The sequence below is a fragment of the Pleurodeles waltl genome, chromosome 7 (genome assembly GCF_031143425.1).
Source record: "Pleurodeles waltl isolate 20211129_DDA chromosome 7, aPleWal1.hap1.20221129, whole genome shotgun sequence".
Classification (NCBI taxonomy): domain Eukaryota; kingdom Metazoa; phylum Chordata; class Amphibia; order Caudata; family Salamandridae; genus Pleurodeles; species Pleurodeles waltl.
Window position 1 is genome coordinate 1028056466 of NC_090446.1, and position 484411 is coordinate 1028540876.

Sequence of the window (484411 nt, forward strand, 5' to 3'; positions counted from 1 at the left end):
ACAGAGAATTGACTGCCAGACCTGAGCTTATTTATTTTAAACCACAGATGCATGGCAAATTAAGTTACAAGGAACTTTGATAGTCAATTACATTCAACAGAACACACCAAAACCCTTTACAAAGAAATTAGTGTACGGGTAACAGGCACACCTAAAAGAGAAAATGTGACAGATACAGAAATACAAACACTGCCCTTGTGCAATATAAAGTACAGAGTAGGTTAGCAATGCCCAAGGGTAAACGTGGAAAATGCGTATGGTCTCTGAATTTAAGTGACTGTGCCTTTCCGATAATATTTATGGCCATGTCTGCATGTTTTGATTCCCAACCTCTTTGAAAGGGAAGGCAGCAGACTGCGAGAGTTACAACTGTCTGCATAAAAGGGATTATTCAGCATTTGGTGTGCAATCCGTTGAAATAAAGGGGCATATTTTATTGTGTACATAAATGTCACGTTTAGCAGATAAAGCAGTATCAGAACACACCATGCCCTTGTTTTCATTTTTTTTCTTCAAGAAGCGGTGTCAAATCAACAATCTTTTCGGAAAAGAATCGTCTGTATTGACTTTACTCTGAAGCAAAAATATGTTACACATAAAAAGCAAAACACGTGGCTTTAAGAATTTAACTTTTTTTTTATTGCTCAACCTGCCTTTAGGACAATCTAGAACAAAAGGAAATATGTATGTGTGTACATCTCTCACGCAGAGATACAGAACCCATCTATAGCACATACAGTAAATCAAATTTATATAGTTTGATAACAATACAAAAATGGTCCTCTGGTTGGCTATCACTCTAGGGATATATACTGAATACGTTCGCTAAAGGTGGCCTAGCAAAAAGTACTTTGAAAGCCCTAAATATGTTCGCTAAGGCAAACTATGCCAATTGTGATTTCAATTTTTTTTAAATTGCACACAATAAGGTAAAGCTGTAACTGATCAATATTCGGTCTCTCTTAATTCAAAATCTTGTAGAAGAGCTACAAAATAGAGTATACAACACATTTAAAAGTACATTTAATGAAAATTGACGTGGGGTCCTTATAGAAAGTAAATACATGTGCCTCCAAAGAGCTATATCGCAGAATTACATAGGTGCTTTGACAAGGATCAAATCAGGCTTCAGCTTTTCTAAATACTGCAGGATAGAGCGCGTGTTATGTTAAGAAATACATTTTGAATTGAAAAAAAAAATCATTACTTACAGGCATGCTTACCTTTCTTGAAGCATGGTATTAACCACCCATGCCACTAACCAAAATGATTTATTCACAAATGGTTACATTATACATTGGTGGAGAACATACACTTATGTACATTGCCACCGCCTCCCGCCCCGAAAAAAATATATATGCAGAAATCAAAAAATGTATATCACCTGTGACCATCAATAAACAGGTTACTTTGAAAATATATAATTGTGAGATAAATCTTGGTAACTTTCAAACAGAAACGTGAAAAAAAATTGTCAACTGCATCTTTTAACAGCATATTTTGTTTGGGGCGACAAAAAAGCTTTTGTTGGTGATAAACCAGTTTTAAATGCATAAACATGTCCAGCAAACCATATTCCTTACTACACTGCATGAGATAGGGATTTGAAGTTGGAAAAACTGTTTGCTGCACTTAAGGAGGAAATTACAAGGGATATAATTTACATTAACACACTCGTCAAACTTTTATCCAGAACATTACTACACTTGTCTTGGGTATTTCAGGACAGGCACCACTCCATTTATGGGAGAGGAGACGAAGAGCACCATGGGTGATTGAGATCAGAAGGAGGCCCACTCCAACCTGGATGCCTCATGAAGGCAAAAACAATCTGGCCTCTGGCTACTCAGTAGACCCTGAATATAGCCAACTTTTCTGATGGAATGACATGGGCACCGCCCACTAAAGAGATTCAAGAAATGCCCATTTTAAAGGGCATTACACGGTTTAGGTGCTCCGACCATTCTATGACAGCCCTATTAGTATCATGAACATCATAATTATCTGTGGTAGCTGCATTTTTCTCTGCAGTTATTTTGGTTATAGGAACCATTTAGCTTCATGAATTATGTAATAAAAAAGCTCCACCAGTAAATTAAGGGAAAGCAAGCATGAAAAGATATGACGGTTCACGAAACAAAGTATTTTTTGCTAATGATTGAGAAAATAAAACCATCCGTAATGACACAGAAGAATCCTGCCAGGCGTACATCGGTTTCATTGGTGAATACATTATGAACATAAAGACAGTGAAATACTGAAATATATTTACAGGTACTGGAACAAGCATTAAATTCAAATACATGAAATGCGAAGAAAAGGTGGGGCAACAGGAATCTCAATTTATGCACTCATCGTTTCAGTGAAATATAAAATGCATGATTATGGGCAGCTAAGGACGAAAACAAACTGCAGGCTGACATGAAAGACTTGTTTCATATTAGGCTTTGCTGTCGTAAATGTCATCTGTCTCAACGCCCTCTTCATCACAATAAAGGCCTGTCTTTAAGCATTTGTGGCGAAACTCTCAAATTTCAGCACCACAATCTGATAACAATACAACCGATAAAGGACTTTCCCAGCAAACCCTACTTACTCGAACATTACTGCACCAAAAAAATAAAAATTACTAGGACGATTGGGCAACCAACTACATTATGGCGGCACACATTTTTGAAATGGCACCTTTCATTCCCTCGACCACCTGCAGGATAACGTTAATGAAAAGAACGCATCCTTTTTTTAAAAAAAAAAAAAAAAAAAACGTCAGGGCACGTCATTCCCCACTAGCTGATGCACTACCTGTTACTGGGCCTATACAATTTCATACTCAAAAACAGTAAACGCCTGTATCATTATTTTTTTTAAGAAATACAGCAGATTGTGACCACAGCCTAAAATAGGTTTACAATAATTTGCATCATTAAAAAAATATTCTCCACTGTCACATCCTTAATCTAGGGCTTCCGCTGGCGATAGGGCGATGCCCCACACCAAAAACAGCACAGCACGCACTGCCAACGCTGGACACTATACTCCGCACAAAGAGAAGCAATGACAGCTAAAGTCTCCATAGAACTCCTTCTATACATGAAAGAGACGGCAGGGCCAGTAATGATCGAAAATTTAAAAAGAAACGCGGTGGGAGCTTTTTTCTTTGTTTTGCTTTAAACAGACAGAAGCTGTAATACCGGTGGGCTGTCGGGCGCTGCAAATGGAAACAAAAGCAGTCTGCGTTTGTGAAGCATGTGTTGGTTTTTGCTGGTTCGATTCGGGAGCACGAGTACGGTTCAAACGGAGAGGGACACAAAGCTGTTGTACTGCTGGATGTTCCGCTTGAGAATATCGGAGCAAGGTCCTAGGACACGTTCAAACCGGGGTCGATCAAGTTTCACGCACTTCAGAGGACCACGTGCAACCACGGTGGCCGCGCGGGGGCGGTTCATCAGAAGGGCTATTTCACCTGAAATAGAAAACATTTATCGTTCATCAAAACTTCTAATAAAATATGCTAGACAGCTGCCAACATATTTCCGTATGTTAGTGCGTTTTTTCATCACCTTACGAGACTACTTACATTACTTAACACTGCTTAGTACCGCCACCGAGTTGTAAATCATGAATGGATAAACGGTTTAAATGCAAAACGGAATACTTTCAACACGAACCGCCAGTCCTCTGCAGGCACTCACCTTACCGGTAACGACAAGGTGCTGCTCTTGCATTCACTGTTGGCACACACCGACTCAGAAGGCCTTTCGAGGGAGGCGCATCCGGCACTCGCTGACAGTATGAACCAAGAGGATCCTATCTACCAGAATGCACTGGGAGGCCTGGAGATGGCGGAAAGGCGGTGTGCTCCCTAACCGTATTGTTTCATCTCCTAAGGACGCACAAGGATCTACGACAATTGACATGGACTTTACATGGCAGGTAGAACTGTATCCATATTACAAACGTTTCAGAACAGGTTTGAGACGTCATGTCTGTGCCCACAGCATTCCAAAGTCTGTAGTAAACCCCTGGACCCATGTCTCGGTGGTAGCAAGGTCAGGGTCTTGAAAACGCAGCTAAAGGTCAGTTTGTAAAACTGTTGAAGCCTAAACCTCCCTTTTTCTGAGACCAAGATAAACATTAATGTTTCCCTCTTATATCCAACTCTCATGAGGTATGCTCTGTTCACTGTGGTTAGCCGTCATGAATCTGGAATAATTGAAAACATGGTCAAATGCCATGCAGTTCTGAAGAACCAGTTACTTACCTTTGGTAACAGTACATTTGGTAGAGACATATTCTAGTTGCAAATTCCTTGCCTTAGAACTTCCTCCCAGGCATCAGACTGGATCCGGAGATTGTTCTTCAAGCAGTACCCCTGCGCGGCATCAGTTTTGTGGTCACCGTGATGATGTTGCGGATGTATATAGGCACCACCCCAGCGCTCTGACGTGAGTTTCTTTTCGCAACTTCACGCCAGTAGCGCAGAGCCATGAAGAACACCAGTGGCGTAGCGTGGGTTGTCAGCACCCGGGGCAAGGCAAGTAATTTGCGCCCCCTAACCCGTGGATTTTAGCACTCGCGAGTGCGAGCGAGCGCGTCCCCCCCCCTGCACCCTCCACGCTACGCCACTGAAGAACACAGAATGGTGCACCAAAACTACGGACTTCAAGGGAAGTTGTTCCTGTCCCTAGAAATCAGTTCAGAGTGGGGAGGATGGGTGGGTCAGTAAAGAAGCTGCAACTAGAATATGTCTACCACAAATATCGTTACCAAAGGCAAGTAACTTGTTCATCCGATAGAGACTTCTAGTTGCAGATTCCTTACCTTAGAATAGGTACCCAAGCAATACCATCCCCGGTGATAGGCTGCGAACTAAGATCACGCCAAAAAGTCCTGCGGGACCGAATTACCCAAGTAGCCGTCTCTGCGGACCGGACTATGCAGGCACTAATGTTCAGTGAACGTGTGCAGGGATGCCCACGTCGCTGCCTGGCAGATATCCAGGACTGGAACTCCGAGTGCCAACGCTGTGGTAGCAGCAGTTATTCTCGTAGAATGAGCATGCAAGCCATAGGAGGTTGCTTTTTTGCCAAAGCGTAGCACATTTTGATGCAGCAGATTACCCATCCCAAGATGGTCCTCTTCTGCACTGCCCTTCCTTTCTTCGCACCCACATAACCCACAAAGAGTTGATTGTCCACTCTGAAATCTTTGGTGCAATTTAGGTAGAACAACAACATTCTTTTTGGATCAAGGTGGTGAAGTCTTTTCTCCTCATGAGAAGGATGTGGGGGTGCGTAAAAAGTAGGCAAGGTGATTGGACTACATGAAAAGGTGTCACCACTTTCGGAAGGAAGGAAGCCGTGGTACAAAGCACCACCTTGTCAGGATGGACAGCCAGAGATGGTGGCTTCGACAAGAGAGCCTGAAGCTCGCTCACTCTGAGCAGAGGTGATGGCCATCAAGAAGCAATTTTAAGAGTCAAGAGCTGCAGGGGACAGTTGTGGAGTGGCTTGAAAGGAGTACACATGAGATATGTGAGGACCAAGTTCAAATCCCACCAGGGCATTATGAACGGGATAGGAGGGAACATCTGGGTGAGTCCTTTAAGAAACCTCCCAACATTGGGAGATTTGAACAGAGATGGTTTGTCTGGCAGCCTTAAAAAGGCAGAGATGGCAGACAAAAACCCATGAGGGTGCCCAGGGCAGAGCCATGCTGGGCAAGAGAAAGAATGAAGAGGAGAACCTCAGAGAGAAGTGTAGAAAGGGAATCAACAGACTTGCTGGTACACCATGCCACAAATTTGTGGCAACAACAGGTGTATACTATTTTGGTGGAGGGACGCCTGGCTGCAAGGTAACACCACAGACTTCGAACAGAAGGTCGAAAGCTGTCAACTGTCGCTGCTCAATCTGGACAGGTTCAGGTGAAGGACCATCCCCTGCTGCTACCACAGAAGTTCATACTGAAGGGGCAGTCTGATCAGAAGATCGATGGCCATGCGCCAAAGCTCAGGATACCAGACTGTGTCCAGTTGGGAGCCACTAGGATTACTTGGGCCCATCATGCCTTATCTTCTTCAGAACATTGGGCAGAAGTGGTATTGGCGGGAAGGCGTAAAGGAGGCCGAAGCTCCACTCTTGACAAAAAGCGTCACCGAGCAAGTGCTGCCTTGCAAACTCCAACGTGCAGAACAGCTGACATTGCGCATTCTCTGAGGAGGCGACACGATCTTACCAAGGCTCTCCCCACTGCTGAAAGACCTTGCGCCACCTCCGGATGGAGACGCCATTCGTGATCAATTATGCATTGACTGCTGAGTTAATCTGCTCTGGCGTTCAGAGAGCCCGCCAGATGATGACATGCCCTGGCATTGCAGCCATGTCCAGAGGCAAAGAGCATCTTGACAAAGGGTCCATGACTCTACTCTGCCCTGCTTCTTGCAGTACCACATGACAGTGGTGTTATCTGTGAACACCTGCACCACTTTCCCTTTGAGAAAGGGAAGGAATGCTTTCAATGCAAGTCGGATCGCCCGGAGCGCCAAAAGGTTAATGTGGAGCCCGGACTCTGCTGGGGACCAGAGGCCTCGGACATCTGCCTATCCCATGTGGCTGCCCCATCCTAGAGTGACACATCCATCACTACTGTGTGATCTGGATGGGGAAGGGAGAGATCTGCAGTTGACCTCATCTGGATTCAATAGCCACCACTGCAGATCTAGTGCAGTCCCCTCCAAGATCTGGACCTTGTCTGAGAGATTCCCCTGAAGCTGCTCCCACTAGAACTTCAGGCCCCACTGCAGAGCCCGCATATATGCCATATGGCATGCCGGACCAGCAGGATGCAGAAGGCCATGAGGCCCAGCAGCCTCAGAGTTATTCTCAATGAAATCCAGGATAGAGGCTGAAACATCGGGATCCCAGCCCGAACATCCTGGACTCGCTTTTAGAGAGGATAAACCTGAATCTGCACTATGTCTAGAACAGCTCCAATGAAAGTGTCTGAGAGGGAGTCAGGTGTGACTTCGGCATGTTAATAGTGAACCCCAGCAAATGTAGGAGGTTCGCCATAGTCTAGAGGTGGGAGACAACAGCCTTAGGCGAGTTCGCCTTCAACAACCAGTCGTCGAGATAAGGGGAAGACTGAAACCCCTAACCTGCGTAGATGAGCTCCAACCACTACCATCACTTTCGTAAGCAACTGAGGGGCACTCGTAAGGCCGAAGAGGAACCTGGTGAACTGAAAGTGCTCGTGACCAATCAAGAATCGCAAGTAATGTCTGTGGACCAGAAGGACAGGAAATGTGGAAATAGGCATCCTGCAATCCAACTCTACCATCCAAGGTGCAGGGCAGACAGGACCTGAGCTAGAGTTAGCATTTTGAACTTCTTCTTGAGGAAGAGATGGAGGGACCGGAGATCTAGGATAGGGCGAAGGCCCTTGTCCTTTTTGGGCACCAGAAAGTAATGGTAATAACCACCACGACCTACTTCTGGCACAGGGACCTGGTCTATGGCACCCTTGGCCAAGAGAGCATCGACGTCCTCGTTGGAGAAGCGCCAAATGATCCTCCCACAGATGATTGTATGATGGTGGCATAGTCGGAGGGGAAGTTTCGAAGGGGAGGGAATAGCCCCCTTCAGACAATCTACAACACCCACCTGTTAGTGGTGATGGGTTCCCAGTGAGGCATGTGATGGCTAATGTTGCCGCCAACTGGTCCAGGATGTTCCAACGGACTAGGAAGACTTGGAGGCAGGGGAGGGGTGGGGAATGTGACGGATGATGAAGAAACCTAGAACACAAGGCTTTCAGGCGTAGGATGTTGGGTCAGAAATTTTGGGTTGGTCGGCGCAGGTCGATGGAGACGGGCAACTTTCCTAATTGCAAGAGGCCTTGTGCTGGGTTTGGACCATGTACCCCGTAGGACGTCCGTAAGGGCTTCATTAAAGGGAAGGAAGGGCTCTGAACTGGAAGCCCCAGGCTGAAGCACCTTGGTCAGGAGGTTACTCCTGACCTCCACAGAAGGAAGCTAGAGGTCCAAAACCTCGGCAGCCCTTCTTACCACCATGAATTATGAAGCTCCCTCCTCCGTAGGCCCAGTAGGGGGAGAAAGCATTCCGGCACAGGAGAAGTATCTAGTTCACTAGTGTCGTCTAAATCTTGAACCCAGTCCATGTCATGGTCAAGGTGGTATTCTAAAGGATTCAGCAACCATTCCACACTATCCTCGTATCCATACCCATAGAAAGAAGGGTCATGATCCGCCCTGGGCCCAGGAGAGCCCATGAAAAACTGAACTGCCGTCGAGCAACGCTATTCCGGCTCCGGGTTGTCGGGCATAAGTATAGGATCGATGTTGACTGCAGACCCAACCGACGTCAGGAGTATAAACATCTGTCCTGATGCCGGGAAAGGTAGCGTTAGTACGACTGGCGTCTGGACGGATCCAAGAACAGATTCGGAGGTGCCCCGATGTGTAACAAGAGGGGGCCTTCACCAAATTTCCTGGGCTTGAAGGCGCCAAGGAGTGGTCGGTCTGCCCAAAGATGAGGCAAATGGCCTCATAGAACTCTTTCAGCTGGGCAGGGAAGGCACTGGGTGACGGAAAGTCGGTGAGGCGCAGAGCCGACCCAGACGCAGACTCCGAAGGCGGAGGTCCAGAGCATCAATGCTCTTCCTGTGTCATCTGAGCGACAGGGTGAAGTCGAAGAACGTTTGCCTTCTTCAACTTCTTTTTCTTGTGACCCAATCGTCCCAATGACTTGGACAAAGAGGAGTGGTGATGACTTAGCGAGCGGTCTTGTGACCTTCCTTTCGGACGGGACTGGGAGCAATGCGGAGTCTAATGCCGGGCCACCATGAGCTTCAGGAGCCGCTCCCTCAAAGCCTTTGGGTTTGTGGCCCGACACCCTGAGCATGACTTTGGGTCGTGGTCATGCCCCAGACACCAGAAGCAGATAAGATGCAGATCCATCACCAACATCATTCGGCGACAGGAGTCGCAGGGTTTAAAACTGGTCTTCCAGGACATCACTCAGCGCATCCAAAACTCAAAAAGTATTCGACAGAAGTGCTGCACTAGGGGTAGCTCTTCTCCAGATCTGCGCGTAGGCTGGTGCAGAAATAAAAGAACTGACGTCAGCGTGCCCGGGTGGTGCCTATATATGACTGCGATGTGATCATGGCCACCACGACGCCCAAAGTATCGGCCAACGACACCTGACGGCACACAGGGGTACTGCTTAAAGAAAAATCTCCGGCTGGGGGAAATTCTCAGGTAAGGAATCCGCAACTAGAAGTCTCTGTGAGCTATCTCAGTTAGGGCCAGCTGCACTCTAATCCTTAAGTAAAGAGCTTCAGTGTACCCAGTGGGTACCAACCAATCCAGTAGATTCTTTTGATCACACAAACCTAAAATAGTAAGTCATCACTGAGATTATATAGGGCTCTAAAAATTATGGTTCTCATCAGGTGGGAACCACTTTGATATGATATTCATTTCCGTTTATCATTTGGCACATCGAACATTGACAGTTATTTTCATTCAAACTGTACCAGTAGCCATGATCATCAACATGGACGCTTGAAGGCCTTGTATGCTAGCACAATACCCTTCTAACGTCTAATAAATGAAGTGATCATTCTGAGGACTGGGAAAAAAATAAAGTAACGCAATTGCTTTGGTCATGTAAAAATCTGAAAAAATTGAGGGAAGAAAGTGTGATAGGAAATACTATTCTATGTGTATGAAAAAACTGTTTATGGTTCTGGAACAGACGGACTGTTCAACTTTGGAGTGGATGTTCTAGCATTAACAAACAAAAATCTGTATTTCAGCAGAGGATCTGCAGTGTAGTCTTGTAAATAGGCTTAAATGAAGATGGTGCAATGTAGATTTGTGAATAGGCTCAAAGGGCCCATTAACTTTGATCAAACTAGGTTTAGTTCCCATAGAGTAAGAGGTTTTTCTCTTCAGAGGGAATACGTTCTTTATTCTCTCCATAAACTCGCTGATTACTGGGACTTTAAAAGTAAACTGTACTTTGGCATTTCCTGTAAGCCATAGCAGCCTCAAAAATTAACTTTTAAGCACACAAAACAATTTTGATTGGGTCAAGTTTATCTGTAATGGTGTAATGTCTTCTTTGCATGATACTTAGTCACATGTATTATAGCAACATAAGCAGAACCTCTTCTGTTTTGTGGTATAACTTGCCCTTATTGAAGTACATTTTGCCACTTAAGGTCTCCATATATGCTGTTAAGTTCAAATGTCTGTAAAGTTTGATTTGAGGGGCCATGCTGCCACATTTATTAATGTTAAGCTTGGATGTTTGCTATGCAGGCTGATTCTTCTACCAGACTTTGTCATACCCATCTATTGCACAGCCTGATGGGCATCAAGCTGGATACCACCTGAAACTTGGGCAGCCTGTTCCTATGACAATAGCCTATGCACAAGAGTAGGACAGTTTCACCAATACTGTTGGGATGAGTAGGATCATGGAAAGGAAAATGGAAATGCCCGACTGTAGGCAGTTGGCTCTGTATATACTATCTCAAAGTGAGAGATAGTGTGCAGAGTCAAAGGGTTCCCCTTAGAGGTAAGATAGTGGCAAAATTAGATAATTCTAATGCTATATGTTGTGGTAGTGTGGTCGAGCAGTAGGCTTATCAAAGGGTAGTGTTAAGCATTTGTTGTACACACACGGGCAATAAATGAGGAACACACACTCAATGACTTACTCCAGGCCAATAGGTTTTTATATTTAAAAAAAATATTTTCTTAGTTTATTTTTAGAACCACAAGTTAAAGATTTGAAGTAAATACATAAAATGCAAGGTACTCCACACAGGTAAGTTAGTAACTTTGAATTAGAGCAATAACATATACAGTCTTTGTTAAAATGGCAATAAGCTATTTTAAAAATGGACAGTGCAAAAATCAACAGTTCCTGGGGGAGGTAAGTAATAGTTAGATTGTGAGGTAAGTAAAACACTTACAAGTCTCAGTTCCTGGGCATAGGCAGCCCACCGTTGGGGGTTCAAGGCAACCCCAAAGTTACCACACCAGCAGCTCAGGGCCAGTCAGGTGCAGAGGTCAAAGAGGTGCCCAAAACACATAGGCGCCTATGGAGAACAGCAGTGCTCCGGTTCCAGTCTGCCAGCAGGTAAGTACCTGCATCCTTGGGGGGGTGGGGGGGGGGGGTGAACACAAATAGGCACACAAACCACACCCTCAGCAGCACAGAGGCAGCTGGGTGCAGTATGCAAAGCAGGTGTCGGGTTTTAGATTGGAAACAATGGAGGGACCCGGGGGTCACTCTAGCGGTACAGGCAGGCATGGGGGGGGGTGGGGGGGGTTGCTTCTTGAGACAGCCACCACCTGGGCTAGGCAGAGGGTCGCCTGGGGGGTCACTCTTGTGCTGAGGTTCGGTTACTTCAGGTCCAGTGGGTGCAGTGCTTGGTCCAGGTGTCAGGTCCCTTGTTACAGGCAGTCGCGGTCAGGGGGAGCCTCTGGATTCTCTATGCAGGTGTCGCTGTGGAGGTCCAGGGGGGTCGTCTCGGGCTACTCACAGGGTTGCAGTCGCCGGGGAGTCCTCCCTGTGGTGTTGGTTCTCTGGATCTCGAGCCGGGGCGTTGGGTGCAGAGTGTGAAGTCTCACGCTTCCGGCAGGAAGAGTGAGTCCTTTGGAAGTTGCTTCTTTGTTGCAAAGATGTAGCTGTTGTTGAGCAGAGCCGCTGCTCACAGGAGTTTCTTGGTACTGGGGGGGGGGTGTCAGGGCAGTCCTCTGAGGCTTCAGAGGTCGCTGGTCCCTGTTGGATGCCTCGCTGGTTGCAGGTTTTCGACTCTAGAGACAGGCCGGTAGGGCTGGGGCCAAAGCAGTCGTCGTCAGTTGTCTCTGCAGGCTTGTCGGTCAGCAGTCCTCCTTTGTAGTTCAGGTTGCAGGAATCTGATTTTCTGGGTTCTGGGGTGCCCCTAAATGCGAGATTTAGGGGTGTGTTTAGGTTTGGGAGGATAGTAGCCAATCGCTACTGTCCTGGAGGGTGGCTACACCCTCTTTGTGCCTCCTCCCTGTGGGGAGGGGGGCACATCCCTAATCCTATTGGGGGAATACTCCAAAACTAAGATGCAGGATTTCTAAAGGCAATGGTCACCTCAGCTCAGGGCACCTTAGGGGCTGTCCCAACTGGTGGGCGACTCCTACTTGTTTTCCTAATTATCTCCTCCAGCCTTGCCGCCAAAAGTGGGGGCAGTGGCCGGAGGGGCGGGCATCTCCACTAGCTGGGATGCCCTAGGGTGCTCTAACAAAGGGGGTGAGCCTTTGAGGCTCACCGCCAGGTGTTACAGTTCCAGCAGGGGGAGGTGTGAAGCACCTCCACCCAGGACAGGCTTTGTTCCTGGCCATGGAGTGACAAAGGCACTCTCCCCATGTGGCCAGCAACTCGTCTGGTTGTGGCAGGCTTGCAGAAACTGGTCAGCCCCACACTAGTAGTCAGGTTGGTATTGAGGGGGCATCTCTAAGATGTCCTCTGGGTGCATGTTACAATGAATTGCACACTGGCATCATTGTGCATTTATTGTGCTGAGAAGTTTGATACCAAACTTCCCAGATTTCAGTGTAGCCATTATGGAACTGTGGAGTTCGTGTTCGACAAACTTCCGGATCATATACTCTTATGGCTACCCTGCACTGACAATGTCCAAGGTTTTGCTTACACTGTAGTGCATAGCGCTCATGCACACATGCCCTCACCTGTGGTATAGTACACCCTGCCTTAGGGCTGTAAGGCCTGCTAGAGGGGTGACTTAACTATGCCACAGGTAGTGTAAGGATGGCATGGCACTCTGAGGGGAGTGCCATATCGACTCAGTCATTTTCTCCCCACCAGCACACACAAGCTGTGAGGCAGTGTGCATGTGCTGAGTGAGGGGTGGCATAAGACATGGTGCAGCCCTTAGAGATCTTACCTGGCATTAGGGCCTTTGGTACCAGCTACAAGGGACTTATCGGAGTACCAGGGCTGTGCCAATTGTGGAAGCAAAGGTACAGTTTAGGGAAAGAACACTGGTGCTGGGGCTGGGTTAGCAGGGTGCCAGCACACTTTAAATCAAAACTTAGCATCAGCAAAGGCAAAAAGTCAGGGGGTAACCAGGCCAAGGAGGCATTTCCTTACACTGATCAAACGTGCACTGGCCACTGAATTTGGTTGTGGCTCACTGGACAGAAAGTCCGACGTTTTGTTTTGCTTTGTTGCAATGAGATCTAAAGAATGAGTCTTGCTCTTCCAAGATGCTTTGCAAAACTTCATCATCCATGACCCACTTGTGGTTTTCCTTGTTGTAGTGACTGTGGTAGTCTGCCTTTTGGTTCAAAGTGCCCAGGATGTGTGCTGCTTTTAGTGAGAGATCTGTGGTAAAGGCCCACAGCCAGTTATGCTCTGCCTCCAGAGAAAGCGGTCTCAACCATGTGCCTCCCCATTTTTTAATTTTAGATTGTTCACGGTCGTGGCATTGTCTGGATCAGTACTATGTTCTTCATTGGCAGAGATGGAAGGAAATCCTTGACCACTATCTGTTCCAAATGTGAAACTAGCTCTCGTCCTACAGCCTAGAACGGACAGATGGTCCAGATGAGCTGCCAACTCATCACAGATGCACCTCTTACAATGACGTGATGGTGTTTCTTGGTGAAAAGAAATTCCTTTGCGGAAACTGTGTCTTGGGCATTATCATGTGACAGATGGTTTTGCTGAGAGTTAACTTCAGTTTGTCTTCTCAATTGTGCTGGCTTGAGATCATTGGTTTTCCAAACACTGCTGAAAGTGTCTCATATGCAGATTTGCATTGAGGACAATGTAAATGCAGGGAGTCACATAACTGACAAAGGAAGGTATCTGCTAAGCAGTTGAATTAATGTTGCGCAAAAGGGGATGACATTTGTTTGAATACATGTCTCTCCTACGAAGGATACACTTTTCCTTCTCTTGAGTCCTCTGGTGCCCCAGACAGGATAGATGCTGCACCGGCGTTGAGACTGACTTTTGAATGTTGATTTGGAGACCAAGTGTGTGAAGCCATATAAATGCGGTCTTGAATTCCTGCTCCACCTTTGACTAACTGAGTTTATAGGAGGTTTGGGGAAAGACATGGGGTATACGGCTTTCTCGAGAAGTGTCCTCCTACAAAATTGAAATGTTTTGCTATAGTGGACTTGGAGGTCTTCTGCTGTTACTGGTATCTCTGAACTTGCTGCTGATGGTGTTGTGGCTTGGCTAGACAGCCAAGGGTCAGAACTCTCCTGTGGGTAGTACTTCATTTCTCTGGACTTTTACTGCTGTCTATAGAACACTTTTCTATCTTACAGACCAATCACCTTCAAGACCTCTGCTTCATTTTTCATTTTAGGCATTTCCTCCTCTGTATACCGTCTGTATGAGATGGATCCAGAGAATGGAATGTTTATAATCTTTAGCTGAGCATCTGGCTTCAGGATAGTTAACCAGAACCACAAGGATCTTCTCGGAGACACCCCATGAAAGTATCCCATCGTAGGTAGCTCAGCTGAGTCTTCTGCTGCACTCATCACTTGCGCTGATACCAAGGAATCTTCATTCAGCATTTCTGGAAAATCTTATTTCAGATTTCCAGGCACTATAATGGAGTATAGGGATGGCAAATCCTGTTTCGTTTCAGATGTGAGAAAGTCTTGCTTCTGCTAGAGACCAGCATTTCTTGATTGCGCATGCTGTTGCTGCCTTTAATGTTACTAGAGTGAGTAAACCTAGACATCCAGAGGTTTTGGGAGTGTGTCTCAGCTGAAGTCTCTCCAATATCACTGAGCCCACCACATGCAGAATCTCCAATGAGATGTTCAATTTTAAAGGCCCTCTTGCCGCAACATCAGGTAATGTTGTGATGTTATCAACAGATGACACTCGAAGACTAACCAGTGTATGATGTCGGAGTGAACATAGTGAATTGTCAGTGCTTCTATTAGAAGGACATCTGGATTTCAAAGGAGATCTGTGCCTCCTGTGTCTTTGTATAATGCAAAGATGTTCCTTTTCCTAAGAGTGATACTGGTTGTGATGGAGACCTTGGTGGAGATCTAGGCACATTTTTATACCTCCTAATGCAGGACATGAAATGGGCCTAGAAACTATCTTTGAAAGATGAGGTAAATCAAAGGATAGAAAGGCATCTGCAATGGATACTCAAAATGGATAATCAGCCTCAGAAAATGAATGGTAAGTGGTGCCAGATCAGAAGAGAATGTAGGACGCAATGGCATCTCTAGAGATATGGCTGGACTTTGGAAGGGTATCTCTCAAGTCTACTTCAGAGTCTGTTAATGGCGATAATGAGACTGACAGTCGCAAAACATGGACAAAATCTGGGTGACATCGAAAGCTGTTGCAGTGATGTGTCTTGGGGAATGGAGTTGATTAAGAATGGCAGAGGTGTTGCCATCACATACTCACAACTTTGTCGGCAATGGGTGCGCTGCTATCCTCAAACACTTAAATGCCAGTCTTTGTTGACTTCATATGAGTGCATGTCACCATTGTCTTGGATTGTGTCGATACTTAAGACCGGGCATGACGTCTGTGATGGAATTGACACTGAGCCAGCCTTAGATGGACGAGAACATCTGGCTCAAATCCCTAAACCATGATGTTGTGGCCTTTGAGGGCGACCTGTATTGAGAGCAATCATGCCGGTGTTTCTTTCCTACTAGGCCCCTCTTTAGACCTCTCTCTGTTGGAGTCTTTTCCAGGTGCTGGCTGTTTTTCATAAGTTGGTAGAGAAGAGGACTTTTCTGTTTTTCTTTACACATCAGGTCTCATGTGCTGCAGCACTCCTTGTAGTCTTATTCCTTCCTGGTCCTTTAATATTCTTTTAGCCATCATTTGGCAGGTTTCACAATCTTTAACAGAATGTGAACTCTGGAAGCATCCCACACACACTCTGAACGGATCTGTAACTGGTTTCTTCCTTCCAACAGGAGGGGCACTACAAAGTGATGGCAATTCTGACAGGAAATCTTTCAAAATCTGGAAAAATAAATCACCTTACTAGACAGCTGGATGTTAATGATGTTGAGCAAAGATGATAATTGCAACTCTCACAAATTTACCTCTAGTTAATTTGCCTTTTCTGCAGGGTCATTCTGGATTCTTGGCTTTTTTGGACCCTGTAGTTTTGCTAGCTACACATCTCTGTGCACTTTAACCCTGTTAAGCAGTGATAAAGCACATGTGCTCCCCCCTTTTTAAGAGGTGAAACTGGCATAGTCCCAACTGGCACATTTAACTTACAGATAAGTCAGTTGTATATTGTACAGAGTGTACCTGGGGCCTGTAAATTAAGTACCACTAGTAACTGCAGCACTCATTGGGCCACTCACTACTGTGACAATGCAACCACAACTGCAGGCCTTCCACTTGTAGCCTGGATATTACAGTTTTAGACTGCAAATTCAACCTGTCAAAATAACCCATTTCGACAAGTCATAATCTAAGTTTTCAAAATTTAAAAGTCAACCCGATTTCGGCCTTATTGCCCAATGTAACAAGGCTGTCTGTTACATAGGAAAACTTGGATGACTTTATTACATTTAATAAAACAAATTTAGGTTAGGAAACAGAAAAATAATGAAACAAATTTAGCAGTTTAATAGTTATTAAAATTCAACGTAATGGAGAAGTACTTCTGCTAGCTAGTAATCAGCATTTAAACGGGTGTGAAATGCCTCCCAGGAGCAAACAGTTTGACCTGAAAGGGCAGAGATGACCCCCCTAAACGGACAGAATATGTAGGGTGTGGCTGTGAGCATCCTTTTTGACATTAGTGTCAAATCCTGCTTGACTGGACTGCTGTTAAGAGCACCTGTCTAAGAAATTGCAGTGGAAAAGAACCTGAGGCCCAGGGACAACAATAGCAGTCAAGGGACAACAATAGTAATCAATGGTACCCACTTGGTCATGCTATCTAAAAACGATAAATGCCTACCCACAAGGCAGAGCAAGGCTTCAGAACAGAACACTGACCTCGCAGGATGGGGTCAAATTTACCACTCTGAAATAGCTAACGGAAAATCATAATAGTAACAAAAAAAAAAAAAAAGGCAAAACAGACATTTTGGGGCCACATCTCATACCAAAGTACTAAGGATATACAGGATTGAGGAAGGGCTTGAAAAGCTGCTTATTGTAACCTTAAACAAGCAACACAGTGACAGATCACATTACCAACAGGACATTCCTTTGGTGTTGTGAAGGATCCTGTAAGGAGGAACTTCAAAGCCTAAAAAGAGACCCAAGTTAATAGCAGGTAGCTGAGGAAAGTACTGTGATGGAGGAGGTCCATGAACAAGCCGATCCAAATACAGAAGATATGCCATTACCTTCAGTGACCTGCAATGAAGCAGACATGACTATGTACCAGAACTGGTTCATGGCGCCACAAGGCTAAAACTGCTGCCAATGGAGCAGCTTCCCTTGGAAACACAGAATTGGCAAGGAGGAACTTCTTTGCTCGAAAACATACTTTTAGCAGGACATATCTTTTAACACTTATTTTTTTTTATTACTCTGCTATGGCAGATTCAGAAACCTATATATTAAAATTGAAGGGCAAAATAAAGTACTTCAAGAACCCCAAAGCAAAAACACTATCAAGTTATTGAAAAGACTGGAAATGACAAAAACTATCATGAAAACTTTACACAAGTTACAAGAAAAAACAACTAAACTGTAAAAACTGTCACTAGCCCAAGTGGCAGAACCATAAAAGAACAAGTTACTTACATTCAGTAACACTTTCTGGTGGGTACTAACCAGGTTTCTTGCCTTTTGGGATATCTGCAGGCACCAGACTAGATATGGACATTTTTGAAGAAGATACCAAAGCAAACATTGACGTTTTCCAAAACTTCTTGATAAGTAAATACACAGTCAAAGGATCAAGCTGCCTGCTAACATTTATCTGTTTATTCATCCCACTCTTCTGTTGTAATACATAGAGCTTACTACATAAAAGCAGCAGACGCGATTCATTCGCTTCTGGAGGATCTTCTGTCACAGTAGCAGAGAAGGGTTCTGCACTGAATCTACACAGCAAACCCCTTCATGCGTGGAGTTTGAGTGGCAGGAGATGACAGCATTCGATCTACAACCTGAGGTGGTAGATGTTATCCTTGCTGTCAAACATCTGTCAAAAAGTTCCATTTACGCAGGGTACTGGGACAAAAGTTTGGCTGGTGAACAAACCGTAAAACAGACCCTTTGGCAGCTAAACTGTTAGATGTTTTATATTTTGTCTTTGGGTTGGCAAAGCCTTGCAGTGGATTAAAGATTGATTGATCTTTTTGCATATGCTAGACCAAACATCCTTATTTAAGCCACTTGTTGTGATGCAGTTTATTAAAGGTTTGACATGTTACCTCCCATCTTTTTTTATAATGCTCCAGTGGGATTAATTTGGTCCTGGCATTTCTCATGTGCTGCCCCTTCAACACTGTGCACATGTGTTTTTTAAAAGTCTTATCAAACTCAGTTCCGTCTTCCCCACTGGGATCCATTTCAGCTCATTGCGTGAATCACCTCAAGGCTCCCTACAACATCTTTTTTACCCAGACAAACTAATGTTGAAGACCCGGGTGGCCTTATTGTTAAAAGCTGTTACTCTTTTTCAAGTTGGGCAATCCAGCACCCTCAGCACACCCCTTGTGTTCTCTGCTCCTCCTCACCACTGGAAAGAGGAGGATAATCTCCACTGATGTAACCTCAAATGTCTTAAGCTTTCAAAGGTGGACGATCAGGTTTTTAAAGGTTTCAGAAAGTTAGTGGTGCAGAAACAGACTTAGTGAAAGGTGTTTATGCAACGTTCTTGTCCAGAAGAAGCCTTCAGAAGGCACGAGGACTCATTTCACCAGGGCCAAGGCTGCTACCACTCTGTGGGTACTCAACTTCAGACGAAAGACGCGTCAGCTGATACTATGAAAAAAACGATGTATTATGACATAAGATTGTGATGAATAAACAAATGAATGTTAGTAACTTGATACTATGATTACGTGTATTTACTTATCAAGGAGTTTTGGAACACTTCATAGTGTGTGCTTCAGATTCAGGGCAGACCCCTGCTCTGCTGCTGTGGCAGAAGATCCTCCTGAAGCGGAAGAAACCTGTGTCGGCTGCTTCTATGAAGAAAGCATTATGTCACTAACACAATCTCCACACCTGGAGGTGTACACTGTGCAGGTGCAGTGCAGAACTTTGCTCTGCTGCTGTGACAGTATATCCTCCTGAAGCGGTTGCCTGATAGGAGGAGAGATGCTCATGTCAGCAGAGTACCACCCTCTCCTATCTAAACCCCAAGCCAATGGGTTGATTAGGGCCTGGTTGGCCCTGAGCTTCAGAATCATGGAAAGAGAGGCAAGGGCAGAAAGATTAACAGGGATCCCAAGCTTAACTATTGCCCGATCCTTCTAGACCGTTTTTTGATCGGGAACGCTAATGCAGAGGTCTGACACTGTGCATTTGCTGGTGGCAAAAATAGTCAGCCAGCTTCTCTCCATTTTTGGAAGACGCCCTGCATTGACTGAGCTTGTCTAACATGGCGTTTAAAGATCCACCAGGTGGTCCATAGTTAGTGAGATAACCTGACACTCTAGCAAACTCTAGAGATGCAGTGTCTCATAGCACAAGAACTTGGACCTCACTCAACCCTGTGTTTTGCCGTACCACACGGTGGTGGTGTTGTCCATGCGAACCTGCACCTAACATTCCCTTGATGGATGGCAGGAAGAACTTCAATATCAGGTGGATGGCACACAGTTCCAACAGATTTATGTGGAGTTGGGTTTCCACCTCAGCCCACAGTCCTCTTATTTAGATTTCTCCAAAGTGGCATCCCCAGCCCAGTGGTTATGGATCAGTCACCGTCAGGTCTTGGTTAAGAAGGGAGAGGTCAAGTTGCAGCCAAGCAGCCACCACTGCAGATCGTGTGCAGTCTCCTCCGAAACCTGGATGAAGTCCACCAGTTGCCCATGAAGCTGGGACCACTGAGACTTCGGATCTCACTTCGGAGCCCCCATATGGCTAAGTGAACAAGCAGGATGCGTGAGATCAACAGGCCAAGAAGCTTCACAACTGATCTCACTGATATCCAGGACAGAGGCTGAAACATACAGATCATAGCTACAAGTCCTAGACTTGCTGTGACCGAGGAAAGGTCCTGATCCGCACAGCTTCAAGAACAGTTCTTGTGAAAGGAAGCCTCTGCAAATGAGAAAAGTCTGACTTGTTTGCTTATTGAGGAATCACAACAAAGTACAGAGGTTTGCTGTGGCTGGGATGGTCTAAGACCATGTGGTGAGCGTGTCTTTAACAGTGAGTTATCAAGCTAGGGGGAACACTTGTATCCATCAACACCCGATGATGGGCAGCAACCACCGCCATCACTTTCATAAACACTTGAGGGGTGTTGGTAAGGCCGAAGGAGAGCACAGCAAACTGAAAATGCTCCTGGCTGGCCTTGAACTACAGGTAATGTCTGTGGGAATGCAAGGCAGGCACATGAAATTATGCATCCCGTTAGACCCAAGGCTACCATCTAATCGCTTGGATACAGGGCAGCCACCACTTGAGCCAGTGTGAATTTGTCCTTCTGCAGAAAGGCATTCAGAGGCAACCATCTAAGACAGGAAAACGGCCTCTACCCTTCTTTAGAGCAAGGAATTAGCAGGAGTAACAAACAGTCCTTATTTCAAAGGCAGGCCCCTTTTGATAGGAGAGCTTGTACCTCTTGCAGTTAGATGGACAGGCCCTTCTCTGAAAGCCACTTGGATGTAGGGAGAAGCTTTGGCAACTCAAAAAGAAACAGAATGGCATAGCCCTGTTGGACGATGTGGAGGTCATAAATGGCAGATGTGATAGACTGGCACTGTGGGAGAAAATGTCAGATACTGCCTCCCACAGAATGGTTGGGCAACTAAAGTGATTTGGAGGCGGATGCCATGGGGAGGGATACTGTGAAGATGGAGGCCCCTGGTGACCTACATTTTGTCCTAGGCCACAAAAGGACTGAGGTGACTGCAGCAAGGCTGGCTGGTCATGGCACTGATTATACACCAACCCACTGGAGTAGCCCTAGAAAGGCTAACATTGTTACAGGGAATTGTCCAGCAAGAGTCAAATGTCAGAAAGAGGGCACCTCAGCTTGGCTTTCTCTGAAGCATTCTAGGATGGAATCAACTATTTCATAAAATGAAAAAGGGAGGCGCCATTAGAAAGGCATATCCATGAGGTATGCCTGTACATCTCCAAAGAAGCCTGTGAACCTCTTCCAAGTGTGGTGATGGAGCACCACACCAGTGCTGACTGCTCAACCCAAATAATCAGTAGGATCCAGGAAACCCTAAACTATATTTTTGGCTCCATCCTGATCATTCTGAATGGTTAAGCCAAGTAAGGCTGAGAACTCTCAAGTGAACACTGGAAAGATCTTGCAGGCCATCTCCACGATGGCATGAGTATAACAGCAGAGCAGGTAACTGCCTCTGACCTGCCCAAGGCTAGGGTGGCCAAAGGCTTCCCAAACATCTCAATCCTTCTGAACTCACTATCAGGGGGAGGGACATTGGGGAACAAATTAGGAGTCACCTTGCTGGTGGACTTTGTAACACTAAAATCTCAGGGGTAGGGTGCTGTTTAAGAAAAATCAGGGTTGCCATGCATTGGTGTGTGGCATCTGGCTACATGCCTGTTCAATGGTAGGAAAGGGCAAGGACTATGTGCCCATAAGGATGTCAGTTGGGCTTCATTGGACTGTACCAAGGGCTCAGAAGAATGCCCCGGCTGAGAAACTTCACTAAGCACATTAGTTTTAACCTCAACAGAAGTGAGTTGTAAATCAAGGTCCTCAGCAGCATGCCTGATGACTTCAGCAAATAAATCACTATATTCTGTTCACTGCATGGGCGGGGGGGGGGTGAGGGATGTTTTGAGCGAAACAATGCTGTATCAGGGAAGCATCAAACCCACTGACCTCTTGAAAATCCACATATAAACGGTTATCATAATGTGGGGGTAGTTCATCCCACTGTCATCTGAGTGGCGGCATCTGCTGGTGGCAGAGCGCTACCGCCAGACTCATTCTGGACCTCCCTTGCCAGGTACACATTTCCCAACACCTGAGGACCCTCCGCTGGCTACCGTCTGAGAAGCGAATCACCTTCAAGCTACTCACCCACACGTAAAGGCCATACACAACGCAGGACCAGCCTACCTGAACTATTGAGTCTTGTTCCACACCCCGCCAGATCCTTTCGCTTCGCCCAATGGCCCTGGCCATCATCCCTCGCGTGCGCAAAGCCACCGCAGGAGGACAATCCTTCACCTACATTGCAGCAAAGAGCTGGAACAAACTCCACCTGCCCCTCAGACAAAGACAGTCGCTCACCATCTTCAGGAAGAACCTCAAGACGTGGCTCTTCGGATGAGGTCCACCCCCCCTTTCCATCCTCCTCTCACCCCCTCAGTGCCTCGAGACCCTAACTGGTGAGTAGCAGCGCTTTACAAAAACTGATTGATTGGAGTCTGAATCGAAAAGCTGGTGGAGCAACTGCAGATGGCTCTATGTTAGGAGTGTTTTGTCAGAATCAGAATGTATGGAAATGGATAAACTTTTGTTCTGAATGAGATAAAGTGTGACCTCAGTCGGGGTAGTGAAGGATTCAGCTTAGGCCGGACACCAGAGTCAGCAACCTCTGGTGCCAGAGAAGTCAGGACTGACCTTGACTAAGACGGGACCAGCACATGTCTTGGAGCCAAAAAGAAAGTCTGCACCAGAGTCTTTGCAGAACCCAAGGTGGGCTCCAGGGTTCTGATGGCCCAGAACAGATCTGCCAGCCATAATCCTGCTGGAGGATCCAGAAGGTGCCCTTGGAGGCCAGAAGGTGCACACAAGAGAGAGGAAGAGTGCTAAAATATGTAGCACCACCATCTTAAGGGCCTCGATCTGCTGCACAGTGGCCAATGGCTCTGAGAACTCAGGGTGCATTGGATTCAACTGTGGGATCAGCTGTTCAGTCAGAAACCAGAAGCTACACTGAAGTGCACCCTGATGCCTCTGTGACTTCTCTTTAAATAGAGAGTGGTGTGAAGGGGTTGAATCCTGCTTCACCTAATATTTCCACTTCAAATTGGATTTCAACTTACCTGATGACTTTGACCACAAAGAGGACCTATCGTGGGAGCAGCCCATAGAGCTGAAATGGTCCGTACCCTCAACTTAAAGCAAGACTTTTGTGGATTCTTTCGATGTTCGGTGACGTACTGACTCACTTTACGGTCCAGAATCATGTATGGGAGCAATCCTCACATTAAATGGAGCCCTACCCAGAGCCCAACACCAGAGGCACACACTGTGTGTCCATAACAGATATCTGTTTACAACAGTCATGGCATGCTTTGAACCCTGCAATTTTAGGGAGGGGACATGGTTGCCTTGCATACTGGAATTCAGGTTGGAACACTAGTCAAACCCATGAAAAATAGAGGAGTGCTCCAGATCTGCGTTTGAAGGTGCAGAAAAATAGGAACTGGCTTCTGCGCGTAGGGGTCTGTCACTTCTAGGGTGGAATAATGTCAAGACGAAACAAAATGGCATCATCTACTAGAGCGCAAGAGTACTACAGAGAAAAAACTCCTGATCCGGTCTGGCGCCTCGGCATATTCTAAAGATGACGAATATGCAGTTACAAGTAGCCATCAGAAGCAACAATTTTATAAAGAAAAGTTGCATTTTGAAGACAGTAACACAAAAGCACTCTGCAGCTACCATAAGGTAATATTTTGGAGGTGTGTTGAGCTCCAGAATACATTTGGAATATTCCTTTACTTTCCAAACGTATGTATTATATATATACATATATACATATACATACACATATATATATACACATACACACACACATATATATATATATATATATATATATATATATATATATATATATATATATACACACATATGTATATACACACTCTACCATTTTTAGAGTGTCTGACGCATCAGGGTTTCCATTTACAGTAAAACAACATTTTCAGCTTCATCAGATTCATTTTGCATGAACCTGGAAATCAGTGCGGCCTGCCCATGAATATCAAAGGCCCCTCTTTACACCTCAATTCAGAAACATATATGTGAATATGTAAACTAGTTCTAAGGCAGAAGACAACAGTAATACAATATAATACTAGAGACGCAGAGAAATATAAATTAATTCATTCAAATACCATCTGGAATTAAATTTCGACTCTTTCCCCTTGCGTAGTGAGTATAAAATTAAGTGCTATCTGTTTGTTCTGCGTCCAAGAAGATATCTGTTAAAATAACTTTTGCAGCATACTTTTCTTTACCTTGGCACAGCCCGCATTTTGTGAACAGACAACTGCACTTTTGACGAGGCCTCCACAGAAAATACTGTAGGAAGCTGGCCTAGCGTGTGTGGAGCACTTGTGGTGTTATCACCTTATACCAGGTCCAGATATCAGATAGAGGGGAGCTTGAGGGACTAGGAAACCCACAAGGTAAGTACCATAGTGCCGCCCAGCAACCAGGAGAAGAGAGGCAAGTACATGGGTCTCCCCAAACCCACCAAAAAGACTTCAGAAGGGGATAATGCAAGACTCAAACAAGACTGCAAGAAACCAAAGGTGGATCCTGGAAAAGGAAGACCTGAAAAAGAAGGGGACTGAGTCCAGTTCACGTTGGATTGTCCAGTGGTGGCAGGAGCCACTTCACACCAGTCTGTGGATGCAGGACCAGGTCGACTAAGACAGTCAGCAGTGCAGCACTGGAGCAGCTGAATAGTTCCTGGAGTGATGCAGTCGACGTCCCACACTGGAAGAAGGACTGCAGTCGGTCATTGGTGTGGAAAAACCACCAACAAGCCTTGGCAAACAGAAATGTTGTGGATGAAGAAATATGGAGCTGCCAGAGACCAGCAAGGGCCAGGGAGACTCAAACCACGGAGGGGAGTCCCGGGTGACCCTCAGCAGTGGAGAGTCACAGGAAGAGGAGGCAGCAAGCACAAGAGTCGAGGTGAGGCCCACGCAGCACATCTAGGAGCTCCCATGTCACAGGAGAAGCACAGAGAGGGCTGTGCATCGCAGCGAAGAGTGCTTGGGGCTGGGGCTATGCGGAGCCTGAAGATCCCTTGGAGGAGATGCCAACAAGCCTTTGTAGCTGCAAGAGAAGTGGTGCATAGGGGGGTACTGTCCTGCGTGGAGAGGCAGGGGCTAACTCTCACAAATTGGTTAGCTGGTAGAGAGGACCAAGGGGATCACTCCAGACCACCACCTGTGATGCAGGATTCACCGAGCTCTGAAGGAGAGGAGATCCATGCAGCCGGTCATCGGTGCAGTTGGTGCCTGCGGATGCAGAGGAGAGACTCTCACTCCAAGGGAGATTTCTTCTTGCTGCAGACTGAATACTTGCTGCCTTCAGAGCAGTTGCTGGAAGGAGCAAGAGAGACAATGTTGCAGAGCAGAGTCCGTCGCTCTAGCTGCAGATTGTAGGTTTCTGTGAAGTCCAGTTGCAGTTCCAGAGGACAGAAGTCGAAGCGATCATTGCAGAGGAGTCCTGCTGGAGTCTTGCATGTCAAATCTGAGCATCTCAGCCCCCCCTCCCCCCCCCTCTTCCAAGCCATGTACAATCTATTTCCAAAGTGAGAGGGTGTTGCCTCCGTCTCCCAAAGGAAATCCTTTGTTCTGCCTTCCTGGGCTTGAGCTGGTCAAGCAGCAGGAGGTCAGAAACCAGCCTGTAGGATGAGAGCAGCGGGGGAACCCGGGAATACCCTGCAAACTGGTAGGAGCAAAGACGGGGGTCCTCTAAAGAGCCCCCAGAGTGCATGGAATCATACAGCCAATACTGGTAACAGTACTTGGGTATGATTCCAACATGTTTGATACCTAACATGCCCAGGTTCGGAGTAACCATTATGTATCTGTACATAGGTAGTGATCTATGTCCAGTACATGGGTAAAATGGCTTCCCGCACTCATGAAGTCCAGGAAAGTGGAGCTGGAGCTCGTGGGGGCACATCTGCTCATTCAGGAGTGCCCTAACACATACAGACCTGCACCCTGCCCTCTAGGACTAGGAGGGCCTACCATAGGGGTGACTTGCAGTGACCTGAAGTGAAAGGGTGCATGCAATAGCAGGCCTGGAGACATTTTACATGGGCTCTCACAGGTGGTATAACATGCTGCAACACATGGGAAACCCCAGGTGCCCCAATGCCCTGTGTACCATATATTAGGGACTTACAGGGGAGCACCAGTATGCCAAATGTGTGAAGTCCAAGCAACCAAATTTAGAGCACAGTCACTAGTCCTGGTTTGCAGGATCCTAGTGAACAGTCAAAACATACTGACATCAGGCAAAGAAGGGCATCATGACCAGAAAAGGGTACTTTCCTACAAATACACTTTAAGCTTAAGAGATGTTGAAAGGTTAGGACAGTAAAATAAATGCATTATCTTTATGATAATCTGCACATTGTAAATTCTTACCAAAGTAATCAGAGGGCCCCAGTCTTCCAACTTCAACAAATTCTTCATTTTCAGACCTGCGCTGAAGCACAGCAGCTGTACCCTGTAAACAAAAAATATCTTTATTTTAAACTATACATTACTGCAGTCTGTTTCAGCCAGGTATTACAAATTGGTCCTCTGTGCACAGACTGTTCCAGATTACTTCGGTTTCCTTTTCCAAGCATTGAAAACCGAATCTGCTTTCAGGCATGAGCATCTGTACCCTAATGCACCTCCCCAAATAGGCTATCAGGTCTAGGAAAGAGGCAGCAACCATTTTGCCCTCGCATAAGTTTACCATTCCAAGATAGACACCTATAGTCCATTTGTGTGCCCTCAATCTCCCCCATACGCAGTTTCCACTACAGCTACTGCCTTGCCTGCATGGTCAGCTTGGTGCTACAGCCCTGCCCTCTTGTGCATATATGGTCCCATGCACCATTCCACATGCTCTCCATGGTGTTGTGCTGCCACAGCCTCTCTCACCTGTCCTGCATGGTTAGCTTGCTAGCCCCCCCCCCTGCTTTCTACCCCTAACCCAGCTCTCCATGGCCCACTGTAGGTCCCGCCTGCCCTGTGTGTCCGTTATGTTGTCACTTGCCGGAGTGGTCAACCTGCTGCCTCTGCTCCTTTTACCTCCTCACTGCCCTCAACTGTCTGAGTCCTTCCTCTGCTCCCTCATTCCCCACAGTGTTCTAATGAAAAAGTAGGATGCTAACTTTCTGCATTTATTACAAAAATGTGGCACACATGGTCATCCTAATGGAACTGAAAATGTAAAATCTAAGGCATTTCCTGTAGAAATTAAGATGAGAGGGGACTACTTCCCAATATAAATAATGGTTTGTGCTACAAAAAGCTAAAATTAGGACACTTTTCTGAGCTCTCAAATAGTGACTTTTAGGGCTTTTAAACTAGTTGCAATTTATGTTTATCTAAATGATCAGTTGATTATTTGTTATATAATCTCATTCTGCACAGTTCTTCCACTGGGCTTTATTTGGTGGGGGTAATGTTTGGGCTACATTTAAGCTCCTTGATCTGGCAGCCATTTTTAAAGTATCAGCTCCCTCGTCTTTACTCATTTACCGGAGTAACCTTTTTGAGAAAAGCTTTCGGTTTTACAGCTTTGAATTCATCAAGATGACATTCAGTTATGCCACACATATCATAAATTCAAAATGTTAGCACTCTTGTTAGCCATTAGAGCACTGTGGTACAGCTGCAGTTGATCACCAGGGAGTTAACTTGCAGGCTGCTGCTGGTTTTGAAAGTACAGATTTCAGTCTCCAAGTGAGAACATTTTACTAACGGACGAGGAAGATATCTGAGAACATATAGGAAATGTGCCCTGATTTTGCTTTCTACAAAACTAAAAAGAATCTCTATAACAAAAGAACCCCTCTCATGTTGTTTATTTCTAAAGGAAATGTTTCACGTTTTTCAGACTTGATTCAATCAAGGTTTGCCACACTTCAGTCATAGGTAGAAATGATAGCGTTCTAGCTGGTCATCAGAACACTCTAGGCTCAGACAGACTTCTGCTTCTATTGGAAGTAGATGTTTTACTCAGTGTTCAACTTCATTTTCACAATGCTGAGGAAGATTGTGTGAATGTACAGGAAATATGTTCTCTCAGCACAACTTGAAAGGAGTCCCACATTGCTGGAGCAGCAGGCAGGAGACTATGCATCGCAGAGAAGAGTGCTGGAGGCCAGGGCTACACGGAGCCTGAAGAACCCTTGGAAGAAGAGCCAAAAGAGAGGGGACCACTCCAGACCACCCCCGTGGTGCAGGATCTATGCAGAGTTGCAGGAGATAGGATCCACGCAGCTGGTTACCGATGCAGTTGGTGCCTGCGGATGCAGGGGAGTGACTCCTTCACTTCCTCCGTGGTGCAGACTGAAGACCTGCCGCCCTCAGAGGTTCCACAACTGGGTAAATGCTGCAGTTGCTGGAAGGAGCCAGAGAAACAATGTTGCAGAACAAAGTCGTCTCTGGAGCTGCAGATTGTAGTTTTCCTGTTAAGTCCAGTTGCTCCGCCAGTGGCCAGAAGTCGAAGAAAATGTTGCAGAGTAGTCCTACTGGAATTTTGCACATTAAATCTGAGGACCCATACAAGAGTGAGACTCATTTGTAGCCCTGAAAGGGGACTGGTCACCTAGAAGCGTGACCATCTATCTGGAGGGGGCTGTGACATCACCTGCCTGATCTGGCGACTCACGATGCTCCCAGAGGGCTCTGCCCACCCTGGATTCACGATGGCAGAATCAAGTGGCCACCTGGAGGAGCTCTGGGCACCACCCCTGTAGTGGTGATGGACAGAGGAGTAGTAACTCCCCTTTCCATTGTCCAGTTTGACGCTAGAGCAGGGATTGGGGGTCCCTGGGCTGGTGCAAACCTGTTTATGCAAAGAGGGGACCAAATGTGCCCTTCAAAGCATACCAGTAGCTTGGGGTGGCTACCCCTCCACAAACGATGTAACACCTATTGCCAAAGTTCAACCAGCAGGAGGGCAGAAACCGGTCTGTAGGATGGCAGCAGCGCGGGCTTCCTGGGAAAACCGTGTAAACTAGTAGTAGCTAAGCTGGGGGTCCTCTAAGAAGCCCGCAGAGCGCATGGAATCATACGACCAATGCTGGCAACAGTATTGTGGTATGATTCCAACATGTATGATGCCAAACATGCCCAGGTTCAGAGTTACCATTGTGTAGCTGGACAAAATGGCTTCCCCGCACTCATGAAGTCCAGGAAAATGGAGCTAGAGTTTGTGGGGGGCACCTCTGCTCATGCAGGGGTGCCCTCACACACAGGTACTTTCACCCTGCCCTCTCTGATACAAGGGCCTGCCATAGGGATAAATTACAGTTCCCTGGTGCAGTGACCTGTAGTGAAAGGGTGCATGCACCTTTTCACACAGGCTGCAATGGCAGGCCTGCAGATGCATTTTGCATGGGCTCCCATGGGTGCCATAATGCGTGCTGCAGCCCGTGGAGAACCCATGGTGCCCCAATGCCCTGGGTACCCCTGGGACTTACATGGGAGACCAGCATGCTAATTGTGGGAAGAAAAGGGGACAGTTTAGAGGAGAGAGCAAAACTACGGTTGTCCTGATTAGCAGGATCCCAGTAGAAAGAGTCAAATACACTTGCAACAGGCAAAAATGGGGGGAACTATGCCAAGAAAGAGGGTACTTTCCTACACAACCTCCCCCTCCAAACGAAGGACAAGAAGGCTAACCTTGCCAGGATGAGTCTTCATTGTCTAAGTGGAACATCTGCATTGGAGCGGTTACTCCCAGGTCTATGTTCCACTGTATAGTCCAATCCCTTTAGGGATATGGACCACTTCAACAATTTGGGGTTTTCTCCCTTCATTCGTTTGAGTTATAGAAGATGCTTGTGGTCTGTTTGAACAGTGAAGTGAGGGGTCAAACAGGTAGGGCCTCAGCTTCTTCATGGCCCAGACCACAGAAAAGCCCCCTCCCCCTTCTATAGCTGACCAACACTTCTCTCTAGTGGTCAACCTTCTGCTTGTAATAGCAACTGGTTGATCCTGGTCCTCAGTGTTGAGCTGAGAAAGAACTGCCCCACCCCTTCCTCAGAAGCATCAGTTTGGACTAGGAATTTCTTGGAGTAATCAGGGCTTTTTAAACCCAGGTGATGAGCACATGGCCTGTTTGAGGTTCTCAAAAGATTTTTCACAGCTAGCTGTCCATAAAACTTTCTTTGGCACCTTTTTATATGTGAGGTCAATAAGAGGGGCTACAATGGAGCCATGATTCTTGATGAACCTCCTGTAGTATGAGGCTCAGGAAGGCTCTCACCTGGGTCAGTATTGAAGGGGGAGCCCATTCTAAAACAGTCTGGATCTTCCCGTGCAATGGTTGAATCTGGCCTCCACCTACAAGGGGGGGGGGGGCAGATATACAACCTTCCCCTGCCCTATCTGGCACTTAGAGGCCTTGTCAGTGAGGCCTGCTTCTGCAGAGCCTCCAAAACATTCCAGAGGTGGACCAGGTCATCATCCCAGGTGGAGCTAAAGACCGCTATGTTATCAAGATAGGCTGCACTATAGGCTTCCAAACCTTGGAGAACTTTATTCACCAACCTCAGAAAAGTAGCAGGTGCATTCTTCAAACCAAAGGGCATAACAGTAAATTGATGATATACTAGATGGGAAGAAATATTAAGGGAAGGAAAGCGCTCTCAACATTCCCCTCTTAGTGGTAAAAGAAAGCAACCAAATAAAGGTACGGTGCTCCCGACCTAGAAGGATCCTCCCTTTCCTCCAAAACCGTATCTCAAAGATACAACAAAATTTAATACAAAGACCAGGGCACTCGTAAATTAATTAGTAGTTGTAAAGTCAATAATTCGTAATTCCTAAATTAATAACACAATGATCCAATTCGAAATTGATAATGCCCTCCAATGGTTGAGAATGCTGTTTTTGGTTTGGCATCCTGTGACAATTTGATTTGCCAATAACCTGCAGTCAAGTCACAGGTGCTTAGACACTTGGCATATGCCAGTGTATTTATAAGCTCATCTGCCATAAGGAATAGGGCAAGCATCAGTCTTTGTGACTGTGTTGAACCAGCTGTAATCAACATAGAACGTCACCTCCCTTTTCCCATTCTGGGAGTGACGTTTTGGTACCAACACCACTGGGCTACCCCAGGGGTTGTCAGAGTGCTCAATCACTCCTAGGTCAAGCATCCTCTGCACTTCTGCTTTGATGCAGTCCCTAGCATGATCAGGTTGCCTGCAAATTTTACTTTAAACAGGCAAACTGTCCCCTGTGTCAATGGTGTGTTCACACCATGTTGTCTGACCAGGGGTCAGGGAAAACAGTTCAGAGAACTGTCCCAGGAGGTTCCTGAGATCCTCTTTCTGGGATTCAGAAAAGCAGTCTTCCTAGGACAACTCCATCCACTGAGCCATCAGTTGCAGTGGTGGTGAAGAGGCGATCAGGGAGAGGGTCACTCTTTTTGCTGTCCCTGATCAGTTGCCATGAGCAGGGTCATGTCAGCCCTTTCATAGTAGGGCTTAAGGCGGTTCACTTGAAGCACCGTAAGTGGGCATCTAGGAGCTCGAAGGTCCACCAAGTAGGTGACCTCACCCTTTTTCTCCACTATAGTACGGGACCACTCCACTTGTCTTGGAGTGCCCTGGGAGTCACAGGCTCCAGGACCCACACTTTCTGCCCGGCTGGTACAGAGTTAGGACAGCCTTATGGTCATGCCACTGTTTCTGTAGTTCTTTGATGGCCTGAAGGTTTTTAGTGGTCTTTTTCATATACTCAGCCATTCTAGATCGGAGGCCAAGTACATAACCCACAATGTCTTGTTTAGGGGGCTTGAGAGGTTGCTTCCATCCTTTCCTTACAAGTGGACCCCTAACAGGGTGTTCAAACAGAAGTTCAAAGGGGCTGTAGCTCCCTTCTGAGGAAACTCCCTGTAGGCAAGCAGGAGGCATGGCAGTATGACATCCTAAATCTTCCTGAGTTTTTCCGAGAGTCCCATAATCATGCTTTTGAGAGTTTTATTAAATCTCACAACCAAACCACTGGTTTGGGGGTGGTCAACTTTTAAGTTACACCACATTCCTTCCACACGGCCTTGAGGTATTCAGACATGAAGTTTGTACCTCTCTCTGATACCACCTCTTCTGGGAAGCCCACCCTGGAGAAGATTCCCAGGAGGGCCGTTGCCACTGCAGGAGCTGTAGTGGTCCTTAGAGGTATAGCCCCTGGATAACTGGTGGCATGGACCACCACCACCACCACCAGTATGAATCTGTTTCCAGAGGCAGTGGGTGGGTCTAAGGGGAACAAATATCTACCCCAACCTTCTTAAAGGGAACCCCAACCACTGGTAGTGGAATTAAGGGGGCCTTTGGGGTGCCACCTGTCTTGCCACTGGCTTGGCAGGTGACACAGGAGCGACAAAACTCCTTTGTATCTTCAGACATATGGCGCCAGTGAAAGTGTGGGACAAGTCTGTCTCAAGTCTTGCTTTGTCCCAGGTGACCTGCCAGGGGTATGTCATGTGCCTGGGTCAGCAAAATTCTCTTTACTGGAGAGGTATACCAAACTCCTGGTGGCACCAGGTTTGGGTTCTCTTGGCTCAGAGTATAAGAGGTTGTCTTCCCAATACAGCTTGTGGGTGCCACTGACATCCCCTGCTTCCTGAAGGTCAGCTTGCAGTCTTTAACCCTTCCAGTGTGGAACAGGTATGCTGTGCCCTAATGAACTCATCCATGGCAGGCCCCCCTGCACCTTCAAGTTCATCTGTATCAGCTTTGAACTCATCAGGTGTAGGTTCTACCAATGGAGTGGATTCCTCCTCTTCAAAGGGGGAATCCTCACTGAAAGCAGGCATAGGGGGGTAACTTTTTGCCCTTTCTACCCTTGGCTTTGGGAGCCTCTTGGGTCATTGTTCCAGGCTTCAAAATTCATTTGTCTTTTTCCTGCTTGGCCTGAGCCCTGGTCAAAGCACAAATATGCCCTGGGATGGCCAGCATTGCTGCATGGGCCTCCAACTCCACTTCAGCCCAAGCTTAAGTCTCCAAGTCATTCTCCAAGAGACACTCTACAAGTAGATCGGTGGACACTACCACTTTCTTTGGGCCAGTAAACCACCCTCACCCCCATCTGAGATCAATCACTGCCATGGGGTGGCACAGTGTTGTTGTGGGTGTCAATCACTTGGTACTGATGACCAAGTAGGTGTTGCTCAGGTGACACCAGTTTTTCAGTCACCATAGTGACACTGGCACTTGTGTCCCTGTAGGTCTCTGCCTGAACACCATTTATTACGGGCAGCTGCCTGTACTTACTCATGTTAAGCGGATAGGCAGCAAGGGAGGCAAAATCAATGCCCCTATCTGAGACCAAAACTGCCCTGGTGACTTCCCAAACTAAGCCAGCCCCCACGACACTTCTTAAAGTGAGCCCAGCTACACCCTTGGAATGGCTATTGCTGCCTGACCCACCACTACTGTTGTTGTACAAGTTACTTACCTTCAGTAACGAAATATCTGGTAAAGACATTCTAGTTGCAGATTCCTTACCGTAGAATTTTCCCCCAGGCATCAGACTGGATCTGGGGAGTTTTTTTCTTCGAGCAATACCCTTGCGAGTCAGTCGATTCCGTGGGTGTCGTTTGCATCTTAGTTGCCGTGATTACATCAGGAGTAGTACATAGACGCCGCCTCAGTGCAGTGATGTCAGTTTCTTTTAACGACTTTCCACGCCAAAGTGCAGAGCCGCTAAGACAACCGAGATTGGTGCGCCAGAGCTAAGGCCCTGAAGGAGGGGATCCCTGTCCCTAGAAATCAGTTCGTAAGTGGGGAGGACGGGTGGGTCAGTAAGCAATCTGCAACTAGAATATATCTCTACCAGTTATTTTGTTACCAAAGGTAAGTAACTTGTACATCTGATAGAGACTTCTAGTTGCAGATTCCTTACCTTAGAATAGATACCCAAACAGTGGCATCCTCGGACGTGGGCTGAGAACCAAGATCATACTAGGAAGTCCTGCAGGGCCGAACGACCAAAGTAGCCATCCCGACAGACCTGACCAGGCAGTAATGCTTAGCAAACGTGTGCAGGGATGCTCATGTAGCTGCTTGGCAGATATCCAGTACAGGAACTCAGCATGCTAAACACAGTTGAAGCAGCAGTTGCTCTGGTGGAATGAGCGCACACCAGAGCAACTTTGCCAAAGCGCAGCATATCTTGATGCAAAGAACTACCCATCGAGAAATGGTACGTTTTTGCACCACCTTCCCTTTCTTCGCACCCACATACCCGACAGAGTTAATTGTCCACTAAGAAATCTTTAGTACGATTATGATAGAACGCCAATGCTCTTTTTGAGTCCAGATGGTGGATTCTCTCCTCCTCATGGGAAGGATGTGGGGGTGCGTAAAAAAATAGGCAAGGTGATGAACTGGCCTACATGAAAAGGCATAACTACCTTGGGAAGGAAGGACGCCTTAGTGCCCAACACCACTTTGTCAGGATGCATAGATGAAAATGGAGGGTTGGAAGAAAGAGCTTGACGCTCACTGACTCTGCAAGCTGAAGTGATGGCAAGAAGAAAGACAGTCTTAAAAGTGAGGAGGACGAAAAGGGCAATTGTGCATCGGGTCAAAGGGAGTACACATTAAATAAGTAAGGACAAGATTGAGGTCCTACTGAGAAATGACAAATGGAGTGGGAGAAAATAAATGGGTGAGACCTTTAAGGAATCTATTCATAATAGGAGATTTAAAGAGTGAGGGCTGACCAGGTAGCCTAAGAAAGGCCGAAACGGCAGATAAATACCCTTTAAGGGTGTTCAAAGCAGAGCCCTGCTGGGCCAAAGAAAGAATGAACAAAAGAGCCTCAGACAGAGGAGATCAACGGATTTGTTGGTACACCACGCCACAAATTTATGCCAACGATAGGTGTATACCGTTTTGGTGGAGGGACGCCTGGCTGCCAAGATAACATCAAAGACTTTGGGTGGAAGATCAAAAGTCGTCAACTGCCGCCGCTCAATCTCCAAGCATGAAGGTAGAGATTGGTCAGGTTCAGGTGGTGAACCGTCCCCTGTTGCTGCGAAAGAGGATCTGCCTGAAGAGGCAGTCTGAGTGGAGGATTAGTGGCCAGGCTCAATAACTCTGGATACCATACTCTCCGTGCTCAGTCCGGGCCACCAAGATGACTTGAGCCCAGTAATTCTTGAGAACTCTGGGCAGAAGTGGTATAGGCGTAAAGGAGGCCGGAGTTCCACTCAAGACGAAAAGCTTCTCCGAGTGAGTACCAGAGCTGACATTGCACGTTCTCCGTGGAGGCGAACAGATCTAACCAAGGCTCCCCCCACTGCTGGAAGAGACCTTGCACCACTTCTGGATGGAGACGCCATTCATGATTGGCTGTGCTTTGACGGTTTGTCCGCTCTGGCGTTGAGAACCCACCAGATGTTGAACCAGCAGGGTAATGCCCTGATGTTCCAGCCATGGCCAGAGGCGTAGTGCCTCCTGACGAAGGGTCCAGGACCCTACCCATCCCTGTTTGTTGCAGTACAACTTGGCGGTAGTATTGTCCCTGAACACCTGCACTACTTTCCCTTTGAGAGGGGGATGAAATGCTTTCAACACACGCCTGATCACTCGGAGCTCCGGAAGATTGATATGGAGGCCAGTCTCCGCTGGAGACCAGAGGCCTCTGATCTCCACCTCTTACATGTGGCCACCTAAACCCAGAAGCGATGTATCTGTCACTATGGATAGATCTGGCTGGTGAAGGGAGAGGGATCTGTCGTGGACCTAATGCGGATTCGAAAGCAACCACTGCAGGTCTTTTGCACTCCCCTCCTAGATCTGAACCATGTCAGAGAGATTTCCCTGATGCTGTGCCCACTGGAACTTCAAGTCCCACTGCGGAGCCCGCATATGCCATCTGGCGTGTGTCACTAGCAGGATGCGGGGGGCCATCAGGGCCAACAGCCTCAGAGTCAGTCTCACCGGAACCCAAGACAGAGGCTGAAAGATCAGAATCATAGCCTGAATATATCTTAGACTCACTTTTTACAGGAGGATAAGCCCGAAACTGCTCCATGTCCAGAACAACTCAGATGAAAGGGAGCATCCAAGAGGGAGTCAGGTGTGACTTCAGCACATTGATGGTGAACCCCAGCGTGTGCAGGAGGTGTGCCGTAGTCTGAAGGTGGGAGACAACTTTCTGGGGCAAGTCCACCTTCAACAGCCAGTCATCGAGGTAGGGGAAAACCAAGACCCCCTAACCTGCGCAGATGAGCTGCAACCAAGGCCATCACTTTCGTGAACACCCGAGGGGCACTGGTAAGGCCGAATGGGAGCACAGTAAACTGATAGTGCTCGTGACCTACCACAAATCATAGGTAACGTCCGTAGGAAGGCAGGATGGGGATATGGAAATAAGCGTCCTGCAAGTCCAACGCAACCATCCAGTCTCCTGGGTCTAAGGCAGACAGAACCTGAGCCAGGGAGAGCATTCTGAATTTCTCCTTCTTGAGAAAGTAGTTGAGGTCCCGAAGGTCTAGGATAGGACATAAGCCCTTGTCCTTTTTCGGCACCAGGAAGTTGCAGTAATAACAACCACAACCTACTTCTGGCACAGGGACCTTCTCTATAGCTCCCTTGACCAAGAGAGCTGCGACTTCCTGGCGGAGAAGTGCCAAATAATCCTCCATCTGTTGGCTGAGTGATGGAGGCATGGCTGGTGGGGCAGAAATGAAGGGGAAGGAATAACTCTTTCAAATGATCTGCAAAACCCACCTGTCTGTAGTGATGGATTCCCAGTGGGCAAGGTGATGGCGAATCCCGATGCCAACTGGATGTGAGTTAGGGGACGTCTAGGAGGGTTTGGAGGCTACAGCGGGGGCAGAGGTGGACTGGGCAGACCTCTGGTTCCCTGTCCCACATGGGATTCCGCATCCCCGGACATGCAGCGGCTGAACAGCATGGTGGCTGGGCAGGGGAAGCGACAGGGAGCCCCTCCCGTCGCCATGAAAGGGGCAAAAAACTGACTGCAGGGGGGTGAGGGGCAGAGGAAAGACCAAGGGACCGAGCCGTAGCCCGGGAATCCTTGAATCTCTCCAAGCAAGAGTCCGCTTTGTCTTAAGAAACGGGAGCCATCAAAGGGCTTGTGTATGAGAGGATGTTGGACATCCCCAGAAAAAACTGAAGTATGCAACCAGGCGTGGTGTCTCAAGGCCACTGTCGTAGCAACCGATCAGCCCAGAGTCGGTTGTGTCCAGCCCACATCGGATTTTTAACTTTGCTGCATCTCTCCCATCGTTGACAGCTTGGGATACGATAGCATGGGCCTCATCCAGTATCTGCGGCAGGACTTGCGCAACCGTATCCCACAGAGAGTGTATATATGGGCCCAAAAGGCATGCAGTGTTCACAGGCCGCAGCGCGAGACTGGAGGAAGAAAACAACTTCTTCCCAAATTGTTTCAGCCTTTTTGATTCCCTATCCGGGGGTGCAGAAGGGAATGCGCCAGAAGAAGAGGAATCCTGGATGACAAGACTCTCAGGCATGGGGTGTTGGGACAGTAATTTAGGGTCATTCTGAGCGGGCCGATGGCGGCGTGCGATAGTTCTATTCCTGTGGTGGGTTTGGACCAAGTACCCAAAAGAACATCAGTGAGGGCTTCATTGAAAGGTAAAAGGGGCTCAGATGTGAAAGCCCCTGGCTGAAGCACCTCCATCAGGAGGTTGAACCTGACCTCTACTGTAGGTAGCTCAAGGTCAAGGACCTCAGCCGCCCTACTGACCATCATCCCATAAGCCGCTCCCTCTGCTGTAGCCACAGTACTAGGAGACAGCATGCCAGCATCTGGAGAAGTGTCCAGTCCACTGGCATTGCCCAATTCCTGTGCCCAGTCCAAAGATGGGTTATCCTGGTATTCATAAGGGTCCAGAGACCCCCACCAATCCTTCCCCGAATTCATATCCATAAGAAAAAGGATCCAAATCGGCCTGGGGTGAATATGCCCCATTAAGGACAAAGGTGGCATTGGCCGACGGCGCTCCTACTCAGTCGTCGGGGAGAAGGATCAGGTTGACGTCGATAGTGGGCACTACGGACGTTGGGAGCGTCGACAATCGACCCGGCGCCGGAGAAGGTCTCAGTGGTGCGACCGGCACAGATCCGCAAGCAGATCCGAAGGGGACCACAGCGGCCAGAGCCAAAGCCGCGGAACTCGAAGGCCCCTCAACCGAACCTCTTGGGTCCAAAGCTGCCGTGTCAGGGTCGGTTCGCCCAAAGATGAGGCACATGGCCTCATTGAATTTCTTAAGTTGGGCGGGGGCCACTCTGGCTCCTAGCAACTTGGGGAAGCGTGGCGTGGACCCAGAAGTAGGCTCCGAGGACAGAGACCTTGAGCGTCGACGCTCCTCCGGCATCGGCTGAGCAACGGGGCGAAGTCGAAGTGTGATGCGACCACTTGGACGACTTCTTTTTCTTACTTGCACCTGAAGATTTTGAGGAAGATGAGTGGTGATGGCTACGCGAACAGTCTTGAGACCTTCCTCTCGTGCGAGACCAGGACCTATGCGGAGTCTAGCGCTGGGCCGCCATGAGCTTGAGGGACTACTTCCTCAAGGCCTTTTGGTGCATGGCCCGGCACTCGGAGCACAACTTCGGGTCTTAGTCGCGCTCAAGACACCACAGACAAACCTGATGAGGATCAGTCACTGATGTCATGTGGTGACAGTCCTCGAACAGCTTGAACCCGGTCTTTGGGGGCATCTTCGGCGCACTAAAAGTTCATTAGAAAACCCAGCAAAACAGTCGAAATCGCTCAAAAAGAGACCAGGGTAGCTCTCTCCAGATCAGCGTGTGGCGCGAAAAGAACTGACATCACTGGGCAGAGGCAGCGTCTATGTACTACTCCAGACATCATCACGGCGACGATGCCAACAACACCCACAGAGTCGACCAACGCCACCTACAGACGCTCAAGAGTATTGCTCTAAGAAAAATCTCCGGATCCAGTCTGACATCTGGGGGAAATTAAGGCAAGGAATCTAAGGTAAGGAATTTGCAACTAGAAGTCTCTATCAGATAATGTCTTCCAATTTAAATGCATGTTTAATTGATTTAACTACACCTTATACCTTGCCCCAAAGATGCTAAGTAACAAATACCATTTGTTGCAAATTATATTAGTTACCTGAAGGTACTAGAGGCAAATTTGTCCTTATCCACGTAGGTTCTTCTCCGACATTAGGGAGGAATTAATGAGTTTGTCTACTTGCTCCCATTGGCCACCATCATATGTAGCCAACACAGCAGTCTCATTGGCTTGTGCTGCAGCAGTAGTTTAACTACTGCCTTATGCATGTATTTGCTTACCAACTCTTTAATTAGGAACTGAGTCTGTACAGTTGTTAATCCCTGCTGGGTTATTATAGTGGAATAATCTTCCACAACATACATAACAGCTTGTGGTGCTAATCAATATTTTTTTTTTAGTCCGGTAGAAACTGGTTGTACAGTTGTCAGTGTTATTGCTTTCAATTCTGCAAAATAAGAAATAAACAAAAAAGGGAGTTTACTAATGTTCTAGCAGAAAACAAAATGGAGCATGATGCTTTGAACTCAAGATTATAATTATGTGCTACTGTAGTGTGGTTAGTTTTACATATCCTTTGCGCGTTAGCTTCAGGCTTTAGGCCTTTGTGCACTTTGCCCTGGATGTATTTTATTCATTTGCTGGCAGCTTAGAGCCTCCGTGCACTTTGCTCTAAATGCTTTTTATTAGGCTTCCTACTGTTATCTTTCAAATAGCCAATTCTACGGTTTTGTTTTTTATTCATATCACTGTTTAGCCTACTTCAGCACTGAAGTTCTCCATAACACATTCACTCTGTGCTTCAGTCAAGGATACAGTCTGGTACATTGCCGATAGACGTGGTAGGAGTTTAGACTTGGCATTCCTGAGTATGGACATTTTGTGATCACGCTGACATGTTAGTTATAAAATCACTTCCTTGTCCCAATACACGGCAGAGGGAGATTCCAACCAGGGAACCACAACTAGACGCCGACTGCCTCGTTGCAGATGCTGAACCAAGATCACAGGCCTTTGCTCAGGTATGAGGGCTGATGTCTCCCTGGTGATTCAGAAAGGCAAGTTAGAAGCTTAACATGCTGTGCTCGAAATAGATCAAGCAGAGGGAGAGTAGAAACTAATAGACACGATGATAGCTTTGTTCTTATGTTTTACTCTCCTGGTGACTATTTCAATCCTACTGTGTTGTATGGTTCTGGTTATTGCAGCTCACACCTTTGTATTTTAGATAATGTCGTTTTATTAAAACATTATATAAAACCTATACTGTCTTTGTCATTTGTATATGAGATCATTCTGAAAATGAGAGAGTTGGTTTGGATCTGAGTGACCACGACTTCCCTGAGAAGTTCCAAAGATGTCATGCGCTCGGCTGCCCAATCATCTCTTCCCCGTGGGAGAAATGAGGCACTGCTAGTTAGCCGGAGCAAAACCCGGATTTAGGGTGACAGAGTTCCTTACACGTGGGTCAGACTCAGTCCCCCACACCGTTACCGATCCTGTTGCCTAGAAATCCAGTAGTCTCATTTAGGATAATGAGAGCCCACGCGACATGGCGCCGCCAACTATTGGTCTGGCTCTAATATTTAGGTCCGACTGACTCTCTCGGTCTCATATATATTTTGACTCCTTGGTTCCGTAAGCGGAGACGTCCGTGGGGCTGAGGGTTTCCGCCACCACGGGATAGGTACATCCTATCACTTAGTGGTTGGTTGTTCAAGCTTGAACTTTGAAAGGAAAAACCCCGTTATTGGTGTGCCTTCACTACCCAGGTGCTGTTTTTCTCTAGATGGCGAATCCGGTAGTGGTGCAAGTAGCGCTTAATATGCGACACCCGCTCACAGGACATCTGATAGCACATGGACTGATGGTCCAGGGGGGTCCGGTCACTTTTGTGGTGGACGCCCATGCAGCCTATAGAACAGAACTTTTTTATTCTTGGGTCGTATTTCCAGCAGTTGATGGGGGTACAAACACTTTTCACGAATACACTGTTGCGAATACACTGTTGCGAATGTCCCTGGACAATACAGGGCTTATGCATACTTCGAGATACCTTTATCTTATCAAGAACACCATAATTGGCTTGATGGCACCCTCCCACACACAGTAGCACAAGTTAGGTTAGGTCCACTGAGTAATGATGGTCCTACCTGGCCTTTATTGGCTACATATACACCTCATCCTGCGGCTGCTCAATTGACAGTGGTTGAAGTTCGTCGTTTATATACAGACTTAACGGCTACATATAGACGATTAGTTCAGTTTGTCATGCAGACACTAAATACAAACGCAGCGCGTGCTGCTCCGGCGCACCCACAGGCGGTGGTTCCGGGTATCAATCCGGCCACTGTACACTCAGTTATGGGTAAGGTGCCGGCTAAACGCGAGGAAACTCCATTTTGGCTGGCGCAAAAAATTAATACGCTGGAAGCAGTGTTTCCCCATACGGGACCTCAGGATAAACATAGAATATTGACGATGTGTTTTCCGTATGGGATGGTTCCTCCGGTGGACGTTTGTAATACCTGGGGCACGGTGTTGGCCGCGCTCTACACTACGGCACACGGTACACCGACATTAGCTAATTTACCGGAAGTGCTTAAACAAATTCAAGATGAATATGGGGCTGCCCCTGCCTTAGATTTGGGCAGCAGTTAATGGGCAATTTTGCTGCAGTTTCTTCTATTATTTTGAGTAATCTCAAGGGAGAGGCAGTAGCACTAGCAGTGCGAATGCGTCTTCGGGACGTTCCGCAGATTAATCAGGAGCGGGAACTTCCGAGAATAATAGCAGAGACATATTCCAGTATTGGTCGCGATAGCCTAGGGGCTAGACCACAAAAACCCCAATTACAGGGTAAAAATAATAAAGACAATGCTAAACAACAGCAACCTGAGGGTACTAAAAAGCGCTGGGAAAAGAAACAGCAAACACCTAAGAAAGATGGGGGACAGTCTCCGCAACCGGAGACCCCGCAGAATAGGTATAATCTCAGGAATAGGGATAATTTGAAGACGCCTGATAGATATCAATATACTGATACACACCAATCTCGTTCCTTTCAGGACTCCTCAGAGAAGAGAAGTGAGAGAGGTGGGCGGTCAGAGCGGAGAACGGAGTACGTGAAACCAAGACAGGATTCACAACGCTCAACGGAGGTTTCTATTAAGCAAGAAGAGAAACCGCTGCAACAGAAACAGCAATTTAAAAAGAAGAAAGTGGCAGCTGTCTCAGTTAGACATGCCGCTCAAGAAGAGAGTTCTCTTGACGAACAAGATATGGGCGTTGGCACTGTTAGACAGCGCGGCAGAGGTCACAATAGTTCGCCGGAGTCTTCTAGAGCATCTGGAGGTGAAAGCAACTGATGACTTCATACAAGTCGAAACGGCGGATATGCGAGTCTCTGATCCTGATAGAGTATATAAAGTGACTCTGCAATTAGAAGGGGACATTGACCGCATTGTACACGCCATCTTTTGGGACCATGTGGTAAAATCATATGATGTTCTGCTGGCCGAACAGGATTGGCCACCTGACTTTGTTCGCGACTGTCCGGTTGGGGAGGAGGTTAATATACCTTCCTTCTCACCACTTGTTCCGAGAGAACTAGCGGAGTCCTATAGTAAAACATGGGCTCTAGCACAGGCTCCCGCCCTATATAGAAATAACGTGGGGTGGGATAGACAATCACCTTATCATGTAATTCCAATAAAGGGCGAACCTCAGCCACAGCCGCAGTATCCTATTAAATTTGAGGCAAGGGCATCGGTTAGGAAAATTCTTACACAATTGGAGTACCAGGGTGTAATTGAGCCCTGTGTCTCGCCGATGAATAATCCCTTATTGCCGGTTGCTAAACCGGACCATTCATATAGGATAGTGTGGATTATAGACATTTAAATGGTCATACACGCACATATGCAATACAGAATTCACATAGCGCAGCGCTTATGAATAATATAGTGAGTAAGAAATACAAAACAACGTTAGATATCTCAAATGGATTTTTCTGCCAAAATATAGCGCCCGAAAGTCGGGACTATACCAGTTTCAGTGCGTTTGGCTCTCAGAAAACGTTTTGTCGTTTGCCTCAGGGGTATAAGAATAGCCCAGGTCTGTTTTCGGCTCGTGTGACTGAAATGCTGCACGAGCTGGACCCTGAAGCGTTATCAAATGTTGATGACATATCTGGCAGACAATGAGATTCTGCAACATCTAAGGCGTGTATCGCGCATTGTTGTGGGGTTTGCTGATATTGGCTAGAAGTTTAATTTTAAGAAATCGAAGAATGCCTTCCTCAGCGTCATTTTCCTGGGATATGAGTTGTCGAGTGAGGGCAAGAGCTTAGCGCCACATTTTTTGGAGAAATGTGCTTTATTGCAGCCTCCTAATACGGTTCGGAAGCTCCAGTCATTGTTGGGGTTTCTGAATTTTGGCAGAACTTACATTCCTGATTATGCTACACGTATAAAACCTTTATACAAGTTGATTCGTCCAAATTTTTCGAGTAGATTTTAGACGATTGAGCATACACATATACTACGAGATTTGCAAACTGATCTTTTAGCAGTTAAACATTTACACACACGGGACAATAAAACGCATTTAGTCATCAGGGTGATACCTGGGGCTGTTGGGTTTACATATGTCACCTTTAATGAGGGTGAGACAGTCCCGATTGCATACAAGTCCCACTTGTATTCTGCTGCAGAACAACGATTTGGGCAAACTGAGAAGATACTCACTGCCGTACAGATGGCTGTGATTAAAGAAAGACCGCTTGCCCAGGGCAAACGCATTATTGTCGTTTCCGGCCTTAGAGGCTGTTACAAAAGCGAGTGTCCCTAATTCGAAAGCTTTACACCCGCGATGGATACATTGGGCTACGTCTTTGACGGCCACTGATGTAGATTACATATTTGACCCTAAACTGCAGACTCAAGAATTTCTTCAATATGAAATGGAGTACCCAGTCTCTGCTGGCACATTGCCTATTGACCAATATCAGGTGGTCATGTATACCGATGGCTCTGCGCAACCAGCGGTTGGGACTAAACAACAGTATTCTGCTGCATGTGCGGTGGTGAGCGGCACGATGGAGGGGGAAGTGTTCTGCTCCCGACATAATTATACTAAAACCTTGGGAGATTGCATGGCACAGCTGGCTGAGCTCAAAGCTCTATTGTTAGCGTTGGAGCACGCGGATCTGGCGATTTTAACCTTGCTGGTCTGTGACTCCTACTACTGTGTACAGTCTTTCAATGAATATCTACACTATTGGAAGTTGAATGGGTTCAGAGATTCTAAAGGCAACACCATTAAACACAAATTGTTGTGGGGTAAGGTTGCGGATCTGAAAGAGACGCTCCTAAGGTCCATGTTGTACATACACTTGGACACCAGCGCGTTGGAATACACGTTGCTGGGAATACTTTGGCTGATGAAGCCGCGAAATCGGCAGTGGCTGTCGCCACTGTGGCCGCAGTGACTCGTTCGAGTTCCATACCAGACACAGAGATTTCAGCTGCCATAAAAGCTACGGCTGATGGCACGCCATTTCCTAAAGGATTTCCTTCTAAATATAGTTACTTCTTGAGTAGTGCGCTAAATGCTGTTGTTAATATTCCAGGCATTGGTGTACGTGAACTACCCAATAAAATTGAGACCTCGATTAATTTCTGCAGCCCATGAGGGGGTGGCGTCTGCACATGCTGGTGTGGCTGCCACGATTTCACTTTTACAGGCTTGTTACTGGTGGCCTGGTCTCTATAAAGAGACAAAGCAATATGTCCTTTGTTGTGATGTTTGTCAACAAATTAAAGCTTTGTCGGCTAGACGCCCGCAGCAGACGCCCCTTCTGATTTCAAATAAACCTTTACAGTGTGTGTACTTGGATCATTGTGGTCCGCTGACACCAAATAGTGCATACAAATATATTTTGGTTGCTGTAGATTCGTGCTCCAGATTTGTGTGGGTCTGGCCACAACGCTCGGCTGACGCTCGGACTGTTATTAAAGATTTGCACATCTTTGTCGATACATTTGCAGTTGCGGCTTTTCATTCGGACCAGGTCCCTGCTTTTGCCTCTAAGGCATTCAGGGACACCATGGCTTTGTTGGGGGTCCAACTCCAATTCTCCTCTCCATTTCATCCCGAGGGAAATTCTGTCGTGGAGCGTTTGAATCGTGATTCAAAGCAATCCTTAACGGCCAGGGTTATAGGTACTGGTCGTAGTTGGCTAGCCCACCTGTATGGAGTACAGAGAGCACTTAATAACTTGCCTAGACGGTCACTGGGGGGTCGTACTTCATATGAGTGCCTGTTTGGAACACGAATGTATGTTACTGATCTAGATGGTCCTGGTGTGGAGGCGGCAGATATGCCCTTTGACATAAATGATCGTGTCACTGTTTTGCAGGATTTACAACAATTCCGTGAAGATAACTCTTCTGCAAGTGCTGCCTCCTCAGGAATTAAGGATGAGCCAGTAACACCTACTGGTTGGATACTCAGGAATGGGGATCTAGTGGGTGAAAAGGTCGCAGTAAAGAAAGAATTTGGTCCTTCTTATCGAGCACCTGTCCCTGTGTTAGGGGTTAGCGGCACGAGAACTGTGATTTTACCGCCGCTGCAAGGGGCCAAAGGACATCGCTTTGTTTCCATTGATAATGTCAAGTTACAACATGTGGCCGATTCTGCACAGCAGACCAAGAGGGACACCCAGTAGTTCCGGAATCCCTCTCACTACTGGGGAAGAAGTCCCGCTGCGGGTGATTTACACCGACGCTGTTTCCTCTCCGAGCTTGGGGAGGGTGGAAGATGATCTTGCGATTGTTCCACAGACGACGATTAATATGGAATCTTTTGATCAAGTTGCTGTACGTTCTACTGATGTTTCTGAACATGTGGTTTATAGCGTGCCTAGGCGAGAGCCTCCATCTGCTTCTTGGTTCACAGTTGCTCCTTTTGCAAGAACTGCCTCTGGCTGCTTCAACGACACTGATGATGCAGTGTCCAGCTCCTCGTCCTCGATGTCTTCAGTCCGAGGTCCACGTAAGCTGCTGTGTTGGCTTAAACGCACATATTTTGTTTTTCCTTGGAACTATTTGTGGCTTTTTATGGCTGTAATGACTTTTTGTGGTTGGGATTTGTGGTTATTTTTTTTCTAGTAATACATGGTCATTTTCTTCCTGAACGATCTGACATTGAGCAGGTGGAGACTGTTAAAACCACATTTTTCGTCTCATATGGTTCGAAGAGACTTGTCCAATGTAAACATTTCTGCGATACCGATTCCGGATGGGATTGTGTGGAATAAAGTAATGTTTGATATATATGGTCCCACTGAATTGATTCAAAAACCGTATGTCCTCAAGTTATCAATGAATGATATTGTTATACCAGGCATTGTTTCTGATGATTGGGATGTGAAGACTGTAGATTCTATGCTGACAGATTTGCAATATTATACTCTCTATGACGATGAAGATGCTTACCAATTTAGAGATAATCATGGTGACATGTTTTGTTACAACTATTATGGACACCACTTTATTCATAAAGCTAGTAGCCCTAAGTCCATATTTAATTATGTGCAATGGGAACATTGCTCGACTCCTCCACAAGGGAGTTAGAAAACGTATTATGTTAAATTTGCATATTTTTCTGGGCATAATCAACGAAATGCTAGGTCTTACTATTTTAAAGTTACTCCGTATTCTAATAAGCAAATGTTATTGACCGATACTAAATTACTGTATTCAAATTTGTTTGTATCTAAACTTTCGGTCGAGGGGTATGAATACTGGTTTAAGACTGTTGACTTGAAAAGTGTTTGGGGTACGAAAATTGGCAGATGCAAGGCAGGGACACATTATTTAGAGCATGTATTATCCCTGTGCAGATGATTTTCCTCAATGACACAGTACAACAGACTAGCTGTTTGGGCTTGGCAACAATTAGAGAGTTAAATTTGCCTAGTATACCTGTCCCTTCCAAATTAAACAACTGGCAGCACTATGTGAATGCTACTTTTAGTGAATTTACACATTGGGTCCAGAATGGTACGCTTAACACTTCATCGATACATCCGGGCAGGTGGTTATTATGGCCTGTAGACACTAATAAGTGTCATCAACGTTTTGTCACCTCTTCAGGGGGGTTCAGGACTAGTTGGGCAGACCCTCGTTACATTTCACCAGAACATGCTGATATTATAACTACATACAGCGTGGGGAAGCTTTGTCAGCAATGGTTAAAGTCATCCACGCTGGATGCAGTTAAGTCACATCTCACGTTACTGTCTAATGATACTGATTTACAAGATTTTTTTTCAGGTCCGAAGGTACCACGGAAGAAAAGATTTTTATACGAAGTATATAATGAGATTTGGAAGCTTTCACAACAGGAGGCTGCAGCCCGGTTGAGGCAGATTGATCAGGAAAACCTGACGCAGACTGTCTGTTGTTGATAATGGCATGCATACCCTTTCTGACCGGGTTTACACGATTGACAGCATTGTTTCCTCTGCTATTGACATTATTAAATCAGACATGTCTTCTTTATATCATGGGCAGAGTCAAACGCGGTCCATCATGCAGCTGGGTTGGACTCTTCAGACCTTGAAGGCAGGTCGCGTTCCATGGCAGCACATTCGTGCCAGAGAGATCTTTATCTCCTTTAATTTGACTCGTCAACAACAGCTGATGGCTAAAAAGGAAGTGACGTATGTCATGTTGAATATTGAAAAATTGGAGAAACTGCCTTTCACGGTTGCCGAGATCCCGTCAGCTGAGTGGTTGATTCATGGGGTTATTAATCTGCCTATCTCCACTCTGCAATTTACTTCTTGTTTGAAGCACATTCCGGTGGGTAGATATGAACCATTGGGAGACAGTTACATACACGAGGTGTGGGAGCTTCCCTTTCAATACAGATGTGTTAATGGTTTGAGGGAGGTTTTTCTTAGCGGTAGTGAATGCGAAACTTCTGTCAGCCATTCTATGGTTTGTAAACAGCTGTCCTTGCACGGAGCGTGTAACGCTTCGATTGCTAACTTAGCTTGTTATCTGAAGGGAGTTCCAGTCCCGGTTATTAAAAACACTTTCCAGGTGCTTTCTAACGGCAGTTACACTGTTCTTAACAGCAAACGCTGCTGTGGCATGCGTGCTGGAATAGTTTACGTTGTCGTTGTCAACAAGGCCGTTACGTGCTGCGGGAATGTGTTGTGTCCCCCCACTCAAATTAGGGAGGTAGCGGACATCTGGCCTCATATTGCTACTTCCAAGGTTAATTTCGACAAGTTGAGTCGACTAAAAGCTTTATTGTTTCAAAAGCATGTGGCCCTTACATCTGCTAGCGAGACCTACGCACTTCAGGTGGCAAGGTAATCGGCGGAAATACAGTCCCTTTTGAATACTAACTTTCCAAGTCACTTCGGTGAACTTGTGGGACGTATATTTAATGCATCCAGCACTGCTGGTATTGCACATTTTTTCAAAGCCGTTGGTGTTGGTTTTCCTCACACCTTCTCTTCCATATTCGGTTTGATACCTTTGGCTATACACTCTATTTTCGGTAGCATTTTTTGGGGTTTCCCGATTACTTTGGCTTTATTGGCTGTAGTCTTGCTGTTGTTTCTATTTTTTCGCAATGGCTGTCCCGCCACAACGAGATCCTATATTGCTGCTCCCGTCAGCACAGCTGTGTCGTGAACGCATGATGCAGCATTTTGGAGCAACACTCCTGGGCCATCCGACCGGTTTTGGATTGTGTGCAACCCGTGTTTCGGTGCTCGTTTGAACATGCACTGGCTCTCTCTGTCTCTCACTGCAGCGCCCTCCAGTGGTCGATCCTGATCTGTTGATGTTCCCGATTAGGGCTCATTCCCAGACTTGTGCACTACGGTTGCGTTTGCTTCGTGAGGCAGTTTATGAGATTCCCTTCCTGGAGGAAGATGGTTTTGTCTCATTCATAGGCCCTGCACGGGGTGCCGCCCTGAATGGTTTTGGGGCTTTGGAACACACCTGTTCCATGGTACTTTGTGGCGTGGATCTTCCAATATTGACATATATCGAAGTGGAGGAGGTCCTACTTTGTATTGCTTCTGTTTAACAATTGGATTTTTTTCCTCTCCTGCAAAATTGACATTATATTAAATTTGGCTTTATTGTCACAGGTTTCCTAAATTTATGACTTTGTTGCCTTCTGACCTTGTCGAAATATAAAAATATGCCCCAGATATAAACAATACCTAAAATTATATACATATTATTGGAACCACTTGCTACCGACAAGGGGAGGGTGTAGTGTGGTTAGTTTTACGTATCCTTTGCGCGTTAGCTTCAGGCTTTAGGCCTCTGTGCACTTTGCTCTGGATGTATTTTATTCATTTGCTGGCAGCTTAGAGCCTCTGTGCACTTTGCTCTAAATGCTTTTTATTAGGCTTTGTACTGTTATTTTTCAAATAGCCAGTTCTACCGTTTTGTTTTTTATTCATATCACACTGTTAAGCCTACTTCAGCACTGAAGTTCTCCATAACACATTCACTTTGTGCTTCAGTCAAGGATACAGTCTGGTACATTGCTGATAGACGTGGTAGGAGTTTAGACTTGGCATTCCTGCGTAGGGTCATTTTGTGATCACGCTGACATGTTAGTTATAAAATCACTTCCTTGTCCCAATACACGGCAGAGGGAGATTCCAACCAGGGAACCACAACTAGACGCTGACTGCCTCGTTGCAGATGCTGAACCAAGATCACAGGCCTTTGCTCAGGTATGAGGGCTGATGTCTCCCCGGTGATTCAGAAAGGCAAGTTAGAAGCTTAACATGCTGTGCTCGAAATAGATCAAGCAGAGGGAGAGTAGAAACTAATAGACACAATGATAGCTTTGTTCTTATGTTTTACTCTCCTGGTGACTATTTCAATCCTACTGTGTTGTATGATTCTGGTTATTGCGGCTCACGCCTTATTATCTAAAATACAGTCGTTTTATTAAAACATTATATAAAACCTATACGGTCTTTGTCATTTGTATATGAGATCATACTGTAAATGAGAGTTGTTTTGGATCTGAGTGACCACGACTTCCCCGAGAAGTTCCAAAGATGTTATGCGCTCGGCTGCCCAATCATCTCTTCCCCGTGGGAGAAATGAGGCACTGCTAGTTAGCCGGAGCAAAACCCGGATTTAGGGTGACCGAGTTCCTTACACGTGGGTCAGACTCAGTCCCCCACACCGTTATCGATCCTGTTGCCTAGAAATCCAGTAGTGTCATTTAGGATAATGAGAGCCCACGCAACACTACTCTCCGGGCAAAAGTCCACAAATAGTACTCGAATCATCTGATGGGGGATATCAAACCTGGGACCACATGCCTTGTAGGGTGATTTAGACCTAAAAATCAGCTAGTTTGTTCTCATGTCTGAATGTTTAAGACAGTGTTCTAAAAAGAAATTTGATTGAGTATTATCGGTTTTGGGGGCAGAACAAGATAGGGGTTATGTGCTCCCAAGTGCTGCTCTCAGCATTCAGCACATTGTGGGGCAGCTGGGAGTGTTTGACGGAAGCAAGGGAGATGGCTGCAGCTGCTGTGGCTATTACGCACCTGGGATCACTTTTTCATCTTGCTCAGCAGTTGAGGCATTCATCACCAAGGAACATCAGTGCCTGTGATGGGGCCAATTAAAAAACAGGACAGCAGCAAACAGAGCACAACAACGACAACACCAGCCAGCACCAGCGGGGGTTTGGGGGGCACCAGCGGTAGTATCGGCAGTGGAGTCGGGTGACAACACACCCGAGGGGAATATCAAATGGGAGACACGATCAGGTGGAGAAGGGGGAAACAGCACAGTACATCCCTCCTTCCCCATAGATCGTAGGCCTATCGTAGATCTGTTTTGGAAACCAGGAGGGGAAACAAGGTAGACAAGTGAAGAGAAAACATGGTGTTTGGTCTCATGAGCAGGCTAGTGAGAAACACCAATGGGCTGAAAACAGTGCGGAAGGCTGCCCTCCAGCACAGCCTACACCAGGTCAATGTTCTATTTTCCCACTGGCAGAGACATTTCCCAACAGTGCACTGGAATAGGGGGTTCAAGCATGGGACAGACATTGGCATTGACATAAGCTGGGAGATCGGTGAAGGGGAGCAGAGAAAACACAGATGTGTGGTGGGGGGGGCGGGATCAGGAGGGTGGGTGAGTGGGCATCCAACAGGAGGCAAGAAAATGTGTCCTACAGTTCTTGGGATTCTACTAGATTAACAGAGGCCATCCAAGAGTCAAACAAAACACAGAAGCCTCACAAGTCCTACAAGCCTTAAAGGCACTGTAGTAAGAAGATAGTAGCTACTAAAGCAAGCTCTGACCCTGACGCAGTAGAGTGTTTCTTCTCATCAGAAGGGTCAGAATGGTCTGAGGCGAGCTCGGACTCAGGGGATGACTCTAGGGATAGTGTCCTCAGCGAATCAAGTGGCACCTCTGAGGATAGCATCCCTACAACAACCCTTAAAGCCACCAGAAGGGGCAGGAGACAAGTAAATGCAGGAGCAGACTTAAAGTGGAACTATTCAATAGCAACAGCACAACTGTTGGGAGATGGCACCATAGACTCCCAGGGCCTGATAAATCAGCAACCACCAACCATGGAGGCCATCTATCAATGCTTTATGGAGCACAGGGACAAGACATGGTGTGATAGCCATATGGTCTCTGTGTGGTGACTACAAAATCGCAAGGTGGCCAAAACACACCCAACTATAGCAGAAAGGATATCCAATCTGGAAAGTAGGGCCACTGCCTTGGAGATGGATGTCGCTGCGGACCGTGGGCAGGAGGCTGCTTATGAAGCTCAACTAATCGACATTCAGTGGAAAATGGAAGACTACGAAAATTGACCGTGTCACATCAATCTGCTAGCCCTAGGGTCGGCAGAAGACAAAGAGGGGAATGATACAAAACTGTTTTTGAGCAACATGTTCCTGAAGGCTTTTCCGTTGCTTGAGGGTGGAACTGGGAACAAGAGATCAAAAGAGCGCACAATCCCCCAAACAAAGAAGCAGGTGAACTAGAACACTGAGAAACCCAGGGCTATACTGGTCTATAGTGGGAATCTTGCCCATACAGGAAATATTTCAAAAAGCACGGCCAGATTCCAAACATAAAGTAGACATAAGTTCTTTCTTTGCGATACTGGACTTTTATGTAACAGTTGAAGGATGCTGGAGACACACAGATGATCAAAAAAAAAAAAACTTCTAGTTTGGGGGGGGGGGGGGAGGGCAGTGGGGGGGGAGTCTCAGGCATTTTTGATGAATCCACAGAGGCTCAAAATCATTTTGAATAATACGAAGACACGGGTAAAACCTCGTACCTGGGTCAGTGAGTGATATGACAATGATACATGCTTTTGTTTCACAATTAACATTTTTTTCCCTCTTTTCTTCATTCTCCTTTTTCCATTGTGTTCACTTCCCCTCAAAAAACTTTATGTAGTCTATATGATTGTTTTTTTCTCTTGTTTCTCTACATGAATAGGGGGAGTGGGAGCAAGAAGGGGGCACTCAGCCAGAACAGTTACGCGAAAGATAGCATGGAGCGTTTTTTGGGGTGCAACTCGCAGTTCCCGCATGTACTGCTTACCAATACCTCAGCGCTTACTAGTGCTTAGTTGGCCAAGTCATCTGATTGGGGGCCCTCCGCTGCATCAGCCGCGCCATCTCCCATCTCAACTTGTGCTTTCAAACATACTTCCAAGAGGGACCAGATGTCCTTAGGTTGGGTTCACACTGGCATTAAATACCACAATAAGGTGACAACTGTTCCTGGCAGTAAGCTGCACCTCGAACCTACCCTCCCTACATGTTGTCCGTTGTCAAACCCAATGCATTGCACCTTGGTGTTTTTCTAGCAGTAGAAGCACCGCCGCCAGCCTGTGTGCCTCCAGCAGGGCATCCTTGACATAACCCAGCAACGCAATGGGTTGGCAAGTGCTCAAGCACACACCCAGCAATAATCTTGATAGTGTCCATGATCACCAACCAGCATTGCTGGGCACCGAGCATCGCAAACGTTGTGTACCCTTGATCAAGCTCATTCTGTGCAATCTCAGAGATTCTGTGCAATCTCTCGGGGTGTGGTAAAAGCGATGCAAAAATTTGAAATGCACCAGGCACAATCTATAATTGGGAGAGGAGGCGTACCTCCACTGTTCATCAGTAAAAGTGACAGCAAGGACCAACTCAGCCCTGAGGGGAGGAGTTCTGAAGCATTCTGAGCACAGCGAGCAGTTAATATGTAAATGTGGCCAGCAAAACCGCATCAGGTTACTGGAGGGCCAGGTGAGGAGTGACAAACGTGCCCTCCGGATACACGACCCTCATAGATGTCATCTACAGACTGCGCAACCTGGACAGGTGTCCAGCTTCATGGGTGATGGGCATGGAAGGATGGCCAATAATCTGCACCGAGGGGGAATACAGGGCACCCAGACAAGCTCACCATCTAAGGTCATTCTAGGCCCACACCGTGCAGGCCACTGTCTCTGCACTCAAGGGCACAAAGTAGAGTGCCATCAGGAGATACAGGATGCAACATCTTGACCTGGTCCAGTGTGCTCCATGAATTTCATGTGGAACAGCCAACAGTGTACAAACTGTGGCTGCACACAATTGTAGTATAGGTGCCTTCAGGATCCCCAGTTCGAATGGAATTGTCATCACCCCCCAGGCAATTAGAGGCGGCCTGCCCACCCATACAGGAGCCACTAAGATCGACCGGAGTCAGCTACAAAAGGCTGATTTAGTAACAAATAGAGGAACAAGAGTAGCACCACCATCTCAATGATAGGGAGCCTGCCAGTTAAGGTCAGCAGCAGTTAACCACAGCCCTCCACCTGCTCCTCCAACCGTGTCATGAGACATTCACATTAGTCCCTCCATTGGTTATCCAGGCTTCTGCTCAGCCATGCTGCTAGATATCTCACCGACTCCATGACCCATTGGAGTGGATACGAACTACTCAGTCACTTGGGAACAAAATGGGCTTACCCAGACAGGCCTCCAAACCTAGTAAATTTCCGTATCAGCGGTTCCCGATTGTCCCACGAGTTCCTTACAGAGTGTCACATAGTCAGCATACATCGACACAAGAATCCTATGCTGCATGAACCCCAGCCCCCATGGGAGTGATGCTGCAGTCACACCGCCAGCGGCTCCACCGCAATGGAAAATATTGGCGATAGCAGGCATCCCTGGTGGATGCCCTCGTCACTGGGAGGGGAGGGGGGGGGGCAGTAACAGCTTGGTTAACGCACAAGCGAGCAACAGGATGGGAGTTAGGGAGTCTGATGAACTTGGGGCTCAGGCCAAAGCGTGAAAACAGCACGAATAAGTAAGACTACTTGAGGGAAACAAACGCCTTTGTGGCATTCAAGAATACAGCAGCTGCGTGGAGGTCAGGTTCAAAGGTGTGCACAAAGGCAAAAAAGGTGCAAAGGTTATGAGCCGATTGATCTGGCCTCACAATGTGTGGATGGAGAGGGAACATTCTAGGGGTAACGAGTTTGGCAAGGATTTTACTATCAAGGTTAATAATGGACAGAAGATGGTAAGACTTGCATCTCTGGGGGGTTCTTATCAGCTATGAAAATTTTACAATCAAGGCTACCTGCAGCAAAGGTGGCACACCGCCAGCAGCAAGAGATTCCTCATACATTGCGAGGAGGTGTAGTGCGAGCATCTGGGCATATTTTTTTTTTTTGCAAAAGTCCGCAGATCGGCTGTCGATCTGGGGACCTTTTGGCCAGGTAGATGGCTGCTGTTCCACCCTGGAGCTGATTCAGGTCATCCTGCATTTTTGGCAATATATTCACTGGCCCAGGGCTTGTGCAACAAATTGGCTAGGGTCTTAACAGCTCTATCCCCTCTCCATATCTCCAAGCCCATGCCTCTTACCCCATAGTGGGTCTCCCTCTGTGGCACTTCCTCATATTCCGTCAGCTTGCCGCTAATGGCTGCCAGTACAGACCGCAATCATTGTTTAAAGTATTGGCACTCCAGCTTGCGGATCTCCGCCTCAAGACTCATCAGCTCGCTCCCACGCAGTGCCCACAGCATCTCCGCCTGCGCAGCGATGCAGACGCCTCACACCACAACTTTGAAGGCCTCCCTTCATGACACAGAGTGCTTCTTATGCTCAAAAAAGTCCACTGAGGCAACTATGACCTCCTTCCGAAATACCTGGTCTCACAGAACCCCTGGGGCAAGCCACTATGTAAAGGCACGAGCACATCTCTAGCAGAACCGGTGTGTGGTCAGACAATGTCCTCTGCAAGTTTTCTACCCTTACGGTCCAAGCATTACTGGCACACCTCACCAACTAGTAGACAAAGCGCAACCATGTGGAGTGTGTCAATATAATGTATGTGCCATCCTCGTCTCAGACGACAAAAGTCTGAAAGGTGACTGCCACCTATAAGAAGGTGTAACTGTGCAGTCGCATTCGGGTGTGGGTGCCAGGATTCACTGGAGCGGGCGGCCCCAGGGTAGAGGACCACACTGAAGTCTCTGCCCCCACAAAACTGCTCCCTGACCCAGTGTACCCACCAGCCTCCACACCTTGGCAAAGAAGCAGATATTGTCTGTGTTGAGAACATAAAATCGACAGCAGTTGCAATGGAGTACCCTGAAGAGTATCCACCAATAACACATAGAGGCTCAGAGGGTCACAGATGACCTGGCCAGTGCACCAGGCAAACCTTAGCATAGAACGAGTAGTAGGCCACATGACGTTTGCCCACTCATCCTGTTCGAAGGCATGTTCTGTGTGTGTTTAGTAAGATGTAGCTGTTGCAGAAAGCCTATGTCTCACTGTCGTCGCAGGAAGGCCAGCACGTCATGTCTTATGCCTATCATTTAGCAGTCATATGTTCCAAGTTAAACACTTAAGCAGGCGCACCGGAGTGAGAGAAGAAAACTGATCACCTGTTGCGCTTGGTAAGTGCACCCTGTCAGTGAGATCACAACTGAATGCTGAGTGGCCAGGTAACAAAACAAACATCACACAGCCAATCATCTGCAAACGACAACAATGTCCCAACAATCCTCCAATCACCCCTTTGACTCTTCCCACACGGGCCAAATCTTCCCAGCCCACAAGTCTAGCATCCACAAACTAGAGAACGAAGGAATCAACCAAGAACTGATCCTGCGGTGGCGAACCAAAGGTCTGCTGGGACCTATCTTAACGTCAAAGGAAGCAGGCTTGTAAAATTTGTATATGTTCCATTAACGTGTGTGGGTTTAAATGACAAACTCAAGAGGTAACGCGTAGCTGGGGCCAGATATTATCTATGAGCAGGAAACTCATATCCCTTGGGAGAAAAGAAGACCTGCTGCAGGGAAGGGGATTTTCTCTTGAATGTGCATCTAGCTTTTCTACCAGGGGGCTGGCAATTCTAGCTAGGGGATATATGGGCCAGGCGAAGCGTCCAATGGTAGATAAATATGGAAGATGGGTGATAGTTCAAGGTCAGGTCGCTAAGGTTAACTTTACCTTATGTTCCATCAACGGCTCCATTTTTTGGCGGATAGAAGGTTTGGAAGAACGGACGGTGTAATTGGCCTTATGGGCGGTCCCTCTGGCCGTGTGTGGCAATTCTAATCTTCGTTTGGATGAGGATATCAATAATGGATGGAATAAAATATTTGGGGGAGGAGCTACTTGTGTAAAGAGGAACGCGACATCTTATGAGCAGCCACAAGTTAGTTGATATCTGGGGCAGACTCCAATCTCCTGCCTCAGGGTACACCTTTTCTCATGGCCACAAAATATGTCCGATTGGACCATTCTTTGATTTCTTCCGAACCAGTGGGGATGGCTGTCATCATGAGACTCCCTAAGCTATTCTCCAACCACAATCCCTCAATCTTAGAAATCTCAGGTATGGTAGCAGTCAGGAGTCAGGGTAAGTGGACATTTGAAAGGAAATTGCTTCTAAACATTTACTATGCTAACCATATGAGGAAATGGACAGCCAACTTTCTGGAAGCGAATACAAACAATGTGCCAGGAGGGATAGTCTGGGATTCATTAAAAGCAGGGATTAGGCACAAGACGATCAGTTTTGCTTCTCGTAATATGGAGCAGCCAGATAAGGTGGTCAGAGGACTGTACGAGGAGCTGCCAGAAATGAAAGGGCAACATATGAAGCTGATCACAAGCAGGCAGGATGACAACGAAATTCAGCAAAGAAAAACTGTGACAAAGGCCAGGATAAATAGCTATCACTCTAGAATATTGGCTGAAAAAGTCCAGACTTGCAGACCAGAGAGCTACGAGTACGAGAGACTGTGGACAGTTTGCTCGCTCTGCATGCACAACACCAAGAGGTGGAGAGGGGTATCAAAGAAAAAGATTGTTCCACTCCGGATGCCCTAGTTAAAGTCTTTGAGCAATGCTAAAGATATCTATACCGAGAGGCTATCTAGCTCTCAAAGGGTCAGGCAGCTGGGGTGAGGAATTCCTATAGCCCGATGCCCAGGACATATTGTTTGGGGTCAAGAACAAGAAGTTTTCAAGTTTATTTTGTCCTTGGGACAAACAGGCCCAACCCCCTGCAACACAAACCCTTTGGCTGGCAGTTTACAGGGAAGGGAACTGTCTGCTGTTGAGCTAATATTTGTGCCAATATGTTAACGCTGTTCAAACTTGTACTTCTGGTTAATTCCAAGTAAACGCTGTAAAGGTCACACTGCACTACTTTGACAGCGGTTCCAGTGAAAAAAAAAAAAAATTGTGCACACGTTTGAAAAGTTTAACAATATGAGGCTACGTATAATGCTCTCTGATTAGATGCAAATGTTTGCAGCAGGTTGTAATCAATATTGATAATTCTTTGCTTTCAAAATAAAATGTTCAGGCAAACAGAGGGCCGGGTAGGACATCCGTGTACGATGCCCCATGAACCTCAATGAGCTGAACGCTAACCTCTGCCTACAACCTATGGGTCCCGGTCATGACTTTCAGCTGGGCTGGATATTCACAAGTCAGAAGTTTCTAAAGGGTACTATCAAATTAGTTTAATTTTCTAGGACTGAACAATGAGAGGGGTCACTTGTTATACTTTTAGTGGTAACCATTAGCGTACCACCCTGCTGACATCTGTAGTTCCGAACTAGGGAACTTTTATTCACTTGTGGTCCTGAAGAAGCATCTTGGATCTCATTCTCCTCGACCGCCAGGTGCAAAACATGTCGACCTTTACTCACTTTTGACCTTTATGGCTGCGTGGGTTGATTACCTTCACAAAGTAGCCCTCGATGCTTTACTGGTGGCTTTTTTTTTCCTTTTTAATCCCGCCAGGATTTAAAAAAAATCAAATGACTTTTTGGTAAACCCTAGATGGTTTTACTTATTCACGTCTCCTTTCACTTACATTTAGTTTTGCATATTTGACCCCAAATTTGTAGACACCCTCACACTTAGACTTCACAATACGGCATCTAATAGAGATCTCCGCTAAAGTGACCCTTTGTGGTCCTGTGGGACATTGCAGCGCCGGACCTACGAGGAGCAGCCCGATGATGACACATGATATCCCTTTTGGGATGTATGAGGGCAGTAAAAATTAAGGGTGCAATTCCCCTTTTGTTTGACGTGAGTGTGTAGCCTTCTAGTATCTTTTATTAGTAACAGTAGCCCTTCATTTTGTATTCAAAATAAAAACATGTTTTGCTAAAATACTGTGAAAGTTTAGGTACTATTTCTTTTAAGCATCATTTAGTAGACTGTGTTGATGCATCCTAGTATTTCCAAAAAATATTCATAATGGAAAACAAGTATACTCATTGTCAACAAGATTATGTCAAACATGAAAATAAACAAGTACTGGCAAAGTCAACAGATCTGACACTGGTGGTCAATCTTTTAGTTTTGTCAATGTATGTCTTATTTTGACATGGCTTTTGTTATTGTTTTGGGATGTGCCAGGCCCTCACCATTGTAACAAACATTGTCAAAAAGCAAAAACATATTTTGGTCTCAAAAAGCACAAATTGCCACAGTAGTTACTAGCACTGAGCAAAACTACTGTGTGCACCAAAGAGCACAATGGTATCACTCACAATGAAGCCAGTCGACAGATGAATAGAGAGAGAAATAGAATTTTAATAAAAACAAAATGTCTTGGTTAACATCATAAGTAATTGGGAGCCCAATTCATAAAGAAAGTCACAAAAGTGTACATATGTATGTGTCTTTGCATTAGTGGTTTTCATGAATTCGCAAGAATTTACAGAAGCAGACCAGGAAAACTCATTCCTAGAACGTATTTGTGAATTGTATTTTAGCAGGAGCAAATATGGACGTGTAGATTTGCTCATGCAAAAATCTGAGAGTCTACAAATTCACTTTCCCTCCACCCACTTTGTTCCCAACCCGGGAAGAACTTCTACTTCTGCCCTTGCCAAGAGCAAATTTCCATACTTTCTTGGTACGGGAAAAGATAAGAGATGAGTTGGTGAAAATCCTTAAACATGCATTTTTTAATAGGTTTGCACAGACTCAAAGGCACTCCAGCCCTGGAACTATTGCTTACTGCTTCAGCCCCAGTATGCTGAGATGCAGGAAATTAGTATTCAAGCCCTATTACAGTAATAGACCTGGCATAATCAGAGAGGCTATTATCAGAGCTCTCACATAACAAGACTGCTGCCATAATTTATTGCCGCACTACAAGGCACCAAAGGTACAAGCAGATGTGTTTTTTTTTTTTTTTTTTTTTACACAGTACTCATTCATGAAGCAACCTTTCCCATGGAGAAGCAGATAGTTTATTAAATCCCACACCCCGGTCAGACATCAGGCTTCCTGGAGATAGGAAGTAAAGGCTCTGGATAAAGATGAGGTTGAAGTACTCAAATCTGTCATTACTCTAAAGCATGGGTACTCACAAATATTTTCTCAGGAGCAGCACTGTTTGGTCTTTGATGTGACCAAGGGCCGTATTGCTGCCAGCCTGGTGGCGGTCGGAGGCCTGGGGGTAGGTCGGGGAGGGGTAGTGGTAAAGTGTGTGTAGGGGAAGTGAATCATATACATCTAGGGCCTGAATTGCCCAATGCGAAACCAAAAACTTGGATATAAATTCCGGCTTCTCTACTTAACCATATTGTGTGATCCTAGGCAAATGTTTTTTTTCCACTTTACCTGCTTTTTTTTTTCCTTTTTCTTCATCACATATAAGAACCTTGAAATATGTCTTCAGGATGTATGCTGTATGTATGCTTCTGTGTCTGATTTAATAAACTATAATGTTGTTCATATTTTATAGAAACCCAGCCCTCCCAAAGAGTTCACAGAACAACTGTCTTGCCTTTTAGTTCAGTTTACATTGTTGTCAGGGTGTGCAGGATGGAAACGGATGAAAGTTTCTAAATTCATTTTTGAAAACAATCACTTTAAAAAATACTTCCGGGGCGTGGCCAAGATGGCGGACTGAACAGACGCGCGGGTCCGATCTCTGCCGCCCGGGCCACTTAACTGCCTCGGATCTCCCAGCCTGGGAGGCAGCAGGGTCCGGCCGTGGTTCCCGATGTGGGGGAACCCCCGGGCGCACCACAGGGCCGGCTGGATTCCCGCACACGAAGTGAGGCACGTCGGGGCTGACGCTGGCGACCAGCGCGAGGGCTGAAAGGCACGCCCTGCCCTGACGCGCGCCCGGGACCCAGCGGCTCAGCCGCAGAAGTGGCGGCTCTCAGGACCAGAGCCTCTGAGGAGGAAATCTCCATCAGGAGATCAGTGCTACGCTAGCTGTTGGTCCTGGAGATGGCTGTGCCCGTTTGCTGGGTCTATTCATACGGGGCCCGAGAGGACAGAGGTGACTGAGGTAAGGCTGAGCTGCGTGGCGAGGTGCTAGAGGTGCTGGCGGGCATTTGATGTGCTTGGGCCTTTAATCGGCGGTGCGGTCAGCCCGTGAACGCCCTAGCCAAAGCGAGGCTGGACTGCTGCGGGAGGCCACACGGCCACTGGCGGAATTGGGCAGCCAGGAGCACTTGATCCCCGGGTGTGAAGTGCAGTGGTCCGACTGGTTGACCTGTCCTTCTGCAGTTTGAGGTCAGCGGTGATGGTGACCTCTAAGGCACAGAGGGACCGGACGGTGAGGGACATGTTCACGGGGGGACCTCCGGTCCTGGGTGAGGCACCTGAGGAGCCGCCATCCACGAAAGGCCCTGAGATGCAGAGGGAGATGGCAGAGGATGAAGCAGCACCTGTCACAAAGGCTTTTCTTACCTCCCTGTTTGATTCCCTCCGTAGCGATTTACAGGAGCTCCGCAAGGACATATCTCAGGAGGTGAAGGAGGTACGGGTTGAGCTTACCTCCCTGGGCGAACGAGTAGCACAGGTTGAAGATGAGGAAACGGCCCGGGGTGAGGAGCTGGCAGACCTGCAGCAGGAGGTTATTCGCTTGCGGGAGTAGCAGGACCTCCTCCAGATGGCAGTGGAAGATCTGGAGAAGCGGTCCCGCAGACATAACATCTGCATTAGAGGGGTACCGACTGGGGCCGAGAAGGAGGATTGGTGGCTTTGTGACCGCGTTGTTCCGCTCTGTCCTTGATGCGGAGGAGCCTCGAGAGATCGTCCTGTACAGAGTTCACCGGGTGCGTTGCCCTGGTGGAGCGGGGGTCCGCCCGCCGGATATTTTGGCGTGCGTCCAAAACTTTTGGCTGAAAGAAAGCATCCTGCAGCGAACGCGCAACCTCCCCCAGGTCCACTTTAGAGGTCATCAGCTCCAATTATTTCAGGACCTCTCGTTCGGACTTTGCAGCGACGGCGTGAGTTTAAGCCTATCACAGAGCAGTTGCATGAACATGGGGTGTCGTACTCGTGGGGTCACCCGTTTCACCTTGTCTTTCGCTGGGAGGAGCAGCTTCGTCAGGTGAAATCGTTGACGGAGGCGAACCGGACCCTGGGTTTGGAGGAGGATACTCAGGGTTCAGCCTTGATGCTGGGGGCGGCCGACGGGCCCCGCCCGCAGTGGTGGAGGAGGGAGAAATAGATGGCGTCCTACTGTGCCGGAGCAGATATCGGAACGTCAAGCGGCAGTCAGCAGTGTGGCGGCTGGGACAAGTGCCTAGGTGATGGGAGCCGGGAGCTGTTGATCGGTCGGAGGCAGCTTGGGCGTGCCTTCGATCCTTCTAGCGAGGTTTGGGCGGTGGGGTCGGTGGAACTGGTGGACGATACGGTGTGGTTCTACAGCCTCGTTGGGACATTTCCTCTTCGGGATGTGTGGGAGAGGACTTTGTTACTCTGAGCATTTGTTGTGTGTTATAAGTTTGTTGGTTTGCTTCCCTGCGAGACTGGTGTTTATGGGCTACAATGGGCGGGCCGTGCGACCTAGAGCGGCTGAGGTATTGTGTTAGGCCTAGGTTCTGGTCGCCCTACAGATCCCTTCCCCCTCACGGCAAACTCTGCCCTGAGATGTATGGCAGTTAAGTGCTTGAGTCTGAATGTCCGAGGGCTTAACAATCCGACCAAGCGGCTCGCGATATTGTCAGCTCTAGAGATATCTGGGAGCCATACCTGTTTATTGCAGGAGACACACCTATTGCACAAAGACACTTTCCGCGTGCGTTCAAGTTGGTTTCCTAGACAACTTTGGTCCTCAGCAGCTTCAAAGCATGCAGGGGTGGCAATACTGCTCTAAAGGTCCTTCCCTGGGGAAGTGGTGGGGAAGGTACATGAAGTGCAAGGCAGGTTCCTGGCTATTAGAGTAAGATTGGGGCCCTTCTTCACGGTTGCCTCCCTCTATGCTCCAAATGTTCAGCAAGAGGCATTCTTGAGACAGATAGTTTCCTCGACACTTAGCTCACCGGATAGCGCCATCTTGGTGGGCGGAGATTTTAATCTAGTAATGGACAACGAGCTTGAACGCTCGGGCCAACGCGTAGGGCAGGGAGGGGCGCTATCGGAGGCTGGACGACAGTGGCTGGCTGAATGTGGGTTAGAGGATGTATGGAGGAAGCTTCACCCTACGCTGCAAGATTATTCCTTTTTATTCAGCAGCGTCCAAGACTTACGCACAGCTTGATCTTTTCCTGGCCTCACACGAGTTTCTGCCCCGAGTTAGGGAGGCCACGATCAAACAGAGGGCCTTGACGGATCATGCTCCGGTTACCGTAGAGCTTTCCATGGAAGTTGGTTGAGTGGGCACACCGACTTGGCGTTTTAGGGATTCCTTGCTGCAACGCAAGACGGTGGTAGAGTCGCTTCGACGCACGATCGTGGACTACATTAGCCTCAATGACGATGGTAGTACTTCCGTGGAGACGGTTTGGGAGGCTTTTAAAGCTGTGGTGAGGGGCGAGGTAATGGCACTGTCCACAAGAGACAATAAGACACGGAGGGAGCGGCTGGAGCAGAAGGTGGCCATACTGGAATGTGCCAACAAATCTACGGGCGCACCGAGAACTTGGCGGGAATTAGAGAAGGTGAGGCAGCAACTGAAAAGACTAGACTGGGATAGGGCGGAGTATGCGGTAGTGCGAATTAAGCATAAATATTATATTGCCAGCAACAGGTGCGGGGAAACTCTTAGCGAACCGACGGCGAGCGCAACGGGCGGCTTCGGCAATAAAATTAATTAGTTCCCCTTCAAGGGGGGAGGCCCACTCGAGCGACCAGATTGCTGAAGCTTTTGCAGACTTTTACCGGGCTTGTATGCGGCAGACGTGCGGGATGACACAGCTCTGGAACCCTATTTAGAGGACATAGCAGTTACCCCTCTTGGGGAGAGGGAGGCGTCCCTGCTGGATCTGCCGATAAGAGCAGTGGAGGTCATATCAGCTATCTCACACCTAAAGGCCAGAAAGTCTCCGGGTACTGACGGGTACACAGCATTATTTTATAAGACCTTCTGTGCGGAGCTCGCCCCGCTCCTTGTGCGTCTTTTTAATTCCTTTCAGATGACGGGAGCTTTGACGCCTAGTATGTTAGATGCTACCATTGCTGTTATACATAAGCCGGGTAAAGACCCAGAAGAGTGCGCTTCATACAGACCAATTTTGCTTTTGAGTATTGATGCCAAGCTGTTTACTGGGATTCTTGCACATCGCCTTAACCCTTATATGCCGGGTCTTATCGATCCGGACCAGTCAGGTTTTATCCCACATCGTCAATGTGGCGATAACACGAAGCGGCTTCTGGATTTAGTAGATAAAATAAACCGATCTCGTAGGGCCACGCTCTTCTTAGCTATAGACGCTGAAAAGGCATTCGACAGAGTTCACTAGCCTTACCTTTTTCAGGTTTTGAAGCGTTTTGGTCTGGGCCCCGGGTTTAGATCTTGGATACGATGCGCCTATCAATCCCCTAGGGCGGCGGTTCGGGTTAATGGCGTGCTCTCCCTACCGTTCCCAGTTAGGCACGGGACTAGACAGTGATGCCCGCTCTCACCCCTCTTGTTTGCGCTCTACATGGAGCCCCTCGCGCAGCGCTTGCGAGACAGTCCTTCGGTCTCCGGTGTGAAATTCGGTGGGGACCACCATCTTATTACTCTTTATGCTGACGATGTTATCCTTACAGTGGCAGAGCCTATGACCTCGTTGCCTGCGCTATTGGGGATACTAGATGAATTTAGCCATGTTTCGGGATTTAAGGTGAACATGCAGAAATCGCAGATCCTGTGCTTATAAACGAACCCGGATCACGAGGCGGACCTGATAGCGAGATACCCCTTTCTGTGGTCGTCTACACGCCTTTCTTACTTGGGTGTAGATCTGGCGACCTCGGATGCGAAGACAGAGAGCGCAAATTATACAAAGCTGGTCTGCGAGGTACAGCGAGATCTGGAGTCGTGGGGGAGACATAGGCTGTCATGGCTGGGTAGAGTGGCGGCGGTTAAGATGACTGTTTTACCGCGTATTCTTTGTGTATTCCAAGCGCTCCCGCTGGCCCCACCTCCCCGGACGATTGCCACTCTTCAATCGGCGGTCCTGAGGTTTATTTGGGAGGGCCGACCGGCGCGACTGCCGCGACAGGTTTTGTATTGCCCTAAGAATGGGGGAGGATTATTGATTCTGTGTCTCCTGCGTTACTTCCAAACAACGCAGTTGCGTTTTCTTTTAGAGTGGAGCCGTCCGCTCATGGAGAAACATTGGTGCTTTATGGATCAAGCGGTAGCGGGCTCCCATATATGGAAGGAGCCCTGGCTCCTACGTCGTCATAGAGCTAGAGGACTTTATTCTTCTCCAGTCACGGGAGTAACCCTGCGAATATGGGACACTGTGGCTTGTCGTTTGGGGTTGACGTCTTTTCCGTCCCTGATGACACCTATTGGTGAGAATCTGGACTTCGAGCCTGCGCTTAATTTGGAGGGACTGAGACGCTGGTACGAGGGGGGCTGTAGGAGAGTGAGAAGCCTCTTCGATGAACAAGGGGTATTATCCTTTGACCAGATGAAGGAAATGTACAGCTTACGGGAGGTGGATAGGTTGATGTATTATCAGGTCCGGCACTGGGCCCTCCTGCCGACTAATAGAGCATTAATAGATAGGCCCCCTTACACCATTCAAGAACTGGCTGCTGCTAAAGAAGGGTGATAGGAGTGCCATCTCCGAGCTGTATCGACTCCTACAGGGGGAGAAGCGACTGCCCAAGTCGAAGGGGCAGCTGAGATGGGAGAGAGAACTCGGGAGGGAATTTACAGACGAGGAGTGGGACAGCATATTCTATAGAACACACCACACAGCTTATAATGCAGCAGGGACAGAGACATCATATAAAGTGGCCTCCTACTGGTATACTCCAGCGCGCATCCATGCATGGAGTCCTGATAAGTCAGATTGGTGCTGGAGGGGTTGTGGAGCCACAGGTACACTGATGCATTTACTATGGCACTGTCCCAAGCTGCATCGTTATTGGGAAAGTATACTAGATAATATAGATACGGCATTTCACACTGAGATTCCAAGGTTCCCATCTTATATAGTGCTGGGGTTACCAAACCCCCTTACTTTCCCCCTAAGATCGCTAAAAGGGAGGCAGATGGCTTTGGCGCTTAATGCTGCGTTACAGCAGATTCTTGCTCTCTGGGGTACAGACAGAGTGCCGACGCAGACGGCATGGTTACAGAAGCTGTGGTTTATCCTGGATGTGGAAAAACTCTTTGGCCTCCCAGCAGCGAGTGAGTGATTGATTTGAATGAATTATGGAAGCCATTTCTTCAGATTTTATCCTCAGAGTTTACGGAATTAACATGCCCGGCCTATTTGAGATTGACTTGATCTAGGTGCAGGCTATCGGGAGGGCAGACTTTGGAGAACTAAAGTCGGGGAGGGGAGTGGTGGGGCCCGAGAGAGACACGGAGAGGACTTGGACTCTAGAGGGAAGCACTTTTCGTATGTTTTATTTATTTGTTGGGGGGATGCACATTAGCAGGACCCGCAATCTGGAAGTGTATTAGCACTGCTCGCTGACTCTCTGGGTTACGATATGGGGATGGTGGGAGGCTGCCTTCGGTGTAGCCCGGAGAGTGGGATTTCAATGGGCAGATCTCCCGCCATCAGTGCGGTGGTCTTTGCTGGAGTGAAATATGTTACCTATTGCCCCGAGTTGTATTGTGTTGTATTCTGTATGTTTATATTTGCAAAATAATGATGAACAGATTTGATCCATAAAAAATACTTCCGATATAAAGTTGCGTACTAAGGTGAAATGGTTCTGCAGGTTAATGAAATGCACAGTTTGAATTTCACACAGACCATACTTTCATATTTTAGTTGCCAGCTGTCTTTAATAATGAAGGAGTTTCTAAAGTTAAGAGTTCCAGAACACCCTAGTTACTCATTTTCTTTAACTTCAACTAGACTCCAAATAAAAACGTGCCTGTTTATTTAACAATTTTAGTGCGAGTGGTGAGTCGAATAAACAGCTGCACACTGCTGCTGTTCACCTGGGGGCCGCATATAAATGTCAGGAGGGCCCCATGCGGCCCCTTGGCCGTACTTTGAGGATCACTGCTCTAAAGGATGTATGTGATGCTCTAAAATCTCTGGCGTCAGGAAAAGCTGCTGGGGCTGACAAAATCCAACTAGAATTTTATTGTGTATTTTTCCCGTATTTGACTAAGGACCGGTTAGAAACATTCCTTGGTATTCAACAAGATGAGAACACCAACATCCGGGGGAAGAGGCACTCAACATTGGGGTTTTCAGAAAGAAGGGGACGCCATCAACAAAACCAGGGTCAAATAGGCAGATATCCGTAATCAGTGCTAAAGCTAAACTGTACACAAATATCTTTGTGACATGTATGGGGAGGGTCATACCCAAATGGTTTCACCTTGGCAGCACTGATTCATACCAGGGCGAGGGTCCACAGAACATATAATATGGGCTATTACACTCTGACATTGCAGATGTCCCTAAGAACCTTTTGGCTATGATCCTCTTCGACACAGAAGTTACTTACTGTCTCTACCAGATAAGGCATTACGGAAGGTATCTAGCTGCAGATTCCTTACCTTTGACTTCTTTCCAGGCATCAGACTGGATCTGGAAGATTGTTGTGGGCAGTACCCCTGTACACATTTAGGTGGCATTGATCCGCTCCACGTGTCAGCATTGTCCGCGCAGGATATGAAGCCATGGTTCCTGTACAGACACCATCCCTATGCGCAGACATCAGTTTCTTTTTACATGTCAAAAGCACAGAGCCATAAAGAAACTGACTACCGGTGTATCAAAACTAAGGCCCTGAAAGGGGAGTACCTGCTCCTAGAAATCAGTTTGCAGAGAGGGGAGGGTCTGTAAGGAATCTGCAGCTAGATATTGTCATTACCAGATAAGGCGTTACCGAAGGCAGGTAACTTTTTCATCTGATACAGACTTCTAGCTGCAGGTTCCTTACCTTTGAATAGATAGCCAAGCATTACCATCTCAAGAGGTGGGTCTGCAAACCAAGTTGATACCAGAAAGTCCTACAGGACCGATTAGGCAAAGTACCCGTTCCTATGGACCTGACTGTCCAGGCAGTAGTGTTTGGTAAACGTCTGCCGCCTGACAGATGTCAAGGACTGGAACTCTGCATCCTAACGCAGTGTTCACAGCTGTAGCTCAGGTAGAATGAGCACAAACCTTCAGGGGGTTGCTTTTTGGCTAGTGCGTAGCACATCCTAATGCAGAGTACAATGGAGATGGTCTACTTCTACACTGCCCAACCTTTCTTTGCACCCACATGACCTACAAATAGTTGGTCATACACCTGGAACCCTTTAGTACGCTCAAGGTAGAACACTATTGCTCTTTTGGGTCTAGATGGTGGAGTCTCCTGTCTTCCTTAGAAAGATGTGGGGGTGCATAAAATGTAGGCAAGGTGATAGACTGGCCTACATGAAAGGGCGTAACTACTTTTGGCAGAAAAGATGCTCTAATGCAAAGCACCACTTTATCAAGATAGATGGAAAGGTAGATAACAATGCCTGCAGCTCCATCTTGCTACGGGCAGATGTAACAGCCACAAGGAAGGCTGTTTTCAAAGTAATAAGCCTGAGAGGACAATTGTGAAGCTTGAAAAGAGCACACATCAGAAATGTGAAAAACAAATTTAGATTCCATTGGGGGATAATGAAGGGGGGTGGAAGAATGAGATGTACATAGGTTCCTCTAAGGTCTTGTACTACACAATAGGGGACTTTAATAAGTTTGATTAGGCAAAAAATCAGAAATAGAGGACCCATACTCTAGGAGTGCCCATAGCGGAGCCCTGCTGGGCCAAGGAAAGGATAAACAGGACCTCAAAGAGAGGGGTAGACAGGGTGTCAGACTGGTCTGTGCACCATGCCACAAATTTCTTACAATGACAGGCATATACCGTTTTAGCGGAGGGATATCCGGCTGCCAAGATTACATTAGACTTTGGAAGGAAGGTCAAAAGCTGTCAACTGTTGCTGCTCAATCTTCACACTAGAAGGTGGGGAGTGGGCAGGTTCAGGTGCAGAACCCTACCCTGCTGCTGTGACAGAAGATCCTCCTCTAGAGTTGAGGATACCAGACTCTTCAAGCCCAGTCCGTAAACACAAGGATTACTTGGGCTCGTTCTTAATCTTCTTGAGAACTTTGGGCAGAAGTGGTATGAGTGGAAAGGTGTACAGAAGACCTTAATTGCACTAAAGATGAAAAGCATCCCCAAACGATTGCCACCATGGAAACTCCAAAGCGCAAAACGGCTGACATTGTGCGTTCTCTGCAGAGGCAAGCAGATCGAACAATAGCTCTCCCCACTGCTGAAAGCGTGTTTGCGCCACCTCCAGAGACACCATTCGTGAACCCCTAGGCATTTTCGGCTCAGTTCCACCACTTTGGCATTCAAAGATACCTCCAGATGTTAAACCACCAGGGATATACCCTGCTGTTCCAGCATGTCCAGAGGTGCAGAGCCCACCCCGCCCTGCTTTTTGCAGTACCACATGGCAGTGGTGTTGTCCGTGAACACCTGCACCACCTTTCGCTTGAGGGGGAAGAAAGGCTTTTAATGCCAGCCGGATCGCAGAGAACAGGTGATGAGAAGTCCGGTTTCCAATGGAGACCAGATGCCTCGGATCTCCACCTGTCCCAGATGGCTGCCACATTCCACGAGGGATGCATATGTCACTACTGCCAGATATGGTTGGGCAAGGGAGAGGGAACTGCCTCTGACCCAATCGAGGTTTGTTAACCATCACTGTAGATCTATTGCAGTTCCTTGAGATCTGGACCTTGTCAGAGAGATTCCCCGGATGCTGCACCTACTGGAACTTCAGGTCCCACTACAGGTACCGCATATACCATCTGGTATGTGTCACAAGCAGGATGCAGGAGGCCATGAGGCCAAACACCCTCAGTCATTCCCAGCGAAATCCAGGATAGAGGCTGAAGAAATGGTTTCTTACCTGTAACTCCAGTTCTCTCGTAGGGGTATTTCCATGATAGTCATAAGCATTGAATAGTTCCGCGCGCCTGCGGGGACCCCGGAGCACTGATGTGAAGTATATTCTTAAGTGCAAACACCAGCCGTTTAAAGAAAAGGTCTGTCAAAAAACACTTAAGAATAACATTGTGCAGCCTATGTGAACAGCTACACAGGCCAAATTGTTGAAAAGAAAATCAATAGTAGTGTAAATTCATGTTCAAACACCTATTTATTCTAGAAATGTAATAACAAATACATTCTCATACTTTATTTACCCCTCTGATGAGAATAAAACAATGCAGGGCAGTGTAGCCCATAGGCTGCCATTATACAGAATGTAAATAGAGCTGTGCCTTTAAGAAAAGCCAAGTCTTCCTGTTTCCCATCATGCACAGCAAAAGGCAGTTGCCTCAGTTCTTTTTTGGAGGCTATTACCTGACATGAAGAAAAAACAAAACATTTGTTGGAGTACCCACCTCCATAATATTCATGTTCTATGTCAACTCCACCGGGGAGGAGGGAGGGTTGCTTATGACTATCATGGAAATACCCCTACGAGAGAACTGGAGTTACAGGTAAGAAACCATTTCTTCTCTCGTAGGGGATTTCCATGTATAGTCATAAGCATTGAATAGAGTAGCAAGCCCATCCCCATAACCGCGGTGGAGTCGATATAAGAATACTGAGAAAAAACATGAATCATGCAAACAAATTCTTGAGCAAAGCCTGTCCAACCTGAGCATCTGCCCTAGCGTCTGTATCAAGGCAGTAATGCTTAGTAAAGGTATGGACCGACCTCCAAGTGGCAGCCTTGCATATTTCTGCCAAAGGGACATTTCTCATCAAGGCTACAGTAGCTGCTTTCCCTCTGGTCGAGTGGGCTTTTGGTCTACCACCAAGGGATTTGTTTGCTAACTGATAACATAACATTATACATGAAACAATCCACCTGGATAAAGATTGTTTAGATGTGCCCAAACCTGTTCTGATTGGGCCATAGTTAATAAAAAGCTGTTGTGATTTTCGTAAGCTTTTTGTCCTGTCCAAGTAAAATTTCAATACTCTCTTTACATCCAGAGAGTGCAGAGTTCTCTCAGCAGGAGTAGCTGGATTCTGAAAGAAAGTCGGTAATGAAATTGTTTGGTTCACATGGAAGTCGGAGACTACCTTAGGTAGAAATTTTGGATGAGTTCTCATTACCACTTTTGCAGAATGAAAAACCGTGTAGGGTTCCTGAGCGCAAAGGGCCTGGATTTCGCTGACCCTACGCGCTGAAGTGATTGCCACCAGAAAAGCAGCTTTCCATGTGAGATGCTGCAGCGATGCCTTGTGTATCAGCTCGAATGGCGGCAGCATCAGACGTGATAAGACAACATTCAGTTCCCATGGAGGAGAAGGCTTTCTAATGGGAGGAAAAACCTTTTTTAAACCTTCTAGGAAATCCTTAATAATCGGAATCCGAAAAAAGGAAGTTTGTGAAGAACTCTTTCTGTATGCTGTTATCGCCGCCAAGTGAACTTTTATTGACGACAGTTGTAAGCCCGTTTTTGCCAAACTTAACAAGTATGGTAAGATAGATTGTTCTCCACAAGAAACCGGGTCAATGTTGTTGTGTAAACACCAAATGCAGAATCTCTTCCACTTGCTTGCATAGGCTGATCGTGTGGAAGGGCGTTTTGCTTCCCTCAGAATTTCCATACAGTCCTGAGGTAAGTTCAAATGTCCATATTGCACTAGCTCAGGAGCCATGCTGCCAAACTCAACGATGAGGGGTTGGGATGAGATATCTGCCCTCTGAACTTCGTGAGAAGGTCCGGGCGATATGGTAGCCTGATGTGTGGTTTGAGTGACCGGTGAAGAAGGTCTGGGAACCACCACTGGCGTGGCCACTCCGGAGCAATTAGGATCATTTTGGTCTGAGCATTGGACAGCTTCTGGAGAACTGCCGGAATCAGGGGAAGCGGTGGAAAGGCGTAAAGAAATGCCCCTGACCAGCTTATCCATAGGGCATTCCCCAGTGTCCCTGGATGGTAATATCTGGAGGCGAAGTTTTGGCATTTTTTGTTTTCTGGGGTTGCGAATAGGTCTGTAGAAGGGGTACCCCAGAGTGCGAAAATGGAATGAACGACGTCGTCGTGTAGTACCCATTCGTGGTTTTCGCTTATTACCCGACTGAGGGCATCCGCTTGAACATTCTGGATGCCGGGCAGGTGAGTTGCCACTAGCGACAGGTTCCTGGCTAGAAGCCAATGCCAGATTGTCTGGGCCTCTCTGGATAAAATTCTGGACCTGGTGCCTCCTTGTTTGTTCACGTAGTACATAGTGGCCACGTTGTCTGTCTGAAGAAGGAGAGTTTCCGTTGTCAGAGAGGGAAGGAAGGCTTTGAGCGCAAGGTGGACTGCGCGAAGTTCCAGCAGGTTGATGTGATAGAGACTCTCTTTCTGTGACCACTCGCCTTGGACTCGAAGATGTTCCATGTGCGCCCCCCATCCGAGCAGTGACGCATCTGTTACGATGGTTTGAGATGGAGGTCGTTGTTGGAACGGAATCCCCACCAAGAGATTGCTGGGCAAACACCACCACTTGAGGGATTGTAGGGTGTGAGGAGACAGCAGGACTTTGTTCTCCCAATCGTCCCTCAGTTGACACCACTGATCCTCTAGATTTTCCTGCAATGGTCTCATATGGAGACGAGCATTGGGAACCAGATGGATACAAGACGCCATCGAGCCCAGTAGAGAAGCTATTATTCTTGCAGTGGCTTGAGGTCTTTCCTGCAGTTGTTTGCACTTTTGGAGAATCGATAACCGTCGTTCCTCCGAAGGAAACACCTTTCCTAGCTTGGTATCTACAATGGCCCCTAAGTAATGCAACCTCTGAACAGGTGTTGCTGTTGATTTCAGAAGATTGACTTGAAGACCAAGTTTTTGTAGCAGTTGTAGAGTCCATTCGAAATGCTGCTGTGCCTCGAGATAGCTGGAGGCCTTTATGAGCCAATCGTCTAGATAGGGATAGACGAATATTCGCTGTTTCCTCAAGTGGGCGGCTACTACCGCCATGCATTTGGAAAAAGTCCTTGGCGCTGATTTTAGGCCGAACGGTAGAACTGCAAATTGGTAATGGCGTTTTCCGACAGTGAACCTTAGGAATTTTCGATGTTTCTTGGCTACTGGGATATGGAAGTAAGCGTCGCAAAGATCTATCGCACATAGCCAGTCGCCCTGACGTAAATGTGGGTAAATTTGGTGTAAGGCTAACATCCTGAATTTTTCTTTGCGAATCCATTTGTTTGCTGTCCTCAGATCTAAGATGGGACGAAACTCTTGTTTGTCTTTTTTCTGTACAAGGAAATATCTCGAATAAATCCCCTTCCCCTGTTGGCTGATGGGAACGGGTTCTATGGCTCTTTTTTGCAATAGGATATTGACCTCTAACTGCAGAGCTTCGAGATGGTGGTTGACTGTTTTGGGTGGAACAGATGGTGGAGAACTGGTGAATCTGAGAGCGTAACCATGTCTCACAATATTCAATACCCAGGCGTCTGTTGTGATGTGTAGCCACTCGTCTAGATGATTTGAGATACTTCCCCCTACCGGAGTGGGTAACGGAGGAGGGGGAAGCAAAGATTCAGGGCCTAGACGTGGGAGTTTGTCGAGGTGTCTGGGTCTGAGGTGTTGAACGACCCCTTGTCGACTTTCTGGAGAAGCCCCTCTGATGCTGCTGCTGCTGCTGTTGCTGAGGGCGTGAAGACGACCAATGTGGAGCCTGATACCTGTGGGTGAACAGTCTTCTTTGATATGGGCGGAATCCCTTTCGCTGTTCTTTAGGTCGCTCTATGCCTACCGCTTTTAAGGTATCCAGCTCCGACTTCATTCTGGCCATCTCATCATCGGCATGAGAGCCGAATAAAGTGGAGCCTGAGAAAGGCAGGTTCTGTATCCTCTGCTGTGCTTCGTGTTTAAGCGATGTAAGCCGCAGCCATGCATGTCTCCTGAGCGCTATACCATGAGCATAGTTATGTGCAGAAAGAGTTGAAGCATCTGCCGCAGCACTTATGATCTGGTTAGAAACCATTGCTCCCTCGCTCACGACCTCTAGGAAATCTTCCCTTTTGTCCCTAGGGAGATGCTCTGAGAACTGTAGTATAGAGTCCCAGAGGGATCGATCATATCTCCCTAATAAAGCAGTGGCACTGGCTGCTTTCATGGTGATAGATGCCGTCGAGCATACTTTTCTTCCTGCAGCATCGATCTTTCTGCTTTCTTTGTCTGGGGGAGCAGAGGAAGACGGTGACGTTGAATGCGATTTCTTCGCTGCCACTATAACTACCGAGTCTGGTACTGGATCCGACCTCAAGAATAGAGGATCTTGCTCTGGTGGACGGTACTTTTTAATGAGTCTGGAAGGAGCAGACTTTGTTGTAGCCGGCGTGAGAAAAATGTCCATTGCCGGTTCAATAAGACCCGGAACCAGTGGAAGTAAAGGTCGTGAAGATGTCCTTTGATGCAAGGTCTCAAAGATTACTGATGTCGATTGGGCTGGAGCTGCTAGCGGGATATTCAGCTTGGTTGCCCCTCTCACTAAGACCTCCTGAAATGTGTTGACATCATCTATGGGAGACACTCTTGGGGATGGTGAGTCTGATAAGGTTGGAGAGTAGTCTCGTGTGGACGATGAAGAATGTCCATGAGATTGACGACGGTGCCTTGAAGTAGATGTACGCCTCGAGGAATGACCAGATCGCGTTGGAGTCCTCGGAACAGGTTCTGGAGGAAGCGCCGGAAGAGGAGCCGTAGGTGTTACCGGCGTCTGTGGTAAAGGCGACTGCCTTTGTGAGAGCTGTGGTGATGCTGGAAGTAGGATAAGCGAGGCCGAGGATTCTGAGGTTGTATAAACCCTTCTAGGCCTCTTAGATGGTCTTCTCGACGTCGAAGCACTCCTCGACGTCGAACTGCGGTGACGCCGAGTGCCTCTAGACGTCGACTCGTCTCGCCGCTGAGAACCTCTCGACGACGAACCTCGACGTCGGTGCAGTGACGGTGAACGCCTCCGACGGCGAACACTGTCTCTCGACGGTGATCTCCCTCGCCGTGTCGACGGCGAGCCCGACTCGGATCTCCTTGGCGTGGACTGTGTTCGCCGTGTCGACGGCGACCCAGATCCTCTCGACGTCGGGTGTCTTCGCCCCCTCGACGGCGAAATAGCTGTCGACGGCGAACGATGTCGTTTTCTCGCCGGCGAAGCACTCCTCGACGGCGAACATGTTGGCGCCGTTCCCTGCTTCGACGTCGACGCTCTCGACGTCGTCGGAGATCTATGTCGTTTTTCAGCAGGTCTGGAAGGAGTCATGGAGGAAACAGGTTGAGCCCTGGTAGAAGTCTGACCTTCTCCTCGCTCTGTAGTGGAATGGCCACTTTTTCTCCTGTCCTCTTTCGCCTGGAGTCGGATCTTCTCTCTGTCACGAAGGGTTCTTCTAGAGAAGGTTTTACAGATGTCACACGACTCCGGTTTGTGGCTGGATGGAAGACAAATTATACAGACCCTATGTGGATCTGTTTTAGCCTTCTTTCTTCCACAAGAAGGACATTTATCAAAAAGTGAAGGCATTTCTAACTAGAAAATCCTCAAAATTCTGTCAGAATTTAACAGAAATCAGTAGAAAATGATCACTCAAAGGTAAAAACGTCGAGTGAAAATGAAATTCAGAAGATATTTCAATGAATTTGTCACAAAAGCTTTTGTGAGGTAGAGCTCAATGCTTCAGGGTCCTGTCAGCAGGAGCCGGAAAAAAGAACTGAGGCAACTGCCTTTTGCTGTGCATGATGGGAAACAGGAAGACTTGGCTTTTCTTAAAGGCACAGCTCTATTTACATTCTGTATAATGGCAGCCTATGGGCTACACTGCCCTGCATTGTTTTATTCTCATCAGAGGGGTAAATAAAGTATGAGAATGTATTTGTTATTACATTTCTAGAATAAATAGGTGTTTGAACATGAATTTACACTACTATTGATTTTCTTTTCAACAATTTGGCCTGTGTAGCTGTTCACATAGGCTGCACAATGTTATTCTTAAGTGTTTTTTGACAGACCTTTTCTTTAAACGGCTGGTGTTTGCACTTAAGAATATACTTCACATCAGTGCTCCGGGGTCCCCGCAGGCGCGCGGAACTATTCAATGCTTATGACTATACATGGAAATCCCCTACGAGAGAAACATTGATATCACAGCCTGAATATCTTGGACTCGCTGCTCATGAGGATGAGCCTGAAACTAAACAGTGTCAGAACAGCTCAGATGAAAGAATCGTCTGAGAGGGAGTCAGGTGTGACTGAAGCATATTTACAATGAACCTCAGCAAATGCAGGAGGCCCGGCGGAGTCTGGAGGTGGGAGATGACTGCCTGGGGCAAGCTCGCCTTCAACAGCCAGTCATCAAAATAGAGGAAGACACACTCCTGATCTCTGAAAATGAGCCACAACCACCACCATCACCTCTCTGAACATCTGAGGGCTGCTGGTAAGGCCAAAGGGAAGCATGGTGAACTGAAAGTGCTCATGGCCTACTGTGAACCGCAGGTAACATCTATGGGCAGGCAAAACAGAAAAATACAAAACAGGCATTCAGCAAGTCTAACGTCACCATCCAGTCTTCTGGCTCCAGGGCAGACAAGACCTAAACCAAAGTGAGCACCTTCAATTTCTCCTTCTTGAGAAAGGGATTGAGGGACCAAAAGTCTAGGATAGGGAAGAGAAACTTGTTCTTTCTGAGGACCAGAAAACAGCTGGTATAGCAACTTCTGGCACAGGAACCCTCTCAATGGCTTTGTTGGCCAAGAAAGCCATGACTTCCTCGCAGAGCACAGACAAATATTCCTCCGTCAGCTGGTAGTAAGATGGAGGTATGGATGAAGGGACAGTCTTGAACAGGAGGGAGTAGCGCCTTCAGACTATTTGCAAAATCCTGCTATCAGACATGATGGATTGCCAGCAGAGTATGTGATGGCGAATCCTGCTGCCAAATGTCCCGTCGTGGTGGTGGTGAGGGTGGGGGGTGCAAGAGTCAGAGTAGGAAGGTTTAGAGGCGGGGGAGGGGAGTGTCCAGACAGCTGGCCGCCTGATCCACGATGTCAGTGGATCCCACACTTGTCTGTCTTGCTCAGGCTGGGCAGCATGCGCAGCACAGTGGCTTGCCATGAGTGGCTAGAGTAGCCACAAAAGGGGTGAAAGGCAGTCGGGGGGGATGTGGGGCCGCCGCAAAGCCCAAGGACCCGTCAGTAGCCAGAGAATCCTTTGAATGCTTGAGCATAGAGTCTGTCAGGTATCCGCAGAGATGGGTGCCATCAAAGGGCATGTCCATCAAAGAAGCTTGGACCTACTCTGAAAAGCCAGATGTCCTCAGCCAGGCATGGCAGTTTACAGCCACTGTCGATTAAATCACTCTGCCTAGTGAGTCAATCGCATTGAGCCCACAATAGATTCTGAACTTCGCTGCGTCTACCCCATCGTCAACCGCCTGAGAGAGTACAGCCCTGGTCTCCTCTGGGACCTGTAGCAGCACTTATTCAACTGTATCCCACGGCATGTGGTGATAACAACCCAAAAGGCATGAGGTGTTCGGAGACCGCAAGGCAACATTCTTCCCAAGTGAGTGCACCCCTTTTGGATTCTCTATCCAGGGGAGCAGCAGGGAATGTGCCCTGCGCGGTGGAGGCTTCGACCACCAAGCTATCAAGAAACCTGTGTTTCCCGGTGCAGGTGTGGGTTATCGTCCTGTTCAGAGGTACCCCTGTGCTGGGTCTGGACCAGGTACCCATTAGGACGTCCATGACCGCCTCATTAAATGGGAGCAGGGGTTCTGAGGTGGAAGCTCCCAGTTGCATTCCCTCTGTAGAGAGATTAGTCTTGACAGCCACCGAAGGCAGGCAAAGTTCTAGGATCGCAGCTGCTCTTCTCACCACTAAAGGGTAAAACGCCCATCCGACTCCATGTCAGAGTCGGTGATTACAATAGGGATGGCACTGCCCGTAGGCGCTGGGAGCATCAGCATTGAATGGACTGAACCCCTGGGTGCCCCTTGGCCAAAGCAGTGAGCGTGGAGCCTGAAGGGGCCCCTTCCAACTCCGCAGGGCCCAAAGACACCCCAGCTGTGTCTGGCTGCCCAAAAATGAGGAGCATGGTCTCGTAAAAGGGGTTGCTCTGGCTTCCGGGAACTTGGTGACGTGCAGAGCCGGCCTAGGTGCAGGATCCGCAGAACACAGTCTTGAGTACCGATGCTCCCTCATCTCATTGGCCAACGGGCAAGGAGAAGTTGAAGAACGCTTTAACTTCTTAGTCATCTTCTTCTGCCTCCACTTACCCTATCGTCCAGAGGACCTGGACTGGGATGACAACGATGGAGGACTACGTGACCGATCCCAGGACCACCTCTTGATCGCAATCTTGAATTACAGAGTTAAGCTTCGGGCCTCTATCAGCTTCAGGGACCGCTCCTTCAAAGCCTTCAGATGCTTGGCCCGAGGCTCTGGTGCCTGGAGCACGACCAGGACCCGAAGTTGTGCTCAAAGAGACACGAGGTGCGGATCCGCAATGGGCATTGCCTGATGTCAGGATCCACAGGGCTTGAAGCCTGTCTTTTTGGAGGACATTCTCTATGCACCAGGGGTAGAACACTGGTGAAATGCTCAACAAAAAAAAAAAACTTTAAAAAAAAGAGTCACAAATTAACTTAAGGGCAGCTCTCTTCAGATCAGCGCTTGTTGGCATGGAAAGAAAAGAACAGACGTCAGCACACTGGGGTGGTGCCAATATATATGCACTGCGACGTCACATTTGGCATGGATGACGCCGAGCAGATAGACACCACCTAACTGCGCACAGGAGTACTGCACACAAAAATCTTCCGGATCAACCATTGAAAAAATCCCCCTCCTGGAACTAATAACGAAGCAGGAAAGTGGAATCGGGCAGATTTGTAAAAAGTTGAACGATCTGGCAATGGATGATTTAAGACCTCAAGGAAGTTAATTGTCACAGACAGGAGAAGGATACTACTGCTTTGAGTCAACTCACAATTAATGCTGTTTACATGGGCCAAATAGGCTATTTAACCCCCTGATCTGTGATGGCAGTAGTATGGCTTGGAATTTTATTTGCCAGTGTTCATTGCCTCACTGATGTAGAATCAAAAACAAAGTATTCTCTTTCTCCTCTTCCTTATATATTAATTTATTCATCTTAGTCTCTCTGATCATGAATTGAATGTACTACCTAGGATTATGATTATGCATTTGAATTGGTAGAGCATCCAGTGGATTTGATCGTATTCAATGTTCAATTGTGAGGGGGGGAAGGATATTGCTGATATGAAATGTATAGTTTAGTCTATGAGGAAGCGGACAGGATTGTCTTATTGTTTTATTTTCTTAGATGAATTGCTTTCTGTATTTTGCTCCTCTCTGAATAAAAATAATTTAAAAATATAATTGGTTTTGATACCTCATCCTAATGAAACTGTAAATGGACAGTCTATATTTATTCCCTCATCACAGTGCGCATGTTAGGTCAGAGTTGAAAATGGTTTGGAAACTTTGAATATGCAAGTACATTTCAATCACAAGCTCCTTACATGCTCTATTTTGGTTTCACAGAATGAGTAATGTGCTTGTCAATTTCATTTGAGCAAATTGCACACAATCAGAGGCCCCCGGGCCAGTCATATTCATGCATAAGAACCGTAGTTTAGAAGCCAGTTTTAAGGAGTACCAGAAATGAGACCCCGTGACCACCCTGTTATTTTTTCCGAATTATTTCCAAACTTTGAAAGTGTTCGAAATCTTATGATGATCTTCTGAAAGCTCATCTGACAGTACTTGATATCTCCGTGGTTTTCTGGACTGTATGCTCTTATACTAGTTGCAGCTTTATTCAATATTCACAAGGGAAAGAAAGAACAATTGGGCATGCGGTGTGTTTACAGACCAAAAAAACTCCTGTGGCTTCCTGGGAACTACCTGAACAAGACAAAAAACACATCCAAAGGACAAAAATGTGTTCAAAAGCAGCAGAAGGCATTTATGTCCTATTTGAGACCAATCATTCAGCTGCTGGGGTGCCGGAGGCATTGGTCAAGCACAAGCCCACCACATAGCTACACATTATAATTCTGCATAAAACTCTCCACTTTTGGAGGTATTCTGCTATGTCTTACTTCAGTAGTGAATTATTAAATTGATAATGACAGCAAACTGATTTTTATGAAAGGGGTCAAATTACAGATATATCCTTAAACTGAAAGAGGTTAGGTTGAGATTTCTCCTTCAAAAATCTCCAACTGACAAAGGAATGAGTGGCCATTATTCAGTCCTAGTGTTGAAGCGTTAGGTTAAATTCGTTGTGGACAAAATGACTACATAAAAAACATGTAACATTTGGTTTCAGACAAACGGTAGGCAAATTACATTAATAGCCAGGAATTTGAAAAGTTTTAAGAAAAAGGGTTGCCAACTCTAATCTTTCAGACTTTTCAAGAGATGGAAATTTTGAAACATTGGTTCTCTGTTATACTTTTGAAATTTACAAGTTTCTCTATCCATAGCTAGGAAGAAAAAAAAAAATGATATTCTTTCGGGGGTTTGGAATTATAAATTATTATGATACTCATACCATGAATTTCAAACATGCAGCAGGATGATCACAAAAGAGTAATTTCAGAAATAAATATGATCAAGCAGCAGATACACTGACTTCAGAACCTTTTGCAGTAACCGAAGGCATGTAGAAGGAATCAATTACAGAAGATTGTTGATGCACATGATTTAACAATATTATCCAGACCGTCAAAAGCATTTGAAGCCGTAATGGAGTGACACAATGGATGGTCTAACTTTTGGTCAACCTTAATATTGTTATTTTACTGACTGTCTGGTCTTCCTGGGCTTTCCTTATCATAATACTTTCATCTAGTAGTTATAGAAGGAAAATAGGCGTATCTAACAATGGACATAAATGTGGTAAAGTTAAACTGAAACAAGTTTCAGAATAATCTGTTGCTTCTTGAAATATGTGAGAAGTACTTCAAATACATTTTAGTTAGCAGCTTTCTACAAATCAGCTACAGACACGTCACTTGTCACACAATTTAGTGATATTTTCAATGCTCCCCATGATTAGAGAGGGCCCTGATAAAGCACTTGTAGCCATAAAGATATATGGAGTCAAACGCAAGAGTACATTTTACCCAAACATGCACCTATGGTGAAATAACACATCCTCACAACACAAGACAAACTACCACATCAACTGTCTCCAAGCACTACCATAACATATGTAATACCTTACAGTTGATGAAACGTAAAACAATAAAAGATGATAAACTTTAGGCTTCCAACAAATTTAAGTGATCAAACAGAAATGTGCCAACCCAAGCACTGAACTACTACTGCCCTGAAAATTAGGCTCTCTGGTGATCGAGTTACAATATTTCCAATGCTATAAAAATATGTTCTTTCCCCATTTTCTAAATTTGGAGATCTACATAAAACACACAAATACTTCCTAAGTGCCAGGAGACCAACTTTGGAATGGACAAGAACAGACAACCTGGAATGATAAGTGCATTAGATAGCGTGTTTTCATGAGCGGTTTGGTAGCTACAAACTTTAAGTTGAACCTCTTCAGAATATTGTATTTTTTGCACTGTAACACTAATGGTAAGGTCTTCAGGGATGGGCACAAATGTTGTTCATATTCACTTTTCTAGTTCAGCATACAAACCTTTGTAATGTACTATTAAATACAACAGATCTTCCCTAAACAATTATGTGGACGTAGTATTTGTGAATGACTCTAGAAATTATCCAGACTAAATGAACATTTGAATACACTGTATTCGTTAGACATTAATAACATGCTTTGATTCTATGGGCATCTTTAGTCTGTAACCTTACTAGACCCAGAGAATGGAAACAGCAAGCTTTAGTTAAAGAACAAATCCGATCTATAAAATAATAATCATCAGATAGGAATATCATTCCTATGTCCCTGTGCTCGTCTGAGAATACATTTTGAATGAAACTTAAAACAAGTACTGACAAAGCCAAAAGGTCTGGCAATGGCAAGCTGGTGTGAACATTCATTTTTATCACAGGAATATGCCATAAAAATAAAAGAGAAAAGACAAAGCAAGCCACTGTTCAAGTGTGACCGCCATATGCTAGGAGGAAAAATTTCAATTTACGAGAAAATAACCACACTATTGCAATAGAACAGCAAGTGTGTCTCTATGATAGAGGTGCAGTTCACCCGGTATGAAACCCTTTTTTTAGTTTTGATGCACATCAAAGGAAAGTATGATTCCTACTGGTGCAAATTGGTTTTCATTGAAATAACGATCAGGGCATGCAGCACCCTGACAATTTCAATGAAAATTAAATGAACCATTCTGCTCATTTCACTTTCCCTGCCTTGGTGCTCAGGGGGCTAACTCAGCCCCTCGAGCACGTGGGCATGCAGGAGAGGTATCATTGGAAAGGGGAGAATCCCCCATTTCAATGGTACCTCTCCCAAGTGGATCCTTGCCTGTGGGTTGCCCAAGGAGTGACGGGAGAGCGGCCCCTTAGCCAAGGGCTCTTGATCCCCCTAATAATTGTGGTCCTTGTCAATCTTTCTACCACCACCCTGGAGGGGCAGATATGGTCTATAGCCCCCGATCTGCCCCAGCAGAAAGCCAACTAGGATGCTAGGAATTTTGCAAAGGATTCTGGGTGACAGAACTTGGTGAGAGCCCCACAAATCACCCCATCTTGGATCACCCTAGGTGTCTAGATTATTTTTTTTAATGTATAGGTTTGCTAGGTTTACCAAGGTGCTGGCTGAACTAGAGCCAAAAATCCACAGCTAGACATTTTGCACAAAAAAAAAAAAAAAATAGAAAATTCAGCTTTTAGTGGAAAAAATGTGTCCACGTTGTGTTTCCTGTCGCGGGCACTAGGCCTACACACACAAGTGAGGTACCGTTTTTATCGGGAGACTTGGGGGGGGGGGGGGGGGGGGGAACACAGAATAGCAGAACAAGTGTTATTACAAATTGTCTTTCTCTGTATTTGCGCCTTCCAAATGTAAGGCAGTGTGTAAGAAAGAACTCATTTTGAGAAATGACCTATAATTCACGTGCTAGTATGGGCACCCCGAAATTCAGAGATGTGCAAATAGGCACTGCTTCTATCTAAACTCCATATCTTGTGCCAATTTGGGAAATACAAAGCTTTCCTGGATACCTATTTTTCACTCTTGCTATTTTACGGAATATTTGTTGTATGCCAGGTACACAATGAAAAAACATTCCCAGGTGCAGCTCAGTTATTGGCTCTGGGAACATGTAATTCTTGGTGAATCTACAAGCCCAGCTATCCCGCAACCAGAAGGGTCCAGCGGACGCAACAGTATATTGCTTTTGAAAATCTGCCATAGTTAGAAGTTACAGATGAAAACGTAGATACAAATAGCTGTTTAACTCAATTTCAATACTTGTTTTATTTCAACAGTTACTTTATATTGGAAAAACTTGAAGGATCTATACATATGACCCATTGTTGAATTTCAAATGTTGGATACTTTCCAGAAATGTATAGCTTTCTAAGATCCAACACTGGTTTCACACCCATTTATAATACGAACAGGAAGGAGGTTGAAAGCACAAAAACAAAATAGGAAAAATGGGCCATGTCCCAGTAAAATGCTAAAACTGTGAATAAAATGTGGTTTCTGATTCAAGTCTACCTGTTGTTTCCGTTGAGAGCTGGGGAGATGGTGATTTTAGCACCGCAAACCCTTTGATGCCATGTGCAGGGAAAAAAAAAAGATGCTGTCTTCTGCAGCACTTTTTCCCCATTTTTCCCACAAAACCCCAACATTTTTGCTGTATTTTAGCTAATTTCTCAGTCACCTCCAAGGGAATCCACAAACCCTGGGTACCTTTAGAATTCCCAGGATGTTGAAAAACAGAATTTGCAATGCAATAGGCCTCTCATTTACCGGAGTTGGAGCTATTGGCATTGTAAATGCATAACTGGACTTCTTTTGCCACATTAATTGGTCAACTCTGCAGCATATTTTGGTCCTTTTTGCCAAATAACTCCAGTGGCCCTGCATGGAACTAAAAAGCTAGTAGGTCTACTGGATTTTTTGTAAACAAAGCCCTTAAAATACTACACCCAGGTGTAAAACATATTTACTTGGAAGCTGGTACAGGCGACACTGCCCGCGGGGCAATGGATAAATAATTGTACTCCAAGAATGCATTCTTAGTGGATCACTGTCCCTTTACTGCAGTCTGAGGAGTCAAAGTGCCCGTGATTATTCACACACTTGAGGAGAGCCCCCTCACATGATATTAATGATCCTCAGTCAGTCTTGAACTGAAATATTAGTTATAAAATGTTATAGCATAATCTACTGTAAGCTCTCCTCGGGGTTCGTTTTATAAATACAAACATACAGCTCAAGTTTCACAGACTCAAATGTGTACTTCATCTAGTCAGGTTTCTGCTTTGTATTCGCAGCTTGCTATCAATTTATAAAAATAAAACTACGACTATCAGGATGCAAAACTGAAACAAACTAAATGAGCGAATAATGCATCGAACAAGGGACCTGGACATCTCTACGAATACTACTCCAAGGGCTGGTTTCCAGCCTGAATCACGTTATAAAAATGAATCTACAAGTCCGAGAATAAATGTGCCTGCTGCAAAGAACATGTACTAGGCAAATCAGAAGGTGCATGTAGTGTACAAATGTAAAAAAAAAAAAAAAACTGGCGATTTATGTTTTTTTCTGGGGAGAGAACATACTTTTGTCTAGTGGAAGCTTGGAGTCGTCCTAAGGTAGCTCACAGGTTTAATATGCCTGCTGCAAAGGACGTGTACTATGCAGATCAGAGGTCATATTATGTAAAAACAATACAGTGGATTGAGTTCACTTTGTGTGCACCATGGTTAGAAACGGGGCCTGTGAATCAAGGTGAACAAAGAAGGAAATTTTTTATTATTAACATAAAACATGCAGCAGATATGCCTAAAAACATAGTTGCTTATATGACAAGTGTTGAGGAGTCATCCCCACACTACCCAGTTACTCTCAACAATTGAAATGGTCCAAAAATAAACCAAAATTGGTAACAGACCACCAAATCTCCTTCCATAAAGACTTACAAAACATTCCAGCGAAGCAAGAGAACCAAGCATTTCAAAGTCATGGAGGAACATAAAACTATGAAAAGTCCTTCAAACAACACAACAGCACAATGTTGAGAGCAAGAAGAGGAGCAACACCGTTACTGGCTTTGACTCAAGCTTGAAGCGCTATTGTTGTTCAGGTAGGTAGGACCAGTGCGGTGTAGCGTTTTGTATCTGTGGGTAAGGAGCTTAAAGTGTGTGTGCCTATGTATAGGGAGTCAGTGTAGTTCCCTTAGGTGTGGGATGACATGAGACCCGTGTGGAAGGTTGAGGACCAGTCTGGGTCAGGATGATCTGAAGTCTTTTTTGTTAATTAGTTGGTGATTTCAACATAGAGGGTGTTCCTGTAGTCCAATCGGCTGTGATAAGGACTTGGGCGACTGTCTTCCTGGTGTGATTAGGTACCACCTGAAACCCTATCAGCATACTTACCGCGTGGAAGCAGGCACGGGGAAAGTGTTGACATGGGTGGACATACCCATTTTGTTGCCAATGAGGATCCCGAGGTTTTTTGCTTGTGTGCCGGGGTGGGTCCAAGGTCCATATGACAGCAGGTGGAATCCCTTGGGGAGATCACCACTTCAGTCTTGCCTGTGTGTAGTTTAAGGTAGTTGGACTAAATCCAGGTGGCCACTATGGTCATGCACAATGCAGGTACTGGGTGTTTGAGGGTGAGTATCAGTTGTGTCTCGGCAGCACAGGTGAGTATGTAGATGATGTGTGCAGCAGTCATGTAAATGTTGAAAGGGTTGGACTGAGCACCAAACCATGTGGGACTCCACAAATGAGTTTGAGGAGTATGGCAGCATGTGGACAGTTTGTGTTCTTCAGGTAAGAAATGTGCAGATCTGTTTGAGGGCAGGTCCTTGGATTGGGATGGTAGACACTGTAGAAGACTGCAGAGAGGTGAAGAAAGATGAGGTGTGTGGTTTCACCTCTGTCGACAATCATCCAGATGTTGTCTTATCATTGTGAGGAGGGCTGTCTCTATATTATGGTTTGACCTAAAACCAGATTGTATGGCGTTGTAGAGTTGGTGGTTAGTGAGGGGATGGCTTTTTCTAGGATCTTGGCCGGGAACGGCAGGAGGGAGACTGGTAGATATGGTCTTTTTCAGGGAAAGTGGGCCTGGAGGAAGTGTGGTGATGGTGGTGGGGGGGGGGGGGGGGGGTGTTGACTGCTATGTGTTTTCAGGGTTCCAGTAAGGTGGCTGTGTAGATGGGGGTGTTGAAGATGGGGGAAGAGGCTTTGTGGATTGGGGCTGAGCTTTTGTCGAAAAAGTGGGTGGGGGCAAGGGTTGGACAAGGTCCCAGAGTGGATGGTCTTCAAGACTGCCGTAGTCTCCTCTGTTGCAATGGGATCTCATGTCAGAATGTTGCCTTTGTTTGATACAGGCAGACTTACTGCAAGGGTGATGTGGTTCAGTTGAGGGTCAAAGTTAGTGTAGATAGCAGTGTTTTTGTTACAGAAAAAGTCTGTAAGGTATGTGTATTTGCTGCTGGAGTGGTCTAGTCATTGACTATATTGAAAATGTTCTTGCTGCTGTTGGAGCAGTTGTTGATATGCCTAGTAGGGTCTTCATTTGGGTTTCTTGGATTTGCTTGTTGTACAGTCTCTGGGTGGATTCAAATACCTCCATATCCAATGTTCCTTGCCTCACTCTCCACCCTGTGATCAAGTCACTTGCAGTATTGTCTGGTCATTCTTACTTTTTCCTCATACCTGCTGGCCTGAATTTGCATTCTTGTTACTTGACTTTTTTCCAAAGGGCCAAGGATCTGGCATAAGTGGCGATCAAAGTGTTTAAGTTGTTGATGTTGCTGGATGAGATGCTTGTGTGATCGGACTGTTTTTTGTGGAGGATGGAAGCTCAATCAACCTAAGATATGTGGTTCCATTGTAGGCAGTCAGGCCCTTTCTTGGTGGGTCTTCTGTGGTTGGGTATGTTGTTTGATATACTGATTATGTAGTGTCAGTCCAGGTGACCAAAGTAAGTTTGTTGATTGTGATAGCACTGACTGAGGTAAAGCCAGGATCCAAGATGTGTCCGGCGGCGTATGTGGGGCTGAGATGTGTTTGTAGAGTCCAAACTTTCCAGGAGTGCGATTGAGTTGGGATAAGTCAGGTCTTCTAGGTGAAAGTGTAGGATCTAGGTGCTGGAGTCAATGATCAGTTGGACGACAGGGTCCGGAAGTTTGCTGGTACAGTTCGCTCAGGGTCCTGGATTTCAGAAAACAGGTGTTCTACTCAGGGTGAAGCTGGCTGTGATTTGGTGTTTGAAATGAAGGCGTTCCAGGACGTTTTCTCCAGTTTCCATTTTGTTTGTGGTGCAGCTAATGAAGTCCTTGAATATAATAGTGATTCCTCCTCTGTGTCTGTGTTGGTTGTCTTGCTTGACAATCTTGTAAGCGGCACGGATGGCCACAGAGATGGCTGGTGTTGATGCTCCAGTTAGCCATGTTTTGGTGAGAAAGGGGAGGTCCAGGCGGCATTGTCCTGCAGGTTCGAGGGTCTGTGGTGTGTTTGCTGAGAGAATGGGTGTTGATGATCATGCATGAAATTGAGGTTTGGAGTGCAGGCGAGTGTTGGTGTGTGTGTGTGCGGGGTGCTGGTGGTGATCCTCGTATTTCCAGCACAAGCATAGGAGCTCAAAATTTGTCACAAATTCCTGACAGCAACCCCTCAAGACAGGCTGAATGAGGAAGTGCCTTCACTTGATGAGAAAACTCTTTAGGGTTCTGCACCTTCCATGTCAAAAGGGTGAAAAAGTGGGTCAAGTTAAGTGCAAATAAAGGGAACGATTTGGTCTACAACCTTAGCTACAGAATTCTACCCAAGGGAATCCCACCCATTTAAAAATGGGTAAGAATTCAGAGTCAAACGCAGCCCGTAGGTGAATGACCCCACAACATCAGACCTGTTAAAAATGGGGTTGATGAAACCAGTATCAATACCTTCTGTCATCAGCTAAAAGGCTGTCTATCCCTTCACTGAGTGAGAAGATTCACACAGTTATGACAAAGATCCCATCACCGATGAGTCCACTCTCAGTGACAATACCATTGAATACCTCCTCGTCTACTACACTGTTGATATATCCACCAATGACAGGATTCCAGGCAGTTGTGTTATGAGTGGTCCAGTCAACTGTGATTCAATCATTGTCAAAAATAGTTTCAAGCCTTATCGATGTTCTCTTTGCTAGAAGAGTTGTCAAAAACCTACACGTATGAGCAATGTACCGCCAGCCTCACCTGCTAACATTTTTGAAAACTACCAATTAAAGTGGCAAACAGCCCAGCACTTTGTTTCCTACAGGTACCCCAAAAGGGCAAGACCCTTTCCAAACACTTAAGTGGATAGCTTAGGCAATCCAGTTTTGTTAAATGACAAAACACCCTTTTCGATAGAGGTCAAGAGGTATTGTGCCAGCAGCAGCCCTTTATGCTGTGGTTCCACTGACTGACCTATTTACGGCAGTAATTTAAACATTCACCAAGCACTATTGTCTGAACAAAGAAAGGATGAGCGCAACTGGACAAGCAGTTCTGCACAGCCTTTTCAACAAGGTGACATCTTCTCTCCCTTTCAATATTTCTCATTTGTACTCAATACTACTCTGATTCAAGCACATGAAGGATTCAAAGCTGAAAAATAAATAAGCTACTTTGTGACTGCACTTCTCTAGTGTTGGTATTTATACATTCACTTGTGACTATCCCTCCTCCTCGTGCAGAGGCCTACCAGTTGTTTATTCCAGCTCACACAAGAGCCAGGAAACCTGAACTATGGTGGTCCCTGGGGAAATTGAGGTCCAGAGCACCTCTCATTCACTGGCTGAAGTCTAGGTAGTCTGCTCAAATAAAGGGTTTTGTTTTAGGACTTGCGGAAGTTAAGTACTTCTGTTGTTTGTAGCCACATGCTGAGACCCCATGTTCTCATGTTACAGGTAGGTATATTAGAGTACAAAAAATTACAGGAAACAATGTGAAGATTTTGAAATTGCGTAAATGAGGTAACTGAAGGTCAAAGGCTACAGGAGTAGAGAAGCATCATGACTACTTGCCTTTGGTTCACGTTTTTAAGTATCAAATTCTTTTTTGGTGAAGGGGAAAGATGGTGCATATAATTAACAGAATACAGATCACCTAGTGCTTTTTGTGTTCAGTCAATGGCCCTTAGGATGTGTAGGCTTATTGCCATTTTGTCTTTACTATTGCTAAAAGGAATACTACAAAAATGTTTTGCTTTACTTAATATTTATTGGAACACTAAATGGGCATGCTTGATTACAGACTGTTAATAGACCCATGAGCAAAATAGAAATATGAATAAAAATAAGGAGCCATGCTGATGGTCACGGAGGCAACTTTGTTATTCAAAGTTGGGCAAAGTCAGATGTGGATCATTAATAGGAGGGTTTCTCGTCAGAAGTGCATGGTGATACCTCTAAGCGCAGTATCAATTCTAACTACTGTAAATATTTATGAACAAAGTGATTAGGTGGACCAATGACAAGTATTCTTACACTGTATATCCTTTGTATCACGGGTGATATCAGACAAGACGGCTTGAAGGTTTAGATTTACTGCATCCCCTCCATTGGATTGTCCAATAGGTTGGTGAGGTAACTGGGGCAAGACGTGGTCCAGGAAAATGATGGCCTTTGAAGAACGTCTGCAGGAGTTCAGAGGTGGTGTGGGCACATGGAGGTTACCTGCTTGGAAGCTAATTAGTTCCTGACATATCTAACTTATGGACAACACAGTTCAAGGTGACTTTGGTCTGCAAAATACAACAAATGCTCATAGAAATGATATATGCTCACCTCTAATATGATGAAGAACTCATCTCCTGGCTCTCCCTGCACCACAATCTTTTGTCCATCTTCAAACTGAACTGGCTCCAGTGCATCAGCTACTGTCAATCGCTCCCATTTATCCAAAGATTCTGTAAGAAAACATTTTTACACAGATAAATCCAGAAATGGTGTTAATCTGTCAAATAAATGGCACTGAAAATGGAAAAGATTCTAACCTGTATTCCTTGTTCTCCATCACAGATATTCTATCTTAATTCACAAACAATACACAATTTCTACAAATGTGCAAGACAACAAAGCACAACTTTAAATATTTATTTTCAAAATTGAAAAACCTTCAATTAATTTCATAATATGAACCTTAAAACAAAAACCAAGTAGTCCACCACTTAGACTAGACTTCTGGTTCAGAACAGGTGAATGAGATGTTTACATTTTCAGAGACAACGCGTCCAGAGGCAGAGCCAAGATAACACTTAATTAACTTTTCCATCTTGAGATTTTTTTTCTGGCATTCATGTGCCACAGAAAAGAATAGTAAATGTAACTTCAACCTCAGCAAACGGAATCTGAAATGAGTTGTTTATAGTTTTCTGTGGCATGTACAAACATACTACTCAGGGAGACTTGATCGATTAGGGCATGGGTGTGTGTGCAAAAGCAGGTCTAAAAGTGTCAGATACATTACAGAATTTCATGATCCCCACAAGAAAAATTCACAAAATTTAAATTGAACGCATTTAGATAGCAGCAACCCTGAAGGTTTTTTATGAATTCGTCCTCCTTGCAGTATGCAGTCAGCTCTTGGGGCAGAATACAAAGAGTAATGTTTTCCCAAATTTGTGTACTGATCTCCAGGCATCAGTATCAACCTGCAAATGGCTGGGGGGAGAGAGGGGGGGGGGGGGGAATGAATGAAACTTGTTAGGGGCACAGTTATCTGCCATAACCTGGTGAAGTGTGCCTTCTTTTTAAAAGGGTAAAGCATATTTGCTTTTGGATAGCATGCTTCAATACAGCGGACTATCCAATGAGCTACTGTTGCCTTTGCTTTAGGCAAACCTGAGCAAATAATTCAATCAATTACAGTAAGCTGTTAATAATTTTTAAAGGTCTTAAGACTTGTGCAAATAATATCTAGTTGATCCCCTAACTTCTAAGGTGTGAAAGGACTGCGGAAACATGTATGTAAGACTATATGTGGGTTAACAGGAAAGTCTAATCTTAGACAGTAAATAAGATAAAGTTCTTAGATATATATTTGAATTCAGCACAGAATTGTGCAAAGTTCATTTGTACAGTAATTGTTGCTCACTCTCACTGCCGACAATAGCTACCAAAAGGTCCCTTTCCAAGATAAAGGCTGGGGTGGTTCAAATTAAAAAGTGTCCAGAGTTCCAAGACCAGCACAATAACAGACAAGACAATGTATAAATCCCAAATAAAAGGCAAGGTCTTCTAACTCCTACATAGTCCTTTTTATTAAATCTCATTAGGGGAATTGTGAAAATAAATAACAAAAAAAAAAAAAAAATCAAAATCATCTTCTGTATGTTTATTAGCGTGGATGAAAATTGGCGGTTCAGCTAATGGAAAGACATATGAAGCAAAGTGTCTTGCTTGATATGTTTGACAGAAAATTTGACCTGTAATGAGTAAGATGGTCTGAGGCAATAAAGTTCATTTCTGTTTTATGCTGTTTGAGTTTAGCAACTGCTATCAGAATTAGAGGTATAAAGGAAGAAGTCAAATAAATATCTTTGACCAGTCTATGTAAAGAATGTTCAATTCTGGAGCGAGGCTGCACAATTTTTGCATTTGCATCGGCTGCAAACAAATCAAGATCTCAAAAGTCAAAAGTGGCAAAGGGGTCTGAAAGCAAGTTAAGTAACTTTATAATTCAGAAAGCACTAGCAGTCTTCCTGCAGACTTTCAGTTCAGCTTGTCTGCCTTCCAATTCTGAAGTCATGGCAGGAATATCACCGACGGTTGTGTTTCGACAGCCATAAATCCTAGAATGTCTGTCCTTTCATGAGCCTTGGATCTCATTTCCTCATTTGTGGATTTAATACATTGTGGTTTTGCATCTGCAACCATACAGAGCTGGAAAAAACGCCAGAGAACTAGACCGATGCCCTTAGGATCATAGTGGTGTGGTATTTTTGTTCTGTCCTGTCCTGTCCTTCCACTCTCAATCACAACTATCATCAACAGTTGGTTCATGTCTCAGTTTATGAAGAGTTTTGTAGAATGAATTGCCATTGATACATGTTTGTCTTTGGTGGCTCAAACGCAGAGGAATTAATTTAACTGACAACACCTGGCACCACTGTTCATCCAAACACTGTTGGAAAGGATACGGGGGCCATTGAGACCTATGAAAATTATTTAATAAAAAATAGCAGGAGACTTGACCGTTGAACAAGAGTGGTCTTTGGATGCTTATCCTTGCTTTGCACAGAACCTTCAGATTCAGATGAATCACTTTAGGCACCTTTCTAATCCCCCAATACACCTTCTTGAAAAAAAAAATTCATTTTTGATTTGTGTTTTTTTTTTTATCATTAGATATTTAGCTTGGGTAGACAATGATCTAGACCGAATTTTTCTAGACTTTGGAAATAACATGCATTAACAGGAATGAAAGAACGGAATCCTGGTTCAGGATCAAATCACATACAGAGAAGAAGAAGACTAAAATCGAAATATTGACAGCTCAAAACTCGAGAGCCCACAGTGGAGGCGCTAATACATTGATTATTTTGTGTGTGGCAAAAACAGGGGCATTGAGTGTTAAACAGTCTTTGAATCCTCCCTCCTGGCTCAACTGTCTTCTAAATCGCTCTCCCCACGTCTAATAGGTCGATGAGTTTCAAACCCATACAACTCAGGGGTTCTCCGAGGGACACAGTACACTGGATGTCACTGATACAACAAAAGAAAAAACTACTGCTTATTCATCACTAATAAAATGAAGTGCCAACTGACTCTCTAAAACCATCTCCCTTCTACAGTCATCAGTACCTGGCAAACGCAGGATCTCCCAGCAGAAAAGACTTCCTTATACCGGAAAAACTCAACAGCACTTAAGTGCTAATATTCTGAAGTAAAAAATGCAATATATATTTTGCACGGACCTATCCACCACATTAGTATCAAACCTACACCACGCCACAACCATAAGATAATTCAATTTTCAGCCAATCGAGATCAAATTGGCAAGGCGACATGCTTCAAAGTAAATGAATTCCTGCAATCTATTCAATAGAGAAAAAGCTATATTCAAAATGGAATATTGAAAATTGGAAAGCCAACATGTTGGCTTGTTTGCAAATGCTCACTCAATCCAATATACTAGCACTTATTTTAAACTCTAACATAACTTCACATAGGGTTCGCTCAGTATCAAATTTAAGAAAAGGCAACATTGTAACCATCAGACATTCCTAAGAAAAAAGAAGTCTGTTCTTACTTCGGGAGCTGTGAAGCTTGATCAATCAATCAATGTCACCAATCCACATCGGAATTCACAATCCGCCAAACATACTACAATGGAAAAGGAAAAGGCGCTCTAAATGCAACACTCTACGGATAACATCTACCAAGTGTGAAATAAAGAGAAAGAGTGCTTACTTCTCAAACTAACTCCCACAGTATAACTCAAACTGGGCTGTTTTAACTACTGTATAGCCTCTCCTGCAAAAAGACAAGGAAACCCATATCAGAACAAGTATATCCCCCTTTTAATGTGTCCTTGCACAGAACATGACATTAGTGGAAGGTCACTTAGCAGGACTGGTCTCTTTAACTCACTGTACCAAAGATAGTCCAATGTGTGCCAGTCAGAACCTTTTTTTCCCCCACACACGTGCAAGGTATTTTTCTATGCCTAAGTCGCATTCTACTACTGTCTCAGCAAATCCTTTGAGAACTTTCACAGTTCAGCAGTTATAGCTCCAGGCTTTGTTCCAATTTTGCTCAGTGTCATCACCCGTAAGAATATGTGCCTTGATAAGAACACTGGGCATCTCCAGGTCAAGATTTTTGTCCAAAATATAAAGCGGGATTAAGCGTCTTTTCTCACCTGATCCATAATGTATCCATAACTCTCACACTCCTTGACTTCAGAATATTGCGCAACACATCCAAGTAGCAAAATAACATCTGTGTCATTTGATGGTACAATGGCTTGATTGGAACCTTTTCAAACATCCCACTCAGCATGTGGAACACCTAAAGTTCAGCTGCCTCCAATTTGGTGTTAAGTTCCTGAACAATATGGCCCATACCTTTTGAATAGCTCTCTGCATGCACCAACTCCTCAGACAATCATTCCACTTGCAATAATTGTAAATTCAGTGTTCACTGTATCATCACTAATGTTTTGGAGAGTTAACATCTCCAAGTTCATCTTGTTTGATGCTGATGACCAGAATTTATCACGTTTCACAGGTATAGGTGGTCAAATTGTTGATGCAGGCAAGGTCAATTGTTCCATTTGTAGATATTTGTTGGATTCTCTCATTCTTTGACAGATAGTTCAAGATAACTGTCAAAGAATGTGCAATGCAAGGTGCACACTGACTTTGATGACTGTAAAACAGTCTGAACTACCTCTCGGAAATTTTGCATAGATGAAATCTTGACCATTCGCAATTGTGACATAGTCCACAACAACAGCAGTTTTCAATGAGGACACCTTTCCAAATTGAAAATCTTCAGGTGAAAATGTATTTTGAGCTCTTGTACCAGTTTATGCTTCACTGGTTTGGTTGCAGCACCTCCATCAAGTAACGAGTTTGTTGGAAGAAGATCATGCCAGAGAAAGTCCTTGATAAATTCCCCCCTTTCTTTTGCTACATCCATCTCTGTATGTGCATGCGAAAGTTGTATTTTTGTAACCTGTTTTGTAGTGGTTGGCTAGACAAACTCTTACTATGACAAAGCGTGGAAGTTTAGCTTTAGTGATTATGTCAAACAGCCTTTTCCTCTTGCAATCCAAATCTCTCCTGCTTCAGTTCTGCATAAAGTTTTGATTCATGTTCCAGGGCATCTAGTATTCGCATCTTTATATAGTTATCCACATTGTTTGATCACACACTTGTATAGTCGCACAGACTCAGTCATTTCAAAGGGGTTTCCTTGCTACTGCATGAAATGAAGAAGGCTGTCAACATGTTTAGTAAAACGTTCCCCCACTCTTTCGCACAAAGTATGTGGTGAGGAATAGTTTCACAATAGTCCATTAATTTTAAAATTGTCATCTCTCTGAAAATCCTGAAATAGAAAGGACTTCATGGTAAAATGGCAGACATTAAGCAACATATCCACTTTTATATGCCAGACCAACAATTCCCTTGGAGCTTTTCTGTGACCTCTGGATCATCTGGTCCAGTTTCATATCTGGAGCAACAGCATTAACATTCCCCTCTGTCTTTCACCACAAAATGTGTTTGGGTGAATATTCTGTAGCGCTATGGTGTTCCCCCCACTAGCTTCTTCACTCTTACAAATACCAGGACCCATATCTCAGGTTGTTTATGCAATCAAATTTGCAACACACAGTTATCAGGGACTCCACAGTCTTCATGTGCAGCTCCCAATCACCTGCCCGAGCAGTATGCAAGTTTTCCACTAACGCTATCACGTGAAAACATTTCCCCAGTTCAGATTTTGTCACATTCTTCAACAAACTCTACAAACTTGTTTTTCAAGTTTTCTAATTTTGAAAAGAGTGTAATGAACATTGCCTGGCTTTGCATTATGTCTTCTGAATTAAGTGCACCCTGTGCCTTGTTCACTTCTGAGATAAGATATGCAAAACCTAATTTGTCATTCTTGTTTCAGAAAGAATTCCGACGCAATGTTTCTCAGTTATGAGCATACACCTTGTAAAGAACAAACATATTAAGTTCCGCTCAATTCTGACTGGACAGTTTTGCTTTCAAAGATTTCAGCCTCAATAAGTGCAGCATCTATGCCACATCCACTGAGAACTTCCTGCATGTCATAACACGAGTTTTGTCATGTGGAAAACACCCATCAATGGATAAAGACCATCAAATTCTACTGGGCTGGACTGCTCATAACAAATGTCAGCTACAATACAGAAAACACCTTAATCACAGAAAATTGGCAGGATAGGCTGTGCAGTTAGCAGGCCTGGTGTGTGGTGAGCACCTATGGTGTTACCACCTTATACCAGGCCCAGGTATCCCCAATTAGTGAAATGTAGGCAGTGTCTAGGAAGCCAAAGCTCTCTAGAGGTAGCTGTGGATGAGCAACCAAGACTGATCTAGGAGACATGCAAAGTGTATGCAATACCACTCTAGTTACACAGCACTATCAGACATGAAAGAACCACAAAGTGTTACAAAAAGGTACTTTATTATAGAAACACAAACACTAGAATACTGATTAGGCAAACTCCCAACTGGAGGCAAGTAAACACATGAACATACACACATTAGCAATCAGTAAAGAGCATAGAAAACAATAAGCATTGGCAAAATAATAAGTAAACAGTGAGGGCCCTAGGGGAGGGTCAAACCATAAACTAAATGGAGTGCCAGTAGTGGCAGGAGCCACTTCCCACCCTTCTGTGGGTGCAGAACAAGGTCGACGGTGGGCAAAGAAGGTCAGCAGTGCATCACCGGAGCTGAAAAGAAGTCCCAGAAGTAAGGCAAGTGATGTCCCACGTCAATGGTCGAGATGCAGAAGAAGCCTTGGCAAAAGCAAGATACGGAGAAGAAGGTTTACAAAGCTGAAGAGCCAGCAAGGTCATCACTGAAGTTGCAGATTGTCCGTTCCTGGAGAGTCCAGTTGCAGTCCCATTGACCAGAACCGGAAGTTAACGATGCAGAGGAGTCCTGCTGGAATCTTCCATGTCGAATCTGAGGACCCACCCAAGAGGAAACCCTAAATAGTCCAGGAAGGGAGAATTGGTCACCTAGCAGGTTGACCACCTATCAGGAGGGGGTAGTGATATCAGCTACCCGACCTGGCCACTCAGATGGCCCTAGGGGCCTCTGCCCACTTTGGATGCAAGATGGCAGAATCAAGTGGCCACCCGGAAGAGTTCTGGGCACCATCCCTAGGGTCAGTCCCCTTTCCATTGTCCAGTTTCGCACCAGAAAAGGGACTGGGGGTGCCTGGACTGGTGCAAACTGGTTTATGCAAAGCATACCAGGGGCTTAAGGAGGCTACCCCTCCCAAGCCATGTAACACCTATTTCCAAGGGAGAGGGTGTTACCTCCCTCTCCCACAAGAAATCCTTTGTTCAGCCTGAGCTGGTCAAGCAGCAGGATAACAGAAACCTGTCTGAGGGGTGGCAGCAGCACAGGCTGCCCAGAAAACCCCAGAAGATTGTTAGGAACAAAGCTAGGGATACTCTAAGGAGCCCCCGGAGTGCATGGAATTATACAACCAATACTGGAAACAATACTGGGGTATGATTCTGAAATGTTTGATACCAAACATTCCCAGGTTCTGAGTTACCATTATTTAGCTGGACATAGGCAGTGACCTGTGTCCAGTACACTGGTAAAAGGGCTCCCCAACACTTACAAAGTCCAGTGCAAAGAATCTGGCGTTCTTAGGGGCACATCTGCTCATGCAGGGGTGCCCTCACACACAGGTACCTGCTCCATGCCCTATCGTCTAGGAGGGCCTGCCATAGGGGTGACTTACAGTGACCTGGTGCAGTGACCTGTAGTGAAAGGGTGCATACACCTTTTCTCGCAGGCTGCAATGGCAGGCCTGCAGACTCATTTTTCATGGGCTCCCATGGGTGGCGCAATACATGCTGCAGCCCCTGGGGAACCCCTGGTGCCCCAATGCCCTAGGTACCCAAGTACCATGTACTAGGAACAAATATGGGGGCAGCAGTATGACAATTGTGGGGTGTTCAAAGTCCTAAGCAACCAAATTTAGAGAGAGAGAGCACAATCATTGGGGTCCTGGTTAGCAGACTCCTAGTGAAAACAGTCAAAGCATACTGACAGCAGGCAATAAGTGGGATAACCATGCCAAAAAGAGGGTACTTTCCTGCAGACTGGTGTTCAATTGCAATTGCCTCGAGTGACTTGAAAGTGCCACCAGATTTTACAGCATGAGCTGTTAACAAGTTCCTGCTCTGTACTATGTCATTATAACTTGTTGGTACACCAATCCTAATCATTGAAGTGATTTGCTCTCCAACTTTGCACTTGTCATAGATTGGGTGGGCAGTGATCATGTGCAGCGGAGTTTTCTTTTTGTGGTGATGTAATTCATAAAACATGATTTGGTTAAGACAGTACATTTGCACAGCATAAGCCCGTCGGTTCAAGGGAGTGTCTTCCACTTCTTCGCTTATATCTTCAAAGCCATCATCTTCTGCTGTTGCTCCGAACTCAAGAAATTTAGTTTGTTACAGTTTTGATTTGCTGATATTAAACAATGATGTACAAAAAATGTTAAGACAACATCAGGCTTTCTTGTTGACTCCTATGATTTCCAGAGCTCGGGCATCACAAATTTTGTCATTAAGTCCAAAACCCAAATCTTTCAGGAAATTTCTTTAAAAGACTCCTGCTGATTTTACTCCATTTTGTAATCTTATTTTGGCAGCAAGAAATTCAAACTTCAAATCAGCCGAAAACAAAATAAATAGCTAATTCTTCTTGTGACTGACAAAAAATTCTGTCACTGTACATTCTCACCAGAAAAATCTTAATTTCAATATTATGGGTCAATACAGTTTCATCAAGGTTGACCATTATTTCTCCGATCTCACTGAGAGTGAACCTGTAGCCAGCACTCAAGTGTGGCTTTAAAACTTTATAGCTTTTTCAAAGAGTGCAAACTTAACTGAAGGCTAGTGGTTATGATGCTGCTGGGAGCTCACTGTACATTCAAATTTTCATTACAAATCCATTGCAGATACATTCACTTTAATGTTTACATCAGCTGCTCAGCTTAAAACTTCACCTTGGAAAAAATAGCTGCAGATAAAAACATGTATGCCCTTTGAGACTCACATACTCTGTACTTTGTTCTTTCATCAATACCTTTAGCCCTTGTTCTGGCGAAACCGCGGATAACGCACATTGAAGATTCTCTGCTTTCTGATCAGTTGTCTGAGATGGACGAGGGGTAGCCATTGACCTAAGTGGATGGGCATGGGGTTTGTTGTCGCTTTCTCAGAACACTGATTCTTCTTGTGATTCACTGGTTTGTGCAATATTTGGCCATTTTTTTGCTTTTTTCCATTGTATACTACTAGTAGCACTTGTTAGTGATAACATGTTTGATCCTCTCCACCCATTAGTTTCAATCTTTTGTGAACTTTGCCTTGCCCCATTGCTGCAGCATCCTAAACTATCTTCTGTCCAAACGGAGTTGACATTAGCTTTTCTTTTGGATTAGTTTGGCATTTTTCTTTGTTGATAGAGTCCTCAGATTTATTAGTGTTGTTAGCAACACTCTGTCAGGAGGTAAAGATCCTATGCTACCACCTGGTTAGCTCAGGTTTATGAAATTGAATCAACAGAAAACCTGAAACAAAAACAATATTAAAATAAATTACCAATATGATGGCTAAAACACATTATAGAGCCACAATTTTGGAAAATGGTGGAAGGGTTGCTCTGAGGAGTTGTCTCTAAGACTACTTGACCCACAAAACCTATGTTTTGACTTCAAAATGAAGTATGTAGGTCTCGTGGGTCCTGAAATATTACATTTTTAAAAATGTGATCCAGACAAAGAAAAATGAGCCCGGACTGCAATGTATACCCAAGCTAAATTACTGCTCTCGTGACACAAAAACGAACCAAAAATGAAACTATCTGGATAACTCTTATTTTTTTTTTGCTGAGGTATATTAAGGGGCCAGGCATAGTCAGCGGTTTGGTTCACGGGTCATTGAGACTGGTTGCAGAGTATTTCTCCTTGTTGACATGGGCCACACAACTTGTAGAAGATTGAGGGCTGTTTGTAAGCCTTGCAAAACGGTGAGTGGAAAGCTCGTACCATTGTAGTCCACTATGAGAAAACGTATTTGAGGCAAAAATTACATTGTGTATGGATTAGGGTTTCCAATTTGCAACCTGTTGAAAAGCCAGTTTCTTAGTCGTGAAGTGGGAGCAAAGGAGAAGGAGAAATGGATGTGAGAAGAAACAGATGCAGAGAAAGAGTTAAAGAGCTCACGGTTTGCTTGGTGTAGTCTGCCTCCTAACAGACAAAGAGGAAGGAGGAAGGGAAAGTGGTGGGATGGAGAGACACAAAGTTCCTACTTGTGGTCCTTCAACGAGAGGACACACCCAGGAAAATTCTCTAATGCCTGTCCACTGGCACAGGGAAAGTCCCTCTAACCTCAGGGTCTATGAGCCCACACCTCCTGCTCTGTCGATTAAATAGGTGGAGGTGGTGCTCTTCAACAAGGTCTGAATAGTGCTTCCAGATACTGAAGTGGGAAAACTGTTCTTAGCCAGGCGAGAACTGTTCGCACCTCAAACACGCTTACGTGTAGACGCTGTATTGATGTGGCCCAAATTCCTGTGCTATCATTTTTCTCACATAGCTGCCACAGCGCAGCGAGGAGGCTTCCTTGGACAAGGTAGTCTGCAGAGGACTGAAAAGATAAACCATCTTGAGGGGAACAAGAAAAGTAAAGCGCAACCATTGTAGATGAGATGGATGGCCCAGCTATCCATCATGATGGTCTCCCAATTGGTAAACAAGTGGGTAACATAGTCCCCACCGAAAGATAGTGGGAGGGAGGGGGGGGGGGGGGTTTCAGGGGGTGGAGTGAGTCAGAGACCGAACATTTTGAGATAGTAAAGATGGCAAAGGACAGCGGGCTCTGGATTTGATAATGCTGATGGAGACCATCAGATCAAACACTGCCACAAAAGAAGTAGTACAGCTACTGGCATACCTGAACTAGCTGAGACGTCTGTGCTTGGACTACTGAGGTCTCTAGCAAACCCAGAATTTCCAGTATTGCAGATGGAACTGGCAAAATCATGAGGTAAGATCTGGTTAGGAGGCTGTGGCCCTGCTATTCCTAAAAAGTTCAAAGGAGGAACTGGACTTCTCACAAAAAGCTGCTTGCCATCAAAAGCCATGTTCATCAGGGTGTTAGATGCCCATAGAATGGATTCAGAAATGGAAGTGCAGTGTGACAAAGATGACTTGTCACTGTATCCGTAGAACCTAAGTTATACTTCATCATCAGCTTTGAAGCATTCAAGCCAACACTGACTAAGATGGAAAATGACTTCTCTATGTGATCCTTGTGCACGCTCTCACTGCAGGCTTGAAACTGCTAGCTTAGGTCTAGCTTAAGCAACTGGTCCATTGGGTCCAGATGTTTTAACTCCCCAACTCGAAGGGTCAATGAAGGCATTTGGGTTCAGCTTGGTGGAAAGTTAGCCCAACCCACCAGGTTCTCTTGTGATGGGTGAGGCGCCCAAATCTTCAGAGAACCAACACTTTGTTTATGCCGTCTGGCTATTTGTTTACTGCTAGGCTAGAGAAGAGATTTAGCAAGGCATCCAAAACCGATTTCAGCAGAACCTTACTGAATGAAAGAGCTCTGCAAATAACAAAAAAGATACAAGAGCACAGAGAAAATATTTGACACTGGTGCTTTGGAGGGAAAAGTGAACTCTAAGGTTCACACAGTGCAGTGACAGAGACTTCATCTGCCTGGGCGTCAGAGGGGAATGTCCCCCTCCACAGACCTATCTAAGACCACTGTCTTTTATAAATCAAAATAAACAACAGCATTAGAGTAAGACCACAGACCTAGATTATTGTCCAAGAAGAAGCCTTCCATGTAACCATGATCTCTTATCAGGCATGTTTATGGCATCAGACTCAAATCTGAAATGATCCTCTATATGGATGTATTTAAGAAGAAGCTGCTCATCAAGGCAAGCTCTGACCTACTCTTACTCTACCTGAATAATTTGCTTCAACCTTGAGGGTGATGCTGGTAACTACTCTGAGTGCAAAGATCTCCTCAGAGGTCAGCGGTGCGGGCAGCACCTGAAGAACAAACTATGGTGCAGAGGCGGATGTAACCCTGAAGGAACTGGTCCATCCCTGGGAAGTGGGCAATGGGTCCTCAAGTGTCTTTATAGATTTCCACCACAGACTGACTTAAGGCCTCAAGCTGCAAACAAACAGAGCATGGAAATTCAGCTGGACGGCTGTTGGGGGAACAGTGCTTTAACAGTCCCACCAAAGTTTACTCAAGAAAGATAACAATTCCTACAGCACCTTTTATGATTTTTGTGGCTAGTCCTTCTAGAAGATGTTAACCTTAACTATGGAGGTAAAAGAAATGACAACATAACGGAGAATTTTGTGAAAATACATTACATTGACAACCACTAGCATTCACATTGTAAGGCTATGGGACTGGATTAGAACCCAAAAGTAGCCATGCTTTACACCAAGGTGTATGTAGCAAGCCTGACCCAGTCGAGGGGAGTCTGTGTGAAGAAACTGCACTCTCCGCAAAAACTGCATGTTGCAGTACAATCTTTTGTTAGAGAGATTTTCTTAAATGTCATAACTGTCTGAACTATGGAAGAGAAGTAATGAAACAGTAAATTGTTATCAGAGAACTATTTGGTGATGGCAGTGAATCATGGACACATCCAATTAGACAATTCTCCCAATACAATACAGTTCAGGCAAATGTATTTGCACAATAGACCGTGATTTATACACTATGCCGCTCTGGATGCAGGCTACACAGACTCTGAAAACTAACAGCAAAGCTGTCCTACGTATTACAGATGCCTGAGGTTTTGAACAGCAAACAGACCTTACAGACTAATATCTCAGACTGAAGTTTGGTCTATCAGGTTATACCAATGGCGCATGCTCAAGAACAAATTACATATTCTGAAAGCAATTAATCACTCGCAAACTCAGGTCTCAGACTGGCCCCTTAGACTGCCAACATTGCACAGGGCCAGATTTCAGACAGCAGAGGTATTCTGCATTTTAGAAGGTTGTCAAAGGATCAAGATATATATTTGATACAGAATTGGGCTCTTAGTCAACAAAGCTATTTCCATGACACTCCACTGTCATTTTCATAGAAACAGGACAGCAGTGATGTGCATATATCACAGAACTAGTACAAACTCTAGCATCTGACACTAAACCTAATCCATGTTATGAAATATTACAAGCCAAAGCTTGCAACACAAGTGTTAAACCAACTTGTTAAATAAGAAACTATCTAAACATCTGGGGGTAAGATGCTTTCATATTTAAGGGAGTGTCTCAACAGTGGGTCATAAATATTACCTTGAGTACCTTGGGCATTGCTGTCAAGGCACTACAGGTCATGTGCGACTCCATTGGAGAGTTCTAGTGGTTAACCAACAGCACTCGGATTTTCAAACCCCTACTTACATTGGAAGAAGAAAACAATTTTTCATTAATAAAACTAAGTTCTGCTGCTAACTCAGAACTAGCCAACTTGTACACAAGACATGGAGCTCTTTGGCAGCTATGTTCAAGCATGCAGTACATGTAGGCTTGGTTTCAGAGCGCTATGTTGTTGGTAGTAAGACTGCCTCTTAATGCCACTTTTATTCACACATCCACCTTTAGTGGCACACTGGATAGCCAAGCTTATTGGGCTTTGACAGTAAGACAGTTTTTCATTGAGTTACCTGCTTTAGAGCAGTGCTTCTCTGTAAGCTCTGCTATTCAATGTTATAACTCGGCAAACTCAATTCAAAAGCTGTCTACCTTGCTGTTCACCCTGTGAGTATAATAATTTTTCTCACTTGTATCAACTTTAACATAAGAATCACTTTGCCAGCCAAACCTGCAGAAGAGAAGAACTAGTCACATTTTTTTGCATATAATTCAGTAAACTAAGGACATTAGAAAAGGGGATTAAAAGTACAGAAATGCAGTGATGTTTGCATACCAGACAGAAAATGTTCACTTTTCATCAGGAACATGGTAAGTTCTTTTGATATATTTCATAGAAGTTAACAATCTATAAATCATTAACTGAAGAAAAAAAAACAGACAAAAAATATATAGGCTGCTGCTTGAGCACAGATAGATACATTCTGGATAAAGGTTGGCAGGCTGGGAACACAGCCAGTGAGTTCAAAGTAGGTTATCAGCAGAACTGGTGTTACTCCATTCCTTGTAGCTGTTAACAGTATTAAAACGTCATTTAGCTAGCGACTTAAAGCCTTCACCCCAGTTTTCTGCCCTACAGCTGCCACTCAATAAGAGATTGGTAAAATGGAGATCATGCATACATAAAGAAGGCCACATTTCAGACAGTCACTGGCTGGACATAGCTATCTGTATGTGGAAATATCAGAGCAGGCTATCACAAATAAAATAAAAAGCTCCGACCCTACAATGGAGTACACTGCTGTCTGGCACCACCTCCCATGCACATTCTAGAACTTGGTAGGGGGTTGGAGACTGGGTGTCAGATGACACCAGATGCAAGCATAATAGTAGTAGCTACTTCTACTGCACATGCACACCCAAATGTTTTTTAAAAGGTGCAGGAGGGCAGGGTACATAAGCTAAGTGCATACTTCTTCAACACCACTATTTGAAATGGTTCAGTGGACTGTGTATGCTCCACATAAATGCATAGCCACTCTGTTCGGTTTAAAAAATAAAATAATTTAAAAAGCACAATTTAAACCAGGACTGTAGGAAAGTAGCCTCTTTTTGGCATGGTTACCCCCACTTTTTGCCTGCTGTCAGTGTGTTCGGACTGTGTTCACTGGGATCCTGCTAACCAGGACCCCAGTGACTGTGCTGTCTCCCTCTAAATTTGGTTGTTACGGATTACACACCACACAATTGGCATACTGATGCCCCCATGTAAATCCCTAGTATACGGTACCTAGGTAGACAGGGCACCAGGGAACCCCCATGAGCTGAAGCATGTATTATGCCACCCATGGGAGCCCATGCAAAAATGTGTCTGCAGGCCTGCCATTACAGCCTGCGTGAAAAGGTGCATGCACCCTTTCACTACAGGTCACTGTAAGTCACCCCTATGGCAGGCACTGCAAGCAGATAGGGCAGGGAGCAAGTACCTGTGTGTGAGGGCACCCCTGCATGAGCAGAGGTGCCCCCACAAACTCAAGCTCCATTTTCCTGGACTTCGTGAGTGCGGGGAAGCCATTTTACCCGTGTACTGAACACAGATCACTACCTATGTCCAGCTACATAATGTTAACTCCAAACCTGGGCATGTTTGGTATCAAACAAGTCGGAATCATACCTCAAAACTTGCCAGGATTGGTTTATGATTGCATGCACTCTGGGAGCTCTTTAGAGGACCCCTAGCTTTGCTCCTACAAGTTTGCAGGGTTTTTTCTGGGGCAGCTCGCGCTGCTCTCATCCTACAGACAGGTTTCCGCCCTCCGCTGGAAGGCAGAACAAAGGATTTCCTTTGGGAGACAGAGGCAATACCCTCTCCCTTTGGAAGTAGGTGTTATATGGCTTAGGAGGGGTAGTCTCCCCGAGCCACTGGTATGCTTTGAAGGGCACATTTAGTGCCCTCCTTCCATAAACTGGTTTGCACCAGTCCAAGGATCCCCGATCCCTACTCTGGCACGAAACGGGACAAAGAAAAGGGGAGTTACCACTCCCCTGTCCCTCACCACCTCAGGGGTGGTGCCCAGAGCTCCTCCAGGTGAAGACTTGATTCTGCCATCTCGAATCCAAGGTAGGCAGAGGCCTCTGGGAGCATCTGAGTGGCCAGGTCAGATAGGTGATGTCACAGCTCCCTCCAGATATGTGGTCACCCTGCTAGGTGACCAATCCCCCTTCCTGGGCTATTTAGGGTCTCCCTCTTGGGGGGTGGGACCTCAGATTCGACATCCAGGAACTGACATTCTGCAACTACAGCAACAACTCCGCACTGCACCACTGTTTCACTGACTCCTTCCAGCAACTGCAACACTTCCCCTGCTGTGCATCCTCTGAGGGCAGCGAGTCTGCACAAGTAAGAAGGAAGGAATCTCCCTTGGAGTGAAGGAGTCACTCCCTTGCATTCGCTGACACCAACTGGAACAACGAATGGCTACGTGGATCCTCTCCCCTCCGCAACCACGTGGATCCTGCATCACAGGTGGTGGTCTGAAGTGGTCCTTTTTACCAGCTGTCCAACCTCGGAGACAGTAAGCCCTTGCCTCTCTCCTTGCAGGACAGTACCCCTGTGCACCACGACTCTTGCAACTACCAAGGCTTGTTTGCTCCTCCTCCAGGGATCTTCAGGCTCCGTATAGCCCCAGCCTCCAGCACTCCTGCTTGCAAAGCACAGTCTCCTGCTTGCAAAGCACAGTCTCCTGCTTGCAAAGCACAGTCTCCTGCTTGCAAAGCACAGTCTCCTGCTTGCTGTTCCAGTGATGTGGGACTCCTCTTCAGGTGTGCTGAGCGGGCCTCACTGCAACTCCTGTAGCTACTGCCATTGGGTTGCCTGTGGGGGCTGTCTCCTCTTCTTGTGACTCTCCCAGCTGCTGAGACACACTCTGGACTCCCCTCCTTAAGTCTAGTCCCCTGAACCTTGTTGGTTATCGTTAACCTTGCAAACCTTCTCCATCTCTTGCAGTTGCCATGGCTTGTTGGTGGTTTTCCAGCCCCACTGACTGCATTTCGAACGCCAACGTTGGACATCACTTGCATCACTTCTGGGACTTCTTTTAATCTCCTGTGCTGCTGTCCTCCTTCGTCCACAGTCAACCTGCTCCTGCATCCACAGAAGTGTTGGTAGAGGTTCCTACCACAACCAGACACCCCATTACGAACTGGACTTTGCCCCTTCCTTTGCAGTGCCTCTTCTGTAAGGATCCACCTGTAGGTTCTTCCAGTCTTGGTTAGGTCTTGCATAATTCATTTCAAAGTCCTCCTGTTAGATTTGGGGAAAACCAGGTACTTAACTCTGCTTTTCTGGTTGCTGGGGATCACTCTGGTACTCACCTCTTGGGGTTCCTAGTTCCTCCAGCTCCCTTCTACTGAGTCCACTTCCTTGGAAAGGAGGCTGCCTTTCACATTCCACTTTTTTAGTATATAGTTTGACCCTCCCCTAGGGCCCTCACTGTTAACCTACACTATTGACAATGCTCATTGCTTTCTATGTTCTTTATTGATTGATAATGTGTACATAATAGGGTGTTTACTTACTTCCATTTGGGGGACTGCCTATTCAGAATTTGATATACTATAATAAAGTACATTTATTTGTGTAACACTGTGTGATTCTTTCATGTGTGATAGTGCTGTGTGACTATAGTGGTATTGCATAAACTTTGCATGTCCCCTAGATAAGTCTTGGCTGCTCATCAACAGCTACCTCCAGAGAACCCTGGCTTCCTAGACACTGCCTACACTTCACTAATAGGGGCTTCCCTGGGCCTGGCATAAGGTGATAACACCATAGGTGCTCACCACATACCAGGCCAGCTTCCTACAGCAGAGAGGTCCAAGGACTTGGGCATCTCCATGAGGGAAGTCACGACACCCAGCCCCTTTGCAAAAAGCCAGATGTTCTTTGCCAGACATGGTGTCTGAGGAGCACCATCGATGAACCACTCTGCCACGAGTCGGTCATGACCAAGCCCCCGCGTATAGTGAACTTAGCTGCTTCTCTCCCATCTGTAACTGCTTGGAAGACAATGGCTTGGTGTAGGAAGTTGGCTCTGTATGTGCTATTTCAAAGTAAGGAATAGCATGCACAGAGTCCAGGGGTTCCCCTTAGAGGTAAAATAGTGGTAAAAATAGATAATACTAATGCTCTATTTTGTGGTAGTGTGGTCGAGCAGTAGGCTTATCCAAGGAGTAGTGTTAAGCATTTGTTGTACATACACATAGACAATAAATGAGGTACACACACTCAGAGACAAATCCAGCCAATAGGTTTTTATATAGAAAAATATCTTTTCTTAGTTTATTTTAAGAACCACAGGTTCAAATTCTACATGTAATATCTCATTCGAAAGGTATTGCAGGTAAGTACTTTAGGAACTTCAAATCATCAAAATTGCATGTATACTTTTCAAGTTATTCACAAATAGCTGTTTTAAAAGTGGACACTTAGTGCAATTTTCACAGTTCCTAGGGGAGGTAAGTATTTGTTAGGTTAACCAGGTAAGTAAGACACTTACAGGGTTCAGTTCTTGGTCCAAGGTAGCCCACCGTTGGGGGTTCAGGGCAACCCCAAAGTCACCACACCAGCAGCTCAGGGCCGGTCAGGTGCAGAGTTCAAAGTGGTGCCCAAAACACATAGGCTAGAATGGAGAGAAGGGGGTGCCCCGGTTCCGGTCTGCTTGCAGGTAAGTACCCGCGTCTTCGGAGGGCAGACCAGGGGGGTTTTGTAGGGCACCGGGGGGGACACAAGCCCACACAGAAATTTCACCCTCAGCGGCGCGGGGGCGGCCGGGTGCAGTGTAGAAACAAGCGTCGGGTTCGCAATGTTAGTCTATGAGAGATCTCGGGATCTCTTCAGCGCTGCAGGCAGGCAAGGGGGGGATTCCTCGGGGAAACCTCCACTGGGCAAGGGAGAGGGACTCCTGGGGGTCACTTCTCCAGTGAAAGTCCGGTCCTTCAGGTCCTGGGGGCTGCGGGTGCAGGGTCTCTCCCAGGTGTCGGGACTTTAGGTTCAAAGGAGTCGCGGTCAGGGGAAGTCTCGGGATTCCCTCTGCAGGCGGCGCTGTGGGGGCTCAGGGGGGACAGGTTTTGGTACTCACAGTATCAGAGTAGTCCTGGGGTCCCTCCTGAGGTGTTGGATCGCCACCAGTCGAGTCGGGGTCGCCGGGTGCAGTGTTGCAAGTCTCACGCTTCTTGCGGGGAGCTTGCAGGGTTCTTTCAAGGCTGCTGGAAACAAAGTTGCAGCCTTTCTTGGAGCAGGTCCGCTGTCCTCGGGAGTTTCTTGTCTTTTCGAAGCAGGGGCAGTCCTCAGAGGATGTCGAGGTCGCTGGTCCCTTTGGAAGGCGTCGCTGGAGCAGGATCTTTGGAAGGCAGGAGACAGGCCGGTGAGTTTCTGGAGCCAAGGCAGTTGTCGTCTTCTGGTCTTCCTCTGCAGGGGTTTTCAGCTAGGCAGTCCTTCTTCTTGTAGTTGCAGGAATCTAATTTTCTAGGGTTCAGGGTAGCCCTTAAATACTAAATTTAAGGGCGTGTTTAGGTCTGGGGGGTTAGTAGCCAATGGCTACTAGCCCTGAGGGTGGGTACACCCTCTTTGTGCCTCCTCCCAAGGGGAGGGGGTCACAATCCTAACCCTATTGGGGGAATCCTCCATCTGCAAGATGGAGGATTTCTAAAAGTTAGAGTCACCTCAGCTCAGGACACCTTAGGGGCTGTCCTGACTGGCCAGTGACTCCTCCTTGTTTTTCTCATTATTTTCTCCGGCCTTGCCGCCAAAAGTGGGGCCTGGCCGGAGGGGGCGGGCAACTCCACTAGCTGGAGTGTCCTGCTGGGTTGGCACAAAGGAGGTGAGCCTTTGAGGCTCACCGCCAGGTGTGACAATTCCTGCCTGGGGGAGGTGTTAGCATCTCCACCCAGTGCAGGCTTTGTTACTGGCCTCAGAGTGACAAAGGCACTCTCCCCATGGGGCCAGCAACATGTCTCGGTTTGTGGCAGGCTGCTAAAACTAGTCAGCCTACACAGATAGTCGGTTAAGTTTCAGGGGGCACCTCTAAGGTGCCCTCTGTGGTGTATTTTACAATAAAATGTACACTGGCATCAGTGTGCATTTATTGTGCTGAGAAGTTTGATACCAAACTTCCCAGTTTTCAGGGTAGCCATTATGGTGCTGTGGAGTTCGTGTTTGACAGACTCCCAGACCATATACTCTTATGGCTACCCTGCACTTACAATGTCTAAGGTTTTGTTTAGACACTGTAGGGGTACCATGCTCATGCACTGGTACCCTCACCTATGGTATAGTGCACCCTGCCTTAGGGCTGTAAGGCCTGCTAGAGGGGTGTCTTACCTATACTGCATAGGCAGTGAGAGGCTGGCATGGCACCCTGAGGGGAGTGCCATGTCGACTTACTCGTTTTGTCCTCACTAGCACACACAAGCTTTACCAGCAGTGTGTCTGTGCTGAGTGAGAGGTCTCCAGGGTGGCATAAGACATGCTGCAGCCCTTAGAGACCTTCCTTGGCATCAGGGCCCTTGGTACTAGAAGTACCAGTTACAAGGGACTTATCTGGATGCCAGGGTCTGCCAATTGTGGATACAAAAGTACAGGTTAGGGAAAGAACACTGGTGCTGGGGCCTGGTTAGCAGGCCTCAGCACACTTTCAATTGTAAACATAGCATCAGCAAAGGCAAAAAGTCAGGGGGCAACCATGCCAAGGAGGCATTTCCTTACACAACCCCCCCCCAAACGAAAGAGGATGAGACTAACCTTTCCCAAGAGAGTCTTCATTTTCTAAGTGGAAGAACCTGGAAAGGCCATCTGCATTGGCATGGGCAGTCCCAGGTCTGTGTTCCACTATAAAGTCCATTCCCTGTAGGGAGATGGACCACCTCAACAGTTTAGGATTTTCACCTTTCATTTGCATCAGCCATTTGAGAGGTCTGTGGTCAGTTTGAACTAGGAAGTGAGTCCCAAAGAGGTATGGTCTCAGCTTCTTCAGGGACCAAACCACAGCAAAGGCCTCCCTCTCAATGGCACTCCAACGCTGCTCCCTGGGGAGTAACCTCCTGCTAATGAAAGCAACAGGCTGGTCAAGGCCATCATCATTTGTTTGGGACAAAACTGCCCCTATCCCATGTTCAGAGGCATCAGTCTGCACAATGAACTGCTTAGAATAATCTGGAGCTTTGAGAACTGGTGCTGAGCACATTGCCTGTTTCAGGGTGTCAAAGGCCTGTTGGCAGTCCACAGTCCAGTTCACTTTCTTGGGCATTTTCTTGGAGGTGAGTTCAGTGAGGGCTGTCACAATGGATCCATATCCCTTCACAAACCTCCTGTAATACCCAGTCAAACCAAGGAATGCCCTGACTTGAGTCTGGGTTTTTGGAGCTACCCAGTCCAGAATAGTCTGGATCTTGGGTTGGAGTGGCTGAACTTGGCCTCCACCTACAAGGTGTCCCAAGTAAACCACAGTTCCCTGCCCTATCTGGCATTTGGATGCCTTGATAGAGAGGCCTGCAGATTGCAGAGCCTTCAAAACCTTCCTCAGGTGGACCAGGTGATCCTGCCAGGTGGAGCTAAAGACAGCAATATCATCAAGATAAGCTGTGCTAAAGGACTCCAAGCCAGCAAGGACTTGATTCACCAACCTTTGGAAGGTGGCAGGGGCATTCTTTAAACCAAAGGGCATAACAGTAAACTGATAATGCCCATCAGGTGTGGAGAATGCTGTCTTTTCTTTTGCTCCAGGTGCCATTTTTATTTGCCAGTACCCTGCTGTCAAGTCAAAGGTACTTAGAAATTTGGCAGCACCTAATTTATCAATGAGCTCATCAGCTCTGGGAATTGGATGGGCATCTGTCTTGGTGACAGAATTGAGCCCTCTGTAGTCCACACAAAACCTCATCTCTTTCTTTCCATCTGTGGTGTGAGGTTTGGGGACTAAGACCACTGGGCTAGCCCAGGGGCTGTCAGAGCGCTCAATTACTCCCAATTCCAGCATCTTGTGGACTTCCACCTTGATGCTTTCCTTAACATGGTCAGACTGTCTGAAGATTTTGTTCTTGACAGGCATGCTGTCTCCTGTGTCCACATCATGGGTACACAGGTGTGTCTGACCAGGGGTTAGGGAGAAAAGCTCAGGAAACTGTTGTAGGACTCTCCTACAATCAGCTTGCTGTTGGCCAGAGAGGGTGTCTGAGTAGATCACTCCATCTACTGTGCCATCTTTTGGGTCTGATGACAGAAGATCAGGGAGAGGTTCACTCTCTGCCTCCTGATCCTCATCTGTTACCATTAACAGATTCACATCAGCCCTGTCATGGAAGAGCTTAAGGCGGTTCACATGGATCACCCTCTTGGGCTCCTGCTTGTGCCCAGGTCCACCAGGTAGGTGACCTGACTCTTCCTCTCTAGCACTGGGTAAGGGCCACTCCATTTGTCCTGGAGTGCCCTGGGAGCCACAGGCTCCAGAACCCAGACTTTCTGCCCTGGTTGGAACTCAACCAGTGCAGCCTTTTGGTCATACCAAAACTTCTGGAGTTGTTGGCTGGCCTCAAGGTTTTTGGTTGCCTTTTCCATGTACTCTGCCATTCTAGAGCGAAGGCCAAGTACATAGTCCACTATGTCCTGTTTAGGCTCATGGAGAGGTCTCTCCCAGCCTTCTTTAACAAGGGCAAGTGGTCCCCTTACAGGATGACCAAACAGAAGTTCAAAGGGTGAGAATCCTACTCCCTTCTGTGGTACCTCCCTGTAAGCGAAAAGCAGACATGGCAGGAGGACATCCCATCTCCTTTTGAGTTTTTCTGGGAGCCCCATGATCATGCCTTTTAATGTCTTGTTGAATCTCTCAACTAAGCCATTAGTTTGTGGATGGTAGGGTGTAGTGAATTTATAAGTCACTCCACACTCATTCCACATGTGCTTTAGGTATGCTGACATGAAGTTGGTACCTCTGTCAGACACCACCTCCTTAGGGAAACCCACTCTGGTAAAGATACCAATGAGGGCCTTGGCTACTGCAGGGGCAGTAGTCGACCTAAGGGGAATAGCTTCAGGATACCTGGTAGCATGATCCACTACTACCAGGATGTACATATTTCCTGAGGCTGTGGGAGGTTCTAGTGGACCAACTATGTCCACACCCACTCTTTCAAAGGGCACCCCCACCACAGGAAGTGGAATGAGGGGGGCCTTTGGATGCCCACCTGTCTTACCACTGGCTTGACAGGTGGGGCAGGAGAGGCAAAACTCCTTAACCATGTTGGACATGTTGGGCCAGTAGAAGTGGTTGACTAACCTCTCCCACGTCTTGGTTTGTCCCAAATGTCCAGCAAGGGGAATGTCATGGGCCAATGTTAGGATGAACTCTCTGAACAGCTGAGGCACTACCACTCTCCTAGTGGCACCAGGTTTGGGGTCTCATGCCTCAGTGTACAGGAGTCCATCCTCCCAATAGACCCTATGTGTTCCATTTTTCTTGCCTTTGGACTCTTCAGCAGCTTGCTGCCTAAGGCCTTCAAGAGAGGGACAGGTTTCTTGTCCCTTACACAGCTCCTCCCTTGAGGGTCCCCCTGGGCCTAAGAGCTCAACCTGGTAAGGTTCAAGCTCCAAAGGCTCAGTTCCCTCAGAGGGCAGAACTTCTTCCTGAGAAGAGAGGTTCCCTTTCTTTTGCTGTGTTGCAGTTGGGTTCCAAACTGACTTTCCTGTTCTCTTGGTAGGCTGGGCCATTTTTCCAGACTCCAGCTCTACTTTTTCACCCTGTGCCTTGCATTGTGCTCTTGTTTTCACACACACCAGTTCAGGGATACCCAGCATTGCTGCATGGGTTTTTAGTTCTACCTCAGCCCATGCTGAGGACTCCAGGTCATTTCCAAGCAGACAGTCCACTGGGATATTTGAGGAGACCACCACCTGTTTCAGGCCATTGACCCCTCCCCATTCTAAAGTAACCATTGCCATGGGATGTACTTTTCTCTGATTGTCAGCGTTGGTGACTGTGTAATTTTTTCCAGTCAGGTATTGGCCAGGGGAAACCAGTTTCTCTGTCACCATGGTGACACTGGCACCTGTATCCCTCAGGCCCTCTATTCTAGTCCCATTAATTAAGAGTTGCTGTCTGTATTTTTGCATGTTAGGCGGCCAGACAGCTAGTGTGGCTAAATCCACCCCACCCTCAGAAACTAGAGTAGCTTCAGTGTGGACCCTGATTTGCTCTGGGCACACTGTTGATCCCACTTGGAGACTAGCCATACCAGTGTTACCTGGATGGGAGTTTGGAGTGGAACCTTTCTTGGGACAGGCCTTGTCTCCAGTTTGGTGTCCATGCTGTTTACAGCTATGACACCAGGCCTTTTTGGGATCAAAGTTTTTACCCTTGTACCCATTGTTTTGTGAAGAGGCTCTGGGCCCACCCTCCTGTGCAGGTTTTTGGGGGCCTGTAGAAGACTCTTTACTATTTTTATTTTTGGTTGTCTCATCACCCTTCTGCTGGGGAGTCTTTGTGACCCCTTTCTTTTGGTCACCCCCTGTTGAAGTCTTGGACACCCTAGTCTTGACCCAATGGTCCGCCTTCTTTCCCAATTCTTGGGGAGAAATTGGTCCTAGGTCTACCAGATGCTGATGCAGTTTATCATTGAAACAATTACTTAACAGGTGTTCTTTTACAAATAAATTGTACAGCCCATCATAATTACTTACACCACTGCCTTGAATCCAACCATCTAGTGTTTTCACTGAGTAGTCAACAAAGTCAACCCAGGTCTGGCTCGAGGATTTTTGAGCCCCCCTGAACCTAATCCTGTACTCCTCAGTGGAGAATCCAAAGCCCTCAATCAGGGTACCCTTCATGAGGTCATAAGATTCTGCATCTTGTCCAGAGAGTGTGAGGAGTCTATCCCTACACTTTCCTGTGAACATTTCCCAAAGGAGAGCACCCCAGTGAGATCTGTTCACTTTTCTGGTTACACAAGCCCTCTCAAAAGCTGTGAACCATTTGGTGATGTCATCACCATCTTCATATTTAGTTACAATCCCTTTAGAGATTTTCAACATGTCAGGAGAATCTCTGACCCTATTTATGTTGCTGCCACCATTGATGGGTCCTAGGCCCATCTCTTGTCTTTCCCTCTCTATGGCTAGGATCTGTCTTTCCAAAGCCAATCTTTTGGCCATCCTGGCTAACTGGATGTCCTCTTCACTGGGGCTATCCTCAGTGATTTCAGAGGTGTTGGTCTCTCCTGTGAGGGAACCAGCATCTCTGACTATTATTTTTGGAGTCAGGGTTTGAGGGACCCTGTTCTCCCTAGATAGGACTGGTAGGGGGGAATTGTCCTCCAAGTCACTATCCTCTTCCTCTGAGTTGCCACCCTCAGAGGGGTTGGCCTTTTCAAACTCTGCCAAAAGCTCCTGGAGCTGTATTTTGGTAGGTTTGGGGCCCATTGTTATTTTCTTTATTTTACAGAGTGACCTTAGCTCCCTCATCTTAAGATGGAGGTAAGGTGTGGTGTCGAGTTCCACCACAGTCACATCTGTGCTAGACATTTTGCTTCTAAAAGTTGGAATACTTTTTAAGAATCTACAACTGGTTCTAGAATCTAATTCAAACTTTTACAAACTTTTAAACTCTAAAAGAAATGCTAAACAGGATCTAACACAAGGCCCTAGCAGGTCTTTTAAGAATTTAGAAAACTTTTCAAATTGCAAAAATCAATTTCTAATGACAATTTTGGAATTTGTCGTGTGATCAGGTATTGGCTGAGTAGTCCAGCAAATGCAAAGTCTTGTACCCCACCGCTGATCCACCAATGTAGGAAGTTGGCTCTGTATGTGCTATTTCAAAGTAAGGAATAGCATGCACAGAGTCCAGGGGTTCCCCTTAGAGGTAAAATAGTGGTAAAAATAGATAATACTAATGCTCTATTTTGTGGTAGTGTGGTCGAGCAGTAGGCTTATCCAAGGAGTAGTGTTAAGCATTTGTTGTACATACACATAGACAATAAATGAGGTACACACACTCAGAGACAAATCCAGCCAATAGGTTTTTATATAGAAAAATATCTTTTCTTAGTTTATTTTAAGAACCACAGGTTCAAATTCTACATGTAATATCTCATTCGAAAGGTATTGCAGGTAAGTACTTTAGGAACTTCAAATCATCAAAATTGCATGTATACTTTTCAAGTTATTCACAAATAGCTGTTTTAAAAGTGGACACTTAGTGCAATTTTCACAGTTCCTAGGGGAGGTAAGTATTTGTTAGGTTAACCAGGTAAGTAAGACACTTACAGGGTTCAGTTCTTGGTCCAAGGTAGCCCACCGTTGGGGGTTCAGGGCAACCCCAAAGTCACCACACCAGCAGCTCAGGGCCGGTCAGGTGCAGAGTTCAAAGTGGTGCCCAAAACACATAGGCTAGAATGGAGAGAAGGGGGTGCCCCGGTTCCGGTCTGCTTGCAGGTAAGTACCCGCGTCTTCGGAGGGCAGACCAGGGGGGTTTTGTAGGGCACCGGGGGGGACACAAGCCCACACAGAAATTTCACCCTCAGCGGCGCGGGGGCGGCCGGGTGCAGTGTAGAAACAAGCGTCGGGTTCGCAATGTTAGTCTATGAGAGATCTCGGGATCTCTTCAGCGCTGCAGGCAGGCAAGGGGGGGATTCCTCGGGGAAACCTCCACTTGGGCAAGGGAGAGGGACTCCTGGGGGTCACTTCTCCAGTGAAAGTCCGGTCCTTCAGGTCCTGGGGGCTGCGGGTGCAGGGTCTCTCCCAGGTGTCGGGACTTTAGGTTCAAAGGAGTCGCGGTCAGGGGAAGTCTCGGGATTCCCTCTGCAGGCGGCGCTGTGGGGGCTCAGGGGGGACAGGTTTTGGTACTCACAGTATCAGAGTAGTCCTGGGGTCCCTCCTGAGGTGTTGGATCGCCACCAGTCGAGTCGGGGTCGCCGGGTGCAGTGTTGCAAGTCTCACGCTTCTTGCGGGGAGCTTGCAGGGTTCTTTCAAGGCTGCTGGAAACAAAGTTGCAGCCTTTCTTGGAGCAGGTCCGCTGTCCTCGGGAGTTTCTTGTCTTTTCGAAGCAGGGGCAGTCCTCAGAGGATGTCGAGGTCGCTGGTCCCTTTGGAAGGCGTCGCTGGAGCAGGATCTTTGGAAGGCAGGAGACAGGCCGGTGAGTTTCTGGAGCCAAGGCAGTTGTCGTCTTCTGGTCTTCCTCTGCAGGGGTTTTCAGCTAGGCAGTCCTTCTTCTTGTAGTTGCAGGAATCTAATTTTCTAGGGTTCAGGGTAGCCCTTAAATACTAAATTTAAGGGCGTGTTTAGGTCTGGGGGGTTAGTAGCCAATGGCTACTAGCCCTGAGGGTGGGTACACCCTCTTTGTGCCTCCTCCCAAGGGGAGGGGGTCACAATCCTAACCCTATTGGGGGAATCCTCCATCTGCAAGATGGAGGATTTCTAAAAGTTAGAGTCACCTCAGCTCAGGACACCTTAGGGGCTGTCCTGACTGGCCAGTGACTCCTCCTTGTTTTTCTCATTATTTTCTCCGGCCTTGCCGCCAAAAGTGGGGCCTGGCCGGAGGGGGCGGGCAACTCCACTAGCTGGAGTGTCCTGCTGGGTTGGCACAAAGGAGGTGAGCCTTTGAGGCTCACCGCCAGGTGTGACAATTCCTGCCTGGGGGAGGTGTTAGCATCTCCACCCAGTGCAGGCTTTGTTACTGGCCTCAGAGTGACAAAGGCACTCTCCCCATGGGGCCAGCAACATGTCTCGGTTTGTGGCAGGCTGCTAAAACTAGTCAGCCTACACAGATAGTCGGTTAAGTTTCAGGGGGCACCTCTAAGGTGCCCTCTGTGGTGTATTTTACAATAAAATGTACACTGGCATCAGTGTGCATTTATTGTGCTGAGAAGTTTGATACCAAACTTCCCAGTTTTCAGGGTAGCCATTATGGTGCTGTGGAGTTCGTGTTTGACAGACTCCCAGACCATATACTCTTATGGCTACCCTGCACTTACAATGTCTAAGGTTTTGTTTAGACACTGTAGGGGTACCATGCTCATGCACTGGTACCCTCACCTATGGTATAGTGCACCCTGCCTTAGGGCTGTAAGGCCTGCTAGAGGGGTGTCTTACCTATACTGCATAGGCAGTGAGAGGCTGGCATGGCACCCTGAGGGGAGTGCCATGTCGACTTACTCGTTTTGTCCTCACTAGCACACACAAGCTGGTAAGCAGTGTGTCTGTGCTGAGTGAGAGGTCTCCAGGGTGGCATAAGACATGCTGCAGCCCTTAGAGACCTTCCTTGGCATCAGGGCCCTTGGTACTAGAAGTACCAGTTACAAGGGACTTATCTGGATGCCAGGGTCTGCCAATTGTGGATACAAAAGTACAGGTTAGGGAAAGAACACTGGTGCTGGGGCCTGGTTAGCAGGCCTCAGCACACTTTCAATTGTAAACATAGCATCAGCAAAGGCAAAAAGTCAGGGGGCAACCATGCCAAGGAGGCATTTCCTTACACTTGGACTCCTCCGGGACCTGTGGCAGCACTTGCGCAACCATTTCCCCCACAGAGTGTGAACATAGTGGCCCAATAATCATGCAGTGTTTACTGGCCACAATAACAACAGGGCTGGTGCAAGAAAATATATTCTTTCCCAAGCTCTCCAGCCTCTTGGATTCCTTGTCCAGGAGAGCTACAAGGAACATGCTATGGGAAGTGCTTTTGATTCCAACAGTGCAAACAATAATTTAAAGATAGTGGGCATAGGTTTGATGTCATGGGGGTTGCTATTCCCCTTACTGGTCCACTAACAAGAGGAAAAAAAAGACAGAGGGACAATTCCTGTGAATTAAAAAAAGATTTGGTTGCAAAGTTGAAGCTTTCCCTTCATTTGACAGTCATAAAAGATAACCCTCCATTTCAATCTGCAGTTATAAGTTAAGCAATCTCAGTATCAAAAACTGCAATTCAAAATAAGTTCTTTTTCACTCACCTAATATAGACACCTTGCTTAGAAATTCTTCATACATTTTTCTCTTTCTCAGTGTGCTTCCCTGAAATATAGGAAGAACATAAGAGTTAAACGATGATAGACATAAGGTGCCTTTTCATTCTAGTAATTTATGTTACAAATGAAATTGGTTAATTACCTATAACTGTAGTACTCCAGTATTGGTATCTTTACTAGATTCACATGCTCGAAGGATTCCCACATCGTCAAATTGGGAGTCCCACGGTACTTATAATAAAGCAATGCACATCAGTATAATGGGCACTAATGGCAATTAACCATTGACTTTATAGACTATGTACTTTCTTTAAAAAAAGCCACCAAAGTATACACCTTAGCCAATCAGGTGACAACATCCTCTAGAACACTTTGAAGAGAGGCAGAGACCCTCAGATTTTCAAGCACAAGTGTACAATTGTAATCCTAAAGAAAAGGGAAATCCTCTTAGGGGATAAGGGTGGGTAGCATGTGAATCTATAAAGGATACCAATATTGTAGAACTACAGTTACAGGTAAGTAACCAATTTCCTTCTCCAGGATTGGACGTCCTATAGATTAACATGCTTGAATCTGAATAGTCAGCAGTAAATCAGTTAATTTAAGAGAAATGCATCTTTGTATACATATATAAATGTCTGTACATATACATAATAAGATATATATGTATAAAATTAAAAAACAAAGGTTACGGGGACGTTACAGTTAGGCTCACATTTTAAAAGTACCAATTCATAGAAATTCATCAGTTAGAGTTATCTCAAATAACCATAACTCGCGCCCCTGGTATGCACAGTTTCCTGCTAAATAAATTTACTGCAAATGTTACATTGATATTATCAATTATGTTATCAAAGATATCATGAGTGACGTATTATGTGGGGTAATTAACAGTGCATGGTGAGGGCATGAGTTGTAGTTACATCAGGGTACAAGTTATAGTTACTTGAAAGAACTCCATCTATAACTGCTGAATTTCTATGGTTTTGTACAAGTAAAGTCAGGACCTAACTAACGTCCCGGTAAAAAAAAAAAAATCACTCAATATATTTATATATCAATATAGAAATAAAGCAGATGGTGGGAAACAGTTGTTAGAGGCTTTCCTTAGTGGAACAGATGTCGTCATACTACTTGACCCACAGCCGCATCAGTCTTGTCAGACTCATCAAGGCAATAATGTTTCGTAAAGGTGTACCTACTAGACCATGTTGTTGCTCTGCAGATGTGTTGGATAGGCACACCAGCAAACAGAGATGGAGACAGCTCTGGTGGAATGGGCCTTAACTGCGGTTCGCAATGGTTTTCCTGATTGTCTGTGGCAAAACTGAATGGCGGATGAAATCCATCTGGCAATGGTTTGTTTGGAGACTGGATGACCCTGTCTGAGGATACCATATGTCACAAATAATTGAGCACATTTGCAAATATGATGGGTTCTCTGCAAATAGAACTTGAGACATCTTTTGACGTCCAAAGAGTGTAATGACGTAATTGCAATGGTTAGTGGATATGGGAAAATAGTCTTTAGCACTATTGGCTCATTTAAGTGGAAGTCCGAAGGCACCTTTGGTATAAATCTGGGATTGGTCTGAAGGATTACCCTTATCGGATTTGAACTGAAGAAACAGTTCTTTTATGGTAAAAGCTTGAATGCTGCTGACCCCCTTGGCCAATTCCAGAGCTAGAAGAAGTGCGGTCTTCCAAGTGAGGTACTGAAGATCTGTTTTGTAAATGGGTATGAATAGAGCTTTCATAAGCTGACCTAAAACCACAAACAGTAGCTGTGATGGCAGTGGCGTCTTCACTTGGGAATATGTCCTGGACGGGCTTTTTAAAAATTGTTTTATAATTCTGGGGACCACATAGACTTTGTATTATTAGAACGTCTAAATCTGGAAATTGCCCCCAGATGTACTCTAATGCAAGGATGGGTTAATCCTTGTGCTAGATTTAGTAAACAAGGGAGAATTTGTTCTGCCAATAAAGGAGAAAGGATGAATGTTGTGCTCTGCACACCAGATGCAAAATCTCTTCCACTTGCTTTTGTATGTTTTGTTAGTGGTGTCCCCTCTTGCCTTTGCCAGTATCTCCATGCAGTCTGAAGGAATATCTAACCCAGCAAATTCATTTTACTTAGGAGCCAAGCTGATAAGTGTAGTGAGGTCGAGTTGGGATGACGGACCTGGCTCATCGTCAGCAGTGATGATATTGGTTTGAGCTGAACATGAGATTGTTCTAACAGGAGCAGGAGCTCAGTGAACCAAAACTGTTTGGGCTATCTTGGGGTAATGGCAGGGTTTCCCTCTTCAATTTTCCAAGAAACCTTAGGATCAAAGGGATCAGGGAAAAAGCTTAGATTCCTCACCATCTCATTGAAAAATGCAAGATTCCCCCACAATTCTTTCTCGGGATTCAACTTGCAAAGAATTGCCAGTTTTGTTCTCCCTGTCGCAAACAGACCTAATTTTGGTTTGCCCAAACGATGGAATAGGTTATCCAGAATGTGCTAATTGAGCTCCCACCTGTGGCAGGTGATGCTGATCCTGCTTAATGAGTCCGCGAGAATGTTGGCACATTTTTGGCCATGATTTTTATTTGATGTTGTAGAGCCAATTCCACAACTCCTGTGCTTGAATAGATAGGCCTGGTGAGCACGTTTGTCCGTGCTTGTTGATATAGAATATGCTGGTGCAATTACCTGTCCGAATGAACACAGATGAGTATGCTAACTTCGGTAGAAAAGGTTTTAACGCCAAAGCGATGGCTCTCAGCTACAACAGATTTATGTGCTATTTCAATTCCTTGGAATCCCATTTGCCCCTTAGCGTTAGAATTTGCAGATGGGCCCCACCCAACCTTCCAGCAATACATCTGTTTTGACATATTTGGGGATTTGTGCCAGAAATGATAGCCCCTCTGATAGATTGGATAGTCTGGTCCACCATATCATGGCTTGTCACTATTGCAGTGATGCCAACAATAATGCCCTCGAACAAACCTGGAGTCTGCAGCCACTGCTTGCCCAATTCCTCTTGGGAGTAGTGGCATTCGTAGATGGCAGTTCAGGATGAGAAGAGTGCATAAGGAAAGCATTCAGAGGAGTGACTTGTATATGCGGACAGAAACAGACTTTTGTGTAGTTAAATTATTTCGTAGCTGTCACATTTTTTCTGGTCTGTCCAGAGCGGTGAATGCTTTGTTTGGTCCCAGAAATGTCAATGTTGTCATCAAGGTCAAGAAAGATTTTTGAAAGTTGACTGCAAGACCTACCTTGCAGAACAATGCCAGACAGTATGCTGCGTCCTTTAATGTATGCGCTTTTATCACCCAGTAGTCCAGGTATGGAAAGACCTGAACTCCACTCTGTCTGAGATAGACCGCCAATGGAGCTAATACCCTGGTGAAAATGTGCGGTGTTAATTTCAGTCCAAATGGGAAGACTGTAAACTGGTAGTGCATGCAGGCCACCTTGAAGCATAGAACTTTGCAGTCTTGGGTGATGTGATATATGAAAATATGCATCCTGGCGGTCTAAGACAGTCATGTGATCTCCTGGCCTGAGGAGCTGAAGGATATCCTACCTAGAGTGTCACCAATCAGGAAGATTGCTTCATCAAGTAATTTGTGTTAGTCTAAAATAGGGCGCCAATCTCCTGTCTTCTTAAAAATGAGGAAGAAATGAGAATAGAACTCCATTCCCTTCTGTGGTTTCGAGACTATTTCTATCGCTTCTTTCCGCAGCATACTGGATACTTCAACAAGAAGTTGTTTCAAGTGCGGAAGGGGTGGTACCTTTGATGGGGTACTGGACGGCATCTTTGGAAATTCTAGGATATGACCTCTTGCGATTAGTTACAGCACCCATTAGTAATGAGGTAACACTGATGGAAATGGTGTGCAATCTGACCCGCCAATGGAGAGGGTGAGTTGAGCAGGGTAGCCGGCATTTTGGATTGGTCACTGCTTTTTTGTTGGAATACCTGTCTCGGAAAGAAAACTTTCCTCTAGTGGGATGCTTATGTGTCACTGATGGTGGCTGTCTGAAAGTTTGCTGGTACAGATATGTTTGATGGTACTGAGCCTGACAAGACTGGTATTGATTTCTGTAGGGTTAAAAAAACAAAAACAAAAAACACCTCTACAGGAATATGCTCCTCTGTCTATAGTTCCATAAAAAGGCTGTTTGCAAAACTGAAGACTTCTAGGGATTTAGGAGGAACCGTATCTGATCAGCTATGCTGGGACCCACCTGTGGATGCAGTGTGGACAGTAGACTTGATGGCTGTGAAAGAGGCGTTCTGGGAGGAGGCGATGGTGCTGGTCTTGGGGTCTGCTTCACAGGAGCATTTCCACTGGGTCAGGAAGCCTGCGATAATAGTTCTGGAGCATATGTTCCAAGCCGATCACTAAAGACTGGCATCTGAATGGATTGTTCCTGATGCTTTTGTTGTGAAGGCGAGTTTCAGAATGGTCACTCATAGTATAATAATAGCCATCACAGTATTGCCCTTCATCATCTTCATCTTCCTGACCCTTGACGTTAAGTTCTGATGTACTACGAGCTACCCCAAAGGGTCCATCATCATCACAGTCTTCATCATCATGAAGATGTGCTTGTGGTAGAGATGACCTTAATGAGAGAAGTGTGGGATGGGAGAATTCCTGTAGGAGATTTCTGCCTTGGAAAGATCAAGGACAAAGGTAACAAGCATCTGCAAAGCAATGGGTCTCGCGTTGGCTCGAGTTAGAGCCATTAGCGTTGTAAATTCCAAACTGGACTTTTCTTGCCACATAAATTGAAAATGAAAAATAAAACAGTTGACATAAGCCAGCCGATTCAAAGTGCCACGGCCGCCACGAGTGAGAGCATGAAGGAGACACACTAAAGGGAAAAGAAGTTTGCTCGCAGTCAAACGTATCAGCAAATGTGCAATTATCCATGTAACAGGGTCTATGGCCAAGGCAGTAACAAAACTGCCCGAAGGAGGGACAAAAAGCATTTACCAATGATAAAGGATTTTTGAAAGGCAAGCCCATGAACAAGTAATAGTGATGGGTGTGCTGTGGGCGTGGTTAAAAGTCCACAGATAGGTTACAACAGGCCAGGGCGCTTGTGTGCTTGGCCTGAAAATGTTGTCGCCAATGAGGATTTTTGCAGTGTTGAATTGTCACCCAGATTCCTTGTTGACGAGTCCCTCATCAACAGAGGGTCCCTCGATGTAGATTTAATCGCCGACAATTTACGAGCAACGGATTCTTCATCATCGACCGTTCACTCAGAGTATTGATCATAAAGGTGTCCCTCGTCTGCATGGGCTTCATTGCGATGGGTCTGTCATCAACAGTGTTCTCATAGTTAACGGTTCACTCATTGACGTAGTGTTCTTTGTCGGTTCCCTCACCGATGGCAACTTTGTTGGGTTTAGGGGCACCAATGACAGTGACTGAAGGCATGGTTATTCTTGTAGTAGCGATAGTAGTCGACGACTGTGACGATGAAATTATCATGGGTGTCGATGCTGTAGTACACGTCGATGTTGAAGTCGTAGTAGCCACCATCAACAAGCAGTCGATGACGCCAGAGTGAAATCTTATTTCGTCATGAACGGTAGAGATAGCGAAGTCTTTTTTGACTTAGTTTTCTTCAGAGAAGGAGTATTAGGCTCAAAATAAACATTTTCTGAAGGAACTTTTTCCTTTTTTAAGGAGGATGAGTCTTGTGTTGGCCAGATGAGATCTGATGGGATTTCTTCATGATTTTTTATAGGCTGAAGTGAAGGTTGTTTTTCAGCAGATCTGTGTCTTTTCTTAGATGACACAGTGTTAGAAGACTCATCACTTTCCTGTCCAGAGAGGTGTTTCATGAGTTTTTAGTTTCTGGAACCAAAGTAAAAGTCTGCCTTTCCTGTCCTTCAGCTTCTTTTTGGAAAAGTTGTGACAAATTTTACAATCCTTCACCTTATGTTCTTGATGAAGGCAATGTATTCAATTCTTATGTGAATCCTCAGAGCGGAGCCTCTTTTTGCTGCAGCTGTTGCAAGCTAAGAAAATTCAGTTTTTAGCTGGTTCTGACATGACGGCCAGTCAGAATACATATCTAAATAAAAAAAATATATAAAAAAAATATATATGTTTTTTTTTTGTGTGTGTTTTGCTTCAGAATGTGACTGAAGATTGAAAACTGAGCAGAGCGGAGGGAGACTCCCATCATACGACATGCAGTAGAAAATCTGAGGGAATCTGCCTCTCTTGAGAACCGTCTAGACCACTGATACTCAAAGTATGGAGCAGGGTGCCGCATGCGGCCCTCATGACCTTTACATGAGGCCCCCTGATCAACAGTAGCACTGGACTGTTATTTACTCGACTCAGCACAAGCTTTAGAAAGAAGTTAAATAAATAGGCCAGCTTTATTTAAAGGCTAATTGTGCAATTTGGCCACTAGATGTGTATGCTTCACTTCCCCTACATCCACCTTACGTGCAAACACCACCCCACCCCCCCCCAACCCGACTGCCACTGCTGGCATCAATGCGGCCCTTGGTCAAATCACAGACCAAACTTTTTGGCCCCTGGAAACATTTTTGTGAGTGGCCATGTTCCTAGAGAGTGTTTTCGGCTGATTGGCTAAGCTGTATACTTTGGACTCAAAGACAACTCCAGGCCAATAGGTTTTTATATAGAAAAATATTTTCTTAATTTATTTTAGAACCACAAGATTCAGAATTCAAGCAAGTATATAAATTGTAAGGTACTTGGCATAGGTAAACATAGAACTGTGAATGAAAACAGTAATGTACACAGTTTGGCATAAAATGGCAATAAGCTATTTTAAAAGTGGACAGTGCAAAATTAAACAGTTCCTGGGGGAGGTAAGTAAAGGTTAGTTTTTCAGGTAAGTAAAGCACTTACAAGTTCAGTCTCTGGGGCATAGGCAGCCCACCATTGGGGGTTCAAGTCAACCCCAAACAAACAGCACCAGCAACACAGGGCCGGTCAGGTGCAGAGGTCAAAGAGGGGCCCAAATAACATAGGCGCCTATGGAGAATAGGGGTGCTCCGGTTCCAGTATACTAGCAGGTAAGTACCTGCGTCCTCAGGGAGCAGGCCAAGGGGGTTTTGTAGAGCACAGGTGGGGGGGTCCCACACAGGCACACAAAATACACCCTCAGCGGCACAGGGGCGGCCGGGTGCAGTGTACTAACAAGGAGTCAGGTTTGTGATTGAAATCAATGGAGGGACCCGGGGGTCACTCTGGCGATGCAGGCAGGGCACAGGGAGGCTTCTCTGGCCAGCCACCAACTGGACAAAGATGAGGGTTTTCTGCTGGTCACTCCTGCACCGGTAGTTGGTTCCTTTCAGGCCTGGGGGCTGCGGGTGCAGTGTTACTTCCAGGCGTCAGGTTCTTTGTTACCGGACAGTCGCTGTCAGGGGGATCCTCTGGATTCTCTCTGCAGGTGTTGCTGTGGGGGGTGCAGGGAGGTCATCTCAGGGTGGAAACGTCGTTGGAGTCGTCTGTCGGTAACCTTTGTGGTGTTGGTTTCTCTGGACACAGGCCGGGGGCGTTGGGTGCAGAGTGGTGGGGACTCGTGCTTCTGGAGTGAGGTGAGAGTCCCTTTAAAGACGGTTTCTTCTTCTTGCTTTGGACAGAGCCGCTGTCCACAGGAGTTTATTGGTCCTTTGGAATTGCAGGGCAGTCCTCTGAGTCGGCACAGGTCGCTGGGCCTGCAGGATGCGTCGCTGTTGCAGGTTCTTTGAATCTGGAGACCGGCCGGTAGGGCTGGGGCCAAAGCAGTCGTCTCCTTTCCAGGTCTGCAGTCCTTGTTAGGCTGTCAGGAATCTGATTTCCTAGATTCAGGGTCGCCCCTAAATAATAGATTTAGGGGTGTTTAGGGCTGGAGGGCAGTAGCCAATGGCTACTGTCCCGGAGGGTGGCTTCACCCTCCTTGTGCCTCCTTCCCTTTGGGGAGGGGGCACATCCCTATCCCTATTGGGCTAAATCCTCCAAACCAAGATGGAGGATTTTCTAAGGAGGGGGGGGGGGGGGGTCACTTCAGCTCTGGTCACCTTAGAGGTGGACCTGGTTGAGGGGGTGACTCCTCCTTGTCTTTTTCATTATCACCCCGGACTTGCCACCCAAAGTGGGGGCTGTGTCCGGGGGGCGGGCATCTCCACTAGCAAGAGTGCCCTGGGGCATTGTAACATGAAGCCTGAGCCTTTGAGGGTCACTGCTAGGTGTTACAGTTCCTGCAGTTGGGAGGTGTGAAGCACCTCCACCCAGGCAGGCTTTGTTTCTGGCCTCAAAGGGTCCAAAGGCTCTCAACCTATGGGGTCAGAAACTGGTCTCAGTGGCAGGCTGGCACTGACCAGTCAGTCCTGTACTGAAGGATTGGGTATAATACAGGGGGTATTTCTAAGATGCCCTCTGTGTGCATTTTGTAATAAATCCAACACTGGCATCAGTGTGGGTTTATTATTCTGAGAAGTCTGATATCAAACTTCCCAGTATTCAGTGTAGCCATTATGGAACTGTGGAGTTCGTATTTTACAAACTCCCAGACCATATACTTAATATGGCCACACTGCACTTACAATGTCTAAGAATGGACCTAGACACTGTAGGGGCATAGTACTCATGCAGCTATGCCCTCACCTGTGGTATAGTGCACCCTGCCTTAGGGCTGTAAGGCCTGCGAGAGGGGCGACTTACCTATGCCACAGGCAGTGTTTAGGGGGATTCCATGTCACCTTAGCCTTTTTCTCCCCACCAACACGCACAATCTGCAATGTCAGTGTGCATGTGTTAGGTGAGGGGTCCCTTAGGGTGGCACAACACATGCTCCAGCCCTTAGGGACCTTCCCTAGTCACAGGTCCCTTGGTACCTTTTCAAATGGACTTATCTGTGTGCCAGAGGTGTGCCAATTGTGGGAACAATGGTACATTTTAAGTGAAAGAACACTGGTGCCGGGGCCTGGTTAGCAGGATCCCAGCAAACTTCAGTCAAGTCAGCATTACAATCAGGCAAAAAGTGGGGGGTAACTGCAACAAGTAGCCATTTTCCTACATAGGCTATCTAGTCAATGGCTCACTTCCATTAGTGCAGATTCTACTGATGTACTTTGCTTTATTATAAGTACTGTGGGACTCCCACTTCAACGAGTGGAAATGATTCAGGCATGTAAATCTATAAAAGATCCAGCGCTAGAGAATTTAACCAACATGGTTCTGGCAGCAAGATTTCTGCTTTACACAAAAAAAACAAAAAACAAAAAACATCCATATTATGGATTTTTGTTTTTTCTCTGGGCTGATCTTGTTCTTAAGGAACATTTTAGGCATATAAGAGGGAATCCTTTTGTAATTCACTGTAAATAACGGGAAGAGCTATCATGGCCTGGCCAATTTTATGAATTTACTGCAGATACCTTTCACAGTCCACTTGCCATCATTACAGCAGACATAAAAGATGTTCCACTACACAGCCTGGCATTTTCTATGGATGTCATAATAGCTATGAGCTTTGTTTCACATTAAATTCTGGCTGCTACACAACGGTAGCATATGTGTAGTTTTTAACCAAATTTCCAGTGGCAAGAGAGAGAAGACAAGAAGTCCACATCACCATTATTGGTTATTACTTTTATGAACCACTTACCCAATCTATGAGATAAAGAGCTAAAATCTCTCCTTTTCTTTTCACAACTATGAGGTGAAGCTTAAATTTATAGGCTGGCAACTTGGTTATTTTTCAACCCTAGGAAAAACATACTCGGCATTCAACAGGTATGCTCTTATGAGGGGTCCTCAGTAAACTTCCTTGGTATTCACTTCTAAAGCAACTGGTCAGCTACCTCCGATGCATTTTTTTCAGCGGGCCTTCCAGGAAATTAAAATACAGTATAAACCAGTGGTTCACAACTTTGACGTCTGTGAACCCCTACTTTATCATTACTGGTTCCAAGGTACCGCTGGAAGTCATGGACCCAGGCCGGGGTGTTTGGGTGCAGAAGACCTTTAGCAGCGTTGCTCCTGTGTCAAGGCGCACACTGCTCTTTGGGTGATCTGCCGAAGGAGAGACAAAACAAGGCAGATGGACGGCCGAGAAGGATGCCCTGTGCAGTGCGGACATCCCTCAATGGCAAGTCTTCCGATGCACTGTTGGATGTTTTTTCACTTGGAGGGGAGATGGGATTGGTCTCAGAGCATGCTGGCCTTCTCCTGGACGGCCGCTGAATCAGTGGACCCAGTGGTCAGCAGAACGGTGGACTGGATGCTGTGGTTGGTGCCTGTAGGAAGAAGGGAAGTGGCTCCTCCACTCCAAGGGAGATGCCGATGTGCAGCGGCACTTAGGAACCTTCTCCACTGCCCACACCCTTGGTACCAGTGGTACCCTCTTACTAGTGACTCAAAAGGGTAGAGGAGTGTGTGTCAATAGTACACATTGGTACCTGGTTTTTAGGGAAAGAGCACTGCCACTTGGGACCTGTTTTTCAGTTGAAAACCTTCAGTACCAATGAGCAAAAAATGGGGGTGACCATGTCCAAAAGGGGTTCTTTCCTACAGTTATGCAGCACATTCAAGCATTATTTATTCACCGATTTGGTTGAATAACATTTGTGGTGAAATCTGCTGATTTAGTAAATTGTGACAAAATATAAAGGCAAATATAGTAAATCCACAATTATGCAGTAAATGATGTAAGCACAGAACTGCATAAATCCGACCTATTTTTCCATTAACAATTCATTCAAGGAAGTTAAACAAAACCCAAACCTTCCAATTACAATCGCTGCAAGCTGCATTTTAAACAAAACAGCTTTTTCAAGCTAACTACTACAAAATAAACATGCCATATAAAAATAAATATGCTGATTTGTAATGTGCAGTTCAATCCAATTTTGCCATCGCTGAGCTCTCGAGAAATTTACAAATCACTCCACTTTAGATCTTGTGGTTTAGGATTTTACCAAAACATCTTGGTGGCATTTCTGGACCATATTACAGGTACCGTAGCCCCACTCCCTAGCTCCATTCTGTTGTCAACAGCAAACAAGGGGAACAAAACAAGGCTCACGTGTACACATGTACATTGGGCACAATGAAAAAGCAACATAGAATCTAACAGTGGTGAGCGAGCTGCTGAAACGTTGAGGTTTGATGCACAGAAGTGGATGGAACGCAGTTTCTCCTCCAAAAGATTCAACTTTGCTTAGCATGTACCTCACAACGATACTATTTAATGATGCTGTATCTGGGAGAAAGATGACGTTTGGCCAAAAATTGATGTGTAGCAATTAGAACTCCACAGTCATAACTGCAGCCTGGAACTTTCTTTCATAAATATGTACTCCAACAATAACCGATCATCTAGATGAGAGCAGACCTACTACTTTTCTTCTAAGGTGGGATGCTCCTACTAGCACTTGGAGAAGGCCCTAGAGATGATGTGAGGCTTAATAGTAGATCCTCGGAAACGCTATTTTGGTACTCACTGTATGCCTTTGTATTACTGGAATCTAGGAAAGTACATCTTGTAGATTTAGTCACTGATGGCCTTCCCTTTCTTGAGAGTATTTCTGAGGGGCAGAATTTTGCTACTTCAAAGCAAGGCACTGGTGTTAGGGCTAGTTATCCAGTGTACATTTTTATAATCTATGCATGCCGTTTCCTTTTTTTCTTTCTTGTGCAATTACACCTCTACCCAAGAGGTTTCAGATGTGAAGATAGGGCATTCTTGCATGGAAATGTCTTCCATGGTGCAGATGTTGGATCATTCTTTTCTGGTAACTTTCCAGGAGGGTATATACAGGCTGCTTCGTAACAGGCCATAGGTGTGAATAAGAAAACCACTGTTTATATCCTATATGTTTTACCCAGGGTTTGGTCTTCTCTCTGCATGCCTTGATCGTGTATCCTCAATGTAGAGTACCTTGACCTAGAGAGAGGTCTTCTCTCTAAAACACCTCAACAATCACTTTAATAACTACAAAATATTGAGAATCTCTCAGAAGAAGTTCCAGAATGCTCTTCACATCAGTGAGGAAGCTTTTCCTGATATCCTAATGTCTTTTTGCACATTGTAAGGACTATTCCATTGTCTTGTACAGTATTGCAGTATGCCCGGAGACCACAGATATTCATTAGAAAACATGTTTTTATTTGTTCAAAAACTGTGTCAAATTTAGGAATCTCAACCTGAACAGCGGAATAATGTCCTGTCCGATTTGTGCACCCTAGAACAGTATTATCATTTTAAAAGGTATACAGTAGCTAATCCTTTTTATGGCAAGCGCTGCCAATCTGCACTTCTAATTTAAAGAAGCAGTTACAAAAAAGGTTTAGACTGTTGCATTTATAGGTTCAATTGGCCATTTGAAAAAAAATAAAAAATGCTTCAAGTTATGCATTAACATTTGTGAAAATAATTACTTGAAGTGTTTTGGGTTCTTGCGCTTAGGTCTGGCATGAATATTACTGAAGTGTCCACGATTTATCAAAGCCACAGTTTCAGCTTCTATTCTACTAATCAAACTAGTTAGAAAATACAACCCACAAGCAAAACAAATACCTAAGAGTGGCCTAATAATTTGAAATGGAGACGAAAATAATTCCTAAAAAAACCTTATGAGTGAATATTCGCTAGTAAGCTTAGAGGTAAAGGAGACAGAAAAATATGAACCAATTTTATCTCCAACCAGCTTATCTTTGATCTGCACATTACAGAAAATTAAATGAAAAGCCATGAGTACTGACAGTTTCACAAAATAAGTTGTCCTCCTGATTATTCCTCTTATAACTGAACACATCCATGGGTCCAACAAGAACAAGAATGTTCTTACCATAAGGATTCTTCTGTAGCTGTCTCTGTCAATGCCCCACAACTTTACATTTGTCTTTGCTCTCACTGTTGCTGCCCTGGGGGTTCCATAGATCAACGCCAGCTCTCCAAAGCTTCCTCCTTCTCCAATGCTTGTCACCCATTCATTGTTGACATACACCTAAAAGGTAATACAGGCATGTAAATGTTTTTGAAGACCGAATCTGCAAGAAGAATACTAATATTTTTCCATTTATTTCATACAGCAGTGTACCAGGTGCTTACCTTTAAGAATAAAATACTTCATTAAAGATCAGATTTCATTCGGACCCAGAAAATAGTTTAGAACAGCTCCTTATACACAGAAACAGCTACTTATCAGAAACACAGATGTTCCAGTATTTACTGTGGTCTTGATTCTATGTCAGGACTGCAGACGAGGATTAGGCTGTTCTTTCCCTGTTTTATTTCTACAGCAGCCATTGAAAAAGACCTCCTCAAACAAGTCAACCGGTATGAAAATTTAATTTCTCATTAGGCCTAGGGAACATAACCACAACATAATGTCCAATCTGGTGCCAGAGTTGTCCCTCAAAGCCTCTTCACAACACTCCAGCTCCCTTTTTATTTGCTGCTCCAGCAGCCTTTCAGATAAGTCCCTCAGTGTCTCCCTGAATGTTTCTGACTTTGCCAATTATAGTACTGTATTTTATTAGTGAACGTGTATTTCCTTACAGCGCAGTCACAGGAACATTTACCGCTCCTCTGTGGCCGTCTTTCTTGTAATATTTCATCTTTGTTTGGGCTCTGGGCGGGTTTGCGATCAGCTGACTGCTAGAGGGCCACACACCACATCAGTTTTAGCCTCCGCACGATCTTTACCCTCAGTCAGCCGGCGCATCTTTTCTGTGAGTTTCCCTCTCCAGAGAGACGCGCTGGGCTGCTTTCTGGAGGCTGTTTCCCAGCTGTGTCAGCCCCACCTGAAGTCTGAACACACTTGAGCGTAGGACGATGTTCAGTTTATTTAATGGACTTAACACTGGTGTAAATTACACCACTCAGACAAGGGGTTTCTGTCCAAAGGCCTAGTTAGGCCTTACCTCTGCACACTGAGTGCCAAAAGTATACTTCTGAATTGCGGCCCCACCCCCAGGCCTACATTTGCTCTTTGAACGCTACATATTAACTGTACTGGGCTGACTCCAACGTTTATAGCCCTCTGTCCTACAGGCTGTGCCCAGCCTTGATTCAATTATGCAGGACTCAGAGTCCTATTTTGAGGAGGACCCACCAGAATATTTGGAGGAAGAGGAGGCAATTGCCTACCTCTCCATCTATAGTAATTTTTTCCATCCATCCATATGGAAGGCAGGGTCACAGGCGATTGCACCGTTGGAGAGGAAAATGCTTCATCTGGAAGCCCAGTTTTCACAACTCCCCCACCTCGGGGGAAGAAATTGCTGGGCCTTTGGCACCTTTACCATCCCCCTGCCCCCCCCCCCCCACCCCTCCCCCACACACCAGCCAGACACACAATCTGACCCCAGGCACGCAGAAGATCCTGGGGCCCATTTAGATGCTTTTGCCCACCTTAAAAAGGCCTTCATGGCCTCCCACTGTCATGACCGGGGTCCCCTCCATCCAGCACATCAAGGGATCCTTCCTCGCCAGACTTCTTAGATGGTCACTACTCCCCAGCTGCCTCAGACTGCGAGAGTCTGCAGGAATCTAGATAATAGCGCAGATCCAGTAAGCCCTCCATGTTGGTGCAGGACCTCCACCCCCCTAAACCCCCACCCAAACACCTTCCTCGTTCTGACCCAGTCTATCCAATTCCTAGGTTTAAGAGTGGACTCTGTAATAGCTAGGCTGAGACTTCCATCACAAAAACTATCCAAAATCAAAAACTCCGGAGCACTCTGGCCAGGCACTCTACCCCTCTACGACAGATAGCCCGCATTGTAGGTCTCTTGTTATCATCCATCCAGGACATATTCTAGGGCATTATCAGGCATAAGACCTCAAAAATCTCATCTCCACAGGAGTCTCACTTACTCCTGGTCAGTTTCCCCTCTCAAGAGTAGGCCAAGTAACTCCATCCGTGGATGGAACATATGGAAGCCTGGAACAGGCTTGCCATCTTTGGTTCTCAACCTGGTCTGGATATAGAATTTGACGTCAGGCTAGGGTGCCCACTGCGAGGCATTCTCCACAGAAGAAAAATGGTCTTCCGTAGAGCTCTACCTCCATACAAACTGTCTGGAGGTGATGGCGGGGTCCTACGAGGTCATATGCTGGACCAGAGACAAAGCCCAGTGTTGTTGTTCTTCTCAAGATGAACAATGTAGTGGCTGCCCGTTACATCAATCTTCTTGCTGGGATGAGGTCCAAACTTCTCGTCGACTTATCCTGGGACTTCTGGTCCTACTGTCTCAACCGTCCGATCTCTGTCACGGCAGAGCATTTCCCGGGGACAGACAAACGTGGTGGATTGGCACTCATGACATTGGCAGGATGCCAGCCTCTGGCAACTACACCCTCAGGTGTTTCAGGAGATTCTAGACACATGGGGTCCTTTTACGATGGATCTGCTTGCCTCCCACCTTGACCATCAGCTGGACAGGTACTGCAGTTGGAGTCCGGACCCCAATGCAGTGCCAACAGACGCCTTTCTCCAGAACTGGAGCACAGAGGTGGGGTATGCATTTCCCCCCGTTTGCCATGATTATGAGATTGTTGACCCAGCTTCAGTGGTTGTTTCTCCGATCTGGCGGTCTTAAGTATGGTTTCTACTTCTGGATCCCTGAGGGCGTACATTGTCCATATCCTCAACTTTCTGGCCTCCTTGGCTTCAGAAGGCCTAGCTTACAGGTGAATTAATACCTTCAGATCAGCTACTTCAGCAAGTCACACCCCAGCTGGTGGTCACCCAGTAGGAGAACATCCTCTGGTATGCAAGCTCCTGAGGGGTGTTAGACTGTCCATTCCGAACAAACCCAGATACTCCACCTTATGGGATGTAAATACAGTATTGTGCCGTTTTTAAGTCCTGGCCAACAAATGAGTACCTTTTCAGGAAGCAATTATCAGCAAAGTTAGCTACCCTACTCTGTTTGAGTCTCAGACGCCCATGCCTTGGATCTAACAGGTAGAGTATTCACCTCGGATGGGGTTACCATCAGCAGGAACTCAGGAATTCCAGGGTGGTGCCATATCGAAAGTTTCCTGACGTTCTTAAACTGTGTAGTAAGGACCCTGAAGGTTTATGAATATATGACTGAGGACATTCTCCCCATATGGGGAGAAACCATTCCTCATTGCACTTACATGGGGAGAGAACTCCTCATTGCGTTTCATCCCCTACTATAGCCATGTGGGTCAAATGGACCATGCAAGAAGCAAGCATTGACATCTCTTCCCTGGGTGCTCATTCCTTGAGTGGAGCCATGGTTTTGAAAGCACTCTCCTTAGGAGCCCGGCTGGAAGATATTGTTAAGGTAACGGACCGATCTTCTGATTCTACGTTTAAGAGGTTTTACTAAAAACCAGTCCAGCATCTAGCATTCCTACTTGTGGGGAAGCTTTGAATCAGCCTATTCCTCACCTCCGGTTCTGACATAGAATTGAAACTTTCCATTAAGGTAGCTAAAAAAGAATTTCATTCTATTAAGGAAACGGAGGTGAGGATTAGCCCACCCAGACAGTATATTTTTTCCCTCCCACTTTAGATGTATGGTATCAAGATTTGTTGAGGACCCTTTCAGTTAACCTGCAAGTATGGACATCTTGCTTTCTGACTATGCTAACGCCATACATTTATACTCAAGTCCATTCTGCTTCCTGGTGGTTTTACGATAGAGCTGTGTTTTACTCTACTGATTTGTCCCTTCTCAGGGTGTGGTGTTGTAAGGAAATGCCTCCTTGGCATGGTAACCCCCTGACTTTTTGCCTTTGCTGATGCTATGTTTTGAATTGAAAGTGTGCTGAGGCCTGCTAACCAGGTCCCAGCAACAGTGTTCTTTCCCTAACCTGTACTTTTGATTCCACAATTGGCACACCCTGGCACCCAGATAAGTCCCTTGTAACTGGTACCTCTGGTACCAAGGGCCCTGATGCCAGGGAAGGTCTCTAAGGGCTGCAGCATGTACTATGCCACCCTAGAGACCCCTCACCCAGCACAGACACACTGCTTACCAGCTTGTGTGTGCTAGTGAGAACAAAATGAGTAAGTCGACATGGCACTCCCCTCAGGGTGCCATGCCAGCCTCTCACTGCCTATGGAGTATAGGTAAGACACCCCTCTAGCAGGCCTTACAGCCCTAAGGCAGGGTGCACTATACCATAGGTGAGGGTACCAGTGCATGAGCACTGTGCCCCTACAGTGTCTAAGCAAAACCTTAGACATTGTAAGTGCAGGGTAGCCATAAGAGTATATGGTCTGGGAGTCTGTTTACACGAACTCCACAGCACCATAATGGCTACACTGAAAACTGGGAAGTTTGGTATCAAACTTCTCAGCACAATAAATGCACACTGATGCCAGTGTACATTTTATTGTAAAATACACCACAGAGGGCACCTTAGAGGTACCCCCTGAAACTTAACCGACTATCTGTGTAGGCTGACTGGTTCCAGCAGCCTGCCACACTAGACATGTTGCTGGCCCCATGGGGAGAGTGCCTTTGTCACTCTGAGGCCAGTAACAAAGCCTGCACTGGGTGGAGATGCTAACACCTCCCCCAGGCAGGAGCTGTAACACCTGGCGGTGAGCCTCAAAGGCTCACCCCTTTGTCACAGCACCGCAGGACACTCCAGCTAGTGGAGTTGCCCACCCCCTCCGGCCCCGGCCCCCACTTTTGGCGGCAAGGCCGGAGAAAATAATGAGAATAACAAGGAGGAGTCACTGGCCAGTCAGGACAGCCCCTAAGGTGTCCTGAGCTGAGGTGACTAACTTTTAGAAATCCTCCATCTTGCAGATGGAGGATTCCCCCAATAGGATTAGGGAGGTGACCCCCTCCCCTTGGGAGGAGGCACAAAGAGGGTGTACTCACCCTCAGGGCTAGTAGCCATTGGCTACTAACCCCCCAGACCTAAACACGCCCTTAAATTTAGTATTTAAGGGCTCTCCCTGAACCTAGAAACTAGATTCCTGCAACTACAAGAAGAAGGACTGCCTAGCTGAAAACCCCTGCAGAGGAAGACCAGAAGACAACAACTGCCTTGGCTCCAGAAACTCACCGGCCTGTCTCCTGCCTTCCAAAGAACTCTGCTCCAGCGACGCCTTCCAAAGGGACCAGCGACCTCTGACTCCTCTGAGGACTGCCCTGCTTCGACGACGACAAGAAACTCCAGAGGACAGCGGACCTGCTCCAAAAAGACTGCAACTTTATGCAAAGGAGCAGCTTTAAAGAACCCTGCAATCTCCCCGCAAGAAGCGTGAGACTTGCAACACTGCACCCGGCGAACCCGACTCGGCTGGTGGAGAACCAACACCTCAGGGAGGACCCCCGGACTACTCTACGACTGAGTACCAAAATCTGTCCCCCCTGAGCCCCCACAGCGCCGCCTGCAGAGGGAATCCCGAGGCTTCCCCTGACCGCGACTCTCTGAGACCTAAGTCCCGACGCCTGGAAAAGCCCCTGCACCCGCAGCCCCCAGGACCTGAAGGACCGGACTTTCACTGCAGAAGTGACCCCCAGGAGTCCCTCTCCCTTGCCCAAGTGGAGGTTTCCCCGAGGAAGCCCCCCCTTGCCTGCCTGCAGCGCTGAAGAGATCCCTTGATCTCTCATTGACTTCCATTGCGAACCCGACGCTTGTTCTAACACTGCACCCGGCCGCCCCCGCGCCGCTGAGGGTGAAATTTCTGTGTGGGCTTGTGTCCCCCCCGGTGCCCTACAAAACCCCCCTGGTCTGCCCTCCGAAGACGCGGGTACTTACCTGCTGGCAGACTGGAACCGGGGCACCCCCTTCTCTCCATTGAAGCCTATGCGTTTTGGGCACCACTTTGAACTCTGCACCTGACCGGCCCTGAGCTGCTGGTGTGGTAGCTTGGGGTTGCTCTGAACCCCCAACGGTGGGCTACCTTGGACCAAGAACTGAACCCTGTAAGTGTCTTACTTACCTGGTAAAACTAACAACAACTTACCTCCCCCAGGAACTGTGAAAATTGCACTAAGTGTCCACTTTTAAAATAGCTATTTGCGAATAACTTGAAAAGTATACATGCAATTGAAATGATTCAAAGTTCCTAATGTACTTACCTGCAATACTTTTCAAACAAGATATTACATGTTAAATTTGAACCTGTGGTTCTTAAAATAAACTAAGAAAATATATTTTTCTATAACAAAACCTATTGGCTGGATTTGTCTCTGAGTGTGTGTACCTCATTTATTGTCTATGTGTATGTACAACAAAGGCTTAACACTACTCCTTGGATAAGCCTACTGCTCGACCACACTACCACAAAATAGAGCATTAGTATTATCTATTTTTACCACTATTTTACCTCTAAGGGGAACCCTTGGACTCTGTGCATGCTATTCCTTACTTTGAAATAGCACATACAGAGCCAACTTCCTACATTGGTGGCAGCGGTGGGATACAAGACTTTGCATTTGCTGGACTACTCAGCCAATACCTGATCACACGACAAATTCCAAAATTGTCATTAGAAATTGATTTTTTGCAATTTGAAAAGTTTTCTAAATTCTTAAAAGTCCTGCTAGGGCCTTCTGTTAGTCCCTGTTAGCATTTCTTTTAGAGTTTAAAAGTTTGTTAAAAGTTTGAATTAGATTCTAGAACCAGTTTAGTTTCTTAAAAAGTATTCCAACTTTTAGAAGCATAATGTCTAGCACAGATGTGAATGTGGTGGAACTCGACACCACACCTTACCTCCATCTACAGATGAGAGAGCTAAGGTCACTCTGTAAACTAAAGAAAATAGCAATGGGCTCCAAACCTACCAAAGTACAGCTCCAGGAGCTTTTGGCAGAGTTTGAAAAAACCAACCCCTCTGAGGATGGCAACACAAAGGATGAAGATAGTGACTTGGAGGGAAATTCCCCCCCTCCAGTCCTACTTAGGGAGAACAGGGCTTCTCAAGCCCTGACTCCACAAATAATAGTCAGAGATGCAGGTTCCCTCACAGGAGGGACCAACAACTCTGAAATCACTGAGGATAACTCCAGTGAAGAGGACATCCAGTTAGCCAGGATGGCCAAAAGATTGGCTTTGGAAAGACAGATCCTAGCCATAGAAAGGGAAAGACAAGAGATGGGCCTAGGACCCATCAATGGTGGCAGCAACATAACTAGGGTCAGAGATTCTCCTGACATGTTGAAAATCCCCAAAGGGATTGTAACTAAATATGAAGATGGTGATGATATCACCAAATGGTTCACAGCTTTTGAGAGGGCTTGTGAAACCAGAAAAGTGAACAAATCTCACTGGGGTGCTCTCCTTTGGGAAATGTTCACAGGAAAGTGTAGGGATAGACTCCTCACACTCTCTAAAAAAGATGCAGAATCTTATGACCTCATGAAGGGTACCCTGATTGAGGGCTTTGGATTCTCCACTGAGGAGTATAGGATTAGATTCAGGGGGGCTCAAAAATCCTCGAGCCAGACCTGGGTTGACTTTGTAGACTACTCAGTAAAAACACTAGATGGTTGGATTCAAGGAAATGGTGTAAATGATTATGATGGGCTGTACAATTTATTTGTGAAAGAACACCTATTAAGTAATTGTTTCAATGATAAACTGCATCAGCATCTGGTGGACCTAGGACCAATTTCTCCCCAAGAATTGGGAAAGAAGGCGGACCATTGGGTCAAGACTAGGGTGTCCAAAACTTCCACAGGGGGTGACCAAAAGAAAGGGGTCACAAAACCTCCCCAGGGGAAAGGTGGTGAGACAGCCAAAAATAAAAATAGTAAAGAGTCTTCTACAGGCCCCCAAAAACCTGCACAGGAGGGTGGGCCCAGAGCCTCTTCACAAAACAATCCTGGGTACAAGGGTAAAAACTTTGATCCCAAAAAGGCCTGGTGTCGAAACTGTAGTCAGTCTGGACACCAAACTGGAGACAAGGCCTGTCCCAAGAAAGATACCACTTCTAACTCCCATCCAGCTAAAACTGGAATGGCCAGTCTCCAAGTGGGATCAACAGTGTGCCCAGAGCAAATCAGGTGTCACACTGAAGCTACATTAGTCTCTGAGGGTGGGGTGGATTTAGCCACACTGGCTGCCTGGCCCCCTAACATGAAAAAATACAGGCAGCAGCTCTTAATTAATGGGACAAGTGTAGAAGGCCTGAGGGATACAGGTGCCAGTGTCACTATGGTGACAGAGAAACTGGTTTCCCCTGGCCAATACCTGGCTGGACAAACTTATCCAGTCACCAACGCTGACAATCAGACTAAAGTACATCCCATGGCTATGGTAACTTTAGAGTGGGGAGGGGTCAATGGCCTGAAACAGGTGGTGGTCTCCTCAAATATCCCAGTAGACTGTTTGCTTGGAAATGACCTGGAGTCCTCAGCATGGGCTGAGGTGGAACTGAAAACCCATGCAGCCATGCTGGGTATCCCTGAACTGGTGTGTGTCAAGACTAGGGCACAGTGCAAGGCACAGGGTGAAAAAGTAGAGCTGGAGTCTGGAAAAAGGGCCCAGCCTACCAAGAGACAAGGAAAGTCAGCTGGGAAACCAGCTGCAACACAACACCAAAAAGAGAACCTCTCTTCTCAGGAAGAACTTCTGCCCTCTGAGGGAACTGAGCCTATGGAGCTGGAACCTTATCAGGTTGAGCTCTTGGGCCCAGGGGGACCCTCAAGGGAAGAGTTGTGTAAGGGACAAGAAACCTGTCCCTCTCTTGAAGGCCTTAGGCAGCAAGCTGCTGAAGAGTCCAAAGGCAAGAAAAATGGAACACATAGGGTCTATTGGGAAGATGGGCTCCTGTACACTGAGGCAAGAGATCCCAAACCTGGTGCCACTAGGAGAGTGGTAGTGCCTCAGGGTTTCAGAGAGTTTATTCTGACCTTAGCCCATGATATTCCCCTTGCTGGGCATTTGGGACAAACCAAGACGTGGGAGAGGTTAGTCAACCACTTCTACTGGCCCAATATGTCCCAGAAGGTTAAGGAGTTTTGCCTCTCCTGCCCCACCTGTCAAGCCAGTGGTAAGACAGGTGGGCATCCAAAGGCCCCCCTCATTCCACTTCCAGTGGTGGGGGTCCCCTTTGAAAGAATGGGTGTGGACATAGTTGGTCCACTAGAACCTCCCACAGCCTCAGGAAATATGTACATCCTAGTAGTAGTGGATCATGCTACTAGGTATCCTGAAGCTATTCCCCTTAGGTCGACTACTGCCCCTGCAGTAGCCAAGGCCCTCATTGGTATCTTTACCAGAGTGGGTTTCCCTAAGGAGGTGGTTTCTGACAGAGGTACCAACTTCATGTCAGCTTACCTAAAACACATGTGGAATGAGTGTGGAGTGACTTATAAATTCACTACACCATATCATCCACAAACTAATGGCCTTGTTGAGAGATTCAACAAGACATTAAAGGGCATGATCATGGGGCTCCCAGAAAAACTCAAAAGGAGATGGGATGTCCTCCTGCCATGTCTGCTTTTCGCTTACAGAGAGGTGCCTCAGAAGGGAGTAGGATTCTCACCCTTTGAACTTCTGTTTGGCCACCCTGTAAGGGGACCACTTGCTCTTGTTAAAGAAGGCTGGGAGAGACCTCTTCATGAGCCTAAACAAGACATAGTGGACTATGTACTTGGCCTTCGCTCAAGGATGGCAGAGTACATGGAAAAGGCAAGTAAAAACCTTGAGGCCAGCCAACAACTCCAGAAGTTGTGGTATGACCAAAAGGCTGCACTGGTTGAATTTCAACCAGGGCAGAAAGTCTGGGTCCTGGAGCCTGTGGCTCCCAGGGCACTCCAGGACAAATGGAGTGGCCCTTACCCAGTACTAGAGAGGAAGAGTCAGGTCACCTACCTGGTGGACCTGGGCACAAGCAGGAGCCCCAAGAGGGTGATCCATGTGAACCGCCTTAAGCTCTTCCATGACAGGGCTGATGTAAATCTGTTGATGGTAACAGATGAGGACCAGGAAGCTGAGAGTGAACCTCTCCCTGATCTCCTCTCATCAGACCCTAAAGATGGCTCAGTAGATGGAGTGATCTACTCAGACACCCTCTCTAGCCAACAGCAGTCTGACTGCAGGAAGGTCCTGCAGCAGTTTGCTGAACTCTTTTCCCTAACCCCTGGTCAGACACACCTGTGTACCCATGATGTGGACACAGGAGACAGCATGCCTGTCAAAAACTAAATATTTAGACAGTCTGACCAAGTTAAGGAAAGCATCAAGGTGGAAGTCCACAAGATGCTGGAATTGGGAGTAATTGAGTACTCTGACAGCCCCTGGGCTAGCCCAGTGGTCTTAGTCCCCCAAACCTCACACCAAAGAAGGAAAGAGAGAGATGAGAGTTTGTGTGGACTACAGAGGTCTCAACTCTGTCACCAAGACAGATGCTCATCCCATTCCTAGAGCTGATGAGCTAATAGACAAATTAGGGGCTGCCAAATTCTTAAGTACCTTTGACTTAACAGCAGGGTACTGGCAAATCAAAATGGCCCCTGGAGCAAAAGAAAAGACAGCATTCTCCACACCTGATGGGCATTATCAGTTCACTGTTATGCCCTTTGGTTTAAAGAATGCCCCTGCCACCTTCCAAAGGTTGGTGAATCAAGTCCTTGCTGGGCTGGAATCCTTTAGTGCAGCTTATCTTGATGATATTGCTGTCTTCAGCTCCACCTGGCAGGATCACCTGGTCCACCTGAAGAAGGTTTTGAAGGCTCTGCAATCTGCAGGCCTCTCTATCAAGGCATCCAAATGCCAGATAGGGCAGGGAACTGTGGTTTACTTGGGACACCTTGTAGGTGGAGGCCAAGTTCAGCCACTCCAGCCTAAGATCCAGACTATTCTGGACTGGGCAGCTCCAAAAACCCAGACTCAAGTCAGGGCATTCCTTGGCTTGACTGGGTACTACAGGAGGTTTGTGAAGGGATATGGATCCATTGTGACAGCCCTCACAGAACTCACCTCCAAGAAAATGCCCAAGAAAGTAAACTGGACTGTAGAATGCCAACAGGCCTTTGACACCCTGAAACAAGCTATGTGCACAGCACCAGTTCTAAAAGCTCCAGATTACTCCAAGCAGTTCATTGTGCAAACAGATGCCTCTGAACATGGGATAGGGGCAGTTTTGTCCCAAACAAATGATGATGGCCTTGACCAGCCTGTTGCTTTCATTAGCAGGAGGTTACTCCCCAGGGAGCAGCGTTGGAGTGCCATTGAGAGGGAGGCCTTTGCTGTGGTTTGGTCCCTGAAGAAGCTGAGACCATACCTCTTTGGTACTCACTTCCTAGTTCAGACTGACCACAGACCTCTCAGATGGCTGATGCAAATGAAAGGTGAAAATCCAAAACTGTTGAGGTGGTCCATCTCCCTACAGGGAATGGACTTTGTAGTGGAACACAGACCTGGGACTGCCCATGCCAATGCAGATGGCCTTTCCAGGTTCTTCCACTTAGAACATGAAGACTCTCTTGGGAAAGGTTAGTCTCATCCTCTTTCGTTTGGGGGGGGGGGTTGTGTAAGGAAATGCCTCCTTGGCATGGTTACCCCCTGACTTTTTGCCTTTGCTGATGCTATGTTTTGAATTGAAAGTGTGCTGAGGCCTGCTAACCAGGCCCCAGCACCAGTGTTCTTTCCCTAACCTGTACTTTTGATTCCACAATTGGCACACCCTGGCACCCAGATAAGTCCCTTGTAACTGGTACCTCTGGTACCAAGGGCCCTGATGCCAGGGAAGGTCTCTAAGGGCTGCAGCATGTCTTATGCCACCCTGGAGACCTCTCACTCAGCACAGACACACTGCTGGTAAAGCTTGTGTGTGCTAGTGAGGACAAAACGAGTAAGTCGACATGGCACTCCCCTCAGGGTGCCATGCCAGCCTCTCACTGCCTATGGAGTATAGGTAAGACACCCCTCTAGCAGGCCTTACAGCCCTAAGGCAGGGTGCACTATACCATAGGCGAGGGTACCAGTGCATGAGCACTGTGCCTCTACAGTGTCTAAGCAAAACCTTAGACATTGTAAGTGCAGGGTAGCCATAAGAGTATATGGTCTGGGAGTCTGTTTACACGAACTCCACAGCACCATAATGGCTACACTGAAAACTGGGAAGTTTGGTATCAAACTTCTCAGCACAATAAATGCACACTGATGCCAGTGTACATTTTATTGTAAAATACACCACAGAGGGCACCTTAGAGGTACCCCCTGAAACTTAACCGATAATCTGTGTAGGCTGACTGGTTCCAGCAGCCTGCCACACTAGAGACATGTTGCTGGCCCCATGGGGAGAGTGCCTTTGTCACTCTGAGGCCAGTAACAAAGCCTGCACTGGGTGGAGATGCTAACACCTCCCCCAGGCAGGAATTGTCACACCTGGCGGTGAGCCTCAAAGGCTCACCCCTTTGTCACAGCACCGCAGGACACTCCAGCTAGTGGAGTTGCCCGCCCCCTCCGGCCCCCACTTTTGGCGGCAAGGCCGGAGAAAATAATGAGAATAACAAGGAGGAGTCACTGGCCAGTCTGGACAGCCCCTAAGGTGTCCTGAGCTGAGGTGACTAACTTTTAGAAATCCTCCATCTTGCAGATGGAGGATTCCCCCAATAGGATTAGGGAGGTGACCCCCTCCCCTTGGGAGGAGGCACAAAGAGGGTGTACTCACCCTCAGGGCTAGTAGCCATTGGCTACTAACCCCCCAGACCTAAACACGCCCTTAAATTTAGTATTTAAGGGCTCTCCCTGAACCTAGAAACTAGATTCCTGCAACTACAAGAAGAAGGACTGCCTAGCTGAAAACCCCTGCAGAGGAAGACCAGAAGACAACAACTGCCTTGGCTCCAGAAACTCACCGGCCTGTCTCCTGCCTTCCAAAGAACTCTGCTCCAGCGACGCCTTCCAAAGGGACCAGCGACCTCTGACTCCTCTGAGGACTGCCCTGCTTCGACGACGACAAGAAACTCCCGAGGACAGCGGACCTGCTCCAAAAAGACTGCAACTTTATCCAAAGGAGCAGCTTTAAAGAACCCTGCAATCTCCCCGCAAGAAGCGTGAGACTTGCAACACTGCACCCGGCGACCCTGACTCGGCTGGTGGAGAACCAACACCTCAGGGAGGACCCCCGGACTACTCTACGACTGTGAGTACCAAAACCGGTCCCCCCTGAGCCCCCACAGCGCCGCCTGCAGAGGGAATCCCGAGGCTTCCCCTGACCGCGACTCTCTGAGACCTAAGTCCCGACGCCTGGAAAAGACCCTGCACCCGCAGCCCCCAGGACCTGAAGGACCGGACTTTCACTGCAGAAGTGACCCCCAGGAGTCCCTCTCCCTTGCCCAAGTGGAGGTTTCCCCGAGGAAGCCCCCCCTTGCCTGCCTGCAGCGCTGAAGAGATCCCTTGATCTCTCATTGACTTCCATTGCGGATCCGACGCTTGTTCTAACACTGCACCCGGCCGCCCCCGCGCCGCTGAGGGTGAAATTTCTGCGTGGGCTTGTGTCCCCCCCGGTGCCCTACAAAACCCCCCTGGTCTGCCCTCCGAAGACGCGGGTACTTACCTGCTGGCAGACTGGAACCGGGGCACCCCCTTCTCTCCATTGAAGCCTATGCGTTTTGGGCACCACTTTGAACTCTGCACCTGACCGGCCCTGAGCTGCTGGTGTGGTAACTTTGGGGTTGCTCTGAACCCCCAACGGTGGGCTACCTTGGACCAAGAACTGAACCCTGTAAGTGTCTTACTTACCTGGTAAAACTAACAACAACTTACCTCCCCCAGGAACTGTGAAAATTGCACTAAGTGTCCACTTTTAAAATAGCTATTTGCGAATAACTTGAAAAGTATACATGCAATTGAAATGATTCAAAGTTCCTAATGTACTTACCTGCAATACCTTTCAAACAAGATATTACATGTTAAATTTGAACCTGTGGTTCTTAAAATAAACTAAGAGAAGATATTTTTCTATAACAAAACCTATTGGCTGGATTTGTCTCGGAGTGTGTGTACCTCATTTATTGTCTATGTGTATGTACAACAAATGCTTAACACTACTCCTTGGATAAGCCTACTGCTCGACCACACTACCACAAAATAGAGCATTAGTATTATCTATTTTTACCACTATTTTACCTCTAAGGGGAACCCTTGGACTCTGTGCATGCTATTCCTTACTTTGAAATAGCACATACAGAGCCAACTTCCTACAGGTGTTTATTCTGTTTTTCTTCCATCTCAGGAACGGAGTCTTCCAAACAAGAGTAGGAGTTACACCTAACGGCTGTGTTCACAGGAATAAAGAGGGAGCCGGAGCGTCGTATAGGGGCCTTAGGGGGACGATTCTGCAACCGGACTGGACATTATGTTGCGGTTATGTTCGAGGCCTGATGTTGACTTGTTTCAAGATGTCTCTCTGAATTGCTACTGTAGAAATAAAGCGTGGAAAGAACAGCCTAATCCTCACCTCCGTGCCCTTAATAGAATTAAAACTTTACGTTACAACAGCTAGGTAATTTTTCATTCTGCATCGTAGGACCTTTATTAATAGTCAAATCCCTGAAAAATGAGAGAGAGAGAGCTAAGGCCCTATTTTTGGGGTGGAACCTGTGATAGCGTGTGCCAGCACATGAGTATTACTTGTGAGACACAGTTCTATTTAGAAAAGGGCTTGGAGCCCGTCTGTCGCTAATTTGTTGGATTGCGTGGCACTCTTTACAGCCACACAGTTAGTCATGGCTGGCATTTCATAATTTCCGTTCCTGTCCATGGTGCAGGGACCAAGCACTGATTGATGTAATTTAATTAGTGCTCGCCCACTGTTCCCAAACATGATTGCAGTACTATTTTGTTCTTTTTAACTTCTCCTGTGGTGCAAGCAGAAGAAGTCTGACTAGCAAAAATGTGCTCACCAGGACAAACAAAATTGCAAAGTTATTTTTTTTTACAATTAACATTTTGTTTTATTTTGACAAGTCTTCTCTTCTCACTTTGCACTCCCGATTTGTTTTGTTTTCGCTTGTGGGCTTTGTTCTCAAAATATGACTATTATCTTGCTCTAAACATTGCAAAACAACATTGTTTTTTTTTTGTGTGTAATTTTCTTATGTGTAATATTCTTGTGTGTAATTTTCTAAATTATGTTTCAACACAATCGTGCAGTACACCGCAGTCCACCCCACTACAACCCAATCCACCCAACTCCAATTCAGAACACTCACCTCAATAAACTCCAATCCTCCCACCCCACTTCAATCTGCTCTAATCCAAAACAATTGGCCCCAATCTAATCCAAAACAATCAGTTCCCCCTCTAATGCGGCCTCCACTCTAATCCACAACAATCTGGCCCACTCCAATTCAAAACAGTCTTCCCTACTCCAATCCAAAAGCCTGCCCCACTTCAATTCAAAACAATCTGCCCCATTCTAATCCTAAACAGTCTGTCCCACTATAATCAAAAATATCTGCCCACTCCAATCTGTCCCAGTACAATCCAAAACAATCACACCCACTCCAATCTGCCCCTAACCCAATCCGAAACAATCTGCCCTATTCTAATCCAAAATAATCTGCACCACTTCAATCCATGAGAATCTACCCCTCTAAAGTCTGCCCCACTGCCAGTCCAAAACAAGCTGCCCCACTGCCAGTCCAAAACAAGCTGCCTCACTGCCAATCCAAAACAATCCAAATCCACCTCACTCCATCCTGCTAATGATAAAAATGCAGCATGTTATGCTTGCATCAAGCACTGACAAAAAAAAAAAGCCTTTTCCTAGTCAGCATACTTTCCCAGAATGGATTGTACTAGCAGTAGCCTCTCAGAACCAGTTTTTTTCCAGGCTCATGAAAGAAGGTTCGCATAACACCTGCCGGGAAATATTACCTCTAATAATCCATATTTTCTTGTCAATGTTTTATTTTTATCTAATTCACTCAACATCTTCAGACATCTGCTGTCAAGTGTAGCATTTTTTCCTTGCTGTCTGACCAGGTTTTTTTTTTCCAAGTGCCATCCTTGTGGGAGGAAAAAAGGCAGTCACCCTTGAGTTATGTATGGTTTGTCTTCCTGCGAAAGATTCAGTCTCTGAATTTAACATCTGTAACGGGAGGTCAAAAAGAGACAGCTGGCATCAGACTCAAAGGCCAAGCTAGGAAGCCTGTCTTTGTCTACCACCTCCTTGATAACACCACCACAGACAGATGTCTAAGGAGGGAAGCTCAAGTGGCAAGCAAAGATCACCTGACCACTCCCAATGCCATCGAAGACTGACAATGCCCTAGAGAGCCTCCCCTATGGCTTGCTAGCCCTCAAGAGTTTGACAACATACCTGCAACCTTCAGAACTTGACTTCTGGTGTTTGAAGAATGATGTGCAAGATAGACTGAAATCAGTGTTTGTTGAAGACCTACAGATCACCAAAGCCTTGCACACTGTCAATGTAAAAGAGACTTCATTCAACAGTGACCAAGCCACTGCTGAAGAAGAGACAGCAACCACATCTCAGTTGAAACTGGAAAAAAACAACAGATGACTACCTTTGCCTTCCTAAACTTTGACGAAAGGATCAATAGCTTTGTCCACTGTCCATTCAACTTATTTAGTGCTCTCACATCCTGGGATACCCTCCTTGCAGGAGCAAGAACAAGACTCTCCCTCAAAGACACAAATAGAGGAGACAAGCACCACTCCATTTAACCATCATCTCCAAGTGCAGCACCTTGGTCCATTACAATCACTAGGCCTATAGTTCCATTTGGTGACCGAGCACAAATGCCTTTGAGACATCCTGATCTTTCACCACCTATGTAGTCCTTTTTTGGAGCAGCAGGATGATGTCCTGTAGGGCAATCATGTGGAAATGATCTGACAGAATGGAGTGATTTAGTGGCCTGAAGTCTGTAACAGGCCACAGAGTCCTGTCCTTTTTGGGGGATAAAGTAGTTCAGGGAGTATACTCCTTCAACGAACTGTTGTGGGGCACCTATTCAATGGCCCCTTTGGCTAGGAACTCTTGAAATGTCTCCTTTAGCAGTCAGATGGTAGAGCCTGAGGACATAGCAGCTAGGTGTTATCTTTAGAGACTTAGTGTGGAAATCCAGGCAGCATACCTGCTGCACCCATTTGTCAAACGTTATTTGCACTCATTGAAGACGGAAGAATCTGTCTCTCAAACAGGTGTTGAGCAATTGGTGGAATTTCTATCAAGTCACCGTCCTAGAAGCAGAGGCACACCTACAGAAGCTGCATCTCCCCTTGCCTCTACTGTTACCACAGTATCCACTTCTGCTACAAAATTTGAGTGCTTCTTGGTCCTGAAAGGGCGGTTGCTGGAGATGCCACTATTTCAGAGGATGACATGCTAAAGGATATGAAAAGTGATGGATGGAATGCTTGAATTAATCTAAGCCACTGGTATTTACTCGGTGCCACACTCCAGTTCCTCGTTATTTTGCACACCATTCCACCTCAGTTTGAACCTAGCTATATGCAAAACAGTCTTGACTCTGCTCCAATGAAAACAGCCCGGCACAAACTGCCAATCAGGGACCCCCCTGAACCAGAACACAAGCAATCCAGGACTGGTTTTGTCCTTGATATGAGGTCACCACCCAGGTACAGCTTGGGTTCCAGTGACGAAGTGTGCACGTGAACCACATCTGGACATACCCATCCCACTTAGGGTGACATACTAACGTGTACAAAAAGTGATGGACGAAATCCTTGAATTAATGAACAAGTAACTAATCTTTGGAAACACCTTATCTAGTAGAGACAATATCTAGCCATAGATTCCTTACCTTTGAATTTCACTAGGCGTCAGACTGGATCCGGAAGACTTTGTGAGCAGTATCCCTGAGTGCATGTAGGTGGCACTGATTGGGTCCATGCAGCAGCCATGTCCGCATCACCTATATTGGAACTACCTCAGCGTACTGACAGTTAATTTTCATGACTTTCTACATCAGGAGCGTGAGCCATTAAATGCACTGGTGTGTCCAAACTAGGGCCCTGAAGGGGATCATCCCTAACTCTAGAAATCTGTCTGCAGAGCTGGCAGGATGGGTGGGTTGGTAAGGAATCTACAGCTAGATATTGTCTCTACCAAATAAGGCATTATTGAAGTTAAGTAACTTGTTCATTTGATAGAGATTTCTAGATGTAAATTTCATACCTTTGAGTAGATACCCAAGCAATACCAACCTCGGTAGACTATGGACACATTTAAACTAGGAAGTCCTGCATGACCGAACAGGCAAAACGACCATCCCTGCGGACCTGACTGTCCAGGAAATAAAAGTTTGGTAAACAAGTGCAGGGATGCCCACGTTGCTACCTGTCAGATGTGCAGGACTGGGACTCCACTCATTAACGCAGCAGTCGTAACTTTGGCTCTGGTAGAATGAGCCCGCAGGCCGCCAGGGGATTGCTTCTTGGCCAATGTATAACCAATTTCAATGCAGAGAACCACCCATCGTCAGACGGTCCGTTTCTGCACCGCCCAACCTTTACTGGGGCCAACATACCCTACAAAGAGTCGATTGTTCACCCAGTACTCCATGTGCCACCGCCGGACGTAGACGCCACTAATGATCTACCAGGCATTAGCAGCTGAGTTTGTCTGCTCTGGTGTTGAGAACCTGCCAGATGTTTAACCACAAAGAATATGCCCTGCTGTTTCAGGCATGGAGAGAGATGCAGAGCCTCTTAACCAAGTCCACGACCCCACATCACCCTGCTTGTTGCAGTACTACATGGTAGTGTTGTTGTCCATGAACACCTGCACCAGCCTTTCCTTGATGGAGGATAGAAAGGATTTCAATGCCAGTCAGATCACTTGGAGCTCCAGCAAGCTTATGTGGAGTCTAGATTCCACCAGAGACCAGAATCCTCTGATCGCCACCTCTCCCAGATGGCCGCCCATTCAAGGATTAACGCATCTGTCACTACTGTCAGAACTGGTTGAGGAAGGGAGATGGGTCAGTATCTGACCCAATTGTGGTTCGTTAACCACCACTGCAGGTCCTTTACAGTTCCCTCTGAGATCTGGACCATGTAGGAGAGATTCCCCTGATGCTGTGGCCACTGGAACTTCAGGTCCGACTGCAGAGCCCACATATGCAATCTGGCATGTGTCCCTAATAGGATGCATGAGGATGGGGCCTAGAAGCCTCAGAGTCACTCACTGAAATCCACGATAGAGGCTGAAACATCGATATCATAGCCGGAATGTCCTAGACTCGCTGCTCGGGAGGATCAGCCCAAAAATGCATTATGTCTAGAACAGCTCCAATGAAAAGGAGCATGTGAGAGGAAGTCAGGTGTGACTCTGGCACATTTATAGTGAACCCCAGCGAATGCAGGAGGTTCACCATAGTCCGGTGGTGGGAGATGTCAGACTGGAGCAAGTCCACCTTCAATAGCCAGTTGCCGAGATAGCGGATGACTGGCACCCCTGAACTCTGCAGATGAACTGTGACCACCGCCATCACCTTGGTGAACATCAGAGAGGCGCTGGTAAGACCAAAGAAGAGTATGGTGAAATGAAAGGGCTTGTGGCCTATCATAAAACTGCAGGTAACATCTGTGGGCAGGCAGCACAGCAAAGTGGAAATACGCTACTATCCAGTCTCCTGGGTCCAGGGCAGAAAAGACCTAAGCCAATGTGAGCAGCTTTTTGAGGAAGAGGTTGGTTTGCATATCTAAGATAGGGTAAAGACCTTTGTTCATTTTGGGAATCAGAAAGTAGCAGGCATAGCAACAACTGCCTACTTCTGACACAGGAACCATCTCTATGGCTCCCTTGGCCAAGAGAGCTGTGACTTTCTCACAGAACAAAGACATATGATCCTCCGTTAGCTGGTTGTGAGATCGAGGCATACGTGGAGTGGAGGACTCCAAGGGGAGAGAGAAGCCCTCTGAATGATCTGCAAGACTCATTTGTCCGATGTTATGAACTGCCATTGGTAGGGATGATGTGCGATTCTGCCACCAACTGGACACCCATAATCTTGAAGGGCAAGATTAGGAGAGTTTAGGGGCTGCAGCTGCCTGGGGTGGTGGTCATTGAACCAGACCTCTGGCTACCTGACCCACAGGGTCAGTGTGATCTGCATCCACACATAGGCTGTGAAGCTTGCAAGGGACAGTGCCTGGAAAAGGGTTTGCGCAGTTGAACGTCCCTTCCATATCCATCAAAGGGCATCCCTGAAAAAACAGATGTTTTCAGCCAGGTGTGGTGTCTGAGCTCCACCGTTCGTGAAACCCACTATGCCCAGCGAGCCAGTTGTGACTAAACCACAGGAAATCGTGAACTTTGCTGCGTCTCTCCGCCCTTGACCGCTTGGTAGAGAATGTTCAGAGCCTCCTCTGGAACCTGTGGCAGCACTTGCACAACTGTGTCCCACTAAGCATTAGAATAGTGGCCCAATAAGCATAAGGTGTTTACTGACCGCAATACAAGGTTGGTGGAAGGAACCCTCTTTTCGAAGCTACTCAGACTCTTGGATTCTCGTTTGGGGGTGCTTCTGGGAACGTGCGCAGTAGAAGCTTGGACCACTAAGCTCTCAGGGGTAGGGTGTTGGTTGAGGATGTTTGGGTCCCCCAGATGTGGGGCTGTGGTGGCAGGCAATTTTCCCATTTACAGGAGCGCCTGTGTTGGGCTTGGACCACCTACCTAGTAGGACATCTGTTAGTGTTTCAATGGAAGGGAGCATTGGTTCGGAATAGGAAGCTCTTGGCTGTAGCACTTCTGTCAAGATATTAGCCTTGACTGCCACCGAGGGTAACTCACGGTCCAGAAGCTCAGCCACCCTCTTCACCATAATAGCATATGTTGCTCCCCCCTATGTAGATACGGTAGGGGAAGAAAGCGTGCCAGCCTCTGGAGATGTATCTGGTCCGCTGGCATCACCTAGTCCCTCATACTAGTACATGCTTTCCTGGCATTGTAACTGGTATTCTCAAGGGCCCATTCTTCCCCAAGAACTAGCCGTTTATAATAAGGCTCAGGGCTGACCTAGGACACAATTGTCTTGTTGGCGCTGGAATCGGCGCTGGTTGGCTCCGTGTTGGCGCCACTGCGAGCACAGGCGTTTCGGATAGTGTTGGGGGAAGGTCACAGTGGCACAACCAGCCTCGTAAAATTTTGTATTTGAGTGGGGTTTGCTCCGGCTCAGAGATGTCAATTCAACCCTGGCAACAGCTCCAAAATAAATAAAAAACGTTCCTCAAACATCAGTGTTCCGTCATTGCTTCGGCCAACAGATGAGGAGTTGGAGAAGTCGAAGCATATATAGACTTCTAATGCTTCTTGTGCCCCTTTCCAGAGTGTCTTGATGACTTGAGTGGAACGAAGAGGACTTGGGGCTCCTGGAGTGGTCCCATTACCTTCCTCTCGACTGGGACTGAGACCTTTAAGGAGTCACGCAACAGTGTCAACTGCCAGGTCACTAGCAGCTTTGGGGACCACTCCCTCAAACCCTTCAGTGCATTGGTCCAACAGTCAGAGCATGACTTGGAGCCGTGGTCGCTCTTGAGACACCACAGACACCCAAGGTGTGGGTATGATAACAGACACGGCATAGTGACAGGCGCCACAGGTTTTAAACCATGTCTTCGCATCCTTGACACACCAGGGAGGAAAATTTCTCAAAAAAGAAGCTGTAAAACGTGTAAAAAAAAAAAAAATGGATGTCAAAAAATGACAGAGAGGTAACTTGTCTCCCAATCAGCGCCAACTGGTGTGGAAAGAAAACAACTGATGTCAGCGTGCCAAGGTGGCGCCTATATAGGTGACGCATGCAGGCGGCTGGCTCACTATATGTGGTGCACACCTTTAGGTGAGGCACCCTGTACTGAGTCCAGGCAATCCTTAGTGATAGTGTAGGAGGTTCTAGATAACCAGTGCTCTCAAGAGCATAGCTGTGACCCAGGAGGGTGTAAAGCGGTTGCAAATACCACACATCAGTCGGTGATATACACACAGGAAAGAACCACACCAGTGTTAGAAAAATGTGTTATATTTATTGTGTAACACACTCTCTAAAACTACCTTTGGTATATCTCCTAACCGGAGATATGAACATGATTATAAATTATACTTAGCAACAGGTAAGTAACGGCATAAAATAACATGGGAGATGCAATCCCGGGTCAGTGTCCATAGGATAACATGGGAAAGTCACAGTTGGAGTTTTCACAGTTTAGGACCCTTCCCACAGGACCTTGAGGAAACCCACTGGGAGAAGGCAGGTTAGATAGTGCCCTCACCCGTGGATACCCCGAACAATCGGAGCCCAGGTGCATAGGGGGTCAAGTTGTGTCAGACCCTCCCATTGAAGTCAATGGGGACCTTGGGTGTTCAGCTGCTATCATGACCAGTGGACCAGGTTGGTGGAACCAAGGTGTGGATTCCTGAAGAAAATGACCTAAGGAAAGAGGGTACAAAGTCCAGACCACCCGGAGTTCCCAGGCGGTGCAGGAGGTCAATGCCCACCCTTCTGAGATGCTTCCCTGTTGGACAGTGGACGAAGAAGTGCAGCTGTGGAGTCCAGGTGATGCAGGAAGATCCCAGGAGTCATCCACGAGCTGTCCCATGCCACTCCTCGAATTGCAAAGGAGTCAGCAGGACCATCAACAAGCATTGGCAAATGCAGGGAAACGTTGCCCAGATTTTGCAGGATTTGTGGGGACCAGCAAGGTCCAGGTGACCCAACCTTGGCAGTTAGGTCAGGGCCAGCCCTCACCACATAGGAGGACCAGTAGGCATTGATGGAGCCCCAAGCAGGACCCTCTGGCAGCAGGCACAGTGAGGCCTCAACAGCACAGCAAAGAGTGATGCCCACGTCGCAGGACTTGCAGAGAGGACGTCTTTCTTGAGGACGTTGTTCTTACAGCCAAAGAGTACTGGCGGCCAGGGCTTCTTGGAGCTAGGAGGTCTTCACACTCAACAGCCAGCAAACAGATGAGGTGCACAGGGGTTCCAGCCAAGTAGCTCCAGCGAGAGACCACAGACTTCCCAGTTGCAAGGAAGTGAGGTCAGACCTCTAGAGAGTCCCAGAACCACCACGTGTGTTATAGGGCCTGAAAGTCTGTGGGACAACAGGATCACCAAGCCGTTCATTGAGGTGCCAGAGGATGCAGGACTCCTTCACTCCAAGGGAGATTCCTTCCTGCTTTCCTAAATGCAGGCAGAATCTCTGGCTCTGGAGGATGCATGGCCACAGGGTTGCAGAAGTGTTTGCAGACCTTGGAAATAAACTTGCAGTATGAGCCCTCCTACTGGTTACAGTCATGCCCTTGGTTCCAGCGTCCAGACTTGCAGACGGTTCCTTAAGTCCTGTAGATGAAACTAGGGTCCCCACCCTCAGGGGAGCCCTTAGGTAAACCAGGAAAGGGGTCGGACACTTACTGCAGTGACCCACCTATCACCGGGGGTCAGGGGTGTCACCCAGCTGGACTAACCAGTCAGATGCTTCCAAGGGCCTCTGCCATCTTATTTCCAAGATGGCAGAATCAAGTGGTCACCTGGCAGTGCTCTGTGTACCTCCCTAGGGTAGGAGCTGGACGGAGGGTGGGAATGCTCAATCCCCTGTCCTTTGTGTGGTTTTGCACCTGAGTGGGAACAGGGGATTCCTGCACTGGTGCAAACCATTTTATGCAAGGAGGGCACCAAATGTGCTCTTTAAAGTAGTCTGGTGGCACTCAGAGGCACCCCCGCCCCAGTGACACCTATTTCTAAAGGAGAGGTGATCACACCTCTCCTTTACAGGAAATCCTTTGTTCTGCCTTCCCCCTTCCCGAGTTAAGCTCGGCAGCAGGAGGGCAGAACAGTGTCTAGGGTCGGCAGCAGCACAGGCTGGCAAGCAGACCCTGCAAGGCTGTACAGACAGACTTTGAGGAACCCCCCCCTATGGAACTCTGAGTACATGGTATCATGCAACTGCCATTGGAAACGGTGTAGTTACATGATTCCAACATGTTTGATACCAAACATGCCTATGTTTGGTGAAGCCATTATGTAGTTGGACAACTTGTGTTGAACAGTGTCCAGTAGATACCTTAGGATGGCTTCCCCGCACTTACAGAGCCCAGAAAATTGAGTCTGGGATTTGTGGGGGCACCTCTGCTCATGCAGGGGTGCCCTTACACTTAGAACCATGCACCCTGCCTTTGGGTGACTTACAGGGTAAGAGTGCAGTGACCATGAAATAAGGAAACCCTTATATCTGAAGTGAAAGGTGCATGCACCATTTCACACAGGCAGCAATGACAGGCCTGTAGTCACAGTTCGCACTATACATGCTGCGGCCCATGGGGGAACCCTGGTGTAACACTGCTGTGGGTACCCAAGTACCATGAACTAGGACTTACATGGGTGCACCAGTATGCCAATTATGGGATCTTAAATGTTACCACAGAACTAAATTTAGAGGACAGAACAGTGACACTGCTGATTAAAGTAAAAAAATACTAACACCAGGCAAAAACTGGGGGCAATTACACCAGAATGATGCTACTTTCCTACAAAGCGGACATCACTTCCAGGGTGGACGACAATGCTGTGCTAAGCCGATCAATGCCACATACTGACGTTCAGGGTATTGCTCACGAAAAATCTTCCAGAGCCAGTCTGACACCAGGCTAACAAGCTAAAGTAGCTGCTCTGGCTTTATACAGTTTGGACTTAAGTGGTTGCCAGAATTAACAGCAATTAGAAGCAAAGTAATATGCAAAGGATCTGCCAGGCGGGGAAGGGTAGGGGGGACAATTACTTTAGAAATGTAAATATGTAAGGGGATGTCAGGGGCTGAAAAAAGGACCTGAAAATTGTTAATCTTTTCCACTTTATTCTTCAGAAATAAGCACATAGAATCAGCAGCTAGTAGCCCCTTAACTACTGAGGCTAGTAGCCCCTTAACTACTGAGGCTTTTTCAGCTCAGTGCAGAGCCCTTTTTTGTCTATTGGAGTTAGTTCGCACTTCAGCCTTAATAAAATTTTATCCCACGCAAAGCATCCACATCAAATTTGTGCACTCCCCTACCCCCCCCCCAACATCATGGGGATTCTAACGGTACTAAGATGTGTGGATTTCCATGAAGGGACTGAGAAAATAAACAAAATATAGTTACGTTATGTTATGTTATGTTTTTAGGGGGAAAAATGGGAACAAGAATTGCTCCACAAAAAAAAAAAGTGTCTAGTCCGTTTTCTCAAAATGGCATCAATGACAGGTTTGCTGTGGTAAAAAAAACAAAAAACACTATCTTTACAGCTTTCAGTAACATGCAGAGCTGCATGGTAACTCCTCATCTGGTAGACAGTATCTAGCCGCAGATTGCTTACCTTAGGATATTCCCCAGGCATCGGACTGGACCCAGAAACTTTTGGTGAGAAGTACCCCTGTGCATCGGAAGGTGGCCTCGTTCGGCTTTGAGTGGTGTTGTCCATGCCAGCAGTGATGTTCAGACTGCTTATATAGGCACCAACAAGAACGTTGATGTCAGTTTTTTTTTTTTCCCCGGGGACTTTCCACATCAGAAGCTCTGAACCACGAAGAACACCGAGCACGGGTGTGTTAAGCTAGGGCCCTTGAAGGAAAAAAACAGTTCTTAATTCAAAAATCTATTCGCAGAGTGGGGGAGAATGTTTGGGTCAGTAAGGAATCTGCAGTTAGATAGTGTCTCTACCAGATAAGGTGTTAGCAAAAGGTAAGTAAATGGCTTATCTGATAAAGACTTCTATCTGCAGATAACTTGCCTTAGAATAGACACGCAAGCAATACCGCCCCAGAGGAGGGCCTGCAATACGTATTAGAGTACAAAGTCCAGGCAACATGACCATCACGTTCAGCCTGACTGCTCAGGCAGTGGTGCTATGTAAAAAAAATAAAAAAATAAAAAAACACAAGCGCAGGCATGCTCACATTGATGTCTGACAGTACTCCAGGACAGAAACTTTGCAATCCTAAGGCAGTGGTCGGAGCCTTGGCTCTGGCTGAATGTGCCTGCAATCCTTCAGGAGGTTTCTTTTTGGCCTGATAGTAGCGGACCTTGATGCATACCACTATCCATCATGAGATGGTCTGTTTCTGTACGCCTTTTCTTTCTTAGATCTGAAGTACCCCACAAAAAGTTGATCGCCCACCAAGAACTCTTTAGTGCAGTCAAGGAGGAACGACAAATCTCTTTTTGGGTTCAGCCGATGAAGTCTCTCCTCCTCTTTAGAAGTGAGAAGCGAAGAGTAAAAGGTAGGCAGCGTGATGGATTTGCCTACATGAAAGGGAGTTACCACCTTTTGTAAAGAGGACCAGTTTGTCTGGGTAGATGCTGAGAAACAGAGGATGTGCTGACAGTTCCTTTAACTCCCTAACCCTCTTGGCAGATGTTATCACCACTAGGAAAGACGTTTGTATGGTCAGAAGACTGAGGGCAGTTATGTAGTGGCTCAAAGGGAGCACACATCAAAATCTTCAGAACTAGGTTGAGGTCTCACTGTGGCATAACCAAAAGGTGCTGGTGGGAGCACAAAGACCTTTTAGAAACCTATGTACAATAGGGAATTTGAAAAGAGATGGCTGATCTGGCAAATGCATAAATGTTGAGAAAGCAGAAAGATAACTTTTTAATATGCCCAAAGTAGAGCGCCCTGATGGGCTAGAGTAAGAATAAACAAAAAGAACCTGTGAAAGGGGTGCAGATATAGGTTTAAGTTCTGGCAATGGCAGGCGCATATCGTCTTGGTGGAGGGATGCCTGCCAAGATAACAATGCAGACTTTCGATTGAAGGTTGAAAGCCGTCAACTGTCGTGGCTAAATTTCCACACATGATGTCCGAGGGTGTAGAACCCTGCCCTGCTGCTGTGACAGAAGATCCTGACAGAAGACATGGCAGCCTGATTGCAGGACCCGTGGTCGTGCTCAACAGCTCTGGATACCAGACTCTCCCTGTCCAATTCGGAGTCTCATCAATGACTTTGGGTTGGTCGGTTCTGATCTTCTTGAGAACTCCTGGTAGGAGTGGTATGCTCCGAAAGTACGCCCAGAAAGAAACAGGAGGCCAGAGATCCACAAGAGCCGAAAAGCATCTCAAAGCAAGAGCTGCCTTGAAAACTCTACCACGCAAAACAGATGACTTTGCGCATTTGAGACTGAGGCGAACAGATATAACCAAGGCTCTCCCATTCTTCGAAGGGACCATGCACCACTTCTGGATGGAGATGCCATTTGTGATCGGCTAGGCATCAATGGCTGAGTTTGTCTGCTCGGACGGTCAGAAAGCCAGCCAGGTGTTGAACCACTAGGGATATGCCCCAGTGTTCCAGACAAATCCAGAGGCACAAAGTGTCCACGACCCCACAACACCCTGCTTGTTGCAATACTACATGGCCACGGTGTTGCCCTTGAACACCTGTACCAGCCTTTTCCTGACTGAAGGAAGAAAGGCTTTTAATGCCAATGAGAGCATTTGAAGCACCAGTAGATTGATATCAAGTCTACATTATGCAGGAGACCAGAGTCATTTGATCTTTACCTCTCCCAGATGGCCGCCTCAGCCCAGGAGTGACGCATCGGTTACCAAAGCCAATTATGGTTGGGGGAAGAGACAGGGTTCTGCTACAGAGACAATCACAGTTTGTTAGCCACCACTGCAGGTCTTTTGGGGTTCCCTCAGAGATCTGGATCATGTCAGAGAGATTTCCCTGATTCTGCACCCCCTGGAACTTGAGTCCCCACTGCATGGTCCTCGTATGTGGGCATATGTTACTAGCAGGAGGCCATGAGGCCAGCAACCTCAAAGTCAGTCACACTTAAATCTGAGATAAAGGCTGAAACATCGGTAACAGTCAGAATATCCTGGACCTGCTGCTCGGGAGCATGAGCCTGAAACTGAACAGTGTCCAGAACAGCTCCAATGAAAGGCGGCGTCTGAGAGTCAGTCAGGGGTGACTGGCTTGTTAATGCACTCCAACGCATGCAGAAGGTTCACCATATTCTGGAGGTTGAAGAGGACTGTGTAGTGGGGAGTCACAATTCAAATATAAACACACAGTGCACCATAAATATACATTTCTTATATCTCTTTATGTTCAATACAATATTGATGTATTAAAAAAGTATATACAACAGACAAATTAAATTAAGCGCCAATCATAGTAATGTCCTGTTGGGACAAATTTAACAGGAAGAAGCTCTCAAGTTGTCAAAACATGTTTTGTAAAAATACAAACCTGCTTCTTCGGGGCAAATTTTCTTTTCAAAATCCTATATCTTAACCATTATCTGAATTTAATTAGATTCCTTGAGTGGCAGGTCATCTCAAGAAAGAACAGTTGTACAAGTTGCCAGCAAAGCTACTGTTACAGCTGCAAAATATTCAATGTCCAAAAGACCCGCTAATCCAAACAACAATCCATCCAGTAATCAGCATGGGATGACTTCAAAGACAAAGCCTTGTTAAGCCCATAATAAACGATTTGCTTTAAGCATACCAAATTCTTGTGACAGATTTTCAACAGAATTGTGTTATTATAACAGAGTTTCAGCTCAAACCTCCTCACTGAATGGTTTGTTTAAAATCTCTCGCAAGAAGTTGGAGTGGGGTGGGAGGAGTGGTGGGGATTGGTCACAAAGGGGAGGGAGTAGCCCTTTGGACAAGCTACCGCCACTGGATGCCCTTGATGGTCGGAAGGCAAAGGGTTTGAGGCTAAAGGGAGGGAGGAGCAAGAAGGGTGGGAGGACAGTGGGGTTGGACTGGCTCGACTTCTGGTTAGCAACCTCATCTAGTCCACAGGAACAGCATCCTCAACCATGAAAAGACGTATTTTTTGTTGTGGTTGCAGGGTGTATAAAGATGCAGTTAGACGACCCTTCCGTGGCCACAAAAGGGGTAGAAGGTGAATAGGGGTTGGCAGGGGGCGTGGAAAGGCCCAAGACATGGCCGTAGCCCTGCAGTCCTTAAAGCGCTCTAGCGCAGAGTCCAAACAGATGTCAGTCATCAAAGGGCATGTCCATGGCCGAAGCCTGGATTTCCCCGGAACAGCCAAGCTCTCAACCAGTCGTGGCACCTATGGGACACAGACTGTGAAATTGCTCTGCCCATCAAGTCTGTCACGTTCAACCACATCCATCCAGTCAGTCACTGCTTGAGAGAGTATGGCTGTGGCCTCCGCAGAGACATGGGCCGTACTTGTGCAAGTGAGTCTCAGATCATATAGACGTACCGGCCCAAGAGGCATGCTGTGTTCACCGACCAAAGTGCCAGACTGGCAGAAGAGAATATCCTCTTCATGAAGGTGTCCTGCCTTTTGGATTCTCTGTCCGGTGGAGTGGTATGGAATGTGCTGGTATTGACTTTAGAGGTGCAGGCTTGGACCACCAAACTCACCAGGCTGGGGTGCTGGGTGAGGAAACTGGCGTCCCCTAGGGCAGGGTGATGGCAGCAGGTAACTGTCCTATCCACAGGTGCCTTGGTATTGGACTAGGGCGCGAGCAGCAAGTCGGTAAGGGCTTCAATGAATGGGAGTAATGGTTCGGTGTGAGCAACTCCCAGCCAAAGCAACTCCGTCAATATGTTTGTCTTGACTGCCACTGAGGGCAGCATAAGGTCCTTAGTCCTTAGCTGCCCTCCGCACCAACATTGCAAAAGAGGCACCATCCTCTGTAGCTACGGCAAGGGAAGAGACCAGACTATTGTCTAGGGAAGTGTCCGATCCACTGATATCCACCAGATCGTCATACCAGCTGTCTTTAGGATCTTTTAAACCCCAGTATTAAGGTTCCACGGACCCCTCCCAATCTCACACAATGCATGCCTGTCATAGGAATAAGACACTGGCTCCGATATGGGGCGCCAGGGACAAACTAAATGCAGGTCCATCACCGATATCGATCGATGACAGGCACAGCATGGCTTAGGACTTGGCTTTCTGGTGGACATCCCTTACACCAGGAGACAAAGTCTTGTAAAAACTTTGACAAAAGTTTGAAAAAAGTTTGAAAAAAAGTCAGTCAAAAAATTAGTAGGGGTAGCTTTTCTCTGGATCTGCGCTGACTGGCATGGAAAGAACTGATGTCAGCGTACTGGTGTGGCACCTATCTCAGCACTAAGCACGTTACTTATGCCAGGGCCGATGCCTGGGGGGAATTCTAAGGTAAGGAATCTGCAGCTAGAAGTCACCATTAGCTTTTTCTTTTTTTTCATTTTTTTTTTTTAACTATAGTTTTGGCATTCTTCTAAGATGTAGGTAATTTTTCTGAATTTGTGTTTGTTCAACCTACTTCAGTTTGTGGTGGAAATAGTTGCCAGAAAGCTATACACTTCTAAAAAGTAGACAAAATTCAGAATTCAGCAAGGGGCCCAATTGTATAGATCCCTCAAGGTTCTTCCAAAGAAACTGTTGAAATAAAGAAAATATGCCATTTGAAACAACGTTTTCATCTGTAACTTCTTGTCACTATGTCAGATTTACAAAAGGAATACACTGGTAGGTCCACTAGACTCTTCTGGAGACTGGGATTTATAGGGTTGGTAGGTTCTCTCAAAAAAAAAAAAAAAAACCCGCACACAGGCACGCATACCCAACAACTGAGGTGCACCTTAAAATTGTTTTTCATTGTGTACAGAGTATAGAGCAAATCACATGGTAAAATAGGAGTTAAAAATGAGTGCGAAGGAAACTTATGCATTTCTGAAATAAACCATGAATGGGGATTTTAGAAGAATGGCTATTTGTCTATCTCTGAATTTGTGAATACCCATTCTAGCATATGATTCTTAGGGCATTGTGCAAAATGTCGTCTTTATTAGACATTCACTTTAATTTGGTGGGCACAAATGCAAAGAAGTCCTATTGGTAATATCAACTGTTCTACTTTTCTGCAGCGTCATCTCTTGATAAAACTGGTTCCCCAACTTGTGTGTCTGGGTCTAGCACCTGTGACACAATATACCCCAAAATGTGACCACGAGACAGCATATTTTACCCAGCAAAAACCATGCTTTGTTAAAACGTGGGTAGGTGCGGATTTTGGGCTCTAGCTCAGTCACCGCCCAGGAAAACCTACCAAACCCAGACATTTCTGAAAACTAGACACCCTTATGCCTTGTGTGGCTCTCATCAGTTTTGACACTGTGTGTAGGGACATTGTCCAATGCAATGGATGTAATTACCACCTTAAACCCTATGCATACATATATGTAGGAAGATGGTCTGGTGTGTGGTAAGCACCTATGGTGTCATCACCTTATTCCAGGTATCCCCTATTAATGAAGTGTAGACAGTGTCTAGGAAGCCAGGGCTCTCTACAGGTCACTGTGTATGTGTAGCTAAGACTTATCTAGGAGACATGCAAAATGTACGCAATATCACTATAGTCATACAGCACTTACACACATGAAAGAACTACACAGTGTTACAAAAATAAAGTACTTTACTATGGTAACACATATGCTAAAATAATGGATAGGCAATACTCCACAAGGAGGTAGTAAACACAATATTATGTACACATTAGAAGTCAGTGATAAGCATAAAAGGCAATAGCAAATAGTAAAATAATAGACAATAGTGAAGCCCGGCGAGGGGGTTGGGCGGAGGAGATGGCAGCCATTTACAAGTGGAATGTGAAAGGCAGTCCCCTACCCAAGGAAGTGGAATAAGTAGAGGGGAGCTGGAGGAACTAGGAACCCCAAAAGGTCATTACCAGGGTGCCCCCAAGCTACCAGGAGAGAAGAGGTAAGAACATGTTTTCCCCAAACCCACAGGGGAACTTTGGAAAAGGACTGTGCAAGATCCACACAAGACTGAAGAAAGAAAAAGGTGGATCCTGACAAAAGAGGACCTATAAAAGAAGGGGACCAAGTTCAGTTCAAGGTGGATTGTCCGGTTGTGTCAGGAGCCACTACCCACTCTTCAGTGGATGCAGAATATCAGCAGTGCAGAACAGGAGCAGAAGAGGAGTTCCAGAAGTAATGCAAGTGATGTCCCACGTCGGCTGTCGTGTTGCAGTCAGTCAGTAGTGCTGGAAAACCACCAACAAGCCTTGACAGATCTAAGAGTCGGAGAAGAAGGTTTTGCAAGGCTGAAGAGGACCAGCAAGGCCCAGGGGATCTCGACCCAAGGTGACCCTCAGCAGCTGGGAGAGTCACAAGAAGAGGAGGCAGCCCCCACAGGCAGTAGGCACAGGAGTCGCAGTGAGGCCCACTCAGCACACCTGGAGAGGAGTCACACGTCGCTGAAGCAGCAGGCAGGAGACTGTACTTTGCAGAGAAGAGTGATGGAAGTTGGGATTAAAAACGGAGCCTGATGATCCCTTGGAGGAGGAACAAACACACCTTGGTAGCTGCAAGAGTCACGGTGCACAGGGGTATTGTCCTGCAAGGAAAGGCAAGGGCTTACTGTCTCCTAAGTTGGGCAGCTGGTAGAGAGGACCAAGGGAATCCTTCCAGACAACCACCTGTGAGCAGGATCTGGCTGTGGCTCCCCCTTAATGTCCTGGTCCCTGAAGAGATCAAGCTAGGATTGTCTTTTTGAACGTGAAGATGAGGATGGTGGCACAGGATGGCTTGAAGTGCTCCGGTGAGACATCAGCTGAAGACCCGATGATGATCTAACCATGGGTTTTTTCAAATGAAATGGTGGACAGTACTGAAAAGGCATTCCAACCATTCCGGAGACTGCATTGTCAGTGCAAGAAGCCGAGGAGAAGAGAAGTCCCCGAAAGTGGACAAGTCGTCTAAGAGGGGTTGGTGGGGTCACAAGGAACTCGAATGGCGAAGCTGAGTGATGAGACAAAGCGGCAGAAGCTGTCAACTCAGAGCTCGGTGAATGCAGGTCCAAACCTAACAGCAGAAAGAATGAATCTAAAAACGGAGCCAGTGGCCAAGGCGCATTACCATCAATAAGTGGACCATGCCATGACTCGAAGACATCTCAGAAGAAAATCAAGATCCACATGTCTAAGCCCAACACTAGTGGACAGGACTATGCACAGCATGTTTATCTACAGCTTTAAATGGCACGAACACTGTAGTTCCATTCACCAAACAAAGTGTTCAGCTAAACGTAGTTCAAAGCAATCACCTTACACAATGAATGTCCTTAAGAAATTTGCCATATTGCACAGGCCCAAAACCAGAAAGCCAGATTTCTGTCCACCACTCACCATTGAATCATGTTAAACATGTGAAACAAACTCAGTATTCTTTCAGTGGTGTCTCAGTCCTTCGTTCTGATACCTCCTTTGCCCCACTCCCCCCAAACTACAAAAGCATTTCCTATCCGAGTTGCAAAGGATAATGTAGATAACAAATATCAAATGGATGCCTAACTGTTTAATACTCTTTGGCGATGTGATGAATTAGTTATAATAATAGCTGAAAGCAGAAGCAGGAAGATTGTAGAACCATTTCAAAACATTTGACCAATAGATTCTAATTATTTAATGTTTACTGTTTACACTTCTACTTAAGATATCTCTGCAAGTCCCCAAGCCAACAAGCCCACCCTTTGTTGTGCCCGATTTTACGTTCAGATATCTTGAAAAGATACAAATGCCCTTGTACTCAGATTGTATATTTGCAAAACTGCAAATGTGGACATTTGGTAGGCCAGGCTGTCTTTGGTAAAATGTCCTTGCAAGTAATCCCAGAGCTGGACATACCCGTTTCCTTATTTATCTTTATTTACCTCTTCCTCATTCATTCATTCTTCCTAAGGTATTGAAAAATGAAGCTCTCAATCTATTAATCATGGAAGCACTAGTACAGTACCACACTACAGATAAAAGGCCAGTAAAATGTTTTTAAAAAAGCCACTTACATCCATTTCTCCTTGATCAATTACGTAGAAGTTATCACCTTCATCACCTAATTAAAAAGAGAAAAAAAGAACTACATTTAGTATTATGCATGAAGATCACAGTGTTTACTATAAGGAAAATAGAATTACAATCTGTCCAATGATGACAATGTAAGACTATGTTCAAACATATCCTCATAAACAGCAGAGAAGAAGTGCAAACTAATATGCTACTTTAAGTAGAAATTTGATCAACTGCAGAGAAATGGTAAGGGCTTTTGTGTCCTGGCATCTTTTGGCACGTTTCCCCTCTTTTTGCAGTCTGATTTCCAGTTTTTATGGTATTCTGTACTCTGTTTTTGATAGTTTATTGCCTCTGTGCACTTCACCGCTGCTGATCAGTGCTAAAGGGCAAGTGCTCCCTATGTAAATTGTACTGCTAATTGGTTTATCCATGATTGGCAAATCTGATTTACTAATATGTCCCTAGTAAAGTGCACTGTGTGTGCCCAGGGCCTGTAAATCAAATGTTACTAGTGGGCCCGCAGCACTGATTGTCCCACCCACATGAGTAGGCCTGTTAGCATGTCTCAAACCTGCCACTGCAGTGTCTATGTGTGCTGTCTTGCACTGATAATCCGACCTGGTAAATGTACCCACTTCCCTCTTACTACATGTAAGGCACCCGTAAGGTAGGCCCTAGGTAGTCCCATGGGCAGGGTGCAATGTATGTTAAAGGAATGATATGTACAGATATGTTTTACATGCCCAGACAGTGAAATACTGCTAAATTCAGTTTTCACTGTTGCAAGGTCGATCTCTCTAATAGGTTAACATGGAGACTGCCTTTAAATATCTTTTAAGTGTAGTTTCCCTTTGGGAGCAGTTAGTGATATTCAGTTTAGGGTCTCTGAACTCACAAATTTTAAAAATACGCCTTTTGGTAAAGTTGTTTTTTAGATTGCCCACTTTCTAAAAGGTGCATTTTCAAACTGGCATAGTCTTGCTTAAACCACTCTATGCCTCCGCCTGCTTGTGTATTCCACGTCTGGGTCAGCCTGACAGTTGGGCGGTTGTGAATTACCTTCAGACAGTGAAACAAAGGGAGCTGGGTTGTAGCCTGCAAATCCTGATGAGTATCCTGGATTGGAGTGGGGAAGGAGGCGCTGACATACATGAAAGGACTCTGCCTTTCCTCACATAATGAAGTCTCCAACCGCTGGTGTGTGTGTGTCTTGGGCCAGGCCTGGGCAATGCAGGGTCTTGTCAACAACAGATACTTTCCTTTGAAGTTTGCCTACTTCAAAGGCATAAAGGGGTATAAGTAGTGGACCGAAACCCCCAGACTTTTAGAACACCTCTGGATCAAGATGAACTTCTTCCAAGGAGAAGAGCTGAAGAGCTGGAGAAGGAGTACTGCCCCTTTAGTGTGTGTGCTTTGCTGGGTAGGCTTGCAGTTGCTGCTTCTGCCTTAAAGAGGACAAAGACTGGGCTTTGCTGTGTATTCAGCTTGTGAAGTTTCTCCAAGAGTTTGAAGTAGAGCGTGCCTCCTGTTTGAGGTCTCAGGGATATCAAAGACTTAAGCTTCATCTCCATAGAACACTGGAAACTATATGTTTTGTGCTGCAACAGAAGAAAAAGCACCGCGAAGCAGTCAGCGACACCGCTGCCTGCACCGTGACCTGACAATGCCACACAGAGCAGTGCCCCATGTTGCACAGCAGCCCTGGTTTCATTGACGCCGTCGCGGAGCTGCTTGCTTGCACTGTGACCTATAGGGCCCCACACTCCGTATCGCCTTGCTCACAACGCAGCCTTGAAATCCCTGATGATGTTGTACATCTACACCGCTGTCTGAACTGTGGCCACCACTCGTGAGGTACATGAAGCACCGGCTCGCACCGCAGCCCTGGTCCACCTGCGCCATCGATTCCAGCATTGTCACCAGAGGCCCCTGTCTGCACCATGACCCGTGGGCACCGCGCAGAGCGAGCCCCGCGTTGTACTGCTGCCTTGGACCTACCGTTGAAAGCACTTCAGCAACGACAACACTTCCTGCACCGTGACCTGTGGGCGCCGCACGTCGCATCGTCCTGCTTCACACCTCAGCGCTGACGCCATCAATCCCAGCACTCCTGACTTTATCATCAGCCTAGAGTTTGATCTGCAACGCGTGTGACTTCAAGGGCCGGACGACCTCTGCACCGACCTCCGGAACTGACAACCGCCGATGCCACACTCCGGATCTCATCGTAAGGATCACAATGCCCTACATTTCCAAAGTACTGTTTGGGGGTTTTCCCGACACCGGAGCTGGCCCGTGATGCTGAAGCCGGCCTGAAATGATTGATTTGTTGTTCATGACACCATAATAGCCCCAGGCACAGCTATCACCTTCAAGGAACTGTATTTTTAAGTAATTATTGCAAAATTCATAACCTTATTACTGTATGTTGGAATTTTTTTGTTTTGGTCTTGTTTTACATCGATAAATATTGGCTATTTTTCTAAAACGGATGTGGTGTTCTTTTGTAGTGTTTTCACTGTATGTTATGTGCAAATGCTTTACACAGAGCTTCTTAGATAAGCCTGACTGCTCGTGCCAAGCTACCATGTGGGGTGAGCGGGGTTATCTGAGCTGGGTATCTCCCTTATCCTGGCTCAAGTGAGGGTCCCTACTTGGACAGGTTGCAAACCGACTGCCAACTAGAGACCCCATTTCTAACACTGGTTGTCAGTGGTGAGGCTAGGACTTGCATTTGTACTTGACCTACAGTGATTGGTGTACACTACGTGCATATCGCAGACCTCTACGTATCACATACAGGTTTTTAGATTTTTCCTTTGATCTATTTTTGGTCTTGAGTTCAAACTTGAACTTCCTATTAAATCATGTCTCAGTCAAGAGCATCATCAGTTACATCCCTGTATTTGTTTTTGAGGAGGATAGGTTGGAAACCTACACTGTGAAGCTTTTGCAGACTGACTTCAGTTCCTTCAAAGTCCAAGTTGGAGGCCTCACTAAGAAGGTGGAGCTACAAAAGGCTCTGAAGGCCTGGGTAGCAGCCAGGAATGCCAGTGGGCATTCTGAAGATCCAACTGGGAAGACCGTGGAGACAAATCCAAGGAAAGATGTGCTGGGAGTGCAGGAGCTGCGAGGGGTGGGGGTGGGGGGGGGGGGGGGAGGGACTGGTAATCCTCCAAGCCAGGGACCAGTGGTGGTGGTGGTGGTGGTGGTTCAAAGGGCATGACTCCAGAGGAGCTGGAAGACAGGAGAGAAGCCAGGAGACATCAGATTGAGTTGGAGAGGCTTGTAATGGAGAAGATGATGCTCTTAGATCATGAGCTCAGAGTAAAGGATCTGGATCAAAGGAGTAGATCCAGCAGCGATTGTGGCAGCAATGCCTCAGTGCACTCAGATAGGGTAGTCCGCATTCCCAAGAATGTAGGAAGGGAGTACAAGAAGATGATATCCAGAGGTGGTTCCAGGGATAAGAGGCATCTATCCACATGAATGGGGTCCCTGAGAAGAGGTGGGGAGCAGGATTGTGAAACCACTTCACAGAGGAGGGGAGGAACACTTTGTTAGCTTTGGGTAAGGGTACAACCTCAGCTATTCTGACTTGAAGGAGGTCCTTCTCACCAGGTATGGTCTCACTCCTGACAAGTATAGTGATCAGTTTAGAGGGAGTAAGAAAACTTAGTTAGAATGTGTGGATTCTTTTTTGCAGGACACTGGATGGTTGGGTGAAGGGCAGTAATGTCAAAGATTTTCAGGAGTTGTACAACTTAATTACATGGGAGCACTTGTCTAGTCTGTGTTTTGCAGAGTTGCACCAGCACTTGACTGATAGTAAGCTGACTTTGGGAAACCCACTCGGGTAAAGATCCCCATCGGTGCCCGAGGCACAACGGGTGCCATCACTGTACTCAGAGGGATAGCTTCAGGGTACCGGGTGGCATGGTCCACCAAGACTAGGATGAACCTGTTGCCCAGGGCTGTTTTGGGGGTCCAGAGGCCCTACTATGTCAATGCCCACCCACTCGAAAGAGGTGCTCATGACAGGAATTGGTCGGAGGCTTTACATTTCCCTCCACTTTTGCCACTCGCTTTGCAAGTCTGGCAGGTCCTTCAGAAAGCATCTGTATTTTTTCTCAGAAGAACAGATCAGAAGAAACTGGAACCTGAAACAGTGACCCAGGTGCCTGTTAAGAGAAAGGCCAAGGGGCGTGGGAAACCCACCTCTGAAGTTCCCCTGGTCTGGGAGGAGGCGGACCTTGAGGGGGGACGCTCCGGCACCTCTAGGGAAACAAGCAGCCGAGCTGTGACCTACCGGTGCTGACCCATTGGCAGTGAGTTGGGGATCCCACCAGGGCGGAGTTCTGTGCAGAGCAGAAGGTGTGCCCTACTCTCATGGGTCTTAGGCAGCTGTCTGAGGACCAGGCAGGTGGCGCTGAGCCCAAGAATCACCTAATGTATTGGGAGAATGGTCTCCTGTACAGCGAGCCTAAGGATGCGGAGCCTGGGGCAGCCCGTGTGCTGGTGGTACCCCAACGCTTCAGAGCCTTCCTACTGGGTTCGGTTCACAATGTGCCTTTGGCAGGACATTTGCAGGAGGGCAAGACTTTTGACAGGCTTGTCACCCACTTCAACTGGCCCCAAATGAGAAACAAATGCACGACCTAGCAGACTTGCCAAGCGAGTGGCAAAAGTGGAGGGAAATGTAAAGCTCCCCTCCAACCCTTTCCTGTCGTGAGCACACCTTTTGAGTGGGTGGGTATTGACATAGCAGGGCCTCTGGACCCCCAAGACAGCCCTGGGCCACAGGCTCATCTTGGTGGACGATGCAATCCAGTACCCTGAAGCTATCCCTCAGAGTACAGGGACGGTGCCGGTTGTGGTCCAGGCACCGATGGGGATCTTTACCCGAGTGGGTTTCCCCCAAGGAGGTGGTATCTGACAAGGGTACCAACTTTATGTCCATGTACATAAAGGCCATGTGGAAGGAATGTGGGGTCAATTACAGGTTCACCACTCCTTACCACCTCCAAGTAACGGGTTGGTTGAGAGTTTCAACTAAACCCTGAAGAACAAGTTACTTACCTTCGGTAACGCTTTTTCTGGTGGATACAATAGCTACATGTGGATTCCTCACCTTATGAATTCACCCATGCGCCAGCATCCGACGGAAATTTTTCTTCCCAGCTCTCCACATCGACATCACAATTGCACAGCTCCACACGACTCCGTCCGACATCACCGTCCCAATAAGAGGTTCTCGCCGGCATGCCGACGTCAGTTTCACCCATTTTGTATGTGCCTTTGAGGCGAACAGATGAGAACCGACCCCACAATAACTCCAATAAATACATAAATACATATATACATAAAACTACCATGATGCAATATAATCAAAACCATCATTTATATATACACAGGAAAATACATTAATATATATACATACACCTATACAACCACATATCTTAGTGTAACCAGACAGGCAATGGGGAGGCGGTTGGGACTGTGAAGGAAACCACAGGTAGCTATTGTATCCACCAGAAAAAGCGTTACCGAAGGTAAGTAACTTATTCAGGATACAACTACCTGTGGATTCCTCACCTTAAGAATAGAGTCCCAAAGCAGTACCGCACTCGGAGGTGGGAGCCTGACTGGTTACACCAAGAAGTCCTGCAATACAGATCGTGCAAAATGCCCACCACTCCTAACCTCCGAGTCCAAGCAATAATGCTTTGCGAAGGTGTGGAGGGATGCCGAAGTTGCTGCCTTGCAAATGTCCACCACTGGAACCCCTCTTGCCAGGGCGGAAGTAGCGGACTTAGCCGTGGTGGAATGGGCTCTGATACCCTCAGGGGGAAATTTCTTTGCCGAGTATCAAATCTTGATACAAAGAATGACCCACCTGGAGATTGTTCTTGTATGAACTGCTCTGCCCTTCCTCTGTCCAATATACCCCACGAACAGCTGGTCCTCCAGGCGAAAGTCTTTCGTCCTTTCAATATAAAAACTAGGCGCCCTTTAAGGGTCCAAACAGTGCCTCTCTTCCTCCTTCAAGGGGTGAGGAGGAGGGTAGAAAGATGGAAGGGTAATGGTCTGCCCTATATGAAAAGGAGTGACAACTTTTGGCAGGAAAGCGGCCCTGGTTTTCAACACCATTTTATCTGGGAAAAACAAGGTAGAGGGGGTTTAACAGAATGAGCTTGAAGCTCACTAACCCACCTGGCCGAGGTTATAGCAACGAGAAAAACTGTTTTAAGCACCAGAAACCTTAAGGGGCAAGAGTGCATGGGCTCAAAAGGGTAAAACAAGATTTAGGTCCCACTGAGGTACATGAAAAGGAGTGGGAGGAAACCTATTAACTAAACCCTTCAAAAACCTGATCACAAAAGGTGATTTAAACAATGAGGGCTGATCTGGGAGGCAAAGAAAGGCTGACAGAGCAGCTAAATAACCCTTAACTGTAGCCACTGCACAACCCTTCTTTGCTAAATCTAAAGCAAATAATAAAATTTCAGAGAGGTGGGCCAAGGATCAATTTTTCTTCCTCCACACCAATCCACAAATTTTGCCCACTTGCCAGCATAAACTGACTTAGTGGAGTGTCGCCTGGCCGATAAAATAACATCCACTACATCTGGTGGGAGAGAAAAGGAACTTAGGTTGCCCCATTCAATCTCCAGGCATAAAGGTGCAGGCCCTGGAAGTGGGGGTGTAGAACCTGCCCCTGTGACTGTGAGAAGAGATCTGCCCTGAGAGGGAGAGGGCACAGCAAGAGTTGGAGAAGGTCCGTGTACCACACCCTTCTTGGCCAATCCGGGGCTATTAAAATGACCTGAGCCCGATCTAGGCGAATCTTCCTCAGAACTCGATGAATCAAGGGTATGGGGGGGGGGAAATGCGTAAAGCAACTGATTGCACCAAGGGATCTGAAACTCATCCCCCAAATCTTCTTGCGCCGGATGCTGGAGGCTGCAGAATGACAGGCAGCAAGTGTTCTCCAGAGTGGCAAACAGATCACTGGAGAACCCCACATCTGAAAGATGTGCAGGACCAGATCTGGATGGAGACGCCACTCATGATGGGCCGAAAAATGTTGAGTCCGCACGTATGTTGAGCACTCCGGCCAGGTGATTCGCTATCAAGCAAATCCGATAGTCCTGAAGCCAGGACCAGAGATGCAGAGCTTCTCAGCAGAGAAGATACGACTCTACTCCTCCCTGCTCGTTTATTACACAACATCGCGGTAGTGTTGTCTGTCAGGACCTGAACTGACTGACCGCGAAGGGACAGGAGGAAGGCCTTGAGAGTCAAACGTATCGCCCACAATTCCAACTGATTTATATGAAGTCTGTTCCACTGGAGACCAACGACCGTTGATCTCCAGGTCCCCCAGATAAGCTCCCCACCCTAGAGTGGAAGCATCCGTCATGACCGTGGCCACCGAAGGTGGCAGTGAAAACAGCCTTCCTTGAGAAAGGTTGCCGTCCACAGCCCACCATCGTAACTCCTCTGCAGCGTCTCTGGAAATCGTTATCGACTCAGACATCCCCTTTGTGCTGAAACCACTGCCTGCGGAGGCACCATTGAAGAGCCCTCATGTGCCAACGTGCATGAGTTGGCAACAGAATGCAAGAAGCGAACAGACGTAAGACCTTGAGGACTGGAATAAACGCTCCATTTTGAAACATTGGAATCAACGCCTGAATGTCCTGAATCTGCTGAGGCGGATGATAGGCCCGATTCAATGCAGTATCCAGTACTGCCCCTATGAACAGGAGGCGTTGAGAGGGCTCCAGGTGAGACTTGGGTACATTTATCGAAAAACACAGACTGAACAACTACTGAGTTGTCATCTGCAAATGATGCAACACAAGCTCTGGAGACTTGGTTTTGATTAATCAATTGTCCAGGTAAGGGAATACTGATACCCCCTTCCTTCTGAGACTTGCTGCTACCACTGCCATCACCTTCGTGAAGGCTCGAGGTGCTGAAGTAAGACCAAACGAAAGGACCGCAAACTGGTAGTGTTGTGACCCTACCACAAACCGGAGATACTTCCTGTGCGACCTGAGTGTAGGGATATGAAAGTAAGCATCCTGCAAGTCGACAGACACCCTCCAATCCTCTCTGTTCAACGCCAGAAGTACCTGTGCCAGAGTCCGCATCTTGAATTTTTCCTGTTTGAGGAACAAATTCAGAATTCTCAGGTCTAGAATTGGTCTCAAACAACCGTCGTTCTTGGGGATCAGGAAGTATCTTGAATAACAACACTGACCCCTTTCATGCTCTGGAACCAACTCCACCGTACCTTTTGAAAATAGGATCTGAACCTCCTGCTGCAACAACAGGAGATGATCTTCTGGACAAAACAAGGGACAGGGAGGGATGGAAGGAAGAAACTCCTGAAAAGGGAGAGCATATCCTTTACTCACAATGTTTGAAACTCCCACTCGTGGAGAAACAGACATAATCTTCCCCCTATAGGAGAAGTGTGTTCGATAAAGGGGAGAAAACTAGGGCTGGTTCCCCTGCTGTTGTCCTCCAGAAAAAGAGGATGATGCAGGGTGCTGCTGGATGGCCCCTCTTGTCCAAATCCTCCCCCGCCCTCTAAAGGACTGATATGGGAGGCTGGTAGGGTGCTGGACCGTGGATTGGGGCCTCTCACGGTAAACAGCTCCACGCCCAAACCCCCTGAACCTCCGAAAGGACCTGAAAGAGGTAACAGAAGAGGCTTACAGACCCAAAGACTTCCCTGTGGCCCGACTATCTTTAAAGCGATCTAGGGCAGAGTCCGCTTTATCACCAAACAGTTTCTCTCCATCAAAGGGCAAATCCAATAAAGTAGTCTGTGCATCTGAAGAAAACCCAGAGGACCTCAACCAAGCGTGCCTTCTGGTACCAATAGATGTACCCATTGCCCTGGCCACCGAGTCCGTGGAATCCAGACCAGACTGGATTGTTTGTTTTGCCGCAGCCTGAGCATCAGATAGAAGTTCATCAAATGGTCTCCGTACATCCTGCGGCAGGTCAGGAACCATAGCCTTTGCGGAGTCCATCAGGACGTGGAAGTATCTACCAAGAACACAGGTAGCATTCGCAGCCTTAAGAGCCATGCTGCAAGAAAAGAAAGTCTTCTTTGCGGATTGCTCCATCTATTTGGATTCCCTGTCCGATGGAATCACAGATTGTGTAGAGCAAGAGGCCTGAACAACCAGACTCTCCGGGGTAGGATGTTTCAATAAAAGCCCTGGATCTCCAGACACCACTCTGTATCTTCGTGCTACAGATACAGTCACAGCAGGCGACGACACAGGCTTCCTCCAAAGCTCTAATATGGGCTCCATAAGAGCATCGTTGAACGGAAGCAAAGGATCCGCAGAAGCTGAAGAAGGGTGCAGGACCTCAATTAAAATGTTTGTCTTAACCTCTGCAGCAGGCAATGGAAGATGTAAAAAGTTTACCACCTTTCTAATCACCGTGTGAAAGGAGGCCGCCTCCTCCATGAACTCCCCCGGTGAAGACAAATCCCATTCCAGGGAAGTGTCAAGCCCACTGGCCGAATCCAGCCCTTGATATTCACCCAAGGGCTCCACAATCTCCCCCTCCTCCAACAACTGCCTTTGATACTCTTCCTCTTCTAAGAGTCTCAAGGCCTTTCTGCGTGACCTCAGTCTGGCCTCTAACCTCGGCGTCAACAGAATTGGCCGACGTCGAGGACACTGGCTTCAACACTTGATGCGGAGCAGGACAGGAAGGTTGGCTTTGGTCGAAGCCATCACTCGGATCCGGCGCTGGAGCGGATCCCAACGGCGCCTAGGACACTTGCAGCTCCAACATCAGCGTCGACTGACGGGCGATGAAATCTGCACCATAGGCCTGGAAGGTGACATCATGGGAACCACAGGGCCTCGAGGCGATGTCATCGGCGCCGGTCCGGCACCCTCAGCCGGATAGAATGGCATAAACGGCGCCACCTTGTATGGAGCAGGGGAGCCCAGCGAAAATGCCAACGGACCCGTGGGACCAGCCGGTGCACCAGCAGAGGCCAGCGCATTGAACATAGAGAACATGGCATTCAAAAATGCCGCCCGATCCGCTCCTGGAGCCGGGAAAGCAGGATACCGCTGATCTCCATCTTGCACCTGTGCTTGCTGAACATCGGAATCATGAGCAGCAGGTGAAAATAGAGGACTGTCCGGAGGTGCCACTACCTCAAAGACTGACTGCGCCGGAGAAGCCTCAGGGCTCTGAGGTTGCGGAGTCACCATCTGACTCACCTCCCATATCGCCGTTGAGATGGAGACCTTGATTTTGACCAGCTCCGTGCCGAACAACGCCGAGTCATGACAACGCAGTTTCTTATGCCTCTTCGAAGAAGCATGGGAAGAGGATCTACGATGGCTCTTATGCCCCTTCTTCGCCTTGGCCAAAAAACAGTTTGGCCTCTCTTTCCTTCAAAGCTTTAGGATTCAGGCTCTGGCAAGAGACACTCCTCGACGTCATGCTCAGAGCTCAGACACCAAAGGCAATCATCACTAGGGTCAGTAACCGACATGAGACCCCTGCACTCTCGACATGGCTTGAATCCAGACTTCCTAGGAGGAGACATTGTAACTAGAAACCGGTTAGAAACTAGCAACAAGATGGAACACCTCCAACAGTAGCGAGAGCTAGGAGAAAACAGTTAGCGTCAAAGGCACGGAAAAAAGGGAACGGACGTCAGCACGCCGGTGAGGACCTCTTATTGGCACGTTGACGTCAGACGGAGTCGCGTGGAGCCGTGCAATTGTGACGTCCTTGTCAACGTGGAGAGCTGGGAAGAAGATTTTCCGTCGGATGCTGGCGCATGGGTGAGTTAGTAAGGTGAGGAATCCACAGGTATTTGTACCCATCAGAAAGGCAAGATTGGGGGCTGTCAGACTCCATAATGAGTAAGTGGGACGTCCTCTTGCAATGCCTTCTCTTCGTCTACCGGAAGTACCACAGAAGGGGGTTGGCACTAGCCCCTCTGAGCTGTCATAAATGCACCCAGTCAGAGGACCTTTAAGTCTGGTGAAAGAGGGCTGGGAGCAAGCTCCTAGGAAGTTATCCCAGGATGATTTTAGTTACTTGCTGGCCTTCAGAAACCAGGCTGCCCGCTGCAGAAAGCTCGCTCAAGAGAACTTAGAAGCAAGCCAGGCGGACATGGAACTTTGGTATGACCAGAATACCACCATGGCTGAGTTTCAGCCTGGCCAGAAAGTGTGGGTCCTGGCCCCACTAGAGCCTTGTGCTCTACAGGACAAGTGGACAGGGACATTTGAGGTAAAGGAGTGCAAGAGTAATGTCACCTAGTTGGGGGCCTTGCAGACTTAAAGGAACCCACCATGAGGGTCCTAAATATAAACCGCCATAAACCCCACTTTGAGAGGTCTGAGTTAACCATGCTTCTGGCTACAGATGATGGGGTGGAAGAAGAGAGTGAACGTCTTCCTGACCTGTCTGCCAGGGAGCAGGATGGGTCAGTAGAAGGTCTTGTCCTCTCCCCTTCTCTGATTCTAGAGCAGCAGAGTGACTACTGTCAGTTACTGGGACAATTTTCAACTCTGTTCTCACTCACTCACTCCAGGTGTAACCCAAATATGCACGCATGATGTAGACACTGGGGACAGCCTGCCTGATAAACAAAAGGTTTACAGGATAGATGACAAAGTGAAGGCCAGATTCAAGGATAAGGTATTCAAAATGTTGGCCTTAGGGGTGATTGAGCATTCCAGCAGCCCTTTATCCAGCCCAGTGGATTTAGTACCTAAGGCTGCTGCACCTGGTGTCACACCAGAACTTTGGTTCCGTGTGGACTACCGGGGGCTCAATGCCATCGCCAAGACTGAAACACACCCTAACCCCAGAGCTGATGAGCCGATTGATCAGCTGGGGCTGCCAAGTTCCTCAACATTTTTGATTTAACGTCTGGGTACTGGCAGATTGCCTCACCAGAGGGGCAATTCCAGTGCTGGGTCATACCCTTTTGGTTGAAGAAAGCCCCTGCCACCTTCCAGAGGTTGGTCAATAAGGTCCTGGCTGGGCTTGAGAACTTCAGTGCTGCCTACCTTGACGGCATTACTGTTTTTAGCTCCAGCTGGGAGGAATACTTGTACCACCTCGGGGAAGTGTTGAAGGCGCTGCAAGCCGCAGGCCTCACTATCAAGGCCAATAAGTGCCTGATAAAGCAGGGATCAGTGGTGTACTTGGGACACCAGGTAGGAATCGGGCAAATGGCACCCTTACAACCAAAGACTGATGCAGCACCAAGCCGTTGCCTGCACCATGACCTGTGGGCACCGCACGTCGCATTGTCCATCTTCGCACCGGTGCCACAACACATTAAAAAATGCCAGTGCGCCCGAATTAGTCATCTTCCCAGAGCCTGATCTGCAACACGTGTGACTTCAAGGGCCCTTATCCTGACTAGAGTGAGGGTCCCTACTTGGACAGGGTGCAAACCGACTACCAACTAGAGACCCCATTTCTAACATGCCCTATCAGCAGCATTTGCAAACCAGCTTTCATGTATCAGACTGCTTTCTTTATCTGGCTTTTTTGAGTTCTACTGCAATCCAAATGAATCAAGCATAAATTGTGTTTTCCCAGTCTCAATTTGTCAATCACCTCTTAAAACATGGTACTTACCTTCGGTAATGCCTTATCTGGTAGAGACAATATCTGGTTCCAGATTACTTAGCTCTGAACTTCCCCCAGGTGTCCGACTGGATTTCCAGAATTTCCATGAACAGTATTCCCTGCGTCATTAAATAGTGTCTACGGCTCCACGTCTGTCGGCCAAGTCAGATATAGGACATTACAATTCCTATACAGACGCCACCTCAGCACGCTAACATCAGTTTCCTTTAATGACTTTTCAATGCCAGAAGCGCAGAGCAATGAAAAACACCGACTACTGATGCATCAGAACTAAGGCACTGAAAGAGGAGTCCCTGCCCGTAGAAATCAGTTTGCAGAGTGGGGAGGATAGGAGGGTCGGTAAGGAATCTGCAACTAAATATTGTCTCTTCCACATGAGGCATTACTGAAGGTAAGTAACTTGTAAATCTGATTGAGACTTCAGGTTGCAGATTCCTTATCTTTTGAATAGATACCGAAGCAATACCATTCCCAAAGCTGGGTATGTGAACCAAGTTCACACTAGAAAGTCCTGCAGGACCAAACAAGAAAAGTATCCGTTCCTATGGACCGGACCGTTCAGGCAATAGAGTCTGGTAAACGTATGCAGAGAAGCCCACATTGCTGCCTAACAGATGTCATGGACTGGAACTCCACATGCTAACGCAGTGGTCGTGGCTGAAGCTCAGGCTGAATGAGTATGCAAACATTCAAGGGCTATTTTTTGGCCTGTGGTAGCAGATCTTAACGCAGAGTACGACCCATCTGGAGATGGTTCACTTCAGCAATACCCGACCTTTCTTCGCACCCACATAACCGACAAAGAGTTCATCATCCACCCAGAACTCCTTTGTGAGATCAAGGTGGAACGCCAATGCTCTTTTTGGGTCAAGGCGGTGGACTCTCTCCTCTTATCTAGAAGGATGTGGAGTTGTTTACAATGTAGGCATGGTGATGGTTTGGCCTAAGTGAAAGGGCACAACGACTTCTGGTGGAAAAAATGCCCTAATGCGAAGCACCACTTTGATAGGATAGATGGAAAGGTAGGACGACTTAGATGACAATGCCTGCAGCTCACTCACCCTGCTGGCAGATGTAGTGGCCACAAGGAAGGCTGTCTTTAATGTTAGAACCCTGAGAGGACAATTGTGGAGAGGCTCAAAAGTAGCATACATCAGAAATGTCAGAACCAAATTCAGATCCTATTGGGACATAATGAATGGGGATGGAGTAAAAAGGTGTGCAAGACCTTTTAGAAACCTATATACAATAGAGGGCCTAAACAAAGCAAACATAACTGAAAGATAACTTTTAAGGGCATCTACAGCAGAGCCCTGCTGGGCCAAGTTAAGGATAAACAGGACCTCAGAGATATGGGCGGGGGGAAGTTTGGAGGGACTGGGTCAGAGTTCTCTGTGCATAATGCCACAAATTTCTTTGAACGCCAGGCATATACATGTTTGATGAAAGCACACCTGGCTGCCAAGATTACGTTACAGACTTCGGCAGGAAGGTCAAATGCTGTCAACTGTTGCCGCTCAATCTCCACACAAGAAGGCAGAGAGTGAACAGGCCCCGATACCAGACTCCATGCCCAGTCTGGAGACGCAAGGATTACTTTGGCCCAATCTTTTAAAGAACTCTGGGCAGAACTGGTATGGGTGGAAAGGCGAACCGGGGGACTGAGTTCCACTCAAGATGAAAAGCGTCTCTGAACTATTGGCGCTTTAGAAACTCCAATGGGCAAAACTGCTGACATTTAACATTCTCTGAGGAGGCAATCATATTTATAACCAAGTCTCTCCCCACTATTTAAAAACCTTGAGCCAACTCCAGATGGAAGTGCTATGCGTGATCCGCTAGGCATTTTCGACTGAGTTCTTCCGCTCTGGCTTTCAGAGAGCCCGCCAGGTGATAAACCACCAGGGATATGCCCTGCCGTTCCAGCCCTATCCAGAGACACAGAGCCTTCTGACAAACGGTCCAATACCCCACCTCGCCCTGCTTGTTGCAGTACCACATGGTGGTAGTATTGTCCACGAACACCTGCACCGTCTTCCCATTGATAGAGGGAAGAAAAGCCTTCAATGCTGGCCAGATTACATGGAGTGCCAACAGGTTGATGAGGAGTCCAGATTCCGCTGGAGACTCTATGCCTCTGATCTCCAACTCCCAAAGGTGGTGGGTCCCATCCCCAGAGTGACGCATCGGTCACTACTGTCATATCTGGTTGAAGAAGGGAGAGGGACCTGCCTCTGACCCAACTGTGGTTCGTTAACCACCACTGCAGATCTTGCACAGTTCTTCGAGATCTGGACCTTATCGGAAAGATTCCCCTTTGCTGCGCCTACCATAACGTCAGGTCCCACTGCAAAGCCTGCATATGCCATTTGACATGTGTCACCAGCAGGATGCAGGAGGCCATGAGGCCCAGCAGCCTAGGTCAAACTCACCTAAATCCAGGATAGATGCTGAAACATTGTATCATAGACTGAACATTCTAGACTAGCCACTCTGAAGGACAAGTCCAAAACTGCACTGTGTCTAGAATTGCTCTGATTTAAGGGAGCATCTGAGAAGGAGTCAGTTGTGACTTCAGCACCTTTACAGTTAACCCAACAAATGCAGGAGGCCTGCCGAAATCTGGAAGTGGGCAAAGACAGTCTGGGTGAGCCTGCCTTCAACAGCCAGTTGTGGAGATAGGGGAAGACTGAAACTTCTGATCTTTGCAGATGAGCTGCGATCACCGCCATCACCTTGGTGTACACCCAATGGGTGCTGGTATGGCCAAAGGTGAGCACAGTGAACAGAAAGTGCTTTTGGCACACCGTGGACTGCAAGAAACATCCGTGGGCAAGCGGGACGGGAATTTGTAAATAAGCGTCCTGAATACAACGCTACCATCCAATCTCCTGGGTCCAGGTCAGACAGAACCTGAGCCAGAGTGAGCAACCTGAACTTCTCTTTCCTGAGGAAGAGACTGAGGGACCAATGGTCTAGGATAGTAAGAGACCCTTGTCCTTGTTGGGTACCAGAAAGTAGTAGGAATAGCAACCATGACCTACTTCTGGCACAGGACCCCTCTCTGTGGCTTTCTTGGCCAAGAGAGATGTTAACTTCCTTACAGAGAAGGGACAAGTGATCTCCTGTCATCCAACCGTAGGATGGTGGCATGGATGGAGGGATAGTTTTGAAGGCGAGGGAGTGGCCGCTTCAGACTTTCTGCAAAACCCCTCTGTCTGATGTGATGGATTGCCAGCGGACTAGGTGATGGCAGATCCTGTCTCCAACTGGCCTTAAGGCTTAGAGGCTGATTTTGGGTGGTTGTGGTGGAGCCAGAACTGGCCAGACCGCTTGCTCCGTGGCTCACAAGGTCAGCTGATCCTGTGCCTTTAGGCATGCAGAGACTGGGCAGCATGGTGGCTGGCCAGGAAATGGATGCAGTTTGAGGCCCCTTCCATAGCCATGAAAGAGGCAAAAGGCAGATTGGGGGGGAGGGGGGGAGGGGGTGGTGGGGGAGGGAGGCATTAAGGGGCCACCGTGAGGCCCAAAGACCCGACAGTAACTCGAGAACACTTCGAGCGCTCAAGCGCTGACTCTGCCTTATCTACGAAAAGACGAGTGCCATCAAAGGGCATGTCAACCAAAGTAGCTTTGACATCCCCTGAAAAAGCCAGATGTCTTCAGCCAGGTGTGGCACCTCAGGGTCACGGTCAATGAAATTGCTGTGCCTAGCCAGTCAGCCGTGTTCATAACCAAGCTCACAGAGGTGACCTGTTGTGTCAGAAAACTTGGGTCCCTAGGAGCGGGGCGATGGCAGCGGGCAATTGACCTATTCACAGGAGCCCCTGTGCTGGGTTTGGATGTGGCACCGAGTAGGACATCGATGAATGCCTCATTAAACTGGAGCATGCGTCGGAGGAAGAAGCTTCAGGCTGAAGCGCCTTTGTCAGGAGGCTAGTCCTGACTGCCACCGAAGGAAACTCAAGGTCCAGGACCTAAGCTGCTCTTCTCACCACCACAGAATAGGAAGCCCTGCAGCCATGGTAGGGGGAGAAGGCATGCCAGTATCTGGAGAAGTATCCAGTCTGCTGGTTTCACTCATGTATGTACTCTGATCCACAGGTTCTTGAAGCTGGTATTCTAAAGGGTCCAGCGACCCCTCCCATTCCTCATCCCAGAGCCCATAGCCATAAGAAAGAGGCTGAAGAACAAGGCTCCTGCCGGCATTGATGTCGTCTGATGGCCTTCTGCAGTACTTCATTTGTAAATAAAAAGGTGCCGGTGCCCAAAGCCTTCCTCTTAAACACGCAGCTGCTGCATTTAAATGTGCAAGCACGTAATACTGAGTGCGTAATCCTGAAGTCACTTCGGGCCTCTTCAATCCATTTACAGCCACTCCCTGCCCCTTCAGCTCACTCTTTCTGCTTTCTACCTTTGTGACGCTTTTTCGTTTTTCTCTTCCTCCGTCTTTCCCATATGGGTCTTTTGCTCGCAGCAAATGTTTGAGGCAGAAGAATAAGCCCTGGCCCTCAAAAATAAGTGCTGGTGCTCAGCACCGGAAACAATAAGTACAAATTAGGCACTGCCCTTCTGGCTCCATGTCGGAGTCATGGCTCAGAATGGGGATGGTGCCGGATGCATCGGCGAAGCTCTGAGCGGTATGACAGATATAAGGAAATGCCTCCTTGGCATGGTTACCCCCTGACTTTTTACCTTTGCTGATACTAAGTTTTGATTGAAAAGGTGTGCTGGGACCCTGCTAACCAGGCCCCAGCATCAGTGTTCTTTCCCTAAACTGTACCTTTGCTTCCACAATTGGCACAGCCCTGGCACTTAGATAAGTCCCTTGTAACTGGTACCCCTGGTACCAAGGGCCCCGATGCCAGGGAAGGTCTCAGCACATGCACACTGCCTCACAGCTTGTGTGCTGGTGGGGAGAAAATGACTGAGTCGATATTCTCCCCCAGAGTGCCATGCCAACCTCACACTGCCAGTGGCACAGTTAAGTCACCCCTCTAGCAGGCCTTACAGCCCTAAGGCAGGGTGCACTATACCACAGGTGAGGGGATATGTGCATGAGCACTATGACCCTACAGTGTCTAAGCAAAAGCTTACACATTGTAAGTGCAGGGTAGCTATAAGAGTATATGGTCTGGGAGTTTGTCAAACACGAACTCCAAAGTTCCATAATGCCTACACTGAAATCTGGGAAGTTTGGTACCAAACTTCTCTGCACAATAAATGCACACTGATGCCAGTGTGCAATTTATTGTAACATGCACCCAGACGGCATCTTGAGATGGCCCCGAATACCAATCCAACTTCTAGCGTGGGGCTGACCAGTTTCTGCCAGCCTGCCACAGCCAGACGAGTTGCTATCCACATGGGGAGATTGCCTTTGTCACTCTGTGGCCAGGAACAAAGCCTGCACTGGGTGGAAGTGCTTCACACCTCCCCCTGCAGGAACTGTAACACCTGGCGGTAAGCCTCAAAGGTTCACCCACCTTTGTTACAGCACCCTAGGGCATCGCAGCTAGTGGAGATGCCCGCCCCTCCGGCCACTGCCCCCACTTTTGGCAGCAAGGCTGGAGGAAATAATTAGGAAAACAAGGAGGAGTCACCCACCAGTCAGGACAGCCCGTAAGGTGCCCTGAGCGGAGGTGACCCTTTCTTTAGAAGTCCTCCATCTTAGTTTCAGATGATTCCCCCAATAGGATTAGGGATGTGCGCCCCTCCCCACAGGGAGGAGGCACAAACAGGGTGTAGCCACCCTCCAGGACAGTAGCCATTGGCTACTGCCCTCCCAGACCTAAACACACCCCTAAATTTATTATTTAGGGGCACCCCAGAACCCAGGAAATCTGATTCCTGCAACCTGAACCAAAGAAGGACTGCTGACCTACAAGCCTGCAGAGACGACAACTGCTTTGGCCCCAGCCCTACCGGCCTGGCGCCCGACTTGAAAACTTGCAACCAGCGACACATCCAACAGGGATCAGCGACCTCTGCAGCCTCAGAGGACTGCCCTGACCCCCAGGACCAAGAAACTCCAGTGAGCAGCAGCTCTGCTCAACAACCTGCAACAAACTTGCAACTTTTCTTCAACTCTAAAAACCTCACTCTTCCCGCCAGAAGCGTGAGACTTCTCACACTGCACCAGACGCCCCCGGCTCGAGATTCAGCAAACCAAAACCACAGGGAGGACTCCCCGGCGACTGCGACCCCATGAGTAGCCAGAGACGACACCCCTGGACCCCCACAGCAACGCCTGCAGAGAGAATCCAGAGGCTCCCCCTGATTGCGACTGCCTGTAACAAGGGACCCGACGCCTGGACCAAGCACTGCACCTGCAGCCCCCAGGACCTGAAGGAACCAAACCTCAGTGCAAGAGTGACCCCCAGATGACCCTCTGCCTAGCCCAGGTGGTGGCTGTCCCAAGAAGCCCCCCCTGTGCCTGCCTGCACCGCTAGAGTGACCCACGGGTCCCTCCATTGAAACCTATCTAAGACCAGACGCCAGCTTTGCACACTGCACCCGGCCACCCCTGTGCCGCTGAGGGTGTGTTTTGTGTGCCTACTTGTGCCTATCCTCCCCCCCCCCCCCCCAGTGCTCTACAAAACCCCCCTGGTCTGCCCCCCGAGGACGCGGGTACTTACCTGCTGGCAGACTGGAACCAGAGCACCCCTGTTCTCCATAGGCGCCTATGTGTTTTGGGCACCTCTTTGACCTCTGCACCTGACCGGCCCTGAGCTGCTGGTAACTTTGGGGTTGTCCTAAACCCCCAACAGTGGGCTGCCTATGCCCAGGAACTGAGACTTGTAAGTGTCTTACTTACCTCACAATCTAACCAATACTTACCTCCCTTAGGAACTGATGATTTTTGCACAGTCTACTTTTATAATAGTTTATTGCCATTTTAACAAAACCTGTTTATGTTACTGCTCTAATTCAAAGTTCCTAACTTACCTGTGTGGAGTACCTTGCATTTTATGTATTTACTTCAAATCTTGAACTTGTGGTTCTAAAAATAAATTAAGAAAATATATTTTTCTATATAAAAACCTATTGGCCTGGAGTAAGTCACGGAGTGTGTGTTCCTCATTTATTGCCTGTGTGGGTACAACAAATGCTTAACACTACCCTCTAATAAGCCTACTGCTCGACCGTCCGTCCGAATCCAAGACAGGATCCATGAGTGCCCCTCAGCGCTGAGGTTGAAGCTGCAGGTGTGGAATCTGAATGAGGACCCTTCCAACTCTGCAGGGCCCGAAGGTGCTTCAGCGGTGTCGGAATGCCCAAAAAAAGGACAGATAAGGAGAAGTCAAAGTTTGCTTTCAGTTCTTAGATTTCTTCTTGTGCCTCAACTTACTTGATCGTTCCGAGAACTTGAGGGCTGATGGCGATGGAGGACTCCGCAACTGATCCCGGGACCTTCTTCTCGACCGAGATATAGACTTGCACTGAGGCAAGCGTCAGGCTGCCATCAGCTTTAGGGACCACTCCCTCAAAGCCTTCGGATGCATGGCATGGCACTCAGAGCACGACTTTGGGTTGGGGTCGAGCTCCAGGCACCAGAGACACATGAGGTGTGGATCCATCACAGACATCGCCCGATGGAAGGAACCTCAGGGCTTGAGCTCAGTCTCTCTCTATGCATCAGGAGTTAAACTCGAAAAATATAGACTAAACTAAATAAGTAAAAAATAAAAGTCAGTCATAAAAAATGACTGAGGGGTAGCTTTCTTCGGATCAGCACTAGCTGGAGCGGAAATAAAAGAATTAAGGTCAGTATGACAGGGTGGCACCTATATAGGAACCATGACATCATATCCAGCATGGATAAACAGACGACTGCTCACAAAAACTCTCCGGATCCAGTGAGATGCCTTGGGGGAAACTCAAAGGAAAGGAATCTGCAACTAGAATTCTCTATCAGAAATAATATATACAGAAGTTGTTTTTATTTGTTAAGGAACACAACACAGAAAAAGTGATACACCTATAGGAATTATTCATGAACATGCTGGTATCTGAAAAACAGAACTTTAATTTGGGATATAATTTGCTGAGAATATCGAGGAAAATGTTTCTACAATCATTACTGTGCAAGCTGTACCTCTTTTTACATGATGTATAATTTTACAAATCACCGTTTATCACCTCAGACGTTTAAAACTCCCAAGGCCACTAGCACCGTCTACTCCTGCGCTTTAATTATACAGAGGTAACAAAAATGCAGAGTCTTGCTCTCATATTCTTGTATTGGGCAACAATTATCTAGTGCGTGAATTTTAGTAATGAATTATCAATAGAACTAACCAAGGTAAAGTTCCAGATTATTTTTTTTAGGAAATTCAGGTTACATATCTTAGGTGATACTCTGCATTTAGTCATTCAAAACTTTCAGAAAGAAATGCTAAGGATGGTAGATTAGAATATTATGCCACAGAGTTTTCACCTCCAATTAGGGGAGGGTAAAATGTTGCTCCAGATTCAAAGGTAATTAAATGCAGGACTCAAATCACTATTAGGTTTTAAGCATTTTTGATTCCCCAATCGATCTTTTGATTCTATCCAAGCTTTATCACTTATCTTTGGATTTTCATACTGCTTTTTAGACTGAAGAGTTTTAGAAAACTGAAAGAATATGATGACTCAAATATGTGATGTATTTTATAATCTCTTCGTCAAGTATCAGACATGAAAGAATGAAAAAGGGTATACTTGCCTTGCAGTATCACAGTTTCTCCTGCAATGTATATGACCGAAAACATGGCATCAAAAATGTCACTGAAAACAGAAGAAACATCTCAATTTTATCTTGAATGGACATTGTTTAGACGAATATCAGCATAATAATTCATCTAAAATACTATCTCCAGCTAAAGATTTTTTTCTGAAGATGCAGTCACATCTATGCTATAAATATTAGCTGTGCTCCATAAGGTGTAGTAATACACAAAGCAGTGCATAGTAATACACAGTGCAATGCTTCTTCATACTGTGCCAAATTTCAGCAGACAAAGGTAGACATATCTGCTGCACTAAAAAGCAAAATAACAGAATTTGTTTTTTAAATGTTAGCATTTAAGGGTCTTTTAAATGCTGTGTTCTCATTTTCCCTTAAGGAGCTACCTGCTGCATCACTTAATTGCTATTCAGACCTATCCAATGCAATGCAATAAATTATTCTTGCATGGAAACGAGGAACTAAACAAAAACAGTTTCAGGCATTCCACAAAATTTCAGTGGACCACAATTATAAGTAACAAGATTGAAATTAATTGAGATTTTCTTTTTTAAACAAGGGAACTAACTCACAAAAGTGAAAGGAAATAAAACTGAATTTTTACCCTAGTGAAGATATTTCTGACATTTTTAGAATTCTTAAAGTAGTTTTCCTGGAAATAATCAAGTTTCACAAGTGCTCAAATGCACATTTATTTCTGTGGTAAAGGAAAGTTACCCCTGTGACGCAAAAGTGCATTTATACAAGGGAACTCTTTTTCCTCCCGTTCCCCAACACCCCATTCAATTTTGTGGGAGTTCTTTCCCCCGCCATCCCTAACATAAACACAATTACACTTATCACTGGCTAGAGTAAAAATTACAAGTGCTTTTGTGGTGAAAAACTACTAGTAATTGTAGGGAGGAATATCTGCAAGTGTGCATGTTTTTATAAGCTTTTACAGGTGGACCTCACAGCAAATCGACCCCTAGTACTACTTTTGCTCATGTGGACATTTCACTACACCAGCAGAATTTCTTAACAATAAATCCCTTTAATACCCCACTACTGCAGATTCTGCAAATCAATATTACAATTTTGTCTTTTTGATATTACACTTTGCACAAAAACTCAACTCGGATGTGGGAAAAACAAAACATCTGAATTTGGTTGAAAAAGTTACCTCCTTTCATTGTCATCCAGGTGCACAAACAGAACATTTTTCTCAATAGCTTTTGCCAAGGCAGCCATTGTTTTGTAATCTTTAGGGATCACCTGCAGTGTAAGGAAAACATGGCATTATTTTATAGTGCTAAAGAATTCGAACTCATTAACTGCTGCATGCAAGTTGCATTGCCTAACTAGGTATAAAAACAAAATGTAATAAATTTATTAAAACAAGGGACTAAAACAATATTCTGCTATTTTACTAACCAGTAGCACTGGCACTTCTGCAAAGGGAATATTTGGAGTGGGCTCGGGGGAAATCTTCCATAACTGAGTTACTCTGGTTATACTAAATTCCCAAATGTATGATTTTGTGTCACAGTGCATAACTATAGGACATTCACTGTAACAATTTACAGAGAATGCATCATTCACTGTAAAACTCTGCTGCGAACACACAAACGCTGCAAATAGAATACAACTAGCAGTGTTTTTTTGCGCCATTCACTTAGAGTGAAATGCATCCTTGCGTTCACTTTGGATATAAGGATGCATTTCACAATTTTTCTTAGTGATCACTGATGTCTGTAGCCGTTCTAGTTAGCTTATCATAAAACAACTGAGGCCTCATTTGAGAAGCGTAAGCTTTAAAAACCCACGGCAACCATCAGGCATATAGTCATAACGCTGCATGTAATTACATGCAATTTCACATAATTTTTCTGAAATTCCACACATCTGACAGCATTCAATCTAGAATAACTCTTTCTACCACCAGTAACTGAATGGCAGCCTGCTCACTAATGCTCAACTCTGCTAAAACAGTGAACGTCTAATTTTCTGCAGCATCTACCAATAAATGTACTCCCCTCATCACATCTCTCCAGATACCAGGTCTTACTCCCGTTCTAAAAACATGCAACTATTCAAACTTTGGAAATTCAAACCAGCACTTCCTGGGACCATGATGGTCAAGTACTACATTAGGTCTTCAATTATTATCACATTGGACTATTGAAAAATCGCTTACAGATAGGCCTCGGTCACTCACCCCAACTACTTCCCTTCTTACACAGGGAAAGAAAGACAAATGTCACCAATTGCCTAAACTAGCACACCTAACAGACACTAGTTAGGGTGGCTCACTGACAAATAGTGTTGGTCTTGAACATAAGAGTCAGTAATTGGTAACAAAGCACAGCATAGTTCCAAGTCACCCATCTACCACATAACTGCAAAGCATGGTCCTTCTCCACAACTACTGTAAACCTCCACCCACTTAGGTCCCCAACCCTTTCCCCACCGACGTTTTCTGAACATTAAAGTGATATGGGCTACCACATTTCTCTAATGCGCCCTGCAGCCAGTTAAGAGTTGCATGCTACCTTAAAGATTGTGTTAACTATTGTAAAATCTCAGTTAATGGAGCGTTCAAATTCCAATAACTAGCCATCCATCTTTGCCCTCTAATCTTGGACTTCTCCCTGAAAAAGGTGCATATAAATTTGTCAATTTCATAGTTTAGTAATTTATTTTTTCACTTGCTGTGCAATGAATGAAACCGTTGTTTGCACTGGATTATTCAAGCTCATTTATCATCTATAACTGAGTATCTACTCGATCTGACCTTATCTATAGAAGTAAGCACTCCAAAACCTTCATAAAAACACAAATGCCAATAAATGGTAAAATGAGCCCCCAACAGATACTGCCCTCAATTCATCTAGAGGCAAGCAATCAACTTCACAAAAAACATATTCCATCGACATCTATGAATAGAGTCAGGGCTAACCTGATCATGTCTTCAGGGTAAACAGGCTAAGAATTAAATCCTTCACCAAGTAGCAAATGAACAAATGGTAGGTATGCATCCTTTTGGTCTCCAATGCACAATACAGTTTAGTTACAAATTACCAACCCAACACTTTGTTGCATTTGGCTATCATCCCATCTCTCTACTACTGACCTTTCTAACATACGAGGCTGCATCCTCCTCCGTATAGACTTCTGCACTGATGGCACCGCGTCTTCTCCGGCCCTTCACTACAGGGTTCATAGGCGGTGGAGGTGAAATCTCATCTTCACGAGAGTCAGAACGGGACCCAGATTTCTGCTGATTCAGGCTCTGCTTTGCTGCCTCCTCCTACAAGAAAACAAAAATATTCCATGTCTTTTTAAATTTAGTGTCAGCAGGCAAAAACCATTAACCAGCTTTCATGGAATTAGGGTTCTATGCTTTAATGCTGGAGATTAAAGTCAGTGATATAGTACAGATGTGTCAGAGTTTAAGGGCTATTCATACATCAATTTCATACAAACATTATCCTTTCTGAGAAATGTAATCCCTGCATCTTTATTATAGATGTGTGGATCTTTATTTTTTGTGTGTGTTCATTGTGCCTAATAGCCAGATTTATTTCAATAGCCAGCAAATATATCAAACACTGGCAATGCCAATAGGTCTAGTCTATTAATTCAATGGCCTTGCATCATTGACTGGTTTAATCACTCAATATAGTCTCCTGGTTTAAGGAAGTAGCCATGTGGGATGCAGTACTCTGCAGATAAAATGAACAGCATGCATGCAACAAATTAGCACTGTCTGGAAAGATGTAGATAAGAAACATTACTATTAAAAAAAGAGGAGAAGCACATGAAAAGGGAACTATAAAAATGAAGAAAACTCAAAATTAAAAGTCTGGTGAATTAGAACAAGCACTCAAGCATACTCCTATTTTGTTTTATTTATTTTTTATTTTAAGACACGATCCTGGCAGACAGAGGCTTTAACTAACCCCAGAATAATTCCTTATGAAGCTATCTGCCAGTTTATATTACAAAATACCCATCAGTGGGCTTTAATAAGTATAAATCACAACTCACCCTGAACTACCTTTTGCTTTTAACATATGCTACCAATCAATATGTCAAATATAATGAGTTGATCATAACTTTTGCTAATAAAGGAGGTCAGATCAATGGAAACATTGTCTTTTCCTATTGAACCACTGATGCCTGTAGTGGTTATAATTATCTTACCATAAACAACTGAGGACTCCTGTACGGAGCATAAACTTTTCCCACAAGCCAACCATCAGGTACACGGTCATAACATTAAAACAGTAGAGAAAATCAAAGTTGCAAAATCAAAATACTCTCTCTCCTATGAGGGCCTGACAAAGATTCTGACTGTACCAACGTTCTACACGTACAGTTCATCATAGGGGTAACCAGCACCAAAGCCCTTGCTTACCACAACAATCTGTGAGAATCCAAGTAACAAAATACCCATTCTAGAATTGAGTTATAAACAATCAGGCCTATAATCTAATTGGGATGTCATAATAAAAAGAAAGAGAAAAAAACCACACAAAAAAACCTAAGACCTACTGCATAGGTTCACTGACCTTCACACAAGACAACTCTAGGGCATAACGTAATAAAAATACAATTACAAAGATCTATAAAATACAGTTGTTAAAACAATATCAAATCCCTACTAAAGGAGCCTAATAAGGATTAATATATTGAAAATAGTTTATCCCCAGTTTGATCAGGTGGCTCACCAACACCAAAACCTTTGCCTACAGGAGCAATGTGTAAGATTCTCTAACAAAAGACCTGCCTACAGGCTTTAGTAAAGTGTAATAACAATCCACCCTCTAAAGTCTATTGATTTTCACAATAAGTCCTACTTGCTTTGTCAAACAAGCTACTTACCTTCAGTACCCATTATCTGGTAAACTATCTAGCACCATATTCTGTACCTTTAGAATTTTCTGGCCTCAGTTTGGAATCTGGAACTTTTGGAGAGCAATATCCTTGCGCGCACAGTCGGGTGGCGTTGTTCGGACCCGCGTGGTGCCAGGGGTGTCGTTGGAGCCGTCTGGGTGATGCCTTCATAGCTGGCCGTGACATCAGACACGCGTATGTCCGTTCCTTTTCCACAAACTTCCACGCCCCAAGCTCAGAGCCATGGAAATTGTCTGTGCCAAAAAACTAGGGCCCTGAAAAGGACAATCCCTAACCCTAGCAGAAGTGCCCGCAGAGCAGGGAGGCATGGGTGGGTGTAAGGAATCTGCAGTTAGGTAAGATTCTCTACCCGATTATATGTTACCGAAGTTAAGTAAACTTGTTTATCTGATAGAGACTTCTAGCTGCAGATCCCTTACCTTTATAATAGATACCCAAACCATAACCTCTTGGCAGTGGGCTGAGGACTTATCTTCTCACACTAAAAAGTCCTGTAGGACCGAACAGGCAAAGTGCCCATCTCTACGTACCGGATGGTCCAGGCAGTAATGTCTTGCAAATGTGGGCAAGGACGCCCACGTCGCTGCCTGACAGATGTACAGGACTGGAAAACCCCATGCTAATGCAGTGGTAGCAGTCTTGCCCCTGGGAGAATGAGCTCTCAAGTCCTCGGGAGGCTGCTTCTTGGCCAATGCGTAGCAGATCTTAATGATGCAGAGAACTACCCAGAGCGAAATGGTTCGCTTCTGCACTGCCCAACATTTCTTTGCTCCCATGTGCCCCACAAAGAGTTGGTCATCCACCCAGAATGCTTTTTTGCGGTCAAGGTAGAATGGCAATGCTCTTTTTGGGTCCAGCCGGTGGAGTCGCTCCTCTTCTTTAGAGAGATGCAGTGCAGCAAAGAAGGTGGGCAGGGTGATATTCTGACCCAAGTGAAATGGGGTCACCACTTTGGGGGAAGAAAGAGGCACGGGTCCCAAGTACCACCTTGTCCGGAAACATGGCGAGATACGGTGGTTTAGATTTGAGAACCTGAATCTCTAATCCTCCTGGCAGATGTTATTGCCACTAAGAAGGCTGCCTTGATGGTGAGCAGTCGGAGGGGACAGTTGCATAAGGACTCAAAGGGAGCCCTCATGAGAAACGTGAAGACCAGCTTTAGGGCCCACTGAGGCATAATGAACGGTGTAGGAGGATACATTTGTACGAACCCCTTGAGAAATCTATGTAAATAGGTGATTTGAATAATGAAGGCTAATTGAGCAGCCGAAGGAACGCCGATCAGGCAGAAAGATAGCGTTTGAGAGTGCACAATGCATAGCCCTGCTGGGCAAGGAATAAGACAAAGAGAGTAATGTCAGATAGAGAAGTACAAAGAGGATTAATAGGTCTTTCTATACAATAACATGGAAAGCGTTTCCAAAGGCAGGAATATACCGTCTTAGTGGAAGGACACCTGGTTGCCAAAATAACTTTAGACTTCAGGACAGGAGGAAGGTCGAAGGCTGTCAACTGTAGCTGCTCAATCTTCACGCATGAAGGCACATAGTTGACAGGTTCAGGTGGAGAACATTCCCCTGTTGCTGCAACAGAAGATCTTCCCAAAGGGGCAGCCTGATTGGAGGATTTATGCTCTTTTTCAGAAGCTCGGGTTACCAAACTGTCAGTGCCCAGCAGCTATTTCAACTGTTTGATTCAAACATTACTTTAGCTGTATTCCAAAACCTTGGAAAGGTTTCATTCACATTATAAAATGGGATGGCAGAGAAAATACTACTACCTATTTGATCGCAGCATTATTAGACAGCTGAGAAAATCTGTGCTTAATTACTTATAGAGCAACTCAGGAAGAGGTTAACCGAAGAGGATTTACTGACAATCAGACAGTGTTGACAGATGCCAGTGATACAATGAATAATATATGTGTATTGTCATCTACGGCTCAGTATCAGTTGCACAACATCCCTGATGGTTGTTGTAGGTATGAATCTGATTATTTACAGGCATTTAATCACACCTAAATTAATAAAGTGGGAAATGCCAGCTTCTTAAGGGCTGTTCAGACATGTGGGTGGTAGTGAAAATTCTGGTTGGTGAAGATACAAAAAAGATTTTTAAAAAAAAAAAAAAAAAAAAAGAGAAGAGAGGAGTTGGAGATGTGCGAGTGCAAAGGGGACAAGAGTGAGGGAGAGAGAGGCCAACCTAGAACTTAAATTCTGCAAGATGAAAATCCTTTACTTCTGGAATAGGTTCAAATTGTGTTTAGCAGTGTCAACTATGTGCTTCACATGGTCCTCTATTACATCATTCTGAGGCCCGTTGAGGCATTCAAATCTCATGCTCGCATTGCTGCAGGAACATAGTGTGTCACAACTGCTTTGTGTTGATACTTCGGCATTGTTATCCCCACTTTTTGCCTGCTGTCGGTGTATTTTCAACTGTGTTCACTGGGATCCTGCTAACCAGGACCCCAGTGACTGATCTCTTCCCCCTAAATTTGGTTGTTCCCGACTTTGTACACCTCACAAGTGGCATACGGGTGCTCTCCATTAAAATCCCTAGTACATGGTACCTGAGGCATTGGGGCACTAGGGGTTCCCCTTGGGCTGCAGCATGCATTTATGCCACCGATGGGAGCCCATGCAAAACGTGTCTGCAGGCCTGCCATTGCAGCCTGCGTGAAAAGGTGCATGCACCCCTTTCACTGCAGGTCACCGCATCAGGTCATTATAAGTCACCACAATGGCAGGCACTCCTAGCCCAGAGAACAGGGTGCAAGTACCTATGTGTGAAGGCACCCCTGCATGAGTAGAGGTGCCCCCACAAACTCCACCTCCATATTAATGGACTTCATGAGTGCGGGGAAGCCATTTTTCTCGTGTACTGGACATAGGTCACTACCCATGTCAAACAACATAATGATAACTACGAATCTAGGCATGTTTGGTATTAAACATGTCTGAATCATACCCCAATACTGTTGCCAGTATTGGTTGTATGATTCCATGCACTCTGGGGGCTCCTTAGAGGACCCACCACCACAGCTTTGCTCCTACCTGCTTGCAAGGTTTTACCACTGCGGCCATCCTACAGACCCGTTTCTGCCCTCCAGCTGCTTGAACAGCTCAAGCCCAGGAAGGCAGAACAAAGGATTTCCTTTGGGAGAGGGAGGCAACACCATCTCCATTTGGAAATATATGTTACATGGCTTGGGAGGTGTAGCCTCCACAAGCCAATGGTCTGCTTTGAAGGGCACTTTTGGTGCCCTCCTTGCATAAACCGGTACGCACCAGTCCAGGGACACCCCGCCCCCTCCAATCCCTCCCTCCAGTCCCTGCTCTGGCACACAACTGTACAATGGAAAGGGGAGTTACTACTCCCCTGTCCATCACCACCCTAGGGATGGTGCCTAAAGTTCCTTCAGGTGACCACTTGTTTCTGCCATCTTGAATCCAAGGTAAGCAGAGGCCCCTGGGGGCATCTGATTGGCCAGGTCTGGCAGGTGACATCACAGCCCTCTCCTGATAGGTAGTCACCCTGCAACGTGACCAATCCCCCTTTTGGGACTATTTAGGGTCTCCTGCTTGTGTGGGTCCTCAGATTCAACATGCAGGATTACAGCAGGACTCCTCTGCAACGTTTATTTCGACTTCTGGCCACTAGAACTGCAACTGGACTTCACAGGAATCTACAGCGCCAGTGACGACTTCGCTCTGCAACATTGTTTCTCCGGCTCCTTCCAGCAACTGCAACATTTTCCTGGATGTGCATCCTCTGAGGGCCACAAGTCTTCAGCCTGCACCAAGAATGAAGAAGGAATCTCCCTTAGGGTGAAGGAGTCACTTCCCTGCATCCGCAGGCACCAACTACTACAACGACAACGCCCGGCAATGTGGATCCTCTCCCCTGCAACTCTGCATGGATCCTGCAACACAGGTGTTGGTCTTGAGTGTTCCCCTAGGTCCCCTCTACCAGCTGTCCAACTTTGGAGATGGTGAGTCTTTGCCTCTCCCTGTAGGACAGTACCCCTGTGCACCACGACTCTTGCAGCTACCAAAGCTTTTTGTCTCTTCTTCCAAGGGATCTTCAGGCTCAGTGTAGCCCCGTCCTCCAGCATGCTGCTCTGCAACATGAAGTCTCCTGCTTGCTGCTGGGACTAGTTTCCAGGTGTGCTGAGTGAGCTTCACAGCGACTCCTATGCCTGCTGCCTGTGGGGCTGCATCTTCAACTTCTGGCTCTCTTCACTGCAGAGGGTCGCCTGGGACTCCCTTCCTTGGGTTGAGTCCCCTCTGACCTTCCTGGCCCCCAGCAGCTCTGCAACTCTACTTCTGCAACTCTTGCCTTTGTCAAGGCTTATTTGTGTTTTTTCCACACCACTGACAGACTGCAACTCTTCTTCCCACGTGGGACATAGACTGCATCACCTCTGGAACTCCTCTTGTGCTGCATAGCCAACTCCTGGCCCTCACAGTTGACCTGGTCCTGCATCTCCAGAAGGGTGGATGGTGGCTCCTGCCCCAACTGGACAATCCAACTGGAACTCAACTTAGTCCCCTTCATTTGCAGGTCCTCTTCTGTCTGGATCCATTTTTTGTTTCTTACAGTCTTACTTGGGTCTTGCACAGTCTTTTCACAAAGTTTCTCTGTGGGCTTGGGAAAAATTAGGTACTTACCTCTTCTCTCCTGGTCACTGGGGGGGGGAACGACTCTGGAACTTACCTTTTGGGGTACCTAGCTCCTCCAGCTTCCCTCTACAGATTCCACTTACCTGGGTAGGCATCTGACTTTCGCATTTCATTTTTTTAGTATATGGTTTGGTCTCCCCCTAGGGTCTCTATTGTTTACTGTTATTTCACTGTTTTCTATTGCTTTCTATGCCCATTCCTGATTACTTAGGTGTATATAATAGTGTGTTTACTCACCTATATAGTACTTTAGTATACATACAGTGGAAAGCAAGGCTTTTCTCCCTCGCACACTTCTGCAGCAAAATAGCCAGAACTTTTGCTATGATAGATTTGACGTAACTTTTTTTTTTATTTATTTATTTTTTTTTGGGGGGGGGGGGGGGGGGGGGGGGAGTTTGGGAGGGTAATGTATACTTCGTAGGGGTCCTACCCTACACTAAGTGGAAAGGTTACACCCATAAGCAACAGCATGTATTCATGTGCAGTTTAAATAATGCAAATATACATTTATGAACTGCGTTAACCTGCAGAGCTACCCTACTGAGACTGGATACCGCCTTTTAAATTAACTACAACTCCGCTTCACAAGTCTTTCCAAGCTTCTGGTACGTTGTGGAGGCTGTGTTAACCAACTGTTCCACTTACCAATGACAACTTTAAAAATATTGAAAATGCCATTAAACGGGCAAGTTTGATCTTGTCAACAAACATTCCCTTCAGTGTATTTTAATGAATGGAATGGTTCGACTGGCTGCTTCTGCGCACAATGCTTCCACAATGCCTTTGAACTTACACTGGCCTTGTGGGTTAATGTATCACTAGGCGAGCTTCTGGTCATTGACTCCAACTGCAGTGGACACCACTGAGCCTTCAATCCATTTGAGGTTGGTAAAACAAGCAATACTAAGCAAACACAGAGAATGGGTTATCACAGGCAACTCATTAAATGTGCCGCACAGCAATACAGAGCCAAAGTAGCTCCCACTGCCACATCTTCTCATACTCAGCCTGACTTTTTAAATTACGCGCAGCTTGGTTTCTGTGATGTGTAGGTTCGCTGCTCCCACATGTGAGCATACAAGTCACTATGAAGCAAGTATTAGTGGCCAATAGATCAATAATGTCTAAGAAGCCTTGCTTGTGGCCATATGCTCGGAATTTCTAGGTTTCATTTGTGCTTGTCCAGTTACTTTTTCTATGTCCTTCGTGGAGTCTGTAGGCAGGTCCTCCAACGTCACAGTTCATGAAAACTACACCTCCCAAGTAAAGCCTCCTGGCTTTGTACCTTTTGTTGTTCCATAAACAAAAAGTGAGCCACAGCCATCCACGTGAGGTGCTTAGGCAGCTGCACACTGGTTAAGCTATCATGTCCAAGCCACAATGGAAAATACAAAATGTAACAAAAGGGGTTAGCTGAAGCAGGGAGAAGTACCCATCTAGGTGACAGGCCATACCATACCCTTCAATGACAGCCTATACCAAACCAAGCTATTCCATGACAAGACAGCCGATACTAAACTATACCACACTATATTACATGATAGCCTGTACCATAATAAACAACAGCCCATACCATACAATACACTGACAGTCCATACCAAAAAGGATGAATGAAGCAGATCTCAGTGACTTGCTTAGGGAGACCGTCAACTAACAAAAGGACATTTATGTAGTAAAGTACCCTCTTTCTTGGCATGGTTACATCCATTTTCTGCCTGTTGTCAGTGTGTTTGACTGATCCTGCTAATCAAGACCCCTGTGATTATGCTCTCTACCTTCAAACCTGGGTACTTCTACCATTTACGCCCACATTTGGCATACTGGTGCTCCAATTTAAGTCCCTAGTATTATGGTACCCAGGGCACATGGGCACCAGGGGTTCCCCATGGGCTGCAGCATGTATTATGCCACCCATGGGGAGCCCCATGCAAAGTGTATCTGAAGGCCTGCCATTGCAGCCTGCGTGAAAGGGTGCATGCACCTTTTTCACTACAGCAATATAAGTCACCTTTATGGCAGGCCCTCCTACCCCAGAGGGCAGGTTGCAAGTACCTGTGTGTGAGGGCACCCCTGCACTAGCAGAAGTGCCCCCCACGAACTCCAGTTCCATTTTCCTGGACTACGCGGGTGTGGGGATGCCATTTTATGAGTGTACTGGTCATAGGTCAGTAACTATGCCCAGCTACAAAATAGTAACTCCGAACCTCGGCGTGTTTGTTATCAAACATGTCGGAATCATACCCCAATACTGTTACCAGCATTGAAAGTACGATTCCAATGCCTCTGGGGGCTCTGTAGAGGACCCCCAGCATTGCTCCTATCATCCTTCTGGGGTTTTCTGACCAGGCCAAGCTGCTGCCACCCCTCAGACAGGTTTCTGCCCTCCTACTGCTTGAACAGCTCAAGCCCAGGAAGGCAGAAGAGAGGATTTCCTTTTGGAGAGTGGGATAACCCTCTCCCTTTGAAAACAGGTATTACATGGCTTGGGAGGGGTAGCCTCCCCAAGTCACTGGTATACTTTGAAAGGCATATTTGGTGCCCTCTGTGCATAAACCAGTCTACACCGGTTCAGGGACCACTAGTCCCTGCTCTGGTGTGAAAGTAAACAATTGAAAAGGGAGTGCCCACTCCCCTGTCCATGACCACCCCAGGGGTGGTGCCCCGAGCTCCTCCAGAGTGTCCCTGGGTTCTGCCATCTTGAATCCAAGGTTGGCAGGGACATCTGGGAGCATCTGAGTGGCCAGGTCAGGCAGGTGACGTCGGAGCCTCCTCCTGATTGATGGTCACCTGGCTAGGTGACCAATACCCCTTTCAGGGCTATTTAGGGTCTCTTTTAGGTGGGTCCTCAGATTCTGCGTGCAAGATTCCAGCAGGACTCCTCTGCAACCTCCGCTTCAACTTCTAGCCACCGGAACCGCGACTGGACCCTCCAGGAACAGACAATCTGCATCTACGATGAAGACTCTGCTTGCAACATTGTTTCCACTAGCTTCTGCAACATTTCCCCAGCTGTGCATCCTCCGAGGGTGGCAAGTTTTTAGTCTGAATGAGAAGGAATCTCCTTTGGAGTGAAGGAGTCACTCCGCTGCATCCGCAGGCACCAACTGCAACGGTGACCTGCTGTATGGAACTCCTCTCATCCTGAGCTGCGTGGATTCTGGATCACAGGTGGTGGTCCAGAGTAGCCCTCTTGGTCCTCTCAGCCAGCTGTCCAACTTTGGTGGAGGTAAGCCCTTGCCGTCCGACGCAGGACAGTACCCCCATGCACCAAGTCTCTTGCAGCTACCAAGGCTTGTTGGCATCTCCTCCAAAGGATCTTCAGACTCCGTGTAGCCACAGCACTCCTTCCTGTGATGCACCGCTCTCTGCGTGCTCCTCCTGCGGCGTGGGACCCTTCTCCAGTTGTGTTGCGTGAGCTCCTCTGCGACTCCAGGTTCCTCTTTCAGTTTCTCCCCTGGGGTGGCGGGGGGGAGGGGGGCGGTTGCCTCTACTTCTGTGGACTCTCTGCCTTGCTGAGGGTCCTCCTTGGACTTCCCCCATGGGATGAGTCCTCCTGGACCATGCAGGTCCCCGGCAGTTCCACTTTTGCTTCACCGCAACTTCTGCCTTTGCCAAGGCTTATTGGTGGCTTTTCCACGCCACTGACCGACTGCAATCATCCATCCGGCGTGGGACAGACTGCATCCTCCAGGAACTTTTCACCTACTCCAGGGCTGCATTCCTGACCATCTTCGTCCTACCATCAACCAACACCTGCAACCACAGCTGGGTGGGTAGTAGCTCCTGCTCCCCCTGGACTCTTCTGTGACTTCTGGACTTGGTCCCCTTCTTCCACAAGTCTTCCTCTTCAGGAACCCACCATTGTTTTTTCTGAAGTCTTGTATGGGTATTGCATTTTCTTCTTTTCCTTCCTTTTGGGTGGTTTGGGGAAAATCCAGTAACGTACTCCTTTCTTCCTAGTCGCTAGGGGGCAATGTGGTACTTACCTTTGGGGTTTCCTAGTACCCCCAGCTCCACTCTACACATTCCACTTACCTAGATGGGGATCCTGCATTCGCACTCCAATTTTTTGGTATATGGTTTAGGCTCCCCCTAGGGGCACTATTGTCAATTTGAATTTGTACTGTTTTCCATCACTTCTTATGCCTACTGCTGATTACTACTGTACATATCTAGTGTGTTACCTCCTATTGGAGGGTTGTCTCTCTAGTACTTTTGGTTATTGTGCCGCTAAAATAAAGTACTTTTTTTTGGTAACACTGAGTGTTTTCTTTCATGTGTTTAAGTGCTGTGTGACTACAGTGGTATTTCATGAGCTTTGCAGGTCTCCTAGTTAGACCTTGGCTGCTCATCCACAGCTACCTCCAGAGAGCCTGGCTTCTAGACACTGCCTACACTAACAGGGGATACCTGGACCTGGTGTATACCTCAGGTACCCACCACACACCAGGCCAGCGTCCTACAATATCTCAGAATTCTTCTTTTTAATGAGCACAGATGCCTTAATATCTATACATTAAAGAGTAGACTTGCATGAATCTAGAGCCTTAAAAAAAGCCAGAGGTTTGCATACTTCAACAGGGTTTAATACTGTGTGTACTAAAAACATGGTTAACTTAGAAGAATAAAAGCACTGAACAAGGAACATATACCTTTTGGAGTGAATTTGTCTTTTATTGATGTAACTTCTGTAGTCATTTGCAAATCTTGTTGGAAGGAACCGAATGAAGCTTCTTGGAGGATACGCGCATTGGTGCTTTACCTTTGAAGCTGAATGAGTAGTGATTTCCGCCTGGCTCTCACATGAGACACTTTGGATTCTCCTTACCCAAAGATGGAAGTGCATTAAAAGAGTACAAACTGGCAGACCTTGTGTGTCGGGCCTTTGAAAGAATGCAACTATACCATAATAATACACGACAGACCAAACAATACAATACAATTACAGGCCATACCAAACTATACCATATGATTAAATGACAGACATACAATTACCATATCAAACTATTCCATACCATACAGCAGCAGCCCATACAACTGTATAATATAATGAAAGCTCACACCGTACAATTACAGCTCATACCATACAGTGGCAGCCCAAACCTTACTATACCAAAACAGCCTATATCCTACCTTACTATAATATACTATACAATGACAGGCCATACTTTACCACACGATACGCCAGGCCATAGTATAGAATGAAAAGCTATACAATGCCACACTTTACAATGCCAGGCCAAATCATACAATGACGGGCTATATCATACCGTACTATACTCTAACATAAGATACAAAACAATGACAAGCCATACCATACTACCAGACAGTCCAAACCATAACATACAATGACCGGTCATACCACACCACAATTACCAGTGGCAAGTCAAACTACCAAATTAATGCTTGGTATAAACACGGTGTGTGAATAACCCCTCAGGATGTCCTAAACAATGGGGTAAAGGCTTCAGGGCTGACCTACCCACTTTGGACATTGTACATTTTGAAGAATGTTGAACTTTGCAGCCACACTAATCTTGGGGGAATATATTGGGGGGGGGGAGGGGAGGAGGGGTGATTGATTGGGGTACTATGGGAATTCCAGAGCCCTTTCACATTTGACACAAACATCTAGTTTGAGGCAGTATCCTTTACCTCCCACCAAACTCAGACAGACGCCTGGTAGGACACAGCTGAGCTTTCAGTAAACAGACCATGGATACACAAAACTTGTTTTGGCCTTCTGATTCCCTCCTTTGAAGTGACCCCTCCACTGCCATACGCAAAACCCCAGCAGACCTGTCAAGAGGGCTCATTACCACAGGAGGATATGATACTGTGATGTCAACAAGGGCCCACTAAAATGGAGGCCAGACTGGCTGGAGCAACAAAAGAAGGGAGCAGGCCTGGGTGTTAACTACATGTGCTTGGGAAAGGTTAGACCTCTGAAGTTAATCAGGTCAGCAACACCTCCCCACACCCTGGGCCTTTTGTCCCTGTCTGGGAAGCATGTCCACACTGGGCAAAATGCAGATACGGCTTCCATGGACTTAAAAGGTAACTTTCTAAGTGATATCTAGTGAAAAAAAGAACAAAAACAGACTACACTATTGAATTTGATTTTGTGACAACTACTAAAAATAGTTATTTATGTTTTTTAGCTACTCTCATTTACAAAGATTTTACGTGGAGGGTTTTAGGCATATCAAACGTTGAAATTGCAGTCTAAGCCTGCACAGCCAGGCTACTGGTGCCAGGCCACCAGTTATGTTTGCACAGTCAATGTAGTGGGTGGCAATGAGTCCTGCAGCTCATTGGTGACAAAGTTACTGGCCCAGGGTACATTTTGAGTACCATATACTACGAACCTATGGGTAGGTTAAATATGCCAAATAAGGATATGCCAATTTCACCAAATTGAAAGCAGGAGCAGAAGCACTTTACCACTGACTGACAGGCGTAACACGAACATAGTCCTATAGATAGCAAAAACAGCGTCCCCCCCCCCAAAAAAAAAAAAAATAATAATAAATAAATAAGTCTTCATTATTTCAGATATAAATGAATTAAGGCAGGAGGCGATTTATTTACCTTTTCCAGCCTTTCAAAATGCTCCTTCAGAAAAGCCAGGGGTTTGTCAGGCTTGGAGGTGCACAAATGCACAATGCAGTCCTTGAGAACCTGCTGGATGTTGTGTTTCTGCACATAGTTCTCACATTCTCGGAGGCTGCGTTCCTCATCGCTGCTGGTGCTGCCAGAGGCCATGGCTGCTCTTACCTACAACAAAAAGAACACATTATCACAGTTATCTACAATACAGGAAATACAAACTATTAACAAGTGAAGATGTGCTTTGTCCTCCAAAGATAAATATACCTTGCAAGTAAAGTCATTAGTCTAATATTTGCAAAGGCAGAGAACAGCGTTAGTGAACAGAAGACATTGGCCTCAACGTTCCTATAATGTTTTCAACCACAAAGAATAATTTACTCTAAAAATGATGAATATCTATAATTCACAACTAAGCCTACAGTGTTCCTGAGAAACTGTTATATACATGCCAACATTTAAGAAGAGGAAAGTGGGAGATTTAAAATAAATAAATATTCGGGTGAATGTATTTCTCCCATTGACTTTAACACAGTGGCAATTTCAGGCGAGAGACAGCCAAAATAAAGCCTTTTTTGGCTTAAAAAAAAAAAAAGGCACGCAGGCCCTTATTTCGCACGCCGATTAATATTTTGGATGACATGACATAACTGTGGTATTGTGTAGATGGCATACTGCATTGGCTTGTGGCACGGGAGACGTTCTGCATTACAAGTAGGTGACATGAAGAGACAGTCTTAGCGTGGCTGAAGAGCTGCAGCAAGCAGACTCGCGATACCCACAATATTTCCATCAATGAAGTTTCAGCCGAAGAGGCCAAGCTGGACTGTGTGCCAATCGTGATATCTGGTCCTAGAGGAGGTCTGGGCTGCGGTCATGCTACTGGACGTGACTACCTTCCACATTAGCAGCATACAGCTGGCAATGTCCAAATCAAAGCTTAAGGCATGCAGAACACATTCTTAAAATGCTTGCTGAACGGTTGCTGATTTTTTTTTCTGGGGATAATCCAAGCCCTTGCAATGTTCCACACAATTTTCCAAAATGTGCTTGTCCAACATGAAATTTGTCACACTTTGGATTACCACTGGTTCATAGACTGTTATAGTTCACTGCCTGGGGAGATTAGGCCCAAAATCCTCTCTGGGATCTCAGTTCATACCTGGAGAAGAGAAAACTTGGGGTAAAATAGATAATCAGTACTCACAAATCGGTACAGCTGAGAAAAGGGTAGCTTTCTTGAATGGTGTGGATGACCATGTATCCTGAATATCTTTTTCACCCGCTGATAGGCACTGCAAGAAACTCGCACTGCCTTCAGCCTGAACACTAGAGCTCTCAGTTACAACTGTTCAAATTATGTACTATACAAGAGTAATGTGCTGGGGAAAAAATTGCATTATCGTGGAAATAGCTAATATTCTAATGCATGAAAGATTCAGTAAAACGATAAATTTAAATGGGAGCTAAATCACGGAAATAGATCACCTTAAACATTTTTACATTCATTGTTCAGACATAGAAGGCGTTTTTCCTAGTATGGTTTATGTCATGGATATAGGACTCGATAAAGAACCGTTTCAATGTCAGTTATAAAATATTATAGGGTCTGAGACCGGGGCCACTTAAAGTCCTGCCAATGTGATACATTATTAAACAATACAAACGGCAGCTGAGTTTTACGCTAATGCAAGTACTCTTGAGTAGCCTGCTAAACTAGATATATTCTACATATGCATTTGTAAAGCACATAGGTCCGGCACTGGCAAGCTAGTGTTACGGTTAATTTTTAAAAGTTATATTATTCCAAGTATGCACAACAAAAATAAAACAAACACAAAATACATGTGATTTAACAAAAATATGGCTGCCAAATGTTTGAAATACATTTTTTAAATTAAAAAAAATAACTATTGAAAATAATTTAAATGGAACAATGCTGGGTGCTACAGAGCAGGTAGCCGTACTACAACAGTCACATAAACTTTTTATAGTTATAATGTAGAACACAGGGAAAACCTGGAAAAGATAACAGATCCGACGTGCTTAAGTTAAGAGTTTGTTTTAAGCACTACATTGAATGGATTCATATTTCTATAGGTCAAACAATCAAAATGCAGTGGACTTCGCCCAATGAATGATAGCAGGGGTAGCTGGTTATTTATGGTGAATGCATTGTAATGTAGTTTTCATAAAAGAGGTGAGTCTCCAACTCTTTTCTAAATAGGAGCAGCTTTGGGGCAGTACAGATGGATACAGGGATGTTGTTTCAGATCCAAGGTGCATAGATGGAAAAGGTCTACTGCCTTATTATTCTTTTTTTAATACTTCCTAGTCTGCAGACTGGTGGTGTCCTGGTTGCGAGTGCGACAAGACCCACCAGAGATGGCGTTGGTCGTGATGGCTTTGTGAATAATGCAGCTGGTTTTGAAGATGGTGCATGCAGGCAAGGGGAGCCAAAGGAGTTTCACGAGGATGGGAGTGATGTGATGATATTTCAGGCCCCCGTTGAGACATGATGTGGAATGTGAGATTGCCTTAAGTGGTGCCAGAGCGGAGTCTAGGAGGCCCCGGAGCACAGCGTTAACACCATCCTGATACATGAAAACCAAGGACTGGACAGCAGTTCTTAAGTAGGTTCTTGAAGAAAAAAAAAGTATTGTTTTCTTTAGAAGTGACTGTTCCTTGGGGGCGAGGGAGATGTCCAACGTGAATCCAAGGGGCTTGGGATTCAGTGAAAGTTGAAGTTCAAACCAATCAGGGTACACATCACTGTGTTAGGTTTGTGTGGTTTCTTCTTGTTGGCAAATAACAGGAATCCTGTCTTGATTGGACTACGCTTCATGTACACTCTGGTCATCCAAGACTGGATGATGTGCAATCACTGTTTGAGGTCTGAATTTTAGGACACTTTGAAGTAGAGCTGTGTATCATTATCGCATTAGTGAATCTTATTGCAGTTAACTGCAAGTAAAGCACAAAGTGGCTCCATGCAGGGGTAGAATATTACAGCAGACAGTATAGAACCCTCAGGCACTCAACAGGTAACAGGGACCTTTTGGGACCTGGAAGTGTCCATGTGAACAAACTGCTGTCAGGTGGAAAGACAGGAGGAGAAACAAGAGCACGGCCAGTGAATATCATTCAAGTCTTAAGGGAAAGGGTGGGATGGTTGGCAGTGTCAAAGGCAGCTGAGAGGTTCAGCATTTTCAGTGGCATCTTTACCTGTAGTCAAGAGGGCATATTTTATGAAGTGTAACATAGTGACCCTCATCTTTCAACCTGATGTGAAGCCACACAGGTAGTAGTGCAGGTGATGAGTCAGCAGATGGCAAGGTTATCAGGGTATAGTTTTTTTGTTTTTATTTTTGGTGGGGGGGTGTGGGAAGATCTGGTCTGTTTTGAGAGCTTCTGGGAAGACACGCTGAGTGAAAGAGGCATTGATAATGGTGAGTAGGGATGAGATAGCATCCCTAGAGAGATTTGAGGAAGGTGAGACATCCTCATAAGTGGATTTGGAGGAGTTGACTAGATTGCCAAGATCTGCAACACATAGGAATTTGAAGGTTAACAACTGAATGATTTTAAGGAAAGATGTGCATGAGAGATGAAGTAAGTTTGGTGTAGTCAATGCACAGTCAGATCTTCTTTATTTTTCATTATTTATGATGGCAAGGCACTTTCCTGTAAAGTAAGGAACAGATGGGTCTGACAGGGTGATGAAGTGCTTCATAGTCTTAAAAAGTGTAGTATGCTTTGATTTAGCTGATGTGATGAGCTGTCTGCCTGTTGCTCGGCAGGACATTTTATTATCCTGAGTTCATTGGGAGTTAAGATTTTCTTCTATATTCCTTCGTGTCTGTGGATGAATTATTCATGGTCAGCAAGGTCCTCAGGATGCAGGAGGCTTTGGCCTGCACTTGCATGTTTAAATTGGGGTGTAAAGATGCAAGTTTTCTAAAACATGTCCAAAATATTAAGAAAAAATAAATAAATATTTCGAAGAGTGTTGGCTTTGGACATGGCACTGGTAGGGCAATAGATGAAATCAAGCATTAGGTCATCTACGGAGAAGTCTTGTCTACTCTACTGTGGTGATCATGGTTTGTTGGTAGGATGCTCAGGAGGGAGCTAGGGATGGCAAAGTTGTCAGTCCGATCCAGGAGTATTGGCGGTTTAAATTGGATTGTGGTGAAGTTGAGAAGACTAGTTTGAGGCTGTGGCTTTTTGGAGTGTGTTGATTGTATAAAAGGTTGTACAACGTTGAATGCGTCAATGACAATGAAGAGCGTACTTTCTTTTTTTTTTTTTCTTTTTTTTTTTTTTAAGTTTGTGTTGTCTGGGAGGCTGAAGTCATCCAAAAGGGTGGTGTAGGCATGTCAGATGCATGAGGAGATCTGAGAATTTATCACTGAAGCCTTTGTGTTGGAGTTGTAGCGATTGGGAAGTGGTATGTCAGCAGCTCCATGGTGGTTCTATGGATGGCAGCAAGGTCTCCTCCTTTCTTGTGAGCATGATCCATAAAATGAATGCTGCAACCTGTGGTAAGAAGGAAGAGTGAGTGAGTGAGTGTCATGTTTCTGTGATGCAGAGGGCATCAAGCCTGTAACAGGTGATGAGGCCTGCGGTGTACAGTACTGCAGACAGCAAAAGTTTAAAGAAGACTTATGGACTTTGAGGGTGTGTGTTCGTGGGATGTGCACAAGGTTGGCTCCATGTGCCGAGAGAATGTTGTGGGTAGTTTAGATCTGGGTGTGAATACCAGTTCCTTGTAGGTGGTGATCCCACAAATCAGAAAAACAAGTGGAGTGGCAGCTCCTACTCCTCCTAACTGGCTACCAGGGATGAAGACGCTTTCCCTCAGCATCTCTGTGCCACAGAGGATATTCTGTATTTCAAAAGCCCCCTTAAAACTTGGGTCTTGGGGATCACTTTTTAATTTCATGTCAGTAAATGGATCAAGCTGTGAGATAGATTAGATTAAATTAGATAGAAGTATAGATTAAGATTAACTATATAGAGTAGATAGACAGACTGACGGAATACATTCATTAGCAGTATAGGTAGGGTGACCAGAGCTCCTGAATTTGCCCAGACAGCCCAGGTTTTCAGAGGACTGTCTGAAGATTCCACAATGTTTTCTTCACATAAATGCATGTCCTGGTTTTTGAAAGAGGGTCGTATGAGCAAGCACATTAACCAGGTTTGTGCAGCCTCACAGCTACTTTAGTTCTTCAATGACCTTGAACACAGCAAATATTTAGTCCTGTTTTAGGTTTGTGGCTGTCCCAAAGCAAATATTTAGTCCTATTTTTATGCCTGTGACTGTCCAAGTTTTTGATTCTGGAAGAAAAAAAAAAATGGTCAAGTACGGGGTACTGGGTAAAGTTAATTTTAACTTTTAAGTTTCAGTGGAACAAGGTGTTGCCCTGAAGCCTGTCCTGGCCTCAACTGGCCCAAACAGATGATACCATTGTCTGTGTCCATGCTTTATTGGGACACCCGGTAAATGGATGCCCTTGAGAGTTTACTAAAGTATGGAGAATGCAGGAAGAGATGTCACTTTCTGTGTACATAGAATATGAGAAACTAAGTCCGCTTAATTGGCTTCTTCTTTTAGAGATTGGTTTGGTGTGAAGCCACACAGATACTGAAATTACCCAGGTTACTACAAACCAGCTATTGATAGTCTTTCTCCGGAGGGTGAACCTAATTCTTCCTTCTTTATCCAAGAGTAACCGGCATGCTGATATACTTAGTTGATACATGAAAATGGTAAATCAAAACTACCAATTCCCCACGTAAAGTGTTGTTTGCCAGGGGCGTTAGCGAGCCCACAGAAGATGGCCACACCTTAAGATTGCTCCAGCAGCAGCAGCGTTTAACTAGTGATTTAAAAAGGTAAACCGATCCCTACAGTTCAAAAGGAGGTAGTCCTAGCGCCGTTTAAAACTGGGAAACCAGTTCCTATGGACCGCTATCAAAGACAGTTAAAGAAGTGGCAAAAATAATGGTGACCAAGCTAATCCCACTGCTTCAAAGAGTGGCGTTTCCAAACCAGTCCAGGTTCATACTGGGGTGCTCAACAGCGGACAATGGTCCCACATTATTATTATTCGTACATTGGTTAGACCCTGCAATAAAGATGACAGCACTATTTTTAAATGTTGCCAAGGCTTTCAATTATTGAATGGTCGTATCTACTGTCGATGCTGAGCAAAATGGGAATTGGTAAGGCAATCTTAAAATCTTTTACACTATTGTACACAGCTCCAAGTGCACAAGCACAGGTCAGTCATTCGATGGTGAACCCCATCATTATCAACCAGAGTACCAGACAGGGATGCCCCCTGTCTCCTATCATTTATGCTCTGGCAATGGATCCACTGGTTAGTTTGCTGACCAGCGCTCAAACACTGGGGTGGTTCATTTGGAAGGCATAAAGTATGGGCTTCACTACAAATGGATACACCGTTACTAGTAAGAGACCCAGATGTCCTCTTTGAGCCAATCACTGAAGAAATTATAAAGTTCAGTGAATGGTGCAGATTAATTTCTAATTGGTCCAAATCACTAATGATGCCGCTTACTGATAGTGATAATACAACAGTGCCAAGTCTGACTCACTCTTTGAAATGGCAAGAAGAGCTGATGACATATTTGAGAATCCAAATCCATCAAGATCTGGATGCATTCATTTGAAAATGAAGGAAAGACAATGGACAACAAAGCAAAAATTGTTGAAGGTGGGTCAGTCTAATTATCACACTGGTGGATACGATCACGTTGGTTAAAATGGAGGCCCTACCCACAATCACTCTACATATTCCAAAACATTCCAGTACCACTCACATGGGCCTTCTTTTATCGAATTCAATCCCTGTTGATCAAAACGATGAGGGCCGGTAAGGTACTGTGCTTTAGCTGGAGGATACTTTAAAGACTTTATGATCCGAGGGGGATTCACATTATACGTCTCCTAATCTCCGACCCAGCTTTGCAGAAAATAATCACTATGATGTACAATACAATATCACTACCACAGACATGCCTTGTGAGGTGTGCCGGTCCAGAAATAGGTGGTCACAAAATTAGTGACAAAAACGGACAGACACAAATTGGAAAAACTGCTGAGGGAATACAAAAGAAGTATCGATAAACGACAGATAGGCTGCTACACTATAATTTTTTATAATAGTTATACTATATAGCACTTATGGCTGGAGGGGGAAAAAGCCAACTGCATTAGATACACCACACCACAGGCTGTTTTTGTTTAATTTTGCATGGGAATGCCCGTTTGTTTTCAATATATTGGGTCCAGCTATTTAGGATTGTGAATGAGATAACGAAATTATTATTTCAGGCAGAGTCTTAATATTGCTCTTAGGCTACGTGAAACTTTTTCCAAAACATTGTAGGAAACTTGTGAGTATAGCGCTAAGGAAAAAGATGAGTGGCCGTGACCTGGGGCATGTGAGCGGCTACTTCGACAGCATGGATGAGACACTTAGCTTTGTGCAACACAGACTCCGAATTGTATTGTCCACTCCTCCCAAGAATGTCTCAACCCAAAGGCATGTGGGAACCACTGCGATGTTACCTCATAAAATTTTCTGCGGTCTAATGATCACATTATGAGATTTATATAAGGACTGAGTACCTCGGAAAAATAAACAGGTTTATCCTTGGCTTTAAAAATGTTTAAGCAGTGGGTGATCGGAGGGTAAAGATGGAAATTATTGATTGCATTTATTGACGTATGACGATTGCATATGTGTGACACACTATTAGAATTATGATTGAGATAGAGTTGGGTACAAGGTTATTAATATGTAATTATGGATAAAAATTTAAACGAATGTGGGATTGGCTAAAACAAAGAGTCATGACTAGATGTACAAGGTCACTGTTCATAAGGTTAGTGAGCTGTTCTGCAACCAAGAGGTAGAAGGAGCTCACGCGTTCAGTGACTAGCACTATTCCTATGTTTGGGCGCATATGTGGAGCGACATACAAGGTGTGTGCATGGATAAAACACATGAAAAAGACCCTGGGCCTGAAATGCAGTAGGGAAGTGCTGAGAGAAGATGGAGGTGCAAGTGAGATGTGGCTACCCACTGGTTGCATATAACATGCAACATCCTCATTAAGAATTTTTAAGCCCATGACTGGGATGGAAAAATAAAAACAAAACTATGCCCAGAACAGCTATTGGCTATAGTAAACCAAGAGCAGCAGAATGTGTCACATGAGCCCAGCCAGCTAAGTAAAGATGTGAAAACAGAAACAAGGAAGGAAAGTGGTGGAGATGCAGGGGAAAGCGATATGCAAAAAAGAATTGGAGGACAGGTGATATGTGCAGAAAAGAAGTAGTGGGTAAAAGAAGGAGGCTGAAATAATAAAGTAAACGAACTACAATCATCCGTCCAATTAATACAGCAAAATGGGATAGCAGAACCTCACTATTTCATACCTCAAAAAGAATAAAAGCCCTGTGACATACCTTACAATGCAAATAATATTAGGTGCTTATTCTAGTGTTCGCATGATGTGAAATTAGGTACCGCGCCTTGACCTCAGTCAAGCTATTTTCAGGTCTCTATATAGCTGCAAAGAAGAACACAACTTCACCTCACCAATGTGGACTGCCTGATGCTATAAATATACAAGGAAAGAAAAGAGACGGGAATTGATGCTCTTCGTTGGAGAACTGTATTCTGACATTTTCTGGCATCCATCAAAGTTGAGTGCGAATTCTGGTGTCCTTAGCAGAATGCAAGTCAAACACCCAAATAACAGCTACCTACAAGAGGATTTCGTTTCAGACACATGAACCTGGGCATACATTATACTAGCAAAGCATATGGTAAAAATCAAGTTATACACGGACACACATTTTTAAAGACCTAGATAATAAGAACACTGCCGGGAGATTTGTAGCTAACATGAAAGACTTGTTGTGAATTAGTGAATACACTAGACAGTAACGCCACTAAACTTATTTAGGGTCACAATACCTATTTTCATATACGTATAACCTGAAACTTAAAATCAGGTTTTAGTGTGTCACTTTTTCCAGGTCAGTAAGTTTCCTAACATCATAAAGAAAAGGGCGCAAAATGCAAACTACTCACGGAGGTGAAACTGAAGTCACAAATACGGAATCTGGTGCCTGGCACTCCTTTTGAGCCAGTCCTTCCCACTCCATCATGTTTATAGTAGCTTTGTTCCCTGGTGGCAACGTTTGTCCCCCTTTTCAGGGCAGGTGAAGCAAAGTGGACAGAGTCAGCTAAATCACCCACTCTTGCACCTCAAGCGCCCCCTAAGCTGAGGAGAGCTCTGGTAGTGAAGACGCACCACTGCTCTCTAGAGGCTACTGGGCTGCTTTCAGCTCTGCCATGACGTACAGCACTATACTACGTCAAGCACTGGGTAAATTATACCTTCCCCAAGAGAACTGAAAAGCTCGCCAGGCCTTGCAAAAACATCACAAATATGTTGCTCGATTGAACCTGTTCTGCCACCTCACTACCTTCTACAAACATTATTGAAATCTTAGCACTGGACAAATTCAAACGATGATTCCTTCCGTTTGACTGGTGGTCTTCCAGGATCCAAATATGAAAGCGCTACAATGCAAAAGCAATGGTTAGTGCTATGTAAAGACAAACAAGTTATACAATTACAAGGTCAACTAAAGGCACAATCTGTTACGTGGCTCTGGCACAGGAGGAAGTAGTGGATTCTTAAAACCACTGTTTCCCTTGTTGATTCCAGTTGTCAGAAAAAAATCATTGTGTTAGGCGCGTGATACGTGAACATTTTAAAAACTATGCTGCACAGCTGCTTCCTGTACCACTGTGTTTATATATGATGGACTCTATTTTTCCCATGACACGTACTTACCGAGTCTCTAGGACTCGGAGGCAGCACAGTAAAAGATAACTGCCGCTCAATAGCAGCTCATCGACCCAGCTTCTGCTTTGTGAATCCTCTCTTCAAGGTTCCCTAGTACAGTGGTTCCCAACCTTTTGACTTCTGTGGACCCCCACTTTTTCATTACTGGAACCCGGGGACCCCCAATAAATCATTATTGGAATCTGAGGACCCCCCCACTGAGTCATTACTGAAAGCTGGAGACCCGGGCTAAACATTGTCAATGATTTGAAACCCAAAACAATTCACAGAAAATACAGAAACAAGCATTCACCAAACATACACAAAAGAAAACACATTTTACTTAATGTGGAAACAACTATAAATAAAAAACTTTAAAATATTAATTTTAATAGGAAGGTTGCAGCTTTTCTAAATTTAATTGAAGCCACACATCATCCATATTATATTCTGTTTGACGCACCTGCACTGCACCCAAAAATCAATCTAAGGATATTAATTTAATTTTTATCCTCCAAGTTCTAATTCCTTAACATTTACAGTACATTTTAAAAGTTTCAATTGTAAGTTTAGACATTTTATTTATATATACTTTATTAATCTGTTAATAGTTTTTAATTTTTCTTTGTAGTCATGGACCCCCTGAGGAGGCTTCATGGACCCCAGGTTGGGAACCACTGCCCTAGTACACAGTGCGGAGAGCAGCCTGCGTAATGTATTACTTGGATGTACGAGTGCAGTGATTAAGGGGGGCTAATTGCAGATTGCCAGACCTTTCGCCGCCATGAAAAGTTTAATGAACAAATGCATAACTACAGCACTTTTGGAACATGTTAACATACAATGATTCTGTGTGGAAACTGTTCATCGAGTGCACTGTTAAATAACATTTGAAATCATTTTAATTAACAGATAGTTTGATGCGTGTATTATTGTTTCCACTTCTCAGAATTGTGGTGTGTTTTACAGTAAACTAAAAGGGGGTGGCATGACATCAGGTATTTTTTTTCTTGAAATGCAAGAGTCATTTATTCCTTCCTTTTATATTTGCAGTGAAGGCAAAATAAAAAGTTAAGAAAACGCATTTGAAACTTTCCACTTGCTTTGAAGTGGTATTGCTAGCTCTGCTCACCTGGTGAATGTGAAGTGCGGGGCACTGCTAGTAACCTTGCAAACTAGTTTTGTGGGTGTTTTTTCTGTACCATACAGAAAACGTAACGTTGGAAAGTTTTAATTCCCATCGGATGTTAATATCGACAACTAGAGGCATCCTTCCTCAGTGCTGCACCATTGAGGGTTCAGACTGCTGCTTTGTGTGTGTGCAACTGCAAGACGCACTCAAACAGCATGACAAGCTAGATTTTTAGGGTAGAGCCTGAGTGTGCATGCATCTCTGGAGCCTGCCTGTCGCTCACCATTTGTTGGTTTGGGTGGCACTCTTCTTTGCAGCCTAGTAATTCGCCAAGGCACGCCTGGAATCATTTCCGTTCCTCTGTGTAGAGCAGGGATCAAGCACTAATTGATTCAACTTAATTAGTGCCCGTCCGCTGCACCCGACGTGATCGCGGTACTATTTTCCTCATTTTAACTTACAGTGCCCTGCAAACAGAAGGCTTGTGACTGGCAAAAACATGCCCAGCAGGACAAACAAAATTGCAAAGCTTTTCTTTTAAAGCTAATTTTGTTTTAATTTGTTAAGCCGTCTTTTCTCAGTTTTCACTCATGTTTTCTTTTGTTTTTGCTTGTGGGCACTGTAGTCAAAAGATGACAATTAACTCTTCGAAATATGCGAGACCTACTGCATTGCTAATGCTTGTTTATTTCTGCTACGGGATTTGGCAGATCTGCCGCTTTCTTCCCTGTATATATGGTGCAGTACTTTACTTTTTGAGTTGGTCTACATTATACCAGACGAAGGAATGCAACTCACAGGTAACAGAGCAGATCGCGGAGATCAGATCGATTTGCCAACAGAAATTCGCCCCAAACAGCATCCTGTCACAGAGCTTGAAAGGAAGGGTCATGGCTCTAGACAAAGTCTATATCAACTATAAAGAGACACAGAGGTACTCGTATGAACAAGGAACGAGCAAATACACCACCTCCATAACAAAGAATTTCACCAGCCTCTTCTAAACCAAAGTAAAAAAAAAAAAATATATATATATATATATATATATATATACACATACACACATACACACACACACACACACTTGTAATTCAACATAGAGCTGGATTTTTTTTAGATAAATAATTTGCTTTTTAAAGGCAAGTACAGGTGCTGTGCATCCCAGGCTCTAAACTAGAATGCTAAATTCTTATACCAGAAGTAAAAGATGCATGGGTCTTCTCCTCCCCTCAACCCCCCCCCCCACCCACCCACCCACCCCCCTCATTAATCAGCAAGACAGGGTGCAACGCTCAACCTTTGGTCCGAGTACTGGGGAGATGGACCCAACGCAACCAGTCCAGGACAGTAATGCAGACCGTCCAACAAGAAACACAAGAACTACAACAACTTGGTGATGAGAATATGGCACTGCAGCAAGCATTGATCTCCCAAGTCTCCGATGTTCCAATGGTGTCTTCTTCAACATCTCGTTTTTCAGGAGCTCCTAATGAGCTACGAGAATGTCTGTGCTCTTTGTCTTCTTTGCTTCTCATAACACACTGCTGCACTTTAAGAGACGGTGTTTCACCTTGATGGCGGCCATCGTAAGAGGAGAAAAAAATAAAACCTTCATTCCCTTTCCGATATGAAGTTACAGCAAAACAATATAAGACAGAGACCTTCATTAAAAGAAAAAAACACAAACTAGAAGCTGAAAGGTCAAATAGCTGGTAGATACACGCGGTGCAGGACTCACATCAAGAGTTTGCTAGGATATTGTATAAATGATCAGAAAAAGTGCGCCTTATTTGGTCTCACCTTGCAAGGCATGTTGTTAGCTTAAAGGGGGCTTAGCGCCCTCTCATTTAGTGTTGATTGGCTTCATCACTCATTTTGCTGCTTCTCTTTTGTTACCCCGTGCCAGCTTCACTTCATTTTGTGCGTCTGTCTCTCCAGTGGAGCATTGCCCAAGTAAAGCTTCCATACCTTTCAAGTGTCTTCCACCACTTGCAACTTTGGTCCCAAGTTACTTTTTAATTTTACTACCAGTACTCAAAAGTGAACAGGCTTGCAGGGCATTTTCCTGCTACTACTGCCTAATGTGTTCTTGGCTGTCTCATAGTACTTTAACTAATAGCCATGCTGCACAGCAGCCGCGTTGCTATTCAACATGGCTAATACACACTTACTTAATCAAGAGCTATAAGCTCTGTAAGACCTATTAGCTTTGCCAATTCAGCATAGCAACAGCTCCTTGTCTACTCTAACATTACAGCATAGTGAAGGCTTGTAAATGTGTAGGTGGGAAAACATAGGAAAGTGCCCTCTTTCTCTTTTTGGCATAGTTACACCCCACCCAACAAACACACACATACATACATACACACCCACCCTCCCACTTTGTGCCTGCTGTGAGTGTGTTCACTGGGATCCTGCTAACCAGGACCCCAGTGACTGTGCTCTCTCCCTCTAAATTTGGTTGGTTAGAACTTAGCACACCCCACAATTGGCATACTGGTGCCCCCATATAAGTCCTTGGTATATGGTACCTAGGGCACTAGGGGTTCCCCATGGGCCTCAGCATGTATTGTGTTACCCATGGAAGCCCATGCAAAATGTGTCCGCAGGCTTCCCATTACAGCCTGCATGAAAAGGTGCATGCACTCTTTCACTACAGGTCAGTGCACCAGGACACTAAGTCACCTCTATGGCAGGCCCTCATAGCTCAGAGGGAAGGTTGCAGGTACCCGTGTGTGAGGGCAACCAAGCAGGAGCAGAGGAGCCCCTACTAACTCCAGCTCCATCACACTGGACTATTAACCCATGTACTGGACACAGGTTACCCACCTATGTCCGGCTACATAATGGTAACTTCGAACCTGAGCATGTTTGGTGTCAAACATGGCGGAATCATACTCCATTTACTGTTGCCAGTATCGGTTGTATGATTCCATGTACTGAGGGCTCCTTAGAGGACCCCCAGCATTTCTCTTCCCAGTCTTCTGGGGTTTTCTGGGCAGCCCGCGCTGCTGCCTCCCCTCAGAAAGGTTTCTGCCCTTCTGCTGCTTGACCAGCTCAGGCAGGGGAAGGCAGAACAAAGGATTTCCTGCGGGAGGTAACACCCCCTCCCTTGGAAATAAGTGTTACATGGCTTGGGAGGAGTAGCCACCCCAACCTACCGGTGTGCTTTGAAGGGCACATTTGGTGTCTGCCTTGCATAAACCGGTTTGCACAAGTGCAGGGAACCCTGATGCCTATTCCCTGCTCTAGATCGAAACTGGACAATGGAAAGGGGAGTGTCCACTCCCTTATCCATCCCCACCCCAGAGGTGTGCTTGGGGGGCTCCTCCCGGTAGCCGCTTGATTCTGCCATCTAGAATCCAAGGTAGGCAGAAGCCCCTGCGAGCATCTGAGTGGCCAGGTCAGGTAGGTGACATCACAGCCCCCTCTTGATGGGTGATCACCTTGCTAGGTGACCAATCCCCCTTCCTGGACTATTTAGAGTCTCCCGCTCCGGTGGGGCCTCAAATTCAATAAGCAAGATTCCAGCAGGACTCCTCTGCATGGTTCACTCCATCTTCTGGCCACCAGGACTACAACTGGACTGCCCAGGAACTGAAAATATGCAACTCCAGCGACAACTTCGCCTTGCAATTTTGTTTCTCCGGCTCCTTCCAGCAACTGCAACATTTCCATGGCTGTGCATCATCGGAGGGCGACGAGTCTTCGGCCTGCACAAAGAGTAAGAAGGAATCTCCCTTGGAGTGAAGAAGTCGCTCCCCTGCATCCGCAGACACCAACTGCAACGACGGTCAGCTGCATGGATCCTCTCCCCTCCGCAACTCCGTGGATCCTGCACCAAAGTTGGAGGTCTTGAGTGGTCCCTTTGGTCCTGTCAAACAAGTGTCCAACTTAGGAGACTGTAAGCCCTTGCCTCTCCTTGCAGGACAGTAGCCCTTTGCACTGAGACTCTTGCAGCTACCAAGGCTTGGTTGTTTCTCCTCCAAGGGACCTTCGAGGTCCGCGTAGCCCCAGCACTCCTTTCTGCAAAGCACAGTCTTCTGTCTGCTGCTTCAGCAACGTGAGACTCCTCTTCAGGTGTGCTGAGTGGGCCTCACCTCAACTCCTGTGCCTGCTGCCTGTGTGTCACCTGTGGGGGCTGCCGCCTCTCCTAGTCACTCTCACAGCTGCTGAGGGTCACCTCAGACTCTCCTCTTGGGTGGAGTCCCCTGGGCCTTGCTGGTCCTCTTCAGCCTGGCAAAACCTTCACCTCCAACTCTTGCATTTGCCAAGGCTTGTTGGTGGTTTTCCAACACCACTGACTGACTGCATCATGACCACCGACGTTGACTAACACTTGCATCACTTCTCAAACTCCTCTTCTACTACTGAGCTGCACTGCTGACTTTCTTCATCCACTGTCAACCTGGCCCTGCATCCACAGATGGGAGAGCAATGGCTCCTGTTACAGCTGGACACTCGAACTGGACTTGGACCCCTTCTTTTGCTGGTCCTCTTCTGTCAGAATCCACCTTTGGTTCTTACTAGTCTCGTCTGGGTCTCCGACAGTCCTTTTTCAAAGTCCTCCTGTTGGTTTTGTGGGGGGGGGGGGGAAACAGGTACTTACCTCTTCTCTCCTGGTTCCTAATCCCTCCAGCTCCCCTCAACTGATTCCACACTTCCTTGTGGGGGGGGGGGGGGGGGGGGGTTGAATCATGAGGGGAACTGCTTTTCACATTACACTTTTTTTAGTATACGGTTTGGCCTTCCTCTAGGGCCACCACTGTTTACTATTACTTTTACTAATGCCTATTGTTTTCTATGCAATTTCCTGATTGCTTATGTGTACATAACAGTGAGTTTGATTACCTCCAGTTGAGGTATTCCCTAAACAGTATTTGTATTACCATAATAAAGTACCTTTATGTTTGTAACACTATGTGGTTCTTTCGTGTGTGTAAGTCCTGTGTGACTATAGTGGCATTGCATAAACTTTGCATGTCTCCTAGATAAGTCTTGGCTGCTCATTCACAGTTACCTCTAGAGATCCCTGGCAACCTAGACACTGACTACACTTCACTAACATGGGATACCTGGAACTGGTATAAGGTGATAACACCATGGGGCTCACCACACACCAGGCCACCTTCTTACAAGGAATATTCATCAAGTGCCATGGCCTAATCCAAAACATGGAGCCAATTACTGAAGGGGGCTCCCACAAACTAGCCCATGACTGTAGAGTTTTCCTAATACATAAATTATTCCATAGCCACCTTAATAACATTAGACGTTCTCTCATTGCACTTTGTAAAGCACTACTTCTGATAATCAATATGTGTATTCCTCCTTCAAATGCTGTCTGATATTTGCTGGTTCAGATTGCACTCTATAAAAATCTTCGTATAAAAATAATGACAGCTATCAAGTGGACCCTTGCTGTTGGACAACTTCATCAGTCTTATAGTCTCACAAGTTGCACTTACCGTTCAGGGACTTGTGGGAAATGTACCTTTTGTACAAACAAAACACAAAGATGTTCAATAAATAATTGTTTATATTATGCAATTTTTGGGATTTACTAAATAGGTGAATGCAAAATTCATAATACGCTATTGATGTTTCGGCTTGTGCTTAGCCTCTTCTTAGAGCCAAATCAGACAGTCGGCTCTATGCAGGAATATTAAAAAAAAAAAAAATTAATAATTTCTAGCTTACACATCGTGAATTTTCAATTCTATTAAGGACACGGAGGCGAGGATTATGCCTCTTATTACTGAGGAATAAACAGCAGCCAATTAAAAACATTAAAACACAAAGTACTTATCCCAAGATCCCCTGTAGTCCAATCGAACGAGTTACTTACCTTCGGTAACGACTTTTCTGGTGGATACATTAGCTACCTGTGGATTCCTCACCTGATGAATACTCCCATGGCGCCAGCATTTGACGGAAATCTTCTTACTAGTCTCTGCACGTCAACGAGGACGTCACTCTAGCCCACGCGACGCCGTCTGACGTCATACAGGCAATAAGAAGTCCTCGCCGACGTGCCGATGACAGTACCAACATTTTTTACGTGCATGAGAATAATAATAATAACCCAATGCAATGAAAGAGCAAAGCAACATCTCTTAATATTGTAAATCACACAACATTGCAATAAAATAGCTGTAGATTTAATATAACTTTTTTTTTTTTTTTTTTTTTTTAAACAAATAAATATATTTATACATACGAATCATGTATATACCCAATATATATATAGATTTATATATAAATATACACATATATACAAATATCATACATGCAAAATGTATTGCAACTTTGAAGACCAAAAGGAGCACACTCAAGAATTGCTTGGAGAGACCAAAAAGGCAACGGGGAGGCGGGTGGGACCGTGAGGAATCCACAGGTAGCTAATGTATCCACCAGAAAAGTCGTTACCGAAGGTAAGTAACTCGTTCTTCTGATGGATACAACTACCTGTGGATTCCTCACCTGATGAATAGAGTCCCAAAGCAGTACCACGCCCGGCGGTGGGTGCCTAAATGGTCAAACCAAGAAATCCTGCAGCACTGACCGTGCAAAATGACCGTCCCTTCTGACCTCAGAGTCCAAACAGTAATGTTTCACAAAAGTGTGAAGGGACGACCAAGTTGCGGCCTTGCAGATGTCAACCACAGGAACACCCCTGGCCAAGGCCGAAGCGGCCGACTTAGCTCTGGTGGAGTGAGCTCTAATGCCCTCAGGCGGATCCTTCTTTGCCAAAGAGTAACAGATTTTAATGCAAAGAACAACCCACCTGGAGAGTGTTCTCTTGTGGACTGCCTTTCCTCTCCTCTTGCCCACGTATCCGACAAACAGCTGATCCTCCAGCCTGATATCCTTCATTCTGTCGATATAGAAGCTCAACGCCCTTTTTGGGTCCAGGCGATGTAGTCTTTCTTCCTCCTTTGAAGGATGAGGCGGAGGATAAAACGTGGACAAAGTGATTGTCTGAGCCAAATGGAAGGGTGAAACAACCTTCGGAAGGAAAGCAGCCTTGGTCCTCAACACCACCTTATCCCCATAAAACGTTATATAAGGGGGTTTAACCGATAAGGCCTGCAACTCACTCACTCTCCTTGCAGATGTTATAGCTACCAGGAATACTGTTTTAATAACCAAATATCTTAAGGGGCAAGAATGCATAGGCTCAAAAGGGGACCCCCATAAGGAAAGTCAGGACCAAGGACAAATCCCATTGAGGCATAACGAATGGTTTTGGAGGATATTGATTCAGAAGACCTTTCAAGAATCTGAGAACAATAGGGGATTTAAATAACGATGGTTGGTCTGGAAGACAAATGAAGGCTGACAAGGCCGACAAATAACCCTTAATGGTAGCTACTGCACAACCTTTCTGCGCTAGAGACAGTGCAAAAGACAAAACATGTGACAGATGAGCATGTAAGGGATCAATCTGTCTCTCTCCACACCACATAACAAATTTAGACCACCTATTAGCGTAGATAGATTTAGTGGAGTGTCGCCTGGCCGCTAAGATAACATCCACTACATCAGGCGGGAGAGAGAAGGAACTCAGGTTGCCCCGTTCAATCTCCAAGCATGTAGGTGCAGACTCTGGAGGTTGGGGTGTAAAACCTGCCCCTGCGACTGGAGGTCTGCCCTGAGAGGGAGACGGAGCGGAGGGCACAGTGAGAGTTGGAGAAGGTCGGAGTACCATACCCTCCTTGGCCAATCCGGAGCTATTAAGATGACTTGGGCCCGGTCTTGGCGAATTTTCCTCAACACTCGAGGAATCAAGGGTATGGGGGGAAACGCGTAAAGCAACTGGTCGCACCAGGTTATCTGAAACGCGTCCCCCAACGCTCCCTGCATCGGATACTGGAGGCTGCAGAATAACGGGCAATGCGCGTTCTCCCGAGTGGCAAACAGATCTATCCGAGGAAACCCCCACATCTGGAAGATTAAACAGACTTGATCTGGATGGAGACGCCACTCGTGGTCTGCCGAGAATTGGCGACTGAGACTGTCCGCACGTACATTCAAGACCCCGGCCAGATGATTTGCCACCAAGCAAATCTGATGGTCCTTTGCCCAGGACCATAGCCGAAGAGCTTCTCTGCAGAGAAGGTACGACCCTACTCCTCCCTGTTTGTTTATGTACCACATCGTGGTAGTATTGTCCGTCAGGACCTGTACCGACTGACCACGAAGGGATGGGAGGAAGGCCTTGAGAGCCAAACGTACAGCCCGTAACTCCAACAGATTGATATGAAACACCTGTTCCTCTGGAGACCAAAGCCCTTTGATCTCCAGATCCCCCAGATGAGCTCCCCATCCTAGGGTGGAGGCATCCGTTATTACCGTGGCCACTGGTGGCGACTGCGCGAATGGCTTCCCCTGTGAAAGATTGTTGCCCGCAATCCACCACTTCAATTCCACAGCAGCATCTCTGGAGATCTTGACAGTACCTTCTAAATCTCCCTTGTGTTGAGACCACTGCCTTCGGAGGCACCACTGAAGAGCCCTCATGTGCCAGCGAGCATGCGTGACCAACAGAATGCAGGAGGCGAACAGACCGAGCAGACGAAGGACCTTGAGGACTGGAACTACCGCTCCATTTCGAAACATTGGAACCAATTCCTGAATATCTTGAATCCGCTGAGGCGGAGGAAAGGCTCGACTCAATGTTGTATCCAGTACTGCCCCTATGAACAGGAGGCGCTGAGAGGGCTCCAGGTGAGATTTGGGCACGTTCACCGAAAAGCCCAGGTCGAACAACAACTGGGTTGTTGACTGCAGATGATGCGACACAAGCTCCGGGGACTTGGCTTTGATCAACCAGTCGTCCAAGTAAGGGAATACTGCTATCCCCTTCCTTCTGAGCTCCGCCGCAACCACTGACATCACCTTTGTGAAGACTCGAGGTGCTGAAGTAAGACCAAACGGGAGGACCGCAAACTGATAGTGCTGCGACCCTACCACAAACCGGAGATACTTCCTGTGCGACTTGAGTATCGGGACATGAAAGTAAGCATCCTGCAAGTCGACAGACACCATCCAATCTTCCTTGTTCAACGCCAAAAGCACCTGTGCTAGGGTCAGCATCTTGAACTTTTCCTGTTTGAGGAACCAATTCAAGATCCTCAGATCCAGGATTGGTCTCAACTGACCATCCTTTTTGGGAATCAGGAAGTATCTTGAGTAACAACCTCGACCCTTTTCCTGCTCTGGGACCAACTCTACCGCGCCCTTTGAAAGGAGGACTTGAACCTCCTGTTCTAGCAACAGGAGGTGTTCTTCTGAACAATAAGATGGGCGGGGCGGGATGAGGGGCGGGAACTCCCGAAAGGGAAGGGCGTAGCCTTTTCCCACAATGCCGAGAACCCAAGTGTCCGTTGTGATAGACTTCCACTTGTGGAGAAAACGCTGTAATCTTCCCCCTACAGGAGAGGAGTGAGTGGGAAACGGTGGAAGCCTAAGGCTGCTTCCCCTGCTGCACCCCTCCAGAGGACGAGGAAAAGGCAGAGTGCTGTTGAGAGGCTCCTCTGGTACGGACCCCACCCCTCCCCCTCCCTCTAAATGACCTATAGGGGAGGGAAGAGGCGGGTTGCTGGAACCTCCCCCGAAAGGAAGAGGAATAAGAGCCACGCCCAAATCCCCGAAACCTCCTGAAAATTCTAGAAGAGGCAGAGGAAGAAGGAGCTTGCAGTCCTAACGATTTGGCTGTGGCTCTGCTCTCCTTAAATCGTTCCAAGGCTGAATCTGCCTTGGCTCCAAACAGTCTGTCCCCATCAAACGGGAGGTCCAGCAGGGTCGACTGCACATCCGCAGAGAACCCTGAGTTTCGGAGCCAGGCCTGTCTTCTTGCCACCACAGCCGTGCCCATCGCCCTGGCCACCGAGTCGGTCGTGTCCAGCCCAGACTGGATAATCTGGGTCGCGGCAGCCTGGGCGTCCGAGACCACATCCAAAAGACCCTGGGGAAGCTCCGTGAATGAAGACGAAATATCATCCATCAGCGCATGGATGTACCTCCCCAGAATGCACGTGGCGTTGGTGGCCTTCAACGCCAAACTGCATGACGAAAATATTTTCTTGGACTGCGCATCCAGTTTCTTGGAGTCTCTGTCTCCAGGCACCGTCGGGAAGGAACCAGGCGCTGACTTTGAGGAACAGGAGGCTTGCACCACCAAGCTCTCCGGCGTAGGGTGTCTAGAGAGAAAGCCAGGGTCAGATGGTGCAGCTCGATACCTCCTGGCCACAGCCCTATGAACGGCCGAGGAAGACACCGGCTTCTTCCACACCTCCAACACCGGATCCAGCAAAGCCTCATTAAATGGCAAGAGAGGCTCAGCTGCAGCAGAGGCCGGATGCAATACCTCTGTCAGCAAATTCTGCTTTGCCTCTGCCACCGGCAAAGGCAGGTCCAAAAAGCTCGCTGCCTTCCTCACCACAGCATGAAAGGAAGCAGCCTCCTCCGTATATTCCCCTGGAGATGAAAGGTCCCACTCAGGGGAAGTGTCCAGCCCACTGGCTGTATCCAGACCATGCAGTCCGTCTCCAGAGTCCTCAATCTCTCCCTCCTCTAGGACTCGCTGGTACTCTTGCTCTTCTAAAAGACGGAGAGCACGCCTCCTCGAATGAAGTCTCTCCTCGATACGCGGAGTCGACATGGCCTCCGCCGACGTCGAAGAACGGCGCCGATCTCCAGAAGCATCTGACGCCGCGTCCGGCGCCACAGGCAGCTTCGGCGCCGAGGCAGGAGCCGGAGGACGAGGTCTTGGAGCCGATGGACCAACCGGAGTCACAGGGCAAAATCCTGACTTCGACGGAGGGGCAACCTCCGGGGCCGAAACATCCGAAGCCACCGGAGCGGCCACCGACGCCGGCACCGGCGCCGAGCCCACATTCCCAAAAGGGAGAAAGGGCATAAAGGGTGCCGGCCGAAGAGGCGCAGGATCACCCAACGAAAAGGCCAAGGGCCCCGAAGGACCAGCCGGAGCAGCTCCTGGAGCCATCTGCTGAAAGATGGTATACATCGCATTAAGAAACGCGGTACTATCGGCTCCAGGAGTGGGAAAAGCCGGATACTGGGGTGCCTGGATCGAGGGCGACCCCGACCTCGACGTCTGCGACGCCGGAGAAAACACAAGAGGCTGCACCACCTCAATCACTGACGCCTGACCAGGTGAAGTCGGTGACGCCGGAGAGGGCAACGGCGTCGATGGATGCGGCGTGACCGTGGGGCTGACCTCCCAAGTCCTCCGACGCCGAGCCGAAGGTGACCTCGAACGAGACTCCTTGCTGGAGTGACGTCGTGAGTCTCTACGGCGCCGGGAGTCTCGATGACGCCGGTGAGACCTTGGCGAAGAAGACTTCTTATGATGTTTCTCCTTCTTCTTTGACTTTGCCATGAATAACTTGGCCTCGCGCTCTTTGAGGGCCTTCGGATTCATGTGTTGACATGAATCGCAAGTCGAGACGTCGTGGTCGGAGCTCAAACACCATAGACAGTCGGAGTGAGGATCTGTAACTGACATCTTGCCCCCACACTCTCGACAGGGCTTGAAACCCGACTTCCTCTGAGACATTGTTACCGCAGAGAAGACTACGCAGCAGACAATACACTGTAACCACGAAGGTAACAGTAACTCCCTCGAAGATAACCGTTTCGAATGCACGGAAAAAAGGGAACTGTCATCGGCACGTCGGCGAGGACTTCTTATTGCCTGTATGACGTCAGACGGCGTCGCGTGGGCTAGAGTGACGTCCTCGTCGACGTGCAGAGACTAGTAAGAAGATTTCCGTCAAATGCTGGCGCCATGGGAGTATTCATCAGGTGAGGAATCCACAGGTAGTTGTATCCATCAGAAATATGCTATATATATATATATATATATATATATATATATATATATATATATATATATATATATATATATATATATATATATACATATACATATACACACACACACACACACACACATTTATACATATCCAAAACAACACAGTCCTTCCTCTTTCTTTTCGATTAGCTGAAACATAAATCAACCTGATTCCTCAGAACTGGAATCCAAACGACAGAGGGAAACCACAGACCTCTCCAACCGATTTCTCAATTTCTGCCAACTTGGCCCAGACCAAGAGCTAAAAACCTTCTTCTGAACCCATGACAAATGAAATCATACAAATAACTCATTCTGACCAAAATGGATTAATAGGTGGGTATATGAACAAGCTCATTACAGTTTTATGTACAGATACATTTATTCATAACAATATGCAATGTCTTTCTACGGGTGGGATAATCCTCGCCTCTGTGTCCTTGATAGAATTGTAAATTCTTGACACGTAAGATAGAATTTTTTTATTCTATGTCAGGACCGGAGGCTTCGGATTATGCTAGTACAAAGCTGGTCCACTACAGTACGTTTCACATCAACAATAGGTTCATGATAAAATACCTTGAATCACATCTACATCCCATAATGAAGAATATCTAGGCTGAGGAGGTCTAACCATCCTGATGCCCTGTAGCAACTTCCTTATTAACAGACGTTCTTCTACAGACTTACCCTCTAAATTGGGATGGTCCACAGGAACTGGAGACCTAAAATTATTAATGGTTTGGTAAGCCGGACCCTAGGAAGCTAAATATGACGGAAAATGAACAATCATATTTATGTTCGCACCCATGGGATCAATTAATTTTTCACCACACCAGCAAACATCTCTTCCAAGATGATTCAGATCGTTTGTGAGTGGAAGGGGTCCACGACTAGTATAAGAAAAACATTACGTTGTCTGAAATTTGTGGCACCTGCCACCGTCAAGTCTCCGCGCCATGAGCGACAACTGCCCGCTATTATCAAAGGATGAGGCAGCCACATTGGATCCAGAGGCAGAAAGGGATCAAAAGGGAGGCAAACTGGTTGTGCACATGACATTGCCATTGCCATTGCCATAGGAAACCACGGTTGAGCCTTCCATAGAGGCATCACCAAAATGATCTCAGCTACCTGTCTCCTCACCTGAGAGAGTACTATCTGAATCATGGATAACAGGGGAAATGCATAGAGCAGCCCTGTCCCCCACGAACAGAGGAAGGCATCCGATCCAGATGCCAGGGGATCCGGTCTCCAACTAAAAAAACCACTGGCAGCTGAGTGTTCACTCTCGAAAACAAAAGTCTACTGAACACGGGCCCCATAATTGGTGCAGGCTTCGAAAAATCTGCGGATGGAGTTTGCAATCGCTTCCATCCTTCAGGAATTGAGACTTCCAGTCTGTCACCAGATTGGCGCGTCCCAGAACATAATCCACCAACGATTCCTTGGCTAGCTTCACTAGAACTCGTGATCTGGTACCAGACCGATGATTGATGTACCACACCAGGGATGTGGAATTCCTATCGCCCGACGCCCGGGACATCTTGTTTGGGGTCAAGGGCAACAAGTTTTTATGTTTACTTTGTCCTTGGGACAAGTAGGCCCAACCATCTGCAGCACAAACCCTTTGGCTGCCTGTTTATAGAGAGTGGAACTCTCTGCAGTTGAGGTAATGTGTTTCCAAAAGATAATGCTGTTCGAACTTGTATTTAAAGGTTCATTATTTGAAAGCCTTCATTATTAGGGTGAGTGCTGTAAATAAATGTTTTAAAGGTCACACTTCACTACTGACGTTGGTTCCAGTACAACAAAAAAAACGTGTATACACATGTTTGAAAAGTTTAGGCTATGAGGCTAAGTATAATGCTCCCAGAATGCTCTCTGATTAGATGCAAATGAAGTGTCATTTAGTAAAATGTGTTGATGCATGCTGATATTTCCCAAAAATATTTCTAATGGAAAATCAGTGTAACCATTTTCAAAATGAATATGGGAAGCATGAAAATAAACAAACACTGACAAAGCCAACTGGTCTGACATATTTTTATAAGTCTTTTAGTTTCATCAATGCGTGTCTTGTTTTGACATGGCTTTTGTAACACTTTATTGTTGTGGGAGCTACCAGGCCCTCAGCATTGTAACAAACACTGGCAAAAAAAAAAAAAAAAAATTTTTTAACTCTAAAAGCACACGTTGCCACCAGTGGCATAACAAAAGCCCCGCAGCCGCCCTCCAGGGGGCCCCTTCAGCACAGCACCTGCCCTGAGTGAGTCTGGAGAGGGGGCTTCTCCATGTTCTTTGCAAAGGGGCACCCTCCAGTTTCGTTACGTCACTGATTGCCGCTGTAGTTCCTGACACTGAACAAAACTACTTTGTGTGCCAATATGCTCCTTGTGGAAGAGCAGAATGCGATCACTCACAGTAAAGCCAGCGGAAAGAGAGAGAAATAGAAGAAGTTTAATAAAAACAAAATGTCTTTGTTAACACCAGACCTAATTAGGGACCAAGACCCACATGTAGGTAGCTTTTTGCATGTTGCAAACAGCGACTTTCGCTGTTTGCGACGTGCAAAAAGCACATTGCGATGCACAAACCCAGTTTTGCGATTCAGTAACTTGGTTACCGAATCGCAAAACGGGTTTGCGACTCGCAATTAGGAAGGGGTGTTCCCTTCCTAATTGCGACTCGCAGTGCAATGTAGGATTGTTTTGTGACCGTGAACGCGGGCGCAAACCAATCGCAGTTTGCACGCATTTCAAATGGGTGCTAACACTTTCGCAAAAGGGAAGGGGTCCCCATGGGACCCCTTCTCCATTGTGAATGTCACTGTAAACATTTTTTCAGAGCAGGCAGTGGTCCTGTGGAAAAAAATTAAACGAAAACGTTTCATTTTTCGTTTTTGTAATGCATCTCGTTTTCCTTTAAGGAAGCAGTCACAGACATGGTGGTCTGCTGTCTCCAGCAGGCCACCAACCCTGTGAGGGCCGCTATTCGCAAGGGGGTTGCAAATTGCGACCCACCTCATGATTATTCACTAGGTGGGCATTTGCGAAGCCCTTGCGAATCACAGATAGTGTCAGGGACACCATCCTACATTCGGATTTGCGACTCACAAATTGCGAGCCGCTCTGACTCGCAATTTACGGGTCGCAAATCTGAACCTACCTACATGTGGCCCCAAATTCTTAAAGAAAGTCACAAAAGTGCACCCATGGTATATGTCGTACCCCTATAAAATATTTGTGAACTGTATTTTAGCATGGGTAAATACGCATGTGTAGATTTGCTCATGTGAAAATCTATTGAGCATTTGCAAGTTCATTTTCCCTCCGGCCACTTTCTTCCCAACCCTGGAAGAAGTTCTAATTCTGCCATTGTCAGGAGTAAATGTCCAACCTATCTTAATATGGGAAAATATTAGAGAGAAGCTGGTGAAAATCTTTAAAACATGCAGGTTAGTAGGTTTGCAGACTCAAAGGCATTCCAGCCCTGGAACTATTGCTTACTGCTTCCTCCAGCCCCAGTATGCAGATCTGCAGAAAGGTGGCAAAATAAGGAAATTGCTACAGTAGGGATTGAAACTGCAAGTATTCAAGCCCTACTATGGTAGTAGCCCTGGCATAATCAGAGAGGCTATTATCAGAGCTCTTACATAATGAGATTGCTGCCATAATTTATCGCCACACTACATGGCACCAAAGGGACAAGTAGATCTTTTTACAGGACAAGTAGATTTGAGAAGCAACCTGTCCCCTGGACAAGTAGATATTTTAATAAATTCCACACCCCTGCACACTGCCAAAATGTTGTCCACTCGACCATGATGCAACAACTCGTTTTGCGTGGAGACAGATCGAATCGCAAACTCCCCCGCTAGGAGCTCCAGACAATGGATGTGGAGCTTCACCTCCTACGGTGACCAGTGTCTCCACTAATCCGCACCTGCTCCCCAGCCCCATCTGCTGGACTAGATTCTATTCTCCTTCCGGAACGAAGGGAAATATTGCCCTGCCATTCCACACATCTATGTGATCTAACCACCAGGTTAACTCCGCTCTGGTCGCGTCGGACAGCATTATCTGTTCTGAATAAGAGAGCCCTTTGCAAAGATGCAGATTCTTTAATCGCTAAGGAACCCTGTAATTAAGAGGGCCTAAAAATACCTGGGTAGAGGAGTCCAAGAGACCCAGACGAGCAAACGTCTTCAATGATATAGTCAGAGCGGTAAGGGCTCTCTGCTACTCTTTCTTCAAATAGAATTATGTATCTTCAGGGGTAGCAACAATTGAGTTTTGATAGAATCTACCTGGAAACCTAAAAATTCCATAGTTCGAGAAGGGAACAGGATCAACTTGTCTGAGCTTATGAGGAAGCCCAAGTCCTGATGAAGCGGCATTGTCCACAACAGATGCCTCAGGGCTGACTCTACGCTCCGAGCCACGATCAAAATATTGTTGAGGTAAATAATGAGGCGGATGCCTCTTTCCCAGGGGAACTGCACTACTGGCCGCAAGAGCATGGTGAAGCACCGAGGGGCCGAAGATGGACCGAAGGCGAGCAGGGTGAACTCGTACCATTGGCTTTGCCAACAGAACTGAAGATACCACCTGTGCGACCCATAAATTGGAACATTAAGATACGTGTTTTTGAGGTCTAGTTGCACCAGGAAGTCTCCCTCTTGCAAAAGGTCTCTCAACAGATTATCTACTGTCATTTCAAGATGGAAGGTATCAATCCAAGAGTTGAACTCTCTCAGGTGGAGTACCAACCAGGAGCCCCTGACTTTCTTCTGCACTAAGAAGATCATGCTGACAAACCTGGAGGGATGCAGGATCGTTTTGACTATCGCTTTTTTGCATGGACTTCAATGTCTATGAAATCACTCTCTGTTTGGGAAAAATTAATGGGGTTTGGATGAACCTTCTGCTGAGGGGAGGAGTAAAATTCTAGTCTGAACCCTCTGCAATATCTACAGGCCCTGAGAAATAGGCTCCCAAGCTGTAATATGCCACTTTAGCTTCCTCCCCCCAATCCACCTGCCCCCCCCCCCCCCAAGAATCATCTCTGAAAGGGGAATGATTCTCACCTGCGGTTGCGCCAACTGGAGCGATGAAACCTCCTGGAGTGGAACCTCTGAAGCTATGGCCTGACCTCCTCGGGGTCGGGTGGGTAGAATCCAGACATGGCCTAGGAGGTACCACGAACTTGTTGCAGATGTTCTCCAGAGGCCTTTTAAAATTTGCAGCCAGGCGTCTGTAGCAACTGGTAAAAAAAGCCAGACTGAACATCTTCATTGATGTCTGGGCCTTATCTAATGCCGAAAAGGTGGCCACATTCTTTCCTAAGTCTTTGGCCTGAATAGCATTAGATTCGCCAGGGATCGCGGCTCATTAGAGGCCAAATCAGCCAACTTCTGGTCAATGCGCATCATAAAGGATAGTCTACGCTCAGTAAACATCTCGCAGTTGGCATTACCCAAGAGACAGATGGCTCCTTGAGCCCTTTTCAGTACAGTGTCCGGGTCCTACGGAGAATCAGTTTCTTTTAGAACTGAGAGTTCACGGATCTTCGCAATGGGATCGGAAATATCCAGGAGCTTGTTCTGACCTCCCTTTCATGCGCTGTCCAGGCCCTTCTTAGGGTCCTTAATGAATTTCTTAATAAACGTCACAATATTAGGATCCAATTCATGAGTATCCGCCATCTTGCCTAAAACAGAAGGGCGGGGACATTCTGACCACAGTGTACAGTGCACATCGCAGTCAAATCCCTTTCTCGATGTGGCCTGGACATAATGTGCCACCTCAGCACAGGGAATCCACTCGGTGGAACAAGGGAGGCTAGTATTCTCAGGGTCAAAGGCCAATGTACATTGCATCAAAATGTCCTCCTGAAGGTTGTGGGATTTACCCAAAGGTTTAGGATTGTCCTGTGTCTGGTCTTAGTCAGATGCCTTGGAGGAATTAGAGGGAGATGCCTCCCCTAGTCTGTGAAGAGGGCCCCGGAAAGGATTCCGAAGAACCAAATGATGCGAAGGACCCGTACTCATGATCCTCAAGGAAAGATGCAGCCATGTGTGCAAGAATCTCAGCAGAATAAGCTGGCCCTAGTGAAGCTCCTTGGGCAAAGCCCAAATCGGATGTCAGGTCATCCCTGAACGTAATTCATGATGGCCAAATCTCAGAGGTTGGGTGAAGGGTTTCAAAGCCTTAATAAGAGCCTGGTTGACTGCGTCCTGGACATGGTGCCCCAGGGCCTCAACTCATCTCTCCTCCATATGATGTTCTTCTCACAGGTAAATCCTGATAATACTCGTCCTCTTCGGAAAAGTACTCTTTAATAAGAGGAGAGAAGGAGTTTCGGGGGTGGGATGAGGAGTGGAAGGGGGGGGGGGGGTTAGGGGCAGCCCCAGCAGGATGCATAATGACGATTCTAATTACCAAAGGTTTTCAGACACCCTTTCACAGCAGCAGAATTAAGTGTGGCGGGAGCACATACTAAAGAACACTTAAGGCAGAGCCCTCCAACGAGTAAGCACCCTGTTGGGCGTTCCTCTGGATTAATAGGCACTTCGAGATTGACTCATGCTGCGCTCTGGCCGATCCGCACAAAAACATTGGAAAAACAGCTCTATACGCATGTGCAACGACCAGAGGGCGCCGTGCAAGGTATTCAAAAAGGCAAGATCCTGCTCATAAGAGTGCCTGATCAGGCATTAGAAATTCCTCAGGAATAAAGGCACAGACTCTGAAGTCAGCCATCGTGTAACGCACTAGCCGATTGTGCGCAACTCACTGATCGGGTTGCATGAGTGCACCGCTCCAGAAGATGCGCTGCGACTCGTCAGGTTCAAAATCCATGCTGCAAGTATAATTCCGATTCACAACATAATGCGATTGTGTTATTAACATAAGAGGGGATCACTTATGTCAGGCTGCAAGCAGCAAACGAGAGGAAAGACTGTAGTTTTGGGCTACATATAACAAGGTTAAGTAGTTTTTGTGTTTAACGTTTTTTGATTGGCTGTTTATTCTTCAGTACAGAAAGTCAAGCATAATCCGAAGCATTGGGTCCCGACACAGAATTCACTAGCTCACCCCCCTGTAACTCTTACTCATTTGATCATCTGTGAACGTTTTATTTGGACCGCTAATACCTTATGTGGAAATTGTACGAAAATTTTTTTAAAAAATATTTTTTTTAAAACTGCCTGGTAGCTTTACACAAGTTTTAGATGTGTTCATTAAATAAAAACCATGCATGATTAATGTTCAATTTCAAATCTGCAAATACTTATAAAATCATGTCCTTAAAAGGACAAGTCATTGTCTTAATGCCAAGAAGGATTATAGTGTCCAATAATAAAGATGCTCACCAACCAAGACAGAACACTTCTATACCACAAAATACACCTTAAATCACTAAAACGTTGTTATTCCATTATGCCCTTAAAGTGAAGTACGAACATTACGTCTTTTCAGACTTTCTACATAGTTGAAACTGACTTGTGCCACCACTACTTAAAACTCACTGTATCTGAAAACAGTATCTCTACAGATCAGAGTAAAAGATTAAGAAAAATAAAATCTACAATTCGTAGTCTTCAAACGCATTGTAATTCTGCAAACATTCTACTTCCAACCAAGAATAGGCTGCTCCTTTCTAACAATGGGATTAAAAAATTATATATTTAAAAAAAAAAAAAAAAAAAGTACCCATCTGGTTTTCTTTATTGTCAAAGTAAACTAAAAAAAATAGTTAGAGTTGATAACCAGGAATAATTTGGATGGTAACAAAAACAGGGAACTTAAATGCTGAAATCTAGGTAATAAAACCATTTAGCCCACACTACTACCCCTTCAAACCAAGCTTAGCCACAAATCCCCAAACGCAACAGATTTTTGACAGAGGCGTGTAATTTACCCATGCACCATCTAGACTGATAGTTTCTGATGTTTGAGCTCTAGGAAGCTAGGGGTAAGCAGATTTGTTTTTCCTTTTGAAGTAAAGAACCTCCTCGCCCCATCCCAGAAACATCAAAGTCACATACAAACGGATTAAAACAGAATTAAAAGAGTATCATGAAGCTTTCACATTACTGCACCATATTTTGAGTTTTGGTGGAAGAACAAGCAGTAGGACGGGATGTAACATTCCACAAGTTTTACCTCATTGGCCTGCAGCCTTTTGCTTTGGCCTTTTTTTTAGTCTGAAGCAGCGTTACCTACTTTTCTGAAATGTTTGGTAATGTTCATGTGTAGCATTAAATGTCATATTTCTACAGTTTAATGAACACCATTCTGTCGACATTTAAAAAAAGGACCCGAAACTCAGTTCACTCCACCACTTTCAAATGTTCTGACTGTAATACATTTAAATGGTTCAATCTACAAAAAGTTATTTTGCCTTAAGTACCAGTTAACCTTTGAATGGGTAATACATGACAGAAAATATTACAATCACACAATACAGGTTAATCACCCTATTATCTATGTATAACACTATTAAGACACACGGTCGAGTGTAAAATCCAAGGTTTTATTGTAGGTGACCATCTTACTAGAACATGCTTACAACCCACTGATTCAACCAGCTAACTTTTAAATCAATGGATTCAGTTCTACCTCTGAAAGGAGACCTAGTACAAGCTTTCTTCTACTTGAGGACCTTCCATGGAACTGCCACTCTTTCAACACTATGAATGTTACCCTACAATAATGAAAACAGGCCAAGGATGCAGCACTCGGGTGAAAAGAAGAACTTTGCTCACATTGCTCCAATGCTATATGGTTAATTCTGAAGGCCAGAATAGCACTGAATGAACATATCTAAAAGTCTCCATAGGAATAAGAAAAAATGAGGAACAACTACAGGGAGTGCAGAATTATTAGGTAAGTTGTATTTTTGAGGATTAAGTTTAATATTGAACAACAACCATGTTCTCAATGAACCCAAAAAACTCATTAATATCAAAGCTGAATATTTTTGGAAGTAGTTTTTAGTTTGTTTTTAGTTTTAGCTATGTTAGGGGGATATCTGTGTGTGCAGGTGACTATTACTGTGCATAATTATTAGGCAACTTAACAAAAAACAAATATATACCCATTTCAATTATTTATTATTACCAGTGAAACCAATATAACATCTCAACATTCACAAATATACATTTCTGACATTCAAAAACAAAACAAAAACAAATCAGTGACCAATATAGCCACCTTTCTTTGCAAGGACACTCAAAAGCCTGCCATCCATGGATTCTGTCAGTGTTTTGATCTGTTCACCATCAACATTGCGTGCAGCAGCAACCACAGCCTCCCAGACACTGTTCAGAGAGGTGTACTGTTTTCCCTCCTTGTAAATCTCACATTTGATGATGGACCACAGGTTCTCAATGGGGTTCAGATCAGGTGAACAAGGAGGCCATGTCATTAGATTTCCTTCTTTTATACCCTTTCTTGCCAGCCACGCTGTGGAGTACTTGGACGCGTGTGATGGAGCATTGTCCTGCACGATAATCATGTTTTTCTTGAAGGATGCAGACTTCTTCCTGTACCACTGCTTGAAGAAGGTGTCTTCCAGGAACTGGCAGTAGGACTGGGAGTTGAGCTTGACTCCATCCTCAACCTGAAAAGGCCCCACAAGCTCATCTTTGATGATACCAGCCCAAACCAGTACTCCACCTCCACCTTGCTGGCGTCTGAGTCGGACTGGAGCTCTCTGCCCTTTACCAATCCAGCCACGGGCCCATCCATCTGGCCCATCAAGACTCACTCTCATTTCATCAGCCCATAAAACCTTAGAAAAATCAGTCTTGAGATATTTCTTGGCCCAGTCTTGACGTTTCAGCTTGGGTGTCTTGTTCAGTGGTGGTCGTCTTTCAGCCTTTCTTACCTTGGCCATGTCTCGGAGTATTGCACAGCTTGTGCTTTTGGGCACTCCAGTGATGTTGCAGCTCTGAAATAGGGCCAAACTGGTGGCAAGTGGCATCGTGGCAGCTGCACGCTTGACTTTTCTCAGTTCATGGGCAGTTATTTTGCGCCTTGGTTTTTCCACACGCTTCTTGCGACCCTGTTGACTATTTTGAATGAAACGCTTGATTGTTCGATGATCACGCTTCAGAAGCTTTGCAATTTTAAGAGTGCTGCATCCCTCTGCAAGATATCTCACTATTTTTGATTTTTCTGAGCCTGTCAAGTCCTTCTTTTGACCCATTTTGCCAAAGGAAAGGAAGTTGCCTAATAATTATGCACACCTGATATAGGGTGTTGATGTCATTAGACCACACCCCTTCTCATTACAGAGATGCACATCACCTAATATGCTTAATTGGTAGTAGGCTTTCGAGCCTATACAGCTTGGAGTAAGACAACATGCATAAAGAGGATGATGTGGTCAAAATACTCATTTGCCTAATAATTCTGCACTCCCTGTATACTAGGAGTCCAAAACAAATAACTAAGCAAGCACTCAATTATTCAATGGTTCAACCAACCCTATATCAAGATGTCCACCTACTAGTCTTTGTATAGAAGTACTAATGTTAGCTTATTGAAAATGTTATGTTTTTAATTAATCTTGTGGTTGTGCAGTGAAATCCCCGATGAGCTCATATCCTGTTCTGGGAGGTATACATTGAGAAGTGATGAGATACCAATGTGGTCTTCTTAATTATGCTGGTCTTCACGCAGAGGCTACAGCCTCAGTGGAGTCGGAGGAATATGAGCACTTGGCACATAGGGGGAAATTCATTGAGGCCCATAGCTGTGGGTCGGGCTGGTAATTGAACTGTATTTGATTAAGATGGTGAGCAAGACAAACGCTGCATTCGAGGGTTCAGCTTAGAGCAATCATTGGCATACAGGCTTTTCTGGTGGAGAGATAGATGTTTATGCGGGTGATGCTGCTGCCAGGGAGATATTGTCAGAGTTCTGAATCATCGGCTTACTGGTGTTTTTTTATGTTTTTCTCCTTTGGGAGCACACCTAGAGGCCCCATATAGACAATCAAAAATAAAAGGTATAGGATGTAGCCATGGTACACGCTTCAAGTCACTGATACATCATGATTTCAAAGAGTTCATTTGGACAAGCTTACAACTACAGGTAAGGTAGAAAGAATGATTTGAGGTTGCTGCCTTCGTAGCTCATAAGCAGTCAGGCTGCGATGCAGGGAATTAGATAAACTGTATGATATTCTGTTGAGATGTCCAGTAAGATGAGGAGATGTACCGACACTGCTGGTGACGCAGAAACCATCATCCGCAAATAGTGAAAATCTTTGCACTTCACTGTGGTCTGAATCCTGACTTTTCAGAAGGCAAATTTAATCAATGTCCAACTGGGATGGGGCCAAGAGTCAGAATTATTTTTTTTTTTTAAGCTTTAGAGAAGTACTATTAGAACTGTATTATTCAGAATCACTAAAAAAATGCTGGTTCTTGTACAAAACCTTGAGTGCTAGAGTGCTTAAAGAAAAAAAATGCTAATCCTTGAACAATCACTGGCCAAGCTCGCCATGGATCAAATTTTCTCAAAGAACAAACCCCCCAGCATTACTGAAAATGGCCCTGGTCCCCTGTAAAGCCACCTTCTCACTTTTCCCTTCTTTGGAAAGCCCAAATGCAAATCTTTGTGCCCACCATTACTCAGCGTCGAAGTCAAAAATGTTATGGTTAGGGATAGTTTTTATAGATCGGTCAATGAGAAATTACGTTTGATCCAACCCTTCAATATGATGTAGAACCTGCAGCTTCCACCGACTTCCAGGTAATTCACTCAAATGGACTTGGACCCAAACATTAATAATGGAAGTCATTATTCCTTCAGTTTCTGAAGCTCTTTTCTACTTGTGCAATTCTCTCTGTTGTGCTCGAGATACTAAGCCACTTTCTGTGCTGCTGCTCAAAGTTTCATATTTGCCATTCTGACTGCCAGATATCCATTCCACGTTTCTTTCCTACCTGCAGCCACTAGACTGTAAATGGCCAGATGAGAATGTAATAGCTATTGGTGCCACAATAGTCGCAATGTATTTTAATGGAGTCATTCTACCTGCAGGGTGCTACTCTTGAACGTTTGTGTTGTGTATTTTATGAATTGCATATCTCAAATTGCCTTAGTTCTGACGTTTTCTAACCTACCTCTGGATACCATACCTGCAGCCGAAAGCTAGATCCAGCCTGCAACATTTCTAACCCCAATAGACACCCGCTGGGAATCCACAGACAGAATGAACAATTAGTTACTTAACAGATTTCTTAAACTGTAACCTTTGATCCACTGAATGTTCCCACACGGAAGCAACATAGCAGCCACCAGCAAGTGATGATGATGTAGTTTTATTGAGCCCTCGAACACATACACAGCGAAGGATGAGACAAGTGTGTTTAGAATGATTATCACTATGAGGTGTGGCAAAGGAAATACTTTTCTCACTGTGGCTTTCGGGCACAAGTAATGAAAGAAGTGCGGAGCCTTTACCTTGTGTCCCAGACCTACAATAAATGGCGAGAGGAAACAGTCAAAACAAACCATTACAAAACCCCGAGTAATGCGCTGCAAAAAAAAATAAAAAATTTAAACCGCATTATGGTTTTCTACTTAGATTTATTTACAGACAATAGCAACCTTTTTATTAGAAACAATACATTTACAGAACAGTGGAGTAAGATGGTTAACATCAAATCAAAAGTGATAATTTGTGGTGTGGCTGGGTATCACTGACCTAGACATACACATCTACAAATAACACAAACTCATATCATTCAATGCTATACAAACTGTATATGAAATTCGATGGAAAAACTTCAGTTGTGCTATAAAGCCTAAAAGTACATGTATGTAGTGCTTATAACATCACATATGACATATATAACATCACTGATGTGTCATGTGATTATAGGAAAAAAAAAATATATAAATGCCCTAGTTTGCGTACAACAGCAACTGTACTGAGTAGACTGCAAAGTCTACAGGGAGTGCAGAATTATTAGGCAAGTTGTATTTGAGGATTAATTTTATTATTGAACAACAACCATGTTCTCAATGAACCCAAAAAACTCATTAATATCAAAGCTGAATATTTTTGGAAGTAGTTTTTAGTTTGTTTTTAGTTTTAGCTATGTTAGGGGGATATCTGTGTGTGCAGGTGACTATCACTGTGCATAATTATTAGGCAACTTAACAAACAAAAAATATATACCCATTTCAATGATTTATTATTACCAGTGAAACCAATATAACATCTCAACATTCACAAATATACATTTCTGACATTCGAAAACAAAACAAAAACAAATCAGTGACCAATATAGCCACCTTTCTTTGCAAGGACACTCAAAAGCCTGCAATCCATGGATTCTGTCAGTGTTTTGATCTGTTCACCATCAACATTGCGTGCAGCAGCAACCACAGCCTCCCAGACACTGTTCAGAGAGGTTTACTGTTTTCCCTCCTTGTAAATCTCACATTTGATGATGGACCACAGGTTCTCAATGGGGTTCAGATCAGGTGAACAAGGAGGCCATGTCATTAGATTTCCTTCTTTTATACCCTTTCTTGCCAGCCACGCTGTGGAGTACTTGGACGCGTGTGATGGAGCATTGTCCTGCATGAAAATCATGTTTTTCTTGAAGGATGCAGACTTCTTCCTGTACCACTGCTTGAAGAAGGTGTCTTCCAGGAACTGGCAGTAGGACTGGGAGTTGAGCTTGACTCCATCCTCAACCCGAAAAGGCCCCACAAGCTCATCTTTGATGATACCAGCCCAAACCAGTGCTCCACCTCCACCTTGCTGGCGTCTGAGTCGGACTGGAGCTCTCTGCCCTTTACCAATCCAGCCACGGGCCCATCCATCTGGCCCATCAAGACTCACTCTCATTTCATCAGTCCATAAAACCTTAGAAAAATCAGTCTTGAGATATTTCTTGGCCCAGTCTTGACGTTTCAGCTTGTGTGTCTTGTTCAGTGGTGGTCGTCTTTCAGCCTTTCTGACCTTGGCCATGTCTCCGAGTATTGCACACCTTGTGCTTTTGGGCACTCCAGTGATGTTGCAGCTGTGAAATATGGCCAAACTGGTGGCAAGTGGCATCGTGGCAGCTGCACGCTTGACTTTTCTCAGTTCATGGGCAGTTATTGTGCGCCTTGGTTTTTCCACACGCTTCTTGCGACCCTGTTGACTATTTTGAATGAAACGCTTGATTGTTCGATGATCACGCTTCAGAAGCTTTGCAATTTTAAGAGTGCTGCATCCCTCTGCAAGATATCTCACTATTTTTGACTTTTCTGAGCCTGTCAAGTCCTTCTTTTGACCCATTTTGCCAAAGGAAAGGAAGTTGCCTAATAATTATGCACACCTGATATAGGGTGTTGATTTCATTAGACCACACCCCTTCTTATTACAGAGATGCACATCACCTAATATGCTTAATTGGTAGTAGGCTTTCGAGCCTATACAGCTTGGAGTAAGACAACATGCATAAAGAGGATGATGTGGTCAAAATACTCATTTGCCTAATAATTCTGCACTCCCTGTATTAATTCGGCAGAAATTCAATGTTGAAGAGCCAGATGTTCTACTAATGTATTAGGTCATGATGTTTTAGAAGGAAACACAGCCTACAAAATAGCTTCTTTGTACAGATCACCATTCAGACAGTCCTCGGATTTTATTACAGAGCCATCAATGCCTCTGTAACGTCAACTGTAATGTCCCAGACTGTGAAAACAAGACTGGTACAAATTATTTCTACATTTACTGGGAGTGCAGAAGCAAAGCTCCGAACCAATGAAATGGACGGGCAGCTATGAAAATCTGCCAAGAAATCCAACATGCACAATGCTCATCGGTATGAATTTGATGTTTTCGCCACCAACAGACAATGCAACAATATTTGAGCGGGGGTGTGGAGGGATCTTTACATCCGTTTTAGCAGTCATTGGAAGATACGTTTTCCACTCCCCAGAGACTAGTTTATTCTATCCGTGTAAAACTGAAAATTATTGTAGAACTACTCGCAGACTGTAACCCTCCACGAAAGGTTACTCCTCCATACAGATAACATTAGCGATCACAACAAACTACAAAAGATGCCTGTTGTCAGATTCTAAAAGGGTAGCTGCAACAAGGATGGATGAATGAACTGGCTGGATGAACGCTCTTCAGGATATGAAGTCCATGACTGCGGAGACAAGAACTAGGAAAGCTCATATCTTTCATTACAATCAGACTTAATGTTTAATTGGTAGGATGCCAATACATTCAGAATGCTCAGTTTATACAAAGACCAAAATCCAGAGGAGCATTATTCATTATGTGGTTAAAGGAGTGACTTTTTTTTTTCCCTCAACTTTTGTCTAAACACATTTCATGATGAGGTAATTTTCAAATGTCACAACAGACCAAGTCTGCATTGAAAGCGGTCCTATATATTTACATTTAGGATACTTTTTCCACAATACGCTGTTGAAATAACCACGACAACGTTCACCTACATTGGTACAAAATCCCCAGGTATTTCCTTTTCTGAAGCCATTCTTTTTAACACCGGCGGAGAACTTACCTTACTAAGCAGACCACATGTTCTGTTTTAAATGATATGTCTGATTCTTTAAATACAGCCCGTGGTGCTTGCTGCACTGCTGGTTAACAGTAGATCGCAACAGTTTATGACAGTAAAAAGGTGCATAATATTATAAATGGTATTACAAGTTTCCTGATTCAACTGCATAATGTCGCTACAGGAAAAAAATGTTTCGCTACTAGCATTGAGGTACAGTGTGTTATCCCGCTAGCTGTGAATGATGTTTCTGTAAGTTAATTCAACTGAGAAGTACACACCAAGTTTGTAGATGTGTGGGTCATATCTGTATGATTTAATTAATATAAGTCACTAACTTTCTAAATATGGCAGCTACAAATTTAATATTTTGCTCCCAACTGTAATTTTTCCTAAATAGTCACATTTCACAAGCTTTTAATTTTGACATACAGTCTTGGCAAATTATTATTTTTTCAAAAGTACGTGCCATATAATAATTACTTTATTGGACTTGGAACTAAGCCCACAAACTTATTCTAATGATGAGGGGGTTCCGTCTAGACAGACTACGGAATTCGTCAGGAAAAAAAAAAAGGCACAAGAGTCATTCAAGACTAACGAATAGAAAAGCTCCTTAACCCCTTTGCTGTAAGGCCACACCCCCGCTAAGCCTTTTTGTATCTATTTGGGTAGTTCACTCTTGGACCGCCATAACTTTTCGCCCACATAAGGTATCCAAGCCAAATTTGTTTTCCCCCCCCCCCCAACATTCTGGGGATTCTAAAGGTACTGTGGGTTTGGGGATTCCCATGAGGGAACCGAGACAATGGGCAAAATATAGCTAAATTTGAGGGTTTTTTTTTTGGGGGGGGGGGGGGACAAAATGGCGGAAAGGTGCTGCAGAAGAAAGTCTCCAGGCTTATACCTGCAAATGGCACCCACAAAGGGTTTGCAATACTCAAATCACCATCTTTCAGGAACAGACAGCCTTGAATCAGGAAACCACATTTCAACTTTTTGGGCATTTTACAGAGACATGGTCCATTTTTCGTATGTTTTGTGCTTTCAACCTCTTCCCAGTTAGTGGCAGTAGTGGGTGTGAAACCAATGGTGGATACCAGAAAGCCAGTGGTGTAGAATTACTATAGCCCAACGCCCAAACCCTTTGGCTGCCAGTTTATAGGGAAGAGAACTGTCTGCAGTTGAGGTAATATGTGTCTAATGTCAATGCTGATTAAACTTGTATTTATGGTTTATTAATGCAGAGCCCTTATTATTAGAGTGAACAATATAAGTAAACATTGTAAGATCACACTGCACTAACGACAGCGGTTCCCGTAAAAACAAATGTGTGTGTACACACGTTTGAAAAGTTTAACAATATGAGGCTATGTATAATGCTCTGATTAGATGCAAATGTTTGCAGCAGCTTCTAAGCAATATTGATGATTACTTTCTTTCAAAATAAAATGTTCAGAAAAAAATGCAAGTAAGAAAAAAAATTTTTTCTAAAATACTGCGAAATTATAGGTAGTATCTCTTTTAAACATCATTTAGTAAACTGATTTGATGCATCCTAGTATTTCCCAAAAATATTCCTAATGGAAAAAAGTATACCCACTTTCAACAAGAATATGGGAAACATGAAAATAAACAAGCACTGGCAACGCCAACCGATCCGACATTGGTGGCCAGACTTTTGGCTTTGTCAATGCATGTCTTGTTTTGATATGACTCGTTTGTGTTGAGGGGCTTGCCAGGCCCTCACAAATTGTACCAGACATTGGCACAGTAGTTCCTGGCACTGAACAAAACTACTTTGTGAGCCAATATGCTCCTTGTGGAAGAGCAGAATGTTATCACTCACAGTAAAGCCAGTCAACAGAGGGACAGAGAGAGAAATAGAATTTTAATAAAAACAAAATGTGTTGGTTAACGCCAGACCTTAACGAGGGCCCAATTCTTAAAGAAGGTCACAAAAGTGCACCCATGGTATGTCTTTGCATTAGAGGCTTTTATGAATTCACAAGAATTTACAGAAGCAGACAAGGAAAACGTACTCCTAGAATGCATTTGTGAACTGTATTTTAGTACTAGCAAATGTGGATGTGTAGATTTGCTCATGCAAAAATCTACTGAGCAGTTACAAGTTCACTTTCCCTCCAATCACTTTTTCGCCAACCCTGGAAGAACAGCTACTTCCCCTTGTCAGTAGCACATTCCCACCTTCTATCGATACGGGAAAAGATTAGAGATGAGCCGGTGAAAATCCTTAAAACATTTATTTTAGTAGGTTTTGCACAGACTCAGGCATTCCAGCGCTGGAACTACTGCTTCCTCCAGCCCCAGTATGTAGATTTGTGTAAGTGGCAAAATAAGGAAATTCCTACCGTAGGGCTCGAAACTGCTCGCATTCAAGCCCTACTATAAAATTAGCAAGGCATAATCCTAGAGGCTATAATCAGAGCTCTCATAATTTATCGCCACACTACATGGCACCAAAGGGAAAAGTAGATTTATGAAGCAACCTGTCTCTTGGACAAGTAAGCATTTTATTAAATTCCACACCTCTGCAGAAAGCTATAAATTTCTGAATAATAAACTAAATTATATATTCAGCAAGGGGTCATTTGTGTACATCCTTCAAGGTTTTCCGATAGAAAGGAATAGCTGAAATAAGAAAAATATTGAAATTGAGATTTTAAAAAATAAAATAAATAAACAAACAGCCATTTGTGTCTACACTTTCATCTGTAACTCTTTCTAACTACGGCAGATTTTCGAAACCAATATACTGTTACATCCACTGGACCCTTCTGGTCACAGGGATATATTGGGCTTGTAGGTTCACCAAGAACCCGAGGTGCCGACAGCCAATAACTGAGCTGCACCTTGCTATGGTTTTTCATTGTGTACCAGGTACACAGCAATTCATATGGTAAAATATAAGTAGTGAAAAGTAGGTATCAAGGAAACCAATGTATTTCCGAAATAGGCACAAGATATGGAGTTCAGAAGCAGGGGCGATTTGCACATCTCTGAAGTTGTGGGTACCCATACTAGCATGTGATTTGGAGAGTATTTCTCAAACGTACTTCTTTCTTACACATTGCCTTACATTTGGAAGACACAGATGCAGAGAAATGCAATTGGTAATAACACTTGTTCTACTATTCTGTATTTCCTTAAGCCTTCCAATAAAAATGTTGTCTCACTTGTGTGGGTAAGCCTGGTGCCTGGGACAGGAAACAGCCTAAAACGCAACATGGATACATCAGATTTTTCCATGCAAAATTGATCTGTTTTTTTGAGAAGCGGATAGCTGTGGTGTTTAGGTCAACCTTGGCTGGCACCTAGGAAAACCTACCAAACCTGTATGTTTTTGAAAACGAGACTCCTAGTGAGATCCAGGGAGGGGTGACTTTTGTGGCTCTCACCAACATTTTTCTACTGAAAATCCCTTGCAAACCAAAACACACAAACACACATTTTACTCAAACTTCCTTGATGGAAAGTTCTAGAATCTGAGGGGAGCCACGAATTTCCTACCACTCAGCATTCCACTCGGTCACCCGATAAAAATGATGTCTAACTTGTGTGGATGGGCCAAGTAAGTACCTGCGACAGAAAGACCAAAAACGTGTATAGTTTGAAAGGGAACCAAAGCAGGTCAAAAGGGACAGTTTTTTTTTTTTTAAATACCTTTTTAGGCAGAGACGGCTTTGGGCATCCACACAAGCAAGGTATCATTGTCATCAGGAGACCGAGGGGGAACGCTAGGTGGTAGGAAATTGGTGGTTTGTTTCTGGAAGAATATGGCACAGAAATACAGTGAAAATGTGTGATTTTAGTCACTTTAGGAGGTTTGCAGGGCACTGTTGGTAAGGAGGGTGTGTGATAGATGTGAAGCACACCACCATAGACTCCCCCAGATGTCCAGTTTTCAGAATTGTCTGGGTCTGGTAGGTTTTTCCCCATGTGGCAGCCTACTCAAGCCCAAAAAGTGCAGCTGTTTACTGCTGCAAGTGGGATGATACTGTGATTTAGCTAAACTCTCCTGGCCTAATTTGTAAAAACAAAAAAACTCAACAAAATCAAATATCTTTTTGCTTGCCACTGGTGTCAAATGCTTTAGTCCGCAGGGAAGCAGAAAGACTTTTACCCATTTTTGAAGGGGTGAGGGCCTGGCTATGCCCATGCTCGGCAGCCCCTAGCCACTAGAGAAAATAAGTAATCCCTACTGTCTAATGGGCCCGGGTGAGGGGGCAAGGACATGCTCATGGTGGACAGTCCCCACTGTGACAAATAAAAAGTATTTCCTGGTGTCCAGTGGGCTTTCTACTACCCACTGGGGACAGGTGCTCCATCTTTGCTCCATCTGCCCCCCATCCCTCCCCGGGGGAGGAGGGGGTGAGAAAGACTGTTTCCCTATTTTTTTTTTTTTTGTGTTGGCATGCCCTTGCTGGGCAACCATCACCGATACAAATAAAAAGAAATCCTTGGTGTCCAGTGGGCATTCTATCGCGTTGTAGGTAGCAGATGAGGGTAACTGCTCCCATCTGTCCCCCCCACCCCACCCAAGGAGACAGAAAGACTGTTCTCATTTGTGTCTGAAGGCAGGGGGCATTGGCATGCCCATTCTGGGCAGCCTCCTACTCCTCTTAAAATTACAACAAAAAATATATATAAATCCTGGTGTCTAGCGGGCATTTTGGCCCCCTCTCCCGCAGCAGATTAGGGGTAATAAACTCACATCTGTCCCCAGGGGAGGCAGAAATAATATTCTCAGTTATGTCTGGGGGAATGTGGGGGCATTGGCATGCCCATTGTGGGCAGCCTCCTACCCATCTTTTATACAACAAAAAAAAAAATCCCGTGTGTCTAGTGGAAGATATAATAATATATATGGTAGTAAACCCCTCAATCCCCTCCCCCCCCCCTTGGTAGGGGGCTGGGTGGGGCAAAAGGACAGTTTGTGTCTTCTGGAGAGGAGGGGACTTGCATGCACATTGTGGGCAACCGCCACCCTATATATATATATATATATATATATATATATATATATAAATAAAAGATCACTGGGTTCTAGTATGTTTTCTGCCACCCTCCCCCCACCACCGCAGATCCCATTATGTTCTCCGGGGAGGGGCAGAAAGACTGTCTGGGGAGGGGTGGGGGGCATTAGCATGTCCATTTTGGGCAGCTCCCACCTGCATAAGTAAAAAAAAAAAATAATCCCTGGGTCTAGTGGGCTTTCCACCCCCTGTGGGGGCCGCTCCCCCACCTCCCCTGAAATCACCCTCCTGCGGGACTCCCCAAGCAGTGATCCACTAGAGAAGGGTACATTTGGAAAGGGAGATGCTCTCATTGCCAATGATACCTCTCTCATCTCAATCTGAAGTAAGGTAGGACAGGACATGTGTGTTATTCTTGTAAAATAAATCAGAGCCAAATAGATTAGCATCCAGGGCTGACTATCACAGTTGTACAATCACCAAAGCCAGGATGTTAATGACAAACTTAAAAGCAATTGTTTTTTGTTTTTTTTGCCGTAATATGATGCCTCTAGTCCCTCACACTAGATTCTACAACGTATAAAGTGCTGCAAAGGGTCCGTATTACATAGATTATAGTGGTAAATAGCCAGTTCTACGATTACCTAAAACTGAAGATTGTTTCAAGATTAATACCCTGCATTTGGTTGTGCAGAAAGCAAGGCAGAGGCTTAAAAGGCATATTGCTGCATCCACCTACATTTCTTGAGTACATCAAATGTACTTCCTTCATCCTGATTACAAGATATTGCTTCATTAGGAAATCTCCATTTTCCTTCCATCTATATTTATTGTGCTACTGATCCACATAACTAGAACCTTCATTTTAATCAATAACAATGTTGAAAAGCCAGTCATCATATCAGCAAGAACTATATAACATTAAGAAATTACAAAATGGTCATCAAAACTAGTTCTTTCATTGTTGATTTTCCTGTTCAGATTCTTCAATCCAACTTTCATTCCATTAAGTATTCTTTTGGAATTATGAGTGCCTTATCTCACTACCTAGCAAATTGATGATTTTTTGTTATCAGTTTATTTATTGAATTCATGTGCCCTTCCTCATCTGTCTATCCTCATTTATACACATCACTCTCTCATTGGGCCCTCTTTCCTCCCTCACTTCCAGCCTGACTAGATTTGATTAATGACCATTAAACATTTGTCTTCCTAAAGGTTAATCAAAATCATGGTAAAATCACTTGCCATCTATTGCACTTACGACAACTCACTTAGCTAAATATAACTATGCATTTTAGTAAAATCTAGCTTTTGTATAAATGCAGTGTTGCAAATTGTTTCCACAGCTTGTTACCAAGTTTTAACATATGTAAACAAATATTGCAGGAAGTGAGACAACGGCATAGCTATACGTTAAAACAAGCATTAGCAATGCCAACAGTTTGGTCTTTAAAAGAATATTCTATGGTAATGTAAACCATTTCAAACAAATAGCATGGCAACGGATATGTATTTGTACGGAAGCGTAGAAATGCATAACATTAGTGAAGGTTAAAAGGTCGGTTGACAGCTGATCTGTTAAACCAGACCTGAACATTCATGTATCCTCCTAGCACGTGTGCTGCTGCCAGAGAAAACCATCAATTAGTTAGCTAAAACACTTTAAATAGACTAACAATGTCATGCGTGTGGCCCTGAAATTTCAACCTCAGGCAGCTGGATAAACAAACTAAATCACAGCTGTGTGGAAGACAAACACGTTCTTGTGGAAACACACAACTTATGCACAATCAAAACGTACTCCTGGCTCCCAACATGTTGGTGGAGCCAAAGTCTCTCTCAAGTGAGGCTTATACAATTGCCTGGCGACAGGTGAACTGCCAAGCAAGACTGTAAAAAAAAAAAAAAATTAAAGAGGAGGGCAAAGAACAGAGAAAGTGCAAGTCATGTATCACGGACTGAAGAAAGGAAGTGGAGCTTCAACATGCGAGAAGCAAATAAGCAAACTGGAGTAGGGGCATTACCTAATTACTTACTAAAACAAGTACGGGCAACACCAGTAAGTCTTGCCTTGTTGATTTATTGGCTCTGCTGCTGTGCAGCAATGGGGGAAAAAAAAAAAAACTGAAAATGTAAGTAAGATACTAATGGTGCATGTGGCCATGTCATTATGCATCATGATTAAGGTTCTGTTTTCCATTTTTTATAGATTTTTTTTTTTTTTTAATAAATGAATGCAGACAGAAAGCCTTCTTCCTGCCTGCATTTATTTTTAAATAAACGTGAATAAAAACCGAAAATACAAGTTAGGCCTTCAAATACCGGTACACATTATTCAGTTAAATAGATGTGAAAATATACTTCTTTTTTTCATGAAACCCCAAATAAATCTGGATAAGTACAGATAAAATTAGAAAACATAAAAATGAATACAGAGTGACATGTAATAAGAAAATAAATACCATAAAACTAGGAGCACCAAATCATAATGTACGCATGTTCACATCATCCCGCAAACACCACATGGGTCAGTAGAATTTTTATTTATTTATTATTTAAAAAATAAAAAACAAAAAACACGACAGGCATAGCGGAAGCAACGGTAGGGGAAAGGGGGAAGCTGAAGGGAGGGAAAGCAGCACAAAGGAAAGAGCAAGCAAACATATGCATTTTCATGGAATGTCTAATGAAAAAAAGAAAGTAGCTCCTTAAATGTGATCAGTGGAAGGATACAAGTCAGCCAATAAAAAACGGTAAATAGGTTAAATTCCTGGGGTTAGACAAGCACATGAAGAGGAATGCAAGCTATTGAAGAAGCAAGCAAGCAAATGAGTTACAATGGTAACCTATAACAGGTTTTTGGTACGGTTCACAAGAGGGCAGGTTTTTTGGTATGATTCACAAGAGGCTTTTTCCTACAGAGAGCTCAAAAGATGTCCGATACACGAGATCTCAATACCATAATGTAAATGTTACTGATCTTCTTGTAAACTAAATGACATTACAATTGAGTGTTTCAAGTCTCACTACTTTTGTGTAATATATATATTTTTTTTTATTTATTTTTTAAATAATACATAAAAACTGGCCATTTAACTTGTACTGACTGGTTCGTTTTAACAACTAAATCCGACCAACAAAGGTCTCTTTACTTCTAGTGAATGAAATAAAATGACTCTTGGCATCTAATCTATCAGGAGACTTTGATGAGAATGTCCATTACAGCCTTCTATCAAAACTCGAACTAGCCCATCGCATATATTAACTTAGAATGCAAGCAGAATACAGTTCCACCTAAATGTCACAGCCTCCGTAGGTGTTGGAACCAGTCTTGTCTTCATGTTCTCCTGTTATGAAAACCATTTAAAATACCTGGATACTTTTCCACTTGAAGACTACTTTAGAAAGATAAGTAGTCTGCTAATATATTTGCAATTATGCTTTCTTCATGGAGTTTTTTGGACCTTTTAAAAAGGTAAGTTTCAGTTTAACTAAGATTCACGTACTAAATTGCCTGGCAAAAGGAAACAGAAACGCAATTAATAATGTTCTCCCTTATTTTAATGCATACACCTTTTCTAACGGCATCTACAAGGATAGTTCTTGAAACTAGGCATCAGCCATGTTATCCTTTTTTTGTTTAAAAAAAAAAGTAGCAATGTGAAGTTTAACAAACACCGTCTGTACGCACTCCTAAAGAAAGTTGAAGAATCAAATATGTAGGTTTTACTGTTCGAGTTTTAATGTCTTAAAAATATATATTTTTTAAAAAAGTTTGAGCATAATAAATAGGTCAAGTAAGATCACAGCCCAATACAGTAAGAGCTCGCCTGGTTTATGTACACCAATAACTGAATCGAAATAGTTGCACCTGTAGCCAATAATCCACTGCTTGCACTGCCTTGCAGGTTGACGCAACCATATTCTTTTTTCTACATACTGCGTAAAGTCCCGAAACACTGCTTTCTGATCAGAGGTCAAAACAAGCCCTACATTTCACTGGGAGCCTTTGAATCTCGCCACTTAAAACGGGCTACCCTCGTACTAGGATTGTTATAAAAAAAACAAGTAGAGTACATTAGAAACATGGGAGTTACTTCAATTCATATTCACAATGCTTCAGAGCTTATCAAAATTTGAAACGCACGAGGCATATCAAGATAAATAAAGGACCTTTTGACTGTCAAAAAACTAAATGCATTTGCTGGGAGCACATCGTGACAATGGGAAATCTGGCCTTAGTACACGCGGGAGGGGAAAAATATCATTTGTTCAATTCTATAGCCACGGCGAGGATCCACCAGATCAATCAATTCAATCGTCCCCACTGCAAAAAACAAAAACACACACATGCAATACCTACTTTACACAGCCTCTGAATTTGTTGCGCTGCCACGAATAATGCTGCAAGTCTAATGATAATAGCTACACTGAAGCCACCACGCAAAGAATATGTACAAGATTAAGCCTTCATAAAGTGTGGCTAACTCCTGCAAATGTCCTTCCCACGTGCACTGCACCTCTCCATTAGAGGTGGGTGAATTATTCCCTTCCGCCGGCGGAGTTTACATTTGTGACCATATTTCGCTTGGAGCGTGGAGTTCCAGCAAAACCCGACCACCAGCCGTGTAACGGAGATTCTTTTTTTTTTTTTTTTTTTAAATAAAACGTGTGGTTCTGAAACTTAGTTGGCAAGTGCAAAAGAGAATCTTCATTCCCTACCACGATTTTCTGGCACTAGAACACCTCACTGCAAGATTTCTGAACCACGCAGTTGCGGCAGGTCACGACCGCTCATGCAGAGAAAGCCACAGCTCAAGTAGAAAATCTACTCAAGAGGCAGAAAGGAGTGTCCTCTGGTGCACAGCATGGTGCCCTTCACACTGATTTTACAGGCCGGAACTAGCTCCTGGAAGTAGAAAATCAGCGTGACATGCCCGAAATCTCCCCGCTCAGTTTTTATGCAACTCTATGGATTTCTGCAAAGTGAAACTCCATGAGTTCCACCCACCTCTACTTTATGTGCCTAGCACCCAAAACAGCAAAGAAATCCTGTGACCCTACCCTGAACCTGCTAACAACCTTGCTCCTCTACATATGGGTCCTTCAGCATACCTGCACCTCCACAAGAAAGTACCTCAAGATCCACACTTACAGAGAACTCTGCATTTCCTGCAGTCCCCGCCCCCCACAAGAGCCCAAGCAAACAGATATATAGCTAAATTGTTAATATTACCTCATGAAATAAACGTTCAAAGAAACTGAAGAAGGTAGAGAAAACGGATACATATAACTCCACCCAAGCCTACCCCGCACAGCCACTACTAACATATGTACATCAGATGTAAAGTGACATGCCACATGAAAACACTACTTGAAACCTAATCTGTTGGGAAGCTGCACAGTGAAAATATATTTCAATTGCGGAAATTTTTCCCTCTAAAGGGAATCATGGGGTACATAAAATAAATAACTAGGTTTACGATTATATCTACTGAACAAATGCACCATTCGGGAGCCACGATTAGTTTTCACTGTAAAAGAAATAATTTCCAATCGACTTCGACAAATATGGGGAAAATTCTACTACTCAAAAACTTATATGAAGCTGTAGCAACTGACTCTTTGCAGGCGTAATATTAGAAATTATTTTACAAAATCGGAACACTGTGTGCCCTAATGTGAATCAAATGGCACCTTTCGCGCAGGCCTCTCTGCAAACTACAAGCCCACGTCTCTCTGCAGAACCACAGCTCATAGGACTCAATACAGAAAAGAAGAAGACGACACAGCCACTTGTACCGATAGACCCAAATAATTTTTTCACCCCCAAACATATATGACATTTTGCAAACGGATGTATACCCTCATATGACCCTGTGTAAACACATGCCCAACCTCGCCCCGCGCGTTACTCCTGGCCTACTTAAACCTAAGTCCCTTTATGCTATATTGGCAGGCACCCGTGCCCCTCCCACTCCTTCTTGGGCCCCATCGACTGGCCCAGAAAACCCTGAATCCATACACATAACCGTTTTTTGCAAACCGGGAACTCTGTATTCGAGGCAGCACCGCATTACCCCCATGTTCTTGCAAAAAACGCAGAAACACACACAAAGCCTCTTGCAATTACAATGCACAGAAGAAGACCCTCGTCAAGCCGATCAAGACCACGGTGCAACACCAGCACTGGGTTCTGTGCGAACCTGCTCCAGGACCAACAAACCAGCCTTCTCCTACCATGACGCCATCTTACAAGACCCATGAGGAGCTCGAGGGCTTGGGCCTGGAAGGGCCGTTGCTTCACACAAACTCATTGTAGGTGCACTCACCAGTGCTGACGCTGGCTCGGGGCGGCCTCGGTCCCTTCTCTACCGGGCGGCGGCTCTTCTCAGCAGCAAGCAAGGCCCCTTCACCGGAAACAGCTTCCGCGTCAGCCAATCCCTCACTCTGCATTGACGTCAATGCGCCTCGCTCTCACTGACGGCGGTTACCCCGGCAACCTTAAAGGGGAAGCTTCTAATGGCAGAACCCTGTTTGTTTTGCAGCTGTCATGGAAATAAAGAGAATACTACCACGGCGAGTTGGATGTGAAGAAGAAGAGGAAATACAACGCATTACAAATGTTGTTGTAACAGAATTATTAAGAATACGCCAAATAATGCCTTTAGACGCTAACTCAAAGTTAATAATCTGTCTGTTTAGGAATTCAGACGCCTTGAAATGTGAATGCTGTGTAAGTGCTGAGATGTATATGTCAGCGCGCAAACCATCTTTAGTGACCATGCCAGTGCAGGCGTGGTGGGGACTGGGAGCGGTGTAATCCCCTATGCGACTTTGGTGCTCCCCGTTTTGGGCTCGTCACTAATACATTAAAAGCAAGTTCAATATTCAGGACTAAACGTTCCCAGTACGAATGACAGACACATAAATTATTAGGCAAAAATAAGGAATTATGGGCCAGATGTAGCAAAGGTTTTTCCCCATTCTGTGTCTATGGGAAAAAGTGTTTGTACATATGGCCCTATGTCATCAAAAGGTTTAGAAGGAAAGGCGTACAAATGGTTAAGTACAAAGAACACTGTTGGACCTGGCCCTTTTTGCATGGTCATCCCCAAACTTTTTGCTTCCTTCCTCCTATTTTTCCTGACCTGTTTTTGTTGGCATTTGAACTCTGAGCATTTTACCACTGCTAACCAGTGCTAAAGTGCATATGCTCTCTGTGTAAATGGAGGGGGGTGGCTAACTGCCCAAGATGGCGGTCGTCTGATAGTGGAGCTCCCAGTCCGGGCCCGCCAAAATCATGTGAATCCGTACTGAGTTGGGGTCATCCATAAGGAAGAGACCAACAGATAGTCGGGGTCGAAAGCCGAGCACCCACTGAACCGTCGGCGACCACCCTATCGGCGCTGTGTGTGCACAACGGGGCCTGATCAGAAGCCGGGCCTGGCGAACGAGGAGACGCGCCTGGACGCAGCAGCTGTCCGATCGGAGGCACATCGCGGGGAGTGGAGGACGTGGCAAAGACACAGCGGTAAGAGGCGCTGGACGGAAGGGTCTAGGGGGCAGAGCCGAGGCCTCCATTGTTCCCGAACCCACCCTTCCCCAGTTGCGCGATGCACACACCGAGAGCCAGGATGCGGACGCGGCCAGGGCCTTTGCGGAGCTGGGCCCAATAGGAAGAAAAACAAAGCCAGATACAAGATTCGCCGGACCGGCGAATTGACCCGGTGAGTGGGGCTTGCCGAAAATACAGCCGCGGACAATCCTAGAAGTGGGAGTCTGGGCTGCGACACTACGGCCTGCTTTGCGCTAGAAGCTGGGACCCCCTCCACTTATGGGGTAACATGCACTACGAAACATGGCACAAAGATAACGTGTGAGGAAGAAGAGGCACTGGTGTCCTCACCGGCTAAAGAACAAATCAAGAGGTGAAACGCAGAGACCTAGCTCCGATTTTATAAATGGCAAAGTCACACATCCCACGTAACAGCGCACCTAACAATATGCGAAGGTCATGGGGCTAAAACCAGATGAGGACCAGAACCAGTGATAACTCCTACGTGCCTTTTTCTTAACCTGAGTTTCCCACCAAAAAGGTAGTGTATAGACTGAGATTTTGGGGATAGTGACGCTACTGGGTGAAAAACGCACTATGAGCGGGAAGTGAGTCGGAAGGCGCTGACTGCCCTGGATCGGTCACACGACATATAGACCAGAGTATGGGCCGCACCAAGGGCAAACATCTTGAAGGTGTGGAGACTTCGGCCTCTGGAAATATGATGTCGGCCCCCCCAGCAGACAGCCCGATGGATAAACTGGATGTCATTCTACAAGAAATTAGGGAATCGAGACAGGCGATAGAACAGAGACAGGGCTCTATCACAATGGAATTGAGTATCCTCAAAGATGATTAAAAAAAACTAGCAGACAGACGAAAGCAGACGGAATCAAACGTAACTGATATCCTCCCTGCCCACAAGGAAAATAAAAATGCTATTGAACAATTGCAACAACAAGTAGAAACCTTGCAGGAGAGAGTCGAGGACGCAGAAGGACAATCCCGCCAAAATAACGTCCACATAATTGGCCTCCCGGAAGGGAAAAAAGGACAAAACCCCACACAATACATGGAAGACTGGCTGAAAACAATAGCAAAAACTAGATTATCAACCCACTTTACAATTGAAAGAGCGCATCGGATACCTGGCAATAAGCCCCAACCAGGGGCGCCGCCGAGACCCCTGATAGCCGGAGTACTGAACTACAGAGATCGTGATACCCTTCTACAAATGGCGAGAGAAGCAGAACCTGTCATCGTAGATAATACTAGAGTTTCCCTATTTCCAGACTACACACTAGCAGCCCAGAGACGTAGAGCTTCCTTCCAATCTGTAAAAAAGAAGCTTAGAGCGGAAGGACTTCCATATGCCTTACTGTTTCCGGCCCAATTATGAATCACTTATAATCAAAAAGCACACTTCTTCGATACACCAGAGTTAGTACGCGACTGGCTAGACATGACCTTCCACACCCAGGACATAAGGGGCAAGATGACACCCTATCATTGAGGCAGGCCCGCCAACCTCGTAAAGTCTAGCGAAATCAACACCATTCGACGTGGGGAAAAGCAGGCCCACCACTGTCGCAAGTACTAGAGGGTCAGATGCAATACAGTCAGCATACTCCATACAAAGAATGGATTCCTCTCCTCATGGTGTTGCTTCCTCGGTGGATAGCACCATCGCATCAGACTCGGAGGGAAGCCTGGTCCTGTTCCCCTCCAATACCCCGCAGACAGCGCAGGAACTCTAATATATAGCCTAAGCGACAGAAAACTTCTAAAGGCCCACTACACATACTACAATACCAGAAGTGTGAACAATCACGAAAGGCCCACATGGTCCAAGCAACAACTTAGACTGCCCAACTCTACCATAAATAACTCACACCGCCGATAGAACACTGACTACCTCCAGATGCACGGTTTGGCTGCAAAGACTGACCTCGAAAGTTTACAGATGGAATTTTTCTCTTCTTGCGGTTGGAAGTGTCCCTGCTTTTTGTGGATCCTTTATATTTCCCGAATAAGATGCGGGGCCAGGCGTCCGACCTCTGTGATTCACGTCTCACCTGAGAAACCCGTCACCACGGGCAAGAACTACGAGACCTACATCTTGTACACCCCCAGTGCATAGGCTTGTTTGACTGTTTTCACAATAATGGTTATAGACCGAACAGGTTTTTATTGTGTAAAGGTTTGGCAGAGACTGGTTTGGCTCTGCCCTGTATTGGGTTTCGTTGGAGGAACTGTTTATATGTTTTTTTATTTTCAAGTTTTAACATCAGCAATCACACCATGCATAAAATATCTGGGGGGAGGTAGCTTGGCACAAATTGGAGGAGAGTTTACCCTATTAAGGCCCTATGATATTGTCGATACTTGATTACAATATTCTTACCTGGAATGTCTGTGGGATGGGATCCATACACAAACGGCATAGAATACTTGCCCAATTGAATCGCCGTAAAACACATATAGCTTACTTACAGGAAACACATCCCACCACTCACTAGGCAGTGAAACTCCACACAAAATGGCGGGGACAACTGTTACACACATCATAGTCTGCGTTTGCCCGAGGAACGGCTGTATGGCTACGAGCTGGGGTCCCCTTTGAAGTACTGGAGACGAAAATAGATGCAGAAGACAGGTACACCCTGATCAGGGGTGACTTAGATGGGAAACCGATAGTGCTAGGCAGCATATACGCTCCAAATAGCAGTCAGGATGCCTTCCTAGAACGCCTATCATTGGTACTCACACAATGGGCACACATCCCCTGGCTTATAGGTGGGGACTTTAATGCAGTGCTAAATATCGCTCTACTCGCCCACTATCAGGTACTAATGCGCAAAGACAAACGGAGGCACTACGAAACTGGTTACATAGCTGGACACTTACAGATATATGGCGGGTCAGGAATGCAGAGATGAGAGAATACTCCTTCTACGCCCACCCACACAGAGTGCACATGAGACTAGATTGCATTCTATGCACCGCCTCTCTGCAGACACAGATGATTCATGCCACATACTTGGGGAAAACAGTTTCAGACCATAACCCATTAGAATTGACTATGATGTGAGGTAGAATATCTACACCGATCCCAACCTGGCGTTTGCAGCCATCGCTACTCGAAGATGCAGTGTTAAAAGAGGAAATAGCCGGGGTGATAACCAACCTCTTCACCGACAACACTGATTCTGCACCCTCCCCATTAGTGGAATAGGAGGCATTCAAAGTGGTGGTGAGATGAGTGGTGATGGGGGCAGCATCAGGAGCACGAGTAGTAATATCAAGGGAGCTAAAACAAGTAGAAGACAGACTAGGGCCCTTAGAAAAGGAGATGATATTGCAACCCCCCCAAGCACAGCAACTACTCGAAGCCAGGGCCGAACATGCAGAGTTGCTCGAACACCTACGAAAAATTGACTATACAAAATACAGGGAACATACACACAGTGAAGGAGACAGAGCAGGTACACTCTTGGCGCGCCTTATAAAAGAAGAACCATCCCCTACCCCAATTTTATACATTAAAACGCCACAACAAAGTGACATAACTACTCAATAAGAGATCAACGTGGCATTTTGAGATTACTACATAACTATATTCCGCCCCATCAGAGCTAGATCGGGAACGCCTCAGCTCCTTTTTAATTGGCATTGAGCTCCCGACACTCAGTGATGAAGCCAAACAAATCCTAGGAGCACAGATATTTGGGCGGCCATTAAAGATATGGCGAGTAACAAATCACCAGGATCAGACGGACTACCGGCCGAATTTTATTCCTTGTATAGCTCTAAATCAGCCCCTCCATTGGAAAAATTATACTATGCCTCGCTGACGGTAGGACACCTCCCAGATACTACTAAACAAGCAATAGTGACATCATTGTTAAAGCCCAGAAAGACTGCAACAGATATTTCCTCCTATAGGCCTTTATCACTCCTGAACACAGAATATAAAATACTAGCAAAAATATTAGGGCAAAGGCTCCTTAACTTTATAAGCAACCTGATACACACAGATCAATGTGGATTTGTGCCATCTCGCAATACTTCCTTAAATATACGCTGGCTTTATCATATGATGGACTATGCCAGAGAGAGATGCCCCCAAGCGGGCTGTCTCTCATTAGATCTATGCCAAGCATTTGACTCCTTAAACTGGGACTATATGTTCGAAGTGCTGAAATGATTTGGGCTTCCCCATGAATACAAACGTTGGGTCCGAATGCTTTATGCTGCTCCGGCGGCAAGAGCAGGCACCGGGCAGAACATTTCAAACTCCTATGATATTCATAGAGGTACTAGACAGGGATGCCCACTGTCTCCCTTACTCTTTATCTTAGCGGTGGAACCTTTGGCGCACTGATAGAGAAAAGATGGTGAGTCCTGTGGAATCAGAGAGGGGAGAGTAATACACTCGGTATCACTGTATGCTGATGACATTGTCCTATATGAGAGAAACCTTGGTCATAACCCGGGCAGTGCAGCGCATATATTTCATGATTTTGTACCATTGTCAGGGCTGGTCATCAATTATGACAAATCTGTAGCATTCTCCTTCCGTGAAGCGGATTTAGGAGACACAGTGGACTTTGGTGATAAGCAGCTGCGAGTAGCCACAGATACCTTTCGATACATAGGTATACAGATTGACCAAACCCCACTAGACTTACTGGAAGGCAATTTACGGAGAGCGATGACCTCACTTAAGCCACAGATTCAGTTCTGGATAACATTACCAATATCCATCGCAGGTCGACTAGCACTGGCCAAAATAGTGTTGCTACCCTGTGTCTTATACTACTTTATGAATCTACCAGTGAAAGTGCCGATATCTATTTTAAAGCACTCCACTCAATGCTGCTTGAACTTATTTGGGGGCGAGGAAGGCGCCAAATCAGTTTGGACAAACTACAAATGCCGGTGCACCGGTGGGGCATGGGCTCACCTGATTTCAAGGCCTACTGTGTGGCAAGCCAACTACAATGGCTTGCATACAGGCTAGCCGGTCGAAATTTGCAAGAAATAGAGTTCACTCAGACAATGTTCGATAAGGGACGTCTCCACTCCCTGATCTGTCCTGGGTCCCCCACCCCGGAGAACATACCACTTTTGCTACGAGTGGCTTTGCAATATTGGAAACTAGCGTTAAAATATACAGCTAGTACGGTTCCCTGTGCCCCTAATATCCCGCTGTTGGGACTCCCTGTTGGTACCGGAACATTATCCCAAAGCCGAATACTCAAATGGACACAAGAAGGAGTAGACACGTTTGGGATGCTATTCAAAGGTCATCACTTATTTACGCATACGGATTTTGCGCATGAACACAACCTACCAACCTCGTTATTCTTGCTACATGCAAATATAATACATTACATTAAAAGTCACTGGGCCTCAGATGGCACAGAACACCCTATGCATGACCTCCCACATATTGTGTAAACCATAGGACACGGGAAACACTTAATAAAATGGCTATATCTGGGACTTAGACCACATTTACTACAACCCCTAACTGCGCTAAAAATTAAATGGGGGACGGACGTGGGTAGAGAACTATTGGACAAAGAGTGGTAGAGCCACAGCTTTTCGGATCACAGGTGCAGCACACATCCATTTCTAGGAAGATGGAGCTATGTCGGAGAATCGTCGACAGGGTCAACGCAGTGGGACAGCATCCAAGAACAAGGGATGACATCAGGAAGAGGTGGAATGACCTACAGGGGAAGGTGCGTTCTGTTGTCCAGACACCAGATTGCTGTACAGAGGACTGGTGATGGAACCCCACCTCCTCCCCCACAACTAACAAAATGGGAGGAGCAAGTCTTGGCAATACTGCATCCTGAGGGCCTGGCAGGAATAGCAGGAGGACTGGACTCTGGTAAGCCATATCTCATTTACCATATCCCCCACCCCACCTGCATGCCATTACATCCCCCCACCTTCATCCTCACCCCCATCACTCCAACACCTCATATATGCTCCACTATCACAACCCACCCATCCCAATACCAAGGCACTGCATGCAACACCTATGCATGGACCCCCATCACCAAAGCATGTCCAGTACAGATACCCACACAGACCCCAAACCAACTATCACAAAAGGGCAAACACAATAATGCAAGCACAGGAGTAGAGGGTACCTCACCCAATGCACAAGGTGGCACACACAGATTCTAAAACCATGGATCTACACCCCAACGGGACCCATACCCAACGTCACCAGACAGGAGGTGCCAGACATATCCAGTCCCCCCACAGAAGAGGCCCACAGCGATGTCAGCAGTTCTGCACGCCTGGATCAAGATGACCAGCCCGGCCCATCAGGGACCTCTGGACAGTCGGTTCCCCTACCACTGTCACAAGCCACCACAGACCCTCCCCCCTCAGGAAACACCACCACAGCACCCACCCAGCGGGCCCATGCCACTGTCCCCAGGAAACGTCAACCAGCAGTGTGTCCACCACTACAGGGACCCCAGGCAAACCTACCAACCCAAGACAATCAGGGACCTGTGGTCAGTGGGCACACGGTTCAGGGGACAGAGGCACAGGATAACAGGGAAGCTGGGAGGACTGCTGTGTGACAGGGGGAGGACAGGCGCAGGGAACCGACCCTCCACAAGGCACTCTCCAACATCATGGGAGCATACCACCATTCCCAGGAGACCATCGGCACAGTACTGGCCAAGTTTCAGGAGACTCAGCAGCTGTAGGAGGAACACTACCTTGGGATCAGGGAGGACTTGAAGTCCATTAACACCACCCTGGTCACCATTGCAGGGGTGCTGGCAGACCTTGTCAACACCATGAGGGACACAGTGGCACACAAACGGGCCCCTGACACTAGCCTGGACGATGAACAGCCCCCCATCTCCGCCGCCGCTAGTGGACAGGAGGCACCGTCACAGGAACAACAGGACACCACCACCCCACCCCCTGCAGAAGGAGAACCACCCCGCAAACGGACCCTGAGATCCAGGAACAAGACAGAGAACATTGCCAAGACCCCTGCCAGGAAATAAGACCCTCCTGAATGTCACCCTTCTGTCCCACTTTGTCACCCTGTCCACCTTAAACTGCCATTGCTCCACCTTCATATGCCCCATTGGACAATGCACCTGTGAGACCAAGAGACTGGACTCTACTATGGACATTCCTCCACCATCACCCCAGCCCATTGCACACACCCCTCCACTTATTAGCACAGAAATAAACACCCTTGAATCACAGATCAATCTGGAGTCAGTCTGTGCTTTCACAAATGTGTAATTGCAACCTCTCTGAAATATAGCAATGTCAATGTACTTGTTCACATACCAATGTTACACAGTTGTTGGCCAGCAGTAAACATAGCAGAGGGCACAAAGTGGGACCCAGATCTGTGAAATGGAAAGCCAAAGTGACAAATCAAGGTCCATACACAGAGGTAAAAAGGCAGATTTATGCTAGGTCCTCCAATAGTATGAGACGTGGGAAGCAGTGCCATCCTCTTACCTGTGTCTCACTGGAAGTATTGCATGATGATGTTGTTACGGTTGTCTACATCTTCTTCTTCTGCCTCCTCTTCTTCACTGTCCACAGGCTCCACGGCTGCCACAAGACCACCATCAGGCCCATCCTCCTGCAGAAAAGGCACCTGGCGTTGCAAAGCCAGGTTGTGCAACATACAACAGGCCACGATGATCTAGCACACCTTCTTCGGTGAGTAGTATAGGGATCCACCTGTCAGATGGAGGCACCGGAATCTGGCCTTCAGGAGGCCAAAGGTACGCTCTATTATCCTCCTAGTTCGCCCATGTGTCTCATTGTAGTGTTCCTCAGCCCTTGTCCTGGGATTCCTCACTGGGGTCAGTAACCATGACAGGTTGGGGTAACCAGAGTCACCTGCAAATATCGAGGGACAACTGTTAGACATCCTCCAAACATTAGGAAATCTCCCATACCCAGACACCAAATGGTAAACAAGTTTATTAGTTAATTAAAACCATAAAACTTTTCCTTCCACGTAAACATTTAACAGAACAATTTTAGTGCAAAAAGACAATTACAGTTCTTTGGCTTAGGGTGAAATGGTAAGTAAAATTTCCTTCCACATAGAAATAAAAAAATAAAAAACATACTAGTGCTATAAGGCATTAATAATAGGGCAACAGAACAATCTTATTGAAGGTAAGAAAAATACAGCGCCAAATAAAATCTTGTGTTTAAAATGAAATGATATATGAACTTTCCTTCCACAAAGAAATATAAAGAAAACAGTAACAGCCCAATGAGGCATTGGTAAAAAATAGGACAAAGTGGGAAGAGACCTTCTATTGATTTTATTTACCCCTACTTAAGTCTGGTTGTTGGTACCAGACTTTATTATGACACAAGCTAAACAACCCAATGGACTACCTAGGAGCCTTCCCTTCTTTAAGATGTTCAAAGCGGGTTATAGGGATTTCGCTATCGTTTCCGCCCTCCCTCTGAGTTGGTTATTTCGAGAGGCTGTGGTTTTTAGAGTGAAAATTTCCAAAAATTGAACCAGCCTAATGTTCAATATTGTATTTCGAGGGTTAAAGGCTGCAATTAATGCTTGTCTGCATGATCTAATTTTTAAACCGTTAAATTCTTTTTTTAGTAAGAGTCTCCTTTCGGCCGCTAGGGCTGGGCAAATGCAGACCACATGCATCAAGTTTTCATCTGCTAGATGACAGAGACGGCACTCCTGGGAGCCTACTTGCCGCTCCTTCTTCCATTTTGGCATGAGGTCTGAAGTAGGGACTTCACCCAGCCTAAGTCTGAGAAAGGATTGCTTGATTTTCCGTGAGTAGGAGCCAGCCATAAGTGGTGATTCTTTAAATGTTTTGTAGGAGTTAAGGATCAACCAACTATGCTCCCTTTTGGCCAATGAGATCTTATCTTCTTACAAGCTCTGTAATTTACTTGCTTTATTCACTGCTTTATTGAAAACGGGGATGGGTAGAGACCGGTTCCATACCTCATCTAAGTTCAAAAGATTCTTACTTTTTTCTAGATACCTTATGTAGTTGGGGTTCCCTCTTTCTAGGATAATTTCCTGCCAGACTAGATTGGCTAAAGACCCTTTTGATGCGCGGCTCAGTTTGTAGCAGCATTTAATGTATGCTGCCGGTCGGGCTAACGACTGTTTGACCAGCATAAATTCCAGTCTGACCTGGGCTGGCGATGCACGTCCGGGCAGCCGAAAAACGCGCTTATAGGTTTTTATCAGAAGCTTATCCAGAAGACCTACTTCCATCCCCCTCATTATTTCGGTCCCATAGGTGATAGTTGGAAGTAGCTTCACTCTCATTACTGCTGTTAATGGATTCAGAGCATAACCACAGATTGAAATTGCTAGCTTGCAAAAGGCGTAAGCAAGGGCCTGCGTCTTGTTTTTTATAGCCTCTTTTTGTGGCATGTATTTACCTCTAGCATCCACCACCAATCCTAGGTATCTGTATGATGTTACTTCCTCTAGGGTTTTCCCATTCATATGCCATTTACCTTGGGTGGTTGGCCTGCGGTTTAAGGTAATAATTTTAGATTTTTTATGATTAATTTCTAAATCATTAGAACCTGAGTATTCTTCTAATGCCTTTAACAATTTCTGCATGCCCATTCTGGTATTACTGATTAGTAGTAGGTCATCTGCATATAGTAGGTTGGATACTTGTTGACCGCCCAGTGATGGAGAGTGGGATGAGTGACCATTTAACTTGGCGGGGAGATCTGCTATGTACAGGTTGAAGAGTGTTGGAGCCAATACACAGCCTTGCTTCACCCCCACTGTTGTTTTGACTGCCCTGGATAGGTGAGAGCCTTCCCCCAATTTAACCTTTACCCAAGTATCAGAGTATATCATTTTGATGGCATTTAAAATTGAGTGTGGCAGCCCCCATTGTAGTAATTTGGCCCACATTTTGCCGCGGGAGACACAGTCAAAAGCAGCTTTAAAGTCAACAAAACATAAATAAGTTGGAGTCCCCTTTGCTTTTGCTCTGTTTATGATCAAGCCTAGCCCCATAAGATTTGTTAATGTTCCTTGGTGCTTGGTGAGCCCGGTTTGATTAAAGGGTAGAATATTGTTCTCTGTAATCCAGGCTTCTAGATGTTTTAGCACACAGCAGGAAAAGTACTTGAGGTCAACGTCAACCCAGACACCAAATTAAACTGTGTGGGGAACTTGGGCTCAACTATTAGCCACACACAGTGCCTCTGGAGTTGCCCCATCACATAAGGGATGCTGCTATTCCTCAAAATGTAAGCGTCATGCACAGAGCCTGGATACTTGGCATTCACATGGGAAACGTACTGGTCTGCCAAACACACCATCTGCACATTCATTGAATGGTAGCTTTTCCGGTTTCTGTACACCTGTTAATTCCTGCGGGGGGGGGGGACGGGACAAATGCCACATGTGTACCATCAATTTCACTGATGATGTTGGGGATATGTCCCAGGGCATAAAAGGCACCTTTCACTGTGGGCAGATCTCCCACCTGAGGGAAAACGATGTAGCTGCGCAAGTGTTTCAGCAGGGCAGATAACACTCTGGACAACACGTTAGAGAACATTGGCTGTGACATCCCTGATGCCTTGGCCACTGTTGTTTGAAAGGAACCACTAGCCAGGAAATGGAGTACTGACAGGACCTGCACTAGAGGGGGGATTCCTGTGGGATGGCGGATATCTGACATCAGGTCTGGCTCCAACTGGGCCCACAGTTCCTGGATTGTTGCACGATCAAGTCTGTAAGTGATAATGATGTGTCTGTCTTCCATTGTTGACAGATCCACCAGGGGTCTGTACACCGGAGGATGACGCCATCTCATCACCTGCCCCAGCGGACATTCTTATGGAGGAGAACGGTGAGCAGAGGGTCATACACCACATAGGTTTCACAAGGCTGTTTAGCACAATGCCAGCACAGTTACCACATTTCCCCTTGTCCCACCTTACAGGTCAGGCAGCCGCCATTTCATGCAATAGAGGGCATTTCAGGCTCTGGCCTCAGCACTGATGGCAGCCATTGTCCCTGTGTCTAGCCTCCCCCCTCCAACTTCCTCTACCCAGACCCAATCCCCTGTACATCAGCCTATCCCAAGCACACCATCAGACCAGCATGCACACTCATCAACACACAAGAGTGGATATGGCAAACATAAGCACCACACATCCCCCAGGCACTCACACAAGCACCATCTCCATGCAGACACACCAACATCCACTGCCTGCACTGTGTTCCCCTCCTCCACGTCCTCCTCCTCCCTCCCTGTCTTGTCTCCACTCACACCTGCATGCACTACATCCTCATCCACTACCTCCATCACCAGCATGCCCATCACCACACACCGCTCATGTGCAATCACAACCCCCACTACCATGCACACGTCCCCTGTGTCCTCTCCCAGTGTGTTTGTGAGCCCTCCTCCCAAAGTACACAAACGCTGGCACACACCCACCCAACAGCCATCCACCTCACAACAGCTTCCGGCCCATGCCCCTTCACTCAAATCCAGCAGACGTACACCTCCCACAACCACTACCTCTTCCTCCACTCCCAAACCCCCTCCATCTTCCCATCCCAGTGTGTCTAAGAAACTCTTCCTGGCTAACATTGACCTCTTCCCTACACCTCCCCCCGTCCTTCCCCTATGGCCAGACTGTCCAGGTCCCAGCCCAGCACCTCAGCCACTAAATCATCCAGCACAGTGGTCTCAGCAAGTCCGGTCACATCGCAGGCGGCACCCATCAGGGCTGCCAGTGTGCCACCTAGCAAGGCCAAGGAGCAGGCCATTCTGCCACCAGCCAAGGTGAAGAAGGTGCCCACATGCCGGAGGGAGAAGCCGCACCAACCACAGGGCAAGGGCTCCTCTAAGCCAAAAGGGGACAGTGCCAAGGGACCAGCAGCGACATCAAAGGTGGGGAAGGGACACAAGGCGAAGAGCAACTCGGGACAGGGCACAGAGGCTCCGGCTGAGGGACCAGAGTCACCCCTTCTGTCAACCAGAACATCAACCTGTACGGCGGTGGACACCGCCACCTGCACCGTCACCTGCACGTCTGCTGCCTCAGCAACAGTCCCCAGCATCATCCCCAGTGGGCAGCCACCCAAGGCTGCAGGAGACGTCCTGCTGTGTCCCTCTACAGGTGCAGACACATGCACCACCGCCAGCACCTCCACCACAGACACCGCCACCAGCCTCGCGACGTGCTCAGACAGTGCCACCACAGCTGACATGGCTATCATCCCCAGTGGGCAGCCGTCCGAGGCTGCAGGAGATGTCCTGGACCCTGAACAGCGTAAAAGAGGCACGACACCCAGCACTGTTTGTACCTGCATGTGGCAGGCGAAGTCGCAGCAGGGTGGAGTGTGTCTCTGCCTCCATGGAGTATCATGCTACCTGTTCCCAGGCAATCTTGTGTGCACACACACCCAGGTGAGGGAATGGGACCTGCCACACTGCATGTGAAGCACTCTGGGCACAATGCCCCCTCCAGAAAAAGTGGAGATTCACATCCACTACCTCAATCCTTGGCAGGATGAAGCACTCTGGGCACAATGCCCCCTCCAGAACCAGTGGAGATTCACATCCACAATCTCAGTCCTTGGCAGGATGAAGCACTCTGGGCACAATGCCCCCTCCAGAACCAGTAGAGATTCACATACACTACCTCAATCCTTGGCAGGATGAAGCACTCTGGGCACAATGCCAGTGGAGATTCACATCCACTACCTCAATCCTTGGCGGAATGAAGCACTCTGGGAACAATGCCCCTTCCAGAACCAGTGGAGAATCACATCCACTTGAGAGACTGTGGCTTTAAACTCCCCAGGATACAGCAGTGGGCAAACCACCCACTGGAGAGACTTGGGAGACTGTGGCTTTGCACTCCCCAGGATACAGCAGTGGGCAAACCACTCACTGGAGAGACTGTGGCTTTGCACTCCCCAGGACCAAACTGTGGGCATGGAACCCCATCGTCGAGCAGTGGCGTCTTCCGTTCATCCGGCTGAGGTGCCCCACTCCCACTACCCCTGAGGTGCCTGTTTATTTTCCATCTGATGCCCCTGCAGTGTTCTCTCCATTTCGAGTCAGGTATCTTGTGTGGGCTTCGCCCATGCATTTTGGGACACTGATCCACGGACAATGATTTCATTCATATCCGGACTTGTGTAGTTGGTGTACATATTTGTATATACTGATATTTAAATTTGGCCTAACTAATTTGTCAATGATTACACTTGTTACAATCATTTCCTTTTGTCCTAGCGTTCTTCCAGGGGGTGGCGGGGTGTATATGTAATGTTGCTGCATGTATTTGTGTGTATGGTGTTGTGGGTGAGGGTGGGGGTGGGGATGTTGCGTGTTGCGTGTGTGTCACTCTCTTTTCCCTCCCCCCTTCCCCTGTGTGCTAGGTGCAGTATTCACGTGGTCGTCGCCGGCGTCTTTGCTGCTCCTGATACAAGAGGAGGTAAAGCAACATGGGCAGGACCTGTATCTCAGGCTCCATGGCGTCCTGGGTCCTCGTTGGGTGTTGAAAGGTGAGTGGTTTCCGTTCCACAGACTGTTTCCGCAGTGCTTTGGATGGCGTTGGTACCGCCCCGGAAAAGGTGGCGGATAGACCTCTTGTAATACAGTGGGCGGAACCTTGTCTTCCGCCTGTCTGTTGGTGGTTACTTTGTTTCTTCCGCCATGGCACTCGGAGTGTTAAAGTGGCTTTCTATGTTGGCGGTTTCCGCCATGGTCGTGATCTCTTTTTTTTTACTGCCGGCCTGTTGGCAGTATTACCGCTGCTTTAACACCGACTGCCAGGATTGTAATGAGGGCCTATATACCTGAATGGTAGTAAGCAATAAACGGTGACATAATACTTAGAAACAAATTTGTATACTAAACTGCATAATGTTATGCCAAGATATCATGATAAAATTGTTATGTATTATATATTATATACCATGTCATTCTAAATTATATTGTATAAGCTACTGTATGACGTATACTAAAATCAATAAAAATGTGTTTAAAAAAAATGCTCTCTGTGTAAATTGTACTGTTAATTGGTTTATCCATGATTGGCTTATTTGATTTAATAGTAAGTCCCTAGTAAAGTGCACTAGAGGTGCCCAGGGCCTGCAAATCAAATGCTACTAGTGGGCCTACTGCACTGGTTGTGCCAACCACATGAGTAGACCTGTAATCATGCCTCAGACCTGTCACTTCAGTGTGTGCGGTTTTACACTGTAAATTCAAGTTGGCAAGTGTACCCACTTGCCAGGCCTAACCCTTTTCTTTTCCTCCTAATAAGACACCCTTAAGGTAGGCCCTAGGTAGCCCCATGGGCAGGGTGCAGTGTATGGTTGAGGAAGGACAAATACTATTGTGTTTTATATGTCCTGATAGTGAAATACTGCCATATTCGTTTTTCACTGTTGCAAGGGCTATCTCTCTCAAAGGTTAACCTGGGGGCTGCCTTTAAACATGATTAAAGCGTAGATTCTCTTTGGGAGCAGATAACCATGTGGAGTTTGGGACCTCTGAACTCACAATTTAAAAATACATCTTTTAGTAAAGTTGGTTTTGAGATTGTGTGTTTGAAAATGCCACTTTTAGAAAGTGGGCATTTTCTTGCTTGAACCATTTTTGTGACTGTCTGTTTGTGGATTCCCTGTCTGGGTTAGTTTGACAGTTGGGCTGTTTGCACCTCTATCCAGACAGTGACACAAAGGGGCTGGCGTGTAGCCTGCAAATTCTGATGAGCCATCTGTGCTAGGAAGGAGGGGAGGAGTGGTCACTCGCACCTGAAAGAGCTGTGTCTGCCCTCACCCAATGCAGTCTCTAACCCCCTGGTGTGTGTCTGAGGCCTTGCCTGGGCAAGGCAAGATTTCACAAACAAGTGAGACTTTTCTTTGAAGTAAGCCTACTTCAAAGGCCAAAATGGGTATAAGAAGAGGACCCAAAACCACAGACTTTAGACACTTCTTGGGGTAGACACTCTGGGGGTGATTCTAACCCTGACGGGCGGCGGAGGCCGCCCGCCAGAGTTCCCCCCTCCAGAACACCGCTCCGCGGTCATAAGACCGCTGCGGTGATTCTGGCTTTTGCACTGGGCTGGCGGGCGGCCGCCAAAAGGCCGCCCGCCAGCCCAGTGCAAAAGAGCCTTCCCACGAGGACGCCGGCTCAGAATTGAGCCGGCGGAGTGGGAAGGTGCGACGGGTGCAATGCAGACACTGAAATACAATGTGGGGCCCTCTTACGGGGGCCCCTGCAGTGCCCTTGGATAGAGCTTGCCTTCCGTTCCCTGAAGTCTCAGGATCAAAAAGACTTCATGTCTTCAAGAAGGACTCCTTGTGTGGCAAAATTCAACACACAGCCTGCCACAAATGACACACAGCCTGCACTGCGGTGAAAATTTCACTGCACGCCGAACCGGAACAACACAGCCTGACTTTGCAACGAGAAGATCGACGCAGCGCCAGAGTAGCAACCAGAAATTCGATGCACGGCCCACTGGATCAATGCACAGCCAACCTGGAAAGATGCAGCCCGACTTGCAGAGAGGAATCGACGCATCGCCTGCCGCGCGGTAGAACATTTGATGTAACCCCCACCGGATTGATGCAGCTCCTGTGACTTCGTCCTGCCACCGCAGGAAATCCATGCGTCGTCCCTGGGGCACCTGAAAACCCCGCAACCCGAAGAGGATCCACGACCGAGCGCCGGAATTTGACACATAGCCGTCCCTGCGTGAAAACGAAATGATGCATCGCCGTGTGTGGCCCGAGAAATTGACGCACACCCCTTTGTTTCCACGCATCCCCTCATCTGCAGTTCTTTGCGGAGATTTTTCATGCGATCCAGGTACTTTGTGCTTGAAAGAGACTTTGGCCCTCATTCTGACCCTGGCGGTCGGCGGAGAGACGGCGGTCGGACCGCGAACAGACCGGCGGTATTAAAAATGGCATTCTGACCGCGGCGGTCCCCGCCGCGACCGACCGCCACTTCTCCACTCCGACCGCCACGGCGGTCATGACCGCCGGGCTGGAGTTTGCGCACTCCGGCCCGGCGGTCGTCCCAAGACCGCCAAGGGTATTATGACCCTGCCTACCGCCGCGGTTTCTTGCGGGCGGGAACCGCCGTGCGAACCATGGCGGTAAGCACTATCGGGGCCAGGGAATTCCTTCCCTGGCACTGATAGGGGTCTCCCCCACCCCCCACTACCCACCCGAGTCCTCCCCCCACACCCTCCACCCCCCTGCCACCCCCCAGAGGTGGTACGAACCCCCTCCCCACCCCCAGCCCGACATGCACATACATGCACCCCGACATGCACACACCCCCAACATGCACATATACACACCCCCTACACACACATACACAACGGGGACACATACCCGCACACATACATGCAGACATGCGCACCTGCCGAACAGCACACATTACCCATAGACACAGCAGCACCCCCCGCCCGCATACACGCACTCACACACCCCCTCTACACACTCACACGCACACCCCCATGCACGCCCACATCACACAACACCCCCCCACCCCCTCCCCTCACGGACGATCAACTTACCTTGTGCGTTGGTCCTCCGGGAGGCGACGGGAGCCATGGGGAGGTGACCGCCAACAGAAGACCGCCAACAGAAGACCGCCACACAGAAATGTGGGTCGTAATTCTGTGGGCGGTGTTCTGCTGGCGTGGCGGTGGAGGTTGACCAGTCTGCACTTTCCCGCCGACCGCCAGTGTGGCTGCTGGCGGTTTTCCGGCGGAACGCTCCCAGCGGTCAGAATGCGCACAGCGGCATACCGCCGCGGTCGGCGGTCTTCACCGCGGCGGTAACTCGGCGGTCTTGCGAAAAGACCGCCAGGGTCAGAATGAGGGCCTTTGTTTGCTTTTAAAAAGACTTAAGACACTTTATATCACTTTTCAGTGATATCTCAACATATACTTATTGCATTTTAATCGTTTTGACCTGCATCTGATCAGATAAATATTATATATTTTTCTAAACATTGTGTGGTGTTTTTCTGTGGTGCTATATGGTGTTATTGTATGATTTATTGCATAAATACTTTACACCTTGCCTTCTAAGCTAAGCCTGACTGCTCAGTGCCAAGCTACCAGAGGGTGGGCACAGGATAATTTGGATTGTGTGTGACTTACCCTGAATAGAGTGAGGGTCCTTGCTTGGACAGGGGGTAACCTGACTGCCAACCAAAGACCCCATTTCTAACAAACACAGTATAATTCTACATGAAATATGGGAAATAGGGGTTCCAAGGTACAGTGAAAAGCACATTGCTGTATAGGGATTTTAGAACATGGCTTTCATACATTTTAATTTATTTTTTTGCAGTTTTATATAGCACAAACATGCCCTGAAGGTATTGGAGCACCTTTCATGAACACCAGTTAACTTTCAACAAGGATGCAGTCAATTCTTGGGTAGGCACAGGGATATTAAGTGATTCGCCCAGAATCACAGCACATTAAGGTGGTCATTACAACCCTGGTGGTCGGTGTTAAAGCGGCGGTAAGACCGCCAACAGGCTGGAGGTAAAGAAATTGGAATTACGACCGTGGTGGAAACTGCCACCATAGACAGCCACTTTAACACTCCGACCGCCACAGCTGTACAAACAAACAGCGCGGCGGTCACCGCCAACAGACTTTGAAGGGAAAACGCTCACCTCTACACACCCCAAGAGGAATCCGGATGCCATGGAACCCGAGCTCCAGATCCTGCCAGCCCTTATCTTCTTGCTCCTCTACCAGGAGCACGAACGCCGGCGGCGAAGACCACAGTGAGTACTGCACCTATGACACAGGGGAGGGGGGAGGGAAAAAACAGGGACCCACACACGCAACACCCCCACCCCCACCCTCACCCACCACATGACACACACTAATACAGCATGATACATTACAGTTACACCCCCAAACCCTCAGAAGAATGCAAAGACAAAAGGAAATGAGTGTAACCATTGTAATATATTAAAATCCAGTACGCAAAAATATATATACACTATAAACAAATATATACACCAAGAATAGTAGTCCAGGTAGTGCTCCATTGAAGTCTGTGGAACACTGGGCCCACACGGCATGGGCGAGGCCCACACTCAATCCCCGAACATGATGGAGAGAACACTGCAGGGGCATCAGATAGCAATAAAACAGGCACCTCAGGGGGAAGGGAAAGGGGGGGCACCTCAGCCGGTTGAGTGCACGATGCCAAATCCACGAGGGGGCCACATGCCCACTGTTCAATCCTGGGGAGTGCAAAGCCACAGTCTCTCAAGTCTCTACAGTGGGTAGGTTGCCCACTGTACCATCCTGGGGAGTGCAAAGCCACAGTCTCTCAAGTCTTGCGTACCGTCACCACCGGCGTACATCGTCATTGGCTCCTGGGACCCATAAGGTCCAATGTTAACCAATGCAGAATTGCGCCGCGGTCTTCGACCGCCTACTGCGATGGTGTACAACGCCAGCGCAGTTACCTCACATCCCATTGTCCCACTTTACAGGTCAGGCAGCCGCCATTTCAGGGGCCCACATGGCTTAATTTTTAACTGCGTCACAAATACCTAGGCCTTGCCTCAACACTCATACAGGCCAAATTTTGGATTATGATTCGTGTTCTGTGTAAGCTGTGGGTACGTACCTCTGAGTTGGTTGACTCTGTGCTCGCTGTTGTCCGTCATAGGCACCGTCCGCTGGGACATGTGAGGAGATGGCGGCATCCTCCGGTGTACAGACCGCTGGTGGACCTGTCGACAATGGAGGAAAGAAATGTGATCATCACCTACAGACTTGATCGTGCCACAATCCTGGAACTGTGTGCCCAGCTGGAGCCAGACCTGATGTCAGCTATCCGCCATCCCACAGGAACCCCCCCTCTAGTGCAGGTGCTGTCAGTACTCCATTTCCTTACAAGTGGGTCATTTCAAACAACAGTGGCCATAGCATCAGGGATGTCCCAGTCTATGTTTTCCAACGTGTTGTCCAGAGTGTTGTCTGCCCTGCTGAAACACATGTGGAGCTACATCGTTTTCCCTCTGGTGGAGGATTTGCCAACAGTGAAAGGTGACTTCTATGCCCTGGGACATATCCCCAACATCATAGGTGCCATTGATGGGACACATGTGGCTTTGGTACCCCCCCGCAGGAGTGAACAGGTGTACAGAAACCGGAAGAGTTATTGTTCCATGAATGTGCAGATGGTGTGTTTGGCAGACCAGTACATCTCCCATGTTAATGCAAAATTCCCTGGCTCAGTGCCTGACGCTTAAATCCTGTGGAATAGCAGCATCCCTTATGTGATGGGTCAACTCCAGAGTCGCAGTGTGTGGCTATTAGGTGAGCACCTGGAAGCAAGTCAGTGGGAATGGTTGTCTGGGTCTGGGGATATCCCTACAGGTTAGTTTGTGTCTAACAGTTGCCCTCGCCATTTGCAGGTGACTAAGGTTACCCCCAACCTGTCATGGCTACTGACCCCAGTGAGGAATCCCAGGGCAAGGGCAGAGGAACACTACAATGAGGCCCATGGGCGAACTAGGAGGATTATAGAGCGGGCCTTCGGCCTCCTGAAAGCCAGGTTCCGGTGCCTCCATATGACAGGTGGATCCCTATTCTACTCACCAAAGAAGGTGTGCCAGATCATCGTGGCCTGCTGTATGCTTCACAACTTAGCTTTGCGACAACAGGTGCCTTTTCTGCAGGAGGATGGTCCAGATGGCGGTGTTGTGGCAGCTGTGGAGCCTGTGGACAGTGAAGACGAGGAAGCTGAAGAAGAGGACATCGACAACAGGAACTCGGTTATCCTGCAATACTTCCTGTGACACACAGGTAAGAATACAAACATGCCTACTACATGTACTTTAACACTACTACCTCTCTACTGTCTGTCGTTTTCACCCAGTGTATGGTCACTGAGTTGTCACTTTCCCTTACAGTTTCCCAGATGTGGGTCCCACTGTGTGACATCTGCTTTGTTTCCTCATGGACTAGAGCTGTGTGACATAGGTATGTTGACATTACAATTGTAAGAGCATTTTGTCACTGTAATAGCTAATACACTATTTCAAAATCACAGACAGACTCCAGATTGTTTTGTGCTTTAAGGGTGTTTATTTCTGTGCTCAATATTGGAGGGGGTTGTGAAATGGTGAGGGGTGATGGTGGGGGAATGTCCATGGCAGAGTCCAGTCTATTAGTTTCACAGGTGCATTGCCCACATGGGCATAGGAAATGGAGCTGGGGCAGTTTGAGGATGGACAGGGTGACATGGTGGGACAAAAGGATGACATTCAGGGCGGTCTCATTTCTTGGCGGGGGTCTTTGCATCGTTCTCTGTCTTTGTCCTGGATCTCAGGGACCGCTTGTGGGGTGGTTCTCCCTCTGCAGGGGGTGGGGTGCTGGTGTGGTGGTCCTGTGGCAGTGCCTCCTGTCCACTAGCGCCGGCGGAGGTGGTGGGCAGTTCATCTTCCAGGCTAGTGTCAGGGGCCCCTTGTTGTGCCACATTGTCCCTCCTGGTGTAGAGGACTTCTTTCAGCACCCCTACAATGGTGCCCATGGTGGAATTGATGGATCTGAGTTCCTCCCTGAAGCCCAGATTCTGTTCCTCCTGCAGCCGTTGGGTCTCCTGAAACTTGGCCAGTACAGTTGCCACCGTCTCCTGGGAATGGTGGTAGGCTCACATGATGTTGGAAAGGGCCTCGTGGAGAGTGGGTTCCCTGGGCCTGTCCTCCCCCTGTCGCACAGCAGCCCTCCCAGTTCCCCTGTGTTCCTGGGCCTCGGTCCCCTGGACCGTGTGCCCACTGCCACTGCCCCCAGGTCCCTGTTGTTGTTGGGGTGGTGGGTTAGCCTGGGTTCCCTGTAGTGGTGGACACACAGCTGATTGACGTGTCCTGGGGACAGAGGTATGGGCCCGCTGGGTGGGGGCTGTGCTGGTGTTTCCAGAGGGGGAAGCTCTGTGGTGGCCTGTGACTGTGTCAGGGGAACCAACTGTCCTGAGGTCCCAGATGGGCCGGGCTGGTCATCTAGATCCAGTTGGACAGAGCTGCTGTCATCACTGTGGGCCTCTTCTGTTGGTGGTGTGGACATGTGTGGACCCTCCTGTCCGGTGACGTTGGGTAGGGGTCCTGCAGGGGTATAAAAGGATGTTTATTACATCTGTGTGTGCCATGGTGTGCAATGGGTGGGTGACCCTGTACCCCAGTGCTAGCATTCCTGTGTGGGTCCTTGTGTGATGGTGGTTTAGGGGGGTGTATGGGTATGTGCAGTGGCCATGCTTTGGTGATGGGTGTCCAAGCTTTGTTGTTGCATGCAGGGCTTGGTGTTAGGATGTGGGGTTTGTGATATTGGGACATTTGTGAGGAGTTGGAGTGATGGGGGTGAGGGTGAGGGTGGGGGTATGTGATAGCATGCAAGTAAGTTGGGGGATGTAATAGTTAAGATTTGACTTACCAGAGTCCATTCCTCCATCTACTCCTGTGAGGCCCTCAGGATGCAGAATCGCTAAGACCTGCTTCTCCCATGTTGTTAGTTGTGAGGGAGGAGGTGGGGGTCCGCCGCCAGTCCGCTGTACCGCAATGTGGTGTCTTGAGACCACGGAACGCACCTTCCCCCGTAGGTCGTTCCACCTCTTCCTGATGTCATCCCTATTTCTTGGGTGCTGTCCCACTGTGTTGACCCTGTCCACTATTCTGCGCCATAGCTTCCTAGCAATGGAGGTGTGCTGCACCTGTGATCCGAATAGCTGTGTTTTTACCGGGACGATTTCCTCCACCATGACCCTGAGCTCCTCCTCAGAGAACCTGGGGCGTCTTTGCTGTGCCATGAGGTGGTGTGGGTGATGTGTGGGGTGGTGTGTGTAGTAATAAGTGGGGCGATATTTAGTGGTGTGTTGTGTGAGGTGCGTGGAAGTTATGTGGGTGATGATATTGTGTGCCTGTGGATGCTTGGTAGTTGTTTGTAGTGTCTCTCTCTGTGCTTCTCTCAGTAATTTTGTCGTAGGGGTTTGTGGGTGATGTGGGTGTGTGTTTCATATTGTATTGGGTGTGTGGAAGTGGTGTGTGTATGTGTATCAGGTGAGTGCATTTCGAATGTGGTGGTGTTTTGTAAATGTCTGTGTATTTTGAGCGCAGCGGTGTGTACCGCCAAAGGAATACCGCAGTTGAATGACCGCCGCATGGATTCGTGTGTTGTGATAGTGTGGGCGTATTTCTGTTGGCGTGATGGTGGAGGTTTTGTTTTCGCCAGTTTAGCACTGACCTTTGGTGTGGCGGACTTGTGTGGGTGTCTGAATTTTGGTGGATTCCGAACAGTGGGTCATAATGACCGTGGCGGAATTCCGCTGCTGTGGCGGTGTGTTGGCGGTCTTCTTCACGGCGGTAAGCCGGATTTACCGCCAATGTTGTAATGAGGGCCAAAGACTTGAACCTGGTTGCCCAGCTTCATAGTGTTAGCACATCTGTCTTATTTGGTCTTTTAATTTTAATTTATAAGGGGTCGGGTTAGAGGTCCGATAGACCTTTTGACTATGCTTAGAGTGATCCCACCATAAGTCCCAAATACAATGTAATTATACCATCATAATCAATAAACATCATCAAATATTCATTAAAGTCAATGATCTTTACACCTTTATGTAAAAGTTAGAAAGTTCATTTCCCTACATAAACAATGCCAATGTAATGTGAATTTGTCTCATAACCAACTGGTATACATACAAAAACAACACTGGTTGACCAAATCTAAAGAATCTCAGTTTAGCTGCTAAGGCATTGACAATTTAAGCATTCAAGAGTCACAGTACAAATTCGATGCAAGAACAACTGCGCAATAGAAATAACATACACCTAGATTCTGCAAATGAACACCATTAACTCTTTTAGTAATCATTTTTTAACATGTAGGTGTCTCCCTAACTAGCCTTCTGATTAGAATAGCATGTTTGGGCTTCATGCAAAACAGTTTTAGTCAAAGTTAATTTGGAAAAGCATCTAACTATGGCTCTATCAAAATAGCAGTTGGTACCTAGAAACAAAGAACATAACCTACAAGAACATTCGCATTTGTTATACCTCTCTTCATATGGATCAGCAAGCTGCGATTATCCTCGTCAGTTTGACATCAGTTCTGTCAGCTTCAGCAATGGGCAGTGAAAGGGAATGGTTCAGAGTCGGGGACTCTAAACTATTTGAACCACTTAGGAAGCAATGTCTAAGGAATCAGTATTCAACATTGGAAACGTAAGCAATAAAGTTAAAGATAGAAATAAAGTAATCAGGAACTGTTGAGCTCCTCAAACAGAACCACTACAGGGAAAAATCAAAATAGAATGCAAACTCCTCGCCTCTGTGCAGTCGGGCTAAGTTAGAATCACCTAAATCGCCTGTGACTGTTAGGAAATCCTTGGTTAGGTACAATATGAGAGAGTGCTGTGGGAAAGCTCTCAGTTTATTAGTGTAAAGCTTGCAAGTCGTAATCATCACCTGAAGGATTACGACAGTGGTTCAATATAGAAAACAGAATAAACGCAACTTATGTTAGAGTAAACTCAGTTTCTGATATATTCAAAGTGAAAAAGGAAAACAAAACAGCTCTCACATATCCTAGTCTGGGGGTAAGGCAGTACTTTAGGTTTATATTAAATCTGCAGTTTTATAAAACGCGACATAGGCCCAAGGGCATTAAATCGCTACACAAGAGACAAGAAGAACATAGATAACAATTGTGAACGTGGGAAATCTGGAATTTTAGACACCACAAAATTTAATCTCAATCAGAATGCCCATTTTTATTGGATCAGACACTGTTGAACCGCAATTTCTTGAGGCAATGTGTCCTAGCGTTAAGGCACTTCCCAAAACATCTAAATCAGGAAAAAAATAAAATATAATTTATAATGTAATTAGCCCACTCAAGAACTGATTTCTAGAGCAGTCAAGTGTTGAAAGGTTTTATTATAAAGTCAAAAGGTAAGCCCCACAGATTCACTGCCATGCAGGCTTTTATGCAGATTTATACAAAGAATGCAAACATCAGAAATTAGTCTATGTTCCAAAAGAGCAGCAAAATCGAGAAAGAAACAGACAGCATCCCTAGTAGAAACAAGAAAGTCTTCTAGCTCAATCCCAAAATTAAGGATTTTTATACATTATTTTTGCATATGAAATTAAAGTATCTGCAGGACCTGATTACGAGTTTGGCGGTCACTAGACGGACAGACCCGCGGTGGTGGTCAGGACCACCGCTGCTGTGGCAGTCCGACCATCACATTACGACCCTGGCAGTCAGACCGCCATGGTACTGCCGTCTCCACCGGGATCAGTGATCCCGACAGGTTGCCAGCGGGTGAAGGTGGCAATCAGCTAGGGCAGCACTGCATGCAGCACCACACTGCTGATTATGACCTTGTTCTCTGCCAGCCTTTTCATGCTGGTTTCATGGCGGAGAACAGAAGCAGGGAGCTACAGGGGAGCTCCTGCACTGCCCATGCACTTGTCATGGGCAGCGAAGGGGTCCCCCTGTCCAGCTCCCTCATAATGCAGAGTAGACAGTGAGCATTGCGAGGGTCCTGGTGCACCCTGAGGGTGGCAGTATTGCTGCAAGCTCAATTACGAGCCAGCAACAATGCTGCCACCACTTTCACGCTGGGCTGATGAGCGGAAACCTTGGTTTCCACCCGTCAACCCAGCAGGAAAGTTAGAATGGGCCCGGCGCCAGTAAGGCGGCAACCTCCCCATCGGACGTTCGGCAGACGGGTTATCCCGTCCGCTGAACTCATAATGAGGCCCTTACTGTGGTCTGAGCAAATATGTAATTTTATCAGCAAATCACAGTACATGAAAATCAAGTGTCACATTCCTTTAACATTTAAGCACTATCCCACTAAATGACAAATCATTCAGCACCCTTTATGCTAAAGTCATCCAAAGATGCTTGAACAAAACAAGATACATGACAATAATGTGATATATAAAGGACTAAGGGCCAGATGTAGGAAGCCTTTTGCGCCTCGCAAACTGCGAAAAACGCAGTTTGCGAGGCGCAAAAGGCCAAACGCGATGCACAACCACAAATTGCGAGTCGGTACCGTCTCGCAATTTGAGGCTGCGACTCGCAAATAGGAAGGGGTGTCCCCTTCCTATTTGCGACGGCATCACCATGCTGAGTTGCTTTGGGACCGTGAATGGTCGCAAACCAACTCGCAGTTACCATCCACTTGAAGTGGATGGTAACTCATTCGCAAAAGGGAAGGGGTCCCCATGGGACCCCTTCCCGTTTGTGAATGCAAAGATTTTTTTTTTGCAGAGCAGGCAGTGGTCCTATGGACCACTGCCTACTCTGAAAAAACCGAAACCAAATGTTTCCGGAAGTTTTTCATTTTGCAGCTCGTTTTCCTTTAAGGAAAACAGGCTGCAAAAAGAAAAAAAAAACTGCTTTATTAAAAAAGCAGTCACAGACATGGTGGTCTGCTGCCTCCAGCAGGCCACCATCCCTGTGAGTGCATGTACTCGCTATGGGGTCGCAAACTCAGACCCACCTCATTAATATTCATGAGGTGGGTCTTTGCGACCCCATAGCGAGTCGCAGAAGGTGTCTGAGACACCTTTCTGCATGCACTTTTGCAAGTTGCAATTTGCGAGTCGCTATGACTCGCAAATTGCAAGTCGCAAAATAAAACTTACCTACATCTGGCCCTAGGTGCACTGAACAAGCAGAAGGACCTTGGTAATGTATCAGGCTGTGACTGAAAGTTCATTGAGAGCGGAATAACAATATCAATAAACCCATACATCTCAGCTTAACTGTGTGCCACAGAGTTTGCGAAGAGAGAAGTAGGCAGATCGGGAAGAGACGTGTGACATGAGTAGCTTCCATCTGGGACACAATGGCATTTATGTCCAAATCAAGGCCTAGTTAACATATCAGAAAAATACACTTCTACACATCATAGAGAGTTTATTTCAAATGGAATAGTACTATTTTGGTGTATACATGCATAATCGAGTGTGGAAACACATTCTGTTCATTTATTAATGATGCACACAAATATAAGCATATAGAGATATTCCACAAAACCAACATAAAAATAACAGATAATCAACAAACAAACCTATAAAACCATCAGTTGGAATCAGGGGAGAATGGTCATACAGGTTGTTTCTAGACAAAGGAGATGTTGCATGCAGGGTGTTTGTTGTTAGGATGTGGGGTTTGTGATATTGGGACATTTGTGAGGAGTTGGAGTGATGGGGGTGAGGGTGAGGGTGGGGGTATGTGATAGCATGCAAGTAAGGTGGGGGATGTAATAGTTAAGATTTGACTTACCAGAGTCCATTCCTCCATCTACTCCTGTGAGGCCCTCAGGATGCAGAATCGCTAAGACCTGCTCCTCCCATGTTGTTAGTTGTGAGGGAGGAGGTGGGGGTCCGCCGCCAGTCCGCTGTACCGCAATGTGGTGTCTTGAGACCACGGAACGCACCTTCCCCCGTAGGTCGTTCCACCTCTTCCTGATGTCATCCCTATTTCTTGGGTGCTGTCCCACTGTGTTGACCCTGTCCACTATTCTGCGCCATAGCTTCCTAGCAATGGAGGTGTGCTGCACCTGTGATCCGAATAGCTGTGTTTTTACCGGGACGATTTCCTCCACCATGACCCTGAGCTCCTCCTCAGAGAACCTGGGGCGTCTTTGCTGTGCCATGAGGTGGTGTGGGTGATGTGTGGGGTGGTGTGTGTAGTAATAAGTGGGGCGATATTTAGTGGTGTGTTGTGTGAGGTGCGTGGAAGTTATGTGGGTGATGATATTGTGTGCCTGTGGATGCTTGGTAGTTGTTTGTAGTGTCTCTCTCTGTGCTTCTCTCAGTAATTTTGTCGTAGGGGTTTGTGGGTGATGTGGGTGTGTGTTTCATATTGTATTGGGTGTGTGGAAGTGGTGTGTGTATGTGTATCAGGTGAGTGCATTTCGAATGTGGTGGTGTTTTGTAAATGTCTGTGTATTTTGAGCGCAGCGGTGTGTACCGCCAAAGGAATACCGCAGTTGAATGACCGCCGCATGGATTCGTGTGTTGTGATAGTGTGGGCGTATTTCTGTTGGCGTGATGGTGGAGGTTTTGTTTTCGCCAGTTTAGCACTGACCTTTGGTGTGGCGGACTTGTGTGGGTGTCTGAATTTTGGTGGATTCCGAACAGTGGGTCATAATGACCGTGGCGGAATTCCGCTGCTGTGGCGGTGTGTTGGCGGTCTTCTTCACGGCGGTAAGCCGGATTTACCGCCAATGTTGTAATGAGGGCCAAAGACTTGAACCTGGTTGCCCAGCTTCATAGTGTTAGCACATCTGTCTTATTTGGTCTTTTAATTTTAATTTATAAGGGGTCGGGTTAGAGGTCCGATAGACCTTTTGACTATGCTTAGAGTGATCCCACCATAAGTCCCAAATACAATGTAATTATACCATCATAATCAATAAACATCATCAAATATTCATTAAAGTCAATGATCTTTACACCTTTATGTAAAAGTTAGAAAGTTCATTTCCCTACATAAACAATGCCAATGTAATGTGAATTTGTCTCATAACCAACTGGTATACATACAAAAACAACACTGGTTGACCAAATCTAAAGAATCTCAGTTTAGCTGCTAAGGCATTGACAATTTAAGCATTCAAGAGTCACAGTACAAATTCGATGCAAGAACAACTGCGCAATAGAAATAACATACACCTAGATTCTGCAAATGAACACCATTAACTCTTTTAGTAATCATTTTTTAACATGTAGGTGTCTCCCTAACTAGCCTTCTGATTAGAATAGCATGTTTGGGCTTCATGCAAAACAGTTTTAGTCAAAGTTAATTTGGAAAAGCATCTAACTATGGCTCTATCAAAATAGCAGTTGGTACCTAGAAACAAAGAACATAACCTACAAGAACATTCGCATTTGTTATACCTCTCTTCATATGGATCAGCAAGCTGCGATTATCCTCGTCAGTTTGACATCAGTTCTGTCAGCTTCAGCAATGGGCAGTGAAAGGGAATGGTTCAGAGTCGGGGACTCTAAACTATTTGAACCACTTAGGAAGCAATGTCTAAGGAATCAGTATTCAACATTGGAAACGTAAGCAATAAAGTTAAAGATAGAAATAAAGTAATCAGGAACTGTTGAGCTCCTCAAACAGAACCACTACAGGGAAAAATCAAAATAGAATGCAAACTCCTCGCCTCTGTGCAGTCGGGCTAAGTTAGAATCACCTAAATCGCCTGTGACTGTTAGGAAATCCTTGGTTAGGTACAATATGAGAGAGTGCTGTGGGAAAGCTCTCAGTTTATTAGTGTAAAGCTTGCAAGTCGTAATCATCACCTGAAGGATTACGACAGTGGTTCAATATAGAAAACAGAATAAACGCAACTTATGTTAGAGTAAACTCAGTTTCTGATATATTCAAAGTGAAAAAGGAAAACAAAACAGCTCTCACATATCCTAGTCTGGGGGTAAGGCAGTACTTTAGGTTTATATTAAATCTGCAGTTTTATAAAACGCGACATAGGCCCAAGGGCATTAAATCGCTACACAAGAGACAAGAAGAACATAGATAACAATTGTGAACGTGGGAAATCTGGAATTTTAGACACCACAAAATTTAATCTCAATCAGAATGCCCATTTTTATTGGATCAGACACTGTTGAACCGCAATTTCTTGAGGCAATGTGTCCTAGCGTTAAGGCACTTCCCAAAACATCTAAATCAGGAAAAAAATAAAATATAATTTATAATGTAATTAGCCCACTCAAGAACTGATTTCTAGAGCAGTCAAGTGTTGAAAGGTTTTATTATAAAGTCAAAAGGTAAGCCCCACAGATTCACTGCCATGCAGGCTTTTATGCAGATTTATACAAAGAATGCAAACATCAGAAATTAGTCTATGTTCCAAAAGAGCAGCAAAATCGAGAAAGAAACAGACAGCATCCCTAGTAGAAACAAGAAAGTCTTCTAGCTCAATCCCAAAATTAAGGATTTTTATACATTATTTTTGCATATGAAATTAAAGTATCTGCAGGACCTGATTACGAGTTTGGCGGTCACTAGACGGACAGACCCGCGGTGGTGGTCAGGACCACCGCTGCTGTGGCAGTCCGACCATCACATTACGACCCTGGCAGTCAGACCGCCATGGTACTGCCGTCTCCACCGGGATCAGTGATCCCGACAGGTTGCCAGCGGGTGAAGGTGGCAATCAGCTAGGGCAGCACTGCATGCAGCACCACACTGCTGATTATGACCTTGTTCTCTGCCAGCCTTTTCATGCTGGTTTCATGGCGGAGAACAGAAGCAGGGAGCTACAGGGGAGCTCCTGCACTGCCCATGCACTTGTCATGGGCAGCGAAGGGGTCCCCCTGTCCAGCTCCCTCATAATGCAGAGTAGACAGTGAGCATTGCGAGGGTCCTGGTGCACCCTGAGGGTGGCAGTATTGCTGCAAGCTCAATTACGAGCCAGCAACAATGCTGCCACCACTTTCACGCTGGGCTGATGAGCGGAAACCTTGGTTTCCACCCGTCAACCCAGCAGGAAAGTTAGAATGGGCCCGGCGCCAGTAAGGCGGCAACCTCCCCATCGGACGTTCGGCAGACGGGTTATCCCGTCCGCTGAACTCATAATGAGGCCCTTACTGTGGTCTGAGCAAATATGTAATTTTATCAGCAAATCACAGTACATGAAAATCAAGTGTCACATTCCTTTAACATTTAAGCACTATCCCACTAAATGACAAATCATTCAGCACCCTTTATGCTAAAGTCATCCAAAGATGCTTGAACAAAACAAGATACATGACAATAATGTGATATATAAAGGACTAAGGGCCAGATGTAGGAAGCCTTTTGCGCCTCGCAAACTGCGAAAAACGCAGTTTGCGAGGCGCAAAAGGCCAAACGCGATGCACAACCACAAATTGCGAGTCGGTACCGTCTCGCAATTTGAGGCTGCGACTCGCAAATAGGAAGGGGTGTCCCCTTCCTATTTGCGACGGCATCACCATGCTGAGTTGCTTTGGGACCGTGAATGGTCGCAAACCAACTCGCAGTTACCATCCACTTGAAGTGGATGGTAACTCATTCGCAAAAGGGAAGGGGTCCCCATGGGACCCCTTCCCGTTTGTGAATGCAAAGATTTTTTTTTTGCAGAGCAGGCAGTGGTCCTATGGACCACTGCCTACTCTGAAAAAACCGAAACCAAATGTTTCCGGAAGTTTTTCATTTTGCAGCTCGTTTTCCTTTAAGGAAAACAGGCTGCAAAAAGAAAAAAAAAACTGCTTTATTAAAAAAGCAGTCACAGACATGGTGGTCTGCTGCCTCCAGCAGGCCACCATCCCTGTGAGTGCATGTACTCGCTATGGGGTCGCAAACTCAGACCCACCTCATTAATATTCATGAGGTGGGTCTTTGCGACCCCATAGCGAGTCGCAGAAGGTGTCTGAGACACCTTTCTGCATGCACTTTTGCAAGTTGCAATTTGCGAGTCGCTATGACTCGCAAATTGCAAGTCGCAAAATAAAACTTACCTACATCTGGCCCTAGGTGCACTGAACAAGCAGAAGGACCTTGGTAATGTATCAGGCTGTGACTGAAAGTTCATTGAGAGCGGAATAACAATATCAATAAACCCATACATCTCAGCTTAACTGTGTGCCACAGAGTTTGCGAAGAGAGAAGTAGGCAGATCGGGAAGAGACGTGTGACATGAGTAGCTTCCATCTGGGACACAATGGCATTTATGTCCAAATCAAGGCCTAGTTAACATATCAGAAAAATACACTTCTACACATCATAGAGAGTTTATTTCAAATGGAATAGTACTATTTTGGTGTATACATGCATAATCGAGTGTGGAAACACATTCTGTTCATTTATTAATGATGCACACAAATATAAGCATATAGAGATATTCCACAAAACCAACATAAAAATAACAGATAATCAACAAACAAACCTATAAAACCATCAGTTGGAATCAGGGGAGAATGGTCATACAGGTTGTTTCTAGACAAAGGAGATGTTGCATGCAGGGTGTTTGTTGTTAGGATGTGGGGTTTGTGATATTGGGACATTTGTGAGGAGTTGGAGTGATGGGGGTGAGGGTGAGGGTGGGGGTATGTGATAGCATGCAAGTAAGGTGGGGGATGTAATAGTTAAGATTTGACTTACCAGAGTCCATTCCTCCATCTACTCCTGTGAGGCCCTCAGGATGCAGAATCGCTAAGACCTGCTCCTCCCATGTTGTTAGTTGTGAGGGAGGAGGTGGGGGTCCGCCGCCAGTCCGCTGTACCGCAATGTGGTGTCTTGAGACCACGGAACGCACCTTCCCCCGTAGGTCGTTCCACCTCTTCCTGATGTCATCCCTATTTCTTGGGTGCTGTCCCACTGTGTTGACCCTGTCCACTATTCTGCGCCATAGCTTCCTAGCAATGGAGGTGTGCTGCACCTGTGATCCGAATAGCTGTGTTTTTACCGGGACGATTTCCTCCACCATGACCCTGAGCTCCTCCTCAGAGAACCTGGGGCGTCTTTGCTGTGCCATGAGGTGGTGTGGGTGATGTGTGGGGTGGTGTGTGTAGTAATAAGTGGGGCGATATTTAGTGGTGTGTTGTGTGAGGTGCGTGGAAGTTATGTGGGTGATGATATTGTGTGCCTGTGGATGCTTGGTAGTTGTTTGTAGTGTCTCTCTCTGTGCTTCTCTCAGTAATTTTGTCGTAGGGGTTTGTGGGTGATGTGGGTGTGTGTTTCATATTGTATTGGGTGTGTGGAAGTGGTGTGTGTATGTGTATCAGGTGAGTGCATTTCGAATGTGGTGGTGTTTTGTAAATGTCTGTGTATTTTGAGCGCAGCGGTGTGTACCGCCAAAGGAATACCGCAGTTGAATGACCGCCGCATGGATTCGTGTGTTGTGATAGTGTGGGCGTATTTCTGTTGGCGTGATGGTGGAGGTTTTGTTTTCGCCAGTTTAGCACTGACCTTTGGTGTGGCGGACTTGTGTGGGTGTCTGAATTTTGGTGGATTCCGAACAGTGGGTCATAATGACCGTGGCGGAATTCCGCTGCTGTGGCGGTGTGTTGGCGGTCTTCTTCACGGCGGTAAGCCGGATTTACCGCCAATGTTGTAATGAGGGCCAAAGACTTGAACCTGGTTGCCCAGCTTCATAGTGTTAGCACATCTGTCTTATTTGGTCTTTTAATTTTAATTTATAAGGGGTCGGGTTAGAGGTCCGATAGACCTTTTGACTATGCTTAGAGTGATCCCACCATAAGTCCCAAATACAATGTAATTATACCATCATAATCAATAAACATCATCAAATATTCATTAAAGTCAATGATCTTTACACCTTTATGTAAAAGTTAGAAAGTTCATTTCCCTACATAAACAATGCCAATGTAATGTGAATTTGTCTCATAACCAACTGGTATACATACAAAAACAACACTGGTTGACCAAATCTAAAGAATCTCAGTTTAGCTGCTAAGGCATTGACAATTTAAGCATTCAAGAGTCACAGTACAAATTCGATGCAAGAACAACTGCGCAATAGAAATAACATACACCTAGATTCTGCAAATGAACACCATTAACTCTTTTAGTAATCATTTTTTAACATGTAGGTGTCTCCCTAACTAGCCTTCTGATTAGAATAGCATGTTTGGGCTTCATGCAAAACAGTTTTAGTCAAAGTTAATTTGGAAAAGCATCTAACTATGGCTCTATCAAAATAGCAGTTGGTACCTAGAAACAAAGAACATAACCTACAAGAACATTCGCATTTGTTATACCTCTCTTCATATGGATCAGCAAGCTGCGATTATCCTCGTCAGTTTGACATCAGTTCTGTCAGCTTCAGCAATGGGCAGTGAAAGGGAATGGTTCAGAGTCGGGGACTCTAAACTATTTGAACCACTTAGGAAGCAATGTCTAAGGAATCAGTATTCAACATTGGAAACGTAAGCAATAAAGTTAAAGATAGAAATAAAGTAATCAGGAACTGTTGAGCTCCTCAAACAGAACCACTACAGGGAAAAATCAAAATAGAATGCAAACTCCTCGCCTCTGTGCAGTCGGGCTAAGTTAGAATCACCTAAATCGCCTGTGACTGTTAGGAAATCCTTGGTTAGGTACAATATGAGAGAGTGCTGTGGGAAAGCTCTCAGTTTATTAGTGTAAAGCTTGCAAGTCGTAATCATCACCTGAAGGATTACGACAGTGGTTCAATATAGAAAACAGAATAAACGCAACTTATGTTAGAGTAAACTCAGTTTCTGATATATTCAAAGTGAAAAAGGAAAACAAAACAGCTCTCACATATCCTAGTCTGGGGGTAAGGCAGTACTTTAGGTTTATATTAAATCTGCAGTTTTATAAAACGCGACATAGGCCCAAGGGCATTAAATCGCTACACAAGAGACAAGAAGAACATAGATAACAATTGTGAACGTGGGAAATCTGGAATTTTAGACACCACAAAATTTAATCTCAATCAGAATGCCCATTTTTATTGGATCAGACACTGTTGAACCGCAATTTCTTGAGGCAATGTGTCCTAGCGTTAAGGCACTTCCCAAAACATCTAAATCAGGAAAAAAATAAAATATAATTTATAATGTAATTAGCCCACTCAAGAACTGATTTCTAGAGCAGTCAAGTGTTGAAAGGTTTTATTATAAAGTCAAAAGGTAAGCCCCACAGATTCACTGCCATGCAGGCTTTTATGCAGATTTATACAAAGAATGCAAACATCAGAAATTAGTCTATGTTCCAAAAGAGCAGCAAAATCGAGAAAGAAACAGACAGCATCCCTAGTAGAAACAAGAAAGTCTTCTAGCTCAATCCCAAAATTAAGGATTTTTATACATTATTTTTGCATATGAAATTAAAGTATCTGCAGGACCTGATTACGAGTTTGGCGGTCACTAGACGGACAGACCCGCGGTGGTGGTCAGGACCACCGCTGCTGTGGCAGTCCGACCATCACATTACGACCCTGGCAGTCAGACCGCCATGGTACTGCCGTCTCCACCGGGATCAGTGATCCCGACAGGTTGCCAGCGGGTGAAGGTGGCAATCAGCTAGGGCAGCACTGCATGCAGCACCACACTGCTGATTATGACCTTGTTCTCTGCCAGCCTTTTCATGCTGGTTTCATGGCGGAGAACAGAAGCAGGGAGCTACAGGGGAGCTCCTGCACTGCCCATGCACTTGTCATGGGCAGCGAAGGGGTCCCCCTGTCCAGCTCCCTCATAATGCAGAGTAGACAGTGAGCATTGCGAGGGTCCTGGTGCACCCTGAGGGTGGCAGTATTGCTGCAAGCTCAATTACGAGCCAGCAACAATGCTGCCACCACTTTCACGCTGGGCTGATGAGCGGAAACCTTGGTTTCCACCCGTCAACCCAGCAGGAAAGTTAGAATGGGCCCGGCGCCAGTAAGGCGGCAACCTCCCCATCGGACGTTCGGCAGACGGGTTATCCCGTCCGCTGAACTCATAATGAGGCCCTTACTGTGGTCTGAGCAAATATGTAATTTTATCAGCAAATCACAGTACATGAAAATCAAGTGTCACATTCCTTTAACATTTAAGCACTATCCCACTAAATGACAAATCATTCAGCACCCTTTATGCTAAAGTCATCCAAAGATGCTTGAACAAAACAAGATACATGACAATAATGTGATATATAAAGGACTAAGGGCCAGATGTAGGAAGCCTTTTGCGCCTCGCAAACTGCGAAAAACGCAGTTTGCGAGGCGCAAAAGGCCAAACGCGATGCACAACCACAAATTGCGAGTCGGTACCGTCTCGCAATTTGAGGCTGCGACTCGCAAATAGGAAGGGGTGTCCCCTTCCTATTTGCGACGGCATCACCATGCTGAGTTGCTTTGGGACCGTGAATGGTCGCAAACCAACTCGCAGTTACCATCCACTTGAAGTGGATGGTAACTCATTCGCAAAAGGGAAGGGGTCCCCATGGGACCCCTTCCCGTTTGTGAATGCAAAGATTTTTTTTTTGCAGAGCAGGCAGTGGTCCTATGGACCACTGCCTACTCTGAAAAAACCGAAACCAAATGTTTCCGGAAGTTTTTCATTTTGCAGCTCGTTTTCCTTTAAGGAAAACAGGCTGCAAAAAGAAAAAAAAAACTGCTTTATTAAAAAAGCAGTCACAGACATGGTGGTCTGCTGCCTCCAGCAGGCCACCATCCCTGTGAGTGCATGTACTCGCTATGGGGTCGCAAACTCAGACCCACCTCATTAATATTCATGAGGTGGGTCTTTGCGACCCCATAGCGAGTCGCAGAAGGTGTCTGAGACACCTTTCTGCATGCACTTTTGCAAGTTGCAATTTGCGAGTCGCTATGACTCGCAAATTGCAAGTCGCAAAATAAAACTTACCTACATCTGGCCCTAGGTGCACTGAACAAGCAGAAGGACCTTGGTAATGTATCAGGCTGTGACTGAAAGTTCATTGAGAGCGGAATAACAATATCAATAAACCCATACATCTCAGCTTAACTGTGTGCCACAGAGTTTGCGAAGAGAGAAGTAGGCAGATCGGGAAGAGACGTGTGACATGAGTAGCTTCCATCTGGGACACAATGGCATTTATGTCCAAATCAAGGCCTAGTTAACATATCAGAAAAATACACTTCTACACATCATAGAGAGTTTATTTCAAATGGAATAGTACTATTTTGGTGTATACATGCATAATCGAGTGTGGAAACACATTCTGTTCATTTATTAATGATGCACACAAATATAAGCATATAGAGATATTCCACAAAACCAACATAAAAATAACAGATAATCAACAAACAAACCTATAAAACCATCAGTTGGAATCAGGGGAGAATGGTCATACAGGTTGTTTCTAGACAAAGGAGATAAGTTAAAAGGGGATGCGCAATAGACATCCAAGCTATTTAATAACAAGTATTATTTAGGGTAGTCTCAGATAAGATCAGGAACCTTGCAGTAAACCTGATGTACTCACCAATAGGGTGGTACCCATCAAATATACCCAAACTTTGGAGCGATATTTAGGAAGATTTACCCCAATGCCTTGGTTGGGTTGAATCGTGACCACAACAATGAATTTCGTTTTATGACTATGGAATATAGTTCTAGCTCCAAATAAAGAAGGAAATGTTTAGAGAAATACAGAAATCTCTGTTAAAATTTGTGTGGCAGTGGAACACTCTAGAATTTCTACAAACGTTTTAATAGCTCAGGTTCCCATGTGTTACCATTTATTATAAAGCTGCCCAACTTCAAAATATGGGAGAGTGTTCTAGAAGGGAATCAGATAAACAATGGGTCCACATGGACAAGGTGGTGGTGGTTGACCACTGTGGGATCTGGTGTAGCTCCCCAAGACTCATAGATCTTCAAATGTTAACTACAGCCTTCTTACTGTGCTCACAATATTGGACACAATGGCATCAAAGCACAACATCACATCATTTCCATCCCCTCTGACACCCATTTTTGATAATCCCAAATTTACACCATGTAGGGAACATATTAGCATTTCTGAATGGAGGGACAGTGAATGTGTGATGATATCTGACATGTTTATAGCACAGCAGATTCCAACTTCTGATGACTTGGTAGGGGAGGTATTAGAAGTTAATATCACAGCTTTTACTGTTAGCCCACCTTACAATTGCTAGATTATGTAATCAAATAGTGGTTCCCACATGGCATACATAGTTGTTGCATGTGTGGGAGACTATGCAGATGGAAAAAGATTCAATGACTGTCAACATGCGTAAAGACATTTTAAAAAGAATGCGACACCCGATGTTGGATTCATTGGGAAAAGAACATCATGAATTGACATGCCTTTGTAGACTGGGAACACTTAGGCCCTCATTTCAACCTCAGCGGTCTTTTCCAGAGACCGCCGAGGTTCCGCCGGGCCGAAGACCGCCAGTGTTGGCGGTCTTCCGCCAACCATATCATGACTGCTGGCGACCCTCTGCCCTTTTTTGGATGGAGAGCCGCCAGCAGCCATACTGGGAGTCGGCGGTGTAGTGGAGGCTGCTCCTCCGTCACCACCACGTCTTTAGAACACTGCCCACCGAAATACGACTCAGTATTCGGTGTGGTGGTGTTCTGGTGACGGGGAGCTGGCAGCGGGGCAGCCCCCATGGATCCGGTTCTCTCCCGGAGGATCACCGAAACAAGTAAGGTGATTGTCCGTTAGGGGAGGGGGTGGGGGGTGTTGTGTGGTGTGTGTGTGCATGGAGATGTGCGTGTGAGTGTGTAGGGGGGTTGTGTGAGTGCGTGTATGTATGCGGGGTGTATTGTGTGTAGGGGAAATGTAACGTGTATGTATGTGTGCATGTTTGTGCGTGTGTATACGTGTGAGTGGTGTGAGCGTGCAAGGTGGTGCGGGGGGTATGTTTGGTGGGCCTAAGGGGGTTGGGGGGTCCCTACTACCTTTGGCGGGTGGTAGGGGGGTCGTGGGTGTTGGGGTGGGGTCGTGGTAGGGGAGGGGGGAGAGGGAGACCCCAATCAGTGCCAGGAAACAAATTCCCTGGCACTGATAGTGCATACCGCCGTGAATTTTGTGGTGGTTCAAAACCCCACATGATCCATGTCGGTATGCGGGGTCCTGATGCCGCTGGCGGACTAGTGACGGCCGCCGGGCTGGTGACCGTTGTCTCCAGCCTGGCGGTCGTTACCGCTGTGGCGGACGGTGCGAGACATTGGCGGTTTGTCATATGCCAAACTGCCAATGTCATAATGGGGCGGCAATGACCACCGGCCTGTTTGCGGTCTTACCGCCCTTTTTGCACCGTCCGCCAGAGTTGTAATGAGGGCCTTAGGCTATTAGATTAGAAAGGAGGGCAGGCCTCCAAAATAGAAGGATGGGACTTTCGAGCAACAAGAAATGTAAAGGTAAATAACTATAAGCAAATATTTGAACCTCATGAGGGTGGATTGATTCTTGAATAATAAGTTAATGTTTAAGGATGGACATAAATGAGTGATGCAGAGAGAATGCAATGAGCATTCAACAATGTGTACAGAATGAGTTGCAGACAGACCGGCTCCCACACAATGTACTGATGATGCAGTTATGAATAATGCTAAAAAAAAGTATTTGAAAAAAAAGGATGCGGAGAGGTGATCATAATGTCATTCAAAATTTTCTCAAACAGGAGGATTGTGAGATCCCTTTCAGACGTGGCAAGACTCGAGGTTGTGCATCAAACTGTTGGGAGGCAGTTCCATATCCCAGGTGCAATGCTAGACAATGCTTGTTTCAAAAAGCATTCATGGCTGAATGCCTGCAGTTGCTGCAGGAGTGCTTCAAACTGTCTTGATCCCTTTCAAGCGCCAGAGATGATCAGTTTTCCAACCAAGCAGAAGGCTGTGGCATTGTGGAAGGTTTTGTGGGTTAAGCAACCAATGTTAATTTGGGCTCTTGGGCAAAGTCATTGTAGCGTGCAACGAGTTGAAGACACATGATTACATTTTTTGTGATCACCAAGATGGCAGCTGCATGAACTACTGCTTTTAGCGGTCCCACAAGGGAGAGATTTCCCATAGCCCACTTTGGAGAGTACCAAAGCCTCGACCACAGTTTTCAGATTCTGTGAAGGGATAAATTACCTGATGTTGCACAGCAATCTAAGTTGGCGAAAGGCGTTCTTGGCCATGGACGAGATTTGCTTCTGAAGGTTAAAGCAATTGCCAATATTATATCCCAATTATTTATAATTCTCCACATTGGTCAGATAACAGTTCAGTGGAGAAACATATTCAAGCCACTATAGGTTATTTATTTTGTGAGATTAAAATAAATTCACTTTTTCTTGGGTTGAGTTTTAGTTAGTGTTTAGCCATCCACATTTGAATCCTGTTCAGGGTGTAGGAGAGTAGGAGGATGCCATTCAGGCAAGCAATATTCAGGTAGTTCTAGGTATCATCTGCATATTGGTACTGGTGATAGAGAATTCCAGAGTTAATCAGACTCTTTCCAAGTGGTTCAACATATAGATTAAACAAGGTTGAAGATAAGATCAAACTCTGTGGAAGCCCTTGCTTTACGTCAGTCTTGCAAATGACAGAGTTTCCATTCTTAACTATCTGTGATTGGTTAGATAAATAGGAACCAAAACAGTTTACAGCTGCATCATCAATGGTCATTAATTCCTTCAGGATGTTAATCCAAGCATGGTGGATGACTATATCAAAGGCAGCAGAGAGACCTAAATGAAAAATTAGGCAGGAGTTACCCGAATCAAGACAGCAGAGAAAATCATCCACAAATTGCAAGAGAGCTATTTTTTCTGAAACCAGATTTGGAGAGGGTTGTTTGCTTGAATGTGAAGGGATAGTTGTGAGGCAACACATGTTTCTAGCACCTTCCCTGTGAGGAGAAATTTGTTTGGGTCATTGATGTCAACTGTGAGCCTCTTAAGGATGCAAGGAACATGGTCAATTTTCAAACAGTCAAGAAAAACACATTGCCTTGCTCCAGTGTGTTATTTATCAGGGATGTCCAGTATGATAGCAACAGGTTGATCATTTCTTGCTGAAGGTCCCAGGCAGTTTATCAGAAAGTGGTGAGAAGGTTTAGCCTGAGTTATGATTTCAAGAAGCTTTGCCTCATAGACTGCATCAAAGTGTGATCAGGTCCATTGGGCCTTGCGGTTCAATATACAGTTCTGTGGTGGATGTGAATGTTCATAGACTATACTTTGCTTGTGAAGACGTTTGTAAAATAATCACATTTGGATGGCGGTAGACAGACGGTGCTAATTGAAGACTGACTCTTGGATTGTTGAATACAATAGAAGAGACATTTTGGATGATCTTTGGAGATGTCATGCAGACGTCTGCTGTAGTTAGATTTAGTCTGCAGTTGTTTAATTTGTTGTTTCTTCTGACAGCTCTGAAGCTAAATAGATAGATTAGAGAATAGACAGAGAAACTACTCATCTCCAGTTATTATCAAGATGTCTTAAGAACGTATATACATCCTTGGAGCAAAGCTTTTGGTCTTTTCCGCTTGCTTTTCAGTGGAGCAGATTAATTAATCAGGTTTTCTGTGCATGTAATGTCGTTGTCTGTTACAGTATTAATGTCTCACTTTGAGCCATTAGTGGTAAGGTTATTGTTAGCCTTTCAGTAAGGGAGATAATGTCAGTATTTATGGTGTCACACAACCACGATTGTTCTTTTTTTAATTGGCCTACAATCTTAGGGTGGATAAATGACAAAGTGAAAGGAATTTAGAGGTGGTTTGACCAATCCACCGGGATGGGGCCCTCAAGTGTCAGAAGCGAATCCTTGCATATAATAATATTGGGAGTCTCAGAGACTATTAGTTGTAAAGAAATTAAATCTATGCCTTCCTTGATGAATGAGGTGTTTTTACCTGGAGGATGATATGTGACATTCATTTTGAGACTAGGGGCCTTTGGAGAGGGAATGTCTAGGGAAAGGCATTGAGAGGAGTGAAAGCACTCAGTAGGAAGTAGTTTATGGTTTAGCGTGTTCCTATGAAGTGCGGCTGCTCTAACACCATGTCTGCCTTCACAGTCACAATGGAGGATGGAGTAGTTTAGAGTTTAGAGGGAGTAGAATGTCTAGAACAGTGTTTGAAGCATCATTGAGGCAAGTTTCTGTCAAGACCAAGATATTTAGTTTGAAGATCAGAATTGTGTCTGAGAGCTTGATGCTATGTTTAACTGCAGATGACCAAATACACAGTAGACAGAGCAGCAAAGAGTGAATGCTAGGAGCTTTTGGGTGTTCAATGGGGACAAAAGTAGATCAGACAGATCCTTTTTCCTGAATCAAGGGTATATATACAAGGAGGACTGTGGTTTCACATGGTGAGGATGGGGAGGTTGTCATGGGCACGGTTGTGGACCTTCTTGTTGCTAACATATGAGACTCTATCACTTTCAACAAGATCAGCAATGCAAGTACCATCCAGAGCAGGTTTAGCTATGCTGGACCTCTGTTGGTGGTTGTTGCTAGGTAAATGCTTGCCCCAGGGGATATTCTTCATGGCTTGGTAGCTAGACTGTAAATTATGATGTGAACAGCAACGGGGTGTAGACATAGAGAGTGAAAGTTAAGAAACTGCAGAGGGCAGGATTTACATTTTCATAGAAAAAAAGAATTAGAAAGAATAGGAGATTAGGACAGAGAAATAAGGATGGTGTAAGGGGAGATGGGTTGGAGTACTTGTTTAGAATAAGAGTGGGGCCTGGGAGTTTACTTTTCAAAGATGGTTCTGCAGAACTTTTCATTTTGTGGAAATATGTAGGTGTTGGCATGAAATCCAGTTGGAGATCCTCTAAGGGTAGAAGGAGAAGGATGAGGAAGGGAAAGACAGAGGAGCACTAGTTGAGGAAGTGGTGTGCCGCAAATTGTAGGGGGGTAAGAGAGACAAAGCAGGGGTGGTGGTTTGGTTAGAATATGTGCCAAGAGAAGACGAGGAGAGAAAAGGCAGGAGATAACAAGCTGAAGTAGGTGTTATGTAGGTATTTGTGGGAAAGTGAGAGAGACTGGTGTGGAGCGCAGATTGGTGTTTTCAGACTGTGAAGAGAAGAGGTGGTGCATGACGGAGATAATGTTGGTTGTTGGGAAAGTGGAACCTTGTGGGTGCTCTGTATATTGAAGCTGGGATGATGGGATTAGCTGCAGTTGTGCTGTTAGGGAGAGTAATATTGAGAATAGGGTGATGAAGGAAGGTGATGTCAGTTGGGGTGTAAGAACGATGGGAATTATGGAACAGTTTAGGAGAAGGTGTCACTTTGGGTGTAGTGTGACCAGGAGAGGCTCGGAGAGGTAAAAGATGGGGGTTGAGAGACAGCAGAGGAATTGGAAGAGTGGGTGACTGGGATGCAGAGGGAGGCTGTGCAAAGTTGGCAGCATTATAGTTTAAAGTTAGAAAAATGTGTTCAAATAAAGCAGATTTGCATTGGTCGATTGAAACTTATAATCTTTCTGTTGTTGAAAACGGAGATAGAGAGGATGCCAATGAACATTGGTGAGGGTGAGACCTTACGTTTTCATGCCTAGGTGATGACAGTCGACAACAAAATTACCAGGTTCCTGTAAGAAAATGAATTATTAATTGGGGTGGATGGTAGTCTACCACAAGTAATAAAGTCACTAACATGTTAGGTCCAGGCAAATGCTTCAGCAATTTAAACCTGAGCTCAACCCCAGTAAGCTGTGGCACAGAGCAGACTGGCATAACTTAATGAAAATGTGTTAAGCCTTTAGAAGTTCAAAATCAGCTAAAAAAATCATAAACACCACACAATACAAATCCCACTTCAGTTTGTAAAAATAGAGGGAAATGTAATAAACACAATGACACCAATAGAACAAAAAACACAGAAGTAGAAGATATGAATTTTAAAAGACTTCAGAGAAAAAGTGGCAAGAAAAAGTACAGCACCACTAGAAGTTACTGTTAGCACTTGACTGGCACATAGGCATGTTTCAGGCAACCACAAAGGAGTATGGGTTGAATATACCAAGCAGGTTTGTCCCAGTCAAAGGTTTTACCTTCTGACTGAATTTCTGAAATAGAAATTGACATCTTCCAGCAGGGCAAGGGAGCAGGCAATATCCAGCAAGGTTCCTTCAAAGTTAGATAACTGTTGAGCAGGGTCCTGTTAAAGTTTCAGGAGGAAAACCTCAGAATGCAAATGTCAAATTTGACACTGAGATAAGTTCTCTTATCAGCTGGATACTTTTGGCTCCCTCACCCAGTCAAAATTTCTACCTTCTGACTTATTTTAGAAGCTCTGATTCCTCCTGTGGGGCATTTCAGCTGACTGTATCCGGTAAGGTTGCAGCAAAGTCACATTATCACGAGTGACTGCTAAACTGGATTTTCAGGTGGCAAAAAGCTCCTAGCAGCACAAATCAATCTTCTTGCCCCTCAAGGTTGCAGCTTGGGTATAATTGACTTGGATGGCTGGGCCCAGTCCTTTGTAGGCCTGGCTGTGGAAAACCTTTTTAAGTCCACATTTTTCAGAGATTTCAAATTAAGTCCTTCTGGCCACCACAAAGGTTCCCAGGACCTCAGGGACAGGAGTTAGGGATCAGGAGTCACTCCAGCAGAGGCCACCAACAGGGTCCAGGTCTCTTCCATTTGCAACTGGTCACTCCTGAGAAAAGGCCTTTACAGGTTTTTATGTCCCGGTAGATACACAGGAGGTCTGCCAACTGACTCTTGGTGTCAATTTCTTTGTCCTGGTTCAAATAGGTTTCAGACAACAGGTTCAGTCCTCTACTGTTCTTCCACAAGTCAAGTAAGTGTTTTGAGGGGGCTGGTTGTACAGTTCAGTAGCTAGTGGGTTGGGATGACTCCTAGATACTCCCAAACCAATGGGGAAAAGTTTCTGGGGCAACCATACCCATTTTTGCAGCACATAGTGTTTACCTTACTGCAAACTATCACAGAGTGCACTATTCTGAGGGAAATCCAAAGTGGCACAGTCCTTCTACGCTCGGAGGGAATTTGTGTGCCAGTCAGGTGTGGGTATAGGGAAATTCATATTCCCCTCCTCCTGTGCTACACCACATTGATTCTGCAACCAGAACACTCTCCCACTGGGCGGTGCCCAACTGGCTGAGTTGGGTCTAAGGAACAAAGGCCCCCCCTTCGTCAGGTCTCCCTTCACACCAAAGTATGAATGGACAGGCTTCTCCTCTGTCCCTTTCAAGTTAATGAAGCTCCTGGGACCTCACCCGGCGAGCTTCCTTTCCTGATATGTATCACACTCTCCACAACCAACTTATTCTGTCACTAGGCCTAAACCATTTTCTCTGCTCTGGGAGCAGTTATCATACCTCATTAAAGCCAAGCATTGGAAAGGCAGATGCTGTCAGTCTAATGCAAATTAGCCTTTATGAGCTTCAGGCAGGGAAAGGGTAACTCACTAAAAATTAAGTTTTTCAAATATTTATTAAAAATCTAATGTCATCATTAAATTGGATTTTTAATAAATAACAGAAATAATGGTTGAACCGTTGCTCTAGCTTGTCCCAAACTAGATTTAGCAAAATGAATATACCAATCTGCCCTCTAGTTTTCTTAATGGTACAGAGTCTTCATTTTGGTGGCTTGTCATTGCAGGGGCATGCAACATTATGGCCCTCATTACAACCCTGGCGGTAAATGCTACCTACCGCCATGCTGATGGCCGCCAACATACCGTGACCGCGGCGGTATACCGCTACGGGTATTATGACCCATACAGAGAAATTTGCCACTATACAGACAACCACACAAGTCTGCCACACCAAAGGTCAGTGATAAATTGGCAGTAACAAAACCCACACCGTTACGCCAACAGGAATACGCCCACAGTATCAGGACCCACAAATCAACACGGCAGTCTTTCAACCGCGGTAAACCATTGGCGGTACACACCGCCGCGCTCAAAATACACACACACTTACAAAACACCACCACATTGGACAAATCAAACGACACACACCTGACACACATACACACACCACACCCACACACCCAATCCAATATAAAACACACACTCACATTACCCACAACCCTTTACGACTAAAAAAATGATTGCCAATAGAGAGAGACACAAGCCAGGAGCACCCACTCAATCTGAGACACAGAACACCATCATCCATACACCATCCATTCACCTCACATCACACACCCAAACATATCACCCCACACATCCTCACACATATCACTCACACCACAACCATGGCACCCCAAAGACACCCCAGGTTTTCAGAGGAGGAGCTAAGGGTCATGGTGGAGGAAATCATCCGGGTAGAGCCACAGCTATTCAGATCACAGGTGCAGCAGACGTCCATTGCTAGGAAGATGGAGCTATGGGGAGAGACGTGGACAGGGTCAATGCCGTGGGACAGCACCCAAGAACAAGGGACAACATCAGGAAGAGGTGGAACGACCTACGGGGAAGGTGCGTTTCGTGGTTGCAAGACACCAGGTAGCTGTAAAGAGGACTGGTGGTGGAACCCTATCTCCTCCCCCACAACTAACAACATGGGAGGAGCAATTCTTGGCAATCATGCATCCTAAGGGCCTCGCAGGAGTAGCAGGGGGACTGGACTCTGATAAGTTAAATCTTCACTTCTATATCCCCCACCCTACCTGCATGCCATCACAAACTCCTACCCTCACCCATCACTCCACCACCTGACATATACCCCACTATCACAACCCACCCATCCCAATACCAAGCCCTGCATGCCACACCAATCCATGAACCCCCATCACATACCTGCATGGACACCCATCACCACAGCATGGCCATTAGAGAGAATCATCTAGCCCACAAAATCACCGCACACACAAGCCAAAGCTGACAGGGCAATCACAATCATAGAGGGAAACACACCCATGCACAAGATGGCACACGCAGATACAATAACACTGCATTTGCATCCCCACAGGACCCCTGCTCAACGTCACTGGAGAGGAGTTGCCAGCAACATCCAGCCCCCCCAGAGGAGGCCCACAGTGATGACAGCAGCTCTGCATGCCTGGATCACAATGGCCAACCTCGCCCATCAGGGACCTCTGGACAGTCAGTTACCCTGCCACAGTCCCATACCACCACAGAGCCTCCACCCTCAGGAAACACCACCCAGCACCACCCAGCGGGACCATCCCTCTGTCCCCAGGGCACGTCAATCAGCAGTGTGTCTACCACTACAGGGATCCCAGGCAACCCCACAAGCACAGGACTATCAGGGACCTGGGGTCAGTGGAAGTGGGCACACGGTTCAGGGGACAGAGGCACAGGACAACAGGGAATCTGGGAGGACTGCTGTGCGACAGGGGGAGGACAGGTCCATGGAACCCACTCTATAGGAGGCACTCACCAAGATCCTGGGAGCATACCACCATTCCCAGGAGACCATGGGCCAGATACTGGCCAAGTCAAGTTGCAGGAGACCCAGCAGCTGCAGGAGGGACAGTACCTGGGGATCAGGGAGGACCTCAAACACATCTACACCATCCTGGTCACCATTGCAGGGGTGCTGGCTGACATGGCCAACACCATGAGGGAGGCAGTGGCACACCAAGGGGCCCCTGACACTAGCCACACCAAAGAACAGCCCTCCACCTCCGCTGGCGCTAGTGGACAGGAGGCCCCGCCACAGGAACAACAGGCCACCAGCACCTCACCCCCTGCAGAAGGAGAACCACCAAGCAAACAGGCCCTGCAATCCAGGCAGAAGACAGAGAACATTGCCAAGACCCCCACCAGGAAATAAGACTGCCCTGATTGTCACCCTTCTTTCCCACTCTGTCACCCTGTCCACCTTGTACTGCCATTGCTACCCTTTCTATGCCCCATTGGACAATGCACCTGTGATACAAATAGACTGGACTCAAACTGGACATTCCTCCATCATTACCCCAGCCCATTGCACATCCCCCTCTACTTATTAGCACTTAAATAAACACCCTTGGAACAAATACAATTCTGGAGTCTGTCAATTGATTGAAATATGTATGAGTACAACATACTGAAAACATTGCAAGTCATATGTAAAGTTATATATATACATTGGTATGACCATTCGTGGCCAGCTGTAAACATACCAGGAGCCAGAGTGGGCCACAGATATCTGAAAATAGAGATGCCAAAGGGTACAGTAAGTGGCCAAAGACATAGGGAAATCAGGCTGCCATGTACAATGTCCAACATAAAACTGAAATGTAAAGTGAAGTTACAGTGTCTTACCTGTGTGTTAGTGGAAGTACTGCTGTATGATATTACTTCTGTTGTCCGCGTCTTCTTCCACTGCCTCCTCTTCCTCACTGTCCACAGGCTCCACTGCGGCCACAAGACCATCTCCAGGCTCATCCTCCTGCAGTAAAGGCACCTGGCATCTCAAGGCCAGGTTGTACAACATGCAACATGCAACAATGATCTGGCACACCTTCTTGGGTGAGTAATACAGAGATCCACCTGTCAGATGGAGGCACTGGAACCTGGCCTTTAGGAGGCCGAAGGTCTGCTCAATAATCCTCCTTGTTTGCCCATGTGCCTCATTGTAACGTTCTTCTGCCCTTGTCCTGGCATTCCTCACTGGGGTCACTTAGGGACAACCCCATACCCAGACACCAACATATACTGGGTGGGGACCTTGGGTTCACCTATCAGCCACATCCGGTGCCTCTGGAGTTGGCCCATCACATATGGGATGCTGCTATGCCTCAAGATAAGGGCAACATCCACAGAGCCAGGATACTTGCCATTCACATGGGAGATGTACTGGTCCGCCAAACACACCATCTGCACATTCATAGAGTGATAGCTTTTTCTATTCCTGAACACTTGTTCATTTCTCCGGGAGGGGGGACAAATGCTACACGTGTACCATCAATGGCACCAATGATGTTGGGGATCTGTCCCAGGGCATAAAAGTCAGCTTTCACTGTGGCCAAATCCTCCACCTGGGGGAATACAATGTAGCTGCGCATGTGTTTCAGCAGGGCTGACAGCACTCTGGTCAACACGTTGGAGACATCCCTGATGCCATGGCCTCTGTTGTTTGGAAGGAACCACTTGCCAGGAAATGGTGCACTGACCGGACCTGCACTAGAAGGGGGATACATGTGGGCTGGCGGATAGCTGACATCAGGTCTGGCTCCAATTGGGCACACAGTTCTTGGATTGTGGCCCAATCAAGTCTGTATGTTAGTATAATGTGTTGCAAGGTCCACCAGTGGTCTGTCCACTGGAGGATGTCTCCATGTGATATTCATCCTCAGCAATTGAAGCCTATGGAAGAAAACGGTGAGCAGAGGGTCATAATCACACATATATTGCAATAATGATGCATTTCTACATTTACAGAACCAGTATGTGAATCCAAGAGTCAGTTGCTCTGCTGTGAGGTAGTTAGGTGCCATGGCCTGTGCCCCCCTGAAATGGCGGCTGCCTGACCTGTAAGGAGGGACAAGTGTAAATGAGGTAATTCCGCTGGTGTTGTGTGCCGTTGCGGTAGGCGGTCAATGACTGCCGCGCAACTTTGCATTGGTTATCTTTGGGCCCTAAGGGTTGCAAGAGCCAATGGCAATTTACGCCGTCGGTGACAGCACGCACCGCCGTGGACGTGACTGCCATTTTCTATCTATTCACTCACTTGCTATCTCACCTTCAACAGGAGAGGACCTACACTGCAAGTGCTGCTGTGACCTGTGTCTGGAAGCGGCAATGGCTCATTTGTCTGGGGAAAGGGCCCCTGCCTTCACTGCGGAGAAGTTAGAGAGACTGGTGGATGGGGTCCTACCCCAGTACACTTTACTCTACGGTCCTTTAGACAAACAGGTGAGTACACTGTGAGCATGATGCGTCAGCCATGGATGGATGTATGGAGTCCTGTGTGTGTAAGCCACATTTAGGGGGGGCTGAGGCGTCCTGGCCTGAGTGCTGCATGTATGGTGATCAAGGATGGGAGGGATATGGTGGGCCATGAGTGTGACGGTCCGGACGGTTAACTAATTCCCTTTTCTGCTGTCTTTTTCCTGCAGGTCAGCTCCCATCAGAAAAAGGGAATTTGGCGTGCCATCGCCTAGGAGGTGCGGACTCTGGGGGTCTTTGACAGGCGGAGCACCCACTGCCGCAAACGGTGGGAGGACCTGCGCTGCTGGGCAAGGAAGACGGCGGAGGCCCAGCTGGGGCTGACCTCCCAATGAGGAAGGGGTGCCCGTCGTACCCTGAACCCCCATACGTTCCGCATCCTGGCGGTGGCCTATCTGGAGTTGGATGGGCACTTGAGGGCATCACAGCAACCACAAGGGGGTGAGTACAAATTCAGATTCATTACTTTGCACGTGTTAAGGTTTTACCTGGGTGGGGATGTGGACTGTGGGTGCCCCTAGGCCAGTGAGAACATGGCAGGGTAGGTCCCTTGTTGGGCAGGGTCTGAAGCACTCCAACCCCTATAGTGTTAGTGGGCATCTACTACTGGTCAGGGCCCTGTTTGTTTTCAGGTGTGCAGCTGATGGCGTTAGGCATTGTAGCCCATGGGCTGATGACTAGCATTGTAACTGGTAGTGCATGGCCTAGTGCATAGGGCTGTTCCCTGTGAGTTGTGTACGCCAACGGTAGTGTTGTTGCTGGCATTGACCAAGTGTATCCTCTATCTCTCCCCCCCTTTTTGTTTTGTCACCCTGTCCTTTGTGTGCATTAGCATCATCTGGCAGAGGAGCAGAGACACCGGTGACGAAGGGAGCTGCATCCCACATGGGCCTGGAGGCCGAATCCACCGTCGGTGAGGCCACCAGTGGGACGGGGGGCAAGGGGAGCACCATGACGGGGACAGGAGGTGACACCACACACAGTGACTCCTTCTCCGATGGAAGCTCCCTGGCGGTACTGGACACCTCTGTGCCCACCCAATCTACAGGTTCAGCTGCCACCCCTATCAGCACCGCCCTCCCAGCAGCCCCTCAGCGTGTCTCCCGTGCCTGCTCACGCAGGAGGGTGGGCATCTCCTTCGCCCCAGGCACCTCAGGCCCTGCCCCAGTCAGCCCTGCTGCCCTCAGTAAGGAGGCTATTGACCTCCTGAGATCCCTCACTGTTGGGCAGTCAACCATTCTGAATGCCATCCAGGGTGTCGAGAGGCATTTGCAACAAACAAATGCATACCTGGAGGGCATTCACTCTGGTGTGGCGGCCAAACAGAGAGCATTTCAGTCTCTGGCCTCCGCACTGATGGCAGTCATTGTCCCTGGCCTCCCCCCTCCAACTTCCTCTACCCAGTCCCAATCCCCTCAACCCCAGCCTATCCCAAGGACACCTTCAGACCAGCATTCACCCAAATCAACACACGGAAGTGGATCAGGCAGACACAAGCACCACACTTCATCTCACAGGCTCTCACACAAGCACCATCCCCATGCCGACACACCAACATACACTACCTCCACTGTGTACCCCTCCTCCTCGTCGTCCACCTCCCTCCCAGTAGCTTCTCCACTCACACCTGCATGCACTACATCCTCATCCACTACCTCAATCACCAGCACGCCCATCACTACACACCCCTCACTGGCAATCACCACCCCCACATCCATGCACACGTCCCCTGTATCCTCTCCCACTCTGTCTGTGACCCCTCCATCAAAGTACACAAACGCAAGAACCCACCCACCCAACAGCCATCCACCTCACAACATCATCCAGCCCATGCACCTGTACCCAAACTCAGCAGACAGACACCTCCTACAACCACTCCCTCTTCCTCCACTCCCAAACCTTCTCCCTCTTCCCGCCACAGTGTCGCTAAGAATCTTTTCCTGGCTAACATTGACCTCTTCCCTCACCTTCCCCCCCGTCCTTCCCCTCGGGCCAGGGTGGCCAAAATCCAGCCCAGCACCTCAGACACCAAGTCCACATCCGCTGTTGTTCCTGCAGCTGTCAGAGACTCAAAGGGAGCACCCGTCAGGCCAGCAAGTGTGCCAGCAACCCCTGTGAAGAAGGGGACAGCATCCAGCAAAGGGAAGGAGCCACAGCCACTCAGCAAGGCCACCTCAAAGACTCCAGCTGCCAGACCCAAGGTGACACCACCATCTGCCCAGGTCAGGAAGGGGCACAAAACACCAGGCAAGTCACTTCAGCTGTCCGAGGCTGCAGGTGAAGGCCTGGTGGCTACCAGCACAACCGCCAGCACCGCCACCTGCACCGTGGTCAGCACCGCCAGCAGCCCCGCTGCTAGCACCGCCGCAAGCACTGCCACCTGCACCACCACAAGCACCACTATTGTCAGCAGCAGCAACCCCAGTGGGCAGCTGTCCGAGGCTGCAGGAGAAGGGCTGGAGCCTCCCCCCACCACTGGCAGCACCGACACCTGCACTGCAATCACCACCGCCACCTGCACCGCTGACAGTAGCACCACTGCCAGCAGCAGCAGCCCCAGTGGGCAGCCGTACGAGGCTGCAGTAGAGGGGCTGGAGCCTCCCTCCACCCTGGCAGCACCCCCACCAGTACCAGCACTACCACCACTGTGTAGCCGTAGCCGCCGGATGGACTCTAGCCCTGCCACCATGGACTATCATGCATCCTGGTTACTGTAAATCCCGTGGCTCGGACACCCAGGTGAGGGACTGTGCACTGCCACCTCCCAAGTGTTGCATCACTGGGCACAGAGCCCCCTCCAGAACCAGTGGAGAAAGGCATCCACTCATCCTATCTTTGGCAGGATGAAGCACACTGGGCACAAAGCCCCGTCCAGAACCAGTGGAGAAAGGCATCCACTCACCCTATGCTTGGCAGGATGAAGCACACTGGGCACAGAGCCCGCTCCAGAACCAGTGGAGAAAGGCATCCACTTGAGAGACTATGACTTTGCACTCCCCAGGACCAAGCAGTGGGCAAACCACCCACTTGAAAGACTTTGGTCTTACTCTCCTGAGGACCAAGCAGTGGGCAAACCACCCACTTGAGAGACTGTGGCCTTGCACTCCCCAGGACCAAGCAGTGGGCAAACCACCCACTTGAGAGACTGTGGCCTTGCACTCCCCAGGACCGGGCAGTGGGCAAACCACCCACTTGAGAGACTGTGGCTTTGCACTCCCCAGGACCAAGCAGTGGGCAAACCACCCACTTGAGAGACTGTGGCCTTGCACTCCCCAGGACATCGCTGTGGGCATGGAGCCCCCTGCAGGAGCAGTGGCGTTGTCCCATCTTTTCCCTGAGGTGCCCCCCGATTCCCCGTCCCCCTGAGGTGCCTGTGTGTTTTCGACCTGATGCCCCTGCAGTGTTCTCTTCGTATTGAGGCAGGAGTCAAGTGTGGGCTTGGCCTATGGGTTTTGGGCCAGTGGCCCACGGAAATTTTAAGTGGACAATGTACCGGCTTATGTACATATTGTATATATTGTAAATACTGGTTTTGAATTTGTAACATATATATGACTATTTCTAATATGACACTCACTTGACTCCATTCCTTGCATTCTTCCGGAGGGTTACGGGGTGTATATGTTATGTTGTTGCATCTGTTTGTGTGTATGGTGTTGGGGGTGAGGGTGGGGGTGCGGGTGTTGCGTGTGTGTGTCACTCTCTTTTTCCTCCCCCACTCCCCTGTGTGCTAGGTGCAGTATTCACCGTGGTTGTCACCGCCGCCGTTCGTACTCCTGGTAGATAAGGAGATACACCAACATGGGTAACACCTGTAGTTCGGGCTCCATGGCATCCTGGTTTTTCCTTGAGTGTCGAGAGTTAAGTGGTTTCCCTTCTGTGTACTGTTTCTGCTGTGCTTTTGATGGCTTTGGTACCGCCCCGGAAAAGCTGGCGGATAGGCCGGTCATAATAGTGTGGGCCCTACATTGTCTTCCGCCTGGCTGTGTGAGGTGACCGACGCAGTGTTTGTTGATACGGCCGTGGCGGTCGGACTGTTAAAGCGGCCGTCTGTGTTGGTGGTTTCCACTGTGGTCGTGATTCCATTTTTTTTACCGCCGGCTTGTTGGTGGTATTACTGCCGATTTAACACCGACCGCCAGGGTTGTAATGAGGACCTATATTTCTACATGTCCCAGATTTAAATACTATTCCATCTACCTTGTGGGCCACAAGGCCTATATATGAGTGACATAATAACATTTTAAACTACGGGATTCCCCTATCAAAAGGGCTATTTCGACATGCTGAGCTGCAAGTTCCAACTGCAACACTCAGGCTACATTGGTAGGTCTGAAGTAATGTTTTCCTTGTCAAACCAGTGGATGGAAAAATAAGTGCCATGAGTGTAGTCTCTACACCATGTACTATTAACTTACAGGAGAAATAGATGACCAGCCAGGGAGTAGTCAATTTTTACATGTTTTTGGGGTTAGAGCAAATACTCTGCGCACTTGACAGTAGTGCTCCAATGTGCAGAGACTAAAACCCAGCATTAAAATTCACCAAAACAATGGGTGTGACCACTTAATAAGCTGGCATTTTCTCACTGTTTCTGTATAGAAAATGTAGCCATTGGCCCATTGTGCATGAAGAGAAGCAGATCGGTTTTGAGAGTGCCCCTCGTAGCACACTGATATTGAACAGTTTCAGGAAATTCTCTTAAGATCTTATGTTTGATCTTCGTCCTGGTTTATTTTGAAGGATTGGGGGATAAGTGGTTTTATGGATATTGATTACAGATTTAGAGCAGTGTTTGTATAGAGAGGAGTCAGAGTAGGCCATAATAAATATTGTGAAGATGTTGCATAAGATGCACAGGCAATTTAGTATGCATGGATGATGGAGAAGAAGGATTCCCGTGGATTGAGACCCCGGTCACCAGAACCACATCAAGGTGTCCGATGCAGCGGGCCTTTTGCTCACATCAGATTCTTGTTGTGGCAAATTTGTTTAGTTAATTGCTCTATGTAATTTGTTCCCTTCATTTAAATAATTGCCGTATGTTATTTACTAGTTTTTTTTTGTCCTGGCATTAGTAAACATTGTGTGTAAGGGCTAGTCCATCAATGAAGTTGCTTACCCTATAAAATGGCTGCCATTAGCACTTCAGTTTCACAGTGTGATCTGCTTTGTCTTTCCAAAATGGCAGTCTACTTCTATTATAAGTAGCTGTGTACATGGCTCCAATGTGTTGTTTTGGTCCACTTATAAAATGACGGCATTTGCATGCACCCTTATTATGCTGGCTGCTCATGTAGCTTGACATATGGGAAGCATTTAAACACTTTGGCACCATCTTTCACAACCATTGTCTTTATAGTTTTGGTGCTTTTGCTAAAATTAGCCTGTTAGTAATTGTGATGCTTTAAGGGCCGTTCTCTCTACTTCACATCACAAGTGGTGACATGTGTCTCTGAAATGTATGCGCATGCCGTTTTAATTTGCTACTGTTTGCTTGTTTGTTCTGCCAGGTAATACGCCAGTCCCTTACCTTCTTCCTGGAAGACTGGTTAGCAGGAGCCTCGCCAGTGCTCCTTGGTGTGCTCCTGCTAAGCCAATGCATGCACTTGTCCCTCCCCGATAGCTTACATCCACTGCAGGGAGGAACAAGGTAGCTGGACCTGCGCTACCCCCACCGGCCTCTGGTTACTGTTCACGATGAAGCACTGACTGTGTTTCCCACTGCTGTTGTTCCTTTGCGTAGATCCTATGTGCCACGCAGGACAGTTTGTTGGAAGGGCTTTCTGTGGGTTGAAGGGAAAGATGTTCACTGTCAGCTAGGCAGGGGCGACTTGGCATTAGGGAAAGGGGCAACAGTGCAAACCGAATTCCTGTCAGGAACTTACAGTTGCACAACTTTTAGAGGTTCTGGAATGTTGAGTACCATTGTGGTTCTTTATTCCACTATGAAGTGTTTTAAACAGACTGCAACAGCAGGATGCGACATCACACACTCTCATCACCAGGACCTCCATGCAATACTGTCCTCCGCCTTCCTTCTCAGCCAAAATGGCAGGAAGCATTAGCCTACAGAGGCCTGACATGCATTTGCCCGGTGATCGTCGCCCAGTCCGTGACAAACTTTCATCAGATAGTTGGGCTACCAGTTATGCTCAGTAAACTCCAAATGCGGTGGCAAACCTGTTGGAGTGCTTGGTTAGGATTTGGTAAAATCTGGTCATCTTCTCTTTATACTGTGCATGTGTTACACTTCATCACCTTCCTCTTAAGCACCATCTTTTTGCTCTCTGCAGTGAGTATTCTTCCATTAATCTCCTTCACTTGACAATATACATACAGCCACACACACATCGTTTTTCCTTTGCTACTGTTGAAAACTGAGTACCTCCTTCACACACTTTCCTCTGTTGTCATAATTACTAAAAGAGCAGCCAACTTCAGTATTTCTCTGGTGGGCAGAGCTGTAAAACACAAGCCTTCAAACGTTTGATGTAATCAAATGTGGCATACCAGAAGTGTAGTTACATGTACCACTGAGGACGCCACTGGACATATAAAAACAGGTAGTTGAAGACTTAAGGCATTGTTCCACAATTCCCACAACATCTACTCAGTTATTGACAGTCATGTGACACAATTGGGGCTATTCGCAGAGGCAAGTTACACTTGTGAGTAATTCATACATATAATATTACTCATAAACTTATGAGTAACTTTACTTCTTTTGGCTAGTCACACAATCTGACTGCAGGACCACTCAAAAGTGTAGACTTACACAACTCTGTACCCTGAAAAACGGGGCAGAACCACATTCACAAGCATACATTACTACTAAAAACAGTAGTAAGTCAAGCACCAACCATTGCCAGCCACTGGCACTACAACTCCATTTAAAAGAAAATAATGGAGACAGTGACTTAACTGAAAACCCCATTAAAAATAGGGTTAATTGAAATTAAATAATTAAAAATAGTTTAATATATACAGAGATTTAATTTTATGTTAACAATATATAACTTTAACACATATTTCTTTATTAAGTCATAAAATATTTTAATAACCATTGTGCATTTAAAAAATAATTTGACTTACTATTAATTAATAGTATATTTCGCTTTAAATAGTTGTTAATGCATAGTAAACATGTTTTTAGATAGCTGGGAAATTATATCTAATATAATCTTGAGAAAAATACTCTTCATTTAATTTAATTAATTACAATTGTTTTCCTAATAAAATGGTACTAGGACCATCTGTTATTCAGATCGCTAGCTGTGTAGCATGAAAGCACTATCTTGGAAAAGTTATTATTGGTAGTGCTAAATTAAGGTGGCACTGAGTACATGATGGCAGAAGGACCATCCTGGGGACAGTGTGATAATTAGCTTGCAAATGGAAAGGGATCTAAAATTCTGTGAAATACAAAGGCACATTGGGAAATCACTTGTTACTTTACTTGCTCTAGGAAATCTTCTTATCTTAAAATATGTGCTTCCATTTACATTTAAAATTGTTGGTTTTATTTCAAGCATTTACATGTTGCTTGAATGATAAAATGAACAACTTTATGTTTGTGTCCAGTCGCAGCCCTTCTTTACTGAAAGCCCTTCCTGACATAGATATAGAACTAAATTGTTAAGAATAATGTTTAGTACATTGGCTGTTCATTTCATATGTCTCTTCTCCATTCCCACTGTTGCAAAATGCAAGTCATAGGAGGACTATGTCTATAAGACTACTCCAGTTTTGAAAATATGGTCACCCTACTTGCAATTTTAATGTATACTCTTATCTTACTGGACGTAGCAGCGCTGAGACGTTGGGAGCTTTGTATGTGAGTTTTGTATGTGCTACTCTGTGACTCCAACCTCCTCTGCCTCCCCAGCCACCACAAGGCCATCTACCAGAGTCTACAAAAATGGCACATACCCAGGGGCCGCTCCTCCATTAGGGTGGAGGAGTGCTGCCCCCTGCCAGCAGTGGCAGCTGCAAAACCTTTCAAGAAAATGATAATAAACTATATTTATTATCATTTTCTTGGAAAGGGGCGGGGCATTGGGTGTGATGAGCACTTGAGGGGTGTGCACAGAGCACTCCCCTCAGAGCGCATGTGTGTTTGGCAGACCGTTTTTGGGCCGGCCAAACACACATGCGTAGTAGGCTCTGGCTGGAGAGAGCCTGCACAGGCTCCCAGTCTGCCTGGGAGCGCCCTGGCTGGGCGCTCCCTGCCAATCCTGATGTTGCTTTGAGCAGCGTCAGAATTGGCCGGAGGGCTGCAGCCTGGAGCTACAAAAGACAGAGGAGCGGTGGAGTAGGTAAGTGTTTTTTAAAATTAATTTATAATTTAATTGTTATTTCTCCCCACTCCCGCACGTCACCCCGCCCCTTCTGGTTGTCGTGAGCCGCAACCGCACATAGCAAGTTTGTATCAAGACTTCAGAGAAGTTTAAGTGCATCCTTGTGACACTGGACCTAATACTCGGAGAGGACAAAATCCAGGATTCCTGATAAAAGGAGAGTTCTGACAGAGGTGCAATTAAAGGTCAGGTTCTAGCCATTCCCAGCAGGTGTGACATTTAGCCTACTGTGAGTGAGAGCTCAACCTGTCTTCCAAATGTGTAAGTCTCACTCATAGTGAGTGAGATTTTGGGTCTCTGATACACATTTTGGACTTGAACAGAGACATTGAGGCTACTCACTTTGCATTATGCATTATACAAGACTGAAAGGTTTTATGAAAAACAGAACTACAGAAACACCTCTTGGGTAATGAAACAACACTTTGAGCTAGGGAACATATACCACTCAAAACGAAGTAAAACACGTTAAATGTAACAGGGACTGCATCAGTAGCTTGATTACCTTCAGTGTTCTTGCACACAATGTCGAGAAAGAAGTCAAAGTTTTCGCTTGCAAAGTTACAGACATGAGTATAGGTCCCAAGAAGGAGCAGTTTTGATGCTTGTTTTTAATTATTGCCAGTGCTGAGTACTAGCAGGACCCACCCCACTTAAAACCTTGAGTATATTTATTATACAGAAAGTTGAATGTCGGAACAGAGAAGGCTCACAAATGCACCCACGAAATGCATATGCAGGATTTGTGCTATACTTAACATAACCTACAATTAATATTCTCCCAGGAAGGTTTTGAAAGGGCTTCTTATTTGCGGAACTATCCGAGGTCAACTTGGACAGTCACAGTTCTGACAACGGGATAGAGCGCACTAGCTCTGAGAGAGACTTCCGCTGACGGGATGTGGGGTGTGGGGGTGTGGCTGCACAGCAGCTGCACTTGGCTGAGCTTTGCTCGCTACCAGCTGCAGCCTGTGCTCCCGGGGCCACTTCAAGGTCGCTCGGAGGTCTTTTCCAGCGGGGGAGAGTGGGGAGCTTTCCCTGAGCCCGCCCAGTGCCTGGCCGAGCACTGGCACTTGCGGCACTTGCATCTGCCCAAAACGCCTCGCCTGGTGCCTGGTCCAACGCTTACTGTCAGGTGCTGAGTCTGCCCTGCAGCTGTGGCTTCCCAGAGACCTCCCCCGAGATTGAGGATAAAGGCTTGTGCTGCCTGTTCGGGCGCGGTGTGAGGAGGGCGTTTGGTGATCCGGTGTACCTGGGGGGCGCCTTTGAGGCCCCGAGGTCACTTATGGTGGCAAAGAAGCAGAGGAAAAGAAGCGTGGGTGAGAGGAGTCTGGACCCACCAGTGTCAGGGGCAGAACAAGTAAGCTGCAAGACACCCTTCCCCTCCCTTTTGTATATTTCCACTAAATATTTACTTTTCTTGCCTGGTCCCACCTTCCCCCTGCCTGGACAGGCTTGTAGGAGACAGGGTGCTGTCGGAAGGAGGTGTAGCAAGGGGCAGTTCCTATTAAGTCGTGAGTGCTGCATGACAAGGAAGATGTGAGAACCCCAGAAAGGAGGTGTGGCTGCGACTTATTTGCTTTCTTCAAGACCCAGCTTGGGACTGTCAGGAATCCCCAAGGGTTAAATCATATCTCTGTTCTTGGTTAAACCTTCATGTTTCTAAGTAAACATAATGGGCTGTGTTACACAATTGGTTTTATCAATGCTTGTTTTACCAATGCTTGTTTGCTAATGTGAGCAGGTGTAGACATGTTCTTCTAATTAGGTGTGGTGTAGACATGTGCTTCTAATTGGGTGTGGTGACTCATCCACATGTGGAAACTCAACTGCTTTCCTGATTGGCTACAAATAGCAGAGAAAAGCATGCTTCCCTGCCTGGCTTTGTTTTGCTCTCTGATCTCAGCATCTGATTTGGCAGTCCAGCCCCTGCTGTCATCCTCGTATTCAGGACTTTTGAGGCAAATCTTTTCTTCATTCCTGTACCAGCTGACACCAGGCATTCCTCCAGCACTCCAGAAAAGACTGTAGCTATTCTCCAGGGAGTTTGTTCTTTGAGCGCTGCGCTTTCCTAGAACTGCTGGTGTATTTCAGACCTCATATTTTGTCAGAGTGCTTATCCTGAAGAGACAAATGCATTTCTGAACATTCTACAGTATTATTGTAGTTACTTGCCTAAATGTGCTTCAGGAAATCTGCTTGAGCTCAAGTACTACAAAAAGTGACAGTGCAATTTTAAAAGAGCATTTACGTGACTTTTCTTTCTCTAATAGCGTAACTCTTGGATTTAAATTGTGTCATTCATGCCTGTGTTTCAGGTTTGAGGAATTTGCTTTTGGAGGGTTTTTCACACACACAGTGAAACCAAACCAAACTGTGCCACCCTAACTGGTTAAACCCAGTGTGGACATTTGTATTTCTTGGATTGTTTTTGTTCCTGTTAGTTTAACCCTATGCATGCAGGAAAGTTATACGTTATACGTGATATAATGAATGCCCTTGTTTGTCTTCCTTGTGCATGATAAGTGCAACCACAGTTCTAATTGTAGTGTGCAACAGTGAATCTCTGTGAAGCCAGCCCTAGTGTCGCAGTACTTATTGTTATGGTACTCAGTTTTGGTAATGCAGCGTTAGTAATTGTGCCAACAGTTATTATTATCCAAGAAAAGTGCTGGAGCATCCCGGAGTTCTTCTACCGCTCCTGTGCCGATATCAGAAAGAGAGATTCAGTTTCAAGGAAGTTGAGTGCACTAACTCTACTATCACTCTGTCAACAATGACCTGCCCCGACGATACAGGGTGCCTAGCTGGACCGGCAAGACGTGGCAGTGTTTTGTCTCTTTCTCTTTCACTCCCCCTTTCCTTTTTCGGCACCTGCTGGGGTTTCTTTGTCCACCAGGAAGTGCCCAGAGGTGTTCCAGGAAGTCGGGGGCATACCATCACCCCTGCAGACATCCTGCTTTTCAGGTGAGTGGCCCCGTATCAACAGTGACCATCTGAGAGTCTCTGCAATTGGGGCCTATCTGCATTAGCCGTTCGGAAAAATTGATTGCTCCATCTCTTTTTATATTCTAATTTTTGTGAGAACTTTTCCGGTGCTCTCTTGTGGTACGTGCTGGTACTGGTGTCAATTAAGGGTGTGGTAACTTTCCCACTGAAAGAATGACCGCCAAACTCTTGCAAAGAAGCAGGACGTTCCTCAGTCGGGCATGTAAAAGGACCAAGTCTAACCCCTTAAGAAATATGGGCTTTCATCATCTAAGCTTAAAAGGCATCAATACCATCCTGACGTTTCTCCAAAAGGAGCCACTTAAAGAACTGGGCACCAATGATGTAAATGGACAACCGGTTAACTGTCCCCTATTCCCGGGGAGAGAATAGGGGACCTCTGGGAAGGGTCTCTATGAATAATACTGCCCCCTCGGAGAATGGGGTTGGCGCCCCGGAGTAGGGAATTTAACCCTCCCAGACATTGATGCAGAAGTGAATGGTATCGTTATTGAAGGGAATTTCTCCAATTGTTGCCTGACTATGCCTCCGGTGGGTAAATCTAAAATTAGTCCTTCAGGCTTAAGGTTGTTTAGTAGTACCCCTACTGAGTCCTCTTTCTCTCCAGCTATGCCTACCTTGACGCCAGATCTGGGGTGCTCTGAGAATCTACTGAGTGATCCTCCAGATCAATATACTATATTTTTGGAGTCCTTTAAATGTCTTGAGAGAATATTATCTTCAATTCTGACACTTCTAGAAAAATCTTTAAATAATTCTGATCATACCCAAGACATATTATCATCTATACTGAAGGCTTTGCTAGATCAAAAGAATGCCAAATTAGGTATGGATGACAAACTATTTATTGCTGCAAAGGTTGGATCTCTATATTTAGAGGGTCAAAGCTCTAGCACACACCTGCCCCCAACTGCCTCTCATGCTCTTTTAACACCTTGTACTCAGCCCACTTTTTTCAGTCAGGGAACTCAGGTGGGCAAGCCTCAAGGACTGACAACATCTTTAAATCCACAGGATTCCTTGATGCAAGAAAGTGTTGTTTATTCTTTGGAAAAGCTCTTCTCTAGTCCTCTATCCATGAGTAATAGTGCACAATCCATAACTGATTCTGCACCCGTAAAAACAGAGTCAAATCTTTTGGTGACACCCTTTCCCATTTTTCTGCCCTAAGTCCCTCTTGCTTCGAGCATAATAGGAGTTTGGCTGTAAAAGAGGTTACAGAGAGGAGAAGCGCCAAGAAAAAAGTGGGGAAAAAGGGGAAACAACGCATTTACAAAAAAAACTCAAGAAAGGTTAAGTTTGAGAATATAGGCCCTGATGGGCCTTTGATTACCAGGAAGATCATGATCTGGCCCAGAGGAAGGAGATGCCTAAGGACATGCGAACTGTGGGACTGTTGCTCCCCGGGGGAATACAAGATTGGACCCCTGGTTGGGGTTGGCAATATAACAAATCACCAGATTCAGTGAGTTTTGTGTCAGATTTAAATCCATGTACTGCTCCATTTTGTAATGAGAATGTGATTACAGGGTCTTTGAAAATAGCCTCTGATTATCACCAGGGCGGGGAAGTTTCCAGTAGGAAGGAACCTGAAAAAGGTCACATGATGACTCCAGAATGTTTGGAGTTTTCCGCTCCATTTTCTTGTCATATCTTGTTTTGCTGACATTGAGGAGTTAAAATTAATTGATAGCAGGGATATTGTTTGTGTATCTCTCGATCAGAGGGGAGATGAGTTAATATCGAAAGTTTGGTTTACCGCTAAAGTCGTTGTGAATTTGATCTTAGATAACTGTGAGCTATTACCATGTAGAGGCATAGATGTGCTCCCAGTATGGGGAGAAATGTTGTGCAAATGGCAGCAATCTTCCCCTGATCCTCTTATGATTGATATTCCCTGCCACCAAGTGCTGGACCTCTCTCCTTCTGTTCTGGGTTAAGTGACAGTTTGCCTGTCCCATGATAAAAGAGTGGTGAAATGTATGGGAGAAGCCCCCTTTCTCAACTCTGGTTCCTATCAGGAAAATTGGAGATGGCTGGCGGGAACATTAAATAGCACTCGGGTGAAGGGAAAATCACTATACCCCAGTTACTAACCTTAATTTCACAGTGGTCTCTGGAATGCTGCAGGATTGGGGAATCACTTGGAAAAATTAGATTTGATCCGATCATGGAAGGCTGACTTAACTTGCATCTAGGAGACCTGGAGGGTATCGGACTTCCCTTGTCCCGGGTACTCGGTTCTTTGTACAAAGGCGCAGCCTTCTCTGAAATGGCACGCAAAAGGGGGTATTGCTATGTTGTTAAGTAACAACTATAAATGGGATTTTGTTCTTCTTCCAGTCTCTTCAAATTTTTTCCAGATTGTGAGATTGTTTTTAAGGCTGGAGAACGGTAGGAAATTTCCCTTATTAATAGTATTAATAGTAAATGTTTATATCCCTCCAGATAAGGATCATGATGCAGCTTTATTACATATGCTTGATCATATTTTTGCCATCTGCTCAAACTCACAGGAGTGTGCAGATGAGGTATTGATTATGGGGGATTTAAATTGTAAGATCTCTAACCTTCTTTTTCCTCCTTTTGTGATTTAGAGAGGAAGACTGTGATGAATATCTCTCCCATTCTATTCCCCCCTAGAATTAGGACAGATAAAAGAGGGTGGATTTTATTGGAAGGGTTGAGGAACCTTTGTTGTATTATTCTAAATGGGCATTTTTGCTCTGATTCCCCTGCAGCCTTCACCCACAAATCTTTACAAAGTAATTATATTATTGATTATATGATGGCCTCCTATGCCATCGCCCAACTGGTGGAGGATATGAAAATTACTGATACACAGTTTAGTGATTATAAGATTCTCAATCTATCTCTCAAAAAACAGTTACCCACAACTGAGTCATGGATTTTAAAGGGCATGGATATTAGTTTTAATGGAAAAATGGGTAGAATTTATTGGACACCGGCTAAAACTCTACATGTTAAAGATGTCCTCGAATTTTTGGTAAGATCTATCTCTGATTGGAGTGGGAATCCATTAAACTATTTTCCCAAACTCATGAGATTTGTTACTCAAAGTGATCAGCTTAAACCCAGATCAACCCTCTCAAGAGAAAGTAAAGTTATTGGTCCTACTGTTGAATAGAGAAATCAATAAATTGGTAAGGAAAAGATATGATGGGGAGTCTAGGGAAAGTAATAGGAAAATATTCCTCCTAAAAAGAAGAAGGGTGCATATGAAGAGAAGTATAAGGAAGAAGGAGGGGGATCAGATGTGGGTAGCATTGAGGGAAGCTGCTGTGTACAAAAATTCTCGAAAATTTTGGTTGATTATATCTGGTGTGGAAACCACAAATCCTCCACTGCTCCCTCGATAGATGTAGCAGTTTGGAGGGAATTTATACTTTCTCTTTCCGCGGAAAATCGGGATTTGGATTTAAAGGGAGTGGTCCCGAGTTTAAGTAATATAGCGGAAATGAATTGTTTTGAGCCCCTTTCTGTTACCAAGATTGAGTGTTTTATAAGGTCAATGCGGGCATCTGGAGTTATGGGCCCAGATGAGGTTCCAATGGCAGTAATTAAACAAGAACCTCAGCTCTGGGCAAGAATTCTCTACCTGGTATTTCATGCCTGCTATCCTCAAGGTAAAATCCCAGAGTTTTTGACAGGGAGTGCCATAGTCCCCCTTTATGAAAAGGGAGACAAAACCCTCCCCATAAATTATCATCAAATTGCGTTGCCGGACGCTACTGGTAAGATTTTTGCGAAAAGCATGTTTGTGCATTTAACTTCTTGGGTGGAGGACAATGCAGTTCTCCATCTGGAGCAAGCAGGCTTCAGAAAGGAACACAATACTCTGGATAATATTTTTATATTGCAAACTATAACTGAAAAATATGTTCAGCTTTGGGTGGAGTTGTATATGCTGTTTTTGTAGATTTCTCAAATGCCTTTGATAAGGTAGATAGGAAGATTTTATGGAAGAAACTACATGAGATGGGCATTCCACCAAACCTGTTACGCTTGGTTATTGCTTTGCACTCTTTTACCTATTGCAAAGATCTGTTAGGAGGAGAGCAGGGCCTGTCCTTTGAATTTCCCACACAAAATGGTCTGAGGCAAGGTTGCCTATTGGCTCCGTTGCTTTTTTCTCTTTATATTTGTGATTTGCCGGTTTATTTATTGAATGCAGTTGGTTTTGCACCCAAAATTGGAGGCTGATCTATCTTTTGCCTTTTATATGCAGATGACATAGTTGTGATTGACCTCACTCCAAAAGGTTTAAATCAGCGCTTAGTCGCCCTAAATCATTATACTATGCAGCACTACTTGAAAATTAATATATCTAAATCTCAAGTAGTTTGCTTGGGAAAGGTATGGTAAAAAAAATCTATTTTTCTTGGTCCTTGGGTCATCATAAGTTACAGTGAGTAAAAACGTATTGCTTTTTGGGAAAAATGCTATCCCACTCACTCAGTGCCCAAGACCACATTTGTAATAACATTAGTAAAGCCTTTTCTGAAGTGCAAGTGTTATTGGCTTTTTTTAATGCAGTCGGCTGGTGCCATTTTCTACATCTTCTCACTGCTTATCAGGCAAAGATACTGGCAACTTTTCTCTATGCTAGAGAATGTATTGAGATTTCTAAATGGGGCTTTCTCGATAAGACCGATGGACAGATTTTAAGACACCTAGGCCCTCATTCCGACCCTGGCGGTTTGAAACCGCCAGGGTGGAGGGCAACGGAAGCACCGCCAACAGGCTGGCGGTGCTTCCAGGGCTATTCTGACCACGGCGGTAAAGCCGCGGTCAGAAAAGGGGAACCGGCGGTTTCCTGCCGGTTTTCCCCTGGCCCAGGGAATCCTCCATGGCGGCGCTGCTTGCAGCGCCGCCATGGGGATTCCAACCCCCTTCCCGCCAGCCTGTTTCTGGCGGTAAAACCCGCCAGGAACAGGTGTCGTGGGGCCCCTGGGGGCCCCTGCACTGCCCATGCCACAGGCATGGGCAGTGCAGGGGCCCCCTAACAGGGCCCCACCATGATTTTCACTGTACCCGTCGCACCCCTGCAACTCCGCCGGCTCCATTCGGAGCCGGCTTCCTCGTTGCAGGGGCTTTCCCGCTGGGCCGGCGGGCGATCTTCTGGAGATCGCCCGCCGGCCCAGCGGGAAAGTCAAAATGACCCCCGCGGTCATTTGACCGCGGTGCGGTATTTGGGCGGTTTCCGCCCGGCGGGCGGCGGGCTCGGAATGAGCCCCCTAGTCTCCTGTAGTAATTCGATCTCAGGGGCTGCCCTTACACTCGAATTCTGTATTAAGAGCACCTTTGTACAGGGCCTTGCGGCTGTGATTCAGAGGGCGTGTTGCCTAGCGCAAAGTAGGGACTCCTCCCTGAAACATTTAGCCCCTCATTACAACCCTGGCGGTCGGTGATAAAGCAGCGATAATATTGGCAATAGGCCGGCGGTAACAAAAATGGAATTATGACCACGGTGGTAACCGCTGAGACAGACAGTCACTTTAACACACCGACCGACACGGCGGTATCAACAAGCACCATGGCGGTAACCGCCAACAGCCAGGCGGAAGACAATGTACCACCCACACTATTCCGACAGGCCTATCTGCCACCTTTTCCGGGGTGGTATCAACGACATCAAAAGCACGGCTGAAACAGAACAGAGAAGTCAAAGGACTCACCTCTGACGACTCAGGGATCAACCACGATGCCATGGAGCCCGAGCTGCACATATTTCCAATGCTCGTCTACCTTTTCCTGCATTATGAGCAGCAACGCCGGCGAAGACGACCACAGTGAGTACTGCAGCCTAGCATACAAGGGAGGGGGAAGGAAAAAGAGAGTGACACGCAACACCCCCAACACCATACACACAAGCAGATGCACAAACATTACACATCCACCCCGTATCCCTCAGGAATAATGTAAGGACAAAATGACTGGAAGAAAGTGAGTGTAATATGATAAAATAACATGAATAAGTGCATCACAATACAAACGTATATACATATTTACAAATGGAGGGACACTGCCCAGTCCTCAATGTCCGTGGGCCACATGGCCACATCACATAGACCAAGGCCTCACCTCACTCCTGCAACAACACGGAGAGAACACTGCAGGGGCATCAGGTCAAAACTACACAGGAACCTCAGGGGGACGGGTAATGGGGGCACATCAGCTAGAAGATGGTACAACACCACTGGTCCTGGAGGGGGCTACATGCCCTGTGCAATGTCCTGGGGAGTGCAAGGCCACAGTCTCTCAAGTGGGTGGTTTGCCCACTGCTTGGTCCTGGGGAGTGCAAGGCCACAGTCTCTCAAGTGGGTGGTTTGCCCACATGCTCTGGAGGGGCAACATGCCCTGTGCTAGGTCCTGGGGAGTGCAAGGCCACAGTCTCTCAAGTGGGTGGTTTGCCCACTGCTTGGTCCTGGGAAGTGCAAGGCCACAGTCTCTCAAGTGGGTTGGTTGCCCACATGCTCTGGAGGGGGCAACATGCCCTGTGCTTGGTCCTGGGGAGTGCAAGGCCACAGTCTCTCTAGTGGATGGCTTCTCCACTGTTTCTGAAGGGGGCCTTGAGCCCTGTGCCCTTCATCCTGGGAAGGATGGGGTGAGTGTATGGCTTCTTCCACTGGTTCTGGAGGGGGCTTTGTGCCCAGTGTGTTTCATCCTGGGAAGGATGGGGTGAGTGGATGGCTTCTTCCACTGGTTCTGGAGGGGGCATTGTGCCCTGTGATGCAGATCTTGGAGAGTGCAAGGTCACAGTCTCTCACCTGGGTGTCAGACCCACATGCTTTGCAGGGGCCAGGATGCACAACAGCCCATGGAGGCAGGACTACACACTGTCCACCGTCGGTGACGGCTGCTCAGTGGTGCTGGTGGAGATGCTGGTGGCAGGGTTGGCAGTGGTGGGGGGAGGATCCAGCCCACCCCCTGCTACCGCGGACTGCTGCCCACTGGGGCTGCTGCTGGTGGCAGTGGTGCTGGTGGCAGTGCCGGCAGTGGTGCTGGTGGCAGTGCTGGCATTGGTGCTGGTGGCGGTGCTGGTGGCAGTGCTGGCAGTGGTGGGGGGAGGCTCCAGCCCATCCCTGCAGCCTCGGACGGCTGCCCACTGGGGCGGCTGCTGCTGGCGGTGCACTTGTGGTGCTGGTGGCTGTGCTGGTGGCAGTGCTGGTGGCAGTGCTGACAGTGGTGTGGGGGGGAACTCCAGTCCTTCCCCTGCAGCCTCGGACGGCCGAACCACCAAGGCTGGTGGTGGGGGCTCCGAATGATTCCCAGCAATAGCCCTCCTGTCCTTCCTGCCTGTTGGTGCAGGCCCCTTGCCCTACCTGTCAGCAGCCAGGGATTGCCTCTTGCCCTTCCCTTCTGCAGCTGGTGGTGTCTGCTTGCCCTTCCTAGACGCTGCTGGTGGTGCCTCCTTGCCCTTCCCTGTCACAGCTGGTGGTGCCTCCTTGCCCTTCCTTGATGCACCTGGTGCAGGCACCCTGTCGGTGTTGCTGCCTGGTGCCCGGGATCCTCTCCCAGCTGCAGTAGCTGTCGACACTACTGTGGCCGTGGACTGGGTGACTGAGGTGCTCGCCTGGGCTCTGACCACCCGGGCCCAATGAGAAGGACAGGGGGTGGGGGGAAAATGGTAGAGAAGAGGTCAATGGTGCAGAGGAAAAGCTTCTTAGGGACATTGGGGCGGGATGAGGGTGAAGGTTTGGGAGAAGAGGAAGTCATTGTAGGAGGTGTCTGTCTGCTGTGTTTGTGTGCAGGTGCATGGGCTGGATGCTGGTGTGAGGTGGATGGCTGTTTGGTGTCTGAGTGCTTGCGTTTGTGTACTTTGGGTGGAGGGGGCACAGACACAGTGGAAGAGGACACACGGGATGTGTGCAGGGATGTGGGGGTGGTAACTGCCAGTTAGGGGCGTTTAGTGATAAGCGTGATGGTGGTAGTGGAAGTAGTGCATGCAGGTGTGAGTGAAGACGCAACTGGGAGGGAGGTGGACGAGGAGGAGGAGGGGGACACAGTGGAGACAGTGGATGTTGGTATGTCTGCATCTGGATGGTGTTTGTGTGAGTGCCTGTGGGATGATGTGTGGTGCTTGTGTTTGCCTGAACCACTCCTGTGTGTTGTCCTGGGTGCATCCTGGTCTGCCTGTGTGATTGGGATATGTTGGTATTGAGGGGAATGGGATTGGGCAGAGGAAGTTGGGGGGTTGGGGGGGCTAGAAACAGGGACAATGGCTGCCATCAGGGAGGAAGCCAGAGCCTGGATTGATTTCTGTTGGGCCACAATGCTAGAGTGAATGCCCTCCAGGAATGCATTTGTTTTTTGCAAATGGGCTTCCAGCCCCTGGATGGCATTCACAATTGTTGACTGCCCAACAGAGATGGATCGCAGGAGGTCAATAGCCTCCTCACTCAGGGCAGCAGGGCTAACTGGGCAGGGCCTGAGGTGCCTGGGGCGAAGGAGATGCCCACCCTACTGGGAGAGTGGGCATGGCATACATGCTGGAGGGCTGCTTGGAGGGTGGTGCTGGTACGGGGGTGGCAGTTGTACCTGTAGTTGGGGTGGGCACAGAGGTGTCCGCCACCACCAGAGAGCTTCCTTCTGAGGACGTATCACTGTCAGAACTGTCCCCTCCAGTCTCCGCGGTGGTGCTCCCCTCGTCTCAGGTCCTCCCACCGTTTCCAACAATGGGTGCTCTACCTGTCGTAGACCCCCAGGGTCCGCACGTCGGCGATGGCTCGCCATATGCCCTTTTTTTGATGGGCACTGACCTGCAGAGAAATACACATAGGAAAAGGTATCAGTCAGACCGTCCTGCCTGTTACACTCACAGCCCACCATAGCCCTCACATCCCCTTATGCACAGACATTGCCCACCATAAATGCAGCACGCTGCCCAGGGCCCTTCCACCATCCCACCCCCCCCCCAGGAGGCCCTCACACACAGCACTCCATGCCTTCATGCCCATCGTGCTCACAGTGTACTCACCTGTTGGTCTGGAGGTCCATACAGCATTCGGTACTGGGGTAGGACCCGTCCACCAGTCTCTCCAACTCTGCAGCAGTGAAGGCAGGGGCCCTTTCCCCAGTGACACGAGCCATGGTCGGTTCCAGACACAAGTCACAGGAGCACTTGCAGTGTAGGTCCTCTCCTGTTGAAGGTCAGGTAGCAAGTGAGTGAACAGATAGAAAATGGTGGTTTTCGACCGCCTCCTGCAACGGCGCACAATGTCAGCGGAATCACCTTATTTCCACCTCTCTCTCCATACAGGACAGACGGACACCATTTCAGGAGGGGGGCAGGCCATGGCACCTAACTGCGTTACAGTACACATAGGCACCATTTGGGCCTACCCAAAAAAATACTGTTACAGTCACAACATGCAATGCAGTGTAGTGTTTGGAAATATGGAATACTGACCAGCTGCTCACAGCTTGCCCCCTAGATTGCAACCGCTGCAGATGAATAGGAGATGGAGACATCCCCCAGTGTACAGGCCCCTGGTGGACTTGGCAACAATGGAGGACAGGCACATTATCATCACCTATAGACTGGACAGGGCCACAATCACAGAGCTGTGTGCCCATTTGAAACCTGACCTGATGTATGCTATCCGTCAGCCCACCGGGATCCCTCCTCTTGTGCAAGTGCTATCAGTGCTCCATTTCCTGGCAACTGGCTCCTTCCACGTGACAGTGGGCTTGGCAGCAGGAATGTCTCAGCCAATGTTCTCAATAATGCTGACCAGAGTGTTGTCTGCCCTGATTAAACACATGAGCAGCTACATCGTTTTCCCCCAGATTTGGCCACAGTGAAAGCTGATTTCGATGCAATTGGACACATCCCCAACATTATTGGAGCAATAGATGGTACACATATTGCATTTGTTCCCCCCCCCAGAGAAATGAACAGGTGTTCAGAAATCAAAAGAGCTTTCACTCCATGAATGTGCAGATGGTGTGCCTGGCAGACCAGCACATCTCTCATGTCAATGCAAAGTATCCAGGGCCTGTGCACGATGCCTTTATCCTAAGGAATAGCAGCATCCCATATGTGATGGCTCAACTCCAGAGGCACAGGGTGTGGCTAATAGGTGAGCCCTGGTTCCCACCCAGTAGGTTTTGGTGTATTGGTATGGTGTGGGCCCTAAGGGTTAGTGTGTGTCTAACAGTTGTCCCTCGATATTTTCAGGGGAGTCTTGTTACCCCAACCTCTCATGCCTACTGACCCCTATGAGGAATCCCAGGACAAGGGCAGAGGAACGTTACAATGAGGCACATGGGCGAACAAGAAGAATAATAGAAACAACATTCGGCCTCCTGAAGGCCAGGTTTCGTTCCCTCCATCTAACAGGTGGATCTCTGTACTACTCACCCAAGAAGGTGTGCCAGGTCATCGTGGCATGCTGTATGTTGCACAACCTTGCCTTATGTCGCCAGGTGCCTTTTCTGCAGGAGGATGAGGCTGGAGATGGGCGTGTGGCAGCAGTGGACTCTGTGGACAGTGAAGATGATGAGGCAGAGGATGAGGATGAGGACAACAGAAGTGCTATAATATGACTATACTTCCAATGAAACACAGGTAAGACACTGTAATTTCACTTTACATTGACATTTTTGTGTTTGACATTGTCACTGGCAGGCTGATTTTCCCACTTCTATGGCCACTTACTATACCCTTTGGCATCTCTATTTTCAGATATTTGTGCCCCACTATCTCTCCTGGTGTGTTAACTGCAGCCAACTACAGGTCATTCCTATGTATACATTACTGTACAGTTGTACTGCAGTGTTTAAATCTTATTAAACGAATACATAGTTCAAACATTTGACAGGCTCCATACTTGTATTTATTCAAATGGTGTTTATTTAAGTGCTAGTAAGTAGGGGGCGTGCAATGGGCTGGGGTGATGGTGGAGGAATGTCCAGGATAGAGTTCAGCCTATTTGTATCACAGGTGCATTGTCCAAGGGGACATAGGAAGTGGAGCAATGGCAGTTTAAGGTGGACAGGGTGACAGAGTGGGACACAAGGGGGTCAATCAGGAGAGTCTTATTTCCTGGCGAGGGTCTTGACAATAGTCTGGCTTCTGCCTGGATCGCAGGGACCGTTTGCAGGGTGGTTCTCCTTCTGCAGGGGGTGGGGTGATGGTGGACTGTTGTTCCTGTGGCAGGGCCTCCTGTCCACTAGCGCCAGCAGAGGTGAAAGGCTATTCATCAGTTTGGCTAGTGTCAGGGGCCAGCTGGTGTGCCACTGCCTCCCTCATGGTGTTGGCCATGTGTGCCAGCTCCCCTGCAATGGTGACCAGGGTGGTGTTGATGTCCTTCAAGTCCTCCCTGATCCCCAGGTTCTGTCCCCCTGCAGCTGCTGGGTCTCCTGCAACTTGTGCAGTATCTGGCCCATTGTCTCCTGGGAATGGTGGTAAGCTCCCAGGATGTTGGTGAGTGCCTCCTGGAGAGTGGGTTCCCTGGGTCTGTCCTCCCCCTGCTGCACAGCAGTCCTCCCAGCTTCCCTGTTGTCCCGTGCCTCTGTCCCTTGAACCATATGCCCACTGCCACTGACCCCAGGTCCCTGATCATCCTGTGTTTGTGGGGTGGCCTGGGGTCCCTGTAGTGGTGGACACACTGCTGATTGATGTGTCCTGGGGACAGAGGTATGGGCCCGCTGAGTGGGTACGGTGCTGGTGTTTCCTGAGGGGGAGGCTCTGTGGTGGTATGGGACTGTGCTTGGGTTACCGACTGTCCGGAGATCCCTGATGGGCCAGGTTGGTCATCCAGACCCAGGCGTCCAGAGCTGCTGTCATCACTGTGGGACTCTTCTGGGGGGGGGATTGAATGTTTCTAGCACCTCCTCTCTGGTGACGTTGGGTGGGGGACCTGTGGGGATGTAAATGCAGTGTAATTGTTTCTGCGTGTGTCATCTTGTGCATGGGTGTATTGCCCTCTATGGTTGTTATTGCCCTGTCAGCTTTGCCTTGTGTGAGTAGTTATTTTGTGGGCTAGGTGATTCTCTCTATTGTGCATGCTTTAGTGATGGGTGTCCATGCAGGTCTGTGATGAGGGTCTGTGCATTGGTGTTGCATGCAGGGCTTGGTATTGGGAGGGGTGGGTTGTGGTGGTGGGGTGTGTGTGAGGTGATGGAGTGATGTGAGTGCGGGTAAGGGTGGGGTTTTGTGATGGCATGCAGGTAGGGGGGCTGATAGTAATAGAGAGTTGACTTACTGGAGTCAAGTCCTCCTGCTACTCCTGCCAGGCCCTATGGCTGCATGATTGCCAAGACTTGCTCCTCCCATGTTGTTAGTTATGGTGGAGGAGGTGGGGGTCCACTGCCAGTCCTCTCTACAGCTATTTGGTGTTTTGCTGCTGTGGAACGCACCTTCCCCCTGTAGGTCGTTCCACCTCTTCCTGATGTCATCCCTTGTTCTGGGATGCTGTCCCACGGCGTAGACCCTGTCCAGGATTCTCCGCCATAGCTCCATCTTCCTTTCAATGGGTGTCTGCTGCACCTATGATCCAAATAGCTGTGGCTCTACCCGGATGATTTTCTCCACCATGACCCTTAGCTCCTCCTCTGAGAACCTGGGGTGTTGTTGTGATGCCATGGGTGTAGAGTGAGTGGTGTGGGTGAGGATGTGTGGGGTGATGTGCTGGGGTGTGTGATGTAAGGTGCGTCGATGGTGTATAGGTGATGGAGGTGTGTGGCTGTGGTCTTGTCTGTGCTCTTGCTATCTCTCTCTTGTGGCAATTGTTTGTATTCGTAAAGGGTTGTGGGTAATGTGGGTGTGTGTTTTATAGTGGTGTGGGTGTGGTGTGTGTGTCAGGTGTGAGTTATTCAGATTGTCCAATGTGATGTTGTTTTGTTAGGTTGTGTTTATTTTGGGCACTGTGGTATGTACTGCCAATGGTTTAGCGCCATTGAATGTCCGCCACGGTGATTCGTGGGTCATAATGCTGTGGGCGTAGTTCTGTTGGTGTAACAGTGTGGGTTTTGCTACTGCCAGTTTATCACTGACCTTTGGGCTGGCGGACTTGTGTGTGTGGCTGTATAGTGACGGATTGCAATGTGTGGGTCATTGTATGGGTGGCGGTAATCAGCTGCGGCGGCGGTATGTTGGCGGCAGTCAGCATAGCAGTAAGCGGTACTTACCACCAATGTCATAATGAGGACCTTAGATTTTACAGAAATCTTTAGCAGTTTAAGAGAAAATTCTAAGTTTTTTAGAAATTATAATCTTGCAGTGCAATTGCTTGACATTGATCCTGACTTGATTCTATCGCTACCATTGATCGCTCTTAAAAAAACCCTGAATAAAGGTACATGGTCTAAAAGTTTTTCTATAGATCTTGTAGTCCTGTTTCCTAAAGAGGAGACTAACAATATTGACTAACTCCTTCACGTTTAAACACTCCCAGACATACTTAGCCTGGAATCTCTGACAGGGGGTGGGATGTTTTTTTATCTTGTTGAGATTAGATAGATTGCCACTACGAGAACGTACCTCCAAGTGGGATGGATTGTCGAACATTTGTGATTTATGCCACCTGGGGGTGCAGAACCTCAAGCATGTCGTGCTTCTCTGCCCTGCTTTAGCAACTTTTAGAAAAAAATGGTTGAAACCCCTCTATTTGAATTTTAACATTTATTCTGCTAGAGAGGCCTTGGAAACTTTGTATAATTTGCGAATGAATTATTTTGTCACATGGTTTTAACATTTTTTAAGTCTTTTGAAAAATTTTATTGAGTTTTTGTATTAGTAAGGTACACCAGAAATGTATTTATTCTATCTTAACAGGGTAAAGACCCTATGTGTTTCTTAATACGTTTTAGGGAGGAAGAGTTTCAGATCATACTAATGTTATAATTTAGTATGTGGCTTGACAGGCAGAGGGTTTGCAGCTTTTGTATCTGTATAGTTTCCCTCTTGAATTTTAGGTATAGGCTTTCATTGTTTTTTTTATGGTAGCCAATCTTATTACGTATTTGGGAAAATATTTAAGAGTGGTTTCTTTCTGGCGTTTAATTGCATGTATGGTATGTTGTGCCCTAGTAGGAACAGAGAAGAGTGATTGGGGTTTAGCCCAAGGTCCTTCTGTTAAGAAGGTAATCTCATTAATTGGATGCATTTTATTCACATTTTGTACTGCATGTGAAGGATTATGGATTTTTAACTCTGGGGGTATTTAGTGTATGTAATTTATTTAGAATGTAGTGCTTGATATTGGTTTTAAATTGGAATTTTATGGTCACTTTTGCCTATTATTTTGTATTATGTCCTCATGTGGACATCTTTGGAGTTCCAACTCATGAATTAAAATAAATTGAAATTGAATTATTACCCCCATCTGGCTTAGAACATATTTTATTCTTCTCAGATGCATGAAAGTCTGAATCAGCCTGGTCAGAGTTTGAATCTGTTGTCAGCTGGTCAAACATATATCTAAAACAATGCTTAACTCACTCATCTATCCTACTGGAATTACTTGATTGTATGAAAAAATTCAGCAACTCAAGACAATCAAGGATCTTTTTTACTTTTTTCATAGTAAGAGACCTGAAAATCATTCGGACAGTAAAACTGCAACTTCTGTTGAACTAGTAGATGTGAAATTAACTGTAAATAGAGTCAATAGTGGAGGAATTAACTCAAGGCTGTTTCCCTAATTCAAAACATTTGTCAGATAATTATCTCCCCTTTTAAGCCCAATCTTCTTCCAACATACATGTAAAATGTGAAGTTGTCTGCACTTTAGAGAAATTTTCCCAGTACTGCTGAGGCATATTGCAGTTATTGTTTTTCTAGGATCATTCCATTAACGTATTTGGAAGGTATTTGTCCAGATTAAAAATGAGTGTGGGAATAACATTTCTCTAGTGCAGAAGGGCAGGAGAGAATGACAGGCTATTTCTCCAGATTTTCATGGCCTCAGAAGAACTGTATACCTGTCAAATCATCCTCATTTGGCGGGTGTGGGAAAACAGGGCTGATCGCAGAGGCCCCCTAACTTTTTGCCCCCATTTTCACTTTTCTGTTGTTTTCCTGACTCTGATGGGTCCCTGGGTCCTGCTAACCAGTCCCAGGGCCTGTGATCTGTATAAAATATAAATGCAAATTAGGCTAATTATAATTGGCCATGTCAACCTACCTATATGCCCCTAGTATATGGAAGGGCATTTAGGTTTAGGTACCCCAGCAAATGTAGTGCACCCATAGGTGCACTGCTGAGTTGCCCAGGGCCAGTTTAAAGGCCAGCCTGAATTGCTGGCTGCTTTTAACTTAAAGTTACATGCAAATTCGACTTTGGAATTAAAGGTAGTTCCATAGTCTTAAACTACCTTATTTTTACACATAAGTCACCCCTAAGGTGTGCCATATGTGCCCCTAGGTTTGGGTGCCATGTAACTATTGACATGGACCTGATAAAAATAGTTTTATAAGCCCCGGTGAGGTAAAATATCCAAATTTGTTTTTCCCTCACTGTAGAGAATGGCCTCCATAGGCTAAAATGGGGAGACTTTATTTTAAGTAACAAAGTCCCCTTAAGTGTCAGATACCTCAAGTTTGACATAAAATTAATTGTTATAATAAATCCCACAGTTTATAATTTTTGGATTTAATATAATTAGTTCAGCTAAAGAGTTTTAAACTCTACCTAAAAAGTTTACAACTTCTGCTCTGTAGTCCCCATCTCTGATTGGCCAGCCTCTGGCAGCCTGGCCAAGTTTCCTTGATGAGATGGAAAGTGGCCTGGGCTGAACACAAAGGATGTGCCCGGGGGAGGAGAACTACCTCAGCAGATGGGGAAGCAGGAAGGGGGAGGGCTGCCACACTGGTCTTCAAAGGCATGGAAGGACATTTGGAGTAGCCCAGCACCTCCCTCACATCCTGCAACCCCAGACAATTAGGTGCCCGCTTGATTAGATTAAGAAAGGGCAGGAGAGGGGTGACTTTAAGAATTGTAGCCACACCAGTGGGTGGGCTCAGCCAGATGTAACTTCCAAAAATCAGTTTCAGCCATGATGGATTTTTGAAGAATGTTGCTCCCTTGGTTTGATTTTTGCCACACTTCCCAGGAAGTGGTCATCACAGGGGGAAGAACCCTGCATCTAATTGGAAAACCAGGACCCCCTGTCTTTCACCTATGAGCAAGGATAAATATGACAGAGCTGCACCCACATCTCAGATCCCTACCAGATCCCTACAAGGAAGAACATCAGAAGAAGAAGGACTGCCCTGCTGGACCCCTGACCTGCACCTGGACAATGTACTCCGAAGGACTGCACCAGCTGCACACTTGGGCTTTACCACAAGAAGGACTTTGCCTGGCTTAAACTGGTTCAAGGAGGGACTCCCTGATTGGTACAGGTGAAAAATAGCTGTCCAGAGTCCTCTGCCTCAGTTCCTGAAGAAACTGACCAGCTGACCACTATCCAGTGGACATTTTGGAGTTTGAGCCAGGTGCATTCTCGGAGTTGTAGTCCCCACCATCAAAGAGCAACTCAGAGCTTCTGGGACTTTGTGATGAGCTGTGGACTCCAAATGAAACTTAAGAGACCTTCTGGAAGAAGATCCAGAAGTTTGGAGAAGACTAGAGAACCTTTTGGAAAAATCTGCATAAAGGGACCGACCAACCGCGGCAACTCTAGCTGACTTGCCTCACCTGCAACCCGGCCTGACTTGCAGGTTCATCCCGCTGAAGAAAATCAAAATTCAGGTTTGCCCCGGTCGAAGGATTTTCATCTCGAAAAATCTGCTAAGTCTGAATGTAGAAATCTTCAGCAAGGGCTCCCAGGACGCGTATCCGAGGAAGGACTCGAGGGAGGTCGGATCAAACCGGCGACTTCGTTCCACTGAAGAAAATCTTCATGAAAACGACTAAGTCCGAAGGTAAACTTTTGATGGAGGCCTCCCACTTGCTGTAGCCGAGCAGGGTTCCATTGCGGTCAGCCTTAAACTTTGACTTTGCCCTGGTTGAGGTGTGACCAGATGACCAGATTGTCGCTTTTCATTTCTATGCGGTAAAAAACACGAATTCTTTAAAAATTCATACCTCCAGTTCCCCTTATCTGATTTTATTTGTTTCGGTGTCATTCTAAAGATAAAAATATCATCTATTTATATACATTGGAGTTCAATTTTTATTGTGTTTTATTATTACTTATTTACTGTTTCGTGATTAAATGCTATACACACTTGTCTCCTAAGTTAAGCCTTCTTGCTTGTTGCCAAGCTACCAAGGGTTGAACTGGGTTTAATTTATTGAGACCTAACTGGACCTTTGTGGAGGTTAGTGGCCTGTTGTTAAGTGTAGGTACTTACCTGCCCTTACCAATAATCCACTTTCCAACAGAGGGTATTACTCTCCTTTCAGTGACATTTACCCTTCTAAAAGCATGATACTGCCATAGGACTCTGTGAGGTCAAAAATGTTTTTAGCTCTATTCGCTTTAATGGAATCAGCCTCTAACTCTTTTGACCTCACCCTCCTTCGAGGGAATAATCACTTCAAGAATCATTAGTTGCATAACTGGCTAAAACAGATGAATAAATACTTGCATGACTCTTTGAATTATTGTTCTTTGTTCTAACAAGGTCACTTTGCTGTCATTTTGTAAATATGTTACAATAACGTAGCATCAATACTCACCTTTTTTAATTTCTTTATTGAATTTTGTGATTAATACAGTAGCAAAAGAAAACGGTAGCATAGTTGTGCCAATGGTATACGTTATTGCGTTTGAGGTCTGGCCTACAGGCATTAGAAAAGTAAAAAGTTTCAAGACATTGGGTATCAATATTGAATTATCACTACCATAGCACATAGAAGCAAAGTCAGTGGGAAAGAAAAGTAACAAGAGAGTTATCATGGAACCATAATAAAGGTACATGTTGAAAGGATCAAACTATCACACTTGAGGTGATGCTGTCCCGAATTATACTGACTGAAGTACTGTAATTGGGTTTGACGTTACTGTAACATGAAGACTGATGAAGAATTATTAATGCAGAAGTTATAGTTTGCATATCAAAATATGCTGTTTTAATTCACTTGCATTAGCCTAAGTGAGGTCTGCTATGTATTTCATGACTGTGCAGAAAATATTAAGTAATCTTGTGAACGTGTACCTTTCTTTCAGACTTCCAGGAGAAGACAAGTTTGGTAATGGATGTCTATTGTTTTACACATAGAGAGTTGTGAGAGCCTGACCTTGGATGTAATTCATCCTGGACTGTGAACTAACAATGTAAACATTTGTTTCAATATAGTGTGGACCTACACTGATGGTCGCTGTTTTCATGAGAGACTTGGGAAAACCTGAAGATTTTTCAAATTGGAGTCATATATTGATTTCTATTGGATATTGCCCCTTCAATGTCAAATTAACTGTTGCTCTGACAAATCAGAATGGTTTATGAACTTTAATATGTCAATGCCCAGCAGGACTTTGGTCAGAGATCCCAGCAGGATCCAAAGAGGTCCAAAAGAATTTCCAAAGATGAGAATCTGAACCTCTTTTGCCCTGTATCCTGGATGTTGAGCCCCTTGGAAAGGTAGCTTCCTCTCTGCCTTTGCCCCTTTGAAATGCCTTTCTGAGATTTACAGATTTTCTTCCTAAACCTTACAAAAGGCTGATCGAGCTTCTGACATGCTGACGCTTTCCTTTTTACCTACCTTTTGCCAACCTTAGTTACTAACATGTTGCCTGAGATTACTTTTTTACAAATTCTTTTTGTCCTTTTTGTTCTTTTTATCTTTTGCCTACACGTTTTCTGCCCAACACATGTTTTCCCTTGATTGGTTAAACTGTAGGGTTTTCCTGTGCCCAGCTAAATTGAACTTGATGATTTGAACTGCCTAAAGGCTTATTAAAACTGAGTAACGTTTATTTTGTGTACATCAGATCATCCTGTTGATGTTTTGTATTGTCTTTGCTGAATGCCTAGTGCTCCTAATGTTAGTTTCCCCTGAATTTATTTCGTTGTCTTGGTCAACCCTTGGTGATTCTGTAAATGTATAGCTTTGTTTTGCGAATTGTCTACATGGCTCTGAGTTTGTAATAAATCCCACTACCTTTATTCCTGACTGGGGTTTTTCCGTGCATGGCTACATTGGTCATACTGTGCAATTTAATTGGTTTGTATAGACATTTTGTTGTATAGCACTACAACATCCTGTGCAGGATCCTAAGATCCGTTGATCTTGTTGAGCATTGATTCCTATGAAGGCTAAAAATGCTCCAGCAGATCTTGTAGCAGAGGAATGGTTTGTCCCACAAGGATGAAGAACCATTCAAATATAGGTGGTCATTATGAACACGGTGGGAAACACCGCCGACCGCCATGGCAGCAGTGAACAGAATTCCGCCGTTGGCGGTGAATGGAAACCTGCCATATAGTGAAAGAAAATCCCAACCCCCCCAAAAATCACCATGCCACCACTCCCCGCCATGACCCTGTCGGCGGTAATCCTGGACCTCCCCACCCCGCCACCGCCGAGCACACCCACATCCCGCCCTCCAAATAATGATGCACAAATCACCTTGGCAGACAGTGGAGGCCAGACGACCATTGGCGGTTCCGACCGCCATGGGCGGCAAGTGTACTTAACAGCAAGAAGTGCACACATTGGATAAGCGTGCAACCCAAACACCTGACACACATCCATAACCCCATAAAACACCCCTAGACATACCCAACAATCCTTTGCAACAAAACCAGGCCAAGAAGACAGAGAGCACCAGAGGCAGACATCGAACGCCACCATACATGAGATGCCCACCGACCCACAGAAGAGCACCCTCACCGCGTTCCCAGCCCCGACACCATTCACCACACTCACCATGTCACCCCCCAAACATCCACGCTTCACAGAAAGGGAGTTAAGGACCATGTTGGAGGAGATCCTGAAGGTGGAGCCACAAATATTTGGGGCCGAGGTGCAGCATGTGGTACTGAAAATTCTGGACCCGTGTTATAAACATCGTCGTATCACAACGATTTTGGTATCAGCAGACCGAGAATGATTAGAATAGTATGCACAAGTATTGTATTCATATTCGGGTGATGAAATCACCCGAATATCAGTGTTTCCGTCCTGAACCCTCGTGTTCCATTTAAACGACAGCCATTTATTGATTGCCCTCACATAGGCCAATGTCTAATGCTGAAAACGAGTCTGAAGGACACGTACATCTTTGCTGACTCCTCTGTGACCTGGGCAAGCTGACTCCACTGCCTGAAGCCAAACCTGTTCGGCCAGTTTCTTTCCCAGTGGCCGAATGAGATTAGTATCAAGGCACAACACATCATAAACCTTTCATCACACACAAACCATGCCTAATCTTACACACACCTGTCCCTGTTTCTTTTTTTATGACTTGCTTTACAAGGAGGAGGTGCCCGTTTATATTGGGGGTCCGTCGATATCTGATGAAAGTACTAAGCCTTGCCGGGTAATTGATTGAGGGCTGGACAAACTGAAATATGGGCTTGTCATCATAACCCTGCTATTTCTTTGTAGTGAAAATATGTGAATGGTCAACTGTAAAATAAGGAATGTTTGCCTAAAGCATAATATTTTGTATAAAAGAGAAGGTTAGCTTTGCAAAGGGAGCAGTCTCCTGAGAATATACACCGTGTTGTACTTCTAGGATACCTGTTACTGGCTGCAGCCAATAAACAAGATCTTTGACTTCACCAAGAAGACTCTGGGGGTCATTCTGACCCTGGCGGCCGGTGGCCGCCAGGGCCACCGACCACGGGAGCACCGCCAACAGGCTGGCGGTGCTCCCACGAGCATTCTGACCGCGGCGGTTCAGCCGCGGTCAGAAGCGGAAAGTCGGCGGTCTCCCGCCGACTTTCCGCTGCTCGGGGGAATCCTCCGCCGCCGCCATGGGGATTCAGACACCCCCTACCGCCATCCTGTTCATGGCGGGAAACCCGCCATGAACAGGATGGCGGTAGGGGGTGCCGCGGGGCCCCCGTAAGAGGGCCCCGCAAAGTATTTCAGTGTCTGCCTTGCAGACACTGAAATACGCGACGGGTGCAACTGCACCCGTCGCACCCCTGCAACTACGCCGGCTCAATTCTGAGCCGGCGTCCTCGTTGCAGGGGCATTTCCTCTGGGCCGGCGGGCGCTCTTTTGGAGAGCGCCCGCCGGCCCAGAGGAAATGTCTGAATGGCCGCCGCGGTCTTCTGACCGCGGTGCGGTCATTTGGCGGCTCCCTCCAGGCGGGCGGCTCCCGCCGCCCGCCGGGCTCAGAATGAGCCCCTCTGTGTTTCTGTAGTCTGAAACAGGAAGGACTCGAAGTCTTAGGGTGTGTTCCCTGGCACCGCTGGGTTCTGAAAAACCTAGTACTTCAAGCACACACCCATCGCAAGGAAGATGGAGCTATGGCAGACCATTGTGAACAGGGTCAATGCAGTGGTACACCATCCACGCACCAGGTACGACATCCAGAAGAGATGGAACGACCTGCGGGGGAAGGTCAGAGGCATGGCATCAAGGCACGACATTGTAGTCCAGAAGACTGGGGGAGGACTGCCACCAACACTACCAGAATACACAGACTGGGAGGAAAAGGTACTGGCCATCCTGCACCCAGAGGGACTCACTGGACTCACTGGAGTAATGGACTCAGGTAAGTCATCAACATATACCCCATACACACCATAACTGTAATGCGTGCACCACCTCACCCACACCCATCAGGACCAACACCCCACCCAGGCAACAGCCACTAAATCCACCCCCCTGCATGACCACAACCTACTAACAGGCCCACATCCCTGCCCCTGTGCACAGCCACCTACCCCTGCAAGTACCCACAATGGAATGACAACCCCACCACAAATGCAACCCCACAGTCGAAGCTAAATGCAGTGTCAACCTCACAAAGGCCACTGAAAGTGACCCCAGCACAAAATAGCCCCGTCCTGTTCACCCCAAACATTCATGCAGCTGTAACAGACATGTCTATGTCCCCCAATAGGCACCACCATCCATGCCAACCTAACGGGCGGGACAAGGAGTGCCAGTGCCCCTCAGGGAGACAGAGGCACCTCACAGGACACTGGTGAAGGATCCCTGGACACTGATGAGCAGGCAGGCCCCTCACACAGTCCTGGACTGTCACCATGCAGCAGCCCCACCCAGGAAACCACTGTCACCCATACCACCTAGTCAAGTCCAGCAGCGCCGGGCAAACGTCCCCACACCAGTGTATCCAGGCCACAGGCTGTGTGGAACACAGGTACAGAGGCCACAGTCTCCCACTCCCAACATGCAAGAAGGCGAGGGCCCCAGTACAAATGGTACTGCCAGACCTGTGCAGGGGACACATGCACAGGGGGTTAGGGAAAGTGCAAGGGTGTCAGTGGGGTAGGGGGGAGGCCACAGGATGGATGCAGCAGCCCAGGACGTGATATCAGAGGTATTGGGGGCCTACCAGCATACCCATGACAGGTTGGCACAGATAGTGTCCACCCTGGGGCACAGTCAGAGGATGCAGCAGGAACACCACCAACAGGCCATGGAGCAGTGGAAACAGCACAACGTCACAATGGCCACCACAGTAGGAGCACTGCTGCAGCTATTACAAAGCCAGTCTGAGACCCACACAGGACAGGAGGCCCCCACTACAACACCGGACACCCAGCATGAGATTACACCATCAGCAGAAACATCCCAGGAACTTCCCTCACAGGAAACCCAAGGGCCTACCATGTCATCCCCTGAAGATCAACAGCAGGAGCCCAAACGGGCCCTCAGGCCAAGATATGGCACTGGAACCCCAGCAAAGAACAAGGCCCCCTTCAAGAAGTAACTCAGCAACAATTGGCACAGCAACCATCCCACTCAATCAGCCACCACACATTGCTAAGACGCAATATGAACTAATGTAAGAGAAGATGGACCCATCAATACTACCAACAAGGCTGCCACCATGTAGGCTTTGAGGACACCCACCCCTTACAACTTGCCATCACTGTAAATAGCACTATTCACTCCCTGCAACCAATAAAACACATATCATACCTGTAACACTGTCCCCTGTGTTAAAATGTGAACAAAATGAAGTATGGATGAAACTGGCTGATAACTAATTTATTGTGAAATCTTTGCATGAAGGGAGTCCTGTGTGCCTACATGTGGTCCCTAAGTAAATGCAGAAAATATCAATCTGTACCACGCAGAACTGGACCATGGTTCACCTATCATTATCAACCACCCCCTATATGACTGAGCACACTGACAGTATGCATCACAAACGCCAATGTCAGCCCAAAGTCCCACACAGTTACTGGAAGTAGAGTTGTATCAGTTGTGTCCTGGAATTGACATCTTCCTCATCATCACCATCACTCTCCTCCCCTGTCTGAGGTAGCTGGGCAGGACATACAGCACCCTCCACCTCCAAGAGGGGGATAGAATGTCTCACTGCCACGTCGTGTAGCATGCAGCTGGCCACCACTATTCTACACACCTTTTCAGGCCCAGAGGCCAGGGAACCCCCAGAGATATGTAGACAACAAAATCTAGCCTTTAGGAGACCTATTGTGCGCTCTATCACCCTCCTAGTACGTCAATGGGCCTCATTGTAATTCCTCTCTGCATCCGTCCTAGGATTCCTCACTGGTGTCAGGCGCCAACGCAAGTTTGGATAGCCAGAATCATATAGAAAAAGGTGCAATACAGAGTAGTCATTGTTAAGCCCATTAGTCAGACAGCCTGGCTTTCTGCTATGTGTCAGTTAGTGGCAGACACACTTACCTATGATCCACCCTCTGTCCTCTGTTCCATCCTGTGTGGCACACTACTGTTCCGCAACACAATGGAATCATGGACTGAACCTGGGGACATGGCATTCACATGTGAGATGTACTGGTTTGCAGTACATACCAATTGGATGTTCATGGAGTGAAAGTTCTTTCTATTTCTGTACACCTGTTCACTGACTCTTGGGGGGATGATCGGTATGTGGTTGCCATCGATGGCACCTATCACATGGGGTATGCTGGCAAAGGCATAGAATTCAGACTTGATGGCAGGGAGGTCAGTACTTTTGGGAAACCTCACATAGGACTGCAGGTGTCGTACAAATACATTTAGAAATCTTGTCAGTACCATACTGAACATTGGTTGTGAAAATCTAGCACCCAGGCCCACTGTCACTTGAAATGAGCCTCTGGCCAGTAAATGGAGTGCGGAGAGCACCTGCACTTCAGTAGGGATGACATGCTGATTACGATTTCCCTGAATTAGTGCAGGATCCAGTAAAGCACAAAGTTCCTGAATTGTTGCACATGCGAGTCTGTAATTGATTATGATCTGACACTCCACCATGGTCCTCATATCTACAAGTGGTCTGTACACCCATGGTGCCCTTCCTCGCCCAAGGGTCGGCACCTACGAGGGGTATCAAAAAGGTGTGATGAACACACATACATAGGCATACATTGTCATCAATTGTGCACTGCATATTTCATTGTAGTGACTAAACATTAACTGCTTCATGACAGATCTACATCTACACCTCAATGAGGGAACAGTGTTTTTCATGTGTGGTATATTACAGAAAGGTCACATGCATAGGTACTTCATGTGGCTAGTAGGGTCTGCATTGTGCAAATGTTTATTTATAGATGCGTAGTTACTGCCAAAATGTCTGCCCACTGTAATCCAGGCCTTTGGTTGTGGAAGTGAACTCATACTGCTAGTGGTTGACGTCTCAGCGTAAGGCGGTGTTTAGTGCTGTTCGCACCGTCATTGGTTAACATGGAGGCCAATTGGGAATCCTGGCGTATCATGATCGCTGCAGGTGGTGACTGTGCACACCGCTGCGGTACTTACGTGATTTCGTCATCTATTATTTACTTGACTCCCTGATATCGTGCGGACAGGTACTCCACTGTGTGTACTGTTGTGGCCTGCCTTTGGCAATGGATATGGCTCGTGTTGTAGGGGAAAGGGTCCCTGTCTTCACCCAGGAGGAACTGGAGAGGCTAGTGGACGGGGTCCTGCCCCTGTACGCAAAACTGTACGGATGGCCAGAGGTACAGGTGAGTCTGGGTTTGGGGGCACTGTTTGGGTGTAATGGATGGTGTTGAATGGACATATGTGTGCACCTCTGAGCCTGCATGGGCCGTGGTGCATGGCATGCTGCGTGCGTATGACCGATAAGTCTGAGAGTACTGTCCGTCCCATAGTGGACAATTAGCCAGCTGTACCTATCTTGCAAGTGCCTGTCCTCTGTGTTCCATATCTGTGTCACCCTTTTAGGTCAGCACCCACCAGAAGAGGGCACTTTGGCATGCCATCACCAAGGAGGTGCAGACCCTGAGGGTCTACAACCGGCGGAGCACCCACTGCAGAAAGAGGTGGGAGGACCTGCGCCGCTGGGCACGTAAGATCTGTGAAGCCTAGCTGGGGAAGTCCTCCCAATGTGGAAAGGGTGCCTGTCGGGCACTGCCCCCCCTCATGCAACGTATCCTGGCAGTGGCGTACCCAGACCTGGATGGGTGCTTGAAGGCTGCACAGCAGTCTCAAAGGGGTGAGTACTCATGTAACAAACTTCAGTCTGGAAGGATGTCTATGTGTGCATTAGGGTTCATGCTGCTTAGAGTCAGGGACTCTGACTGGTGTCCATGTACATTATGGTCCCCAAAGGGTGTAGGGGTGTCTTTGTCAGGTCTCCCACATGTCGCCTTCTTAGGTAGTCCAGGGGATGGGTGTAGAGCAGTATTCTGGTCAGAAGTCAGGGGCATGGCCATGGGCATAGTGAACGGTGCTGCCTGTTGGGTGTGTCTTCTGGGTGGGTGTATGTCTGGCCACTATGTACCTCCATTCAGCTATTTACAAGTGTCTCTCCTGTTTTGTGTCCCCATCCCTGTTCTCTTGTGTTGGTTTGTTACAGCAGCAACATCTGGTGACGGAGCTGAGGCACTGACAAGTGGGGAAGCAGCGGTCCACAGATCCTCGGAGGCAGAGACATCTGACGCCCAGGGGACCAGTGGGTGGGAAGGCGAGGGGAGTTCCACGGGGGAGGCAACTACCACTGGAGGTAGTGACTCAGAGACCTCCTCCGATGGGGGCTCCCCGGCGGTGGCGGACCCTAGTGGCCACACCACAACAGTGACATCTTCCGCCACCCCTCATTCCATCACCGCCCTCCCTTCTGCTCCCCACTGAGTTGCCCGTGCCCGCTCACCCAGAAAGGTGGGAGTCTACTTCGCTCCAGGCACCTCCTCCCCTGCCCCAGTCACCCCTGCTGCCCTCACAGAGGAGGCTATTGACCTCCTGAGAACCATCTCTGTAGGGCAGACAACCATTGTCAATGCCATCCAGGGGCTAGCATCAGAGGTGCAGCAGACAAATGCCTATCTGGATGGCATTCACAGTGCCGTGCCTGCCCTACAGAGATCTTTTCAGGCTCTGGCCTCCTCTTGGATGGCAGCCAGTTTCCCTGGCCATTCCGTCCCCCCTCCAACCTCCTCTAACCCTTCCAGCACCCCACTACCTTCACCCGTCCAAAGCACACATTCAGACACGCAGTCAAGCACATCAACACACAAGAAGCACACTTCCAAACACAAGCACGCCACCTCCCACCACAAGCATTCACACAGCCAACAGACACATGCACACACAACAACATCCACTTCCCCCAGTGTTCCCACCTCTTCTGCCTCCCTGTCTGTCCCCTCTACATCCACACCCTCATGCACTGCACCTTCAGTCACTGTTGCTGCTCCTCTTACTGCACTCACCACAATAGCAGACATTCATACATGCACCCCATACACCACACCTGCACTCACCACAACTACTGCACCCACTACATGCACCCCTACACCACATACATCCACTGCCTCTGCCTCCACTCCGACGCCCTCATCCAGGACCACCCCAATTGCGCCGAAAAAACTTTTCCTCTCCTGTGCTGACCTCTTCCAACCCAATGGCCCACTCCGTCTTGTCCCTAAGCATACTCACCTCCTTGCCCTTTCCACTCCTTCCACTTCACAGCCCACCCCTGTCCGCCCATCACATTCCCGTGCCCCTTCCCCAGAGAAAAAAAAGGCCCGGGCATTTGGCTTCACCTGGACAAGCCCACACCCCCTCCACCTTCCAAACAAAAGTCCAAGGCCCACCCCCGTCGCAAATCCCCACCCCCACCACCCCCTGGCCCCGTTCTGTGAGGTGCCTGGATGCCCCTTTGTTGCCCCATTAGGTGGAGTACCTTGCACTTTTGGGAGTTACGTTGGGTCCATTGTGGCCCATGGCACTTGTGGCTGTACAGACTGGCCATTGGCCCTATTTGAAGTATTTGGCTCTGTGAGCTTTAATAAAATATTTTTGTGTGGTCTGTGTTTTGGCGGCACACTGTTGAACCAGGGTCTTTTGTTTCATTGTTTATGGGTGTGGGGCATTTGTATGTACTATGGTCAAGTTGGATTTGTCTTGTGTCGGGTAAGTACCTCTTGCTGTGGGGTGTAAGACTTGTGCTGCTGTGAGGGGATAGGGGGCGTTGCTGGGTGGGTGGAGTGGGTGGGTATGTAACTGTGCCCTTTCCTCCCTTGTTTCGTAGGTTGCGGTACTTAGCGTCATCGTCTTAGTTGGCGGTCTTGGTTGTGGAGGTATATGGCAAGGAGCAGGGCTGGCATGATCTGCAGCACTGTATCCATGTCTGCTACGGCGCGTTGTGAGGGCCTCCGGTGAGTGTTTCATTGGATATGGTTAATTTCCGACTGGCTTTGCGTGGCGGTGGTTCCCGCCCTGGTACTGGCGGTGGACTGGTGGTTCATTATTTGATGGGCGGGTTGGGCCTTTCTGTCAGCCTGTGGGCGGACTCTGCCATCGTTGTCAGCACTCCTCTACTGGCGGTGGGTGGTTTTCTGGATGCCTGTGGTTCGTTTGGTTCATTATTTGGCGGTCCGTACCGCTCCTCTGTTGGCGATTTTTACCGCCGGTGGCGCAGTACGGACTGCTGCGTTCATAATGAGGGCCATAGTGCTAGGGAGATAAGATTGGTGCCATGCGATTAAGCAGCCCCAATTTTGCCCACCCCAAATTCTGCCCCATTGTCCATTTCGAAGACCCATGAAGTTCCAGCATCATCCCTGTGAGAGACCGATGTGTGAGTATAAATAGGGCTTTGTGCTTTGATTGTTTTTAGCCAGAAGAATGTGGTGTGATGTTGTTTTGTCATCATACTCATTTGATTTGTGTGTGAGTGATTTTGTGAGGGACAATTGCGAAGCGACTGCCTTGTTGAAAGAAGTGAGTGTGATGTCATTGTGTGTCGTACTGCTATAGGTCAGTTAGTGTGAAGCCGTGCTGGTAGTGATGAACAGTGCTGCATTTCTGTGTGTTGAAAACATCAAGAGAAAAGGATTGTGGGATTAAAGTTATTTCCTGATTCGATCTAAAAGTTATTGTGACTTATTGAATTTGATTAAAAATTAAATTCCTTAAAGCTTTGAAGAGTGCGTTATGAGGAGATGTGTTTATTCCAGTAAGAGAGGATATACAGACCTCAGCCAAAGGTACTCCAGGTCATTATGTATCATCTTTTAAAGACTTCATGCATGTTTGTGGCTTGAACAATGGTGCAAAATTACTGAGAAAGAAGGTGCTTTAGCATTTCCCTATTATAAAACTTTTAATATGAGAATTCTAGACAATCTGAGGCAATTGCTTCATGAGATGAAACCGCCTCTAAGACACGCACAGTTTGAAGCACTGAGGACCATCTTTAAGAAAGGTTTATGCCATAGCTGCGCCATTTTATTTAGCACAGAAGCGGTGCTAACTCAACACCATGGGCCTCATTACGACTCTGGCGGGCGGCGGAGGCCGCCCGCCAGGATGCCGCCCTCCAAAATACCGCGCCGCGGCGGGTATTACAAGTTTTCCCCTGGGCTGGCGGGCGGTTGCTGAAAAACCGCCCGCCAGCCCAGGGGAAAACGACCTTCCCACGAGGATGCCGGCTCGTAATCGAGCCGGCGGAGTGGGAAGGTGCGACGGGTGCAGTGGCACCCGTCGCGTATTTCAGTGTCTGCAAGGCAGACACTGAAATACTTTGCGGGGCCCTCTTACGGGGGCCCCTGCTGTGCCCATGCCATTGGCATGGGCACAGCAGGGGCCCCCAGGGGCCCCACGACCCCCCCTACCGCCATCCTGTTCATGGCGGCTTTCCCGCCATGAACAGGATGGCGGTAGGGGGGGTCAGAATCCTCATGGCTGCGGAGCGCGCTCCGCAGCCATGGAGGATTCACACGAGCAGCGGAAAGTCAGCGGGAGACCGCTGACTTTCCGCTTCTGACCGCGGCTGAACCGCCGCGGTCAGAATGCTCGTTGGAGCACCGCCAGCCTGTTGGCGGTGCTCCCGTGGTCGGTGGCCCTGGCGGCCACCGGCCGCCAGGGTCAGAATGACCCTCCATATTTATAAAGTGGCACTAGATCAGTCTAGCGCCATTTTTACTTGGCTTGCATCACATTTTTATGAGCAATGCTGTTCCTTGCATCATTTAACAATAATGATATGCAAGGTAGGCGTTCCCTCCTAAAAAATTATGCTAGCCCCATATTTACAAGCCATCGGGAAAATTATGCATGCCTAGGATCACCTGGGAAAAATGGAGCTAAGTCTGATTTGCATCAAAATTTTAACACCTGGTCAGACCAGGCGTTAAAAAGATGCACAGCCACAATTATATGAGGAGAACTCTCAGAAAGAACTCTGGCAAACAATAGGACAACATGGACCTGTTACTGCTACAGCTCGGCACCGAGAGACGCCAACAGTGATGACGCTAAGTGCCACCAGCACCTCTGCAGCACCCTCAATCTCTACAACAGCAGCCACAAAGGCAGCGCAAAAGGAGACAGAGAATATCTCGCCAACGGATATCCATCCTTGCCCTCAGGGAACAAGAAGTCATCAGACACTACTGTCTCAAGCGGGAGTCCATAGTACGCCTGTTCCACTACATTGCTTCCCACATCATGGCGAGAATGGAAAGTTCAACACCATACCACCCATGACCAAGCTCCTGGCTGTGCTCCACATGTTGGCCTATGGCTCATTTCAGACAACTGCTGCACGAGTTGGAGGAATCTCACAACCATCCTTTTCTGCCTTCCTCCCTACGGTACTGGACGCAATCATCCACCTCACTCCCCACCACATCCTGTTCCCCAACACAAACTGCAGCAAGAGGAGACAAACAAGAATTCTACATTCTACCTCATGTGCTGGGTGCAATGGACTGCACACATGTCCAACATGTCCCTCCTGCTACAATGGAACACCTTTTTAGGAACAGGAAACACACACAAACGATAAACGTTCAGGCCATTGTGGACCATCCCGGGATAGTCAACAACATCCTGGCTAAATATTCTGCCTAGATCTTCCAACACTCAATAATAAACCAGCGCTTCCAGAATGGACAATATGGCAATGGCCTACTCATAGGTAAGAAAGCAGACATGACATAACACATACAACATACTGAATATGTGGGACAAACAATACACACACCACACTCCGCACACATTGACAGGGAAGTATAGATGACCGCTCAGTAATACATATGCAACATGCATCACTCCACACATCCAGTGCACATCACCCTCACAAACGCCCACATATACAAGTCCCTTGAACCACTGGACTGTCATGTTCACTGATGCTCTGGTGGAGCAGTGCCCTCTCTGTGTTTAAAAGGTGGTGTCAAACCACAGCATGGTGCCTAACGCTGACTGGAAAATAAGGCCCTTTCACACACATCACTTAGGCCCTCATTACAACTTCGGCAGTCTTCACAGAAGACCGCCGAAGCTGAGGGCGCCAGTATACCGCCAGTCTGGCTCCCTATTTGGGCTTTTCCGCTGGGCCAGCGGACGGTAAAAGTGTTACCGTCCGCTGGCCCCGCGGAAAAGTCACATCAACATTGCTGCCGGCTCGTAATAGAGCCGGCGGCAATGCTGATGTGCAGCGGGTGCAGTAGCACCCGTCGAGCATTTCACTGCCTGAAATTTGGGCAGTGAAATGCGCGATGGGGCTGTGCCTGGGGGCTCCTGCACTTCCCATGCCAAGTGCATGGGCAGTACAGGGGCCCCCAGGGGCACCCCAAGTCCCCCTTACCACCAGCCTTTCCATGGAGGTGTTTACTGCCGTGGCCAGGCTGGCGGTCAGGGACTCCTAATCCCCAGAGCAGCTGTGCTTGCACTGCTGTCCTGGGATTATGACCGCCAGGCGGAAGCCTGGCGGTTTAGTGGAGGGGCCGGCGGTGTGGCCATCGATATTGCGCCACAGACATAATAGCTGGCGGAACACTGCCAGCCTGTTGGCAGTGTTACCACCAGCTTACCGCCAGCTGCCAGGGTCGTAATTAGGCCCTTAGTGTGGTAGTGGTCAGCAATGGGTCTCACAGTGGGCATGCAACTGTCAAACAACTTGCATATTGGCACTGCCCCACATTTACGACAATCTGGAAACCTGATGCAGCACCATGAAATAATGCCACCCAGGGTTAGCATCACCATTGCCTAAGGAGACAAATACCTGATACTCTCATAGGGTATACTTTTCACATGTGTGGTGCATACTGCAGCACGCATTGAAAGAAGAAATTGCCATCATTGATTATTCATGTGCAGGAAGGGACACCATACTGAACAGAAACAATCAAACCTGCAAAACCCCCATCTTTCTAACATGCTACAAGGATGCCTAAAATGACGCTTAGCAGCTGAACTGCTACCAGGGCACTGGTAGAGGTCAGAAATGTACCATATCTAGGAGATATGTCACATTGCTAGCTTTTACCGGTGATGCAGAGCATTGCAGAAAAACACCTCTTCCTCTGTCCTGTACCACAGGTGTTTGTCACATACATAGCAATACATCTTACACTATGATGCCACACTTTGCATGATCTCCACATACACACAAGCCATGAAATATCGATTACAGCTCTGTGTGCAAGGGGTTGTACCATGTCCGGGGAGGGGGGGAGTTCACATGCAACACACAGGGCACAAAACCTGTCTCATAGCACACACCACACAAAATAGCTACAAACTCACACAACGTGGCTCTTTTTAAAGTCAAAAGTTATAGGACAAATGTACAATGATTTACAACATCACACATATCCCACATAGGTGAGCCGTCAAGCCAAACAAATCCTACAATCACCATGCTCCTGAGGTTCAACTCTTGACTGGAAAGTTCACCACCACACAACAATACAACCATGCATGCAGACAGGAACCCATACAATGCCAGATGCTCGTTAGATTCTCCACTCCAATGACAAATACTGTGCCAGGCCAGCAAGCAAAAAACCACAAATGCAAGTCTGACACCTTCCACTGCAGCAGACCAAGGTTATGGCATCATGCCATAGGTCATGACCCCATATGGAAACGCACATACAGATGCCGAGAAGGTTTACAATGATACACACAAAAGGTCCAGAAATGTGGTGGATAGGGCATTTGGCATCATGAAATCCAGGTTCAGGTGCCTAGATGTATCTGTTGGAAGACTATTATATGCACCACACCTTGTGTGCAAAATATTACTAGTCTGTGCAATTTTTTACAACATCTGTGTTCGTACCAATGTCCCCTGGGAGGAACACATTGAGGTCCCCAGGGAAGATGATGAGGCCAATAAGGCAAGACAGGAGGATGGGGAAGAACAAAACTCTGCTGCTAGAGCATGAAAAAAAGGACAATATTGTGCAAAACGTCTTCACTTGGAGACTGAATTTATCGTCACTTAGCACAAATTTTTAAATAAATCACTTAAATACAGATCTGTCTCAGAGTACTTTTTTGACCCACACATGCCTAATAAACTCACCCACATTTTGGAAAGCATGACTAGGCCACAACAGATAGAAAGTCAATTAGGAACACACTTAGAAACTCAAAACAACTGCACACAATGCACTAATAAATGAATGTGTGGGTGAAATGTATGCGTAGCTTGTGGATCAAATCATATAGCATAGCAACACACACCTCACACAAGTGTGTCTGGTTCACATTTGACAGCAGGCACATAGGAAAAAAAATATGATGACTGCCAAACACATATCAGTTGGTAACTTGCATGCATGACAAGCCATGTCATAGCAAGTCACAAACCTTGGCAAACTGTACATGGGAATAGGGACACAGACATTTAGAAACATGCATGTCCTCCTCATAGCTGTCAGGAGTATTCACGCAATCCAAACACACCTATAGTGCATGTGACCAAGGATTACGAATGCGGCTGTGTCTGACTGCTCATGTCCAACAAACAAATGTGGCAGTCCAGCTGAGTAACTCCTCTGCTTCACTTTGCCAGCCAACATGTGGAGGTGACTCTGACAGTGCAAAAGTGCTGTGGCTAGTGTGAGAGATGTGTGGGGGCCAGTCATCTCATCTAGCAAATAATGGAAATGGTATGGCAAATTTAGCTCAGCCTGTAGAAGGAGCAATGTCTGTTGCTAAAGTCCACATGTAAGAATTACCATGACATGCATGAAGGACTAGACATTGAGGATGAGGAAGATATGTAACAAGGAAAATCTGCACAAACTGTGCCAGCAACGTTGACCTAGGAGCCTACAGTACACAATCTGGCTTCAAAGTGTGGGAACGATCACACAATGTCAAATCCTCACTTTACAAAACAACATTGTAGCTATGTAATTACATACACATAATCAAAGCCTTTGTGTAGGTCAGCAAATATCCCAGTCACATTGCTAGCGACTCCACCTATGTGCTTGACCAGCACACACAAGGGTAAGTGATGCAAGTGGAAAATGACACCATCTGTACCCTGGGTCTGCACACATTACCCTGTACCACCATCTACCAATGACCTAATAATGCATTATTGGGAAAAATACCAAATGATATAACATAGTCATGTCAATCCCTAGTGTATGATAAAACAAGTTCAACCTAGTACATAACCTGTTAGTCCCTAGTACATAACAGGACAAGGCTGACATCAACAACCTGTAAGTCCCTAGTATAATAGTGTGAGGCTGGCATCAACAACCTGTAAGTCTCCAGTACATTTCTGCAGTTGACTGTGCACTGCAGTGGCGTAACAAAACTTGAGGATGCCCACCCACCAGCATAATCCCCTGAGGGGGCTACATCCAATCTGTACACAGTTGGGGGGGCCTGCTGCACATGCACAGTGAACTGTGCTGAAGGGGCCACCGTGAGCTCGGGGCCACACCAGCACCAAGGGGACTGTGGGGACATTTAAAATGCCACTGGTGCACTGATGAGTAGCCTGCCATCCCTATCGGATAGCAGCCCTGCCATGCAGAGTGTGTGCTAAATGGGAAGTTCCTGCAAAACTACATGGTGAGGAACTGTGCAGTCATAGAGTATGTGGACACTAAATTGACACTAAACTAATCCTACATGTACCCTCTAGATGCACCAGCCTTGGTTTAGCCTGTAACTTTGAACATAGACAGATGAAAACTTTCAACATATGGCATGGTTTATGTGAAAAACAACCTTTGAACATGTGTCTAGATACACATGTATCTACACAGGTACTATGTTTGACACTGAGATGAGCAAAGGTTTTTGTTCAGATGGTGCGCAATGACTCATGAAGGATACAAATGTTTGTAGAAGTTAAGTTCCTAAGCATACCATTCTAGTAGACATCACACATGAAAAACATATACCACCCACTAGAATGTCCCATATGTTCCAACCATGACACATGTCAGTCCATCATACCCAATAACTTTTATGCATTGGGAACTGTAATTTACACGTGTTGCATTACACCATGATGTCTGGCCCTCAGACCACACCATAGATTGTCCCACACATGCACTTACATAGGTCTGGGTTAGCGTAGCGCATAACAGGCCAAGTCACCAGCATCCCTAGGTATGCTGTTGTCAAGGGTACCATGTACATGAACATGTTTTGCAAATGGGCCAGTTAACCTATGATATGTGGCCAAACCAACAGAGGAAGTGTGAAAAATGCATAGGGTAAGACCAACAATGCAAGTTTCCACACATATGTACACGCACAGTACACACACTGTACACATGTGAAGACCACAGACCAACATACATAAACAAACACATTTCAACATTTGCATAAAATAAGACTCATGTGGTCATTTCCTGCCATCGCACATAAAAAAAACGACGCATCACACCAGCCCATCAAAATTAAGACAGTGTGCCCAGCTGTCCAACCAAAAAACACGGATGCATAAAAAAATGATGCATCACATGAAACTTGACGCATACTCTCAGGAAGTGATGCAATTGAACTTCCTTGCTGCAAACATGGTAAAGTGAAGTTGCTTTTACTTTCCCTTTACAGTCTATTAGTCTGTGCTTGTGTGAAGTTGTGTGGTGCTGGTGTGAGGAGGTTTTTTTTTTGTGAGCCTGGTGCGCTGTCTGCGTTATGTACCAAAAGACTTTTTTTGTTGTGTTTTTGTCTTTTTGTATTGCTATTAACTATGTATTGTCAGATGTCTGTCTCTGGGGTAGATTAGTTTGGTGGGGTAGTTGGGGGTAGTTTGGGGGTATTTCTATAAGTTTTTGGGTTACAGTAGAGTTTGGATGGGGTATGTCGGGGAAGGGAAGGGCAAGGCGTATGATTGCAGATGAGCTGGGATGTTTCATATGGCTTGTCTGTTACTACCTCTCCAATATGGAGGCTATGAGTGGCAGTGTCACCCTTGGCTATAAGACGAAAGCACTGAAGCTGCAGTGGGGCAAGGTCCACCACCAGCTTACCCACATATATGATGTTAAGCTCACAGACCACCATCTGAAGCACTGGTTAGCAGACCTAGTTGCCTGGGAACAGGACCTCCTGGACCACCTGGGAATAGAGGTCGGCGGTACCCTGGGAAAATACACCTTATGTGTGGCTGATTCCAACCTAATTCTTTTGTGTCTGTTGGCCATAGGGTTTACTTTATCATGTCATGACAAAGGCCAGGACTGCGAGTAATGTGTCTGTGCCAACCTGCATCCATGACAAGGGCAGCAATGCACCGTCAGTCATGCAAATGGCATATTCCTGTCTTTGTTTCATGTGTTTAACCAGATTTTGAAGGGCACCAAAGCCAACACATGGTTCATGGAGCAAGGGTACATGGTAACTAGGGACAAATGTCCATGTGCATCAAGGGCATGACCACTGTAGTATCTTGCATGATCATGTACATGAGATGACAAAAATGACGCAGGAGTATAGGGAGTCATGGATGTGTGTGTTCCCTGAGTCATCTATGTGCAGAGTAACACAACAAGGTGAAATGCTTGTAAAAAGTGTCAGCTGAATGTCCCCTGCAAAACGTGACCAACGTAGCTGAGACATGTATGTATTGTACCAGTACATATCTGCATATGTTAGCATGACTTACCTATGGCTGTCATAGAGACATGCTGAGGGCTCACTAGAATATTTCCTGAACTAACTCTTCTATGTCCATCTGCAAAACGTGTAATGTGTAAAATTTGTCCATGCTGTTAATTGTACAACACTCACAGTGCAATGTCTCATGTCATGTCTTGCAGGTGGACCCACCCACTACACCATTTGAGAGATGGCAAGCTTTGTAGACCCCAATGCTACCAGTAAGTTTCATCCTATATGTCTAATGTGTAGTGCAAGGTGTGTAGTGCAAGAGTTGAATGTGAAGTTGTCTGATGTGTTCAATGCCAGTTAAACATTGCCTGTATGGCAATTTGGACTCCATTATCCATCATTGGATATGGACAGTGTGTCAGATGTTATGTCCAGTTTGTGGAGAACATCTAAGTGATGCACTGGTGGCAACGTGTGCTGCAAGGGCCATGTGATTGTTGGACACAGTATATACGGAGACAAACATAATGATGACAGTAAAGACATGTGCCAGTAGTACTGGTTTTAAGACATGTATGCTGGGTGGCAATGTGATGGCAGTACTGCATGTTACTGCTCTGTGTGCCACACATAGCACACAGTTACACAGGGCATTTTAGGATTAGGGACCATGTGAATAGATCACTAAGGGGCTTAAGATGAAGCCCCTTGCGCCAGCAGTGCTTCACCTTTTGCCCTATGAAAAGTAACCTGCGGTACAAGTGGCTTGTAAATAAGCACCTCAGATATGGGGGACATAGCTCTCCATACCACACATGAGCACTACATTTGATTTGCACACCTATGTTGTTTATACCCAATACGCCATGTTGGATGTGGCAACATTGGCAAGCCATCTGCCCAATGCACTTTTAGATGGCATGTTACATCCATGGTCTAACAGCCAACATATTCTCAGTACAGAACCGTGCTTTTGAGAAACGTGCAGAACGGTACCGGCACATCCGTATTGTGGAAAAAGCATTCTGGCAGATGGGCCAATGTTACACGCAAGAAAAAGCATTGGGGTCCTGGCACGCATTTTCCCATGGTGGACCACCAAAACAACCAGAACCTAGCACCCACACACCAGCCAAGTCACAGAAAGAGGACATAGATGGCTCTGCATGTTCTGCACCCTCTACGTCAACAGCAGTGCCATCACGTCCCCAGCCAGGACCTCCACTCAGGGCACAGACATTTGAGCAAGAAGTGAGGCAGGATATGGCTGACCGGAAGTTGTGATGTAAAAATGAGAAAGAAAGACAGACAAAATATAACAAATGTTCTGTTCCATGGAGGCCAAATCCAGCATACGCTGACTTTTGACCCAGCCTTTTGTAGCATATCTTCCCTTTCCCTTATTTTTTACGTTTTTAAAACTTGGGGTTTTAGATAGTTAGGGTTAGCATATTTAGCAAAGTGTAGAATAGTTTTAGAACATCATTTTTATTCTTAGGGGTCGGTTTTTGGGTTTCTACTGTTCTTAGTGTTTTTAGGGGGATGGGTTTTGTTTTGGGTGTTTGTGTTAAACATGTAAAAAAAAACACACAAAAAAAATAATATATATATATATATATATATATATATACATATTATATATATAAATATTTGTTTAGGCTATATGTTTCATTAGTCAATGTTTAGTTGTAGTCAGTGTTGTCCTTGTATACTGTTGTCTCTTAAAGGGTGTTGATGTTTATTATGTGGTGTTACATGTATAGCATAAGTTAAGATAAGGTAAGTTAGATTTACGGATGAGTTTAGATAAGTTAGTATAGTTTAGGTTACTGTAGGTGAGTTAGAAAGTATAGGTTTTTTTAGGCTGAGAATTTTTGTATTATTAAACATCGCACTGGGAGGCCTTCTGGTAGGTAAGCGATATGTAAGACAGATAAACTAAACTAAACTAAACTGACCACTATATGGTCTCCATTATGATTTACTGTCTGGACAAGTAAGGTTAGACATGTGCCTTTGGATTTGCAACCAGTTGTTATTTACATGTGTGACTATGTGTATCCCCTATGGCCAAGTAACTGCCAGTTTGGCAATGATATCACATCAGATACTCAATACATTCTTCAGCAATGTACGTGACATAGTGGATGTGCATGGTTACACATCCCAATACAAGTCATCTTACACCATTTCTTACAATTGGTAAGTAATGCGACTTGCATCTTTTTAGAAGTTGTTGTTATTGCACTCCCCCTAAATTGGGAAATTGATATTGGCACACTCATGACTGCCCCTCACAGTCTTACACATGTATAATTTGGTTGTCACATCAATGTTGTACTGGTGCCACAATCCTAGCTTTTCCCAGACACTTGTGTAGTACATCAAACAAGCCATCGCAATCCATGCATGCTACCTGTTACATGACATGCTTGAGAGACTCAGAAATAACGTGCCAATCCACGTAGCTATCAGTCACCTCAATCATGTTTCAGTCATTGTGTGTGGCTTGGTGTCTGACACAAAGCCATGCATTTCCTTTTGGTAAGTTCTCAGTGTATTAGCTTCACACAATTCATACAGTACAGACGGTTACTGCATCAGACACAATTCCATGTGTTATTTTAGAGAATTTATTTACATGTGCAAGTTATGTTTCTGATGATGTACATTGTACAGGAGAGATCCCAAGCCATTGGATGTCCAGTCATGGTCCAAGGGGCGGGTGGTCATGTCACTAGACATGTGCAGGATAGGAGTGCATCAGTGAGGAGGTGTTCACATTGCCAATAGGTAGGATTGGTCACAATGACAGTCCATGTGTGATAAGTGAACAGGGGTAGAGTGAAGAGGGGACATTGCCAGTTGTTACAAGACTGGCATGATCTTCGGCACAGAACTAAGGAGATACTGTCCATGTGCCACAGACTGCAGCTACCGCGTAGTTTTAAGAGGTGAATGATGTACCTTCCACATCTGCATCCTTTGATATGTGCGGTGCCTGCCACACCCTGGGGGGTGCTGGTGTTGAAGTGGAGGGAGGCACACACACATCAGGATCTGGAGATGTGGATTCCAAGGTCCTGGCAATTGTCATCTGTGGAAAGATGAAGGGCATTACTGCAGCAAGGTGGATCTACTGGTTTTGTAACACAGCAGCAATGTTGCGGGGGTAGGCAGCCAGGTTGTCACTGATGGAGGCCAGCATCTACTGCATGGACTCCAGAACAGTTTGGATAGCCCCCATACTGTTGTCAATAACACTGGGGCAACTTTCTCAGGACACCAGTTATGTCAGCCTGGGACTTCTTAAGTCCATGTAGCAGAGAGTGGGAGCCTCTGGTGGCAGTGAAGTTGTCCTTATTCAGACTGCAGCACCTCTGGACTCCCTCTAGGTTGCCTGCTATTGTCTCTATCCCCACCCGCATCTGCTGTGCCAGGTCCCACTGGACTCCTACCTCTGTTTTTTGGATGATGGTGTCTGGGTCATTGGAGTCCAGGGCTGTGTTGGCCAGTGGTGTGTGTTGTCTGTTGGGTGTGTCATGTGGATACTCCATAATGCCTCCCTGTGACTAGAGATGGTGTCTCAATGACACCCAGGACTTCCTGGAGAGTGTCAACATTGATGGTCTGCAGCTGGTCATCCACTTCATTAGAGAAATCCAGGACAGGCAGCTTGGCAGGAGGTAAGGCATCATCCTCAGCAATGAGATAGTGACATGTCAATCTTGAAATGTAGTAGCTGTTGGCCTAAGGCATCACGTTCTTGATCCTGGTGCCTCAGTTCCATGGGGCAGGGCTACACATCAAGGCCCTCATTTATGGGTCCCTAGTGGCACATTGTGCCACCAGACCGTCATTTTATTTTAACGCTCCATTGGCACAATCTGCATTCCCCATTTCCCAGTTTGTTACACCCACCTTCCATGACTCATCATGGGCTTCTGCATATGTACCCCTCTCATTAAGTTGACTGGGTGACATTTGCATGCTATAAGTGTTGTTTGGGAATTTTCCACACAACACAAATGGAGCATATGGAATTTGTTGCATTGGCAGTTCATGGTTCTTTAGTAAGTGGCTGAATCTTCAGAAAGTCCATGGGTGTTGTAAGAGTGATGGAAGGGGGTGAGCTGTCCCCATGCATCCTCCTTGTCACCTTGAGTCATATGTTCTGCATCCTGCAACACCCACTGTAAGGATCAACCACTACTTGTGTATGTGTTCAGACAGGAAGGTATCCCTACCTACACAACGACAGGAATGATCGCTGGCACCATCTCCTCCAGCTCCTCCTGGGGTGCCGGACTTCCACCTCTGGTCTGTAATGCTGCCTTTCGGGTTGCTGACCAGTTTCTCTTTAGTTCTGCACTTGCAATCATGCCAACGTTTTTTACAATGGGACACATACCTCTTGACCTCAGCCACACTGTTGACTTTGTCTACTATTGGCTGCTATATGGCCTCCTTCCTACCTATTGGCAATTTAGAAGTGGCGAAGAGCTGGTGTTGGTGCTCCGTCACCTCCGTCACCTCTGTGATCAAGATGCTGTTCTCCTCCTCACTGAAGCGACACTTCCTCTACCTTTTCCCCTTTTCCTGTGAGTCTGTCTGTCCATCCTGGCTTGTATAGGGCTCATTAGGGTCTCTTTGGGGTATCTTGTGTCCTGCATTCTCCATCTTGGGTCCTCTTGGCTTGTTTTCCTTTTAACTGTTTTTCTTAATGCTTTAGATGCTAAAATGGCACTAGCACTTTTAGCGTAAAAAAAGTGCTGCAAAACATGCTACAGACATTTTTGCAGCATTAGCATCATTTTTCCTTATGACATATTACAAAGGTTAGCGTCATTTTTTTACACTAACCTTTTCTTAGCACCATGGTGTGCCATTTTATAAATATGTCGCAGGCATAGCGCTAAGGGAAGTCGTTATCCGGCATTACATTTTTTGATGCTGAGAATGTTTGTATAATTTTTCATAAATATGGGCCTTAGGGGCAGATTTAAGAGCCCCTGGCACCTCCTTGCGCCACATTAGCATAATTTGTTTTAGGCTTATGAGGGCCAACAAGGCCAAAATCACAGTGGCAAATTTACAAAGTGGTGCAATGCATGCATTGCGCCACTTTGTAACCCTTTGCGCTACATTATGCCTGAGCCAGGCATAATGTATGCAAAGGGAGCGTTCACCTGTTAGGGGAGGACAAAAAAATGGAGCAAAGAAATCAGAGAGATTTCTTTGCATCATTTTTTTCGGCACTTTTAACGCCTGCTTAGAGCAGGCATTAAAAGGAGGCACACCATTGTTTACAATGGGCCTCAAAAGGATTTGCAGGATTAGCATCAAATTTGTTGACGCTAATCATGCAAAGCTCTGAACTAGCATGAAAAATGTTGATGCTAGTTGCCTAACTACTGCCATGGTGTGCCATATCTTAGATACGGCACGCATGTGGTGGCGTTTTGGGGTTGTTAAGGGGTGCAAGGAAAGTGGCGCTGCACTGGCTGCAGTGCCACTTTCTTTAAATCAGGCACTTTGTATTTGAGAACTCATAACACAGCAGAAAATTACAAACAAATATGAGAACACAATGCAGAAAGCAAATCAAACACTTGTAGAGGCTAGATGAGATGCAGAACAGAAAATGTGAAGAGCAAACATAATTGAGGGAGTCAAAATGTATCCAGCTATTTTGAGTGAAGATTGTGAAAGCACTAAACCCAAGAGTAAGAAAAAGATAGGAAAGGCAGGACAGACAACAGATACTAATGACAAATGAGAGTGATTCAGATGAGTTTATAAATCAGAGACTGATGAATAGTCCGCCTTCATACCATTCAGTTGAGGAAGGGGAAAGGTGAGAAGCATCACAACATGCAACCCAGAATGTGTCAACTACTACAGTTGCACAAACCCTGAATCGGATAATACCAGGTTCACCTTCAAGTTCAGTGACACACATTCCCAAAGTGAATCAACTAGTTCAGAGTTTTAATATAGTCCAGCCTGTGCCAAGTCCTGTTGTCAGATTGTGCCAAATTCTAATGTGAACCAGATGGTGCAGTCACCTTATGTGAATTAGCCTCTGCAAAATTTATTCTGAATCAACCTGTGCAAATGTTTATTCCAGGTCAGTCAGTGCCAAAGGTTACCCCGAGTCAAAAAAGGACATCATTTTAGTACTCTCTTAACAGGACATGGTGTGGGAATGACAATTCCTCAGAATCAGACAAATCATATGGGTCCAGATGCATTAACAGTTCCATTGACTCTAGGTTCCGTTGTTCCTTTGTTTGCTCCAGGTATGTCTGGAAGCAATGCACATTCAATAAATGTCCAGACAGTTCCTGATACACCAGTTACATCTGCTGGGATATCACCAGCTGGTATGCAGAGATCCTTATAGTCCAACAACTCGGAGATGGAGAGAACAGGCCCTCTTGTGAGACCGTTAACCCCTACACGAATTGCAGGTCAAAACACAATGACAAGTCACACAGGATTCACCCCTGATGCTAAGTTTCCTCAAGGAACCCTCACTTTATTTTGTGCCCAGACCTGATTAGGCCACTACACAAGGAGGAGTACCCTTTAACATACCAGAGAACATGTCAACTTTTAATTCCTCAAATCAGCAGACTGTAAGGCCCATATTTATACTTTTTTAGCGCCGCATTTGTGACATTTTTTGACGCAAAAACGGCGCAAACTTGCAAAATTCAATTGTATTTCGTAATTAAAAAATGATGCAAAAGAGGCACTAAAAAAGTATAAATATGGGCCTAAGTCCTTTAAGAGCCCAAGTTTTACAGAATAATAATGTGAGCTGGGTGATTGGTTAAACAGCTTGAGTCCTGAAGTTGCAGCAGGTACAACAAACTGCAATGCGAGAACAGAAGAGACCCCAGAGAGAGATAGATTGATTAATGTGGCCAGATATAAATTGGAATTAAATAAAATTAAATGATATTAGGAACTTTAGGCACAGCCCAATTGGAAACCTACACAAAAGACAAACTACATTTCATGTATGAAGACATTACTCAGTGTGCAGGACAGGCTTATGAGAGATTATCTGAAGTAGAAATATCATGTGGACTTGGATCAATCCCTTAAACAAAAGTTACAAATTGGAGTTTAGCACAAAGGATATAGTCAACATGAGATCCCTTGGAATGAAAATGCACATTAAATAATTAATTCTATATATTCACAATTGGGGAGCTATAGATAAGTAGGGTGGTAGATGGGCAAAGAAAAAAGATCAGAAGAAAACAAAGCCAAATGTGCCTCCATTGGTAGCAAATCAAGCTAAGGACAATGTGAAAATGATGCCCATGAGAGAAATACCAGGTGGAGGTTATGTTCGTGTACCTTGTAGAAGGTAAGATATTCTGTCATTCACAAATGATTACCCAAGATTGAGAGAGATGCCAGTGGAATAGTACAAGCAGACAGAAAGGTTTGCAAAACTTTCAGAACGCCTGTGGGAAGATTTGAATGCACTGTTTGACATTGTCCTTCCGAGTGACTTGTGGACTGATTGCAAGGTGAATGCCGAATGGCCTGATTATAAACCACTAAGACACCCGGTAATAGGTGTACCATCTGACAAAGTGGTGAAAAACAAGGTGTCTCCGAAAGGTATTGATTGGCAGAGGACTGACAGGATAGCATAGGAGTCGAAGGGTAGATTCATGCTTATTACAAAAGATTGCTGCAGGCTTTCAAACATCATAGTGATATAGAGACAATAGAAGCGAAAGATATTGGTCCTTTTTTTGTTCAGATTTGTGCAAGGGTTAAAGCCAGACATAAATGAGATGATTCAGCAGCACTCGATTTGTTGGCGGAATTAACCGATTGATGAAATCTTGCAATATGCAAAATACTATAGTGATGAATTGGAATTGAAACAGAAAAAGTAGAAAGAAAAGGTTATGGTCATGCAACTGAAAGCTGCACAGAAGGTTAGTCAGAGTCCGCAGATGAAGGTGAACACCGGTGGTATGGAGGAAGTGCCACAGCAGGTAACATAATTTGTTCATCTTAGAGGTAGAAGACGTGGTGTTCTGATAGATCAAAGTGGAGGTGTGGTTGATGACAAGGCTTTGAAGAGAACTACTCCATCATGCATGTGGAAATTTTGGTCATTGGCAACAAGAGTGTCCTGTTAGTAATGTGATTAACCAAGTGCAGAATACTGGAGTTGCTCAGGTACAAGGGAATATTCCGGTTCAAATCCAGACAGTTCGAAGACCTTGAGTGCAAAATGTAAATGTGCCCCTAGGACAGCAGATGCAGGTACCACAAGCCCCAATGACTCAACAGCAAATGGTTGTTCCCCAACAGAATTTAAAGCAAATTGCAAATTCTAATGTGAATCAGTTAGCATCACAGTTTCCCCTTTTTGATTTGAGAAAAGAGGAATTTTCAGACCTTCTTCAAGCAGATACCTTAGATGAGGATTGCATGCTAGGTGCGTCCTTGGGAGTAGATCAGTGTGGTCCCTATGTAAATGCTAATGTTATGGGTCATGATGTGTAATTCCTGGTTGACACTGGAGCTACACGTTCCTCTGTCAGAACAGCAGAAGTGCCAAATTTTCCCCTTTCCAGAAAGAGAATTCAGGATGCAGTATAAAATAAACAGTTGACCAACCCTGTAACAGAATATGTCCCTGTAAAAATATGTTCATTTGAACATGAGCACCAATTTGTGGTCTGTGATTCAAGTACTGTAAGTTTACTTGGACCTACTTTATAAGCTAAACTGTTCTAATAGTTTCAAATCCTGAAAAATTGCTATGCAAACAAATGAGAAAGATGTGCCCTGTAAGATCTTGAACTAGTACCCGAATGTCTCATTGTACCCAATGCTGACATGTAATGAATTGCCAGAAGATTTAAAAGACAAAGTGGCACCTGAAATTTGTTTTTTTTCAGGAAAGGAAACAGGACTCATCAAAGGAGTTTAGCCTTATTGAAATAACAGTGAAGACAAATGTAGTGTATCCAAAAACACCCCCGTATAGCATGACACCCAAGACAATTGCCGGAATCACTCCCCTGTTCAATTGTTTAATTGAAGAAGGGATCCTGAAAGAGATCATGGAAAGTCCATGTAACTCTACCATTCTAGGACTGCAGAAGCCCAATGGAAAGTACTGCATGGTCCAGCACCTGAGAAAGGTAAATGAGATTGATGTTCCATGTTGTCCTGTGGTACTGAATACTGCAGTGATTTTATTCCAAATTCCATGTGAAGCAGAATGGTTTACTGTGATTGATTCATGCCAAGCCTTTTTCTCCATACCACCGCATGAGGAAAGTCAATTCCTCTTCACGTTCAATTTCGGCCGTCGTGCTTTGGCATGGTGCCAAGTTCCTCAAGGGTATACTGAGAGTCCCTCATTTTTCAACCAGATCTTGAAAAAGAATCTGAAATCCCTTAAAATGCCCTACCACTCAGTCTTAGTGCAGTAGATAGATGAACTATTTGTTGCATCAAACACGCAAGAAGCATGTAGAAAAGACACAATTGCCATTTTGAATAATTTGGGAGACAATGGGCATAAAGTGTCCCCAGATAAATTACAGTATTGCAAGAAAGAAGTCCTATTCTTAGGTCACCACATTGAGGAAGGTGTGTGGAAAGTGTTTCAAGAACGAATCTCAGCAATCATGAAAATGAATCCCCCTGCCACACAGAAAGAAGTTAAAATGTTATTGGGAATGGCTGGCTATTGTTGCCAGTGGATTCCAAACTTTTAGCTTGGGCCAAGCCTTTATGGAGGTTGACACACAAGGATGTGTCTGATCCGGTACCATTGGATGATAACTGCAAACTTGCCTTCACAGAGCTGAGAGGAAACCTATTCTGTGCCCCAGCTTTGGGAATGCCTGATTATAACAAATGTTTTTCTCTGTTTTGTTTTGAAAGGGATGCATGTGCTTTTTCAGTTTCGACACCACTGCATGGAAATACGAACAAGCTTGTGGCCTATTTTTCTGCCACACTTGATCCTCTGGCTTCAGCACTGCCTGGTTGTTTGAAGGAAGTCACTGCCTTGAGCATCAGCATTGAACAGTGTGAAGGTGTTGTTATGGGTCATCTCCTGAATGTTTTTATTCCCCACTCTGTGGAGATACTGTTAACCTGAACCAAAACACAATATTTGACCAGTGCACATTTGACCTGCTATAAGCAGGTTGTTCTCTCTTCTTCAAATGTTAACCTGGAGAGATCTACAGTTTTGAATCCTGCTACCTTATTGCCAATTCCTTTTGAAATTCTCAATGACTGTGTGGATGAAGTTGAGCATGACCTCACATTCAAGATGTCCCCCTAACTTAAACCGACCATGTCATGTCCGTTGATGGCTCCTGTTTAAAGATGGTACCCTAAGAGGTGGTTATGGAGATTGCACACTCTCAGGTATGATTGAAGCCTCTTGTCTTTAATGAGACCTTTCTGCCCAAGTAGCCAAATTGGTTGCTATTATCAGAGCATGCTGTGTTTCTGAACAGCTCACTCATAGTCTGTATGGTTTTGGTGTTGTTTGTGATTTCGGACAGTTGTTGTCCCAGAGAGGGCTCATGACCTCTTCTGGATCCCTTATCTACAATGGTGATAAGAGTTAGAATCTGTTGAATGCATTACAGCTGCCAGCATAAATTGCCCTTGTAAAGTGTGCAACACATAAGAAATCTACTCACTATGTAACATTAGGCAAGACATATGCCAATGAAGTTGCAAGATATTGTGCCCTAAGCTGTACTTCTTTTAATGGAGACTGAAATAATGAAGCAAGTGATGAGACAAGTCACAATTTACTGTTAACTGCTCTTGATACATGGGAGGAAGAGATTGCAGGTATAAGTGACAGAAGAAGAGCAACAAAGTTGGGTTTGAGCAGGATGTGTCAAGAGAAATGAGGATGATATTTGGCTTTCAACTGATGGAAGGGCAGCATTGGCAAATAGTTTGTGGTCACCCATGGCTAGATACTATCATGGACAGGCCCACAAAGGTGGGGATGCAATGATCAGAACCTTTAGGCTGGCATGGTTTAACCCCAGATTCAGAGTGATTGGAGAAGCGGTGTGCCACAGATGTGTCACATGTCAATAGAAGAATTTAGGAAAACGCACAGTTGCCACACTGAGTTATATAGGTATATAGGTAGATCAAGAGGACTGTTCAATTGGATGCAGCTGGATTTCATAGAGCTGCCTGTGTGCATGGGACCGAGAAATGTCTTAGTCATTGTTTGCATTTCTCACAATGGATTGAAGCCTACCTGACCAGGAGAAATGATAGTCTCACTGTAGTAAAGTTGTTACTTAAGGAACTGATACCACGGTCCGCATTCTCAACTTCTCTAGAGTCAGACCGTGGAAGCCATTTCAACAGTGAGGTTCTGAAATTATTGTGTGCGGCATTACAAGCTGAGCAAAGACTAAATTGCAGCTACAGACCTGAAGCTTCTGGACTCGTCGAACAGATTAATGTCACCCTGAAGTCTAGACTGGCGAAAGTACGTGCATCCACCACTTTGAAATGGCCAGACGTGTTGCCTCTTGTCTTGATGAATATGCACAGTACACCCAACAGAAAGACTGGGTTGTCTTCCCCTCATGAGACTATCATGGGGAGGGCCATGGGATTGCCAGCAGTACCTGCGAATGCGCTTGTGAACATTACAAATCACTTGGTGCTGAATTATTGTAAAGGACTGGATGACGTGGTTCGTTCTTTGTCTCATCAGGTTGGAGAAGATCTCACAGCTGCAGCAGGAACTTTGCCATGACCTATGTCCAGGCGACTGGGCCATGGCAAAAAAGCATGTGAGGACAATGTGTTTGGAACTGCGTTGGAGAGGTCCTCACCAGGTGGTTTTTGGTAACTACTACAGCTGTGAAGTGAGCTGGTCCACCTAACTGGGTGCACGCTATTCACACTTGCAAAATTCCAGGTCCCCTAGATGATACAGCACCGGTTCCAGAAAGGTTGGTTAAGGGGATCGAGAGGGATCAGGCTAGTGAAGCTGTTAGGGCTGGACAAGTGGGTGCTACAGCACAAGTATGGTCTGAGGGGTATCTGAGCAAGTCAACAACAGTGGATGGTACAGAAGGGTCAGGACAGAATCAGTGGACTTATGTGAGCTTGGATGCTGACAAAGGGCCAGTTGCTGTATATCAAACAGCTGTCCCGGGAGATAATTGGCCAAAAGAGCACTCAGTGCCAGCTGTACAAGTGCCTCTCACTATTGGTAAGGAGACTGAAGATTCGAGGTGACAGTGATGCTAAAAATCAAGTGAACAGAAGATCAAAGAGAAAGAAAGTACCAAGCCGAAAATACTCAGCACCTGAATGGACATATTTGGCTGCAAATGACTGCGAGAAGGAGTTTGCAACCTTTTGCTTTAATAATTTGAATCCAGTTCAAAATCTTGAGTTTCAAATTGAGGTGAAGCTCAACTTTGAAATCTTATTGCCACTGGATGAACAAAGACATTACATTTTGGAAGTGATTATTAGTGTTTACGAACTGTGCCTTTATCAGAGGCATTTGAACTTTTATTTTAGGCTTTTGAACATTTGCAAGTAGAGACAAGTATTGACATAGCCAATTGGTCTCGCCTTTATGTCCTTATAACTAGTTAGCCATGCAGCACACTAAACCTTTATCAGAAATAAACTGTGTTTGTGCATTCCTTCATACACTTGGCATTAGACTGTAATGGTCAGAACATCCCTTAGAGGGCACCACAATAAAAATAGCATTTGGAAGAAACATGGTCATGTAACCATATAGTCAGCCTCTCGAGGGCATAACCACACGAAAAGAGAAGGGCAGACAGCATTGCAGTGTAACCATATATTCAGCCCCTAAAGGGCATGGTGCATTACAAATTTTAAGGCATAGCAGGCCTGCTAGAATATTATTACGAACAAGGTCTTTAGAACACAAACTACTCCCAGCTTTAAAACAAAAGCTCCAGCCATGAGAGAGCTTAAAAAGACATTGGATAGTGGGAGAGGTAATAATTTTGAGGTCCCCTGAACCTCGTGTGGGGACCCAGAAGATGAGCTGGACAAAAAGAGCATGTGGTGCTGACATTTTGGTGGTGGTCCCATTGTCCTAGGAACACCACCACCACAGGCTGAGTTATGGGCAAAAATGTGTTGTAAAAGGAATGCCTTGCAAAGCATTATGGGGTGAGTTTACTGACTGCAGTGAATAGAGTAGTATCAGCTCTACGGCTGTGCCGGGGAGAGCACGTTCTATTTATAGGGCACCAATTTGTATATTTTTAACAGCTAAACTTGGGAAGGATTTAGGAATGAGGCTGCAAATGTAACCGGTGGTCTTGTAAAGTGCTCCAATTTTCCAGTCGAGTTTGCGTTATATAAATAAATAAAAATAAGTAAAAAAGAATCTCCCTCCAGCTTGCAGCCTTTGTCAGGTGTAGACACCGCAAAGAAACAGCGAGGTGCCAGAGGAAGAAACAACATGAGATCGAAGCAGAGAGGCAAAATAAATCATTGTGTGCCAACACTAAGGTAAATGGCCGATTGTGCAATAATCCATGTAGCAGGGTCAGTCTCCAAGGCGGAAACAAAAAAACCTCAAGGCGGGACGAACATAAAGCATTAACCCAACAAACCAAAGGAATTTTGAAAAGCAGGCCAAGGAACAAATGAAAGTGATGGGCGTGGTGAAAGCCCACAGATGTAGATGACAGCATGTCGAGAGACAGCACATGCGTGCTGCTTAGTCTCAACCTACATTTTAAAAAAAATAATTTGTGCTTTTAAAGAAACTATTTTTCACTCTTTCTTTGCTCACAAATAAAAGGAATGAAAAGAGACAGCGATACCTTAAAGCTGCTTTGCATGTTTATTCATTTATTTGATTTTTGATTTTTGAAATTGAACTTTTGGTCTGACATCTGAGAACTCATGGAGTCAAATAGAAATAGAGGTAGCATATGCAAATGCATATGTATACGTTTAGTGGAAATGACAGTTATCATGATTATACAACTGCTCATTGGATTGAGTCTGCCCATAGCAAGTGATTAAAAAACAGGTTACATTCACAAGTGCCACTAGTTTAGCAAATCCCATTGCAGATCAGAATCCCCTGTACAATGATGAGAAATACCGACATACTGATGGTTCTACAGGTGATTTATCCGCAAAAGTGTATTATAAGTTATTATATGGGTATGAAGATATCATAGAGGCTAGAGACTGCGACGTACGCACATGGTTGCCATCATCAGTAAGTGAGGGAATTACATATCATAGTTTACCTCAACCTATGTAATTTCCTTTAGCCTGTTCCTAACACTTTTGTATCAACAGGATCAATATTTTTATTCTGATTGTGACCTAATGTTTTCAATCGTCCAAATCATGAAACGTTTGAGCAATATTACAAATGTGAAAATATTTGTAGCATTGGGAGATTTCTTTGAGCATACATTGATATTTGGTATAGTTTATGCCTACAAAACAAATCTGACCTGCATTCTTACCCCAGTAGAGAAGGAGAAGGAATTCATTGGACATGTTAAGGAAAGGAGAAGAGCTATGAAAGCTAACATAGAAAAGGGAGTAGTTTTACAAAATTGGGGAAAATATGAAACACATTCAGTAGTTGGAAGCCAAGGATTCCTGGCTTTAGATTGGCAACATGTAGGAAAGTTATGTGTATATAGACCTAGATCAAAGACTGACATACATTTTATAGGAACTAGTGAATGCAGACGTGTATTTTTTTAAGAGTGTTTGGACTTTTATGTTGAATGGACAAGACCACTCCATACCACATTTTTTTTTTTATGTGGAAAAAATACCTATTACAAGTTGGCGAAAGGCTGTTATGGGGCATGTTACCTGGAAGTAGTTTTTCCAAAGATTTATCATGTGGACCATTTTACTGATCCAGTCCTGGATGAGAAGTCAAACACCAGAGTCAGGAGAGGTGCTAGATTGCAGGAGATATTTTTAGTGCCACAATTCCATCAGAAGGTGTTATCTTGAATAATTCCAAGATTAGAAAGCTGTCAACAATAGTAGATAAGTTATATACAGACACGCCAGGTGCTATATTGTTTACGGACACAGAAATGGTCGCCGTAAGATCCATGGTTTTACGTTAGACATTCTTCTTATAAAGGAAGGCGGAGTTTGCAAGTTTGTAAAGGAAGGCGGAGTTCGCAAGATGATGCATGCCTAACAGTGTTGAAATTACATACTTGACAAAGGTAAAGATATAAGAAAATACATTGCAAACATGACTGACTTGAAATAGGATCTGAAATAGTTAACAGCGACAAGTATGGGGGAAGTTTCCAGCAACTGGGAGATGGCTCAGTAATCTATGGAGAGAAATTGTTGGAACCATTTTGAGACCTCTACTAATTTATGGCTTTGTCAGCCCTAGTTGCAGTTGGTCTTTACAAATGTTTCAAGAAGCTGAAGAAGAAAAGAGCCAAGAATAGACAAAGAAGGGACGAGATTGAAATGGAAACCCCAAACCAGAAGGAGCATATACTATAGTAACATCAAATAGTTAGAGGGCTTCAGAAGACCTTATCTGAATAAACCCCTGAAATTTTGAGCTGTGTCATTGGAAATGAGAGTTTGAGTATTTCTGTGATGGCTTGAATTGCCTTCAGAGGGGGGACTGATGTAGTAGAAACGTTAGTATTGTCCCTCATGTCACAGAGATCATTTATATGTGACAATATATGCATTAAGTCAATCACAGTATCAATAGCTTGACTGTAGAGTGATGCACAGAGAATCCATTTTTAGTGTGCATTTGTTTAAATTAATGACTTAGACAATGGTGGTATTGAAGTATAACTAAATGTTTGAAAGATTAAACTGACATTATGTTATAGTTTAGTCTTTAAACCAATAATCTGCATTGAAAGGATATTGAATTTCCAATAGTAAGAGCTTAAAATATGTGTGCAAAAATAGAGAAGTATAGTTTTGCGTTATGCTGACTGAAATATATTAACAGAGGCATTTAACTTCTAGTTACTGTAACATGAAGACTAATTAAGAATTATTAATGTAGAAGTTATAGTTTGTGTGTCAATTGTTTTTATTTGAATCTATTAATATGCTGTTTTAATTAATTTGCATTAGCCTAAGTGAGGCCTGCTAGCCCCAGTATTTCATGACTGTGCAAAAAATGTCAAGTCACCTTGTTGATGTGTACCTTTCTTTCAGACTTTGTCACCATGAGAAGACTAGTTTGGTATCTGCCTCTCTGCCTTAGCCCCTTTGAAATGCCTTGCTGAGATATAGAGATGTTCTTCCTATCCTTTTAACCTACAATTTGCCTACCTTGGTTAGTAATTGTTGGCCGAGATTACCTTTTTCCAAATTCTTTTTGTCCTTTTTGTTTTTTTTGTCTTTTGCCCACATGTGTTCCGCTCCACATATGTTTCCCCTGATTGGCTAAACTGTAGGGTTTTCCTGTGCCCAGCTAAATTGAACTTTGATGATTTTAACTGCCTTAATGCTTATTAAAACTGAGGAACATTTATTTCTGTACATCAAATTATCCTGTTGATGCTTTGTGTTGTCTTTTTTGAGTGCCTAGTTCTCTCCATGTTAGTTCGCTTGAACTGATATCTTGGAGATTCTGTATCTTTATAACTTTGTCTTGTGAATTGTCTACATGACTCTGAGCTTACGTTTGTAATAAACCCCATTAACTTTATTCCAGACTAGAGTTTTCCTGGTATGGCCAAGTTTGTCACGCTGTGTAATTTAAGTGGTTTGTATTTAATTTTTGTTGTATGGTTCTACCACATCCTATCCAGGGTCCAAAGATCCATTGAGCATTGTTTCCTGCAAAGGATGAAAATGCTCTAGCAGTTTTGATGAGGGGTAGTGTAAAGGTGAGAATGGTCCTGTTAAATGTGCAGTGGTGAAGGAGAGGGTGACCACGGATCGCAGGAAGGGGTGGCCACCCCTAAGAGAGGTGGGAGTCATCCTTGGACAACGCCTTAAAGCAGAGTAGCAGATAGTCTGATGGTTAAGAAATTAGATACTTCCGGTGGCATCTGGTTTCCTCCATCCTCAGGATAGCACTTTCTGCTTATGCCCAACTAATAGTGATTTTTATCAAGCTGTTACAGTAGGGGGGAGGGAAGCCTTCCATCGCTGTAGGAACGTGCGCTTGGCTAGGAGCAGGCCTAGGTCAAGAAAGTGAACTTTTTGTTTGTTTAAGTGTGCAGGACATAGACAGCCAAACTGTGCTTTGTGGAGCATTCTGCTACCTGTGCAAGCTGCACAGTGACTGCTGACCTGTATTGGGACATGGGAAAGGCAGGACCATAACATATTGTGCAAGTTGGCATCAGGGACACGACAACAAGGGCAGCAGGCGACCGCCCCAGGAAAAAAAACATTAATCGCTGTGGGAGGGTTTGCCCTATCTAACACGAAAAATTGGATGAGTTTGAACCTTGAATTTCTAGAGACAGCAGCAGAGAACTCTTTCCCATTCCTTATCAGGGAAAACCCATGACATTTCAGTTTCCCACCTGTCCTGAAGGCTGGCAAGCAATACCTGACTGTGCTCTCCAATAGCCTTAGTCAACCAACTGATAAGTTACAATTGTTGCCCAGAGTATGGAGATACTGTACGATGGCATAGCTGGGTGGTTTCCTCGCCACATTATTCCAACTGATGATCAATGCATGAACCAGTGTGTGATCTGTTCGGAACTGTCCCTTTGAATGTTGAAGTGGTCAACTGGCTCATCAAAAGGCAACAGATTGATATCCTGAAAAACGTCACCCATGGCCATGGTAACCTCAGAATGCCAGTGCTGTATATTGGTGGATGAGATAGAGCTACAGGTTCACAGAAAGCCTAGCCGAGGTGCCATGAGGGATAGACCGGGGCAGCATTTCCCAGATGGCACTCTGCAAACTGGCAGCTCATCCATTGCAACTGTGCTGTTAAGTAATAATAATAGATATCTGAATGTTTGGGGTTACCAACAGAGTGACCCCGCCGGCATCTAATCTGGATTCCTCAGCGTCTGGGAGGAGAGGGAACAGGCATTATTTCCGCCAATTGACGTTGAGGCCTGATACCTTAGAAAAGGTGTTAAGGGTGTAGGTGATTTTGGATTGATTTGCCGCTGTGTCCCGGTATAGTAATATATCATCAGCATATAAGGAGACACTGTGCATTCTGTCACCCAGTGGTATGCCCCAGGCAGCCCCCGACAATGCGGGATCAATAAAATATAACAAAGGGTTTGGGCTGGACCTGTTCTTTTGGGTTAAAATACACCACTGATTGTTTAATTCACAGAACTGAGCAATACTAAAGTGACAACTGGCCCTGATGCCTTCCATTTTGAATGAATAACACCCAATAGTTCAAAAAATCAATTAAAATGCTATATCCTGGAGAAAACAATAGCTCTTTAAATGATAGGTGAACTGTGGAGTGAAATATGATTTTGAGCAAAAGAATTACGCTTACAAAAACTGGGGGCTGCCTTAGCACTTATCTTACACAGATTTGTCAGAAAACATGGCCCTTATGTTCAGTGTGGTAATGTCTTACAAGTTCGGGTAGCCATGATTTCTCACCAACTGACACAATCTAATGAGGTGGGGGTAGTCATATTGGCTCAAAATGTGCATACCAGAGGAAAGTCTAGATCTCAGAGACAACCACAGGTCATGTGAGGGGTGTCATGTTCGATCAGACGAAAACCCACCAGACACATAAACAACGACAATGCATTTCACTTTAGTCAAAGTGATTAATCAATTCAAAGACACTACCATGACCTTTCAGCCCTGAATAACCACACCAGTTTAGTAGAATTTTATGAATTTTATTCCCTATCAATTACAATCTAGCAGCAAATGCGTTAATCTCAACACCAAGAAACATAATAGCATACTCACGATATGGCAACTTTGATAAGATTTCAATAAAGCGAGAATCACAAACATCAGAACATAACACGGCGTGAACAGAGATCAAGTTTAGCAGAGTATCAATATTGCGTCAGTTCAACAAAGCATAGTCTCGGTCGTTTGTCTATTTGCGTCAGTTTAGGTGAACACCTGTCCTAACCACTGATTAGCATTCGCATGTTGGGCTTCATGCAAAACAATTTAGACATCAATTTGGAAAACATTTAGCTAAGGTCTCTGTCAAAAGTAAGCCGTTGATACCTAGAAAGGAAAAGCAAACAGACAAATTACAAACGCATTGTCATAATTACCCTCCAAAGATTAGGTCAGCGCACAGATTCAGTCTTCGTCTTCAGGACATCAGTCAAATCGCCATCAGTCAGAACTCAGCTCGGGGACAAAAGGGCACTTCCCTCATAAGGAGGTAAAGTGTAAATGGGCAGTCTAAGGGCAAGGATGGTTTTAATAAAATCTCAAGTCACCAAACAGAGTGACGGAGTTTCTGGATAAAATCAATAGCATTCCCTAACCCGCCGTACTGACCTCTCTGTGACATGGGTTTTTATCCCTTTTTCGTAGTACATTCCCCCAAAATTCTATTGGACATTTGCTATACCCCACTATCTTTAACCTATCGTATAACGCATTAGGTAATCCTAATCTTCACCCCACATTGGTTTACAAGTCTTTGATTGGTCTTCGTAATTGACGTCTTCAGAGGTGGTATGTCCGGTGTGACTTCATCCCTTGGTAATTCTTTGCACATCTTTTGGTCAGCAGTTCCATTGTCTTCCCCGGTTTGAATGACCTTGTACATTTTCATTAATCTACACTGTTTCAATATATTTTAACATTTATTCCATGGGCATAGAAAATATGCCTGTGAACGAATCTAACATGGTTACATTCATCTTCCAAATCGAAGAAAAAGAACACGCAGGGTCATGGCCCCTTGTGAGTCAGCACACTGAAAAATAGAAAAATGCTTTTAATATGAGAGCCGAGCAGCTAAGCTGCAGCTCATGCTAATTTAAGACCTACGAGGTTTTTCAATACAGCTTTAATAGCGCAAATGTTAGTATAAGCTCATTTGAACGTAACATAAACATTTTGGTCATCATTATTAGTATGCGTATACATTGGTGGCCACTCTTCGTGGTCACAATTCAAGTGCACGTTTAAGCAAAATTGCTATTATTATAGTTTCTATGCGGCATCATCACATCTTAAATCATAAGTATTTCATGTTAATATGGATTAAATAAGCTACGCTCTCTCAGAACCATCCTGGCTTCATAGATTTATATTGACCTGTTTAGGTAGTCACAGCACTTCTCCCCACTCCCACGGGCAGCAGGTTCTCGAGGGAGGCACACAATACTTCGTCTTCTGGTTTCTGGGTGATGGTTTTGGGACTGTTATCTGCAGTCCAAGTAGTAGTCTGCCTCCTTCTCTTCACACACGGTAATAGTAGGCTTTTCTGTCTCTGAGCAAATGACCAGAGATTCCCTGAACTCATAGCTCACTGATTTTCTGCTTCCACGCACAGCTTAAATATAGAAGTTGTGGCAGTTGATGACAAATCAACTAGCCACCCAGGTAAGGAGCTTGTACTTGATTACTTGGAGGAAAACAACTACATTCAAAGGCACTTGCTTTTGTTGTGTGTATTCTAGTCTCATGGTGGCGTTCCACACAATAATATTAGAAGTCTCTAAAGGAGTGAAAGAGTGAAAGAGTTTCATCCATGCTATACTGTGCATTGTGTTTCTATTATTATTAGCCAGTCATAAATGTTGCCTGGTCTGCAGCTCCCCTTCTTGAGCTGGAGAGAAGTATGCGGAGTGGGCTCACCACAGAACATCTCCATTTCTTTGTATAAGTACATTGTCATGTCCTTGCCCTTTTCTATTTTTCGAAGAAAATTAAGGGGTGACCCAGTTGCACGCCTCAATATGAACAGTGCCCACCAACCATCAGTATATGTGTATGCTGGTTAAGGAGGGCATTCGGCTCCTTTACTTGGGAGAGTGGGAAAATTCGCGTGTATCCCCTCTTCAAGCAGACTCAAGCACCCTGCTGGGGAGTGATTAAAATAAACTGAGCTCTGAATCTTGTGATGTAACATTTACTGAGCAGGAAAGCGGCTCAGTCATTAGGGACATCGAACCTTACAAGGGGTTCTTTTTTTACACTGTTACGTCAATTACTTAATCACAGTAGGTTTCCTTCATGATGCTGTAAAGTGATTGAGGTATCCCATTAGCTACACAACAACCCCGTTGGAGTGTGTTTGTATAGGCCAAAAAGTATTGGCTGCTATGATGTAAATTGGTAGTGCATCCCATGAGATAGATATATTGTAGGTTTGCTGAGCCTTTTTGGTGCTGTGGATCAAAAACATAGCTGTACTGCTTAGTAGTGCTGAATCAGGTGTTCACATTAACGGTTATTGAAGTGCAGTCAACAAAAGGTGTAGTCACGTTGTTGAAAACTGACAGTCAAGGTTTTCCTTTAAAAAGTACTTGAGGGCTGCTGTAAAGTTGTGGTAATATCCATGAAAATATATATCAGTCTCAATGAGAAGAGGCAGGCCAGACTGTCCCAGACGGTCCCATTAGAGGTTATAGTCGCCCTGCTGACTGTTGTCAACACTATTAGAAGCAAGGGGTCCATGCTGTCACACTGAAGGCATTACAGCTCTTCTGAGAGATGGTGATGCTTTCCATGAAGACAATAGCATGCCTGTTCAGATCGGTCAGTCAGGCTGTCTCAACAAATGCATTTTAGATCTTGTGAGGTGTGCTGTTACTGCCCATAAAACGTGTGGCAGCCCTGCTCCAGGGTTGTCCATAGGGTCCCATTAGAGGCACATCAGACATGCCACACATTTTCAGTACAGCATATTTAAAGTCTGACATTCTTTCTGAAAAGAGTTGGTTTTGTCAGTAAAATGTATTCCAGATATATTTCAATAACGTTTAATACAGAACTGCCAATGAAAGCCACAGCAGCTCGATTCAGTGTTGGAAATGTTCATAAAACCTATAACATACTTGGCTGAGTGTAATTTGTTGTGGCATGATAGGCAAACTAATAAAGGGTTGGAATGCTACCCTGAGTGACTGCCAATTGTCAGGCTATTTTCAAGCATTCCCCCCATTACCTTTTTGTGTCTATTGATTATAATCTGACCAGTCCTTTTTATATGTGTCATGTGAGTGGGCGCCTACCGGACCATTCACCAAAAGTTCAATCGCTCACAGTGAGCCAGGAATCTTAGCATCAAGATCCCGTGATCTTGAGCATGTGTGTATATGCAAGTGGAATGTTGCGCAGTACATGGCTGTATGAGTGAAGTAGAGTGACACAGGACTGTGGGTTCCATTTTGGAAGCCCTTGGTCTGGTCATGTGCACAACATGTAAGTGAGGTTCCTTTCCCAGACAATGGAAGTGTATGCTGACGTTCCTGAGACTGGAGGAAGGGAACTCAGACACTGAAGTGGGAAATAAGGAGACAGGCTCTCCCTTCCATTAATCCTCACTGTTTATGACGGCTTCTGAATAGTTTTTTTGGCATTGCTGTTTTTTGGATTGCACAGTGAAGGGTGGAACTGCAGTATTTGTTGTCCGCGTGTGAAGGGTCCTTAGAAGGTAAGCATCCTTTGTCACTCATCCTGATCACCGCCAAATGTGGCTGTGAATTTGTCAAAGTGCAGACTGTTTGTATCTCTTAGTGCCTCTGCTATAGGTGCTCCAGCCTGGAGAGAACCCTGCTATGTGGAGCATCACTCAAGTTGCAGGGGCATTTCCTCTGGGCCGGCGGGCGCTCTTTTGGAGAGCGCCCGCCGGCCCAGAGGAAATGTCTGAATGGCCGCCGCGGTCTTCTGACCGCGGTGCGGTCATTTGGCGGCTCCCTCCGCCGGGCTCAGAATGAGCCCCTCTGTGTTTCTGTAGTCTGAAACAGGAAGGACTCGAAGTCTTAGGGTGTGTTCCCTGGCACCGCTGGGTTCTGAAAAACCTAGTACTTCAAGCACACACCCATCGCAAGGAAGATGGAGCTATGGCAGACCATTGTGAACAGGGTCAATGCAGTGGTACACCATCCACGCACCAGGTACGACATCCAGAAGAGATGGAACGACCTGCGGGGGAAGGTCAGAGGCATGGCATCAAGGCACGACATTGTAGTCCAGAAGACTGGGGGAGGACTGCCACCAACACTACCAGAATACACAGACTGGGAGGAAAAGGTACTGGCCATCCTGCACCCAGAGGGACTCACTGGACTCACTGGAGTAATGGACTCAGGTAAGTCATCAACATATACCCCATACACACCATAACTGTAATGCGTGCACCACCTCACCCACACCCATCAGGACCAACACCCCACCCAGGCAACAGCCACTAAATCCACCCCCCTGCATGACCACAACCTACTAACAGGCCCACATCCCTGCCCCTGTGCACAGCCACCTACCCCTGCAAGTACCCACAATGGAATGACAACCCCACCACAAATGCAACCCCACAGTCGAAGCTAAATGCAGTGTCAACCTCACAAAGGCCACTGAAAGTGACCCCAGCACAAAATAGCCCCGTCCTGTTCACCCCAAACATTCATGCAGCTGTAACAGACATGTCTATGTCCCCCAATAGGCACCACCATCCATGCCAACCTAACGGGCGGGACAAGGAGTGCCAGTGCCCCTCAGGGAGACAGAGGCACCTCACAGGACACTGGTGAAGGATCCCTGGACACTGATGAGCAGGCAGGCCCCTCACACAGTCCTGGACTGTCACCATGCAGCAGCCCCACCCAGGAAACCACTGTCACCCATACCACCTAGTCAAGTCCAGCAGCGCCGGGCAAACGTCCCCACACCAGTGTATCCAGGCCACAGGCTGTGTGGAACACAGGTACAGAGGCCACAGTCTCCCACTCCCAACATGCAAGAAGGCGAGGGCCCCAGTACAAATGGTACTGCCAGACCTGTGCAGGGGACACATGCACAGGGGGTTAGGGAAAGTGCAAGGGTGTCAGTGGGGTAGGGGGGAGGCCACAGGATGGATGCAGCAGCCCAGGACGTGATATCAGAGGTATTGGGGGCCTACCAGCATACCCATGACAGGTTGGCACAGATAGTGTCCACCCTGGGGCACAGTCAGAGGATGCAGCAGGAACACCACCAACAGGCCATGGAGCAGTGGAAACAGCACAACGTCACAATGGCCACCACAGTAGGAGCACTGCTGCAGCTATTACAAAGCCAGTCTGAGACCCACACAGGACAGGAGGCCCCCACTACAACACCGGACACCCAGCATGAGATTACACCATCAGCAGAAACATCCCAGGAACTTCCCTCACAGGAAACCCAAGGGCCTACCATGTCATCCCCTGAAGATCAACAGCAGGAGCCCAAACGGGCCCTCAGGCCAAGATATGGCACTGGAACCCCAGCAAAGAACAAGGCCCCCTTCAAGAAGTAACTCAGCAACAATTGGCACAGCAACCATCCCACTCAATCAGCCACCACACATTGCTAAGACGCAATATGAACTAATGTAAGAGAAGATGGACCCATCAATACTACCAACAAGGCTGCCACCATGTAGGCTTTGAGGACACCCACCCCTTACAACTTGCCATCACTGTAAATAGCACTATTCACTCCCTGCAACCAATAAAACTCATATCATACCTGTAACACTGTCCCCTGTGTTAAAATGTGAACAAAATGAAGTATGGATGAAACTGGCTGATAACTAATTTATTGTGAAATCTTTGCATGAAGGGAGTCCTGTGTGCCTACATGTGGTCCCTAAGTAAATGCAGAAAATATCAATCTGTACCACGCAGAACTGGACCATGGTTCACCTATCATTATCAACCACCCCCTATATGACTGAGCACACTGACAGTATGCATCACAAACGCCAATGTCAGCCCAAAGTCCCACACAGTTACTGGAAGTAGAGTTGTATCAGTTGTGTCCTGGAATTGACATCTTCCTCATCATCACCATCACTCTCCTCCCCTGTCTGAGGTAGCTGGGCAGGACATACAGCACCCTCCACCTCCAAGAGGGGGATAGAATGTCTCACTGCCACGTCGTGTAGCATGCAGCTGGCCACCACTATTCTACACACCTTTTCAGGCCCAGAGGCCAGGGAACCCCCAGAGATATGTAGACAACAAAATCTAGCCTTTAGGAGACCTATTGTGCGCTCTATCACCCTCCTAGTACGTCAATGGGCCTCATTGTAATTCCTCTCTGCATCCGTCCTAGGATTCCTCACTGGTGTCAGGCGCCAACGCAAGTTTGGATAGCCAGAATCATATAGAAAAAGGTGCAATACAGAGTAGTCATTGTTAAGCCCATTAGTCAGACAGCCTGGCTTTCTGCTATGTGTCAGTTAGTGGCAGACACACTTACCTATGATCCACCCTCTGTCCTCTGTTCCATCCTGTGTGGCACACTACTGTTCCGCAACACAATGGAATCATGGACTGAACCTGGGGACATGGCATTCACATGTGAGATGTACTGGTTTGCAGTACATACCAATTGGATGTTCATGGAGTGAAAGTTCTTTCTATTTCTGTACACCTGTTCACTGACTCTTGGGGGGATGATCGGTATGTGGGTGCCATCGATGGCACCTATCACATGGGGTATGCTGGCAAAGGCATAGAATTCAGACTTGATGGCAGGGAGGTCAGTACTTTTGGGAAACCTCACATAGGACTGCAGGTGTCGTACAAATACATTTAGAAATCTTGTCAGTACCATACTGAACATTGGTTGTGAAAATCTAGCACCCAGGCCCACTGTCACTTGAAATGAGCCTCTGGCCAGTAAATGGAGTGCGGAGAGCACCTGCACTTCAGTAGGGATGACATGCTGATTACGATTTCCCTGAATTAGTGCAGGATCCAGTAAAGCACAAAGTTCCTGAATTGTTGCACATGCGAGTCTGTAATTGATTATGATCTGACACTCCACCATGGTCCTCATATCTACAAGTGGTCTGTACACCCATGGTGCCCTTCCTCGCCCAAGGGTCGGCACCTACGAGGGGTATCAAAAAGGTGTGATGAACACACATACATAGGCATACATTGTCATCAATTGTGCACTGCATATTTCATTGTAGTGACTAAACATTAACTGCTTCTTGACAGATCTACATCTACACCTCAATGAGGGAACAGTGTTTTTCATGTGTGGTATATTACAGAAAGGTCACATGCATAGGTACTTCATGTGGCTAGTAGGGTCTGCATTGTGCAAATGTTTATTTATAGATGCGTAGTTACTGCCAAAATGTCTGCCCACTGTAATCCAGGCCTTTGGTTGTGGAAGTGAACTCATACTGCTAGTGGTTGACGTCTCAGCGTAAGGCGGTGTTTAGTGCTGTTCGCACCGTCATTGGTTAACATGGAGGCCAATTGGGAATCCTGGCGTATCATGATCGCTGCAGGTGGTGACTGTGCACACCGCTGCGGTACTTACGTGATTTCGTCATCTATTATTTACTTGACTCCCTGATATCGTGCGGACAGGTACTCCACTGTGTGTACTGTTGTGGCCTGCCTTTGGCAATGGATATGGCTCGTGTTGTAGGGGAAAGGGTCCCTGTCTTCACCCAGGAGGAACTGGAGAGGCTAGTGGACGGGGTCCTGCCCCTGTACGCAAAACTGTACGGATGGCCAGAGGTACAGGTGAGTCTGGGTTTGGGGGCACTGTTTGGGTGTAATGGATGGTGTTGAATGGACATATGTGTGCACCTCTGAGCCTGCATGGGCCGTGGTGCATGGCATGCTGCGTGCGTATGACCGATAAGTCTGAGAGTACTGTCCGTCCCATAGTGGACAATTAGCCAGCTGTACCTATCTTGCAAGTGCCTGTCCTCTGTGTTCCATATCTGTGTCACCCTTTTAGGTCAGCACCCACCAGAAGAGGGCACTTTGGCATGCCATCACCAAGGAGGTGCAGACCCTGAGGGTCTACAACCGGCGGAGCACCCACTGCAGAAAGAGGTGGGAGGACCTGCGCCGCTGGGCACGTAAGATCTGTGAAGCCTAGCTGGGGAAGTCCTCCCAATGTGGAAAGGGTGCCTGTCGGGCACTGCCCCCCCTCATGCAACGTATCCTGGCAGTGGCGTACCCAGACCTGGATGGGTGCTTGAAGGCTGCACAGCAGTCTCAAAGGGGTGAGTACTCATGTAACAAACTTCAGTCTGGAAGGATGTCTATGTGTGCATTAGGGTTCATGCTGCTTAGAGTCAGGGACTCTGACTGGTGTCCATGTACATTATGGTCCCCAAAGGGTGTAGGGGTGTCTTTGTCAGGTCTCCCACATGTCGCCTTCTTAGGTAGTCCAGGGGATGGGTGTAGAGCAGTATTCTGGTCAGAAGTCAGGGGCATGGCCATGGGCATAGTGAACGGTGCTGCCTGTTGGGTGTGTCTTCTGGGTGGGTGTATGTCTGGCCACTATGTACCTCCATTCAGCTATTTACAAGTGTCTCTCCTGTTTTGTGTCCCCATCCCTGTTCTCTTGTGTTGGTTTGTTACAGCAGCAACATCTGGTGACGGAGCTGAGGCACTGACAAGTGGGGAAGCAGCGGTCCACAGATCCTCGGAGGCAGAGACATCTGACGCCCAGGGGACCAGTGGGTGGGAAGGCGAGGGGAGTTCCACGGGGGAGGCAACTACCACTGGAGGTAGTGACTCAGAGACCTCCTCCGATGGGGGCTCCCCGGCGGTGGCGGACCCTAGTGGCCACACCACAACAGTGACATCTTCCGCCACCCCTCATTCCATCACCGCCCTCCCTTCTGCTCCCCACTGAGTTGCCCGTGCCCGCTCACCCAGAAAGGTGGGAGTCTACTTCGCTCCAGGCACCTCCTCCCCTGCCCCAGTCACCCCTGCTGCCCTCACAGAGGAGGCTATTGACCTCCTGAGAACCATCTCTGTAGGGCAGACAACCATTGTCAATGCCATCCAGGGGCTAGCATCAGAGGTGCAGCAGACAAATGCCTATCTGGATGGCATTCACAGTGCCGTGCCTGCCCTACAGAGATCTTTTCAGGCTCTGGCCTCCTCTTGGATGGCAGCCAGTTTCCCTGGCCATTCCGTCCCCCCTCCAACCTCCTCTAACCCTTCCAGCACCCCACTACCTTCACCCGTCCAAAGCACACATTCAGACACGCAGTCAAGCACATCAACACACAAGAAGCACACTTCCAAACACAAGCACGCCACCTCCCACCACAAGCATTCACACAGCCAACAGACACATGCACACACAACAACATCCACTTCCCCCAGTGTTCCCACCTCTTCTGCCTCCCTGTCTGTCCCCTCTACATCCACACCCTCATGCACTGCACCTTCAGTCACTGTTGCTGCTCCTCTTACTGCACTCACCACAATAGCAGACATTCATACATGCACCCCATACACCACACCTGCACTCACCACAACTACTGCACCCACTACATGCACCCCTACACCACATACATCCACTGCCTCTGCCTCCACTCCGACGCCCTCATCCAGGACCACCCCAATTGCGCCGAAAAAACTTTTCCTCTCCTGTGCTGACCTCTTCCAACCCAATGGCCCACTCCGTCTTGTCCCTAAGCATACTCACCTCCTTGCCCTTTCCACTCCTTCCACTTCACAGCCCACCCCTGTCCGCCCATCACATTCCCGTGCCCCTTCCCCAGAGAAAAAAAAGGCCCGGGCATTTGGCTTCACCTGGACAAGCCCACACCCCCTCCACCTTCCAAACAAAAGTCCAAGGCCCACCCCCGTCGCAAATCCCCACCCCCACCACCCCCTGGCCCCCTGGCCCCGTTCTGTGAGGTGCCTGGATGCCCCTTTGTTGCCCCATTAGGTGGAGTACCTTGCACTTTTGGGAGTTACGTTGGGTCCATTGTGGCCCATGGCACTTGTGGCTGTACAGACTGGCCATTGGCCCTATTTGAAGTATTTGGCTCTGTGAGCTTTAATAAAATATTTTTGTGTGGTCTGTGTTTTGGCGGCACACTGTTGAACCAGGGTCTTTTGTTTCATTGTTTATGGGTGTGGGGCATTTGTATGTACTATGGTCAAGTTGGATTTGTCTTGTGTCGGGTAAGTACCTCTTGCTGTGGGGTGTAAGACTTGTGCTGCTGTGAGGGGATAGGGGGCGTTGCTGGGTGGGTGGAGTGGGTGGGTATGTAACTGTGCCCTTTCCTCCCTTGTTTCGTAGGTTGCGGTACTTAGCGTCATCGTCTTAGTTGGCGGTCTTGGTTGTGGAGGTATATGGCAAGGAGCAGGGCTGGCATGATCTGCAGCACTGTATCCATGTCTGCTACGGCGCGTTGTGAGGGCCTCCGGTGAGTGTTTCATTGGATATGGTTAATTTCCGACTGGCTTTGCGTGGCGGTGGTTCCCGCCCTGGTACTGGCGGTGGACTGGTGGTTCATTATTTGATGGGCGGGTTGGGCCTTTCTGTCAGCCTGTGGGCGGACTCTGCCATCGTCGTCAGCACTCCTCTACTGGCGGTGGGTGGTTTTCTGGATGCCTGTGGTTCGTTTGGTTCATTATTTGGCGGTCCGTACCGCTCCTCTGTTGGCGATTTTTACCGCCGGTGGCGCAGTACGGACTGCTGCGTTCATAATGAGGGCCATAGTGCTAGGGAGATAAGATTGGTGCCATGCGATTAAGCAGCCCCAATTTTGCCCACCCCAAATTCTGCCCCATTGTCCATTTCGAAGACCCATGAAGTTCCAGCATCATCCCTGTGAGAGACCGATGTGTGAGTATAAATAGGGCTTTGTGCTTTGATTGTTTTTAGCCAGAAGAATGTGGTGTGATGTTGTTTTGTCATCATACTCATTTGATTTGTGTGTGAGTGATTTTGTGAGGGACAATTGCGAAGCGACTGCCTTGTTGAAAGAAGTGAGTGTGATGTCATTGTGTGTCGTACTGCTATAGGTCAGTTAGTGTGAAGCCGTGCTGGTAGTGATGAACAGTGCTGCATTTCTGTGTGTTGAAAACATCAAGAGAAAAGGATTGTGGGATTAAAGTTATTTCCTGATTCGATCTAAAAGTTATTGTGACTTATTGAATTTGATTAAAAATTAAATTCCTTAAAGCTTTGAAGAGTGCGTTATGAGGAGATGTGTTTATTCCAGTAAGAGAGGATATACAGACCTCAGCCAAAGGTACTCCAGGTCATTATGTATCATCTTTTAAAGACTTCATGCATGTTTGTGGCTTGAACAATGGTGCAAAATTACTGAGAAAGAAGGTGCTTTAGCATTTCCCTATTATAAAACTTTTAATATGAGAATTCTAGACAATCTGAGGCAATTGCTTCATGAGATGAAACCGCCTCTAAGACACGCACAGTTTGAAGCACTGAGGACCATCTTTAAGAAAGGTTTATGCCATAGCTGCGCCATTTTATTTAGCACAGAAGCGGTGCTAACTCAACACCATGGGCCTCATTACGACTCTGGCGGGCGGCGGAGGCCGCCCGCCAGGATGCCGCCCTCCAAAATACCGCGCCGCGGCGGGTATTACAAGTTTTCCCCTGGGCTGGCGGGCGGTTGCTGAAAAACCGCCCGCCAGCCCAGGGGAAAACGACCTTCCCACGAGGATGCCGGCTCGTAATCGAGCCGGCGGAGTGGGAAGGTGCGACGGGTGCAGTGGCACCCGTCGCGTATTTCAGTGTCTGCAAGGCAGACACTGAAATACTTTGCGGGGCCCTCTTACGGGGGCCCCTGCTGTGCCCATGCCATTGGCATGGGCACAGCAGGGGCCCCCAGGGGCCCCATGACCCCCCCTACCGCCATCCTGTTCATGGCGGCTTTCCCGCCATGAACAGGATGGCGGTAGGGGGGGTCAGAATCCTCATGGCTGCGGAGCGCGCTCCGCAGCCATGGAGGATTCACACGAGCAGCGGAAAGTCAGCGGGAGACCGCTGACTTTCCGCTTCTGACCGCGGCTGAACCGCCGCGGTCAGAATGCTCGTTGGAGCACCGCCAGCCTGTTGGCGGTGCTCCCGTGGTCGGTGGCCCTGGCGGCCACCGGCCGCCAGGGTCAGAATGACCCTCCATATTTATAAAGTGGCACTAGATCAGTCTAGCGCCATTTTTACTTGGCTTGCATCACATTTTTATGAGCAATGCTGTTCCTTGCATCATTTAACAATAATGATATGCAAGGTAGGCGTTCCCTCCTAAAAAATTATGCTAGCCCCATATTTACAAGCCATCGGGAAAATTATGCATGCCTAGGATCACCTGGGAAAAATGGAGCTAAGTCTGATTTGCATCAAAATTTTAACACCTGGTCAGACCAGGCGTTAAAAAGATGCACAGCCACAATTATATGAGGAGAACTCTCAGAAAGAACTCTGGCAAACAATAGGACAACATGGACCTGTTACTGCTACAGCTCGGCACCGAGAGACGCCAACAGTGATGACGCTAAGTGCCACCAGCACCTCTGCAGCACCCTCAATCTCTACAACAGCAGCCACAAAGGCAGCGCAAAAGGAGACAGAGAATATCTCGCCAACGGATATCCATCCTTGCCCTCAGGGAACAAGAAGTCATCAGACACTACTGTCTCAAGCGGGAGTCCATAGTACGCCTGTTCCACTACATTGCTTCCCACATCATGGCGAGAATGGAAAGTTCAACACCATACCACCCATGACCAAGCTCCTGGCTGTGCTCCACATGTTGGCCTATGGCTCATTTCAGACAACTGCTGCACGAGTTGGAGGAATCTCACAACCATCCTTTTCTGCCTTCCTCCCTACGGTACTGGACGCAATCATCCACCTCACTCCCCACCACATCCTGTTCCCCAACACAAACTGCAGCAAGAGGAGACAAACAAGAATTCTACATTCTACCTCATGTGCTGGGTGCAATGGACTGCACACATGTCCAACATGTCCCTCCTGCTACAATGGAACACCTTTTTAGGAACAGGAAACACACACAAACGATAAACGTTCAGGCCATTGTGGACCATCCCGGGATAGTCAACAACATCCTGGCTAAATATTCTGCCTAGATCTTCCAACACTCAATAATAAACCAGCGCTTCCAGAATGGACAATATGGCAATGGCCTACTCATAGGTAAGAAAGCAGACATGACATAACACATACAACATACTGAATATGTGGGACAAACAATACACACACCACACTCCGCACACATTGACAGGGAAGTATAGATGACCGCTCAGTAATACATATGCAACATGCATCACTCCACACATCCAGTGCACATCACCCTCACAAACGCCCACATATACAAGTCCCTTGAACCACTGGACTGTCATGTTCACTGATGCTCTGGTGGAGCAGTGCCCTCTCTGTGTTTAAAAGGTGGTGTCAAACCACAGCATGGTGCCTAACGCTGACTGGAAAATAAGGCCCTTTCACACACATCACTTAGGCCCTCATTACAACTTCGGCAGTCTTCACAGAAGACCGCCGAAGCTGAGGGCGCCAGTATACCGCCAGTCTGGCTCCCTATTTGGGCTTTTCCGCTGGGCCAGCGGACGGTAAAAGTGTTACCGTCCGCTGGCCCCGCGGAAAAGTCACATCAACATTGCTGCCGGCTCGTAATAGAGCCGGCGGCAATGCTGATGTGCAGCGGGTGCAGTAGCACCCGTCGAGCATTTCACTGCCTGAAATTTGGGCAGTGAAATGCGCGATGGGGCTGTGCCTGGGGGCTCCTGCACTTCCCATGCCAAGTGCATGGGCAGTACAGGGGCCCCCAGGGGCACCCCAAGTCCCCCTTACCACCAGCCTTTCCATGGAGGTGTTTACTGCCGTGGCCAGGCTGGCGGTCAGGGACTCCTAATCCCCAGAGCAGCTGTGCTTGCACTGCTGTCCTGGGATTATGACCGCCAGGCGGAAGCCTGGCGGTTTAGTGGAGGGGCCGGCGGTGTGGCCATCGATATTGCGCCACAGACATAATAGCTGGCGGAACACTGCCAGCCTGTTGGCAGTGTTACCACCAGCTTACCGCCAGCTGCCAGGGTCGTAATTAGGCCCTTAGTGTGGTAGTGGTCAGCAATGGGTCTCACAGTGGGCATGCAACTGTCAAACAACTTGCATATTGGCACTGCCCCACATTTACGACAATCTGGAAACCTGATGCAGCACCATGAAATAATGCCACCCAGGGTTAGCATCACCATTGCCTAAGGAGACAAATACCTGATACTCTCATAGGGTATACTTTTCACATGTGTGGTGCATACTGCAGCACGCATTGAAAGAAGAAATTGCCATCATTGATTATTCATGTGCAGGAAGGGACACCATACTGAACAGAAACAATCAAACCTGCAAAACCCCCATCTTTCTAACATGCTACAAGGATGCCTAAAATGACGCTTAGCAGCTGAACTGCTACCAGGGCACTGGTAGAGGTCAGAAATGTACCATATCTAGGAGATATGTCACATTGCTAGCTTTTACCGGTGATGCAGAGCATTGCAGAAAAACACCTCTTCCTCTGTCCTGTACCACAGGTGTTTGTCACATACATAGCAATACATCTTACACTATGATGCCACACTTTGCATGATCTCCACATACACACAAGCCATGAAATATCGATTACAGCTCTGTGTGCAAGGGGTTGTACCATGTCCGGGGAGGGGGGGAGTTCACATGCAACACACAGGGCACAAAACCTGTCTCATAGCACACACCACACAAAATAGCTACAAACTCACACAACGTGGCTCTTTTTAAAGTCAAAAGTTATAGGACAAATGTACAATGATTTACAACATCACACATATCCCACATAGGTGAGCCGTCAAGCCAAACAAATCCTACAATCACCATGCTCCTGAGGTTCAACTCTTGACTGGAAAGTTCACCACCACACAACAATACAACCATGCATGCAGACAGGAACCCATACAATGCCAGATGCTCGTTAGATTCTCCACTCCAATGACAAATACTGTGCCAGGCCAGCAAGCAAAAAACCACAAATGCAAGTCTGACACCTTCCACTGCAGCAGACCAAGGTTATGGCATCATGCCATAGGTCATGACCCCATATGGAAACGCACATACAGATGCCGAGAAGGTTTACAATGATACACACAAAAGGTCCAGAAATGTGGTGGATAGGGCATTTGGCATCATGAAATCCAGGTTCAGGTGCCTAGATGTATCTGTTGGAAGACTATTATATGCACCACACCTTGTGTGCAAAATATTACTAGTCTGTGCAATTTTTTACAACATCTGTGTTCGTACCAATGTCCCCTGGGAGGAACACATTGAGGTCCCCAGGGAAGATGATGAGGCCAATAAGGCAAGACAGGAGGATGGGGAAGAACAAAACTCTGCTGCTAGAGCATGAAAAAAAGGACAATATTGTGCAAAACGTCTTCACTTGGAGACTGAATTTATCGTCACTTAGCACAAATTTTTAAATAAATCACTTAAATACAGATCTGTCTCAGAGTACTTTTTTGACCCACACATGCCTAATAAACTCACCCACATTTTGGAAAGCATGACTAGGCCACAACAGATAGAAAGTCAATTAGGAACACACTTAGAAACTCAAAACAACTGCACACAATGCACTAATAAATGAATGTGTGGGTGAAATGTATGCGTAGCTTGTGGATCAAATCATATAGCATAGCAACACACACCTCACACAAGTGTGTCTGGTTCACATTTGACAGCAGGCACATAGGAAAAAAAATATGATGACTGCCAAACACATATCAGTTGGTAACTTGCATGCATGACAAGCCATGTCATAGCAAGTCACAAACCTTGGCAAACTGTACATGGGAATAGGGACACAGACATTTAGAAACATGCATGTCCTCCTCATAGCTGTCAGGAGTATTCACGCAATCCAAACACACCTATAGTGCATGTGACCAAGGATTACGAATGCGGCTGTGTCTGACTGCTCATGTCCAACAAACAAATGTGGCAGTCCAGCTGAGTAACTCCTCTGCTTCACTTTGCCAGCCAACATGTGGAGGTGACTCTGACAGTGCAAAAGTGCTGTGGCTAGTGTGAGAGATGTGTGGGGGCCAGTCATCTCATCTAGCAAATAATGGAAATGGTATGGCAAATTTAGCTCAGCCTGTAGAAGGAGCAATGTCTGTTGCTAAAGTCCACATGTAAGAATTACCATGACATGCATGAAGGACTAGACATTGAGGATGAGGAAGATATGTAACAAGGAAAATCTGCACAAACTGTGCCAGCAACGTTGACCTAGGAGCCTACAGTACACAATCTGGCTTCAAAGTGTGGGAACGATCACACAATGTCAAATCCTCACTTTACAAAACAACATTGTAGCTATGTAATTACATACACATAATCAAAGCCTTTGTGTAGGTCAGCAAATATCCCAGTCACATTGTTAGCGACTCCACCTATGTGCTTGACCAGCACACACAAGGGTAAGTGATGCAAGTGGAAAATGACACCATCTGTACCCTGGGTCTGCACACATTACCCTGTACCACCATCTACCAATGACCTAATAATGCATTATTGGGAAAAATACCAAATGATATAACATAGTCATGTCAATCCCTAGTGTATGATAAAACAAGTTCAACCTAGTACATAACCTGTTAGTCCCTAGTACATAACAGGACAAGGCTGACATCAACAACCTGTAAGTCCCTAGTATAATAGTGTGAGGCTGGCATCAACAACCTGTAAGTCTCCAGTACATTTCTGCAGTTGACTGTGCACTGCAGTGGCGTAACAAAACTTGAGGATGCCCACCCACCAGCATAATCCCCTGAGGGGGCTACATCCAATCTGTACACAGTTGGGGGGGCCTGCTGCACATGCACAGTGAACTGTGCTGAAGGGGCCACCGTGAGCTCGGGGCCACACCAGCACCAAGGGGACTGTGGGGACATTTAAAATGCCACTGGTGCACTGATGAGTAGCCTGCCATCCCTATCGGATAGCAGCCCTGCCATGCAGAGTGTGTGCTAAATGGGAAGTTCCTGCAAAACTACATGGTGAGGAACTGTGCAGTCATAGAGTATGTGGACACTAAATTGACACTAAACTAATCCTACATGTACCCTCTAGATGCACCAGCCTTGGTTTAGCCTGTAACTTTGAACATAGACAGATGAAAACTTTCAACATATGGCATGGTTTATGTGAAAAACAACCTTTGAACATGTGTCTAGATACACATGTATCTACACAGGTACTATGTTTGACACTGAGATGAGCAAAGGTTTTTGTTCAGATGGTGCGCAATGACTCATGAAGGATACAAATGTTTGTAGAAGTTAAGTTCCTAAGCATACCATTCTAGTAGACATCACACATGAAAAACATATACCACCCACTAGAATGTCCCATATGTTCCAACCATGACACATGTCAGTCCATCATACCCAATAACTTTTATGCATTGGGAACTGTAATTTACACGTGTTGCATTACACCATGATGTCTGGCCCTCAGACCACACCATAGATTGTCCCACACATGCACTTACATAGGTCTGGGTTAGCGTAGCGCATAACAGGCCAAGTCACCAGCATCCCTAGGTATGCTGTTGTCAAGGGTACCATGTACATGAACATGTTTTGCAAATGGGCCAGTTAACCTATGATATGTGGCCAAACCAACAGAGGAAGTGTGAAAAATGCATAGGGTAAGACCAACAATGCAAGTTTCCACACATATGTACACGCACAGTACACACACTGTACACATGTGAAGACCACAGACCAACATACATAAACAAACACATTTCAACATTTGCATAAAATAAGACTCATGTGGTCATTTCCTGCCATCGCACATAAAAAAAACGACGCATCACACCAGCCCATCAAAATTAAGACAGTGTGCCCAGCTGTCCAACCAAAAAACACGGATGCATAAAAAAATGATGCATCACATGAAACTTGACGCATACTCTCAGGAAGTGATGCAATTGAACTTCCTTGCTGCAAACATGGTAAAGTGAAGTTGCTTTTACTTTCCCTTTACAGTCTATTAGTCTGTGCTTGTGTGAAGTTGTGTGGTGCTGGTGTGAGGAGGTTTTTTTTTTGTGAGCCTGGTGCGCTGTCTGCGTTATGTACCAAAAGACTTTTTTTGTTGTGTTTTTGTCTTTTTGTATTGCTATTAACTATGTATTGTCAGATGTCTGTCTCTGGGGTAGATTAGTTTGGTGGGGTAGTTTGGGGGTATTTCTATAAGTTTTTGGGTTACAGTAGAGTTTGGATGGGGTATGTCGGGGAAGGGAAGGGCAAGGCGTATGATTGCAGATGAGCTGGGATGTTTCATATGGCTTGTCTGTTACTACCTCTCCAATATGGAGGCTATGAGTGGCAGTGTCACCCTTGGCTATAAGACGAAAGCACTGAAGCTGCAGTGGGGCAAGGTCCACCACCAGCTTACCCACATATATGATGTTAAGCTCACAGACCACCATCTGAAGCACTGGTTAGCAGACCTAGTTGCCTGGGAACAGGACCTCCTGGACCACCTGGGAATAGAGGTCGGCGGTACCCTGGGAAAATACACCTTATGTGTGGCTGATTCCAACCTAATTCTTTTGTGTCTGTTGGCCATAGGGTTTACTTTATCATGTCATGACAAAGGCCAGGACTGCGAGTAATGTGTCTGTGCCAACCTGCATCCATGACAAGGGCAGCAATGCACCGTCAGTCATGCAAATGGCATATTCCTGTCTTTGTTTCATGTGTTTAACCAGATTTTGAAGGGCACCAAAGCCAACACATGGTTCATGGAGCAAGGGTACATGGTAACTAGGGACAAATGTCCATGTGCATCAAGGGCATGACCACTGTAGTATCTTGCATGATCATGTACATGAGATGACAAAAATGACGCAGGAGTATAGGGAGTCATGGATGTGTGTGTTCCCTGAGTCATCTATGTGCAGAGTAACACAACAAGGTGAAATGCTTGTAAAAAGTGTCAGCTGAATGTCCCCTGCAAAACGTGACCAACGTAGCTGAGACATGTATGTATTGTACCAGTACATATCTGCATATGTTAGCATGACTTACCTATGGCTGTCATAGAGACATGCTGAGGGCTCACTAGAATATTTCCTGAACTAACTCTTCTATGTCCATCTGCAAAACGTGTAATGTGTAAAATTTGTCCATGCTGTTAATTGTACAACACTCACAGTGCAATGTCTCATGTCATGTCTTGCAGGTGGACCCACCCACTACACCATTTGAGAGATGGCAAGCTTTGTAGACCCCAATGCTACCAGTAAGTTTCATCCTATATGTCTAATGTGTAGTGCAAGGTGTGTAGTGCAAGAGTTGAATGTGAAGTTGTCTGATGTGTTCAATGCCAGTTAAACATTGCCTGTATGGCAATTTGGACTCCATTATCCATCATTGGATATGGACAGTGTGTCAGATGTTATGTCCAGTTTGTGGAGAACATCTAAGTGATGCACTGGTGGCAACGTGTGCTGCAAGGGCCATGTGATTGTTGGACACAGTATATACGGAGACAAACATAATGATGACAGTAAAGACATGTGCCAGTAGTACTGGTTTTAAGACATGTATGCTGGGTGGCAATGTGATGGCAGTACTGCATGTTACTGCTCTGTGTGCCACACATAGCACACAGTTACACAGGGCATTTTAGGATTAGGGACCATGTGAATAGATCACTAAGGGGCTTAAGATGAAGCCCCTTGCGCCAGCAGTGCTTCACCTTTTGCCCTATGAAAAGTAACCTGCGGTACAAGTGGCTTGTAAATAAGCACCTCAGATATGGGGGACATAGCTCTCCATACCACACATGAGCACTACATTTGATTTGCACACCTATGTTGTTTATACCCAATACGCCATGTTGGATGTGGCAACATTGGCAAGCCATCTGCCCAATGCACTTTTAGATGGCATGTTACATCCATGGTCTAACAGCCAACATATTCTCAGTACAGAACCGTGCTTTTGAGAAACGTGCAGAACGGTACCGGCACATCCGTATTGTGGAAAAAGCATTCTGGCAGATGGGCCAATGTTACACGCAAGAAAAAGCATTGGGGTCCTGGCACGCATTTTCCCATGGTGGACCACCAAAACAACCAGAACCTAGCACCCACACACCAGCCAAGTCACAGAAAGAGGACATAGATGGCTCTGCATGTTCTGCACCCTCTACGTCAACAGCAGTGCCATCACGTCCCCAGCCAGGACCTCCACTCAGGGCACAGACATTTGAGCAAGAAGTGAGGCAGGATATGGCTGACCGGAAGTTGTGATGTAAAAATGAGAAAGAAAGACAGACAAAATATAACAAATGTTCTGTTCCATGGAGGCCAAATCCAGCATACGCTGACTTTTGACCCAGCCTTTTGTAGCATATCTTCCCTTTCCCTTATTTTTTACGTTTTTAAAACTTGGGGTTTTAGATAGTTAGGGTTAGCATATTTAGCAAAGTGTAGAATAGTTTTAGAACATCATTTTTATTCTTAGGGGTCGGTTTTTGGGTTTCTACTGTTCTTAGTGTTTTTAGGGGGATGGGTTTTGTTTTGGGTGTTTGTGTTAAACATGTAAAAAAAAACACACAAAAAAAATAATATATATATATATATATATATATATATATACATATTATATATATAAATATTTGTTTAGGCTATATGTTTCATTAGTCAATGTTTAGTTGTAGTCAGTGTTGTCCTTGTATACTGTTGTCTCTTAAAGGGTGTTGATGTTTATTATGTGGTGTTACATGTATAGCATAAGTTAAGATAAGGTAAGTTAGATTTACGGATGAGTTTAGATAAGTTAGTATAGTTTAGGTTACTGTAGGTGAGTTAGAAAGTATAGGTTTTTTTAGGCTGAGAATTTTTGTATTATTAAACATCGCACTGGGAGGCCTTCTGGTAGGTAAGCGATATGTAAGACAGATAAACTAAACTAAACTAAACTGACCACTATATGGTCTCCATTATGATTTACTGTCTGGACAAGTAAGGTTAGACATGTGCCTTTGGATTTGCAACCAGTTGTTATTTACATGTGTGACTATGTGTATCCCCTATGGCCAAGTAACTGCCAGTTTGGCAATGATATCACATCAGATACTCAATACATTCTTCAGCAATGTACGTGACATAGTGGATGTGCATGGTTACACATCCCAATACAAGTCATCTTACACCATTTCTTACAATTGGTAAGTAATGCGACTTGCATCTTTTTAGAAGTTGTTGTTATTGCACTCCCCCTAAATTGGGAAATTGATATTGGCACACTCATGACTGCCCCTCACAGTCTTACACATGTATAATTTGGTTGTCACATCAATGTTGTACTGGTGCCACAATCCTAGCTTTTCCCAGACACTTGTGTAGTACATCAAACAAGCCATCGCAATCCATGCATGCTACCTGTTACATGACATGCTTGAGAGACTCAGAAATAACGTGCCAATCCACGTAGCTATCAGTCACCTCAATCATGTTTCAGTCATTGTGTGTGGCTTGGTGTCTGACACAAAGCCATGCATTTCCTTTTGGTAAGTTCTCAGTGTATTAGCTTCACACAATTCATACAGTACAGACGGTTACTGCATCAGACACAATTCCATGTGTTATTTTAGAGAATTTATTTACATGTGCAAGTTATGTTTCTGATGATGTACATTGTACAGGAGAGATCCCAAGCCATTGGATGTCCAGTCATGGTCCAAGGGGCGGGTGGTCATGTCACTAGACATGTGCAGGATAGGAGTGCATCAGTGAGGAGGTGTTCACATTGCCAATAGGTAGGATTGGTCACAATGACAGTCCATGTGTGATAAGTGAACAGGGGTAGAGTGAAGAGGGGACATTGCCAGTTGTTACAAGACTGGCATGATCTTCGGCACAGAACTAAGGAGATACTGTCCATGTGCCACAGACTGCAGCTACCGCGTAGTTTTAAGAGGTGAATGATGTACCTTCCACATCTGCATCCTTTGATATGTGCGGTGCCTGCCACACCCTGGGGGGTGCTGGTGTTGAAGTGGAGGGAGGCACACACACATCAGGATCTGGAGATGTGGATTCCAAGGTCCTGGCAATTGTCATCTGTGGAAAGATGAAGGGCATTACTGCAGCAAGGTGGATCTACTGGTTTTGTAACACAGCAGCAATGTTGCGGGGGTAGGCAGCCAGGTTGTCACTGATGGAGGCCAGCATCTACTGCATGGACTCCAGAACAGTTTGGATAGCCCCCATACTGTTGTCAATAACACTGGGGCAACTTTCTCAGGACACCAGTTATGTCAGCCTGGGACTTCTTAAGTCCATGTAGCAGAGAGTGGGAGCCTCTGGTGGCAGTGAAGTTGTCCTTATTCAGACTGCAGCACCTCTGGACTCCCTCTAGGTTGCCTGCTATTGTCTCTATCCCCACCCGCATCTGCTGTGCCAGGTCCCACTGGACTCCTACCTCTGTTTTTTGGATGATGGTGTCTGGGTCATTGGAGTCCAGGGCTGTGTTGGCCAGTGGTGTGTGTTGTCTGTTGGGTGTGTCATGTGGATACTCCATAATGCCTCCCTGTGACTAGAGATGGTGTCTCAATGACACCCAGGACTTCCTGGAGAGTGTCAACATTGATGGTCTGCAGCTGGTCATCCACTTCATTAGAGAAATCCAGGACAGGCAGCTTGGCAGGAGGTAAGGCATCATCCTCAGCAATGAGATAGTGACATGTCAATCTTGAAATGTAGTAGCTGTTGGCCTAAGGCATCACGTTCTTGATCCTGGTGCCTCAGTTCCATGGGGCAGGGCTACACATCAAGGCCCTCATTTATGGGTCCCTAGTGGCACATTGTGCCACCAGACCGTCATTTTATTTTAACGCTCCATTGGCACAATCTGCATTCCCCATTTCCCAGTTTGTTACACCCACCTTCCATGACTCATCATGGGCTTCTGCATATGTACCCCTCTCATTAAGTTGACTGGGTGACATTTGCATGCTATAAGTGTTGTTTGGGAATTTTCCACACAACACAAATGGAGCATATGGAATTTGTTGCATTGGCAGTTCATGGTTCTTTAGTAAGTGGCTGAATCTTCAGAAAGTCCATGGGTGTTGTAAGAGTGATGGAAGGGGGTGAGCTGTCCCCATGCATCCTCCTTGTCACCTTGAGTCATATGTTCTGCATCCTGCAACACCCACTGTAAGGATCAACCACTACTTGTGTATGTGTTCAGACAGGAAGGTATCCCTACCTACACAACGACAGGAATGATCGCTGGCACCATCTCCTCCAGCTCCTCCTGGGGTGCCGGACTGCCACCTCTGGTCTGTAATGCTGCCTTTCGGGTTGCTGACCAGTTTCTCTTTAGTTCTGCACTTGCAATCATGCCAACGTTTTTTACAATGGGACACATACCTCTTGACCTCAGCCACACTGTTGACTTTGTCTACTATTGGCTGCTATATGGCCTCCTTCCTACCTATTGGCAATTTAGAAGTGGCGAAGAGCTGGTGTTGGTGCTCCGTCACCTCCGTCACCTCTGTGATCAAGATGCTGTTCTCCTCCTCACTGAAGCGACACTTCCTCTACCTTTTCCCCTTTTCCTGTGAGTCTGTCTGTCCATCCTGACTTGTATAGGGCTCATTAGGGTCTCTTTGGGGTATCTTGTGTCCTGCATTCTCCATCTTGGGTCCTCTTGGCTTGTTTTCCTTTTAACTGTTTTTCTTAATGCTTTAGATGCTAAAATGGCACTAGCACTTTTAGCGTAAAAAAAGTGCTGCAAAACATGCTACAGACATTTTTGCAGCATTAGCATAATTTTTCCTTATGACATATTACAAAGGTTAGCGTCATTTTTTTACACTAACCTTTTCTTAGCACCATGGTGTGCCATTTTATAAATATGTCGCAGGCATAGCGCTAAGGGAAGTCGTTATCCGGCATTACATTTTTTGATGCTGAGAATGTTTGTATAATTTTTCATAAATATGGGCCTTAGGGGCAGATTTAAGAGCCCCTGGCACCTCCTTGCGCCACATTAGCATAATTTGTTTTAGGCTTATGAGGGCCAACAAGGCCAAAATCACAGTGGCAAATTTACAAAGTGGTGCAATGCATGCATTGCGCCACTTTGTAACCCTTTGCGCTACATTATGCCTGAGCCAGGCATAATGTATGCAAAGGGAGCGTTCACCTGTTAGGGGAGGACAAAAAAATGGAGCAAAGAAATCAGAGAGATTTCTTTGCATCATTTTTTTCGGCACTTTTAACGCCTGCTTAGAGCAGGCATTAAAAGGAGGCACACCATTGTTTACAATGGGCCTCAAAAGGATTTGCAGGATTAGCATCAAATTTGTTGACGCTAATCATGCAAAGCTCTGAACTAGCATGAAAAATGTTGATGCTAGTTGCCTAACTACTGCCATGGTGTGCCATATCTTAGATACGGCACGCATGTGGTGGCGTTTTGGGGTTGTTAAGGGGTGCAAGGAAAGTGGCGCTGCACTGGCTGCAGTGCCACTTTCTTTAAATCAGGCACTTTGTATTTGAGAACTCATAACACAGCAGAAAATTACAAACAAATATGAGAACACAATGCAGAAAGCAAATCAAACACTTGTAGAGGCTAGATGAGATGCAGAACAGAAAATGTGAAGAGCAAACATAATTGAGGGAGTCAAAATGTATCCAGCTATTTTGAGTGAAGATTGTGAAAGCACTAAACCCAAGAGTAAGAAAAAGATAGGAAAGGCAGGACAGACAACAGATACTAATGACAAATGAGAGTGATTCAGATGAGTTTATAAATCAGAGACTGATGAATAGTCCGCCTTCATACCATTCAGTTGAGGAAGGGGAAAGGTGAGAAGCATCACAACATGCAACCCAGAATGTGTCAACTACTACAGTTGCACAGACCCTGAATCGGATAATACCAGGTTCACCTTCAAGTTCAGTGACACACATTCCCAAAGTGAATCAACTAGTTCAGAGTTTTAATATAGTCCAGCCTGTGCCAAGTCCTGTTGTCAGATTGTGCCAAATTCTAATGTGAACCAGATGGTGCAGTCACCTTATGTGAATTAGCCTCTGCAAAATTTATTCTGAATCAACCTGTGCAAATGTTTATTCCAGGTCAGTCAGTGCCAAAGGTTACCCCGAGTCAAAAAAGGACATCATTTTAGTACTCTCTTAACAGGACATGGTGTGGGAATGACAATTCCTCAGAATCAGACAAATCATATGGGTCCAGATGCATTAACAGTTCCATTGACTCTAGGTTCCGTTGTTCCTTTGTTTGCTCCAGGTATGTCTGGAAGCAATGCACATTCAATAAATGTCCAGACAGTTCCTGATACACCAGTTACATCTGCTGGGATATCACCAGCTGGTATGCAGAGATCCTTATAGTCCAACAACTCGGAGATGGAGAGAACAGGCCCTCTTGTGAGACCGTTAACCCCTACACGAATTGCAGGTCAAAACACAATGACAAGTCACACAGGATTCACCCCTGATGCTAAGTTTCCTCAAGGAACCCTCACTTTATTTTGTGCCCAGACCTGATTAGGCCACTACACAAGGAGGAGTACCCTTTAACATACCAGAGAACATGTCAACTTTTAATTCCTCAAATCAGCAGACTGTAAGGCCCATATTTATACTTTTTTAGCGCCGCATTTGTGACATTTTTTGACGCAAAAACGGCGCAAACTTGCAAAATTCAATTGTATTTCGTAATTAAAAAATGATGCAAAAGAGGCACTAAAAAAGTATAAATATGGGCCTAAGTCCTTTAAGAGCCCAAGTTTTACAGAATAATAATGTGAGCTGGGTGATTGGTTAAACAGCTTGAGTCCTGAAGTTGCAGCAGGTACAACAAACTGCAATGCGAGAACAGAAGAGACCCCAGAGAGAGATAGATTGATTAATGTGGCCAGATATAAATTGGAATTAAATAAAATTAAATGATATTAGGAACTTTAGGCACAGCCCAATTGGAAACCTACACAAAAGACAAACTACATTTCATGTATGAAGACATTACTCAGTGTGCAGGACAGGCTTATGAGAGATTATCTGAAGTAGAAATATCATGTGGACTTGGATCAATCCCTTAAAGAAAAGTTACAAATTGGAGTTTAGCACAAAGGATATAGTCAACATGAGATCCCTTGGAATGAAAATGCACATTAAATAATTAATTCTATATATTCACAATTGGGGAGCTATAGATAAGTAGGGTGGTAGATGGGCAAAGAAAAAAGATCAGAAGAAAACAAAGCCAAATGTGCCTCCATTGGTAGCAAATCAAGCTAAGGACAATGTGAAAATGATGCCCATGAGAGAAATACCAGGTGGAGGTTATGTTCGTGTACCTTGTAGAAGGTAAGATATTCTGTCATTCACAAATGATTACCCAAGATTGAGAGAGATGCCAGTGGAATAGTACAAGCAGACAGAAAGGTTTGCAAAACTTTCAGAACGCCTGTGGGAAGATTTGAATGCACTGTTTGACATTGTCCTTCCGAGTGACTTGTGGACTGATTGCAAGGTGAATGCCGAATGGCCTGATTATAAACCACTAAGACACCCGGTAATAGGTGTACCATCTGACAAAGTGGTGAAAAACAAGGTGTCTCCGAAAGGTATTGATTGGCAGAGGACTGACAGGATAGCATAGGAGTCGAAGGGTAGATTCATGCTTATTACAAAAGATTGCTGCAGGCTTTCAAACATCATAGTGATATAGAGACAATAGAAGCGAAAGATATTGGTCCTTTTTTTGTTCAGATTTGTGCAAGGGTTAAAGCCAGACATAAATGAGATGATTCAGCAGCACTCGATTTGTTGGCGGAATTAACCGATTGATGAAATCTTGCAATATGCAAAATACTATAGTGATGAATTGGAATTGAAACAGAAAAAGTAGAAAGAAAAGGTTATGGTCATGCAACTGAAAGCTGCACAGAAGGTTAGTCAGAGTCCGCAGATGAAGGTGAACACCGGTGGTATGGAGGAAGTGCCACAGCAGGTAACATAATTTGTTCATCCTAGAGGTAGAAGACGTGGTGTTCTGATAGATCAAAGTGGAGGTGTGGTTGATGACAAGGCTTTGAAGAGAACTACTCCATCATGCATGTGGAAATTTTGGTCATTGGCAACAAGAGTGTCCTGTTAGTAATGTGATTAACCAAGTGCAGAATACTGGAGTTGCTCAGGTACAAGGGAATATTCCGGTTCAAATCCAGACAGTTCGAAGACCTTGAGTGCAAAATGTAAATGTGCCCCTAGGACAGCAGATGCAGGTACCACAAGCCCCAATGACTCAACAGCAAATGGTTGTTCCCCAACAGAATTTAAAGCAAATTGCAAATTCTAATGTGAATCAGTTAGCATCACAGTTTCCCCTTTTTGATTTGAGAAAAGAGGAATTTTCAGACCTTCTTCAAGCAGATACCTTAGATGAGGATTGCATGCTAGGTGCGTCCTTGGGAGTAGATCAGTGTGGTCCCTATGTAAATGCTAATGTTATGGGTCATGATGTGTAATTCCTGGTTGACACTGGAGCTACACGTTCCTCTGTCAGAACAGCAGAAGTGCCAAATTTTCCCCTTTCCAGAAAGAGAATTCAGGATGCAGTATAAAATAAACAGTTGACCAACCCTGTAACAGAATATGTCCCTGTAAAAATATGTTCATTTGAACATGAGCACCAATTTGTGGTCTGTGATTCAAGTACTGTAAGTTTACTTGGACCTACTTTATAAGCTAAACTGTTCTAATAGTTTCAAATCCTGAAAAATTGCTATGCAAACAAATGAGAAAGATGTGCCCTGTAAGATCTTGAACTAGTACCCGAATGTCTCATTGTACCCAATGCTGACATGTAATGAATTGCCAGAAGATTTAAAAGACAAAGTGGCACCTGAAATTTGTTTTTTTTCAGGAAAGGAAACAGGACTCATCAAAGGAGTTTAGCCTTATTGAAATAACAGTGAAGACAAATGTAGTGTATCCAAAAACACCCCCGTATAGCATGACACCCAAGACAATTGCCGGAATCACTCCCCTGTTCAATTGTTTAATTGAAGAAGGGATCCTGAAAGAGATCATGGAAAGTCCATGTAACTCTACCATTCTAGGACTGCAGAAGCCCAATGGAAAGTACTGCATGGTCCAGCACCTGAGAAAGGTAAATGAGATTGATGTTCCATGTTGTCCTGTGGTACTGAATACTGCAGTGATTTTATTCCAAATTCCATGTGAAGCAGAATGGTTTACTGTGATTGATTCATGCCAAGCCTTTTTCTCCATACCACCGCATGAGGAAAGTCAATTCCTCTTCACGTTCAATTTCGGCCGTCGTGCTTTGGCATGGTGCCAAGTTCCTCAAGGGTATACTGAGAGTCCCTCATTTTTCAACCAGATCTTGAAAAAGAATCTGAAATCCCTTAAAATGCCCTACCACTCAGTCTTAGTGCAGTAGATAGATGAACTATTTGTTGCATCAAACACGCAAGAAGCATGTAGAAAAGACACAATTGCCATTTTGAATAATTTGGGAGACAATGGGCATAAAGTGTCCCCAGATAAATTACAGTATTGCAAGAAAGAAGTCCTATTCTTAGGTCACCACATTGAGGAAGGTGTGTGGAAAGTGTTTCAAGAACGAATCTCAGCAATCATGAAAATGAATCCCCCTGCCACACAGAAAGAAGTTAAAATGTTATTGGGAATGGCTGGCTATTGTTGCCAGTGGATTCCAAACTTTTAGCTTGGGCCAAGCCTTTATGGAGGTTGACACACAAGGATGTGTCTGATCCGGTACCATTGGATGATAACTGCAAACTTGCCTTCACAGAGCTGAGAGGAAACCTATTCTGTGCCCCAGCTTTGGGAATGCCTGATTATAACAAATGTTTTTCTCTGTTTTGTTTTGAAAGGGATGCATGTGCTTTTTCAGTTTCGACACCACTGCATGGAAATACGAACAAGCTTGTGGCCTATTTTTCTGCCACACTTGATCCTCTGGCTTCAGCACTGCCTGGTTGTTTGAAGGAAGTCACTGCCTTGAGCATCAGCATTGAACAGTGTGAAGGTGTTGTTATGGGTCATCTCCTGAATGTTTTTATTCCCCACTCTGTGGAGATACTGTTAACCTGAACCAAAACACAATATTTGACCAGTGCACATTTGACCTGCTATAAGCAGGTTGTTCTCTCTTCTTCAAATGTTAACCTGGAGAGATCTACAGTTTTGAATCCTGCTACCTTATTGCCAATTCCTTTTGAAATTCTCAATGACTGTGTGGATGAAGTTGAGCATGACCTCACATTCAAGATGTCCCCCTAACTTAAACCGACCATGTCATGTCCGTTGATGGCTCCTGTTTAAAGATGGTACCCTAAGAGGTGGTTATGGAGATTGCACACTCTCAGGTATGATTGAAGCCTCTTGTCTTTAATGAGACCTTTCTGCCCAAGTAGCCAAATTGGTTGCTATTATCAGAGCATGCTGTGTTTCTGAACAGCTCACTCATAGTCTGTATGGTTTTGGTGTTGTTTGTGATTTCGGACAGTTGTTGTCCCAGAGAGGGCTCATGACCTCTTCTGGATCCCTTATCTACAATGGTGATAAGAGTTAGAATCTGTTGAATGCATTACAGCTGCCAGCATAAATTGCCCTTGTAAAGTGTGCAACACATAAGAAATCTACTCACTATGTAACATTAGGCAAGACATATGCCAATGAAGTTGCAAGATATTGTGCCCTAAGCTGTACTTCTTTTAATGGAGACTGAAATAATGAAGCAAGTGATGAGACAAGTCACAATTTACTGTTAACTGCTCTTGATACATGGGAGGAAGAGATTGCAGGTATAAGTGACAGAAGAAGAGCAACAAAGTTGGGTTTGAGCAGGATGTGTCAAGAGAAATGAGGATGATATTTGGCTTTCAACTGATGGAAGGGCAGCATTGGCAAATAGTTTGTGGTCACCCATGGCTAGATACTATCATGGACAGGCCCACAAAGGTGGGGATGCAATGATCAGAACCTTTAGGCTGGCATGGTTTAACCCCAGATTCAGAGTGATTGGAGAAGCGGTGTGCCACAGATGTGTCACATGTCAATAGAAGAATTTAGGAAAACGCACAGTTGCCACACTGAGTTATATAGGTATATAGGTAGATCAAGAGGACTGTTCAATTGGATGCAGCTGGATTTCATAGAGCTGCCTGTGTGCATGGGACCGAGAAATGTCTTAGTCATTGTTTGCATTTCTCACAATGGATTGAAGCCTACCTGACCAGGAGAAATGATAGTCTCACTGTAGTAAAGTTGTTACTTAAGGAACTGATACCACGGTCCGCATTCTCAACTTCTCTAGAGTCAGACCGTGGAAGCCATTTCAACAGTGAGGTTCTGAAATTATTGTGTGCGGCATTACAAGCTGAGCAAAGACTAAATTGCAGCTACAGACCTGAAGCTTCTGGACTCGTCGAACAGATTAATGTCACCCTGAAGTCTAGACTGGCGAAAGTACGTGCATCCACCACTTTGAAATGGCCAGACGTGTTGCCTCTTGTCTTGATGAATATGCACAGTACACCCAACAGAAAGACTGGGTTGTCTTCCCCTCATGAGACTATCATGGGGAGGGCCATGGGATTGCCAGCAGTACCTGCGAATGCGCTTGTGAACATTACAAATCACTTGGTGCTGAATTATTGTAAAGGACTGGATGACGTGGTTCGTTCTTTGTCTCATCAGGTTGGAGAAGATCTCACAGCTGCAGCAGGAACTTTGCCATGACCTATGTCCAGGCGACTGGGCCATGGCAAAAAAGCATGTGAGGACAATGTGTTTGGAACTGCGTTGGAGAGGTCCTCACCAGGTGGTTTTTGGTAACTACTACAGCTGTGAAGTGAGCTGGTCCACCTAACTGGGTGCACGCTATTCACACTTGCAAAATTCCAGGTCCCCTAGATGATACAGCACCGGTTCCAGAAAGGTTGGTTAAGGGGATCGAGAGGGATCAGGCTAGTGAAGCTGTTAGGGCTGGACAAGTGGGTGCTACAGCACAAGTATGGTCTGAGGGGTATCTGAGCAAGTCAACAACAGTGGATGGTACAGAAGGGTCAGGACAGAATCAGTGGACTTATGTGAGCTTGGATGCTGACAAAGGGCCAGTTGCTGTATATCAAACAGCTGTCCCGGGAGATAATTGGCCAAAAGAGCACTCAGTGCCAGCTGTACAAGTGCCTCTCACTATTGGTAAGGAGACTGAAGATTCGAGGTGACAGTGATGCTAAAAATCAAGTGAACAGAAGATCAAAGAGAAAGAAAGTACCAAGCCGAAAATACTCAGCACCTGAATGGACATATTTGGCTGCAAATGACTGCGAGAAGGAGTTTGCAACCTTTTGCTTTAATAATTTGAATCCAGTTCAAAATCTTGAGTTTCAAATTGAGGTGAAGCTCAACTTTGAAATCTTATTGCCACTGGATGAACAAAGACATTACATTTTGGAAGTGATTATTAGTGTTTACGAACTGTGCCTTTATCAGAGGCATTTGAACTTTTATTTTAGGCTTTTGAACATTTGCAAGTAGAGACAAGTATTGACATAGCCAATTGGTCTCGCCTTTATGTCCTTATAACTAGTTAGCCATGCAGCACACTAAACCTTTATCAGAAATAAACTGTGTTTGTGCATTCCTTCATACACTTGGCATTAGACTGTAATGGTCAGAACATCCCTTAGAGGGCACCACAATAAAAATAGCATTTGGAAGAAACATGGTCATGTAACCATATAGTCAGCCTCTCGAGGGCATAACCACACGAAAAGAGAAGGGCAGACAGCATTGCAGTGTAACCATATATTCAGCCCCTAAAGGGCATGGTGCATTACAAATTTTAAGGCATAGCAGGCCTGCTAGAATATTATTACGAACAAGGTCTTTAGAACACAAACTACTCCCAGCTTTAAAACAAAAGCTCCAGCCATGAGAGAGCTTAAAAAGACATTGGATAGTGGGAGAGGTAATAATTTTGAGGTCCCCTGAACCTCGTGTGGGGACCCAGAAGATGAGCTGGACAAAAAGAGCATGTGGTGCTGACATTTTGGTGGTGGTCCCATTGTCCTAGGAACACCACCACCACAGGCTGAGTTATGGGCAAAAATGTGTTGTAAAAGGAATGCCTTGCAAAGCATTATGGGGTGAGTTTACTGACTGCAGTGAATAGAGTAGTATCAGCTCTACGGCTGTGCCGGGGAGAGCACGTTCTATTTATAGGGCACCAATTTGTATATTTTTAACAGCTAAACTTGGGAAGGATTTAGGAATGAGGCTGCAAATGTAACCGGTGGTCTTGTAAAGTGCTCCAATTTTCCAGTCGAGTTTGCGTTATATAAATAAATAAAAATAAGTAAAAAAGAATCTCCCTCCAGCTTGCAGCCTTTGTCAGGTGTAGACACCGCAAAGAAACAGCGAGGTGCCAGAGGAAGAAACAACATGAGATCGAAGCAGAGAGGCAAAATAAATCATTGTGTGCCAACACTAAGGTAAATGGCCGATTGTGCAATAATCCATGTAGCAGGGTCAGTCTCCAAGGCGGAAACAAAAAAACCTCAAGGCGGGACGAACATAAAGCATTAACCCAACAAACCAAAGGAATTTTGAAAAGCAGGCCAAGGAACAAATGAAAGTGATGGGCGTGGTGAAAGCCCACAGATGTAGATGACAGCATGTCGAGAGACAGCACATGCGTGCTGCTTAGTCTCAACCTACATTTTAAAAAAAATAATTTGTGCTTTTAAAGAAACTATTTTTCACTCTTTCTTTGCTCACAAATAAAAGGAATGAAAAGAGACAGCGATACCTTAAAGCTGCTTTGCATGTTTATTCATTTATTTGATTTTTGATTTTTGAAATTGAACTTTTGGTCTGACATCTGAGAACTCATGGAGTCAAATAGAAATAGAGGTAGCATATGCAAATGCATATGTATACGTTTAGTGGAAATGACAGTTATCATGATTATACAACTGCTCATTGGATTGAGTCTGCCCATAGCAAGTGATTAAAAAACAGGTTACATTCACAAGTGCCACTAGTTTAGCAAATCCCATTGCAGATCAGAATCCCCTGTACAATGATGAGAAATACCGACATACTGATGGTTCTACAGGTGATTTATCCGCAAAAGTGTATTATAAGTTATTATATGGGTATGAAGATATCATAGAGGCTAGAGACTGCGACGTACGCACATGGTTGCCATCATCAGTAAGTGAGGGAATTACATATCATAGTTTACCTCAACCTATGTAATTTCCTTTAGCCTGTTCCTAACACTTTTGTATCAACAGGATCAATATTTTTATTCTGATTGTGACCTAATGTTTTCAATCGTCCAAATCATGAAACGTTTGAGCAATATTACAAATGTGAAAATATTTGTAGCATTGGGAGATTTCTTTGAGCATACATTGATATTTGGTATAGTTTATGCCTACAAAACAAATCTGACCTGCATTCTTACCCCAGTAGAGAAGGAGAAGGAATTCATTGGACATGTTAAGGAAAGGAGAAGAGCTATGAAAGCTAACATAGAAAAGGGAGTAGTTTTACAAAATTGGGGAAAATATGAAACACATTCAGTAGTTGGAAGCCAAGGATTCCTGGCTTTAGATTGGCAACATGTAGGAAAGTTATGTGTATATAGACCTAGATCAAAGACTGACATACATTTTATAGGAACTAGTGAATGCAGACGTGTATTTTTTTAAGAGTGTTTGGACTTTTATGTTGAATGGACAAGACCACTCCATACCACATTTTTTTTTTTATGTGGAAAAAATACCTATTACAAGTTGGCGAAAGGCTGTTATGGGGCATGTTACCTGGAAGTAGTTTTTCCAAAGATTTATCATGTGGACCATTTTACTGATCCAGTCCTGGATGAGAAGTCAAACACCAGAGTCAGGAGAGGTGCTAGATTGCAGGAGATATTTTTAGTGCCACAATTCCATCAGAAGGTGTTATCTTGAATAATTCCAAGATTAGAAAGCTGTCAACAATAGTAGATAAGTTATATACAGACACGCCAGGTGCTATATTGTTTACGGACACAGAAATGGTCGCCGTAAGATCCATGGTTTTACGTTAGACATTCTTCTTATAAAGGAAGGCGGAGTTTGCAAGTTTGTAAAGGAAGGCGGAGTTCGCAAGATGATGCATGCCTAACAGTGTTGAAATTACATACTTGACAAAGGTAAAGATATAAGAAAATACATTGCAAACATGACTGACTTGAAATAGGATCTGAAATAGTTAACAGCGACAAGTATGGGGGAAGTTTCCAGCAACTGGGAGATGGCTCAGTAATCTATGGAGAGAAATTGTTGGAACCATTTTGAGACCTCTACTAATTTATGGCTTTGTCAGCCCTAGTTGCAGTTGGTCTTTACAAATGTTTCAAGAAGCTGAAGAAGAAAAGAGCCAAGAATAGACAAAGAAGGGACGAGATTGAAATGGAAACCCCAAACCAGAAGGAGCATATACTATAGTAACATCAAATAGTTAGAGGGCTTCAGAAGACCTTATCTGAATAAACCCCTGAAATTTTGAGCTGTGTCATTGGAAATGAGAGTTTGAGTATTTCTGTGATGGCTTGAATTGCCTTCAGAGGGGGGACTGATGTAGTAGAAACGTTAGTATTGTCCCTCATGTCACAGAGATCATTTATATGTGACAATATATGCATTAAGTCAATCACAGTATCAATAGCTTGACTGTAGAGTGATGCACAGAGAATCCATTTTTAGTGTGCATTTGTTTAAATTAATGACTTAGACAATGGTGGTATTGAAGTATAACTAAATGTTTGAAAGATTAAACTGACATTATGTTATAGTTTAGTCTTTAAACCAATAATCTGCATTGAAAGGATATTGAATTTCCAATAGTAAGAGCTTAAAATATGTGTGCAAAAATAGAGAAGTATAGTTTTGCGTTATGCTGACTGAAATATATTAACAGAGGCATTTAACTTCTAGTTACTGTAACATGAAGACTAATTAAGAATTATTAATGTAGAAGTTATAGTTTGTGTGTCAATTGTTTTTATTTGAATCTATTAATATGCTGTTTTAATTAATTTGCATTAGCCTAAGTGAGGCCTGCTAGCCCCAGTATTTCATGACTGTGCAAAAAATGTCAAGTCACCTTGTTGATGTGTACCTTTCTTTCAGACTTTGTCACCATGAGAAGACTAGTTTGGTATCTGCCTCTCTGCCTTAGCCCCTTTGAAATGCCTTGCTGAGATATAGAGATGTTCTTCCTATCCTTTTAACCTACAATTTGCCTACCTTGGTTAGTAATTGTTGGCCGAGATTACCTTTTTCCAAATTCTTTTTGTCCTTTTTGTTTTTTTTGTCTTTTGCCCACATGTGTTCCGCTCCACATATGTTTCCCCTGATTGGCTAAACTGTAGGGTTTTCCTGTGCCCAGCTAAATTGAACTTTGATGATTTTAACTGCCTTAATGCTTATTAAAACTGAGGAACATTTATTTCTGTACATCAAATTATCCTGTTGATGCTTTGTGTTGTCTTTTTTGAGTGCCTAGTTCTCTCCATGTTAGTTCGCTTGAACTGATATCTTGGAGATTCTGTATCTTTATAACTTTGTCTTGTGAATTGTCTACATGACTCTGAGCTTACGTTTGTAATAAACCCCATTAACTTTATTCCAGACTAGAGTTTTCCTGGTATGGCCAAGTTTGTCACGCTGTGTAATTTAAGTGGTTTGTATTTAATTTTTGTTGTATGGTTCTACCACATCCTATCCAGGGTCCAAAGATCCATTGAGCATTGTTTCCTGCAAAGGATGAAAATGCTCTAGCAGTTTTGATGAGGGGTAGTGTAAAGGTGAGAATGGTCCTGTTAAATGTGCAGTGGTGAAGGAGAGGGTGACCACGGATCGCAGGAAGGGGTGGCCACCCCTAAGAGAGGTGGGAGTCATCCTTGGACAACGCCTTAAAGCAGAGTAGCAGATAGTCTGATGGTTAAGAAATTAGATACTTCCGGTGGCATCTGGTTTCCTCCATCCTCAGGATAGCACTTTCTGCTTATGCCCAACTAATAGTGATTTTTATCAAGCTGTTACAGTAGGGGGGAGGGAAGCCTTCCATCGCTGTAGGAACGTGCGCTTGGCTAGGAGCAGGCCTAGGTCAAGAAAGTGAACTTTTTGTTTGTTTAAGTGTGCAGGACATAGACAGCCAAACTGTGCTTTGTGGAGCATTCTGCTACCTGTGCAAGCTGCACAGTGACTGCTGACCTGTATTGGGACATGGGAAAGGCAGGACCATAACATATTGTGCAAGTTGGCATCAGGGACACGACAACAAGGGCAGCAGGCGACCGCCCCAGGAAAAAAAACATTAATCGCTGTGGGAGGGTTTGCCCTATCTAACACGAAAAATTGGATGAGTTTGAACCTTGAATTTCTAGAGACAGCAGCAGAGAACTCTTTCCCATTCCTTATCAGGGAAAACCCATGACATTTCAGTTTCCCACCTGTCCTGAAGGCTGGCAAGCAATACCTGACTGTGCTCTCCAATAGCCTTAGTCAACCAACTGATAAGTTACAATTGTTGCCCAGAGTATGGAGATACTGTACGATGGCATAGCTGGGTGGTTTCCTCGCCACATTATTCCAACTGATGATCAATGCATGAACCAGTGTGTGATCTGTTCGGAACTGTCCCTTTGAATGTTGAAGTGGTCAACTGGCTCATCAAAAGGCAACAGATTGATATCCTGAAAAACGTCACCCATGGCCATGGTAACCTCAGAATGCCAGTGCTGTATATTGGTGGATGAGATAGAGCTACAGGTTCACAGAAAGCCTAGCCGAGGTGCCATGAGGGATAGACCGGGGCAGCATTTCCCAGATGGCACTCTGCAAACTGGCAGCTCATCCATTGCAACTGTGCTGTTAAGTAATAATAATAGATATCTGAATGTTTGGGGTTACCAACAGAGTGACCCCGCCGGCATCTAATCTGGATTCCTCAGCGTCTGGGAGGAGAGGGAACAGGCATTATTTCCGCCAATTGACGTTGAGGCCTGATACCTTAGAAAAGGTGTTAAGGGTGTAGGTGATTTTGGATTGATTTGCCGCTGTGTCCCGGTATAGTAATATATCATCAGCATATAAGGAGACACTGTGCATTCTGTCACCCAGTGGTATGCCCCAGGCAGCCCCCGACAATGCGGGATCAATAAAATATAACAAAGGGTTTGGGCTGGACCTGTTCTTTTGGGTTAAAATACACCACTGATTGTTTAATTCACAGAACTGAGCAATACTAAAGTGACAACTGGCCCTGATGCCTTCCATTTTGAATGAATAACACCCAATAGTTCAAAAAATCAATTAAAATGCTATATCCTGGAGAAAACAATAGCTCTTTAAATGATAGGTGAACTGTGGAGTGAAATATGATTTTGAGCAAAAGAATTACGCTTACAAAAACTGGGGGCTGCCTTAGCACTTATCTTACACAGATTTGTCAGAAAACATGGCCCTTATGTTCAGTGTGGTAATGTCTTACAAGTTCGGGTAGCCATGATTTCTCACCAACTGACACAATCTAATGAGGTGGGGGTAGTCATATTGGCTCAAAATGTGCATACCAGAGGAAAGTCTAGATCTCAGAGACAACCACAGGTCATGTGAGGGGTGTCATGTTCGATCAGACGAAAACCCACCAGACACATAAACAACGACAATGCATTTCACTTTAGTCAAAGTGATTAATCAATTCAAAGACACTACCATGACCTTTCAGCCCTGAATAACCACACCAGTTTAGTAGAATTTTATGAATTTTATTCCCTATCAATTACAATCTAGCAGCAAATGCGTTAATCTCAACACCAAGAAACATAATAGCATACTCACGATATGGCAACTTTGATAAGATTTCAATAAAGCGAGAATCACAAACATCAGAACATAACACGGCGTGAACAGAGATCAAGTTTAGCAGAGTATCAATATTGCGTCAGTTCAACAAAGCATAGTCTCGGTCGTTTGTCTATTTGCGTCAGTTTAGGTGAACACCTGTCCTAACCACTGATTAGCATTCGCATGTTGGGCTTCATGCAAAACAATTTAGACATCAATTTGGAAAACATTTAGCTAAGGTCTCTGTCAAAAGTAAGCCGTTGATACCTAGAAAGGAAAAGCAAACAGACAAATTACAAACGCATTGTCATAATTACCCTCCAAAGATTAGGTCAGCGCACAGATTCAGTCTTCGTCTTCAGGACATCAGTCAAATCGCCATCAGTCAGAACTCAGCTCGGGGACAAAAGGGCACTTCCCTCATAAGGAGGTAAAGTGTAAATGGGCAGTCTAAGGGCAAGGATGGTTTTAATAAAATCTCAAGTCACCAAACAGAGTGACGGAGTTTCTGGATAAAATCAATAGCATTCCCTAACCCGCCGTACTGACCTCTCTGTGACATGGGTTTTTATCCCTTTTTCGTAGTACATTCCCCCAAAATTCTATTGGACATTTGCTATACCCCACTATCTTTAACCTATCGTATAACGCATTAGGTAATCCTAATCTTCACCCCACATTGGTTTACAAGTCTTTGATTGGTCTTCGTAATTGACGTCTTCAGAGGTGGTATGTCCGGTGTGACTTCATCCCTTGGTAATTCTTTGCACATCTTTTGGTCAGCAGTTCCATTGTCTTCCCCGGTTTGAATGACCTTGTACATTTTCATTAATCTACACTGTTTCAATATATTTTAACATTTATTCCATGGGCATAGAAAATATGCCTGTGAACGAATCTAACATGGTTACATTCATCTTCCAAATCGAAGAAAAAGAACACGCAGGGTCATGGCCCCTTGTGAGTCAGCACACTGAAAAATAGAAAAATGCTTTTAATATGAGAGCCGAGCAGCTAAGCTGCAGCTCATGCTAATTTAAGACCTACGAGGTTTTTCAATACAGCTTTAATAGCGCAAATGTTAGTATAAGCTCATTTGAACGTAACATAAACATTTTGGTCATCATTATTAGTATGCGTATACATTGGTGGCCACTCTTCGTGGTCACAATTCAAGTGCACGTTTAAGCAAAATTGCTATTATTATAGTTTCTATGCGGCATCATCACATCTTAAATCATAAGTATTTCATGTTAATATGGATTAAATAAGCTACGCTCTCTCAGAACCATCCTGGCTTCATAGATTTATATTGACCTGTTTAGGTAGTCACAGCACTTCTCCCCACTCCCACGGGCAGCAGGTTCTCGAGGGAGGCACACAATACTTCGTCTTCTGGTTTCTGGGTGATGGTTTTGGGACTGTTATCTGCAGTCCAAGTAGTAGTCTGCCTCCTTCTCTTCACACACGGTAATAGTAGGCTTTTCTGTCTCTGAGCAAATGACCAGAGATTCCCTGAACTCATAGCTCACTGATTTTCTGCTTCCACGCACAGCTTAAATATAGAAGTTGTGGCAGTTGATGACAAATCAACTAGCCACCCAGGTAAGGAGCTTGTACTTGATTACTTGGAGGAAAACAACTACATTCAAAGGCACTTGCTTTTGTTGTGTGTATTCTAGTCTCATGGTGGCGTTCCACACAATAATATTAGAAGTCTCTAAAGGAGTGAAAGAGTGAAAGAGTTTCATCCATGCTATACTGTGCATTGTGTTTCTATTATTATTAGCCAGTCATAAATGTTGCCTGGTCTGCAGCTCCCCTTCTTGAGCTGGAGAGAAGTATGCGGAGTGGGCTCACCACAGAACATCTCCATTTCTTTGTATAAGTACATTGTCATGTCCTTGCCCTTTTCTATTTTTCGAAGAAAATTAAGGGGTGACCCAGTTGCACGCCTCAATATGAACAGTGCCCACCAACCATCAGTATATGTGTATGCTGGTTAAGGAGGGCATTCGGCTCCTTTACTTGGGAGAGTGGGAAAATTCGCGTGTATCCCCTCTTCAAGCAGACTCAAGCACCCTGCTGGGGAGTGATTAAAATAAACTGAGCTCTGAATCTTGTGATGTAACATTTACTGAGCAGGAAAGCGGCTCAGTCATTAGGGACATCGAACCTTACAAGGGGTTCTTTTTTTACACTGTTACGTCAATTACTTAATCACAGTAGGTTTCCTTCATGATGCTGTAAAGTGATTGAGGTATCCCATTAGCTACACAACAACCCAGTTGGAGTGTGTTTGTATAGGCCAAAAAGTATTGGCTGCTATGATGTAAATTGGTAGTGCATCCCATGAGATATATTGTAGGTTTGCTGAGCCTTTTTGGTGCTGTGGATCAAAAACATAGCTGTACTGCTTAGTAGTGCTGAATCAGGTGTTCACATTAACGGTTATTGAAGTGCAGTCAACAAAAGGTGTAGTCACGTTGTTGAAAACTGACAGTCAAGGTTTTCCTTTAAAAAGTACTTGAGGGCTGCTGTAAAGTTGTGGTAATATCCATGAAAATATATATCAGTCTCAATGAGAAGAGGCAGGCCAGACTGTCCCAGACGGTCCCATTAGAGGTTATAGTCGCCCTGCTGACTGTTGTCAACACTATTAGAAGCAAGGGGTCCATGCTGTCACACTGAAGGCATTACAGCTCTTCTGAGAGATGGTGATGCTTTCCATGAAGACAATAGCATGCCTGTTCAGATCGGTCAGTCAGGCTGTCTCAACAAATGCATTTTAGATCTTGTGAGGTGTGCTGTTACTGCCCATAAAACGTGTGGCAGCCCTGCTCCAGGGTTGTCCATAGGGTCCCATTAGAGGCACATCAGACATGCCACACATTTTCAGTACAGCATATTTAAAGTCTGACATTCTTTCTGAAAAGAGTTGGTTTTGTCAGTAAAATGTATTCCAGATATATTTCAATAACGTTTAATACAGAACTGCCAATGAAAGCCACAGCAGCTCGATTCAGTGTTGGAAATGTTCATAAAACCTATAACATACTTGGCTGAGTGTAATTTGTTGTGGCATGATAGGCAAACTAATAAAGGGTTGGAATGCTACCCTGAGTGACTGCCAATTGTCAGGCTATTTTCAAGCATTCCCCCCATTACCTTTTTGTGTCTATTGATTATAATCTGACCAGTCCTTTTTATATGTGTCATGTGAGTGGGCGCCTACCGGACCATTCACCAAAAGTTCAATCGCTCACAGTGAGCCAGGAATCTTAGCATCAAGATCCCGTGATCTTGAGCATGTGTGTATATGCAAGTGGAATGTTGCGCAGTACATGGCTGTATGAGTGAAGTAGAGTGACACAGGACTGTGGGTTCCATTTTGGAAGCCCTTGGTCTGGTCATGTGCACAACATGTAAGTGAGGTTCCTTTCCCAGACAATGGAAGTGTATGCTGACGTTCCTGAGACTGGAGGAAGGGAACTCAGACACTGAAGTGGGAAATAAGGAGACAGGCTCTCCCTTCCATTAATCCTCACTGTTTATGACGGCTTCTGAATAGTTTTTTTGGCATTGCTGTTTTTTGGATTGCACAGTGAAGGGTGGAACTGCAGTATTTGTTGTCCGCGTGTGAAGGGTCCTTAGAAGGTAAGCATCCTTTGTCACTCATCCTGATCACCGCCAAATGTGGCTGTGAATTTGTCAAAGTGCAGACTGTTTGTATCTCTTAGTGCCTCTGCTATAGGTGCTCCAGCCTGGAGAGAACCCTGCTATGTGGAGCATCACTCAAGATAAAGGAAAATTGCTGAGGATTTTTTGTGACAGACAAATGAAAAGGAAACTGACCAAACTGGTTTTGAAAAGGTACAGTGGTAATCCACATACCCTGTCTGACGACTCTGTGTAAAAGAAGGGGAATACGGCCCACCTGCTGTTCCAAGCAGGTACTTCTCAGAGTACTCAGAGGACCACAGTTCAACCAGTGGCTCGTGTCGGCCTCACAGCCAAGTTCCCAGAGATGAGGAATCATCCTATCTGCGGGAAGAATTGCTGACTTATCCTGGAACCCAATGAGACCTGCTTGACTGAGAAGGAAGTAAAGCACTAACCCTGTAGAAGGAGCGGACCATAGAAAAGGGCTGTAGCCACTGACCCTGGTTCAGGGATCCATTTAAGGGAGACTTGTAACCTAAGTGATTAACGCTTCAAGAGGGCTGATAGATTTGAGCAACTTCATCAGAGGAATTGCCGCACTGCAAAAGCTTCATGAGATCTCCATGTACTGTCCATGTTATCACCTCCAAGACACTTGAGCTTGTATGCCTGAATCACTGGCCAAACTGAAGAAGGGATATACATCTCCCTGTGCCAGTGAACATGGATGTTATGCCTTATGGCCCTGAATGCCTCAAGAAAGTAAAGAGAGGTGTCCACCATAGTACCTCACTGCCAGTAAAGAACCCAGCATGGCCACAGACGTGCTCCAGAGGAATCCCTTCTCTGTAGAGCCAAGGTTTTCTCATCATAGCACTAATTGCTGAAGATAGAGAGTGGCAGCTGTCATGGCAAAGCCCTTAGCTCCTTATCCAGGAACTGCTACCGTGACCCAAGGCATCATCTGGAAGTGTGTGTCCGGAGCCCTGCCCGTGGAGAAGAGGAATGCCAACCACCTCCACCTGGGAAGGCCTCACCATGACTGACAAAAAAATCTATTAGAGTAAGGGAACCGGACCTTTTAAATCCTCAAGGTACACCCATACTGAGCAATCAGCAAAGCACAGAAGACGGCTAATGCAAGTAGCACCTCCTCTTGCCATTGCCTCTTTAACACTTCACCTATGTTAGAGACTAGGGGCCTGATTATGAATTTAGCAGATGAAATACTCCATCACAAACTTGACAAATATCTTTCCGCCATATTACAATCCTCATAGAACATAATAGGATCCGTTTGTGACAAGGTATTCACGTCCGCCAAATTATAAATCAGGCCCTATGTCACATTAACCCTGAGATCTCTGAGATTAAGATAGGCAGGAAGAAGGTGGGTAGAGTGCATGACGGGTGTTCCCCTTTTGAAGAATAATAAACTCACACCTTCAAGTCACAGTATTATCTTACTGCACCACTGGGGGTGGTGTGAGTGGTGAGCCCAATTAACTCCACATGAACATCTCAGAGAAGCTTGTGACTGCTCACCTTTGGTACCAGTAAGAATGAAGTTTTCAGAGTCCATTGGAAAGCAGAGGAAGAGGACCAAAGCACACGACTGTGACCCAGTAATCCCAACTGGCCAGTTACCTCCCAAATGGAGTCTGACTTTTTCCTAGACTGACTTTTTTTCAGTGCCATTGACAAATTAATGCCTTGTGTAAGGCGGGCTACATGATTTATGGTGAGTATTTTGAGTCTTTCACAGTTTAATTGGTGAATTTTAGTGTTTTTTGTTTGTTTGAACGAAAACCATAACTAGAGTTTTTAATGGTATGCTGGGTGCTGTGGGGATTGGGCAGTATCTTAGCCACTGTGGGTGGCCATCCCCAGTGCACACGGCCTTTAACAGTGTACACCATCTGGTCAGCTGCAGGGTATTGCCAAGACAAGGTGCTTTTTATGTCTCGCCTAAGACAGCAAATGCCCTGTCTGTTGCAAAACATATTGTTATCTTACAGTGAGTTTAGAGACGGCCCTTTGCTTATTGGTTGGCTTCATTGTCACTGACATTTGCATGCTTTTTGTTTGTTACCTGTGTGGGCTTTCCTTACAATTCTTGTACTTGGCTCTCTCTTGGAGCATGGGCTGATTACCAAGTTTCTACTGTGTAAAAAACTGGAAAGTGGGGCATGACTACCCACCTCAGGAAATAATGACAGACTTTTTTAGGGTGAACCCTCTTAAGTCATTGAATTAACCTGAGCTCAAATCCCTAGTAGCTATGGCACAAAGCAGACAGGCTTAATTTAGGGCAATGTATAAAGTATGTATACAGTACCAAAAAAGGATTAAAGTCGAAACGCAAAACAATTTAAAAAAATCCTAAAATGAATTAGGAAAATAAAGTGAGAATTAATAAACAAAATTACACCACAAAGTAAAAAAAAACAAGAAAGGTAACTAGAGATATGAATTTTAAAGATCTAAGTAAAAATGTGCACCAAGTGCAGAAACAGTCAATTGTCGCAGTAGACTAGGACCTACACACAGTTTGACGCTGACCACTCTGGAGTGCAGGTCGGATACACCAACCAAGAATGTCCTGGTAAAATATTCTGCATTCTGAATTTAGGCCCATGTTTCCGAGGCACTTGCACTGCTGTTGCATCACTTATTGTATATACATATATATGAAGCCACGCAAAGCCAATTTGCATGACTTTGAATGTCCTTATAAATATGGAGTAAAGTAAGGCAGCACAAATTGCTGCATTGCCTTACACTGCACTACGGAGGCATTCCATGGGAGTTGCGGTGGGTGTTCCCATACAAAACCCATTGATTTTGACGCATCCCCAGATTTACAAGACTCTGTGAACCTGAGGATGTGGCAAAACCTTAGACGTTCCCAGGGGAAGCACAACAAGGAGAAATATTAGTATTTGTCCTTGTTCTCTACTCTTTCTATAGGTGCTGCATTCTGCATCATACATAGAAAGAGGAAAACGCCTCCCTGGATTGTTTTTGTGCAGGAAGGTGCCCCTTCCTGCACAAAACAATCCTGCATACAACGCATGCACCCTTGCACAATGCTGCCGAAACGGTGCCAGCTCAGTTGAAAATGACAGCAATGCACTGTATGCCATAGATATAGCACATCCCTGCCCTTTCCCTTTGATTAAGGGCAGCACAGTGAGGTGGCTTGCTGTACTGCCCTGCACCAAAGCCTTATAATTATGCCCTTTTGTCCTTTAGGTGTACCACAAGCGTACACTTCTAAAGCCTTTCAGGGAGGTACTTAGAGACTCACACGGTGTTAGGCAGAGAACAAAAAGCTGGGTCCAGTCCAAGTCCTGTTGCCACTAGTCAGCTGGGCAGCTACAGGCAAAGGCCTCCTGTAGCCTGCTGTTTCTATGTAGATATAACAGGAGGTCAGCCTTAAGAAACTTGGAGTCTGCTTCTTTGTCCTGGGTACAAGAAAGAGCATGTTCAATTCTCTTCTAATCACCCTCAGGTGCAGGAGTGTTCCAAAGTGGGTGCCTCGGAGATTCCACATTTATGCCTGACACAAGCCAGAGTAGTGGCAATGACTCATAGGCATGCCCTAACCAATGAAGATAAAGGTTACTGGGGCCAACCCTAACTGCTTGGGGCATTTACAAGATGGCCTAAGTCTTCAGCCACACTAACCTTGGGCCCTGAGAGCTGGAGGTGTGTATGGGGAGTATACAATGGCAATCCTAGTATCCTCCCACATCTAACAGTAGATACACAAGAATGGTTTTAGCACTCTGTTTCCTCCATTTGAAGCCCACCCCAAGTGTTATATACAAAGCCCCATCAAACCTGTCAAGCAGGATTTGACGCTCCAGCAGAATTTGACACTGTAACGTCAAAAAGAGGTCGATTGTGATTGGAGCGTGGCCAGTTGGGGGGGTGGGTCAAGTGGCACAAAGCAAGGGCCCTGCCCTGGAGTCAGCTAACATTTGCCTGTGAGAGGGGAGGTCACTTTGATGTGTGCACCAAGTGTTATACATAAAACTCTAGCAAACCTGTGAAGCAGAATTTGACATTCAAGAAGGACTTGACACTGTAATGTCAAAAAAGTTGCTCACAGCAACACCTTGCATATTCTGTCAGATTCCATTCAGGTCAGCCTATTCTTTGCTCATGGGAGGCATTTAACACTTAGGCACACATATTCAAATGACAATTACTGGTTGGCAGAAGTGGGAGAGAAACTACAAAGGGGCTTCCAGAAGCTATAGACAGGGACAGATATCTTTCTAAGAGTAACTTTCCCTTAATTTTCATCAAACATCCAACTTCCGTGTTGATTTGGATTTGTAATAACTGTTAAAATAACAATTATTTTTTTCTAGCTTTTTTTTAACCAAAATTAGCATTATTAAATTTAACAATGTAACCCTGCCCAAAGTAATCAACTATAACTTGTGCCTTTGCCATGCACTGCTTATGTTATAATTTAGTTTGGTTTACTGCAGTTATAGAGCGCATGGCTACCCGAAGGCTTCCCAACGCTGAAGCAAGACCATTAAAACTAGGAAGTGCCTATACTCGGAATAATGACATCTTCAATTTCCTACGAAAAGAAAGTTCTGAGATGTCTTGATGAAGTCCCAAAGGGAGAGAGTTCCAGAGGTTTTCTGCTTTAAAGGCAAAGGATCTGCCTCCCCATGTTGCTTATTTGACACGTGGGGTGTTAATTAGCGAGGCAGAGGAAGATCTGAGTGCCCTTTGAGGAATATAAAACGTTATAATTTGCCTAAGGAAGGTCGGACCTTTATTGTGAAGAGCTGTGTGTACCATGCACATGGCTTTAAACTTAATACGTTGTTCTATAGGAAGCCAATGGAGCAAAGCCAGTGCTAATTTAGCAGAAAGATATCTAGGAATGTTCATAAGTACACAAGTAGCAGCATTCTGCACAACCTGCAATCTCTTTATAACGTAACTGGGAGAGCTCAGGGAAAGATAATTTCCATAGTCTAAGCATGACAATATAAGGGCCTGAATGATGAGTCTTTTGGCCAAAAAAGGAAGAACTTTGAAAATGTTCCTGATAGTCCTTAACAAGCTGAAACACGTTGCAGCCAGGTTTTTGGAGTGACATTCCACAGTGAGACAGGGGTCTAACCAGAAGCCTAAAATCTTTATATTCTACACCCATTCACACATTTTATAAGAACACCTATGCTATGGTTTTTATTCTGAAATCTATCTGTTTATATTTGTAAACATTGGTTTCTAATTCTATAATGTTTATTTTAGTATTCATTTTTTAATACAGTAGCGTAGAGTAGAGTTGGATAGTGCAAAGCAGGGTAGAGTGAAGTGGCATAAAGTAGAGTGGGGTACAGTAGAGTAGCATACAGTAAAGGGGGTAGAGTGAATCTGGGCAGAGTGAAGTGGGGTAGAGTAGAGTGGCGTAAAGAAGAGTGGTACAGGGTAAAGTGGTATAGAGTGCAGTGGCACAGTTCACTAGTGCAGAATAGAGTGCAATGGTGTATAGTGCAGGTGGCGTAGAGTGGAGTAGGGTCAAGTGGCATAGCGGAGTGAAGTACAGTGGCTTGGCGTAACGTATAGTACAGTGGCATAGAGTAGAGCGTAGTAGAATGCAGTGGCATAGAGTAGAGTGACAGGGAATAGTGGTGTAGCGCAGAGGGGCAAAGAGTAAAGTTTCATAGCGTACAGTAGTGCAGAGGAGAGTGCAATGGAGTAGAGTGAAGTGTGGTGGAGTGAAGTAGGATAGAGTGGCATAGAGTCCATTGGGGTAGAAGGATGTGGGGTAGCGTAAAGTGAAGTACAGTAGAGTGCCATAGAGTACAATCATATGAAGTAGAGTGGGGGTAGAGTGAAGTGGGGTTGACTGAAGTGCGGTAGAGTAGAGTGGAGTGCCGCAGAGTAGAGTGGCATAGAATAAAGTGTGGTAGAGTAGAGTGCAGTGGTGTACAGTGCAGGCACTTAGAGTGCAGTGGCACAGATTAGAGTGGTGCATGGTAGAGTACAGTGGCATAGAATGCAGTGACAGAGTAGAGTGATGCAGAGTAGAGTGGTATGACGTGGAGTGAAGTACAGTGGCTTGGAGTGGTGTATATAGTACAGTGGCATAGAGGAGAGTGGAGTAGAATGCAGTGGCTTAGAGTAGAGTGGCATAGGGAATAGTGGTGTAGAGTAGAGAGGCATAGAGAAGAGTGGCATAGAGTGGAGTAGTGCAGAGCAGAGTGAAATGGCACAGAGTGCAGTGGCTTAGAGTGGAGTAGAGTAAAGTGGCATAGAGTGGAGTACAGTGGCTTAGAATGGCATAGAGTACAGTGGCATAGAGTAGAGTGGAACAGACTGCAGTGGTGTAGATTAGAATGTAGAGTCCAGTGGGTACAGTGGAGGCGCGTAGATTGCAGTGGCACAGATTACAGTGGTGCATGGTAGAGTACAGTAGCATAGAGTGCAGTGGCATAGAGTAGAGTGGTGCAGAGTACAGTAAAGTGGTGTAGAGTGTCGTGAGGTAGAGTGAAGTGGGACAGAGTAGAGTAGCATAGAGTAGAGTGGCATAGTGAACTGCGGTAGAGAGAATTGGGTAGCGTGAAGTAGGGTAGAGTGAAGTGGGGACAGTAAAGTGGGCTACAGTAAAGTGGTGTGGAGTGAAATGGGGGAGGGTAAAGAGGCACGTAGAAGAGTGGTGTGCAGTGCAGGGTGGTACAGTGAAGTGGCATACACTGAAGTGGGTTAAGTAGAGTGCAGTAGAGTACAGAGGTGTACAGTGTAGTGTAGCAGCATACAGTACGGTGGAGCAGAGTAGAGTAAAGCAGAATGGGGTACAGTGACTTAGAGTGGCATTAGTTTAGTAGTATAGAGTGAAGTGGGGTAGACTGAAGTGAGGTAGAGTAAAGTGGGGTACAGTAGAGTGGCGTAAAGTGAAGTGGGGTAGAGTGGCAGAGAGTAGAGTGTCGTACAGTAGAGTGGCACAGAATAGAGTGTTGTATAGTAGAGTGGCATACAGTAGAGTGGCGTAGGGTGCTGTAGAGTATAGTGGCGTAGAGTAGAGATGAGTGGTGTTGAGAAGAGTGGCTTAGAGTAGAGTGTCACAGAGTACATTGGTGTGTACTGGGGCAGAGCAGGATTGTGTCAAATAGAATGGCATAGGGTAGAATTGCATCAAGTTGAGTTGAGTAGAGTACAGTTGTGATATTAAGTGTAGTGGCATGGTGTCTCATATAATGGAGTCAAGTATCGTAGACTGGAGCAGCGAGTTGTACAGTGGAATTGCATGTCAAATAGTACAACAGGGTGTCATAGACTGTCATAGAGTGCAGTAGAGTTTATTAGAGTGTATTAGGGTGAAGAGGATTGTCACAAAGGAGTATCATCAAGAGGAGTGTCATAGAGTACAGTGGAGGAGAGTGTCGTAGAGTAGAGTGCTGTGTCATATAGAGAGAAGTTGAGTGGTATGTCGTTGAGTGTCATACAGTGTAGCATAGTGGCATAGAGTGGACGGGCATAGAGTGGAGTAGAGTTTCATAAAAAGCATAGAGTGTAGTACAGTGTTGTACAGAGTCGCATACAGTGGAGTAGAGTGGAGTATAGTACGCGTAAGCAGCGTAGCATAGTAGTGTTGAGTACGATAAAATATAGTAGAGAGAAGCACAGTGGTGTGGAGTACGCTGCAGCGTAGAGTGGAGTAAAGTGTCATAGAGTGGAGTGGTGTGTTGTAGACTATATTGGCGTGGAGTGCAGTAGCGTGGGGTGGCATGGCATGCAGTCGAGTAAAGTTTCATAAAGTGGAGTACTGTGTTGTACAGTAGAGTGTAGTGGGGTGTTGTGCAATATTGGAGACTAATGTAGACTACAGTAGAGTAGAGTACCATACAGTCTAGTTGATTTTTGTTGAGTGGAGTGGTGTACAGTAAATTACAGTGTTGTAGAGTGTGGAAGAGTGGATTGGCATAGAGAGTTGAAGAGTACAATGGCATTGAGTGGCATAGAGTGGAATGGCATATAGTGGGATAGTGAAGTAGAGTTGAGTACTGTGTCAGAGCGTACAATGGACTAAAGTGTAGTCCATTGGAATACAAACAGTAGTTTACTGTGTTGTATAATGGACTACAGTATTGTAGAATAGAGTGCAATAGAGTGTTATTCAGTGGCGTAACCGCATAGTACAGTGTTGTACAATGGAGTGAAGGGGTATAGACAGGAGTAAAGTGTTGGAGATTGGCATACAGTGTAGTAGAGTGCTGTAGAGTGGCGTTGCATAGAGTAAAGTACTTTGTGAAACAACAGAGCTGTGTAGACTGGATTGTTGTGTAGTAGCGTAGACTTACGTAAAGCATACTACAGTGTAGTAGGGTTGAGTGGAGTGGTGTAACGTAGTGTGGAATAAACTACAATATAGTGTATTTGTTTGTCATAGAGTAGAGAAGCATGGAGTGAAGTGTACTGGGTTGGCATAGGTTCTGCTCATATGTCCAATGACGGCTCCCTTGAGCTAACGAGCTGATGAGCTTTGGTGAGGCACCTGTGCACCAGTGAGTGGTACATACACCTGAGAAGACTTTTGGTGGCATTTAAGAAACCCCACAGACTTAGCCGCTCTCTGCAGTTTCTAGCTAAACCCAGATACACCTGTCCAGAGATACACACCACTTGCTGCACCTGCTAAGGTGAAAGACTTTAGATTATTTGCTCAATACAAAACAAATTGACTGCATTTACCATGATGCACTGGGGCTAACATTATGCTGGAGTGTGAGGCGGTGTGCTCCCTTTTTCTGTTTCTGGGTTAGCGTAAGTAGTAACCTATTACAACTTTGAGAGAGGTCTCATACAGTAGAGTGAAGTGCTGTGGAATAGAGTGTTGTACATTGGAGTGTATGGGCACAGAATAGAGTACAGAGATGGACAGTGAAGTGTACGTGCATAGAGTGGAGAGGAATGTCAAAGAGTGCCATGAAGTGTGGTAGACTTTTATAGAGTAGAGTTATGTACACTGAAGTGGCGTACAGTGGATTAGCATAAAGTGAAGTAGCATTCAGTGGAAAAACGTATGGTGTAATACTGTACAGTGGAGTGTAGATGATAGAGTGGCATAGATTGGATAGCGTAAAGTGTAGTGGTGTACAATGAAGCGGCATTGAGTGGATTACCTTAGAGTGGGGTGGCATACATTGAAGTGGTGTAGCGTAGAGTTGAGGAAACTGTTATAAATTGGATTGACATCTCATACAATAGAGTGGAGTGCTGTGTCATACAGGGTTGGAAACTGTCATAGAGTGGATTAGAGTGTTGTACAATAGAGCGCACAGACATAGAGTTGAGTGCAAACTTGGACAGTGGTGTGTACGGGGATGGAGTGGAGTAGATTCTAGAAGAGTGGTATAGAATGTAGAAGAGTTTTGTAGAGTGTATGGATTCACAGTGGAGGAGAGTACACTGAAGTGACATAGAGTGGAGTAGTGTACAGTGAAGTAGCATAAAGTGGGATAAGGTAGTGTGGAGTAGCATAGACTGGAGTGGCATACAGTGTAATACCGTATAGTGTAGTAGCATACAGTGGAATGGCCTACAGTTGAGTGGTGTAGACTGGAGAATTGTGGGGTGGAGTAGAGTGTAATAGTATTCAGTGGAGTTGCATACAGTGGAGTGGTGTAGAGTGGAATACTATACAGTAGAGGGGCAAAGATTGAGTGGAGTGGTGTACAGTGGAATAGCATACAGTGGAGTACAGAGGAGTGACATAGAGTACAATAGTGCAAAGTGGAATAGAGTAGAATAGAATAGCGTAGAGTGGAGTAACATACAGTGGAGAGCGGTAGACTGGAGTGGTGTACAGTGGAGTGGGGTACAGTGAAATAGCACATAATGGAGTGGCATACATTGGAGTGGTGTAGAATGGAGTGGTGTGCCTTGTAGTGGCATAGAGTGGAGTAGCACATAGTGCAGTGGCATACAGTGGAATAGAGTAGAAGGAGTGGTGTACAGTAGATTGGCGTAGACTAGAATAGCATATAGTGGAGTAGCGTACAATGCAGTGGCATACAGTAAAGTGGTGTAGCCTAGACTGGAGTACACTGCAATGAGATAGAGTGTAATAGCATACAGTGATTTGGTGGTGGAGTGGAGTTCAATGGAATAGTATAAAATGGAGTTGCTTAGAGTGGAGTGGCATAGACTGAAATGGCATAGATTGGAGTGTCATACAGTCGAACACCATAGAGTGGAGAGGCATATGGTGGAATAGCATATAGTGGAGGGGCATACAGTGGAGTGGCATACACTTAAGAGGCGTAGAGTAGATTTGCATACAGTGTAACAGCATAGAGTAGGCTGGTGTTGAGCAAAATTGTGTAAGGTGTAATAGCGTAGAGTGGAGTGGCACACAACAGAGTGTTGTACAGTGGAGTGGCATGGAGTGTAATAGTGTATGGTTGAGTAGTGCACAGTGAAGTGGCGTATAATGGAGTGATGCAGACTGGCGTACAGTGGTGTGGGGTAGAGTGTAATAGCATACAGTGGAGAGGCGTACGTTATGGTGGCATCCAATTGAATATTGTAAAATGAAGTGACGTAGAGTGGGGTGCAATACACTGGAGTGGCGTACAATGGCGTAGCGTACAGTGGAGTGCAATGCAGTTGAATAGTATACAGTGGTGTGTTGTAGACTGGAGTGGAATACAGTAGAATAGAGTAGAGTGGACTGGTGTACAGTAGAAGGCATAGAGTTGAATAACGTATATCAGAGTAGTGTCCAGTGCAATGGCGTACAGTGGAGTGACATATATTGGAGTGGCATAGACTGGAGGTACATACATAAAGTGTAAGGGCGTAGAGCATAGTAGTGTATAATGACACTGCGTACAGTGTAAAAGCGAAGGGTGGAGTGGTGTAAAGTGGAGTCTTGTACAGTGGAGAGGAGTAGAGTGGAGAAGCATAGAGGGAAATACTGTATAGTGGAGTGGTGTACAGTGGCGTGGAGAAGGGATGTAGGTGAAATGTAACAGCAATGTAGATTATGGAGTGCAGGGTAATGCAAAACAGCGAATTGTGCTGCCTTGAGTTTCTCCAAATGTAGTAATCAAAGCACAGCCATGCACAGGAGCCTTGCATTGCTTTGTAATAAGTATTGTATTGCCCATGTGACACCATGTGTGATGCAAGAGTACTGGAATCCAATAATACAGCATTAGTTACATTTTGGGCCATGGTTTACTGTGATAACTTTGCAGTATACTGTTGTACATAGCAACAACAAGTCAGTATATAATTGGCATACATGTCAATGGACCCGATTCAAACAGAAGACTCCCGAATTTGAGCCAAAAATGCCTTAATTCTGGCTGTCTCCTGCCTGAAATTGCCTCCATTCAGTGGAAGGCAATGGTGGAAACACATTCTATCAACTACTTTTTTTGGAATTTCCCTCTTTCCTCTCTTGTTTGCATGTATGAACTGGGTAACAGCTGTTATAGAATGAAAAGCAGTGATGTTGTTTTGACTACAATTTGCTGTATTTGAGTTAGGTCTTGAGATATAAGGTACCCTACTTAATCTCAGTACCCAAAAAGTATCATCTCTGCACCATAGTTTAGAATCCTGCCAAATGTCATGTAAATTATTTCAGCTGTTTTCACAGTATGTCAAATACAATAGTCTATGGGAAATGCATTGGTGGAAAAACATGTTTTGGGAGCCCCCTTTTAACTTTGCACACTCTTAACGATTTGCCGCAAAAAAAATCACATAATCTCAAAATTTAGAAAATGCTCTGGGTCCTAAAAGCTTTGTGGTGATTTGTCAAACGGGTGGAAAGTTATTAGGGAAATAACACTGATGAATTCCTATCTCTGGGGATATTAACTATAACTAGCATGGAAATCAGATTTAATGTGATTTCTTTTTATCTATTGTATTTGTTATGTATTTGTTCATTGGTTTACATAATCATGATACCATAAATGATTATTTTAGTTCATGTAGTAATTCTGAAACTTTACATATGCAGTTTAGTTTATATTTTGGACCTTCTTGCTGCTTTTAGTAGGATTGTTCTACGTATGAAGGTCAAAGTGAACGAAAGGCAATCATTGTTATTGTTATAAAAATTGAGATTATTATTTTTTTCCTAGTCGCTAATTATCATGTCCTCCACATACTAGTTTTGTGGTTCACTGCTAGCTCCCTTTTTTTAAATTTTTCATTTTATTGCTCAGAGGTACAGAAGAAAGATGATTTTGTTTGGCTTGTTGGGCTAGTTTTACTTTGTGAGCCAGAGAGCATGCATTAAAACTTATGTAGATTGATGTATTGTATTTGTTATAAATTTGTTTATAGGTTTCCATTAGCCTGTGACCATAAATGAGTCTTTCAATTGTTCCTTCAGTACATCTGAAACTTTACATATGCAGACGAGTTTACGTTTTGTAAGTTGACAACAGAACAAAACCAAACGACTACCGCACATTCCTATATTTGAGAGTATGGTTGTGGTGCTCAAACATTCTAAACACGTCCGTTGTCAAACGTGTGTATAGGTACAGGAAAAACCTGTGCCAACAAGTTAATATTAATTAGAAAAAGAATGGAGCACACAGGGCATCAATTAATATATCAAACAAATTGCAACATTATTTGACCCAATAAATGTATAAAAATGACAAATAATATGTACTTATCAAGGTGATATCAATATAGTGCCTAATCAATTTGACAGATTGTCAATGAGACTCATGATTGAATGATTGAATATATCATAAATGTAAGATTTAATGTGAACGTAGAAAAATATAGAAAATATTAAGAATAGAAAGGAGAACAGTGTCACAATTAACAATCAAAATATTCAGTGGTACATGACCTATTTGTAAATCAAATGTAATAACCAACAAAAAATTGTCACATCAACCAATAAGTACTGAATCCCCTCTTGACTTAAAGGTGTTCCAACAACCTCATAAAACATTATGCATAAGACTCAGTGGGCCATTACACTAATGTTGCCAAATACGGGTCCTGGGGTTCCGCTCCATGCTTCTTTGAAAAGAGAATGAGCAACTAGTCAGCACTCTCCTGCCAGTCAGGGCTCATCTCTCAAAACAGCAGGTGAGAGTAGTTTATATTGGAACCTTTCTCCCTTAGTCCCACCTATTGTTCCTGTTGCACTATCAAGATTGGTTGTACCTTTTTCACTCTTCCTCAATGAGGTTTGACAGGTCACTTATCGGTGATAGTGGGGAACAAGAGGACAATGAGACCTCACCCCTTTAAATTCCTGCAACACCTTTCCCTTCCTGGGTTAAATGTTGATTGGTGTCTTAAACACAAGAGGGCACACTACTATCCCTGCCAAGTTTAGAAATGTAACATTTAGTTGTGTAATTGTCTTGAGAGGCCTGGAGTTGCTCCTGCCTGACTCCTTCCCACAGCTGTCTCAACCTGGGGGGCATTGCTCTCTGTTCAGTTGGTGTGTCTTGAGCTAAGCTGCATCTAGCACATACCGTGGCCCTGCCCTCTCTTGTTTTCAGACCTTTAGAGTGTTTCCTTCTTTGCAAGTCAGTCATATTCTGAGACGGATTGTCATCCTGTCTGTTTGGAATAATGACATTACATATTTCAGGAAAAATTTTGCTTCTACCTTAAATGAATGAAAGTAACACTGTCAAAGAACATGATATATAATTTGCCCTTTTGGCTCAGAATTTTGAAACCCTTGCCACATTATTGTGCTAATTTTCCTACATAGACCCAATGGCCCTGACAATGGCAAAACTCAGCAAATATCTCCCATATTTCAGGGTTCCTATTGGTTTTTATACCAATACATATATACACACACACCCATACACACACATACACACCCACACACACACACTGTATACACATTGCAATGGATAAACAAAATGGTTTGCAAAATATAAACCAAATATCAGAACATAGCCCTAAAAGTAAACCAAGACTCCATCCAAGTAGTGTCCTAAGCCCAAAGATGATAGAAAGGGACATTAAAGTATCACCCATATAAATGTTTCCATATTTCTATTCAAATTTGTGCCTCTTTCGAATCTAGGTCAGCCAATGCACAACATGCATTTATCATTAATTGTAGAAACAATTCAGGCCCATATTTATACTTTTTAGCGCCGCATTTGTGCCGCTTTTTGATGCAAAAGCAGCGCAAAGATACAAAATACAATTGTGACTCAGACTCCTTTTTCCTGACTAAAACATGGTTAACTAACGGCTCAATATTATTGACATTCTAATCCGTCCTCACTTCAGTATAACTAAAACAGAGACAAGTATCCAGTGGGAGATGTTGTAGTAATCCACTGTAACTCTTGTATTGTATGCAAACAAAAAAATCAACATCTGTGTATTTGCCACGTTCAGATCTCTGAAATCACAAATAAGAATTAAAAGCTCCATAATTATATCCTGACAATACCTAACTAAAAAATAAATGATTGCAACTTAAACTGAGGTAATCAGAAGGATTCACATTTCAAAAGTTTTCTGAAAATTCATAGTCTGAAACAATTATTGTAAATGCTCACCGACATCAGAGCAAAACTGTTAGACCTGGAATCCTTGGTGTTGTCCCCTTACACTATAGCCTTCAACCATCCTGTTTTGCTGACTTTATTTTTGTTGGCTTTATGATTCTGTACACTTTATTTCTGCTGATCAGTGTTAGTACTTGTGCTCACTCCTTAAAACATGGTAGAATTGGCTTATACCCAAATTGGCTTCTTATTTAATTTACCAGCAAGCCCTTTGTAAAGTGGCACTGCCTGTGCCCAGAGCCTGTAAATTTAACCCCTTCGCTGCCAGGCCTTTTCCCCCCTCCTGTGCCGAGCCTTTTTTTGGCTATTTGGGGCAGTTCGCGCTTAGGCCCTCATAACTTTTTGTTCACATAAGCTACCCAAGCCAAATTTGCGTCCTTTTTTTACCAACATCCTAGGGATTCTAGAGGTACCCAGACTTTGTGGGTTCCCCTGAAGGAGACCAAGGAATTAGCCAAAATACAGTGAAATTTTTGTTTTTTTCAAATAAATTGGAAAAAAGGGCTGCAGAAGGCAGCTCGTGGTTTTTCCCCTGAAAATGGCACCAACAAAGGGTTTGTGGTGGCAAGATCACCATTTTCCCAGCTTTCAGGAACAGGCAGACTTGAATTGGAAAACCCAATTTTTCAATACAATTTTGACATTTTACTGGGACATACCACATTTTTACTATTTTTTGTGCTTTCAGCCTCCTTCCAGTTAGTGACCAAAATGGGTGAGAAACCAATGCTGGATCCCAGAAAGCTAAACATTTCTGAAATGTAGACAACATTTTAAATTCATCAAGGGGTCATTTGTGTAGATCCTACAAGTGTTTCCTACAGAAAATAACAGCTGAAATATAGAAATATTGAAATTGAGGTGAAAGAACCAGCCCTTTTTCTCCACGTTTAACTCTGTAACTTTTTCCTGCGATGTCGGATTTTTTAAAGCAATATACTGTTACGTCAGCTGGACTCTTCTGGTTGCGGGGATATATAGGGCTTGTAGGTTCATAAAGATCTCTAGGTACCCAGAGCCAATAAATGAGCTGCACCTTGCAATGGGTTTTTATTCTATACCGGGTATACAGCAATTCATTTGCTGAAATATAAAAAGTGAAAAATAGCTATCAAGAAAACCTTTGTATTTCCAAAATAGCCACAAGATAAGGTGTTGAGAAGCAGTGGTTATTTGCACATCTCTGAATTCCGGGGTGCCCATACTAGCATGTGAATTACAGGGCATTTCCCAAATAGACGTCTTTTTTACACACTGCCTTACATTTGGAAGGAAAAAATGTAGAGAAAGACAAGGGGCAATAACACTTGTTTTGCTATTCTGTGTTCCCCCAAGTCTCCTGATAAAAATGGTACCTCACTTGTGGGGGTAGGCCTAGCGCCCACGAAAGGAAATGTCTCAAAACACAACTTGGACACATCACATTTTTTTTTACAGAAAACAGAGGTGTTTTTTGCAAAGTGCCTACCTGTGGATTTTGGCCTCTAGCTCAGTCGGCACCTGGGGAAACCTAGCAAACCAGCACATTTTTAAAAACTAGACACCTAGGGGAATCAAAGATGGGATGACTTGTGGGGCTCTGACCAGGTTCTGTTACCCAGAATCCTTTGCAAACCTCAACATTTGACCAAAACAACACTTTTTCCTCTCATTTCGGTGACATAAAGTTCTGGAATCTGAGAGGATCCACAAATTGCCTTCCACCCAGCGTTCCCCCAAGTGTCCCGATAAAAATGGTACCTCACTTGTGTGGGTAGGCCTAGCGCCCACGAAAGGAAATGGCCCAAAACACAACGTGGACACATCAAATTTTTTCACAGAAAACAGAGGTGTTTTTTACAAATTGCCTACCTGTGGATTTTGGCCTCTAGCTCAGCCGGCACCTAGGGTAACCTAGCAAACCAGCGCATTTTTAAAAACTAGACACCTAGGGGAATCCAAGATGGGGTGACTTGTGGGGCTCTGACCAGGTTCTGTTACCCAGAATCCTTTGCAAACCTCAAAATTTGACCAAAAAACACTTTTTCCTCTCATTTCGGTGACATAAAGTTCTGGAATCTGAGAGGATCCACAAATTGCCTTCCACCCAGCGTTCCCCCAAGTCTCCCGATAAAAATGGTACCTCACTTTTGTGGGTAAGCCTAGCGCCCATGAAAGGAAATGGCCCAAAACATAACGAGGACACATCACATTTTTTCACAGAAAACAGAGGTGTTTTTTGCAAAGTGCCTACCTGTGAATTTTGGCCTCTAGATCAGCCGGGCCCAGGGGAGGCAGGAATGGCCTAAAATAAATGTGCCCCCCAACCCCCAACTCCCCGCCCCGGGGAGCGACCCTTGCCTACGGGGTCGTTCACCTTGCGTGACATTGGCGCAAAACAAAATCCCCGGTGCCTAGTTGTTTCTGCACCCCTTGGGGGCAGATTGACCTAAAATCGGCCGATCTGCCCCCAAAGGGGGCAGAAATGTCCTAAATACAATTTGCCCCTCCAGGGGAGCGACCCTTGCCTAAGGGGTCGCTCCCCATCTGTAAAACCACAACAACAACAAAAATCCCCGGTGCCTGGTGGTTTCCGCCCCCTTTGGGGTCAGATCGGCCTAATTAAAATAGGCTGATCTGCCCCCTTAGGGGGGGGCAGAAATGGCCTAAAATAATTTTGCCCCCCAGGGGAACGACCCTTGCCTAAGGGGTCGCTCCCCTTGCGTGAAATTTGCAGAAAAAAACCAAACTCCCTGGTGTCTAGTGGTTTCTGTCCCCCTTGGGGGCAGATTGGTCTCATAAAAATAGGCCAATCTGCCCCCAAGGGGGGAAGAAATGGCCTAAATATAATGTGCCCCCTAGGGGAGCAACACTTGCCTAAGGGGTCGCTCCCCACCTCAAAAATACAAAACAAAACAAAAACAACAACAACAACAACAAAAAATGATCCTTGGTGCCTAGAGGTTTTTGCCCCACCACCCCCCCGGGGGTGGATTGGCCTAGTTATAGGCCGATCTGCCCTCAGGAGGGGCAGAAAAGGCCTTTAAAAAAATGCCCCCCCTGGGAGCGACCCTTGCCCAAGGGGTCGCTCCCCTTGCGTGAAATTTGCGGAAAAAAAACAAAACTCCCTGGTGTCTAGTGGTTTCTGTCCCCCTTGGGGGCAGATTGGCTTCAGAAAAATAGCCCAATCTGCCCCCAAGAGGGGCAGAAATGGCCTAAATATAATTTGACCCCTATGGGAGCGACCCTTGCCTAAGGGGTCGCTCCCCACCTCAAAAATATATTTAAAAATATATATATATATATATATATATATATATATATATATATATTCTCCCTGGTGCCTAGAGGTTTCTGCCCCCCCTGGGGGCAGATCGGCCTAATTACAGGGGGCAGAAAAGGCCTTTAAAAAAATGCCCCCCCTCAGATCGACCCTTGCCCAAGGGGTCGCTCCCTCATGCCAATTTCATTTTTGTGCCTCAGGACCTAACCATTGCGTCCTGGGCACAGAAGGAGTAAATGTTACTAGTGAGCCTGCAATTCATCTAAAACTGTGGTTCTTGTCAAACAATATATTGTATATTTGATCAAAATAGCACAATTTCATAGATAATATATTTGTGGGATGATATTTTTTGCAAAACAGGGAAAAAGAAAAACAACCCCTCTATAATTATTTTATTCATATGACAACATACACGATTCAGAAGTTTAAAAAAAGATTAAAGAAGGTATACAACATAGACCAGAACTTACATTTGCAAATTTTGAACAAATCCCAAACCTCCACCACATAACAAGTCCAGGTTTCCTATACATCAACTAAAAGTGACCAAAATTAACCAATAGTCCATATGCATGACCCAATTATTTCCATATGGTCACATCATTAGGTTCACTTAATTACAGTCAACAGAGTTTTGGTCCTCTAAGGGATGAAAGATCTTATCAGGACCAACATATATAAAGGACACCTGAAAAAATCAAGGAGTCAATCACCAAAGTGAAATCACCACTCAAACGTACTTACAAGAGGTCTGGCACCCCAATCCTGGCCAGCAGTGCACACACAACTAGGGGAATCGTTTGTAGGAAGAACCATAGCCTTGTTGCACTAAATAAAATAATCCAGAATAGATGTTAATGACACAGGCAGTTCCATAAAAATAGTCCAAAGCCTTTAATTGTGGCCACAACTATTCACAGGAGTCAGTCTACTATTAAGGATACAGGGGACAGCCTGCTCGATGACAGCAGTAGGCAAGAAGTTTAACTGTGAAGACTAGTGAGCCTGCAGCACTGATTGTGCCCTCCACTTAAGTAGCCCTTTAAACATGTCTTGTGGCAGTCTGTGTATTGTGCAGTTCTAAGCTGCCATTTTGACCTGATAAAATGAAGCTTATGCCAGGCTCAAACCTTCCTTTTTAATACATATGTCACCCATAGGGTAGGCAGTGGGCAGCCCAGAGGGCAGGGTGCAATGTATTTAAAGAGCAGGACATGTAATTTTAAGTTTTTAAATGTCCTGGAAGTGAAAAGGTCTTACATTTATTTTTCACTACTTAAAGGCCTACCTCTCCAATAGGATAACATTGGAGTTACCTCATTACATTTAATAAGTGATAATTTCCAAATGGGAACAGGTAATCAGTTCATATTTGGTGTCTTTGGAATAGTAATGAAAAACCTTCTCTTATGGTGAAGTCATATTTCTGATTACACTTTTAAAACTGCCACTTTTGGAACGTTAGCATGTTCCTGTCTTAGGCATTTAGGGCCAGATAACTTTTGCGAGTCGCAAATGGCCCGAATCGCAATTTGCGACTCTGCAAAATCGGAAATGGGATGCAAAAATCCCATTTCCGACTCGCAAAATGCGATGCGAGCCGTTACCGACTCGCAAAATTTGCGACCCCATATTGCGACCCGCTAATAGGAAGTCGCAATTTGCGAGTCGCAAACCATATGCAATAGCAACTCGCAAATTGCGACTAGTCGCATAAAGCCCAGTTTGCATGTCCAATTTACCACTAACTCAGAGCAGGTGGTAATCATTACCAAAGTATAAAAGGGGACCCAGAAGGCATCTGGGTTACACAAGATGGCAGAGATATACCTGATAGCAGTGAGGAGGAGAGCCCACGCAGCCCAGCAGAGGAGGAGGAGGAGCCAGAGACAGGAGAAGATTTACAGAACAAGGCAGACTCTTTTCCAGCAAACTGAGGAGGAAATATATGACAAATACAGACTTAGCAGCGCAGCTATACTAGATTTAATAGAATTACTCAAACCACAGCTAGAACGCCAGACTGTGCGCGGCTGCGCCATCCCTACGCATGTGCAAGTGCTATGCTCACTGCACCTCTTGGCCTCAGGGAGCTATCAGGGGGTCATTGCTGTGGCAGGTGGGGTATCCCAAAGTGCACTATCAAGGTTCCTCAGGGCATTCCTAGATGCCTTACTCACACACATGTCCCGATACATTTACCTACCCAGGAATGAGGCAGAAATTAACAGCACCAAGTTAGACTTTTACCGAATTGCCAACTTTCCCCATGTCATAGGGTGTGTAGATGGGACACATATTCAGAAATGCCCTCCTGCAAACCTGGAATATCTGTTCCGCAATAGAAAGTGTACCCACTCACTCAATATTCAGGTGGTATGTGACGCCCATTATGTCATCACTGACATGGTTGCTAAATTTCCAGGCAGTACTCATGACTCCTACATTTTTAGGCACAGTGGGATACACCAACGCCTGGAACGTGGGGAGTTTGGAGACGGATACCTCCTAGGTAGAGCTGCATGCACCTTGTAGACATGCACACAGATCAATGTGCAAACCAACAACGACTTGCCAACAGTGTACGTTTTGTGCCCAACAGGTGACAGTGCATATGCACTACGGCCATGGATACTGACTCCGTACTTAACACCCAGCAATGAATGTGAGAGGCGATACAACAGAAAGGGTAAACCGCCGGTCTCCCGCCGGTTTACCACTGCCCTTGTGAATCCTCCATGGCTGCGGAGCACGCTCCGCAGCCATGGGGATTCTGACACCCCCTACCGCCATCCTGTTCCTGGCGGGTCTCCCTGGCGGTAGGGGGTGCCGCGGGGCCCCTGGGGGCCCCTGCAGTGCCCATGCCCATGGCATGGGCACTGCAGGGGCCCCCGTAAGAGGGCCCCGCAAAGTATTTCAGTGTCTGCTAAGCAGACACTGAAATACGCGACGGGTGCAACTGCACCCGTTGCACCCCTGCAACTACGCCGGCTCAATTCTGAGCCGGCATCCTCGTTGCAGGGGCATTTCCTCTGAGCCGGCGGGCGCTCTTTTGGAGAGCGCCCGCCGGCCCAGAGGAAATGTCTGAATGGCCGCCGCGGTCTTTTGACCGCGGTGCGGTCATTCAGCGGCGGTACCTTGGCGGACGGCCTCCGCCGTCCGCCAAGGTCAAAATGACCCCCAAAGTGTCTTAAGTCTTTAGAATATAAACAAAGTCTCTTTCAAGCACAAGTACCTGGTTTGGAGTGGAAAAATCTCCTCAGAGGGCCACAAAAGAAGAGGTGCGTGGAAAAAGGGTGTGTGCGTCGATTTCTCCCCAGCACACACAGACTTGCGTTGTTATTTTCCATGTGGGGGAGTCGTGCGTCGTTTTCCGGCGCGTGGACAGTCTCTTTCTGTGGATCGCGGGGATTACCAGATGTCCCGGGTCTGTGCGTGGATTTTCCTGCTTGTTTTCCGGCTGCGCGTCGTTCTGCGGGGCTGCGCGTCGAAGTTTCGATCTCACGGCAGGCGTTGCGTCGATTTCTCCTTGGAAGTCGGGCGGCGTTGTCCTTGCGAGGCCGTGCGTCAAAGTTTCGATCTCAAGGCAGGCGTCGCGTCGATTTCTCCTTGGAAGTCGGGCGCCGTTGTCCTTGCGAGGCCGTGCGTCAAAGTTTCGATCGTCCCGAAGGCGTCGCGTCGATCAGCGTCGGTGTGCGGCGTTTTTCTTGCCGCGGAACAAGCTGTGCGTCGAAAATTTCGGCGCACGGAGTGTCCAAGTGAAAAAGAGAAGTCTTTTTGGTCCTGAGACTTCAGGGAACAGGAGGCAAGCTCTATCCAAGCCCTTGGAGAGCACTTCCACAGCCAGACATGAGTTCAGCAAGGCAGCAGGCCAACAGCAAGGCAGCAGTCCTTTGTAGAAAGCAGACAGGTGAGTCCTTTGAGCAGCCAGGCAGTTCTTCTTGGCAGGATGTAGTTTCTGGTTCAGGTTTCTTCTCCAGCAAGTGTCTGATGAGGTAGGGCAGAGGCCCTGTTTTATACCCAAATGTGCCTTTGAAGTGGGGGAGACTTCAAAGAGTGGCTAAGAAGTGCACCAGGTCCCCTTTCAGTTTAATCCTGTCTGCCAGGGTCCCAGTAGGGGGTGTGGCAGTCCTTTGTGTGAGAGCAGGCCCTCCACCCTCCCAGCCCAGGAAGACCCATTCAAAATGCAGATGTATGCAAGTGAGGCTGAGTACCCTGTGTTTGGGGTGTGTCTGAGTGAATGCACAAGGAGCTGTCAACCAAGCCCAGCCAGATGTGGATTGTAAGGCACAGAAAGATTTAAGTGCAAAGAAATGCTCACTTTCTAAAAGTGGCATTTCTAGAATAGTAATATTAAATCTGACTTCACCAGTCAGCAGGATTTTGTTTTACCATTCTGGCCATACTAAATATGACCTTCCTGCTCCTTTCAGATCAGCAGCTGCCACTTCAACAATGTATGAGGGCAGCCCCAATGTTAGCCTATGAAGGGAGCAGGCCTCACAGTAGTGTAAAAACAAATTTAGGAGTTTTACACTACCAGGACATATAACTACACAGGTACATGTCCTGCCTTTTACCTACACAGCACCCTGCTCTAGGGGTTACCTAGGGCACACATTAGGGGTGACTTGTATGTAGAAAAAGGGGAGTTCTAGGCTTGGCAAGTACTTTTAAATGCCAAGTCGAAGTGGCAGTGAAACTGCACACACAGGCCTTGCATTGGCAAGCCTGAGACAAGGTTAACGGGGCTACTTAAGTGGGTGGCACAACCAGTGCTGCAGGTCCACTAGTAGCCTTTAATCTACAGGCCCTAGGCACATATAGTGCACATTACCAGGGACTTATAAGTAAATTAAATAGTCCAATCAGGTCTGATCCAAAGTTACCATGTTTAAAAAGGGAGAGAGCATATGCACTTTAGCACTGGTTAGCAGTGGTAAAGTGCGCAGAGTCTAAAAGGCAGCAAAAACAGTGTCCAAAAAGTGGAGGGAGGCAGGCAAAAAGTTAGGGGTGACTACCCTAAGGCTGTCAGGTCTAACATGTGTCCCCCCAGCTGAAAGTGGGGAGAGCTACCCAACCTCCTGGGAGCTCTCATCGCTAAGGTGGAAGTATCTGGAGAGACCATCAGCATTGGCGTGGTCAACCCCTGGGCGATGTTCCACCGTAAAGTCCATCCCCTATAGGGAAATGGACCACCTCAAGAGTTTTGGATTCTCACCCCCTCATCTGCATGAGCCATCTGAGGGGCCTGTGGTCTGTCTGAACCCGGAAGTGAGTCCCAAACAGGTAGGGTCTTAGCTTCTTCAGTGCCCAGACCACAGCAAAAGCTTCTCTCTCAATAGCACTCCACCTCTGTTCCCGTGGTAATAGCCTTCTGCTAATAAAGACTACCGGTTGGTCTAGGCCCTCCTCATTTAGCTGTGCTAGAACTGCCCCTATGCCATGCTCTGAAGCGTCTGTCTGCACAATAAATTCCTGGGAGTAGTCAGGGGCCTTGAGCACGGGGGCCGTGCACATGGCTTCCTTCAGGGCGTCAAAGGCTTTCTGACAAGCCTCTGTCCAATTCACCAACCTAGGTTGTTTCTTGGAAGTGAGTTCTGTCAAGGGTGACACAATGGTACCATAGCCCTTGACAAATCTGCGGTAGTATCCTGTGAGGCCTAAAAAGGCTCTCACCTCAGTCTGCGTTCTAGGTGGTTGCCAGGCCTTGATAGTTTCAATCTTGGCCTGGAGTGGCTGCACCTTGCCACCACCCACTAGGTGTCCCAAGTACACCACGGAACCCTGCCCAATCTAGCACTTACTAGCCTTGATGGTCAGGCCTGCCTGTTGCAGGGCCTGAAGCACCTCCTTGAGGTGAAGCAGGTGTTCCTCCCAACTGGAACTGTAGACAGCTATGTCATCCAGGTAGGCTGCACAGAAGGCATCCTTGCCAGCTAGGACCCCGTTAACCAACCGTTGGAAGGTGGAGGGGGCATTTTTCAATCCAAACGGCATCACCCGGAACTGGTAATGGCCATCAGGGGTTGAAAATGCGGATCTTTCTTTAGCCGCCTCAGTCAGGGCGATCTGCCAGTACCCTGAAGTAAGATCAAACGTACTCAGGAACTTGGCAGCGCCTAGCCTGTCAACGAGCTCATCAGCTCGGGGATGGGGTGAGCATCAGTCCGTGTGACTGAGTTGAGACCCTGGTAGTCCACACAGAACCGGAGTTCTGGCTTCGCACCTGGGGCAGTAGCCTTAGGGACCAACACCACTGGGCTGGCCCAGGGACTACTGGATTTCTCGATAAACCCTAGAGCTAACATCTTGGAGACCTCCTCCTTGATGCTGGCCTTCACCTTATCCGATAACCTGTAAATTTTGTTCTTCACAGGGAGACTGTCACCGGTGTCAATGTCATGAACACAGAGGTGGGTCAGTCCAGGAATAAGGGAGAACGGGGGGAGAACTGCTCCAACAGCTCATAGCAGTCTCCTTTCTGGTTTAGAGTCAGGGAGTCAGAAAGAATGACCCCGTTCACTGACCCATCACCTTCTTGGGCAGAGAGGAGGTCGGGGAGAGGTTCACTCTCCTCTTCCATTCCTTCATCTGTGACCAGAAGCATGTTGATCTCCGACCTCTCAAAATGAGCCTTTAGTCGGTTAACATGGAGCACCCTTAGGGGGTTCCTAGGGGTCTGGAGGTCCACTAGGTAAGTGGCCTCCCCTTTCCGCTCCTTTACTTCAAATGGGCCAGACCAGCGGTCCTGGAGAGCTCTGGGCTCTACTGGCTCCATTACCCACACTGTCTCCAGGTTGAAACTCTACCAGGGTGGCCTTCTGGTCATACCAGCGTTTCATTACCTCTTGACTGGCCTCAAGGTTACTTTGGGCCTCTTTCCAGAAGTGGGTCATCTGGTTGCGGAGGGCCAACATGTAGCTGTCCACATCCTGAGGGGGTGCCTTTGGAGCTTTCTCCAATCCCTCCTTGACAATGCTTAAGGGTCCCCTGACAGGGTACCCATAGAGAAGCTCAAAGGGACTGAACCCTACCCCTCTCTGGGGGACCTCTCTGTAAGCAAAGAGAAGGCATGGTAAGAGGACGTCCCACTTACGCCTCATGGCCTCAGGGAGGCCACCAATCATGCCTTTCAAGGTCTTGTTGAATCTCTCCACAAGACCATTAGACTGGGGTTGATAGGGTGTGGTGAACTTGTAGGTTACACCACACGCATCCCACAGAGACTTCATGTATGCAGACATGAAGTTAGTGCCTCTGTCAGACACTATCTCCTTGGGGAATCCCACACGGGTAAATATCCCCATCAGAGTTCTGGTCACCACCGGTGCAGTTACGGTCCTCAGAGGGATTGCCTCTGGGTACCGGGTGGCATGGTCCACCAAAACCAGGATGAACCTGTTGCCTAAGGCAGTTTTGGGGTCCAATGGACCAACAATGTCGATGCCCACCCTTTCAAAGGGGGTGCCAACGACAGGAAGTGGAATCAGGGGGGTTTTAACCCTTTTTCCTGCTTTACCACTGGCCTGGCAGGTAGGACAAGATCTGCAGAACTTATCTGAGTTTGTCCTCATTCTGGGCCAATAAAAGTGGGTGACAAGCCTGTTAAAGGTCTTGCCCTGCCCCAAATGTCCTGCCAGGGGAATGTCGTGAGCCAGACCCAGTAGGAAGGTTCGGTAACACTGGGGGACCACCAGCGTACGTGCTGCCCCAAAGGCCGGAACCTTAGGCTCACTGTAGAGGAGATAATTCTCCCAATATAGGTGGTGATCGCCAGAGGCTTCACCTGCAGCCTGGTTTGAGGCTTGTTTCCTCAGACCTTCTAGAGTGGGACATTCTTTCTGCGCCTTGCAGAATTCCTCCATGGTGGGTCCACCCTCAACTTGCCAGCCAGCAAGCTCAGGTAAGTCACCTAGGGTGGCAATGTCTTCCCCAGTTGGCTCGGGAGCCTCCTCCTCAGGAGCCCCGTCAGCCACTGCAGGAACTTCTGGGGCCGGTTTCCCGCGCCCCTTGTCCCTCCTCTTGGCGGCTCTCTGGGCCATCGTTCCAGGCTCCAGACGCCCTTGACTTCCCTCTTGGTCAGCCATGGACCGTGTGGTCATGCAGACCCACTCAGGTAACCCTAACATCTCCAGGTGAGACCTGAGCTCCACCTCTTTCCAGGCAGTATGCTCAAGATCATTGCCTAACAGACAATCTACAGGCATGGCAGGACTCACAGCTACTTTCAGAGTACCAGAGACCCCCCCCCAGTCAAAGGGAACCAGAGCCACCGGTAGGTGACTCTCACGATTGTCAGCGACTATGACCTGGTGGAATGTATTAGGGACTATCTGCTCTGTTGACACCAGCTGACTCTTGATATTAGTCATACTGGCTCCTGTGTCACGCAGAGCCTCCACCTTCTGCCCATCAATGGTGACCCACTGCCTGTACTTGGAAGTATTTTGGGGCATGTGGGCTTTGGGCACCATTTCTCCTTCTCCCAGGGACACTAGGGAAATCTCTACCTGTTCACCAAAGCTATCTGGGTCCATCTCCCCCCCGAGCGCTACGCTAGTCAACCTAGGTGTCTGTCCGGTAGTGGATGGTGCTCTCTTGGAGCACTGGGGGTCGCCTTTATAGTGACCCTACTGGTAACACTCCATGCATTTGGGGTTGGATTTTCCTGACCTGTCATATGTCCCTGGCTTCTTCCCAAATCTGGAAAAGGAAGGGTTGCCACCCCCTCCCTGGGAATTCTTTTGGGGGCCTTTGGAGAGTTCCTTATCTGTAAGTTTATCTCCCCCCTCTTTCTTCTGTTGGGAACCCTGACCACCTTTGTGGGAGTCCCCCCCAGGTACCTTCTTGGACACTCTGGTGCTAACCCAGAGGTCCGCCTCCTCAGCAAGCTTCCTGGGATCAGTCAGCTTGCTATCCACTAAGTGCTGGCGCAACTCTGTATAAGTAGTATTAAGCATATGCTCTCTCAGAATCAAGTCATATAAACCTTTATAATCATCTACTTTGTTGCCCCGCACCCATCCATTCAGTGCCTTACTGGAGAAGTCAAAGAAATCTACCCATGTTTGTGTGGTTTGTTTGGTGCTGTCCCTGAACCTCTGACGGTATCCCTCAGGGGTCAGCCCAAACTTGGCAAGTAAAGTGGCTTTCTGAAGTGGGTATGTGTATTGATCAGGTTGATCCAATGTGAGGAGTGTGTCCCTCCCCAATGGCGGTACATAACCCCACATAGCTACCCCCCATTGCCCTTCAGGAACCTCATGAGCCCTTAGTGCAACTTCATAAGCAGCTAACCATTTATCTATGTCATCTCCCACCACAAAACTGGGCACCACATTTTTGGGTATACGAACCTTCTTTTCTCCAGCAGGTCCTGTCAGTATGCTGCCACCATTATTGCTGGATTCAGACTGCTTTGCCTTGAGATCCAGCTCCTTGAGACTCAGTTCATGAGCCAATAACAGTTTCTTTTCAGCCAAGGCTCTCTCAGCTGCAGCTTCAGCTCTTTCAGCTTCAACCTGTTTGGCTGCTCTTTCAGCCTCAGCTTGCTTGGCTTCTCTTTCTGCCCTTCTTTCCTCCTGTTGAGCCTCAATTTTCAGTTTTGCCATTTGCAATTGGAACTCCCTTTCCTCTCTCCTTTCCTCTGGGGTCAGGCTTTGCATAGAGACACTGCTCCCTGGTCTGGAAGGGGGCACAATTGCAGTGGTTACACCAAACTCCTCTGAGGGGCCATTTTCTGGCTCCTCTTCCTCATCATCCTCTTCTAAATGGGCTTCTGCCCAGGCTCTCAGTGCCACTTGAAAAGTCCTCCTTTTTGGAGGCCCCTTGGGTGGGTACCCTCATTGCCCTGCAGAATCCTCTTAGTTGTTTGACCGTATATGTATCCAACCGGACTAGGTCAAAGTCTCCTGTCTGAGACCCAGTCAGAGACATGTTGAGTGAGGATTTAGTTTTTGAAAATTGTCAGGAAAAATGAATTTGCAAAAAGAGATAAAAATCAAGTTGACCTCCAACTGTGGGTAGGTAGTGAAATACTTAGCTACTGTATGTCACTGCACAAATACAAGTCCTATCCTCACCGCTGATCACCAATGTTAGAAATGGGGTTTTTGGTTGGCAGTCAGGTTACCGCCTGTCCAAGCAAAAGCCCTCACTCTAGTCAGGGTAAGTCACACACAATCCAAGATTATCCTGTGCCCACCCTCTGGTAGCTTGGCACGAGCAGTCAGGCTTAACTTAGAAGGCAACGTGTAAAGTATTTGTGCAATAAATCATACAATACCACCATATAACACCACAAAAATACACCACACAGGGGGTTATTACAACTTTGGAGGAGGTGTTAATCCGTCCCAAAAGTGACGGTAAAGTGACGGATATACCACCAGCCGTATTACGAGTCCATTATATCCTATGGAACTCGTAATATGGCTGGTGGTATATCCGTCACTTTTGGGACGGATTAACACCTCCTCCAAAGTTGTAATAACCCCCACAGTGTTTAGAAAAATATATCATATTTATCAGGATAATTGTAGGTCAAAAAGAATAAAGTTGCAATGTGAACTTGTAGAGATATCACTGAAAAGTGATATAAAGTGTCTTAAGTCTTTAGAATATGAAAACAAAGGGGGTCATTCTGACCCTGGCGGTCATGGACCGCCAGGGCCAACGACCGCGGAAGCACCGCCAACAGGCTGGCGGTGCTTCCGGGGGCATTCTGACCGCGGCGGTAAAGCCGCGGTCAGAAAAGGGAAGCCGGCGGTTTCCCGCCGGCTTCCCGCTGCCCCAGGGAATCCTCCACGGCGGCGCTGCAAGCAGCGCCGCCATGGGGATTCCGACCCCCTTCCCGCAAGCCTGGTTCTGGCGGTTCTCACCGCCAGAACCTGGCTGGCGGGAACGGGTGTCGTCGGGCCCCTGGGGGCCCCTGCAGTGCCCATGCCACTGGCATGGGCACTGCAGGGGCCCCCTAACAGGGCCCCACATTGATTTTCAGTGTCTGCGTGGCAGACACTGAAAATCGCGACGGGTGCAACTGCACCCGTCGCACACCAGCAACTCCGCCGGCTCCATTCGCAGCCGGCTTCCTCGTTGCTGGTGCTTTCCCGCTGGGCGGGCGGGCGGCCTTTTGGCAGTCGCCCGCCAGCCCAGCGGGAAAGTCAGAATGACCGCCGCGGTCTTTTGACCGCGGTACGGTCTTCTGGCGGTTCCCGCCAGGCCGGCGGCTTCCGCCGCCGGCGGGGGTCAGAATGACCCCCAAAGTCTCTTTCAAGCACAAGTACCTGGTTTGGAGTGGAAAAATCTCCTCAGAGGGCCACAAAAGAAGAGGTGCGTGGAAAAAGGGTGTGTGCGTCGATTTCTCTCCAGCACACCCAGACTTGCGTCGTTATTTTCCACACGGGGGAGTCGTGCGTCGTTTTCCGCCGCGTGGACAGTCTCTTTCTGTGGATCGCGGGGATTACCAGATGTCCCGGGTCTGTGCGTGGATTTTCCTGCTTGTTTTACGGCTGCGCGTCATTCTGCGGGGCTGCGCGTCGAAGTTTCGATCTCACGGCAGGCGTTGCATCGATTTCTCCTTGGAAGTCGGGCGCCGTTGTCCTTGCGAGGCCGTGCGTCAAAGTTTCGATCTCACGGCAGGCGTCGCGCCGATTTCTCCTTGGAAGTCGGGTGGCGTTGTCCTTGCGAGGCCGTGCGTCAAAGTTTCGATCGTCCCGAAGGCGTCGCGTCGATCAGCGTCGGTGTGCAGCGTTTTTCTTGCCGCGGAACAAGCTGTGCGTCGAAAATTTCGCCGCACGGAGCGTCCAAGTGAAAAAGAGAAGTCTTTTTGGTCCTGAGACTTCAGGGAACAGGAGGCAAGCTCTATCCAAGCCCTTGGAGAGCACTTCCACAGCCAGACATGAGTTCAGCAAGGCAGCAGGCCAACAGCAAGGCAGCAGTCCTTTGTAGAAAGCAGACAGGTGAGTCCTTTGAGCAGCCAGGCAGTTCTTCTTGGCAGGATGTAGTTTCTGGTTCAGGTTTCTTCTCCAGCAAGTGTCTGATGAGGTAGGGCAGAGGCCCTGTTTTATACCCAAATGTGCCTTTGAAGTGGGGGAGACTTCAAAGAGTGGCTAAGAAGTGCACCAGGTCCCCTTTCAGTTCAATCCTGTCTGCCAGGGGCCCAGTAGGGGGTGTGGCAGTCCTTTGTGTGAGAGCAGGCCCTCCACCCTCCCAGCCCAGGAAGACCCATTCAAAATGCAGATGTATGCAAGTGAGGCTGAGTACCCTGTGTTTGGGGTGTGTCTGAGTGAATGCACAAGGAGCTGTCAACCAAGCCCAGCCAGACGTGGATTGTAAGGCACAGAAAGATTTATGTGCAAAGAAATACTCACTTTCTAAAAGTGGCATTTCTAGAATAGTAATATTAAATCTGACTTCACCAGTCAGCAGGATTTTCTATTACCATTCCAAATATGACCTTCCTGCTCCTTTCAGATCAGCAGCTGCCACTTCAACAATGTATGAGGGCAGCCCCAATGTTAGCCTATGAAGGGAGCAGGCCTCACAGTAGTGTAAAAACGAATTTAGGAGTTTTACAGTACCAGGACATATAACTACACAGGTACATGTCCTGCCTTTTACCTACACAGCACCCTGCTCTAGGGGTTACCTAGGGCACACATTAGGGGTGACTTGTATGTAGAAAAAGGGGAGTTCTAGGCTTGGCAAGTACTTTTAAATGCCAAGTCGAAGTGGCAGTGAAACTGCACACACAGGCCTTGCATTGGCAAGCCTGAGACAAGGTTAAGGGGGCTACTTAAGTGGGTGGCACAACCAGTGCTGCAGGTCCACTAGTAGCCTTTAATCTACAGGCCCTAGGCACATATAGTACACATTACTAGGGACTTATAAGTAAATTAAATAGTCCAATCAGGTCTGATCCAAAGTTACCATGTTTAAAAAGGGAGAGAGCATATGCACTTTAGCACTGGTTAGCAGTGGTAAAGTGCGCAGAGTCTAAAAGGCAGCAAAAACAGTGTCCAAAAAGTGGAGGGAGGCAGGCAAAAAGTTAGGGGTGACTACCCTAAGACTGTCAGGTCTAACACCCCCATAACGGCTTTCAAAATAGTTGTCGCATGCACTATCCTGCACAACATTGCCACCCGACGTGGCCTACCTCTCACCCATGCAGACCCAGATTCTGAGGATGAAGAGCAAGAGCAACCACATCGCCATCACGGGGATAGGAGCATCGCAAATCAAGGCAGACTGAGACGGGAACACATTGCAACCCAATACTTTGGAAGGTACGTGCCAACTTCTACCATACTCACCAATAGAACAAACACTCCATGTGTTAAGTGTAACGAACAAATGATTTAATATGTGCAAAAACCAAACTATATACAAGGAAAAACTGTTCAGGAACTTCAAATGACCACCTGGCATGGGATACATTGCCATCATGTGCCCCAACATCAGGGACAGTGTTTAGCTCACAGCCTACGGCGGGCTTGGCCAGCCTGGCTGGTACCAGGTTGCTCAGCAGTGCTCTGCCTTGTACTCCCACTCCGTAGCACCCTGGTGTCACCAGCAGAGACACTGCTGACAGTGGAGCCCTCCTCACTGTTTTGTGGGGTCTCACCTGTACCCCTGGACACCTGCTGTGCCTCCATAAGGTCTATTGCATGGGTGATCCGGCCCAGTCCCCGTGCCACATCACCCGCAAAGTGGCCATGTCAACCTGGAGGCTGACTGTTCTCCTTGACAGCCCAGTTGTGTTCACTGCCAGTCTGACGATAGAGGAGGCCATTCTGTCCAGCCTTTGGAGCAGCTGGCGGTCCCTGCGCCGCGCACCCTCACTCTGCGTTAGCAGTCCAGCCACCAGTTCGCGCATTGACAGGGCTAGGTCACCAGTGTTGTTCCCAATGACCTCCAGTTGTGCATGTACATGCTGCATGCTGTTGGCATGGTTCCTCTCGAAGCGCTGCAGAACCCCACTGATCCGCCCTAACTGTTGATTTTGCAGGCGCTGACCCCGTAGCAGTTGGGCCTCCGTTGGTGTTGTGGATGGAAGCCCTGACTCTGCCTGCTGCCCTACTCTCCTCATCCTGCGTCGCCTGCGCAGCGGTGGAGGCCCTGTGATGTCTGATGTGGCACTCCGGATTGTACCTGGTGCAGGCTCCAAGACCACTGTTGCAACAGGTGTTGCCAGAGAGGGGATGGTGTTTGTGGTGCAGGTGGGAGTGGTGGCTGGTCCTGTTGTCTCCTCTTGGGGCTGGCTGACCATTGGCACCTGGCTGCTTTGGCTGGTGGAGGTGTCTTGTGGGAGACCTGTGGGACATTGGGAAAACACTGTCAGTGTCTACTATCTCTTAAACACTTCCTAATAAACGTTTGCCTTTGAAGTGCCTACTTGACTACATTGCCCATAATGCATCATTCTGGTGTTTGCTACTCTGACATGGAGCTATCTTGGTTGTGCATGCCCCTGTGTACATGGTGGGTGGGGGTATGGCATTGATGGGGGTACAGGCATATCACATGGTACTCACCGGTTGATGGTCCAGGCTCAGAGGTGTCCAGTTCTCCAATTCCAGTAACAGCCTCCGGCTCCAGGGTCTCCTCAACCCTTTCCTCCAGGGGTGTGGGTGGTGGTATGGAAGATGGTCCCCCTCCTGTGCCTCTCATCTCCCAGAGCCTTTCTGCCACCCTCTCCTTGGTCTGTGAGCGGAGGTCGTACCACCTCTTCTTTAGTTCATCCACACTCCTGTGGCTGACCCCCAGGGAGTTTACCTTCTCCTGGATTTCCTGCCAAATTCGTTTTTTGTCAGAGTCTGGCACATTGAGGGCTGCCTTCCCAAAAAGCTCATCATGGTGCTGACAGCACTCATCCGTGAGCACCTCCAGCTCCTTCTCTGCAAACTTGAGCTTTCTCCTCCTGGGAGTGTCAGCCATGGTTGCTGGTGCTCTGTTAGCTGTGCTGCAGTTAAAAAAGGGTGTGGTCCTCCCTCCTCCCAGGTGTATTTGTAAACTTCCTGGCTGTGATGTCATCATCATGTGCCAGGAAGTGTTTTCCTGAGTGTTCTGGAGTGGTTTCTGGAGTGTTCTGCAGCACCTGTCGCTATTTGCGACACCCACTCGCAAATTGCGAGTCTGTTTTTTGCGCGGTCACAAAAAGTGACCTCGCAAACAGCGGACTCGCTATCAGCGGTGCGACTCCGGGTGCGAGTCGCAATTTGTCCGCGCACTTTCTACCTGCATTCCAGTTAGCGACACGCAAATTGCGAGTCGCACATGCTAGCAAATTGCGAGTGGCTAATTTTTTTGTACCTACATCTGGCCCTTAGTGCCTGCTGCCTGTCCCTGTGCCACATGGCTGGATGTAGCTTACAGTTGGGACAGTTGTTAGACAGCCACACACAATAGAGAGCTTAGGTGTGCCTAGACAGGCCATCACTAGCAGGATGAGAGGGTGTAGCTGGGCACAGCCCTACGTACACTTGAATAGGCTGTGCCCTGTCCCCACAGAAAGAGCTGCATACTCCCTGTAGTTAGCTTGGAGCCAGGGCAGGGAAGGCAATAAACTAGTGCACTTAAAAGAGAAACCTCAGAAGCTTCTCCCACTTCAACTAAAAGCTCAGGTATAAATATTTGACCTTAGACACCAAATCTTCAGTACAATCCTGGACCTGTAGGTACTCTGCCAGGAAGAGGAACTGTTGTGCTACTCAGGACTGCCACTCTGCTGGTCTGATGCTCCAAAGAAGTGCTACCCTGCTGAGCTGACCTGCTTCTTGCTGCCCTGGTGCCCGGGTGAGAAGGATAGGACCTGCATCAATTAAACCGAGGACCTCAGATTTACTCCATGAGGTAGTAGGTAGGTGGTCCTCCTGTATAGAGCCTCAGGGACAGAAGGCCTCAACAACCTGGAATCTAACACCTTGTCTTTGTCATCTGTGATTCCTACCCTGCCAAATACTGCCATCCCAGTCCTGGGTCTTTGGAAGTGGGCATAAAGGTGCTCTGCCGGCTTCTCTGTGGTTCCAGCAGAACTCAATGCATCACCTCTAATGCTCAGCACAATTCTGAGTAGGACTGACACACAGCCTCTGCTGCAGGGATTCTCTCAGACCAAGGACTGCATTAGCCTCGCAGCCTGCCTCTGAACTGCCACTGTACAACGTTTCCCCAATGCAGGCCTTTGCATTGCAAATCTCTTGTTGATGACAGCCTTGATGACACAGGTTCTCGCAATCACAGCTTTGCATCTCCTGTGAACCAATGCACCCCCTTGACTGCGCAACACATCCTTTACACCGAACTTCACATCACAAGCCCTAGTCAACAGGATCTTCGATGACGATGCAGGACCTCGCATTGCAGTTTCATAGCTCCTCGGAGCTGACACATTGCCATAGCTCAAGATGCATTATTGGTGGAGGAACCTCGCCACGCTCCGCAACCAGGATTTAGGATACTATTGCTCAGCAGGCCTAACCAGGTCTCTGTAGCCAGTCCGCACTCCTTCACGTCAGACTGTGTCTGGGATTAGCGCGACCAGTTCTCCACAGTTGCTGCTTTGTGCTGTTTGGCAGTATTTTTCACTGAAATCTTTAAGATTGCATATTTCCGGTTTTACTGGTTGCATTCTTGTCATTCTGAGTTTGATTTATTTCTTAAACTTTGCTCTATTTTTCTAAATTGGTGCAGACATTTTTTTATTGTATTTTCATTTTATTACTGGTTGAAGTGCTGCGTAAATGATTTACACTTGGCCTTTAAGTTTAGCCATGGTACCAGAGGGTTGAGCACAGGTTAAATTTGGGGTTTGCTTGCGCCTCATTCTGACAAAGATTGTGGTTGCTGCTGAGTAGGGTTTCCCTTCCCCCCAGTAACCTAATTTCTCGCAAAAACATTGTCCAGTCACTAGAACAGTGTCAACATAGAATGCCTTGATCCACTAGATGTTGGATGGATGGCGCCTTTCTCATTGATTATCCATTCATACATCTACAATGCATACATCTGCTCACTTTCACCTGGTGACATTCCCTAAACACTCATTTAAACATGTCACAATTGATTCCTTAATACTAGCAATAACCACAGCCAAAATGTAATTTTTTAACATTGTACACATGATTTTAACTATGACAAGGCCACTCCACTAGCAATCAGTGAATCAGCAATCAATGTACAGCTGAGAAAAAAGATCAATCAAAACTGGCTACTAATGGATTTCATTACTCATGAAAAGGGAGGATCTCTGATAAATAGAAACGAAATGGAGATCCCACAAAACACCAATATACAACTTGTCCCTTAAAGCAGATAGAAAAAACAAATAATACTCAAAAACTTGCTACCTTCAAGACAGAATCAACAGCTGTCAGAGCAAGCCAAAATAACTGCTTTAAATAGTCAAAACAAACATGAAACCTCACTCCACATCGAACTCAAATCTCAAGGAACCCAGGAATTCGTTGTTATTAGTATCTGGGTATGTACTAGAGCTGGCCTCGAAAATAAATTGCCTCCATTCTTTTTGAATGACTGGAACAAATTTGATTTTATTTCTGAAGAACATATATACAAGGTTATCAAAAATCTAAATCTGACCAACCATTTCTGTCATAATCATCAAAAAGACTGTCAATTTATTTAAATCCATAAAGCAAGTTATTTATCGTGGCATGCTAAAAACATCTCAAATCACCCCTCTACTTTAAAAAACAGACAGGCAATCTCTTGGAGTACAGACCATTCACAAATGTCCTGTGGCTAGCAGTATTATTAAAATACAGCTATCATCACATATTACCAGGGATGAACTTCTTCCCTCACATCAATGTTTTTCTGTTAGCGCATCAGCAGAAACCAAAAATTGATGACATTCTAAACCTACTAAATATATCAGCAGTCTTAGATACCATTGATTATCATAGGCTCTTTTCAATCTTTGAGGTCAATGGATGCTTCAAGGAAAGTTACTGGGTTGGATCGACTCATACTTTACCAGACACAAAGAATCAGTCGGAATGGTAAATCCTCATTTATATCAACCTCAGTCACCTTTGGAATACATTAAGGGTCAGTTATTGGGTCAATTGTTCTCAGTATTCAAATTTACTTCAAAGTCACCTAACTCCAAGTTAATCATAATGCAGGACTGGGCGCCATCTGCTTTCTTAAAAACCGATCCATAAGAAACAGAATTCATTCTTCTTTGATGACACCAGGAAAACAAATTGAATAAAATATAGTTGATTGCAGTTATAATTAGATCGCTGTGGCGGGGTGTGTGTGTGATACGGAGGACTCTGAGACTCGTTAAGTGGGAGTATTTATTTATTCAAAAAAAATTGAGGAAGAAAAAACAAATAATGAGATTTGGTAGGTTCACTCCACCGGACTTTTTTCTTTAATGGTGCTTTTCTCCTTGTTTTTTATAGGTTCTTCCTTCTCTGGCGCAGTATCATGCGGACTCCCAGGTATACCGGAAAAAAAAGAAAAGGAACGGGAAAAGGGTAAGTTGGGTGAAGGGATGTGTCTAACAAACAATGAACAAAACAAGCAGGGAAGACAGGGAGAGAGAATCAGAGAGAGAGAGGGGGAGAGAGAGAGAGAGACCTCCGTGAATGAGTGGGAGAGTAGGAACACGTGTGGTTGCCTAAACACTCCTAGTGATTCCCTATGGGTCCTGTTGGTTTTATGAGGGTCTCCCTGGTGGCTCCTTTCAATCCCCCTCCTCAGACCCCCCCCTCTTGTCTAACTCTCCTCTCCCCGATACCCTGGTATTTGCCGTGAGTTACGGTGTCCTTGTAACAAGGACCGTACCTTGTTGAGCCACGTCCCTCCAGGGGCGTGGCGGAAAGTGCTTGTTTCTCGGGAGTCGGTCGACTCTGCAGGCTCACTGCGGGTCCTGGTAATCTTTGTGCACACGGCCGCGTCTTCTCCTCCGGTTCTCCGCGCCTCGCTCTCCTCTTTGTGGTCTCCTTCTCTCACCGATGATGCCGAGGGAAGCTCCTCCCCCTCTGCTCGGAGTCCTTCCTTATTTTCAATGCCTGGGACCCAGAAATCCGAGTCCCAGGCGTCAGTAGGCGTTCCCACGTTGCCGTGGGAACGCGAGACTCCTCCGACCGGGGCGCGGGGAAGGCGCCAGTCGGAGGAGCTGTTAGGTGAGGTGGAAGACACCCGCCTGCAATCGCTTAATTCCTTCTTTTGCTTCTGAAGTAGCCCTGTCCTAATAATATCTTTTAAGGGATATCATTAATGTAAAAGCTGCAAGAGCCAACTTATTCTCAGCAACAAAAAATACTTAAAACTGTAATGATACAGACAACCTGTTCACACTAAAAATATAACATTTATTTCAAGAGTCGACATGAAAGCTGAACACTCGCTCAACTGCTCTCCTCCAACTGCCACCAGATTCGTGCCAACATATCACCATGCTATTCATGACGTCATGAATGTTGTGACAAAGCTAGGGTACAGCAACACATGAAATTAACATTCCCATACATTATATACCCCCATCATAACATATCCCCTTTCTTTCCTCCAGAACAAATTTTGTAATAAGAACAAAAGAATAACCATAGTCCTTTTGTTCCTATGTCAAAGCAACAAAGTGCTTGACTTTTCTACCCAACTTTACAGGTAACATTGGATTCCAACAATCCCTCAAGAATGAAAGATCAAATTAATTCATCACAGAAGCCCTCATTATGACATTGGCGGTAAATCCCACTTACCGCCATGCTGGCTGCCGCGGCGGCGGATATTTGTTCACCATATTATGACACACACACACACCAATCCAACACTATTCAGTCACAGACACAAGTCCGCCACACCAAAGGTCAGTGATAAACTGGCAGTATCCAAACCCACACCGTTACGCCAACAGAACAACGCCCATCACATTATGACCCATGAATCACCACGGCAGACATTCAACCGTGGTAAACCATTGGTGGTACATACCGCCACGCTCAAATTACGCACACACATACAAAACAACATTACATTGGTCAATTTAAATAAGACACACCTGACACCCATACACAAACCACACCCACCCACTCACACCACTATAAAACACACACCCACATTACCCACAACCCTTTACGACTACAAATAATCATAGAGAGACAGCAAGACCACTGACACAACCAGAGCCACATACCACTCACACCTATACACCATTCACGCACGCCAAATCACACACCCCAATATATTACCCTACACACTCTCACCTACAGACCTTACACAATAACCATGGTACCACAAAGACAGCCCCGATTCTCAGAGGAGGAACTAAGGGTCATGGTGGAGGAAATCATCAGGGTAGAACCTCAGCTATTTGGAGCCAACGTGAAGCAGATATCTATAGCTAGGAAGATGGAACTATGGCAGAGAATCATGGACAGAGTCAATGCCGTGGGACAGCACCCAAGAACTAGGGATGACGTCAGGAAGAGATGGAACGACCTAAGTGGGAAGGTACGTTCCATTTCAGCAAGACACCAGCTCGCTGTATAGAGGACTGGCGGTGGACCCCCATCTCCTCCCCTACAACTAACAACAAAGGAGGAGCAAGTCTTGGCAATCATGCATCCTGAGGGCTTGGCAGGAGTAGGAGGAGGACTGGACCACGGTAAGTCAACTCTATACTACTACCCCCCTACCTGCATGCCAACACATACCCTCACCCTCACTCCCATCACTCCACTACCTCCCTCACACCCCACCATCACATCCCACTCATTCCAATGCCAAGCCCTGCATGCACTTCCAATGCATGGACATCACTCACAGCCCTGCATGGACAACTATCACCAAAGCATGCACACTAGCTGGAATCAGCTAGCCCACCATATACCAACTTACACAAGTGAAAGCTTCCAGGGCAAATACAACCAAATAGGGCAACCCACTGATGCACAATATGTCACACACAGAAACAATAACACATCATTTATAGCCCCACAGGTATCCAGCCAATGTCACCAGAGAAGAGGTGCCAGCAATATCCAGTCCCCCAACTGAAGAGGCCCACAGGGATGACTGCAACTCTGGTCGCCTGGATCTGGATGAACAACCTGGCCCATCAGGGACCTCTGGACAGTCGGTTACCCAGTCACAGTCACACACGTTCCCTGAGATCCAGGCAGAAGCCAGAGACTATTGCAAAGACCCCCACCAGGAAATGAGACTCTCCTGATTGTCACCCTTGTGTCCCACGCTGTCCACCTTGAACTGCCATTGCTCCCCTTCCTATGTGCTCTTGGACAATGCATCTGTGCTACAAATAGACTGGAACAATACCCTGGACTTTCCTCCATCATCACCCCATCCCAATGCACTTGCCCCTCTTCTTCTCAGCACTTCAATAAACACCCTTGGAAAAAAAAAAAAGTTTGGGGTATGTTACATTTTTAAAGTAAGTATTCGCTTAACCAGGTTCAGACATTTCAATTCAACTGTACAGTAATTGGGCGCATAGGAAAGACCTGTAGTTGGTTGCAGTGATCTGACCAGGAGCGATAGTGGGGCACCAACATCTGTAAAATGAATTGCAAAAGGGTACAGTAAGTGAGCATAGAAGTGGGAAATAACAGCATGCCAGTGCCAAAGATATTCAAAATAATGACAATAAAATGTGAAGTAACACTGTCTTACCTGTGTGTCTTTAGAAGTATTGTCTTATCACTGCTGTTCTGTTGTCCTCATCCTCATCTTCTGCCTCCTCATCCTCACTGTCCACAAGGTCCACTGCTGCCACATGGCCATCTCCAGCCTCCTCCTCCTGCAGAAAAGGCACATGGCGTCTCACGGCAAGGTTGTACAACATGCAGCAAGCACTATTATCTGGCAGACCTTCTTGGGTGAGTAGCACAGGGATCCACCTGTTAGATGGAGGCACCTTCAGGAGGCCAAAGGTTCTTTCGATTATCCTTTTTATTCGCCTGTGTGCCTCATCGTAACGTTCTTCTGCCCTTGTCCTAGCATTCTTCACAAGGATCAGTAGCCATGATAGGTTGGGGTAACCAGTCACCTGCAAATATTGAGGGACAACATTTATCCACACACTATCCCATATGGCCCACACCATACCCATACACCAAGATCTACTGGGTGTGAACCAGGGCTCACTTATTAGCCACACAACATGTGCCTCTGTAGTTGGCCCATCACATTTGGGATGCTGTTATTCCTCAGGATAAAGGCATCATGCACAGACCGAGGATACTTAGCATTGACATGGGAAATGTACTGGTCCGCCAAGCACACCATCTGTACATTCATGGAGTGGAAACTCTTACGATTTCTGAATACCTGTTCATTGTGACGGGGGAGACAAATGCTATATGATTTCCAACAATCACCCCAATTATGTTGGGGATATGTCCCATTGCATAGAAGTCAGTCTTCACTGTGCCCAAATCCTCCACCAGGGGGAAAACAATGTAGCTGCACATGTGTTTACTCAGGGCAGACAACACTCTGGTCAGCACTATTCAGAACATTGGCTGTGACATTCCTGCTGCCAAGCCCACTGTCACTTGGAAAGAACCAGTTGCCCGGAAATGGAGCACAGATAGAACTTACACAAGAGGGGGGATCCCAGTGGGGTGACGGATAGCAGATATCTGGTCAGGCTCCAATTGGGCACCCAGCTCTGTGATTGTGGCCCTGTCAAGTCTATAGGTGAGGAAGATGTGCCTGTTCTCCAGTGTTGCCAAGACCACCAGGGGTCTGTACACAGGAGTATGTCTCCATATCCTATTCATCCGCAGCAGTATCAATCTAAGGGACAAAAGAGTGAGGAGCCGGTCACAAACTGAATATTGGAGCCACAACAGTACTATGCATGATGTCAATTTGTAATGGGTAAGTATGATTTGTCATGCATGTCCAAATTTTAACTGCGACGCAGTTATTATCCAGGGCCTGCCCCACCCCCCCTGAAATGGCATCCGCCTGTCCTGTGTGGAGGGACAGGTGGAAGTGAGGTAATTCCTCTGTTGTTATCTGCCACTGCGGGAACCGTCGTGCAACTCCTCATTGGTTAACATTGGGCCCTATGGGGTACAGTGGCCAATGGTAAAGTATGCTGGCAGTGACAGAAAGCACCGCCGCTGACGTGACCGCCTTTTTATATCTGATCACTCACTTGCTACCTAACCTTCAACAGGACAGGACCTACGCTGCATGTGCTGCTGTGAACTGTGTCTGGAACCTACCATGGCCCGTGTGACTGGGGAAAGGGCCCCTGCCTTCGCCTCGGTGAGTTGGAGCGACTGGTGGATGGAGTCCTACCCCAGTACGGACTGCTCTATGGGCCTCCAGACCAACAGGTGAGTACACTGTGGGCACAAAGCATGTGAGATGAATGCATGGAGTGGTTTGTGTGAAGGCCTCGTGTGAGGGGGGTTGGTGGATGTCCTCTGGACGGCGTATTGGTTGTGTGCTGGGCCATGTGTGTGCAAATGGTGATGTGAAGGGGTATGGTGGGCCATAAGTGTAACAGGCAGTACTGTCTGACTGATTCTATTTTCCTGTGTGTATTACCTCTGCAGGTCAGCGCCCATCAAAAGAAGGGTATATGGTGTGCCATCGCTAAGAATGTGTGGACCCTGGGGGTCTACAGCAGGCAGATCACCCACTTTTGGAAACAGTGGCAGGACCTGAGATGCTGGGCATGGAAGACGGCAGAGGCCCAGCTGGGGATGGCCTCCCAACGAGGAAAGGGTACCCGTCGAACCCTGATCCCCGATGGCCCGCATACTGACGGTGGCCTATCCTGAGATGGATGGGCGCATGAGGGCATCGCAACAGCCACAAGGGGGTGAGTACAGTGCCCATCATTACAACTTACGCATGGTAGGGTGGTATCTTAGTGGGGGATGTGTGTCAGTGGGTGCCCCTAGCCCAGGCCTGACATTGCAGTGTAGGTCCCCTGGTATCAAGGGTCCTGAGGGATAATCCTGCTACCTAGCTCGTGGGCATCCACAACTGGTCAGGGCTGCGTGGGCCCCAGATGTGCTGCATTTGGTGGTGTGTGCACCTCCCCATGCCCTGGTGGCTAGCAAAATAACTGGTAGTACAATGCATAGTGTGTAGGGCTGTTCCTTCTATGTGAGAGTGGTGTGTACATCAACGGTGGTGTTGGTGCAGCCATTGACCAGGTGTATATTTTGTCTCTCTCCCCCCCTTTTTGTTTTGTCACCCTGTCCTTACGTGTATTAGCATCATCTGGCGGAGGAGCAGAGGCACTGGTGACGGAGGGAGCTGCATCCCACAGGACCTACGAGGAAGAGTCCACCGACGGTGAGGGCACCAGTGGTACGGAGGGCGAGGGGAGAACCACGGCGGAGACTGGAGGGGACAGTTCAGAAACAGATAACTCCTCCGATGGAAGCTCGCTGGTGGTGGCGGACACCTATGTGACCACCCCAGCTACAGGTACAGCTGCCACACACGTACCAGCACCGCCCTCCCAGCAGCCCCTCATCGAGTTGCCCGTGCCCGCTCACCCAGGAGGGTGGGCATCTCCTTCCCCCCAGGCACCTCAGGCCCTGCCCCAGTGAGCCCTGCTGCCCTGATTGAGGAGGCTATTGACCTCCTGAGATTCATATCTGTATGGCAGTCAACCATTGTGAATGCCGTGAATGCCATTCAGGGGCTGGAAGCCCAGATGTAACAAACTAATGCATTTCTGGAGGGCATTCACGCTGGCTTGGCGGCCCAACAGAGATCAATCCAGGCTCTGGCCTCCTCTCTGATGGCAGCCATTGTCCCTGTTTCCACCTTCCCCATCCCCCTTCCTCTTACCAATCCCATTCCCCTCAACCCCAACCTATCCCAAGCACACAGCCAGACAAGCATGCACACAAGACAACACACAAGAGTGGTGCAGGCAAACACAAGCACCACACGTCATCCCACAGGCACTCACACAAACACCATCCAGATGCAGATAAACCAACATCCACAATATCCACTGTCTCCCCCTCCTCCTCCTCCTTCACCTCCCTACCAGTTCCATCTACACTCACACCTGCATGCACTACATCCTCATCCATAATCAGCATCACCACCACCCCTAGTAGAACACACACCTCACTGGCAGACACCTCCACAACAGCAATGCACACGTCCCGTGTCCTCTCCCACTGTGTCTGTCCCCCCTCCTAAAGTACACAAACGCAAGCACTAAGACACCCAACAGCCATCCACCTCACAAAAGCATCCAGCCCATGCACCTGCACCCAAAATCAGCAGACAGACCACTCCCTCTTCCTCCACTCCCAAACCTTCTCACTCTTCCCACCCCAATGTCCCTAAGAAACTTTTCCTCTCCACCATTGACCTCTTCCCTACCCCTCCTCCCTGTCCTTCACATCTGGCCAGGGTGGCAAAAACCCAGCCAAGCACCTCAACCAACCAGTCCACTGGCCCAGTAGTCTCCACACCCACTCGTGTTGGGAAAGAATCCAGGGCACCTGTGCAGATGGTGAAGGTGCCTTCACCAGGCAGTCTCAAGGAAAGGGTGCCTGCCCCAGCTGCTGCCAGGAAGGGCAAGGAGCCAGGCCCAGCTGCTGCCAGGAAGGGCAATGAGCCAGCCCCAGCTGCTGCCAGGAAGGGCAAGGAGCCAGCACCCGCTGCTGCCAGGAAGGGCAAGGAGCCAGCACCAGCAAGGAGAACAAAGGGCCTGGGGGAGGGACTCAGACGGAGCCCCCACTACCAACCATAGTTGTGTAGCCGTACAAGGCTGCAGGGGATGGGCTGGAGCCTCCCCCCACCAGCAGCAGCAGCAGCACCACCACCACCAGTGGGCAGCTGTCCAAGGCTGCCGGGGATGGGCTGGAGCCTCCCCTCACCAGCAGCAGCACCACCACCTCTACCACCACTGGGCAGCCGTACGAGGCTGCAGGGGATGGGCTGGAGCCTCCTCCCATCAGCAGCAGCAGCACCACCACTACCACCACTGAGCAGCCGTCACAGCTGGCGGGCGGTATGTAATCCTGTGTACATGGGCTGCTGTGCGGCCTTCCCCATGCAAATCCAGTGGGTATGACACCCACCTGAGAGATTGTGACCTTGCACTCCCCAAGATCAAGAGCACAGGGCACGGTGCCCCCTCCAGAACCGGTGGGTAAGACACCCACCTACACCAGCCTCCCCAAGATCAAGAGCACAGGGCACAATGCCCCCTCCAGAACCAGTGGGTAAGACACCCACCAACCCCTGCCTCCCCACGATCAGGAGCACAGGGCATGTTGCCCCCTCCAGAGCATGTAGGCAAGTCACCCACTTGAGAGACTGTGGCCTTGTACTCCCCAGGACCAAGCAATGGGCATGTTGCACCATCCAGAGCATCTGGGCAAGTCACCCACTTGAGAGACTGTGGCCTTGCACTCCCTAGGACCGAGCAATGGGCATGTTGCCCTCTCCAGAGCATGTGGGCAACTCACCCCCTTGAGAGACTGTGGCCTTGCACTCCCCAGGGCAGAGCAATGGGCATGTTGCCCCCTCCAGAGCATGTGGACAAGTCACCCACTTGAGAGACTTTGGCCTTGCACTCCCCAGGACAGAGCAATGGGCATGTTGCCCCCTCCAGAACCAGTGGGCTTGTTCCATCTGCCGGCTGAGGTGCCCCTCCGTTCCCCGTCCTCCTGAGGTGCTTGCCTATATTCCAACTGATGCCCCTTCAGTGTTCTCTCCGTGTTGATGCAGGTGACAAGTGGGGCCTTGGAATTTGGCCTGTGGTCCACACACAGTGAGGACTGGGCAGTGTCCCTTGATCTGTACATTTGTATATACCAGTTACATTGCATATTTCTTATTTATACTGTGTTGATCTTATTACACTCACTTTAGTAAATTCCTGTTGTCCTTGCATTATTTATCCGAGATATGGGGTATATATGTTTTATTACTGCAGCTGATTGTGTGTTTGGTGGTGGGGGTGGGGGTGTTGCGTGCATGTGTCACTCTCTTTTTCCTCCCCCGTGTGCTAGGCAGCTGTACTCACCGTCATCTTCTTTGCCGTTGTTGGTGTTCGTGGTGGAGCAGTGCATAGAAAATCATTGGGAAGACATGCAGCTCGGGTTCCATGGCAGCGTGGTTGTTCCCTGTGTCTCCAATGGTGAGTCCTTTCACTTCTGTGCGGTGTTTGTGCCAGGGTTTTGAGGTCATTGGTACCGCCCCAGAAAAGGTGGCGGATTGCAGGGTCCTAATACGGTGGGCAGGACATTGGCTTCTGCCTGGCTGTAGGTGGATACCGCCTTGATGGCTGTTCTTTCCGCCCTGGCGGTCAGTGTGGCAAAGTGGCTGTCTATCTGAGTTCTCACCGCCATGGTCATAATTTGGCGGCAATTACCGTCAGCCTGTTGGCAGTGTTACCACCACTTTCTCACCGACCGCCATGGTTGTAATGAGGGCCATAGTCTTGAAATCTAACCAGCATTCAAAACATCCTGTGTTCTCTATCTTTTCCCCCGAACACCACTCTACATTCTTTCTTGTTCCTTCCTTTACCGCTCTCCATTTCTTCATTTGCTGTCCTTGTTTTCCCTTCCCCACTTGATATTTCTTTATCGTCCATCAGCATGAAACCTGAACATCTTTGCTTCTCTTCTGTTCACACTTTGCGTTGTTCCTGTGTAATACTTTCTTGTTTACAAAACAATGCCACGCTCCTTTTGTTCCATTTTTGCCCATTCTCTAACACCACATGCCAGTCATAAACTTTGCGTATCTCCATGGGACCCGAAAACTTATTGGCACCACTCCCTTTCCTCACAACCTTTATTTTCACAAAATCTTTTTTGCTTATCCTTCTACCTTCACTCCTTGTTTCTTTCTCCTGTCTTTTCTCATACATCCACTGGAGTGACAACGTAGTTTATGGTTTCCTACCTCTCATCCTCCAGAAAGGTGTGTCACCTGTGGCTTCATTCTCTGTAGTGTTACATTTCCTCTACCGTTTCACTCAACCCCGTCCCATTTTGTACTGCCAACTGTATCGCAACCTGTACTAATCGATTTACTCATTCGCCATATCATTTCCCTGGGGGTTATACAATGATGTACAAACGTGTTTAATTCCATTTCTACATAAGAAATCTCTTATCACCACAGAAGTGAGTTGTGTTCCATTGTCTGTCACAAGTACACTTGGGTTTCCATCCCTTCGCAACATTTATTTTAGCACCTTAATTATACTCACCATTGTTATTTTCCTTACAAACTCCACCATCACCCACTTTGAATCCACATCAACCACTACTATGGCAAAACACTCACTTTCATTCACATAACCCATTGGCCCAATTATATCCAAACATAGCTTCTCCCATGAGCCTTCTCCTCCACTGAGAGAACCCATGCATTCATTTGTTACTTTCAATTGTTTTTCACTATCCCTACACATGTCACATCTTTCCTCCCACTCATTCTCTTGACGGTCCATCCCTGGCCACCAAAATCTCTCCTTTCATTTCTTCTTTGTGTGCGTCTGCCCTAGTTGAGAGGGATTAGCATGTCACCATGCATGATTATATTCCCATCATTCCCATTAAACAATTCATCTTGCAATTTTGCAAAAGGGCGTACATCTAACCTCAGCTCGCTCTCACGCCTCCACCCTTTACAAAGGTTTTCCTTGACCTCCTGAAATACTTCATCACCACGTACAGTTACCTCCCATTCCTCTCGCGTAACAGTTCTCAAGTTCCCTTCCAATGTATATTCCACTCTGAGCACAACTCATACAACTTCATCATCTCCTTGCTGCTCCTCAAATGTTTCCAAAGGTAACCTTGACATGCAGTCAGTTTGTAAATTTTTCCAACCTGCCACATATTCCACCTCACACCTATACTCTTGAAGGCGAGCTGCTAGTCTAGCCAGTCTTGCAGATACCTTATTCGTGCCACCAGGCCCCAACACTCTCAACAACGGCTCATGATCAGTAGGTAGCGTCAAATAGATGCACCACAGATAGGTGCGAAAATACTCCACACCCCATGCCACAGCTAATGCGTCCCTTTCAATCACAGCCTAGTTATGCTTAGTTTGACTCAAAGACCTTGACGCAAATGCCACTGGTTTCTTCACCCCACCTTTGTATTGTGACAATATTGCTCCTAATCCATGTGCATTTGCATCCACCGTCTCTACAGTTCTACCCTTAGGCTCAAATGGAGTTGGAATCCTGGCATTCACAATTTCATAATTAATGCTTATAAATGCTTGATCTTGTTCGTCCCCCCATTGAAATTCTCTACCCTTCCTTAACAATTCCCTCAAGGGTTCAAATTTTTCAGAAAAGTTGCTCACAAATTTGGGGTAGTATTCTACAAACCCCATAAAAGACCTTAGCTGATCTTTCCCTGTGGGTGTTGAGGTTTCCCTAATAGATTTGATTAAATCCTCCTAGGGACTAACTCCATGCTTTGAAATAGTATACCCTAACTATTCTATCTCCTCCACTAAGAACTGACATTTCTTTTTACTTAATGTTAATGCTGGCTCCTTTAAAATTTCCAACACCATCACCAAAGTGCTGCTGTGCTCCTTCTTTGTAGCTCCATAAATCATCGCTCCAATAAAACATCGTCCTGGAAAAATCTTCCACATGGGACACCTTCCAGCAAAATATTCATCAGCCTTTGAAAGACACTTGAAGCTTATGCCAGCCCAAATGGTAGTCTTGTGAACTGGAACACCCCTTCCATGGTTATAAAAGCAGTTACATTCTATGAATTCTCATGTAACTTAATCTGATGGAATGTGGATTTCGGATCTAGTTTTGAAAAGTGTCTAGCACCATTCAACTGCAAAACCATCTCAGAAATGTTAGGTAAATGAAAACTGTCCAATGTTTTAGCCTGGTTTAAAGATCTCAGATCCACAAAGAACCTCAAACGTCCACCACTTTTTTTTGTAATAACCACTGGTGATAACCATTCTGACATTTCCACTGGTTCAATTACACCCTCCTCTTGCATTTCCTTCAGCATCTCTCTAACTTAATTCCTCAAAACTATTGGCACTCTTTGCACACTATGCCTTACCGGTACTACCCCACTCTTCATTTTGATCTCATGCACATACCCCTTCAACGTACCTATTCGATCTTCGAATACTTCACCAAAGTATTCTGTCAAATCCTTCCTCCTCCTCCCACCAACACTTGCTCAGTGGATCTAGGAGCCAATATCACATGTAAATCGTACTTCTGCATCCACCCTAGAATCGCTGGACCTTCACTTAACACACACACTTTCCCCTCTGGCTTCCTCCCTCTAAATCCGAACATTGCATGTATGAAACCAATTATATTAATGTCTGCTCCACCATAACCTTTCAACTTCACATTACTGGTTTGTAAATTCATACCATGCCAAACCTTATCAAATACACTACAGTCCACAATAGTATTTATTGACCCAGGATCTACCATTAATTCGATTTCCTTCCCAAACCTTGAAAATTGCCTTGGGTTTTTCGATTCCTGCACTTCCTTTATTCTCAATATACAACACTGTATCAGGGACAGTCTCCTGCTCTCCCATATACGCTATTTTACTTTTTGACATATTCTTAAATACCCTAGCTAAATGACCCCTCTTACCACACTTTCTACAGTCCTTGTCACATGCAAAACACACTCTAAAATCAGTGGCATAAGATAAACTGCCACATCTATAACAACCTTTGAAACTTGTTCTGATGTTACTTCTCTCCTTCCCTTTCTCATTATTGCATTTTACTTTGGTACTCCCTTCCTTTGTTGACTTAGCATATAATTATTTTTAAATCTACATTTACTTCTTCACCATGAGTCTATTGTCTCTGTTCCATCTGCTGCATTTCCTTCATACATAAGTCGGCTTCCTCCACAACTTTAGCTATACCAATAGCCTCTTGCAAAGGTGGATTTATAGCTGCCCATGCCTTTCCTGCATGCGGTTGTTCCTACATTGCACTATCAGTTGGTCTGTAATCATCTGATTTGCCATGTATCCAAAATCACATTTCAGTGCTAACTCTCTCAAAATTGATCAACTGACTTATGTTCCTTCTGAGGTTGTGTATAGAACTTGTGTCTTTTCATAACGATATTCACTTGTTTTCCAAAATACGTTTCGAATCTTTTTTTCGCTTCCATTTGAGGATTCTCGATTTCCTCATTATCTACACCAATTGCTGCTGGCAAGAACATTCTAATGTGTTGGCCTTCCTTTCCCAATGCATTTATGAACAATGCCCTTTTCCTTGATGACCTAAACTTTTGTCCATCAATTGCCTCCAAATAGTTCTTAAAATTAATAATCCAGTCTTCCTACTCAATTTGTGGAGAACCTGCATGTTCTAAGAACAACGGTGGTGACACTATACTTTGTGTGCCCCCACTGTCAATCTTTGCTGTAAACAACTAATAACTATAAAGTAACTCCTCTTGCATGCTAATTCACAAATACAACTGGGCAATATCATCTGGCTGGTATGCATATCACCGTTTACTGGTTGAACATGGAAGAAGTAGACTGGTGTGTGTATCACCGTAAGGGTACACTCAAAATGGTCACTGAAGCTGTCGAGGACTCAGTCACGTGCTCGCGGCTCACTCGGTTGACGTAGAAGCTGGTGTGTGTATCAACGAAGATACACCCAAAATGGCGTTTGAAATCCTTCAGGACCGCAACAGGTGATCCCACACAGTTACAGGTGCACACCCTGCAGCCGCGTCACTGATCCACCGGCTGAAGGATCAGGTAAAAACTTATACTCAACCAATACCTTTGGTCCATCCCCGGATCTGTGCTCCTGACTGTGCTACAGCTACTCGGACATTGTTGGGAAGGCTCCTCCGTAGCTCTAATAAATGCTGTTAGACCTTTCTGTGGGTCCGGCCAAATTTGTAATGATACGGACAACCCGTTCACACAAAAAATATAGCGTTTATTTCAAGAGTCAAAATGAGAGATGAACCCTCCCTCAACTGCTCTCCTCCAACTGCCACCAGCTTTGTGCCAACATTCCACTATGCCATTCATAACATCATGGATGTCATGATGAAGCTAGCTGACAGCACTACATAAGACAAACATTCTCATACATTACATACCCCCGTCATAACAAAAAACTTTTTTGACTCTTTTGCGCCAGCTTTCTGCGACCCTGGGTCACTATGGCTTTATGTCTGATCTTGATGTTTTGCACAAAACTGTGTTGCTTTGCACGCTCTCTTGATGCACTATACAATTTTTAGATTTTTAATCAGTTTTTAGCAATTTTTCAATTGTGTGTTAACATTTGAATTTGTGGGCTGAACTATGGCACTTTAGTTCATTGTTTGGGAGGTGGGAGCAGCTAATATCTGATGTTGAGGACCACATAACCATTTTTACCTCAATTGGACAATGAGCTGCTATATTAGCCATATAAAAGGGAGCATTCTGTGCAGATGTGTTAGCGGGTGCCCTGCTGGCACTGGCAAAGGTGAGCCAAAAGCAAACCTGCCTGTGCCCGTCAGCATCCCGGAGGTGACAAGCACCAGCCATGCTGCCTGTCCTTCACTGGAAGGTAACAAACCCCTGCCTTGTAGTAATGATGATCTCTGGAGTCCCACCCTTGCTCATAAATGTGAGGTTCCACCGCTTAGAATGTCTTCTAAAATTAACTACATCTGCCCTCAATGTAATTTTCAGCTATCTCCACTAAATAAAAGGAAGACGGCATCCATGAAAGTATCTAAGAAGGGAAGGAGCATTGATTAATGACCGCTCACTACAGAAAAACTCTGACCATATTTTTGATCTGCTGGAGGATGAGTCTTTTGGATTTACTTTTTTCGATGGAAACATGGCTGACTGATACCTTGTTTCTGGCCATTACCATGGCCATTCCAAAGGGTTTTAAGATTTATAAGAATGATTGTTCCTCAGGCACGGGAGGAGGCATAGCCTTGGTCCTCATGGAAGCCTGGGCTGCCACATAGTTGAGATTGAGGGCCTGGCAGATGCTGAAGCAATGGGCTTCTGTATCACTCGGTCATATCGGCAGTTTGTCAAGGGTGCTCTAATATACACACCGCCAGACGCCGGTGGGCCCATTCCTCAAATCTCTAGAGACGGTGGTGACTCACTTAGCTGTGAAATGTGCTATTTTCTTGGTTTTAGTTGATCTTAATATACACATGGACAAATTGGATAATAATGAGAAAAAAGAGCTTAGAAATATTATGTTCTTAGTCAATATATATTTTAAACAACTCATCAGGCAGCCATGTACTAGATCATGTGTTCTCTAATAGAATGCTGCAAGTTGAGACTCTTCTACCTTTGGTTTGGCCAGATCACTACCTGTTCAAATTTGAATTTTTGTGGCAGCCACTAATTAAAAATCACAGTCCTGCTATTAGCTTACCTGCAATGTTTAGAGCATTCTATAAAATAGAGCCTTTCGAATGTACTCACGCCTTGGAAGCTAGCTCTCCCTCTCTCCTAGGTCAGTTTGAGAAGGATGTAGAGCTGCTTGATAACTGGATTAGGAACTCTATTGATAATGTGGCACCTCCTCTTCCTTGCAGAACAGGCAGAAATAGGCCTTCTAGTCCGAGGTTCTCTGACAGTCTTAGGGCAGAGAAAAAAAGATGCAAGATACTAGAAAGGAAATGGAGGAAAGCGTATAATATGGATGTTAAGGAAAGCTAAAAAATTCGCTCTTCCCATGTGGAAAAAGGAGCAGTTAAACATGATTACTTATAAAATAAGATTGAGAGTGCAAAGTACAAAACTAGGGAAATATTTGCAATTGTTAAAAACTTTATGTTGCCGGTAGCGAGTGTAAGGGCCCTCCATCCTTCGATGGAATGGTGTTAACAACTGCCCACATACTTTCAGATTAAAATTCAGAACATTCAAGCCAGTTTGTCTACAAGATACGGTCAGATGCAGAGTTACTTGATAGACGGAAGGTCAGGCTGATCCATCCAGTTAATGCAACTCTGACTAGCTTGGAACTGATAGTATTGGAGACTTTGTTGCAAGCTTCGTGTACTTTGAAATCTGGCTTGCCATCTGATCAATGCTCGCCTAACCTGTTAGCAGAAGGGGCATCCATCATTAATCCCTTAGTAAACAGGGTGCTTAACATGTCATTAGCAACTGCGATGGTACCTTCTTCTTGAAAGCAAGCATAGATTTTACCTCTTGTAAAAAAAAAAGCCTTGGAAGATACTAGCATTCCATCAAACTATACACCTATTTCCTTTCTTCCAGGTTTTGCCAAGATCCTTGAAAAGCATGTGAACTGCCAGCTTTCCTGTTATTTGGAAGCCATCAACTTGTCACTCTGGCTTCAGGCCCTGCTTTAGCATAGAGACAGCACTGATGGAGGTCTCGGAACAAATCAAAGGCATTTCTAGATAGTGGGGGAAAGGCTGTAGTGATCATGTTAGATCTATCAGCCTCCTTTGATATGGTCCCCACTTGAGACTTCAAGTGCGTCTCCAGGCTATTGGTGTAAAAGGACTAATCTTTGACTGGCTTGCTTCTTTTCTGGCAGGTAAAAGCCAAAAAACCTTGATTCCTCCGTTCTCCTCAAAACCATGTCAACTGACAGTGGGACTCCCCAGGGCTCGGCATTAACTCCTACTTTATTCAATCTGTATCTCACTCCTTTGTCCCAGATTGCTGAAGCACAGCTGCTGTTTTCATGTGGCAAGAGTGAAGAGTTTTATGGAGCTCAAATAAAAACCTGCCTGATTACTGTGTTTCAGTGGATGGCCACATACCAACTCAAGTGCAACACGGATAAAACTGACAATTTATTTTTGGGTAATACCACACAGTAATTTTGGAAGACCTTTTGGCCTGATGATGCCTCCCCCCAGGCTTGTAAGTGGGATCAGTTAAGAATCTAGGAGTCAAATCTGAAGATAATCTGTCTTTTAAGTCTCAAATTAGATCAGTAGTTGGCACTTATTTCAGTGCGTTACATTCTTTGAGAACATTTTTGCACTTTTTGTCCTTCTCAGCAAAGAAGATGGTGATTCAGGCTCTGATAACCTCCAGACTTGACTATGGTAATGCCTTATACTTTGGGTTACCAGAACAGTTGCTGGGCAAGCTTCAAGTTGTCCAAAATGCCACATTTAGTCTACTTTTGAACCTGCCGATTAGAACACTAATGTCTTCCCATCTGTGAGATCTTCATTGGCTCCCTATCAATAAACAAATCTTGTTTAAAGCACTAGTTCTGGTACATGGGGCCTAGTATTAGACTGGGGCTGTATATTTCAGGGCGAGGTTCAGTTTCTATGACCCACAGAAAAAACTTGACATCAGCTAACAAACTGTTAATGCCAATTCCCAAAATCCGATGAGCGAGAGAGGGAGGAAGATCACGCACTTATTGAGGTGCTGCTGCATTGAATGAAATCCCTCTGGAGCTCCGAGCTCTAAGCAATGCTGCAATGGTTAAAAAAAGGATGAAAACTTGGCTTTTCTGCTAGACCAGTGGCTCCCAACTTTTTGACTTCTGTGGACCCCCATTTTATCAATACTGGAGCCCGGGGAGCCCCACTGAATCATTATTAGAACCCGGGGACCCCCACTGAGTCATTACTGATAGCTGGGACCTAATATTATTACATTTTTTAAGCAGTCGTGGACCCCCTAAGGAGGCTTCGCGGACCCCCAGGGGTCCCCGGCCCACAGGTTGGGAACCACTGTGCTAGACTAATACCTTCTTATATCTCTGTGTCAGACCTGTTGCTACGCGCAGGGACACTCTCAGGAGTAGCTGTGGCTGAAACAAGTTGCATTATCATCATGGTATTACAGAAGGGCACACAAAGGTTTGTGAATATCCATCTGTACTACTGATAGCACTGGATCCCATGTAGTGTCAGCCCTATCTTCAAGGGGCATTCCCTCACTTATTAGGGTCATGGCCATATACAAATGAGGGACCCACTTTGCCTCCTCTAGTATGATGTGGGGGCAGAGGACTACAGGCCCTTATGAGGTGCACTGACAGGGCACCATAAAAAGGTGGTACTCTGTCAGTGTCCCTTCTTAAGCCAGTCCTCTGGAGGAGTGAAAGAGGTGAAATGGACTCACTGCTCCTGCTTGCAAGGGGATTTTGCTACCCCCTTTAAAGTGCAAGTGACATGTGAAGCATGGAGCAGCTTATAAAGAGCCACTCTATATTTCACTGAATATGCTGCCCCTAGGGCAAGCATAGGTTTGTAGCTGCCCTGAGGACAGCACGTTAAATGGAATAGGGTGTACTGTCCTTAATTGCGCTCTGTGTACCTGTTAAAATGTGCTCAGTGGCACAAATTAGAACAGTGCGCTCTGTCAAAAAGACCCTTGTTTCTAAGCTCCTATTAGCGCATGGAAATACCACCCTGGAGAGAGTTGCTTACTCCATGATGTTGTCAGGTCATCAGATTCAACTAGCCCAGAAAATTCCCTGTTGACATCACGCATGCAGAAAATGGATTAGAGGGCAGTGGAAACTACAGACATGCAGGACAAATATTTCCAGGACAAGAGAAACTGGTTGTGCTGCTTCAGTCACACTAGTGCCGGCCATTGCGAGTAGCACGTCTGAGTCAACAGAAGCAGAGTCACATAAAGACCTACTATGTGTCTAAGCAGGCGTCCAGCAACAGCAACCGTTGCAACTCCTTCTCTTACATAGTTCTCTCACCTTTTTGTCCCACCTCCTTAATTGCTTTCTTCCTTCTCAGTCACAGACACAACCACTGCCAGGAACGGGTGGGGGGGAGGGGGCAGCATGCAGAGCAGGTGTGCGGGGGCAGTAAAACAAAAAAAGTACCTGCCGCCTCAGTGTTCTGCCACTCCAGCCACCTCTCGCCTTCTTCGTCCCTCACCAACCAATCCCAACACTTCTCTCATGCTGTTACACAGCATGAGAGAAGTGCTGGGATTGGCCTGAGCGGGCCGCAATGCCACTCAGGAAGGGAGTGGGACACTGCGCTCGGTCTCCACCCGGCTGTACAATACAACTGAGTGGAGAGTTCTAATTGTGCATATCAGTTTGACCGGCCTCGAACGGCTGGCCAAACTGACATGCACACTTAGGCGCGCACCACCAGTCCTCCTCCACTTAATGACATGGAGGATGGTGGCCCTGCCGTGCCCTACAAAAGCAGAAAAATAAAGGGATAATAAAATACTTCTATTATCCCTTTATTTTTCTGCTTTCAGCAGTGGGGTGACGCTCCTCTGCCATAGCGGTGGAGTTGTCCCTGCTCGGTCTCTAGCTCTCTTGGAGTTTGCTTCCTCCCTGTGCCCTGTGCCGTTAGTTCTGTTTCCCTTCTTGTAAATGTCTGTAGCCCTACCGGTGCTGCAGTACCACTTTCAGTTCTTGGGCAGGAGTCCTGGTGTGCCTGGGGCCTAGTCACAGTTTGCTTGTACTCTGCACCAGGTAAGCCATATTCCGAATTGCTGTGAAAAATACAAAGTGTTTATTTATCATACCTTCCCTGCTTACAATGCTCCTTAACGCCTGGCAAAGGAAGTAGCAGTCCCTCTACTATTATCTAAGGCACTGTGGCACCACCATTGGTCCTGTTTTGCCAGCGCTGGCTTCTCGTCAACCACCTGCTTGAGTGTCACTATCTCCACACTCTGTTCCACTTGCACACAGTTCCAGTCAGAAATCTGACGCCTAATGCAGGATGTGAACTGACCACTTAGGGGTAAAAAAGGTAATGGTATCGCTATCCTTCAGCTGTAAGTATTCAGGTTGTGACGAATGTATCCACACACCTCTATTCTTTATTCAGCAGCAATAATTGTGTCAGGCTGTTAAAAGTCAGAACACCTCAATTCCGAAAGAACACCCCCCCCCACCTCTGCCAGTATCCAGAATAAAATTTAAACTGTCCTTCATAACCATCAAAGCCTTGGATTTTTCTCAGCCTGTCTATTTACACTCCACTTTGAACATTTCAAGTGGAAGAAAGGATTCAAAGAGTAATGATGTATTAAGACTGGAGTCTAGAATGCTCCAAATGCTCACTCCTTCTCAAGAGCACCCCCTCAGTATGGAGCTCCCTCAAATAAGAAATGCAATGTCAAGCAAACCACTGAAAGCCTTCCTTTTCAAATAATACTGGGACTAGGAATTCACTAGTTCCTAATTATTATTCCCATATTGCGATATTTCTCCTCCCTATCTTATCCCCTTCCCCGTCATTTCCTTCCTTCCCCACCCTCATTTGTTTCTTTCTTCCACTCCCAAACCCATTCTTATGCTTCTCTCTGGGAATTCCACTCTGTCTGCAATCTCATTTTCCATCTATATTCCATTGTCCATATTCGACTATCACTGTGCAAGCCTTCTCTCTTTCTTTACCCCCACCTAAAAGATACCTTCCCCTTCCCACCAGCTGTAAAGGAACCTTATTGTGCCTACCATGGGTTTCACCGACCTCATGATACTTGCTGTAAATTCTGAGATATTTAAAAAATTGCGTTTAGTGCATGCTACGTCTAAATTGCGAGTTTGTTTCAGTAGTTCTTCAATAAAAGCACAATGACACCTTTTCTGGTAAATATGCTCTGGTGAAATGTAAAATTAATAAATAAAATGTAGCTCAACTTTGAGACCTTCTTTGACCTTCCGAATTATTCATTCTATTCCTTGAATCCAGTGCATTTCAATATAATGTTTGGGAAGAATTAAGCCCTCAATAAAGCTAAGAGACTCTGAGAGCTATGCCTCAGGCAGGCGGCTTCAGGAGTGATGAGGAATACAGACGTAGACAAAGTGGTGCTGTGGCTGACACACTGGCATTGATGTGGTGGTTGTCAAGTCAGCTGTGCATAAGTTGCGACTAGTCACAGGCCCGGCTCTCTCTCATCCTTCTCCTTAGGCTTATTTTTGCATATTTTCACTTCATAGGTTTTGGACTTTTTAGAAAACACTAATGACACTCCAAAAGGGTTTGGTCCATTTTCCCTCAAGGAAAGTCCGTATTTGTGTTGAGTGTCAGGTTTCCAAATGTTTAAGGGGTACCATATCCCCAATAGTATTTTCTTATTTACTTCTTTATATATCTTCCAAGTGAACCACAGAGAAATGCACTGTAAAACAAGTATTGGTGTTATCAAACTCACTTTTATTAATTTCCAGGGTGTTTGCATGTTGTTCTTGCCAGGTTAAACCAGCCTTTGCATGGTATTCATATCAGGCTGATGCAGCTGATAGAGTTGGCACATGTTTCGCCCCTTTACATTGCTTGTTAGGCTGGGGCTTTTTCAAGGCTGAAAGTTCAAATAACAACAGTTTTATGAAAAAGCTTTGTTTTTGTGCCCCAACTTACCACCACTCGTGACAAATGTGCGAAGACAGACTGGATCAAGGGTGATGGTTCCCAAGTGTTGTGTTGGGGCCACAGGCCCTCATGTTAGCAAATACATACGATGCAGACACAGTGGTAGGGTTCTGTGAAAACTGGCCTTGGGCACATGCGCCCGGCCCTTTTTATTGGCAGGGTCACCTGACTGGTAACACCTGTGTTGGGTGGGTGTGGGGTGTAAATGTAAGGCCTGCCCTCAGCCGAGTGGCTGGCAAAACACTAGTACGTGTCCAGCAGGACACTACGTTCCTCCCAAACTTTATTGAGGAACAAAACAAAGTCCACCTGTAAAATAAAACACAGTAACAAAAACACCACCATCAGTCTCTCGGCCTCGAGAAGGCAGGCCGCAGTATTGCAGGGGACAGGTGCAGCTGAGAGCACCTGGACACTTCCGCATGGGTCCTTGATTTAACCAGGTACAGCTGGGCACAAACACTGTGTGGATGAAGTCCGGACTCTGACAGTCAGATGGTTGGTTAAGTGTCCACTCATGCACTGTGGTTCAGTCCTGTGGGCAGTCGTGGGGAGGCTGGTGGTGTATAGAGTTCACTTTGTTCAAATTGGGTGTATCATTCGAATTGGGTGCATCATTCAAATTGGGTGCATCATTCTAATTTGGTGTCTCATTCAAATTGGGTGCATCAGGAGTGTAGGTGGTGTCCGCTGTGAATATGCTTGTTGAAACGTATTGGCTTCATGAAGGCAGATTCCTCTTAGACTGATGACATCTGTGATGGTGTGGAGCCCTCCTCTGAAACCTTGATACATCCTGATATTTTGTAGGTGGAGCAGCTTCTAGACCACCTCTCGTTTGTGGATTCTTCAATCTGCAACTTCCTTGAGGCCCTTTCACTGGGTTTGCCACAAGACCAGCATGGACTCTTAGTCAGTGCGCTTGCCAACATGGATCAGGTGCAGGTGGGCTCTCAGACAGTCTCAGGGCAATTATCTCTCACGTTGCCAGGAGGATGTCTAGTTGGTGTTGTGTTAATTCACTGAAGACAGTCTTGGTGTGCTGTGACCTGCTGGAGTCTCCATTGCACAGCCTTACTCTCTCCTCGACTTCATCAGTGGGTCAATGTCAAGTCCTCTCTCGCGCTTGGGGAGGCCCCTTCTTTAGGTTGCCGCAGGACTGCTTGTGGTCTGCGCTGGGGCTGCTCGTGTGCCACATCAGAGCAGCTGCAAGACCTCCAAGGAGTCACTGCCTAGTCGCTCGTGCAATCACAGGGTTAGATGGGTCTAGGTCACAACTCACTCTTGCCACCGAGAGCAGGATACAGGCAGGGTGAGCAGGTGGTTATTGGTTGACTGGTTCCTCAGAGCATGAAAGCAACGGTGTAGGACTCCAGTCTGGTTGCTTAACTGCTCCTTGGATGGATACTGTGATGCTTATGGCAATGATGGTGCTTGCACTTGGAGACCTGGACGACGAGTGATGTTGCTGGAGTGAGGGTGACTGGATGGACTTCACCATAGCTAGTGCAGTCTTTCTTTTCCTCATTTGCAGATGCTAGCAGTCATGCCATCTGCTTTAAGCAGCCAGTGACAGATGGCTTGGACGGTCACACTGTGCAGTGTGGGGCAAGTACGTGGTTCGCGCATGGCGTCTTACATTTGGTACTCCTGCTGAGCTGTCTCCAGTGACGTCACCGCATCCCGGTGGCTTTCTTGTCTGTGGGTGCACTCTTCCATTATGGCATGAGTCCTCCATCTCTCCACCCTGTGATCTTACACTCTTGTTCTCCTGTGGTCATCAGGTGTTGCAGTGTGACAGGTGTTGTCACACATTCTCCTCTCTTCCTTCTTCACAGCGTGGCGGCGCACCACCCTCTCTTCTTCTTTGTTGTGGCATCTGGCCACCTGTCTTCCTTTTGTGTGGACCTTTCAAAAGTCCTGTCCTGTCTAAGGACTAGGTGGTCTTCCCGTGTTGCAGTGGTGGCATCATGCCACTCGGGTGTGCAACTCTCCTCTTGCCTGTTGTTAGATGCTGCAGATTCCGTCTTGAGGCAGTGTGGAGGAGGACACTCCTTGATTAGTCTCTGGCTCCTGCAGGGCAGTGATGGCGGGTCACTTCCTTTCCCACCTCCTCTTCAATTGAGGGCGCAATGCTTGCACGTCAAGGCAGCGCCATTGCAGCACTAGGTCTTGCTTGAACCTGGGTGTTGTCAGGATAACCTAAGAAGTGACTATTAGTAGACCTCAAGAACTCTGGGTACCTGGAAAAAATCAAGAATGGTTAATACAATGTTTCATATGGACTTTTCATGAAAAGTCCACAAGAACCTTCTAGAATAATGTTTCAGAACAAACATTGCATTTTAAACATGAGGACAAAGGCAATCTGAAAAATTTCCAGGAAAACAATAGGAATTGTACGAGGAACTTAATGTGCACAAAGAATGTCACATTTTGAATTTAAGGTCTTCACAGAAAATCCAGAAGCCCAGGATAAATGTGTGCACTTCAACAAACACTACATATCAAAGGTTTAATTGCCATGAAATGATCGCGCACATTGTTGCCGATCTGAACATCAAGTTTTACATATTTGAAATGAATCACACACACTGTCGATTCTAACAAGGAAATGCAAATGCCACGAAATGATTGAGCACACTGTTGCCGATCTAAGCATCAAGATTTACATGTGGGAAATAATTCGCGCACACTGCCGATTCGAACAAGGATATGCAAATGCCAAGAAATGATCGCACAAAGTTTGCCGATCTGAACACCAAGTTTTACATGCGGGAAATAATTCGCGCACACTGCCGATTCGAACAAGAATATGCAAATGCCATGAAATGATCGCACAAGCTTTTGCCGATCTGAACACTAAGTTTTACCTGCGGGAAATGAATTGCGCACAGTGCCGAGTCGAACAAGAATATGCAAATGCCATGAAATGATCGCGCAAGCTTTTGCCGATCTGAACACCAAGTTTTACATGCGGGAAATGAATTGCGCACACTTCCGATTCGAACAAGAATATGTAAATGCCATGAAATGATTGCGCAAGCTTTTGCCGATCTGAACACCAAGTTTTACATGCGGGAAATGAATTGCGCACACTGCCGATTCGAACAAGAATATGCAATGCCATGAAATGATCGCGCAAGCTGCCGCCAATCTGAACATCAAGTTTTACATGAGAGCAATGACTCGCGTACTCTGAAAGTTTCACGAGTAAGCCCAAAACTCAAGAATCTTTGAGAACGGGGACGGGGGCCCAGCCCGACCTCCACCTTACCACCCTGCTCAAGGATCATCAATATAATGTGGGGCAGGCCTGGAACATCAAGGTAGGCCTCCGGAACAGGAGCTCAGGAAGTTGCTGCTGCTCTGCACCGGGACCTCTGAATAGTGAGCACGTGGAGCTGGGCTAGCTCCCTTATATAGAGTCTGTCCCAGCCCACAAACCACACCCAGTCATGCTGCAGGGAAAGCTTCTAGAAGGTCCTAGAAAGGGACCACACCCTAACACACTCAGTAAGCCTGCAGCAATACATTGCAAATGAACAGTTATTGCAAACATCATTAATAGTGTTTTTCAAGGTTAAAGCCTGCAATGCAAAAGGTTAACATACTGCATATAAATACAATGCATGAATTATGCCATTGCATAAAGGCTGGGTTTTTGTATTTTTGTCGCCCATAGAGCCGCACTGTCCTGATGTTGACAGGTGTGCTTTTCAATGTTGGTCTCATATCGCGACCTGCTGTGTGATGGGCTAAAGGTGGCCATCTTGTGTCGCAGTACGGCCGGCTAGCAAGGCCTCATCTCCCAGGCATTACGTCACGCTCTCGGGTCTCCTTCCTTCTTCTCTGGCTCCTGCTCGTGTTGTCAGTTTCTGTGGCGCTGCTCTCTGTGCACCTCTGACCTTGTCCCTTTTCCTCCTGGGTGACTTTTGTTGATACCCGGCATGTCCCCTCTCTTAACTTGCAGTGATGTCCATCAATGCTGGGGCATTTGGTGTTATTTCGGCGATGGCGGCGGACGGCAGCCAGGGGCTGCGCAGTCCTTGAGCCCTCTCCTCGTGCCTTACGTCCATTTTTCACCATTGCAGCTTGGCTGGGACAGCTGCAGTCTTCTCCTTTTTCTGTGCAGCATCGTACGCGTCGTTTCCATCATCTGCGCCGTTTCCGTCCGTGGGCTCGCTGTTGGTCTGGTACAGTCACCCTCTGGGGTGTTGCTGTAACCTTGTCTTGCAACACAGCTTGTTTCCCTATTAACGCAGAAACAAGGGTGCAGTACCAACTTTGGCCACTAGTGCACTTTTTTTCAGCTGGAGAGACAGTCTTTCCTCCTACCGGGCCTCTTTTGTCCAAACAGATGCCGGTGAGGAGCCATGCTTCCAGAAGGAGTTTGTCAGGCTGGAGGGAGCTGCAGGAGCTACAGGTAAGTTTTATTTACTTCTTTTTTCCACTTTTCTTCTTTGTATTTTCTTTTTGTCCTCTTTTTTTTTATTTTCTCAGCCAACAGCCACAGCCTCGTGGAAAGGCAGGCAAACATCACGGAGTTCAGTGAGGGTGGGGGGGGGTGGTTCAGGGCACTTTAATTCTTCATAGCTGCAAGTCACCACCTCTCCCCTTCCATTCACGCGTTCCTGGGCATTTTGCTTTCAGTTTGATGCAGGCCAGCACCATTTTCATTACATGGCAGCAGCAGCATTTCCTCACGCTGTGGGCCGCGTTTCTGCATTTTAATTTGAGAAAGAAGGGTGGGAGAGCGGCCCTGGGCTTTTCTCTTGGAATCTTCTTTGGCAGTAGCAGCACCAAATCCTCATCACGGCCGCAGCAACCTTCATTCATGCTGCAGGCTGCGCTTTTGCCAAAAGCATTTGAAAGGGAAGGTGCTTGTGGCATTTCCTTTTTACTTTGGTGCGTGTCTGCACCACTATCTTTCCATCCGCATGGACACAGCAGCTTTGCCATTACATGTTGGAAGGGGGGTTGGGAGCACACTGCCTCACATCCCAGCACAGTTCTCCCCTTTGCACCCAGGTAAATGCAATTCACAGTTAGCGCTTACTTGGAAATTACCTGTAGTTTTTCACAAACGTTTGTGCAGACATTGCTATATATCTCTAGACACGTGTTTCTGGGTTTAGCCCTTCATCAGTAGAAAGTAGAGAACAAAGAATATTCATCTGGGGATGCTGGAAATGCTGCCAAAATCCTCTCAGGTCAAGTACCACTCACAGGCACACAGGTGTATCTCCAAAGCTCATCAGCTCACTGGCTCAAGGGAGCCTTTTAAACAGGAAGGGGGGTTGGGAGCACACGGCCTCACATCCCAGCACAGTTCGCCCTATCGCACGTTGCTCTGCAGGCGGGACGGGACTCGGCTCGGCTCACTGGCCCTGGCGTCAGTCTCATGGCCCTTGCGGAGCACCTTCATGGTGCACCTCTGCCCGGGGGAGCACACCGGCTGAGCGCTCATTCTATTGCCCACGCGGGCGTTCAGGGCAAGCGCATCGAGGGGCAGCAGGACAGCCTTAATCTTCCTCCCAAGTGCCAGTCGGGCTGGGACTGTAACCTGCTTTCCTCCTTTTCAGCAGCAGCAGTCTGTGGAGGGGGAGGCACGCAATGATGGGAGGGTTCTTTCCTACTACCCCCGGGGTCACCTCATGCCCGGCGGGGTTAGCAGGCACTTCGTTGGTTCTGTCCTTGCCCTCCCCTTCTTTCGGTGCCCTTGTCACTCGGGCTGGTGGCACTCCTCCCGACAAGGAAACGCTCTGCTTCTGGCCCAATTACCGCTGGGGTGGGTGAGACCCACATTGTCGCAATTGTTGTGTTGGGGCCCTAGGCCCTCATGTTAGCAAGTACATACGATGCAGACACAGTGGTAGGGTTCTGTGAAAACTGGCCTTGGGCACGTGTGCCCTGCCCTTTTTACTGGCAGGGTCACCTGACTGATGGGTGTGGGGTGTAGATGTAAGGCCAGCCCTCAGCTGAGTGGCTGGCAAAACACTAGAACGTGTCCAGCAGGACACTACACCAAGGTGGACCGGAAAGATCCCGCCAAGAAGAAGTATTTTTCAAGATTTTTTGTTTTGGTGTGACCATATATATATAGTAGAGCTCAATTTTAATATTGTTAGAGGAACAAGTGAAGGTGCACTTAAAGAAAAGAAAAGGAGGAAAGGTGAAAGGGGAACCTTTTTACAACCAGTTGTCAACGTGAGAATCTACATGCAAGGATACTGCAAATTCAATTGTTTGCAAAATTATTCCCTTGTAGACAAAGTTGTAATAGATTGATTGTCCTAATGTCCAAATTCACAGGAAAAAAAAGGATTTGGTGTAATTCACTTCTTTTGGGTTATTGCCATTTGCACTGCTAATATTGCACATCATTTAAAGAAAAAAAACAAGGGGCGTGGCATAACCGCCGGCCATGATGGCCATGCAGCTCTGAAGCTCTTGGGGTCTTGCCATGATAAGGATGCATCCAGCTTTCATCTGTGCTCCGGTGTGCCGCCCCGGGTGCATTAAGCAGTTTTTTTCAGCCTCCCGCGCATGTGGCTCTGGACTGGAGCGCGATCCACCGCGGGCCGACAGCTGTGGCCTGACGCGGCGACAGGGGCCATCGGCGAGCAGCTGCGGTTCGTGTCGGCCTTTGCTGTGCTCCACCGGATCCTCCACCACCTCTCATTGCTGATATGTGCCGCTCTCTCAGCCCTCTCCTTTGGGCCGGCTCGTGTGTGGCCGGGGCATAGAGTGCCGGACTGCTTTCTTTGGGCCTTCCGTCTTTGTGGCTGGCAGCTTGTTGGGCCCACTTGAGTGTGTGTGGGGGGGGGGTCGGCATCTCGCTGCACCGCGGTGGAGGACGGCCCCCTGTTTTTCGGGCTGAACCCCCTTAGGAATAAGGTGAGTACTTTCTGCCCTGTGCTGCGTGGCCCTCCACGCACTTTTTGCCAGTTATAACTACTCTGGACCTGTGGCCATTGATTCTGAAGGACTGCCTGTCATCCTGCTTGGCTTGTCTTGTCGTTGTCTGCTGCCAGTGTCTCCTGTGACCCACAAGCCCCAGCCCACAAACAGTACACTCACCTGCTCCATTGAGCACAAGGGCTTCTGCCATCCACAGACCTGATATCTCGCTTCACACGGGCCCTCGCTTCCTCACTACGTGCCCCTTTGCTCCTGGGCATAGCTTCCTCGGACTTCAGCCCCGCGTATCCAGGACTCTAGGATGGGGCGCAGTGACTCAAAGCAACCCCAATTATCCTTTGATGCCAAAAAAACACCAAAGCGCCAGGAGGGTAAGTCATCATTTAGGCTGGAGGATGAAGAATTAGCCTCCTCTGCCCAAACCATGGAGGGGACTGCAGCGATTATGGCAAAGGCCGGGTTCAAGGCCATAGATTCCCACTTAGATGCCCTTGTGATGTGCTTAGATGGAATGCATGAACCTCTAGATGACCATTCAACCAGGCTTAGTACTGCTCAGCACCAGATTTCGGATTTGGAGGATGGGTCAGTGGCCTTGGTCAGGCGTGTGGAGTGAGTGGAGCACTTGTTGAAAACAGTAGCGGCAAAGAATGAAGACCATGAGGCCCGGTCCCGTCTCAATAACTTCCGCATTGTGGGTGTTGCTGAGTCTACCAACAATGGTCCCATGAGCAAATGTGTAGAGCAGCTCCTCACCAATCTGTTTGGCAGGGGTTAATTTGGTCCCAATTTTGCTGTCGAAAGGGCACACAGCTCTCTTGCCCCTCGGCCAGCCCTTTGTACTCCCTGCCATCCTAATCATTGCTCACCTATTGAATTATAAGGATTGGGATGCTGCTCTTAGGCTGGCTCACCACAAGGCCCCTCTCCAGGTTACAAGTCATGACATTATCATTGTACCTGGATTTCACTCACTTGGTTCAGGACACCCAGCGAAAATTCACTGATGTGAAAACTACTTTACAGCGTGCTGGACTGTGATACGGCATGCTCTACCAAGCCCGGCTGAGCGTTGAGCTGAGTGGCAAACGCCACATCTTTGACACCCCAGCGGCAGTGGCCCTTTTTTGCCGGCAGCAGAAGTTGGGCTGTGCGGGATCAAGAAGTCCCTCTCCGGACGTCTCCCCCCGTCATTCACCTGGGTCATCATCTGACATTCCGCAATGATGAGAGTTGCTGCATTAGGATCGGGAGGCGAATGCCTATTGCATCTTACTGCCACTGTTGTGGAGATGGGCCCCACCATACATAATCTCATTCTCGCTGTGGTGCTATGTACATGTGACACTTGATACTGCTGTGTGGGCTGGATTGCATTACAATGTTAATTCTCTGTTTGATCTACTCTCAAGAGGCGAGCTTCCCTCTACCATGGAGCATTTCCACCTCTCCAAGGAGTATTTTGTGTTCTTGTGTGTGTTTTTTGTTTTTTTCTGTTTCTCTTTCATGGGATTAGAAGAATTTGTTGGACTCTTGGATTCTGGTGTGGGTCAGGGGTCAGGGGAGTTTCCGTTCCTGTTTGATGTAATATTGTGATGTTTCTTTGTTTTCCTGTCACATGTATTGCCGTATGCCACGCATATCATTTGTTTATTGCTGATTCAATATTGCACCCATGGCTTACCCCCGCCCCGATTACTTCTACAGTTGACATCCCATTTCCTATGTGGGACACTAGGGGTTTTAATAACCCTGGGAAGGGTAAACAGGTTCTCACCTACATGAATAGACATGACATTAAACATGCTTTCCTGCAGGAGACTCATCTGGCGCCCAGTGCGACTTGCTCTTTTGCGGCACGTTGGGGTGGGAATCGCTATTTCTCACACTACAGTACTTACTCCAGGGGAGTGTGCATCCTGGTCCATAAAAGTCTGCCATTGGTGTACCATGACTCGCTTTCTGACCAGGAGGGTTGGTTTCTGATTGTGCAGGGGACCCTGTTCAATCTCCCCTTTCCATTAGTAAATGTCTACGCACCTAACACCAACTCCCCTGATTTTTTCCACCATCTCCTGGTGCAAATGGGGTGCTTTCATACTGAACACATCCTATTATGTGGCGATTTTAACCTCACTTGTCAACCACACTTAGATACCACCGGCTCCCCCAGCATAACCAAACCTTGATGAGTGAAAGCTTTACATGCGCGGTTGGACAATTTTCATCTTACAGATATCAGGTGAATTCACAACTCCTCCACTAACGCCTACACCTTCTATTGTAGCCCTCATAACATATGGCCTCGCATTGATCTCTGGTATGTTTCTCCAGTTCTTCTCCTCTGGGTTGCAGGAATTTTGCATCTTACCTGCACATTGTCTGACCACTCCCCAGTGTTGGAAAATGTGTGCATCCCAACCCGGTTCCCACCACTCTACTCATGGCGCTTCCACAGGAATGCGTTCCATGATACTGCGCTTCAGTCTGAACTGCATGAAATCATATCCGTGTATTTTACTCTTAATACATGCACTGTTCAAACATACACTACCCTTTGGGAAGCATTCAAGGCACACATTAGAGGGGTGCAATGTTAAGCATGCAGGGTGCTCTGCTCTATTGGGGGGGCTGAAGCGCCTGGAGCGGGACCTGCAGGTCCTAGATCAGCAATCTATGATGCCACCAACTCTCCAGACTCCTCTGATCAGGGCCTCCTTATGGCAGTATTTTGGCTCTGCCGCAGACCGGGAAGTGCTATATCTTGATAAATATGCCACAGCACATTCCTATAGTGAGGGGAGAGGCTGGGCCGTACGCTGACCCGACTAGTGTGCCCTTCATATCAGTCAACTTTTGTTACCTCCCTCCAGTTGGAGGACGGGACCAAGGCCCTTGAATCCCCAGACATCCAATCCTTGTTTAGGACTTATTATCATTCTTTATACTCTCCTCGAATCAACTCGACTCCCACTGAGCTTGCGGCCTATTTGGCATAGGCTGCCATGATGTGGCTCGTGTCTGGTCAGTGGCAATTCTTGGCCTCTTCCATAACTGTGGATGAGGTGTCTCAAGCCATCAGCTCGCTTGGTAGCTCTAAGGCCCCTGGTACCAATGGCTTTACAGGTGCTTTCTATATGGTGTATATAGAAACCCTTATTCCACACTTGCTTGAGATCTACGCAGAATCCCTCGAACAAGGTGCTGTTCCTCCCACATTGCGTGAAGCAGTGATTGTGCTCCTTCCTAAACCTGGGAAGCCACCTCAACATTGCGCTTCAAACCACGCATTATCCCTACTTAATCATGCCCACAAGATCTTGGCTAAGATTCTTGCTACGCACCTCTCCTTGCTGCTGGAGAGCTTTATCGCTCCAGTGCGATCAGGATTTGTACCCCACAGATCTACTTCCACCAATCGGCGCACTGTCTTTGCTGCTCCTAGCCAGATAGTCCCAGAACACCCAGTTGCTGTGGTTTTGCTAGATGCAGAGAAGGCCTTCGAGTAATTAGAGTGCCCGTTTCTATTTGCTATACTACAGAAGCTTGGTATAACACAGGGCTTCCATGACTTGGTGGCGTTACTGTATAAGTCCCCCTCGGCCCGAATTCAGGTCAACGGGACAATCTCAGAGCCCTTTACACTTGCCTGCGTTACTCGCCAGGGGTGCCTTCTTTCTCCTCTTTTGTTTATACTTTTCAAGCGTCACTTGCACCAGGGACCCCGCTTCCATCATTGTCCGCTTCTTGCTTCCCTCCATGCAGATGACATCCTTTTGTTTGTTTGTGAACCAGATGCCAATCTTGTCCCATTGATCGAGGACTTTTTTCAGCTTTTTTTCCGACCTGTCCATTAATTGGGGCAAGACCGAGCTCTTCCTCTTGACTGATGCAGCCATGCCCTGCCCCCTCCTTATCCCTTGATTTGGAACAACGATACTACCAAATACCTTGGAGTCCACCTTCACAGACATGGCTTCCGAAGTCATACAACACATTTATGGCCCAGCAATTGATAGGCTTACCACTCAAATTGAGCGATGGATCATCTTACCTCTGTCTTTTGCTAGCCATGTGGCGATAATTAAAATGGTAGTTCTCCCCCGTTTTTTGTATTATTTTCTAAATGTTCCCATTGCTCTCACTATTAGTTTTTTCGATAATCTGTGTGGCCTACTCACATGATTTGTCTGGGATGGTCTGCGCCCTCGCGTTTGCTGGTCCACTCTGACACTCCTGTTCTAGCGTGGAGGCTTTGGAGTTCCAGATCTCTTCCTGTATTACCCAGTGGCCCAGGCATATTTTGCCTACTACTGGTATCATCTAGACAGTAGAATTCAATTTCTAAAACCGGAGGGTTTGCAGTCCCCCGCCTCATCAACCTCATTCCTACTTCCAGAGGACTTACCCAGAAATCCTTCCGAAATACAGATTCTTCCCACCACTTTTTGGGCCTGAACCTGGGCCAGGTTGCGTTGGTACTTAGGCTTTGACTCCCTTTTTTCGCCCAACATTCCCTGGCAGATAATCTGTGGCTCCCGCTCATGCACGAGAAGCTGACCCAGCACACTCTCGTCTCTCTGTGGTTACATACGATCAGCGACTTGTTTACGAATGCCACTCTCCGCTCTGTGGTTGAAATTACAGTGGGGCGCCAGTCTCCCCACATGGAGAGATTCATTTTGCATACACTCTACAGTACATTACGTTCTGCATTGCCTACATGCCCCGCAGAACACAAGGACGTTCCCCCTCTAGCTTTGCTCTCTTCTTTCCCTGACTGTGCATATATAATTTCTCAGCTCTATCACTTCTCACTACAGCTTAGACCAAGTGGGTCGGAGAAGTCTGGGGTGGCCAGGGAGAGGGACATTGGCCACCCCCTACCAGATAAGGTCTGGTACTATTGCTGCAGGCAAACGAAATTGGTGTCCAACAACTACTGTCATAAGTTGCTGCACTTTAAATTCCTGTACCGCGCCTACATCACCCCCCGAGCACATACTAAATTAGAATCCATGTGATCCCATCAATGCCCTAAGTGTGGGGCTGACTTTGCAGACTTCATACACTTGTCATAGACGTGTTGTTACATCCTCGCGTACTGGGAGGATATTCACTGTGCACTGCCCTATATGGTGGGCCGAGAGATGGCCCCTGATCCTCTTCTATGTTAAGCTACTTTCACAATCTACTCGGCAGTTTGTCGCCATTGCGCTGCTACTTGCCAAGTGCTGGCTCGCCCTCCACTGGGGCAGCAGTACTTGTCCCACAAAAGATGCATGGTTGCGGGATTTTACATACTTTGATACTACCAGTGAATTATACCCCTCACTGCAGCCGTTGACATCAGTCCCTAAAGATATCTGGCAACCGATCCGCTCCTACCTCCTAACACAGGCGTCCTCTCTACCTGATACTCCCAACACCCTTCACTCTGAGCGGAGTGGCAGCTTGCCGCCATCCCCTGGTGCAGATTTCTAACTATTCTGTTCCACATGATATACTGTGCGTACTTTCTGATCTCTTCATGTACTTTTACAGTGTACATTTGTCTGTTGCATCGCCTGTCTTCGTTCAGGGCATTGTTGTTCTCTCTGCACCTTGTGTGACATGAATTTTTTGTTCTATAAAACTTGCAATATATATTTTTTTTTTTAAAGGATAATGAACAATAGCCAATTCTATCCATATAACCCAATCTAACTATGTATACATAAAATTGGAGGTGGAGTGGAGATTTGCAATGTACCCTATGCAAGAGTGAGAGTTGGTTGATCATTAAATACAATTAAGTACCGGGGGACTCAATAAAGATGCGGAACTTCACCAGTGGCTGACCTGAATAAGACTACCCTAGCATTATGTAAAGATGGAACCAAGACAAACCTGTGGGAGCTTCAACAAATGAAGATATGCTCTAATTAATCACAGGATATACTGCAGACCGCCCACGGTCTCTAGGAGAATATGAACATGGAGGAAGGACAATGATACCTCATTAACAAAAGTGATGTTGTTATTTGAGCTTTCAGCCCTGAAAAAGCCCCAACATAACAGGCACTGAAAAAGTGCAAAATATGTGTTGGCTGTATCGGCTGTATGGACCTGGTATGAATAAAATGCAAAGGCTGGTTTAACCTGGCACGAGCATGCAAAAATCATGGAAATAATAAAAAGGAGGTTGATAGCACAAATACTTGTTCAACAGTGAATTTCTCTCTAATGATTTTGGATGATATATAAATAAGTAAATAACAAAATACTGTGTGTGGATTTAGTACCCTTCAACATTTGGAAAAAAATAACACCCAACACAAAAACGGTCTGTCAGCCGTGTTCGCTTGTAAAGCTCTCTTAAGTCTGTACACATCTTGCCAAATTCATAATTTCTAATGCCCCATTTGGGTGCAATATGCATTTTTAATAATTAACTGTTTGCTTTGTGTGTGTGCAGTGTGTATGTCTGTATGACTATGCACATGTGTGCACAAGGAAGTGTAGTGCATTTTCATGTATAGCTACATAAGCACAAGGCTGGCCCTGAATGATACACTTGACTTTATCACTGTAGACTCTGTTTTCCTTCCCTAGAAGTGGTACAATTTAAACTCTGTCCATTCTGGCAACCTTTCTCCCTCACAGTGCAATCAAGAGAATATTATTAGCATACTCAGTACTTTATGATCTTTGGAGAGAAATAGGAACAGGTGCAGATGCCTCAAGTGTTATCACAGCTTCAAGATTAACTCAGTTCTATGTCTTTTTCAATCTTTATATTTTATAATCTCAAGCTGGCATGGTGGAATCACCCATGCAACACAGTCCTTCATCCAGAGGTGCAGACTGCGCAGACTAAGGGCCTAATTATGAGTGTGGTGGTCCTCGGACCGTAACCCTCATATTGGCTGTGGCGGTCCGACCGCCACATAACGAGGTGGTGGGCTGTCCCACCAACCTACTGCCATCCCTGCTGGGATCTGAGATCCTGACGGGCTGATGGTGGGTGCAGGTTGCAATCAGCCAGCGCGGTGCTGAATGCAGCACTGCCCTGCTGATTACAGCCTGGTTCTCCACCAGCCTTTTCATGCTGGTTTCACCACCATGAAAAGGCTGGTGCAGAACAGGTGCTGGTGCTCCCTGCGGGCGGCAGCATTGCAGCTGGCTCGATTATGCGCAGACAACAATGCTGCTGCCACTTTCCAGCTGGGTGTAGCAGGAAAGTCTTAATGAGGCCAGAAGGGAGGTAGCCGGCACGGTGGCAACCACCTTGTCTGGAGTTTGGCGTATGGGTGCCCCCATCCACCAAACTCATAATCAGGCTCTATGTCTCACCTTTTACTTGATGGTCGTTCATGGCAGGTGGGGCTGTTCAATGGACGTGTGTTACTCTCCCACCCTCATGGCATTGACTCTTCTTTCATGGGGACCTCTCATGCTAGTGTCTTTGGGGCAGTTGTGAGCCATTCAGGGCTGTTCACTTTGACAGCAGTGTAGCTCTCCTCTCCTAGTCAGTAGTGGCTGCACTGTACAACACAGGGATATAAGCTCTGATAAATCTAGATTCAGCTCACTCACGAACTGCGTAGATGGATCTGGGGCCTGTCGACAACATGGGTCAACCTTTGCTTGCTCTCTTGGGTTGTCAGCTTTCCCTGGATTCTCATGTTGGGAATATGCTGAGCTTCTCCTGCATGGCCAGGTGCACTCTTTCCCTCTCTCAGCAGACTGGCAAGTTTATGGGCTCTTTTTGTAGACCCTCAGCACCTCCAGAAGAAAGTGTTGACTTAAGGTGATGTCCCCTTACCTCTGGGACACTGGCTGACAGACACCAACCCTGGTTGAACAACATCTCTTTAAGTGCTCTGTGGAGCTCTCCCTTAGTTTGTAAAGAACAACGAGGGAATGGAAAAACTAGGATGGTTTGTATTCTACTCTTATACACACTCTCCAGAAAGGGGATATGGACCTACTGTCTGAGGTTTCAGAACTGGTTTAGGTGGTTCTCTTGCAAATGGCATCTGCCTTCCAGAAGTAGTAATCTGGGATAGAAAAAGGTTATACGATTCCTAGAAACACACTCACCTTAAACAACAGAAAATGCAGTCCCACCCTCACCCCTACCATCTACCGAATGGCAGTGCTCAGGAAGAACTAATCAACAATCCTTTGCTAACAAGGACCTCATGGAATTTCTAAAGGAAGCCCTGCATCCATCCTCCTCACTTCAGTGTTTGAGTCTCCACCCTCCAGCCACATGAATGCAGGAAATACACTTCTGCTGCCTGGGAGAAGCTGTCCTCTTCCTCCATCATGTGCAATGCTAAACCAAGGGCATCTAAAATGAATGGACCGACAGGCCCCAGTACTCAGACTTAGACAGCACACATATTCCTGCAGCCATACTTGTGGCACACACTCACTGAACATACACACATTCGACATGCACTCTGTCAATGCATGATTCTGGGTTTCACACCACACCTGAACTTTACATGAGAGGGGTCAGGAGAATGCACTCTGACTGACACAGGAAAAAGGTCGGGTTACACTGTAGATTTATTAAAAGGGTACACTGCTATCATTAGTGCATGTGATACACTCGATGCATGGGCGATAGTCCACTGCTTTACTATTAGGGCATGCTTGGTGATCACAAAACAGGACCTGGACCTCACATTGTCATGGATAGCCCTAAGCCTTTGCACACACAGTCCATTTATCATTCCGGGGATAGTCCCATGCCAACAACGATTTACCAGAAATGTAATACGACCAGAACGTTCTGCATCAACTACAGAATGAAAATCAAGACAGTGTAGATGTGAATTGCCTAAACATCCACCTATGTCATGCCCATGAATAGATACTCTCGATAATATGTGTCTATATTTTTTTGTCAAACTATATTTTGCAAATATTGTTTAACTTCTGTGTCAACAGTTTAATGCATTTTTTAGGGAAACTTTAACCAGTGGGGGGTTAAACCCACTAAAACAGTAATGCGTAATAAAAAATGATTAGTGTAATTGAAAAAAGTTAAACTTA

At 46.1% G+C, this 484411-nt stretch overlaps 1 protein-coding gene across 1 annotated transcript; it reads right to left on the bottom strand.

Moving 5' to 3' along the window:
• Window positions 1-616: 616 nt before the first annotated feature.
• On the bottom strand, window positions 617-253211 carry PRKAR1A (protein kinase cAMP-dependent type I regulatory subunit alpha). The gene is made up of 11 exons (XM_069199844.1): window positions 253062-253211; window positions 203237-203422; window positions 190171-190347; window positions 188221-188312; window positions 187038-187099; window positions 165649-165695; window positions 131715-131873; window positions 118858-118918; window positions 90250-90371; window positions 26595-26676; window positions 617-3463 (listed from the first exon to the last, which is right to left on the bottom strand). The coding sequence occupies exons 2-11, from the start codon at window positions 203408-203410 to the stop codon at window positions 3291-3293; spliced, it is 1149 nt and encodes a 382-aa protein (XP_069055945.1). The 5' UTR covers window positions 203411-203422; window positions 253062-253211; the 3' UTR covers window positions 617-3290.
• Window positions 253212-484411: the final 231200 nt, after the last annotated feature.

Excerpts from the sequence above, each read along its gene's own strand:
- PRKAR1A (XM_069199844.1), bottom strand. The coding sequence starts at position 203,410 with ATGGCCTCTGGCAGCACCAGCAGCGATGAGGAACGCAGCCTCCGAGAA. Across the intron at positions 165,696-187,037 it reads AGAAACTGTGATACTGCAAG|GTGATGAAGGTGATAACTTC; the intron begins GCAAGTATACCC and ends CTTTTTAATTAG. Across the intron at positions 131,874-165,648 it reads TTGATCAAGGAGAAATGGAT|GTGTATGTCAACAATGAATG; the intron begins GTAAGTGGCTTT and ends ATTACCTTTTAG.